General features: G+C 40.7%; 8 protein-coding genes and 3 long non-coding RNA genes across 31 annotated transcripts; 8 read left to right on the top strand and 3 right to left on the bottom strand.

Annotated features, from left to right (window-relative positions):
• The first annotated feature begins 33,660 nt into the window (after positions 1-33,660).
• NDUFV2 (NADH:ubiquinone oxidoreductase core subunit V2) lies at positions 33,661-45,818 on the top strand. Its single transcript, XM_083450234.1, has 8 exons — positions 33,661-33,864; positions 37,800-37,865; positions 38,362-38,424; positions 38,506-38,622; positions 41,544-41,712; positions 43,056-43,165; positions 44,494-44,570; positions 45,660-45,818. The coding sequence occupies exons 1-8, from the start codon at positions 33,676-33,678 to the stop codon at positions 45,751-45,753; spliced, it is 885 nt and encodes a 294-aa protein (XP_083306360.1). The 5' UTR covers positions 33,661-33,675; the 3' UTR covers positions 45,754-45,818.
• LOC310681994 lies at positions 41,374-47,708 on the bottom strand. Its single transcript, XR_014513704.1, has 2 exons — positions 47,619-47,708; positions 41,374-43,588 (listed from the first exon to the last, which is right to left on the bottom strand). It is a non-coding gene; the product is annotated as an uncharacterized lncRNA (long non-coding RNA).
• Positions 45,971-99,853, top strand: ANKRD12 (ankyrin repeat domain 12). 7 transcript variants are annotated; one of them, XM_083449989.1, is made up of 15 exons: positions 45,971-50,312; positions 68,522-68,616; positions 70,165-70,340; positions 71,212-71,348; positions 75,914-76,061; positions 78,627-78,695; positions 81,769-81,915; positions 82,600-82,800; positions 83,840-83,982; positions 87,538-87,685; positions 88,644-93,241; positions 94,274-94,372; positions 95,591-95,734; positions 97,191-97,286; positions 98,408-99,853. In XM_083449989.1, exons 4-15 carry the CDS (start codon positions 71,262-71,264, stop codon positions 98,591-98,593), a joined length of 6,066 nt encoding a protein of 2,021 aa, XP_083306115.1. In that variant the 5' UTR covers positions 45,971-50,312; positions 68,522-68,616; positions 70,165-70,340; positions 71,212-71,261; the 3' UTR covers positions 98,594-99,853. The 7 variants fall into 7 exon arrangements, with proteins under 7 accessions (XP_083306115.1, XP_083306117.1, XP_083306118.1 ...); XM_083449991.1 differs by lacking the exon at positions 70,165-70,340 and having other exon boundaries at positions 45,971-49,892; XM_083449988.1 differs by lacking the exon at positions 70,165-70,340 and having other exon boundaries at positions 50,059-50,312.
• Positions 99,854-104,710: 4,857 nt separating this feature from the next.
• RALBP1 (ralA binding protein 1) lies at positions 104,711-131,627 on the top strand. Its single transcript, XM_083450144.1, has 10 exons — positions 104,711-105,035; positions 110,137-110,433; positions 115,315-115,773; positions 118,499-118,848; positions 122,623-122,784; positions 123,373-123,504; positions 124,524-124,631; positions 126,101-126,222; positions 126,660-126,780; positions 128,831-131,627. The coding sequence occupies exons 2-10, from the start codon at positions 110,190-110,192 to the stop codon at positions 129,119-129,121; spliced, it is 1,989 nt and encodes a 662-aa protein (XP_083306270.1). The 5' UTR covers positions 104,711-105,035; positions 110,137-110,189; the 3' UTR covers positions 129,122-131,627.
• A 1,795-nt stretch (positions 131,628-133,422) lies between these two features.
• PPP4R1 (protein phosphatase 4 regulatory subunit 1) lies at positions 133,423-173,017 on the bottom strand. 11 transcript variants are annotated; one of them, XM_083450110.1, is made up of 21 exons: positions 172,912-173,017; positions 169,991-170,043; positions 167,330-167,374; positions 159,948-160,083; positions 159,025-159,131; positions 155,044-155,186; positions 153,805-153,951; positions 152,385-152,492; positions 150,560-150,625; positions 149,909-150,067; positions 148,633-148,763; positions 147,558-148,069; positions 141,476-141,651; positions 141,205-141,303; positions 140,193-140,378; positions 138,179-138,340; positions 137,757-137,857; positions 136,747-136,867; positions 136,518-136,652; positions 135,911-136,052; positions 133,423-134,518 (listed from the first exon to the last, which is right to left on the bottom strand). In XM_083450110.1, exons 2-21 carry the CDS (start codon positions 169,998-170,000, stop codon positions 134,355-134,357), a joined length of 2,850 nt encoding a protein of 949 aa, XP_083306236.1. In that variant the 5' UTR covers positions 170,001-170,043; positions 172,912-173,017; the 3' UTR covers positions 133,423-134,354. The 11 variants fall into 11 exon arrangements, with proteins under 11 accessions (XP_083306236.1, XP_083306241.1, XP_083306237.1 ...); XM_083450115.1 differs by having other exon boundaries at positions 159,948-160,032; positions 172,912-173,001; XM_083450111.1 differs by lacking the exons at positions 169,991-170,043; positions 172,912-173,017 and adding an exon at positions 169,069-169,234 and having other exon boundaries at positions 159,948-160,032.
• Positions 173,018-181,662: 8,645 nt separating this feature from the next.
• On the top strand, positions 181,663-224,065 carry RAB31 (RAB31, member RAS oncogene family). 2 transcript variants are annotated; one of them, XM_083450245.1, is made up of 7 exons: positions 181,663-182,825; positions 195,026-195,105; positions 198,372-198,453; positions 205,896-205,967; positions 210,239-210,345; positions 211,709-211,818; positions 217,953-224,065. In XM_083450245.1, the coding sequence occupies exons 1-7, from the start codon at positions 182,787-182,789 to the stop codon at positions 218,048-218,050; spliced, it is 588 nt and encodes a 195-aa protein (XP_083306371.1). In that variant the 5' UTR covers positions 181,663-182,786; the 3' UTR covers positions 218,051-224,065. The 2 variants fall into 2 exon arrangements, with proteins under 2 accessions (XP_083306371.1, XP_083306372.1); XM_083450246.1 differs by having other exon boundaries at positions 181,663-182,581.
• Positions 224,066-225,955: 1,890 nt separating this feature from the next.
• On the top strand, positions 225,956-257,287 carry VAPA (VAMP associated protein A). 3 transcript variants are annotated; one of them, XM_083450222.1, is made up of 7 exons: positions 225,956-230,085; positions 244,562-244,714; positions 246,122-246,225; positions 247,568-247,648; positions 250,205-250,444; positions 252,740-252,916; positions 255,663-257,287. In XM_083450222.1, exons 1-7 carry the CDS (start codon positions 230,010-230,012, stop codon positions 255,816-255,818), a joined length of 987 nt encoding a protein of 328 aa, XP_083306348.1. In that variant the 5' UTR covers positions 225,956-230,009; the 3' UTR covers positions 255,819-257,287. The 3 variants fall into 3 exon arrangements, with proteins under 3 accessions (XP_083306348.1, XP_083306350.1, XP_083306349.1); XM_083450223.1 differs by lacking the exon at positions 225,956-230,085 and adding an exon at positions 242,618-242,748; XM_083450224.1 differs by lacking the exon at positions 250,205-250,444.
• A 10,787-nt stretch (positions 257,288-268,074) lies between these two features.
• On the bottom strand, positions 268,075-307,498 carry APCDD1 (APC down-regulated 1). The gene is made up of 6 exons (XM_083450166.1): positions 306,852-307,498; positions 298,969-299,152; positions 296,027-296,558; positions 278,156-278,477; positions 268,870-273,855; positions 268,075-268,681 (listed from the first exon to the last, which is right to left on the bottom strand). Exons 1-5 carry the CDS (start codon positions 306,907-306,909, stop codon positions 273,404-273,406), a joined length of 1,548 nt encoding a protein of 515 aa, XP_083306292.1. The 5' UTR covers positions 306,910-307,498; the 3' UTR covers positions 268,075-268,681; positions 268,870-273,403.
• Positions 307,499-307,798: 300 nt separating this feature from the next.
• Positions 307,799-389,887, top strand: LOC310682010. Of its 2 annotated transcripts, none has more exons than XR_014513722.1 (3): positions 307,799-309,131; positions 384,057-384,136; positions 389,459-389,887. It is a non-coding gene; the product is annotated as an uncharacterized lncRNA (long non-coding RNA). The 2 variants fall into 2 exon arrangements; XR_014513723.1 differs by lacking the exon at positions 389,459-389,887 and adding an exon at positions 385,519-385,597.
• Positions 352,366-357,895, top strand: LOC310682014. Its single transcript, XR_014513728.1, has 3 exons — positions 352,366-352,487; positions 356,202-356,390; positions 357,355-357,895. It is a non-coding gene; the product is annotated as an uncharacterized lncRNA (long non-coding RNA).
• A 48,022-nt stretch (positions 389,888-437,909) lies between the features above and the next one.
• NAPG (NSF attachment protein gamma) lies at positions 437,910-489,334 on the top strand. Its single transcript, XM_083450227.1, has 15 exons — positions 437,910-438,172; positions 462,586-462,711; positions 470,298-470,412; positions 477,177-477,453; positions 478,354-478,421; positions 479,313-479,397; positions 479,893-479,910; positions 481,105-481,135; positions 482,155-482,264; positions 482,383-482,449; positions 483,003-483,073; positions 484,470-484,548; positions 485,469-485,548; positions 486,740-486,869; positions 487,471-489,334. Exons 4-15 carry the CDS (start codon positions 477,398-477,400, stop codon positions 487,615-487,617), a joined length of 942 nt encoding a protein of 313 aa, XP_083306353.1. The 5' UTR covers positions 437,910-438,172; positions 462,586-462,711; positions 470,298-470,412; positions 477,177-477,397; the 3' UTR covers positions 487,618-489,334.
• The last annotated feature ends 12,049 nt before the right edge of the window (positions 489,335-501,383 follow it).

Consider the following 501,383-nt stretch of genomic DNA (forward strand, 5'->3'; position numbering starts at 1 on the left):
TCTTTATGAAGCTAGCCAACTAGGACTTTCCCTCTTAATGATGATTGATCATTGTCAACTTGCTAAACTGGTCTTATGCATATCTGTAATCTACTTGAATTGTCCTTAATATTTGAATCCTTTCTCATTAGATTCCCCCTCCCCCCATGAAATCCTGGAAAATCTACTTTGCTTCTTGTTTTTTAAACTTAGAATCCTGGACCTTTCATCAAGGAAATGTTCTTTTTGGGATCAGCTGCTGTGACCTTAGCATTCAGCTGAACATTAATCAGTCTCAGGATAATGTTATATTACATAAGTAATTGCAAATAATGCAGTTGCTAAACATGGAAAATAAAATCCACTCTGCATCTGTTCTGTAACACTTTTTTTTACAACGCTTTACTCTTTAAAAAAAGGGAGGGAATGTCTGGTTTAAACTAATCTGTAGAAAGGATCTTGAGAACATAATGTACACACTAGTTCATCCAACTTCCCTCTTGCTTATATTGCTGTTTATAATTGATTCTGTGTGTTTTCCAGCAAGCAGATCATATGCCATAAATTTCAATTCTCTTTAAAGGTGTCTCTTTATTAGGGAGATCCAGGAAATCAGATTCTCATCCCATTAAATCTGTGCTTCTCAGAATGTCAATTGGCTTTTAGTAGAACTGGCACTGAGCATCTTTAGAAAATCTAGATACAGCAGGATGTGTCAATAATATAATATTAATACAAATATACAACTCTGTAAGTGAAATAATGCCCTTTAATAGTATTTGTAGTCTCTCTCACAACTCAAAGTTGGGCTCCTTCCATTTTAATGTATTGTCAAAATCTAAAACTGTATTCAAAGCAAATAAACTGCAAGAGCTGATAAGAAAGACTGTGCAATACACATGCAGTGTATTCTGTAAAGTACGCCTATCCCTGAAGGGAAAATATATAGTTTTCAGGAATATATACATTCTTTTCTGAAATAATTGATTGCTCTTTTTCTAATTAACTTGTTTTGAGTTTTGCAAAGAGGGTATTAAAAAGCTATGCAGCTCTTCAAGATACCGGCCTTTTTGCACAATATAATTGGCAAATCTAATTCATCATCTCCCAGACACTATTTTATCCCAGCAATCTGATGCCTATTTAATGCATCTGTCCATGTTTATTCTTAAGTACCATCTGCCTGCACTGCCCTGTCCGTCCCACACATGTTTTGAGCTACTGCACCTCAAAGTGACAAATGAGCAGTCAAGCTAATTTCAAAGACATAGGAGTATAATAGCCAGATGGACATCCTCGAAAGAATCAGGATCTTTGGTATAAAAGAAGGGAGTGTTTGCAGGAAGAATCACCATAACAACAGCAAGTCCAATTCCAATTTAGTTCCATTGTGGCACAAATGATTATGGTATCTTTTGCCTTTTCCATGCTCATATCCAGGACAATGGACAGTCTAGCAGATGCCACCTTATTGTTCCTTTCTAAAAGGGCAGTAGATGATAGGATTAATAACTTGTATTATACATTAAAAGGAGCATCAACCAATGTAACAAATGGACCTATTGTTGCTGTTTGCATCTTAGTTTTATCATTTATTCTGTTTGTTTGTGGCCAACTTTTGCTATATTAAGATTGTGCTAAAGAAGCCTGTTAAAGGTTTGGTGAAAACAAAATGCAGGGGTGATTTTAAATTAAACTAGGATTTATTTAGAAAACATGCTTGTCTACTTTGGGACCACTGAGGTTTTCTGTTCCACCTCTAGATATGCACTGAAGACCTAGGGGTAACTGAGAACAACTGACCACAACAAATCAGGGATTTGTTTAATGTGGGAACGAGCTCAGAAAACTCTGTTTCTACTTTGCTGCTCCATCCTTTGTCAGTTGATTCATGTTCCAGTTTCAAAAAGGCCTCACTGCTCTCTTCTGTTTGTAGAGTAAATCTTGATTAGAGCGTATGTTTATATATGCTTTTATAGGCCATTAAAATAGGCCCTGCAACTTGAGCTAATTTTGTTTACATTAAAATGAAGTGCTTCTGCTGAATTATACACAGTTTGGATGTATGTTGGTAATGTTTGGTCTTGTCTCCTTCAACATTTGATGGGGGCATGGTGTTTCCTCCAACATACTCATCCAGTTGGCCTTTGTTAATTAAACAGCCATCAAAAGATTAACATTACAAACCATGCTGCCTTACTAAAGTGAGTAATATTTGCTAGTGTCAATGATAACACCAGTGGATTGGCAGTAAGCCATTTAAAGCCATATGTATACTTTCAGCTTTGTTGCATGAGGTTGATAAAAGGAGTAAGTGGGATAGTTACTCTGCTTCTCCGTTTTTAACAAAACAGTAGAAAGAACAAGTGGCATCTGAAGCAATATGCTGCATTGTGATGTGCTGCTTTTCATTGTTCCAGCCAGCCATAAGAGCCAAATCCTTGGGGCCAAGGTCCCTTCGACCCCCCCCCCCATAAAATATTTGAGGGGACCGAGTCCCCCCGAAGTTGATGGGCATTTCCATTCAAATGGTGTATGTGTGCTGTGTCATGTGATCAACCTGCCTCCCCCCATATTTTATTCAAGTTGGCACCCCTGTAGCCAGCCACTCCTTCTCCCTGGGCTTTGGCTACTTAAACAATCTATGACTTTTTAATTGGGGGAGGTATTGTTTTAGTTTATTACTATGTTATGCATCTTAGTGCTTTTATATGGTAAGTTGCCCTGTGATCCTCGGATGAATGGCCGTATAGAAATTTAATTAATTTTCAGGTGTCCTTCTGTAAACATTGTGGGCTCCCCAAGCATGATAATACCTCCCTCTTGCGTGCACTGGCGGAGGAAGAGGAGTGCAGGGGGAGCACACTGCCCCCAGCAGCATGATCCCGGTAGGGGGCCATCGCAGCTGCCTCCCACCCATGCTGGGCGCCACACCCCTGAGGGTGGCGCACCACACCCTCAGGAAGCACGCCACACCCCAAGGACACGGGCGGTATGCCACGTCCCCAGGATACGCGCCAGCCCTGCCCCCACCTGCTCTCTGCCTCCCAGTGCCAGAGCATGTAGCTCCGCCACTGCTTCCATGTGGGGTATGTGTGCACTTTTGATGACATAAGCAACAGTACCCACAGCCCGAACACTAGAAACAGAAAGAATGGTACAGTAAACAGTGTTAAGCCATGCCACTGTCCTCTTGGGACTAATCAGAGCCAGTCTACATGTTGTCCCATCGGTGGGAGAGGCCCCTATGGTGGCTCTTATCACTCCAGCTGATCACATGGAGCTTTACTTAATCTAGTATTAGATATCTTCCAAAAATATCTATGTTGTTGGCATAGACATTTTCTGTGTACAGTGGTACCTCAGGTTAAGTACTTAATTCGTTCCGGAGGTCTGTGCTTAACCTGAAACTGTTCTTAACCTGAAGCACCACTTTGGCTAATGGGGCCTCCTGCTGCTGCCGCGCCACCGGAGCACGATTTCTGTTCTAATCCTGAAGCAAAGTTCTTAACCTGAGGGAATATTTCTGGGTTAGCGGAGTCTGTAACCTGAAGCATATGTAACCTGAAGCGTATGTAACCCAAGGTACCAGTGTAATCCAGAAGATTCACATGGGCACCACAATAAGGAGAAATGGCTGTAGAAACTGCCGATCACAATAATACAATAATATTAACTATCCCTCAATATACAGAATTTTATTACAGATCTATATGAAATAAATTTACCGTATGTGTTTCTGCGTTTGCTGTCTTTCTCTCTCAGGAGCTGGCTGTTCAGTGCTTTAAAACTAATATAATCTCACTAAAGTTCATTCTGTCCTCTTTGAGAAAATTTCCATCCTGGAGATATTGCTACCCCATATCCCACAAAAACCACAGCAGGTATTGCCTTGCTGAAAGTGAAAAGGTTTTTTAAAAAGTTGGAAAGTCCATCCTTTCCAACTAAACTCCATCACTTTGAAAGAGCTTTGTAACTCCCATCTCTTGAATGTAATTAACAGAGTGGCAGTTAGTGCTTGAGGGTTTTGTTTATTAACAGTTAACAGATCAGCGGGTGCAGCCTAGCCTGCAATCTGCAACTTAATTTTCCTGTATGCTCTAGTTCATGGGTAGGCAAACTAAGGCCCAGGGGCTAGATTCAGCCCAATCACCTTATAAATCTGGCCCGCGGATGGTCCAGGAATTAGTGTGCTTTTACATGAATAGAATGTGTCCTTTCATTTAAAATGCATCTCTGGGTTATTTGTGGGGCCTGCCTGGTGTTTTTACATGAGTAGAAAGTGTGCTTTTATTTAAAATGCATCTCTGGGTTATTTGTGGGGCATAGGAATTCGTTCATTTCCCCCCAAAAAATATAGTCCAGCCCCCCACAATGTCCCCACAAGGTCTGAGGGACAGTGGATCGGCCCCCTGCTGAAAAAGTTTGCTGACCCCTGTTAGTTTCTCTTTCATACAATTGAATCCATTTTAGAATTGTTTCATTCTACGTTATCTGCTTTGTACTTTAAAAGAAACAATGTACCTATCCTTGTTCAGAACTTAGATGTCTGTGTATTTGGTACACCATTTCCTGCTTCATTTTAGTACAATATAATACATGACAAAACTATATAGTATATATCGTTCTGCTGTGATCGTTCTGCTGTATTTTGTTTCAGTCTGTAATTTTCACATTGTTTGCTTACATAGAACACAGGTTATACCAAACCACATACCGTATATCCATCTTCTTCCAAACTTTCATGTGTTGAATATGAAGATCCTCAGGGAGATTCTTGAAATGGGGAGAATCTTTCCCACAATATGTAACTCTGCATAGGTAAGATTCCTGATCTAAGGAGGGATTTTAACTATGTTTAGATGAACATGGTTAGAGCCTCCCTGGAGACCTTTGTGCTCAAGCAAGTACTTTAGAAGCAGTTGGATAAACATTGAACTTGCATTAGGGATCTAATTGACTATGGCTACAACCCTATGTACACTTATTTTAGAGTAAGCTCCACTGAACACAGTGGGACTTTCTTACAAGAAAACATGCACAGAGCTGTAGGATTAAAAGATCCCACCTTAGAAGCTGTTCCAGCACCAATACGACCAGTGCCAGATTTACGTATAAGCTAAACAAGCTATAGCTTAGGGCTCCACTCTCTTGGGGGCCTCCAAAATATAAGATAAAAAACAAATGAAATAAAACCTACATACAGCAACAGTGTTTTGTGTTGTGTAGGCTCCTGTGATGTAAGTAACGGGCCTGCTATCCTGCTCCCTAAAATATCACTGGTTTGCTCATTTCTATATATAGTGTGCCTACATTCTGCATGTGCAAATAGCTTTAGATACCTATTAGGTCCATAAATTACCATATAGCATGTATTCAACACAAAAAACAGCAACAATTTGTTGTTGACAAAGGACAGCTGGACATATAAAGGGCCCATTACCTTCAATAGCTTAGGGCCTCATTAAACCTAAATCTGGCCCTGAATACGACTCAATGAAGTAGGACTCTGGGAAGCAGCAGATTTAATTCTTTTTTTGGTTGGCCTGAGTGTCATAAATAGAAGGGAAGATGGGAAACTCAATATCAATAGCAGCATGGTGGAAGAAATGAGCCTCATATTCAGTTCAAAAGTTTTCTCCTGCCAGAGGCCGGCTTGTTTCAAGTAAGTAATTAGGTATATGCCTGTTTATGCTGGTAAGTTAAGGTCTTGAGAAAGTAAGATACTCCCTCCCAACTGAGCTATCATTTTCTCAAATAAATTTCTAGAACTATTGTTTGAGCTTACTACATGAGGCATTTTGCTTCTGAATGCATCTAGGGGACTTATGCACTGAGCCAATATATTTCACTGCCTGCTGCTTAATTTCATTCTATTTTGAGACTGAGTCAGCATCATTAATCCAGTATCCTGGGAGGGTTTTCTTTAGTTCCTGTAGCATTTTCTTCACATTAATCTCTGCATTCACGTAAACACATTTGGCAAAGTACAGCCCTGGAATATTTCCAGTGAGTCAAACATAGTGATCCCAGGGAGATATTCAGCTGTCTGAGTCATTGGCTTCCTATTAGCCAGTTACCACTGTTTACCCATATTTTATCCTATTATAACTGGTCTGTGCCTTGCCTCATTCATCACGGATATATTTTTGCAGGTCTCTTTTGTGAAGCACAGGTTGGAGATGGGGAGTTGGGAACTGTGTCATTTTCAACCTGAAAATGCTGTTTAATTTGATGTGCTTCAATGATTTAAAAATCTTTCCTTTTTTCTCATTTCATGAAATATCCATGTTTTTTATTGAAAAGATATGTTGTGGTTGCTGTCATCCCAGATCTGCAGTGAACCATGCTGGTTATCTAACAACTACTGAGTGAGCCAAATAATTCATATTCTAGCAACAACGTTATTTACTCGCTCTTTCTAAGAAAGCAGCACTTGTTTTCTTGTGGCCATCTCTCATTCTGGCTGTGTGGTGACTATGGCAATGTAACTGCTGTGACTGGTAGTGTGTGTGTGCACACGCGCATGTGTGCATGCACACCTGCATGTACACCCGTGTTCAAAATGGGGTGAAATACAATCTCACTTCTATTCAACAGATGTCATAAAAGTCTGGTTAATTTGAAATGAATCTGTCCTATTTCCTTTTTATTCCCACTTGGGGTATTTGTATATACATAAGTGCTTACTCAGAAGTAGTGATGGATAAATCTGTCAATTTTGATTTATCTTCGCTTTTCATTTTTCTAGTCTAAAGTGCACTTTGCCCACTTTCCACATTAGTCTATAGGGGAAAACACTGAAAGTCCACAAGGAAAGTAATGTGCATTTTTGCACACATTTCCCCTAATAAATGCATTTTAAAACAACATTTCCAAAGATATGCATTTTTGCAAATAATGTCCCTAATATAAGGCATTTTTCACATTATTTTCATGAATATATGCGTTTTTGTGTGCATTTTCCTGTAATATACATATTTTTATATGCATTTTTAAACTGGAGAAATGCATTGCAAAATTCAAATAAGTGCATCTTTTGAATGATGGCTCCATTTTAAATCATGTATTGGTTCAAGAGATGCAAATTAGGGCAAACAAAAGAAAACCAAACAGACATGAGGTAAAACTTAATAATTAGGAGTCTCAGGCAGGATTTCTTCGAATAAGCAATAACAATTTTATTTAACAAGGAAGTTTATGACATGAGTGGATAAAATTTAGGATACTTCCGTTTACAATGTTATTTCACTTCAAGGTTTTCTCAGTTATTTCACACTTAATACCTGGGTTCTTAACAAGGTGGTACTGTCAGTTACACACCCCTTAGACAATCCTACTCCAAGTAATAGGCCCAAGATTTCACTGGTTTGGGAGTCTTCTCTTACTAGAAGAATCTCTCACCTCCTGACTGGAATGAGACCTAAGTAGACTGTCTCTTTACAGCTTTTACTTCTCCTGCCTCCCAGTTAATTCTGGCCTAATTACTCTTACAGGACACCATACATCGCCCTTCACACTAAGCTCAGAGACTCCTTTCTCTAGCTTGTGGTACTTTCCTCAGAGTAGATGCTTCTACCCAAAGCCAACTCTCATTCCCTCTCTTCCTACCTATCCTCCCAAACTCACTGTCTCTCCAAATCCTCTCCTTTTCAACTCCCCCTCCTGGAACCTCAGCCATCAGCGGCTGCTGTACATTAACCCTTTTCTGGCATGGGGAAAAGAAAAAGAAAATACTTGGGGACCCAACCTGCCCCAGCAAAAACAAACTTTTCTATCATAGTAGACACAGTGCCCTCCCTTAGACTACTCTAAAAACACGGGACCAGTTCTGAGATGTGGAGTGTGTGGATGAGGCCTACATTTATGTTCTGTCAATATCACAAGCTCCATCTCCAGTGCTTCTATTCCATCATGTCCCCACACATAACAAAACACATGACCTCCCTTCCCAAACAATAAGGGGCTTTCTGGCTGACTACTGTTTCCTTTTTCCTAAGCCAGGGATAGGGGAGAAATTCTATTTGAATTGCGTTTAAAGACAAATTTACCTAATTCTCACTTTTCTAAACAGTATGTTAAGCAAAACACACCTATCCTTTGAAATTCATACTTCTCTGAATTTTGCAGTGCAGTTTTACAGTCTAGTAATGTGCGCAAAAATGTATGTGCTGAGGTAAAGTTTGCATATAAACGCTTCAAAATGCACATATTAGTGAAAATAACATACAAAAATGCATTGGCACTACCCTGTCTTTAAAGGCTGGTGAAGGAAGAGAAGTCTGCTCTGGCAAAGGTTTTGTATTGAAGCATTTCCTTCAGGCAAGGGGCATCTCTCATCAGCCTGAATTACAGATCCATGATTAATACCTCCAGTGAGTTCGAAAGATCATTCTGAGCTGTCTGCCTCTGTTCATCCAGAATTCAGTTGATTGCTTCCTGTCATCATTGCCTCTATGGAGATGACACAGATACTTTCCAAGCATTTTGAAAGACGGTCTGTAAGTTTCCAGGCAAGCAGAAATGTATAAACAAGTTCAAATAGGAAAATATATCATTTCCATGATGTGTAGTTCAGCAGACTTAGTTGCAAGATGTGTCTTCAGGTATAAGATCAGCCAATACCTCTTGCTGTTGTTCCCACATTCTTATGTGAATCCTTTTAATAGGTTTTTGTAAAACCAAACTAACATGGCAGTTTCTCATTAGGAAGAAATAGTGCCATCTGGTGGTAATGAAACTTGCAATATTATAGAATGCAAAAGCAAATTAACAGGGGAGATCTGGGATTACCATTCCTTGTTCACACACATTTTCAAGGGTAAACATATGGTGTTGTTATCAAATCATTGACTCACTATGTTTTCCCTGCATTTATTCTGTGTCTTTTGTAGACTCCAGAAAGTCTGACTTAAAAAAAACGGAAAAATCTCCACAAGCGTAGGCAACTGTAGAACCACATTTCTGACTTTTCAAAGAATTATAGTTCAGTGTGTGATTTACCAGGAAGGTGACCCAATCACCACCTTGCATTTGGTTTTAAAGAAAACATTTAATATTGAGGTCTGGCACAACACTGACATTTAGCTATACAGTGGTACCTCGGGTTACATGCGCTTCAGGTTACATATGCTTCAGGTTACACACTCCGCTAACCTAGAAATAGTGCTTCAGGTTAAGAACTTTGCTTCAGGATGAGAACAGAAATTGTGCTCCGGAGGCGCGGCAGCAGCAGGAGCCCCATTAGCTAAAGTGGTGCTTCAGGTTAAGAACAGTGTCAGGTTAAGTACGGACCTCCGGAACGAATTAAGTACTTAACCTGAGGTACCACTGTATCAACCTGTTGCTTCATTTGGCCGGAGTGAGCATCATTGTTAACAGCATCCCCTACAAAACAGCAACACCGCAGCAGCTATGAAATACTGAAATCATTACAAAAGTATTATTATTATTATTATTAATAATAATAATAATAATAATAATAATACTTTTGTTTGAACTGCAACAATTTGTGAGGTAATTTCCCACAATTATCATGTGGAGATCTTGAGAGAACAGGTCCTCTGAAACAGGTTGTTGAAATTTGGATGTGCCTTCAGCATACAGCAATTTGTGGAAATAGGTGGTTTTAGTTTAGTATTGTGGCACTGCCAGAAATAAAATGGATAGGTTGCGCTCAGATGTGGAGCAAACTGAGATAGGTTGTGATAATAGAGGTCATCCACCAAAATGTCACCTCAGAAATGACAAACCACCCACAAAAAATTAAATAAATGCACTAAAGAGGCCCCACCCTAGTGGTGACTATGGGTGTATAATGTGTTGTTTTTACTTACTTAGTATTCTGCTGTAAGGGGAAATCCAGATTAAATGTAAAAGAAGAACAAGTATGGTCTGACATTTTGATGAAAATTATGTTACGTGGATGCTACAAAAAAATTGCTTGCATGAGCAGTCCACAATTCCACAATAAACTCCCATCTGGAAGCACCCAGAAATAACAAGGTAGAAAAGGAAAACTTTGGTTAGTCAAGGCTGCACCTGTGGATTTGTACCTACCTGCTCTTGGTCCAGGCAGGAATGGCTCCACAGCAGGAAAACAAAAAGAAGAAGCATGATGACTGGGAGAAAGAGGCATAGCAGGCAAGGAAAACAGGAGGTGGGTCTTCTGTGTTCGGTTCCCAGAGCAGCTATTTACTAGGCTGCTATAGCTCAAGCCATACATTCATCAATTGTCCTTTACCATCCCACAGTCTTGAAGCTCTTTGTCACCAACATCCACATCAAAGCAATATTTAAATAGTATTTTAAAAACACACACACAAAAATCAGTTACTGATATATACTCCAACATCTGTTTTCTCTTACTTAATTATATCTTTAAATGTCTGTCAGGAGAAAGAGCTCCAGTCCTGGCCCATTGGGGGATGGGGCATTAATTGGAGTACTTGGCAGAAGAAAATTTGCTCTTAATGGTGAACAGATGAGCTCTTTCTCTGTCTCTCAAACCTTCAACTTCATATTTTCTAACCCTGAACTTCTTCATTCTAAAGACGAGAGTCCTTTACACAACTGCTTGTCATTGCAGGTAACTAACATTACTAATAACTACTAGTTGATGAGGGTTTTTGTAATTCTAAATAAGCCAGATATTTTGTTTTCTGGCTTTCCTTCCCTCAAGTGGAATACTGTAGAGCAGGCATTGCCAATATGGTGCTCACAGGCACACATGTATCCAAAGAGATTTTTCCTGGCACCTGCAACTGCTCCCCACCCCCCAAAAATAGGCTTCATTGTTGTTGATAGAAAAGTAATGGTGCGTCCTTTGCTGTGGTGTCCACAATGGTGTCTCTGCCCACAGGCCCCCAAATATTGCTTCCCTGCCTCCCTGCATCCCAAGTGATTGTCATATATAATCCAAATTATATGTATGACAGACATATGTGAGTGAACCAAAATACTGTATGAAGGTGACAACAGAACCAAACTGGTATGAAAAAGTAAATGGCATCACTGAGAACATATCTGCAAGTTTATGCACTAGTTTTTGCACCTGCCTTAGAGTTGTAGCTGCTTTTATCTACTTCCTGTCTTTTACCTCCCTACTACAGAGACAAAACAACATTATGGTGCAGAGGCTCCTATGACAACTGTCTTCACAGACCAATCGCTGAGCAAAAACAGAAAATGGTAAGTATTTTCCAATGACACTGTGACCTCGATGAAAGCTATTCACCAGACAGACACACAAAGGAACTATTTTAGCCCAATGAAGTTCAAATGGCTCTTTTCCAGCTGGCAATTAATCACCTTTGTAGGAGTTAATCCGTCTGAATTAATACAGGATGTTAATAGCTGCTTCTCTGGCAGCAGAAGGTCAACATTTGATCTCCCTGGTTATAGGTTAGTGCTGTTACGAGGTCAGGAGATTCACACCTTTTCTTACCAGCAGTGGTAAAGTCTGCATGGAGCAGAATGCCTGACCAACTACTCTTCATGTGCGGAGCTGTTTGTGTGCAGTAGTTCCAATGTTTAAATCAGTGAAAAACAGGATTTTCTCTTATTATAAATCCTTCATTTTTTTTCACAAATAAAAATATGATAATTTTATTTAGCAATGAATGTACAGGTGTGGCATTGTTGTTGTGGAACAGCCAAATGTTGCAGGAATTTACATTTTACTAGCTACTGTGATAGCCTCCTTTTCCCAGTTAATATGTGTGTTGTTATTGGAATGTTGTGTCGTTGGAACATGTTGGCTACTGCCCATGCCACCCCTTATTTGCGACATTTTGTTTTTGTTTTTTCCTTTAAAAAACACATTTTTTATCTTTTGGTTTAGTGGCTGTGCACTTCATACTGTAACATTCCAGTACACAAGTGCTCACATATTCTCAGATAGACATATGATAGGCAGGCAGGCAGACATGCACTGCCTAGGCTTTATCATCCTTTGCAGAAATCCCCCAGCATTTTGTAAATATTTTTGTTTCATTTTGCAATTCACTCCTCGAGAGGGTGCCCTTCCCCTATCTCCCCACTTTTAGCAAGACAGCCTGCCAATTGGTTACATGGGAAGAGGATATGGTGCTAATTGTGGTGGGTTGGAATAGTGCCAGAAGAGGTCTGGAAATAGGCAGGAGAGATATTTCATCTGAAGCTCACCCTCTTCCACCACTGCTATATATTGGGATGAAGTGAACTTGCACTTGACTCTTGTAGATCATTGCTTGGTCCACAGCCTGAAACTGGATTGTGGAATGGTGAATTTGGTAACTTGTAAAACAGAGGGCAGGGGTGGGTGATGTGCTTGAAAGCTGTGGTGTGTACACAGTCGGTATCTTTAATAGAGCTTTTCCATCTTCTGAAGGATAAGAGGAAGGATTTTTTTATGGTAGAATTTCCATGCAACATTTTCCAAAAACATGGCACATCAGCGGAAGAGTCACCCTGCTAGTGTACTCCTTTAAGTCAGGCACAGAATCAACAAGGAGGTGTTTTCTTGAAGAGAGCAGCGTATTGTGGTGTGTGCTGTTAGGCATATCAAGAACGTCAGTGACAGGCGCTACATCATGCCAAGCAGGCAAAGCAAAAAAAAAAAATTCAAAATATGCATTTGTTTAAATGTGCCTCTTTTTAGCTTTAGAGGGAGAAATTATATCTCTTTCGCAGGCTATCACTTTAAACTGACGGAAAAGATGTAGTTATGATTTAAAGGCTCACGGCAAAGCAAAATATCAGAGCAGTGCCCCAAATCTGACAAGCTGCGAAAAACGGGAGGACTGACTAGCTGCTGAAAATATGTACCACTATGCTGTGTTCTTGTCTTCTTGTTATGATATCCTTGTGCACCTTAGTGCCCTGGATTAGTCTTGTGCAGAGAGTGAAAAGGAATTAAAAGGATGAAGATATATACAAGCAAGATAGAATCACATATGAGGACAGCAGTATGAACTGTGCATCTGAATACAGGAGATTAGACTTATTGAAGGAGAGAGAAATATGGGGAGAATAATAGCTCTCTTTATTCTTCAAACTCTGGTCTCTGGAAAGCAGAGGCAATGTTTGTCCTCCCCAAAGCCCAGCCTCACATTAAAGAGGAAGATGGGAGGCTGGGGGGGCCTACTCCAGTCCATGGGTTCACCTTCTCTATATGATAGGCAGATCTGAAGTTATTGTTACCATTCACCATATTTACGGTACTTCTTGGCTCCCTCCTTTTCTAAGTCAGTACTGATGACAACTCAAGCCTGCCGAGTCCTTGAGCATTAAGAGGCTTCATGTCTAATGGTCCAGAGGAAACCATCCAAGTGCTGACAATCGAATTGGAAATGTCGCTACCTGCCATAATAGCCAGCTTTGAAGGGATCTGAACTGCTGTGCCAGCAGTTTAGACAAGATAATTGGCAATCATCCTAATCTTGGAGATAACCTTTCAGCGGAGCAGAGGAAAGACCCATAAGTACTTGTTTTAAACAGTGTCTTTTAAACTCACAGATCTCCTTGGTATACTGTGTCAGTTTATTCATTTAAAACCTGGGGAGAAAGTGATGCTTCCTAAAGAATCTGTTGGACATGGCTATCTCCTAGCAATCTAGAGAGCCAAAGGGAGTAGGCAAGTGCAAGAGAACCTGGGAAATAATTAAAAAAAGCATGCATTATGTATTAATTAATTAATTAATTAATTATATACCGCTTCATTGCCAAAATGGCTTCTTACAGGTTTACAAGTATAGAACCAATTACAACAAATGTAAACACGCTTAATTAAAATACACAATAAAACAGTTTCATCAAAATAAGCACCCACAATTGAAATGTGCAATAAAATAGACCCATTAAAACAGCACAGCAATTAAGACAGTTTAAAAAACACGATTAAAACAGGAGGCCCAGGTCAGGAGATCAGAGGAATGCTTGTCTGAACAGCTGTGCTTCAAGAGCCAGTGGAATGCCAATGCTGATGGAGCCTCTCCTATTTCAGCAAGGAGGGCATTCCACAACACTGGCTCCACTAGCGGAAAAAGCTGCCTCAATACACCACAAGTTGGAAATCACCAGGCCATGGCAAAACTAACCAGATTCCATTCATGTCCTTATTGCATAGTGGCGGGAAGTCTTTCAGATCAGTTGGTTCAGAGTTTATGGTTTGGATGTAAGTAGCAGGACCTTAAAACTGATTCAGTGGTTAGGAGGCAGCCAGCGCAGATCCCTTCGTACTGGCATAATATGTGCCCAATGACAAGCACCACTCACCATTGGGGCTGCAGCAATCTGCATCTGCTGCAGCTTCCCCTCCCAACTAGCCATGAGGGAAGCCTCACATAGAGCACATTACAGTTTTCCAGACATGAGGTTACCAGTTCATGAATCAAAGTGGCCAAGTGATCCCTGCCCAGAAAAGGGGGCAGATGATGCCCCAGCCAAATCTGGTAATAGGTGCTCTTCACCATGGAGGCCATTTTGGACAAAGATGATTCCTTTAACACCCCTAAACTGTGTATCTGTTTTTTCAGTGGAAGGGTAACTATGTCTACAACAGGCAAAGTCCACAATTCTAAGATTTCGGAGCCACTCACCCATATTCTCTTTGTCTTAGCAGGATTCAGCCCACCACTCCATCCAGACACTGATTCAGCTTGTGCACAGCTTTTCCTGACTCAAATTTAATGGAGAAATAGAACTGGGTGCCCCAGCCCTCCCGACGACTGAGCCAACGTCTTCATGTGGGTGCTAAACAGCACTGGCAACAAAATAGTGCCTTGTAACACACTTCAACTAAATTGCCAGATTGTAGACACATAGTCCCATAATGGTGTTCTCTGAGACTGGCCATGCAGGTAAGAATGGAAGCGCCATGAAATAGTACTTCAAATTCCCAACATATGGAAATAGTCCAGGAGGATACCATGGTGAATGGCACCAAAAACATTGAGAGCTGCAACAGGAGCAAGAGTGTTGCACTCCTCTTGTCCTTCTGCTTAAGGTCAACAATCAGGGCAACCAGAGCTGATTCTGTGCCAAACCAAGCCTGACCCCAGACTGAAATAGGTCCAGATAATCTGTTTCCTCCAAAAGTGCCTGTAGCTGAATCATCATCACCATCTTGAGAACCTTGCTTAAAAAGAGGTATCAGCAAAAGGGCAATAGTTGTCAAATTCCTGAGGGCCCAGGGAGTCTTCCCCCCCCCCCCAGGAGCAGATACACTGTCTCCTTCAAGTTGGTGCAGACCACTCCCTCATGCAAGGATGCATTAGTTACCCAGTCAGCCCATTCCCTGTGTGACTCGCATGAACAAGCCAGAATGAGCAGGGGTTGAGAGGACAAGTTGTGGAACACACAGCCAAAAGAAGAGTTGAACTTGCAGTCCAGAAGCTTTGATTTAAGGTGCAGGTCTCTTGAAGATCCTCAACAGATCTCTGCTATTGGTCCACAATACACTGCAGTCCACCAGACACAATGTGCTTTAAACCTTTTTTAAAATGGCCACATGAAAAACATGAGATGACAGCACAGGATGGCTATTACAGACAAAAGAGCTAATATGAGCAGCTACCAGCACTAGGTCTCAAAAGAGTCAAGGTCCATATCTGTAAACTGGAAACTGTAGATGTTCTATACCAGACCTTCATTCTAAGCCTTTTCCCTTGACTTTTGCTACACCATTTGGTATTTTATACTTGGAACTTGCTCATGCCACAGCTTCTGACTTTAAAACCGGTCATTAAAAAATGAATTTTAAAAATGTGTGCAATTATATATTTGACATTTTTAGATGAGGCAGTATTTCCAGCGTTCTCAAGTAGCTAAATTCATTTTCAGGAGCTGGAATTATCCCCTCATGAATGCCTAGTAGGAACTAAGTAGTGGGCCCTATTTCTAGAAATGTATTTCATACATATATTTCAAGAGGATGAAATGGCAGATGTATCTGGAGTTGTTGAAACCAGCCCCTGCCAGGGACACAAAAATCACCCATCAGAATATGGAGTGTATGACGTGTATGTGTGTGGCGATGCACCACTGCTGTCGCAGTGAGATCAAACACATGAGAAACTTCCCGCCCTTCTCGCACCGTGGCACAAAGGCATAAAGTGATTTTTTCCTGGGTGGGTGCCGATACAGCTCCTTGCCAAGGACACAAGGGGCCCTAGGTATGTCTCTGGCCTCATCACAGTGGAACCATTTAAATAAAATCAAGAACTTGCAGGTTTGGTTATTTCCACTAAAAAACTAACAAACACTTGGATGGAAATAGGACTATTTGGCAACTTGGGAAGAAATGTATTCAATTTATTATGTATGGAAACATTTATATACCGCCTTTTGAACCCCATAAGTTTCATAGTTATGCTTATAAGGTATAAGGCAGGATGTTAACAGGACAGCTTTTCTGTTTGCTGGTCCTTATATTTCAGGCATATTCACTTTTCACACACGTCTAGAGCAAAGGGGAGTGCTTCTATTGCTGTTTCATAAAAGGAAGGGAAAAGAAAAGATTTTTCACCATCACATTTGCTTTTCTCAATATTAACTTGTGTCTTATTATCGGGGGCGGGTTTCAGACTGCAGTACCATAAACTCTTCACTGCAGCATATTAAGGCAGTGCTTGATTTAATTGGCCATTCAGCAGGCAACATGCTTTTTCACTCCTGCGTCAAACTGCAGCAGGTGTGTTTCCCATCTCCTGGGCTACATGTAGAAAATACTGTAAATATGAATGCAAATTTGCTGGCAAAATTCAAAAGATTAATACACTCCCTGAAAAGAGAATGCATACACCAGATAAACAAGTATTTCATAGGTGGGTTCTTGAAAATGTTTTAGAACATTTAATGGGCAATCTTATGCATATATATTTAGATGTATGTTCAGTGAGTAGTATTCAGTTATGTTTTGCCCAGAGCAGACCCAATGAAAATAACTGGCCTCACTTAGTTATGGCCATTCATTTCTATGGATCTACTCTGAGTAAAACATAGATGAATACCATGCAAATGAGTCTTCTGCCAGGTAAGTCTTGCAAGCCTAATCATGTCTACTCAGAAGTAAAGCCTACTGAATTCAGCGTGGCTTAGTTGCAGCTCAGTGAGGTTACCTGAGAGTAAGTCTGGTTACATTGTGCTATTTCAGCAAATAAATGAACTGCCAAGTATTTGGGTCATCCCACAATATGAGAAATATGAGAACATTGATGAAAAATGTAGCTGCTTTGAATATTGATGTTTCTTTTTAAAGTTCATTTTAATTATTTTCATTTCCGACAATAAAGGAACAAACAAACAAATATTTTGTTGGAAGCTGCCCAGAGTGGCTGGGGAAGCCCAGCCAGATGGGCGGGGTATAAATAATAAAATAATAAATTATTATAAACAGACTACACATATAAATATTTAGAGGAAAATAAAACAGGCAAGTGGCCTGACAAGCGGTGGCTCTCCCTAGAGGGACAACAGCAGGAGAGGGCTATTGCTTGTGGGTTTCCCATAGACAGCTGGTGTGCTTGTAGCTGATAATACTATAGAAAGTCATCCTTCTGTGAAGGATCAATCAGCTCTTTAGTAACTAATTCAATGATAATTTGTGGTATTCAGACTAGCTTTCATAGAATGTTTAAGCAGTATCATTTTCTGATATGATTTCAAAAGATTGTATAACTTGCTATTGGAAGACTTCTAGCATCGTGGAGACATCTCTGTGTAAATATTTAAAAGTCTTCCTCCAATTATACACATGCTATTCTCCCACAATGCAATAGATGTAAACAGGGCTCAAAGGCATTGGCTAATGCAACAAAATATGTCAGCATCTATGAATGATGGATCTGACAAAGAGAAATAATTTGGTTGTTGTTTTTTCAACATTCCTAGTGAAACAGATTAAAGTGCAACTGTAGATTGAAACCACTCGTCACATTAAATGTCTACAGGGAAGAAAGGAAAATAGGCTTCCTCCAAGTGATTTCTCTTTGATCTTGAAAGCAGATCTATGAAGTGAAAGAGGAGGCTTCATTTGGGTGTTTAGTCAGCATTATTTTTCATCAAGCCTTATAGACAAAAGGAAAACTTTGTGCATTATTGTTGCAGTTGCGGTAAGTCATTTCAGAGGTTGTTGTGTTGTTGTTTAATCGTTTAGTCGTGTCCGACTCTTTGTGACCCCATGGACCAGAGCACGCCAGGCACTCCTGTCTTTCATTGCCTCCCGCAGTTTGGTCAGACTCATGTTTGTAGCTTTGAGAACGCTGTCTAACCATCTTGTCCTCTGTTGTCCCCTTCTCCTTGTGCCCTCAATCTTTCCCAACATCAGGGTCTTTTCCAGGGAGTCTTCTCTTCTCATGAGGTGGCCAAAGTATTGGAGCCTCAGCTTCACGATCTGTCCTTCCAGTGAGCACTCAGGGCTGATTTCCTTAAGAATGGATATGTTTGATCTTCTTGCAGTCCATGGGACTCTCAAGAGTCTCCTCCAGCACCATAGTTCAAAAGCGTCAATTCTTCGGCGATCAGCCTTCTTTATGGTCCAGCTCTCACTTCCATACATCACTACTGGGAAAACCATGGCTTTTACTATATGGACCATTGTTGGCAAGGTGATGTCTCTGCTTTTTAAGATGTTGTCTAGGTTTGCCATCGCCTTTCTCCCAAGGAGCAGGCATCTTTTAATTTCGTGACTGCTGTCACCATCTGCAGTGATCATGGAGCCCTGGAAAGTAAAATCTCTCACTGCCTCCATTTCTTCCCCTTCTATTTGCCAGGAGGTGATGGGCCCAGTGGCCATGATCTTCGTTTTTTTGATGTTGAGCTTCAGACCATATTTTGCGCTCTCCTCTTTCACCCTCATTAAAAGCTTCTTTAATTCCTCCTCACTTTCTGCCATCAAGGTTGTGTCACCTGCATATCTGAGGTTGTTGATATTTCTTCCAGCAATCTTAATTCCAGCTTGGGATTCATCCAGCCCAGCCTTTCGCATGATGAATTCTGCATATAAGTTAAATAAGCAAGGAGACAATATACAGCCTTGCCGTACTCCTTTCCCAATTTTGAACCAATCAGTTGTTCCATATCCAGTTCTAACTGTAGCTTCTTGTCCCACATACAGATTTCTCAGGAGACAGATGAGGTGATCAGGCACTCCCATTTCTTTAAGAACTTGCCATAGTTTGCTGTGGTCGACACAGTCAAAGGCTTTTGCATAGTCAATGAAGCAGAAGTAGATGTCTTTCTGAAACTCTCTAGCTTTCTCCATAATCCAGAGCATGTTTGCAATTTGGTCTCTGGTTCTTCTGCCCCTTCTAAATCCAGCTTGCACTTCTGGGAGTTCTCGGTCCACATACTGCTTAAGCCTGCCTTGTAGAATTTTAAGCATAACCTTGCTAGCGTGTGAAATGAGTACAACTGTGCGGTAGTTGGAGCATTCTTTGGCACTTCCCTTCTTTGGGATTGGGATGTAGACTGATCTTCTCAAATCCTCTGGCCACTGCTGAGTTTTCCAAATTTGCTGGCATATTGAGTGTAGCACTTTAACAGCATCATCTTTTAAAATTTTAAATAGTTCAGCTGGAATACCATCACTTCCACTGGCCTTGTTATTAGCAGTGCTTTCTAAGGCCCATTTGACTTCACTCTCCAGGATGTCTGGCTCAAGGTCAGCAACCATACTACCTGGGGTGTACGAGCCATCCATTTCTTTCTGGTATAGTTCCTCTGTGTATTCTTGCCACCTCTTCTTTATGTCTTCTGCTTCTGTTAGGTCCTTTCCACTTTTGTCTTTTATTATGGAAATCTTTGTACGAAATGTTCCTTTCATATCTCCAATTTTCTTGAACAGATCTCTGGTTTTTCCCAGTCTGTTGTTTTCCTCTATTTCTTTGCATTGCTCGTTTAAGAAGGCCTTCTTGTCTCTCCTTGCTATTTTTTGGAAATCTGCATTCTATTTCCTGTATCTTTCACTATCTCCCTCGCATTTTGCTTGCCTTCTCTCCCCCGCTATTTGTAAGGCCTCATTGGACAGCCACTTTGCTTTCTTGCATTTCCTTTTCATTGGGATGGTTTTAGTTGCTGCCTCCTGTATAATGTTACGAGCCTCCATCCATAGTTCTTCAGGCACTCTGTCCACCAAATCTAAATCCTTAAACCTATTCCTCACTTCCACTGTGTATTCATAAGGGATTTGACTTAGATTGTATCTTACCGACCCAGTGGTTTTTCCTACTTTCTTCAGTTTAAGCTTGAATTTTGCTATAAGAAGCTGATGATCTGAGCCACAGTCAGCTCCAGGTCTTGTTTTTGCTGACTGTATAGAGCTTCTCCATCTTTGGCTGCAGAGAATATAATCAATCTGATTTTGATGCTGCCCATCTGGTGATGTCCATGTGTAGAGTCGTCTCTTGTGTTGTTGGAAAAGAGTGTTTGTGATGACCAGCTTGTTCTCTTGGCAGAACTCTATTAGCCTTTGCCCTGCTTCGTTTTGAACTCCAGGGCCAAACTTGCCAGTTGTTCCTTTTATCTCTTGACTCCCTACTTTAGCATTCCAATCCCCTATAATGAGAAGAACATCTTTCTTTGGTGTCATTTCTATAAGGTGTTGTAAGTCTTCACAGAATTGGTCAATTTCAGTTTCTTCAGCACCAGTAGTTGGTGCATAAACTTGGATTACTGTGATGTTAAAAGGTCTGCCTTGGATTCGTATGGAGATCATTCTATCATTTTTGAGATTGCATCCCAGTACAGCTTTTGACACTCTTTTGTTGACTATGAGGGCCACTCCATTTCTTTTACAGGATTCTTGCCCACAGTAGTAGATGTGATGGTCATCCGAACTGAATTCGGATGGATTCCCATCCATTTTAGTTCACTGATGCCCAGGATGTCAATATTTATTCTTGCCATCTCACTTTTGACCACATCCAACTTACCCAGGTTCATGGTTCTTACATTCCATGTTCCTATGCAATATTTTTCTTTACAGCATTGGACTTTCCTCTCGCTTCCAGGCATATCCGCAACTGAGCGTCCTTTCGGCTTTGGCCCAGCCGCTTCATCAGCTTTGAATCTACTTGTACTTGTCCTCTGCTCTTCCTCAGTAGCATGTTGGACGTCTTCCGACCTGAGGGGCTCATCTTCCAGCGTCATAACTTTAATATGCCTGTTGTCTTTGTCCATGGAGTTTTGTTGGCAGGGATACTGGAGTGGTTGCCAGTTCCTACTCCAGGTGGATCACGTTTGGTCAAAACTCTCCACTATGACCTGTCCATCTTGGGTGGCCCTGCACGGCATAGCTCATAGCTTCTCTGAGTTATTCAAGCCCCTTCGCCATGGCAAGGCAGTGATCCATGAAGGGGATTTCAGAGGTGCTATACCAATAACTTGCTCCTCAATTGCCACCATGTGACAACTTTGCTTCAGGTAAAAAGTATCTCCTACCTCACCTGTGCAACATCCCAAACCATGCAATTGCACCAGCATTGCAGTGGCAATACACCTATGTTGTGGGAAGATGATAGCAAATGATGCAGCTACTTGGCTGAAACTACGCAGGTGCATGTCTGGTCAGTGATAGTCTCTTGTTGTTTTGTAATATGCTGATTTCATCATGTATCTTTGGGAAGCTTTACTACTATTTTTAATACAATCAATTATAAACAGTATGAATAAGAAGAATGAGTAAATATTTGGAAAGGTAAGCTGTACAAGACAGCCATCAGCAACCTGTTTTCTCTCTTTGGCAATCTCAAATAAACAGGACTTTGTCTTAAGCAAAACATCAGATTAAATGAAAACAACATTTCTTGAAAGGATAATGTCAGGGAATGGACAGAGAAGGAATGGTGGAGACCACCTCCTTCCAGGGAAGAGGAAGATAGTATAGATTTACAACAGTGATTTGCGGGAGGTCATAGCTCAGAGGCAGATGAGGGGCAAAGTTGGGAAATAATGGGAGAGGAGGAGGAGGCAGATCGAGAGCAGCTGGCTGACATGTTATCACTAGAAAGCATTCCAGAACCTGCCCCCCTTCTCCCAGAACCCAGCGAGCATTGAAAGTAGGAGAGCAAAGGGCCTGGAGACAAATGGCTCTAAACAGCCAGCGTAAGGTAGATGGTGCTGTTGACAAATGGGGAGAGAACGGGGGGGGGGGGTGGAGATTACTCGGAGCAACACCATTACTCTAAGAGGCTGCATTTCCAAGCCTCTCTCTGTGAATATTGTTCTCAGAGCTGCCTGTTGTGCATCCTTAACACTGTTGGCAGCACTCATTTAGGGGCGTTTTCAGATTCCAACATATCAGCAAGCAAGACACAGATGATGTTGGAACATTTCCAAGCTCATCTAGTGCTTATTAATAAAGAATGAATTCAGAATTCATTCAGGCTATAAACAGGGTTTCTATCAATCTTCCCATGGTCAAAACAAAGGAAATGGAAAGTAAGAATTTCCTCACTTGAGATCAATGAAGTTGGTGCCACTAATGCACCTTCTAGGCAGAAATAGCTTATTTAAAATAGATGCACTTCATGGATAGAGAATAGCATAATGGTACACAGGGGATCCATGCAATAACATAAGAATTATCTGTTTGCCATATTATGAATATATTAGATACGTACCTGTACAAGTTCTTTTTATACCAGGTGAGAAACTCAATACTGTATAGCAGTGGTGGCCAAACTCGGCCCTCCAGATGTTTTGGAACTACAATTCTCATCATCCCTGACCACTGGTTCTGTTAGCTAGGGATGATGGGAGTTGTAGTCCCAAAACATCTGGAGGGCCGAGTTTGGCCACCACTGCTGTAAAGGAACCGAGTTGATTTTTGGAACTGCAAAAAGGTTCCGTGAGCCAGGAAAGAACAACAAGGCAGCTGGTTATATTCTTCCTTTTTCCTTTTCCTTTTCCTTTTTTTTTGGCAGAATAAGCTTCCCCTTATCTTATTATGCTGGTGTACTGAATGCTGTCCTTCATTTGAGATGTTCATTTGAATGTTTGCCACTGATGAGTGCAACATCAAGTCATCACTTGCACATGTGAAGCACAGTCACAGATAAGCCCCTTGCCAGAGCCTTCCTATCACCTGACATAATTTCAAACACAATAGTTTCCCACAGAGCACATCCCAATACAACATGAGCAATACCATGGTGTTTGATTTAAATATGTTTCGCTCCTTTATTTATTTGTTTATTTTTTAAAATTTCTGTTCCATCTAATAGGGCTTTGCATAGCCCCCAAAGTGGCTCACAACATAATTTAATAATGAATACAAAATAACACCGAACTCAAATTAAAATCTAAATTTCAACTTGAAATCTTCTAATTGGAGGACAACATTAACATATTTTACATGCCAGGCTGACCTGCCATTAGGCAGAGTAAGGCAGCCACCTCGGGCAGCAAATGCTAACAGAATGGGCTCATAAGGATCTGTCCTGATCTCACACAGACAGAAGGAATGATAAATTCATGCACAACATATGCCTGTATTGCCTGAAACTAGCGGCTGAAGTTTCTTCCCAACATTAGGCAATCATCTACTCTTTTCCTCCACACCATTATTACCCTTTGGTTCTCTCTTGCCTGGTAGAAGCAACATGTGTTCTCGCTCTCTCTTGCTCTCTCTCTCTCTGCTAGGAGTGGATTGGACAAGCTGTTTCCCCTATGGCCCTTTCCCCCAACTTGCAGAACTGAAAAGCCTGTTTTTTCTTACAGAAAAGTATTAGCTGGTTGGTGCAAGTATACTTGAAGCCTGAGTGAACCTCTTATGCAGAAACCCTTTCAAAGGCTCACAAGCACTTTTACAGGTATGTGTGAAATTGCATTTCTGTGTAGTTTTTTTTTGTTTGTTTGTTTGTTTTTGTTTATTTAACTTGGAGGCAATTGCAGCTCACATGATATATGTTCTAAGCATACATTTTCCCTCCTTGTTGTCCTGGTGCTTGGGGAAAGTAATAGAAGCCACAACTTGGGTAACATGAGGCAATGTGAAAACTCCAGGATTGGAAAGCATTTTTAGTGAGAATGGAGGGAAGAGGACAAGGAGATGGGGTCCTGTCTGAGACATCCTGAAGATGAAGACCAACTCTATATACTTAGAATGTTGTGAATCATGGGCCTTTTCCTCAGTCTAATCCTTTTGACTGTGTGTGTTCCTTCTTTAAAAAGTGATTACCTATAACCTTGCAAGATATACTTTGGTCACATATTAGCTTGGGAAACAGAAGCAAAATAAATAGAACATTTATCCCTTTTAAGTGGACTTTAACTATGGATTTCTAATGCTGCCATAGCAACAAGATTTGGATTGTCTGAATTTGAAAAGCCACTGCAGTAAAACAAAAACAAAACACTGTTGAGGAAGAAAACAATTGCACTGTTAACTTAAGAACCTAAACAGAGTATTTCTGAAATGTGAGTGCAGCTGAGATTTTTCTATGAATGCTCTCTCTCTGGCTACAACACTATTCACAGCAGTGTGATTTGAAAACTGACCTTGGTGCAACCGACTTTTTCCTTTATGCTAATACAGTTCAGATTGGTAAACATATTGTTTTTAACATGCAACCTGCCAATTTATTCCTTACAAGTAGTTTTTGATGGGTGCGAAGTTGGAGAACTACCGGTATTTAATGCTGACAAACTTCGTTACATACCAGGCAAAAACATCTCTCTTGCGCCAGGCATTCAGCTGATTAGCTTTCTATGTCTTTTTACATGTGTTTGTAGGATAGGGGGTTATTGAGGAGTTGTTGTTGTTGTTTACCATGTATGTACTGTATTCTCATTTGTATTTTTCTGTTGTGAACTGCTCTGGGATCCTCAGATGAAGGGTGGTATACAAACAACAACAACAATAATTGTGTAGGTAGTACAAGAGTTTAGTCTCCACGTTGGTTGTGCAGTGTGACCAAGCCCCAATGTAATCTAAGCATGTACTGTATCTTGGAATCTGCATGAATAGTGACGTAGGTCCCTCTATCTCACTGTCCCTGATTTTTTAGATGTGAAGTTCATTAGCAGGAGTTCTTCCTTCACTTCCCTTTACTGCACTGGAGTCAGCAGATGAAGTTCAGATGCGGTCTTGTCACATTTCATTTCAGTTTGGTCCACCTCACGTTCTTTCCCCTCCTCCTCTTGCTTTCTCTTCTAGAACTGCAGCATGCTTAGGATTTGGGGTTTTCTTAATTCTGAGTTGGCGTTTGACAAACACCGGCATTTGAATTTAACCGCCATCTCAAAGACTTGGCAATAAGCGGGAGAAACATCAACACTAAAAAAAACCTAGAGAACATTGGAAGCTGTCTTATACCATTGTATATGGGCAGCGCCTTTTGTCTAGAAAAAAAGGTGCCAGAACTCACCATGAAGTACAACTCTTGGCTGACTGGCACACTGTGGGCTGGGCTCAGTGTGGGGTGGGTGCCCATTGAGTGCCTGGTGCTGCGCTAACTGCTGCTGGGAAATGTGGCCTTCCACCTGTGTGCCAACCATGAGGTCTTTGAGGAATCCAGAGTCTTCTTGGTGCTGCCCACCAAGAATCTTTCTGCCAGCCTTGGAGCTGACCAAGTGGCGGGAGGTGCAGCAGCCGCCTGGCAGCTTCCTGTAGCTGTGTCGCCACAGGACAAGGACAAGGAAGTAGCGCTGCCACTGGGACTGGCAGTGCCAAGGGACACACTGCCATGGACGTGGGAGAAAAGGAGCACCCCACCCCCACATGCTTGCTTTAGAAGCCAAGATTTGGGGGTGAGTGCTGGCACTGTGATCCATTGAGTACCACCAGAAAAAAAGCACTGGATATGGGTACACTAAACAATTAGGGAACGTAGGATGCTGACATATACCAGGTTGAATTTCTCCATCTAGACCAGTACAGTGGTACCTCGGGTTAAGTACTTAATTCGTTCAGGAGGTCCGTTCTTAACCTGAAGAAGAAGAAGAAGAAGAAGAAGAAGAAGAAGAAGAAGAAGAAGAAGAAGAGTTTGGATTTGATATCCCGCCTTTCACTCCCTTTAAGGAGTCTCAAAGTGGCTAACATTCTCCTTTCCCTTCCTCCCCCACAACGAACACTCTGTGAGGTGAGTGGGGCTGAGAGACATCAGAGAAGTGTGACTAGCCCAAGGTCACCCAGCAGCTGCATGTGGAGGAGTGGAGACGCGAACCCGGTTTCCCAGATTACAAGACTACCGCTCTTAACCACTACACCACACTGGCTCTCACACTGAAACTGTTCTTAACCTGAAGCACCACTTTAGCTAATGGGGCCTCCCGCTGCTGCTGCACTGGCACTGCCGGAGCACGATTTCTGTTCTCATCCTGAAGCAAAGTTCTTAACCTGAGATACTATTTCTGGGTTAGCGGAGTCTGTAACATGAAGCGTATGTAACCTGAAGCTTATGTAACCCAATGTACCACTGTACTCTCTAATTTGACAGTGGCAGCCTCTCTCTGGGGTTACAGGCAGAGGTTTTCCACATCACCTGCTACTTGAACCTTTTAACTGGAAATGCCAGGGGGGCTCATCCTGTGATGTCTGTGTCATGTGCTCTCCCCCGAGCCAGCATCCCTACCCAACAATCTGTAAGTCACACACATAAAACCTCAAAAAAATCAAATGGGGATGGAGGAGGATTTCTTGACAATTACAAAGAATACGAACGCCTTTGAACCATTCAGGGAAAACTAAGATGTGTATTTATGCAAATGTAGCAGACAGGCTCTTCATTTGTACTGCTCAGCTTTGCATATGCTCCAGTGCCTAATGAATCTCCCTAGCCATGTGTGCAAGTGAACTTACCAATTAAATTAAAAATTATTATGTCTCAGCTGAATGGTTAACCCCTGATCTAATTAATTTTGCTAGTGGACCGGTGTTTCAGCAGAATGTGCACCTGGAATCTGTCTGCAATCCCTTGGCGTTGCTAATCATCCCTGTTTCTATTGTTTCCCTGCCTCGTGTCACATAAAAAAGCAGCGATATGAAACGCAGGCTTTCTGTAGGTCACCAATCCAGATTCGGAACATTATGAATAAAGGCTCACCATTCTACTGCTCTCCATGATAGTTTAACACTGAATTAATACCACACATTCAACCCTGAGCAGAGAATTGTTTGTTCCTTTGTTGCAAAAAGAAGGCACTGCTCTAAAGATGGAGATTTTTTAGATGTGAAGTTCATTAGCAGGAGTTCTTCTTTCACTTCTCTTTACTACACTGGAGTCAGCAGTGTAGCACTGGTCTTTACCCAGAGCTAAAGGGTGAGGAAGAGGGCAAAAGATGGATCTTGAGGCATGGCTGCACATAGCTAGCCACTGCAGTTGCTGAGACAGTCATTTCCATGTGATGCCTTGGTATGAGGCAAATGAATGAACCTATGAAATACCTTGAAAAAATGAAAATTGTGCAAATCCGTGTGGTGCATCTGGAGTTGCTCTGGAAGACTTGAGGAATGCACACCCTAGATGGAAGCCACATATGTATGTAGCATGTGTAGAAAAAAGAACCGCTAACTACACTTAGCAAATGGAAGTAGGTAGTTTAGTGCATTACTGTCCTATAAAAGGAGATCCAGGCTGCTATCCTCATACACACTTAGGAGTAAGTTCTGGCTGAACTCAGTAGGATGTGTTCCTGAGAACATGTATATAGGACTGCTCCACCAGTCACTTTAAAAAGTTTTGAAGTAAACCAACGCAAATTTACAAGCACAGACCAACTACCGTATTTTTTGCTCTATAAGGCGCACCAGACCACAAGACGCACCTCGTTTTTGGGGGAGGAAAACAAGAAAAAAAATATTCTGAATCTCAGAAGCCAGAACAGCAAGAGGGATCGCTGCGCAATGAAAGTAGCAATCCCTCTTGCTGTTCTGGCTTCTGAGATAGCTGCGCAGCCTGCATTCGCTCCATAAGATGCACACACATTTTCCCTTAATTTTTAGGAGGGAAAAAGTGAGTCTTATAGAGCAAAAAATACGGTAATTTAGGGCACAGCCCACAAGCCTGCACATTCATATTTATTGATGCACTTAACAGCAGTTGTGATTTCCCATCACCAAGGGATGTGTTTGCCTAGTACATGTTTCAAGAAAATATTGCTTTCATATTAGGCAACTTTCATAAACCCTCTTCTGACTGCAGGGAAGGTTGAAGGGTAAAGATTATACTTAGGTTTATTTAGCAAGTGGCTACAACACTGCCACCTACTGGTACTGACTAGGATGCAGTGAAACATGAACAGAGTTCTGAAGAATGGTGATGTAATGTGTGAGACGCCTGCCTTTTTCACTGTGTGTATACACTGCACACAGCCATGTGTGCCCCTGGTATAGATGATTTATAGCACAATCCTATGCACCCAGGTGCTGCTATATGAGCCTAATCCTTCACTGAAAAGCAGTTTGTAAGCCAAGTGTTCATATAACAATCTGAACAATTATTGTGGGGGAAACTTCCAGTGTATTCCTGACTCAGAACATGCTCACCCCAACTGTTGTTGTTTTTTTTTAAAAAAAACCCTAAACATTATCCTAATGCTACTTTGCAATATTTTTACCAGGAAACAAAACATTTCCCGAAGTTAAATATATATATAGAAAAGATGACAAATAATATAAAAATTATGTTGTGTTGTGTGAAAGACAGTGTGTGTGTGTATTTGTAACACAATTTCCATCTCTACTGGGAAAATTCCACTGCATTAGCTTGAAATAATAAAATGATCGACATCATTACACTACATAATAAACAAACCAACCAAAGAAGCATGAAAAACAAGTCAAGCCAGGTTGTGCAGCACAAAGAATTGATGAAGTAGTAGGAGGGGGATTTGGAAGTCAATTTTGTGGTGAAGGCAATAAGCAGTGAAGGGCAAGATGAACTCGAGTCAACAGAAGACGGTGAATCAGCAGAGTCTGCAGGCTCAATTTTCATTTCTTCAACATTATCCCTGATGATTGCAGTCCCTTTCCCAACAGCAACTGCCTTTCTAGGAGGAACATAACCAGATGGGAAGGCAAGGGTTCCAGTTCAGAAGCGCTGGGGGAAATCATGGCTCATTGACTGTTTTGCTTTCCTCCACTTTTTTCATAGAGAAATTTACAGGACTCTATTAGTTTATTGAGCATCATTTAGTATTTATTGAGCCTCTAGTGGCATATTCCTCAATCATAGACAATAAACCATCTTGCAGTTCAAACATTTAATTTAGAATTGTCATGTCCAGAATTTTCCGTTCCATTTTCTTACTCCCACCTTGAAAATGGTTCAGAAGCTTCAGTGAGTGCGGAATGCTGATGCCCAACTATTGGCAAGTTTCAGGTGACATTGGCTGTCTGCAGGCTTCTGGACCCAATTCAAAGTGCTGGTTTTGACCTATAAAGATTGCAGGGCAGTTCACAACACAAAAATACAAAATGAGAATACAAAATACACAATAAACAAAAAAAACCACAAAAACATTTAGAAAGCCATAGAATGTTAATCAGTCAAAGGCCTGGTTATAGAAAAACGTTTTTGCCTGGCACTGAAAGATACATAATGAAGGCACCAGGCAAACTTCCCAGGGGAGAGCATTCCACAAGTGGGGAGTCACTGCAAAAAAGGCCCATTCTTGTGCTGCCCCCCTCCAGGGGAAGGCACACAAAAACGGGTCTCATCATGATCACCTTGTCCTGGTTGGTTCATATTATTTTCAAGCAATATATGAAGTTAACGGAAATAAAGTGTATACCTCCTTTTTGTACTCAGAGATGCCAGTGTTATGCCTTAGTGGAGGATTCAAAAGAAATAACCTAGTATCACATGGGTTTTAAACCTGATGATAAAACCTGTTCACTTGGGATGAAGCATACTGGTCATCTAGTTTCAAAAATATTTGGTTGCATGGCTATTTTAACTTGGGAGAGATGTTGGAACAAAATGTTTAAAAATGGAATATGATTGCTTCTTAATAAAAACAAATATAAAATAGGCATACAGTAAAGGTAAAGGGACCCCTGACCATTAGCTGCAGTCATGGCCGACTCTGGGGTTGCAGTGCTCATCTTGCTTTATTGGCCGAGGGAGCCGGCATACAGCTTCTGGGTTATGTGGCCAGCATGACTAAGCTGCTTCTGGCGAACCAGAGCAGTGCACGGAAACGCCGTTTACCTTCCCGCCGGAGCGGTACCTATTTATCTACTTGCACTCTGATGTGCTTTCGAACTGCTAGGTTGGCAGGAGCAGGGACCGAGCAACCGGAGCTCACCCCGTCACGGGGATTCAAACCATCGATCTTCTGATCGGCAAGTCCTAGGCTCTGTGGTTTAACCCACAGCGCCACCCACGTCCCACTAGGCTTACAGTAGTTGGGTGTTAATGTTCAGCTTAACAGGATTCTTCTTCCCAACTTAAGCCAAATTCTAAAATGGTTTAAAACAGATTTTTTGCAACATACAACATATACCAGTAGGTAAAGGGCTTAACAATACACAGCTTGAATGAACTTTAACTGATAATGAAAGGGTGCACACATCAAAAATAAGCTTGCTAAATCCCTCCTGCTAGGCTGTCATGTCCGCCTTGTAAGCATTTAAAGGTCAGTGAACATTGGGAAGATCCATACAATCATTTGAAATGTCTTCACTCTGCTTCTTATAGCTATTCCAGATGAACAATGTTGGCCTTTATAAGTGCAACCTGTGTTTTCTTCCAGTACATCTTAAAGGACTCGACACTCCTTTGTGATATACAGGCTTTGCTTGTAGCCCTGGTGATGACTTGTGCAGGGAGATGGAAAAGAAAATTGCACCCATTTGATACTATTATTAGAAATTTGAGCAGTGTTTAATACTGTTGGTCACAGGCATAGGTAAAAGCAACTGCGGATCCATTTTGCTTATCCCTGGCAAGATAGTGAAAAGATATTTCGCGTGTCTTTAAGAAGTCACTCAAAATGTCCTCCACTATCTTGCCAGGTATTGGATCTTCCCTATGGATGTCAATGAGTTCATTGACATATTAGTAGGGAAAAGAATGCTTTGCATTTAGCATGTTAAAAATAGATGAAAGCCTCTTAAAGAGCACCTTCTCAAAGTTCTTAATAACAGCGACTCTATAGTCTTTTTGAATGTAGAGAGTGTGCCTGCCCCTAAAATATAATCCTTTCCCCCTTAGACAGTACCAAAATATTTGCACTGAGTTTCTTCTGTAATGGGACATCACTTGGCAGCTAGGTGTTACACTATTAGGGGACGGTTTTTTTTAAACAATTGTGCATTTTATCTCTCCCTAATTTGTGATTGCCATCTAGTTTTTAGGACACTACCCTCCATGGACTGCGTACACAAATTTAAACAAACATCTGAATATGTGATTAAAATCTATACAAATATATGATTATTTGAATCTCTGATGCTCAAGGGTTTATTGTCAGAATTCTATGCACAGGACTGTATGGAGAATTAATTGAGCTTCATGTACGCTGTAAGAGAGTAAGAGAAATATTTTATATATCCAGGAGGTGGCAGCAAGTAACAGCACTATTTTGGATGTTTTCCGGACCTAGAACAAAGCACTCCTCCTCCATCAGAAAATAGAAAACCATTTTAATCTTCTATTAGAGGATACATGATGCTGCTGGAATTTTTCTTATCTATTCATGAAGGGACAGTGGGAAACTCAGTTTTAGTTAATTCCCACAAAAAAGCTGATCTAGTTGATCAGTTACTTGGGTCACAGAGGAGCTTTGTTTGTTATTCTTGTAAGTAGATCTACAACCTGTGTTTCACACCTCTTTATGCCTTTGCCTCTGTCAAAAACCGGAGGTACCACTGTACTGTTTTGGGGGGACAGGAGGCAGACAGATGTGGAGGATTCCCTGGTCCTGAATGGGGTAACTAAAGGACCAGGTACGCAGCCTGGGAGTCATTCTGGACTCACAGCTGTCCATGGAGGTGCAGGTCATTTCTGTGTCCAGGACGGCTGTTTATCAGCTCCATCTGGTACGCAGGGTGAGACCCTACCTGCCCGCGGACTGTCTTGCCAGAGTGCTGCATGCTCTAGTTATCTCTCACTTGGACTACTGCAATGAGCTCTATGTGAGGCTACCTTTGAAGGTGATCCGGAAACTACAACTAATCCAGAATGCGGCAGCTAGACTGGTGACTGGGAGCGGCCGCCGAGACCATATAACACCGGTCTTGAAAGACCTACACTGGCTCCCAGTACGTTTCCGAGCACAATTCAAAGTGTTGGTGCTGACCTTTAAAGCCCTAAATGGCCTCAGTCCAGTATACCTGAAGGAGCGTCTCCACCCCCATCGTTCTGCCTGGACACTGAGGTTCAGTGCTGAGGGCCTTCTGGCGGCTCCCTTGCTGCGAGAAGCCAAGTTACAGGGAACCAGGCAGAGGGCCTTTTTGGTAGTGGCACCCGCCCTGTGGAATGCCCTCCCACCAGATGTCAAAGAGGAAAAACAACTACCAGACTTTTAGAAGACATTTGAAGGCAGCCTTGTTTAGGGAAGCTTTTAATGTTTAATAGGTTATTGTATTTTAATATTCTGTTGGAAGCCGCCCAGAGTGGCTGGGGAAACCCAGCCAGATGGGTGGGGTATAAATAATAAGTTGTTGTCGTTGTTATCTAAATTCTGGTCTCAGTAGGCTACACTTTTTCTAAATTAAGAAGTAGAAGCCTATATCCATACCAGTAACTGTCAAAGTACACCCTGCTGGTGCCAGCTGAGTGACAAGGCCCCTGTAACTGCTGTAAAGTTTTTTGGAATTCATGTGGTTTTCAGAGCAAACAGAGAAAAAACAGGATGAATAGCAATGGATTTAAATTCCAGAAACGGGATATGTATACAAGCAGCTTTTAACAGTAACAACTGATAATGGTGGTAAGCACCACATTTTGTACATGGCATATGATGAGATAGTTCTTCGCTACAAGTAACAGCCACCCACAGCCAAATGCTGCATAGTAGCACCCATTAAAAAATGGTGGTACCAGAGCATGGTGTGGGAATTATGGAATAGGGACAGGAGATAAACTGCATGTTGGATGATCAGATGAGAAAAAAGACAGAACTCCTGTTCATTACCACACTCTAAGTATGTGACCAAACTCCCAACAGCTCTAGGTGAGACCTAGAACTGAGTCAACCTTATCTTGGAGAGGGCAGAGATACAATGACTTTTTCAGCAATATAGTACAGTGCATACTCTTTTTAATGGGCACTACTTTGAAGGCAAGCCATTATTAATTTTAGGACTGGCCCACCCATGAAGCAAGGTGAGGCGACCGCCCCAGGTGGCAGGATCAAATCCACAGGAGCAGCAGATCTGTCCTCCAAGGAATGCATCACCTGCTTTCTGCTGCTGCCACAGTGACACCAACAGCTGTGATGCGCTCCTTGGAGGCACAGCATACAATATATACAGTAAAATAAAATAAAACAGAATAAAATCTGACATGATGACATCTATCATGAAAACTAAGAACCATCGGGTTCGAAAGACCTGGACAAATAAATACATTTACACCTGTGGTCTAAATATAGCTAGTTTTGAAGTTTGGCACATTCTGGCTTAAAAAACACATGTTTTTCCGTTAGCATTCCATAACGCGATCGGGCTGCCTTTCGAAACCCATCGCCTAACTATTTTCCTCCTCCTCCTCCTCCTCGTCTGGACGCGCGTCCACAATCTCCGGCAGGCGGCGGGGTCGCGCGCGCATGCGCAGATCAGCCTGCGGCTCGCACTGCGACTGCGTGCGCGGCGCCGAGCGCGTAGCAGCAGCAGCGTCTCCTCGAGAAGGAGAACTTTTCCATTTGTCTGCCGGCAGCGGCGGCGGCGCCGAGGAGCCGCGGCTGAGCGCCGCCATGTTGCTGTCCGCTCCTTTTCGGGCCGCCTTCGCGCGTTCGGTAAGGAGGGCCGGTGGGGTTGAGGGAAACGCTGCTTCGTCCGGCGCGCTGGTCGGGCGTCCCCGGCAGTGTCGGTGGAGGGCAGTAGCGGCCAAGGGCATGGAGGCGGCCATCGCCTTCCTCGGGGGGAAGGGGAAAGGGAGGAGCTTGATTCGGTTCCTGCCCCGCTCCCGACGAGCCTAGCAGCCTCTGCGGCGGAGAAGCGGAGATGGCGGGAGGGGTGGACAAGGGCTGGGCGGAGGGTTTGGTCGGGAGCGGGGTTGCTTTACGGTCCATGCTTTCCTGGGAATAAGCCTTATAAAAGAAAAATAAACCATACGAGGAGAGGGAATGGGCTGCGGACCGGGGGGAGGCAGGTAGATGGGAAAGGACAAATGCCGCCGCCGTCTTCTTCATCTCCTGAATGCCACCCTCTTTTTTTTTTGGAATGGATGTTCTTCAGCAGGAGCGACCGTAAGGGTTGCGTTACACATTTTTCGCCTGTAACGTGAAGTTAGGTCTTGGGAACGTTCAAACTACTGCAAGTGACAGCGTTAGACCAAACTCCTAATCCTGTCATATCTTGATAAAGTTGTGGATAGAGAATTGGAAGCGCAGGTTGGGTGAGCATATGAGCTCTTTTATCTGCTGGGCCTTTGCACTTGGTTTTGGAGCCTCACAAGTGGTGGGGTCCTAGGAAGCACTTTAAATCGATTCCGGCTTTAGATAGATTCCGTGGCAGGCCCCATTTAAACATGTAGGTCTGTATCTGCCATGCCTGTTTCATCACCGGCACTACCCTCCTTTGTTGTCAGTTTAGTTGCCCAGACCTTCTGCTGCACTGCTTTATCGTTCTTGGTTTTTTCCCTCTGACCACAGACAAAGGTTGCCAAACAGACCAGCAACACAAGCCCTGGGTGAGCCAAATGATGGCAGGAGTCCTGTGTTATACCTAAGAGATAGCTAGTGAATAGAAAGCACAATGACTGGAATTGGTATTCCATAGCAGGGGCTACTGCTGAGATGAACAGCATAAAATATACAATAACTTGGACTGTTGTGCAACTTTGGTTTTTAAGTAAATACATGTTTTTGACAGGAGGGTGATGAGAGAAGAGTACAATGTGTATTTCTGAGCATGGAAAAGGAGTTCCCTAATTGCAGGCAAAAAGGGATTGAAAACAGTTATAGAAATTGCCACAAGAGCATTGAGACAGTTGCAAGATTGATGAATTTCCAGTGCATTTTGAATATATTTTTAATCAAAGGAACAGTCTCGTTCCTTTTTAAAGAGTTACTTTAAATAGTAGAGTTTGCATACAACTTTCTTTAGCTGTTTTCATGAAGCATATTAATATTTGTATGTGCATACAAATTTCTGTATATAAATGAATAATATAGGTCAGTAGAGCATGAAACTCTTAATCCCAGGGTTGTGAGTTTGAGCCCCACGTTCGGCGAAAGATTCTTGCATTGCAGGTTGATCCCTGTGGCCGCTTCCAACACTACAATTCTATGATTCTAGGATTATACTTTAATAAGAAAACATTCCATTTAATTTAAATTTAAAATTTGTTTTGGCACCAGTCACGTAAGAGCCCTGATGGATCAGATCAAAGGCTTGTCTAGTTCAGCATCCTTTTCCCCACAATGGACAGCCAAATGCCAATGGAAAGCAGGACCCCAAGGCAATCGCCGTCCCTAACAAGTGGTATTCAGAGGCATATTGTCTCTGAACTAGGCAAATAGCCATCATAAGTAGTAGCCATTGATAGTCTTATTTCAATCATTTGTCTAATTCCCTTTTAAAGTAATTAAATTGGAGTTAACATGTCACTACATCATGTGGTAGTGAATACCACAGTTTGAACTATGTGCCGTTTGAAGAATTACTGTATTTTTCGCCCTATAGGACGCACCGTCCCATAAGGCGCACCTAGTTTTTTGGGGGGGAAATAAAGGAAAAAAATTATTTTCCCCCCAGGCGCGGGGTTGGGGAAGCCCGAGCTTCCCCCGACCCCAGCCCCCAAACAGGCAGCTCTCTGCAAGCCGTGGGAGCCCAGTGCTGGCTCCCGCTGCTAGCGGAGAGGTCCGCGAAGCCTGGACGCGCTGAGCTCAGCGCGCGCAGGCTTCGGCATGCAGGCACCTCTCCGCCAGCAGCGGGAGCGCTCCCGCTGCTAGCGGAGAGGTCCGCGAAGCCTGGGCGCGCTGAGCTCAGCGCGCGCAGGCTTCCGCATGCAGGCACCTCTCCGCCAGCAGCGGGAGCGCTCCCGCTGCTAGCGGAGAGGTCCGCGAAGCCTGGGCGCGCTGAGCTCAGCGCGCGCAGGCTTCCGCATGCAGGCACCTCTCCGCCAGCAGCGGGAGCGCTCCCGCTGCTAGCGGAGAGGTCCGCGAAGCCTGGGCGCGCTGAGCTCAGCGCGCGCAGGCTTCGGCATGCAGGCACCTCTCCGCCAGCAGCGGGAGCGCTCCCGCTGCTAGCGGAGAGGTCCGCGAAGCCTGGGCGCGCTGAGCTCAGCGCGCGCAGGCTTCGGCATGCAGGCACCTCTCCGCCAGCAGCGGGAGCGCTCCCGCTGCTAGCGGAGAGGTCCGCGAAGCCTGGGCGCGCTGAGCTCAGCACGCGCAGGCTTCAGCATGCAGGCACCTCTCCGCCAGCAGCGGGAGCGCTCCTGCTGTTTGCGGAGAGGTCCGCGAAGCCTGCATTCGCCCCATAGGACGCACCCAGATTTCCCCTTCATTTTTGGAGGGGAAAAAGTGCGTCCTATAGGGCGAAAAATACGGTAATCTCTGCACAAACAGTAGTTTTTAGATGAGCAACAGATTCTGGTGCCCCTGCAGAAAAAAAATTGATTGCCTATTTGTTTCTAAACACTTGTGGTTTTTTACCTCCTGCAACTAAGTTTGTGGGAGGCAGGGTTGGAATACGGATGTAGCTATTTTTAGCCCGTGTTTATCGTCCCTTCTCTAAAGTTAGGCAGCAGTTTAGGGAAGTGTTCTGTTATCTCACAGCGATGCACCATGCTGTTCAAATGCATACAACTGCTGTTCCTTCTCGTTTGTAAACTTGAAAAGGTATATCAACACACACCTCAATTCTTGCAGCAGTGTGCTACCAGACTATTTCTCAAGACAACCGCTAGGAGAGAGTATATAGTGGCAAATAGGTATTCCAAGATAAATTCAGGTTCATTTTGGTTGCTTAGCCAGAAGCCTGAAGATAGCTTCTTATTAAGTTCTATGTTTGGCAATAGCTGTACAGTAATGGGCATTGATAATCTGTTCATATTAGTTATTGTACACTTGCTTCATTATCTTTGCATGGTAAAATTGCCTCTTGCCCAAGACCTGCCCAAGCATATACTGTACTTCTTTTCCTGTTTCCTTCTCTATGACCTCTTAGCACATTGATTTGCAATATTTTCCTACTACTGCACTTTATTTGGGTATTGTTTATAGTAATTTCAGTGATTCAAGTAATGTGCCTTCTTTAGTGCTGCAGCACACTTTGGTAGTTTTCTATGAAGCAGACCACTTAGTTGTTAGATAAGCATGCTGTTAGATCAGAATTACTGGAGGAGTAATCAAGTATATTGGTGTGAGACAGTGGATTAATATAATGGCTGAGGGCAATAAAGCTTCGAAAACTGATGCACAAGCAAACTTTACTGTGGTTTTGTAGTTCCTGTGGAAAAGAAGTATTTGAGGCGGTTCTCATAGGAGGGTCACAGGCAGGCTAAAATCATGCCCATCATCTTTTGCTCTGAGCTTCCAGTTGGTACCGCCATCATGAATTATATAAGTTGTTTAGGAGCAGAAGGGATGGGCAGACACAAAACTTTTTTCAGGTGGGTTAAATATTGGTTTCTCTGGTATTCCCTGCTTTTTTTTCAATGTGGTGCTGTATATGTAAGATGTAACTTTAAAACAGATGCTTACCTTCTATAAAATGTGCTTTGTAGGTGGCACAGATTCGCTCTCTTCATGCAACAGCTGTACGCAATGGTGGTGGTGGAGCTTTGTTTGTGGTAAGCAATTTGTATGTACAACTAAAGCAGATGTAACTGAAAATTGAGAAATGTGGTTTTTATTGTCTTTTTTATCACTTGTCCTCCACAGTAATATCACAATCCATTTTTCTCAGCAAATGTAAGACTACATTGATAATATCTCTCCTTTTTATATTAATGAAGATGAGATTTTATTGAGAGAGAATGTATTTGAGTAACTCCATATGAGTTCAAAAGCTTTAATTATTTCTGTTTATTTGGGTGTTGGAATAATGCATCTGTTCTGCAGTAATGGTGGTACTGTTAACCTGGAAGTTAACCTGTTTCAGCAGGAACTTTTCATGGGTCATAATTGTAACTTTGATACCGTTGTTGCTTTATAGATTGTACAAACTGGTGCTTCTATTTGGCTTTATTTCAAAGACTCGTATCTACATTTTCACTCAACGGTACAGTAGAACCTCTGCTTTATATTGTAAATATGTGTAATTGTTTCATTATTTTGTTTGTACAGCACAGAGATACTCCTGAAAACAACCCAAATACTCAGTTTGATTTCACACCTGAAAACTATAAGGTATGTCATGATACTTGATAGACTGTATCTTTACAGAAAACTGATTTTTTTTGCTATTGTAATGCTTATTTTCTTTAACAGCGAATAGAGGCAATAGTAAGCAACTATCCAGAGGGACACAAATCTGGAGCAGTGATGTCAGTCCTGGATTTAGCCCAAAGACAGCATGGATGGCTACCTATATCAGCGATGAATAAGGTACTTCATTATTTCAGGAGGCAGACCCTCCATGGTTTAGATATTTTCAAACACATTCTTAGATATAATGATCAACAAAAAGATATGGCAGTGTTTGAGAAGCTTATATTGAAGTTCATCAGTTATTGTTAAATTATGGTACAGAGGAGGAACAGGTCAAGGAATACATTTTCAAGTGGGCTCAAAATATTGGTGAAAATGTTCTGATGAAAGTGTAGGAAAAGCTTCGGCCATTGGTTTGTAAGTTTTTGTTAAATATGGGAACAAGCAAGAACCGTTTTACAATCATACCTCGGGATAAATACGCTTTAGGTTGAGTGCTTTCTGGTTGCGTTCTGTGGCAACCGGAAGTAACGGAGCGCGTTACTTTCAGGTTTCACCGCTCACGCATGCGTAGACGGTCAAAATGATGTTGCGCGCATGCGCGGAAGCGGCAAAACGCGACCTGCGCACGTGCAGACATGCTATTACGTCTTACGTTATGTTCAGGATGCGAATGGGGCTCCAGAACGGATCCCATTTGCATCCCATGGTACCACTGTATATGCATGGCCCCAATGGTATATTACTCTTGCAAAACTACATAAAATAGTAATTACCCAGACACCTTCTGCAAATACCAAAAAGAGGAGGGTGGTTTTATCCTCTTTGGTGGGAATGCGACTGGGCAAAAAAATGTTTGAGAATGATTAAAGACCAAAAGAATAGGTTTCTGGTATACAGAGTTCTGCTACAAGTTGTTGTTGTTGTTGTTTAATTACTTGGATGTGTCAGTAAAACATGACATTTGGAAATGGGTGCTTATTAGCTGCATCCAGAATCCCATACAAAGGGAACTGGAGCTCCATCAACATCCAGTCCATCACAGACTGGTACAACAGATGTTGGGGAATATATCCTGGTAGCTAAGCTATCGTATTTACAGTGAGGGGGGAAAGTATTTGATCTCCTGCTAAATTTGCCCGTTTGCCCTCTGATGAAGAAATGACCGGTCCATAATCTTAGTGGTAGGTTTATTGTAGCTGTGAAAGACAGAATAACAACAGGAAAACCCCAGAAACCCAGAAGACAAAAGTCAGAGATTGATGTGTAGATTAAGAGAACAGAATATCAGATAGGCCAACTTTTGGCTTATATAGCTTGCCTATATTCAATATTTCACTAAGGCAGGTTTTTTGTGGATATTAGTTAAGGGTTTAAAAATGTTTTGAGTGTGAGACCTGAGTTTGAGTTTACAGTTGTTTGAGCATGAGAGTTGATCTGTTTAATCATTTGCTTATGTGATTATTGGTCTTGAGTTAAGGAATATTGTACATGATTTCTTAAGGCCCTTTGGAATGTCCCTGTTGTTTATTTGATCAGTTGTATGTATGTATGTATGTATGTATGTATGTAATCATTATTGTGTATTTTTGCATATGAATCATGGATAACACTGTTTATAATAGTTGGTTAGTCTTGTACAAAATGTAAAGGACATTATGTGAAAGAAGCTATACCAGTGTAAGTAGTAAAGGTAAAGGTACCCCTGCCCGTACGAGCCAGTCTTGACAGACTCTAGGGTTGTGCGCTCATCTCACTCTATAGGCCGGGAGCCAGCGCTGTCCGCAGACACTTCCGGGTCACGTGGCCAGCGTGACAAAGTTTCCACACGGAAACGCCGTTTACCTTCCCGCTAGTAAGCGGTCCCTATTTATCTACTTGCACCCAGGAGTGCTTTCGAACTGCTAGGTTGGCAGGCGCTGGGACCGAACAACGGGAGCGCACCCCGCCGTGAGGATTCGAACCGCCGGCCATGCGATTGGCAAGTCCTAGGCACTGAGGTTTTACCCACAGCGCCACCCGCGTCCCTAAAGGTAAAGGTAAAGGTACCCCTGCCCGTACGGGCCAGTCTTGACAGACTCTAGGGTTGTGCGCCCATCTCACTCAAGAGGCCGGGGGCCAGCGCTGTCCGGAGACACTTCCGGGTCACGTGGCCAGCGTGACATCGCTGCTCTGGCGAGCCAGAGCCGCACACGGAAACGCCGTTTACCTTCCCGCTAATAAACGGTTCCTATTTATCTGCTTGCACCCGGGAGTGCTTTCGAACTGCTAGGTTGGCAGGCGCTGGGACCAAACAACGGGAGCACACCCCGCCGTGGGGATTCGAATCGCCGACCTTTCGATCGGCAAACCCTAGGCACTGAGGCTTTTACCTACAGCGCCACCCGCGTCCCTAGTAGTTATTAAAAGCTTTACTGTCTATAGTGTGGATTTTTAATAAAGTTGTGTCATGAAGAAATCTTCTAAAAGACTTCTGTATCTGAATAAAAGTGCACTGACTGTTCCTATCCAACTACGTTCCTGATGTACTATATGCAGGTCAGGGGTAGTGCACTCATAGGTATACTAAAAGACAGAATAGGACAACAGGGATGTGGTTTTTTTGGTGCTGCTTTGAATTATGTGGTAGAACATTTTCTAGTCTGTAAATAGTTTTGATAGTCTGTAAAATGGTTTTGAATAGTCTCAAATCTAGCACTTTAAAATATTTGTTGATAATTTCTACCAGTGAGTTCATGGGATTAAATCATGGCCTGTGGATCTACTATTGTTGTTGGACTCAAATTCCATCATTCGTACCCCAAAGGCTCTCCTAGCTGGGGCTGATGGTAACTGTAGACTGGGTCATGGACTATATTAACAATAACACCTTGTTAATAATTATTAACAATAAACCTTGTTAATAATCCATCTTGGAAGAACAAACGCTTGAAAAAAATGCACATTTACTATCACATTTTGTGGGGAAAAATTGTTGGTTAAGAAATACAAGGATTCATATCATCGCTGGCATTATAATTGCTTTTCAAAATGTTGGTGTTAGTTGAAACTGCTCATTTTATGTCCTGAAAAAATAAAACAGTCTTTTATTGTTACAGGTTGCTGAGATTCTAGACATACCTCCCATGAGAGTTTATGAAGTAGCAACCTTTTATACAATGTATAATCGTAAACCCGTTGGGAAATACCATATTCAGATCTGCACCACTACGCCTTGCATGCTGTGTGACTCGGATAGCATATTAGAAGCCATTCAGAAGAAGCTTGGTAAGATATATAGCTTACTTCTCTTATGTGGGGTTCTTCATTTACATTGTACTACCTTTTACAGAGGATTTGGTAAGGCTCCAGAACACTTTTAATGTATAGTCATTTTCTCTGCTACTACACCTTTTTCTTCCTGGAAATGAAAGTAAAGAAAGTGTTTGGAATCAATCTAAAATGTGAAAACCTCATCACTTCAAATAACAGTGTTTTAAACTGATACTGAACACACTTTAAATGAGAGCATAGGAGCAGGCCTGCTTAACAGCAGTGATAATTATCTGCATAACCGTAGGCCCACATTAAAAGTAGAAATTGTATGCCCTTCTCTTCTGGGGACTTCAGTCTGTTCTGAATAACAGGTTATACAGTATATACAACTTGAAGTTTCAGGAAATGCTGAAAAAAGGAGGTAAACGTAAAAATTAAGGGAGCCTACTGTTTTCAACAGCCCCTCTCCTAATTTGCTTTAAAATGGCTGTGGCTATTTTAATGCTATAGTTTCTATAGCTTGGATCTTTGTCCATGTCTGACCAGACATCATCTCTCACTCTACCACACCTTGGTCAGTAACCTTTTGAATGTTATGAGACAAGTACAACCTTTATGGATCTGTTCAACAACGGAGAGAAACATTAAGTTTTCACATCCTGACACTTCACTAAATATATTACAGTGGTGGAGGTGTAGCTGTCATCCTGGCAGGATGCCACTGCCACACAGGCATTCATATAATGCAGCCAACTGCTTTCAGTTTTATAAGGTCTAAAACAGCTATAATGTTAAATATTAGTCCTTATTCAACAGTGCATGCACTATAAAACTAGATTCTCCAGCCTGCTCTAACAGCCAGATCTTTATAGTCTTGCAAGTTTGAATGCAACCCCTGCTGCTAGATCAGGCTGGGAATCACACAGAGAGCACCTGTTTGCACACGATTCCCAACTAAACAGACACAATCTATGCATTTTGTCCTTGTTTATATTTAAGGAAATTACAGACATACATCATTTTATTTGTATTCCTCCTTTCCATAGTTCAAACCATGCTCAAGGTGGCTTACAACATGAAAAAATACATAATTACAAACAACAAAAGTGGTCATAAACAATAAACATACAACAAAATTAAACAATTTCCACATAAATCCTAATAAGATCTAAAACAAATATTTTTTAAAAAAAATATAAATAACAGCAACAGCCTCCCCCTAAACAATACCCCAGCCCAAGAGTGTTCAGCAGCCTCAGCTTTTCTAGCTGGAGTCAGTCAGGGCCCCGGTCTCCCAGGGCAAGTGGGAAAAGGCCTGCAAGGTTCTAATGCTTTGTTTTTGCTTATGTCCCTAGGTATAAAAGTTGGAGAAACAACACCTGATAAACTCTTCACTCTGATTGAAGTGGAATGTTTGGGGGCTTGCGTAAATGCACCAATGGTACAAATAAATGATAACTATTATGTAAGTACAAGTGGGTCCCTCCATCAAAATGTTGCAGTGTATCCATTCGTTGTCTGATCCTGTGGCTTTTGGGGAGATGAATACACAAACACTAGCATCAAAAAAGTAGTCTCTTCCTGGACTTGACTCCAACCTTAATATGAAGTGCAGCTGGTCTGCATGCAAGTTAACAGAACACAAACCTTCCTCTCTGCAAGGTGATCTGAAGTAGCAGTTCATGCAGTGGCTTTTTCTTCCTCCTGAGAAGTATGGAGAATTTTTGACTGGTAATATGAATCGACTTCAGCCCCACCTCTGACCTGCAATATTAATAGTTGTATATGGCAGAGCTGTCATAAGCTTCTCTATCTCTCTCTCTCTCAGCACAGTCCCCAGCCTGCAACAACCCTGCAGGGTTGTTGTAAAATCTTTTATCAGCTCAATCTGCAATGAGAGAAATGGGTATCACTGCAGATTTGCACACACTATTTGCTTCATCCCAATCCTCAAACCTGCACTAGGGTGTAATATCTCTGAACAACTCTGAAGTGTAATAACCACTTGAGCTTGATTTGCGGCATACAGTATGACTTTATTGCAGGGTTGTCATAAGCCCCTCTCTCTTAGCCACAACTTATTCTGTCCTGTACTAGTGAGACACTTAACTAGGTTTGCTTTGGAATTTGCACGGCAAAATAGTCCCCAAAATTGTAACAAAATATGTGGATTAAAATAACTAGGGAGCTCCTGTTCTGATATCCTGGAAGAGGACAGTGCTAGCAGGTTAACTCATTTCACTCCCCTCCCTCCCCCAAACACACCCCACCAGATACTGAGTGTGCTCAGTCCTCAATGAGCTGTTAGAAGAGGGGTTGTCCTGTACCACCCCTTTAAAGTGTACTTCTGCAATACCTCTTGGTGCTTACCATCTGAGTTTACTATTCAGAGTAACCAGATATAACCCAATGTAATCAAACTATGTTTATCCAGTTTAACTTATCCTGTTTTTTCTTTATTTTAATAGTACTAAAAGTTGTTTCCTCACATAAATAAGTTTATTGTTAATTATTTTTATTGGAAATGAGCTAGATTTGAACCAGTTTGTATTCCGTGTTTGCTGTGTGACAGTAGCGTATTGCTGTGAGCATTTGTTCCCATAACCATATTGACAAATTGTAGGATCTACTAGACAGCAGGAAACCTGCCCCACTTAAAAGCTATAATTATGCCTACATTTTTTCAAGAGTTAATAGAATTACCACAGAGTGATACTTTTAGTCCCAAAAAAATGCTATCATACTTTTTTAAATGTCTGGAAATGTTTATATTTTCCTTATTTCACATTTCAGGAAGATCTGACAACAAAAGACATAGAAGACATAATTGATGAACTAAAAGCTGGAAAAGTTCCAAAACCTGGACCAAGGTATTTTATTCATTTGTACCATATAATAAATACTAAGGAAAATTGGGAACAGTAACATTGTATGTAATTAGCATTACATATTCTTTCCACAGCAAGTTGCAAACATATCTATAGATATGGGAAACCAAATATAAACCTTTATTCCAATGATGCTTCAAGTTTATACACTTTAAGGGTCTGTGTCCCAGTTGCCAAAACATTTAATTGAAATAGCTGAATTCACAGCAGTATTGAGTCTTGACCAAACTTCAGAGAGATGGGATTGCTTCTAAATTTAATTGTGTGTTTATTCAAGTGTTTATTTGACAGGCTTACATCTTCACTTCTTTACAATCAGGAGGCTCAAGCTAGTTTTACACTACATAGATTTCAGATCAAGTGCCTTCAGTGGCTATACAGCACTCTAAATAAATCAGATCCACTGATTTGTGGCAATCATTTTGCAAGTTATGGTCAAATTGTGATGCTCTCAGACACGAAATTATTTTTATTTTTGAGAAACAGTATTTGCCGCATCACTTTCTTTTGTTATTTGATTGTATGCTTGCTACAGAGGAAGAATGTTATGCCAGTGAGGTACAGTGCTAGACTAAGACCAGAGAGAACCAGATTCAAATCTCTGCTCAGCCATGTCGCTCACAGGAAGACTGGGCTGGTCCCATATATGCTTAACCTATTTCAGTGGGTTGCTGTGAGAATAATATGGGGGTCCTCAGAAAAACGGCAAGATAAAAATGTAATAAACACACAGTAATTTAACAACTGACGTTTTTTTCCTAACATTCAGCTTGTAAAATTCAACCTATGTCTTTGGTTTACAAGACACAGCCTGATCCTATACTCAGATGTAAGCCCAAGTTACTTCAGTGGAGCTATAAAGTTGAGCATGCAAGAACTACAATTGTGCTTAGAAAGTAGCATGCATACATTGGCTTTTGAACTTGTTTTTAAACTTGCGACTAGGTTCATGTTTTCACAAATATCCAGAACTAAAGAGGTTTGAAGAAAATGAGTCTACTTCTGTTTACCCTTGAAGATGGGTAGTGCAATGGAAGTAATGCATAAGTTAATTGCTCTCTCTTTTTGCAGGAGTGGGCGCTTCTCTTGTGAGCCAGCTGGTGGTCTCACTTCTCTGACAGAACCACCCAAGGGACCTGGTTTTGGAGTTCGGCCAGACCTTTAAGACTATTGTTCTAGCTGTAAGGAACTACTTCAGAAAATAAAATCTGAACTGCATACAGATGAAAACATGAGTTCAGTTGCTTACAGTCTGGTATAATAATTTTACTTTAGTATAGTTACTCACCTGAGATTAAAATTCAAGTTTTATTATTGCTAATATTTATTAATTTTGTTTTATGCAAATGGAAAATGCAAGAATCATCCCCAAACCAGGGCTATTCTAACACAGATAACACAACACTTTATATCATTTTTGCATAAATTTGAAATTAAAATAAGAACAAAATAAAGTCTCTTTAAAAAGCTTTTATTTAATATAGATATTTTTAGGTACATAAATTATATAAATCTAACAAGCAGTCAAAAAAATTGAGTAGAAAGGGGGTGGGGAAAATATGATATTAACAGAGACCAAACTGCTGTGCAAGTGGAATATATACATAGCTAACCTGTGGCCCTCCAGGTATTGTTGAACTTCTACCCTCATCACCCATAGCCAGCAAAAGCCAGTTTCAGGGATAATACGAGTTGTAACCCAGCAGCATCCAGAGGGCCACAATTACCCATCGCTGGCCTTAATAGCCAAAGATAGTTGCACCAGATAGAAGTTTCAGGTACCCACACAGTGTAGGTGATTTTGAAGATATGACTTATCCACTGGGTACACTGAGGGGGACAGATGTTTTCAATGCCATATAATTAACCTCAGGGCTACTAATGCAAAGACCTGTGAATTTAACACAGAATACTGTGTTTAAGGTGTGTGCTTTACAATGTCCTAAAATAATCTGAATGCAAATTGTAATGAAACAAGGGCAAGATTAAACCTAGTTTCTATTTATTGCAAACTGTAATTTTGGGATATCCTCGTAACGTATGAACAGCACTAACATTCAATTTGACAGCACTAACATTCATATAATTCACTATGTCCAATTTGGCAGAATTTAGCAAGATACCAATGTAAATGCAGTTTATTCTATTGAATAAGCATTGAATATTGGTTTTGTGTTGCTGATCTAACAAAAAACTTAAGTTTGATATAAGAACTTACAAATTCTTAAACTCCATAAAGACAGAACTAAGCCCTAAGCCCTAGTTTGCATATTTTCACTTTCATAGTATACAAATTGGGAATCTTTCTAATCCCTGTAGATTAGATTCCTTAGATTCCTTGCCAGTCTTCACTTTAAGTTACCTGAATCTGTTCAGGGTCTATTGTTTAGGTATTCATAACATCTCTCTACTTGTGGTACACTAATTAGATAGCTTAACATGATGTGGAGACCACTCCGTCTCAGCGTAGAAGGTAGATTTTATCGTTACTTCCTGGTCTTTGATTATATTAAAAGTGTTTTGCTAAGAACTATACTTAGGGACACGGGTGGCGCTGTGGTCTAAACCACAGAGCCTAGGGCTTACCTATCGGAAGGTTGGCGGTTCGAGCTCCCGTTGTTCGGTCCCAGCTCCTGCCCACCTAGCAGTTCGAAAGGACGTCAAGTGCAAGTAGATAAATAGGTACTGCTCCGGCGGGAAGGTAAACGGCGTTTCTGTGCGCTGCTCTGGTTCACGAGAAGCGGCTTAGTCATACTAGCCACATGACCCAGAACTGTCTACGGACAAATGCCGGCTCTGTCGGCCTACAGAGCGAGGTGAGCACGCAACCCGAGTCGTCTGCGACTGGACCTTACAGTCAGGGGTACGTTTACCTATACTTCATAACAGTGAGCTGTGAGTTATCAGGCTGTCAACGGGGGATGTTTAATATAAGAAACCAGAACTCAGATAGGGTAATATACTGCGTAATCTGAAGCAGATTTTAATGTACGCTCCTCAAAGTAAAATATTTTGAAATGACTACATTACCATTCCGCCTTTCCTCTCCGAACTTCATTCATGAAGTTCACTTACATGTAGTGAAAAAAACAAAAAAAGTAAGTTTTAACTTTAAATGTGTATGTTATGCAGCTAAACCTACTTAAATTACTAGATACACAGTATACTCTTGAACTAGAATTGCAATCTACGGAGAGAAGTTAGGAGATTATCTTTAGATTCATGATTGCTTCTGCACAATCCTCCCAAAATTTATTTTTAAAGCATCTAAAAGCTGGTCTTGTGAGGTTAGACAGATGTTTCTATTCCTTACAGCAACTGTATTTAATCATGTTTTAGCAGTGGCTGTCACTAACTTGATGGGGGGAAAGTCCAGGACTTAAAACTCTGATACGTATTTGGCATGCGTGGATGGAAAAGCTATAACCAGTTAATTGCCTTTCCAACAAAGTATCACCTTTAATAAACTTTTAATTTAGAACTTTAATATGTTTTAATTTCTGATTTTCACAAATCAAATGGAAATTGTAAATTGTACCTACTATGAACTGCAGAATGTCAATCCCAGAATTTTACGCATCTCGACATGTGCCTTATTGTTGATGCCTTTTATGGGTTTATGCAGTATTAAAGGTCTGTGAAACCGGGCTTGTGCTTATGACAACATCTGTATGTTTGGGAACAGTAGTCTTCTAGTATCCTGATGACAATACACAGTATCCAGTTTGTTTTATAAAACTTCTTATGGCAAATATCTTAGCCTGGTTCAAAATGAACTTGAATATATGAATGTTAAACCAAAGCAGAGAGACTCAAAAAACTAAATCTAATTCTTATGGTCAATTAACCACACCCACTCTGCTTTGTAAATATTGCAAAATTTATTTTTTAAAATAATAAGGATAGAAGACTTGCATCAGACTAAAGCCCCATGTAGTCCAGCTCTGTGTTCACATATTGTTGACCAGATGTTCACGAAGCCCACAAGCATAACCTGAGTGCTACAGCTTTCTCCTCACCTGCAAGTCGCAGCAAATGCCTATTAAAAGGCATGCAGCCTTTTGACAGTGGAGGTAGTACATAGCTATTGAACCTAGTCCTTGATAGCTTCATCACCCATGAATTTATCCAGATCTGTCAACTCCCATCAGGGTGCCGAGCTAAAGCTAACAAACCCCAGTGTGAGTCTACTACATAGAACACAAAGTCTAGTACTATGCGTGACAGCTTTTGATGGTTAATCATATAACCTTACATCATTATAACAAGCCTTGAGCTACAAACTCTTATGAAAGCCACTTTCTTAAGAAATAAAACTCATTCGTCCAGCTGCTTGGTAGTAGTTCTGAGGAGAAGACATCTTGACGAGATCAGGCTCTTGTCACACGAGTTTCTAGGTGTCTGTCTGCGTGTAGGACGTGAAGGGGACTACTCCAGAACGCTATATATCATATTTAAAGTTAATCTAGTATTTTATCAAGTTTGTGTCTCAAATGGGTATAATTGTACCACTAGTTCACGTTTCCAGCTATTTTTCCTAGTCAGAACCAGTGACGTGAATAGTACTACAAGTACTACGCGCTACCCTGCTATACTAAGCTAATACCAACTATCCACTCCCAACCGGTTTGCGTTTCCAACGCGGAGCTACCTCGTCATATCGCTTACTGAGACCACACACCACAAAAAACGGTCACAGCGGCTGCACGCTCTGCAGTGGTGGGGAGGCTAATTCAGTTCTCGTGCAACGTGAACCGGTGCTCTTTGCAGAAGCCCTTGTTCCCCACGCGTTAGCCCCGTGAGACTGTAGTCCTCACAGGGGAGCAAAGCCCTGCGTCCTGCTGTCCCCCCAACCTCCGCGCTTTTATTAGGATGCGGTTGAGCCACACACACACACCAGCCGCGCATGCGCGTTCGATGTTTATGAAAACTCACTGCGCCACCGCCGCCGGAAAGCCCTTCCCTGGGGAAGGGAGTGACCTGTAGGAGTGGCTCCGGGGCGAAGATGCCTCCGTTCGCATTCGGCCCAAGCGAGGAAGCCTAACCCGCGCGTTCCTTCTCTTACCCGTAGCCTGCCTCTTCGGACCACCGCCGCTGGTATTTCCAGAAATTTCCAGCAGCGCCACCCGAGAAGGAAAAACTAGACGACGGTTGCGCATGCGCACCAGGCACTCGCTTTCTGTCTCCGCCCTCTAACCGTGTCAGGGCCCGTTATTCCTTTTATTTTCTCCCTTACATCTGCGTGGTACACTAGGGAGGAAGTAGCATTTCTTATGTGGTATGCCGAGGAATTCTGACAAGAGGGTGATTATGACGTTGGCTCTTACTCTCGTGCCCTCTAAATCCTCCCCCCCCCCCTTTCTCTTTAACGCTCACGGCGGCGGCGCGTGCCTACCCGTTTCTGGTGCCCTTCTGCAGGTCACGTGATCGGCGCTTCAGCCAATCCGCGTGGAAAGTCACAAACCGACATTCTGACGGGCTTGAAAAGCGGAGGGGGTGGGGGGAGAGCGAGCGAGAGGGGCAAGGGAAAGGGGAGCGACTGAGCTGAGGGGAGGGGGCGAGAGGAGAGAAGGGGTGTCGTCAAAACCTGACTCTTGCCGTGGCTTTCGGAGCGGGGTTGAGACTCCAGGCGCCGCTGACCGGCAGGGGGTGGCTGCGGAATTCGGATCTTCTTTAAAGGACGGCGCTTCTTGTAAAGAGCCGCCTCCCTTCCGCTGAGAGAAGGTAAGGAGAGGAAACCACCAGTATCTCCACCGCAGACTCCGCGGGGAGGGGGGGAGGCGGGGAGGGAAGGAGCAACGGCAGTTACGCGAGTGACACCCCCTTTGTAGGACACCCCCACCTTGTAGGTCACCCCCTTTACAGGTGAGGGTGGCAAGGAAGAAAACAACTGCTCTAGAAACGGCTTGGCGCCGCTCTGAAATCCCCCCTCTTCCTTTCCTGGTGTCATATGTACGTGCGTGTCTGTCAAAACTCCCTCCTTTCTGCAAATGGGGCTCTCTTTATGCAGCCTATTCTGTGGCGGAGGTGAGTGTATAGAATATATATGTGCCCCTTTCAGTGGGTGTGGGTGGGTGGGTGTGCGCGCGCACGAGCGCCAGGCAGCCCACCCTAGTCTGTAGCACCCCCTGAACCTCCCCTGTGAGGCGGGAGGGAGCCGCGGTGGGCTTCTTTTTGCTGCTGCCTGTTCCTGCCCTGCTTGCTTTGGGTGTACATTTAAAAAGCAGAGAGAGAGAGCGAGAACACTCCCCCTTTCTTGCGCTGCCTTTCCTCGTAATGGAGGTACTGCAACCTCTTTGCCTACATGGAACACGCACGAGCCCTTTCTGAGGAGATCTCCTGACACACCTTCCTTCGGTGCGTCGTCGTGCCTTCCTTCCTCCCTCGCCGCTCCCCCCCCCCTCCACCCGCTTCTAATACTGTGCACGAGGACTGTCAGCCCGAAGAAGGGGCTCTTTCCACCCGGCAGCCCTTTGGCTCCCTCGATCCCAGCCTGTCACTGTTGTTGCTGCAGCTGGAGCCATGGCTGCCGCTGCTGTCACTGCTTCTCCCTCCTTGTGGGGCTGTTTCTCTGATACGTGGTTTCTCTCGTATTCCCCGCCCCGCGCTGAGGCTTATATTTTTGTGAGTGAGGGCAGGATAATCGCGTTCAGTAATAATAATAATGCTGATAGGACTGAGTTCTTTTGGTCTGCAGCATTGTCAGCCCTTTCTAAAGGGAAGAGGCAGTGGTGAGCTTGTGTGTGTGTGTGTGTGTGTGTGTGTGTGTTAGCGCGCGCCACCCTTTGCGTGTGTTTCGACAGGCTGCTAGGGGGAGAGAAAGCAACAACGAACGTGCAGTAAGTAATTTCTTTTTCAAAAAAAATGGTGCTTCTGGAGCGTAAAGGAAATGCTATTGCCAGTATCATTCTGGTGGCTCATGTTTAAAATTCGTAGAGCAGATGACAGATCTTTTTTTAAAAAAGGTTAGGCTAGTGCAACACGTGTGTAATTCGCTGGGATCATTGAACTTTATGCTTTAAGTTTAGGATACAGCCTCCTGTGCTGAAGATTTTTAGTGCTGTGTCTTTGTTAACTTTTGACACTGCTATTCCTGCTTCAGTGTTTGAAAGTGAAGAGCATAAAAGCCACAGTAGTATTAGTAAGTGTATATTGTATTGAGAGCTTGAAGAGTTTGACTTGGGTGCTGTGTGGCCTTGGACAATCTCTTACCCTACTAGGTACAGTACTAGGGATGAGTGTCTGGTCCAGCTTCTTCCTGTCCACATGCTACTTTATACCACACATACAATTATTACTGGATGCCACATGCAGAAAATAGGTGTAGGTGTGTGCAGCAAATGTTTCATAATTTAAACGGCAATTTAGTATTTTTTAAAAAAGCATAGGCCTCATGCAAGTGAACCAGGATAAATGCTACAAGGGGAGAGCTACCCTCGGTAGCCTCCCATGTTTCCTAGCTTTCCAAGCTTGGACAATATTTTTTCTGTAGTCAAATGCAAACAGGTAGTTCCTGAGCATGAAGCAAAATACACTCACTTCTCTGGGGGACAGAGAAGGGGGGTTCCTTGTATGTAGATCTATGTCACTTAGAACCACCAATTATGTTAACCTCTGGTGATCATAAAGGAGGCAGAGCTGCCCAGATATAAAGTCTTGGCTCAAAGTCTATTTAAAAATATACAGACCATTACTTTCTTCACCTTCTGGTCACCATTCTGAACTCATCATTGAAAACATTATAAATGTTAGTTGCGTCCATAGTTAGAATTTACTTAAATTTCCCCGCGTGTTTTACTGGCCTTATTGAATCTAGCTATAGAAAATATTCAAATTCCTTCTCAAGACACCTTGTTTCTATCTGACCCAGCTTTCTTAACCTTTCTAACATGTTTGCCTGTCCTGTGATGTGCTGCGCTCTTGCTCTTATTTGAACCTGTTCAAATAAGCCTTCCCCTGAATGACTGACCAAAGTTGAAAATAGTTCAAAATTATGGCTCCCTGACACCATATAATGTGGCATTAATACTCTGCGGTTCTTCCTAAAAACAAAGACCTACACATGTAATATGTCCAGTCATTTAATGTCCTTTGTTTATGGATGCACTGTATCTGTTGCTCATCTGAAGCCTTGTTCACTTATTGACTTTTTTCTTTGAACCTTTTGAGAATTTCATATTCTGGATGATTGAAGAAACCTTTAGAGGCTAGCATGTGAAAAGTAGAAATTTAAGTTCTAGAATTAGCTTCCAATTAAAATTAGACAAGTGTTTCATTTTCTTGCTTTTAGCCAGCTACTGAAAATGTCTATATTTAATAGGGCATTCCCCCTAAGTGTGACTCAGCCATTTTATAATGTATACTGAATTTGTGCAATTTGATGTTTTTAAGATCTGTTTTTACATTGCTGTGTGTACTATATGTTCTTTTTTATACCTTTATTGTAGAGTGCTTAAGAAACATTTGTTGGAAGTGGTTTATAAATTCTTAAAGTAAGCAAATAAAAAAATAAGTCTGAGGAGAATTATACTGTGACACAAACTTTTTTTGTATTTTTAAAAAATAACTTGGCCATTAAAAAAAAACATTATCTTGAATAGTTGTAACATTTAAATATTATTTGTGTAATTTTATTTTCAGTTAAAGGCGTGTGTTTGTGTGTGTGTGTGTGAGAGAGAGAGATGGAAATGATTGCACGCCCACTTTTTCCAGTTCCACTGTTTTGGTGCCTAATGATTTTCTGGATCAGTCAAAAGACTGGACCAGTTTTTGGAATGAACTTCTATGTCTGGATCTAGAAATTCCATTATCTTGGAATTCTGTATAGCTACACCAGCTTCCTAGTGATTACCTCATCCCCAGTGTGATATAAATCATCAAGAAAAAGTCTTATTCAATCTTTCATTTAAATAAAATCCCCCCTTTGGAAATTTAGATATTTTCTCCATGCCTGAAACTCGCTGCTGTGATAATCAGATCTCTGACATTCTAGGGGTATAATCTGGAACTTCTGATCAAGCAATTCATGTGCACTGTGTAAAGAAAATATTTAGATCCCTGTGTGGTTCTCTCTTTATGCCTACAAGGATATAAAGCAAGATTGTTCACTTTTCCAGGATGGACAAAAAACTTGATGTTAAAAATGATACTCCTAAATTTATTTATTTATTTAAGTTATTTATATATTGCTTAATCATTAATATTTCTAAGTGGTGTACATAAAAATAAATTATGTATACATTTAACATATTTTGGTTGGTGTTAGATACCTTCTGTAAAACATCTTTATCAAATTTTCTTTTATTGCCTCACAAATAAAAGCTTCCATACCAGGCGCAAGTCTAGCCCCACATTGAACACGTTGCAGTAGTCTAGTCTTAAGCTTGCCAATGCATGAATCACTACAGCCAGGCTATCCTTGTCCAATAATGGCCATAGTTGGTGTACCAGCTGCAGCTGGTGAAAGGCACTCATAACAGCCAGTGCTGCCTGAGCCCTGAGTGACAAAGATGGATCTAGGAGAACTCCCAGACTGTGCACCCATTTTTCCAGACAGAGTTACTCCATCCAGGGCAGGCAAATGACCATTCTCCCAGGCACTGAAATCACCCACCCACTGTGCTTCCTATAATTTTCTTTAACCTGAATATATGACTCTTTTAAAAAATGGAGTTAATTTTATTTGTTTTATTTCACAGCCTTTTTATATTGCTAAACCTTTAAGTGGTTTACAGAAATAAACAAAACTATCAACAAATGACAGTTTTAAAACGGTTATTTAGAAACATTAAAATAATAATAATAATAATAATAATAATTTATACCCTGCCCTCTCCAGCCAAGACCAGGCTCAGGGTGGCTAACAACCGATATAAAAACAAATTGATTGAAATACAACTTAAAAAACAAGATTAAAATACAGCATTAAAACATTAAAATGCAGCCTCATTTCAATGGAAACAAAAATCAAAAACGTTTTTTGGGGGATGAAAACGTGAAGTCTTCACCAAGGCTAACTATCCAGACTGGTCCTACATGGGCCAGAAAAAAGCCAGGGAAGTCCCTAAATAGGAGTTCCATCACAGGAGGAGAAAGGAAAAAAGAAAGAGGGGAAGGGAATCAAATTGATTCCAAGCCAAAGGCCAGGCAGAAGAAAAATAATTGAACAAAACTATTAAAACACATATCAGCTTTCTATATGCCTGGATAGGTTTGCCTAAACTAAGCAGGCGCCAAAAAGAAGTACAAATAAACAGGGAGTTCCAGAATGTATATTCCGCCACCCTAAAATATTGATTTCTTACAAGTGTAGAATGAGTATTATGTAACTGTCAGTTCCACAGATCAAAGTGGTTGAGTGGCTATACAGTGGTATCTCAGATTAAGTACTTAATTTGTTCCGGAGGTCCGTTCTTAACCTGAAACTGTTCTTAACCTGAAGCACCACTTTAGCTAATGGGGCCTCCCGCTGCTGCCACGCCGCCGGAGCACAATTTCTGTTCTCATCCTGAAGCAAAGTTCTTAATCTGAAACACTATTTCTGGGTTAGCGGAGTCTGTAACCTGAAGCGTATGTAACCTGAAGCATATGTAACCTGAGGTACCACTGTATATGGGGTAAGGCGCTTTCACAAGTAAACTGGTCTCAAGCTGTTAACAGCTTTAATTACTAATAGTAACACTTTGAACTTGACCAGTTGACAAATCAGCAGACTTCAGACTAGAGCTGTTGTAAGTTGTCAAGGCCTCATTCCCATCAACAACCTTGCTGCAGCATTCTGAACACTAATTGCAGTTTCCAAATCATGTACAAGGGGAACTTTATGTAGAGTGTGTTACAGTACAGTAATCCAGTCTTGAAGTCACTAGTGCCTGAACTACCATGGTCAAGCTCTCCCTGCTCAGAAATGGATGTTACTAGCCACAAGCAGCTGGAGTAGGAGAGGACAGTGGGTGAAGAAAGAGCTGCGAGTGGAGGAGGGCCCTTTTCCTATTTGGGAAACTCAGCAAACCTGCTGCACCTGGGTGTGGAGAGTGCAGTTGAATGGGACACAGCTGTGGGCAGCTTGAGGAAGTACAATCCACCTTGGGCCTGCCCTTAAAATGCAAGTCTAGAGGTGATGTCTAGAGTGATGTCCACTGATTCCAGGATCTTGTCTCACTGTGAGACTTTTGTAGGTGAGCTGAGAGTTTGTTGGACCCTGGGTGAGAACCCAGAGGCTGGGAGGGAGGGTGTGCCAGAAGGAAAATGAATATATTTGTATTGATGTAACTTTTTATATGTAACTGTATTTCTGTAATATTTTGTTAAAGTTATCTGTATTTCTGTAGTATTTGCTTCCTTTTGTTTGTACACTGTTTAGAGATATTTTTAATATATTAAGCGGCATAGAAACCAATCAATCAAGTGGTAAAAGGCATTTCTTGCCACTAAGGCTACCTGATCCTTTGTTTACAAAACTGGATCCGGTAGCATCCACAGACTGCATTCCCGCTCCTTCAGGAGGAGCAGAACTCCATCTAGCACAGACAATTTACCAAATTCTTAGACACAGGAACAACTCATCCATGGTGCTTTCATCTTACTAGGATTCATGTTCAGCTCATTTTTCTTTATCCCACTACTGTGTCCAGGCACTAAAACAAATGGCCTCTCCTGATTCAGATTGTATGGAGAAAGAGAGGCAAGTGTTATCAGTGTACTAATGATACCATGCCCCCCAAATTCTAATGACATTCATCAGGGTGACCTGATGGTAATCTGTCAGGTTGAAGGTTGCATTCAAATATAAGTAAAGAAGCATATCTTTTTCTAAGTCAAAAATTATGTCAACTTGCCAGGGTCTGACAAGTTGACATAGGCACTAGAATTCAGCTTCTGGAGGTAGAGAATTATCCACAAGTAGCATACAGAATGACAGTCACTGTGTCAGTACAGTATAAGTCCCATTTCTTTGTTCATAATATACTGTACTTCAGCTCTACATGTATAATGAGCAAAGGCAGTTATTAAATAAGCAAAATACCATTTCATCCTCTAAAATGAGACAAATTTTTAAAATTATATGTACTTTCTATTTTGGTTTAAATTAACATGTTGCTAAGACTTAAAAACAGAGACAATGAATGGAAAATATTTCAATTAAAAAAACCCAATAGTAAATAAAGAGCAGCAATTAAAACTGTTCCAGCACAGGTTAAAATGTAAAGGCACTACAGTGTGAATGCTTTTACAGTCTGGATAACGGTGACAGATGCAGATTATGAAGGTAGTATAAAAATTTGGTACTCAGTTCCAGAGTAAGCTTTATAACGCTATAAAGATTGCCCTAACTTTGGTGGGGTGAGGGAAGAAGTGGCGCAAAACAATTTAATGCACTGGAATGAAAAACTTACTGAGAATCAGATGTATGAAGTATTTGGCCTGATTTTGGGATTGGTGGTGGGAACTATGTAACTAAGCTTTTGCAAGTGTTTAATAAACAGCGACCAAAATCAGGTAATTTTGCACTAAACTGTTTTCCCTTGTTTAGTATTCAGAAAGACAACACTTATGTTACCACCCATATTTGCTGCATGAACAATCTGTTGTAAAACATTCTGGCATTTTTCAGTGTGGCAGTATTGATATGCATCTGCCAAAAATATTATTAAATATAACTAAAATCCTAAATTAATAGTATATAGAAACAAGTGTTATAATAAAATCAAGCTTTTTTTATTTCCAAATAATTTAAAATCATGTTTTAAAAACATTTTATAATCTAAAATGCATGAACAAATTTTAAAGCATTTGTTTTAAACCCAAGAAGCATAAGCACAACGATATAATTTTGCGACCATGTTTAGGGTAAAATAAAAATGTCAATCAAATAATGGTTAATAATAATATAATTTATTATTTATACCCCACCCATCTGGCTGGGTTTCGCTAGCCACTCTGGATGGCTCCCAACTGAATAGTTCCCATTTAGGAAGGCAAGAATGAATATAAAGAAAATCTGAATGCTGACTTACAATTTTAAAAAATCTGCACCTTTCCTCATCAGTGTTTCATACTAATATGAACTCTCAGGCTATTAGCTGACCAGTTAGCTGCTGTATGTTGTACAGTTCAATCTTTAAGCATGTTAACTTTTAAAAAAGGAGCACTTTGTTTAATAGGGACTACTCCAAGGAAGTATGTGTAAGATTGCAACTCAAAATTCACATTACTGTTTTCTGACTCAGTTGACCATAAGGACATCAACTGTCTCGGGCCATAAAGTTGGAAGGGGAGGATTTGTTGATAGCATAGCTGCTGGATGCTCCCTGACTGGTCTTGATCTATGACAGGGCCTTTCGGTTAGTGGGCTCCCATTTACAGACTGTTCTTCCTGATTAGGTGTATCTTTCCCCTTATTATTAATGTTTAGGTGGGATTTAAGGCCATTTCTGTTTACTCAGGCATTTGGTGGTTGACAGATTGTTTCTGGCAACTTTGAAATTATTATGAGGGTATTAGAGTTGTTTTTAACATTTTTGTATTGTTTTATTGGTTGTTTCCCATGCCTCCTTTTTCTCCAATGTGAAACATGACAAGTAAAGCAAGTAATGTTTGCTCTTATGCATAGGAAAAGGTACTGTAACAGGAGAGCTTGGGAGGAATGATTAGGGGAAGGAGCAAAGAAGCACTACTTCATCAAGCTCTGTCAACTAGTGTGGACAGCAAGCAGCAGAATAGTAATGAATATAATGACTTAAAAATGAGAGTGAGCAGGTACTTATGTGCCAATCACACACAGAGAAGAATGAAGCTTGGAAATGCAATTGTTGCTCAAATGCAGTCTGTGGTATGATTGATAACCACTTTGTTTGATTACACTATTTGTGGCCTTTAATGGACAACCAGAAGCTTGCCATGGTTGCCCATTAGTCCGTGTTAGTTAATTCAGTGTGCTATGAGTGAAAAATGTACAGAAAAGAGAATTGGTACAGAATATGGGGACTGAATATCAGGACTTGTCATGTGGAACATCATAACAATATTGATAAACCTTCACTTTCAAATTTGTTTCATGTTTCTGGATGCAAATCATTATATTATTTTTGACCCATAAAGCCCTTACCAACATATGCAAGGGTATCTGAAGGAATAAAAGTTGCTCTCTGTTGTATAAATCTGCTCATGCATGGATATGATCATCTGATGTCCTGCTCTGGATGTTCTTTGAAGTTAGGCTGCTTCTCTGTTCATCAGTTGCTGGCAATCCCAGGGACAGTGGAGTATGGTAAATTTTTTCATAGGGGAACAGTTGGGGCTAGAGGTGCCAGTTTGCAAGGTTGATAAAGTGCACATGACATCAAGACATCCAAACATTTCACATGTGAGCATTGCACTTCTCTCTCTAAGCTGGGCAGAAGTCTCTTGCACTTTGGGACGGACAGGATGCTGGAGCCCTCCTGCCTCCTTCCCAAAGCCCAAAATTGTGGGAGGGCTCTTGGACCCATTGGAGCATTGTTCCTCCTCCCCTAAGCCAGGCAGAAGCTTCCTGGGCTTTGGGAAGGAAGCACCAGGAGAACATTTAGGGGATTAGCCTAGACCCCCTAGTCCACTGACTGCACACCACTGCCCAGAAGGGGAGGGTTCTCTTGTGCTTGGTACCTGCTTTCAGGTTTCCCACTGGCATCTGATTGACCACTGTGAGAACATGATGCCGGACTAGAGATGGGCCATGGACCTGACCCAGCAAGCTCCTCTTATGTTTGTTATGGAGCCCTGATTAGACATAGATCTAGTGTCTATTCTATAATCTTCTGGACACCAGTTGAAAATGTTTCTATTACTAAACTTTTAGCAGTATTTAATTTCAGTCTTCTGTTGCTGTTGGTTTTCAATTTAATTTTAGATGTAATTTTTAAAATCTGTTAATTGTTTTATTCTGTTTGTAATGTTTAATTTTATTTGTAAGTTGCCTTAGAAACTAAGTGGAGAAAGGTGAGAGATAAAATTCTTAACTTTTCACATTGTACTCTTTAGTATATTAAAATTTAAAAGTATAACTAGTATTAGAGATGGAGCTACGAACTGCTGCATCCTAAATTATTTAAATTAGAGCTTTCACCTTGTTTAAGAAATCTTAGCTAATCATCAGATGTGTTAATCAATTAATACACATAAACTTACATGCAAAAGTTCATTTTCAAGGGAATAGTATAATTTGTTTCTTTTAGATAGTGTGCCTATATATTGCTAAATGCACCAGTTTATAAGAAAAGCTTTTTGAGAGTAAAGGGACTATATCTCTGCTAAAATGGTGGCTGCCATCTGCAGTTTTTATACATATTTTAACATTGATCAAAATGTGTTTCATAGTTAATCAGGCATATCATTTAGACCCCTCTATGTAAACCTCTTACAAAGGGATTTTCAATAGTGCTTAGTATCTTGCCATTTTATGTGGATTTAAAGAAGAAAATTGAACTGAGTGATCTTAAATCCATTATAAATTTGCAATCAGTTTGCTACAGCATGGTTCTGTCTCATATTCCCCTACTTTGAGGTTGTGGTGAGGGCTAGATCAAACACATTGAGTTCATGTGCAAGGTACCTTCAGTGCTGGAAAAAAACCATGATTCCCCACCTAGGAAACTTAAAGATGTGTATAATATAATAAACTACCGTATTTTTCGCCCCATAGGACGCACCGCTCTATAGGACGCACCAAGGGGTTTTTTTTGGGGGGGGGGAATAAAGAAAAAAAATTATCCCCCCCCCCAGGCACGGGGCTGGTGCGGGGGAAGCCCGAGCTTCCCCCAACCCCAGCTCCCAGAACAGCCTGCTATCCGCAAGCCTAGGGAGCCGCGCCGGTCTCCCCAGGCTTGCGGAGAGCTGCGCGAAGCCCGGGCCCGCTCTTCAGCGCGCCTGAGGCTTCGGAATGCAGGCAGCTCTGCGCAACCTTTGGGAGCCCGGTGCGGCTTCCCGCCGGGCTCCCAAGGGTTGCGCAGAGCTGCGCGGAGCCCGGGAGCGCAGGCAGCTCTGCGCAACCTTTGGGAGCCCGGCGCGGCTTGGCGCCGGGCTCCCGAGGGTTGCACAGAGCTTCCTGAAGCCTGGAGAGCGAGAGGGGTCGGTGCGCACCGACCCCTCTCGCTCTCCAGGCTTCAGCGAAAGCCTGTATTCGTCTCATAGGATGCACAGACATTTCCCTTTCATTTTTGGAGGGGGGAAAGTACGTCCTATAGGGCGAAAAATACGGTAGATACTGTGAAAGGCAATTCTTTCCCAATTTCTGTAAACCAGACTAGATGCAATGGGTATTCATTACCAGTTTCTGGTAACCAGAGGAGAATAGTGTTCTTGTACTTGGATTCTGCTTGCAGACTTCCTAGAGATATCTGGTTAGGCACTGTAAGAACAGGATGTTAGACTAGAAGGGCCATTGGCCTGATCCAGCAGGCTCTTCTTATATTCTTAATGTGCCTCTTTAGATATTTTAAGGAATGCATTCATTGTTTAGTCATTCTCTTCCCCCTACCCTGGCCTGATAAGATGATCTTGTACTAAGATAATATTTGTGCCTGTATCTGTATGAAAGCCCTTGTTGCTAAGTGATGCAAAATTTTGTATCATCATGTAGTCATCATGGGTTGTCTAGTTCTGAGCCCCAGAGCAGTGTCTGGGAAAGAGTGGCCTGCAAGGATTCAGAAGTTGGTCATGCCTGTCTTACACAGGGCAGCAGGAGGAGTATATTAAAGCACCCATGCTGTTGTTTTTCTCCAAGCACCAGAATAGCATTGGAGCACTAAGTCCAAAGTGGCAAGAATGATTGCAATAGCATAGGCAAGGTGCTAGAGCCATACTGCCACAGACGGTGAATTCTTACCATATGTGCTAAATGATTCTGAACATGGTTTTTGGAAAAGTCTGTAAATCAAAAGTTGGAAAATGGGTAGCAGACTTACAGCAATCATACTGCTTTGTGTGTAATCACAATTTTAACAATAGCACCCTTCATTTTTGTCATAATTTCCGTATGAGAAATCCTAAAAAATACTTTATTATTAATCTCATTTTTATACTGCTTTATATTCTTAATTAAAAAATATTGCAGCGGTTTACAACCTATATTAAAACATCAAATAAAACAATTCAGAATAGAACATTACTGAAGAAAGTCAAGTATGCGTTCAAAGCAACATAATTAACAATCACATGCTAGCAAATTCAGATCACCTACTTTAAATTAATTTGGAGCGCTTGTGCAGCATACTCACTTCCCCAAAATATTGGACTTTTTATATGAGGAAAATGATGGGATTCAATTGCTGGAATAGCCAGGCCACCCTGGTAATTGTGATTTTTTGTCAAAAGGTGACCAGGTGTGCAGTGTTGACTACATTTTTAAAATAAACACTTATCTATAGACAGGATAAAACATGCCTTTAATCCTTACTAAGTGTAATAAGAACTAAGGAATTCCCAGTTACTGCCTGAACTCTTGATCTCTTCAAAATATGGGTGTATGCTGTTCAACATTGTCCTGCTCATCAAACATGAATTAGACACCAATAAAATTATCTATGAATGCTTTAATATACTTGTTCTTAGCATCCCAATCAGTATCTCTTACCAGCACATATTAACAGCAATTATAGCAATTTCAGAAGCCTACATTTCAGGCTTTATTTTGTTTCACTTTTCTTGTCCTGCACCATCTGATCTGATGTGCTCATCTGAAAATTAATCATTAGAATAACCATCCAATTCTTCCTCAGCTATATGTTCACCATTCTCTGGACTTAATATCCAGTTTCAACACTGTTGGAGTTTGAACATGTTTGTGCATGTGAGCCTATTTGCCAAGCAAGCATGTCTGGGCAGTTGAGATGACTTGGTGCAATTGTACACTTGTAGGTAAAGCATGGCTTTGGGTGTTGGCAGACCATCGAGTATATGGTATATGGGTGTATGATTTCAGGTGGCCCAAAGCTTATTTTGGGGTGCACACTCCCAGTTCCTTGTTCATTTCCATGTACATTGAATATTACTAGCCAAGTGTGGCACCCAAATGAAGCATTGGACCAGATGTGATGCCATAGTATCTCATACAGGATGCTCTTCCTTGGGGTAAGGGTGTATGGTTTGAGGTTGCTGGAAGCTTAGTTTGGGTACATAAACACACAATTTCTTTTTCATATGTGCGTACATTGGGTATAAACACTAAGGGGCCCTGGGTTAAATTTATATAAGTCATTGTTGCACACAAAACTACATGATTGCTGCAGCACTACCACCTATATTCCATCTCTTGGGTGGCATAGCTGTTTGGGGAGGCTGGCCAGGTTTTTTGCACCAGGTGAAGCCTCCAGAGGGGCGCCATTGAGGCTCCCAGGCTGTGTGTATGTGTATGCAAATGCTTGTGCAGGGGGGGGGCAAACTGGGTAAAATAAAGCCTAGTTTCCCCGCTGCGTCATGTATGGTAAGAATTTCAGTCCTGGTTCATGGACTATATAGAAAACTTGGCAAATACTGTAACTGCAACTGCAGTTTAATCACTGTCTCCCCTTCTTGTAGATGGCAGCAAGGAATCAGTTTCTTTTGATAGCAGTAACTAAACCTTTCCAACTGTGACCCCTTCAGAATGTCAGTTTCTTTCCTTTAGTATCTCCCTCCCCAAATCCCTGGGTCTGGTTGGCCCAGCTGTCCAATCATGTAGTGACCGTTCATCTTCCTCTGTTTTGGTGGAGCCATTTTAGTTACCTATATCTTATCACTTTTCCACTTTTGATGTGCTGGGTTTCCGTATGTGGCGCTTGCATTCAGCTGTAATTCTTGTAAGCAGCATAATGGGCCATTAATTAAATGAGAAATAGTACCCAAAGGTGCTTCAAATCTTCACAGTCTTGTCCAGATGAGGCAGAGCCATGGGTGATACCCACTGGGGCAAATTAAGAATCTCAGGACCCAAGAAGCTAAAATTTGTTTGGAAATACTTATTTTAAATGCATCAGCAGACCACCAGTGAATACATTTTAGCTCATGAAAGTTATTAGAATAGAAAGTCTAGGGCTTGCTGGACCAAGGTAGCTGCTTAATTTGATAGTTTCTTATTCTAGTAGCTCAAATTACCCAATATGAAGCATAAAAAGTGATAAAACACAGCTAAAAATAGAAGGAAGCTTTGAAAGATGTCTCAAGGTTCTGACTGCTAAAGAAAAATATGGTTTAAAATGCTTCAAAGCGATACCTCTCGGTGAGGCTTCAGGATGCTCAGCAAATCTGCATGTAAGTGAAACTGACATGGCAGAAGGAAGGAAAGTGACAGCTCATGAAGGCGATAGATTTGAAGCCGAGCTACAGCAAATATTAGATAAGCATACACGATGTATGAAGAGTGCATTGATAGAGGGTTGGAAAGCAGTGATGCAACCCTGGGGAGAAAAGGTAGAATTTATTTCAGCACAAGTGGAGTCAGTGACAGGAAAGACAGACAGAGCACCGAATTTGAGCTTTAAGAAGAAAGAGAAAATAAAAGACATGAAAAAGGCAGAAAGAGATATATACTGTACTTCAAGTTTCAGGATCCTGAAGACTTGAAGGAGGGCATGGAAGAGAATAAAATGACCAAAGTTTAGTCACCTGATAGAATACACTTGCTTCACACACAGCTGAAAGAGTCAGACATTGACACAGTGCACCAAACACTGACGGCACTTAGAGTTATAATGTGATAATATGCTTTACAAGTTATGCTTTGAAACAGTAAGTATAGAACAGAAAAGGAAAGAAATTTAATGACACAGAAGTGATTTTCCTGCAGGACCTGTGTATGAAAACCTAAAAACCCATGTACTACAATTACAAGAAAATATTCAAGTTATTTGTCCACAGCAATGGTGACATATCTTCTGAAACAAGGAAAGCAAATTTGGTGGAATCATATAGACCAGAGTTTCCCAAACTTTTTCCAACCGTGGCCCCCTTTCGATCTTGTTTCCTCCCTGTGCCCCCCCCCCATAGGCATGGGGCAGGGGGTAGCTGCCCCCATAAGTAAAAATCAATGCAAATAAATACAAATCTGATGTTCTGCCCCCCTAACAAAAGCCTGTCCCCCCAAACAAAAATCCTGGCTATGCCCATGCTCTCCCCATCCTACCGGTAGAAAGGTAGCTATTTAAATGTTTTGTTTGTAAGAACATGTTTTATTTATAGTTTTTATGATTTATAAAAAATACCATTACATAAAATGATAGGAACATAATGAAATATTGTTGAAGCAGATAAACATAGAATCATGGAGCTGGAAGGGACCCCAAGGGTCATCTTTCTAGTGAAACCCCCTGCAATGTAGGAAACTCCGCTAAAGCATCCATGACAGTTGACCATCCAACCTCTGCTTAGAAACCTCCAAGGAAGCAGAGTCCAGAACCTTGCAAAGGAGAACCTTCTTCAATGTATTTTAAAAAGTAAACAACACTTATTTGACCCCAGTTATTGGACACAAGGGGGAACTACAGATACAGTCCAAAAGGCACACAGGGTGTTCTGTATATATGGGAGAATTTTAAAAAGCAATTGGTCCTCACTGACCTGGGGCAAAAAGATATTGTCATGTGGAGGAGCCCTGGCTGCCTAGATAAAACACTATAGCCCCACACACCCTTGCCTGGGAGTAAGGCCCACTGAACTCAGTGCTGCTTTCTTCTGAGTAGACACTTAGTTATTTACTAGCTGCAAATCAGCAGCACCAGACGACCCCGCTTGGCTAGGGTGGGTTGCAGGGGTGGATTGCACCTTGCGCCTTGCAGAGTCAGACCCAGGCTGCCACCAGGCCCAGCACTGGCGGCAGCAACAAGCAGCTCCGGCTCTCCCAGCCCTACCCATTGCCACTCCACCACCACACTTACCTGACTTGGGGGTTCTGGATTGCAGGCTCTACTGGTCAAAACGGGAGCCTCAGTGATCACCCTCTTCCCACCGGAAACAAACCAGAACTGCTCCAAGAAAACGCACATGGCAAAAAGGAGCGCTAGGCCCTTGTAGGCTGCCCCCTTATCTTCTTGTGATTGGCCAAGCAGATAGCCATCCAATCAGGATTCCCCCCCCCATCACTTCTCACTTCCCTCTATGGCTCCCTAGCCTTGTACTGTGCCCCCCATTTATGCATTTTTTACCTGTGGCCCCCAGCTGGGAAACACTGATATAGTCCATTGGCATTATTGAACCAGTACTCAAAGACTGCTGTTCTTGAATGAACTCAATTTTTAGCAGGTACAGCCACATATATTAGGTGGGCTTGCTTAATTCCTGGGAGGTACCTGGCTGAATAGGGACGCGGGTGGCGCTGTGGGTAAAAGCCTCAGCGCCTAGGGCTTGCTGATCGAAAGGTCGGCGGTTCGAATCCCCGCGGCGGGGTGCGCTCCCGTCGTTCGGTCCCAGCGCCTGCCAACCTAGCAGTTCAAAAGCACTCCCGGGTGCAAGTAGATAAATAGGGACCGCTTACTAGCGGGAAGGTAAACGGCGTTTCCGTGTGCGGCTCTGGCTCGCCAGAGCAGCGATGTCATGCTGGCCACGTGACCCGGAGGTGTCTCCAGACAGCGCTGGCCCCCGGCCTCTTGAGTGAGATGGGCACACAACCCTAGAGTCTGTCAAGACTGGCCCGTACGGGCAGGGGTACCTTTACCTTACCTGGCTGAATAGTAGGAAAATACTGGAGATCATATATTTTGGTTTGATCTGATATTTGTATTCTGCTTTTCTAACAACAAAGTGACTCACAATAATCTTGATAGTATTAAAACAACAATAAACATTGCAATCACTATAATATCAAAAAGACAAGTAGTATAATTCAATAAATAGCAGAAAGATATACACCATTGCAAAATTAGTAAGAAACCCATAACAATTGTATTTTTGGGTGCCTAGAGGCCTTTGATTATCTAGAGTTAATTTTTATATTCTGGCTGGTGCCGCAGTTCATACAAGCACTCCAGACTAGTGTTTCTCATGTAAAGTGGTGGGCTAGCATCTCCCCCGCAATGTCTTAGGAACTGGTACCATATTCCCTGAAGCATGCCATCCAACCTAGGCTGTAATGGCGTTGCCATGGACCAGCAGCTGATGACTCAGGGACTGGCCCCAGTCTGTGGACTACCACTTTGAGTAGCAGTGCTGTACGCCCTGTACTGGCTCTTTGTTGTGAAGTATGAGTTAATGTGTTCGATTACAGAACATTCAGCATGTATGAGCAGGTGTTGGAAAAGGTGTATTAATTGTCATTGCACTTAAGCAAATCATGCCTGAGTGTTTGATGTGCTAGAATGATGGGGTTATTAATTACTACATTGCATTAAAGAATGCTATGTGAATTATAGGTATATGCTAGAATGTTAAGTGTAAGATAATACAAGTGCTTTTAGAAAAATTGAACCTGAGAAATTGTTTGTAGATATTTAACTCGAACATAGTTCTCTAGCATGTGTACTTAAAAGAAAAATAGTTGTATCCCAAGCCAAATCTCCCTGTCTCAATAGAATACTGACTAGAACCACATCACAGACATAAAGTTTTCAGTTCTTGCAAAATTGTAATTGGGTTCACAGAATCATTGCAATTATCTGCCTGCTCTCCAGCCTTCACTGTAGGCAGCTTGAAATTATTATTGACTCTCTTCTGCTGAAGTTGCAGTGGTGTGCATCTGTAGAGAGTGAATATAAGAACTCAGGGTTATATCCAGTGATGTTGCTTTGTCCACACAAGGACTTTCATGTGTGCAGCGGACTTTCCCCTCCCTCTCCCCACCCGCTAAATCTGTTCTGGGGTTTTGCCAATCCAATCCTTTCTAAATATTTAGAATACAACCTCCATAAACCCCATCTAATATAGCCAAAAGTCAGAGATGGTAGGAGTTGTCCAAACACTTGGAGGATACCAAGCTGGAGTTGACTGGATTAGTAGATGATACCCGTGGTGACTTGCTAGTCCCTGAGCTCAGTATCAAGCCATAAAATAAGACAATACACATTGTGCTATATGATGACCACTGAACATGTTATTTGCATAATTATTTCCCTAAACAAGCTGCTTTTCATAAAGCAATCATAAGTTCATTTTCAATACATGTTTCCTTTAAAGTTAAAATTGAATTATAAAGCACATTATTTTAAGCTTTTTCCTGTTTGTGTCTTGCTGCAGATAAAATAATGGATTTGTTCTTTCATTGCCATGTGTTGAGTATGTTGGCATCTTGTGCATTAATAATTTGGGCTCATTCTCTATGTACCGTTGATGAGGCGGGTGGGTGCAAGAATGCAGTGAGAATGTTGGTATTGCTGTTATTTCTTGTTTGTACTGCTGTTACTTTGCTTTTTTCTCTTCTGTTGTGAGTTCATAGGATTCCAGCCAAGTTATGCTGATGTAATCCTACAGTAACTGGTATCAAGGACCGTAGCATAATGGAACCAGGCTGCATGATATGCATACTCAGAGATTCTGCGTGGTTTATTGGCTGGTTCACAAATGCATATTCCTCATCTAATTACTGCAGCAAGCAGTGGTGACTATATGTATGAATGAGCCATCACAAATCAAAGAGTATGAATAGAAGTTTCATATTATCTCACATCATTGCTCCACAGTTTTTTTCAATGCTGTATTTTATACATTCATATGCAAGTCATCAGGCATTGAATATGTAACATATGAAAAATGTTAATTGAAAAATAACATGGCACTAACATTATCATTGCTGCTTTCTGAGTAGAACCACACTGAGAGTGTGTGTTAAGCAATATTTTATTTTCAATTACACAGTAATATAGCTAGAAGTATTTAGGAAATAAAGTTACAATTTATTAAAGCATTTGTTTACCATATTTGTATTTTGAGAAAATAGTTGGCTACAATTCTTAATTATCTTATTTACTTTAGTAATTGTAATAATTTCTATTTAGATCTGCTTTGGATATTTCATACTAGCTACAATAAGCTGACCTCAAGTTTGAATAGTACTGGCAGTCTGGAACTAACAACTGTGATTCCACTTTAGGTAATCTCCTTTTGTTTGTTACCTCACTTGTCACAGCTTGGTTTTTTTGTTGAAAATGGAAATCCATGACTTCTTATTGTGAACCTTTTACTTTTTGAAATTAAAAAAGGAATGTTTGTGCAGATTGAAGCAACATTTCAGGATTTGGAGGTACAATCCATCAGATCAGATACAATATTTCATTTCTAATCCCACAATTAAGTAAAAGCCTCTTAGAATTTGGTGCCATTTAAAAAACTAGTGGTAAAAGCTAAGGATGTCTACAGAAGCTTAGTCTCCAAAATTTACATTTTAATTGAAAGTTCTACAGGTGCTAATTTGGGGCTCAAAAATTGTGGGAGCAAACCTTAAAAGGAGAAATGGAAGGTCACTGCTGGAATGCAACTTGGCAGGGAACCCTTTTAGATCAATTTCAGTGTATATGACAGAATACTCTATAAAACTGTTGCTTGGATGTATGGTCCTAAACTTTGGTTAAACTGATGTATATAATGCACAGTCTGTTACTGGAGGTTTGTAAACAAAGGGAAAACCCCAAAGTGGATTTCATTACCGTTTCATCCCCCCTTCATATTGTTGTATTTTTCTAACAAAACATTTAGTTTTTCACAATTAAATAATATTTTGTCAACAATAATAGTAATGACAAGAGTAAATATGCTATAGAAGATAGGGTTTGGGGAAGATGAGTTTACAACCATGAGGACAAGACAACTTTTCTTGGCCTATATACAGAATTGTTAACCATGCACTGTGTAGTGGCTGTAGCAAGCCCAATATTATCATTTGCTTCATCCAGTAGATTGCAGAAATGCTAGGCTTACTGCATACATAGGCCTTTCTGTGTGGTTGTAGTTATCTATGCATTTGGTTCTCCAGAAGCTGTAGCAATCTGGTGATAATGGCTAAGATCCTAACTTATCTCCTTTGAACTGGGCAGAGTTCGTGGAGCAGGCCTTTCCTGCCTCCTCCTTTGTTCTGCAGCTCCCTGAAAATCTACTTCTGGGTTTTCTGGGACCATACAGAATAGATTGGGATATGGTGTGGAGGCTGTGGAATGGAGAGGTGGTCAAAATGCTCCCTCCCAATTTGAATGAAGGAGCCACTTTAGATTCAAGCCAATGTGAATAGAAATACTTATCTTGATGAAAGTATATATGAGTTTTCTAAATTTGTTGTCAGTCACTGATTTTCTTCCTATCAGTGAATACTTCTTCTTCATGACAGTATCTAATCAAATGAACTGGAACATCACAATTCTAAGTGTGCTATGGTATCCTTCTGGAGTGGCTGTCTGAGTTAGGGTTGGGTGGCACCGCTTTGCGGTGGTTCCAGTCCTGCTTGGATGGATGTTTCCAAAGGCTGATGCTTCCAGAGTTCTTCAGCCCTGTGGAGCCCTCAGTGTGGGTTTCCTCAGGCTTTGATTTTTATCCCCTGTGCTGTTTAATATCTACATGAAATTGCTGACTGGGGTAATCTGGAGTTTTGGAGTACGTTGTCAGCAATATGCTGATGACACACAGCTCTACTTCTCCTTTACATCTGCAGGTGTGGCAGTGGATGTGCTGGACCCTTGTCTTGCCTCGGTAATGGACTGGATGAGAGCCAACAAACTGAAGCTCAATCCAGATAAGACTGAGGCACTGTTAGTGGGCGGTTCTCTAGACCAGATGGATGGGAGGTTGCCTGCTCTTGATGGGGTTACACTCCCTCTGAAGGAGCAGGTACGTAGCTTGGGGGTACTTCTGGATCTTTTGCTGTCGCTTGAGGCTCAGGTGTCCTCAGTGGCATGGAGTGCCTTCCATCAGCTTTGGCTGGTGGCCCAGCTGCACCTTTATCTGGATAGGGATAGCCTAACTACTTTTGTCTATGCTCTGGTAACCTCTAGGTTAGATTATTGCAACACATTATACATAGGACTGCCCATGAAGACAGTTCAGAAACATCAGCTGGTGCAGAATTTGGCAGCCAAGTTGCTCACCAGCGCAAGATGATTTGAAAAGATTACATTGATTCTGTCCTGGCTGCCAATTAGTTTCCGGGCCCAATTCAAAGTACTGGTTTTGACCTGCAAAGCCTTAACAGCTCAATACCTCAGGGACTGCCTCTCCCCATATAAACCAACCCAGACTCTGTGATCATCATGTGAGGCCTTTCTTTGTGTGCCTCCTCCACAAGAGGTCTGGAGGGTGGCAATATGAGAATGGGCCTTTTTTGCATTGTCTCCCCGTTTGTGAAATGCTCTCCACAGGGAGGTTTGCCCGGCACCTTCATTATACACCTTTAGGCGCCAGGTCAACCAGGCCTTTGGCTGAGTATCATCATATATTCTTTTTAACGTGTTTGTGGGAGGGGGTGGTTGCTGGTTTGTTTGTTTTGTTCTTGTTTTTATCTTGTATTTTTATGCTGTAAATCGCCCTGAGATCTGTAGATGAACAGCGGTATACAAATTTAATAAATAAATATATTTGTGAAACCCTGAAACTGATGACTCTAGATACACTGAAATGTTACCCAATACTTGTAGATTACTTCAAGTATGCTGATATTTATTTTTTCTTTCTTTCCCCATCTTTCTTGTCTTTTCCCTGGCAGATGCATAATGAGCACTCTGATGCAAGATAAAGTCAGTGAACAAATATAAAATGCCCAGATTTGGGTCAGCAAAGGCAGTTCAGATTCAAAATTCTGACAGCGATAGCACCATGGTGGAGAAACCAACTGGAAGAAAGGTATAAAAAGAAACTTGATTAAGAAGATTACATTGCAGCTAGGCAAATCCATGAAAGCAAAGAACATGTATGAGTCAGAAGAGATAGCATTATGTGCAACTAAACAAAGTTGTAGGAGGTACTTGCTAAAATAACTTTGCCTGTGGTGTAATGAGTTAAAACCCACCATAATCTTCTCTTTCACTGTGTGCCCTGAAACTTTTAAATGCATTCTTTCATAGTTGATGACATTACTTACATTTAAGGTGTTTTAAAGTTGATAAAACACAAACTTGAAGTATCCCTCTGATTTTTAAAGAAACATTCACAACATTCATTTTAAAGTATTTGTGAGGTGTTATGTTGTGAACTTTTGATATTTTCTTTTGAGTAGAATTCAGTATGTATCATACTAAGATTACTATGAAAAGACTGTTGCCTACCTAATAGTATTCCAAAATTAATTCCTTCTTTCAATAGGGCTTAAAGTAGGCCTGTTAGCTGATCTGATCATTTTAGCTGACAATCCAACCTTTTCCAACCTGGTGACATCCAGGTATTGGAGAACTCCAGCTGTGCTCCATTTCATCTAGGATGGTGAATGGTCAGGTATGATGAGAGTTGTAGTCAGTCACTATCTGGAGGGCACCAAGTTTGGAAAGCCTGGTTTAATCATTGCATTTAATCAATAAATTTTATTTTAAGTTTAAATAAATATGTATATTACCAAAATACCAATATGAGAAGTGTTAAAAAAGCTGAAGGAAGTGCGGTAACTTAGAATTTTAGAATCTATGGCTCAGCTAATTATAGTTGTCATTAAGGTTGCTTCCACACTGGTGGGAAGAGGGAATTGCTGGTGTTTTCTCTCTCAATTTTTTAGAGTCCATACAACTTCATTACCAAATTAATGCATTCTATGTTGTCATCCCATGTTATTTCAAACCTGATTTCTGGTAAACATTTGATAATAATTGGACATTGTGAACATGTGCCATTTAGGTTTTTAGGGCTATTGTGCAATTACTTGAAAGCTTCCCGTTCACAAATTTAGCCTATTTTCTTGCTTCCGGCTTAGATTAGCAGTGGGGATGGGGGTGGGGAATAGATTATTGTCTCGCATCTGTTCCCTGTTCTCTCTCCAGGGAGAATGAAATTAATTGCTTCCTTCAATTATTTGTCCCTCCTCTTATTGCAAAGCACATTCACAATAAAAAATAATGGGAATTCAAGCACAGCCCACCCATAGTGCAGAGCTTTGTCTTGCCAGGAGTCAATTTATTGGTCCTTAATTGGCACAGCACTGAGTCCAGGCTCTGGTCCTGGGCTTGCAAGGCCTCTCCCAATTCAAATGTTACAGAAAAACAGAGATGGGTATAATCAGTGTCCTGATGGCACCTCATCCAAGTACCCCTAATGACTGCTCCCAACAGATTCATATAGATGTTAAGTAATGGTACCCTGCAGCACCAGGCAGCACAAAATGCTGCTCTCTGAAACCAACCAAAAACAGTGCCCCCAGTTTCCATCCCACAGAGCGAGTTCAGGAGGATGCAATGATCAAGGCCATATACTTAGGGATTTTTCATATCCTTAAAAATCAAAAAGATGGCAGCACCCATTATTGAAAAATGTTTCTCTAGCAAGGGAAAAAAATGTGTTTATACTTTCTAGTAACAACTGCTGAGAAAAATATTTATGCTTTAACACACCAAAGCTGTTGGAAATGTGTCAGGAGTGCTGTGAATCTGTGTAGCTGTCTTTTTGTGTCTTTGACTTGTGTTTGAGTAAGCTGGTTTTGATCCCTTTTTTGAGAAAACAGTGATGCCACCTTGTACATTCCACTCCTTTGATAGATATTCTTGAGAATAGGATGGAAATGACCTTGAGAGGTCATCAAATCAACTTGTAAAAATATAGAGCAGCACTATATCAACTGCATATTTGAGTTCTTTTAGCAGTGCCAACCCAGAATGATGGCAATATTAGTTACATCAAGCTTCTTGGGGGAATTTTTTATTTGACACAGGCAACTTGTTGCCTTGCTAAGCCAAAATGTGGGCAGTAACTAGCCAGGATGGTATAACGGCCCTTTAATTTCCAGTTCACAATCCTAACAGCTAGGGCACAAAATGGTTCCTCCATCATCCATGTACTTTTAAAGTTAGTTTTATATATCCGGAGCTACTACAGTCCGTATATCCTTGGGGCTCTGGTCTTTGATTGTAGCATCCTTTACAGCTATAATCTTAGCTGTCTTGTGGAATGAGATCAACAGCAGTCACATAGCATTGCCTAATGATGTTGCAACTCCTGCTGTGACCTCCAGGCCTATGTCTCCAATGAGCTGCAGAGAAATACTGATAATTAACAGTTTAAGTATCAGCTTTGTAATTTGCCTTTAACTGAATGAAATAGATAGTTTCATAATTGGTGGTATTCAAGATATTAAAAAGAAAATAAGTTATGAATTATTACAGTGGATTGTTGTATTGCTCTGAAAATATGGTGGAAATTTAAGATAGCAAGATTGTGGCAAGTAAAATATATTCCGTGTATTGCTGCCTGGCTATTAGTGACGATTCATGAAAAAGCAGTTTGTCTAACAGACATAATCATAGCTACATTGAGCGTAACTTAGTGTAATCTGCTTGCCTACATTTGTTCAGTATTATTAGATGAGCAAACAACTTTAGTTTGAAAAATATAACTTAAATTCTGAATGAACAGCCATGGGAAATGATTGGTTTGTTTGCTCTTTTGAAAATCCATTAAAAATATTAACTGCTCTGTTTAAGATGCTAAGTCGGATTGAAATTTAGAATTGTACTTACTACATATATTTTATGTGAGCATTTTAAAGGATTTTGATTTCATTAATTAATATTGTCTGCTTCATAGCAGTAATTTTCATGACATAAGAAAGCTAAGTTTTTTTAAAAAAAACTTACAGTAAATGCTGTTTCACATCTGCTCTGTTTTCTACCTACTAGTTCCTCAATATTCAGCATAGTAAACATTTTAATAGATGGGGGCTGGCCAACTTTTTTCAACATGGAGAAATCGGATTATCCCCTAGAGCTGGAATCCATGGATGGGGAAGAAATTGGGTGTCATTCACATTTTAATGCTAATCTACCTAATTTGCATTTCTGGAAACAATCTGTGAACCAAAACAATAGCTATGCTTTGATATTCACATAGCTCCAAATTTTATGATACAGTTCTTCAACCAAAAAAGGAGTACAGAATTTGCAGAAATTGCTTGTTTATATTATGAGAACTGCATACTAAAATGTTGGATTTTCACTTAAAAAAAATATCAAACTGATGTAGAAATGTGGCAAACGGAACATAATAATGGAAAATATGGGAAACCAATGGCAACAGATTTGACTATCCCTAGTAGATCCAGTCCATCCATAATGGATGTGCATCCCCAGGGTAATGAAGCTTATATTCTATTACTAAAGGGAACACCTGCCAAATTGGAAGCACTTCTGTGTCTGACAGGTGCTACACATGAAGTGACATGTGAAGCCTGCCAGGTGGGCAGCAACACCTGGCATGCTGTTAAACAGAACTTAACTCCAGCAAAAAGTGAGGCTTGGGTGCCCCAGAGTTCTGTGATAATGCAGAGACTTCTCAAGCTGTCTCACTTTTCACAGGAGCTCCCTCAGTTGGAAGTGATGCCACTAGCACTGTTAAGCACCATGCCAGGTGCCAACTTTTTAGGTCAGTTATTTCCACCCTAAAACAGAGTGCAGTGGGAAATACAGAAAAAGAGGCAGAGGTGGAGTCAGAAAAGCTAGTGGCAGCCAGATTACGTAACTTAAACCATCCCTGAAATAGATTATTGTGTCAAGTATGTTTGTCTACTGTTTGCCCAATCCACCCTTTATTGAGAAAAGGACTGAGTCTGAGAAAAGAATAAGAGCTAAGCATTTATCCAACCTGCTGTTGTATTTTTTTCAGTGTATATTTAGAAAACTAATGTTGTCTTCTTAGGTAGATACACTTGTCATTTATATTGTTAAGAAAGCAAACTTTATACAGTCAACTGGCTACAATTATAGTTGTAGGAACTGAATCACAAACGTCTATCAAATTGTACTTCTGAGTTCAGTGAAATATTTTTACACACGTGTTGACTGCATTAGCTGTTTTGTTCCTAGTGTTTTTCTGTGACATAACAAGGCATTTAGCTTTCAGCTTCACTAGTCTTTATTCTGTCTCAATTTTTCACAATAACAGTTTTAATCTCCTTTTTAAACTTTATTTTGTTTTTTGATTATTCTTTTTATTTATTTTTAACATGCTTTATTTTCTTTATTACTTATGACAGAAATCATAAGATGATGCAAGATTCTTTAGCATTCCATTACTATTCTGTTCTGTATTTGCTGTAGTAAATCTGTAGTAAAGTCTAATAATCCTAGATTGTTGTAATCTGAGGAACAGATTAGAGGTGTAATTCTTCTATTGGTTATCTGGTTTTTCATAGAATGTGTTTATTTTTATTTTTTTTAAAATACGCTGTTAATAGTTTTATGTAAACATTGTACTTGTAACTCTGTTTATATCAGAGCAAGGACAAGATTGCCTCCTACACCAAAACTGCCAAAGTGGATAGGAGTGATGTGGGAAAGGAGATGAAAGAAAAGTCTTCCATGAAACGTAAACTTCAGTTTAATGTTAGTCCATCCAGAAATGAAGATCGAAATTCAGACACAGGTAGTGCCAGTTTTATTTTTTCCTCTTGAAAAAAATTGCTATAATAAACCTTCACAAAAGATTAAAAAGTAATAGTAAAGTACTTGCTTATATCCCACTTGTCAATCATTAATCTAGCTGCACAGTTTTTCTTACCTTTTTTCCTAGTGCACCTATTAAATGAGCAGTCTGCCCGTTAATATATGTTGATGTTCCTGGAAAAACCAGGCCTGGCCTGATTATTCAGATCTTACTGCTTTCAGCTTCCCTTACCATAATGTGTTCTACTTGGGATGGTGCATAAGACAGTTTAGAAGCTTCAGTTCATTCAGAATAGATAAGAACATAAAATGAGTCTGGCTGAATCAGACGAAAGGCCCATCTAGTCCAGCATTTTGTTCTCACAGTGGCCAATCAGATGTCTGTGAAAATCGCAACAGCACTCTTCCCCATTTGTGCTTCCCAGAAACATACTCAAAGGCATACTGTGGAAATAGAATGTAGCTATCATGGCACATAGCCATTGATAGCTTCTTTCTTCTATTAATTTAACTACAGTAATCCTTTTTTTAAGTCATCCAACATTGGTGGCCATCACTGCATCTTATGGGAATGAATTCCATAATTTAATCATACATTGTGTGAAGAAGAGTGTTTTTTGTGTGTGTTGTGAATCTTTTGACATTCAGCCTCACTGGATGGCCCCAGATTCTAGTATTATGAGAGAGGGTGGAAAACGGTTTCCTATCAACTTTCTCCACACCATGCATAATATTATTCATCTCTATTATGCCCCCCTTACTCCCTTTTTGGCTTGCCCTTTTGTAAACCTTTTGCACCTCTACAATATCCATTTTGATGTGAGGTGACCAGAACTGTCTCCTTAACCATCTTAACCAAACCTGAATCTAAACTAAAACTTCCCAAAGAAACTGATATCAGCTTGCTCTTGGAATGAGATCTGCAAAATGTTTGGGACTTCCCTGTTTTAGTTATAGCAATGTATTTCACTAATGATTTTAGACATTAATACAGATAACTTAATGCTCTGTTAGCTGGTATAAACTTTATCATAGAATGGTAGAGTTGGATGAGACCCCAAGGGTCATCTAGTCCAACCCCTACAATGCAGGAATCTCAGATACAGCATCCATGACAGATGGCCATCCAACCTCTGCTTTAAAACCTCCAATGGAGAGTCACCCACATTTTGAGGGAGTCCGTTCCACTGTCGAACGGCTCTTACTGTCAGAAAGTTCTTCCTAATGTTTAAACCTGGTGTTTATTAGATTTGGTTCTTTTATACTTCCAAAAGTAGTAATTAAGTCTTAGGTTTGGCATGATTTGCTATTTGTTAAACACATGCTTTTGAAGTGCCTTATGAATTGTTGGAAGCTTTGGATTGTGTCCAGTGTAGGACCGCATGAATGCTCTGTCAATGCAAGGATTTCTGCATGTGCAACAGAACTCCCACCCTTCCCCTGTGTGCCCTCTAAACCTGTTCTAAGGGTTTTCTCAATATCTGGAGCAGATTTGGGAAGAGTGAGGGAGGAGAGAGAGGGGACAGAAATGGAAACCTTTGAACTGACAGGATAATGCCCTCTGTTTGCATTGCAATGCCAGCAGAGCTTTATACCACAGCCAATTAAAGTTTTCTACCTCATAAGATATGCCCTGGAATATTTTGGAGAAGAGTTGCTCTTCCTCAGCATGCTGCTTTCAATCTAGATTGATTTCTTGATAAAAATTTTGGAAAACCTTCTCCTTGATTACCTTATCCACACCTTTTCCTCCCTAAACATGCCCCATATAAATGAAAAAAAGGAAGTGGTTATTGTGATATTTGTATGTGCCCAGCCACAATGTGCAGATGTAGAAACACTTCCAGTTGCCAGAACTGTCTACATTTGTTTTCATCTGTTTTATTATTTATACACTAGCGGCAGGGTAATGCAGAATCAATTCACAATGAGCTTTTATTTTCTGAATGAAACCAGTTTCTCAAGAAGCACTTTTCAGGGGCCAAAATATGCAATAGATCTAGATTCTGTATGGACTACACAGAAAAAAAACAAATACTCAGTCTCCATTGCTTTTAGAATAAAATGTTGTGCATACACAGCCTGAGGTCTACCTCCTCTGAGACCTGGGACGGGCCAACTTTAATAGTTCCATCCATCTCTGGATTATATTCCACAATAACAAAAAATATTCTGTTGAAACATGCTGTAAAGCATATGCTCTGGAATTCTTAAAATGTTGTGAATCTCAGACTCCTCTTACATAGTTGTTTCATTCTGATGTTTGTCCATCATGTACTGAAGAACTTCTATGGTGAAGTACAGTATGTTCTCTACAAGTGTTCTGCAATATTTCCCTGTAAAATCACAATTTGTTACTGCTTTAGACTGTTTAGCAATGGTGTGAATTCTTAATTTTCTAGGCATTTATTTAACAGCACTGTAAAGCTAGCATAAGGATTCTGTAGGAATAACAAAAACGTGGCATGTCCATATATCTATATTGTATGCCACACTTCCTTGCTCTCCTCCACCCCTTTTCTCCCATGTCTTCTTCACTTTGTAGATTCAGATCCAGGACATACAAATGAAAACTGGGGGGAGAGATTAATATCTACTTACAGGACATATTCAGGTAAATGCATTATCAGGTATACTTAAAATAGCTGCACTTTTCCCTATTCACATATTTACAGTAGTTTTCATTAGTTGTTTTTTGTGCCTATAAATCTCCTTGCAAATACTTTATGTGTTAATATAGGCTTAGCTTGTGTTACTTTTCAGTGGAGAATCTAAAATGACCATCAAATTTAAGCATGTACAGGAATATTATTTCCTGTTAATAAAATCCCTTCACATCTGTGTTGGAAGATGGCAGCTACCATGTGGTAACCACAGTAACTTCTTTAGGAAGAAAATGTTTTATGCTGAATAATTATTATATTAAAAGACAAATGGAAAAAGTAATGCACAACAAGTGTGTGTGTGTGTGTGTGTGTGTGTGAATGTGAATGAACGATATCCAGCCAAGTCATATCCAGAGTAGACCCTTAAGTAAATTGATTTTATTATGCCTACTCTAAGTATGACTTAGTTGATTGTCACCCTAAGATAATTTTCAAAATATTTGCAATTATTGTATTAGATATATTTTTAGTTGTTATAACAGATGATATAGGTATTTAGAATCCATTGTAAACTGAGAGTTAAATCTGTGTGGCAAATGTTTTTCCTATAAAACAGTCAACAAATCATGCCAAACAAGTATGAACACTTCCTTTTTCTAAAATTACAAAATCAGTGCATACAAGGCATTCAGTAATTTTAAACATGGTAAATCCATTTTTTTCTGCACAGTGAATCTCAAATTAATACACTTTACATATAAAAGTAGAGACTTATAAGGGTATGATGTGGATATTCATTTTGGTTTCTTAATAAAGAAGGATAAGTGAAGACAGTAGCTTGGGTGGTACTTGAATGGGGTTGCCCTGCTCACCTGACCTCCATCCAGCTGCTGCTATTGTTGCTGTATACTGGCAGCGGAAGATGCAAAGCGGAAGGAAGTTCAGCGTGCTGGCAGAGGCAATCCAACATTTCCGCAGGCATGTTTGCACCTCACCTTTGACTAGTCCCTTCACTCCATCCCAGTAAACAGCGATGCAGCTGGCGGAGGTCAGGTAAGCAACACAGCCCCAATGTGCCATCTGCTACGGAGTAAAAAAACAAAATTAGGTTGAGAAAATTAATGCTAAGATAGTTAACAATTTTAATTAACTTGCAGTTAATTTAGAAAAAATACAATTACCTGTATAGTCTGAGACATATTCTAGCCCATTTCCTATTACATTTTACAGGGTTTCAGCAATAGTTTTTATTACATGTGTGACCTATAGCTGCAGCTGTTACTGTAGACACATCAATTTGGGGGGGAAAATACTGACCTCTGAGTGAAAATGTTTAGAAAGGACAATGCTGTGGTCAGAGCCTAAATTTCTCAAATATATGGGGCATTAAAAAATTTTAAACTTTTTTTAGTGTTTCTTTAAATATAATCAAATACTTTGTCTGAAATATCTAAACATTTTGAAATGGGAGAGTATGTTAATATGCAGCATTTATACTTCTGTCATTCTAACAAATCTTACCTCAGAAGTAAAAATAAAGTAGGGGTTCCATTTTTTGATCACTGAATTCTAAATTCTATTCATATATCAAGACACCCCCACAGTAAGAGTACAGGGATGTCTGCTAGTATGAGATTTTTTTATCTGAATATCCTATGGCCCAATCCACATGTCTTTGCTAGTACTCAGAGGAAACAAACCCATGATCCCTTTCTTAAACCCCAATCGTTAATCCAGTAAGAAAACTTTGCTACAGATTATAGTTTGGAAGTGAAACAAACCATGGTCCCTGGTTCACATATGACACCAAGCCAAGGATTGTGGTTTGTTTTCCCTATGTGTTAGCAGAGAGAAGATATGGTTTACTGTGGTTGTGAATTGAGGTTACTATAAGTATATACTTATTCAGTATTAGGAACATAAAGGTGAGTTTTAGACTGCATGTGTTTTCTAAAGTATTCTGTTTGATTTTAGGTTTATATCATTTCCTTTAAGGAGCTTAGGGTTAAACTATATGTAACAATGGCTGACTCAACACAAGTAATGTAAAATACTTATAAAGTGCTATTTTATTGCATGGGGAATGGAGGAGATAGCCCTTTACTGCTGTCTTTTCTGAAAACAATTCTCCCCAGCTGTTTCTTTCCTGATCAAGTTACTTCTAGTTTTAGAGGCTTACCTGAAGAAAAAGCTAGGGGGGAACGATTTTAAGAAAGAAGCACATACTTGAAAGCAGTTCTGCAACTTCCATGTGCACTTTAGATTGCCTTATCCCTACTATGGTTGCCTTAAGATAAGATTGCCTTACCTGTGGACAAACGCCGCCTGAAAGCAAGATGGGCGCGGCATCCCCATAGTCTCCTTCCCCCTTTTATTTTACCTATCCCAACTTGTACGAGTTGAGTGTTGACTTACGTCTGACATAGAGGTCATGCCAAAATCATATCTAGTTTGTTTGTTAGAGTGGCCTCACAACAGTTCTGTGAAGTATTGGCTCAGTTCTCATGTAACACTAAGCCAAACACAGTGTGTAGATACTCATAGTAAAAGCCATGGCTCCCTCCTCTCCCAGTCCTACTGCTGTCATGCTATCTGAAGCTGAACAAAGGCTTGACTTAGTATCATGTCCAAACTTAGTGTTGTGGTTTATCCTACTCTAGACAAATCACAAATTGTAGCCAAGATTTGTTCAATGTGTGCTGTTAGCTGTGATATTTTTCCCCCTACCGTGAGTACCTATACACCTACATGATCACATTTAGCCAGTTTGGCTTAGCATTAATATGCATATTGGGTCATTGGCTTGTCTAGTGCCACACAGAGAACTTAATTGCTCAACCCAACTCCTCCACAAAGCCAACCTTAGCCACTACCTCACACTGACTCAACTTAGGTAACCTAAATATTTTCAAGAGAAGATTTGCTAATATATTCTTTCCATTTGCAGAGGAAAGCAATTTAGTAACTTCAGAGCGAGTGTGTAAAATGATATACTTCTCCAGTCTGTATATCTGTGCTTTCTCTTGAATGTGCTATAATTGGCAGTATTTTGTTCTTACTGAGATCTACTGATATTTCCAGAGAAAGAAGTCCCAGAGAAGAAGAAAATGAAAAAGGAAACTGGAAATAAGAAAGCAGCACCTGTTAGTATTCTGTTTGGTTACCCACTATCAGAACGCAAGCAGATGGCCCTTCTTATGCAGATGACTGCCAGAGACAACAGTCCAGGTACTACCAAGCAGTCACTTCCTCTGTGTGTATAGATACAGATGCAGGGACCCTGTATCAGGACCATGGGGAAAGGGGGTCTAACATTTTCCTCCTCTGCCACAGGCTCTGTGAAAACTCCACCCCCAAGTTGCCATTGGCCCCAGGGGGGGAAACCAATAAGAGCTTTTCTCCCAGGACTTAATAGCAGCTTGGTGTGGGAGGAGGAGTTTATTGGCTCAGTGGCATAGGGGAAAGTAGACATACATTACATAATTCCCTGGATACAGTATACATGTATAGCCCGATTGACATGGCTTCAGGTCCTGTTACGGCTGCAAGATAATAAGGAGATGGTGGGAACGACCCTTTTGTGATGCAAGTGTTGTATCAAAGACCAAAACCCCCAGGTTTCATGAAGCTATTGCAACATATCATGGCCTAGGGAACCACCTAGTCCAGAGTTTTTGTTAACTGGGAAATTAATCAGTTTGCTAGATGTCTTTTGGAGCTGATGCTGGGATCCAGTTAGTCCTTTCTTCAATGGATTTTCCCTCACCATTTGAATAGATTATTAACATGACACACACAGCCTGCCACCCACAAGAAAAAAAATGAGATTGTAAGAGGTCTTCAGTCAAGCAAATTTTATTCACTATGGCAGAAATTTTTAAAGTATTTTTTGTCTTGAATTTTAATTTGTAGATCCCAGTCTAAATCATCCTCTGCAGACAACACCAACACAAAAGAAAACACCAAGCTCTTCATCACGACAAAAAGACAAAGTTAACAAAAGAAATGAACGAGGGGAAACCCCCTTACATACTGCAGCCATTAGAGGCGACATTAAACAAGTTAAAGAGTTAATCAGTCAAGGTGCAAATGTGAATGTAAAAGATTTTGCAGGTAAGTTTGACGAGTAATCAGTTTATATAAGACTCTCTGGTCTCTCTTACAATTAGGATATATAAAATAATGACTCTTGAATAACTTGCTGTTTGTTATTGGTCTATAGAACAAAGAGCCTGTACTGAGGAGTTGAAGGTTTTGGCATTACTGTTTTATGTTCAGTGACAGGCACATGCTTTACATGGTAATCGGTGTGGCATGCAAATTTTAATATTCCCTTTGAAGAGCAGCATGTATAATTTCAAAGTGTGAAATGTTTACTCTAGTGTGAGATTTGAGGATTTTTTTCTATAGCTTCTGGACACCTTCTTTACAAATTTGCTTGTGAGTTTTCCTGATTCATGATTATTATTTTTTTAGTGTGCCGGTACTTCAGAAGATAGGTTTGTCAATGTCAGTTTGCCACAATAGCTAAAAATGGCACTTCTACTTTCAAAGGAAGTGGCTAAGTTAACATGTAATAAGACAGACTTTCTGGCTTATTATGGTTTACTGTAAATGAGCAGTGTGTTAGCAGACAATTCCTGATCGCTCAGCTTTGCTTTTACCCTGGTGCAAGCAGGATAACTGAACCTGGAATCCTTGGCTTCCCCTTATGTCCAAACAAGGAATTGTGGTTTGTTGCACCTTCACAAAAAAGATCAGCAAACGAATAACAAGGCACAACTGAAGATTGGCTTCTTAGAAGGTGACAAAGCCAAATCCCTGATTGGGATTTCAAGGGAAACCAAGACTTTCCTAGTTTATTCTGCTCACTTGAGAAGAAAAAAGCCAGTGACTGGGCAGTGACTGGAGCTAGTACATGTCAACTCCAATATTTCACAGAACTGAAAACATTGCTGTTTAAATTTTAATTAACCTAACAAACCACATAGCAAAACACTACATTTTAAATGGTTGTACCTGCAGGAATAAAAGAATGATTTCCTATTAAAATTTTAAAAGTGTGTATCAGTCTTTGCAAAACAAATCAAACTGCATTATCTTTGAATTATACACACACACATCCTTCATATTTGGACTTCTTTTGTAATAGGTTGGACACCTCTCCATGAAGCTTGCAATGCTGGCTATTATGATGTTGCTAAGGTCTTAATAGCAGCAGGGGCAGATGTGAATACTCAAGGACTAGATGATGATACTCCACTTCATGATTCTGCAAGTAGCGGACATAGAAAAGTATGTACCATTCATGCAGTAAATAAGCAATCCCCATATAGATACAGTGGTCCAAACTAACTAAACAAAATCTACAGAGGATTTCTAGACACTAACTTGGGGGACTTCCAGCACACCAGTGGAACTGCCACTGCATCCTATACTGGTTCAGCCTAGGAGCAAAAGGAAAAAGGGAGACCTCAAAACATTCAAAAACAGCAGGGAAAACACGTAGTGCCCCAGTGACCCTAGAAAGACCCTCAAACAAGTTATGCTGGCAACAACACCAGTATGCCAGAAATGTGCTGAGGGAGCCAGTGAACTCACAATAATGTGGGCACACCCTGAGCACATATCTTTGCATCACAGCACAATGCGTACAGCACCAGACAGAAATCAGACACATCATGGTGCATTTGTCTCTTCGCTGCCCCCAAATTTAGCACCAGTTTATAGATTCCAGTAGCACCAGTGCTACAGGTGGAGTCCTAACTGGCTGAAATGGGTTATGTTCAAGGGAAGGAGAGTAGAGCATCTGTTTTGCATGCAGAATGTCCCAGGTTCAGTGTCCAGCGTCTCCAGATGGAAGTGGGAATGCTCCCTGTCTGAAGCCTTTGATAGTCACTGCCAGGCTAGTGTAGATAATACTCATCCTGACCATAAGAAAGGTAGGGAACACCCAAGCCAATTGGGAAGAGCGCTGCATGGACCCAGAGCCTGGCTCCTGCATGGGTGAGCCAACCAGCTCACCACCATCATATGATCAATCTACCCTCTTCCTCATTTAGCATCCCAGCAGCCCTCATTACCCCGCTCTCCATTTCTCCAACTGCTTCATTCATCCTGGTGTCAGCAGTTATCCCTGTGCCGGCCAACAAGGGAACCTGAGTGAGCAGAGAGAAAGGGGGCCTCTGCTTGACAGCAACAGCTTGACAACATGGTAGCAGTTGAAGTGTTTCCTGTGTTAGGAGCACCTGTAACATCACTGTCTATCATGAAGCTTGCCCAGGTGCAGAAGCCTGCCTGGAACTGGTAGATTATCAACCCCTGTAGAGGAATAGCAGGGAGCATTCTTAGGTGGTGGGCCTCCTTCATGGTTTCCATAGAACAGAGTGTGGGGTGGATCCTGTACCTGTAGAGGAGCAAGCAGCAGAACATTGGGAAGTGGGGACATAGAGGGCTGTGGGACATAGAGGCTGGAAAGCATAGACCCTGAACCTGGTTGCATAATAGGTGTTTGTAAGTGACAGAGAAGAGTAAATGATGCCACTTGAGTGTTCTGCCAGCGTAAATGCCTCAGCACGAGTGGGGGAGACTGCATATACTTGCCCTTTGGGGGGTTTCACTAGAACTCTGTTTGCAAGGGATGTTACACTTATGAATGTTTGGCCAGTAATGGCAATGTTTGGGGCAGAGTGCCTGGCCTTCATCAACAGAGAGCTCATCTGTAGTGTGGTGGTTAAGAGCAGTGGACTCATAATCTGGTGAACCAGGTTCGATTCCCTGCTCCTCCACATGCAGCTGCTGAGTGACCTTGGGTCAGTCACACTTCTTTGAAGTCTCTCCGCCTCACTCACCTCACAGAGTGTTTGTTGTGGGGGAGGAAGGGAAAGGAGATTGTTAGCTGCTTTGAGACTCCTTAGGGTAGTGATGAAGCAGGATATCAAATCCAAACTCCTCTTCTTCTTCATCATCTGCATGTGGGAGGGATGAGTGCTTTCTCTGCGTGTGGAAGACACTGCTTCCTGCTGTTGAGGAGGGAGGTGTAAGAGGTACTAAATCAAAACAATTCACACAAGAAATGCTATTCACATATAACAAAGTGGGAGGAAGACATGGGTGACAGTTATAACAGTTACACTTCATAGCATGGCTGCCACCTTCTCTTGCATTTCTGGATGGGCTGCTTTGTCCTGGCAGACCCAGTTGTTGGAGTAGAGTATTGGGTGCTTTGTATCTGGAATCTGAAGCACTTGTAATGTGCAGTGTGCATAGTTTGCATAGTGGTAACACATCTCTAAAGTTCATATTGGTGTTCTGGAGACAAGCAGTTTGGTATGATGTTCTCTCTTTCTTCCAGTAGTGGTGATCTATGGCATAGTGGGTTATGCTGCCCTCTTGTGCCCCAAACCAAGAAACACAGGCTGTTGACAGTTACTCTCCTCCTCCTCTTGACCAGCCAATCTCCTGTCTATGCTATGGTGCTCTGCTTTCATATCTGGAGGCAGTAATACTTCTGAATACCAGTTGCTGGGAACCACAGAAGGGGAGAGTTCTCTTGTGCTCAGATCCTGCATGAGGGTTTCCCACAGGCAGCTGGCCAGCCACTGTGAGAACAGGATGCTAGACTAGATGGGCCATTGGCCTAATCCAGCAGGATCTACTTACATTTTATATAGAGAGACTTAAAGAAGACTTATGTGTGAGCTCTGAGATACTGCCCCATATCTTGCACTCTGTTTCAGTTGTAGCCACTCTCTGTGGGTGTTATATATTGGTAGTGGTGTACAGTTATTGGGTTCTGAAGTACAATGTTCTGCCATGGTGAGATTGGCAGGGGCAGTCATTGATAAAAGGGTGGCTTAAACAACACACACAACTCCTCAGTGAGACAGCAATTTTTTGCACCAGGTCTAGGGCTGGTATAAAGTTCCAGTATCAACATGAACATGGAAGCAGTCTGGAGGACTACAGAACAATGTGTAAATATGCCCAAGTTATTTAGCCTGCCATTTTTTACCAGCCTGTGACGACAGTTGTAGTCTGCATTTCCATGCAGGTCACAAGAGATGGGAAAATTCCCATCTCTATGCCCATCATGAAAATTCAGGATACCAGCTTCTCAGCAGGCCAGTTTTTATTTTTTAAGTATCTAACAAAGAAGAGATATTGCTGAGGGATGGGTTTCCCTGCACTGAAAAGCAGAAACAAAGCAGACTGGCACAGGAAGAATGTTGAAATCCATCCCTTCTCCACCAGCCCATTAACTTTTCTCCATAGAATTCCTGGTGACCTATGGCTACCAAGCAGATAGTTAGGTACAGGGATGGTAAGGAACATGGTGTAAATGTCCTCTACCCTTGATCCACCTCTGTCCTGTTCATGACTCCATCCTGTTCTGGCCATTCCATCAGCATATCTTTGTTGGCAGAGCTGTTCATTCAGCATATTTGGGTATTCTGCCAGCAGCACTGGCATGCCAGTGTCATATCTTGATTTCTGCCAAATACTATAGCCTCTCAGTCAACAGAACTTAAGGAAAAGATTGCTTTGTAAAATATGTTACAAGAGTTTAATCTCCTGTGTTGCTTAATTTTTTTATCTTTGGCACCAATCCACAGATTTAGAGCAGTCAAAATAAATCAGTGTACTGTTCTGGAGTGTGTTATGTGTGGATTTCAGCACTGCTGTCCTACCCTGATTTACTTACTGGTATATAATGTCATCCATGTATATAGCATTTTACAGAGTGAAATGCTTTAAAAAAACGGGTGTCTGTTTACAATCTAATCACCTCCCAAGGCCTGTTTTTAATGTTAATTAATGTCTAATAAACTTAAATACCTAATGTTTCAGATTGTGAAATTGCTGCTCCGACATGGCGGAAATCCATTTCAGGCTAATAAACAAGGAGAAAGGCCTGTTGATGTAGCAGATACAGAAGAACTAGGGCGGTTACTGAAAAGAGAAGTTCCTATTTCTGATGATGACGATGGTTGTTCAGGTCAGAAAAAACCCTTTTAATTGTACTTTTATAGTTATACATAAGTGTGTATAGATAATACACAGACTTTCATATTGGTGTGCATATACAGAAAACAGGATCCTTGCAGATAAGTACAGTTATACCTCTCAGTGACCTCCCACTGAGTTTTACGGGACAAAGTAATTTGCAGAGACATGGTTCTGTGAAATTATCTCCTACAACTTTGTCCTCAGCTTAGTTTTGATGAATCATTTTGCTGATTGATCCTCACATTGGACTAAATGGGGCTTACATCTGATTAGATATGTACAGGATTACACTGCTCATCTCTTATGGGGCCCCTATAACAATAGCTGGGCATGTTTTCGAATAAAGCATATTTATTCCTTCCCTGCACACTTCCAATTAACATTTGGATGTCCTTCACATGGGCCAGGTAGACACAAACTAAAAACTTGCCAAGCCCTTTGGGATTTAACCAGCAAGTTTTTTTGTAGTTTTCCAGGTTTTAAAAATAGAGTTTCATAGAAGACTAATTATATATATATATATATATATTACAAGCCTAATTATATATATATTTTTAATAAGCATGTTTCAATCGCTGCTGTTTGGAAAAGTTATTTTACATATAAAAAAAAATGAGCTATTGTAGAGGTGATCTGTCCACTCTGTAAAAGTGTGCGATTTCCTATATATATTTCAACCGCTATCTACACAGCTTGACAAGAAACCCCAAGAGACAACAGCAACACCTAAACATCCACCCCAAAGCCTTTACTTGTAATGAACCTTTTTGCACTTCTTCACACAGTATGTAGTTAAACTGTGGGATCCAGTGCCAGAAAACATTTAAAAGATGGTTAAAAAGAGATAAAACACATGTAACATACACGTCATTTTAAAAGTAATATTCACTGTCATGAATAGTAAATAAATGAATATATTTGTTGACTCTTTTCATTTTCTTTTCTAGATCTTGAAGAGACACCGTCTGTAAATCCTTCCAGTATAGATGGGACTATGGATTCTGAGACAGAGAAAGAATCTCTAGACAGCAAGCACATTCCCAATAAGGCATCATTTTCATCTGCTCTTGATGAATATGAGTTTAAAGATGATGATGAAGATGAAGTTAAGAAAATGATTGATGACAGACATATACCTAGGAAAGATCTAAGAAAAGAGGATGAATCTGAAATAGAACAGAGTAACCTATTTCTTAAACAGGAAAAGGTTACATTTCCAAAATCATTTAAAAATAAGAAACAGAAGCCTTCCAGAGTCTTATATTCAAGTTCTGAAAGTTCAGATGAAGACATTCTTCAGGACAAAAAGATAATCTCTTCTCCGTGTTCTGTCACAGAAACTTCAAATTCTGATGCAAAGATTAAAAAAGAATATGCTTTTAGTGAATATAAACAGAAAGGAAAAGTTAAAAGAAAACTAAAAAATCAAAGCAAAAATAAAGAGAACCAACAATTAAAACTTGAAAAAGAGAATTCCAGAGTGCTAAACCTGGGTGCTTCTGTATTGGAATCTTTAGACAAAAGCAGAGAAGAAGAGAATTTTCGAAAATCTTTTAACTCAAAAGAGGATTCTTCTTTGCCCTTACTCCATATTACTGCAGGCAGATCTCCCAAGCACCCATGTGGATTAATTGAAAAGCAGTCAACTCCACTTAAACAAGAAAATGTTAAAACATGTTTATCTCCAGGAGGGTCTGACGTAACATCACAATCTGAATTAGTGCAGTATGATCATAATACAGACTCTGAGTTTGTACTGGAAAGCTCCAGTGGCAAATCCTACAAGCACAAAGACAAAAGTAAACATCAGAAAGAATTTATTTCTGAATTTGGTGAAAAATCCAGTCCTAAACTTAAGGAGGAACAACACAATAGCTCATCCTTTGAAATTTCTGAATGTACCTTGAAAAAAGTAGATAAGGAGGGGAAAGCACTTAAGAAGCATAAACTGAAACATAAAGAAAAGGATAAGCACAAAAAGGAGCAGGATGGAGAAAAGGAAAAGAACAGGCATCGAGAGAGTTCTAAGGAGGCCCAAAGGAATATTGAGTTTGATAGAGAGTTTTGGAAAGAGAACTTTTTTAAAAGTGATGAAGCAGAGGACATATCAAGTTTGGACCATGAATCTCAAACCTCTGAGAGAAAATCTAAGCTGGAAAAAGTTCTGATGAAAGAAGACAAATATGTGAAAGAGAAAAACTTTCAAAAAGAGAGAAATTTTAGAGAGGAAAAGGAGAGAGAGAAGAATAAAAAAGAAAATGACAAGGAGGAAAAAGCAAAAGATACAAAGGAAGAAAAAGACATGTTCATTGATAAAGAAACAGAATTGTTTTGTTTAGGTGGTAGGGATTTAGCTACTAATGTATCTTTGGTAGAGAAAGAAACAGACTTTGAGAAACAGGAAAAACCCACAAAGGAACATAGAGAAAAGCTGGAGAAGCGGAATTCTGCTACTGAAAAAGTAGAAAGGAAACATTTAGACAGAGAGAAAAAAATAAAATGTGAACATAAATCAGAAAAAGAAAGATCAGACCCCATTGAAAATGTAGAAAAGACAAAAGAAAAAGAAAAATCATATTTTCAGCAAACAGAAAAATCTCATAAAGAAAATGACAAATTAAAAAGCATAAATACTATTAAAAAGCTTGACGACAGAGAAAAAAGCAAAGAAAAACTTGATAAAAAGCATGACAAAGAAAAAAGTGATAGATACTTGTCAGAATGCAAAGAAAAGCCTGGAATTGAGAGAAAATCCAAGGTTTCTGAAAAGGAAGCTGACTATTCAAAAATTGAAAAGGGTAAAAAAGAAAAGGAAGCTGAGAAAAAAGAAAAACCGAGAGATCGGGATAGTTCAACAGTTGCAACTATAAAGCATGTTCCAGAAGAGAAGAAATGTAGCATTGAAAAAACCTTGTCCTTGAAAGAGAAACCAAAAGATGAATTACTGAAAACTCCAGATGGAAGAGAGAAAGATAAAAAAGATAAAGATATAGATAGATATAAAGAGCGTGACAAACATAAAGATAAAATACAGCCAAACAGCGTACTTAAGCTAAAACCTGAAACTGAAAAGCTTAAGTCAAAACCAGCACCAGCACCTAAAGACAGTCGGCCTAAAGAAAAGAGATTATTGAATGATGATTTGATGCAGACAAGCTTTGAAAGAATGCTTAGTCTTAAAGATCTGGAAATTGAACAATGGCATAGAAAACACAAAGAAAAAATAAAACAGAAAGAAAAAGAAAGATTGAAGAATCGATCCTGTTCAGAACTTAACAAAATAAAAGATAAGGACAAAACAAAACATCCGCTTACTGAACCAAAAACTAAAGAGCTGATTCGTTCAAAAAGCTCTGAGTTGTCAGATACTTGTGTGAAGGATAAGCAGCCAAAAGATGCTACAAGTAGTAGATCGCAGTCTGTTGACATAAAGAATTTAGCAGCTGGTGGGAAACTGTCACTGCTACAGGACAACAGCTTAAGTAGATCTCCCAGATCAGAAGGTGAAAAGATAGGGCTAACATCCAGATCAGTGTCCATGCTTTCAGTGGCTAGTTCGGAGGATTCTTGCCATACAACAGTGACTCCTCCAAGACCAATAACTGAATATGATTCAGACTTCATGCTTGAAGGATCTGATTCTCAAATGTCTTTTTCACATTCACCATTTTTACCCAGTGCCAAATCACCTGCTCATCATGAGACTGATAGTTTATCAGAGTTGCCGGAGCGCAATAAAGCACCTTTTCCAAACAGGTTTCCACCAGCTTATGTGAGATCAGCATCTGTTGAGGATGTTAAACTTATTATAAACGAGTGCAGGCCGGTTGTAGAAGTTCGAAGGTGTAGTATGCCATCTGTTGTTTGTGAAAATGCAAAGCAGCCCCGAGTGTCAGAAGAAAATCACAGTGCGTTGCTTTCAGTTCAGAGTCATAGTTGCCCTTCTCCTAAACATGAATCACTATGCTGTAATTTGCTGGAGAAGGATTCCCAAAATGGTATGTCAAGCATGCATTCCAGTTCTGCATCATCTCCAACTAGATCTGCTAGCAACAAACATATTACATCAGATGCAGTTAAAAATGCTACTCTGACAAACCCATCAGGAGAAAGTCATACACCTTTGGAGCAGTGCAGCCAGAATACGACTCCATCAAGTAAACCATGGGATGTACCTTTGGATAGATTTAACTCATTGAGCAGTGAGTGCATCTGTTCAAATTTTCCTGGCTTTGAGCAAGATGCAGCAACTGTCCCAGCCATACACAGTTCCGAAAATAAAATCTTGAAAGAACAGAAAAATTCTGAACCTTTTCTTCATCATGCTGAAAACATAGCAAATTTTACATCACCGGAATCTGCAGCTGTTTTCTCTCTCCAGTCTTCTTGTTCGTCTCGGATTCAGCCAATCACAGATGCAGTCTATATGTCAAAGCGTTCTATACCAGATATTAGCAGCCAAGAGTCTCTGGTTGTTAAACACCAACAAAGTGCCATTCAAGCTACCAATTCAATCTTAGATGTAGATACAAACAGTAAAAAGAAGATAGAAAAAACTTTCTTTCCATCAAACAATAAAAAGTCAGATGTGCTAATCACTGTGTATCCTGAAAGCTTCACTAAAGATATTTCACAACATTTTGAAAAGGATTTTATTGCAAATGATTCTCGTTTACACCCTAATGCAAGTTCTGTAGTCAGTAAGCTCATTTATAAGACATCACAAGTGGATGAGCTAGATAGCAGCATGATTGATATTCAGATTGCAGGTGAAAAAGACCATTCTGATTACCTGTATTCATCCCATATGACAAGTAATAAAAATGAAATAGATCTACAGGATCTAAATGGCAGAGCGCTGAAAGGAATTGCTAATGAATATAACAGAAAACTTTTTAATATAGACAGCATGGAAAACAGTTCAATGGAAGAAAACTTGCAACAGTGCCTTTCACCTTGTTTGGAAAGCCATTCACAATTAACTGGACATGAAGTGCATAAGTACAGTGCGAGTGTCAAGTCAGAATTGGAAGAAGCAATAGAAGACCATAAAGGAGAACAGTATGAAGTTCCTCAAAGAATCACAAGGAACAGAGCAAATATGCTTGCTAATCAAAGTAAGCAAAATCTTACTGGTTGCCCTCAGATATCAGAAAGAGATTCTGAATCATCTTCCTCTATAAAAGGAAGGATAAGACTGACTGAGGAAGATGATGCTCAGGCGCATCATCCTCGTAAAAGAAAGCTGTCACGTGTTCCTCAGCCTGTGCAAGCGAATCCCTCATTAATGCAAGCTAAAGAAAAAATTCACCAGTCTCTGGCAGCTATTGTAGACTCTCTCAAACTAGAAGAGATCCAGCCATACAGTTCGGAGAGAGCAAATCCATACTTTGAATATTTGCACATAAGAAAGAAAATAGAAGAAAAGCGTAAATTGCTGTGTAGTGTTATTCCTCAAGCGCCTCAGTATTACGATGAATATGTGACCTTCAATGGATCATACCTCTTAGATGGCAACCCTTTGAGCAAGATATGCATTCCAACTGTAAGTAACTGCGTATTTAAGTTTTAATAGAGTGAATTATATACTCTCAGCAATCTCTTAAACTGTTCAGTTCATTCCAGTGTAAGCTAATGGAACCAGATTCCTATTCTGCATAGTAGGAGCATGCTGCAACCATGTTACTTTTTGCTTGATAGTTCTGCATGCTCCTTGCCACCCCCTGTCCCCAACCCATAACAATAGTATATTTTACTTTCTGCATAAACTAAATGAGAAAGGGGATGTTTTTGCATAAGGAGAATAGCTATGCTGCTGTTTTCTACTTTCTTATTAAATGTAAAACAAATATGTATTTTTGATGCAACCAGCTGATGCCAAAAGGGCCAAGAAAATACTCATGAGCAGCATAGTTTGCTTTCCACATTTTTTACAAGATAACTTTACATTGCCCTTTTGGCTCCAGTGATTATGCAACTGGAAAGTTGCTAGGAGGACTTGTTAGCCAGATTTTTGGAGAAGACACATAATGCTGTCAAAAGGTGAAGGAGTTTGGAAGCTTCCACTTCTGTTTAAACATTACATCTGAACCTTAAACTGCAGATTAACTGTTATTATGAACTACGGTTTACTCAAGTAAGCCAGCTTCTTAAACTACAATTTGAAATTGGCTTTGTTTTTGTAAACAGTTGTTAAAACTAACTGCAGTTTGTCTGGTTCAGAAGTCAATCTGAAACAGAAACAAGCTTTCAAATTCCTTGCAAGCTGTGCCAGGGGAAAATAGACAAGGCTCACACAGACTTGTCCTATGCCATGGTTTAGTGTTACATATGAATGCAGTCCATTGACTTGCATCTGCTTGATGTGCTGCTTTCATATATATAAAGATTCTTCAAACAATGTTTCATGTTAACACAGTAAACTTCATATATTTAATTCCGTATTTGTGATACAAATATGTGCATTCGGTGACATTTTAAGCACCATAATTTTTTCCTCCAGTTGACTATGTTATGGCTCTTGCTTATGTATACAGTATTGTATATAAATGATATTGCATGAACAATTTTTTCACAGATCACACCACCTCCTTCACTGTCAGATCCCCTTAAAGAACTGTTTAGACAACAAGAAGTTGTAAGGATGAAACTTCGTTTGCAGCACAGTATTGAGAGGGTAAGTGCCATAAAATCTTGGCTGATAGTGTTTGTTTATTCATTTATTTTCACCCAGTAGACTGATGACTGTATAAAGATGGGCAAGTCTTTTAAAAGATTTATCGTTTTAAAGAGAAAGGATTAGAATGAAGAAAAACTGTTACATGTTAAGATTTAAGCACAATATGTACTGTACTTTTCGCTTCATTGGACGCAGTTTTTCCCCTCCAAAAACTGAGCGGAAATGTGTGTGCGTCCTATGGAGCGAATGCAGGGAGAGGCTGCACGGGGCTATGGCTTCTTTAGCCCTGCGCAGCTTCTCCCGGCAGGGAGAGATTGCGCGGGGCTAAAGAGGAAGCCAAAGCAGCCAGCGGGATCCATCCCGCTCGCTGCCTTGGCTTGTTACATAGCCGCGCGACGCCCCTCCGGCAGGGAGAGGCTGCACGGGGCTATGGCTTCATTAGCTCCATGCAGCCTCTCCCGGCAGGGAGATATTGCACGGGGCTAAAGAGGAAGCCAAGGCAGCGAGTGGGATGGATCCCGCTCGCTGCCTTGGCTTGTTCCATAGCCGCGCGCAACCCCTCCAGCAGGGAGAGGCTGCATGGGGCTATGGCTTCTTTAGTCCCGTGCAGCCTCTCCCGGTAGGGAGGGATTGCACGGGGCTAAAGAGGAAGCCAAAGCAGCCAGCAGGATCCATCCCGCTTGCTGCCTTGGCTTGCTCCATATCTGCGTGCAACCCCTCCGGCAGGGAGAGGTTGTGCGCAGCCTGTACGCTGCTGGGGCTGGGGGGGGGGGGATTTTTTTTTATTGATTTCCCCATCTAAAAACTAGGTGCGCCCTATGGTCCGGTGTGCCCTATGGTGCGAAAAATACGGTAGATTGTTAAGAAGTTGTTAAAAACTTGCATCTCCAATCAGAACCTATATATACCTGGGAATTCCTTTAAAGAAAAGGAGAGTTTACACTGTGCTAAGAAATTCATATAAGAAGCCATTCTTACCGGGAAGTTTTGAAAGTTCTACTTAGATTTCTAAGCCAAGTCTCATAGTATTTTCTGTATGAAATCTCTGTAAATGTGCATGTTTATTGGTATTAATTAATAGAGAGAATTAATAGAAATATTACATTTCAGAAATCTTGAAAGTGTACTTCAGAAAAGGAAAAACAATGATCAAATAGTATTTTAATGAAATTTTGTGTTTTAAAACTCTGATTATTATTTTTTTTGTTTAACTAGGAAAAGCTTATTGTTTCCAATGAGCAAGAAGTATTGCGTGTCCATTATCGAGCAGCAAGAACTTTAGCTAATCAGACTTTACCATTCAGTGCATGCACAGTACTGCTGGATGCTGAAGTGTATAATGTGCCTATGGACAGCCAGGTAAATTTTTAAAAAGACTGCTTTTAAGGTTTGGTTTGGAAATAAACCCATAGCTGAAGTTACTTTTTCAAACTAAGTCTAATAAAGTTAACATGAAAACAAGTTTTACCATATTGGCCCGAATATAAGCTGCACATTTCCCCAATTTCAAACCCTGAAAGGTTAAAGTGCGGCTTATATTCGTGACTTTTTACCATATGCTGCTGAAAGTGGCTGGGAAGCACACACACTCCCTAGCTGCTTGATGGCGGGAGTGGGGGGAACAGCATCCGCCTCCCAGCTGGTTGGCAGTGTTCGCTCCCTAGCTGCTTGGCGGTGGGGGGAAGCAGCGCGACCGCCTCCCAGCTGCTTGGGGGGGGGAGTGGCACGCCTGCCTCCCAGCTGGTTGGCGGGGGGGGGAGCATGTGCAGGTCATCCAGCTAGGGAGCACATGCACTGCCAAAAAGCTGGGAGGCAGGCGCACCCCCCCCCCCAGCTAGGGAGTGCACGCACCACCAACCAGCTGGTAGGTGGGCACCCAGCTCCCCAAGCCGGTGCCGGCACTCGGCTCTTGAGTGCGCTGTGTGCCCGCCTCCTGGCATTACCGCCCTGAACCGGCTTGGGGAGCGGGGCGCCCAGTGTCAGCACTGGCTTGGTGGCCACACCTGCAAATAAGCCTTGAATTTTAAGGGTGTGGCTTATATGTGGGTGCGGCATATATTTGGGCCAATATGGTATTTAAATTTAATTCTAATTTTAAAAAGTTGCTGATTCAGACAGCATACTGCTAGAGTTCTTTAAGAATTCACATATGAAATTGTTCGTTGAATTGTCTAAACTTATAGCAACTTGTTCCTAAAATTATCTTCCTTGCTGGACATTTGGAAGGTACCCATTGTAAAACCAATTTGTTAAAAAGGAATCTGTTGAGGAGAAATTACTCTATTTGGCTAATCTCAGTCCTAGTTAAATTAGTGGGAAACATTAGGCTAGAATTCTTATATGGAAGAACTGGATGCTGAAGACAAATTTGCATGGTCTGCAGAGAAGAAAGTTTTTCACTTTTAACTTTTTTAAAATATTGAAAGAGTTTGTGTAAAGTCTTGTGTAAACAGATTTAATCTGGCTCATGGGAGAATCACTTTTTTCACTCTCCACACTAGGTCAGAAACAGCTGGAAGAGGCCTTCTGCTAGTGCAGAACCGGCAAACCTGTGGACCTCCAGGTGTAGCTAACTCCCATCAACCTCAGCCAGTATGTCCAATGGTCAGAGATGGTGGGAGTTGTAGTTCCAACATCTGGCGGGCCACAGGTTCCCCATCTCTGCACCTAATGGAGACAAGGTCACATTTGGATCCAAACTACTATTTTTCATCACTCTTAACATTTTAAAAATATGGGTCTACCATTTTTAGCATGGGAATAAATTACTATATAATTAACATTGTCTATAATTTCTAATACATTTGATTTCCAGACCGATGACAGCAAAACATCAGTTAGAGATCGATTTAATGCACGACAGTTTATGTCATGGTTACAGGACGTGGATGATAAATTCGACAAATTAAAGGTATGTGCTTTTATTGGACCTTTTCCAAAAAAGATCTTTCAGTAGAAAGTTGCAATAAACCATCTAGCACGTGGTCTCCTTCACATTCTTTGTGTCATAGCAAATTCAGGAGAAAATAGATAATACATGTCTTAATTCATTAAGTTGCTCACATGTATGGAATAGGTGTTTCCTATTCACGGGTTTCTCAGTTCGGGGAATTTGCAGGGATCACAAACGTGTCAATTTTATTTGTGGAACTGCCTTAATATTGCACTGAATGAGGAAGCCAGTACTCAGTGAGTAGACTTCATGTATATCAAGGTGTCAGGAGGATATTCTTAGTGTATCCCATGTATCCATCCAAAAGGGTGGGGTGGGGAACAAAATATGGAGAAGCCCTGAAGTGCACATGGAAGCATTTCCATTCACCTTAAGAATTCTTTTGAAATCATGCCATTGGCATCTATGGAATATATGGTGTATGTCTAGAGGGCCTGGACCCAGAATTAAGTGCATGTAACAAGGTTGGCAGTAGCTGACTTCCCCACCCGACCTACTCTCCACAGCAGTTCTCCCAAAATACTTAGAAATCTTTCAGGGGACTCTGCTAAATGGGATGGGCTGCGACACAGAGAGATGAGGGTAAAGGGAGGATACCTGAAAATTAGGTGGGGATACTTTTCATGAGCAGATGTCCTGTTCATGGAAGTTGCCTTTTTAATTACACATGCTTAGTACTGGATCTAATTCAGAGTGAACTGCATATGTACAGAGTTGAGAAAAGAAAATGGTGCAGAATGAATATCTTTTTCTAAAGACCCCCTTAAAGCAGGAATAGCCAGCATTTTAAAGCTTTAGGTAAAAGGAGCTGATGCTTTGGCATCTAATTGCTCTAGGGTTGATTTATTAAAAGTGCTAGCATTGTTTTATGGAATATTTAATTGCCTCTAGAATTACAAAAAATAAAAACCCTATTCAAAACATGAATAGGCTCACAAGTATAAGATCAAATCGTCTCATGGATTTGATTGGCCTGTGGACTGTCAAATTGGCCGTCCCTGTCTTGGAGAATTCAGTATGCGGTTCACATTAAGGTGTACTTGGAATAATTGACTATTCATCTGTTTATTTTGAAATAGACATGTCTCTTGATGAGGCAACAACATGAAGCAGCAGCTTTAAACGCTGTTCAGAGACTGGAATGGCAGCTTAAACTACAAGAACTTGATCCTGCAACTTATAAATCCATCAGCATTTATGAAATTCAGGAATTCTATGTTCCTCTTGTGGATGTTAATGATGACTTTGAATTGACGCCTATATGAGTGCTAGCATCTCTTTGCTGTCTGTTACAGCTTAACGTTGTGAAATATATATGTAATTCGTTTAAAAATATAGCACTAATGTGGAATACAGCCTTTTTCAATCTTCCATATATAACATCAAAATGCTTCACAAAATCTCATTCAATGTTGTAAATGTGCATACCATTTATTACAAATGGTATTTATTTTAGATCCTAGGTCCAAAAAGCATCTTCCCAACAGAGCTATTTATGTACAAAAAAATAAAAAAATCTTTCACTGAAGTTTTAACAGCGCTGGCAGCTGTTACAAAAAAATCTGCTGAAAAGCACTTGCTATTTTATGTTCACTTTAATGATTTTTATTAAACTTAAACTCCTACAAAAAACAAAACATCAAGCTGTGGGAAATATTACACGCTTGTGGGAATGTGGGGAGTGAGGGTCTATTCATCTTATATAATTTATAGGTTAACTGTACAGTTTTCTTTTTGGAAAAGATGTAATATTGTTTTCATTTTTTAAAATAACTTATTTTATACATATTGCGCAATTGTAAATAATCTTGTATTTAACGTTCAACCCTGTATAAAAATAGATATTTTAATTGTAAAACTGTTTTGTCTAATGTTTTATTGGACCAAAGTTGTTGTTTCTTATGTGTAGTGTATAGGCAATTTTCTTTTAAAAGGCATGTATTTGATTTAGCTACTTGTTCCATCACCATAACTGTTAAGATTTGAGACTGAGTGGTATTGCATGCTAGCTCAGTTCAGGTTTTTTCCTACTGTGTGGTACCTAAATGATTGCAACATACGGTGCCAATCCACCAAGCACTGCTTCTGTACAGCATCCATTCATTCAGAGGAATTTGCATGAGTGTCCCTTTCAGTGTGGTTGCAGCAGTGCTTAATGGATTACACTTTGACTTCCTAGAGCCATTTGTCTTTTGCTATGCTGCTGTAATGCCATGCCTATGACTTACTATGAAGAGTATTATGTTTAAAATCTTAAAATATTATAAATCTGCTCTTACATTGTGGTCTCAAAACAAGCCTTTTAGTGTCCTGCTTCTCCCTTACAAATGCCTCTCAATGAAAAATTGTACATTGTCTATTTTAATATTTACCTATTAAAGCATATGTAAATAGTTGTAAATACAATGTTTAATAAATTCTATTGGTCATGCTAACAGATGGTTGAATCCTTGTGATGGTGAAATTTTCATTCTTGAAGTTTTATACACTTTGACAAAAATAAATCTTTGAAAGTTCCATGATAAGATTGTAGTTTTATATTCTGACCAATTCTCCATTTTTTGTGAAGAACTGACTAATAATATAATGTTCTTATTGTACTATTAGAATGACTGCCATTATGATTGGGTATACGTTATGTGAAGGGAGGGATTCTCGATGTGCCTAGGGAGACGTGGATCCAAATCCTCAGTCACTATGTCTCAGCTTAAGCCTATCTGAGCTCCTGGGGGGAACTCTGTTAAGTTGTCCCAGAAGACTATTATTATTATTTTTTGTTAAATCATTTTAATTAATTTTCCAATAAAAAAAAACCATCCAATTATCATATCAAATTATAATCCAATTAAAATAAAAAACTAAAATAAAAAAACCAAATTATCATCCAAATTATAATTATTAATTTTTCAGGACTTCCCATAGCCTGGACCTTGAAGCATATCTCCAAATCTCAATCCTGCTTCTCCTCGTTGTTTCCATATTTTCCACATCTCGATTTTAACGCTTTAACCCAGAAGAGTATTAAAATACATTGCCCTCTGTGTCCTATCCCTGTTGGTGATGGTCAGACCACTCCACTATAAGGGAGTTTGCTCATGCTAAACTCATGCTAAAAGTTTAGTGTTTTATTTTCCCTAGTGTGAATGAATAACAAACACAAAATTAGCCTTCCTTTGTAAGGTTAACAAGAACATTGAGAAACCCTAGTGCCTTTGGGTGAAGAGGGGCAATTTTTGCTGCCTCTGATATGTCTCCCAAATTGGAGGCTCTTTGCCATCTACTCAAGGGAAGCTCATGAAAACTGAGTCCATCCCTGTCTGCATAGACTCTTTCATCTACAAAAATGTGTCCCTTAGTCATGCCAAAAGTGTGACTAATGTTTCAAGAGTGTGACACAGAGAATGTTGGAAATCGTTAGATAGATGGATTAAGAACATAAAAAGAGCCTTGTTGAACTAGATTGAGATCCATCTCACACAGCGTCCTGTTTTCAAGTATGGCCACCCAGATCCCTCTGTGAAGCCTTCCTTATTCTTTGTCTCTGGCACTGTCTATTCCAAAGATAGAATAACTCCAAACAAGGACTTCAATTTGGCTGCTATGCTGATAGCTATGTGATGAACTACTATTTCTTGCTATTTTTGTTTTAAACTATTTAATCAAAGTACTTTCTAAGCAGTGTAGAAATTGTAGATGGAGCATAACTAAACTAATGTGGTCATTGTGCATTTTTGCTGCATGTAGAGGGGATCTGGTTGTAGCATCCAAGTGTATAAACATGTCAAAATTCATGTATGTGGAATATTCACACAGGAAGTGTGTGATGCTTGTATTAATTCAGACACAGGATGCTTGTATTAATTCAGAAGCTAACCCAGCAGAATAGGCACACAGATTCTTCATTTTCCTATTGCTGATTAAAATGGGATAAGCACAGAAGCAGCAAAGTGGCATAAAGTTTCCCAGCGGGTTTTTGTGTTTTGGCACATTGTTTGCTCCCAGAGAAATGGTGTTTGGAGTATACACGCCACAGGCATAACACTACGCTGGAATTTCGCTAGGAACTTCTGTTTCCCATGGACAGTATTCAACTATCATGTCCTATCAGCACAAGAATTCCTGCTTCCACAACAGGACTTTCTACCTTCTCCCCACTTTCCCTGAACCTTCCCTATATCTGCTCCATAGAGTTGGGGGGACTCCTAGAACAAATTGGGAGAGAAATGAAGGTAGGAGCGGGAGAAAACATTCTGTGGCACAAGGAGAAATCCTTGCACTTGAAGGATGTTCACATAGTACTACATTGGACACAACTCTACATGTTTATTCACCATGGGGATGTTCTTGACATTCAGGTTTGAAAAGGATGTTGTTGCTGTTTAGAGAGTATGATGGGCCAATAATTGCACACTGCTAGCTCTCTGGTTAAGCACCATATAATATTCTATATAGTTCCTTGGGACATCGCTCTAAAGTAAGGAATGTAAACAGTTCCCTGGGGCATCCAACATCAAATTTCAAGAGGCACCATCATGCACATTCTTGTATATATATATATATATATATATATATATATATGTGTGTGTGTGTGTGTGTGTGTGTGTGTGTGTGTGTGTATGCCTCTGTATGCAGGAAATGGATGCCTTTTCCCTCCCTTTCCCTCATAGCTTGGGAGGGAAGGAGTTTAGTGCAGTTGTGCCACCATGCTTAAAATGCACATGTGGAGCTTGGAATCCACAAGAAAATAATAGACACTGCCCCGCCTCTCCTCTTCAGTCACACAAGCAAGTAAAGCAGCATTTGATAAGAAGAGGTTGGGTGGACAAGGCTTTAGTAGCAGCTGGTGAAAGCTATAGTAGAAGCTGCCCAGTCTCAATAATGGAGAAAACCTAGCCAGGATACTGCTACAAAGGATACTGCTACAAAGGACTGTGTGGCAAACTTGTTCAAAGCTAGCAAACCAGGTATTCTTTTTCTTTTTATCTCTCCCCATAGACACCTGTGTGTTTAATACCTTTAGGGCAGGCAGAATTCAGCAGCTTCACTTGCTGAATTTTTGCCTCCCACGTTAAAAGAAAGGCCTAGCGCCCACTTATTTATCATTGTACAAAATACTCACTGGTGTTAGATGCACTGAGCTCTAATAGAGACAATTATTTTACATCTAGGGAGCAAATATTGTCAGCCTGTTCCCATTTATTTTTATTTTGTCTTTAGGATATGGTTTTATTTACACATATATGCAAGCTGAGCATTGGATGGGAGCGGGTTGGTCTGTTCCCATTTATGTATATGAAACTTCTCTGTACATATGCTGCATTGTGTATGTGTAAATATTATTAGGAATGTGAATTGGATTATCACCATTTCTTGTCATGATTCAACAAATGAAGCTTTCACTTATTTTCATGTTGGAAGAAACAGCTACAGAATTTTACAGCTGCTATATACATAGGAAATATACTGTGGTGGGGGAAAATGGTGGTAACCTCATCTGCATTTCAAGTTGTGTTCTAGGGTTCCTTTTCCTTCATACTTCTGACACTTTCTTACCTGTCCCAGATGGGATTAAATAATCTACCCATCTCCCAGGGCACATTTATTTTCATGCACCCTCAGTATGACTCATGGGATGCTCTTCCTCTCATTTGCAGAGGGAAGAATTTCCCTCCTCTTATTTTCCTTTTGTAGTCTTTCTTAAATAGAAAGCCAAAGTGTTTTTCCCCAGTGAATTTGTTTGACCCACTAGGACTTCAATCCTGTGAACATTTGGGAGTAAGCCCCACTGAAAATGAGGAAATACTACAAAGGTTAATTGCCTCTTAACATGCTTTAACCAGCCACAAATGAAGTAAGATAATGTGTGAGAAAGCATTGGTTTTGCTCCCTCTTTAAAAGTATGGTTATGGATAAAATGGGACTTCTTGGAGTTTAATGGTGTTGCAGGGGCTAATCACCTGGGTCTTAGTCTTGCAGTTGGCACTTCATGCTGTGCCGTATTATCTCTAAAAATCCACACACTTGATGTTGCTTAATGTTACAGGCTACTTATTGACCATGTTTTAACCACTCTCTTGTAGAAAACCCATGAGAAGGCGGCAAATTTCTGTTCCACTCATCCATTTTATGCTTATGAGTGAAGTGGGAATTTTAGTCCATGCTAACACTGATGGATAATCCCCATTAATAGCTTTTATGTTAGATAAAAGTTATGGTGGTAAACAATTTCTACCTGTAATTTGTAAATTTAATTTGTAATTAATTAATTAATTGTAAATATTGAGGCAGAAATTAAATGACTTTCATATAATCGGATTAACAAAGGTGAGTCCTGAATAAGGATTGCATCTCAATGGTAATTTTGGAACCACTGTCCTATACAGAAAGGATTGAAATACTTATGACTATGAATGAATCATGACCAAATCCATTAAATGGCAGGTCTCTTCAACTTTCATACCCTTTCTTTCAACCTTTATTCTCTTCATTAATTTATAAAACTGGCTGGGAGCTGTACTGTACAACAGGAGACTGGTTGAATGTTGTATGAGCTTACTAATTATAAGAAACAGGGAGGGAGGCTGTTCCTGAAATAACTAGATCCAGATTACAGTGTAGCTGAAAGGGACAGAGATCTCACCATACTGAATTACATAAGAAACCTATGTAGCTTAACATGTTCTTGTCCATTTGCTAAGATCGGAAATGAGAGGTGTGTTATTGTGTACCTGTTGGCCAGAGACTACTGTCTTTTCTGTGCACAATTACTTAGGAATAAGGCACATTGACAGAACTGGAAATTACTTTTGAGCAAGCATGAATAGGACTGCACTGCACATAATCTTCTTATTGTGGACCAGCCTATTATTTACATTAATGCCCAGATGGATCCTGAGAAGTTATTTCTCCTTGAAATGCTAGTAAATGCCCAAGTGAGTTGTGAGCTATAGTCTTTCTTAGACATATTACATTTTTTCACTTACTTTGTTCATCTCTACCCTCCTTGTCCTTGTTCTTTTGTTTAAGGTGAATTCTGGAATACCTTACATTTGGAATCTCTAGTTACTGGTGCCCATTGAAATTTGAAGGGTGGAAGGGAGACCAACAATAGGTAGAGCCAAATCCAGTGACAGGCAGAGCAAATTTTAATTTTGTTAAAGCGAATTATACCACAGAGGAACGGACACCGCTTGGGCGTAAATTTAACGTTAATTCGGACGCCTATGCAATGCGCATGCGTGCTCCTGGCTCAAACCATCCCTTCGCTTCCACCCCCCCTCATAAGACTACATCTCCCAAAATGCATCAAACAAAAAAAAAAGGGCAGGCGGGACTTTCTACCCGTTATATAAAAATAGGGAGAACAAGTGCGCAGGCGCAGGTTCCCTTCTCCGCTCCTCTTGGGTAGCTCGCTCCCTCAGCTACTACGACAGCCCCTCCCTGTGCGTCATGCGCGTGCGCTGCCTAATTCCGGCCTCTGCCCTCGATAGCCAAAGGGCTGCAAGAAACAGGCCGGAGAAGCGGGGGGGAGGAGAGAAGGGCGCTCGCGCATGCGCCTCCAAACTGCCTCCTTCTGTTCCCTATACCCGACCTTGTAAGCGGGCGGCGAGGGGATGGGGCGCGGAGCGGGGCCCGGATGAGGCCGGAGAGGAGCCAAGCTCAGCACAGCCGTCCTGCCAGCGACGGGCTCCCCACCCACCCGCTCAGGTCAGTGCTGGGGCCATGCTGATCCGCGTGAGGGCTCCCACCCGACCCGGGTTCTCCCTCACATCAGCTCCGTTGCCTCCGAGAAGGGGGTGAGGGAGGGAAATGTGGCCGAGCCTGTGGGAGAAGGGCATTAAGTGAAGCGCTCTCTGCGGCGCGCATGCGCTAGTATCGCTGTGCAGCGCCCCCTAGCGCCCTGGGGCGCCTTGTGACTGAGGCCCGGTTGGGTCTCAGGCTGCCACTCCCTTTTTCTCCTCAGGATTGCTGAATGGGGTGTTGGCATATTGGCACACCCTGCGGGTGGGATGAAAACGATGCAAGCAACGTCGACATTATCAACCGCTTTGAGGTGTTTTTTTGGGGGGGGGTTTGCACTCAAGCGGTGTATAAATTTTATGAAGTAAATAAATACTCTGCAACAAGTGGTTCAGGTTGCAATCCTATGCATGCTTAACATGTTAAAAAGGCCCTTTGCATGTAGTGGAGTTAACCTCTGAGTAAATGTGTGTTGTCCGAGTATCTTCCACTCACCATCATTCCCCCCACCCACTTTTGCCTGCTTAATGCTCCCACTGACTACTTATGTGGACTCTCTTAATGCATAAACATGCCCCTTTGAGACTATGGCAGGATGGTTAAAAGATAACTAAATATGATGTTAAACTGCAACCAGCCAGCCCCCATTCACAAACATCCTGTTTGTAGGATCAAATAAACTTACGAAATGGGAACATAGTGGTAACTATTGTGATTCAGGATGCATTTATGTAATGGTTTTTCTTTTTGGGGGAGTAACTGTTGCAGTCTTCCATGTACCCTTTCTTAGTTACTTAATGTGCAAAAATAAATGGGGATTTATTTTTTTTAAAAAAGGATTACAGAAGCTCATATATGTGTCAGCAGCCAAACGGAAATCAAACAGAATTGGGGATAAAAAGCACCTGGTGGCACCCCACGGTACAACTGCCAAAGGGGAAAAACCTAATCCCCTAATGCTATTTACCAAATCCAGCCCCTTAGGTATGAGCGGAATCGCTTCAACACCAACTCAGAACACAGAAGTGGCCATAGTCAAAGGTATCAAAAGCTGCTGAGGGACCAAGCAAGAGCAACAAGGTCTGTCCTGCTTCTGAAGGACATCATGTATCAGGACACCCAAGGATGATTTTGTTGCCAAACAGGGCTCAAACCCAGACTGAAATGGGTCAATATCACCAGCTTCCTCTAAGAGTGTCTGCCAGCCCCCTCTCAAGCACCTGACCCCCAAAAGGGATATTTGTGATAGGGAGGTAGTTGTCAAACACCTCAAGATCCAAGGAGGACTTCTTTAGGAGCACTACTGCCTCCTTTGTGTACGTTTATAACATACTTTAGTTTCTGTATTTAATGAAAACCATGACATACCAGGATTAGTTGAAGAAACAAATACTGTGATATATTTTTAAAGATTTCTAGATTTGTGTCTATGCTCATAATTGTATTGGTCACACAGAATGCTTGTTATTAGCAACAGAGCAAATACTAAAGATACCAGTGCACCTTGTAAAAGAAAAAAGGTTTAAAAATACCTCTCTCTGAAATCCTGGAGAGCTATTGTCAGACAGGACTGTCCTCATTCAGGCACAATTGGTCTGGCTCGGGAAAAGGCAGCTGCTTATATCCTTCAGCACCACAAAGTACTCTCTCTAAGAAAGGTTTCTTTTTGTATGTGTCCTGTTGGGTGCATTTGTTAACACAAGGAATTGTTTTAGCCACACAGAATGATCTCTGTTTAGGTGGCTACAGTTTCCCTAAAGGTTTTGCAAGTGCTACAAACTGTAGCTGGTTATATATTTACCCGAGCTACATGGTTGCAGCTGCTTCATGGCTGGATCTTCCACAGCTCTGGTAATATTTGAGTAACAGAGGAAGATCAGTGCAGCAGCAGGAGTGTTTAAATCAAGCTGTGTATATGTAAATACAGCTTGCATAGTGCAAGTAACCCCATCCTGAAGATTGTTAAAGCACACTAAAGCAATTTCAAGTTTGCCTTCCTGGTTCACAGTGAAAGCTTTTCTTCCTCCAATCGGTGACTGATTTGGAAGTCCCATGTTCTGTTTTGTATCCCATATCTACATTGCTTGCGCTGTGCTAGTATACCGACCACTGAGATCAAAACAGATTTCATGCCCTGACTTTCAAGGAAAAGAGATGGGGAAGTATCATTTTTAAATTTTTCTTGTGATCAGAGAACCTTTGCTAAGCATCAGGCAAAAAACTATCATTCTTCCCACCTCTTCTCTTTCCTTTAGGAAAGGTTGGCAGGGAGCTTCTCTGGCTGCTTCTCCATAATAGGGCTCCTCTGATGAGCTTTGGTGAAGATGGCAGGGAAGGGGCAGGAACCTTGTGACCATAATTTTTGGCTTTGCAGCCAAGGCCAGCCAAAAAATATGGACCTCTGCACAGATGTCACAAAGTCAAATGCCTCCTCAAAGCTGTGGAAAGCAGTGATCTCCCTGTTCATATTTATTTGGTGTAATCCAGCCCATTTTAGCCACAATTCAGTTTTAGATCCCACCGACATCAGTGGGAGACACGTATGTGGTTAGTTCTCTCTCTGAATTTAATTGAATTGTTCATCCAGATAAGCTTTTTTCCTTTTTTATTGAGGCAAACATGCTGCCAGATTTGAGCATGTGTATACACATGATATTAGCTGTGGCTCAGCAAATGAGGAATCTGGAATAAGAAAGCGTTTCCCAGAACATTTCAATACCAGAGAGAGCGGAACTGTTCAGTGTTTGTTATTTGTTGTACCATGACTTTGAAATGAACTTATGATAAAGGTTATACTGTGTCTGAATGTTTGCTAATAAACTGCTTAAAAAGCAAATTGTGTATGGACTTGAAGAGTTGCAGCTCTGCTGTTAACAAAATAGGAACCTGACATGGGGTCAAATCAGGTTTGTTTATGATACATAGATTCTTTGTATTCCTTCCCTTTGACCCACTTACAGTTAAAGGCACCTTATGGACACTTTTCTAGCTTTTAGTCATTCAAGGACAGTGGGGCTCCTCAGGGCAAAGTGGTTTAAGTTTTGACTCATGAAGCTCAATTCAGCGCATATTTACTGAGGGCTAAGTCTGTTCAGTTATGCTAGGATTGCAGGGTTAGCTGAGAAAACTTCAATTCTGAAATGCAAGGCTATGTTTTCAGAATGAGTCATCTTCTGATTAGGTAGCAGTAGCTGTTTGATTCAGGGCCAAAACTGCATGAGAGACATGGCATCTATGGTAGGAGCTCCCATTTTTATTTTGAAGTAATTTTAAGGGGATTCAATTTTTGTTGGAACAGTTGTGTGGAAGGAGAGAGAGATAAACTCCATGGCTTCATGCTCCTTATCTAAATCTCCAAGGTGTTGCTTCACTGGTGGTTTGGCACTTGCTCTTGGCTGTGCAACTTAATTGGAAGACCTTCGTAAGACTTTCATAAGCAATAGTAGGCAAGAGAGTGATTCATATGGGAGTTACGAGTTGTCCTGATAATTTTTATTCTATGATTCTGGTTTTGAAATAACAACATGTTCTGCTAGTGTATAGTCTACACATGATAAACTTTAGCGCTGAGAGAGAACAGAGTGTTCTTTACATAAATGCAAGTCAGTCTGACAGCAAGGATAGCTAAGGCAAGAGATTCAAACAAGGCTTATAGTTTTGCCCTAAGACAATCCCCAGGTTCTGTGATGGAAATAAACAGTGTGCATGCAGGAAATTGGCACAGACATACTTTAAACTAGTGTACTATTATACTTCTTGCTTTAGGTTCACCTCCTGTTCCAAGATATAGAATTCTTCTCTCAGAATTGACATAAAAAGGGAGAGATTATGAGCTAAGAGGAGTGTAGGGCAAGAACTAGGGTCCAGGGAGAAAAGGATGTATGAAGAGTAGGCATTGAATTTTGAACTTCAGGTCCCTTTGTTTAAAGTTCTGACTTTAGAAATCCTATAATACTTCACCGCTTGCCAAAAAAAAAAGTGCACTTGCAAGGCTGAGATGACTGATGAATTTTCTGTCTGATGTACATCATTCCAACATCACATTAACCATGCTGTGCTGGGATAACATTGTATTGCATTGTTTGTATTGCATTCTTTAAAGTACCAGTACTTGTACTCTGCCCTTCCAGGCTTGCGGAAGGCAGCACACAATTAAAAAAATTAAATACATAACAGGGCTAACAGGATAGAGTAGTCAAACTTAAAAATAGCACGGTTTGCTTCAGGTCGAAAGTGGATGTCAGATTTCTCCATCTAATCCATAGTCCCTTTGCTGTAATAGACTTCTACAGGAAAGTCCATTACTGATTGAAGTTTCTACTTGGATGACATAGAAGATATAATTTGGAATGGAAAAACCCTAGGTTGCAGATGTTGTTTTCCAAAATAGCCATTGTCATTCTCCTCCTATCTCATGAACCATGGCATCTACATCCATAAAATTATGCCAAACTGTAAGCTTTAAAATGTTTCCACAATAGCTTCTACTCTGTCATTTAACATATACAATGCCAGTAATAATCAAAATATGTAGAAGAGAATCAGAAACTTTGGGGTGTACACTTCAAAATAAGCTTTGGGCCCCCACAGATTATGTGCCTACTCTTCTAGTAGAAAGTTCCCAGTGAGGTAGCATTGCATTGCATCTCTCTCTGTATCTGTTTGGGGACAAGTTTTAACCAGCATAGTGCCACATGCCAATCATATCCAAAATAAACAAAATACTGGACTGAACTTGACTTTATACAGTCTCGTAGAAAACACTGTCCTGGATGTATGAGTATATGATTTGTGATGAGCCAGAATGTGGAGTGTAAAGGAAGCTACTCTTAACAAATTCTGAAAACTGAAATTGTACTTCATGGCTGCAGTTGAATTTCAGATTTCTAAACTTGAACCTGAATGTATGTGATATCATGAGTAGTCCTGTTTATATCATGTGATGAATTCTTCAGTGAAATTGAGTGTAATACATGTTGAGTGTAATACATATTGTCTTGAAAGCAGTTTCTTTCACTATAATAGTATTTTGCAGTGACAAAAATACTATGTGTTCTTTTTATTGCAGGCATAATGGATAGGTAACAGGATATTGTTCTGCTGTGGTGCCAGAGAGTCAGAATGACGGAGTGCTTCCTGCCTCCCACCAGCAGCCCCAGTGAGCACCGCAGAGTAGAGCATGGCGGGAGTCTTGCTCGGACCCCGAGCTCTGAAGAAATCAGCCCAACAAAATTCCCTGGCTTATATCGAACTGGCGAGCCATCACCACCTCATGACAGCCTGCATGAGCCTCCAGATATTGTGTCTGATGATGAGAAAGAACATGGGAAGAAGAAAGGGAAATTTAAAAAGAAGGAGAAAAGAAGTAGGTAGTCCTTTTTCTCTTGCAATCTGTGTGCTACTAATGTGCTTTTTAGTATTTACAGTTTGCTTTTCATGACTCAATACTTGTGTGCATGTGTTTTAATGTACAGCACGATCACATCTTGTGCACAGTTAACAAGTGTGATTTCAGTCTTGCGCAGTTGATAGCAGGCCAGTTGAAATTGCGTGAATTAATTGCACACTTAAAGGCTCCTTTTGCGCTGGGTTTTCCCAGTGCGGAAAGAGCTTTTAAGCTCTCCATCTTGCTTACCAGGCAAGTCCTGCTCAGTGTGCGAGCTCTGGAATGCTCTTGCATGATCTTGTGGGAATGTGGATGCCCCCACGAGATCTTGCGAGAGCATCCCAGAGACCACAAGCTGAGCATGACTTGCCCGCTAAGCAAGGCAAAGAGCTCAAAAGCTCTCTGCCTTCCTTGGGTATAAGGTCCACTTGGCACATTGGCTCGAGAAGGTAAGTATGGTCACACAGTGACAGTTTCAAGGGGGTGTGCTGAGTATATGTGCCATCTCCAGAGTGTAACTCTTTGCAAGATGTGATTATACTGTAGCCCTTTATATAATTTATTCATTTAGTTATCAGTGTGTGTGGCACCACAAGTGTAAATGTATTTCATAAGTGTTACAGGTTTTTTTTGTGTGTAAATGTTTTCTAAGGCATAAGGTACTATAAAATCTGTGCTAATTCTAATCAAATGTTTTGGTATGTGATGCCTTTGTATCCATCAGAGTCTTAAGATTATTTGTAAATCTGCTAAGGCTTTTATGATGTCTAAATGAGGACTATAAAAATATTTCCAAATTGCAGCAGTGACATCATGGCTGTGTATCGACTATCATACCTCATAATTAACTGAGGTATGACCAAGCCTCATGGAGCCACCTCAGTCCTTCCCTATGATCCAGGAAGTAAGCTTGGAATTCTCAGTTAACCTATAGTTTCCTGATAGGTTTTACTGGGAAACTATAGTTAACAAATTCCAAACAAACCAGGATATTAAACCAACTTTAAACAGTGCCTTAGTATTCCTTGCTTGTTTGTAAGCATTAAGTGTAGTTTCCTGGTTTGGAAACAATGGGAAACCCTTGTTAATAGAAACTTGTTGACTTACTTGCCTGCTCATGCAAAGGGAGGAGTAAAACAGCTCTCTGCAAGTGTACGATACTCATTCATATCTTGGCTTCTTAAGATAAAGAAATTACAGTCTAAAGCTTAATGCCATCACTTTAAAACAGTTGGGGAACCATTTTCAGCCCAAGGGCTAGATCAGAAATTGAGCCACCCCTCCATGGGCCTCTTTTTAAGGTGGTTGGGGCAGATCAGCTTATTGGTTCTAAAATAAGTTGTTCATTTACAGGTGCAGTTTGGTATGAAACCTTGCTTGCAAATGGACATTTTTCCTTGGCATTTGCAGGTGCAAATGATTAAATGATTAAATATTGATTGCAAGGGGGGAGATAACTGCAATGCCTTTTACCAGCCCTGTGCATACTGTGGCCACTACTGCCATGCAACCTGTGTTTAATGTGTAGATAACTAAAGGCTGGTGAATCGATCTTCTGTTCATTTAAAATTGTTGACATTAATTGCTCCCTTTGGTTTCCGTTGGGACAGATTCATGTATTGTCTAGCTTTCTGAAAATAAATTTATTGCAAAAAATGGCATTAGCAGTAAAATCTCCAAAAACAACTGTTTTCTAAGCCTTGTCAAAAAGTTCTGAAATTGCTTCTCTAATTGTATTGGGAGTTATGGCTTTTGGCATTTTTATCCACATCCACTGTTTCAGTGCTAATTCTACTACATCTGTTCTCCTTCTACAAGTACCATAGCTGTCAGAATGGCTGCTTGATAATACATTTTTTAGGGATTGCTAGTCCACCATTTTTTGTATTTTGGGGTATCTTTGATTTCAAGACACATTGGTTAATCAAAGTTTGAATTCTTTGAAAAGTTACATTTTATCTTGGTGCCTTGATCTGTGGTGAACATTCTGTTCTGTACTGTGATGCTGTTATATTTTTGTGTATACAGAAGTATCAGTAGGCATTCAGAAAAACTCAAGATGCTTAGCTTCAAATTATGGATCTAATATTTCAGTAGCTGTTTATTTATTAAATATTTTAAACAAATATGAGAGCCCAGAATTTCAGACTTCAACTGTGTGTTTTTCCTTCTTTTAAAAGTGGCAGCATTGTTTGCCTGCTGGTTTTTGAAGTAATGTGAAGAATTAGAATTTCTTAGAGCAGAAGGCTATGAATGTTTGCTTGGAAATAAATCCCACCATGTTCAGTGGCGCTTACTCCAAAGTAAGTGTGCATCCCTAGGTCATTTTGGATTTGATTTTTAGTGCAGGACTGCAGCTGTTGGGTCAAGGCTTGGTTACTCTCAGTCCTAGGGCGTAGCAGAAGGCAAGAGATAAAGAAAACTGGTTTGTAGAAAGGATTTGGGACATACAGTTGAGCTAAAGGAATGGGTTAAATAGAGATGTGATATAGTGGAAACAAGGGCCATTGGTCCAATCGGGAATCTTTTAATCTTGGGATGTTGGGTCAGGTCTTTACTGTACTGAGGCAGTTCCCAAATCCCACCTTTAGCGGACAATGGTAGGGTCTTCTCATAACAGAGAAGTTAAAAGTCAGAATTTGGGGTTTGTTAAATCATTTTTTTAAAAAAACCCAAAGGCCGGAAAAGCATGATTTTCTTCTTCATTGAGCAAGTTTTTAAAAGACTGTACCATGGCAGCCTATTTATGTACCATATATTCTAGTTCCAAGTTGGTCTACATCTGTGGATACAGAGTTCTTACCCCCACTTTGATGGCCTGACATTCATGCTGGAATATCACTTAGCTCTCTGGCACAGTGGGTCTGCGTAACTCACCCAGGGCACCATTCACATAAAAACTACCATAAATATATCAAAATTTTCAAAAGTAGGGTCCACGGCTTGGTTTTTGAAAAACAGGGGGTCCACAGTAATTAGCTAATTGGGAACCAGTTCTCTAGCAGGTTCTCCATTAAATTTAGTTCAGGGTTTTTTTTAGCCATTTCCTCCTCTGTCTTAGCGTATGTGCTGCAATAAGTGATGGGTGTGTTTTAGATATTTATTTTCTTGTTCTTCCCTACAGGGTAGGCAGGGCTAGTTGCAGAAGAGGTGTAGCTTATTGGACTCCTGTGCATTTATTCCAGAGGCAGCAAAGTAAAGCACCTGATAATTTTCAGCAAAAGCTTTGTTTGTCTTATGGCTGTGGAATTGAACTCTCTTGTGCAGTTTACATAATCCAAATGGGCACATGTAGTTAGAGATTTGTCAGGATGATTGGGACGACTTTGCCCATGGAACTGAAAAGTAAGTTATTTCTTTTTAGAGATTGTACATTCATTTTTTACATTGTAGAATATCTGGTTTGCCTAGAATATCTGGTCTAGCCTTTTTATTCCAAGCAGTGGTTTTTGCAACACAATCCACTTCTCATTGAAGTCAGTAGCAAAGCTCTCACTCATTTTAATGCAGCAGGATTGTATTATTTGTATTTTTTGCAGGTTGATTTTCAGATGTGTTTGTAAAGGTGTTTAACTGATGCCACAACACTGTGTTATATTCACTGCAAGAATACATATATTTTTTACCTTCTAATTTTAATAATAATGATTCTTATAATTAATATTTATGATGAAAATAACAAATGTGCAAATTCAAGAAGTTCTAACAAATTTTCTATGCTTTTTGCAAGTATGAACAACTGTGTTATAATGCTTCTTAAATAACAAAAAATATTTCCATTTATTAGTGAAAAATGTGTGTTGTTTGAATATTGTTTCTGATTGCAATGGTTATTAAATAATTCTATTAACTTCACTTTCATACAACCCTTCTTCCAAGGAACCCAGGGCAGGACAGTGTACATGCCCCACCTACACACAGACACACACTAATCCTTATAATGACATTGTTGAGGTAGATTGGCTAAGATATGGTTACCAGCCAAATGGCATCCATTAAATTTCCAAAGCTTAGCAGGGATTTGAATCTGAGTCTTCCTGCTCATATTCTGCTTCTTATCCATGAGACCCTCCTAAGTGGTAATAGAGACTAGCAATAGCTCTTCTACTCATCTTGTTTAACAAACTCTTTTGCCACCATAATGAGCTTTATATATGCACTCATTCATAAATTATCACATATCCCTGTTTGCCTGTTGGCCATCTTAGAAAATGGTAACCAAACTGGAAAATTCATGCAACAGGATGCAAGTGTCTACCCAAGTAAAATCACATAGGCCTGAATCATATACAAACTTCAAGATTCTCTGCATATTCTGATTTTTTACAAGAGTCTACAGCAGATCCTGGAATATTGCTAAAGGTTTAAGATAAGCAGATATGTGCCATTCATATCACTTTACAGCATCAGTTCTGTATTGATTTTGATGTTACATTTTATTTTAGGAGGAAACGATGAAAAACATTAAGGTGCCAGTATTAAGTTTACTTACCAGGGAATAACACCACTGAACACAATGGGATATTCAAGCCTTGGCTCAGGCTTGCATTGCAAGTTGGAGTTAAACTTCAAACTGTACATTTTCGCATATTGTTGTTAGCAGGTAATCAAGTGATTCTGCTTGTGTATCCTTCCTGAAAAATGTGTATGAAGCTTTCATACCAGAGTAATATTTTATAAAATTCATATACATTCTTCAGGGGAAGAAAATACATCAGAATTGTCTCCAAGTCCTGCATAATTCTGCAAATATGTGTATGTAGCACATTATTGCTGAGCATTTTTCTGCCTTTTGGCTTTTCTAGGTAGATTATGCATTTGATATTTCCCTCCTTCATGTTTTCCTTTTTCTCTTAACAGCGGAAGGCTATGCAGCCTTCCAGGAAGACAGCTCTGGGGATGAAGCTGAAAGCCCCTCCAAGTTAAAGCGCTCCAAAGGGATCCACGTTTTCAAGAAGCCAAGTTTCTCCAAAAAGAAGGAAAAAGATTTTAAGATAAAAGAAAAACCCAAAGATGAAAAACATAAAGAGGACAAGCACAAGGAGGAAAAACATAAAGAGAAAAAATCTAAAGACTTGACAGCAGCGGATGTTGTGAAACAGTGGAAAGAGAAGAAGAAGAAGAAGAAGCCAGCTCAAGAGGCAGAGATACCGCAGGTGGATATTCCCAGGCCTCGCCCTGTGTTTGGTATCCCTTTGGCAGATGCAGCAGAAAGGACCATGTTGTATGATGGCATCCGCCTTCCAGCAGTTTTCCGGGAATGTATAGATTACGTAGAGAAATATGGCATGAAATGCGAAGGCATCTACAGAGTTTCAGGTATAGTGGCCCAACTGAAGGTAGCTTTCCTCTGCTTTGCCTCCTGTCTTTTGACCCAAAGGGCATGATGGGGCTCTCCGCCTTCACATTGCCCAAAGCGTCATGTCACTTTGTAAATGCCTGCAGCTTCCGAAAACCAAATGTGTTTAGCTGCTGTTGAAATTAAGCTAGCTCTAAATTTAAGGCTGGAAGGATTGCTGATAAGCAGGTATAAGTGAAAAACGATTTACCCTGCTTATACATATTAAAGCTCAAGAGGTTAAAGACAAAATTCTACATACATCCGCCATTTGTGTTCAGTGTTGCTTGCTGCTGGTAAATGTTCTTTTTTTTTTTTTTATCTAGTTCATAAAATTTATAAATTGCTTGATTGTGGGTTGTTGTTTTTTAACAAGATACATATATTACCACTGCAATTAAAATTGCAAATTTTATGCCCAGTTTCCTAGAAGTAAGCCCTTTGAATTTGACTGGATTTCCTTTTCAATGAACACATAAGATTATGCCATAAGTTAGCAAATCTAGTCTTTTGCATTTGAGGGCACAATGTCTTATCAGATCCATTAAAGTCATGCTTCCCTAGAGTGGCACTGATTTCCAAGCGGTTTCCTCAGCCATCTGCCACAACCTGCTTGCTGAGTAGAGCAATTGAAAAAAACAACAACATGGTTCAGTCTTTGTGATAGAAAGAGAAAATTGGCACATGGCACTTCCCAACTGCATTCCTCACAACACTTGCTCTGGAGTAGTGACTTCAGTATGTATAATGGTATATAGTGGTGTAAGTAGCTTGAGGACTGTGAGAATATAACCTAATCAGAGATGTTAAGAACCTTGCAGTTATTTGCTATATATTTTTAATTATTTTGTATAAAAGATTCAGTGCTAGCAAGTAAAATAGTGATTTGTCAAGTGGCATATGGTGAGGAGAGAACATATTCTTCAGCTGTTTTTCCCTCCTACACTTTCATATTGACTTTCTTCCAAATGGAATTTATACACAAAGTCCTCATTAGCTGGTATCTTGAAAAAACAGGGGAAATGTTGCAATAGCAGTTGAGGATTTAGCTTGGATTTGAAGAAAACACCCCGGTGGTAATGCCAAGATAATTAGCAGCCACAGTAGTTGTGTAACCCTTGATCCACATAAAAGTAACAATGATTCGAGTCATTTATTTAATTATACAGCTGTATTTTGAATTGTGAATGCCACCTGTGAGAGGCATCATGCCCGTGATCGAAATGCAATGCACGAGCTGTTTTGACAGGAACTGAAATGCAAATTCCAAGGCGGAATTTAAAGACAAAACTGCACAGGAAGTAAATATTTTGAAGAGATGTTTAGTGCAAACATTGCACATTAGTGATACATAAATATGAAAGCATAGCCACACTTTTATTGACACTATGTCACTATTTCTTGCAGAAATATAATTTTCTGATCTTTGAGGTTCATAGGTTTATATCCTTTACTGTGCCAGTCCGTGCTACAGTATGACCATGGCAGTGTAAAGTAGCCTTCTCTGGGTAGCAGATATGGATACTGCTTGGAATTTAAGCTTGAAAGGGAATTTGTGCAAGCATTGGAAAGTGTTTGGGCAAGTCTGAACAATGCAGAGAAGTAAAGTACTCTGATTATAACTGACTTGTAAATAAGTCCATAAAAGTTGGTATCCTGCAACCTTGCTTTATTTTATTTTTTACTAACCTGCTAGTTTCTAAGCTGGCCATGGAAGAGAGAAAGTGGGGTGGATGGGTGTTTAAGCCATCTGCATTTCTGTGCCTTTCCTTCCTCTATGGCTAGCATGGAAACCGAACACGCAGGCAGAGGACAGCAGAGCAGTTTGTCTCTCGTCCGCCAGTGTGCTCATTCACCAGCATAGAATTCCATTCATTTGCCTGCATGGAATTTTGGTGGCCTGTGATGACCAGGTGTGTTCTTAGAAATAAGGATTATAAGTGGATAGTGTACAACACATCAGACACATCAGAACATGGGTGTGGTTTATTATTATTAAACAAATGAAAGGGATGGTCGAAATTCCAAAATCAAAAAGTCACTATCTAATCACTATCTCTGCTGTTTCTCCTCTACCTGCTTTTGCTGTAAATTGGAGACCCTGGATGCACCCACAAAATACACAAAACTATGGTTTAACACCCAAGGATGAGCCTGAGTGACTTGTCAGGCTTGCATGCATTGTTCTCTTCCGTCATGGTCTTGAGGTACATTTTGGCAGAGTTTAGTTTCACAGAATCCTGGATCATTACTACATTTGAAACATGGATTCTAATTTAAAACCAACTGGCAAGTTTCCTAACAAGCTGGTGTCAGACTGGGTTTGTTCTGCTTGGGCTTGTTCTGGCTCGCCCATGCAGTGCTAAACCATGCAGATGCAGCCTAGTGCTCCTTCCTTCCCTCTTCCATTGCACACACCCTTATCTGCAGTCAGCATGCTGTACTGTTATTTCTTGAGTTAAGAGCCCAGGGTGGTATTCCAACAAAGTTTTCCTGAGAGCAGACCTATTGAAATTAATGAACGCAACTAAAGTAGGTCCATTCATTTCAATGGATCTGCTCTGAATAAAATTTACTTGAGTACTTTCCCCAGTGTTTTGTGACTTTGCAAAATGAAGATAGTGCTTTACATGCGTGATTGCTCTATTTTTGTATGTTTTTGGAATTATTTTGTGAAATCATTCTAATTTTTTTTTTTTTTTTAAGGAATTAAATCAAAGGTGGATGAGCTAAAAGCAGCATACGACCGAGAAGAATCCCCCAACCTGGAGGAGTATGAGCCTAACACGGTAGCCAGCTTGTTGAAACAGTATCTGCGTGAACTCCCTGAGAACTTGCTTACCAAAGAGCTCATGCCTCGCTTTGAAGATGCGTGTGGGAAGAGCCTGGAGGTTGAGAAATTGCAGGAGTGCCAGCGTCTCCTGAAAGAGCTACCAGAGTGTAACTATCTCCTAATTTCTTGGCTGATTGTGCACATGGACCATGTAATTGCAAAGGAACTAGAAACAAAAATGAATATACAGAACATTTCCATAGTACTCAGCCCAACTGTTCAGGTATGCATAATACGCTCTCTCTTTCCCTACTTCTCTCTCTCTCTCTCTCTCTATATATATATATATCAGTGGTTTTCACACTTATTTCTCTGGGCCAATTTCAGAATAATAATTTGCTCTTGCCACACTGAATTTTTAATTGATAAGAAATACATTGGGACACAAAAAGAAGCAACTAGTTGTGCTTCATTTTGAAAAGATCTATCCATATTCTGCAAATAAATATATATATTCTGATGCTATGCTATACTACACTGGAATGTTTAGGTGTTTATTTGATTTTCCTTGAATCTTCCCGCCACACTTGCTATCCTTTCCTGCCACATCATGGCATGTCACACTCTTTGAGAACCACTGCGCTCTCTCTATATCCCTGCCTACATCCATATGTTGCTGAAGGTAAGCAGAGTTGGGATCTGCGTAGGACGCATATAGAAGCTGTTTTGACTCTTCAGAGGAAGAGGGGATGTAATTGTAATTAATTGTGAACCAAGCTATCATTTATAGTTGGTTGGGACCAAGAAATCAAACTTAATGACCTTCTGGTAGTACCCAGTCACCCTCTTACATAATCCAGACCAGTGTGCAACTATCAGAGAGCAGGTGTGCAGGAGGAGGAGGAGGAGTTTGGATTTGATATCCCGCTTTATCACTACCCGAAGGAGTCTCAAAGCGGCTAACATTCTCCTTTCCCTTCCTCCCCCACAACAAACACTCTGTGAGGTGAGTGGGGCTGAGAGACTTCAAAGAAGTGTGACTAGCCCAAGGTCACCCAGCAGCTGCATGTGGAGGAGCGGAGACGCGAACCCGGTTCACCAGATTATGAGTCTGCCTCTCTTAACCACTACACCATACTGGCTCCACACACACAGTAAAATGGTACCTTCAAAGCACACAGTTCCAGATGGTGTTCAGGCCAGGGAGCCACGTTAGACACTCCTAAACTGGGACTGTGGTGTTAGTTCTCTTTGTGTCCTCCTGCCCAGCCTCCCAAGGTCTAGAACAGAATGGATCTTTGTTTTGGCTGAGGGTTTATTTGACATACCCTAAAGTTATACATAATTTACCATTCTTCCTGCAATGTTTTAATGGCTCTCATTCATTACTTCTGTTCTCTCAATTAGCATTGCAGGGAAAGAAAATTATGCAAACGAAACCCAGCTTTACCAAGCAGCAGCAACTTTTGAGATTTTGAAGCTTAAAACAGCCATCCTTTCTTTGATATATTTAGTAATGTCTTTACAATCTTGGATAATTTTGAAATCAGAGGCCACTGTCTTTGGCATCCCAAATGGTTGGCATTTTTAAGCCTTTGGCCATGGAGGCATGAGAAAGGGTTGCAGAAAATATACTTTCTAGGTATTAAGTCCCATTGAACACAGTGAACTAACTTTTGAGTACACAAGGGCTACACTGTTAGTCATAGTTACATATATCAGTATAAAAGCACTAGAACCTGGACTTTTGCTAGGTACTGAGAGCTTAACCACCTGCTACCTTCACATCTCCAAATTTAGATCACATATGTTGATCTCCTTCCAGAATGAGTAATCACAGTAATCTCATTTTAATTTTATTATTGAATAATGATGCTGTCAAACCAGTTGCTCAAGTGCTAAACAAGATATTCTGGTTGAAACTCCTTTTGTGCAATGTATCAACTAAAGTCAAGACAAAAATCAAATCATTTGATAGTGTTATACTTCAATTCTCAACTGGGAATAATTGAAATTCAAAGATATAATGGAATAATTATATCTTTGAATTCCAATTATTCCCAGTTGAGAATTGAAGTCTAGGTAATATTTGTTTTTTAATCTCACTGCCATTTTTATGTAATCCAATGAGAGAGTGAAGCTTTTTTGGCATGTGGATTAGGCAATGTTCTTTGATGTATTTGCTTTGCTCCATCTCCCTTCTTAGCAGCCAACGTAAAATGAATGCAACACGGTATTACCCTGTCATATCTTGTTATATATGTAGGATTAAGTTCAATTAAAGTCATATATTTCTAGACTCCAGATTTTTTCTGGAAACTAATGTGACAGCTAGATTCCAAAACAAATAAGTTTTCAAGACCATGACCAGTAGTATCTCTTCTCAGTGTATACTTCCTTGTGTTTTTTAAAATGACCGACAAGTGATAAAAAATATTTTATGCGTTGAATATTCTTATTATAGGTGGAGAGTTAAAAAGGCATTTTTAAAAAATGTTGCAGGTATTCAAAGTACTACGTAAAGACTTCATTGAAAGGATCTCATTATATCAATGCTTTAACCCAGCTGGAGATTCTGGAATTGACAGTATAAAATTTTAGTAATATTTTGCTTTCTAAGTGTTCTGACATTTTGGGATTGCAAGATATACAGTTAACACTTTGTCTGGGATCCATTTCCCAGTGCTTAGACTAACAAAGAAGGCTAACAGCACAGGGTCTTTATTAAAAAGCCTGCTCTTGCCTAGTCAATTTTATGAAGTTTGTGGGAACAGACTGGATGGATATCTCTGGTTCTCTGTTATGTAAGAGCATCAAACTGGGGCATTAGGATTAGGCCGTCAGAAGTGCACGTTTGACATGTCACCTTCATAATCCATTTATATTAAAATGTTGAATAATAGTATTGCTGTTATTTTACACTTCCAAAGCTCCTAAGATTTTCTAAGCCTATATGTGTATTAAAGATAAGGCAGCCTCTGCCTGCAGACACAACCTCTCATATACATCTCATAAAAGGAATGGGAAAGGGAGAAGTAAGCAAGCATTGGAGCAGCTGTTCCTTCTCTGATCAATGAATTAATCGTCTGTTTGCCATGGTGTTCTTCCTGGGAGGCAGGGGGTGCAGCCTCTCATTAGTAGAGGCCAACATCTTCTTCCCTTTTGTTTTGTAGTACTAGAGCAACTGGTGTTACAATGCAGTTGGTATTACCTACGTAAATAAGAGAAGACCAATGGTGCTGTTTTATCGTAAAGCCAAATCATGGTAAAAAGAACAAAGGAAAGATTGTCAGAAAGGTTTTTGCAGCTTCCCTTTGTGGATTCGTCTACTGTTCTAGAACTACCTGTCATTTGGTCCATCCTTGGCCCCTTCTCAGAACCCCTCCCATATCAGGCTAGTGGAGATGAACTCAAATATTGCTTTCAGATCATGTTGCACTGGAAGAAAATGTACTGCTAGTGCAGAGCAGAACACTCCACATTACTCTTAAAGGCAGGTCAAGGCAAAAATTTAAAGGAAAAAGTAAAATAAAACTGTAAGATCATTTGCTCAGCCTTTCCTGGATAAAAATTTCTCCTTGCCTGAAGGTGACAAGTGGTCAGACCCCCAACGTTTAAACAAAAAACACATTTACCAGATTCCTTTGGAGCCTTTACAGTTACGGAGTTAACAAACAGTAGCAGCAGCCTGGAGTTGTTATTAAAGCCAGTTTGGAACTTAATTCCTATTTGCTGATGGTTACAATTGACATAAATGAGTAACTTGTTTAGGAACAAAGAGTCGACCATTACATTTCCGCCCAGATAATTGTGTGATTTTTTTTTTAGGGGAAACTAAGCAATTTTAACATGATTACATTAGATTTTAACATGATTACATTTCAACAGCTAATTATTTTTAAACATGATCTCTGCGTCTTTAGCCTGTTCAGGAAGTTACAGGATGGAATATCTTAGGTCTGTTAAAATTATTTAGCATCTATGCTGTGGATGTTTGCAGACCAAGTGATTAGAGAGGAAGGTCAAAAGTAGTAATTTGACTGTTACGTCTTTTCAGATCAGCAACCGTGTCTTGTATGTGTTTTTCACACATGTTCAAGAGTTCTTTGGAAATGTGATTCTGAAACGGGTGACAAAGCCTCTACGCTGGTCTAACATGGCAACAATGCCAGCATTGCCTGAAACACAGGAAAGCATCAAAGAAGAAATTAGAAGACAGGTTGGTGCACTTGTACTTTTCTTGGCTCTTTCAGTTGAATTTTTATATTGAAACAGGGCAAATTTCATACTGACCAGACAAATAATCATACAGGAGAAATTATCTTCATTTTATAAGAAATAAGTTTGGGTTTTAACATAGGATGTGATACATCTCAACTACAGAGTTGCTTCTCCTACTTCTTTAATAAAAGAGGTGGTGAAGAAGACTCCAGAATTTTTTGACTGGAAAGTAAGAACTAAAAATGAAGGAGCCTCAAGCTTCCCCTCCCATTGGAGACAATTGTGTGTTGGGGGCAGGGGAATAACAGGGCAGGTTTACACCAGCTATCAACAGCTACTATTCACAATGGCTATGTTCTGCCTCCACTATGCTTCTGAATGCTATTCTGGGACTCACAAGTGGGTAGACTACTATTGCATTCAGATCCTGGTTTTGGGCTTCCCATAGACATCTGGTTCGCCATTGTGATATCAGAATGCTGGATGGGCTGCTGGCCTGATCCAGCAGGCTTTTCTTATGTTCTTAAAAGTTTTTTTAAGCTTAGAAATTGAATAATATTGCTGAATATGGTGTGTGTTTTACTAGGAATTCCTGTTGAATTGTTTACACCGAGACCTACAGGCGGGGATCAAAGATTTATCCAAAGAGGAGAGATTATGGGAGGTGCAAAGAATTTTGACTGCTCTCAAAAGGAAGCTAAGAGAAGCTAAAAGACAAGTGAGTTTCTTTGCATGTAACCCACATGAACTGGACAGGAAGAGTACTCTCATAATTTCTAAGCTGCTTCGTTTGGTTTTTTGCTTTGATGATAGAAATAGTAGCTAACATTGTCTTAATCAAAATATCATGCTATCCCTGGCAGGGGAGACAGAGCTGTTCTTCCTTTCTGCTGTGGAGGCTTTTAACTAGTCTAGTGTGGGATTGTTTATAGTTCATAGTTCTGATGGATCAAAATGTCTCACAGCATATTACTTCTTTTCCCCATCCTTAAATAAGAGGCTCCCTTTGACCATTGCCGTCCAGCGTAGTTGTCCTTACTTAACACAGCATCAGAGGCAGGGATTCAAGTTCCTTAAACACTGGGCACTGCTGCAAAGTGAATTCCAGGATCTCATTATTGGGATCCTTGGTACCCTATCCTGTAATAATGCATGGCCTGGTGTACCAGCATGGTATCTGATAATGATAAAATTGTGTGTATTCCTGATATTTCACTTCTAAAGCGTGCTGAGTTTCTGTTGCAAAGGCATGGGGTAGAAATGTTGCACTAGATGACTTCTCTTCTCTTGGGACGCTTACAGTTTCTGGCTCTCAGTTTCACAGTTTCGTGTTTGAGCTTCTGACAAGGTTATCTTTCAGACTTTTGTTGTAATTGCCTTGGGCTTTATTGGCCGATGCCTTTTGTGTGGTTAATCACGATATCTTCAGGTATGTGAAAATGTCCGCTTGCCACAGTGCACTAATCAAGTGATCTGTCTGCTGGGGGAACCCACAGTCTGCTTGTTCACAGAGAATCGAAAGCAGCTGCACAGATTTAACCGCCATCTGTCCTAGAAGGGAAAGCAAGTGATTAACCTGACCCACTAATGCTACTTTAGGAAGTTTGAATAACTTCAGATATTTTCTCAGTATAATAACAGCACAAAAACCTCTGTGAGCTCCTGTTTAGATACAATTTCATTTAACCATATGGCTATGTTTGGCAGTGGCCATTAATCAAGATTTTTTCAATGCAGGAGTGTGAAACAAAGATTGCACGAGAGATTGCCAGCCTTTCAAAGGAGGATGTTTCCAAAGAGGAAATGAATGAGAATGAAGAAGTTATTAACATTCTGCTCGCTCAGGTAATTTCTGATGTTGAATGCACTATTTTTTATTTTTCTTCCTCTTCTTCTTCTTCCCCTTTTCACTATTCATTAAGGTAACATTAAACTGTTGCCAAACTGACTTGGAGAGAAACGGACATTCATATTTGAAAGAATTCTTTGTTACTTTAATGAAACTATAATTTATACAGTGAGGGGGGAAAGTATTTGATCCCCTGCTAAATTTGCCCATTTGCCAGAGAATCAAATGCTTATTTCACTCATTATAATGCACATCAATCTCTGACTTTTGTCTTCTGGGTTTCTGGGGGTTTTCCTGTTGTTATTCTGTCTCTCACAGCTACAATCAACCTACCATTAAAATTGTGGACTGGTCATTTCTTTGTCAGAGGGCAAACGGGCAAATTTAGCAGGGGATCAAATACTTTCCCCCCTCACTGTAGGTGCATTCTAATTAATCTTATTGAGCATCTGAAAGGTGGGGCAGGGATGGCTAGAAAGATGTCATGCTTAGTTCCAGATGGTCATTTTGTTTCTGGTGACCTTGGTGAGCACTTGATGAGGCTGGTAGAACTGCTTGTTCATCCCCAAATGGACCTTTCTTAGCTCAGACCCCTGGCATCCTCACTATTTGGGAGTGGAGGGGGAAGACAGTGATTTCAACCACTGGCTTCCGAGTTAACAAAGTTGTTACAGAAATGTTGTTAATTCAAGATAACAGGATGCCTTTTCAATAGTTGCTGTATGGGTTAATTTAATGAACTGCTGCCTTCCAGCAGTCCCTGCAATTTCTGGCACTACACTGGTCATCCCTACTAATGCTGCTTGTTCCTCAGCTACGTGCAGGAATCCCAGCCCATTCTTTACCATCCTTGGTTCTTTTTTAATTTCTGGTCATGCACCCCAAAAACAGTCCCTTAGGTGCCCAAGTAACACCCACCTCCCCATTTATTCTTCCTATGTCCCAATCTTCTCTTCATAAAAAGAGAAAATTGTGGTCCAGGGCAAGGTTATCAAAATACCGTAACTATGGTAAGTCAAGCTTAAATCATGCAGTACAGCCCAAACTCCACCAGGCCATCCTGCATTTGCTTATTCAGGATTTCTGTGGAATGTAGTGCTTCAGTTTTCCACTGGAGCTGAGAGCATTCAAGTGGTTAGGAATCAGGAGAGGAAGTAGAGCTGCCTAAATGGTGGTTTTGTACACTAAAGAACAAACAGTATATTGAACTTCCTCCCATAAAGTTGTGCAGTTGGTGAGATAAATGACTTGGTCTGGAAAATTATATGGGGAGATGTCTTGGCACGGCGAGTTTTATGCTTTCTTTCCCAGTCAGCATCCTAACCATCTCTTCCCTTCTCCACCCCCTGCCCAGCAGCTTTAGAAGCTATAGTTCATGTGTTTAGTTGAGAAAGGAAGGGTAGCAATTGCAGTGTAATGTCCCTGATCCATAAACCAAAGGCTTAAGTAATCTAATCTTTTGCAGGAGAACGAGATTTTGACAGAACAAGAAGAGCTGCTGGCAATGGAGCAGTTTTTGCGCAGACAAATTGCCACCGAAAAAGAGGAAATAGATCGCCTCCAAGCAGAAATAGCAGAAATTCAAAGGTAACAACCTCTCTGGAATCAAGCTTTCTGAATTCTAAAATAATATTTTTAAAGCAATAAGCTCGTACTGGTCTGTGATGGAAGGATAATTACATTGCACCCTTTGGCTATTTTTGACTACATCATCCTAACACTACACTTTGGCTTGAATCTTAGTAAAATCCAGTAAACTTAATAGGCTGTTGAATGTTACCCTATTAACAGAAGTGGTTCTATGTTTTGGTGGTTCTGTAAGTAGCTTCTTGAAAAGTGTTCTAAGTGTAATATTTGAACGTTTATGTTTGGTGACACTTCTCCATATACAGTATACCATACAGTAAACATCTATTTGTGCTCCAGATCATGTCCATTATGTGGCAATTGATTAATGCTGTATAGCAATCTAGGCAAATAGTGAAGTAAGCTTTAAAAAAATCAAACATGCTCATCTGTTTTAGTCGGCAGCATGGTCGAAGCGAAACCGAAGAATATTCTTCTGAAAGTGAGAGTGAGAGCGAAGATGAGGAAGAGCTACAAATAATCTTGGAAGACTTGCAGAGGCAGAATGAAGAACTGGAGGTGAGACTGCACTACTGCAAAATATTTATTCATTGAACTTTTTGTAGAGCTGAGAGGTTTAATCAGGAGAAGGATCAGAATATTTATGGCAGGTCTGTGTATGTCATCTGAAAACACAGCCTCTGATACGCCTCATTCTGTCACCTAATGAATCACAACCTGTTTTTGGCAGGCATGAGGTTGTTTTCATTGAAAATGTCTTGAATATATGTAGTTCTGCTACAGTGCTGGCAATTTTCAGGGGGGTGGGCAGATATAGTGGTTAACTCCTTTTTACTAGTTTCCATTGCTTTAGCTTGGGAAATAGAAAAACAATATTGGAGCTACATATACAGTATGTTCTTAGGACTAGTGATACATTTCAACTGAATTGCTGCCTTACTGGTTTGACAAGTATAGAATAGACATTTTCAAATACTGGGTGTGTCTTCAGATCTAAAAACATTCTTAATTGCTTTATTATATTTTACAATAACTTGACTATCTTATGTAACTTAATAAATATTAAAATTATAATTAAAAATGTGGAAGGGTGGACACTTAAAAGATTAAATTATATTGTACTATTGCCACATTTATATTGCAAATTATGACTCTTGCCCTTCCTAGTGTTGCTTTTGTAATCTTTAATACACCTTCCCTGCTGGTCTTCCCAGCACTGGCAAGGAAATTGCACAAGTTACATAATCTCCATTACTAATGGAAACGATTGTATTATATGCATTTATTTTAGTTACTTTATATAGTAACAATAATACATAGATATGTGAAATCACTAAAACTACATAAAAACACGTGAGAGAGACTGTTGCCAAAGAATCACTGAATGAACTGGAAATACAAAATTCTTCTCTGAAGCTAAATCTTAGATGGGAATTTTTTCGAGTTGTTGATGAGCTCTCTGGATTATACCTTGCTTTGTTACTACCTCAAAACCAATGCAGAAATTAGGATTTTTTCAAGCTTGGGAGCTGCAAATAATCCTCTGGCTTCCTATGCATTTCTTCCAAAGCATGCTTCCTTGTGGAAAATTTGAATGCTAACAAATTAATTAAACAATTAACTTAGTTGAACAATACAAAATTACAAATATGAATCAACTACCTGATGTAAAGCATCCAAAATAACTTAACCTGCAGAATTTCCTAAATAGGGTTTTTGCTCCCTACATGTTATAATATAAAAGGTCTTAATGTTATTAACTACTGACGTTTTAAAATAAAAATGATTTAGAGTACTCCGAGTGCTTCATACCTTGCTACATACAGTCATACCTTGGTTTTCAAATGGCTTGGCTCCTAAACAAATCAGCTCCCAAATTGTGAGTGTTCCGGTTTGTGAACGTTTTTCAGAAGCCAGTCTGACACAGCTTCCGCTTGGTTTTCGAACAGTTTCAGGAGTCGAATGGACTCCTGGAACGGATTAAGTTCGAGAACCAAGGTTCCACCGGATTATCTCTGTAATCCATTCAGCAACCTCTAAGGTAGGTCACTGTTGCCTCCATATTGCAGGTGGAAGAGTGAGGCTAAGATACAGTGACTCAGCTAAGTCAACCCTGCACTAACTCTCCTGAGAGTAAGTCCCAATGAACCTGGGATTTCACTTCTAGTACAATCTGAACTAGGGATTTGCACCTCACATTCAAAGCCACCATGTTACCTTCATTTTTGTAATACTTGTGGGCACACAGAAGTTCAGAGTAAAGTGAAAATGCAAACTGTATAAACAAATGCAATTTCCCAGTGAATGCTAGGGAGGAAAGACCCACAATTTTAAACTTGTGATTACTGCAAGAACCTTCTCTAGTGGAGAGGGAGTTAGCAGCATCTTGTGTCGCTGTTTAATCTCCTGTGGTTATAAATACCCAGTTCCTCCTGGGCTGGATTTTCCACGCGCCTCATTTCTAACCCTTCTCCCATGAACATACTTGTGCCCCTTCCAAGGAAAAGTGACATTGTGTGATGCTCTATTAACGATTCATTAGCCGCATAAGTAGCTGTTTGTAGCTGAAGTGACCCTCCCCCCTCCCTCCCTCTTGTGCTGGATAAAGATTAAGAACAACCATCTGAACCAAGCGATTCATGAAGAGCGAGAGGCCATCATTGAATTGCGAGTGCAGCTCCGGCTCTTGCAGATGCAGCGAGCAAAATCGGAGCAGCAGGTGCAGGAAGAAGAAGAGCTTGAGAAACGGGCAGGCGCATCCCAGCAGCAGCAGCCCCAGCAGCCCCAGCCGCCAAGAGAGACTGTCCCGGAGACAAAAGCAGCGAAAGAGCAGCCAAAGGCAATCAAGGAGCCAGTGAAGCCATCGCCAAGCAAGGAGCGAAAGGAAACACCAATTTAATTGGATTACTAAGGTATTCAGGAGACCACCTGGGGCAAAGCCAGGACTGTGCAACTTACTGTAAATCTGAGGCATGTATATTCTGTAAATAGGTTGTCTTTTACACCCTGGAGACATTTTGTCTCCTCCCTACCTGTGGCTTCTGCCTATCAGGCTCAGGTTATTTGGAAGGACAAAGCAATTTGAGATGGGGAAGAGGGTGCAGCACAGCTGTTACTTTGCGACGTCAGATACTGGCATCAGGTGACAATAAATGACTCGCTGGGAAGTTTTATTTTCAAACAGTTGGGTCTGGAGAAGTCTTGGAAATTCTCTCATGTGTTTTCTTCCTAAGGGCTACTTCATGCGCATCATTTCACTACACTTAGTGTAGGGGGAAAGCCTACATACCCAGCCTTGTAATTGGCCACTCTTCCTGGTAGCCATAGGCAGTAGAATTTCCCGCCAGTTGTATAGGCTGGTGGGAGAGGGATGGATTGCTCTGTTCCTTTTTCACCATACCACTTGACAGAAGGCCTTTTTTTTTTAGTATTGACTCTAGAGAAGGGATCTTCCTTTCCTCTGCAGCCAACTTAGAAATGTAAGCAACTAGCTTCGTAGCCTGGATTTTTAAAAAAACTAGCCTGTTAATAAGTTGTATGGGCTTATTTAAAAGGCTGCATATGTCTATGTATGTGTCATGTGCAAATCATGCTTGTTTCTATTTTGCTGTACACACACACACACACACACACACACACACACCTTGGGAAGCCACAGTTGGCAGCAACAAAATAGATAAATGCAACTATCATCCATAATAGTGTTCACATTTTTTCCACTGTGCTGGTGAAAGATAATGTGTGAAGTGGCTCTTGGGTCAGAATCAGTTCCAACCCATAACCATACATTTACTTGCTTTGTGAATTTCTTTGCTCTCCATTGTAATTTCTATCTTTTTACTCACTCTTGCTTGTGCTTTTGGTACAGATTATGAGCAGTGGAGCTTTACAAAGTAGATTTGTCCTGAGTGGATGGAAGGTCTCCAAGGGCAAAACATTAGTGTTATTCAGCATGTTCTCATTCTCATTTGACATTTTTAAAGCTGTATGGAACTATACGTAAAGCTGAGATGCAAAGATTGATGAGCACAGCCCCATAAATGAAAGTTACCCACAAAGATCTGTTAAACCTTGGCAATGCACTTAAGTATAGGACTAATTAACTAGGAAATATATGTTCCTTACAGGTGAGAATACAAGCACCGTATAAGTAAATAGCCAGCACCTCATAATGCAGACTCTGTTCATTTCTTTTTAAAGTTTGTGGATAATGCTTTGATAATTTAACAGGGACCCACACATTTTCACTTAATAACCAGCCCCCAATTTGTGGTTGCCAAGCTTGGAAAGGGGCTGGAGTTTATTTTTGATGTACTGTTCTTCTGAGATGCAGAGTATTTTCAAGTACAATGCAACACAAAGAACTCTGACCTCCTCCTGGAGCTAGGAAGGTGGTGGGATATCACCGGTGCCATTGTACTGCGCCCCTGAGAAGCATGGGAATGTCTCCAGGATTGTCACAGAAGTTGCACTGTGCTTCTGGTGCATGTGGAATGCCTAGGAGACAGCATGACACAGAGAAGCAACTGCCCCCTTCTAAGGATTGAGGCTAGGAAGGGAATAGTTGATCATCCTTGAGAGTCATGCAGTGATTTTGGGGCACCCTAAGCTACTCTGAAGTATAGTGTGACTACTGAGACAAATCCTTAACTCCAAGCTGAGGAGGCGGACTGTGGCTCATCGTTCTTTCCAAAGGACAATGGGACACTAGCCATGGTGAGCATATTTGTGAACTTCTGAGTAATTAAAGCTGTTGGACAATGTGGCTTACTTAATCAGGTAATATACACCTCTCTTTGTACACAAGTTCAAGCTATTCAGATGTCCTCCAACAATTCCTGATGGAGAGCTGCTTCCTTTTGCTTGATCATTTTCTGTTGCCAGCAACAAATTGTTTTGGTAACGTTTGTATTTCAGCAGCACCCATTTTTAAAAGTGCAGTTTAATTGAATTGGTCATCTCAGTAATGTAGAACAGATTCCACATGGTGCTTTATAGCTTATTTACCGTAGTTTCTAGTCTGCATTATTTATTTTGTTTGGTGTGGTTTTCTTTGCCTATTGCACTGCTTATGAATCATTGGCCATGATTTTATTTTGTACAAATAACGCCTTGATATATGTTACAGAGAACAGCTTATTTTTTTAAACCTTGAAGAAAAGAATTTATGGGGACTGGTCAGAAGGCGGTTGTGTGTGCATAAAGCATTTTCCTTTGCCTGTTACATACATTTTATATTTTCTGGCAGTATTTAAACTTTTTTTTGTTTGTTTAAATTCTCACTAATTTCTATTAAATTGTCAAACCTTTATATAATCAATGTTCATCAAGCAAATATCTTGCTGCTGGTTAACTTCTATTTTGTCAATACCATGTTAATCAAGTAAATAAATTCTACAGCCATCTGCAAGTGGTTTTATTTAACTACAGGAAACAACAAATAACTTGGACAGGTTCAATACCTACCAGCTCCAGAAAGAGCTGGGAATATCCCATCTGAAAGCCTGGAGTGGTGTTACCAAGTAGCGCAGACAGTACTGAGCTCAACAGTTCAGTGATCTGATTCCATGCAAGGCAGCTTCTAGGTTGATATCCACTGCAAGCTGTAACTATCTCAAGCACTTGTTGCTGTCCAAATGTGACTTGTACAGGCACATGTAAGGCTTTTGGGGAAATGGGGAAGTGTTGTGTAATAGAGACTCTGCAACTGGGAACACCCACAGACAGCATTTGCAGTCTCTTGAGATGGGAGCAAATTCAATAAGGCTTGCTTTTGAATAGATGTGCATACATTTGCACCGTTAATTTGCAGTCAGCATTGTTGCTGCTTCATGATAGCTAAAGTAAATATTAAGCAGCTGTCTGTGTGGTAACACAGTACAAAAAAAATCTGGCAAGTTTGACATGTTATGATCAAAACGAGTATGTTTTTCCACTAGACGGCAGGTGATGGGAAAGAACAAGCTGAAAGAAAAAGATTAGTCAACCACATGAATATGAAGAACTGGTTGAATTAATCACTGTACATTTATTCTAACACTTTTATGAAAGCAAGTGCAGGTTTAAACATTTTCTTAAAAGGCTGCATGAACTCAGAAATGGGTATGCTTTTTTCCAGATTGTGGTGCTTTCTAATAGACAATATGGGGTGCACCAAGTGGTCAGATGCTGCTATAGACCCTTGGATGAGAAACCACTGAAACTGTAAAAAGCAGGGCATGAATACAACCATTTTTAAAAAAACCCAAAATGTAGCTCAAGGAATAAAGGAGCCTATAGTTCTAAAAAAGATAAAAAGAGCACTTCAATACAGAAACATACCAGCATTAGACACACTGAAAAAACAATACAAAAACAAGTCAAAGGAAGGTGGTAGGGGCAGCATCATGGCTCACTGTGAACATTCTCCAGGAGACTGCATGAGATTTAGGATGCTGTCTGAACTGGAACACCCCATGCCACATGGTTACAACCCAGCCTTCCTACTCCATCAGAGCCTTAGTGTGCCATACTACTTTCAGGCAGCCTAGTTTTCTAATACTGGTTATCAGGCCAGGATCTGGCCATGAATACTTGGTCTCTACGGATTTACAAAGTATGTTTTAGTTCAAACAAGTTCAACACATTTCTTTGAAAGGGCAGCTTCTCAGAGCTTCCAAATAACTAACACCATGGTTTTATCTGAACATCACAAGTTGAGGTAGTAGCGTATGCATATAAATTCATGTATACATAGACAGACACATGTATATGTGAAAGAACCAATATCACTAAACATAGTATATCGTAGTAGGGAGCTGCTACTACTACTATATGAAAAGAAATAAGGCAGAACCAGCATTTGTTATGCATTTCTAACCCCATGATTTTAACAGCCACTTTGCCCATCGATAACTAGCCACCATGAACATGTGCAGCATTTGTCAGTCCCCTGTCCCCTCCATTATGACTCTTGAACCAAGCTTTCAGCCTGGGGACATACATACACAATACCAGTTACACACATTTCTTCAGAGTAGGACGCCCACCTGTCCTTGGGTAACAACACACACACACACACACACTATCGCCATGAGAAATTAAACACACAATTTTAGACCCACATACCACCATCAGAACAGGAAAAGGAGAGACTTGATAAAAGCATTCCCTATTTGCAAGCTTTTATACGGTATTAAGAGAAGGAGATTTCATTCACTCTTATTAATAAATTTTCTTTTTATTTGGACAAGGAGAGAACATTTTATCACAACAGTTTGAAATAGCATGATTAAAGACTGCAGCCCTCCCAAGAGTGGTCACAGATATGTACAGTATATGAAGAGCCGATCATGATCTAGTTAAAAATACCTGATGTGAAGTACATGTGCTAACAGGTTTCCTTCAGGTCATGACCAGCATGAAAAACACATTAGGACACAGGTACTCAGTGGAGTTTTCTGCTAATGAGTACAGCAATATGCTGTGTTTAAAGGTTTACAATCAAATTCTTGTTAGTGTTAGCACTGAGCCCTTAAGGGGAGAAAACAAACACCAAATCTCTACTTTTCCCTCTTTTACACACATCAAAACTATTCACACTTAAAAGGAGGTGCCCAGCTGCATACAAATTAAGTCTTTTCAAGGATAAAAACTTTTAATAGCTAATACTGGAGGTGTCTCTTGCTTCTTGGTACAAATCTGCCTTTATAGGGTATGAGAATTTCAGCTATCGGTTCCTAAGAGGGGGAAAGCTTGTTACATTAACTCCTCAGGAGAAAACAAATGCCGGTCTCTGGAAATCACATCCCTTCTACACTGAAAATGCTCAGCCAATTCAAGTTTCACATATTCAGGAAGACAGAAGATTTAAGGCTCTGGTGGCAAATACAATCCTCTGAGCAAAGTTGTTCTAAAGTCAAGATTCAACAGGTAATGTTTATTTTTATTTTTCCTTGACTCTTAAAATCCTTGGTCTCAGGTTTAGATAACATCCAACTGAAGTTAAAAGTCTGGCAAGAAATTCCTTCCTCCATGGGAAAAAAAGAGGTTTCAGTCATCCATTTTAGGAGCACTTGAGGATTGCCCTGCGATTTTGTAATGTTTTTGGTTTGTTTTTTAATTAAAATTATAGCAACATTCAGGGGCTACTTTTAGTAAGTTGAAGAGGCTGTGCTCATGGCATCATCTGCAATTTTGGTACTGGCAGGGTGGATGCTTGCAAAGTATTTTACGTCATTATCATTATCCATTTGGAGGGCCACAATTGTCTGCTCCACTGCTTCTTGGTGAGCACTGACACATGTTAAAAAATATTCTGTATGGAGAAAAAGCAAGAGAATCTTTTTTTATAAAGGAAAAGGTAGCATCACAAAAGATATGCTTCTTATAAAACCCCAAATTAGGATGCAAAGTCAATGCTATTTTTTTTGCTGCCAGTACAGAACATTTATACAAAATGCATACAAAGACTAACATTTTAAATCATTTATATATATTATAATTTGGCATAAACAAACAAACAAAGGACCATGCTTATCATGACTGGGTTGCAGAAAGTATACAGCACAGGCTCCCACATTCTTCTGGCTCAATTTTAAGGTGTTAGTTATAATCAACATTCACTGAGAAATCATCTGTGCTGCATAAGGTTGAGCAGGGGAAAGTCACTGATCCTTAAAGCACTGTTCTGGATGCCTGTGACCTACTGGGTACAGCTTAGGACCCAAGTACTTAAAGGAATGCCTGTCCCTTACCTACTGACCTTTGTTTTGAGATCAGGAGGGGAGACCCTGCTCTTGATCCCACCAATGGGCATAGTCCTTGATAATGTGGCACAACACAGGGCAATGCCCCAATGGTGGAATTCTTTCCCTGGGGAATGGCAGTTGTCCCCTGTGCTGCTAACGGCATACTTCTTCACCCAAGCTTCAACACCCTGGACCTAGCAGTGTTACCCATGTGTTTGTTGTCTCGTGCTGTTGTTTTGGTTTTGTAGTTTTTATACATTTTAACTATGGTGCATAAATGGCTGCAAAGGTGTAGAATGCAAGCAGAATAAATAATACTACCAGCACCTCTTTACGTTTTTCAGCCATGTCTCAAGTGAAAACTCCTGCCAATTGGATATGATTCCTCTATGGGCAGCTGACCTGACCTGCCCCAGCAACTTTTCTGGTCCTCTAGGATTGCATCAGTTTTGGTGTCAGTGGCAAAAAGGAAGGGGAGAATAGAGACTGTGCTGAAGTGAACAAAGCCCAGCACCCTGATAGGAATGCAAATCATGGAGAGAGGCGGCCATACCCCCATTCTCAGCTAATGTAGACCCTGAAGTACTGGCCAAGGCTGAATGCAACTCTTAGGCCAAAAAAGTTAGCCACTCCTGCTCTGGAAGATGCACAGAACTTAAAGAGTTTTTCCATGTGAGGAGGAACCTTTCTTGGAGGCTTCCTGTGTTAGAATTTCCATTTCTGCTTCCAGTCTGGTACCTAGGAAATTCCCACAACCTCCTAGATGTTAACTTTTTTTCATCCCTTGTTACAAGTATTTCAAACATCAGGAACCAGTCCAGAACAAAAGATGTGCTTGAGGAAAAAACAATGGCATGGGAGTACATTTACTAGCTAATACTACACTGTAAGGATGCACACAGGAAATGTGTGATTTCTACAGAGCAGGAAATGCAGCAAGAGTACTTGAGTCCACAAACCTTTCTCTAGAAGCGTTTGCCTTAATGTTTTTGCAAGTAGGACTCGAACGTTTGGAACTCTATCTGAGGCCAAGAGCAGTAAATGGGGCAATAGATGCTCAGCAAACTGTTCCATTGGTAGGCAGTCATCTTCTATGATAGTCTGAAAAGAAGATAACGTAACTGTTTTAGACTTCCCAGAAAAGCAGGAGCAAAGCCTCTAAAATGGCAATAAAATATATTCTATAAGGGTCATTTTGAAGCTCTCTTTTTTTTGCTTTCTTGGATTTGGGGCTGCTCCCCACCCATCCCCCTTCTCCACTGATACACACAGCTAGCCATCCACATGGAAAGCTTCAAGGAGGCATATTTTTGGATAACACACATTAAATTAGGACAAGAGAATGATAACCATCATTAGGCTCAACCTCCAAAAGCTCTTTATCTTTTTGTAAGGAGCGGAGTTCACAAATACTATCCAGTTAGCTACTCTTACTAACTTCCTATTGTACCCATGATCAAACTCTGGAATCCAGAAATAATTCAGTGTTTAAAAGTGGAAAAACTTGTAACTTTGTAGCAGTGGCTTACATGTCAAGAAAATAAGAAAAATTCATGAATCTCTTACCTGGCAAATAAAGGCGAACGTTTGCCTGCCAGACCACTTTTGGCACCTGCAGAACGTTTCAACCAGTTCATTCATGAGATCGACCACAAATGTTGGCGGTGGAGCACTATACAGCTTCTTTACCATTTCACTAACCTAGAAAATACGCAAAGAACCCAATACATGGATTACCTGCTAAAATGGTTACTAAGTCAAATTGCATTTTTAACGTTTACATTATAGTTCATACCAGTTTGAAGGAAATCCAACGAACAGAGGAAACCTTGTCTGCACAAAGACTGAGAGCAATAGGTCGTAGGTAATCGTATATGTCTCTGGCACTATACAGATCTAGAAGCAAGATCAGCTGCCTACAAAAATAAAATAAACAAAGGACTTAAAATTGCTAACCAATCATGAAAATGAAGCGATGTGCTGCAAGCAAAGGTGAATATTCCAAGAAGAAGAAGAAGAAGAAGAGGAAGAAGACCCCGCTTTATCACTACCCTAAGGAGTCTGAAAGCGACTAATCTCTCTTCCCCTCCTCCCCTACAACACCACACTGTGAGGGGAGTGAGGCTGAGACACTTCAGAGAGAACTGTGACTAGCCCAAGGTCACCCAGCAGCTGCACATGGAGGAGCGGGGAATCGAACCCAGTTCACCAGATTACGAGTCCACTGCTCTTAACCACTACACCACACTGGCTCTACACACCACACTGGCATAGAAGAGCAGAGATGTGGGTTCCAGCCTGATTGAGTAGTCTCTCTGAAGAAAAGCTACAGTGCAGGAGGAACTCCCGGTATCTTACCACCTGCTCTAATGGCCACCAATTGCTGCTGGAGTGTTCATTCATTATAAGGCACCTCAGCAGCCTCTTTCTGGAGCTGAAATGGAGCATGCCCTTGTGCTGCTGATAGGGTGGAGAGGTTTGGTTCTGCTCTTTCTTAGATCTAAAAGATCCACACACTACAATTCCAAGCATCCTTACTCAGCAATAAATTCCAATGAGTTGAATTTTCTTGGGACTAAGTCCCACTGAACACACAAAAAATTACTTTTTACTTAACTATACATAGACCCTAAGTTTCAGCCTCTCATCTGGCAAGTGGAATAAAAAACAAACAGCTAGTGGGTCTTTCCACTAGTGGGTCTTCTCAGAACCTAAACTGTGCCCAAACAGAAGTGGTATTGTAATTCTATATTAATAATAATCAGGTCTAGCATTTAGACAGCATAGTTTACTACTAAAACTTACTCAGCAAGTTCTGCTCGGAAACGCCAGTTCCTGCTGTTATCGGTGACTAAGAATTCCTGAAGCTGGTACAGATATTCCCGCCTTTTATCAGGGTGAAGAAGCTGGAAAAATAAAGATGAATGTTTTCAGAACCATACAAATTATAGCTGATTGTAGTTTATCAAATTATAGTTGAATATAGTCTATCAAAAAATGAGGCTATTCCAGAATTTCTATGAAATATCCTGGAACAAGACAGTAATGCAATATACAATGTGAATGATGGCAGAAATTAAACACATCTTCGGTTTCATCACATGATATCCATCAAGTTTTACTAAATACTAAAAGTTTATAAATTTAATTACCTGTCACCACAGAAGTATGCATACAGGGAGGAGGAAAAGGGATGATTATTTTGTATGCATAAAAGGAGTATGTACCTTCAGAAAATCATGCAGATGCTTAAGCACACCAATTCTGACTTCATCAAGGTCCTTTAAGAAGCCATTGAAGACTGGAACCAGATCACCAGCTGTAAGCTGGTCTCCAAGAATGACTGCAAGTTCATGTATAGAAAATGCCAACGTTCTTCGAACTTTCCACTAAGAGAAAACAATGCACAAGGCCAACTTGTTAGCAAATCATACAACTTATTCAATGTTAGGGTTAGATTTGTTGCACAGCCAAGAGTACAGCTTGATTTGAAGGCTGGAACAAGACAAAAAGGAGACCTGGTTGCTTCCATGCATCTCTTCTTTCCTCTGGTGAAGTCTAGTAACATAAAACCCATGTTGGACATCATGGTGCATTGGCAAGTCTACCCTGGCCTAACAAAATTTTCAATGCAATTAAATCACATTATGCATTTTTATTTATTGGATATTACTGGAAACAGAGGAGATGTGGGGCTGTTTTCAGCAAAAAGCCAAGCATCTCTCATATCTGGTTCTGCTACCATGTTACAATTAATCAGTTAACTTACAATCAGTTAACATATTAATGCAGTTACTATTTACTGCTGAGAAAGGGGCTGGAGACGAACTTTTTATTTGAGTGATAATATATAGAGATTTATATACCACTTAATCAAAAAAACCACAGCTCTAAGCAGTTTATACAAAATAGAAATTATTTGGATCAGCTTTCCTAAACAAAAAATATGTTAAGCATGTTCTCATTCCATTCAGTCCCTTATTATAACTTTTGGGGGGGCAGGAGAAAACAAAAGATGTCCTAACTTCCTCTACCAGTTCCCCAGAAGACCTTTTGTGTTCCTGCAAACCCAGCAGAGGAGGAACCTTTTCAAAATTCTAACACCACAGCCAAAGGATCAGGCATCCCTTGCATAGGTGTCTGAAGCACAATCCTAGGCTCTCTTCACCACTGCGAAACAACACACAATTGTGCTCATAATTCTATTTGCCTGGAATTTTAGACATAATAAGATTACTCCCATACAGCTGGTAAACTCTGGCCTTGTATGAATGCTATCGCAAACTCTTGGGATAAATGTTGGCACAGAGCAAAGTTCTTTTCTAATCCTTCCTTTGAATTATTTTATGAGTTTAGCAGATTCATTGCACTGAATTCAAAAAGGAAAAATGCTGGGGGGGTTTCAGAAATTATATTAGAGCAAGCTGTTCCTACAGCAAATCTATTAGTTGATCAGTGTAAATGGAGAAAAGAAATCCAACAGGTTACTTATGGTTTACAGAGCAATCTTACAGCAAGATCTGTCGGAATGAGTAGGTTAGGATTCAGATCTCTGGCTGAACTGGGAGGTTCCCAGTACAGCCAGGCTACACTGCTTAACTCCTTCCTCTTAACCTCAGCCAGAGATCTGCCAGATTGTATTCCCCATTCTAGCCCAGATGGAGCCCAGTTCGCTGAGCCAAGCCTAGTAGATCTTAAACCAGCATAAGCCCTGGAAAAGGGGTGTGACAGGGGCTGGATCCTAAGCCTGATCATCTTGGTCATGTAATCTGGCAACCCGGTGTAAATTAAGCCAGTAAACAGGATGGTGTAACTCAAATACTATTTTAAAGGCTTACTTTCCCTTTGTCAGCCTTAAGCTGACTTGGCCAGCAACAGCCTTGCTGCTGAATGGAGTTTGGATCTGGAGTAATTTTATGCCAGCTTAATTTACACTGGTTTGCTTTACACTAGCCTACTATGTATAGGATTCCTCCCCTGGAAAGAAAAATATGATAAAGACATGTGCAAATTCTCCTTCCAGGACACAAGTAGTTACCACCCTTCCCCTCAGATATCCCTATTCTCAGGAAAAACATCAAGAATACTATAGTAATGAGAAGCGGCCCAACATTTCTGCTTTCCCATTACATTAAGAACTTCTGACTCGTTTCTGGAAGACTAGAGAAGCCAAAGCATACAATTTCAAATTGCACATTGTAGCTAAGTACTTTCAGGTCTTATAAAGAGCTATAACATTACCTGCATGTCAGAGGCTAACGTCTCATAAGTATCTTTCAGACAGTGCCAGTTCTGTCTACCTAAGGTAAGTGCCACACCTGGAAGGCTGTAGGCACAGTGCTTTGCAATCTCTGTATCAACAGTCTGAGCTCGAGAGGGATCAGTCATGGATAAATACTGGTCCAGCAAGGCCTGAGGTACAATGTCCTAAAACACAAAGCATATGAATTTAAGCGTATGTTCTGAAAAAACTACATCGCCATAAAAAATAATTAATTAAAAATGTTAAGACTGCAGGGAAAGAGAATGAAAAAGAAAATTCAAGTACTATTTCTTAGGTTACATTATTCTTCTAATAACCAACTTGTTACAAGTATAAATGGGAACTTTTTAAGGAGAGCAGGAGCGAAGTTGCTCACCTTTCAACAGAGCTGATGGAGGGGCCCTGCAGTCCCATCTCCCTCCCTCTCCTGCAGTCCAATAGGACGCCTGCTGATGACAGTTGAGGGAGAAACCACAAAATGAGGATGGGAGTCATGTGCAGCCCCCATGAGTCAAGGCTGCCACATGTGCCCTAGGTCCTGAGAGTACAGAGTACAAGGGAAACGGTGACTCAGGGCAACGGGATTAGCTACCACCTTGCTGACTATATGGGCTATGATGTTTCTGTTTTGCTTACAGGTGCCTGAAGCCATTAAGGCAAAAGGGAAACAGAAAAGCTTGTACATAGTACAAGCCATCTCTCTCACACACTCACTAGACCGGTGTGCAGTTACTGTAATAGAAATTCTTGCCGACTGCATGTACAGGTCAGATTTGCAACTGATGATGCTCTCAAGGGGACAACAGTAGTCTGAGTGAGGAGGCTCAGGTTTCAATTTTAAATTTCGAAGTTCAGAATTCTTTAAAAAAGAGGGAGAAACTTACAGTGCACAATTTAAGCAAAGTAAAAATTATACTTACAGGTGTCGGATCATATATTACATGTAAAATTACTTTTAAGTTGTACAAGGAGAAAACTCTTTAAAAATACCTGAATTTTAGATTTTTTTTCTTCTTCAGGGCTGAAACTACTATTAGTGCTAAAGTCGGAATCATTATGAATATAACGCAGAGCAGATTCTACAATGTCCTGTGGTGGAAAGTTAAAAACAACAACTTACAATGCAGGCATACTCTGCAGCACTATCCAATGCATATTTACTCAAAAGTAAATCCAAAGCATATGAAAATGAAGTTACTTGTTTTCTGACATTAACTGACAGGTGCTCAAGTGATAAAATTCATAGCAGCCAAATATTTACCTCAGCAGTATCATTGATTAAAGGCACTGGGTCATCCTGAATGGATGTAAAGCTCAGGTGATCTTTGATGCTCAGCTCATTCTGAGAATCCACTGACTTGCCAATGCCTGCTGTCGTTTCCTCCTGGGGGTCCAGGCTTGAGGCTCGAAGGGCAGCAGAGAGCACCTCCACTTGTGCTGTGCATGTAAGGAAGGGGGCAAGCAGGTCAAAAACTTGTTCTACACCCATTACACAAACATTTCAGTGGTGTAGTAGTACTTCCCCCACACCCTGCTTCATATTCCATTAACACAGCAGTTGAGAACCTCCACTGATGGAAGCAGAGCCTTTACAGAAATGCCCTGTTGCTATGGAATGATCTTGCTGCTAAGGTGTAAAGTCTTTAAATGGTTTCAGAAAGAATTACAACACACTTCTGGTTAAGAATGGAATAAATATGTTAGATAAACTTTGGGAATACGCAGACTCTGGTTTTAGAAGAAGAAGAAGAAGAGTTTGGATTTGATATCCCGCCTTTCACTCCCTTTAAGGAGTCTCAAAGCGGCTAACATTCTCCTTTCCCTTCCTCCCCCCAACAAACACTCTGTGAGGTGAGTGGGGCTGAGAGACTTCAGAGAAGTGTGACTGGCCCAAGGTCACCCAGCAGCTGCATGTGGAGGAGCAGGGAATCGAACCCGGTTCACCAGATTACGAGTCCACCGCTCTTAACCACTATTTTACCCTGATGATGGCATGTAATCTGCTTTGTAAGCTGTTCCGAGCTTATGAAAAAACATCCTAACAATGCTCTAAATCAGGGGTCAGCAAGGTTTATCTTGCCTGCACCGGATCGGTCCCATGGAGATCCCTCCGTGGGCCAGAGCGCATGCCCCCGTAATTTCTGTCGTCTGCGCATGCGCGATTTCCGGAGCCATGGAAGTGAGTCCCCGCGCTGCACCGGTTTAGCGCAAAATGCGAGTGGGCAGCTCGGTTGGGGGGCAGCCCTTGGGCCGGTCAAACGACCTTCACGGGCCGCTTCTGGCCCATGGGCCTTAGGCTGCTGACCCCTGTTCTAAATGAAAGCTGTACGACAGTGCGAGATGCAGTTCCATTAGGGTTTCCAAGCATGCATACTCAAAGATAAGAGTAAATAGGTGAACAGGCAGTACACATTTGGAGGCTACCAAGGAAGCCCTTTACTTCTTTCTGCAACCATGTGGACTCTTGCAGCATTATTTGGCCCCTAAAAAAACCAGGGAGTACTATCTGGCTTCTTACATTGCTAGATATTTCTCTTCCTTCCTAACACTCCCCACATCTTGGTAACCTTCTCTTTTTTTCCTGCACTTTGGAAACAATTCAAGGCATTATTCCTTGTTTTAAGTTCATAATTTCAGAAATCCATCATCTTATGGAGCCACCTAATGCCTTTAAATATGAAAGGTTATTTCTTCAAAATGTGCTGAGAACTGATGTTTCTCAGTTCTATTTAATTTAATTTAATTTTGTTTATTGCATTCATATTTTAGTTATAACATAAATGTAAGTAAAACTGAGAAGCTACAATTCTCTTACATGGCGGTCCTAATTCTTTGGTGTGGATCTGAAAACAAACTTTCAGCTGTCATAAATAGTTTTGGAAATGTGAAACAAAAATAACTAAAAAAAGAAACCAAGAATTTAATTGACTTTTAATTTTCATGATTATGTCTTTGGCTGGTATTCAACTAAATTTTACTCAGAGCAGAGCCAATGAAATTAATGAACCTGACTAAGTTAGGTCCTTTAAATAGGCTCACTCTGACCCCTTGCATCAGCATTTTTCATTTGCTTTCTAAAATCTTGCATATTTTGATAGAAACAATGTAGGGGTATATATAGTATTGTCTACTCACAGCTGATTCTAAGACCTGCATGTTCATGATATGCAAATTCTGCTAATTTATACATCCAGAGTATTTAAAGTAGTTATGGAGCTTTATCTCATTACATATTTTCTTCTGTTCTTGTAACTGCACAAATTGACCACCATAGACTATAGGCATCAGTAGTGGCCAACAGACAAAGTTGACTGTATGGTTCTCCTCCTGCTACACAGTCAGCTGTATTAGTGGTTGTTATATTCAGCAAAGAGCTGAAAGAAGCAATTCATCCTGGGGAAACCATTGTTTCTGGCCATTTGCCATTTGAGACAGGGGTCACTGTGTTAGTTATGTTCTGCCTAGGTTTTTAGGCTTTTCAAAAGACTCGGGGGGGGGGGGGAGCAGAATCTTCTTTTGAAGAAACCAAACAAAGCTTCAGTGTTAAATATGCAACTATAAGAACCGAGCCACTGGGAACTAACTGGTGACTGAATTAGGATTTGCTAGGCACAACTAAGCAAGGTTTGGTGACATGAAATGCATGTAGCCATATAATGAATAATAAAAGCATCCATATAATAATAGTAATGATAACATACTCTGAATGCTCAACTATTTCTCTATTCACTACTTTATTCATTCTTGTGACATCCTTAAAGAGATGCCAATTTTATTATCTCCAATTTGAGGGGAATGGGGAAGGAAAGGAGAGATAGAGAAACTTGCCAAAGGCTATCTAGTGTCACAGTGGGCAGAAGTTAGATCTAGATCTACTTGAACATGCTTAGCAGTAGATTGGCATGGACTTCTGATTCCCAATTGCGTGTGAATAATAGCAACAGATACCTCTCCCTGCCACCCTAAATTATACTGCTGAAATGTAGAAAGCTTGGGGTAACCCAAATTAGAGTTTTGTGTGAAAGATTGTGAGCTCCATTCAGGATGCCTAGGCCCCAAATTATTTTATGTGCCTGCCTCGTGCACTAGGCAGCTTTGAGTAGATCTTGGGGTTTAGTAAAAAAATACAGTATATTTTGCAAGCCTTAAGTCTGTCTACCCTGGTGTAGTGAACTCACAGTTGAGGTGATATTTGATTTTAAGACAGTTTGGAAAGCAGCCTCTCAGGTATGATTTTGATTAAGGGACTAATGCTTTTGCAAAGGATTTTAAAAGATTTTTAAAAATGTCTGGTAATACTGTGTGATGAGTTGTGAGGTAGGGTTCAATTATTCAAAGGAACTAGATACCGCAATTTCAGGACCATTTTTTTAGGTCCTGAAAGTGAAAGAATTTATTGTGAAACTTTAAGGAAATAAATGTCATTCAGGTTTAGAATAATTTGGGGGCACCACCACTAATTGGTACTGGCTTTTATCCTTGTCTGACTCTGCAAATTCAAGTGAATCATACCTCGGTTAGCATCAAAACACATTGCTTTTGGCTCCTTTCCCATTCAGTTGAAACTTCCCCAACTCCCCCGGTTCAAATCAAAATGTATCTCTCTCAGACTACCTAAAACCTGGCGCCCACCAAGCCATTACACGAGACATGTCATGCTGTTCTCTCTAATGCAACATGTGCATTATATGACATTGGCTGTGACAACCCATGTGATTTTTATTAACATTTATTATGTAATCACATCCAATGTAGTACTGTAGCATTAAAAAACCAACATGTTAGCCACTACAGGGAATAAGATTAAAGATTAAATAAGATTTGAAGCACGGGGAACACGGCAGATGACTGTAAGGGCAAAGGAAGAAAAGCAGCAGAGACAATTATGGCTTTAAAGGAATATAAATGTGTACAAGTATCTGAGAATGCGATGGAAAGCACTTTCATCTACTTATTAAAACAAGCATAAAATGAGGTAGGTAGTTAGAGCTCAGACCTAGTTCAAACTGACCTTAATAGACTGGAAAACTGGGTCCAAATGAACAAAATGAATTTTAATAGGGACAAATGTAAGGTTTTATACTTAGGCAGGAACAGCCAGCTGCATAAATGGGGGAAACCTGGCTTACCAGTAGTACCTTGTGAAAAGGATTTAGGGGTCTTAGTAGACCCTAACTTAACATGAGTAAACAGCAAAAAAAGCTTATGCATCAACAGAAGTCTAGTGTCCTGATCAAGGGAAGTCATAGTACCGCTCTATTTTGCCTTGGTCAGATCACATTAGGTTATCTGGGGAAATTTCAGGGCAATCATCTGTTTAGTCGTATTCAGGGTTTCCTAAACATGGGTCTCCAGCTGTTTTTGGACGACAATTCCCATCATCCCTGACAACTGGTCCTATCCTACCAGCTAGGGATGATGGGAGTTGTAGATCAAAGCAGTTGGAGACTCAAGTTTGGGAAGCCCTGATTTAATTTATACTATCTCTTATTTCCTTCATTTAGTAAATTCTATTTATTATTTTAGTTGTGTGTGTAGTTGCTAAAATACAATGCTTGCACAGCAATACAACATCCTCCTGTTTTTTTATCATCTGCAGCTTCTGTTTCCTGAAGTGCTCTTTCTTACTTCCTTTCTACTTCACAACACAGTAAGTTGCTATGTGATTACTTCACGGAGGAGCATAATTTTAAAACGCTTCCTGTGGTGCATTCGCATAGGGAACATTTCTAGTATTGAAAGTCATCTAATAGATACAATACTTAAGAAGCTACTCAGTAGTACTCATGTTGGCAAGCTGCCTGCAAGTGAAAATTCATTTAAGCAAATCCGCTGTAAAACACAAGGGTGGGAAGCTTCCTAATAAAGTGTATTTTGAGATTCTGTATTCAAACCCAAGCCAACTGAGTTGAGACTATAATAAGCTGTCCAGAGTCACTATTTGGTATCTGACATCATTAATGGATCAAGTAGTTCATTTTCTAGCCCATTTTCTGCAATTAACCATTTATGGATTAAATTAGTAAATTAGCACAATGACCAACGGGAGTAATCCAAGATTCAAGAGACATACTTGGAAGGGCTAAGTAGTAGTAATGAAATGGACAAACTGGTTTTTGTTTTGGATGTAAGAGGCAGCTGACCTGTTTCTTCCATAGTTCATAAAGAGGTGTACTGCAACCAACACCCCTAATATGGTGATGGATCCTGCTACCAGAACTTTTATCTTTCAGATGAACATAAGAAGAGCCCTGCTGGAAAAGGCCTACCTAATCCTGCATTCTGTTCTCACAGTGGCCAATCAGATGCCTATGCAATGTCAACAAACTGGACACATGAGCACCCTTCCACTCATGATTCTCAGCTAGTATAGAGGTTTCTGGAACTGATGCTGAATTACATTACACTAGCTGTCTCAGACCCAGCACTGCTTGGGAATTCTAAGAAACAAAACAGTGAGTACCGTCTTGAAATTGGTGATGAAAATTTGCAGAGTTTTGAAAGGTTCAGTACGCCATTTTGATTCAAAATGGTGTCCAATTATATCAATAGACAAAAACCTGCTCCTTGATCTCAGGAACCATCATGCAAGCTTTCTTAAGAGGTGTCCAAATTCAGAGAGATGAGCTAAAGAGACCATCTTCCAAAATACATGGTAGATTCAGCAGCACCTAGGAACATTCAGTAACTTTACAGAAAAAAACTGCCAAGAAGAGGGTTTGTAAACCAGTCCTGAAGGCAACTGTATTCAGGTGGAGACACAGATTTCTGCAAATTATTATGAAATACAACCACATAAAGACCTTCACATGCCACACCATATTTAAAAGTGAAGTGGAACAGGGATCAAGAGGCATGTTCCATGACATTTCTGATAGCAAAATATTCAATGAAATGCAAAATGTTTGCAGCCCCTGAAGGTTCCTGGAAATTAATCTATATAGTGATGGTAGAGACTTTGGGCTTGCAGCTTCACTTCTAATGTACTGCAATATGTTGATATAGTTGGGATTTGATACCCAAATCACTTTTTAACAGGCAGCTTAACATTTAAAGCAGGGAGTAAAATGGCAGGGGAAACTGGCCCAACTAACTTGTAACAATTTATCCACTCTGTAATTTAGATCTTTGTTTGAAATCAAGAAAAGGAAATGGAAGGACAGAAGGGGGGGGGGGAGTAGTGGTGCAAAACAGAGACCTGATTTTCTTGATAAGTAAGCATAGTGTATTTGCATAAATCTAAGATTCATTTCAGTTTCAATCAATTGGCCTTAATCTTTCTTTTCTAGGCATCTAATTCACACCTCACCTGGAACTAGGAATGTATTAACATGTATTAATACCTTTAACATCTGGATCATCTATATGAGGCTCCAAATTTTCTATCATTTCTTCCAACTCCTTCCTTGTAGCCATGGTAACGTTTGAAGAAGCTGATGCAACAACTTCCTGCTCTCCTTCCTGAGTTTCTGAATCAAGTGTTTCTGCAGTTTCCTGAAGTTCTAAATCAATATCTATCTTGGGAAGTGGAGTCCTCCAGAAATTGAATGAGTTATATAGCTCCTGATCAGAAAGGGGTTTTTCCTGGGAACTCGGTGCAGGTGCTGGCAATACTGCTATACTACAGCAATCAAAACTTTGTTCGTTCTTATTTGCTGCTTCTTGACATGATTCTGAAGACGAAGTGCAATGAAACATTGTCTCAGGCAGGGAATGAACCAACATGGAGTTACTCTCTTCCTTGTCATTTTCAAGGGTCTCTGCAAAATCACTCTCATCAGCATCTAAAGGCAACTCTGTCTGGCTTTGTACATCATGTGTTGGGATATCTTCTGTATCTACAATTCTTTCATTGCTGGACAAAGAAAATAAATGTGTGTGTTATCTACCATAGTGGTTATAAAGACATATTTGGCTACAACATGGGTGGTCAATCTGCAAAATGGAGGTCACAAAGGGGAAAATGGAGGGTGGAAGGATGCTGGGAGAAACAAGCAAACACAAAATTAAAGACACGTGTTACACCAAAGCACAAGGAGCTGTATGTGAATGTAGTGCAAAATAAACTGGCCTCAACTTCTGGAATAGTTAGTCACTGCTGGTCTACATAAGGACACTTGTGCCTTTCTTAGTTGCTCACAAACAGGCAGCATCAAAATTAAGGTCCTTCAAAAAGAATGAACATTTGGCACATATATTCTGTATCCACAATTTTTTCATTGCTAGCCCCAGAAAATGTGTATGTCTAATAATCAGAATGGTTGGGTTGTTTAAAAGAAAGATTTTTAAAAACCCATCCTACCTCAGAACTTGGGACATGAAATTTCCTTCATAATGGTAGAACATACAATCAAAGTATTAGTAAAAAAAAATGCTAAGAGCCAATGAATTTAAATGAAATTAATAACCAATCCATACCTATGTTCCTCTGCAAGGTTCCGATCCTCAGTGTTTTTACATTCTTCTTCTTTAAAAAATTGACCACTGCTGGATGGATTAGCGAACGTTGATATAAAAGGCCCCAGGGATTGAAAGGCAGCTTGGCGGACCTAGAGTAATGGATTCCAGAGAGTTCCTTTAAATATAGCTGCTTGTAATGAGTGCTCCAGCTGTCAGAAGTGGAAACATCATAAGTTCCCCAAGGTATGCTGCAAGGAAATCTTGCATCTTGAAACAAGGCCAACAAGTGGGACATGGGAATGCATTATGCTCACAGCCTCAAGAATATTACATTACAACCGGGTACATACTTGAGTGTCACACCAGTGTCTGAATACGCATATTAAAGTACATATCTGTCTGCAGAAGAATATTTAAAAACTCTAGAGCAAGGGTGGGGAACCTGCAAACCCTGCAGATGTTGTCAGACTCCAGCTTCCAAAAAACCTCAGTCAATAATATGACCAATGGTCAGGGATGATGTTCTTGGACTACAGCTCCTGTCTGGAGGACCACAGGTTAGCTACCCCTTATTCTAATCCAGTGAAATACTGCATTATTCACATATATTTCACCACAATTTTACTATAAATTCCTACATTACATTTCCATCCATATTCAGAACTTACAGAAGTACACATCTCTTTAACAGAAGAAATCACAATTTGTCAAAGCAGATATTAGAATGGGTGAGCAGGAAATCCAAAAATATTTTCAAATACATATTTTTAAAGCTAGAGAAGGAACCAAGTAACAAGTTCAAACCAGATTGTAAAGTGTTTAATAGATATATATGCATTTTCACATCCTGTTTCCTGCCCAATTGTTTATTCCTTTGTCAAACCATCTTAAGAACCTCTGTACACTTTCACTGTACATGGTTATATTTACTTTCATAATAGAAGATTTCATTTTGGGGCATATACTTTTACTTTTGGTTCTGACAAATAACAGCACTGTTCCTTACCCTTTTTCAAAGTAGTAAAGTATGTTGTGGCATCTAACAAATAAGTAAAACGACAAAAGTATCTGGACATAGAGTTGCCTTAAAATGCTAGCCCTAATAGTTATTGAAAACATAATCAACGTCTACAAAACACTACAGAGGATGGAGCTTCTATACCTTGCATAATACATTACCCCCTTCCACATGTCAATGGTATTATCAATACTTTAAACATTAATTAAACTCTCTCAAAATAATTGTCAAGAATCTTGCAAGAGGAGAAAGGGAGCTTAACAACTGACATCTTACCCATCGTGAAGGGTCACTGATAAGGTTAATAAAAAGTGTTGATAATTTTGTTCGCCGGACCTCCTGTGATGTGGCACATGAAACAGCCATAAAACATTCAGCACAAGCCTTCCGCACACCCCAAACATTATCAGAACAAAGCTGAAAAAATCTAGGAAGCTGAAAAATACAAAGCATAACACAAATTTTCTATGAATAATTTAAATGAGGTTTTGACTTTTTATCTTGAAATAATTCCTCATAAACTTGTAAAATGTTATAGTGGAAAATTATTAAGTGTGCTATGGACAAGATTAAGACAAGGGTGAATTCATTTTTTTGCTTCCTATGTTTGGAATTGCTTTACAATATTGTTTCCTTTTGGTATTAGAAAACCATCCCATCATCTCACAAAGAGCTTAAGCTACTCCAGTAAGCTACTCCACTCAGCAGCATTCTGTACAACTTGTAGCTTTTGGGACAGCCCCACACAGAATTTATGTGTAACTGTGGCCAGGATATCTAGGTCCAGGAGTGGCCGTAGCTGATGCACTAAAGTTGGTGAAAGGCATTAATGAAATCCAGCATAAATCAGTGTACTTTGGTTCCAGTGATTTTAATAGGAAGAATTATAACTAACTGCAGCTTTTCAAAACCTATTCCAGAATTTACCAGCATTTCTTCAGTGGCTTGCTGTCCAACTACACTACAGATGTCACCAAAATTGGCTGCACAAACCTGAAAAAACAATACATTTATTATAATATGGCACCGAGCAGACAAATACTATTCAAAAAAGCAAGACTGAGGTTCTCAAACTACAATTTTTGCAATCAACTGTAAATCTATTGCACTGGGCCACAGGTTTACTACTCACAGGTTTACTACTCACTACAGTTCTAATCTTGAAAGGTAGCTAATTTAAAAATAGGAGATACAACTTGATATGAACTTGTTTCCCTAAAAGTTGCAGGAACAAACTGGTAAAGAGCACAATTGGTTTAAGTATTAAGTAGGATAAAATATAGATTTTTTTAAAAGGTTCTGGAAACTTAAGTTATGAGCCAGTGTGAGCGATCAGAAAAGTCTTCTTTCCTAAGTTGTTGAGTTTACCCAACTCCCTCTGGTTCATCCCCTTACTACAGAGCTGATGCTGAATGAGGTGAACATTCAATGCTTTCCTTTGGGGAGAATGAGGGTGGATCTCATTTCACATTTAGCTGCTAACCAATCACCAGATTTTGAGTCAAGAAAGAATTTCCCCCTAAAGTTCAGACTTTACTTGCACCCACACCATACATTTAAAGGATCCTTCTTCCACCTTAGGAGTAATGGCTTCTCCTAAAGTATCCTGGGAACTGTAGTTTGTCAAGGGTCTCTGCACCTTTCACAAAATATGGTTTCCATTACTCTCTGGGAAAAGCCATGACTCTTAAAGTGGTGGAAGAGTGCTTTAAATGTTTGGTGTGGGTATGATGCCAATAACAAATGTGGAGAAATTTGCCCTTCCCATAGTGCAGCAATGGCTCATTTGTTTGTTATCTGCTCTTGTCTTGCACTGATGTACCTCAGTACTATGGACTTTGTTCTGCTTTGGCCAACAAACTGTGTTGTATTGGTCATCTGCCATGGATGCTTTAGTTGAGATTCCTGCATTGCAGGGAGTTGGACTAGATGACCCTTGGGCTCCCTTCCAACTCTACAATTTTATGATTTGAAGAGGAAATATTGATGTATGTAAGATCTTGCCTTAGAGTAGCTGGGCTGATCTTTATGTTCTTCCTGATCCTTCCCAGCTTTATGATACTAGCATTTTAATTTCGGGATTCCATCATCTTTGCAGAATAAAGTGAGGATAGGCTAGGGTAGCAGTCAAATATTATCATTCTAATGCTTTAATTTTTACAACTGTTTGACTGGACAATATTCAAAGTATGTGCTCTGGCGAGTCAAATGCCAAACCCTAGAGAGTATCAGCAACAGCTGACGTTTACTTGCTTCATTTGCAGTGATGCCTGAAAATCCTTCATTTCTGCCCTGCCTTGCTGTGAATGGAGCCAATGAATCCCGCCCTTCCTCCAAGAAATGCAAGATGGCATACAAGGAGTTATCACATTTTTAGCCTCTTAGCTACCATCAGTGATGGTTAGCTACTGAGATAATGACTGACTAAAAATTACCCACTGAGCTACCTGGCAGAGGAGGGATTTAAAAGTCATGTCTCCAGAGTCCCAAGTCATATTTTCTAGATGCCACACTGACATCTTAAGATAATGGTTGTTTATGGCCATAATCGTTACCTATAGTTTCCTCATCCATTCCAATAAACAGGAAAGACCTGCACATACAAAGCTGCCAAGAGATCAGTGCATTCACAAAGGAGGTTTTGATTCCTACTTAGAATAAATGCTTTCCATTTCCAAAAAAAAAAGCATGGCTAAAATTCTGGCAAGGTAAAGAAGGGAAATAAGAGATTTACAAAGAAAAAAGGTCATACCTTACGAACATGAAACATTCTGCAGTCACAGCACATCTCACAAAACCTGGGAAGAATGAGCCTCTCTGTAATGTCCTTTCCTACCATAGAGGCCATTTTGCACATTATCTAATTACAAGAAAAACATTGATTATGCATCTGGTATCACTGCATTCCTAGATATGCAAAAATTCCTACTTGTAATCCAATAGCATTTTTATGAAAATGTGTATTACTAAATGCTTAATTAGTATTTTCTCTTGCATCCTCTCTGTACATTGAAACAAAATGTTCTTGCCAATTAAAATTAACAAAAGGCAGATACATTGAAAAAATGTTTCTCTTGGTCTCAGCTAGGGGTTGCCTACCTTTTTGGACTACTAGTAGTATTTCGAATTGTAGGAAAGCACCATGGGCACCAGTCAAAAAATGGCTGGTGGGGCTGGTGCTGGCATGACACAACATAAGAGCACACTCATTGCTGCTTCATGCTCCACCCCTTATGGGTAATGTGAGAAGTCAGCTATGACCTTTTAGTCCTTATTGTGGAGATCATACAATGTTGATTCCCCCCGCCCCCATCCCTACCAGGGAAAAATCTAGAAAATGGTCACACCACACCACACTATGTCTTGCATAACACATGCACATGTTCACCACACACATACAGACCACAGACACATATGCCTGCCCAAGTGCATATTTCTCTCTCACAGACCTACCTGCAACTCCCCTCCCTACTCACACACACCAACCATACATACATTGGTACCTGAGACTCCTTTGGGAGGAAGGATGTGATAGAATTTTAATAAATGCAACACACTTTCTCTCACACAGATCACACATACCTCCCCCCACTCTTTCTCAGACACAGACCACATCTCTTTCACTGACCAAGTATGTGTCAAAGAAAGTGCCTGCTGCTAGCTTTCAATGGCTGTTGAGCTACAGCCAGCTGAATGAATGGGGTGAACCCTTTCACTCCTTTTCCCCCTCCACCAGACATTGACAAAGAAAGAAATCATGGGTGAAATAATTTTCCTTGTTTGCAAGGCCCAATAAGACAGAACAAAGGCAATTAATTTTTTTCCTAATTATTTTCTAATTTGAGTTCTTGGTCCACATTAAGTTCAGTGGATGCAATCCTGTATAGTTTGGATGCTTTATTCCATGGAAGTTAACCAGGAGTTTAACAACTTGTGAGCAGGATTGAAGCATCACCATTCTTCCATTTCCTCTGTTCTTGGTCCAAAAAAATGTTTTATGATCTCTGAAACATGCTTATCGCTATAACTACACCATTATCTTAGTCTGCAAAGCACCATTTTACATCTCATTCATGACAAAGGATACTCTATGGGAAAGCAAGCATGTTTGCTGCTTAGTAAATCCAGATAATTAATTAATATAGACAATGCAAAGTCATCCTCCAACTTACTGCCACAGCCTCTGTCTTCACATCATCATTGCTGTCTGGAGCCGTCAGCTCTACAAGAACTGGGCATACTTTGGCCTCCACATCATAGCGTTCAATAAGTTCTTGCTCTAAAAGAACAAGTAATGCTGCCTGGCTTGTTTTTCTCACCTACGTTTAAAAAGAAGAGAGGAAGGGACTTGAATTATGTTTTCACCCGTGCCACAAAGCTTCAGAACAAACATGTTATAAGACAGCAAGAACGAACTCCTGTGAATCGCTTTCAGGCTCCACTCTATATTTACCTAGGAATGTCCCACTGAACTCAATGGGCCTTATTCCTGAATAGGATCTACACAGGATTATGTTGTCTGGGATATTGCCATACACTGTTAGTATTTATTTCCATGAATTCTTTAACATATGGAATGATACCACTGTAAATCTTTAATTTGATAATATTTATACTACTGCTACTACGTAACACTGGTCAAGTACCACTGCAAAAGGCACTAAAGAGAACACAGAAGTAAACAGGTTATTCATACAGACTAGCCTTTCCCAGCACGATGCCCTCCAGATGTTTTGAACTATAAGGACATCGGTTTGCGGAAGACTAATATAAATTGTTTAATTTAATTACTGAGTCTGTGACACAAATTTATTTCAAAACTCTTTAATCTTATTTTAGTTGTTGGGACATTCACTGATCCAAATAATTGTGAAATTTCAAAACCACTAAACTGCCTTGTTTTTCCCTCCCTTGTAGTGAATGTTCAGGTGTCAGCCCCAATGGGAAGGGACCTGTCATGTTGCTACTTCAAAGTCCCATATATACTGATGCTGTTATGTAAACAATTTATTTGGATGAGTATTAACATGGTACTATTAAACGCAGGTCCCGCTTACCGAACGCAATGCATTCTCAGGAAACTGTCTATTAGAAGAGCATTTGCATAACAAGCTGGCAATTTCCATTATTTCCTGCGGGAACATTTCTAATCCATTATCTCCCCCCCACCCTAAAATGGCTACCGCCAACCAGCAAAACATAAACAAGTACGGAAGTGGGCAAATTGTGGCTATTCGGATATCTGAATCAGCGGCGTGTGTAGTAAGGTTTGGGAATAATTGTTTATGTTCAGGTAAGTGAATTTTTGGATAACAACTGGGAGGATTGCAGGATCTGCATGTAGCGTATTTCAAACATGTAAAATCTGTACACAACTGTGTAATTATTCAATAACTTCAATGACTTCTCACCTGGTTGTTCTGGTCTGCAAGGTATCTCACCACAATAGGCAATAAATATTTTGAAAAAGCATACGGGATTGAAGGCCTGTTTTCTTGACAAAACATAGCTATATGAGGCACCTGTTCCATCAATTCAGCTCGTACTGTTGGCTCTATTGATAAAAATGTCAAGATGAACAAGTAAAGCATATGTTATCGATCTCCTGATCGAAAGTCAAATACCTACTATAATGCAGTACTAATAAACTATCTCTAATTCATAGAATCATAGAATCATAGAATCATAGAGTTGGAAGAGACCACAAGGGCCATCGAGTCCAACCCCCTGCCAAGCAGGAAACACCATCAGAGCACTCCTGACATATGGTTGTCAAGCCTCTGCTTAAAGACCTCCAAAGAAGGAGACTCCACCACACTCCTTGGCAGCAAATTCCACTGTCGAACAGCTCTTACTGTCAGGAAGTTCTTCCTAATGTTTAGGTGGAATCTTCTTTCTTGTAGTTTGGATCCATTGCTCCGTGTCCGCTTCTCTGGAGCAGCAGAAAACAACCTTTCTCCCTCCTCTATGTGACATCCTTTTATATATTTGAACATGGCTATCATATCACCCCTTAACCTCCTCTTCTCCAGGCTAAACATGCCCAGCTCCCTTAGCCGTTCCTCATAAGGCATCGTTTCCAGGCCTTTGACCATTTTGGTTGCCCTCCTCTGGACACGTTCCAGTTTGTCAGTGTCCTTCTTGAACTGTGGTGCCCAGAACTGGACACAGTACTCCAGGTGAGGTCTGACCAGAGCAGAATACAGTGGCACTATAACTTCCCTTGATCTAGATGCTATACTCCTATTGATGCAGCCCAGAATTGCATTGGCTTTTTTAGCTGCCGCGTCACACTGTTGGCTCATGTCAAGTTTGTGGTCAACCAAGACTCCTAGATCCTTTTCACATGTACTGCTCTCAAGCCAGGTGTCACCCATCTTGTATTTGTGCCTCTCATTTTTTTTGCCCAAGTGCAATACTTTACATTTCTCCCTGTTAAAATTCATCTTGTTTGTTTTGGCCCAGTTCTCTAATCTGTCAAGGTCGTTTTGAAGTGTGATCCTGTCCTCTGGGGTGTTAGCCACCCCTCCCAGTTTGGTGTCATCTGCAAATTTGATCAGGATGCCCTTGAGTCCATCATCCAAGTCGTTGATAAAGATGTTGAATAAGACTGGGCCCAAGACAGAACCCTGTGGCACCCCACTAGTCACTCTTCTCCAGGATGAAGAGGAACCATTGATGAGCACCCTTTGGGTCCGGTCAGTCAGCCAGTTACAAATCCATTGAGTGGTAGCAGAGTCAAGACCGCATTTTACCAGCTTCTTTACAAGAATATCATGGGGCACCTTGTCAAATGCCTTGCTGAAATCAAGGTAGACTACATCCACTGCGTTCCCTTCATCTACCAGGCTTGTAATTCTGTCAAAAAATGAGATCAGGTTCGTCTGACATGACTTATTTTTCAGAAATCCATGCTGACTATTGGTGATCACAGCATTCCTTTCTAGGTGCTCACAGACTGTTCGCTTAATGATCTGCTCCAGAATCTTCCCTGGTATTGATGTCAGACTGACTGGGCGGTAATTATTTGGGTCCTCTCTTTTCCCCTTTTTGAAAATAGGGACAACATTTGCCCTCCTCCAGTCTGCTGGGACTTCGCCTGTTCTCCAGGAATTCTCAAAGATGATTGCCAGTGGTTCTGAGATCACATCTGCCAGTTCTTTTAATACTCTTGGATGCAGTTCATCTGGCCCTGGAGACTTGAATACATCTAAACTAGCCAAGTATTCTTGTACTATCTCCTTAGTTATTCTGGGCTGTGTTTTCTCTGCTGAATCATTTGCTCCAAATTCTTCAGGTCGGGCATTGTTTTCTTTATCGGAGAAGACTGAGGCAAAGAAGGCATTGAGGAGTTCAGCCCTTTCTGTGTCCCCTGTTTGCATTTCACCATCTTCTCCTCTGAGTGACCCCACTGTTTCCTTGTTCTTCCTTTTGCTACGAACATACCCATAGAAGCCTTTTTTGTTGCTTTTAACCTCTCTAGCAAGCCTGAGTTCATTCTGTGCTTTAGCTTTTCTGACTTTGTGTCTACACGTGCTGGCTATTTGTTTGAATTCCTCTTTGGTGGTTTCCCCCCTTTTCCATTTTTTGTACACATCCTTTTTTAATCTTAACTCAGTTAAAAGTTCTTTAGATAGCCACCCTGGCTTCTTTAGGCACCTTCCATGTTTCCGTCTCATTGGTATTGCCTGAAGTTGTGCTTTTACTATCTCCCTCTTAACAAACTCCCAGCCATCATGAACTCCCTTTCCTTTTAGTATTACTGTCCATGGGATCTCACCCAGCACTTCCCTAAGTTTTATGAAGTTGGCTTTCTTAAAGTCAAGAAATTGAGTCCTAGTATGCTTGGCTGCTCCTTTCCGTTGTATAGTAAACTTCAGAAGAGCATGATCACTTGCGCCTAATGATCCTTCCACTTCTACCCCATTAACCAGGTCTTCGACACTGGTTAGGACCAGATCTAAAATGGCTGTTCCTCTTGTTGCTTCTCCCACTTTCTGGACAATGAAGTTGTCTGCAAGGCCAGTGAGGAATCTGTTTGACCTTATGCTCTTGGCTGAGTTTGACATCCAACAAATATCTGGGTAATTGAAGTCCCCCATTACTACTATCTCCCTTCCTTTTGCATGCTTGGCCATCTGTTCCAGGAAGGCATCATCTATGTCCTCCGTTTGGCTTGGGGATCTATAGTAAACTCCCACAATGAGGTCACTATTATTCTTCTCTCCCTTAATTTTGACCCAAATGCTCTCACTTTGGCTTTGAGGTTCTAAATCTTGGATCTCTTCACAGGTATACACATCCCTGACATATAACGCCACTCCTCCTCCTTTCTTGTCTCGTCTGTTTCTCTGAAATAGATTGTATCCCTCCATTTTTACATTCCAATCGTGGGACTTATCCCACCAGGTTTCAGTGATGCCTATTATGTCATATTTAGTTTGCTGTACCAAGAGCTCAAGCTCATCTTGTTTATTTCCCATGCTTTGTGCATTAGTGTACAGACATTGAAGTCCATTAGTCATTCCCCCGTGTCTCTTATTTAAGGATTTTTTCCTCCCACCACTAGGTCTGCTTGCTGTTTGCTCCATTTGGTCTATGACATTTGGATGATCATCTTCATCAATTAATAGACTCCTACCTTCAGGAGCACTGTCTCCCTCCCCCACATTAGTCAGTTTAAAGCCCTCCTGATGAGGTTTCTTAGTTTTTTGGCAAAAACATTCCTCCCAACCGTTGTGAGGTGCAGCCCATCGCTTGCCAGAAGTCCATCCTCAAGAAACTGCAGTCCGTGATCGTACTGCATAGTTGGTCATAAAGGAATCGTTTTGGATTCAAATTTATTGCTTCATGAATTAAAAGTTCGAGACAGTCACTAATCCTTCTTGTTTTGCAAGCAGTATTAATTGTGGAATTCAACTGATGTCTCTGTGCTCACCAAAGTCCTTTTAATCGAGAGGATGCATCTGCTAAGTGGAATAGGAAGGGTGGCAATTTTTGCCAATTTCCCCATCCCACTGCACTTCCCTACCACTTTCTGCCTTTAATCTGCCTTTAATACCTTATGCCGGTCTCCATTTCTCTCTCATTTTATGGTCTCCTTGTTTTCCTGAAAAGCCTCCTTGCTATTAGGAGCCATTTTGAAATAGGTATTATTTTGATCCTTTTCTAAATATTATTTACAGTGCTGCCAGCAATAACATGAATTTGGTTTTATAATCATGATTCTTCAGCAGCTGCAAAGCAACAATTGCTTTTTTGAATGAACTACTGAGGATACTAATAGCATGGAATAAAGAAAGAAATATAATCTAGTTTATCCACTATTCACATTAACCACCCCAACATTTAATCTACTTCATTACCTCATTAAGATAGCTCATACTACATACCTGAATCATCAGCTAGCCTGCTGACTCTTTCCAGTACAGCAATACAATCTCTCTCATCATCACTCACTTCTTTCAAAGTGTCCAACAAACTTCGAGCCACCATTTGCCTAGAACATGAGAGAATAAAATTGCAATATTGTGGAACTAAGTTTATAGCTTTTACATGTCAAGAAATAATTTATCTATCCCACCTTAATATAACACATTTGCATCCAAGCCTTCTTTCAGAAAACTCAAGGTAGTATATATGGGTTACCCTATTTTGCCCACAACAACCCTTAGTGTGTGTGTGTCTTGCCCAAAGTTCCATGGCTGTGTGGCAATGTGAACCCAGCTTTCCTGGTCCAAGTTTTTGTCTGCTACACCAAATACAGCCTGCTGCCCACAGGATAAAAAACTGTTCAGAACAGAATACTTAACATTAAAAAATCAAAACAAATCATTTTGAACTATTACCCAGAAAAGAATACTAAAATTAAACCACTGTATAAGAATACCGAATACAAAATGAGGAAAATCTTTCCTTAGAACTCAACAAAAACTAAGGTGAATTTTACAGCATTGTATATTCCGATATCAGATGGCAGACAGATCCTTGTAAACGAAGACATGTTACATTAAGCCACCATCTTTAGTCATGTGTACAGCTGGTATTCTTACATTTGGAAATGAACTGTAGTCTCTTCAAACATTACTGTGTTATAGTGTGAATACAATACAAATCTTAAATACATATCTTCTTACAAAGTAATATACCAAATACCTCTTGATAAGGACAGATAATCCATTAAATGAAAAAGGTGGATAGGTGTGTGAATTTAATTCATAGAATTTCCTTGTAAAAAAGAGATTAAGTTTTGTCCTGCACACAAAACTTTAGATAGCTCCTTATAAAACAGATTATTTAGGCTAAAATACCATACCTGTTAAAAATATTCTCGCTTGCAGCGTACTTGTCCAATCTTCCCAGAGGAGTCAACATTTCATCTTGTGAGACAAAGTCCAGGGCTGAAGGTATAATAATCACATCAGACTCTGAGCTGTAGTCATCCACACCAACTATCAGAGACATCAGAAACATTCCTTATAATCACAAATCTATATTTTAAAACAGATGCCTAATGCTGAGAAGAAGCTAGGCTATGCAGCAGTCTGCTTTCAACACAGATTAGTCTTAAAACTTTGTGTGCCTTTACCATTCTTCCCTTTCAAAGCATGCTTTTTGTACAATTCAGCCATTCTTCTTGAACTATATCCACTTTTTGTACAAAATTGTTCTCCAATTTCCTTCAGTCTCAAATATTTTGTAAACCACACACCGTCTGCAGCGGACTGCTTTTTCTACTAGTCCTTCAGTAAAGTAACTGTTTTTTTAAACCTCTCCTGTCATACCAGATAAAGATCTCTAGTAGCCGAATTTGTATACATAAATGAATATGAACCTCAAAATTGATGAAGACCCAAGAAAGTAGTTAGGAAGTGCAATTTCATTAAAACAAAAATCAGGACTTAAAACCACTGTTAAGGTTAAGTATAGTTTAAATATAAGCATTCAGCATGATGGTGCACAGGGCTAAAAATGTTGTTCCTCCTCTGCTCCCACTGTGCTGCCCTAGTTTTGCTTAGCATTACATGGGAACCATGGGCAGTAAAGCCAAGAACAAACTTAGGTTATAATTAATTGCTCGGAGGGAAGCAAACCACAAGTCTAGGTTCAGGCATAACGCTGAAGCAAATCCAAAGCTTCGCTCCTGGAAGCAGCAGAGCGAAGTACCTGTGATTGTGGCATCTAGCGCAATTATCTAGATGCTGCTGGGCTGTACTTTGTATTTCTTCAAATCTGTTAGTTAGTTTTAAGTTCAGGATGGGGTGGGGGAAGAAGTCAGCCTATATCCATGATGTTATCTTCCAACTTATTGCAACACTATTCATGTCAGCAGCAATCTGATCAAGTTTAATTACCAACACTTACATATTGTCAAAGCAACAGACATAAAAATCTTGTGAGTACCAGTTATCTCCAAAAAACATGGATGATCCCCACTTGTTCAAGGATCGGTCATCTATGGAATCCACTGCTGTCATTCTAACTACTCTCTCAATTTATGATTTTGCTTTCACTGGCTGAGCAGTGCTTTTAATAAGTCAGATAGAGCACTTTCCATTGTTCTATCCTTTTGGAGTACAGTGGGAAGAGGAATTGGCCATTCCCCATCTATTTTCATACAGATGAATATTCCAGTTGTCTCATGCTTTCTTATTTTACACTTATTCTACAGCATAGAGGATAATGGTCTCTTGTTACCTATGGTATACATATAACAATAGAACCCTTGATGCATGATTAGGGCTCTCTGGCACTATCACAAATTGCTAACAGTCTCCCAAGTCCCTGCCCATGAATCAACTGCTCCAAGTACAGTCATACCTCGGGATAAATATGCTTCAGGATAAGTATTTTTGGGTTGCACTCCGGGGCAACCCGGAAGTAACAGAGCGCATTACTTCCGGGTTTCGTTACTCGCGCATGACGTCACGCACATACGCAGAAGCGGCGAAACATGGCCCGCGCATGCGCAGACGCGTCTTACGTTCTATTCAGGATGTGAATGGGGCTCAGGAACGGATCTCGTTCGCATCCCGAGGTACCACTGTATTCACAATATCCTTCACAAATCCTCCTTGTAGCAAACAGGAGCACACATATTAAAACAATTGATGTAAATTTTCAGCTGCTATATTTTTCCTACAGAAAATTAAGCCACTACCATCATTATACATGGATATAATATCAGTCTAACAGAAACTGTCCAGCATTGCAATTAGCTTCTCACATGACTACTCTTTCAAAGTGCTTGCACATGTGCACCATAATACTACATTTCCCAAATTAAACATGCTATTTAGGCATATTAAAATTGGTACAGTATACAGTGGTACCTCAGGTTACATACGCTTCAGGTTACAGACGCTTCAGGTTACAGACTCCGCTAACCCAGAAATAGTGCTTCAGGTTAAGAACTTTGCTTCAGGATAAGAACAGAAATCGAGCTCCAGAGGCACAGCGGCAGCAGGAGGCCCCATTAGCTAAAATGGTGCTTCAGGTTAAGAACAGTTTCAGGTTAAGAACAGACCTCCGGAACGAATTAAGTACTTAACCTGAGGTACCACTGTATTAACAGTTTTGAGTGTCTTTACATGATTTTCTAAACATTTAAGCAATGTAGGGATTGTTTGCTATTGAGTTGTCAGGTTTTAAAATATATACATATATCCCAATAAAAATATTTTTCAAGTAAAGTTGTGAAATCGTTTGACTATCACATTTAAACTAGAAAGTCTGTTTCATTTATTTATTTTTTCCTGTAGGAATATTTCAGATAAATGGCTTTGGCTAAAAGAAAAACTTCCAATATATTTATTTATATAAAACAAAATTATGAAATCAAAAGATGTCTGAGCTGTACCTCCGTATATAACATAAGAAGAATCCTACTGGATCAGGCCAAAGGTATATCTAGTCTAGCATTCTATTATCATAGTGGTCAACCAGATGCCATGGGGAAGTCTGCAAGTAGGACCAGAGTAGGACCAACTGTGCTCTTCCCCACTCTCACTTCTCAGCAACTGGTATTCAGAGACATGATGTAGCACAGCTGTATACTGTACCATTGCTATTCACTTAAAACTGAATTGAAACCATCTCATTTGACCAAAGTTTTCAGCAATGAAAGGCAGATCCAAACGTGGACACAAAGTCTCATATCATGTGTGAAATGGCAGATACAGTGGTACCTCAGGTTAAGTACTTAATTCGTTCCGGAGGTCCGTTCTTAACCTGAAACTGTTCTTAACCTGAAGCACCACTTTAGCTAATGGGGCCTCCCGCTGTTGCCGCGCCGCCGGAGCACGATTTCTGTTCTCATCCTGAAGCAAAGTTCTTAACCCGAGGTAATATTTCTGGGTTAGCGGACTCCGTAACCTGAAGCGTATGTAACCCGAGGTACCACTGTATGTTGTTTCACTTATTTGCCAATATTCAGATGTGAAAAACTCAAGGTATCCCATGCAGAACTTATATTTGGAAATAGTAATAATAATGTAGGGAGGTGTGTCCAATAACATTAAGAAGCTGACTTAAAAACACATACCAAAGTACTGATTGCTTGCTTTAGCATTATATTTTCAGTTACTCCTGCAACAATGAAACTTATTGGAAACTAGGTTGTCAGTATTCTCCTTGAAGTACAGTGGTACCTTGGGTTACATACGCTTTAGGTTACATACGCTTCAGGTTACAGACTAACCCAGAAATAGTGCTTCAGGTTAAGAACTTTGCTTCAGGATATGAACAGAAATCGTGCTCCGGCGGCCCGGCGGCAGCAGGAGGCCCCATTAGCTAAAGTGGTGCTTCAGGTTAAGAACAGTTTCAAGTTAAGAACAGACCTCCGGAACGAATTAAGTACTTAACCCGAGGTACCACTGTATGTCCATCCATCCAAAACATCACTGTTTATTAGTTTAATAAAATGTATTAAGACGATGCATAAATATTTCCCTTTATAAGCAACACCTACAGGAGATGAACATTTCTACTACTTCAGATAACTTTTAATAGATGCCAATATTGGGGAGGAGGGGAGAATGTTTATGGAACATCACCATGATCTCAGTGTAAACACAAGATCTCGTTGTATCATGGAGATGGGAAGCATGTGACCCTCCAGATGTTGTTTGACTTCAGTGTTCATCAGCTTCAGCCAGCATGACCAAGTATCAAGGGCGAATGGAGGTGTAGTCCAGCATCATCTGGAGAGCTACAGGTTCCTATCCCCTCTGCTCTAACATGATGGAAACATAGGAAAGTGTTCAAAATTGTACAATATTGTAAACATAAAAAACCTCCAAAAAGAATTAACTTAAATAGGAAGCAAAAACCTAGATAAATGCACTGAATTCAAATAAATCTTAAAACTCAAAAACCTACTCCCTAACAATGTACAACAGTTTTGGGATTTTTTTAAAGGATACAGCAATCAATGTTTGCCCACAAAAGGTAGGGAAATTTGCACACTGTTACCAAATACCATTCCATTTTGTAAGCATAATTTTGAACTCTTTCATTTAAACATATTTCAACAGTGTAGTCATCCCTTATGGAATCTCCTATGCTACTAACCACATAACATTGGTTTCCTAATGTCTATTGAAAGTACCTCCTTTTCTGATCTTTGGCACCTGTCTGCCTGTAGTTTATAGGCAATTCAGTTACATGTCTATTTTCAGAAATGACATTTATTATACAAACAAAACTCATGTTCACTCTGGAATGTGGACAACCATCAATTTTATTCTCCTATGTAAATGAAATTCACAAACTTATCCAAGACGAAAATACTGTTTTTCCATCTATACTCAGATGGTTTCAAAAGAACAAGAAATCTTTCTACTATTCTCCTAGTTACTGCTTGTCAAAGTGACCATGCTAAACAGCAATGGGCTGTATTCATCTAAGTCACCCTGTTAGTGCAGGGGCTTCTGCTAAACAGAACTTCCCTCCCTTGCCTCTCCAGAGCCCCCCCCCCCCCATCTGTTCCAGAGGGTATGGAGAACTCTCAGAATATATTTAGAGGCACACAGGGGGAAGGGAAGTTTCTCTGCACAAGTAGAAGTCCTTGCACCAACAGATTTTTCTGCGTATGTATGCTCTTCTACCTCTCATCACACAATGAAGTCACAATTTTTCTTTTGCTTCTGTCTGTTCCTGGTTTATGCTCTACACACAAAAGCTTAAAATTAGCAATTGAAGTTGTCCACCTAGAAGCACAGACACAGTTTTTAAAAAAGAAAGATGTCTTCAACCTAAGAAGGTACACGAGAGGCAACCCTGAAACAATACCATTAGTTAGACACAAATGCCACTGGGGGCATTTCAGCAGCTTATGGCCTTTGTTTTTGTCAAGGATTTGTGGATTACCATAATTGACTGTATATGTAGTTTGTCACTAAAATAACAGAGAACAAAAATAAAGTATGCAGTCACCAGTCTCGCCTTAGAAATCAGCTTATTAAAAGGAATCAGATTTGCTAGCACCAGTGTCTCAGATCTGGGCTGCTTAAGGTCCCATCTCAATCTAAAAGGCATGAGTACAAATCAGGTCTTTTGATGGCCCATTTCCCTCTATGAAGAGCCAAGACAGCTGCAATACTACAAGAACATACAGGGTACAAAGTTGAGGATGAAGCATGTGAAAAGAAGAAATAGTGTTCTCAATTGAAGAACTTTGGCACCAAGCAGACCTCTACAGGAAATGATGCTAATACAGAAAAGGAGGCTAATGCAGAATTCAAACACTGCACTCATTGATAGGTGCTCCACTGAGATAAAACCTTCACACTAAGACCCTAATAATCAAGAACTCAAAAGCATGACAACTCATATGGCAAGCATCACTTACTATGGACAATAAAAAGGAGACAACGTAATGAATATTAATTTGTATACAGCTGCACTGTGGTGAATACTACAACACTACTTACAGCAGAAATTGACTTCGCTTTCATCTAATGCCACCCTCTAATATCGCCTTGGAAGAGAAATTATGTTTTACTAAGTGCTCCTATCCAAGAGTTAACCATCAAAATTTATACCAAAGAATCTGCCTCCAAGAAAGAGATGGTAAGTATAAGTAGCAGAAATTAGAAAGGACACTCTATTATTCAATCTTCTTACATTCTTATTCTGGAGCATGTATTTTTAATATGGACACATCTTCTAAACTCTCTTCTATACTTCTATTTTATTTAATTCAGGTACTTCATTATTATTTTCCATAGTACCTTCTCCATTATTTAGTTCACACAATATTCTATACCAGCCTTCTCCAGCCTGGTGCCCTCCACATATTTTGGCTACAACATCCATGGGAGTTGTAGTCCAAAGCATCTGGAAAGCACAAAGGTGGAGAAGGCTGTTCTACACAATCACTGATGCCTGCACTGGTCACCTATCACGTATTTACTGCTGTAAAAAAATTAAGTGTATATTCATATACATTACTAAAATATTTTGAGTTACACAGGTTTATCTTCTGTTCAGAACATAAATGCACATTACCCTCTGTCTGTGTGTATACTATTGATTCAAATAGGTGGTAGCATCAGTTCTCTAAAGTCTGATATGTACACAATACATTTTAAAAGATTAAAAACTAAAGAAAGCAGGTCAAAATCTAATTAGAAGACCTGAACCTCATACAACAGACCTGCAAACCAGCCACAAATTAATTCAGAAGAATATGCATCATTCTATTTATCTAACATACAAAGTCAAGGTCAGTGTCGTATCAAACTTTACCAATCTTGGGTTTTGCTTTCTTGACCCTTTATGGATCACAATGCATTTTTTTAATCTCATTAGCTGTCCAAAATTCAACAACATAAATGCTAACGTTTAAATATCAATGTTAGTATTTTAAAAATTTTGACATTTAAAATGTAAATTTAATTTTTACAATTTAAATATTCAATGGCTATATCAAACCTGAACACACCTTGATTTTAAAAAGCACACAAGCATAATTCCTATATGAGAACATTCAATGAGTTCTGATGGCAATTAATAAAGTGTTATTAAAGGAAGACGAATTCTATTAGTACTGTATCTCAATATTAAGACACTGTTAAGCTTCAAGTACAACGTGACCTAAATCTCATTCATCAGAATAGCAGCAGTAATGCTATAATCACAACCAACCCATCCAACTCACAACTTTCCCCATTTTCCCTTCGTGGTCTCCAGAAAAGTAAAACAAACTAACAACAACCACAAAATCAAGACAGGCACAAACACGAGCAAGTTTGCAAGCCATACACATAAATGCCTGTATGGGGGAAAACGGGCAAGGACAGCTGAGCATGGCTGCTTCCTCCCACAATGCAACTTGGGCCTCCTCCACGCTTTCAAAACCATTTATTCGCGGAAGCAAAAGCGAACGAGAGCTTGACACACACGCGCAATCCATCCCTCTCCCTCCCCGTTCCCGGTTGTATTTTATGTATATATACATATATAGATAGATAAGGAACAAACCCTCGTTAGACGGGAACAGGCTCCCTCTCCCCATTTCATTCCAGACCCAGGATCCCCTGAGTTTCCGGGTGCGAGTGAAGTGGGACCGCCCCGACCCAGCCCCCACACCCAAGACGGACTTGGGAAGAAGGGGCGGCCCGGGCAGCGCCGCCGAGCGCGCTGGGAAAGAGGGAAAGAGAAGAAGAAGAAGCTGTTGCAGCTGGGGCTACTCACATCCGTCTATCTCCTCCTGCAGGTCCTCCTGGAGCAGCGACAGATCTAGACGGGGGAGGGGGGGGGGAGGCGGAGAGAGACAAGACAAAGTGAACTCCAGCCGAGGGGGTTCCTCCCCACCCCAGACCAACTCCCCTTTTTAAAACACCCGTAATACACACCCCACGAGAGCGCCTCGCGCTTCTTTACCACGCTATAAAACACACACACCCCTGCCCTAAGCGCCCCCTCCTCACACTCACGGGGCCGAGAGAAAGAAGGGGGACGCCTACATCTGGCAACAAATCCCACAAGCCCTTCTTGCCACACAAGGTCGTTAATTTCTCAGATAAATCCCCTCGCAAGCTCCTGCCATAGTTTCCCCAACACACACACAGAGAAGTAGGTAGGCAGGCAGGAGGCAACCCCCCCACCCCCCAAATCGATGAGTTGAGGTGAAGGAGGACTCGCTAAAGGGCGCTTTCCCTTTGCTTTTTCCTTGAAGCGAGGCGGGGGGGGGGGGGGTCCGGACTGAGGTGTTTCTTTCGCGCCCGGACGGAGTTTCTGGGAGTGGGAGGGGGGGTTGGGGAGGGAGGTGCTACCTACCCGCCATGTTTCTGCAAACCTCCCCGCCCGATTTGCAGGGGCTACATTTAGCCCGCCGTGGCAGCCGCAGGAGGCGAGGGCTGAGGGAAGGGGGCTCGGTTGGGGTGGCGGTTGCGGCCTTTGGGCCCAGGCGGCGTTTCCGGGCGTCCCCGGGAGAGTCTCACACAGAGCGATCAGTCCGGAGAGGGAGGGGTCTGAGCCGGACACACACACAGAGCGAGAAACGGCTGCCCCCGCCTCCGCCAGGGAGGGAAAAAGAGAGAGAGCTGCCTGACATGCGAGGCAAGAGCTGCCGCGCTTTTGCCCTCTTTTTCCACCCGCTGACTCACTCCAGCCTCAAAAGCCGCCTCCGTCGGGCGCAGCCAGGTGGGGCCGCTAGGCAGGTCTGGCCCAGCCGGAACCGGTGAGGCAGAGTGAACTACTCGGGACACTTGGAAAAAACGCCCCGGTGTCTGTGAGCGCCCTCTCTCTCTCTCTCCACTCGCCTAGCAGTGCTTTCCCTTGACCCTGACCCTGCACTGCCTTCCCCACATGGCATGGCCGCTCCCAAAGTTGGTTTAAGAGGGTACGGCAGTTTCCGTTCTCCGCGCCCTGCTAGGCACTGGCACGGCTGCAGGGCACGGCGACTACTCGGGAGCTGCACGCTGGGCTTTTCTCAGACCGACGTAACTTGGCTGTGACGCTGTTATCTCCCCCCACATCTAGGTTTGGCTCTGGTTTTCTACTACTGCACTTGTTTCCGTGCCACTTGGCTCCGGTTTTCGTTTCCCCTTTCTGGGCTCGGCCATTGCATTCTTCCCGCCCCTCCTTCAGCGCTGCTGCCCCAGGACACTTCGCTGCCCGAGGCGAAGAAGATTACGCTCCATCTCCCTTTCTGTTCTGTGTACACAAGCCACCTAGACCAGCTGCTGACTCTGCTTTCAACAGCAGTGATGGGACAAGGGGGCGATACCCACACCTGAGGGCAGCTAGGCTGGTTTAGGGAGCACAGGGGCAGCCAGTGTGGGATAAACAGCTCTGTCCTCTAGCACCTGGCTGCACATCACCTGCTACCTGAAACGGCAGCCTAGCGCTGCCTCTCTTTCTTTTTTCTCACTGCCACCCATCCCTGGCTGTATTTTTCTGTTATTTAACCTTGCTCCTCTTAAACTTACTTAGGAATACTGCTGCTGCTTTTCATCCCTTTTTATTACCTTCCTATAGGGAATGAAGCGGAACACACTATTTTAATTGTGGCCGAACACTGGTTTAGAGGATGCCAAATGGAGCTCTGAGATATGACACACTGCAATAAGTAGATTGAATCATTGTGATGTCATTCTATAAAGAACCACCTTCCTCAGGTGATAATTCCAGGGTTGGTGTCACAATGTAACCTATACTGTATTTGTAGGCACACATGCTTTGTTTTGTGGCCATTTGTATATATGGATTCAAAAATTAAAATGTTCTCTGCAAAAGCATTTGGGATAGCTATCCGAAACTGGGTTTTTGGGTCATTGCCTACTTTCATTAATATAAGCCTTGGGCTGATTTAATAAGAGCCAGGCAACCCTAATAAGAAATCAGCATTTAGCTGCTTATATAACTGTACTGAGGTTTAATGAAAATTAATATTTTGACAGAAAGGTAGTTGGCATAGCACAGTAGATAAGGCTGCTGTTCTAGACACACTTGCCTTAATGTCTCATTTAATTCTGTAGGACTTCTGGGTAGGTATGCACAGGATTGCCTTGAAAGGGTATAAACCATGTTTATATCCAAATCAGTTCTGCTTGTTTAATATACTAAATATAGTATAATATTCCCCTTGAGGCTAGTAATAGTGTCCCCTTGCCACTGAACTCCCTTTCATTTGTCAGTAAAACACAAAATAAAAATATGTTTAATTGCAGGACCACAAGGTTCGATAGGTGCTCAGCCTTTCCTGCAGTCGTTATGAAGGTCATAATTCTACAATATCAGCTGTACTAGTTAAGGTTCTCTAGTACAAAGAAATAGGAACACAACTGTCACAGTGATTTCAGTAGCTGATGCCTATACCATACCATTGGGTTTTCTACGTTATAAGCTTACCATGGGCCATTTGCAGTGTTGATTGAGATGACTGGTGATCTGCAATTCCTTTCCTGGAGAAAAGGGAGAAGCCGGAAATTAGATTAAGTATCACTAGATAGTGTACTTACACTATCCTTACTGCACCTTTTTGTAGTCTGAACAGTGTAAACACCAACTTTACAAAACCATATGGTAATCAACAGAACTCCTAAGAGATCTCTGTAACAGACAAACGTACACTGACAAACCTCGTCTGTCTTTCTGCCTGCTGTTAAGAGAAGGCCCCAAGATCAGTTCCCATCATTTCCAGTTAAAGGATCTCTTGATGGCAAGGATGGCAAAATATATCTGCCTGAAGCTTCAGGGAACTGCTTCCTGTCAGAGTAGACAGCACGGGGCACCTCCTATATTACTCATTGTTTTTCTGTTCCGGTAGCTTTGGCCATTCGGCTTTTTACTTGGCATAAAAGGTAAGAATCTTGCAAAAACCAAAAATTTATTTTGTGCCTCCTATGGGTTGTGTTTTTTGTTTCTGCTTGATAACTTCTATATGAGAGTTCTTGGTAAACTTCACACAGTTTTCCTTAATATTAAATAAGTACACCTAAGATCTGCTTACAATTCTGAGTGATTAAGAGTCAAACATTGAGATATAATGATGGCATAGCCCCTGCACTTCCTCAATACCATGCAAGTACGAGCTGTATTGCGATGTAGCATAATTTATGAAAAATATTTATATACTGCTATATCATAAAGTCAAATAAGTTTTTAATAATAAATAAGGAAAAAACATTTAAAATTTCAATATTACAGACAATCAACTAGCTATTATGGAAATATATTATCTGAATGGCCTGCATAGGCCTGGCACATAATATTGTGACTTGTTGGCCTTTGTAGCTGCAGTAATTTTTGATCTCAGGCATTTGTGATTGAACTAGAAGGAATGTCATGTATAGGAGGTTGAGCCCATATAAAATACTGATAATAAGCAGCATTTTTTTATCTGGATGCTATATTGTTGTTGATGGAGAATGCTGGAGAAAAATGGGTGATTACCTAGCTGCCAAAGATTCAGTAGTTACGAGTTTAGTAGAGTTCATGTTTCTGTTCATATGCACTATGGCATATTAAATTTTCTGTCAAATGTGATTAGCAGCTGTATGGATTAACTTTAACCATTACATGTATAGTCAAGCATACAGTGCAGTAGCACAGGCTGTTAATAAAGATTTCAAAGATAGCACCAACTTTATGACATTCAAATCATTCTCTTGTGACCAATGACAGTTTTTTCTATAAACATTTTACTGGACAAATTTCTGCTGTCCTAAATCAATGGAGATATGATTTAGCACACATATATGACATATTTTTTTAGTTTTCTTTACTAAATGTACCTCATATTAGCTTCTTCACATGTTGTATAAATGCTGTATCTCTTTTTCCAAATGTAATTGAATGGACATATATTAGAAAAATAAATAAATAAAATGTACTCGGGCTGCACGGTTCTGTGCATGCTTACCTGGGAGAAAGTCCCATCAAATTCAGTAGAGTTTACTTCTGAGTAGACACATGCAGCATTGCAGTAACTGTGTAGTTTTATTTTATGTTCATACAAAATCAAAGTTACTTTGATTGGAATGTTTATGAAGGTTCTAAACAAATAACTACTTGGCAGCATACATTTCCCTTACATTACATTTTCAGGGGAGGGACTGAGGTACTGAAAACATGCTTGCAGGACAATCCAAACACTAGCTGGGCAGCAGTGCAATGTGAGAGAACAATAGAGCAACAGTTGCATCTCTAGCCTTATTGCTCACACAGGGTGGAAGGCAGAGGGCAGGGAAATAACAATCGGCCCCAGTGCCATCAAGTGGACTGGCTCAGCGGATCCAGAACACCTGGTTTTCAGACTGGGTGTGTGTGTGCTGTTGCCAGAGGCAGGTGGGGTGCAGACCATTAGGAGCATCACAACTATTACGTAGAATGGAAGGCAAGAGAGTGCTTAATTTTGATGTTGCACAGGGCACCACGGACATCTTGAGACCCCAAGGTCTGCCACTGCTATTTCAGAACAGGGACCTTTGTATTTTAGCCAAGTAATGCTAGTGTCACTCCATGGGCAGAAAGCCAGCAGGGCTGGATGGAGAGACACCTCTGCTCAATCTGTCCCCCCAACCCTGCACCCATTGTTGGGGGTATGGATTGCAGCTTGATTTTAGCATGACTGAAGAACTCTGCAAATAAAGAGATATGTGCTTCCTAGGCAAAGTAACTTGAAAGTTTTATTGTGTTAATAATAGTAATGCATTTCTATGAGACAGGAGATGAAAATTTAATTGAAAAGTATCAATCCTACATCAGTGTTTTGAGATTAATTTTTAAAAACTTTCAACTATATGTGTAATGGCAACGCCTATCTCTTTTCATAGATACTACTATTTATAATCTTTTTAATGCCTTTTCATAAATTACAACATCTTCAATGGGACAGAAATAATTTTGGGAATTGCATTGTGGAATCTGATTTTTCCCCCAAAAGGGGAAATAGATTTTTATTGTACAATTTTCAGTCGACGTACTATGCAATTGGTTGGACAGTATGTGTGTGTATCAAGCAATTTTTAAAAATGAAACATCTGAAATGAGTGACTTTGAAAATATGCTGCTCACAACCCAACACAGTTAAGCATGCTTAAGCCCATTTATTGCAATATATTTTATTCAGCTTAACTTTGTGTTGAACTTGAACCATTATTTTTGAAGGCATAAGCATGATCAGAACTCAGATGAAAGACTTGCATTTTAGGATATTTATTTCAAGCATGTTAAGGCATGTCGGCCATTTGAGGGCTCTATACACTTGGAATGGAAAAAAGGGGAAAGGAGTGTAAAGAATGACTGTTGAAAATAAAAAGAAGTCCTACCTTTCATAGCTCTGTTTACTTGAAGGTTAAGGAAAGTAGCATGGAGTAGAGTAGGAGGACAAAGATAAATGATTGGCTGCTATATATCTCTTGTTAGCCTCTGTACAAGGAGATGTCACAATCTCACCATGACAATGAGCTGTTCCTTGGGTACCAATAAGAAAAGCAGAATGAATTACTAAAAACAAAGGCTCTAGTCACTCACAATAGATATACCTAAGTTCCCTCTCTCACTTAACACACATTATATATTACCCTGAGGCAAATATTGATTTCCCACACACTAATAGTTGCAGTAATGCCCCCTGATGAGTGTACCTGTAAGAGGTACTGTTAAAACATTAGGTACACTGTACACCTGAACCTAAAGCACTAATTGTTTGGGATGGCCCCGACCCTGGCTAAATGGGCTTTAGTGGTATGTCCAAGCAACATAAATGTAACAGCTCATGCTAGCCATCAATTGCTGAATTATTTTACAGGGATTACCAGCTACCTTCAGCAGAATTTCAGGTTGAGCTACTGCACCAAATCCTAAATGGCTATTGCTGTCCATTTGTCTTCATTCTCTTTTTCTAGACCAACTAATTATTCAGCTATATTAATTGATTTTTAAAGTGGTTGATTGATTTAAATAGGTCCTCCTGCATATGTAGCAGCAGTGTTTCTTAAATGTAGCCTTTTAAAATACATTTACTAAAAATTTGGATAGGAAATGGAATGGAATGCCTTTTTTAAAGATAGATTATGCATGCATGTCATAGCAAGCACTAAGAACAGTTTTTAATGATTTTATTATACCGTATTATTTTTAAATTTTTATACTGCTTTTTAAAATTAGTGAACAAAATGTAAATGTGTGCAGATTTACTTGATTGATCGCAATCATAACTCTTATGATTAGTTTCCTTAATCAGGTGAAAAGCTTAATTTCAGCTCTTTCCAAACTCTGGCTATAAATTACACTTAGATGATCTTATTTTCCAAAATATTCTCAATTTTTTAATTCACCATGTAGCAACTGTTTTAGATATCTCTAATACTGTGTGTCTCAGCAAGCAAGAAAAGAATGTGCCCCTATTTATGGGAGGCTTTTGATACAAAACATGTACAATGACTAATCAGTAAACATGCAGTGTATAGTTGCTAAATGTATGCGTTCATGCAGTTGAATTGTTGTTTGCACAAGTTCTATGTAGAGAGAAAAAACTAGTTTGACAGTTTTGTTTTACCTTCTTCACCACTTTACCAACTGGTAGGAAGCTGCAGTGAAGCTTTTGTGTGTTGGCTATGTTGTGAGGAAAATACCCACCCAGTGTCCGCTGTCAGTAGAGTCCCATTTTACTCAATAGCACCAACAAGGGAGGCCAAACAGACACCAGAATTGATCAATCAAAGCATAATTTTATTTCCCATTCAAGTACAGAAAGGTGCAGCATCTAGCAACCTGGAAAGCTATTAAAACTAAAAAGGCTGGACCCTAATGTTAATCAGGGGAGATCTTTACACCTATACAATAGTGCAATGGGGCAATTAGCCTTGCAAGCAGGGAGGCAGATGTGTGGAATTCCTCATCAATCCCCAATGCCAAATGCTCTTCTTCAAGGGCAAATAGATAAAAGACCACTCATCTAAATAAAAGCTGTTATACTGCCTTCTTGAGCTCATATATTTCCCATTGGTCTGATAGGCAGAGCATGTGCCAATTGCCCCTTCTTCTTGTCATAAGCTTGAGTTCCGTCCATGATTACCTCAAAATGGAGTCTCTTTTTTTCCTTACAACAGGTGTCTTGTGAGGACAGATGATAAAGATTTGCCAAGTTTCAGGTCTGTCAAAATGTCCCATACAAAGTTGGAATTGGTGAAATGCTGCAACAACAACAAAAAGCTTCACAGACAATCTACATACACTGCAGGTAGTGAATTCTCTAATTATATATATATGTATTGATTTTCCTAGCATTTGCCACCCCCGGCTGTTCTGCAAATGTGGTTATATAATCAGTGGGCCCTGCATATTTCTATAATGAGAATCATCATTACGATCAAGGAGGAGTTGCTCAGGCTCCAAAACACTGGAGAGGATGCTCAGGAGCAACTGTTTCATCTTGCAATTCCATATTGAGATCAGGGCTTCATCAGGATCACCAGTTTTCTCCACTGGAAAACACATAGAGCATTGAGGAACGCATTTTCTATTAGTCTCCAAGACTGGGCTATATAAACGGGCCCACTGCTGTTAGATGAGGGAAGTGTCATTGTCGTCACACAAAAGTTAGATAAAGCTTTCTGACTGCTTGCCTGGAGAAGATTCTTACCATGGGCAACCTATAAAGAAGTTGTTTATAATGCTGCTTTATCCAGCCACTGTGGGAGTTTCTGACAGTTTTATCCATAATAGTCTGGTTCCCAACTGATGTTGCAGTGCAACAAATCCATGCACAAGAACATGTATAAATCAAGAAACTTGAGTAATTCAGCCCTTCTATCACCTGTACAAAATGTATCCAGCTTGAATTGATCTAACATTACATTCCGACATTACATCCAAAATAATTTTTACCAAGATTTTAGTGGGTATTTAATAGTCCCATATTTTGCTAACTTTATTAAAAAGTATATTTGAGGAAGGAAATGTGTGTGTCTCTTTGAATTAAACTCCTTGTTTGAAACAAGAGGAAAAAAATCACTCCATTTCCATGACTGATGAAACTGCACAAAATTAATTGCAAGACAGTGATCCAGGAAAGACTAAAGTATTTTGCTTCATCTAATGTTAGTGACATTCAGTACATAAAAAGTGTGTTCCCGTGGTTGATAAATTATTTAGCAATCACTAGCCTTTTAATTCCTCTGAGAAATTTTAATGACAGCAGATGGTGATGCCAGGAGGTACTGCATAGAATACTTAGGCTGAAATAGCAAACTAAGAGTCCATTTCACATGTTGCACTGGGGCAATATTTTGCAAACATGGAGATTTCTCTATCTTTGCATCAGTGAGACTGAAATATTATCATTACTTGTAGATATTTCTGTGGTCATTTTGCAGTGTTCATTTTGCTCATGAAACTGCTGCTGATACCAGCTTGCATGCTTACAGTCTGTGATAATACTCTGCTATAATATAATCTGGAAATAAAATGTATTTTAGAATAGAAGTTGTATATTAGACACACAATAAAAGGCATATACTGAAGCACATAGTCTGTTAAATTCTGTAACATAATGCGTAGTACTGGATTATGTTGTGAGTCTGCAGTATTAAACCTCTGGTGTTCTTCCTGAACTCTGATCTATACGCTATACTTCTGATTTATACTCAGAACTACATTTCATAGAATTGCACTGTGAATATGGAACTTTGATGGATAACCTCTGGTTATTGTATTTTTTGTTGTTGTGGGGGACAACATATGGCAGACAACAATGATCAAATGTAATTAATAGTATGATTTTATTGACCAAGGAAGAAGTTTGGTTTACTTAAGTACATTAAAAATTGTTTGAAATATTGCTCTTAGATAATGATTATTGAAATATTTATCATCCATTTGCTTCTGCAGAATGCACTTATGAAACACTTCTACAAACTGAGCATTTTAAAGCCAGTTTGAATCTGAATTTCCAGTTGGCAGGCGGTACTCATCATGCTCATGCCGATTTGGCAGTATATGAACTGGCTGTCTATAAAAGAAACTTGTTATCTCTCTTTGGCATTGGGCACAATACAAGTCTGTTTACATGACAATAAGTCTTTGGAGTTAATTTAATTCCCTTTTCATACTTTGCAATGTAAAGTAAAGGGACTGAAAGGAAGACTTGTGGCTGCTTTTCCCCCCAGCTGTCTCCTGTGCAAGAAATAAGACTGTTGATGCACAACTGTTGAAGCCACATTAAAATACTCTCCTGACAAAATTATTTTAAGAGATTTCTGGTGCTGTTGAGTTAAATCATCAGTATTTCAATAAAACACACCCAAAAAAACACTGGTATTAGTATACCGTATTTTTCGCTCTATAAGATGCACCAGACCACAAGACGCACCTAGTTTTTGGAGGAGGAAAACAAGAAAAAATATATTCTGAATCTCAGAAGCCAGAACAGCAAGAGGGATCGCTGCGCAATGAAAGCAGCAATCCCTCTTGCTGTTCTGGCTTCTGGGATAGCTGCGCAGCCTGCATTCCCTCCATAAGACACACACACATTTCCCCTTACTTTTTAGGAGGGAAAAAGTGAGTCTTATAGAGCAAAAAATATGGTAATCTACATAGCATAACACTTGCTGTTAAATTTTGATACAAACATATAAAGGTATTCTTCCATTCCTCTTCGTAGCTGTCAACGTTTCCCTTTTTTTAAGGGAAATTCCCTTATTCCGAATAGGATTCCTCGCAAGAAAAGGGAAAAATTGACAGCTATGTCATCTTTCACTGTAAAGTAAGTCTACTTCATACCCCAAATATTATTTTTATTTATTTATTTTACAAAGCTCTACTCGATTTGATCTTCAAAAGAAAACAAAGTGGCTAATGAGTAAAATCAGCAATTAAGGCAAATTAAACTACAGATGTATTGGAAAGCTACAGTGCCCAAACCAATCATCCCATCCAATTTACACAGTTATTTCGTTACAGTACTATTCTGACCCTTCAGCAACTTACTGTTACAAATCTGGGGTAACAGAGTATGGGGCTACAAGGGCATCCATAACTGCTAGAATTAGTGAATATTATAAATTAATAAATGATAGACTTCAGATAATATTTGGGATATTGAAGGACAGATGTTAGACTAGGGGAAAATACAGGTGAAGCTTTTCCAGGCCAGGGGCTCACCTGGAATAGAAGTCATTAAGAATGGCAAAAGCTCCTAGAAGCAAGTCATTAACCCATCAGTTGAAACCATCAACTAGGCAGAAGGTTCTGACGAGGTGCCTTGAAGGCCAGAACCATCCTGGCAGGCTGGGACACAGGCATGGAGATGATATGCAGGATGCCTTGAACTCCAGTGCTGCACTGCTGTAGAGAAAAATATCCTCTTTAGATGTAATGCTCTGAACTCTCTCCAAAGTAGACCCAGGTGTAAATATGTGTGCAATGAACCATATTTCTTGAAGAGCGCCTGGAACCCCTGGGATCTCGTGCAGCCAATCTCCAACTGGTGGAAATTGGGGTGTTGTTTAACACAACAGTAAGATTAGACTTAAGTCAGAAGCCAAGCTCAAGCATGCTTGCACTTGAACTGTATGTAGAGCCAACTGATGGATGGGGATTTTTATGTGCAGGGGCATTGCTAGGTACTTAAAAGACTTGAGGGAAAGGAACATCAAGGAAATTTGTCTTTGGGCAGATTAAGATGATGGGTGGCTGGGGTCTCATTTACGCTGCAACCAGCCACCCTGTTAGCATAGTTTTGGGTTTTTTTAAGGCAACGGGGAGAAGACAGGACAGGAGATTGGGGGCCCAATGCAAATTACTGAGTGCTTAGGTCCCATGGTCCACAGCCTAACCAACAACCCTGTTTATATGTAATGCTTTTAAATATGCCATCCCTTGTATGCATTCTGAGGTGGTACAGTCATTTAGTAATTATACTTAGCAACAGTTGCACAGCTAATGGGATTAGTTAAAAGAAGCAGATCAGATGAAAGAGCAGAGTAATTTTAATGGAAGTCAGCACAAGAATAGACATGGGTCATTCTGCACAACTGGTTTTTGTTAAATGAATTAATGAGAACATAAGACTGGCCGGCTGGATTAAGCCAATGTCCCATCTAGTCCAAAATCTTGTTATCACAGTGGCCAACCAGAGGCCTCTGGGAAGTCCAGAAGCAGGACCTGAACGCACAAAATTAATTTGTTACCTTTCTTCATACCACTCATAACTTTGGCTTGTTTAGTCCAGTATTGTGCACTGTAACTGGAGTGTCTCAGACTCCTGCTTTCAGACCACTGCTACCACAGGTCTTTTGGGTTGAAGGTGCAATGGATTGAATTGGGACCTTCTACACGCATGCAAGGCATGCACTCTACCACTAAGCAGTGCTTTCTCCATTCTTATTCTTTTTTAGTTTCTCTTAATTTATTTATAGAAGGGGAAAAAATCACAACATCACAAAAGGAAAACAACACAAAAGTTGCTGATCAACCAAGCTGCTACAAAAGGGGGAGGGAGAGAAGGCAAGTATCATCAGAGTTGTTTTTCTGCAGTTTTAAACATACTAAAATATGACAAATTCCCCAGAAATGTTTCCCTGACCACAGCTCTTTGAATGCAGACAAACAATTATGGTGGTTCCTGGAATAGAATGGGTCAGAGGCAGCTTGAAGGACACGTCTGTAACTTTTTCTTTGTGTGAGTTGGTAGATAAACAGAGAAGATTGTCCTTATATTTCCTCCTTACCTTGTTTGACCTTGGCTTTCGTGATAATCACATTTGTTTAACAGATTGAATCTTGCACAAAATATTTGTAGTGTGCTTTATGAGTGCTTTAGTCCTTAAAACATTTCAGCCTATTTAAAACTGGTTAGTACACTTAATTACTTTTACATGAATGAGACTACAGTTCACAAACTAGCTATTTTAGGGTAATAATTAAATAAGTTGAAAAGTACTCAGGAACAAGTTCTGGGTCATGACTGTATAGGAAGATTTATTGTTTTGTGGCAGGTATTTATAAGAAAGTACAATGAGATCTGGTGCAGTGTTGTGCTGGCATATATATTTGCTTTTTCTATACCTTACTGCAACCCATTCTGGCTTACTATAGGCTACTTTTACGTATGTGTATTGTATCTGTTGGGGCTTGATAGCAGTGGAGGTGTGTGAGTTGTGAGGATGAGATGTGCAACTTAATTGAGCCTGAATCCCTGCCTAATATAATTGTGAACATTTTGCTGTCGATAATACATCTTGTGACAATACTTTCTTGACACAGGCCCTAGAAGTTCAAGTTAGAAACTCTACTCCTGATTGGCACAGCTCATGGAGATGGCCTTGGACAAAAACAAAGTGCCAACCATTTTATATTTCTACTATAGTGAGATGTAAGTAGTGTTAGAGGCCACCCCTATCCCTGCTGAGCCATGCATGGGATTCCAGGAGTCTTGGCCCTCAACTGGGGTCTCTGCCCCTTTGGAGAATGGAAGGCACATTGGAGGCTGTCGTAGTTTTAAGATTTATGATTCATATATTTATACCTGCATGTAGATGGAGGGTGTACAGATCTTACAGAACAGGCATCTCAAGAGGAGCCTATTCCCCACAGCAGTGCAGCAGTGGAGCCCAAGGCATTTCTCCCAGCCTGCCTTCAGCCAGCCTGCCCAAGATGGATCTGGCCTTTTCCTCAGCTATCCCAAAGCTTATTCTCAGTCATGCCAATGGCCCCAAACTTCCTGTGACATCACGTCCAGTTACCCTGACAACTTTCCAAATCACATGTCAGCGTAGGGGGAAAGGACAGTTCTCTTGCATTGCCAATGGCTCTCAATGGCCCTGTATTGTTTGGTGTAGCGGTTCAGAGCGGTAGTGTCATAATCTGGTGAACCGGGTTCGCTTCCCCGCTCCTCCACATGCAGCTGCTGGGTGACCTTGGGCTAGTCACACTTCTTTGAGGCCTGTCAGCCTCACTCACCTCACAGTGTTTATTGTGGGGGAGGAAGGGAAAGGAGAATGTTAGCTCCTTAGGGTAGTGATAAAGTGGGATATCAAATTCAAACTCTTCTTCTTAAAGGCCCTAGCTTGGCCAGGTCGGTTTGCATAGGCTAGCCCAGAAATTCCTCTGCAGCGGATATTTCTCCTTTCATATCCCAGTTAGTTAAAATATTACCATTTATTAATTTCTAGGCTTTGGGTCCTCCCCCACAAATCTATAACAACTTTCACTGATTATCTGCCTTAAGTCTGTGGACACTGAGGGGGTGTGTAAGACGTTGATCTACAGATTTACCCATCTCTATATCTTTTTCTTTCCTGTCCACTTCCTTAATACATGCAGATAAATGTTAGTTTTTCCCTTTCAACAAGAAACCCTTTAGACTAACTAAACTATTTTTTTATTATTATATTTACCTTGGCAGGAAAAGGAACCACATCACTGGAGAAATTTATGTCTCCACTGAAATTTATTGTTGTGGCCTTTTAGGTCATCGCATGCATATTATGGGGTGTTTATTTGATCTGTTCATCCCATTTGCAGCCTGTTTGCTTTATCGCACGGAACTCAGCGGATCCCATTGAAATTCATGATATAAAGCACTGGCTTTACTATTTTGGCTTTACTTTAAGCCAATTCACTTCTGTGACAGAAAGTTACAGGCTATGTCAATCAATGCATTTTATTGCAAGGAGTCCTCACTTGGGCTAGCAAGTTTTTTTCTGGTATGAAATTCTGGACAACATAACCATAATTTTACAGTGGTAAAATACTAGGGCTGACTCTTTGCCCATCTAAAGCCTTCCTCGCCCTCCAGGCTACTACACTCTAAAATTACTATGTGATATATACAGTACTAATAGATACCTACCTGAATATGGACTGAAAAACAACAACTGTATTTAGGCTGAATTTCTGTCTGTAGACACTTCCTGACAACCTTTTTATTGCTCATTCATCTTGATTTGTTTGCACACAGTGTGTGTATGGATTATAGGATGCATGTTGTTTATTAATCTGTTTGTGTAGAAGTTATATTATGACAAGTCACAATGCATTTTTCTGTCACTTTTCTTACTGCAAAGTCTATTTTGTTTTTGTTTTCTTAAGTGAGTTTGTTGTATAAGAGCCAAATCCATTTTAATTGCACAACCTGGATTTGCTATATGTGATTAAATCCCACAGGCAAAATAGCAAGTCTGAAAGCGCTCTGTGATTCTGGAAAGATCTGGTATGCATAGAATTTTTTCCCATAATCATTGCTCATTCCTTTGAGGCAGGGCTAGGTTTCTAATGACATCTCTAGGGGTGGTAGACTATATTATGCAAATAAGTACTTGTACACATCAAAGAATCCAGTTTCCCTTTTTAGTTTACCAGTGCAGAATTTGATTATTATTATTATTATCATTCCTGGCTATGGCGCAGATTATAATATTATATGTCAGTTAATCAGTAGGGCTTGACAGGTCTTGCTCAGTTAGAGTGTCCTGACTAACTAAGATATTATTTTCAGTTTCTTCTGTGAATAAATCCTGTTATATCATGAGTGATATATCAATGACATTTCTGGTTACACTTTTTTTTTTGGGAGCGAAGCTTTTAAAAACAGATTATTACTTTTCAAGTTTGTTAACCCACGCACGACTGAGTGGAATTCTGATAAATGAGCATTTATTGAATGTGTCAAGCCCTTTTAGTTGTACTTTTTTGGAATTAAGATTTTATTTTTTTACTTGAAACGTTTCCCCCAAAAGATTATGTTCACCTCCTCCTTCTCCTCCTCCCCTTCCTTTGGAGCATTGCCTCTTGCTGTTCCTTTTGGATATCGAACAATTTCCCCAGAAGAATGTGCGAGGAGAAAAATGGGCGGGAACTCCAGATTGCTATTGTGAGCCGCAGAAGAGTTTGTCTCTTTAACTTGCCTGTCTGGAAATGCAGCAGCAGCAACAGCAGCACAGACCCAAGAATGGAAACCGCGTCTCCTGAAATATGCTGAAGCGCAGATATTTTGTACGTGTTGGGTTTGGGTGAGGAAAGCACCAAAAAGACGCGAGGAGGAGCTGGAGCCTCCGGGGCTGCGCTCATGTGACCGGTGGCGGCTGAGGGCTGGGGCTGCCCAGAAATAGCCGCAGCTGCTTTCCTTGCTCGGTGCAAGTGGGTAGCGCGAGGGAGATTGGCTCCTCCGAAGGATGCGAAGCCGCCTAGCCCCAAGCAGATGATGGCGATACGAGAGCTGAAAGTGTGTCTGCTTGGAGTGAGTAGCGACCAAGAGGCGGAGTGGGCTGGGGTGTGGGCTGAAGGAGAGATGGCGGGGAGGAGGCGCTGGATTCTCAAGCCGTGTCGTGGGGATAAAACAACAACGCGCAAACTGAGGAACGAGAGCGAGAAGGATGCCTGCCCCGAGGCACCTTGGAAAGTTTCGTGGTCTTTGCAGAAGAGCTTCCTTTGTCTTCCCTTCGGCCCCCACTTGGCCAGATGTTCATTTGCTCTGCAAAGGCTTGTTTGGCTCTCGCTTCCTCGAGTTGCTTTCTGGGAAGTTTGGCAGTTGTGCTAGATAGGGATGTTAGGCAGACATCCCCTCACCCTCCGCCATCGCGCCTGGGATCTTTCCCTGCTTAATCCATTCCTGCTCTACCTCACTTCGTTCCACCAGGTGGAAATGGTGTCATATCTTCTGGGAGATATAGTTCTCACTGAGATGGCGAGCCTGTGTTTGTAGATATATGCAGATAGAAAATGATCGTCCTAGAATCTTTTCCCCTGACGTCCAGTTTTCTAACTGGAGAGCTTTACTCTCCCCCTCATACCAGCCCCCACCTGCAGTGGTCCAGGCCCAGATTCACCATCTCCATACGAATTAGTCCATTGTTTCTTTTGGGGTGGGGGAAAGGTGGCTTAAAAAAAATACTGGTGCTTCTCATATGCTGAACTACAGAAGGATTTTGCCCATCCCTCCTCCCTCTCTTAAACTTTCTTCCACAAGCTAAAATATGTTTTATCCAAACATGGTCTTTTGTGGTTTATCTTTAGCAAGTAACGTTTCGTGCTGGAGAGAGGAAAGGGATTGCTACATACTTCAACTGATTTTGGCAGTAGTTGGACAGTAAACTGCCCGCATGCAAAGCAGTTAAACATCAGACACAGCTCAGCTAAAATTTTGTCTTTCTGTGCCTGACTGTGTCTTTAGAAGAGTTTGCATCAGTTGTGCTAAGTTCCTCTCAGCTGAAACTTGGCGGGCAAACACAGACCGGTTTCCAGGGAGTTGTTTCTCTTTTTGCTTTCAGTGTTCTTGACAAACCTTTTGTTGGAATGACACACTGTTTTGCACAGCCATGTTTGGCTTATACTAACTACATAGACTTGCCTCCCTTTTATTTGGGCAAAACAAATAAACCTAGTATTAGTTTTAAGAGAATGGCATTGTGTGTACAACAAATAAGGAAGAAGAAAGTTTAAAAATCAGCAATATTTGCCAAAAAAGTAAAGAGCCACTTAGAATGGATTAAATAAAAAACTACTCCAGTGTGTGGAGATATGATCTGAAGGCACATAGGACTATTACTTTGCTGAAGCTAACCTGGGCTGGGTCTGGTCAGTTCTGGGATGAAAGAACACCTGGGAGCCACCTTACATATGCCACATTGTGTTCCATGATGGAAGAAAAGTGGGATATAAATGTAAATAAATTAATACGTGCCAAACAATGCCAGCTACATAGCCCATTGCATAGATTATTTAGGTCAAAACTCTTGGAGATAAACTGTTGACATTACCAGCACGAAGGCTTGTTCTTTTGCAGACGTACATGAGAGTAAGTGCCACAGAACTTATTTTACAAAAAGCTGGCCTATGATTGTCCTATGGATCCACAGTAGGTTGTGCAAATCACTCGGGGGAGTCTTTATTTTGCTGTGCTGTATATTATGCCTAGGTTTTGGCCTAGAATCCTTCTCCTGCTTTAAACCTTGAGTACAATGGCCACCCACGCAGGATATAATCACCCATGCTGCAGCAGAATATGTGGCAGCTATAGTGCAGAGGTGCTTTTCTACTAGGACGTTACTTAGTTCAATCAACATGTTCTTGTCCTTCTTTCTAAAACCTTTAAACAAGTATTTTCTGTGTACCACCCTATTTCACTGATTTCGCTGGAATGATGGAAAAGATGTATGTGACCTAATGAACTAATTGCAGAAGTTTCATTCTGCTTAACTTATTTCCATTTGCTATCCAAACCAGCTGTGTTACAGCATCTAAAGAAAAAGAGAAGTACTTATATTTGCAGCTTCTTTGCCTTTCCTTTTGTCATAAGTAACATAAATTAAACTGCAATATACAGACTTTTTATAAATGTTAAACAAAACTATTAAAAACTGCATATACCTCAGATTTAGTAATAAAAACTTTTAAAAGTTTGTTGTGAGCATTTTCCGCTGTGTATTCCTAGGGAAGTTAAAGTGCAACATACCTTTATGATCTGTACATGCTTCTGTACATTTAATAGCTCATATAAAGTTTTGCATGCTTTATCTTATGGTATATGACCTTTCATTTTTTTTAGGTTAGCTCTCTCCAGCATGATTACTGAACTTTTATTCTAGAAAATGTGGCATGGTTTTTTTCTTGAGCAAGCAAAACACGTAGCCAATTAAATTACAGTCCTATACCCACCTATTTGGGAATAAGTAACGTTGAATTCAGTTGTACCTTTCAGTAGAGTAGACATGTATAGGATTGTGCTGTTAGCCTCTCTTAATTCAATAGGGCCTAACTCACACGAGAGCATGGGATTGTACCTTTAGAGTCAGTATTTTGAAAAGCTCATTGTCTTGTGAAATCTGTGAATGCTAAAGTTAGATTTACAAGAGGCTTTTTAAATAAGACTCTGTGGATGTACTGCATGACCTAGGCTTGCACAACTCTCCAGCTTGTAAACAAATGTCAGAGAGAAACACAGGAAAAAAAGAGGACATGAAGAGTTTCAGTTACACCAGCCAAGACTACTAGTCATTGGGAGGAGGCTTTGTGACCTTAAATGCAATATCTTACAAAAGCATCAGCTTTGATCGTGATTTACTTACATCACCTTTCATAAAGGCTTGATGGTCAGTTTTTCCAAGAGTGCAATATCCTTCCTGTAGCAGAGCAAGCTGCCCTGTGTCAGATACAGATTATTAGAACAAGGCAGGTCAGTGCTTATAACAGTAAAGTTTCATTTATAGTTTTATAGGTGTTGCTGTATAAATAACAATATCTTCACTGTTCAAACCTTCTTCCCCTTTGACTGCAAAATGTGATCAAAGATGCATAAGGCTTTATAAAATCTGGGCAACCATACTTACCATGCTGAAGTCTGTGGCTTGGACTGTGTTCATGGAATTTCCCGGACATATCCGGACATATCCAAAATACTGCAGTCAGTAGTCAGCGGAAATAGGCAAAATGTCCAGGAAAATCCAGATGTATGGCAGCCCATATTGACAGTGTCATTTTTTCCGAATTCCCATAAAAATAGCACAAAAATTGGTTTTTTTGGGGGGGGGGTTGCCCCCAAACGCTCAGCAGCTTTGGGCAAACCTAAAAAAGCTCATAAACTTTGGCCAAAAAAGGCTTCTGTCTCACATTTTCACTGCTTCAAATATGGGAACCCTATTAGAAGAGCTGTTTCCATTAACATGTTTATTTAGTAGCATGTTACTGAAAAGGTGTAGTTTATGTATGCACTTAAATGTGTTATGTGGAAATGCATATACTGTACACCAAAAAACATGGACCTTGAGAGGGAATTGAAGGAATCCAATCTGACTGTATTCTGCTTTGGGTGGAGTACAGTACATATGGATTTAGATGAGGAGAGGAGCAAATGCAAGTGATGATATAATTTGAGATAAAGTCTAATTAGTGGCCCTCTAACCAACTTGCAAAAGAGGACACAGATTTGAATAAAATTTGCATATGCTTTGTGTCATGCAAATCGTGTCCTTCCTAGAAGAGGGCACGTGTTGCGGTGAGATCTGGAGACAGACCTCTTGGTTGTGGGTGGGTCCATTGGATAGCCACAACACCCGATTGGTAGGTCCCTCAATGCTGGGTTTCAATCTGGCCAATTGGGCTGCAGTCTAAATGGATCGAGGTACATATATAAAGCCATGCACATGACCCAGAGCTTCCTCTTTTGGCTTGTACATCAGAACACCCGCCCACCTCTCCCTATTTTTAGGGCCTTTTGCGATTGACCTTGCTATGCCGTCTTTGGGACAGGTACGGCAGGAATTTCCCCACTTGGCTGATTGGCTATTGTCATTTGGGTTTCGCCTGCCGCGCAGCAATGCGTCACAACTTGTAAGGTTGTGCATAGGCACTGGTTCATATGATAGGGATGGGAGAACGGTCCGCCATCCCTATGTGAAGAGTATTCTGTTAAAGGAATCCAGGGACTCAACTTGGTTTGGCCAGCCCCCGAAAAGGGGTTGAGCCCGTGCCTGAGTCCAGGGGAGCATCTGGGGAGTGAATAGAGTCTGCTCCCAGGCTTTTCACCTTCCTCAGGTGTTCACCCTTGGCTGACCTATGATAGAGCTCTGGGTCAGCGCTACCTACAAGGGTGTAGTGAGCTAGTCAAACCAGAGCCTTTGCAACCACTCACTTTTCTGTAATCAATAAAGTTGTGGCCTAAATTCTGCCAAAAACCAAAACTAAAATTTGAGTCAAATGTGTCTTTATTTAGGAGGGAGGTCTCTGGGTCTGAACACGCAAATTTGTGTCGTCTTCTGAAGATGTAGTAGAGGGTCTAAAAATAATTTAATGGCCATACACACAAAGTATTTGACAGAAAGTATGTGAGCAGGTGAAGCTTTCCCCATAATTATACAGTGGTGCCCCGCAAGACGAATGCCTCGCAAGACGGAAAACCCGCTAGACGAAAGGGTTTTCCGTTTGGGAGGTGCTTCGCAAAACGAATTTGCTATGGGCTTGCTTCGCAAGACGAAAATGTCTTGCGAGTTCCTGCGGGGGTTTTTTCCCCTCCCCCCCTTTTTCCCAAGCCGCTAAGCTGCTTAACAGCTGATCGCTAAGCCGCTTATCAGCTGATCCACTAAGCCCGCTAAGCCGCTAATAGCCTTTTAGCAGCTAATCCGCTAATCCCTTAAGCCTTTAATAGCCGCTAAACCGCTAATAGCGCTAATCCGCTAAGCTGCTAATGGGCTTGCTTCACAAGACGAAAAAAAACACAAGACGAAGAGACTCGCAGAACGGATTCTTTTCGTCTTGCGAGGCACCACTGTATTTCTGTATTAGAAAAAAGCTTAACTTGTAGTTCTACCTTCCACAGCTCTGTTAAAGGCACAAGAAGTGTGCTTTCTCCTAAGGCCAACCGTATACCAAGGCCTGGGATGTAGTCCTGTACCCACTTTCCTGCGAGTGACCACTATGAAGCACAAAGTGACAAACTTCTGAGTAGACGTGTACCATCGTACTGCATAATAATGTAATAGTGAATTCTTAATGAGTGTTTAGCCTTTGACTCTTCTTCAGCAGCAGACATAACTCTTTGCAAAGTTTTCATAATTTGCCTTGGCCGTTGCAGGGGGGATGCTTTAACATACAGTGGTACCTCAGGTTAAGAACTTAATTCGTTCTGGAGGTCCGTTCTTAACCTGAAACTGTTCTTAACCTGAAGCACCACTTTAGCTAATGGGGCCTCCCACTGCTGCTGCACCGCAGCCACACAATTTCTGTTCTCATCCTGAAGCAAAGTTCTTAACTCGAGGTACTATTTCTGGGTTAGTGGAGTCTGTAACCTGAAGCGTCTGTAACCCGAGGTACCACTGTACTTACTGTGTAATCATATTTGCAAAAAACAACTTCTAGAAAGTACCTAACCACAGTTGTTTGGGGGGGGGGGGGGATAAAGGCAAACTGCAGAGATTCCAAGGACTAGAAAATGAGAAAGAAGCAGGAAAAGGAAAGCAGCAGCTCTTCTGGGATCCCATGAATCCCTTTTGCTTGGTGTCCGCACAACTCACTTGTCAGCCACAGCTCCCAATTCACTCATTGGCTAAAATCACTGAAAGGTGGGAGCATCCTGGTTGCCTCATTTCACCGAAATCGCTTAGAAGGGTACTTGCGCAAAAAGAACATAGCCACAAGTAGAATGTGTGGTTTTGTTTTGTTTTTTTAAAGGTATAAATTGTAGGTATGATAGAAATTTGTTACAAGGCTTTTTTTTTAACTCTTCAGCAAAAGAACAGGATGTTGTGGTGTCACTGGGAGTCCGTGGCTGACCTTAGTTTTTAATTTGTACTAACTACCAAAGTTACGGTAGATATTTTTTTTCATTTGCAGAAGTCAAGTATACAACTATGCTTGTGTAATATATTTGTAACCTTGGGCATTCTTTCTTACAAGAACATTTGCAACACAAGTCGAACCTTTAAAATATATATCATGTAAACACATTTTATAGGCATATAATAGACAATTCCTGCCTCTTATCTGTGTGGGATTAAACAGGCAAGAAAAAATGTAAAGAATTTGATAACACCTAGGTTATTATTAAAATATGTATTAAACAGCCTGTACTGTCTCATCTCCTAAGTTCATGAGAATGTTGTCATATGCAAGTGTAACCCATAGTACAACTTCCTGATAATAGGCTTATTTAGGTTGGAATTTTTTTTAATGGGTTGGTTCAGTCAGTCTGCACTGGCAAGTGATGGTGGGGGAAGGCTGTATGCCAGGCCAAAAGAGTGTGAAATAGTGAGTTACTCAGCACTAACAAGAAGAACCACTACAAGAGAGGGGGAATTAGTGGTCCATGAACATACTTTGGATTTCTTTTCAGTTCATTAGATACCACCTTTGTAAAAATGCCTGTGTACAGGATAACCTCTGGGTGGTAATGAATTTGTAATAAATCTGCTGTATTTGTAGTAAAGTGCTTTAGTCATGTTACAATGGCAAGTTTTTAAAATTATAGCATATTTTCTGATATAAAGTTTGGGACTTTGGAGCAACTTCATGGTCTTTTGTCATCCATTGCAAAGGGTCTTCAGATTCATGAGATAAATCCACTGAATTCTTTGTATGTCACAGGATTTCCATCTTTCCCTCAGGGTTGTGAGTTTCTGCCCACAGACATGTGACGTCACACACACATGCCTGCATGTAGTGAATGTGATGTCACACACTGTGCAAGCATCTGCATGTGACGTCGCACATCCGCATTGCATTGGCCAACGGCGGCCACTCCTCTTCCTCCTCCTCTCCACAGCCAGCGAGGCACGCTTTTCTGCAGCGAGGGGCTCAGAATCGGAGGCAGAGAGACTCTTCAGAGTTGATTGTTTTAAAATAGAAAATAAAATTAATGGGTGGAATTAAACATTGCACTATTAGAATAGTTCTGTCAGCACAAACATCTGCTTGCCCAACAGAGTACGATAACTTGCCCCCTCCCCACTCACTGTGTGCTTTTCTTAGGGTTTTCCTGACTTCCAGAGCTGATTTAGTGGGGAGCAGGGGGGAGGATGGAAGCCCCAGTTGCAATAGTGGGATTTGTGCTGGCTTCTGTTAGCACAAATGTTTCATTTAATCTGGTTGAATTAGTTAGTTGAATCTGGCTCAATGAAGTGTGTTAATGAATAGCTTCAAGCAGATGCAGTTATGGAGGTACATATATTGCTTTCAACTCCAAATGTAGGGATTTGGGGAAGTGTCATGGGTGCCAGAAAGAGGTGGTGTCTTTATTCAAGTAATATTGTTGTTGTGGGGAGGATTACTTAGAAACACTTTCACTTGCATCGTTGTTGAAGCAAAGAACTGAAAATCATGCTGGAACTCCTGATAGACACTTGCTGCCCCTAAAGACATAGGCTGTTCTTATTTTCCAGATGAGACATTAAGACATGGATAGCCTATAGTTTTGCGCTTTTATCTATGGGCAACAGTTTAAAAACCAAGGCTTGCTTTTCACTATGTATATTTTGCCAACTGTTTGTATTTTCATTATCTGCACTTGGTTGATTATGGACTACACAGGCTGTGGGTTGACTACATCACCCTCAAGTCATATGTGGAGTCCTGTGGGAAGCGTGAAAAAGATTCAACATTTAGCACAAGAAAATAAAACCAAGTTGTTTTGAACGGAACGGAACTGGATTTTCTTTTCAATATGAGCCACCTTGGAATAGCCCTTGAATTAAAAAAAAATCCAAAAAGTGTAGCCAGAATCTTCAGAACACTCCCAAAAGTATTATACAACTTGTATTCATTGACAGCCAGGTTCAAATACTCTCCAAGCAGCAGAGCAGATCTTTGAAATGTGGTTTTAGAAACATGACTGCACTAGTAAGAGATGGAAAAAGTTGTCACTGTCTGACCAGCTGGGGAAACAGCAGTAAGGGAGGAAAACTTCCTCTTGTACTGAATTTCAGGAAATAATTTCTCCCAGGCATTTTCCTCTACCTCAGAAGTTGCTCCCTAAAATTTACAAATAATTGATCATATTTATCCACATTTACCCATCTGCACACAGATATTAACTATGTTCGCCACATCCCACAGCCATCTCTTTCTCTGACCTCTTTTAGGGCTGATTGGTAAGATTCTGTGTGGTTGGTGGAGGTGTTAGGGTTGCCATATTTTGAAGAGCAAAAAAAAAAAAAAAAGGCAGCCATTCAAAGCAAATAAATGCAATTTGTCTCAGATTTTACTCCTTAAAAAGAGGGTGTGTCTTGGAAAAATAGGAAACGTGGCAACCCTAGCAAGCGGGATAGGATAAAGGGAGGTAATCCTCCGTAGGATATGTTTAAAATCAAAATCTTAAGTTCAGCCAAGTTTAAATGTGGAAAAAATAATTTTCCATACACAAACAAACAAAATAACAGGCAAAAATATGATTTAAGTATTTCATTTATAAATTGCTTCCTATAAAGCATCTTGAAGCAATTTTACATCTCAAAGTGCTGAATAAAGGATATCCCCAATAAAAATTACTACAATAATATCATAGTAGTTATAGTTTGTGCAAATGGAAATTTAACATATAAGATAATATGCCAAGTTGTAACACAGCTTTGTTCTTTAGTAGCATCTGGTTGAAGTTATGGAATTAGAAATCTGACAGTGTATTTAATAAACACCCCTGAAACTTAAAATGCCATGCTTGCTTACTACTGTTTTGTCTGTCTATGTTGCCAATCTTTATGTAAATAAGAAACAGAATGCTTACAAAATCTTTAAATCACACAAGCAATTTTAATATTGCATAACAGTAAGAAAATGCCATTTTTTTCCATGCAGTCGTTTAAAACTGACTTTCGTGTTTGCTTTACTATAAATAGATATATTTTTATAGCTTCCTTTCCATCAGGCTAGCCAGAGAGTTGCAGTGGTTGAATATAGTCCTTTAGACCAGCAGTTCTCAAACCATTTCCCCCACAGACCACTTGAAAACCGCGGGGGATCTTGACAGATCATGGTAAACTTGCATTGGTTTTACTTCTCCATCATTATCAAAACCAATGTCACATTATGAAAATATAGATCCCATACTAGGGTCTTTTAAGCTTGTTTGATAATTTGGCCTGATCGACACAGCCTCAGTCTCCATTGTTGTCAGAAGAAAAACATGCAAAGTGCAGGGCTGAGTGTATAGTGGTACCTCGGGTTACATATGCTTCAGGTTACGTACGCTTCAGGTTACAGACTCCACTAACCCAGAAATAGTGCTTCAGGTTAAGAACTTTGCTTCAGGATGAGAACAGAAATCGTGCTCCGGCGGCACAGCAGCAGTGGGAGGCCCCATTAGCTAAAGTGGTGCTTCAGGTTAAGAACAGTTTCAGGTTAAGAACGGACCTCCAGAACGAAGTACTTAACCTGAGGTACCACTGTACAGATATTCTTGGCACCTTGCAATTTTACCACAGATCGCTTGAATGGATTTCGTGGGACAACATTACTCCACAGACCACAGTTTAAGAACTCCTACTTTAAACTATATAGTGTAAAGGGACACATTATTATATGTTTTATTTTGTACTGAAATAGAGATAGATGTTGGATGGTGTGAGCACTTTAAGAGTAGGGTTACAGGCTTTATGCTGCAGCCTTAGGTAGGGTGTATGTATGTGTGAAAATATGGCAGTTCAATACTGTACTGAAGGCTACTTACCTATATGCATATTAACGTGATGTTGCTCTTGGATTTAGGTACTTATTAGCATTGTTTAATAACTCACGTGTGTTATCTGAACATACGGTGTAACAAATGCTGGCTAGGTCTTCCTCTTGTGGCAAGATGAGAGACTGCACTGAGGGAGCAAGGTTCATTCATGTGCATGGAAACCGTGGCAGTGTCAAAAAAGCATACACAAATTATGTTTTCCACAGCTTTACAGCTCAAATTACTCTTACATTTTCCACCCTTTGCTTACTTGGATATGTATGTGTGTGTTTTTATTAGACCTACTTCTTAGTAATGTTTTTTACGATTAGGATATTAAACATTTTACCTCCTTGCAGTAAGAAAATGCTTACACAAACCAAGTCATGTGCAAGTGAAACAAGCCTATTTTGGTAAGGGGACTATTAGAGGAAAGATTAACCTATATTATGATTTCTAATGCAAATTGTGCTTTCCCTCTAGCAATTTCTCTGTTTTAAATTTATTTTATTATATTGATCTGGCCACCCAGTAACGTAAGTTCTTGTTTAAAATGTATTTTCCCCCCCAATTTTTTTATTGGTTTTCACATTTATCACATAAAAAAGAAACAAGAAAAAAGAAAAACATTACATAACACAAAAACAAAGAAAAGACATAAAAAAGAATTATTACTTCCAATTCCTAATTTCATTACATTGATATCTGACTTCCTCAAATCCCCTCTAATTGAATTTTGTTATATCACCTGTTTAGCAGTTCTCCAAATTCATATTTCTAATAGTATTTAACTTCTTTAATTTACTAACCTTTTCTCCTTTATTAATATTCTAATCCTTAATATTTATTAACAATGTATTCTTATTCTACCCCTAAGCCTATTTATTACTTCCAAGAAATTTCTCTTTATCTTATATTACAATATTTAGCTAAATATTCTTTAAGTTTCTTTCTTGTTTAAAATGTATTGTCCTCCTTCCCCCATCCCCATAAGTGAGGAGTGGTGTCCCTATTCAAGCATGTAATTAGCAGGGAATGAGCAAAAGTCACCTTCTCCAGCCCCAGCTGTCCATTGAGACCCACAAATCAGTCTGTGCAGTTCACAGTGTGCTTCTGTAGCAAGACAGTGAGTACAAAATGAGTGGAAAATCATACTGAAAGCAGGACATCTTTTAAGAAACGGGGGCCAGGATTTTGAATAAATAAAAACACCAGGAGCAAGCAAGTCACGACATATGCATATGGAGTGGGGGCTACGGCTGCTGCAGTGGGAGGGGGGGAAGCCGGGAAGCCACTTGGCTTTAGGCAATATTGTTTCCTGACTTCTGATATGATGATTAGTGGTAGGTCCCCCCCCCCCTTGCTCACACTATTCTCAAGGGAACTTCAGAGGCTGAGGAGGACCAGGAGACATAGATGAATTATAAAGAGTTAACTATCAGGCATATTTCTTCCTTGGCTGAGGAGGGCTAGGACTCCAGCCACACCCTTCCCCACCAGGCTTCACACCCTCCTTGAATATTTTTATCTTACTTGAGGTGGGTGAGGAAAAGGAAGTTAAAATGAATCATTAAGCTTCCCCAACTCAAAAAAAGCACGCATTAGAACATAGCTGCAGAAGTCTTATCACAGAAACAGTGGGTCAAATTAATTAAGGGCAAATTCCATAGACTTTATCGCAATTAATTCCAATAGGGTCAATGAACAATAGACTATGAGAACATTAAATCAGCTTATACATGGTAGGTATTTGCAAAACCCAGGGTCTTTTAATTTGTGAGCTGCTAAACTACCATGATATTTACCAAGATGTGTATGAACCGGAGGTGGTTTGGGGTTGTTTGGAAGAAATTAGATTTTAAAAGCTGAACAGGAAACCATTTAACCACAGAAGGGGAAATGCAGTTTGTTTTCAAACATTCACTTCAAATCAGGAATAACAATGGTATTGCATGAAGTTGCCTACAAATAATTTCTAATCTTAAAAAAACACTTCACAATCCTTGAATTGCAATATCTCAAATGAAATCAGTAGGCGAGTTAAATTTTTCGTAATAGCAATATCGCCATTCTGCCACAGTTACTGACTAGAATCTGCCTGAATGGTTTTAAATCACAGCTGCCTCAGGACTTTATTGATTTCTACACTGCAGTATAAGTGGCATGTACTGAGGAAAAACTTATTATGGACCATTAGGTGGTTAAGTAAACATTCCTCAGACTAGACACTTGTTCTTTTTAGCCCACACCTTATTTCAATGTAATGTTGAATTGATTCTTCCTTTCTTAATTTTCAGGATACTGGAGTTGGCAAATCTAGTATAGTTTGTCGATTTGTTCAGGATCATTTTGACCACAATATTAGCCCCACTATTGGGTAAGTACTATACATAAATACATACATACATACATATATAATATGTTACTACAGTTTCAGTTTAGTAAATAAACAGAATTGATATAATCCATTTATATTTCAAGTTTATGGGAAAGCTCACTACTCAACACAATAGTGGTTTTGTTCATTCTTTCGAAGTGTTGTATAATGTAGAGAGCTATTAATTGAGTAAGCCTATTAACTTTCTCTTTAGGTAATGCCAGTTCCACACTATTAACCATTATGTACCTTGAACGGTTATTATTTGTTATGCAACTAGGTGGGGGTTTTTTTTAGTCTAGCTTCTAGAGGATGGAATTATGGGGTTTTTAGTTATTTTATATTGAGTTTTGATGTATAAACATTAATTAGCAGTCAATTAGATCTCAGTATTAATATATGGTTTCTAGCTTCTCTCAAACCTCTGTTTTATTACAATTACTTTACTGAACAGATGTATATTTTTGTCTCTTTATTTTGTTATTTACTGCTCATTTGTGTTGGAACATAGCCATTGTCAGTAAATGCTTTGGCAGGACTTAGTATAAGTCAAGTTACAGTTCTGGGAACATGTGAAATAACCAGTGCATCTGTGTGCATAAAGACTGCATTTCCTTGTATCATCAGGAGGGATATATGGTAGTCTTCCTCCCCATTTTATCCTCACAACAGTCCTGTGAGGTACAGTAGATTAGGCTGAAAGCGAGTAACTGGCCAAAGGGCACCCTGTGAGCTTCATGGCTGAGTGGGGATTTGAACCCTGGTCTGGCACTCTTAACAACTGTGACACATTGGCTCTCTTTTATATAGCTATGGTTTTCAGGCAGGCTTTGGCCCAGCAACTATTTTATTAAATAAAGTAATAAGAGCTCTTGGAATATAACTGATTTGTGGAAAGCCTATGGCTCTGAGCCATTTGGGTAGATGTAAAAAACCCCCAAAAAACTTTTTTGAAAAAATTAGTGCTTAAGGCCCGTATAAGTGATTGATGTTTTTGACCTCTCTCACAACATGGTATTAAATAGCTCTTTTATTTAGGTTTGTATATTAAGCTTTGGTTTTAATGGCATCTACATGAGGAACATCTGAACCCAAATTATGATATTTAAAATTTACTTGCTGACAGTTCCTAGGCATGTATCTGCTTCCAAAGATTTTATAATTCATCACATAGCCTTGGCTTTTAACAAGACAGGATAGCACAGTGTAAGTGCATGGCATGTAATTCATCTTCATTAATTTTTCCAAAACTTCAAAGCTTAACAACTATGCAATATATGATTTGAATTTAATGCATGCATGTTTATGTCTAGAGACAAATCTGCCAACTTGTGCTAAAAAGAAAACTTTGGAGGCTTAAAGAATGATTTTATCCTTGTGTCATGCCTGCCAGGAATTATTCTATCGTTGCCCAAGTCCCTCTGAGCCAACATAGCACAGTGCTATGCTCGCAGAAAAAAACACACACATTGGCATAGTAGTACCCCTTGCACTATTCAGATGAGCAGCAGCATAAGAGATGTTTTTGTTGTTTAGTCGTGTCCGACTCTTCATGACCCCATGGACCAGAGCACGCCAGGCACTCCTGTCTTCCACTGCCTCCCGCAGTTTGGTCAGACTCATGTTTGTAGCTTCAAGAACACTGTCCAACCATCTCTGTCGTCCCCTTCTCCTTGTGCCCTCAATCTTTCCCAACATCAGGGCAGGGTCTTTTCCAGGGAGTCTTCTCTTCTCATGAGGTGGCCAAAGTATTGGAGCCTCAGCTTCACGATCTGTCCTTCCAGTGAGCACTCAGGGCTAATTTCCTTAAGAATGGATGCGTTTGATCTTCTTGCAGTCCATGGGGCTCTCAAGAGTCTCCTCCAGCACCATAATTCAAAAGCATCAATTCTTCGGCGATCAGCCTTCTTTATGGTCCAGCTCTCACTTCCATACATCACTACCGGGAAAACCATGGCTTTAACTATACGGACCTTTGTTGGCAAGGTGATGTCTCTGCTTTTTAAGATGCTGTCTAGGTTTGCCATTGCCTTTCTGCCAAGGAACAGGCGTCTTTTAATTTCGTGACTGCTGTCACCATCTGCAGTGATCACAGAGCCCAAGAAAGTAAAATCTCTCACTGCCTCCATTTCTTCCCCTTCTGTTTGCCAGGAGGTGATGGGACCAGTGGCCATGATCTTAGTTTTTTTGATGTTGAGCTTCAGGCCATATTTTGCGCTCTCCTCTTTCACCCTCATTAAAAGCTTCTTTAATTCCTCCTCACTTTCTGCCATCAAGGTTGTGTCATCTGCATATCTGAGGTTGCTGATATTTCTTCCGGCGATCTTAATTCCAGCTTGGGATTCATCCAGCCCAGCTTTTCGCATGATGAATTCTGCATATAAGTTAAATAAGCAGGGAGACAATATACAGCCTTGCCGTACACCTTTCCCAATTTTGAACCAGTCAGTTGTTCCATATCCAGTTCTAACTGTAGCTTCTTGTCCCACATAGAGATTTCTCAGGAGACAGATGAGGTGATCAGGCACTCCCATTTCTTTAAGAACTTGCCATAGTTTGCTGTGGTTGACACAGTCAAAGGCTTTTGCATAGTCAATGAAGCAGTAGTAGATGTCTTTCTGGAACTCTCTAGCTTTCTCCATAATCCAGCGCATGTTTGCAATTTGGTCTCTGGTTCCTTCCCCTACTAAATCCAGCTTGCACTTCTGGGAGTTCTCAGTCCGCATACAGCTTAAGCCTGCCTTGTAGAATTTTAAGCATAACCTTGCTAGCGTGTGAAATGAGTGCAATTGTGCAGTAGCTGGAGCATTCTTTGGCACTGCCCTTCTTTGGGATTGTGGATGTAGACTGATCTTCTCCAATCCTCTGGCCACTGCTGAGTTTTCCAAATTTGCTGGCATATTGAGTGTAGCACCTTAACAGCATCATCGTTTAAAATTTTAAATAGTTCAGCCCATAATTCAAAGAGATACGAAATACTTAAGTGTAAATAATTTACCAACTTTTACAGGAACAATTCAATTTTTTCTCATTGAACTGGAAGGTCATATATTCATAATTTCGTTTATTCAGAGAAAATGCTACATGGATATAGTTTGAAATAGCAACATTCATATAGCAACTTCTGTAAATCTTTCATTGAACACCACTGGTACTTTTATTATCTAGCGGCAGTGTACATACCTGGCCAGGTATTAAGAAACGATTTGTTGATAATATAAGAAGTATATCTAAGTATTGTACTGCTTTTTCTTACAACCTTTTAGTGCTTCTTTCATGACTAAAACTGTGCCTTGTGGGAATGAACTTCATAAATTTCTGATCTGGGATACAGCAGGGCAAGAACGGGTGAGTATCATTTACATGCTGTGCCTCTTTATTTTCACTAAAATATTGGGACGTAGATATAATTGAGAATTACAATGTCAATGAGGTGTGGAGCACACTCAAGAGAATTAAGGTGCTATGGAGGCAGGGTCAATCATTTTTTTTAAATGTGATTGGCTGATCGGAAGTGGGGGTAACCTCCTTGCAACTTCCAGTTGTTAACAGGAAAGGCCTGTAAGGGCCAGGGCCACAATAACTGCAACGAACAAGAGACCAAAAAAGCAGCAGTTTCACGGGCCATTTATCTGTTTGTGCTTGTTGTTTTTCTATCCAATTAGTCAGGACCCTTATGAGAAGCACAAGGCAGTATTATCTGAAAATAAAGCTTTTCCTTTTTAAATAATTTTACTGGGAGGATTATGAGGAACCCAGAGCGGTGAATTTACTTAGCTCAAGGGTGGCCTACAAAGGTTAGCCTACTTTCAGCCACCTGAATTATTTTTCTGGTTGTTTACTGACAACTCACACAGTTGCTGTCAATGACATCTGGTTAGACTAGCTATCAAAGAATTTGTGCTTAGTTTTTGCAAGACCTCCTGGACCCAGGAGCTACCGTACCCCTGCAAATCATGGTGAAACTCAGGAGACAGCTTATCTTTTCTCAGGTCTAATAATTATTAGCACCTCACTCTTACTTCCTACTTCCATCACCCTCATTTCCCCAAATCTCTCTTTCTCTAAATAGCTTTTCCTCCTGGTGTGTTTAGGCCTCCACTGCATTTTCCCTGGTTTTCCTACCTTCAATCCATAAAAGGCAATCAGCTTGCCTAATAGTTTAGGTTTATAGTCCAGACAATGTATGTTTTTCTATGTTGTTACACCTGACTGTCTTGTTACTTTTATTTGTGTACTAACACTTAAAGTTGCAAAGTCATTTCACTCTGTCTGCCATTTTGTGTTAATAAGACTTTAATCACAGTAAATTGTGTTGGTTCTTGCTCATTCTCATAAGAGGACATTACTGCATTTCTAAAGTAATTGTGTCCCTTGCAATATTCTGTGGCATGTGGTTGTCTCCAGTAAAGATTTCTGAAGTGATTATTTCTTGAACATGCATGTAAGATACATTTCCATGTGTATAGACCAGGGGTCAGCAAACTTTTTCAGCAGGTGGCCGGTCCACTGCCCCTCAAACCTTGTGGGGGGCCGGACTATATTTTGGAGGGAAAAAATGATGTAAGAGCACCATGAGCCCCGGTGGCTACTTACCTGTGTCTTGCGAGCAGCAGGGGCTAGCAGTGGTGGTGGCGGAGGGACGATGAGCGGTGCGCCAAAGGGCTCTGGAGAGGGGCTGCTTAAAATGGCAGCCGCTTAAGTGCTGCTGCTACTGGAAAACACTATTTAGCCCCATCCTCTGACTTCATCAAGCGTTGATCCTATATTATCATCATTATTATAATAATCTTATTGCTTACTCCATAAAATGTAGTGACTTACAATTGTAAATATCACTGCACCCTAAGGGTTAGGGTCTGTGTAGCTCATTTTCTTTTTTAAAAAATGAGACCTGATATTCACTGGATCCTGATGGAGGACATTCCTTTGATACGGATGACACCTCCTACTGGGGGTGATAGGCAGGGTCCTGTCTTTTCCCACCTTTCCAGGGGGAGGAACCAGTCTTCTCTTCCCAGACTGACCCTGTCTGGTTGGTATAGATTGGGTCTTCCTTTCTTTTCTTCACAGATTTCTTCAGGGGTGCTTTTGTCATTCCCCAAATTAAATCACAGATAAAGAATGAAAAATGATTTTTATAAGAGCTGAACACCATTCAGTTTTTGTATATTTTGCTATATAGCAGGGGTAACCAAGGTGGTCCTGGCCACATAATCTGTTGCAGTTCACAACATCTGGATGGCAATTCCATCCAGATGGAGGAAGGATGGCTACTCCTGACGTAGGGCTTCACCTAAAAAATATATTACGGTACTCCTTGATACTGATAACTAAGTGTTCCTGTGAGGAGGTAAATACAGAACTTACATAGGCCAATATATTATTATTGTGATTAAGCTAATCAGTTGAACTAAATCAGTAAATACACTGAGGATCACGCTGACATTACTTTAGTCTTTACTTTAGTCTTTATGCTTTATAAACTTTTTTCCTTTGGAGATGCAAAGGAAGTTGAATGGATAAATCAAATAGTATTGAAGAGACTGGTGTATATTGTCAAGTATTCATTCTCTCTCTCTTACTTATTTTAATAAAACCTATTTCCAAGTAAGTGTTTCATAAGTTTAACCATTTCCTTTTTTACTCAGAAGTAACTCCCACTGAATTCAGTGGAACTTATAGGACTACAAAGTTGTAGTTCCTAAGTTTCTCTGGAACTAAAGTTCCTATCTGTTACTGTTTTATAGAAAGAATGTATTTAATCTGTTTTTTTTTTAGTGTGGATTAATATTTTCCACACAGTTTTCACCAGCTGGGAATGTTAGCTATTTCCTAAACCCCCCCCCCGGCACCTCTCTTATTCTTATGAACCAAGCAGCTTTTCTTTCATGATAATGTGCTTGACATTTTTAGTTTTTTGAAAACAGACTTTAAATTCATAAACCAATTCTTCTCCATGCTGCTATTACGTTTCTAACCTCTAGCTTTCCCAACATAGAGATGTGGATTCAAGTGTGCCTTTCTGTACATGGAAGGTGTCTGTTGCTGACACTAGGAGTGCTTTACATCTCCTGCTAGAGCGTTGTGAGATAAAATGGAACTAAGTCTTCAGTCCTAGGTGCAACTCCCACTGAATCTCTGTGGATTTACTTCTGAGTAGACATGTGTGGAATTGTGCTGCAGATTCCAAATATGTTCTTCAATTTGCACAAGTAAAAGCGTAAAAATTGCTAAAAGGTGGTTTTGTGAAATACTGCTTGCAGCTATTTTCCTTTTGCTCATGGCTTTTTGGATCTGCATAGCCCATGCCTTATAAAAAAATTCTAGTATTGCCCACAGGAGGGGTCTCTAGACAAAAAGTTGCACAAGTAATTCTTTGATGTCTCTTTAGTGTAGAATAATTGTAGTTCATATTTTGAAGTTCATCCACACAAATTCGAGCACAACAAATGTGTTATATACCCAGACTATTGTAACCCTTTGTTTACTTGTAATTTTGTCCCTTTCTATCTTGGAATAAATCTTTGTGCACTTTTCCTACTACATGTCTCTTGTTTTTCTTTGATGCTTGATAAACACTGAATCTACATGATTACATCCATAGACCTTTATTAATTCTTAAGAGGGTCTCTTCTCCAGAGAGTAGTTGGAAGTGGGGAGGCAGAAAAAGGTTCACCTTTCCTTCCACTCTGCAGTTTTAATCTGAAATCTTAGGCACAGTACTGCACTCAGAGCTCAGAAACTGCTCACACTAATGAAATTCCCTGTCGCAAAATTCACCTGGAACAATGGGAGTTTTAAACATTGACAGAAATACTTTCAAGGCTTATTCATAGAGGTCTGTTCTTGAAATGTGACTGGTAAGTAGTGGAAAGTAAAGTGCTTTTAAATAATTCACTGTTCCTTTAAGAGCAATCATCCTCTTGAAAGCTATGGTAAAACCTATATTGATTTGTTCTTCCCTCTGATGCACAAATCCAGTAGTAGAGTCATTGTGAGAAAAACATCATAGACAACCAATGAACATCCCTGCTGCATAGGCAAGTTCTGCTTTGTGCAGTATGTAGGTTGATGGAAATGTATGAAATGGTCACTGTGCCTGGGCCCATCTACAGCTATGGGCTTGTTGGTTCCTAACAACTGAAGCTTGTTCATTTTGGTGTATTAATTCATTACTGCTTTCAGGATCCATTTCTTTTTAATCACACTTCGTAAAACAGATTCTCTTACTTCCCTGGGACCCACATAAATCCAACATCTTTTCTATCCATTTTATGCATCTTTGCAGGTTCTCAAACTCAACTCAACCTACACAACTCACTGGTGTTTAAGGTACCCCAGGAATATTTATGGAGCAAGTTTGTTTTTTTCATATATACTACTTGATTGTAAAAAAAAACCCCAAAGCTGTTTACAAAAGGGATAAAACAATAATATCAGTAGAAGAAACAATGAAAACATTCAAAAAATCAAAACCAATAATAAACTAAAAGCATATCAGTTGAGTAGTATGAGAGTTAACTGCAATAACAAAAGTAGGCACAGCTCCTTCCTCCAGCTTGGAAGACATTGCTACACCCTTCATTTACCTGATACTCTCTGCTTTGTGGGAGGGAGGGCACAATAAGATGAAGGGAAAGTTGGCATTCAAGCCAAGCCAGCCTTCCATGCCTGTTTGAATAGTTGTGTGATAGAGACAACTGGATTCTAAGTATATGAAGTATGATTGGTCTCTTCTCTTGCTATCTTTTTGTCAGTTACTAAACACTGTTTTATTTTGGCAAGCCTTTGTTGTATGTGGCAGATCTTGTTTTTATGATTGGCTTTAGCTACTGATCCTGTCTCCTTGGCTAATTGTTTGTTTAATTTCTTTTTATATTTGTCCAGACATTTATATTCCGCTATTCTGCTGTAAAAGCACCAGTCAGCTTACAACATGTAAAATTATAATTTAATAAAAACAACACTATAAAACAATCAAAGCTAGCTGCTTTTCACATGAGCAACTATAGGGATGTAAGGCTTATGGAATGGTAAGAGATTTGGACAAGTAATCTCTGGTTTTCTACTTCTCAAATAAAAAGGGATGGCAAAGCAATCAAAGATGATCAAAATGCATAATAGGGAACAAAGAAAACTTTGGGGTGACTTGGAGGAGTTAACCTTTACTATGCCAGCAGCAGCTGCAGCCATTTTAAAAAATGCTTTCTAAAAGTGTACAAAAGAAACAAGCAGTCCAAGTCATTTGAAAAGCATTCTGCAGCAAAAAGCCCTACCAGTTCAGACTACAGACTGTGGAAAAGTTTACGACATTAGAGGATTTCATCCAGCTATAGGAGCACAGTGCTGGAAGTGTATATTTTTGCTATCATATTTTATACCCAGATGGAACAAGAAGCAGACCAGTTTTTCTTAGGCTGCCCATTTTGTAAAGACGATGATCTTCCCTGGAGAATAAACTTAACTATTTATGAGACAACATTAATTTTAAAGTAGTTTGAGGAGCCGATGTCACACTTCTTTCAGAGGAGACCTGTAACAGTCCCCTATCTGAACCTGCATAAGGCAGAAACCATTTCACATAGACCAGAGGCTTTCCTCCACTCCATTGAATGTTGTGCCACACAAACAAGCTACAAAGAGGAGCAGTTTGTGTTCACTGTGCTTTTCAGGATTGGCTAACCTGTTTCACCTCAATGCTCAGCTCCTATTAGACCCAGCCAGTATTGCCAATACAATGGACATTGTAGTCCAACAACAGCTGGAAAGCCACAGGTTAATCACCCTGGTGAATGCCTTGCTACGTTATACCTGGATTATCGCCTCAGTCATGGAGTAGTAGCCAGAATGGTACTACTGACAACATGGGAGAAACTGAAGGAAAGTTTCAAGACTGGTCTAGTAAAAAGAGATCCTATGCACACTTCACCACTGGCATCCAGAAATGCCTTATTTAATTCCAAATGGCTAATCATGGAGATCAAGAACTTTGAGAAACCTTATACTATATTGGATCAGCATTCCATTGCTTCGGAGATGACTAGAAAGAACTTTGCTGACCATGAACAAATGGGTGAATTGGAAGACTTATTCCAGACCTTATGGTCTAACCAGATGGTTTGAGCAAATCTTACCCTGTAACTACTGCAGAAGAAATAGATCAGCACAACAGAAGGAACTTTAATCACTGCTCAGTAGACCTTGTGAAAGGCTAGCAGCTGACCTTTGTCAACTGAGAGACAGATATTATTTGGATGTCATGGGACATTTCAGTGGCCTGTACTTGATATTACCTGCTGCATCATCGTTGCACAACTGAAGAATTAATATTTTTGGTTGCTTTGGGATATGCCTGAGTGAAGCCAATGCTATTCTAGTCTTGTTTGAGAGAAACAGAATTTTTGACCCGGTTTCAACTAGTGTATCCTCAGAGTTTGTAATAGGCCTGTAATAAGACTTGTCCTGGGCACAGGGCAGTATTATGGATTTCCAGTACCTATATGCTACTGGACTAAGGGTTTCGGAGAAAAGTAATACACAGTTTTCTTGGATTTAAAAAAGAAGAGAAACGTTTTTATTCAATCTTCCATATTCTTTTATAATTGTAAAGCCAACAGAGCAAAAATCTGAATTCTTTTTTCATAGGGTGTATAGTTCTTCAAAGGCATGCTGTGAAAACAGCCATGCTTTTGAAAAGCACATGCCTTAATACATGTTTTTCATTATCCACAGGGTGCCAGATATTACTGTGTTAATAAAACAGCCATTGTGAGGAAATACAGTATTTTTTTTTCTTTCAAAGGAGAGTTTCTAATGAGAAGTCACATGAAATCATATGCATTCCCGCTGGATTAAATCTCAGATGCCTAGCATTCCAGAAAATTAGCTACGTTTCTTTTGCAAACTTGAAACTAATCACCCAAAGTTGGAAGACTTAATTTTAATGTTTGCTCAGACATCATAGTAAGAAAAGGAATGAAGAAACAAAGCTCCAAATATTCTTCCTGCCCCATTCCAGTTCCTTGCCTACCTGAGCCCATGATGTTGGAATGGAATTCTTTAGCTTGCTCCAAACAGCTTGAAAATTATTTCTGTGTCTGCTAGAGCTTCAGGGCAAGAATCCAGTTGCCCCTTCTACTGCTGCTGTTCTAGGTATCTGCTAATGGGAGAGGAAGGAAGACAATCTGGAGGGGACAAAATGTTTTATGAAGAGGAGGCCACACAGACAGGATGTAAAACAAGTCCTTCAATATAAAGCAGCTCACTCTGCAAGCCAGAGAGTCAATACACTTCCCCCTTCCCATCCCAGTCTCATAGTCCTGAAGATACCAGGAGCAGGCTCTGCTGCAGGTTACTAGACAGCAGTCATGCACTGGAGAAGATGGTGTGCCACCTAGCCACTCATTTGACTGATTTATGCTGGTTCTTGTCAGGATCCAGACATGAATGCTCTTCCCTAGCTTCTGGAACAAGTCACAGGCTTATTGTTTCTTGCCACTTGAGCAAACTGGAGTTGACCTGGTACAGAATGTTCCTGTAGTTTTTTTAACTATTTCACAGAACTTTGGTTGGCCTGTACCAGAGTATGTGCATTCATTATTCTAGCTTAGTAGATTTAAAACACTGTATTTTTATGTGATTTTAATAACAACACATTAATGCAACAGTGAGTCACAAGGCATACTGATTGAAGAAGCTAGAGCAATCATAGTGTCTTTTGTTGACTTACAAAAATGCAAGAACTTTAACTACTTTTTTCTTCTGTTTCTGTGTTCATTTTTTAATAGTTCCATTCATTGGCACCAATGTATTACCGTGGGTCAGCAGCAGCTGTTATAGTATATGATATCACCAAGCAGGTAAGCTTTCAAATCTCAGTTGTTCCATCAGGGACGGACCTTGGTTCTTCAGATTTCAGTGGTGTGAGGCACCCCCCGCCCACATTACATTCTGCTCAATTCACTACCTCATAGTTGTGATACCCTGTGACACCTCCTGGGCTCAGCGCCCAGTGTGGCGGAACTGGTTGCGGTGCCCTAAACCCGCCTCTGGTTCCATCACTGGTATGTAGGTTACTCAGCAATTCACTTTCAAGTGGTCATAGTGTGAGTGTTCCCTGTGCCTTCTGCTAATATTATACTGTGTTTGCTTAGTCTTGCAAGTTGGTAGTATTTTCCTTAGTTCAGTGATGGCCAAACTTGGCCCTCCAGCTGTTTTGGGACTACAACTCCCATCATGGCTAGCTAACAGAACCAGGCATGATGGGAATTGTAGTCCCAAAACAGCTGGAGGGCCAAGTTTGGCCGTCACTGCCTTAGTTAGTCAATGTGTTCCTGCATTCTGGATATGACTTCCAGATGTTTTTAACTACAGTTTCCATCAGCCTCAGCCAGCATTGCCAGTGGTCGGGAATGGTACTTGTGTGCCCAGGCTCTACAGCCCTCCAACATCCCAAATTTATAATTAAGAACCAAACAAGACACAATACTTCTGGGTGAAATAAGGCCACAACTTTATAGATTACAGATGTAAGAGGTTTGACATAGGTATTGGGTATAACTACCAGCCCATGTGCTGGCAGTATTACCAAAGGGGTCAGCCCTGAGGCAGAGAGGACCTATGACTTACATCAAATAGGATTGTCTCCATGGGATTGCCATCTTAAGGGGTGCTGTCGCCATTGCCCCTGCCTGAGCGTCTAGACAGAACCAGAACTCTTTACCAGGATACCCACTTTTCTTGGGCCAAGGCCTACAACCTTCCCTCCAACCAAGACTAAGGCCAACCCAATGTCAAACCACCAAAGTTGTGACAATTGCTATGAGGTAGGCATAACCTTCAGGCTGAGCCAATGTGTTTGAAGGAAAATCCAACCTTGAATACGGCAACCAACGATGTCCATAGCAAGGTAAAGTAGATAAACAACAGTAGACTAAAACAAGGGAAGGGTGGGCGTGAGATCCGACAAGGAACTGTGTATGGATCAGGTGGCGGGACTCTTTAAATAGTCAGAGGCAGACCCAAGTGAAGCCTGCTGGCTCAGTTGAGCCTGCCCTCTGGAGAAAGCCTGTCTCTTGGCCTGCTAGCCATTGGCCAATTTGGCTGGCAAACCTCCCAGCTGGTGAGGAAGACCATTTTGGCTCCCCAACCCCACCCCGGTCAGAAAACCTCCATTAAGAGCACTGCCACATTGTATTGTGTAGGGGGAAGTGGTGGCCGGTCCACAACACCTCCACACCCATAAGTAAGGTAAGCAGACATGTAGCTCTAAACAGCTGGAGGGCATCAGGCTAGAGAAGGCTGGTGTATTCAGTGGGGCTTACTCCTCACACTAAGCAACCATGACATTCCCATACCTGCATTGGTATAGGAAAATTAGTACCTAAAAATATGGCATATTTTCTAAAAATACAGAAATATTTACATTTTATTTTGTGCAATTTGTATTTGCTCGGATATTTTAAAACTGTTCCAAAACAGTTCAGCTAAGTAAATGAAGTAATAACAAAATTGGCTCCATATTTATAGCTGAAATTAAAATTACGTAACAACCAGTCTTTGGTTTTTGACAGATTACTGAAATTGGGAAGTCAGTGTGGTCAGGACGTTCTCTGCTACAACATCCAAATGGAAAGCTGCACATTTTCAAGGCCAAATTATGTATTTGTATTTTAGTAAGAAACCCATCTGGTAGTGCTGTGTAACAGGAAAAGCATTAATGAGTGAATATAATAGCTTGCCTGCAGTTTACATATTTAGCAAATTGAATTACATATTTGATTTTAGCTCAGAAGTGTTGGCACAATTAATTGGTATATTAGCAAAATTATTTATCAAGGGCTAACACCTTCCTGCGTAGTGGTAGTGAACTTGAATGAAGTGTTGGGGAGCTATGGAGGAAAGATAATGCACTCAATGCAAATAAAAAATCCCATTAATTTCATACTAAATGGATATTTACCTTTAAACTAAACAACGGTGATTACAAAGGCCATAATCTAGTATGGTGCCTTAGGGGTGCCTAAATTGACTTGTCAGACATTTATTACCAGAAACGACAAATCCCAAGCTCTCTTGTCTTGCTGTTCTCCTACCTTCTCACTCTGAGGAGTAAGTAACATCTAATCCAGGTGGTACAATGATTTTCAATAACAGTGTCTTCATTCATATATATATATAGAGAGAGAGAGAGAGAGTTTTCTTGGTTCACAAAGGTATGCACAATGTCTCTTTTTTCAAGTTACATTTTCCATAGGTCAGTTTCATTTGTTGAGACATTAGGGTTACATTAGGAAGAAAAAACAAGGGAAGAGGTGGAGGGGGCCATGGTGGGTGGGGGTGGGGTCGGGAGGCGATATTTCTGTTTTGCTTAATGTATGTGTGGGGTTTTTTGTCAGTGTCATTTGTGCAGCTTCTCTTTGCTATTCTCTTGTGTTCTTTGGTGAGAGAAATTGTGGTTGGCCTAGGGTGCGGTTGCTTGTGTTTGATTGGCTGTGTTGAACTTTGTTTTCGTGTGTGAGTGGGGTCAGTGGGAATTTTTAAATCAGATTAGCCATATTGATTCATATGCTGTTGGTTGATTCTTGTCATTGTCTTGTTGGGCTGTGTATGTGATGAAGGGTATCGTCTTCTATTTGTCCCCGTGTCAGTTTCAGTTTATCTGTTATTTTTTTGAGTAGGGCTGTTTCCCATACTATTTGGTACCATTGGTCCATGCTTACTCTTGACAGGTCTCTCCAGTGTCTTGCTATGATGTTTCTGGTTGCTAAGAGTAGGTGGGTTACGAGTTCTTTGTGATATGAGTGGGCATTATTGTCTTGGAATATGTTTAGGTGTCTTCCTATCTTGACTCTATTGGCTTTTTCATCCTTGGAAAGGGTAGAACATGACACCAGAGATATTGCATTCAAATAAATGGTATGGTAGATAATTGATTTCTCTCCATGGGGGAAGAGTCATGCATACCCAGATCCTTTATCAGGTTGTTTAAAAGGCCAAGAACTTTATGCGTCCACTAAAATACGTAACCCCCAATTTCACATGGTTTTGAGTCATTTTGACGCAGACTGGTTTTGCATCTTCCCAAGCTTCCAAAGGCCTCCTGGGCAAACAGAATTAGTCATAGAGCTGTAGACTATGATCAAAATATGTTTGAAAATTAAAATGAATAGTTTTACAAAAAAGGATTAAATGGAATTAATAGCAAGGAATTCTCAGGAGAAAAAACTGAAAACCATGCTATTGCCAAAGAAGCAAGTATTTGTGTGCAGCACAGAAATATAAGAGCACCCAATTTTTTAAAATTTTTAATTAAAGTTTAAATTATTGTATACTTAATTTTAAATATCCTATATTTGCTTGTTAATGTATTCATATTTGGCCTGGTGTGGGTTATATTTTATTTTGCACGTGGAATTAGGAGGTAGAAAGACTGTACAGTGGTACCTCAGGTTAAGAACTTAATTCGTTCCCGAGGTCCATTCTTAACCTGAAACTGTTCTTAACCTGAAGCACCACTTTAGCTAATGGGGCCTCCCATTGCTGCTGCGCTACCGCCGCATGATTTCTGTTCTCATCCTGAAGCAAAGTTCTTAACCGGAGGTACTATTTCTGGGTTAGCGGAGTCTGTAACCTGAATCATCTGTAACCTAAAGCATCTGTAACCCGAGGTACCACTGTATTTCATAAATAGTTCCTCCTCAGACAACACTTGGTACTTAAGTATCAAATATACCAATGCCACAACAGTTCTGAATTATGCAATCTCAGTCCTTTAAAATTCACCAAAGCAGGGATTTGATTCCCCCCCCCTGCATTCAGTTTCCATGTGTCTTTAACAGGAGATTACTGAATTAACCATGCTTGTGTCCTTTATAACTGCTGCCACAAATAGGTACTTCTGTAATTAGGTGTGAGCAGATTGTTTGAGAAGCCACAATTGGACATACTGTTCTCTCAAAAGCTGGTTTAGTTAGATATAGGTTAACATCAGATGCAAGTTAAAGTTTATATTTGTTAAGGGCACCGATAATATCTTATCTAGTACTTTGGTATCCTTATGTCACTACAGGGTTCAGTATATTGATGCATTTAGCAACTTCCTGTTAATAGGCTCTTGTATTTAATTTAGGATTCATTTCATACACTGAAAAAATGGGTAAAAGAACTAAAAGAACATGGTCCTGAAAACATTGTAATGGCCATCGCTGGAAACAAATGTGATCTTTCTGATATTAGGTAAAGTATTGACCTTTTGTCTTCAAATTGCTTGTTCTTGCCTCTCCCCCCCCCCTACAATATCCCTGTGATATTGAGTGGCATATATGCTTGATTGCACTGGCACAAAGTCATATCAAGCCAATAAACAACATATATGGATTTCTGTTTTCCTTTTATCAGCCTTTTGGTCATAGATCCTAAGTGTTTGATATCAGACGGTTTTTCTAAGTATCATAGAGAAATTCCTCTTCACAGTTTATTCACTTGATGAAAATACAATTTTGTTAAGGCTGATATAAATAGTGCAAGTTTATTGGATTGGTTTAAAATTAATTGGAAAGTTTATTGGAATGGTTTAAAACACCTCTGCTTTTCAATAAACATCGTTGTCCTCTTAAATACAGTGGCACCTTGAGTTAAGAACTTAATTCATTCTGGAGGTCCGTTCTTAACCTGAAACCGTTCTTAACCTGAGGTACCACTTTAGCTAATGGGGCCTTGCGCTGCTGCTTCACAATTTCTGTTCTTATCCTGAAGCAAAGTTCTTAACCCGAGGTACTATTTCTGTGTTAGTGAAGTCTGTAACCTGAGGTACCACTGTATGACGGGACGGGTAGGGCCCAGTGCCCCTGCCCCTATTGGCCTTGCGGACAAGGCCTACCCCAAATGGTGGGTCTGGCAATGCCAGAGGAGGCTGTGCCTGAGTGACAATCCCTTCCCCTGGCCCACAGGGAGATGGTGGATGTCATCCCCAGAACCAGCCGTGGCTGTACTTTCCAGACATGGGTCTAAGCACTTTTGTCTTTGCCCTACCATTCCCTTGGAAAACTTGTTCTAAATGGGAGGGAATGAATCAATTCAGAGAAAACCCAATTGATGTTTGCTCCAATTCAGCTGTAAAGATGTGGTTTGCCAAGAGGAGGGGGAGAGGTAGGGCAAGCAAAAGTGTGGATGAACCCCAAGTGTCCTGTGGAGGCTATGCCCGTCCCTGTAAATTAGGGGTGGGGAACCTTCTTAGAACCATGGACCAGATCTGACAGGTAGGTGGGACTGCCCACCTGTCATTATGTTATCACATGATTGCCAAGTGGGTTACCCCACCCATCTGTCAAAATCCCTTAAGCAGCTGACTTGGGCAAGTGCAGGGGAGCTCTCTTTGCCTCATGCTGCTCCTTTAAACTCCTGAAGTCAGAGGCTTAAAGGAGGAATGTGGGGAAGCTTGCAACGAGCAGCACAAGGAGGGGAAAAGTGTTTTCCATTGAGTAGAAACTGTTTTCCTTTCCTAGAGTAATGCAGGTTATGATAAGAAACACTTTAACTCGAGCAGCTACTTCCTATGTTTTTGGATTCACAGCAGTTTAATTTCAATTTTTAATTTTAGGGAGGTACCTATGAAAGATGCCAAAGAATATGGAGAGTCTATAGGTGCAATTGTTGTTGAAACGAGTGCCAAGCATGCAATTAACATTGAAGAACTCTTTCAAGGAATCAGTAAGTAAAGTCAGAATATTTGTGTCTGTAAAAAAGCAACAACTTCAAGTTGCTTAATATTTTTATTTTTTTTACATATAGAATATTTTATTGATTTGTAGTAAAATAACCAATCATTTTCAACAAAACCTATATAATGTTACATACTTATATCATTAACATATAAAAATAAAAGTTGAGTGGGGACACTGTCAAATAACTGAATCATTCAATGCATTGTCAAGACTTCAGCTATCCATGACATAGGCTATCCATAAGTAAGCATGAGTAGCTGGAGGCCTTGTGAAAAACATTGCATTTCTCATTTCTGTTTTTATGGAATAACAATAAAGGTGTTAGCAGCTGTTTAGAAATAATAAATCATTTCAGAGAATATAGGTTTAGATAACTTTTGGAAAAAATGAGTGCATGTCTTCTTCTCTGGCAATCACTCGTAGCCGAGTAAGATTGTCTTCCATAAACACGGTTTTAACAGTGAGCCCGTAAGTGACTGTGGATGCCAATTCTGGATCCACAGTGGGGACATTGGTTTCTGGGTGGGAGTTGTTTCTCCCATTCGTCCTGAGTTCTTCAAAGCCCATGACACCTTTGGTAAAGGCTGTTCTCCAGTTGGAGTGCTTGCAGGTCAGTGTTTCCCAGTTGTCAGTGTTTATACTACTTTTTTAAAAAAAACATTTGCCATGAGAGAGTCTTTAAACCTCTTTGGAAGCATTATGCCTTCCATTTTTAAGTTAAGAACTTATGAGTTAACTTTAACTTTGAACTTATGAGTGGATGTACAATACTCATTACAGGAGCATCATATACATTTACCATCGACATTAGTAACATCTGAAATATTTTTGAAAGTATTTGCCTGATTAAAACTATACCTGCATAGTCAAGAGAATATATATTATAGCCCTATATTTCCTTAGTATTACAGAACTGACGTTCCAGATAAAGACCTAAGGGACTTGTGAAGGATTTGCAGCTGCTGCTGTTTTATGTCTAACTGTGCCACCACTAACTAAATAAATCCACCAATATTACATTATTTTTAGTCTGCTGCTGAGAAGAGATAATTCAATATGTGTGAGGAGCCTTATGGCTGTAATCCTTAATGACACTGATATAGCAACCAAAAATAGCTGCCTACATTTTTCTTCGGCTGAAGTATATGCTACTTATTTATTATTATATTTGATACATTTATATCTCCTATTTCCTCCAAGGACCTTCACAGTAATCCTAGGAGATAGGACAGGCTGGGAAAGAGTTGCTTGGCCAAGGCCACCCAGTGAGTTTAATGCTGAGCAGGGATTTGAAGCTGGATTCCCCACCTACTCTTAATCCATTGCAACATGCTAGCTGTTTCTTAGGAAGTTATATTTATTTTAATTTATCATAAACATTTGTATAGTTGCTGTGGTGATTGCTCCATTTTGCATAGACTAGCTTGGCCTATCTTAACACAGCAGGCTCTGACAGGTAGAACTTGATAGCCAACTAGCATGATTTCCCAGGCATAAGCAACCCCTCACACAAGCGGGTATGACATAGATTTTTCTAATTCTCATCCTCCTTTATCTCCTTTTTCCTATTCATTTATACTTTGGAAGAAGGACAAAAAGGAGCTTATTCTTCTGGAAGCTTCGGCCAGTTTAGGACATAAGCTCTAGCAGGTTAGATGCAAGCAGTGGTGTGACTGAGCAACTCAGGGCTAGCTATTGTGAATTGAATTTATATTGTGCCCTTCCACCAAAGGAACCCGGGATGGCTATATTAAGGGGATGAAGCCTTCCTCTCCACTTCCATAACACATAGTTTCACCTCTTTACCTGTAGCTTTTTGCTGTCCTTGTGCTCTCATGTGGTGCACCACTACTCTCACTATGGCACATTGTTTCCTGGTACATGGGTGTTTCCTTCTCAAAGGAGAGCAGTTGTTAGGCTAGCCTTTTTTTACCCTTCTACTCAGGTTTTAGAAAGGTAAATCTACTCAAAACTTTGGGTAGGGTTTTTGAGGGCTGAGTCACACGAATACTCTGCCACTAACATAAATGTTAGAAGCCTGATCTTTGCTATTGAAAACAACTCTGACATCCAGGAGACTTATACTGACTGGCAAAGAATGTGAAAAGGGATATGGCTAGTCTCCTAGGGGGCACTAGAATCAGTGGCAGATGCCGATGTCTGAAATTGGACAAGTCTGACAAGAAGACACTATCAATCAATATATGTCAGTGGGTATAGCTCATTCAGAAGCTGACTTAGAACAGAGCCATCTTATCTTCTCTAAAGAGTGGCTGCTGACTTGCATAGTAAAATATAATTTCAACTGCTTGTCTAATACAACTCTCTGTGATTCATTAAATTTGGCCTGATTATAGGAATTGCAGTCTTAAGACTGCAGCATTGCTGTACAGTATTCCCCTCTCTGCAACAGCTACCCATTGGGAAAGCTTCCCATAAAAGACATTTCAATATAGTTTCAAATAGAATTCCTTAAGGGGAAGGTGGTTTTTGTTTGGATTTTATCCTAAAGTAATTCTGGCACAGATTAGAGCAGCTGCTTCGCATACCTTCCATTATGTGCCCACCTCCTCTGCCCAGATTATGAAGAATTCCTTTAGAAGTTTGTGACAATATGCTGCATGTTCATGCTTCCATAGCAAACAAAGGGTGATATATAAAAAGTGGACTTCACAAACAATAGAAGTTTAAACAAAGAGAAGCAAAACTGAGAAGATGCCATAATTTAGCGCTATGTGACTATCAAAGCTCTCAGATTTGTAAGGGCAATAATATATGAAAGGAACATATAAGCCCGCTCTCCGCCCCCCGCCCCCCCGGAACAAGAGGCTACCACAGCTAATTTCATCTATGATTTCAGTGCAATATAGTACATTTGATCTGTCAGCTTGAAGTGTACTTTATTATGGAAAGATTAGACCTGAACTTCACTTATGATAAACTCAGCCCCAAATCTCCTTGATAGTGCAGAACATGACCTATTTGAGTGGTTTTTGAAGATGAGTGGTTTGGAGCAAGCAGCCTGTGTAACTTGTGTTTGGGTAGTAAATAAGCCTCTCCAAATCTTTAATCATTAAGCAGCCTAAATACTTAAGTAAAGCAGCATAAATCTAATAAATCATAAGAATGCAGACCCATACTTGTCAATAACTACATTTATTTCATTTCATGGGTTCATAGTATGCTGATGCATTAACAAAAAGGGAATGAATACAAATTAGCTAATTTAGTTAGAATACTTATATCTACTTTATAGCATAAATAAATGCTGCAGTTCTATATACTTTTGCCTAGTATATAGCCCTATCAAACTCAATAAATCTTACTACTAAGTAGATATGTATAGGATTGCTAAATTACATAAATTATATAATTGCTAAATTATACAGTATGCCTAAAACTATTGTCTATGTTAACAGCATGCTTCTTTGAAACCAACCAAATGTACCACAAAATAGGAACCAAAGTTGAACAAATCCTTGCTGTACAATAAATGGTACATTAGACAACAACAATTTATTTATTACGGCCATAGGCCCATACAAGAAAAAACATAAATAACAACTTGTGCACGTGGGGAAAAAAGAAAGAAAGAAAGAAAGAAAAATAGGGAAGGGAACAAAAAAAGAAAAAAAACAGCCGCTAAAACACCGCTATAACAATAAAATACTATAAGATAGAATGGCATCCTACGCCTTAATTAGCTTGTAGTGCTCCTTGGCGTCGCTTTTGGGTAAGGACCGCGACCAGGAACCTAGCCACTTTCAGGGTCGTATGGGTATCCTTATCCTGCAAGATTTGGGCAAGGTGGAATGTTGGAGGGGTACCCGCTAGTTTCTGTATGATTGATCCCAGCAGATTTGCTCGTAACACATTGAACAAGGGGCAAGAAAACATAATGTGCTGGAGAATAATTTATGTAATTCAGCTACTGCCAAAGGAACTTATTTCTAAGTGGGAAAGAGCCTCTCATTATCAAAATCTCTGTTAGTGACTTACAGTGCAATCCTAACCATGCCTACTCAGAAGTAAGTCTAACTGAATTTGATGAACATTGAACAGTGCAACTGACAAAATCCCAGTTTATGGGATGTGACCTTTGGAGAGCTGCCCAGCAGGGAATGCTGCCCTCTGGTTGAAAAAGGCTCCCCACCCTGTGCTACAGATTGCAGCTGGGAACCTGTACATGCAAGACATGCACATTGATATTGAGCTGTGGCCCTTCTTAATTTAGGCCACTTAAATTATCAGCGTCTAGGATAGGTGCTGATTTAAAAGCCTTGGCTGGCATATGCAGTTAATGCATGCAGTTCTCTTTAATTTAATTGGAACTCAGAGTGTATAACAAGGACTATAATGCAGATCTACTGCTAGAGGTAAGCAGGTCTCGTATTGTAAGATGCTTGGATGAAAGAACGCCTATGAACCATATGCTAACTTGCTCAGAGCAATTCAGAAGAAGTGTGGCATGTACGTAAAATAAAATTGTCTGGCCGTCAAAGATTATGGTTCAAGTCTAAATATACGAGCATTCAGAGATAATTGCCCCAGGGTTGCATTGTTAATTATGACCATGACATTCTGTATAACATACCACAGTATTGCCTCCCACTGAAAGACCAAGAAAAAGTGGGGGTGCAAGGAGACATCTGAAGGCAGCCCTGTTTAGGGAAATTTTTAATGAGTGATGTTTAAAAATACATTAAAATCTTTGTTGGAAGCCACCCAGAGTGGCTGGGGAAACCCATTCAGATGGGTGGGGTATAAATAAATTATTATTATTATTATTAAGCACAATATTAGAGATTGTTTAAGATCTTTTCTGCTTACATAGAACCATAGAATTGTAGAGTTGGAAGAGACCCCAAGGACCATCCATTCCAACCTCCTGCAGTGCAGGAATCTGAACTAAAGCATACATGACAGATGGCTGTCCAACCTCTGTTTAAAAGCCTCCAAAGAAGGAGAGTCCATCACCTCCTGAGGGAGACAGTTCCACTCTTACTGTCAGAAAGTTCTTCCTGATTAGTCAGATTCTACTTTCTTGTAACTTCCATTATTTTGGGTCCTAGACTCCAGAGAAGGAGAAAATAAGATTCCATCTTCCACATGACAGCCCTTTAGATATTTGAAGATGGCTATCATATCTCCTCTCAGAGTCTCATCTTTTTCAGGCTAAATATACCAAACTCAACCATTCCTTATAAAGCTTGGCTTCTAGACCCTTGATAATTTTGGTCCCCCTCCTCTGCACATGGAGCTGGTCCTTCCTGTGCAAGGGTAGAATCTTACATTTGTCTATATTGAAGTTTATTTTGTTAGTTTTGACCCAGTTCTCCAATTGTTAACGTCATATTGAATCCTGATTCTGTCTTCTGCAGCATGGGCTACCCCTCCCAGTTTGGTGTCATCTGCAAATTTGATGGGCATCTTACACGATACAGACGTTCCAAAGGGTGCCTTAACTTGAAATTGCCATATGTTTCAGAGAATGAGTGAATTGGCAACTGCCTTAGTTTTTCTATTAAACCATTAAAAAAAATCCTAGAACATGAAGCAAAAAATCTGGCAATATATTGTTACTTAGATTATTGATCCTGAGTTCTTTAGAAATCCACAAGTAATATTCAATCATATTTTTGTGTAAAAACATTCTGTCCATGATGGAGAACCTCTCATCCTTGGTCCTAATTAGGCCCACCAGGCCTCCCTGTTTTGTCTAAGCCACACCTACAGTATCTGCCCTAAATGTGATATTGTATGCTGTCAGCAGGTAAAGACTAAGTTGTCCCGAAAAAGGGGTTGCTATGCACCACCAGTCACCTGAGTGGGAGTATTGCAAAACACTTTGCATAGCACCTTGAGTGGCTCTGATAATCAGCTGTTTGTTGTTGCTTACAGAGGGCCATGTGCAGGGCTTTGAAGCCCCGATGAACAACTAATTGTAGGGACTTCAAAGCAGCAATTCTGTTTGTGCCCTTACTATTAGCTGATTATCTCGGCTTCAAAGCACTGTGGAATTTCCTGTTCACAGATCCCTTGTGTTGAATGCAATTTGGTCCTAAAAGAACATACCAGGCTTTGAATACTTGCATGTGTGTTGTTTTTCAACATGTCTAGGTCGACAGATTCCACCCTTGGAAACTCATGAAAATGGCAACAGTGGGACGATAAAACTTGGAAAGCAGACTGCACAAACAACTAAACGGTGTTGTTAAACCAACTCAACCTGGTTTGCATTACTTGAAAAAAGAAAATAAATCATTTGCTTATTTATTGAGCTACAGACTTCAGAAACTCAATGACAGAACATCTTGTCTAAAAGCAATAATATCAGTGCTTTCATTGGAATTGTAGGAGAAAGGTCTTGGATCTGCACAATTAAAGTGGACAATTCATTTTAGCAATCAACTGTTTAAAATATTGACTCAGATTATTGGAATAATCTGTTTAAACCAATGGGTATTTTAAATAAGCCTTTTGTTGATAAGCGCAAATGTTACATTTTCAGTACAATATTCTGATTTGACCTTTATGAAAAAACATACTATGGTATTTTAACTAAGTGAAGGATATGTACTTCTTAATATTTTTTTCTAACCAGATTTGGCTTCTGTGACTTTGTTTCTAAAGCAATAACTTAAAAAGGGTGCCAATTGGGTAGCTATCTTTGAACAATAAATAGATAAAAATAATAGTAATTTTTAAAAAAATAATAAAATTCTGGTAATTTTTAGCTTAAAGCTGTAGTTTTTTCTATACTTGAAAGGTAAAAGCAGTAATTGCAAACTCAACACTTTTAAGTACACTAGGAAGTCTTAAAGGAGTCGAGAGAGGGTGTAGCACTGTAAACTCAAAATGTTTGCATTTAACATCCAATTACCATAGTAAAAATGATTAGCAGACGCTGTTCCAGAAGCCAAAAATGAATAGGATAACATACCTTCCACTCCAGATACTTGAATTCATTTAAAGCCCATCTGGTGGCGATGCATTGCTATGAAGATCTGTCAGTAGTTGTGTCTTTCCCTGCTCCATAGTTTGATACAATGAACTAAATTCTTCTTCTGTCTCCTTCAGTTTCAATTACTGGACTGAAGGTAGACAAGACAGCAGCAAACCCAGCTCTGTTCACATCTGCCCTTTTTCACAAAGTATAAATCAGCTTTTAAAGGACTTCACCTTACAAATACTGAACTGGCATTTGATGCCAATGATATGTCTGGAAATAAGCAGATGGAAGTAGCCAAATTATGTGGCATCAATAACAACCACTGGACTCCAGTCCATAAAAACAGTGGTAAGAACAGTAGCACATATTTTATGTGTGTGTTGCCATATTCATTTCAGTCTTGCCATTGTCTTTGTTTCAAGTTGTTGAAAGTGGTGGAGTAAGTAGCACTGACGTAAATAATGTTGATCTGTGAGAAGAAAGCAACCTAAATACATTAGTAAAATCTGTGCATGGCCTTGTTGATCACAATCATGGGAAATGTGGCATGGCTACATCACAATCTAAGCCTCAAAAGCCAGTGTTTTGCTGTTTGAAAAAAGAAGTGTGCAGTTGATTGTCTTTAAATATCTATAGGTTTTGCAACATGCACCCTTCATGGTTGATTGAGAAAGGGTAGTTGCATTATTCTAGCATTTACCTTGAAGCTGTTGAAGGCTGAATAATAACTTTCTGTGCAGTGAATTGTTATAGATTGTACCACAACAGCTTATAAATGCAGTTTGGTTGCAAATACAGCATCAGGAGAGGTTATTTTCATGCCATCAGACACTGTATATAGAGATAACGCACAATACTGATTCAATGTTTGGGCAAGTTTATTGAATTGATACATTGCTATTAAGTTGCTTGTTCATATTTTATGTACTGAAGTCACAAAGAAAATGCTTCCATGTGGGCATGGGAGGAGCCAGTCAATTTTGCAATCCATGAGAAGCCCATTGAGCTGCATGATATGCTACTCCAGAGTACTTCTTGCTTTTGGGTGATGTTTTGGGGCTTCTACAGAAACGGGGGAACTGAAAATTCCCAGCTTATAAGTAGAAGTAATATTTTTCTTCTCTGCTCACATACATAGATATTCTTACCTGAATAGGTTGTGAACCACATTACCAGTGGCTAAAGAAAGCCCCTTTTGGGAGCTAAAACTGTCAAATGACAAAATCATAAAGTTCTGGGTAATGTGCCTTTTCCTATGATAAACCAGAATGACCTTTTGTGTGTGCAAAGTTAGCTATATAATCCCCATTCCCCACCCCCACCCCCGCAGTTGGAATAGTTTCTGCCACCTCAGTTCTGCTTCTGCTTGCAAGATGATGGAAGAGATCAGTTGTGAAAACAGTAGCATTTTCCATAGGGGAATAGTATTTCAAAAACAAAAAATGAACATGAAATTGCTTAAATCTCATACTGTAAAAATGTTAAATCAATTCTACAAGCAATAGAATGGGTCCATACATGATACTGCAAATGGAGACAAAGCAAAACCCATCACTAATACAGTGCAGACCGTGAATGACTTCACATTTAATTACTTTTAAAATTTAATATGGTATACAATGGTGACAGTTTAAATGAAATTATGTCTTCCAGTTTTGCATGAAATATTATAAAAGATGGAGTAGGGGGGAAAATGCTACAAAGCATTCGAGATATGATTCCAAATTATTACAAGCTGCTTTACCTGTCTTCTGTTAATATATATGGCTGTTCAGTTTGAAAGCATCCCAGCGCAAGCAGATAAATAGGTACCGCTGTGGTGGGAAGGTAAATGGCATTTTTGTGCGCTCTGGCTTCCATCACAGTGTTCCATTGAGCCAGAAGTCATTTAGTCATGCTGGCCACATGACCTGGAAAGCTGTCTGTGGACAAACGCCAGCGCCCTAGGCCTGAATGCAAGAAGAGTGCCACACCCCATAATCGCCTTTGACTGGACTTTAACTGTCCAGGGGTCCTTTACCTTTAAGTCGCTTTACATGTCTTCTATTAATGTATATGGCATATACATGGCATAATGTATATATTTATAATAAGAGAGCAGAATATTGTTGATTGGGAGAAGCAAGTATAACCCATCATAAGTTATAGAGTAGGTGCATTTATGTGTTTTATGGATAAACTGTTTTATTGCAAAACTATTTTTTCATGCCAACTGAACTGAAACTCCATTACTTTACAGAACTATAGAAATGTGTGTTTGTCAGCGCATAGTTCACCATTATTTGTTTCATAGTAGTCTAACTTTCAGAGCCCAGCAAAAATGCTATACTCAGAAGCGATATACTCCAGAATATAGTAGCCCAAACCAGAGGCACAGCTTAAATAAGAGGAATTAGGTGGTTTTGCATGAGCATTCTCTACTTAGGCCCTGGAAGCTGATACACAAAACCCTCATGTCTCATGACCTGGTCTCAAGTATATCATTTCTGTGGAATGAAATTGCTTTATTATCTCCTGTAGACCTATTTGATAAAATGTGAGCTTCAGAGTATAGTAACTGTAGAGCAGAGAAAATAGGTTATCTTCATGTATTTAACAAATTCAGTGGCGTAGGAAAGTGTGAAGAACTGGAGACACTGACAAGGTCTTCCAAGATTAAGCAGGTATATGGAAGCATAATACCAGTCTCAACAGGCTTTTGTTAGGTTTGATCATTTGGACAAAATGTAAAATGTCATTTGTTTCAGAATGAAAGGTCAAAATCACAAATAAGAGAAAAGTAGGGCATCACTTGTACTGCTATACAGGATGTGGCTTTAGCTGTGCACAGGAGTGACTTTTACCTTTTCACAACTAATATCTGTTCCTATTCTGAAAAGTGGTTCTATGCTCAAGTCCATTAAAATAAGAGGGATTTATATACCAAGCAGAATGCAGAACTTCAGCCACATTTTCAGTTTTCTGTAGAATTTATTCTGTGGCAATTACATTCAAGTATATTCAACACTGCAACTATTGATAAGCTGCTGTTTCAAAAGGTTTCCCTCTCCCATTTCCCCTTCATAAGATAGCATGCAGCTTGCACAATGACTGGTATTTAGATTCTCCCTCCTTTGGATTTGAAATAGACCATTGTAATCAATATTATGCTAGGTCCCAATTTAACAGGAGCTACCATTCTTAGTTGGCATGGTGATTATACCAGGTATAGGAGTAGAGCTGGTGTTACATTGGGAGTGGCATGGTTTCCCCCACCCCCACATTTTGAACTTCGGGCTTTGCAGTCCTGATGTTTCTATGGTTACTGGTGATTAGAAGGCATTTCCAAATATATCTGGCCTACAGCAAGGCCATAGAGTCACAGAACATCTGACAAAAAGTGACTTGATCCCATGACTAATGTGATGGTGATTTTGGTGTCATGATGATATTGTCACTGATGTTGGGAAGGAATATGCCGCTGAACTGCAGGTAAGAACCTCTAGGATGTAGGATGGTGGTGGAATATGACTGCTAATGTTGACACAATGCAGGCTGCAGTAGGGCACATTACACGACTGCTGGTTAAAAGAGATACTGGCTATTGCTTCCTACTCTTGCTCAACAGCAATGCAAAATCTCCAGCACATGCCACACTGTTAATGTTATACAGATGTGGACCAGAGCTTTGGCTAAGTGCTTGGCTGGGTCATAGAGCAACGCTGGAAAATATTTGTATCTGTAGGTAACATCATCTGATTACAGTACAAAATGCCCGTCTTGACCAGCTAGCCCGACATGTGTCTCTGGAATACTTTAAGTGGAACAAGTGCTAACATAGCTATAGCATAATCTGCAAATCCAGTATATCATGAGTTTTCAGCTCAAGAGAGTCATTCTTTAGTTGGAATGAGTACAAGTTTCTGGAATCACATGAATGAACTGCTTTTTGAAGGAAAAGAAAACCATGAATTGTCTATTTATATGTTGACTTTGTGTTTGTTTGCTTCATAATCCCTCAGATATTAAGATTTGGACTTAATGGTTGAACTCATACATATGACTTCTTAAAGCAATTGCATCAACACCTCCAGACAGATATGGGGGCAGCAGCATATTGTTAATGTAGCTATGATTTATATCTGGTCCTTATTAGCAGATGTAAGCCAAGAACAGTTGTATAGATAACATATTCCATATAACATTTGTGTATAGCGGTACTCATTTGATCGCTTTTTAAAAGTCTCCTTATGACAAGAGCATTGTGCAGAAAATGCCAATATGTATATTAACATATGTATCATTCTATATATATTGGTAGCTATTTCTACTGGATAATTCTGGTTTGCAGTGTAGTGTAGTGTATACAATCAGAAACATACTTATTTTTTAAAAGGTCCCATTAAACTCAACAGGACTTACTTCATTCCTGCATCCCTCATGCCACCTGGAGCAAGAGAGCTATGTTAGCTGACCAAGAAGTTGGCATATTTTATTTACCTCTTAGTGAAAACAGTTGCTTGGCTTGGTGGAACAACTTTGGCTGATCCTGGTTGATGGTGCTCTGGAAAAGATCATCTCAATGGCACAGGGGCCTATATTCCACTGCCTCAGAAAGACATCATGAATGGAGAATGAATTGGGCACTGAAGATGTGGCATGCATCCCAAAAGCCCAAATCGCTCCACTAGGATTCTTTTAGAGATGACAGGGGCTGACCCATTTCCAGCAAAAGGAATGTGAGGGGAGGTGAATTGGGCTCTTATGATGCACTTCCCTGAGTCTAGCCCCCATTTTCTCCCAGGATTTTTGATTTATATCTGCCAGTCTAAAGTGTTAAAATAGCATAATAGTGCACATGTATCTGTTGACCGATGGCAGCAAGCTTCAGAACAAGAGATGAATCTTCAAATGGCAACAGATTTATCTAGTGTGCTTCAATATAATACAAGTGAATAATATTTAATATAGTTGATTTCATCCATACAATTGTGATTGTGCTTCTGTGCTCATGGCACTATTTCTGTGTAGACATATGCTTTTTCTTATTCCATCTTATTTGTTTAAACCCAGAAAAGCAATAAATTCCAGTGTAATACTTTGTACTATCACTCTGTGTTGTTTATGCAAGGGCTTTCAATGGGCTGGACCCATTGGTGGTTATGTATGAGATGTTATAATCTTTTAATATTGTTGTGTCTATATTGTAATTGTATGATCAGAAACAAGATTTGTGTCTAAAACAATCATTTTTTATTTAATCAATAATGAATGATACTAATAAATATTCTTAATTTTTGCACCTTTTTGCCTTTATTAGATGACAAAAATAAAAGAGAACAATGATCAGAACAGAAAGCACTTATATTTCCTGATGGACATTCTTTTCTGTATAGAAAAGCATTTACAAGCCTATGCAAAAGTTTGGTTCTTCCACCATTTTGCATAAAATCAATTGAAAACTTTTGTAAGCAGTCTGTAAGTAATCTGACAATATAACTTTAAGAATTAACTATGCAAATCATTTTTGCGACCATTCCTTCTACACCTTTTAAATAAAACAGCTGCACATCCAATGCAATTTGTGAGATATGAAGCTGCAGTCTTATGTAGACTTATTTGGGAATAAGTCTCATTGTACTCAGTGGGATTTACTTTCCCATAAATGTAAGCAGGTGCCATATTTAAGATGCCTCTGGCTATTCACACATCCTTGAAACTATTTTTTTCTGGAGGCTTTAACTTATATTGAGCTCTGGTATTGGAAGGGGGTTATAAAATCACAAATACACCTGGAAAGACATTGCTGTAGGTTGTTTATTATATTTTTAAAGAACATTTCTATACTACCTGCCACCAAGGTCTTGAGGTGGTGAACACGAAAAAAAGAAAACCAAGTACATCGTAAAATGCAGCTGCAATCAGGTAGAAATGTAAAAGCCAGCTAAAACCAGAATTATGCATCAGCAAAAGCTTGGTCGAATAACTACATTTTAAGGAGGTGCAGGGATACCATCATGGATGGTGCTTGCCTAAGTTTAGAAGATGTGGGTCTGCAAAAAAAGAGTGCCACTACAGAAATGGCTTACCCTCAGTGGCTGCCAGTCAAATCTCCAGTAGTTGTAGCATCCCTAGGAGGTCCTTATGAGATGTATGTAAGGCTCACATCAGGCAGTAGGGAAGATGAGGCTCTTGTAAGTGTCCGGCTCTCAAGTTGTTTATGACATCATCATCACCACCACCACTTAACTGCCCTTCACCATACACCCCCTGGATGGGTTACAACATCGCAACACAATATCAATACCAGTTTACAACAACTTAAGTCACAGAAATAAGGTGGGCCCCTCTCCCAGGTTGGTGCCTCTAAACAGCTGAAGGTGCAGGAATTACCAAGAGCGCTCCCTCCACTGTTCTTGGTACCCAATAACAGTTGAAAAATGCAGAATCTTCGAAGCTGAATAATAACTCCCAATCCAGCTGCAAGGCAGGAATGGATCTGAGATACGTTAATTATTGATTAAAATGCCTCAATAAGTAAAAATAATACAAGAAAGGTAGAAGAAAGAAAGATACTATCGTAGGTTCGTGGCTGCGTATAGAAAGAAAACACAAAATTATTTACATGCATTAAATGTCAAATGTTTAACAGTCCGTCTTACAACTGAATTATTAATGCTAAAACTGAATGACCAACAATGGGATTGTTGTAGTGCTCAGGGCTTTCTGGTCTGGTAGGAAGTATAAGGGAAGCTTGATAGATGTAAAAGATAAGGACAGATAATTTTATATCATATTGAACCAATGCTTTCATCTGTAAAAGCAATGTCAACTCTTTATGGGGCTAGTACACAGATACGTTTTTCCTGAATGAGTTGGCTTGTGCTATTATATAGTTTGTAACAGATATGTAATAACAGTAGTTTGATCTCAGATCAGTTAGTAGACTCAAGCTTGTAAAAGAGACTAAATATGATTTCAAAATACTATGGCGACACGTCGTGTGGATCCATCTCCTATGGAGCAACAGAAACAGAACTGTCCATTAAAAAGTTAACCACTTTGCTATCAATGCAAGATCACTGCCAAATAAGGTAGTGCAGAATAATTTATTTTTGTTTCTTTATATTAAAAGGTACAATTTTATTTTTCAGTTCTAAAGGTCTTAGAGGTGTTTGTGTGTGTAAACAGATATTTCATACTTCAAAAAATAAATATCAAAGCGAAGTAGAGCTTTATCAAGGAGTGTCACTTTAAATACACCTGTGATTTCTCAAAGACTCCTGGTAATATATCTGATAAAATACTGTATGTACTTCAAACCTCCACTTGCTCATTCAAGTCTGTTAAAGCACTTAGGTTACCTACCAGAGTTGTGAAATAGATTCCCTGAAATTAAACAGCAAGCTCAGCTTCAGGAGCTTTTCCCTCCTTATTCACATATCAGCTCTGTCACTCTATGTAATTATGGGTAGGCTTGAGGTAGTTGCATGGTGCCCACTGCATGTAAAAACTAGTCTGTTCCAAAGATAAACCACTTACCTGCCATTTATATTTTCAAGTTGGCTCTACATCTATTACTGTGCATCAATGAATTATGACTTTGGGGGGTGTTGGGGGGAGGGAAGCAGCACAAATCCTTGAGCACTTTCAGGAAAGAACACCAGTGCAGATTGCAAAAGATGAGAAAATGGATGTACTGAGTCAAGGCTCTGAGAGGGGTCCTGTAGCTTTAAGAATTCCATAATATGGCAGGTTTTGCCTAATACTGCAGTCCTCATTACAATATTAGTACTGTAATGGAAAAGCGCTGCAATTGGCAGAAAGTTTCATGTTATGCAGCTCTTAAAGGTACCAGTGTCTGGACATGGCAACCCAAAGGATTTAACCATGGCAAGATGCATAAAGCAGCAGAAACAGCTACTCGCAAGCTTTGTCTACTATTAAAGCTTAATATTACTTTATATTGATTCTATGATTACAAGTCACACAAGATCTGGAGGAGTAGGAAAAGGTTCTCCCCCTCTTTCTCTCTCTCACGCACAAAATGCAGAGACACGTACATTGTATCGGTTGCAAGCTCCAATCTAGCAAGTTCTCATTAGTATCACCCATACCGTGGCCCTATGAATAATTCAACAGGAGACTGTCAAAGATTCCATCTATAAAACTATACAAGCTGACTGAAAAGGAATAAATGTTTTATAAATCACCTCAGATAAAAATGCAAGAATAGTACTTCTTGATATGGAACTAGTTGCATGTAATTACGTAAGATATTTGCAATAAACTGAATGTAGACTAAAAGTAAGAACAGAAGTACATTAAAAAGTCAGTATTATTTTTAAAATTTCTATCGTCCCAATTTTTTGGATTATGAAAACAATGAAAGTCATACTGACATTTCAGAAAAAAATAACCCTAACAAAAGTCCTATTATTATTATTTTTTAACTCAGTTGAGTTATGTTGGAGATTTGGGCTGCAAGCCAATGCCTTACCTTCAAATCAATAAAATAAGAGCCCTGCTGAATTCCTGTCCCGTTCTTGATAAATATCCATCAGGGCAACCAAATCTCACTCAATCCCACTGCAAGGCCTTTTCTGCATCCCTTATTGCCTGTTTGCACTTTAAAGGCAAATTTGTGTTCCTTTTTGCTCATTTTTTTTCTGAAGAAAAGACCCTTGCCTCTGGTAGCTGCCTAGTGCCTGCACATAACCACACCAGCATTCTCTATGATTTGGTGATATGTTTCCTGTTCTGCTGTATACATTCTAGTGGAGCTTTCCACTGAGCACTACAGCAAGACTTTCTTTAAGTAAACAAGCATAGGACTGTGGTTAACATGTCATGCATCCTGAGCAAGACCATAGCTGTCAATTTACAGATTTGAAAATAAGGGGCCAGCAGCCTTGAAAATAAGGGACCATCAGCCAAAATAAGGGACCTGCAGCCTCAAGTGTTCCAGGCACTCCAGTCTTCCTGTCCTCCTGCAGTCTGGTCAAACTCATGCTGGTAGCTTCGAGAACACTGTCTAATCAATTTTGTAACCAGAGGTTCAACTGAATAGAATCTGAATCACATGCACCACAAGGCCTATGCAGCCTCAACTTAAGATGGCTCCCCAGCCTGGCTTTGCACTGCAAAGTTTGCAGCAGCACGTGCAACAAAATGGCATCCAGCATTCAAAACGCCCCTCAGCATTCAAAACGCCCCCTAGCCACACACAAGGCATGCAAGCTCCACCCCCCATCATTCTTAGACTTCTTATTGGGTGAGCAACACAGCCAAGTAACACAGTTGGAGCCTCCCTCCTCCCTGGCCGGCAGGGAGGGAGGGAGAGGAGCTGCTTCCTTTGAAATTTAAGGGACATCATTTAAGGGACATTTAAGGGACATCCATCAATAAGGGACAGCAGTGTGGCATGTCGCTGGAATAAGGGACTGTCCCTTCAAATAAGGGACATTTGACAGCTATGAGCAAGACTCATAATTCCTGTACCTAAACAAATATTGGCACAATTGTCTTGTGAGTTCAGATGCTTGTAACTGAACAATTTCTGGTCAGTTACTACATTTTAGTGGCTGCCCTAAGATCTGTTCTTTTCTCTTTTTTCCCCTGGGGTTCCCTGTACAATTGGGTATGTCAACATCTATATTTTGTTCTCATTGTGACAACATATATTCATTTTAAATGTGATACATTGATTGTAATTCTACTATGTCTGCAATGGGTGTGCCAATGCTTTTATTATTCCTTATACAGTATATTTTTATTACCACTGCAGTTTAATTCTGATGTGTTCCCCACCATATATTCCAAGTGATAGCTGCTTATCAATAAAAGTATGTGCAATTGCTTGGAATTTTATGTATTTTCAGATAATTCTGTTATCAGTATTTCCACACCCACACCCTTGTGCCAACCTCAGTTAGAGGGGTCAAGGTCTCAAGGTGCAAAAAACACACTTTGCCAAGGGAATCTGGGCAAAGAGAGCGAACAGGCTTATTCTGCTAAACAGATTGTGCGATTTTTGCAAATTTATGTCCAGCCCAGCAATATTTACGGTGGTAAAAATAACAAAGCAAGCGTTATTGAAAGAACTCAAGTGAAAAATAAATAAATCCAGTTTCCCTTTCTTTCTGATCCTCAGCGCAAAACAAGTTATCTGTTTCGAATTTAACATTAAGCATTTAACCCGGCCACTCCTGCCACACGGGGGCAATTAAGTGTCGCCAGCACTGAATGTACAGAGGGAACAGAGACCCGGACCGGCTACCTCTCTAACCCAAGTCAACTCCGGTTCTCCTTTGTTTGGCGACTACAACTCCCAGCATGCAACGTCCAGCGAACCTCCGAAGGAGCTAGGGAGCGATGCATGCTGGGAACCAACAGTTCCCAGCCCGCCTCCTTTTCCGCTGTTGGAGACTCCCGATGCTTTAACCCTTTGGTGTCATTTTCTCCTTCCGGTTTGCCCCGAGTACCACACAGTATCCCCCCACCCACCTCCTCCGGAGGGGAGAATTCCTTCCTGACTGCCCAAAACCCAAACCCGTGGCGCCTTCAGGGCGCGCGTGACAGCTTCCCCCCCTTCCCGGCCCACGTGAGAGGAGGAGGAGGCCCGCGTCTAGCGACCAGACCTGTCAACCGACCGGGGGGAGGGGGGCGGGGGAGAGGGACGAGCAGGCGGAGACTTGAAGCGGCGTTGGTGTTATGTGTCTTCGCGCGTGGCCGTGCGTGCGTGCGCGCGCGCGCACGGGCCTGCCTGCCTGCCTTTCTCCCCATAGGCTGACGTGCGGGTGCCAGAGCTTGAGGCGGCCGCTGCCCTCGCCCCCGTGCCGTCGTCGGCGTCGATCGCAGTGCGCTGGGCAGCCGCGCGGGGGTTCCTCACAGAGCGAGCCAAGTCCTTAACGGGAGAAGAAGGGGGAAAGGAAAGCGGGCAAGAAGAAAGCTGAGGCGGCGGCGGAGAGAGAGAGAGAGTTTGTGTGTGAGGGAGAGAGAGAGAGGAGAGGAAGGAAGGCGGCGCGCGCGCCTCTCTGTCCGCGCGCGCCTCTAGAGGGAGCAAGGAGGAGGCGGCGGGCGCTGCTGCTGCTGCTGCTACGACTGCTACTCCTCGGTCGGCGTCCCTTCCCTTCTCTCCTTCCTCCCTCCCTCCCTCCCCGACCGGAGTGTCCTCCCTTTACCTACCCACCCACCCTCTCCTCCGCCTCCTCCTCCTCCCGGACTGAGCGAGCGAGGGAGCAGCGATGGCGGCCGCCGGGGCTCTCTCCAAGCACGAACAGATCCTGGTCCTCGATCCGCCCACCGACCTCAAATTCAAAGGTACGAGAGAGAGAGCGGGCGGAGGAGCAGGAATCCTTCCCAATGGGTGGGGGAGGGCGGCGGCAGCGATACCCAAAAGGGTGGACGGGGAAAGGCAACTCTTTCCTCCCCCGCCCGGCGCCGTGTTTAGCGGTGGGGCTGAGAGATGTGTGGGGAGGAGAGCGGAGCGGGCGGCAAGAAGGCCTGGCCCAGCCGCCCTCCTTCCGCGGAGATTCGGGTGGGAGGTTTGAATCGGGAGGGACGGGACGAGGCGTCGCCGTCGCCATCTTGCTCTCTCCTCCTGTCTTCTCCCGCCCCGGTTCGCCGTCGGTGTGCGGTGCTGAGGCGGGAGCCTCTCTTCCCTTCCCCGCTTCCCCGACCTCCCCGCGTCATCCTGAGCAGCCGGTTTGGCCGGCCCCAGCTACGGCTCCATCCGCCGGCGGAGGGCGAGAGAGGGAAGCCGGCCTGGCGAGTCTGCGGAGCCGGCCTTAGGCGCTGCCAGCTCCTCCGCCCCTCCCCGGGCTCCTCTTCCGCAGCGCAGCCCGGGCCAGGCCCTGCTTGGGCCAAATCTCCTCTTGGCCGGCCACCCGCTCGCCGCTGTCAGAGGAGTGCGGGGACGGCTTTCGCGCCACCCGTGTTTCCAGGAGAGGCTCAAGATGCGGCTGGGCAGCCCTTGTATAAGATGGGGGAGGGGGAAACTCTGCACGTTTCCAACATTTCCAGGCGGCGCCTTCCCTTCCCCCGATTTCGTTGCCACCTCGATTCTTCCATTCTGATATACCTGTAGTCGAGTGGTGGTATCTTGCACCAACGCCCTCTGACGTGTCATGTAAGGAGCTCGGTAATGGGCGTTTTCCATAGCAACGACACTCTTGATATTGGACACCTCGGGTTTAGTGAACGACACGTTTTTGTTGTTGTTGGCAGAAATAAAAGCTTCCCCTCCCCCAGCCCCGCAGGTGTGTTTCCTGAGACCGTGCATCGAATATAAGAATCATGTACAAAGTACAGGATAAGTTTCTGTGCTTTGAGTATTTGTTGCTTCGGTATTCGGTGTGTTCTTATTTGCAGAATGTTTCTAATGCAATATATACAGAATGTTAATTTTTTTTTTTAGTTATCCCCCATTATAGCAGTGATATAGATGGTGATGAAATTGTAATGCCATTCGGAAAAGAGCCAAGATTCTTGGAGGGTAATTGCCAAAACACAGTAAACATACTCTGTTAGTCGTAAAATTGTACTCTGTCTCTGATTAGCACTAGGTTGAATGGATGGCTTTGGAAACATCACAATCTAGGTCTCAGTTGTCCGCTTATAAGAGGAATTAATATTATTTAAGTTACTGAGTTAGGTATAGGGAGGACTATAGTAATACTATAACCTACCTTGAGCTAGATTGTAACTCTAACTGAAAAATACATCATTTTGAGCAAATTTGTAATATTCAAAGGTTGATTAATGGGAGTTTAGGGGAGCAGGCAGTTAAAATGACATATTGGTGTTTTTTGGACACTTGGGGTGATAAAATCTTGTTGCTCAAAGAAGGAAGTTGTGAATTCAGGTATCATTTTATAATTTAATTTCTTTATTTTATTTTTTATCTTTTATATAACATTTCAGAATCTCCAAGCTGCGTTGCAACTTGACAGTCATAAATCAGTTTTAGTTTAAAACCTCAAGCTAAACTCATTGCTTGGGAATCTCACTATTTTTTTTGTGAAATTTACAGATAACGTGTTCAGGAGGAAGATATGAAAATGCAAAAATTTAGACTTAATTGATAAAAGTTACTCATTATGAGCTTTTTGTGGTGGAGGTGGGATGAAGGGTAAGATAGAATGTTGTGGAAACATCTGTGGAATTCTTATAGACTCTGGCCATTGAAAGTTTGTGTGACATACAGCTTGAGCTGATGTGTGTTTACCCAGAAGTAATTCCCAGTAAGCTTTATTAGATTTACTCTCAGGTAAGTATACATGGGTCTGCAGCAGGCCTTCAGCTTTGGTTCTTGCATTACCTAGGGAAGTCATCTAGTTGAATCAGTTAAGGTTTACTTCAGAGGAATTTTTGAAGCATCTACCTGTTGGGAGGCATGCTACTTTTTAAATCAGTTTTTTAACATTCCTGATATCATGTTTGCATTTTTAGAATAATCTGTAGCATAAAACCAGATAGTGGCTTCATTATAGTACCTGAACACAACTCAAAAGTAACTTAAAAGAAGAACATTTGCTTTGTTTGTATAAAGCCCAGTCAGTGGCATTTTCAGCTTAAAAAACAACAACAACTTGGATGGCAAAGCTGAAGGTGTACAGTCCTTAGCTAGATAGAATACATAGAGGCACCTTACCCTTGGTATGCTGGACTAGCCTGTCTGTTTATTCAAAAGTAAGTTGTCCTGAATTCAAGTTAGTGTGTTTAGTACTGTTGCCTCAGTTAAATTTAAATCTGAAATGAATATACTTGTAAGCCTGTTTACTCTGATAAAACTTCTAAGTAAGTTTGCTTAGAGTAGCAACCACAATGTGGTAATGTACAGTCCATGTAAACCAAGTGTAGGCCTATTGAGTCTTGCCCTTGAGTCTCACTGGCATATATAGACATTTGTATAAGTAAATATACAAATATTTACAAACACCAGCTCCCTTGGCCTGAAAGTGAAACCCATAGTTGCGTTTGACTGGATTTAACCATCCAGGGATCCTTTACCTTTACCTTATAAGTAAAATGATTGTCATTGCCAAATGTATTGAAACAATTAAGTAATGGGATTTCAGTTTGTTTCAGAATACAGAAGGATCTGGACACATTCTCATCCAGAGCTCTGATAAACTGGATTTCTGCCACAATCTTAAAACAGGTTTCCCTAGCAAATAAAGGCTTAGGACAGAATATATGAAGTGCTGTGCCAGTGCAATATCACAAGTGTGACCTTATACTGATATTGCAGGCAGACAATTCAGTGCAAATGTTTCAGATCAGGATGTAAGTGCTACAGGAATGCACATAATTTCAGTAGTTATGATAACCTGACTTTTAGACATACTGCAGCTTGTAAAAATTTGTTTAAAGTTACACCAAGAATTGTGATAATACAAAATAATTGAAAGTTTATGACACAGTTCCAACGATGTTTTGACATTGCTGACAATGTCATATTTAGAAGAAGGGTAGTAGTTACATTGGATCCATATTTAAACCCCAGAAAAGCTTATAATATGAACACTTTTAAAAAATTGTAATATTATGCTGAAACAGGCTAAAACTCTTTACATCATAATTCAGAATAAAAGATTTTGCTGCAGTTCACCGTTTGAGTAGTACAAACAGATGGGTCACTTTCATTGCCTTTGTATGTTGCTGATAATGCAAGTGTGCTTAAGTGGTAAACAAGACAAAAGTATTTCAAATATAAGTTCAAAATTACTATTTCATGTTCTTAAAAGTTACAGTTGAGCAGTCAATGCCAGGCTGTCATTCTCTAGTCAGGACAGATTGATTTCGAGTTAATAGCTTATTGCATTGCCATAAAATTTATTTTAAAATGTTTCCTTTGTAAAAAAACACACGTTTCTTAATAAAAAGCCTCTTAAATCCAGTAATGATGAAACATTCTTAATAACAATGCATAACTGCATGTGGTTAAATTAAAGTTGAAATAGATGGGCCTCAATCATGAATAGCAATGTTAAATCCCTCAGATATCCGATTTAAATTTTATCATATAGTAGGGCTGAAAGAGATGTCTGCCTTGGAAAGGAATTGCCAGCTGAAATACTTGGCTAGGTGGTCAATAGCTTGACCCAATAGAAGACACCTTATTGTAACTATGTGCTATATCCTTAAGGGTGAGATCCATTGTAGCTTGAATGGGTGTCCACTCGTGTAATGGGGCTTCCCCTTCCAGGGGACCCCTTGAAACAAATTTGGGGGGCAGATGGAAGTTAGAAGAGCAGTGTTAGAAATTAGTTGTGTTTTGCTACTGGCATGAGTCCAGTTGTGACCACATGCAGATCTCCATCTGACTGGCTTCTCCAGCTTTCTTAAGCAGGTAAGCAGAAGAGTACATGGTTCACTCCCTCCCTCCTCCTCCCTCCCTACCTCAGCGACCCTGTGAGGTAGGTTAAGAGGCGGTGACAGGCCCAAGGTCACCCAGTGAGCTTCATGACTGAGTGGAGATTTGAACCCTGGCCTTCCAGGTCCTAGTCTAATACTCTAACCACTACACCACACTGCCTTCCTAGATTACTTCAGCTGTGGGGCAGCTATATAAATTAAGTAGGTAAATAAATAAACAGGGGAAAGCAAAATGTCACTTACGGAAGAATCTGAAATATTTTCCTTAAAGCTTGCATTTGTTTTACTCTGGATTGTTTTATTTGATGTTTTAATGTGTTGTAAACACATTATATCTTTAAAATATAAAGCAATATAGAAATGAAATAAAAAATCATAATAATAAAAATAAATTTCATTGTTAAAAAATGGTGTCTAGACATTCTGTTGTGGTGACCACAACCTTGGTTTAAGGTGCCATTTGGCGATTAGCTTATATATCATGAGTTTCTCACACTGGAAAAGAGAAACCAGAAGTTCCATTACACAAGCAGTTTAAATAATTGTATTTCACCCAGTGGATTTAAGGTGCCACACATAACTATGCTCTGTTGGTTACAAGTTTACACTAGCCATTGTTAACACTGCCCATATTAAAGAACAACATGTCATGCTTTGTTATTACATTTGAAGTACAGGTAGTTTAGTTACTGATGGAATTTCACCATGGTGAAGTCATGATGGCATATTTTGTAATGTTGTATTGGTGCATCAAAAGGTTTAAGCATTTTTGGAAATCTCTGCAAATAGAGCACAGAGGCTGTAGAATACTTTAGGCTTAACTGAAAACTGCAGAATGTTGGAGACTTGGTGGATAATTGTTAAAACTGATCTGATAACAGAAGTATAGTTCACCATTGCATAGCTGCTGGTATTGCAAAGGATATACACTTACTGCAAATTGAGACGCTTGCACTTAAGAGTAAAAATAGCTCACCATTAAACCCATCCCTCTGCCTTTAAGATCAGTTGCCAAAATTGGTCATTGGTATGTCTTTCATGTAGGCAGGGTTGGAACATTTTAAATATGTATCTGTCATATCGCTATGTCTTTTTTAACTTAGTTTATGTTTTTCTCAAACTTAAGACACTGAAGGAAAATAATTGAGAATTTTCATGATCTGGCTAATGTAATAGCTGTTTCTTGCATCACAGTTTGATATACACACATCTTTCATTTAATTTTTAAGATACCTGTTAGGGGCAAATTGGTATTTGGCTTCTGCATGTCTAATGTGGAGTATGAAAATAGATCTGCATACATGTAATATGAAACAGCCCTCATATTGATTAGACATTTGCATTTCTGTTTCAGAAGTCCATTAAGTGAGATAGTAAATTGGCTTCCTGTGTGCAAAAACTTCTGTGTTGATACATTTTAATTATTTGCAATATCAAATTGTGGGGAGTGCTGTGATGAATGGCACCTAGCTTATTCTAAGGTGGAAATATACTGCAAAATATATTAGGTTAGAAATAGAATTATAGGACTGAAAACAGTGATGAGAGCCTTTTAGAAAAAAATCCAATGCAAGTTAGTTTGCATATGGAAATTTGCATGAGAAGTTTTTTTTATGTGCTAGAGAATGATCTAATTTAGCATCTTTATTTTACTTGTATTTAGTAAGCAATGCTAAAAACATTGAAACTGCCAAGTTCGCCTAATATATTTTCCATTTATATCCATGCATTGTTGTTAATTAAGTTATGAAGTGGAAAAATAAAGCACTGGAAAATGTTCTGTCCCACATCACTGGCCAAAACAAACTTGGTTTCATTCATTCTAAGTACAAAACGCTTTTTAGTTCTGCAATCTTAATGCATGTTTACTTGGACATAAATTCTACTCAGTCCTTAAAGTTGCGGTTGGGCAGGTGGGTATTGATTTCACCTTTAATTTTGCAGGTTGCCTTCTTGCAACTGATATTTAGGCTGTAATACTATGCACTCTTAATAGGAAAGAAGTCCCATTGAAATTGCTGAGACTTCTCAATAAAGATGCATGGCATTTCATTGTTGAATCTAATTTCTGTAATTACTGTTTTAGTAATCTAAGATGATTGTCTAATATTTCCAGAAATTATTGTTTAAATCTTACCAGTATTTCACATAAAATGCACTGGATTATATCAGACCGAATCATATTGCCCATGGAAGGACCCTTCTGCTCATGGAATGATCATAGCACTAAAACAATTTTGTAACAAATTTATGACTTCCTGTATAGCAGTTGGAAGTCTTTATTTATATTTTATCTTTGCAAATCAATATAGAGCACAACAGTATAGACGATACAGTTAATAACACTGCTAGGGAGTTCTAGGGAGGTTGTAGTATGAAGTATGGTTACAGAAGTATAAAACTGGGAATAAAAATTCTGCCTGTTATAGCCACCTGTGCAGCAGTGGTTGAATACAAAGCCAGTTAAAGCAGATTGTTTGGGCTACTTAAAGCTGGGGAGCAGAGGAGTTTGTCAGAAATGTCTTTAGTAGATTTGAGTCAGTTGAGCATGATATCACTCCAGTATTGTGTGTAACTTCTAACCAGAAAGTAGTATATGTCTAGAATAGTTAAGGAATGGTAGGTGGGAATTAATGCTCTTCATTTTTGTATAATGGTTGCTCATATTTGTCCACCAGACTGCAGTTTAATAAATGCAATGTCATTAGGATTTCTACTGGATGAAATTCTTTTGGATGAACTATATAGGGTCATGTATGTCATGCATTGATAATTAAGGAGCTGTAATGAACAACGCTGTGGGTTAAACCACAGAGCCTAGGACTTGCTGATCAGAAGGTCGGCGGTTCGAATCCCCATGACGGGGTGAGCTCCCATTGCTTGGTCCCTGCTCCTGCCAACCTAGCAGTTCGAAAGCTCGTCAAAGTGCAACTAGATAAATAGGTACCGCTCCGGTGGGAAGGTAAACGGCGTTTCCGTGCACTGCTCTGGTTCACCAGAAGTGGCTTAGTCATGCTGGCCACATGACCCGGAAGCTGTACACCGGCTCCCTCAGCCAATATAGTGAGATGAGCGCTGCAACTCCAGAGTCGGTCACGACTGGACCTAATGGTCAGGGATCCCTTTACCTTTACCTTTAATGAACAACTAGATCATATTGTGAGATGTTAGTCAATCTAGGCTAATAAAAGGATTCATGATGCTCTACTACCTTAGGTGGTACTTCATTCCAGAATAATTTGTCTAATGCGGCTCAGCACATCATACCATTATATTGTTGCACAAAAGCCTTGATTATATTAATGAATGCAACATAAAAATCTCCATAGGACACAGATAAGAGCCCAACTTCTCTCAGACCAAAGGTAGCCTTTCATGAGGCGAATTCTGTGTATCTAGAAGCACCATACCATATTTATATAATTTTGACTTAAAATGCATAGGGTTCTTTTTCTGTCAGTCAACTTATTGCAGTATCCATCTGCCAACTTTTTGTGCTGTGTTTGCTTTGGAACCTTCATTTTTGTTGGTCTGCTGAAATGATAAGCTGGTTGTTGAAGTAAGGCCTGACATATTTGTTGCAAACATTAGGTGTATAATGGGTTTGATCTTGGCTGGGTGTGTATTAACTGGGGCTTACATAATATTATTTGCTTAGTTTATCATATCCTAGAGTATCAGTATGTTGCATTTCCTGTAGTTGCTTATCTCAGTTGGTGTACTGCTCTAAATTATTAATGTGATTTTTAGTGTGCTGAAAATGAAGACGAGGTAAGTTGACTTTAAAGGAATGTTATAGATTCCTTTGAAAAAAATCATTTTAATTTTAAAGAGTTTGTGAACAGTGCAATTAAATAACTTCACGTAGGAGAAAACATTTTATTGTACCTGTATTATCTCTTCTTATCTTTTCCTTGCTTACAAAGTGATTTAAAGCTGGACAAGTAGTATTATTATTATTTGAAAGTATGACTTTTAAATACCGTATTTTTTGCACCATAACACTCACTTTTTTCCTCCTAAAAAGTAAGGGGGAATGTCTGTGCGTGTTATGGAGGGAATGCCTACGGGTGGCATGCCTACGGATTTTCCTCCTCTAAAAACTATGTGCGTGTTATGGTCGGGTGCGTGTTATAGAGCGAAAAATACAGTATATGAGTTACTGTTCTATGTAACATGCAAACTAACAACAAAAATAAATTTAGTTATCCAATTTCCATTTGTATGAGGTAATATGTTGGCAGATTATTATTATGTATATTATTATGTATTATTATTATGTATAATGCGTGAGATTCTTTACTAAGTAATGTAATCAAGATAAATCCTGAAGAACTTTAAATTTGGGTACTTACCGAGGGATGGGAGACAAACAAAAGGGTTAAGCCAGATGCTTCATGGAATAGGTGATCATTGATGAGGAACTTGAAGGAAAATGGTGCCACCACTTGGGTGTTCTGGGCTTAAATGGAGCAGCAAGGGAGAGCAAGTGGGGTCATTCTTAGATGAGGTGGCCAACATGGGCCCTTCCACATGTTAAGATCAGCATTCGAAACTACCATTGTTCTAGGCACATTTAGCAACAGGGAATTTCATAAAAGTGAGCAGTTTCTGAGCTCTGGGTACAGTACTGCTCCTAAGATTTCAGATTAAAACTGGCACTGCTGGCGCTGAGGGTGTGGGAGGAGAAATTCCTCCCCACTAGACTTCCAATAGATCTAGCGGTCATCTTATACATGGAAAAATATGGCAAGTCTTAAGTTTGCGAACTGAACACTCAAGGTGGGTGTCTCTGCCATCAGTTGTATAGGCCTTTAACATGTGTCAGTTGTGGTGCCAAAAAAGATACATTTATCTGAAGGAAAGAGTGTGTAGGCCTTGTCTGCAGAGCGGAAGGAAAGAAGGACCTTTTTCTGCTTCCCCGCTTCCAACCATTCTCTGAAGACTGGAGAAGAGATTCTCTTAAGAATACAGTGGTACCTCAGGTTACAGATGCTTCAGGTTACAGACTCCGCTAACCCAGAAATAGTACCTTGGGTTAAGAACTTTGCTTCAGGATGAGAACAGAAATTGTGCCGCGGCGGCAGCGGGAAGCCCCATTAGCTAAAGTGGTACCTCAGGTTAAGAACAGTTTCAGGTTAGAACAGACCTCCAGAACAAATTAAGTTCTTATCCTGAGGTACCACTGTATTAGGGAGGTGGGCAGGGGAAGCATGGCTTTCTTTTTTGCAGTCTTCAAATGAGGACTAGACTAGATTTTAGCAGCAGTTCATTCACCTACAGCTTTGTATTCTTGTTATTAAAAAGTGTGCCTAGACATTCCGTTGTTGCACCTATAACCTAGGTTTAAGGTGCCATTTAGCTCCTAGCTTTCATATTTCAGTTTCTAATATTGGTTAAGATTACAGCTCAACAATTCCCGCCCATTGGCAATGCTGGTTAAGGCTATTGGAAGCTGAAGTCAAACAGCATTTGGAGGGCACCATGTTGGATACCCCTGCTCTAAGAGTATAAGACTTTTGGACAGGCTGAGGATGATAGTAGTTGAATGACTAAAGGTCATGGACAATGGAGGTATTTATGGAGGAAATGATATAGCATGAAGGAAGGAAGAGCTGCATGATTTTGACAGGATAGTTCTGGACAGAGGTGAGAGGATCTAAGTGTTCAAAGGGAAAGGCCAGAGAAAAGGTTTTCTCGTCAGGAACAAATAACAGTGTTCCTCTGGATATTCTCACTGGGGTATAAGGACTCAGGTGGCCTTTAAGGTATCCAGGACCCTAGTTGTTCAGGGCTTTGTATGAACCTTGAACCTGCCCAGTAGCATTTGGGCAGCCAGTGCAGATGCTTTAGCAGAGATGTCACATGCAGCCAGCCCTCCTCCCACAAGCAGTAGGCCCACTGTATTATACACTAGCTGGATCTTTTGGACCAGGCCGAAGGGCAGCCCCACATGGAGCTCCACACAGAAAATCTCTAGTTATAGGTAAGGCAAAAATTGCTTGGGTTGTTCTGAATGCCAGATCACTTTATTAGGATTTATCTAAAGAAGAAAATGTTTACATGCTATTCATTATACTCTTGTGCAAGTACTAGCGGAAGGTTACTTGCCACACAGTACTAAGGTATATCAGGGTTTGCATTGCAGTTTGAGAAACATGTTGAATAAGTAGTGCATGAACTACTTTTTATGGGTCATAAAGTCTTTGAAAGAGCATGTGCCAAATCTTGGGCTGGAGCTTGCACAAGTAGAATAACTTTTTTGGATAGGGAATCACTTTTCTAATGCAGTGCTCTCCCAGTAGGTCAGATACAACCAATTTCTGGTAGCAGAAAGGCATATTTGAGCCAAGCCAATATCATAAAATTTAGAAGCCATTTAAAATGGTGTAATATGCAGCCCCTGTTGGTAATGGAATATATTCTGTGCTTTTTTGTTACATTTAATGGAGAAATATGCATAACATTTATACTAGCATAGTGAACATCATTGGCACACGTTGCATTTATATCCTCATAAACAGCTGCTGGCACTCCTGGTTTGGCACTGTAGTGTACAACCGGAAGCATAGACAGTATGATTGAAAAGTTCAGTTACCTAGAAGACATTTGTGCCAAGAACAGGAAACAGGCTGTACAGCTGACATAGTTTGCTATGCCATGGGTGGGTGACCTGGGGTGGTTTAAGGAAGCCCTTGGTATGAGAATCTTACATGTTGTAAAGCACTGTGGCCATTAAATATGGGGTCGGGAGAATTGAGTTGCAACCCAATTTGTACATGTTTACTTAGAAGTAAGGTTCACTCAGACTTACTCTGATTGCAGTCTCAGGGTGGAATCCTGTACATATGTATCTGAGGTATTTACTTCTGAATAGACATGCATAGTCTTGTGCTGTTAGTCTCAGATAATCATGTAGATTGGGAAGTCAATGAGGTGGTTTTTTTGTGTGTTTTTTGTTGTTGTTTAAGAAAACATCAATCCCTCATTATTATTTTTATTGATTTAAGTTATATCCTGCCTTTCTTTTGGGACAGGATCCAAGGCGGCTCAGAGCTTGAATTTCAACAAATGCAACTAGAAACACAGTATCAGTATAAATACTAACAATTAAGTAACCCTATTAAAAACAACACTAAAACCAATTAAAAGCACAGAAGAAAGAAAAGAAGGTACAAAATCCATATACTGCTTCAATTTAAAGCTGATCAAGGAATGCTAGGTAATACATAAATGTAAAGTCGATAAGCAGAGATTAGGGCTGCATAAGAATACCTGATGCCTAGCTCTGCTTAAAAGGTAGCTAAAATTTCAGACCTCAGTCTCAATACTAAGTGCAATGTGACATATTCATTTCTTTATGAGAAAATGTTAAGAGGAAATTTGTAGTGCTGTACTTTCATCCTTAGCTTTGGCAATATATAGCACGATACCAGGAGGACCCTTCTTTAATTTTAAAAGTGTAGCACACTGAATGCATTTTCTAGCCAGTCTGGTGAAGGCTAGTTTCTCTACAGTATAGTCAAACATAACCCGACAAGCAGTGCTCTAAAAAGCATTCACACCAAGGCCCTTGGTAGTAATGAGATTTTGTTGAAGTAATTCAGAAAGAAGTCTGTTGACCAGTTTCTGGCTATATTGAAGCTAAAGTCTTTTCTTTTTAAAAGACTCCTAATTATTTAGCTGCATGCATAATTTTCTTCAGTTTCATAATGTTTATATTATTAACAATGGCCAGCTAACAGTAATTCTTTGTACTTTACCCTGTGATAGAAATTTAGAAAATGACTTTGAAAATAACTGTGCATCAAGGAAAAGTCTGTCAGTTTTAGTTAAGTTCTTTTTTGTTCTACAGTTAATAACAGTCAAATTCTGTTTTTGGAGCAGAGCCTTTTCAGCATGTGATTTGCTTTTATTCACTTCTGGGGGATACCCCTGGAAGTTCAGTGCTAATCCTGTTAATTGCTTTGAATGGTTCCTAGATGAATAACATTAGAAAGGGATTGTATGTAAACCCATCTTGGCTAGTGGTGTTAACAATCATTTTTGGTTGTATAGTCAGATGTGGCTTCTTTTAGTCAGGTGGCACATGTAAGACCTGTGTTTTATTTATATACCGTATTGGCCCGAATATAAGCCACACCCGAATATAAGCCGCACCTTTAAAATTCATGGGGGGGAAAGACAATACCCAAATATAAGTTGCTCCCTTAAAATTCTGCAGGCACTCACACTGTTTAATTTCTTCATAGAAGTAATATCTCTCACTGTCATTTAAGAGCAAAACAGCTTTTAGAAAGCTTTCTGTGCTAAGAATTTCTCTTGTATAAGTTGACATATGTTCAGGAATACACTGATACTATTAATTTGATACCATGTTGACAGTCTAGCATGTATGTGTTATAAACATGAGCTGTTTTCTACTTTTCGTATTTTGTTTACAGAAGAATAATGGTTGCATGTAGCATAAGGGCTACTAAGATGCCACCTGATCTGACAGTTGTTCTCCATCATAATTGTTTTGCTACATCAGACTTGAATTCAGTGTAGTCCAGCGCTCTGTCACCAACAGCAGCCAGTAAGATGATCCTGGAAAACACACAGGTAGTGATAGAAGAGAGGGCCTATTTGTCCCTAGAATTTGGTAATCAGATAGATGTTGTCTCTGAGTATGGAGGATCCAGGTTTTTTTTATTTGTTTTAAGTTGAAGAGGATTTAGAGAGCTCTTGGGATAAGATGGTTAAAGTCAAATAATAATTTATTTCCAAATGGGGGCTGCATAGGAGAAATTCCAACATGCTTGTGCAAGGGTAACATGATCTTCCATGTTGAAAGATCCATTTTTGGTTTTTATGGTTAAACCTATTGCCAGGTCATTCATTTTTTAAAATTCCTGGCCAGTGCATTTATATGTTGAATAAATATCTCATTTTATTGGTCCTGGACCAGTTGTTAATTTCACTGTACTACCCAAGAACTTAAGAGCTCAGAGAGAGGAAATACTTTTCTTCATTCCTTGCACATCCTGATTTTACAGGCTTTATTATGTTCCATCTTGGCTTCCATCTTCTGAACTAAAATATTCTAATTTCTTCCACCTTTCTCTTTATGCAAGATGCTTGGCTTATTTTGGTAATTAGCTACTCAGTGATCGTCCAGCTGCAGGGAGTATTCAAATGCACGTGCACCATAGATCTATGTAATGACATAATGACACAAATGTATAGTTCTGTTTTCAGCTAATAGGATCTCCACCAAATGATGGGAATTTTTGTAGCAATATGGTAATAGCAGGGCACATCTTTTTACAGCTGATTTTTCTCCACTGTTTCTTTTCTTGGCCACTGTTCCCTTCTTTTTGTCCTTTGAGACCTCTGCCTCTATCTGCTGCCTCATTGGCATGCTTGCCTCTGGCTGTTTACGTGCCTTCTCTTTTTCATTTTTTTTCAGCTGTGGCGTATATCCTTGTGGCTGTTAGTGAGATGCCAGCCTCAAAAAAATAAAAATGAAATAATTCAAATGGATTATCCTTGCTGGTTTTTATTGACAGTCATGAAAATAGGTTGGCGTAGTGCAGGGTGCTGAGCCATGGGCCAGATGAGGCCCACCAATCTCTGTAAATTGGTTTACAAGGCTTCTTCCTCCACATTGGAGTTCTGAGCTAGAAGTAGACGAACCTCCCAGCCCAGTCTTGCAATGGGGGGAAATTATGCTGTCTTTTCAGAGACCATTCTCGGCAGTTCAGAAGTAGGTCTCTGAAGAACAGAAACCGCTACCGTTCTGGTATGTCTGTGTGATGCATGTTCCTTTTCCAGTCTTTCTCTTCCATGAGGCTGTTTTCCAGAATAAATGTTGCAGATTCCCTAAAGAATATTTTTCCTTCCCTATCAGCTTGGACATGATATTCCTGTGATAGCAGAGTAGTTTAGGCAAAGGCAGGAAAGGTTTTGGACTGTATTGCACAGAGGATCCTTTTTCTAATTATTTCCAATTTTTATTTTGGTGTTTTCACTGCCATAGCACCAATGGCTACGTGAATGGAAGGCTGCTCTTACAACTTATTTTCCACTCTGCCCTCTGAAAGGTATCTCCAGGGGGTTTGAATAGTATGGGCTGTGTCATGGGGACTATAGGAGGAAAAGGGAATTGTCAAAAACCAGCCAGAGAAACATTGCCTGAGCAGAGCAGAGCACAAAAAGAGTATTAATTGAGGCAGGGACTTGCTAGTAGGCTTTTCTAAACTGCAAGATATTGGGAGAAAGGATGGAAGACAATGATAACTTGCTGGTCACCATTGACCACATGGTCTGTGGATAAGTCTTGATTTGGACCATTGGTTTGCTTGTGATGCCTGTTTTTGGAGATCACATCTAACAAATAGACTAATTACTAAACATAAACCTTTAACAATTTCAGGTCCCTTCACAGATGTAGTCACTACAAATCTTAAATTACGAAATCCATCGGACAGAAAAGTATGTTTTAAAGTGAAGACTACAGCACCTCGTCGATACTGTGTGAGGCCAAACAGTGGAATTATTGACCCAGGTTCTTCTGTAACTGTATCAGGTAAAAATGTTTGGTTGTTTTTCTTTCTTTTATTAGCAGTGTGGAACCTTTTTCCTCTCTAATGGCCACATTCCTTTGATAGCCCATATAAGATCAGCGTACACTGTTGGGCCTGATGAGCATTTACTGTTCCCAACCCAAATCCTGCAGAAAGCCATCTAATTCAGATTTTAATTTTATTCTGACTTCTTTTTAAGAGGTGATTTAATTACTGTTTGATTTTATATCAATGTTTATATTTGATGTTAGCCGCCCTGAGCCCAGTCTAGGCTGGGGAGGGCAGGATACAAATAAAAGTTTGTTTTTTTTAAATTATTATTATTAATAATAATAATGAAAGTTGTCTAGGTCCACATATGAGCAGTGAGCAGGGCAAATTCCAAAATGGACAGGGCCGAAGCACGCATACACTGACTCCAGTCACACATCCACACTAATACGTAAAGTTTTCTTGACTTCCATTTTGCATACTAAGAAAGGGGCTCCCTTTCTCATCATGCAGCATGGAAACACAGCAAAATGCCCATGCAGAGAACAATCTCTTACTCCACAAACAGCTTTGCAGCAGGGCTCCTTGACTGTATGTGTGCCTGCCTGTCTTCCATTAAGCACCTCTATCTCTTGGTCAGCATCCCTCTGTCTCCTGTGAAAATGACAGAGATACTGTCTGGGAGGCAGACAGACATATGAAAAAGAGCACTGAGCTAGATCATCTATTGATCATCTATAAATGATCAAAGTGCCATCCGTGGTAGGCTTCCCAAGCTCCCATGCTTGACTTCCTCCACTCTCTCCCATCCTTACCTTCTCTCTGATGATGAGACTGGAAGAAGTCAACTCTCTCAACTCTCTTCTCTTTTAGAGCTTGGATCCAAGGAGTGTATCTTTGGATCCAAATTATATATGCAAAGTATTAGGGCAAGAAGAATTCTCTGCAAACTCTTTCTCTGGTGATCATATCATTCCTGTTTGAAGGAGTGTGGCAGATCTCTTCTGTCCTCCTTTGCTAACATTCAAGGTCCTGGGCATCTCTTACCCAATATTTGTATACATCACAGTGGTAATGGGTGGCCCTTTAATAAATTCTTCCCACCATTTTCAGATGTTTCAAACTTCTGCCTGCTTTAACTTAATTACATACTTACATCAAATTTGGAAGCTCAGGTTGTTATGTGGAAATAAAAATCCTGATTTTGCAAGTGAACTTGTTTTCATAATATTGGGGCATAACAGATAACCATAAAAGGCAAATTTGCAATAAATGATAGAACTTGATTCTCGCAAGAGATCTTGTTTATTATCTGTTCCAAATGATTGCACAGTTCTTTTATGCTGTTTAAAATTTTGAAATTGACAGGAAAAGTAGGTTGCATGCCTCTAGTAATTCATACTTTGTCTATTATACAGTGATGTTACAGCCTTTTGACTATGATCCAAATGAGAAGAGTAAACATAAGTTTATGGTACAGACAATCTTTGCCCCCTCAAACATTACAGATATGGAAGCAGTGGTAAGTAAATAGATTTAATTTCAGCATTGTAAGCTAACAAGATGAATTCTTACTTTTTGCCTTTTGCCATATTTTATCCATTAGGGTTCTTGTATTATGTTCAACATATATTTTGAGTCTGTCCAACTTCTCCTCCTCTGTTGCTTTGCTGGCACAAGCTGGAAGAATACTGTTGCGAGAGACCTCAAAATGTACATTCCACTTAGGAACTAAGCCTTGAGCTGCTTTCTTCATCTTCAGGGGGAAAAGTGTATTTGCCATCAGTCGTTGTTACACCAATACTTACTTGGAACTAGTTGCATAAACTAGCCATTTTAATGCATTAGACATTAATGTTGGTCACACTTTTTTAAAAAAAGTGTGCTTAATGTTACCACTTCTATTTTGAAGAAAAAATGGCCTTGTTCTCTCAGTCAGGATCTCAAAGATGATACTGTTTTAAGTAACAAGGACGTTCTGTGTGCTTCTTTTCAGACAAAATTTCAGTAGAATATAAGATGGTTGTACAGTACTAAGCGCAGGAAGTAGTAGCTACAAGGATTATCTTTGTTTTCTGCCTTTAAATTTCATAAATGCTGTTGCAAAGTGGTGCACATCTTTCCTTGTTACTGGTAATTTATTGGATTGCTGTTTCACTTCCCCTGATAAGATCTATAATCTGAAGAGTTTTGTGTTTATCAATTTTGTGGCAAATACAACTTCAGAGTTTCTAATTCTAGAAAGTAGGGGGAATCTCTTCTTTCAGGGAATATGCCATTCAAATTTCCTTCCTGATAGCCTGATCCAAACAAAAAATAAAATAAAATAATCCCCCCCCCACTGTCTTTGAACATGACATGTTTTAGTTTCCCCTCCTATTTGATATCTACCAAAGCACTGAAGATTAGGTTGAGAGATAGTATCATTTCTTTGTTTATTAAGCAGAGAGGTGCACAAGCCCCATACCTGTGTATGTTATATTTTCTGTTACATCTAATAAAATGGAAGCCTATGCTTGCCAGAAATGGAACAAACCATGGTTTCAGATCCTGGTAACCATAGCCTCCCAATTTGGGGAGTGTAGTGGGATATAGTGGGATATAGTGGGAATGTATGGCTAATTAAACCAGGAAAACTTATAGTGGCATACCCCAGTGTGCTCAGACACAAGACTTGTACATATTTTTGCTTAATATCTTCCCAGACTTGGTTTGCCTAAGAGCTTCATGTCTAAGTAATTATTTGAAACATGATTTCCCACTTCTAAGCCTATTCAGTCTTAAAGTACTGTGTATTTGACAAAGTTTGCATATTATGACGTACTAAAAAGCAGCTAAAATTTAATTTATTTTCATTGTCCTAGTGGAAGGATGCAAAGTCTGATGACTTAATGGACTCCAAATTGAGATGTGTATTTGAAATGCCTAATGAAAATGATAAGCTGGTAAGTAAATAAACAAAAATGAAACAACTTCAAGTAGTGATTTTATAACAATGCATCCTAAGCTAAGAATGTGCTCCATAGTTGCTTTGTATCTGAACAGTTTATGTAATTGTATTAAATAAATTAAAATATAGGGCAGTGTAACCAGTGATTCAGTAGCACACAAAAAGCTTTGTATTTTTACATTTCTTTTTAGCATACAGTATAAGTGCACTATTTTCTGTAACCTCTCTTATCAGTCTATTTCTGCATCATTGTGTGCCATATGAAATTTTGCATGCATATCCCTAGCTCATTTTGTCAAAGTGAAAGCTGCCTTGGTTCCACCTCTTGAAAACTGTGTTGCTTACACAGTGAGTGCAATCTAGTCAGTTGGGAAGATGGGGTGTGTTTCAAAGAGGTGCAATGACCTTGTCACTGGGAACTGAGCAACAAAACTTCAAGACTCCCATGTATGATCACATAAAAATCTTTGAAGAAGGGTAGCAGTTCGAAAGATAAAGCAGTATGGTAATATATTCTAAGAGCTCTATGTTTTTATGACACAATGAGCTACGGGCAATCCTACAATACTCTCCTGTTAAGGAGGATGAAACAAGTTGGAAGCATGAGTGAAAGGGGTTATTAGCATAGGAACTTCTATATTTTTTATTTCAGTGCTGTAGCTAAAAGCTACAAGTGTGAGATCTGAGAAAAGGAAGCTGACAGTATGCATCTAATTCCTTCTTTGCCAATTTAGGCTGACCATCTTATCTGGTACCTGTTGTTAAGTTGCACATGCTGTATAGGCACGTAGGAAATTGTCCTGGGCAGCAGAACATGGTTTTCATACTATTTGGAAGGATGTGCTTTTTGTTGATTCCTGCATGAAGATGCACCATTGCTCAGTGTTGACCCAAGACATTTGCTGCCTAAAATAGAGCTCCAGTGCCCTCTTCCGTTCAGGGACAACAGTTTTCAAAACGCTTGCTGCAGCATTCAGACAACAATTCCTGCCCTTACCGCCTGCCATCTCATAGTGTTTCCTAAAGCAGGGCTAGCCTTGCCACTGGTGTAACTGTAGTTAGGGTATCTAGAAATCGATATGGCCAAGATCATGCTATGAAGCACAGAACTCTTAGATTTAATGAAAAAGCTGCTAAATCGGAAGGCCCTGAGATCTGTAATGTTCTTTAAACTGTCTTCTATTTTTATTATTGAGAGATTTAAATGGGCAAATGTTTTGCAAAATATTTAAAAACTTCAGATAGCCACAGTAATGGCACGATGATAACCTTGGTACAACTTAAGAATTCCTGCCTGTGATTCTTAAATCCTTGTTCTTTTGCCTCTACAAATCTGTTGCCCTCCAATATCCTTTATGCTTTCCTCTTCTCCCCCTGCCCCACATCAATGGCCCAAGCTACTGCCACTTAGTTATTGCGGTCATTGTCACGAAGGTAAATAAATGTATGGCCTCGAATTCCATTTGCAATATTTTGAGCAGTGTACCTAAGGAAGAGGTTGCTGTGGGAAAGTTGAGGGCCAGCTCTCACATGATTATACATGGTTGAGTTGTGGGGAAAAGTGAAACCTATATCCAGACAAGGATGTAGGAACTTTTAAATCTAGTAGGTTGGAGTAATTTACCAGTCCATAATTGATAGAGGCAGGGAAGACCATGCTTTAATCTATAGGGTTGGCGTAGAAAGTTATATACTATATCATCCACCTTAAGAAGAAAGACAATTTTAAGCTTTTCAGAAGTATTATTCACTTTGTCCACCATGCACTGATGTTTGATATTTGCTAGCTTAGTTTTCCATTTATTAAACCAGAAGATTATTTGCAGATGTTTTTGTATTTCAAGCATGTTTCCTTGATACAACTAGTTATGTAGTGCTGCTATTTTTTTTTATAGAAAGTGCTGCTTTACAGAAAATAGGAGAGAAGAAACAGTGAACTTAACTGAGCTGGAGGATATACTATAATCCAGCCCAAAATCTGTTTCGCCGTTGAAGTTCTGCTTCCAAACTGCTTTTAAAATTTCTTGTCAGCAGTTGAAAGTGCTGTGGAAACCCCAACAAAAGTAGCCTTAGCTTCTATATGTGGTTCTGTATATAGTTTACAGTATACAGTGGAACCTTGGTTCCCGAACAGCATAGTTTCCAAACAAATCGGCTCCCGAATGCCGCAAACCCAGAAGTAAGTGTTCTGGTTTGTGAACATTTTTCAGAAGCCGAACGTCTGACGCAGCTTCCGCTTGACTGCAGGAAGCTCCTGCAGCCAATCGGAAGCCACACCTTGATTTTTGAACGGTTTCGGGATTCTTATGGGCTCTCAGAATGGATTAAGTTTGAGAACCAAGGTACCACTGTATTGTGTATAGCACAATCATATACATATTTAGCCAGAAGTAGGTCCTGCTGTTTTCAGTGAGGCTTACTCTCTACTAAGTGTGATTAGATTAGCACCCTTAGTCAATAAAATAAAAAAGATGCTAGCTTTTTTGCCTATTCCTGTCTTGTAAGCTGTTACTTGACTGCTTGTGCATAACATTTATGTTTTTCTAAGTAGCAGAGAGGGGTTGCAGAGCCTAATCCTTTAGCCGTTGGTTTAGTCACTCCCCTCAGTCTTGCAATGAGAGATCTGCTGAGTGCTGAGGGCATGTCTCAGCTTCCACCTCAGACTTTATCTTCATCAGGATCCGTACACATAACTTCATCCAACAGCAAGAATCTTCAGATACCTGCAAGTTATAGCCAGAAGATTGACATGATGGAGCAAGGCAGTGAGGTCAAACACAAGATGAATCAGGTTTGTTTTAGGGAGTTGAAAGCACTCAAACTCTTCTAGTGCCTCAGTGGTTAATTAAATTTATTGTAGTTAGCTAAGAAAATATCAATAGGCTTAAATTGGAAGAGAGCATTATTTGAGAAAGACCTCAACAATGAAAATGGTTAAAATAGCATTACTTTTGTAGTGTATCCTGCTCTCAAATTTTGCTTTATTAATTTTTGTTGCTAGGATTGAGATATATGGCAAGAGGAAGAAGTGAAAGGTCTCAGCTGGAAGGGACCAAAAAAGACCAGTAAGGCAGTTGAAACAGTCTTAGGGCAGGAGCCTAAATTCTTCTTGGCAACTGGAAACAAATCTTTGGATTTGTTCTGATATTACACCAAGCCATGGTTTGGTTCTGAGAACTGCCTCAAAAGAGCCCATTCACTCTGTCCTCCCCTTGTACATGTGGTTATTTTCTGGTTTTCACAAATCATAGTTTGTCACTATTTCTGAACCAGCAAACCATGGTTTGCACTTTTCCTGCAAAAAAGGAATGTGCATATGGTAGAATTTTTTTGCCGTAGCTGAAAGAAATATGTGTCAGTAATATTTGACAGAGATAACAGTTGATATTAAGGGGGTTATTAGTTTACAAAATATACTTATCTGAAATGTTACAGTTATTTTAATTGTACTGGCCTAGGTACTATGCATAATAAATGTTTCCTATTAAAACTCTTTTAAAAAATGATTAATTTTAGGAAGCCAAATTTTGTGCTTGATTCAGCCTTGTATGTGTCAAATGCATACATCATACATAATGACGTCTTACTGTACTTTGCAAGTCTGTGACTATTGCCATATCATTTATTCAAGCCTATACTGTTTGTATTATAATCAAATACAGTAAAAATGTTTCCTAAATATTTGAAGTTTCTTGAGTCGTATTGCAGATTGGCCACTGTGCTTAGTGACTGCCACATGAAATACATGGTTTTTCAGTTCTTGATGTCCTAACTTCTTTCTCTGCCACACTCTTAATTTATTCCTCTCCATTATAACAACTAATTGCAAGGCAGCATTACCTTTTGCAGTGATGTTAATGGTAATCCTGGTTAGCTCAAAATCACAGTTGGCAAACACATTAAGAAAGGGGAGCATAGAGAGTGTGCAATCCCAGGGACATGCCTAATCTCCCAACCATGATTGGGTCATCAGGAACATTGTGTGGACTCCATTACTCTCTGTCTTACACCCAGGGCTAAGATGTTTATTTCTGTTGAGTTGTTCTCATTTTAGAATCAGGTGGGTACGAATTGTTTCTCTATTTTTAATCCACTTGAATTTTTTTAAAAAAATTGATGTTGGAAATTTTTGTAAAGGGTTCACCCTATCTAGGGTTTTCTCAAGATATGCTAGTGGACAACAGCTTTAAGTGAAAAATTAGGCCTTTATTAATACAAATGTATGTAGAGTCAGCAAATCAGGCTGGCTGAACTTTGATCCTCTCGGGCATTATCTTTTATACACGTTCAGCTACACAGGCAATTACCACTTCAGACAATTACAGCAATTACAGAATCACACTTACAGCACACTGTCATTATTCTTAAACCACTGGAGATCCTTTGGCTCTTCTGACTAGCCCACCCCAACTTTCTCATGTTCATACACATAGCCACAGGGTGTGTGCATGTGTATTCCCCCCCCCACACACTTTTTGGTTATTATGTTACTTATTTTCTGTTTTTATACTGTAAAGTGTCCTGTGATCTTTGGATAAGGGGCAGTATATGAATTTTATAAATAATAACCATCTTTCTTCATTGTCTTCTGATTAATTGCTCTTTGTATTAGATGTCTGCCAATGTCTGCTTTCAGGTATCTATGCTGGGTCTCTTCTTGACCCAGGATTTAGTGTAATAACTATACTATACATCTCCTAGTGTTTTGTTCATACCTCATCTGTTTACATTTTGTTCCTTTCAGTTGTGCTAGGAACTGTAAAAGAACACAGGCTTGTGTATACTTCTATTTTAAAACAATTTGTTCTTTGGGAAAGATTTAATAAAGCTCATACGCAGATTTCAGACTGCAAAGCTCTAAGTGAGCAAAATGATTTCAGAGATGAAATAAAATGGGGAAATGGTCCTGAAACATATCTTTATCAATCATCTTTCACAATGTTTATTCTCTGGTTGTTTTTTCAGCTTTGTCATCTTTGTAACTTAACTTGGTATTCCCCCCCCCCCCCCCGCCCAGTGGTACTAAAATAAAAAAATGCTTTGATTAAAGAAAATCCTGTTCTGAAACCATTTTTAATATTTGCAGAATGACATAGATGCAAGCAAATCTGCTCCAATACTGAATACTGCTAAGCAGGATGGTCCAATGCCAAAACCACACAGTGTTTCGCTTAATGACACCGAAACAAGGAAGCTAGTGGAAGAATGCAAAAGACTTCAGGCGGATGTGGTGAAACTATCAGAGGAAAACAGACATCTGAGAGTAAGTTCATAAGAGCAGATTCATGAAAGTTGTTTTTAAAAAAACCACCCTGTTTAAACGGAAGTATTTATCGTAGTACCCTTATTATACATCCCATATAATTTTCTTCCAAGAACAAAGAATTGGTAGGCAATAGGAAACATCACAGTAGCAGACATGATGGGATTTCACAGGGCTCTCCTCCCCACCCACCTCACACCTGAGCAGATTTTGGAGGAGCGTAAGGAACTGCAGGGGGGAGGAAAGGATGTCACCCACAGGATTTAGCAAACCTACAGCAAATTTCCCGGCCAGAGTACGTTTAATTCTTCAAATTTTTAATGTCAGAGATAACGTTTAATTTTTTAATAACACACAGTAAAATAATTTGACGCTGGTTTCAACTTAAGCGACTTTTCTTAACTGATAGTCCTCTTAGCACCAGGCCTCCTTTATTCATGTGCCTGCATTACCTCCAAACCAGAATCTGACTAATCAGGGTAGCTAAAATTTGTTGATGAAAATAAAATTATTCTTAAAACTTAGTTCATTTTAAACTAGGATTTCGACTCTATTAACATCCTGCCTGGGTCACCTAGATGCCTGTGGGAAACCGACAAGCAGGACTCAAGGACAAAGGCACTCTCCCCTCCTGTAGTTTCTAGCTTCTTATTCAAAAACATACTGCTTCCAACTGCTGAGGCAGTATATAGCTGTCTTAGCTAGCAGCCATTGATAGCCCCATGAATTTGTTCAATCTTCTTTTAAAGCCACCCAAGTTTGTGACTATCACTGGCATTCCATCGTGTGAGAGCAAGTTCCATAGTTTAACTGTGCTATGTGAAGAAGTACTTTCTTTTCTATGAAAGTATTTTCTTTTATATGTGAGTTTACTGTGAGGTTCTCTTGGTTTGAATCCAAGAGATGTCATCCTGTAATTGTCATCAAGAGGATGTCCTGTATTCTAGTGCCTGTGAAAACGACACACTTTGCAGAGATGAGGTAGCTGGAGGGTATAAAACAGGAGTGCAGGATCACCCACTTTTAAATCATGAAGATTTATGACTACAAACAAAAGAACATAACACTTACTCTGCATCTCATGGACCAACACTGACTTGGATGCAATTTGCAGTATTCCATGTGCATGTAGAAAATTTCTCACTCCCCCTTCCCAAAAGAGCCACTCCCACCCCAAGGTACTGTAGAGGGTCCAAGTACCTGAAAGTGTATGATTTCCATCCAAGAGTTGCAGTTCTGCAGCTGGAATCACCAATCTCTTATATACCATGTGCAAGTAGAAGTTCTTTCTGCTCATGCACAAAGCTCTGGGATTCCAGTCTTCTTTGCCTAGTAACTATTAGATTTGCTCCTAGAAAGTTTCAGTTTATTTACAGCCTGATATATGACGTTTTAATCAGAAGGAAGTCCAAATTCAGTAGTGCTTAATTTCTAGATAAATATATGTAGTAGTGCAGCTGTACAGAGAGCCAAACAGCCAAACAGAAACCTGTCCCTTATCTTTAGGCATATATAATTAAGCACAATGTAAAATGTATGTGGTATGCATGATTTAAAATTTTGGATTATGCTCCTAGCTCTTTGTCTGCAGCCTTGTCTCACTCTTTTAGTCCTTGTTTCTCATTACGTCCTTGCCCGTGACATCAGTTCTCTTGGCTTTTATCACAGTTGACTGAAGGTTCCTTCCTCTGTTACACGACTATTTTCCCTTGCTGCTCCTTATGCATCACTTCCAACATGGCCTATAAAATATTTGCCCACGTTCTTTCCTCCCTACCTTTGGCATTTTCTGCCTGTCCCTGTAGCTTCCCCCACCCACTGCCCATCTTAAATGGGAAGCCCCTTGGGGTCGGGAACTCTCTGATTTATTCTATTCTGCAAAGTACCATGTACTGATGGCATGATACAAGTACATTGGAATAATAATTAGTTGTGAACATGTATTTTATTTGTTATAAGATATTTGAGTGTATTCTTATTATTCCTAAAGGGGATCAGTTTTCAGTTACTTAAATTGATCCTTTTTTCTTGGTAATTTTAAAATCTCCTTGATTTAAAACCAACCCACCCTTGAAATAATACTATAACAGCCTGACTAATAATCATAGTCAATGGCTTCCACTGACAGAAGGGGTTTGGCCTCTCCCGAGAATCAGGGGACTGTTCTAAATAAAGTCCGTTGTTGAACAGGGGGTTGAGGGTAAAGGAGAGATACGATTTGCCCCAGTTTTCAGCTTTTACAATTCCTTGCATCCAAGGCAGTGTAAGCTTTCCCTTGGTGTTGTTTGTTTGTTTGTTTTTGCTGGTCTTTACGTTTCATTTCTGAGCATTACACAAAGCCATACAAATCTTGTGGTCACTGAAAATCTAGAAGGTGCAGTGTTATGCTGTTTGATTAATTTGCAATCCTGAGCTAATAGTGGTGTTCTGGGATAAATTACCATCATCAGTTCAAATAGTTGGGTCTTTTGTTTCCCTGGTTTTCTAAACAGGCTATTATTGATAGTAAATAACAGTAGAAGGATTAATATATTTTGCTCTCGTTACTAATTTATACACAACATGCTACATTTTATTTTGTGCTACATTTTGACATCTTTTAAAGTCAGATAGTGTACACACACACACAAATAAATTTGTATCTCATCTAAACTGTCTTACGTTTTAAAATGTTTTGGTTAAATTCAGACCTGAAACCATCTCTTTTATGATTTTTGATTGATTATTTTCCCCCATGTGTTTTCAGGATGAAGGTTTGAGGCTGAGAAAGGTGGCACACTTGGATAAACCTGGAACATCAGGCTTGGCTCTCCGAGATAATGTCTCCAATCCTCTTCCCTCACTTCTTGTTGTAATTGCAGCCATTTTCATTGGATTCTTTTTAGGGAAATTCATCTTGTAGAGAGGGGAAAAAGAGAGAGAAGCATGCAGAATGCAGCTTCCTTTTTTTTCTTGGCCAGAAAAAAATGTATTTACCTACCACTTCATTGGTAGTATGGCCCCAAGTGACCATTATTGTGTACAGCATCATACAGGCTTTGCCTCTAATGATCTTGCACGGTTAGACAACACAATAAAAAGACAAACTGGTCGGCTGCTGGACAAATTGTATATTAATTCATCAATAGCAGGTGTCAGTTGCACATTCAGTCCTTTATGAAAAGTCATACATAAATAAAGAATTGTTCTTTCTTTCTGTGGTTTTAATAAGAGTTCAAAAATTGTTCAGAGTCTTGTAAATGTTATTTTAATAATCCTTTAAAAAAATTATCTGTTGCTCTTGCCTCTTGGAAAATGATTATTAGAATGTTAATCCCACTTGTTCAGGAATATGATGAGGCATTCTGCGGGGAAATGATTCCTCTTAGTGTGTAAATTTTATCCTTTACCTTACTTTGCTAATATCATGGCAGAATTTCTTACCCCTTGTGAGGCAGTTGTTAAAGTTTTCATCCTTACAGCCCTGTCCCATGGTATTTAACATACAAAAAAATAAAACTGTTAACATACTTTATGCTGGGTAGCTTGTTTCTGTGAATTCCACTCTGAGAAAAGTTTTCCTTCAAGTTTTACACATAACCTTGTCACAGATGAATGTTCAGTTCACTAGCTGTGGCTTGAACTGGTGCCAGCGAAGCTTTGGAAGAAACAGAGCTGTTTCCATACTATTTAACAGCGGCAGAAAAGGTTTCTGGCTTTTTAAGCAAAATGAAGGGTTAGAATTAGTTCTGTTTTGGGACATGGGACTAATTACGAGAGGCAGGTATTTTAAACTTGTCTTTTAAAATAGTGGTGGACTTTGCAGGTATCAAATAGGTATATTTCTGTTGATTTATTGATGCTCCCTTATCTGGAGTCCCCAGTAGTCCTTTAATGATCAATAATTTTACATTCAGGCTGACTAGTCCAGATGTTTTCTGGAAATACATTCTGTGTGACCTTTCCAAATAATTTTTCCTTAAGTACCTTAGGTTGATTCCAGCTGAGCAATCTTTTATCGTTTAGTTTTATGAAAGGAAAATAAAGTTTTGTCCAGCAAATATGTCTTGGCACACTTGCCCATTAGCTATGCATACCTTCTCTGTTCTAGAAAGTTTATTTTGTTGGGTCTGAACTGCTTCTCCTCACTTAACCTCGTGGCTTGTTTCATTTCTGATCTCTATGTCATTAAGTAGATAATTTTGAAAGCACAATACTTAGCTATTTTTAACTGTTAGCCACCATAGGGAGTTATTTCAGAACTGACATTCTTGAAAGGCTTATTCCTGTAGGCAGAATTTTGTATATTCTTGGATATGGATGCAGCTAACTGTTCGATCTTATGTAGCTGAGAAATGTTCTAGCAAAAATATACATATTGGTTGCCTTTGATTTCTAGTGCTTTTTTATTGGAAAATATACATCATGTACTGTCACTGCTGTCTCTGGCAAACTTTTATAACACATGCAATTTGCAAAGAAGAAGATGATCAAACCATTGCATGATGTTTCACTTTAAAAGCATGCAAATACAGACGTTTCCTTTTTATGTGTTCTGGTATCTGCATTCAAGTCTTCTCTGACCATGGTGACTGGAAAAAGTATGCTCAAGTTTGATTCTCATTTCATCAGTTCTGAAACCATAAGACTCTCCATACTGTGGTGTATAAATGGTACGTCAGAAGAAATAATTTATTCCTTAAAGGAACTTGACCATTGGAAGATTACAGGGGGAGGGGGGGCTAATGTACAGGCTGTAACTTCTGGATACATTTGGATATTTCTATATGGAAGGAGAAAATTTAAAAGTTACATTTACTGTTAAAGGAGTGTATACAAAGGTTTGTAGTAATAGCTACACTTTAGGGCTAGAGATTAGAGAATAATTCATCAAAGGCAAACTGAACTTAGAAGCTTAATATTGAGAAGTATCCTGATGTCAGAAAATAATGACGATCCAGAGACTACCATCTGATTATCATAAATATTGAATAAGTGATAAATTAAGTAGTGAGAGCCTGTTGGTCCATGTAGTTGGATTATATGTTTTAAAGAGAACTATTATTGAACAAGTCAAGGTGCATTTGGGCGTCATGTCCAGTATACGTAAAGTGCGGTGCTCCTTAAATGGATGCGCTTCTGGTTTCTAATAATCCTTTCATAATTGTATATAAAATGTAATGCTAAACTATTTTTTTGCTCTCAGGAGTGATTTTGGATGATATCAACTGTATTCAGTGAAATTATGTAACACGGATTAAATTGTCTGTTCCTGAAATGGTTAGAACTTTGCCTGCTTGATTGTGTACATAAATGTGAGGAAAATCTGTCCCTGTTACTAATAAGCGTCAGAAAACTGTGTGTGTGAGAACCTTCTGTCCCCTTAACATTAGATTTCATGTATGTTGTGAATTACTTGATCCTACAGCCTGGATAGTCATAAGCCTTTGTAACATGTCTTAGTGTACATTACAGCCGAATACAAATTATGATAGAAAACATTGTGTATTTCAAATTATATAGACAGCCTAAAAGAAGCAGATGAATGAACAGATAATAAACTATGTATTCCTTCTTTTGCTCAGTAAGTATAAAGTGGCAGAGAAGCATTGTTGAAGCTCTGTTTAATCAGTTTAAAAAGGAAGCCTCTGATAACATAATATTAAATGAAGTTCTGAGGTGTACATCCCAGTGCACATATCTTTGTTGTCTACATGTAGACTGATACACTACCGCAGCCCAATACTTTAAGTGGGTGCTATTAGTTTAATTGTAAAAAATGAATTATTTTGAAAATTTGTAAAGGTGTTGAAGTCTTTCCAACTAAGCCTTAAGATTGGTGGTATTGTGCACAATAGGATTATGATAAAACTTCATAATTGCTGCTTTGGACTATTAATACATGGTCTGAAGAATCAGGCCAACTCTTTAAAATCTGTTATCATCTTCAGCAAATACATCTAGTTTGGAGAAATGTTTTTATATTTGTGCATGGAGAAATCATTGCACATTTTCTTTTGGTGTTATTTTTTTTGTTTCTAAGCATGCTGGGAGAAGGCTGGAAGTTTCAAGTAATTTTGGAATGGGTGGTTGAGGATGTGCACGCATACTGTTCCTACAACGTTGCCTGTAGAATGAATTACTGACCTTTAAAGCCCTAAACTGCCTCAGCCCAATATACCTGAAGGAGTGTCTCCACCTCCATTGCTCAGCCTGGACACTGAGGTCCAGTGCCGAGGCCCTTCTGGCGGTTCCCTCACTGCGAGAAGCCAAGTTACAGGGAACTAAGCAGAGGGCCTTCTTGGTAGTAGCACCCACCCTGTGGAACGCCCTCCCATCAGATGTCAAGGAAATAAACAACAATCTGACTTTTCGAAGACATCTGAAGGCAGCTCTGTTTAGGGAAGTTTTTAATGTTTGAAGTTTTATTCTGTTTAATATTCTGTTGGAAGCTGCCCAGAGTGGCTGAGGAAACCCAGCCAGATGAGCGGGCTATAAATAATAAATAAATAATAATAATAATAATATTAAGAGACCCTGGTTGTATTAGCAATTTCTCAGGTGGTTATCAAATGATACCTTGCAAAAATTCTGGGCTGGTACCTAATATTGTAAGTGTGTAAGATGAATAGGTGGTGTCTTTCAAGAATGTTTGTTTTCTAATAGTTTTATTTCTTACACAAGAAAGGCTTTGATGGAAGTTGCCGTCCATCATAGTGTTTAGATCCGCCCCCCCTAAAGGAGAAAAACCTGATCACTATATTTTAGTTTATGGTTATCACAAAATGTTTTCAGACAATTGAGTTAATATCCCCAAATCAGTGAAACTTTTTCTAGAAGGGACATAATGATTACAAATTCAACATGCTCACATAAAAGTATTTTTACTAGTAAACATTCTCATAAAATATTTTGCCTTTAAGGTTATGTTAACATAAACTCTGAACTTCAGAAATCTTAGCCATGGAGAGAAAATTGATGTTAGTGGTTGATTTTTGTCTAAAGCGTCAAACTGGGACACTGAACAGTTTGCTTACCTGAGATATGGGTGTCTACTTGTTCATAAACAATGGAAGTAATTTCTTTGTATTTGGTGGAATTCAGATGCATAAAGTATTACATATATCAGGTGTCTTGGGTACCGGTAATATGAAAAATCTATATTCATGGTGGATTTGGAACTACCGAATCCAGGTAGTTATTAATGAGAATATTAATATTTTGTCACAGCTGCTACAGTTGGGGGAACAAAGGAGGGGGAAAGGGAGAGGTTAGGATAACCAGGTTAATAGGCACAAATGCCTTGATAGATATTTTGGATTTTCTGTTTGGGATGAGACCTGAGTTGGGATTTTCTCTCTTGCACTTCTACCACCTTATTAGTCTGCTTTGCTGCCACCTGCTGTTTGTTGGGCTTGGAAATTGAAATCTTGACATAAGGACAAATAATGTAAACTGAAGAATGCTTACTTTCTGTTTATATTCATTTGCATATTTTTAAACTTTCAATTTGTAAACTAAAATATACTTTGGATCCCATCATGGCCCTATATATTCTTAGGCCCATTGTTCATAATAGTTTTTATTTTTACTGCAGCGTATCTAAGTAGGTTGTTTGAAGTTGACCCATGAAATTGCTGAGGGAGGAAATTGTTATACTTCAAATAAAAGTGGTCTTCAATAGCCAGCGTAATGTGGTTATCCCAGATTCAGCTCCTTTTGCCTGCTGTTTGCTAGTTGCCCAGGAATGCTATCTGCTGGACATTGCAAATTGTGTGCGCGCATTCCCTTGACCACACAATCTATCTGCTAGTCTCACTCTTGAGACTAAGCATTTTCTTAAAGTATGGGCTCGTACTCTTCTAAGTGTTGTAACGCACCTTGAACATAGGAAAAACAGCAGGAAAGGTATTGAAATTTAAGGCTTCGACTTAGAAAATTGTACAAGATAATGCAGAAGCTTAGTGGTAGAGCCACGAATATGCCAACACTACATTCCACTGAAAAGTGCTTTTTATATTTGATATTTGATCTGACAGCTGCTGAAATTGGCTCTTCTTTCTACTGTACTCTCTTAGGATCACTGGATTAAATGAAATGAACTAATATAGGCAGTTCTGCATGGTACTGAGACCCTGTTGGAGGGATCCTTATCAACAATAGTTCTTTTCTTAGTATAAGTTTTATTTGTGATACATAAAAAGCTTCATTAGTTGGATTATATGATGAATTTGGCTGTGTGAATCACCCGACCCGCAGCAGTGAAATTATCAATAAAATTATCAACTGCTTCTTGACTTGGCTTTCCATCACCGTAATTAAGTTCTGAATATAACAAACTGTTTTTACTCTGTAATGGAAAAAAGTACTTTATTTAGGACTTCCGGAGGCGGCGCGACCGGTAATGGCTGCCTTCTCCGAGTAAGGAGAAGGGAGCTCCGCTGTAAACGGGTCGTCCGCTACGGCGAAGCGGAGACCCATTCAGGAAAACCACAGGTGGCAGAAGCCTGTGGTCTCGGGACCCGGCGGGCGCCAGAAGCAGCCCCCAAAACGTTGAAGGGACCCCGTAAGGGGCTCCGGATCGCGGAGGGGGTAGCGGCGCTGTGGGTCGTTGCGCAAACAGCGAAGTGAAGCCGCGTTGCTGTTGCCGGTCAGCGCTGTCCTTTCTTCCTGCAACTTTTCTGAATTTTGGAAACTACAACCCGTGAGTAAATTTGGACATTGAAAACTTTCTGAAACTTTTGTCAACTTTCTGAAACTTTTTGAGAACTTTCTGAAACTTTTAAAACTTTTTTAAAAAAAAGTTGAAATTTGGCTGAAAACGGAGTGAGGATAAGCAGGAAGCCCATCTCCCGCTATACTGAACTTTAAGCAAAGAGCAGGAGGAGTGGAGACAAAAAGTTATGCGTTAACTAAATGCTGGCACCCTGTTAAAGCAGTTTTCTGAGTGAAAGACTTTGAGCTATTGACTTTTGCTGGTCATATTGGGAGTGCATTGATACTCTTCTTCTGTGGAACCAGTGGATTACAAAATAAATAAGAATCTCTGGTGCTGGAGCTGCCTGGAAGAGCACCAGTTTGCAACTTTGGATACATTGAATTCAGGTTTTGAAACATTCTGAGTTGGAACTGGATACTTTGAAACTGTTGCAGTCAAGGCACTGTAAGAAACACTGTTTTGCTTTAAGTTTTACTCTGCTAAAAATAATACATTGTGGAGGCGATGGACATGGATTTAAATTTACAAGTTTAACTTGGATTTGATCTTTTCCCTGAAGACGTACTAAGCTCCCTCTAGAGGATTTTGGATTTACAGCAGTGACTTTGTCCTACTTCCCCTTTCCCGGCCTCTGTTTGACTATTGTATCTGGGACTCTGCTTTCTCATGGGAACAACTTGGATTGACCTTGGATTACAGATAACTTTGGAATGAGTGGCGCAAGGAGAAGAGGAAGGACTAAACAAACAACTCTAACTTTATCTGCAGCCTCACAGCGCAGATCTTCTGTGCCGGCCTTGCCTTCCACTTTGCCTCCAGACATAGAGGCGGCCTCCCTAATACAGGCAGGGGAGGGAGAGACAGAGGAGCTGCACCTGGGAGATATGGCTTCAGGGACAAGTAGCTCTGTCTTGGAGAAAATTTTGGAGAAACTGGAGGCTCTGGACAAGAAGGCTGATTTGCATACAGCTAAAATTGAACAGAACACAGAAAGCCTGAATAAGTTGACTGGACAAGTTGCACGGAATGCCCAGTCTATTGGAGAATTAAAGGAGGCTGTAGGTGAAAATCGTAAACTGGCTGAAGATACTAGTCAAAGACTGGAAGAACTTGAGAAAGAAGTAAGACCACTCAGCAAACAAGTTGGAGAACATCAGATTTACTTTTCGATGACAGAACTGCGAAACAGGGAGACCAACTTGAGGATACGGTCAATACCAGAGGTGGAAGAAGATAATTTTATTGAATTTCTAACTAAGGAATTTGCCAAGTTTTGGAAGTTAGAGGAAAAAGATTTCAAAATCGTATCTGCTTTCAGGCTTGGCAGAGTCAGAAGGACAGAGAAGCCCAGAGATTGTTTGATAACACTGAGATCAAAGGAGGAAAGGGACAAGATTTTGGGCCTGCACTACGAAAAGTCACTAGACATTTTGGGCAAGAGAATTGAAATCTACAAGGACATTCCTAAGCAGTTGCTGGACCTTAGATCTAACTACACGGAATTGGCAAGACTGTTGAGAAGCAACGCAATTATCTTCAGGTGGGAGTTCCCACAAGGATTATCCTTTACCTACAGAGGGAGAAAGATCAAAATCAAAACAGTGGAAGATAGAGACAAGTTTTTGGGAGCACACGGAGAAGACCTCCACAAAGGACTTGGATTGCCAGCGCCAGAACTTCCAGGGGAGCCCGCCCCCTCGGATCCTCAAGGACCGGAGAACAAGGTACCACCCCAGAAAGAATAACCAGACCTATCCAGGATGTCTCTGCAGCTTTTGAGCTGGAACATAAATGGCTGTAACAGTCCCGAAAAAAGGTCTAAAATTTTTCATATTTTAAAAAAGGAACAATTGGACATTATATGCTTACAAGAAACACATGTGATTAGGCTCCATAGAAAGGTGTTAATAAATAAAAGGCTTGGTCAAGAATTTATATCATCGGACACAGTTAAAAAGAGAGGTGTGGTGATCTATGCAAAAGAGAGCCTTTCACCAAAATTTCTCTTTAAAGATGAAAGTGGAAGAATCCTCGCAATAGAAGTACAGTATCAAGGAGAAAAAATTTTGATATTAGGAATTTATGCTCCAAATGAAGGAAAATCGGATTTTTATAAGAAGTTGCACGAGACCATGCTGGATTATCTGGATTACAACAACGTCATCATGATGGGGGACATGAACGGGGTAGTATCAACAAATATGGATAAGTCACAGAACCAGAACATTACTAAAGAGGGAAGACTACCTAAGACCTTTTTTGAAATGACTGACAATATGGACTGGGTTGACATCTGGAGAGTTAGAAACCCCTTGGGAAGAGAAGGAACATTCTTTTCTGAAGCTCAACTGACTTGGACACGAATCGACCAAATATGGATAACTAGAAGTCTGGCACCTAAGGTGAGGAAGGTGAAAATCTGCCCTAAAACATGCTCCGACCATAACGCCTTGAGAATGGATATGACATTGATCCCAACCGGCTCCTTTAGATGGAAGATGAATGATGGCCTGTTTAGAGACCAAAGAATTGTAAAGAAGGCCCAAAAAACTTTAAAGGACTATTTTGAGATTAACTTGAACACTACGGTGGAAAAAAGAACTATCTGGGATGCAAGTAAAGCTGTGATGAGAGGGTTCTTGATTCAACAGAATTCTTTAAAGAAAAGACTGCAAAATGAAAAGAAAGATAAAATTCTGGAAAGTATCAAAGAGTTGGAGAAGAAGTTAAGATCTAACCCGAAGTCCCAACCGATTCTGAGAGAAATTAAACTTTATCAGGCACAATATTCCAAACTGATAAATCAGGAAATAGAATGGAAGATTAAAACAATGAAACAAAAAACTTTTGAATCGGCAAATAAATGTGGGAAACTGCTAGCCTGGCAGCTGAAAAGGAGACAAAGATTAAATACAGTAACAAACTTAGAGGTTGAAGGAAGGAACATTCAGAACCCGGGAGAGATTAGAAAGTGCTTCCAGAGGTATTTTAAAAAGCTATACACTCAAGGGCCACAAGATGAAATAGAGATTACACAATTTTTGGAGAGAAATGGATTAGCAAAGCTGTCAGAAGAAAATAGAACAATTTTGAATGGCAAAATAACACGACAAGAGATTGAACAGGCCATCCAGAGTCTGAAACAGGGCAAATCACCAGGGCCAGATGGACTGACCTCTAACTACTATAAGACATTGAAGGATTATTTGATACAACCTTTGTTGGAGGTCAGTAATGAAATAATGGAGGGGAAGAAGGCGCCTGAATCGTGGAAAGAAGCATTTATCACATTGATTCCAAAGTCAGAAACTGAAAAGACACAACTCAAGAACTACCGTCCCATCTCCCTTTTAAATGTGGATTACAAAATATTTGCAGATGTTTTGGCACGAAGATTTAAGAAAGTTTTAAGTGAGATAATCCATAAAGACCAGGCAGGCTTTCTCCCGGGCAGACATATGTTTACTAACACAAGGAACATCATAGACATATTGGAACTTTTACAAACAAACATAAACACTAAAGCAGTTTTAATTTTTATAGACGCGGAGAAAGCCTTCGACAACATATCTTGGAAATTTATGAAGGGGAATTTAAAAGAAATGGGAGTGGGACGGGGGTTTGAAAACGGGATTGAGGCAATATATTCAGAACAAAAGGCTAAACTGATAGTTAACAATGTGGTTACAGAAGAGTTTAAAATTGAAAAAGGTACACGACAAGGCTGCCCGATTTCCCCATTACTGTTTATTTCGGTTCTGGAAGTGCTCCTGAATATGATTAGGGGGGACAGGTTGGTGGAAGGGATTCAGGTCGGAGCGAAACAATATAAACTTAAAGCTTTTGCAGATGACCTAGTTCTGACATTACAGGAGCCGGAGTCTAGTTTGAAAAGAGTACTACAACTGATTCAAAACTTTGGTCGAGTGGCAGGATTTAAGTTAAACAAGCAAAAAACTAAAGTTTTGGGGAAAAACTTGACAGATACTGAGTTGGAACAGCTTCAGAAAGAGACAGAACTAAATGTGGTTAAAAAAGTTAAATACCTAGGGGTAAACATAACAGCAAAAAATCTGAGTTTATTTAAAGATAATTATGAAAAATGTTGGTCAGAGATTAAGAGAGACTTGGATAGTTGGTCAAGACTAAAACTTTCTTTGTTGGGCCGAATAGCTGCCATCAAGATGAATGTATTGCCAAAAATGTTATTTTTGTTTCAGACACTGCAGATTGTAGACAAGACAGAGTGCTTCCGGAAGTGGCAGAAAGATATTTCTAAATTTGTCTGGCAGGGCAAAAAGCCCAGAATCAAATTTAAAATATTAACAGATGCGAAAGAAAGAGGGGGCTTTGCCCTGCCAGATTTAAAGTTGTATTATGAAGCTGCAGCTTTCTGCTGGTTAAAAGATTGGTTACTTCTTGAAGATACGGATGTCTTGGATTTGGAAGGTTTTAATAACGCGTTTGGATGGCATGCATATTTATGGTATGATAAAGCTAAGATAAATAAGGCCTTCAAGAACCATATTGTCAGAAAATCAGTTTTTAATGTCTGGACAAAATATAAAGACTTACTGGAGAATAAAACTCCGAGGTGGCTGTCACCCCTGGAGGCTAAGGCTCGGAAAAGAGCCAATATGGAGGCCAATTGGCCAAAATATTGGGAGATAATAGAAAAGGATGGTGACAACTGGAAATTGCAGAGTTTAGAAAAGATGAGAGACAAAGTGCGAGACTGGTTACAATATGCTCAGATTAAAGAAGTGTTTAAAAATGACAAAAAGTTAGGATTCCAAGTGGAAAAGTCAAAGTTAGAAACTGAACTGTTAGAACCTAAGACTAAGGTACTTTCAAGAATGTATAACTTGCTGCTGAAATGGAACACACATGACGAAATGGTAAAATCAACAATGATAAAATGGGCGCAGGACATTGGGTATAATATTATGTTTGAAGATTGGGAAAGGTTGTGGACCTCTGGGCTGAACTTCACTGCATGTAATGCGTTGAAGGAAAATGTGATGAAAATGATGTATAGATGGTACATGACCCCTGTTAAACTGGCTAAAATATACCATTCGTCTGATAGCAAATGTTGGAAATGTAAGGAAAATGAAGGAACATTTTTTCACCTCTGGTGGACCTGCCCTAGAGTGAAGGCCTTTTGGGAGAAGATATATAATGAATTAAAAAAGGTGTTTAAATACACCTTTACTAAGAAACCAGAGGCCTTTCTCCTGGGTATTGTAGGCCAGAGTGTGTTAAAAAAGGACAGAACATTCTTTATGTACGCAACAACAGCAGCAAGAATATTAATTGCCAAGAATTGGAAAACTCAGGAGCTACCCACTGTGGAAGAATGGCAGATGCAACTGATGGACTATATGCAATTAGCCGAGATGACCGGCAGAATTCGAGACCAGGGAGAAGAAAGGATGGAAGAAGACTGGAGGGAATTTAAGATTTATTTACAAAAATATTGTAATTTGGCTGAGTGTTGAATTGGATGCCAGTGCAGATAATTGTCTACCATTAAATTAGATTTAAGGCTGAATTATATGTCAAACCAAATTAAGATTATTAATTAAGATGAGTTAAATGATAATTTGTTTGAAATAAATTTAATAATGATGTAAGTGTATGCGGGAGGTGTGGGGGAGTCCCATGTAATAATTGAGAGATGTTAAATGGACAATGATAAGTTGTGCTTATCTAATATATGCTTTATTTGAAAACTTCAATAAATATATATTAAAAAAAAAAAAAAAGTACTTTATTTAAGCATTCTATTGGTTTGCAGACCATTTGTCTGAAAGTTCAGGGCACCATCAACATGCTGTCCTTGACATTAAGCTCCAAACCTTTCAAGTGTTGGTAGCAAAGTGGCTTATGAAAAGCATTTATGGGAGTCAACGGAGCAATTACGAAACTGTATTCTGGCTTTCAAGACTTGTTGATACACTGAAGAGCTGAATTACATTTTAATGCTAGGCAATTGAATTACTTTAACTTTTTATTGTGTGTTCTGTTTTGGTTTAAATCACTGAAAGTGTTGGCTTTGAAAGTAGTTTCAGTGCAGATGAGAAGACGTCAGAATGTCTGTGTTAGTCATCTACACTGCCAAGAACTGTTTTGGGTTCCCTTAATTGAAAGTTGGAAAGCAGAAAGTGCTGTTGATTAGCTATTCTTTCCGAAATCTGGAAATTTTCCTAATTGCTGTAGTTTGTATATATGTATGCCAGCTTGAAAGAGTTGATAGAAGTTACTTTAATTCTCTTTTACACTGTACCAGAATGGCTAGTTTAAAAAGTTAATACTGCTTGACTAGGATGTAGATTACATGAAACGTTAAAGTATATCCCACATTTTCAGATGTAATTTAATTGTTCATAGCATTCTTATCTTAACCCACTTTGCGTTGCATTGCATTCCTGAATTAAAAGTTTTTATGAGAAAGGTAAACAATAGATGTACTTTTATTATGAGGTTTTGAAAAGAAAATGAGAATACCTAATTCACTTGATTTCTTCAAAATGTGATCCCCCACAGCAGCAGAGTTTTCTGTGTGCAATCAGTTTTAAACAGAACATCTCAGAACTAGCTAGCTTATAACAATGTTTGAGAGACTTAATATTGAAATAGTAGTTCCTTAGTCTCATAAAACCTGCTTGACTTTTTCCATGGAGCAGGGTTTCATACCCCACCCCCCAAAAATAACAATTCTCCATTTGTGTTTGCGGGCAAAGAGCTCTTAACTTTTGAAGTCTTCTTCAGAGTTGAGACAAGATGTTACCACTAGGTGGCAATGTTTTATTATACATCATGTTTATTGCAGGCCTTTCAGCAACCTCCAATCTGAATTAATTTTTGTGAGTGGTTTTGGATTCTTAACAGGGACTTGTGCTTGTCTCCCACATCCCAACTATTTTAGGCAAATGCATACTATATTTGCATTTCTAAAATTTGCTTCTATTATCTGCCCTGATGACTTGAGAAGGGTTAACTTAAAAATGCAAATAAATGTGTAAGCATTAAGTAATGGGTAAGCATGTTCATTACAGTGGGTGCTCGGGTTGTGAACGTGATCCGTGCGGGATGCACGTTCGCAACCCACAGCGTTCGAAACCTGCAGTGGCGCGTCTGCGCGTGCGCGGGTTGCGATTTGGCGCTTCTGCGCAAAGCATGATTTAGGTACTTCCAAAAAAACGCAACCTGAAGCGTCTGTTACCCAAGGTATGTCTGTACTTGATTAAACCACTATGGACAGTTTAGGGGTTTGCACAGTAGTTGCTGAATGGTGTAAATGCAGGAAAACTTTTTCTCTGTGTGCCTACAACTTGCTGCACTGTGTGACCCATAACTAATGTGGCTTCAGATTTTCAGAAGCCAAGTGGAATACTTGTGATTACTGATGTTGAAGGGAAGCTTTTTAAAAGTATTGGGCTCCATTTAGTTAGGGATGAAAGCTTACATGGCAGGATTGTGTTGTTGTCTTTGATTGTTGATGCCAAGGGAAATTAAAGATCAGTTTGGAGATTTTGGGAAAAAAATCTCTCAGAAAAAGAATGAATGCTTACCCCCCAGCTATATGTTTATAATATATAAGCTTAATGGTGTATGAACCATTTAACTCATATTAAATTGCTACTTGCTATCAAACAAGATTTATATTTAACTTTATATGGCCTGATATGCAGCTGTAGATAATAGTTACTCAATATAAAATATAAACTTTGTGCACATGGACACAGGAAGAGCTTATAGTTAAAATTCTTCAGCTTGGTGGATACAACTATTGAATACAGAAAAAACTACTGAGAAGACTTCCAAGAATTTTGGTTTCATTTACTCTTTATTTAATCAACATTTTCAACAAGTATTGAAACTTCCCTGGCACTTTAAACTAGAGAAGAAAACTGGGAAGAAAAAATAGTTTTTTAATGTTACAAAAATAAAATATCTTTTTAAAAAACACACACCCTTGGTTTTATGCAAATATACAACCACCTTAAAATCTCAAACTTGCTCCCAGCTCTACTCTGTTCCAACTTCCCAAACATGCTTTCAAACCTGGATGGTGCCTTCCTAGAGCACTTTACCAAACTATTGAAAAGACGTGGTATAGTCACGGGAGACTTCCAGCTATTTCAGTATCTGTTGGAACTCAAACTCTGCCAATAATGTAACATCCAACAAATTCTTCACTTCCCTCACTTCCCAGAAAGTGGAAGCAGCAGCAAGTGGACCTGGTACTAACCAACAGGGAGGAACTGATCAACGAAGTGAAAGTACAGGGAACCTTGGGAGGAACTGATCATGTCCTCAGAGGCAAGAGAAAACCGAGTGTAGTCCGACATGCATTCTGGACTTTAAGATGGCTGATTTCAAAAACCTTAAGGAACTACTGTGGTCAGAAATACTCAGAAGAGAATGGAGCCCAGTACGTGATTCTTAAAGGTGAAATATTGAAGGCACAAATGCAGACAATTTGCAACAAGAAAAATGGGAGGCACCTAAACGGGTGTGGCTGCATAAGGAGCTTACAGATGAGCTGAGGTGTAAGAAGGGAATGTATAAGAAATGGAAGGAAGGAGAAATCAGGAAGGAAGAGTATAGAGTTGCAGGGAGAAGGTCAGGCAGGCCAAAGCTCAGAATGAACTCAGGCTTGCAAGAGAGGTTTAAAATAATAATAAGTTTCTTTGGTTGTGTTTGAAGCAAGAGGAAGAACAAGCAAGTAGTAGATCTCTTGCGTGGAGAAGATAGAGAAATGCTATTGGGTGACAGAAGACGGAACTGATCAACACCTATTTTCCTCTGCCTTCACCCAAAAGGAAAGCCAGTGCCTAACCTGATGAAAGCATAACAAACAATGCAAGGAGGGAGCTGCAGCTCAACATAGTAAACCAGGTGGTAAGGAATTCAAATCTCCAGGGCCTGATGAGCTGCACCCAAGAGTAGTAAAGGAGCTTGCACATTTGGTATCAGAGCCTGTGTCTATAATCTTTGAGAATTCTTGGAGAACAGATGAAGTCTTTGCAGAAGGCAGAAATATTTCACCTGTTCTCCAGGCAGGCAAATGTACCCATCTTCAAAAGGGGGGGGGGGAGAAGACCCAGGTTACTATTGACCAGTCAGCTTAACATTTTACCAGGAAATGCCCTAGAACAGATAATTAAAAGATGCTTTGATTACAAAGACCCAGCATGTGTATCTCAAAAGCAAGTCATGCCAGAAGTCATTTTTTTAAAAAAATAGTTGCAAGCATGGTAGATCAGGGGAATGCTGTGGACATAGTGTATCTTGATTTCAGTAAGGCTTTTGACAAAGTCCCTCATATTCTTGCAGAGAAGCTGGCAAAATGTGGACTGGAAGAGGTAACTGTTAGGTGTATTTGCAGCTTGTTGACTGCCCAAACCAAAAGAGTACTCACTAATGGTTTCTTGTCATCCTGGAAAAGATGGGGGACATCTGGTTTGTCAATAGTACATGTGGAAAGGACCCCCAAGCTTAACATGACTCATCAGTGCTATGCAGGAGCAAATCAAGGGAAGTAAGTACTGCTCTATTCTGCCTTGGTCAGGCCACACCTGGAGTATTGTGCCCAGTTCTGAGGACCACAATTTAAGGAGGATATTGGAGGTTTTAAAGTAGATGTTGGGCAGCCATATGCCATGTATGATTTAGTTGATATTCCTGAACTAGATGACCCTTGGAGTCTCTTCAAATTCTACAATTCTGAGATTCTATTATTCTAGGTGGCAGGGAGGGCTGATGGACAGGTGAAGCTTTGTAGCAGATTCCCAATTCAGGAATCATAATCTACCCTGTGGCCGAACATTCAAAGAATCTGCAGCCCAGAGCCAAATATATGCAGAGGTGTTGCACATGGTGCTTTTCACTGTCATTGTCAAAAGTACAAGATCTCTCTCTGAATTGTATCTCTGCTTACTTCAGCATAAATGAGTTCCCCTTTCACTTCTGCAGATGATAAAAAATAAGTGGAGAAAGCAAGCCCATGGCAGCAGCTTCCAGTGAATGTTTATACATTAGAACTATAATTCTGCTGGTAAGAATGGTCCCTTTTCCGAGATTTTGTAGACTCAGTTGCATCCTTCACTTTCTGTTTGTTGTGCCTTACCACAGGTTGTATATAGTTGTGTCCCTTTGTTGATAGAAGACTCTGATCTTATGCTTCTATGTACAGAAGGGAGAAAAGTTTCTTTATGCCACCTTCCCTCTGCAGCTTCTTATTGCTCCTTTCCTTCTTATCATGCGTCCCAGTTTGTAAGTTTGTATTTTATCACAGAGCACTTCCTATTATACTAAGGGACCCAACACCGTGGCTTGGTTTACCCATTGCTATTTTTCACCAGTGGATTTGAAACTTGTCCCCCTTGTACATGTCAATAAATTATATGTGAATACACATGCATAAAAGAGAAGAGATAATTTGTTCTTCAAACTGCTGGTTTTAAATAAGATGGTATTTAGGGAGAGTATCTTTTGATTCTGTGTTTCCTGGCCTTGTCATTGTGGCATTATGCAAAGAGGCTACTGTGAATTTAAAGCAGGGGTGGGGAATCTGTCCTTCCAGATGTAGCTGGACTAAACTCCCATCATCAATGACCAAGCTGGCTGGGGTTCTGTCCAATAATGTGAAAGCAATAGGTTTCCCTGTCCCTGATTTAAAGCAATGGAGTTTACATGACCCCCTGTCCCATTCCCAGTGAAAAAAGGAATCATTTAATATTCAGTTTGTCTACTTCACTAATAAAAGGAAACAGACTTGGCTAACATCCTGCTCCTCGTTAAACTCCATTTTTTGCCACAACTTATTATGAATTCTTTAAAAAACGTCTTGCAAAAATAAATATATCAAGATTAAGCCTTGCTTGCTTTATTGAATTGCCCAGTCTAATAAAATGAATGGCAAGTGCATTGCATTTGGCAAACTGTCCACTATCCTGAATTTCTTATGAAGATATGGTGTAATTCACCTTGGTTTCTATATTTGAGAGATCTTGTTGCTTTCTTCCCTTTGTCTTTGCTTTTTCAAAGTTGGTAGAAAGTGGTTGGTGGACCCCTGAAATTGCTTTGAACTGTGATAAGTTGGGCAACTTATTAAAGAACTTTGGCGCCATATGTCACTCTAAATCTCCGATTATTCTTAAATTCACCACCTATATATACAATCATTTAAATTATCTGTGCAGGTTTAATTTGAGATTTTCCATTCAGCATTCTTGATCCTAAAGATCATGTAATATTTTATGTAAACTCTATAAAAGTGTATTTAAGATACATCCTTAGTTGGATTTTTCATATATACATATATACACTGTAACATAAGAACAATGCAGTTTATCAGTATTGACACAATACGATAAAAGCATAATTCTAGATAATGAAATTCAAAGATGAAACTGATTTGGGGAGTAGGAGCAACTGCAACAGCACAGTTGGTAGATGAAAAGTTGTGTAAGATAGTTCAGCCAATAAGTTTTTCTTCCAAAGAACAAACTGAAGGCAGGGTTGAAGGGTGAAGAACTGCAGTTTTAAAGTGCAATTACTGTTGTGCAGTCATGTCAGGCCATGGATCAGATTGGATGAAGTTCCAAGCAGAAGCAAACTGGTGCTATTCATGATTCAAGGAGGATAAAAGGAACAACAGTTCTTCAGGCATCAAGAAAATGTCCTTTTTTTGTCTGTTAAGATGCTTTATGACATCTTCTCCCCATGTAGCCTAAGTCCTACACTTGCCCTGATAGGAGTCATTTGAAAATGCAATTCTAGCTGTAAATGCCCAACGTTGGCACAGTACTAACAGCCAGCATCATAACCAAAAGAAAAGCACAGGGATTTTTTGCTGGTGCTCCACTGCTGTACCATCCTAGTTTGTTTTCTTCTAAAGTTTCATCTACTCTTGGTGCGGATGAAGTACATTGAATTAAGGGCATTTGGTATGAGGTGGCTCTCTTTTCTGGTCTGTCTGGACTGGATCCATCACTAGGTCTCTGGCCATTATACAACAAGTATCTCCCTCTGGCATCCTGCTCCATTTTGAAGATCTCGTACTCTGTATGCGGCAGGCGAATTCCCAAAGCAATGCAGCCGTTGGTGTGAGTAACATCTTGCTGCACCCCAACTTGCCAGGATCCTTCTGCCCCACACTCATTTCCATTGAAGACATTCAGTAGAGAGGCAGTAGCCATGTCCATGGGTGTAACCTTCATATGATTCACTGCAAAAAAACAAAGAAGGGACTGTTAATTGTGCCTTGAGGTAATATGATTTTGTCAACAGCCAGATTTCTATTTCAGGAAGAGCTGGATTCTCTTCTGTAGAAGTTTCTAAACCCATTGACCTTGAAAGACGCAGCATTTGCTTCTGAACTAAGCCTTTATAAATGTGAAGAGTAACTCAAGTGTATGAAAGAAAGAAAAAAGTGGTTTAAAACCAAAACCAGTAAGAGCTGCAAGTGAAGTCATAAGAAGAGCCCTGCTCATTAGTTCCTGGGCCCTTCTAGTTCAGCCTCCTGTTCCAGCAGTGCCCAGCCAGATACTTTAAGAAAAGTACAAGCGACAGCCATTCCCGTTGTTTGCCCACACCAACTGCTTTTTCACAGGTAAGCTTCCTGTAAACCATTTAGCTATCATAACTGATCACTATTAACAGATCTATCCTCTTCTGAATGTGTCTCAATCCCCTTTTAAATTTATCTAAGCTAGTGGCTCTTAGAACAATGTCCACAAGTTAGTGAGTTGAATAAATATGCTCTCAGATCTAGTATTTAGTAGTGGAACACTAGTAAGGTGCATGGTTGGCTTATTGTGGGAATTTCTCGTAGCAGTGCTCTCTGTTTTGACTAGATGAAAATAATCATAAGTCATTTTAAGAGTGAGCAAAATGTAAACCAGATAAGTTTGTACCTCAGAAGTTGAACGGAATCCGTTCCAGAAGTCTGTTTGACTTCCAAAATGTTCAGAAACTAAGGTGCGGCTTCTGATTGGCTGCAGAAGCTCCTGCAGCCAATTGGAACCCGCGGAACCCACCTTGGATGTTTGGGTTCCAAAGAACGTCTGCAAACCTGAACACTCACTTCCAGGTTTGTGACATTCGGGAGCCAAAACGTTAGACTCGCAAGGCGTTTTGACTATTGAGGTACGACTGTGCATAGATTTAATGACACTGCTGAATTCACAGCGTGGTAACAATGCTCAATAATTTGAGCAGTGCCAGAAAACAAGCTCTCAAGGTAGCCATTTTGTTTTTGCATTTTATCTTTATGGTCACTTTATATGCCTGTATGTTGCCGTTCATTTCTCCTCTCTTCCTATTGAACCAGGGATAATGTAGTGAATGTGGTGACATCATGGAAAACAAAGCTGATCTGAGAGTGAGGACAGGGCTTCCTGAACTGCTGAGATAGGTGACCTCAGCCAAGAGAACCATTCTCCCTGCCCCACAATGAGCAAACGCTTTTTTGCTCACTCCCTGAGTAACAAAATTGTCTAGTGTGGTGGTGGTTTGCTTTCTGTTGCTGTTGGGAGACTTGCAAAAAGTGTCATTTCTTGTAGCTCAGCCTTGACAGTGTTCAAAGGAATTAGTCCTTGGGCATGACCTAGATTTACTATGCTACTCTACCTTATGATATACATAACAGGTTGCATCACCTCCTCTTCTACAGTAACCATTGCTGGTCTGTATTGAATATGTATCTCCTTGGCACGCTTCACTTCTCATTGTCACTGGACTATAACATGACTGCTTTACATCTATTGTACAACGTTAAGAAAAGGTTTAAATTTCCTTAAAATATGAAATCATGCAACTGCTGTGTAACACGTATGTGCGTGGAAAAGCTACAACAAGGAAGACGGCAAACTGCCAATCTTGATTAATTCACTGAACCTTGGCCATGAACAAATATTTCAGCAAGGCATGAACATATCCTCATTTTTTCTTGTTTTAATGAGCATGACCAATGCAAGCATTTAATTTTGTTAGCAGTGTTTACATCTCTTTGATATTAATTTCAATGGAGAACTTGAATCACAGCTTATGCATTCACATGTTTATAAGCAAGAGAGTTCTGAGCTAAAATGGAGTTACTGTACCCGTAAGCAGCCTCTGGATTGGAGGGTTGTCTATTATTGCCCTAACTTCCTTATGCACGTGCTAGATAAAATAGCATCATAGGTGAGGACATGCTGCAATCTTTGATTTAGGAACAATGACAATTACTTTATACCTTTACTCATTAGATTAGATCATGTGATTACTAGAGTGGTTCTGATCTAAATATAACATAAAACTACATTTAACATTCTTTTTTTTTAAAAAAAAAATAGCACGCTTAATTCTGATAGTTATTTTACAGGGAAAACAGCCACAGGGTGCTGATCCAGTACTTTGCTCTCAATCCAAGCTTTAAACATACATTCATAGAAATTTGTTTCCATACACATATACCCCCAGCTATCCAGTTGCTCAATAAAGCTTCATTAAAGTAAGCACAAAAATTAATACACTTTTTAAAAATAAGGTGCAAATTTATTTGAAATTAATTATAAATATTTTTTCCAGTTTGATGCTCTTGATTTCTTTTTAAGCCTCTAAATGTCATCAAACATTTTAATACGCCTATTTTTCAAAGTGTAAAACTCAAATGTATTTATATAATGAGCTGGGGACAATAAATTGGGTCAGATACTTGTTCAATCTTCACAAACATTTTTAGCTTCTGTGTAGTGGGCATGCTAAGCAAATGAACTAACATTGGTTCACACAATTAAGTCTTCTAGGAGGGGGGAAGGCAAGTTCCACCAAAAAAGAAAAGAAAAAAAAGACTGATGTCTAGATAGGAAAGGCAAGAGATTAAACAGTTTCTATTTCACAACCCTGCTGCCCCAGGCAAGCCTACAAATAAAACCAAGTTGCTTTTCATGAGAGAGGACGCTATAAAACTGCACTCAAATTTCATTTAAAAATTGTTCTGTAGCCAGGATATAAGGCTATGTCTTTTAACATATACTTGCTCAGAAAGCTAATGAGGTAACCAGTTCCAAATGGAAACCAAAAACCTCAGAAAATGTCAGCTCCATTACCATCATATATTATCCACACTTTTAAAGCTTCATGTGTGCAACATCTTGAGGAATGGATAATCTATAAACTTCAGAGCTTTAAAAAAACAACCTTGATTTATATCAGCCAAGTTCTCCTAATCCTGAAAAGACTGACTAGATTTAATTTAAAAGTAATTTAAACAATTTTGTTTTGAGTTCCAGCTGAACTGAAAGGGCCTCAAGAAAGGGAATTCCAAACAAACTTAAGTTGGTCCAGTTTCAAGTTTGGGTGGCATATTTTAATAAATTTATATGAACAATTCAACAAATCCTAACAAAAATCCAGGCCCCCTTGCATGTCATTTCAACACAGAAGCAGCCCTGTTTAGATTTGTTATGTTTGACTTCATCCTTTGACTTCATAGGTTAGCTTTTATGGTCTATGCTTAAGACTGGAATGCCCACCAATTGATCACAAACCCAGGAATGCCTTTATAAAAGTGATGGGCAAGGTCTCCAAGTTTGTCATGGGTGTTAGGAGTGAAGGCTTTTTGTTCCTCAGCTCTGCAGGAGTTTGGTGTGTTCTTTCACCATTTCGGAAAAAGAACTTGCAGCTTTACTCTTTAGGCACAACCACATTTCATTTTATAGTTGCCATGTGTCTTTTTCATTTTAAGAACTGTTTGTAGCTCGGCTATCCCTGGGGTTCTATATAAAAGCCAAGGAGAACTGCTTGCTCTCTTTAAGGTGACTGATACACGTTTTATATTTATTTAACACAGTTGGCTGTGATTACAACACTTTAGAATTTAATTCCATTGTTTCATAACATGTATCTTAACTTGATTTTTTGGTAATTAGTTCAAGTCTGTCTTACACTACTTCCAAGCTTTAAGTACATGCCCTTTATTTGACACTCTTTGGCCTTGCTGCTTTGCAGCAAGTTTCTTTCTTTCTTTAGAAGGAAGGTAGATCTTTATTTTCAGTTGCAACAGAGCTCCCACCCCTGCAAGGAGGTGAGGACCCAGAACAAAGATGTGTAACAGCTTTTAAAGGCTTTAGAAACTGCCCAACCCCTCTTCCAAAGACCACCCAAAAGCATCATACAAGTGTCACAGAAAGAGGTGGTCTATTACAGAAATCTGAGAGCCCGGCTCCTATCTGTCAAAATACCCGATAATGCTTACTGATTCCCCTTCCCTGGCCAGTCTGGGCCATTCAACTTAGTGCAGCAGCACAAGGCAGGAATCATGAGAACTACGGGAATATAGTCCTACTTGAAGGCAGCAGGAAGCTTAAATAAAGCATTGCATGGCTACAAGAAACTGAGCTGGTCTACTGTGAGATGGATATCCAAGAACATGTGGGGCAATTTGGTATGATATTAATCCCTCCACATATGTGCTTTGCTGCGTGCTATAAAAATTATGCTGTACTTTGGAAAGAGCTTTGGTTCAAAACTAATGATCTTACCTTTAAACACGAATTCTGTTCCGCCCATCACTCTGGATGAATGTACTCCCCGGCTGTAACGACCCTTGGCATAGATGGTGAAAGTGGGGTGCTTGCAGATTGGGTCAGAATAATGATAGTAATGACCTTCCCAGGTATTGTTGTTGTCATGGAAGATGAAGTGCCTGGTGAGAAAGAGCACTTCAGGACGCACTTCGCAGCGCTGGCTCGCCCATTCCCCATGTAATCCAATAGTCAAATCAGCCTTCGGAGGTAAAATTGGTGGGTGGTGTTCATCTGACCGATAGATGATCCTGCATGCTATACATGAATGGTCATGGTTCTGAAACAAAACCAACAGAAACCTTGTAAAACTGATAGAAACTTTGTAAGACACATAGTCAGTTGCTAGCAAATCAAATTTCCTTAAAGGTTCAGTACTCATTTAGAGTGCCTAAGAGATGGGTGTGCCGTCAGACGCATATTTTTCAAACTGAAAACTTTCAAAAGCAGGGGAAAGGGCAAGGTACAAATAAATAAAAATAATCATTTTGTAATATGAAATGGAAGGGGAAGCTCCCCCCCCCCCCACTTAATTGCACTGGGCATATTCAAACACTTGAGCATATTTACATCACTTTGGGATGTTTTATGGGAAGCAATTTGTAAGTAAGTAAGTAAGTAAGTAAGTAAGTAAGTAAGTAAGTAAGTAATTCGGTGCATTCTAGCCTACAGATAGTACTTCAGAGTAGGTGAAAGTGAAACACTTTTTTCCTTATGTCTCAACAGCAAGGGTTACCACCGTTCCTTGACTGATCATGGCCATGGAATTTAAAGTTCCCCATTTGGTTATCTTGGGCTCTTTCATGCCATTTCATAAATTAACACATTTTTTTTTTTTTAGCTTCTGCTTTTATGCATGCTAACATTTGTAAAATTCTAAAATTCTGATGCTTCTATTTTGCATTCATGCTTCTGCCTAAATCCTGGTTCTGTAGAGGGGTGTGTGTGTGTGTTCAAGAAAGAGATAGAATGAGTGTAAAAAAGCAGCACACCTCTTTACCATATCAACATATCAATCCACTGGTATTTATCTCAGTTCTGTTCAGCCAATATCCTAGCATACTGAAACAGGAGGAAGCCATACTTATTTCAATGGGACAGTGATTATTTGTTATCAACCCCATTTTGAAACTTCTCAAACAGTACTCTTTTTGAAGCGTGATGGATTTGACATGTGAACTGATGTTTCAGGTGGTGGGAACCTATTACTACATCTCTTCTACTTTGGCACAACTTCACTATTACCCTTCTGGTCAGTGGCATTTTAGCTGCTTGCTTATGTTTAGAAATCAATTTTTATGCTTTGCTAAAATCATTTCCCACTTTCCAAATTAAAGTATTTGCACAACAGCACTTAAATAAAACGTTGTTACTTTTAAAATGGATTAAGAAATCACCAGGGGCTATGTATTGTTACTCATCTATGTTATACCTACTAGAACATAGCAGGATGTTTGCACACAAAATGTGTTATACCCACCAGTGCGGTAAGACAGTTGCAACTGTGCCTCTACAACAGGAGAACAATGAATAGTGCTAAAAAGTCCCCAGTCTAGAAGCTCCTAGAGGCATGTTCTCTTACTGGTTCTATAGCATGCGGGAAAATACCGTATTTTTTGCACTATAGGACGCTCCTGACCACAGGACGCACCTTGTTTTAGAGGGGGAGAACAAATTCTCCCCCTCTCTGCTCAGCGCTCCTTCAGCGAAGCGGCAGGAGAAACGGAGCCCCTTCCATTTCTCCTCCCACTTGGCTGAAGAGGCACTGCGCAGCTCTCCATCTCTGCTTTCTTCTTCTTCCATATTTCACCAAGAACACTTTTATTAAACATGAAAGATGCCAGGGTGGTAAAAAAAGAAAACACCAGAAAAACCTATGCTGCATTTTAAATTCCTCTTTGCAAAAGGGCTAAAGCAAGACATTTAAATGTCCCACCAGTGCAGAGTTCCCTTTTAGTTTGTCCTGCTTCTCTTTAGTTCAAGAAAAAGCAGAAGTGAAATTTAAAGCTGCTTGCATGGTTTATGAGCACGTTTAAGGATTTCCTGATACCACCAGTTCTCAGCTCAGCTAAAAATAGTTTGCAAGAGCTTTGCGATCTCCGATAGCCTAGTATCTCTCTCCCCCCCTTTTTTCGTAGTTCTTTTCCACATATAGGTTGTGGGGGGGATGTAGCCCTCCATATATTGTTGGGCTCCAGCTCCCATCAGCCAGCGGTGATGGGATTTGTAGCCCAGCAACACCCGGAACGTCACAGCTTCGCCGTCCCTGATTTTGGTTTCGTTCCCACGTGAGCTAAGCGTGCCATCAAGTGCAGCTACAGTTGGATTGCTGCGCCTGAGGCTGCAACAGCCGGCACACTTATCTTGGGAGTGAGATTCCCTCAGCATCGCTGAGACTTGCTTCTGAGTAACCAGAGAGGCTTGCCCTCTGGCCCCGCGAACTAAGCGCGAGAGCCATTGAGTTCAGTAGGAACCTTTGACGCAGTGCGCCTTTCCTCGGTGCAGCCCCACACAGGATCTGCTTCCTCGTTCAGGTTTGCATCCTCCCCCAATGCAACAGCGGTGCAACCAGGAGCGGATCCCCCACCCCGGAAGAGCGTCCCTTCCCTCCCAAATTGGCCGTGCGCTCCAGAAAGGGGGGGGGGGGGAGACGCGCCACTTGCCAGCCTCACCCAGCCCGGACGGGGGCGTGCGGAGAATGTCAGCTCGAACAACTTCATACTGGGCTCCCGGCGGCAGGCGGTTTTTTTTTTTGAAGCGACCTTTTCAACTGCAGCGTGGAGGAAGCAATGAATGGCCAGAAAGGGGAGGTGGCTGACGCGCTGCACTCCCCGGGCCACCGCTGCCGCCTGTCCTGCCTGTGCATCTCGCTCCACCCCGCCGCCGCTGCTACGGCTGCCACGGAGGAAAGAGGCACCGGGACGCTGCCGCCTGGGGCAAGGCACGGGGCCGAGACAGCTGCGCGGGGAACCTGGACGGCGCTCCTCCCCCCTCTCGCTCTTTCTCCCCCCCCCCCCGAGCCCGCTACCGCCGCTGCCACAGCCACCGCAGAGGAAAGAGGCACCGGGACACTGCCGCCCGGGGCAAGGCATGGGGCTGAGACGGCTGCGTGGGGAACCTGGACGGCGCTCCTCCTCCCTCTCTCGCTCTTCCTTTCTCCCCGTAGCCCCCACTGCCGCCGCTGCCAGAGCTGCCGCGGAGGAAAGAGGCAACGGGACGCTGCCGCCCGGGGCAAGGCACGGGGCTGAGACGGCTGCACGGGGAACCTGGACGGCACTCCTCCTCCTCCCCCTCTCTCGCTCTTCCTCTCTGCTGAAGCCAGGAGAGTCTTGCTCTCCCGGCTTCAGCAAAAGGAACCCGAAGCCTCCGGAGCACAGCAGGGCCTCCCGCTGTGTTCCGGAGGCTTCAGGTGGCTATCCCTGAAGCCTGGAGAGCGAGAGGGGTCAGTGCGCACCAACCCCTCTCACTCTCCAGACTTCAGCGAAAGCCTGCATTCGCTCCATAGGACGCACACACATTTCCCCTTCATTTTTGGAGGGGGAAAAGTGCGTCCTATAGAGCGAAAAATACGGTAATGGCAGAATTTCTGTGTGTGCCACTTACACTGCATAAAAGTTTAACAGGCAGATTCTTTTACAGAACCAAAATTTGGCAAGCAACCTTAGCCACTGTAATAGCCCTTGGGATGCAAGTGTGACCTTATGCCACTGATGAGGAGCCTGTGATCCTCCAGAGGCTGTTGGACTCCAACTTTCATCAGCCCCCACAACAGGTTCTGCATCCCTGACTTGTGCTGTAATATTTACTTCCAAGGTTTGCTAAGGCAACCAAGGCAGATTCTGGGGCTTCTGTGCTGTGCAAAATGGAAGTCTTTTCCTTCTCGTTGCAGGTTCTACACAGTTGCAAACACATTTTGATACATGGCCAGATTTGTAATGTATTTCCATACCTCATTTCACCTTTTGCACTAATAATGCTTTTCAGTATAACCATATTCATTTATTCCAGTGAATGATTTACTATCCTACAGCGTTCTTGGAAAAACAAACCGTATAATATGTCGTGCCATTTCTATTTGAACACACACTTGTTCTTTTGTGACCCAAGCCTTGCTGTTCAGTCCCAGGCAAGCAGCTGATATACCTTTGATTTTTTTTTTTTTTTAGTCTTTAGAAGAGCTCTGGGTATTTTAACAGGAAGCAGTTGCCATGTGTTGTCTCCACCTCCCAGATACCAAATGTTAATTGCAAAATGAACAAAAGAGGGAAATGCAAGACTGAGTAGTTGAGAATGTGGATCATTATGCACAGTATCTGCATAATATTTATATTTTTAGAAGAATAAGTAACTTTCTTAAAAGGGAATAGAAGAATTTGAAGTACTGAATTGTGCCTAAAACTGTATCTTAGCACAAAGCATTTAAGCGACACTATTGATTAAAATCTTCAGCCCCTCGTGGGGATCTCCACTGTGGCTCTGCAACAATGGAAACATTGAAGACTAAACAAAAAAACGATTACGAGAAGCCCCTGTGTAACTCCGGTCAGTTTTAGTTTTGCTGAAACTTCCCTTGCAAGTCCGGCTTTTCTTGTTCTTTCCTGAGTTAATGCAGGCTGCATCTTCTATCAAGTGCTGTAATCCAGACTGCAGGTTAATCCTGGAGAGTGATGGTAGATGGGAAAGCTTCCTTTTATTGGAGGGGGTTAAGACCATTCTAGTTCCAATCACTCTATGGGATTGGGCTTGCCTCCAGAATATGTGGTTTAAGAAGGCTTATAGAGGGTTGGAAATACAGCATAACCAAACCTAGCAGTTGCTTGAGGTGGCAAGTTTTGTGGAGTTTGGCTGAAGCACCACATGACCCAAGAGTTGTACCTCAGCATTCTCTGTAGTGGAATTTCAGATTTTAAAGTGGAGTTGTTAGGAGTAGCAAAAAATCTTAGGCAAGCCATACATGGTGGCCATATATTAATAATGATTCCTATGCCCAGAATGGACACTGTGCACATTTGTTTCATGTTGTATTGCATATGGATTTTCTATGGTAATTTCTGTGTAGAAAAAAACGTGAAACAGCCCTACCTCCAGAATAAACACAGGAAATAGACAACTGTATGAGACATGCATACTTCCACCAAGGAAAAATGACACCACCACTCAAGAGGTATTTGTCCTAGATATAGTGCCCTTTTAAAGAACAACAGATGAATTGGCCCCCCGGTACCTTTTTTTGCAAGATAATGTTAATTGTCCTTACTATGCAATGCTGCAATAAAATCTGATTGAGATAGAGCATGTAAAATTGAACTGTTTTTTGATTGGTTACCATGCTCCAATCTGCCTCAGTACAGCTGTAAGACAGGAGAAGACTTGCAAATTCATTGCATGCCCAAGGGAAAACCATCTCTAAAACAGTGGCAGAAGTTTGTGGCCCATTCAATATAGCTTGTGGCAGAAAGAGCCAGTGCCAGTGTGTTCCAGACCCTGAGTTTTAAGGTGAATATAACTGGCTTGCTTCAGGCAAGGAGAGATGGAATCCAGGAATGCATGAGACAATTTGCCTTGCTATAAAGTCCTATTAAGCAAAATAGACATGCAATATATTTCCTTGGATGAAAGCCAACAAACTATCTTGAATGTCTTGGAATACTCTACATTACTTTCCAGTCGCTGAACCTCATATTTATTAATCACTTTCATGTTCTCATCCCACAGATGCAAATAATAAAATTCTTCATGCTACACTCACTTCAGGTGACTGATCTTCTTTTCTTTGTGTTTAATCAACCCCAAAGCTCAAACATTCTTTTTCCTTGTATGCATTTTAATGAAATACCATGTTAACTCCCAGAATCTCCTGCCCAAATTAATATAAAAAATACAAAAAATGTACAGATTTTAAAGTGACATATTAATCCTTATGTGAAAACAAACATTAAAAATCTGAATCTTAATGAGTGGAAATAAAGAACTGTTTGGAAAAAACTTTCCTCTCTCTTCCTTATATGTTGCATGTACCTTTGATGCCTCCTTTATCTGGAGCTGCAATGTGCTAAATGTATCCTTTCCCAAATGATAAAAGCAGTAAGATGAAACAATTGAGCCTTTCATAATGGGAGCAAAAGGAAAGCAAGCGATTGTTCTTATCCTGGCCTTGAAGCTTTCCTTATCCTACTCCTTCCTCTTTTAGTGATGCCACAGAGAAAAAGAAATCAGCCCACAAATGGTATGCAGAACGATTGCATTTTTGGGTGATATCTCACTTGGCGCCTGGGAACCAATTACTTCTAGCTTTCATTTTAGCATGCTTTGGATGTATTATATAAACACCACACATATTTCTGTTCTCTTCCTTAACTTATCTGAGACCATTCTTTTTTTCCTGGTTAATGCATCATAATTTTTTAATACAAACTTTGTAAGTTTAAAGTAAAAATTATTTCAGGATTTCTCTTCCTGTTGCCTCTTTTTCTTTTCAGCCTGGCACAATTCAAACTAAAATGTCCAGATTCTCATCAGGTGTAAATAACCTTCGATCCAAAAACTTTAAAGGAACTGTGTTGATTTATACCAGATGATGTTTCTAGACCAAGAACTGTTTGAAAAGTTGAGAGTATTGCAAAGAGTTAAGAACAACCAGTTTTAGCCTATTAGACATGTCGGCTAAGAGAACCGTTTCATTCAGCTGACTTTGGTTAGCCTTAAAAGATGTACTTAGCAGCAAGCCATTAAGCCCATAAAATTGTTGAGTTACAGGCACAGCCAACTAATGGCAGAGAAGGGCATGTTAGGTCAGGATTATTATACTCAGTATTTTAAAGGCTCTTGAATCGGTGTCTAGGTCTTCTGGGTAAGATTTCCCATGATGAGCCCAAGGGGAAACTCTTGAGGTGTTTGATTCCAAAATGGATCTGAGAATAACTTAAAACAAATGGAAAAGTCTGGGATTTTTCGCCCTCTGTTGCTGTGGAGCTTATGCCATGTAAAAATACTTGCATAGATATTTAGCACAATTTCCCACTAGTGTTCCACAACTCTGCTATCTCAGTCCCAAGAGAACACATTGCTGAATGGCTAGCATCTCTCCCCCACAAAGTGATAAGTAGCAGGCTTTCCATGACCTCATAGATGAGGCTAACACGGATAAGGCAACTCACCGGGGGGGGGGGGAGGACCTGAAAAATGCAATTATAACTCAAGCTTACAAATGGTCCACAGAGTTTATTAAGACGGCAAAATAATGACAAGGGAATGATAAAGGAAAGTCATTTTTTTTAAGCACTCAAGAGTTCAGGTATTTAGACAAGGAAGAAATCAGCTACATCTCACTTTGGGACCCTTTGAAACCATTCTGTACCAATAAATGTAAAATGCTTAAGCCGTCTGGCTTGTCTGCTTCCATACAATTTTAGAACTCTTTGAAGGCAAAACATAGCTCATTTTCCTTTGAATTTAAACATTACCATTTTTGTGAAATATGAGAAATGAGGCAAACAGTGTCTTTCTCAGGTGCATGCCTACATCTGTCACCTATTCTACCGAAGCAATACTAATTTGCAATGACAAATGTATATATTTTGGAAAAGAGTTTTGCAAATTCTTAGAAGATGCAGGGGATAGAATGTGAAGGAAAGGCCATCACAACAACCCCCCCACCACATTTTAATATCAAAGTGATTGACTGATAAGTTCTCTTCAGACAATGCTTATCCAAGCTGCTGAAGAGGCTGTAATTAGTTGAGGGCTATGTGGAACATAATACCAAAGTAAGTGTATCTTTGCCAAGCTAACAAATGTGAAGTCATACATACATACATACATACATACATACATACATACAGTTGAACAGCACTAGTCTATTTTGCCCCCAAAACACAAAATTCAAAAACTGTAAGAGCCAATTTTTGAAAGCTACCTCATTTAATTAATTAACAACTGATATTTATTCTGCTATTCAGCTGTTTTAGAATATGCACTGCCAACATACTGTTCAGGCAAATTTTATGAGAATCCCAGGTGACTCTTGCTAAAACACTATAGACACTGCTCAGGCAAATGAAATGCCAGAAATACATGTCCAGAAAATTGAGAAAGGGAGACCCATTAAAGAAACTGAAACTGTTCATGTGCTCCAGAAACATTCCAACAAGAAGCAGCTAACATATCCTCAAAGTAAAAAATGGACTACCATTTTGCTTAATTTTCAGACTATACTGGATTCAAACACTGAAACGTTGTACCTTATTGGCCACAAGCAAATGGGCAGGTTGAGAGGTTTATAGGGACATTCAGAAGTTCTATATATTGCTACCGCAGATGGAAGCAATATAAAACAAGAATTTGAACCAACGAGATACAACATATATTGCAACGAAGCAGAGAGCTACAGAAACGCCAATCAAAGTGGGATGCACTTTGTGTCCACACAATATACTCTCAATACAATCTCAAGCCACGCGACATACTCTCAGTGCTCTTCTATTCTGTGCCATATCAAATCACAGCAAGTGGCACAATGATCATGGCACAAGGGGTTCCCCAAAATTAACAAGAAATGTTTCTATAATTAACCTACTTCACAGCACCGCCCAGAACTCATAGGCATGATGGCAACTTCATAATAAGTGTACTCCTGCTATACCAAGTCCAGCAACTCCTTTCCGTGTGGTCAAAGGTACCCAGCGAGGGCCAACCACTGTGTTCCATTGTGAACCATACAGCAATTATTTGGTTTTGTTCTATGGCTTTAGCTGTATAATATTGTTATAGTTGTAGTTTTTGTAACACAGTTGTAGAAATGTTTTCAAGTGTTCTGTGTTTTCAATTATATTTGTGGTTTGATAGTTAGGGGGAAAGGAGGGATGTAATGTTTATGACCAATCCATTCCTTGATCAAGACCAGGATTTCAAAATGCTCTGAGCTAAGCATGAGACAGTCCACCTTAGGAAATGGGGCAAAGGGAATTCTGGAAGGAAGAACACTGGTCTGCATAACTGTAAGCAAGGAACTATAAAATAAACATGCCCTATCTAATTAGCATTGTCTGAGTCCAGATTCTTATTTCTAAGAGCCCCAGGCCCCTGAACACACATTTGCATCCTTGAGTATTTTTTTTGGGGGGGGGGCATAATAAGACAGACATTTAGTGAGAGAAACTGGAAGGTGTTATGTGAAATTGTGTACTGTTCCTATATTTCTCTCTGGTTACTGTATAGAAACTTCCAGTTTCAGGAAATAGCATTAACATCAAAGATAGCTGCAATCCTCTCCCACTCTGATAAAGCCTGTCTCCTTCTCATGTTCTGAATGACTGCTTTGTGCAGTTGAAAGACTTTCATAAATGATCCAAACCTTGTACTTGGTCTTTAAATATTTTGTTTAAGGAGCAGATCTAAATGCTATAAAAGTGCTAATTGTCCCTGGATTGCCTGCCATTGCCTTCTAGGTCTTCTCTGAAATACTTGTGTCAACTGGACTGGACTTTCTTAAATGCTTTGTTTCCTGCTCATCTGTATCTCAAGTCTACAATTTTTTGCACTCTATGAAATATATTTTTTAATGTGGTGCATTTGCTATCCTTTGATTGTAATTTATTTTCCAATGGCTGAAGTCAGCTGTAAAGTTACAGGAACGAGACATTCATTTTCTGGAAGTTCTGACATATTTTAAGAAAGCAACTTGACATCCCATAGAAAATACTGACATGTGGATTGAGCCTGGATGTGGCAAGTTGCAAAATTGGAGCATTATTTCAAAAATAAAAATAAAACCACACTAAAATAATCTGAGAACATCCACTGGCAGTGGCTTTGAATGTGTGTGTGGGATATAACACACATTCCTGTGGATAGAGGATTCATCAACTGTTTCTGGTGCTATCTGTGGCATCTTATTTATCTAGACTGAATGCTTCCCGTTTTATTCTCTGAAATCAGTTCTTAAGAGGCTGTTCTCCCTCACCTCTCTCTTAAGCCATTTATCTTGTCTTGAATAGTTCAAGCAGGTTCTCTCTTCTTTAATCTTTTATTTTTAATCTTCTATTTCTATATTTTCCTTCCTTCCTTGGATCAAATTATCATTCTGATTTGTCAAATTGTGTAGGACACAAAGTATTTGAACATAAAGAATGAGCTGATGTTATAACGCAGAAATGATCTAGAATTCATGTTTCAATCTCAGTCTATTTCACACTTCCTGGTCTTCGCTAGCTTCCATATCAGCTCTGCTTGAAATTCCTGGCCCAGACTGCAGACATTTCCAAGATCCTGGCACTGAATTTCTGTTAAGCACAAGTGCCAGGTACCAAAAAAGAAAGGGAAATATTTCTATTTAGTGTCTGCATATATGCATCAATATAGTACTTGCCATTTTTATTCATGAGTACATTTTACAAGTTTAAGGGAGCTGTTTTTTTAAAAAAAGTTCAGGCCAGTATTTAAAAAACATATTCTAATTCGCCTGTAAAAAGAATACATTCTCATAGTTTCAGCAAACATTTCTGAGAAAGGTTTATATTTATTTATTCATTACCCATCCACCCCAAACTTTTCCCCTGACAGGGACTCAAGGCTGCTTAGAGATATTAAAAAACACATAAAAACCAGCTAAAAACGGGGGGGGGGGGATTAAAAACAATTAAAAATTGATAGAATTAAAACTATATACATAAAGTATATTAAAACCATACAAATAATTACGATAAAAACAGCATGGCACCAGCCCTTTCATTTAAAGCAGCCGGTTCCCAAAAGCCTGCTGGAACAATAAAGTCTCCACCTGCTGGCAGGAGGACCACAATGTGGAAGCCAGCCTAACTTCTCTAGGGAGGCAATTCCAAAGTCTGGGAGCAACTACTGTACTGAGGATAACAACTGCATCCTACCTACTCCTATGCTTCTGAAAGGCCTTATTTAATTGATCACTTTTCCAAGTCAACCATTTAACTTGCTTTGAACTATTCTAAATGATCAGAAACAGAAGAAGCAATCAAGACTCCAGCCCTGCAGAACTTGGCTGGGTCATTGCTGCTTCTGCAGCTGCTGCCACACATGCAGGGTGCAAAGTGAGGCACAGACAGACTGCTGCTGCAGCAACAGCCTGGATCTGGAATGATTGGGCCTGAAGCCATCATATTCCAGGGCTTTTCACTGACTGGCAACAGTAAGGATCCATTTCTTTCCCTATCATTTGATGGGTGGAATTAGAGGGCTGATGTCACTGCAGGAGGTAGCTGGCCACAAGTTGCAACGTGTGTGTTGCAGAAGGGGAGAATTCAACACAGCAGCTCCATCTGTCATAATGTGTAATTCTACTTTCTTTTGTCATTTCTGTCTGGATAAATTGATTTTGAAAACACTCTTTCAGTATGCAAAAGCAGAGTTCACACACACACACACACACACACACACACACACACACAGAGTGATCCAAAAATGGTAAGACATAGCTGTTTCTCATACATTTAGGAGTTTCCTGGTCAACACGGTCAAGTTTGTAATATCTACTCTGAATTATATTTGTCTAAATCAGTCTCCTTGATCCCTAAAAGTATGTGCCAGCTGTGAGTCACTGAATATTGTGCAGCATTCCCCAGTATGTGTAAAATAATGCTTTGTAATTGTAGCCTTGGCTATTGGAAATCTAGAAAAAGACAGACCACACGCAGAACCTCTTCACAATTAAATTGTGTTAAGAGTGCATATTCTTAATAACTGTCCTGTTACTGAATCACAAATAGCAAAGTATCCTGTTGTTGAATCACTCCAGGATCTATCTAATTTACTGTTATTTGTGTGGATTCCAACAAATAAGAAGCAAATAAGATATATGATTTGGTAAAGGCATAATTTGCTGTAGATTGTCATATTAAATAGCTTAACATTCATAAATATTAATAAAGTATATTGGTTCTGGTGACACAAGAGTAGAACATAATGAATGTGTCCTCAAATCAGTTGATTATATAAACATACCACTCTTTTTTGGCTCATTTTGTTTTTGTGTTTCTTTAACAGCTAGAATTGGCCTGGATCTCCCTAGACACTTCTGAAGGGGCCTGACTGCAACAACCAGAAGGCATTGCCAACTGATCTGTTTGTGGGGCGTTTCCACCCACCCCTGGCATGCCCAAAGTAAATAAATTATCTAGACTGCAACTGCACATGGCCTATACCGTACTCATATCTTTTCTTCACAAAACCACCTGATCTTTGGAAATACAGCGGTACCTCAGGTTAAGAACTTAATTACCACTGTAAATGTTTTGCATGAGAGCGTGTGGCGCTGTGGGTTAAACCACAGAGCCTAGGACTTGCCAATCATAAGGTCAGCGGTTTGAATCCCTGTGACTGGTTGACCAGCTCCCTGTACACCAGCCAATAAAGCGAGATGAGCACTGCAACCCCAGAGTCGGCCACGACTGGACCTAATGGTCAGGGAAAGGTCTCTTTACCTTTACTCATTTCTTTTCTTCACAAAACCACCAGATACTTGGAAATAAAATTGTTAGGGAACTGTCATCAGTGCCGGAGGGAGAGAGCAAAATCCAGAGGGATTCCAGAGAGCGTCCCGGGATTGGGAGAGGCAGCCCATCTTTTGGGGAAGAGAATCAGTGTAGCACCAGTGGAGAAGGGGGGCAGATGGGGGAAGCGGCAAGGCGGTCCCATGACTCCTTGCCAGGGACCAGCGGGGAGAGTAGGGGTCCTCCGCTGCCTACACCCTCCTTGCGCAGAAGGCTTTCGCGCAGAGAGAGTAGGAGGAGACTAGGCGTCAAAGAGCTTCTTTGCTGGAAGAAGTTTAAGAAACGCCCACTGACGGATTCTGCCAGCGATTGAGACAGCCACGGGTGAGTGGCTGTCCGGACAGAAAAAGTTCACGCAGGCAACCCAGACAGGTGTTTGCACCGGCTTACGCACGAGCAACCCCTAGAACCATTACATAAATGTTTTGTATGAGAGCAATAAAAATGCTGCACTGATCAGCTGCTATTACCCCACTAGGAAGTGCTGCTTTAACTAATGCAGCTACACTATTTAATAACAATAATAATAATAATTTATACCCCACCCATCTGGCTGGGTTTCCCCTGCCACACATGCATTTGGGATCATATTTTTGAAGGGTATGAAGTTTATATGAATTTATGAATAAAGACAGTTTTTATATTTAATTGTGAATAAATGCTATTTACTTAAGGACCACAAAGAAGACATTTTAGCAGGGAAAGTCTGCTATATTCTGTGTGCTTGAACAAACTTTTGAGTCTTTGGAAACGTGCTCAAATTAGCAGCTTGGCTTAGATCTGTCTGGTTTTCACTTGGGTCTTTGATTTATCATCCTGCTGCTAAACTGCTGTAAAGAATTTGGAATAAGATCAATTCTGTTCAGCTTTAGCATTCCTAACATATCCAGGAATCATTTGCTTTTAATTACCACTCAGTTCAACCATATTAGTAGTATAAATGTGGCTTCCACATCCAATTCTGCAGCTTTATCAACTTAAAAATCTTCAAGGTTCTCTTATTTTTCATAGATGCCTTAATTATTTTAGCTGTGTTTTTATATTTTAAAATAATAATAAAGAGGAAATGAAACAAGCCTTGCCAGACAGATTCTGTACAATACACCTGATTCACTTCAGAGGTGATTTCCTCACCCAGCACACTATGTGACCATAAAAGCCTTAAAAAAAACAAGTTGATTTAATGTTTCTGTTTATGCACGGTGTCCAGTTTCCAGAAGAGTCTGAGACTAGTGGTTTTGAACTCAATTAAGCATTTAAGCTCATTTTCAGCTGAGTCCCCGTGGACTGACAATTAGAAAAGGAAAGAAGTTCAAAGGAGAAAGGTTATAACCTCATAGCTCTATATTTTGTGTGGTCTCAAAATGCATCCTATGCTTTCATCCTTCATATATTTAGGAAAGCCATTACAACCTATAGCTAAGTTACACAAGGGGTCAAACTGCACATGATGTTCAGGTGTGTAAATGTTTCTTTGAGAGTTGTTGTTGCTTTACCCAACGCAGTTGTGAGAAGCTGTAAACTGATGTGGAAGTTTGCACTGGAGGACATCTCTTTCCATAGTAGGTATTTTTCCTTTCCAAATTGTTCTCTGCAAGCTCTTTGACACCCAAGAGGGGAATATACAAATGCAAATATCTTCTCATCCATGGCATCCCCCCCCCAAAAAAACACACACTTGGGGGCAAATTATTATTATTACAACAACGTAAAAATAAATTACAGTAACATGACTAGGGTGGGTAATAAAAAGATGTCACAGGCAGCAAAGACCAATGTCTTCAGCATAAAACATAAACTATACATTGAAGGTGTCAGACACACTTCTGTAGGGAGGAAATTATGTAATTTAGGGCCTGCCACAGAGAATGCCCTCTGCTGGGTCACCCCCATCGCCAAATGAGGGTGGCCCACATCCACTGATCTGAACATCCAAAATGTTCTGTAGGAAATGAAGCAGTCTTTCAAATATTTAGAACCTACATCATTTAACATTCTAAATACTAACTAGATTAGACCGCTGTGGAAGTGATATGCTCCCCACTTGGTTTTGGGTTAAATAAAGCTCCCCCCCCCCACAAAAAAACCCACAGGGGAAACCAAAGTATTCTAGTCCCATAGTCATGTAGAAAGTATTATAGTCATGTATATTCATGTCTGCATTAAAATCAGTATCTGCATCGGGCCCCTACTGGAAACAGAATGCTTGTCAAGATGGACCTGGTCTGACCAGCCAGGAGGTTCTTCTGCTTGTTTCTCATGAAATCATAGCCATTGTGACTTTGAATAGAAGAATACAAAATGTAAAACAGTACTTAAAAGTATTCTGTTGAAAAATAGATTGCATTTCTCTTGCTGACATTCTTTCCTAACTGACAGAAGAAATCTATTTCACCACAGATAGGTAAATATTTTGCATGTCCATTCAATTGTGCTTTATTATGCGAAACTGGTTACAAGCACGGTCACTGCTGCAAAAAATAATTGAAAAATAAAGAATTCTTAAGCTAGAATTGACCCAAAACTTTTCTTCTGGAACTAATTGATGACAGCTAAAGTCTCGAATGTGGTTCCAATTGCTATAGGCATTCCTTTGAGATGCCATCAGAAAAGATGTGCAGGCAGCCCCACTGCAAAACTGCAGCACTCTGCTTCAATCCCTCTTTCCCTCTCTCCATTCCTCAGATTTACACATGATTTGCTAATGACTTGTTTCTCTCCTAATGCTCTAAACTAGAACCCCTGCTCTTTTGTTGTGGCTATATCACCCCCATTTTATTTCCCAGCAATGCTTTCTTTGCCTATCTTCTCAGTAACATTCGCTTTCTTCAGTAGAATTCTCCACTCCCATCGTTCAGCCCGGACACTGAGGTCCAGCGCCGAGGGCCTTCTGGCAGTTCCCTCACTGCAACATTACAGGGAACAAAGCAGAGGGCCTTCTTGGTAGTGGTCCCCACCCTGTGGAATGCCCTCCCATCAGATGTCAAGGAAATAAACAACTACTGTATCTGACTTTTAGAAGACACCTGAAGGCAACTCTGTTTAGGGAAGTTTTTAATATTTGAAGTTTTATTGTGTTTTTTATATTCTGTTGGAAGCAACCCAGAGTGGCTGGCGAAACCCAGACAGATGGGTGGGGTATAAATAAGTAAATAAGTAAATAAATAAATAAATTATTGTTATTGTTATTAATCTTTTGTTCTGGCTTCAATTTTCAAGAGATATCATGGCACATATCAAAACTGTTACTTCTAGAGGTATAGAGGTACCTCAGGCAGCAAACAACAACAGGAAGACAAAAGGGAATGACTTATTTGAATTCAACTAGCACAGAGGTGATGTATCTAAACCATGAAGTATGAAATGGTCATTTGCAAACTTGGACAAATAGAAATATTATCCAGAGTCTGTGTTCCTTGATTTTTATTCCCTCCAATCTTGATCAGGACATTGGAGGCTAGACCTTAGTGGCATGGTTCTCACTCCAGGACAACTATCATATCAGCAATTCCAAAGACAATTCTTATGTCCTTCTGTTATACCCAGCTTCATCTTTATGACAAAAGGAAGTTCCAGGTGCTAGTGTTAGGCTTATCTCAGTGTGAACCATTATGCACTCACTGGCTGCAACCTCAAAAACCATGAAAAAAATAGCTACTGCTCACTAGTTCATTTTATTATCTGGACCCAACGCATTCCGGCTTCAGGCCCAACTTGGCACCAAAACACCTTTAGTTGCCCTGGTTGCTGACCTTTATTGGGAAACGGGGAATGTGAACCCCCTGCTTCTCCTTGATCGCTTGGAAGTTTCGAATACCACTGATCATGGAAAAGATCTATGGGTTGGGAGTTGAACGGTATGGTGGTTCCACACTTACCTGCAGGGTTATTCTGAGAGATATGCATTTGGGGGATTCCTACTCAGGCCCTTATCAATGTATCAGTGCTGCGGGGTCTCACAGGGTTCATGCTTTTTAATATATGAGGCTGATGGGTGAGGTCATTGGGGGAATTTGGGGCATGGTGCCATCACTATGCAGATGATTCCCAGGTCTATTTCTCCTTACCATCTGAATCAGGTAAAACTGCAGGTGTTTAACAGATGCCTGAAGGTTGTAATGGGGTGAATGAATCCCAACAAGATGGACATTCTGTTGGTGGGTGATTGTGTCCAGGAATTGTGTTCTAGATAGGGTTGCACTCTCTCTGAAGGAAAGGTATGTAGCATAGGGATACCGTTTTGTCATTTGAGGCTCAGGTAGCATGGAGTGCCTTTTTCCAGTTCCCCCTTGTTTGCAAGCTAGAACCATTCCCAGATTGCAATAAACTGGCTACAATAAGCCATGCCCTGGTAACCTCTTGATTAGATTATTGTAATGCATTCCAGGTGGGGCTATGGTCCACAAGCTGCCAGAGTTCTGAATGAAGCAGTTTACTGGATTTTAAATGAACAGGTAAATAATACACTATGAATTTGGTAGCATAAAATATGAAGAATATAAATTAGTAAAAATCTTAGTGGATGTACACTGAATCTGCAAGTGCTCAAAAGCAATGAATTAGGTAAAGTTTTATTTGCTTCTTTTTATCAGGATTTTAATGAGCGTCTGCAGACCACACAACTGTGTTGTGACCTTAAGCTACTTTTACCTGACCTGCAGATATACAAGATTTCTAGTAAAACATAAAAGCAAAGCAAAATAGTCTCTGAGATGGTTGGCTGGTCGGCTGGAATAGTTTCCAGACATTCAAGAAAAATTGAATATATTCTATTATTATCAGGAACATTTCAAAGTGCATGGAAGCTTGGAAGGGCACAGGCTAAGGAAAAAGATGGGAACTTTATTACTTAAGAATCTGTTTGCCACAACAATACTTAGAAACATATTGAAGTGTTAACAACAAGATACTATAGTTTGGTTAAAGGAGGAAGTACAGCTTTGAAAGACAAAAGACGTAATACAGGGGTTGGGAAGCTCTGACCCATGAGCCCAGGCAAGCTAATGTTGCCTGTTGGGCAGTTTTGCCATGCCCACCTGTCACTCACTTGGCATTGTATGATGTCAGGTACAGGTCATGTAAAGCTGCGGCTCTCAAAAAAAATTGGGATGCAAGTCATAAAGAAGCAGCAGTAATAAGGGATGTGAGAGGGCATTGGGCAAAAGCTGTGAAGGAAATAAGACTCATGCTTGTGGCATATGAAGATATTTGCATGAGAATTTTTGGCTTAGGTATTTGGGGCATTTCCTGCAATAAAGGGATACTCTTTGCATGTGCCTTGGAACTGAAAACCGAAATGTTCACATACCTTAGCATTTTGAAGAGGGGGCTGGTAACTGGATGGACGATAATACATCCTCTGAGCAGGATCAGTGTGTATGTCTCCAAGAAATAGCTCCTCGACCAAGTGATCTAAATTATGGTGAAGGTACTGTTTCTCTACACGGATTAGTTGAAGCTCATGCATAGCAAAATTCAGTGCTCTGGTGCATTCGTAGCCATTTTCTTCTCTCCATAAATCGTAGCTCACATTCTGCTCCCAGGCTTTATCTTCTGGTACAAATCCAGGGCATGTGCGGTTCACCAACTGACTTAGTCTCTCAGCCACTGCCTCACTATGGCAGATTATCTGTATGTTGTGCAGCTGGTAATCTGCTTCAGTCCCTCCTCGAATGATCCAGGATGCTTGGCGAAGGCGAATTTTGCCACGGATAACTAAGGTATAGATTGGGTTTGTGCATCGGTTACCTCTGTAGTAAAACTGATAGGCCTTGAATGTATTATTGTGGTAGAATCTGTAGGATCTAGTGATGAATTCTGGGCCCGACCTTACTTCACAACTGTAACCAAATTGCAAATAAAAGCATAAGCTTAATGAGGTGTGAAATGAAGTATATCAAAGTAGTCAATAAGAAGATGACAGCACTAATAACACATTTAATTAACACCACAATATTCGCAATAGTGAACCAAAATAGTAATTTTTCTCATCTTCCTTTATTTAACATTAAGTTTCTGGTTTCATTTTTTAAAAGACATTTTAAAAGGTGTATTAGTTCTATGCTGCATTTGATATTTTTATTTTCATTTTATTGCTGACTTCCTCTTTTCTCCACATTTAGTGTATCAAGTACTTAGAATTGTAAAGGTAAAGGTAAAGTGACCCCTGACCATTAGGTCCGGTCGGGGACGACTTTGGGGTTGCAACGCTCATCTCACTTTACTGGCCGAGGGAGCCAGCATACAGCTTCCGGGTCATGTGGCCAGCATGACTAAGCCACTTCTGGAGAACCAGAGCAGCGCATGGAAATGCTGTTTACCTTCCCACCAGAGCGGTACCTATTTATCTACTTGCACTTTGACATGCTTTCGAACTGCTAGGTTGGCAGGAGCTGGGACCGAGCAACAGCTCACCCCATCATGGGGATTCAAACCACTGACCTTCTGACTGGCAAGCCCTAGGCCCTGTGGTTTAGACCACAGTGCCACCTGCATCCCTACTTAGAATTGTAGGCAACTCTATTCCAAGTGCTGTCAAGGAAGACATAGATTTCCCCCTACAATACTATTATCTGTTCACTTTTGCCACCAGGCAGGCACTGGTGGATCAAATGCTACTGCTGGCAGTGGCCAGAGTAAGGCCCTGAAATAGAGCATTATGGGTGTGAGGCAGTGAAGGGTTAGCCATGGAGCTGCTGAGCCCCAGGCTGTTCCAGGCCCCCCACATGCACCAACCTGCAGCTGGCACAACAGAAAATAATGGAACCAGTCCCCCCGGCTGGCATGAGCTGGCAGTGCTTCAGATATGACAGCTGTTTTGATGCTCCTGGCCAGGGTTTAGAATTGCTTTGCCTATCATACTTAGAGTAGACCCATTGAAATCAATGGCACTTAAGGTGACTTCAGTGACTCTACCCTAAGCGTGAACATGTCTGGATCCAACTTAACGTGTTTTTTTCCTTCTTCAGTTTTTCTTAAATATGTATATCTAACATGAATAAGCTTCTGTCAAAGCCTCTAGACCTGAAGATAAATATTCTCATAAGCTCAATAGCTTTTCAATGAGCCCCTTCCTGTTTTATTTCTGTGTGACAATGCAGTTATGTTTCTTAAGAGATAGGCAACACTTTTAATATATTTCTACTTCCATGGTGATAAAATCAACAAGGAAAAGGAATGACCACACCTGCCTGGCTTCAGGCAAGCAAAGTAATAAACAGGCTTTAATGTGTTTATAAAATAAACCCAAACTAGAACATCTGAAATATTTGTGTAAGGCTTATAGTTGCTTTTAAAAAAAAAGGTTTTTAAGCTGAGCTCTTCCTAGTCTGCTTGCTTTCTGCAAGTACAACAGACCCCTCCTAAGTGATGGGAGCCCAACTTCTTCTCCCTGACGTTCCAGTGATATCTGTGGTGGATTTAAGTGAGGATTACTGCTTACTCAAACACTATTTTTATTAACTTCAGTGATGGCTTTGCCTGAATAAGGACTGCAGGACTGGGCTTGAAGGGAATCTTATATCCCAAGGAGCCTTCCTAAGAAAATAATTGCGAGTACACAGCTGTATATTTGCAAGCTGAGACTACAAAATAAATACCTCTGCCTAACTGAATGTTTGTGATCTCAGATAAGCACTTGGGCATGCTTGGGCTCGTCAGCTAAAGCTTCATAATTTCATTTTGTTAATGAACTTTGTTTTATACACATGTCACATGATACAGTAATAAAGGCAAGGATTTATTCACTCGCCCTTGCAAGCGGTCTGAATAAGCAGATGACATATGAACATCCTATGAATAGGCTGGCAATTTTCAACAACACTGTGGTTTCCAAAGTAAGGAAGACTGAAACGCCTTACTGTTTAAAATACGGACAATAGCCACAAAATTATGAAGGCTCACTTTTGTGGCCAGGAAAGCTTCTGTGTCCATAGGAGAAGTTTTCAGCTTTCCTCTCAATAGCAGACCCCCCCCCCCCCCAGCTACAATATAAACTGCTTTAGAAGCATTTTTTAGTTTAGGGAGGCTGCTATATTGAAAGAGAAAGAAAAGACAAAAGCTCACTGTGTACATTAAACTAGCTGTGAGTTTAAGTGGATTATAGCCTACCAAAATATTAACAAAGCTGTACGGTATGGTGTCCTACTTTTCTATGTAGCTAAAGTACTTGCCTTCTGACATTAATGTCTACCAAAGCATTTTAGCATGTTTTCTATATAGTACCATCATCGTGTTTGTCGGCAGTCTTACCCGGTGGAGACCCAGTGTCCCTCGATAGTAGGAGGCATTTGCACAGTAATTCGGGCTCCATTATGAAGATGTTTCAGCATGTGAGGACACTGTGACTCCTTGAAAGTTCTCCACGCGCTCTTCTCTAAGGATCGAGGGTGTGACCTGCTGTCTGGATGAAGAAGTGCAGAACCTTCTCCCAGCCCTGTGAGAAATCAGAGATCGCATAAGAAATAAATTCTGGTGAATTTGGAGAACTGTTTGCATATAATGACTACAAATAGCTTTGCTCGCTAGTAATCTTCAGATGTGAAAGACTCCTTTCATGAATGGGTTTTGTACATTTGATGTATTTAGGGTAGAGTCCCACATTGTGTTCCTGTGCATAAGCACTCAAGTAGGAGGATCAGTGTATTTTATTATATTAAAAAAGACATGGAAATTGAAAGCATGTAGAATAGCTTCCTACTGACAGTGGAATATATACCATATATCTATGAGAAAACTTCATGCAAGCGAAAATGCTTTATTTGTTGCCACAGATACTTACTTTATTTTTTTAACAGTTGTATTTTTTTAAAACAACAACAACAAACACACCCTAGGATTATCAATAACAGCATTCTGTTTATCATTTCAGAAGGCGTCAAACTCCCCCCGCCCTTCCTCTTCAAAGTTATTTACTAAACAAAGTCCCCAACTGACCTCAATTGGCCATCAATTTGCTGAACAGCCAGGTCCTACATCTTTCTATACCATTTCTTTAGTTTCAGAATTTGTTTCATGTTCTAAAATTGTTGGAAATCTAATTTAATATGCCAGATTTAATGTATACATATGATTTTTAATACATGAAAGAATCAGACAAAGACATGGTATTTGCATATAGGTGAATTTCTGCATTAAAGATACTGAGGCTGCAATCCTGAATGCACCCACTAGTGAATAAGCCTCACTGAACACACTGGTCATGTTCAGACACTGCACTAAACCGTAGCTTAGCATAACATCAGTGAGCCATGGGTTCACGTGCTTCTTTGCTCTCCTGCACCACAAGGGAACCATATGCTGTTTTGTCCAAATTAGCATTAATAAACATTAACTACGATTTGTTCAAAACAATGTTAATGTTAACCAGCTTATCAGTTCAAAGCCAGGAGCAAATACTTCCTTACTTCTCCTTCCAGCTGTGCCAGAGAAGGACAGCAGAGAGCACATGAGCACAATGATTGCTGTGGCTTGTTTACATCACACTAAACTATAACATCTGCACTGGGCTCTAGACCTTACTTCTGAGTAACCATGCATAGGATGCCTCTGTAAGACTGTTAGTTAATATTTCCACCAGGGTGAATTAAGACTTGCTCCATTTGGTACAATGGCTCAATAAACTGAGTTCTTGTGAAACCTGTAAACATTAACTCCGTTATTACAATACAATTTATTTTGTGTAGCAAATGTTTCAAGTGAAACTTATCAGCTTTTGAAAGTTTCCAGCAAATAAAACACAATTTATTTAAACGAGAAGCCTTTGTTTATCTAATCAATTCTCCTAAACAAATATATCGATATATATTGATGTGGGAAACAGCTAGATAGGATCCGTAGTGGTGAGCCTAATACATTGCCAAAAAAAAAAAAAAAAAAAAGATTACATTAGAGATTATTATTTCTAACACTGCCAAGCAGATGTTTCTGTTAGTAGCTCTGCTTTAGTCACTCTGGACATCAAAAGGATTAAAGTCTTGAAAAATCGCCAAATTCATTAAGCAGGGAAGTCTAGGCCTCAGCAGAATACTGGCAGCACTGTAAAAGGTAATGATTATATATGCTTGTACAACCAGTGTCTATAGATCACATTGGGGTGCTGTAGTAGCACACTGCTGCAAACTCAGTGTGACAGAGAAGATAATTAAGCTTGGGGCACAGTTTGCCATTTCCCCTAACAATGGGGTCTCCAGGAATCAGATGGCAGGATTTGTCCCTTTAACTGTGTCTCTGACTTTTCTGGGTCCTTCAGCAGGAGCCATTCACTTTTATGAAAGAAAGATGGCTCCCATTCAAGTCTGCACTTCTGGTTCTTGATGGTGGACTGGCAGCCAGGCACACAGCATGTACTTCATTGTTGGCAAAGATCAGGTACAAATGAACATCCAGATGTGTGTTTTTTGCATGTGATTCGCCAAAGGTGCAGTAAATCACTGGGTCTTTTTATACCGGTGAGAACATACCCATTATTTGAAGCACTGCAAGCAATTTTTATTACCCATGAATCCATTGCCAATGATATGCAGCATCGTGATGTGCTCAACTTTGGATTTGACCCAAGCTGGTCAACAGCATTCAGTACTGCATACACACATGCAATATTAATGTGAGAATTATATTTAGATCTACCTAGGCTACAAAAGTAATTGACAGAATTTATGGGGGGGGATTAATCAACTTTATTTATTGGATTTCTTACCTGTCCTTAACCAAAAGGCCCCAGGGCAAGTTATAATATAAAAATATAATATTAAAATCAGTTAAAACAATTTGCAATCAGAAGTAGATCTTTAAAATTCTTAGGTGTAAATGTTTGAGTAAAAATATCCTCCCAAGATTTAAACAGTGTGTATGGAAATATTTTAAATGAATGTATGTATCAAAACGTTTTCAAGACCTACACTCCCAGCACTTAATTAATGAGAACATACATTCTGAAAGAGGGGGTTAAATTGTTTAGTTAATAAGGAGGCAGGTTTATAATAGCCCAAGTAACATATTGCAAAGGAGAAATTAGAATATTTCATAACAGATGAATGTGAAAAAGAAAATGAATTTTAACTCATCAAAGGGAATAGTTTTTGAGCCTGTAATTATGCCTTTTAATCTAACCTACCACAGATTTCCATTTTCAAAATTAACAGATGGAAAGAAACAATATCAAACCACGGTTCAAGTGGAATCCCTAGTTTAATAAATGCATGTGATAAATGTAGAACAGTATTGGTCCAAGTCCTAATTCTTAATATTGGCTACATTTTTCACCTATTGGGGAAAGGAGTGGAGTCCTGTTGCTAATTAAATCACATAGAGAACTTTTTGTGATAGAGCAACCTATAAATGCTGTAAACTAAATATTTAAAAAATCATAACAACAAAAATATAAATACTTCAGGGCGGGTATGTCTCTTCAAATAATCTGCGATACCTTAGGTGAAAAAATAACATTTTAGAACTGAATTAGCTAAATTGTTTTGAATCCACCTTTACTGCCCATCTTGTTAATCAGAGTTGCTGGAGCAGAATGATTTTAGCATTTGAAATCTGAAACATTTGTGGCTTTTTGTATAAGCAGAGCAAACCACGATAATGGACAAGTTCCAGCTGCAAACCTCTTTTGACATTCAACAGGTTTTATTTTGATTAATGAACACAAGGAGGATTTTTAAAAAGGCTATTCCTGTGTTGTTGAGCTACATTTATGAAGCAATATTAGCATGGATCTGAATCCTGAATTGCATTTTACTTTTATATTTCCATTTGATAAGCAACCAAACTTGACTTCAAAAAGGTGTGTTAGAATTTTATTGCCTATTTATGTAAACACATTTAATATACCTCTGGATTGCCAGATGCTGTCCAGCTGGCTGAGATACAGCTATGTGATATTTTGGCAGCATTTCTTTTCAGTTATTGTTTGGCTAGCTGCTGATGAATGTTAAGGGGTGGTTAAGGGGTTAGTGTGGTTAAACTGAGTAAGAGTCAATTCACAACAGTGTGGCCCAAAAGGCCAATTCCATTTCAGCTTGTTTTAGCAGAAGCAATATATCAAATAGTGGAAAATAATATTAGCGTTATGCATCAGTGATATATTAAATCTGTCTGGGACATTCTATTCAGTTTTTGAGCACTGGTTTTCATGGATGCTGATGAATTGTAAAGGGGTGGGAAACCTGTGGCCTTCCAGATGTTACTGGACATCAAATCCCCCAAGCTCCAGCCAGCACGGTAAACAAACAGGTATGGTGGGAGATGTGATCCAGCAACACCTGGAGGGCTTCAGGTTCCCTACCCTGCCATCAAGGATTCAGAAGATAACAGAGGAAGAAATATGCAAAAGAAGTCATAAAAGGAAAGGACAATGAGGTACATGCTTAGAACTGAGATAAGACTATCTAGATAGGTCTATCTAGGCCACTAACTTATTTTTAATAGCAGCCAGTTTAATGCTATCAAAAATCCCACATGCAGAGTAGAAGAGCAATAACTCTTCCTGGTGTTTTTGCTGGCAAGCAGCTGTTATTCAAAGATGAATCGCCTTTGGGCACAAACGTTCCATGTAGCAAGGTATCTAACGCCCATTGATAGACCTACCTTCCTTGAATTCATCTAATCGTCTTGAAAGCCATTTAAGCCAGTGGCCATCACTATACCCCATGGCAGTGAATTCCAAAAGTTAATTTATACATCATGTGAAGTACTTTCTCTTCACTATCCTGAATTTCTAAATTTTACTGGGTAGCCACGAGTTCTAGAATTACACAGGAAAATTTAAAAAGTTGTACTTGTGCTTGTTTAATTTATAGCCCATCTATCCAACAAAATCTGTAGTAGTCGTAATGTCAAAAAACAAACAAAAAAACACACAACCCCAGTATAAAGTATTATACAAATCTGCACCACAATCATAATTGTTGCTGAATCCTACAGATTCTTATTCATGAACAAGTTCCTGATAGGAACATTTTCATTAAGCATGTTTAGGAGTTAAGATGCACTGAAAAAAGCTACAAGTCCAAGTATTGAATCCAACTGTCTATTCATATGGTTTTCCACATCAGCTCTCCATCCCTGTGTTGTTAATCAGTGACTATGGCCTGAACAAGTTAATTTTCTCTCCTCTCCTTTTTCTTTTTAATGTTCCCATCTGATGACACTATAGTGTGTGTGTGTGTGTGTGTGTGTGTGTGTGTGTGTGTGTGCATGCAGACAAGGCTCCCCATTTCAACTTCTCTTGGCAGCGGCTTGTTTGATCTGACTATTGGCCTTGATTTGTTTCACATTTCAGCCAAAGTTTAAAACAGCTGGGTAATTCCAAGCAGATGAGCCTGAGAGTCTAACCCTATAATTATACCTTCTCTCCTTACTTAGCCTCTAACTTCAAACCTTCCGTTTTGACTTCTAGACGCCCAGATCACAGAATTTTAAAGTGCACCTTGGCGTCCATGCAGGTCTGCCTCAACCAGACATATTTATACAGTCTATATATTTTGTAGTTTGAGTTGAAGGGGAAGAATAAAAAACCCTTTGATGAGCAAGTCTTCTGTCTATAAAAGCAAAAGATACACAGAATGCTCATGATCTTTATTATTTACTATGTGGCATTTATGTACTTTGCGTTGTCTAAATAAAGGGGAAGATGTAATTCCTGTGTTCCAAAAACTATAGCAATGACCATTTGGGATTTTAGACATCAATAGTGCATAAAATTAGGCATGTAACTTAGTAAGGTATCTAAATAATGCAGAGTTTGCTTTTCAGATATGCTTACTCTCCACCGCTGCCACTGATGATTGCTCAGCATGTTTGAAAATTCAGCAATGGAGTTCAGTGCTGGGGTCATATCTGCCTAAGTGTCACTTCATCTCCTACTGGATGGTTATCCAGCAGTGAAGAGTAAGTCTCCCAATAAACATTTTTGAAGTGTTCAAAGACCACTTAGAAGGAAATGCTACATACTTTATAGTAGCTCTGGACTAGGTATTAAAACTTGAATATTGTGTCAATGGAAGAACACGTTTTTCTAGGAAAGAGCATGGTTCCTACATAAGGAAGTCTTGCCTCATCAGTGTTTTATAATTCATTGGATGTGGGGGCTGTCAACAAACATGGATCAGGGTAATCTGGAAGATATTATATAGTTGAGCTTTCAACAAAATCTTTACCAGAATCTCTTGAGTAAACTTAGAAGTCCTGGGATAAGGGGGGGGGGGGCGGCTATCCTCTTACAGATCAGTAACTGGCTGAAGAACAAAAAGCAGAGGGTAGCAATAAATGAGCAATTTTCAAAATGGAGGGAACTAAGAAGTCCCCCTATGCCAAAGATCTATATTGGGGCTATTTCATTATGATCAGGGAGGAATATGCTTCAAGTTTTCTAAGTTTGCAAATGATGTCAAATTATTCAGATTGTGGAAATGCAAAGGCAGATTACTAAGGATTATTCAGAGAGCTCTCTACATATTGGATTAGGGCAGCAAAATGGCAAACAGGTTTCAACAGAATAAGTGTAGAGTGGTACACGCTTAACTTCAACCCAACTATATATACCCTTATATGATTTGAAACATTGTGATTATGCAAGATATGATGTGGTTGTAGTAGATAGTTCAATGAAAGCATCAACAAATTCCACATCAGCGGAAGATAGGCAGAATTATTAGGAAAGGACAGAAAGCAAGACTGCCAGTGTCATAATAACCTTATATAATTGTATGATGTTGCATTTAAAATCTATTATACAACTCTAGTCTTGTATATGATTAAAAATATTCAGATTTACACAGAAGTTTGCCAGGTGCATAAAAGGATAAGCAAATGATCAAGGGTGTTGAGACACCTTCTGTATGAGGCGCTGGGGCTTTTCAGTTTAGATAACAAGGCAACTAAAAATGAGCATAAAAGAGTTTTAAGATAATGGACACTGTGAGGAAATCAGAAAGAGTTTTTTTCTTCTTCCTTTCACAATACTAGAACGCAGGGTCAGCTGATGAAATTAATTCACAGCAAATTCAGGACACACCAAGGAAAATACTTCCTCATAATAAACCTATGGAACTCATTGCCATAAGATGTGATGGTGACCAGTTGGCTTACCCTCCCTTAATCTGTTTCATTCTCTTTTAAAGCAGGCTATGTCTATAAATGACTAAGGGGACCTTGCATGTTAAGAAATAACTCTTGAAAAGCGGTTGCTGGGCAGAGGTTATTGCTCTCTACCCTTCTTGTGGACTTTCCAGCTGACTACTGTTGGAAACAAGATGCTAGATGAGATGGTCCCTTGGTCTGAATCCGCTTCTGTCCGAGTAGTGTAACTGAAGTCAATGAAATAAAGAGTTTGGGCCTGTGGCCTGAAACTCTTTCCACGTGATCAAGCATGCAGAATCCAAGTTATGCTCTAAACATTTTGCCCATGGATACAATTAAGAAAACAGAGACAGAGGAAAAATCACGCCATATAGCCCCCAAATGGGACAAGCTAATAAAGATCAAATGTATCCTGTTCAAAGCTTTATAGGCAAAAACCTACTTTTTCACTACAGACGGCTTTTATATTGTGTCTTTCAGAACCCCCATCAAAAATCACCCAGCCGACCACAAGTAATATACAAGACATTTCTGCATGTGGAAGGGGCACTTTCCGACTCTAGAAAACACACCATACAAATTTTGCCTATTCAAACTAGTTAGCTTTGCTTCCAAGCACTGATGTTTGTGGCAACGTTTATATCTAAAACTAAAACAGGTAAAATACAGCTTTTCACTGCGGATAGCCCTTAGCTTAAAGTGACACGAGAAAGGGGAAACCATACATAAAGAATAATTATTATTATCCACAAGTGCAGCACTACCAACGTGTGAGGCTGCTCATTAAACGTTCAGGTTGCCACTTCGAAGAAAGATCTGCCTAAATAACAATAATAACTTATAAATTTATTATTTATATCCCACCCATCTGACTGGGTTTCCCCCAGCCACTCTGGGCAGCTTCCAGCAAAATATAAAAACAAAATAAAACGTCAAAAACTTCCCAAGTTTTTAAAGTTGCCTAAGAGAGGGAAAGCAATAAACATTTATCGCAGATATAACGACAGTATAACAGAAACATTGCAAATGCGTTTATCTGCAGTACTCACCATGCAAGAGCAGGGCTAGGAACAGGTATCTCACCAGGCTGCAGCAGAAGCAGGACATTTCCAGCTCTCCAGCGGCTTCCCCCGTCCAAGCCTCTCACTTTTCCTTCCGCCTCTTTCTTCCTTTTATCCTCCGGCGCTTTCTTCCTCTCCCTCAACACTTTCTTCTCCGGGAAGCTTTGTGCCTCCCTTGCAATGCCAATAATCCCCCAACCCCCGCCACACACGCACACAAAATCCTTGTGCGGGAAGAAGATGAAGGGCGGGCTGGAGAGCCTCTTCTGGGCACCCACCTGGCGGAATCAGAATCCCCGCTCTCTCTTCGGGGCCAGCGGCACGAGCAGGAGGAGGCAGCAGCCAAGTCCCAGCTCCTCGCGCGGCGGCGGCGGCGGCTTCTGCCCGAGGCTGAACTCCACGCGCTCCCCCTCCTGCGCGGAGGGCTTTCAATACAAGGCGGCGAGCCCCATGCCGGGCGCCCCGAAGGACTCTGGGCGCGCGCAGAGAGGCGTCTGGGGCTCCTCAGGCGCCTTCTCTGCCCTCTGCAACCTCTCTGGTCGTCGCTGTTTCCCTGCCGGCTTCTCCTCCGCGGCTTTTTCTCCTCCTCACTGAGCTGCTGCTGCAGAAACTCCCCTTCATATTTCCCCTTCCAGCGGGCAGAGGAGGAGGAGGAGGGGTCGGGGAGGGGCGCTGCTCGCCTCCGGATCCCGAAATCGGACACCCTCGACTTGAAAGGAGACTACAAAGGGCTGGGAGATATGCGGAGGGGGAGGATTGCGCCGTTCCCGCCCAGGGCGCGGTCCCCGCCTCTGCCCTTCCCCTCAGTCATGGGTACCAAGCGAGTCAGATGGCCCGGGCTGAGGGGGGAAATGTCGGGACTCATCAAAGAGCTTCGTTTATCAGGCGCCTCAGCAGAGGCGGCCCGGGCAGATCAAAGAGCGGGAAATCCCAAAGAGCGGCGGTTGTGTCAGTCGCTGTTGTCGGCTTCTTTTGGCAGGGAAGGAGCTGCTCCTAAGTGTGGAGAAGCCTGCCGTGCTCCACGCACATCAGTCCCTGGCTTCTAGAGATTTCCCACTCGGGTTGCACAGATGATTTCTGGTTTAAGGGGCTATTCCTTAAAGGGCGGTGCATCCTTAAGGCCTCTTCACCCAAGGAAAACTCGTGTGTGTGTGTGCATGTGTGCTCCCCTCATAATAATGCATGCAGTACCTACCACAGGTAACCACAACCAATTAAGGATTTATTTGGTTTCATTTGTATAATACAAGCAGTGTTCATTCCAGTCTTGACCCTGTAAGACACCAGCTATCCCCACCTGCTACTTTGGATACACTTCAGAATACAAACTGTTGGTTATATCTGAAAATCTGTTTCTGGCAGAAAGGGCTGGCCTGCTCATTAGGCAAGGACAGGGCAGCCCATGGGTGAGTAGAGGTTTTTTTTAAAAAAGTGACGGACCCCTGGATGGTTAAGTTCAGTCAAAGGTGACTATGGGGTTGCTGTGCTCATCTCACTACAGGCCGAGGGAGTCAGTGTTTGTCCACAGGCAGCTTTCTGGGTCATGTGGCCAGCATGACTTCTGGCACAACTGAACTTCTGGCACAACTGAACACCGTGATGGAAGCCAGAGTGCATGGAATCACTGTTTACCTTCCAGTCGCAGTGGTAACTATTTATCTACTTGCACTGGCGTTGTTTTCAAACTGCTAGGTTGGCAGAAGCTGGGACAGAGCAATCCCCGTCGAGGGGATTTGAACCGCCAACCTTCTGATCAGCAAGCCCAAGAGGGTCAGTGGTTTAGACCACAGTGCCACCCGCTCCCCTCAGTGCATCTCCACAAGATGAGGAATTTCTTGCTAGAGCAGTGGGCTGTGCTGGAACAGTGATGGGGAAGGGTGGTGGAGCAAGAGGAGTAAGGACAGTAGTTGTAAACTAAACCTCAGAACACTCTGATTTGGCAGTGGATGGTGCAGTGTACAGAGCAATTTCTGTCACTCCCCAGAGGAGGAAGAGACATGTGTTTGTGGTAGGTGACTCTCTACTGAGCGGAACAGAGGCAGCAGTGTGTGAAGGTAACAATATGAAAAGGTTTCTTCAGCAATGTTTTAAGCAAGAAGAGGACAAGCAAGTAGTAAATCCCCTGTGTGGAGAAGACAGAAATGCTATTGGGTGACAGAAGGAGGAGCTGCTCACCACCTACTTTGCCTCTGTCTTCACCCAAAAGGAAGCAGTGCCCAACCTGGTGATAGCAGAATAAGTGATGCAAGGTGGAAGCTACAACCCAAGGTAGGAAAAGAGATAGTAAGGGAAGACCTAGCTACTTTAAATTAATTCTAATCTCCAAGGCCTGCACCCAAGGGTAGTAAAGGAGCTTGCGGGTGTTATCTCAGAGCTTCTGACTATAATCTTAGAGAATTCATATACAGTGGTGCCTCTAGTTACGTACTTAATTCGTTCCGGAGGTCCGTTCTTAACCTGAAGCACTACTTTAGCTAATGGGGCCTCCCGCTGCTACTGCGCCGCTGCCGCACAATTTCTGTTCTCATCCTGAAGCAAAGTTCTTAACTCAAGGTATTATTTCTGGGTTAGTGGAGTTTGTAACCTGAAGCGTATGTAACCCGAGGTACCACTGTATATTTTATATATATATGTGGAAGTTTTCAGTAGAAAAATAAACTGGAAAAGGTGGAGAGAATTCAAAACAAAATAAAAGTGTGTGAAACTGGTACAGTACAATATGTGGGTATATAGGTAGCATGATTATTCTAATGAGTATAAAATTATCAACAGGTCATTAGGCTTTTTATAAATGCACTCTAAATATCATTATATTTGTCCATAGACAACCTACAATGTAAAGCAATCCTTTGGTATGTTGTAAGAGTAGTCATATCTTCTATCCATTGTTCAAAGGGAGTCAGGGTATTGATGTATCAATATCAGTCTTTTTGCAGGAGTAAGCCCGCAAACTGTCCATTTATGTTGACCCGCTATCAAGCCACATATAGTTGGTATGTGGTGTAGGATAATATTATCATCTGACAATTTTAAATCCCAAGTAATAATTATACATGTAAATGCTGCAGACATAATGTATCTTGATTTTAGTGAGGCTTTTGACAAACTCCACCATGATATTCTTACAAAGAAGCTGGTAAAATTGGGCTGGACAAGGTAACTCTTAGGTCAGGGGTCAGCAACCCACGGCTCCGGAGCCGCATGTGGCTCTTTTACACCTTTGCCGTGGCTCCAGGGCGGATAATAGCAAGGGGAGGAGACGCATTGTGCGCCCCGACACTCCCCACTGTGGCGGGCGCTGTACTGGCTGTGACGTCGCATGGGGGCGGTGCGTGCGTTAGTCACGCACCGTCCCAACGTCACCTTCCTGCCCACTGTCAGATCGCGGCTCCGGAGATAGTAGTAGTAGACTTTATTTGCGTAGCCGACAGGCCATAGCATCAAAGGACAAACACCAACAAAAATATATTACAAATATAGTTACCATAAAATCTTGTGACCTATTAAAACCCTAGGTAAATTAATAATCTCAGTACTTAAAACTTGGCAGAAGTAATAAAATAATAATAATAAAACATAATGATAATAATCATAAGATCCTAGGCAAGGAATCCGGGTGACAACACTGGTGTCATTCAGATAACAGCTCTCAGTCTCATTGCTCTCTCGATAAATTTTAGCGCTCCGGAGATATATTTGTTTTAAATGTCGCAATGATTTTGCGGCTCCCAGTTTGTTTTTTTCTTCGGAAACAGGTCCAAGTGGCTCTTTTTGTCTTAAAGGTTGCAGACCCCTGTCTTAGGTGGATTTGTAGCTGGTTGACTGACTGAATTCAAAGGGTGCTTCCTTGTCATGCTGGAAAAAAGTGATAAGTGGGGTGCTGGGCGCATTGTTGTTCAGTGTCTTTATAAATGATTTGGATGAAGGAATTGATGGGGTGTCCATCAAATTTTCAGATGACACCAAACTGGGAGAGGTAGCTAATCTGCAGAAGACAAAATTGGGATTCAAGATGCCCTTAACCGATGGGAGAATTGGGGCCAAACTAAACAAAATTGAATTTCAATCGGAACAAACATAAGGTTCTAAAGAAGAACCAATTATAAGATGGGGGACACCTGGTTTCTCAATAGTACATGTGAAAAGGATTGAGGGTATACTAAAAGCTTAACATGAGTCCATAGTGTGATGCAACAGCAGGAAAAAGCTAAGGGTACTGGGAGATTACATATGCTAAAGCTATTTTTGGTCATCTGCATACTATTCCTTGCTTTTCCTGTAGGAGTAATTGCAGTCGTTAACAGTCGTCAACAGGTTATCATACCCATTGAGTCAATCACCCATCTCTTACTATCCTTCTGAGGAAAAACCCCACCCCACCCTCCCACTATATATAAGGGTCTGATGACTTCTTTTTCAGTGTATCTGAAGAAGTGTGCATGCACATGAAAGCTTATAACCAGAACAAACTTAGTTGGTCTCTAAGGTGCTACTGGACTATTTTTATTATTATTTCATTTCTTTAGACTGCATCAGATTAACATAGCTACCTACCTGAATCTATCTCCTCAGTACTTAGCCGTGTATAATAGATAACAAACAGGTTCCACAGTCTAGAGAAAAATTCCTACAGAAATAGGAAGCAGTGGAACACAACATGAGTGAAAGCCTCTGCCACCACCAGTCCAAACTGCTGACCACTTTGAAGTTCAGCATTGCATTCTTTGTTTCACCCAGCATAGAATTGTATCTTAGAGTTCAAGAGCGCATTCAGTCTGGAAACTTAATGTATAGACTTGGGAACAAATAACCATTAAATTTAATAAAAGTCTCACTAAAGAATCTTTTTAATTAAAACCAAATGACATAACTGTGCAAAACAAGACTGAGCAGATAAATCAACAGCCTAAATCTGTTTCATCTCACAAAGACACAAGCAGCCTGGTCCACAAGCAAGTTGGACTACTTGGATTTAGTTGAACTAAACTGGTGCTTGCCGATCAGAAGGTCGGCGGTTCGAATCCCTGTGACAGGGTGAGCTCCCGTTTGCTTGTTCCCTGCTCCTGCCAACCTAGCAGTTTGAAAGCACATCAAAGTGCAAGTAGATAAATAGGTACCACTCCGGCGGGAAGGTAAAAGGCATTTCCATGCGCTGCTTTGGTTTGCCAGAAGCGGCTTAGTCATGCTGGCCACATGACCCGGAAGCTGTACGCCGGCTCCCTCGGACAATAAAGCGGGATGAGCACCACAACCCCAGAGTCGTCCGCGACTGGACCTAATGGTCAGGGGTCCCTTTACCTTTAACTTTAATTTAAATCCAGATATTCTGAACTTCAATGTGACTCTTGTCTTAAATCTGAGTAGTTCACTTTACAGTACTGATTCATGGATCCCTGTCACTCATTCTTGGGGGACTATGTCCTGCAAAATTGGAATTACCAATAGCTCAGTGTATTGTCATGTGTAGAAAGGAAAACAATGACTTTATTACTGCTGTGGCCAGCTGCGTAAATGAGGCTCTGTTTGTGATTTCCTATCAGTGCCATTTCAAATGTGGTAATGCAATCACAACCCAATGAATGAGCTTAAACTTTATATAACATTCCAAAACCAACACAGACTATGCCTTGCCTTTTATATTCTTTGGTTTTTTTTTAATCTTAAGGATATATAACTTTGCTGACTGATATATAGTAGATTTGGAATCTTCACATGATAGTCTGATATGCTTATTACTTTCTTATTAGAAATTGGGGAGGCAGGGAGTACAACAAACCTCCCTGGATATTAACTGTTAGCTTTTCCACCAATGGTCATAAGGAGTGGGAAGAGAAAATCACAGCTATACTTTCTAGTTTAAACTGGGGCAAAATATATCAAAACCTAGCTATAAAATGGAGTTATAGAAAGTACAAAGTATCTGTGGCGTGTCATTAGTTAATAAGAATTCAGATAAGGAAATAAGGATGATAGCTATAGCAATAATAATAATAATAATAATAATAAATAAATAAATAAATAATAAATTATACCCTGCCTATCTGACTGGGTTGCCCCAGCCACTCTGGGTGGCTTTCAACAGAATAAAAAAAATATAATGAAACATCAACCATTGAAAATGTCCTTATTGAGGGCTGCTGTATAAAATATTTATAAAGCAGTTAGCAAACTTTTGAGTTCTCAATAACTTTTCTTCATGTTGGAAGAATTTCTATACTTCATGTATTAAACAAAAAAGTAGAGGAAAGGGAACAAATCTGGGCATAATAGAATCATCTCAAAACTTTGTGATATTACTTTCTCTGATGAACGTACACAGTTATGTAGCGAGATTGAAAGAAAAAAAATAGTTTATACTGATTTCATTTATTAATTAAATTAATTAAATCTTTCACAGAGCAACCTAGATCCCATGTGACTCATGCATCTTCTTGGCTGGGTTATTTAACTTGCTGCTATTATTTCCTTCACTATACGTGTCCTGGTTGAATTTTGCTTTGTACCTGGTAACTGATACCCATTACTGTTTCATGTTATTCTTGATAAAAATTATATTATAAAAAGTCATGATATTTTAGCGGGTCTTAATAAGAAAATTACCCTTTTGGGTTTGGGGGGATTTGGGCTAATATGGCTACTTTTAGGAATACTTTGTTATTTCACCTGCCTATTCTTGATATACTGTTTTGTGGGCATCTCAACCCTAATGCATCAAATCTACACAAACACATAATAAATTTAAATATCTTTTGTGACTTTGTCTAAATGCATGTAAAATATGTTTTTTGTGATATATTTTTCTCCTGGATATATTGATAAAAACACATTTAACTTTGTACAAGAGGTCAAAAGTATAAGAAATAGCTTCAGTTGTTGTAATGTATGGCAATACAGAATACAGTAATCAACTGGCCACAGTCAATCCTTAGAGGGCAAGTACAGTGCACTGCATTGTGTGGGTTTTCTTGTATGTGAGACACTTTATTCTGAAGTTGAAAAGAGTTCAAGAACAAATATCACATACAGGCTCTCAAAGGAATGTTAGCATATTTTCTCTGTCAGATAATTTTTTTCAAAAGGAGAGAAAATTATAGCGTTCTGTGTGTGTGGCTTACTATAGTATTAGCAGATAAATGAGTGATCAGAAAGCTATAATGTTACAAAAAGTGTCCACTGCAGCCCATTGTACTGTTAACAAAAAGCAAAATTAACACATTGTTTCTTTTATACTAAAGTGGACCAATGTGTCTCTCCATATTTTTACTTGTTCTTTAAAGTGCTTTTGTTGTTGTTGTTACTGTGACATTTCTAGGCCAGAAGTCTCTGCTACAAGCAGCTCTCAAAGTGGCATGCAAAATAAAACATCTCTATAAACCAGTCCAAATAAAACAGCCATAATTAAAACATCTGACATAACAACAAAACACAGCCCAGCAGCAAAATGAAATTGCTAAATATGCTTGGAATATATCATTTTATGATTACATCAGCCTGCCAGGAACATCTTCTATGCTCTCACTAATGTTCTGTGAAACATAGCTGAGCCATCCCAACAGACATAAGTGCATTAGGATAAATATGTAGAAGAAGGTGTTCTCTCAGGTATTTAGCACATCACATTGGGTCTGAAGCGAATAGGTAACCAGTGCAAATGAATCAGGATCAGAATATTAAGTTATCTGCAAAGTGACCTCGTTTTCAAAGGCAGCCCCCCCCCCACAACATTCCAATAAGCTATAACCCTAAAACAATAAGTATTTGGAAATGGGAGAGTATATTTTAAGGTCAGCAAGCTTGCAGTAGTTTAAGGTCTTGGAGTGTGAAACACAACCTTGTTTCATTTAAAACTATGGAGAGACCTGATCTGAATAGAGACACTGGATTCTTATCTCATTATGCATGATAAAGGTAGTTTTGGCCATCTCATCCCTTGCTTTCTCCTGTAAGACCAACTGCAGTCGTTAACAGTCGTCAACAGGTTTACCACACCCATTCCCACCGCCCTTCTGAGTAATACCCTTCCCCACTATATATAAAGGTCTGGTGACTTCTGTTTCAGTGTATCTGAAGAAGTGTGTATGCATATATTAGGGAGCCAAGACTTTGCAAACTCCAAGCACATCTGAGTTAGGAGATTCTGATCTGGTTTGTATGACATGGTAAGACAAAATGAGATTGCCCAAATGTACACACTTCAAGAGAACACCTTGCAGCTGCGCTAAGACAAACTTTATATTAGCATGATGTGACAGTAAAAAGGCCCAGGGAGGAGCAAAGTAGCTTTAATCTCTCCAGGAGGCACCACATTTGTGAGACCACAGTGAACTATAGTCTGGCTTACAATGCCATGTGAATTGGCCCTGCAATAACCCTCAATGTTACTGCAATTATTCAGAACAGCAGCATCTCCTGGCCATAGCTGCACTGGGTCATGGGAGAAATGGGGGTGCAATGGGCTTGCATTTCTTGATACAGAGCTACAGCAAATGCTCCAGTCAATTAAGCAATTCTGGCAATAACACAACTGTTGGCCAATACCCAAGCTTTGCCTAGTTTTGTCAGATATCAACTGCTTGCAACAGGCCAGAACTCAGCTCAGTGCAGCAAGTTGGTCTAACATATCCATCTACACAGTGGCTCAAACCCAAGTTTTAAATGCAGCCTTTTGGATTGGGATACATAATAGTCTAGTTGTCATGCTAATTGTTTGGCCCAGATGTTTAAAAGTCCGATTCTTGCTTCCCAAACTCAACCATATATAAAAGGACAGTTTAAACAAAAGTTTGGTTTTTTTAGTTTCAGTTCTTCACATTTCCCATAAGCACCAGCCAACATGGCTAAAGTTCAGGGATGATGGGAGTTGTAGTCGAGTTACATCTGGAGGCCTATAGGATTCCATGTCCTGATCTATGGATACAGAATCCCTTTGCTGTATGACATAAATTTTACTCTAGTCTTTCACAACATTTTCTGGATTAAGTTGGAATATCACCCTGAATTTAATCGAGCTTATTCTCCAATTAATCTGTATAAGACTGCAGCCTAAATTTAGCATTTTGAACTTGCTAGATAGAACAGACAAATGAAAAAGAAATAAACAGACAATTTAAAGTAAATAGAGTTAAGAAATGTTTCTTCTTGATACAGTAAAGGGACAGTTGTCGAAACATGTTAAGAATTAAAGGGTCCCGTCCCCCCGCAGGATTTATGCTAATAAGCATATATATATATATATATATATATATGCACAGAAAAATATTTATCTGCTGATGTGTGACAGATGGTAAATTGTTTCAGCTGGAGAAAAACAATAACAAACTGGGTGTAATTTACAGTGCCATCTAAATTATATTTTCCTTTGCATGTTTTAGGAGAAGAGACAGTTAAACTATATACCGTTTCTGTGTTTCCTTCCCTCCCTCACCCCATATGTGTAAGAGCCAAATCCCTTTTATGCATAAACCATAGATTGTGTCACAAGATTAGACAGCAGGGTTTTTATGAAACTAAAACAAACCATCTGTTTTGAAAGACCCGTTCAGAAAGTTTTCTGGATTTAATGAACATTAGTTGCAGTCTCTCGACATTATTTTAATTCAAAGATGGTCTTATAGGAATTAGTAAAATGGAGAATTAAAGAAATGCATGTGGCGTGAATGAGTGCTTGTCTTAACTTGCCAAAATGAAGGTTGCCTAACACTTTTCTATGTAAACCCATTTTCAGTCTATTTCTGAAGTGTTTGGAACTGAAATGTCCATGACTGTTCTATATATAAACCCTCACATGTATGATGACATATTTGCTATAATAGATATTGTCAAGATGGTTGGTACCCTATGCATCAACCAGAGTGCATAGTTAACGTGAACACACCCTTGGCCATTCAGCAATTGGATTTGAACCATAAACAGCTATGGGGCTGGCAAGAAAAGGGGCGAAAAACACCCCTGCCTATACCCACACCATGCAGTTAAAACTTGGTTATGTCACATTAACAGCCATGGCGAAGCTTGGGAGTTGTAGTTTGTTAAGGGTGCTAGGAATTGTAGATATGTGAGGTCAGCAACCTTAACAAACTGCAATTCCCAGGATTCGGGGAGGGGTGCATGTGAGAAAATTGGGGTTTCTAGCATGCATTGGGGCACAGCTGGGCCACCCATGAGGCAAAGTGAGGTAAACGCTTTGGGCAACAGGATCCACAGGGGCAGCAGATCCGAGGAATTCATCACCCACTGCTTGCTGCTGCTGTAGTGGGACAGACAACTGTGGAACACTCCTCAGAGGCTGAATCTGCCACCTCCTCGGCAGCCCCCTCCCCCGATGCCCTAGAGGTGGGAGAAGACATTTAGTGCCTTCTATTTGCCAAGAGACCACTGTACAATGTTGCCTCCATAGTGGTCTCTCAGTGAATAGGAGGCTCTGGTCTCCTTCTACTTCAGGGGAGGAAATTGTGAGGAGTGCCCTCTGGGGTCTCCTGAGCTCTGCACTGGTCCAGCATGATTCAGAGTGGGTCCCACAACTGCCTTTGATTCACACTTCAGCCATCGGGTAAGGTTGATTTGATCCCCCACCCCTTGTTCCTGATGTAGATGTTTACTGACCCCCTTCTTCCCTGTTGGGGGGCACATGCCATTTTGTGGTTCGCCTCAGGTGCCAAAATGTCTTGGGCTTGTCCTGCATTGAGTGGCGAGGGATTCCCTTCAACCTACCTTCTGGGTAGTATTCAACTAAACACATGCACAAGTCAAATGACTCCCAGTTGCTCAGTGGAGCTTTCCACCCTTCTCACCCTCACTGGGTGCCCCCTGGTTATCCCAAATCTGCTCCAGAGGCGTGGAAAAAACCACCAGAACAGATTTAGGCTGTACATGGGGGGCGGGGGCGGAGGAGAATGGGGGAAAGTCCAGTTATGCAAGGAGAAGTTGTTCTGCTCATGCAAAGCACCACTGAGTGTTATGTCGAATATAAGCCTCTGTCCTGTAGATACCATACTGGTAGGGACCTTTATGTAAAGTGTTCCCCAAGTTGCAGGGAAGCCTTCTGCTTTTCCTCTGTTTTTCAGCAGAAAAGAAGGGAAGGACTCTTTCTTTTAGCTATGCATTCTGGAACAGAAGAGCAGGCATGGGGAAGTTTTGGCTCTCTAGATGTTGTTAAACTACAAGTCGCATCCATGTTTGTGAGCAACACAATGTGCATGGCGTAAGAGATTGCTGGTTATCTGACCTATAGGTTGCAATTAGTATTATTAATCTTTGGGTGCTATTTAACTCCTGTCTGCCCAGCTTAAGATATTAAATTCCTGCAATAATGATGTGAAAGTGCTTACTTGAGCAACCTTCCCTCCCTCCTGAAATAATACCAGTACTATTCCCTTAACACCTGTGGTATTTGATCCTGTAAATGAAACCTGGGGGTAAAGCTTGCAAAGTTGCAAATGTTGAGCAAAAAACCCCAAGCCATACAACCTTATCATAAAATAAATCCTTGTGCCCTTTTCTGCAAACAGCCCTACAACTGTTAGCTCAGGGTTGAAAATGTGCATTCCGAGACATAAATATCCTTCGGAGTGAAGCAGTGGTTTTCCACACTCCAGAATAACTTCATATGGCTCAGTAGAGGTATTCACATTTCACAATAAATACTAAGCTCACCGACTTGTAGATTTAGCACCAGGTTTTTGACACTTCTGGGGAAATCAGTGGGTCTTTGTGTATGTGTCAGGGACTCTAAGCATGCTCATGGGCACCCAGGGACATACATGTATGCGTGCTCATATGGACACACAAGGAAGCCTACTACATCCCTCCAAAATGTAATTAGTTTTTATTGTCTCATTATCTTCTGAGCAGTATGTTGGGCCCTAGGGGTGCTAGTGCTCATTTTATTCCACTTGAACCTCTGCACCTTAGTTTCCAAGAAACTCCTGCTTTCTGCTCTGCTACAGTGCAGGCAGGAGATGGAAAGCATAAGGAGCGTAGTGGTACCCAGATGTCAGGTCACAACCTTCTTAGCCTTCATCTGGAGGGCAGGATAACTATGGCTTTACCATCACTCCAATGAAATGTTAGTTCTCTAGCTTCAATGATTTTGCCCATCTCCCTGATTTTATTTATTTATTGCATTTATATCTTTTTCTCTAAGGAGCATAAATTTGGCGTACATGGTTCTCCTTCTCCTCACCTAATCCCCACAACAACTCTGTGAGGTAGTTTAGGCTGAGTGACTAGCCCAAGATCACGCAGTGAACCTCATGGGCAAGCAGGGATATGACCCCTGGTCTCCCAGGTCCTAGTCTGACACTCTAACCATTACACGCCACTGGCTCTCAGATGATAGCAACACATTCAGACAAATTGTATAGTTCAGCTCTCTTGGAATTGTGTACCACTTCAACATCTAGATATGGGAATCATGTTGTATGCTGCCTTGCAAAACAAAACAAAAGCAAAATAACTTTCTTGATCATGTAAAACATCTCCTTGTCATACTAGTTTTTTTACGAGCATAGAAAGGTGTTTTGTTATTAACATGAAAGGGTTGCAGCCCTTTGCATTCTTACTAGAGTAAGTTCAATGAACTCAACAGAATTTAGAAATAAGTTCAATGCAAATCCTTCAGGTAGGCATGAATGCAACTGATTTCTATGTACATATGCCCAGAATCGAGCTGCATTTATATCCACATGAAAAATGGCTTTGCACTTGCATTTACTATTTCAGCAGAATGGAGAGTTCTGGCAGCTCTTCCTGCTAGGCTTTGCCGCCTTCCCTAGCCAGGTGTCTTCCAGATGTTGTTGGGCTACGACTCTCATCACCTTCAGACAGCATGGCCAATGGCCAGAGATTATGGAAGTCGTATTCCAAAGTATCTGGAGGGCTCCCAATTGGGGAAGGCTGGTTCAGTCAGCTCCTTCAGACTCTGTCCTCCGTTAAAAAAAATGTTCCTTTGGCTTTTGGGACAAAATGATAACACTCTTTTTAGGGGCAACTCTACACATGCTGTGATTTGTTCTGAATTTTTTTTTAAGATAGGGTAGAAGGAGATTTCAGGGGATTTAAAATAGGATATGGATAAAAAGCACAAATATTTTTCTAAACTTTCTACTGTAAAATCTCCTCTCCATAAAGGAGAAGCCTAGTTGTCAAAAATTGTTGCCAGTATTATTCTTGAAGTGAATGAGACTTGCCCAGGCAGAGAACTTTGAGGACTGGAGTCTGAATCATCAAAGTGAATGCAAGCTAGGCTTATTTTTCATATGTTTTGTATTGTGGTTAAACAACTGTTTAAGACTTTAGAAGCAGCTTGTTAGTGTCCATGTGGATATAATTTAACTGTCTTTTTTCCTCACTCATATTTGCATTTTGACATTTTAAAAGACAGTGGTAAAGTATGAAAATAAACAAAAGAGAGGAATGAGACCATAAAACAAAGTGCAATTGTTTTCCGAAAAGCCAGATGTAATACTGGAGATTGCAGTGTGATACTTCAGTATATTTATTTTTAAAAAAGAGAACAATACAAAGAAGTAAGAAGACTGCATATGAACAATAACAGCAAGAAATGGTTAGAAATCAGGAGCACTGAAGCTCAATTATTCTGCAAATACACCAGCATAATTCTCTGCACAGAAATTAATTTAAAAAAGAATAACTGAAATGAGAAGGGGCAAAAACATTTTCAGACTGCATTTGTCCAAGAAGCTGTTTGTTTTGTGGGAACTAAAAGTTGCTATCATTTCTATTATTTTATTATTAAAAGCCAATGTGGCCTATAAGGAATGGTATGTTTTTACCATGGAATCATTGTGCAGTCCTATCCTAGGCAAGATCCATATGTAATCCAGCCTGGCCCATAAGATTGGCTGGCCATGGCTTGCTGCGAGAGCAAATAAATTGACAAGACTGGGTACACAAACCTTAGTCCAAACCTAGCTAGATTGCCTGGGGCTGTTGTGAGGATAAAATGGATGGTTGTGAAAACCATGTCTACTACCTTGAGCTCCTTGGATTGAAGGTTGTGATAAAAAAGTAATTTTTTAAGACTTCTAATTTCAGTGGTTTAAGTATACCTAGCAGTGGTTGTGTCTAGATGTAATGCTGAAGCATGGTGTAGTGTTACGAGAGCAAGCTGCAGTGAGCCTCAAGTCTTATGTTCCTCCTCCCCTATGCTCCTTTAGTATAGCTGTAAAGAGGAGATTTGAAGCTTCTTCTTCACTTTTAGCAGTTACCATGCCATCTGGACCTAAACTGTGTGGAACTAGGGGCTCTAGTCTACATGTGTCAATTACTACCCATATGTACAGAAAGAATATGTGTTCAAGAGTTGCAGTGCATTGCAGCAGTAGTTTGGGCACCCTAGGAACTTGGATTATAAGGTTTATCACAGAAATAGAAAGGCTGATTATATAAACAGGGTTCAAATGAGATAGGCAATTGCCTGGTTGAATCCATAGAGAGCGTTTGGCATGGACAAAATGTCCAAATGAGACGAAGCAATGTGCAAGTATTTTGGAGACACTGCGGAGGGCTGGTGATACTTAAGAGATGGTAAGGTGATAGGTGGCTGATAGGCCTACTTGAGCTTCAGATAGAGACCAAAATGTAAATAGATTGGCCTGCAGAGACATGGGTAGCTGTTCCAAAATAAGAGAGGGGAGAAGGAAAGGTCAGAAATGGAGTGAGAGACAGAGAAGTGCAGATATTATCCATCATGGAGCAAAGGGCTAGAGAGGTGTTACTGTGAGTTGCAATACTGTAGTATCAACAATGTCCTTCAATAAATCAGCTAGATCTTTTCTTCCACACATATCTTCTCCTGTAATGGAACCTGTGTTCCTGGCAAGAAAGGAGGAGGTCAGCAAACTTTCATCTCCCTTGGGCCCAAACTAGTGTAGTTTGCCATTTATTGAGACACCCTGCCCAGACTCTGAAGAACAAATTGGTGCAGGGATTATAACACCTAAAATGGTATAACTGGCTGGGTACATGATATTCTTTTGGCAACCTTTATTGGTATTTTGGAAACTTTGGGGTGACAATGGTGATACAATGTCATCAGATAATACCTAATGTTTGAGTTTATTGCTGCCCGGTTCAATGTTTGAGATGACTGCTTTTAGTTTAATTTTTATAATGTTTTCACTGTGTTTGTTTTTTGATATGCACTGTTGTGAAGTTACTGTAAGTGTTCTATGAGCAGGGTACAAATAATAAACTGATTGATTGACTGAATTGGAACAGGGCTGGGGACAGCTGCTGTAATGCGATGTAATAATAGTATCACAGCTGGCAAAAAACATAACAGGCTACACTTATCCAAAATAGCACCCTGAAGTAACTTAAGGGAGCCACTGCATGTTCTGTTGCATTGATACATATCCATCAGAATGAAGTGACTGGCTTTTTTTATGCATCAACTCCTCCTGACAATCACATGTTTCTTGTCTGTTCTGTTTGCCTCAAATCTTATTCATCCATTCACTTAATATGTACGCCACTTTTCCACACACAAAAATCAATGCTCCAAGCAGCTCACAACAAAGAAACGGATTCATTTCAAGCAAACACTACAAAAACAAATTCATAATACAACTATATCTAATCTATCTTCTATCTCTCTATCTCTCTATTATACAAAAAACCCACATTTCAATACTATAAATATAACAAGAAACATGCAGCATCCAATGTTAAGTTGTGGGCGAACATATCAGATGACACAGTGATTCTTCCAAAGCAGCTCTTTATTAGTAAGCTGGAACAGAACTAACTGAGGAGCTCAGTCAGCCTGCTTATATAGAGCTCCAGAACAATTGTAACTTTTGCAACTTTCTAAAACTATCCAATCACAGAACGTCACTTTTCGATCCTTCATTTACATAACTATCTACAGTATCCCCCTACAGGCCCAGGATGAGAACATCAGTACATAACACCCAATAGCAAAAATATCAAGGAAGCTTCATGGTTTCACCTTAGTCCTAGCAGCAGCCTGCCCATGATGTTGTTCGCAGTCCCTCTCCCCTCAGCAACTTAGGTTTCCAAGGGCAAAGCGTGGGCTGGTTGGAAACACCCCTCCCCTGATGTTGCTTATCTCTTTAAATCTGACTTCTTTAAATATTTTCTGGCCTACTTGAACCACGCCTTACAATTGATTCTCCCCTGCTACTTCATTAATATTAAACAGAAATTTGAAGAAAACATTTAAATACAAATGTTCTACAAATGTCAGATGATTCACAAGTAAAAGCTATGACACCCACAATTAAAATCCTTAAGTAATGCTTAATGGATGCTGCTTTTGGTATATGATCCTTACAAATCTGTCACGTGGATAAAACATGGTGCTATTCTATTAACACAATCACTAGGGCCTTACACTGCCTTCTGAATGCCCATTTTCTGACCATCTATAAGGATTCATGAACGGTCTTGCACACTGCATTGGTTGTGTGAAAAAGTCTGGTTTCTACCAGCGCTATTGATAAATTATGGATCTGGCAGTTCAATCAGTAACATATTGTAAGTTTTTTTGTTCTTGATATATTTGTCCTGCTAACTCTATAGAGGTAGACCATCTCCATGCTTTTTTAAAGCCAAGATTCTATATTCCCTTACCTGAGAGTAACCCTAATTGAACTCAGTGGGATTTACTTCTGAGTTGACTCTAACCACTACATCACATTGGCTCTCTTTACCTTGGGGGTAGACAACATGGTGCCCTCCAGATGTTGTTGAACTAACTAACAGCCATCAGCCCCAGAGGGCATGGCCAGTGGTCAGAGATTATGGGAGTTGTAGTTCAGCAACAGCTAGATGACATTACATTGTTTATCCCTGCTTTACTTGGGAGAAGATTAATTACCTCAGAAAACAACTCTCCCCTTTAATTACTTCCTCTTCCCAGGTTTGGAAACTGATGGCCAGGTTGCTTCAAAGCCTGTTCTAGGATAGCTTGAAGAATGTGGATGGCTCCTTGCTATCTTTAATATATTGTAACTTGTTTTAAGTACCGTTGCACGTCACTCCAATCTCCAAGCAATGTGACCTTTCAGGGGTACACAGGGCACTTTTCAGGGTCTGTGTTGCCTCGTGGACAATGAGGCACAGCGGAGAATTGTGAATGATATATGGTTATTTACACCTGAGTCTGGATGGGAGAGAGAGTGCCCAGCATTACACTCTTGCCTCTTGCTTCTCTCATAGGCACAGCAACACCTTTCCTGTTCTTCTCATGGCTTCCAGGTTGGAGCCAAAACTGCCATTACATTCTGGTTTGCCCCTTCCTTTCCCGCTTGCCAAACTGCTTGCAAAAACACAGCTATTTTTCCTTCTACCTACCTCATTGCCCACTGCAGTTCTGCCCCTCCCTCCTGAAACTATGGCCTTTTGTATCTGCTGCCTCTCTCTCACTTCAGAAAGGGGTTTTCCCCATTTTCTTTCTGGCCCATAGTGTCTGTTAATGGCCTTCTTAATGGGTCAACACCCATTTCTTTGTGCTCTTTTAATGACCCATTTTTCTGACAGAGCTGTTTGACTGTGGAACAGACTTCCACAAGAGGTGGTGGACTTCCTTCCTTGTGGGTTTTTAAGCAGAGGTTAGATGGCCGCCTTTCATGGATGATCTAGTTGAAATTCCTGCATTGTAGGTGGTTGGACTACATGACCACAGAATCCCTTCCAGCTCTATAATTCTATGATTCTCTCCAGGTGATTACTTCATCAGGAGGCCAGCCTAGCTGTTTTTAAAAAACAACAACAACATGGCTTACATTTTAACAATGTCTGGTACCCCAGAATTACCGTAGTTTTCAGAATTAGGGTTTTCAGAATTAGAAGGGGAATCCAGGCACCCCACAAACTTATAACAGTGCTATGCTGAGAATAATCTGATGACTGAATTTTGCTTAGTGTTCACTTCTATCAACACAACAAACCATCCTATTCTGAGCAATTATTTCAGTGCTTGGATATGTTTTATCCCAGGATGTAGGGCTTTTTCTGGGGGGGGGGGTTGCTAAGAAAAAGAAAGAAAGAATATTCGCCATATACAGAATATAATCTTTTGATTTTCTATGCATTGTACATGATCTAGGTAAGTCCTAGATCTTACCCCCTTTGCAATTTAGTGACTGGCTACAGCTAGGGAAGACCTGCTTGTGGGATAGGTACTTTCCCTACTGCACAAAATATGTGTAAAGGCAAGTTGCTAAACTCTAATAACCAAGATTCTGATTTATAGACTTCATTAGCAATGATTTTACACCTTCTTGCCAATCTCTTATACTTTTTTGAACTCCAGAACATCAAATGTTTTTGTTCTCTGGCTTTGAACTATATCTTGCCTTTTGAATTTTGACAGACTTTTTCTTTTGTGTCTTTTATTTTGCAGTTGCTCAGTTTCTTACTGGCTCTGTGTAAGTTGTCACAGATGTAGACTTCAGCTTGCATGCTTGCAAAGTGAATCAGTGGCAACATCTGTTCCCCCAGAGGCATGGGTGCATCAATCCCAAACCACCCACATAGTTTCTTCTACCTATGAGCGTTGGTATTTCCTGATCCAGCACTCTTTGAAGCGCATTCATTAAAAGATGCAGGGTGGGGTGGGGGAAGTTGCTGAGTTTCTGAAAGACTGTGTTTTAGATTCATGTTATTCACAAAAACTATCAAATTATATTACACTAGAGCTGCTTCATACATAACTCTGTTCTTCACGTACATGTAGAAAACACGTGAAGATGCCCTTTTTGGAAGCCACCGTGTACTATGACTTTCTAACCCCTTTAACTGAGGCAACAAGGTCAAACTGCACATGATGCAGTAGTTCTGATGTTCTTTTCCTTTCACAAAATACCAACCATGCTTTCGTCCTCTGCCTCCCACTCCCTTTCAGGGCTACATTGCAGAGCAAGGGGTTCTAACCTTTTGCCTATGTGCTGATTCCCCTATTTAAATTCCCTCTGCCCCAAGCTGCTATTAGCTAGATGAGAGCCAAAAGCTATGAGCCTATACCCATAAGTATGTTTCTCTGACCCATTGCAACAAATAGCAGCTTTAAGGGGAGGGATTTAGATTGGAAACACATTGCAAGGGATGAACAGTCCCCCCCCCCCCCCGGCTGCAGCCCCAGTTCAAACTGGGCCTGCTTTTGCAAAATAAAAAATAAGTTGGAAGTTCCAGTCACAAAACTCCAGGGTCCTCTGTTGTTTTAGCTCTTAAAACAGGCATAGGCAAACTCGGCCCTCCAGATGTTTTGAGACTACCATTCCCATCATCGCTGACCACTGGTCCTGTTAGCTAGGGGTGATGGGAGTTGTAGTCCCAAAACATCTGGAGGGACGAGTTTGCCTATGCCTGTCTTAAAACATTTGCAATTTCTCACACAATAGTGTGGGTGCGGGTGTACACATTTTCGCCTAAAGAGAATGTATCTCAACTCTCAACATGTTTTAAATGTGAAGAAACCCTCCTTGTAAGCACATAGCTGGAAGTTCATACGTATTTCGGTCCTTCACTCCTTTTTTGGTTAAAAAAAAATTCATACCCATGAATTAAATATTTGCCATGCAGGCTCTCTCATTCTGGCGAAAGCATTTATTTTACTGGTCAAATTCCTTATTTTTATTTTACTTTGCTGCCTAGATCTTTGTATTTAATAAAAAACAAAACCCACCATAAACTGTAGTGCTGACCATGTTTATGTGTGCATTTTAAGCCTTCGTTGAAAGCAGATATTTTGAGTTTTGCTACCAGCCTTTGGTGGCATCTGACATCTGGCAAATAAAACAAGGGGCTTGGGAGATGAAAGTGGAGGGGGGAGGAATCACACCATAAAAGGGGTGCTAGGAGGAAGCAAGGGGTAAGATGCTGGTGTGTAAGCAATGCTTGCAGTTATATATTCGGGTGGGGGGCAGAAAAGAAGTGCCATTAGTGCTTCAGATTGTCATTACTTTCAAAACTGGAGGTAGAGTAGACATTGTTTGTTTGTTTGTTTAATATAGTTTGAACACCACGTGAGTATTCAGGAACAGCTAGTTGTCTTGCATGCATTTGCTGCTGCCAACCCCTATAGAGGCTAAAAAAACCCTGAGGAGAAATGTGCTATTGTGATTAGAGTTTTGCATTGGATGTGGGAGGGCTAATGTCAAGTAAAGTTCATTTGATATATTTATTTAGCAAGATGTATACATTACTTAGTAAAATTAATTAATACACCTCGAAGCAGTTTGCATAAAATGAACCTTATAGGGTCTTATGCAGATAGGTCCTCCTCAATGCTCATTAGATAAAGGGCAGGAGAGAAAGATATCAAATGTTGTTGTTTAGTCGTTTAGTCGTGTCCGACTATTCGTGACCCCATGGACCAGAGCACGCCAGGCACTCCTATCTTCCACTACCTCCCTCCCGCAGTTTGGTCAGAATCATGTTTGTAGCTTTGAGAACACTGTCCAACCATCTCGTCCTCTGTCGTCCCCTTCTCCTTGTGCCCTCCATCTTTCCCAACATCAGGGTCTTTTCCAGGGAGTCTTCTCTTCTCATGAGGTGGCCAAAGTATTGGAGCCTCAGCTTCACGACCTTGTTAATCTCTGTCTGAGGGTTTGGAGCTATTTGCAGAGCTCCTGGTTCTCCTTCAAAACCTATCTTATGGTGTTCCTATCTTCTTCCACAATTATTTCTTGTATCTGGGTCATCTGGCCTGCTGTTTCAGTGACGTTACAGCTTGGTTTCTCCATCAGAGATTGTAAGTTTTCTGAGGGCTCACCACCAATAGACCCTGGAAGGGTCTCTCCGCAAACCTGCAGCAGTGAGACCTGCAGCTGTTGGACCTGCTGCTTTAGCCTGTCAATCTCTGCTGCCCAAGGGTCCATATTCACTATCAGCTTGCTCTTTATTTTTCTGACCCTATCAGCATAGCGAAGAGTATTCAAAGTGTATTTGAGGTTTGAATCTGTTGGGCTCACACATGCTTTTGCCTTCCAAGGAATCTTGCAAAAGGCGTGTTAACTTGCAGTCTCTATAAGGCACAAAATTGCCCTTCCCCGTTTCCTCCCCAAGAGCGCAGATGACGTTCCACAGGCAGAGGAGTGTTTTGTTGATGCTGATCTCTTCCCGCAGTCTAACACCTTCTGCTTTTGTATTGCTTTGCCTTTCTGAACCAGTAAGGTCTACGAAGTGCAGCTTGGAATGCAAAATGGTGTTCTTATCACTCTTGATTTTCTGTCCAATGGTCATGGTGAAGATGGTGTGAGAGCGTGATGACTGGGTTTCATGGCCATGGCAGCCACCGTTCGGCAGTTGTTCCCCCGCTCCAGGCACTGGATGATCTCTTCAGCAGACTTCACCATGTGCTTGGTTAGCCCCTCAACCTTGATGCCTCCCCTGGGATCTTCACAGATGCTGATTGAAGGTTTCTTCCTTTCCAATGGTGCCAAGAGATCTAAGATGTCGTCATTGTAGATCTCCAAATAAGAGGCTTTCAGGGAAGACTGCCATTCTGACCACTCTTTCATTTCTTGGAAGAGAAGCTTTATTGCCCAAGAGATGATTCTGACAGTGGGATCATTCTCTTTGTCAGCTGTGTAAGCCACTCCCATGGAGTATGTTTTCCCAGATCCTGCCTCACCATAAGCCAAAACCGTGGCATTATACCCTTCCAAGATGGCCATTATAAGGGGAGAATCACAGTTTCTCTTGCTCAGTAGATGGGTCGAAGACATAATCATATGTGAATGTTTCGTCAGTACATAGGACCACCTGCTGTTCTAAAGGGACAAAAGTCAAACACATCTGGCAACTCTTAAAATGTTATTTAGAAATAAGGCGGCTGCACTTCAGTGCCACCTGCACAGGGATGATCCTGGCCTCTTCCTTCAGCATTTTATAATGTTATATTCCAGCTCTCACCCACACCCTCTCGTGCTGAAGAAGGTTCCAAGGTGAGCTCGCAGGACGGCGGAGACCAGCTCTCCCCCTTGCAAAGTCCCCCATCCAGCCTGCTGGTGCGCCCTCTGGAACTCACACCCTGGTTCATCATAATTTATAAATAATTATTTTCTAGTGAAAATAAGATGATTCATCTTATTGTGTGACATGTTGAAAAATGATTATGTAACATACAACCATGCCTATATGAATTTTTAAAAATAGTCTGTACTTTCACAGATACATAGCAGTAAAGGTGTTAGGCTATAGAAATATTCACCCAAATCCCATTTCCCAAGAACAGTCCAAACTTCTTGCTGCAGGTGATGAAAAACATGGAATGTTTTGAAGCATGAACTATTCATCTACCTAAAGAAACAAACAGGAAAGAACTGAGCCTAGCAATAATGAATCTGTCATTATCCAGTTTCTAATTTTTCTAGTCTTAAGATCAAATCTCCCATTTCAGTTCACTTTTTTTTTAAAGTCCTCACAAAAATTGCTCAACATTTTAGTTACAGGTAGGTAGCCGTGTTGGTCTGCCGTAATCGAAACAAAATAAAAAAATTCCTTCCAGTAGCACCTTAGAGACCAACTTAGAGATCAACATTTTAGTTCACATTTCTCTAAATTTTCTTGCATGCATTTTTGCCTGACACAAGGCATTTCTGTACATCATTTTCACAAATATGTTCCTTTTTGCATACATCTCTCCACTATACATATTTTTGCATTTTTGTTGTTGTTGGAGAATTGCATCAGAAAATTGGGGAAATTTGTGCAAATTTCAAAGGACAACTATTTCACTTGTCTATTGTTTTAGGAAGTGCGAAGTAGCTAGATTTATATTAAAATGTGAAGTAAATTTAATTTCTCCCTCATCCATAGTCTTGAGAGGGACATTTGAAATCAATGCAAGAAAGAGAACAGCTCGATTGCTACAAGTAGCCAAAGGTTGTTGTTTTGTGTTTGTGTGTGTGTGTGTGTGTGTGTGTGAGAGAGAGAGAGAGAGAGAGAGAGAGAGACAGCAATTTGATGACAGGGGTTGTTGTTTTGTGTTTGTGTGTGTGTGTGTGAGAGAGAGAGAGAGAGAGAGAGAGAGAGACAGCAATTTGATGACAGGCTGGTTATCATAATAATAAGGGTTAAAAAAGTTTTTGCCTGATTTTACTTATGTATTTAAAATATGTATATACCACTTTTGAGGGTATGCTCTTTCAAGGCAGTTTTTAAGTAAAATAGAGCAGTACAATTACACACACACACACACTCATAGCTAAAAGACGAAAAGATAAGCAACTTGCAAAACAGGAAAGCATTCCAAAATTACTAAAATTTGATCAAAGCCATCAGCAAAAGCAGACCAGTAATAAGTTTGGGAAACCCTTCAGGGGAAAGTCCATGTTAAAAAAGGTGAGTCTTCAGATCTTTCCAAAAGATCTGCGATGTTATGCTCTGGCAGAGTCCAAGAGGCAATGAATTCCAAAGCCACTTGGCAGATGCACAAAATTGTGAGCCGCTTTGAGCTCAATATTTGTAGTTGGAAAAGCAAAATAGAAATATTATATCAAATAAAAAATGCTCTCTGCTTTCAACTTGCCCGTTTGAATGGTCCTGAAAGGAATGGAAGATGTGCACAGCAGAATTAGGCTCTTGTGCTGCGTTCCTCAAAATTTAGTGGCACTTGCACTGTATGGGAAAACCAACCGGAAGACTAATTGTATATCAAGGAGGCAGTGATTCTAACATAGTTACCCTTCTTGCCTCTGTTCCTTCCCCCTCCCTGGCAGCTGTTAAGTTTTTGAAGGTGTGAGAACCTTCTCTGATGTCCTACCTAATCAGTTGGGAGAAGGTGAAGCCCCACACACAGCTGCCTTAATCAGTCTGGGAGATTAGTGCTGGGAACCTTCTTTAATGTTGGAAATTGTTGTTGGAGGGTGGGGCATTGAAAGGAGGTGGTTATCTATAAAATCAAATGGTTTGGAGAGGGTGATTTAGAAGCTCATGCACTGACTGATTGGCTGCAGGGCCCTGCAATCTAGGCTACTTGCGGGAGTCACTTTGCCACTTTTTCGGGCTCCCAAGTGCATGTCCTGGTATGTATATATATTGCTTGCTATTTAGGAATAAAACCTTCTCAGTCATGTTTCATATTGCTTCTGAATCCTTAACAAAAGAACCACCTTGCATTTGGTAAGACATGCCCATGTGAATCTTCCACTTTATTGTTTCCTATAAACATAATTTAACAAATTGGCCCCTAAACTATGTTTCATTTTTATTCATTCATTCATACAAAATATATTTGATAATATTTTTTCTGAACAGGTAGTAGCAAATCTGTAAATATACGTCTGCCACCACTGATAAAAAATGCTTTTAAAATTCTTTCCAGAACATGAGGAAAGGCAAGTGCGAAGCAGGATATCCTTAGCACAACACTCATTCTAACGGATATGGAAAGAGCCTTTGTTTATAATGGTTAAAAACACCAGTTTATGTTAGCTGGGGAAACAATGGTATCACAGAAAGCTACTGATTATGAAGTATTTCTTTTATTGACATAGTTACCGTAAGTTCAGTGCTCTTCACTTTGAATCACAGAAGTGATTTGTGGAACATACATACATAGGCTAACATACATAGGCAAAGTGAAACTAGCCCAGTTCAGACATAACTGGAAACCATGGCTTCCCCTATGTGAATGAACTGCTGTCAGCCTTGGGCTTGCATCTTCATCCCTTCCCTCTCCTTTTTCGTGATCAGAAGTTTCTGCTTTTGATTTTTAAGTAACCACCATTCCCTCAGGTGTCTCATCTTAAGACTGGGCAATAAACTACTGTTTGTTTTACTAATGCAGCCTTTGTACTTCCATCTACTTAAGAGCAAGCACCATTAAACACGATGTGATTTTTTTTCTGAGTAAACGCATAAAATCAAGAAGGCTAGCCTATTTTCCCATATCATACTGTACTGTTGTTCATGAGTCGAGTCATTTGTAAAGTAATCCTCTGCCTTCATACATTGCTGACTTACATGCTCATTGTGGAACTTTACACTCTTCCTTGTTATACAAATGATACAGATATGTTCCCATCTGATTTCCTTACTTGTGTTTTTGGAGGCAGATAAAAAAGTGTGATCTTTGAGAAAGGAGGAGGAGGAGAAATGTTTGTTTGTAGCTGTCTATTTTCCTTGGCTTGGCAGTGACAGGGAGAAGCTGTTAACATTATTTTGACTACGTTGTACTGAGAAACCATTTGGCAAAAAGCCTCAGAAATGGGAAAAGAGTTTTCCAGCACTTTCATGCACTCTGTTCTGCAGTGGAGCTTGCCTTGCTAGCTTTTTAAAAAAGAAGAGGAGGAGTAGGAGAGATTATTGAGTACTTCAAAGTCAGGAAATGATAGCTTTACAGTTGCTCATGCAATCTTAATTTAGCTCGCTTTCTGGTCTCTCCTGCGCAGCAACCTGCTGGTTGTCGACAGGAATGAAGTGCTCTGTAAGCAAGAGTTAATCTTCAAAATCAATCAGCATAAAGGAAAACTGAACCAGCTGGAAAGAGCAGCACAGTAACCAAGCGATACTGTCCTGCAATTTTCTCATTTGCTAGACATGGTAAATAGTTAAGAAGGCAGTAACATCTCCTTTCCTCATCCCTCTTTTCCCAGCACCCCAGTTATTGAAAGTCATCAAGGGAAGAGAGACAATCTTGGAACATTGGTCTAAAAGAATAGTATTTCTACTTCTGTGTAGAACTTGTTTGCATTTCAATCCCCCTTTCAGCTATAACCATTCAATTATATATGAAACAGTCAAAAAACGGCTACATTAATTTTGTTGCAAACAAGGTGCATGGTAGGGTTGCCATACGCCTGGAATTTCTCGGACATATCCAGAATACTGCAGTCAGCAGCAGTGTCCGGGTGGAAATTGGGGAAATCCGAACATATGATGGCCCGTGTCAGCAGTGTCATTTTTGCCAATGTTCCAGAAAAATATCACAAAAGTGGCAAAGCTCAACAACTTTTCTGATCGGATTTTTGCTGTGTCAACCCTAATTTACTAGCACACACATAACACACGTCATTAAATAAAATGAGTCAATCCAAACCCCTGTTAAATGTGTACTCAAAACCACTACGAGATTGTCAATAACAAATGTTAGCCCTTTATGAAAACATTTCTTTTTCCTCAAAGATGTTCCATTTTATGTGTACAATTGCCTAAACTGTGGAACTTAAGCATTTACAAGTCTTCATATTATTATTACATTTGAATCTGGGTGAAAGTAGTGAAGTGATCTGTTACAAGGTTTCAGTTCTCTTTATGTGTGAGTGTAAAGAGTGAAATGCAAACTTCCTTCCATTTTTTAATCGACCTTTTCACTATGCTGTGACCAAGACCTTCTGGTTGGCTGCAGGGTCCACTACACTGCACCACAATGCCAGTCATTCCTGGTTATCAGCAAACAGCCAGAGAAAAGGCAGTAAGGCAAGGTTTAATACAGGCATAGGCAAACTCAGCCCTATAAATGTTTTGGGACTACAACTCTCATCATCTCTAGCTAACAGGACCAGTGGTCAGGGATGATGGGCGTAGTAGTCCCAAAACATCCGGAGGGCTGAGTTTGCCTATGCCTGGTTTAATAGGTTCCCTTGAGCTTTGGTTACCAGATTTTTTCCAGTGAATCCGGGGACACTTTTTTTTTATAAAAAAAAAGCTGAATAGCAACAGGGAGCCAGTAGTAGTGAGGCCCAAGCACATTTTCTTTATTTCATTTGTATCCATGCTAGGGGAAAAAAATAATTTTGTAAAGTTAAGTGGTTAAGGCAAAAACAAAACAGAATGTTTTAAGAAAAATCAAGATGCCAGTTTCACAAAAAGTACTGCCTACCCCCTCCCACTCAGCCGCCCTACAGCTGGGGGGAGGCAGTGGGCAAACTGTTTGGAGCAGTGGAGGCTTGGGAGTCGCGGGTGGGCGGCCGTTGCCCAGGAGGGGAGCAAGGCACGTGGTTTCTCTGCCGGGCAAGGTGCAAAGCCCTTCTTTTGCACTCTTCGACCCACCTCTGCCTCTTCCTGCGCAAAAATTATCTTTCCACCCCTCCAGCTGCATATTACTCCAGGAGAGCAGGGTGTGTGGACCAGGTAAATCTGTACTGCCGGGCATCCCCGGTTCCCCTTCGGTAGTGGCAGCGGCAATGGCAGTCAGCAGCCCAGAGCCAGCCTAGTAGCACAGTTAGCTCTGGCTGGCTTCAGGAGCTGCTGACTGCCGTGGCGGCTGCAATTTTTCCTTGCAGGAAGTCCCCATATGGTATGTTGCACAACTGTGCCTTGAGTGGTGCAATTTCCACAGCAAGCAACTTGGGCTCACTTTGCACCCTTCCAGTTGGGTGAAAAATAGGTCCATGGCTGAAATGGCAAACTCAACTGGTTAGTGACCTAAATAAATAAATACTGTTCGGGAAACGTAAGGCTATGTGTCGCCTTAAGAGTACTGGCTAAGACCCTGGGCCAATGATGGGGCAGAAGGGCAAATTCGCCCACAGCTTCAAGCTCAAAGGGAGCCTCAAATACAGACAATTTCTTCCTTTAGTTTTGTTAAATCAGGTCTATTTACATACCGTCTCAACTTAGGGCTCCAAATTTAAGCAAATGAGACACTTGATTTGGAAAAGGCAATAATTAGTGCATGTGCACAAAAGAAGGCTAGAAAATTATTTTTAAAAAAACACACAAAAACCAGTATGTCTCATGTTCTTTGGGACACCAGGGAGGCCTTTGGGAGTGCGTGTGTGCCGGTAGATACCACATTGATAACCTCTGTCACAGCCAATGACAGTAAGCATAATGCCAATAAAAAGAACAACTAGGATATGGGGAGGACAGCAGAAGGTCTCTATTGTATTTACATACAGCCTTGTTTTGCACAGTGTCCCACAGAGTGAAGCTCTGAGAGTCAAAGTGCTCAGGGACATATTCAGAACGATGGCAATGCTAAGCGCCTTGGTAACAGACCCTGAAGTCTCCTGGCATTCATATATAGAAGCTACACATGGAGAAGAGGGAAACAAGACTGTGCCAATAGCCATACACAATCTCTATAAGCATGATCCTACTGACCCCTTCTTCTCTTGTAGCTTTTATGTAAGAGAATGCCTTAATAACATTTTAATTGATGCTGAGAGTAACAAGTTGACTTTACTTCCGGAAAAGCAGGCAGCAGGCAGTCTTCCTTCTGTGTTAGTCCTCACCTAAAAGATCCTGTAATTTAGCCTTTTGGAGCAGGCCTGGTCCTGGAGCACATTTAACCCTCTGGTGACAGCTTCCTTGTATGTCACTCCCTAATTCGGGCAGCCTATTCTGGTGAATTTCAAGAACCATATTCAGTTGACTGGAGAAGATGATTTAAAAAATAAATAAATTATTGTTTAAGAGACATTTTTCACCTGAGAAAAGGGTTAAGAAAAATATGTTAGCTGCTCTTGAAATCTCAACCACAACATCTCATCGCACCATGAAAGCACTCTTGTTTCTTCCCTCCACTCCTCCTGAACTTCAAACACTCCAGTAATCCCTTTGACCTCCAAAGGTCAATGACATATAAAAGTATCTTTCTTTTGGTGTAAGATCACATTAATTATCCTTCCATAGCCTCTATATATTCTACACATACCCTTTAAATCCTCCCGTGAAATATAAAGATGAATATTTTTCCTAGAATTATCAGGAAAGCCCTTTCAGTGTAATAAATGTTGCATGGGTAAAACTGAGCCATTAATTTCCAATGTACGTATTTCAAAGCTATAATACCACAACAGTTGAATTTGATATTAATACTACACAAATCATGAAAGTACATCAGCCACGAGTTTTTACACCAACTGATGTCAAAGCTAATATATACATTTCTAGATACACTACAAAATACACAAAATGTATTTGAGATTCTGGCTTTATTTTCAGTGACACTAGTGTTTGCAGAACTTGCTTCTAAATAAGGATCAAGAACAGTTTCATTTATATATGTATGACCAATAGAGATGGCCAATAACTTTTCTTTAAGACTAGAAAATGTCATGGCAGAGGTCAGAAATGTCAAGGGCTCCTTTATATGCAAGCTGAAGTAGGAATTTTGACAGGTGCAGCTTGACTGAAATTTCATTTATATGCTGGTAGATCATCTTGTGATTTCTTCACTTGCTCTCCTTAATTTAACTGTGGGAAAGAAGTTTACTTGGGGGAAAGTATATCACATAAAGGCAGTGAATAAAATAAAAGTATTCAGTTGATTCAATACATGATTTAAGGAATAACTGAAGTAAAATTATATGTCCATAGTATAATATTTTGGAGTTATACATCAGGTTTAAAAGACAGAAACAGTTGGAGGTTAGGATGAGTGGTATTATTACTTTTTATGAGATGTTCATTCAGCAAGATGGTGTAGCTACGGTAATTTAAATAAAATGCTACCCGGTGTTTTTAGTTAAGCATGTGATTCTACTAACCAACTTACATTCTACAAGTACTGTATCACAGAACCTGTAATGATAGTAAGCATGAGACTAGGCAGAAAGCATTTTTTCTTCCTTGGCAGGCAAAAAAAACGTGAGCAGCCAGATCAAAGCACAGCTCTGTGCAAAACATCAACACCTTTGCAAATGAATATGAAAGGACTTTTGCTAAAATACAAATCCAAGATTATGCAAGCAACCTCCCATTCATTTGCAAGCAAGATAAGGAGGAGATGCCTAGATTAAAATGTACAAAGGGGTTTTTATGTTCACCTATTTGTAATCTGAAGTCCATAGAGATTTGGAGTTTTCAGTTACCAATACTGAGAAATAAAATGCTTATTAAGATTTTTCCGTTAAGAGGGATATTCAACCTTCTCTTCAATTTTCTGCATCACATTTAATGTCCTAAAGTTAGGCCTGTCCTTTATTGGATCTCCTGAACCATCATAATTTTTTTAAAGAAAAAGTGGCATTAAAACCATCTTTGAAAAAATGTGAAACTAATACAAATTATTTTCTATCCAGCCAACTACTAACATGACAAAGCTATGGCTGTCATATAGCTTCTTAAATTCTTGTTACTGACCTTGGCTGCAATTCTCAAACCTTGCTTTGAATTAAACTACTTTGGAAGCTATTGTGTGAGAATTGTGCCCTCAAAATATCATGTTGCATTCCAAGCCCCATTCTTTTCACTAACAAAATATAGGGTGGTTGTTTGTGCATTTTGTAAAAAGCCATTATAGAATTTCTCTAATAGGATTTACACGTTTTGTATGACTTCAGAGAAAATGTTGCCATTTCCTTTAGAGAAAATGATGCTTGAAAGGATGCTGGAGGAAGCTTAAAATGAAAATTAGGGGTTCAGTCTGAATGTGATCTCTTCTTTTTTTCCTTCAAAAAAGAACCCTCATTCTTAGTGTCTTGCAACAGTGGTACAACAGGATCACTGGATGCATAGTTTTAATTTTCAGATTAAAAGAACACAATACTAGCTCAATGGGCCCACCCCATTTCCTGTTAATCCTTTGCCACACAGATCTATTGTCCCACTTGAACACACTACAAATGAGGAATAAGCCCTCTCCCTTGAGCTACTTTATTTAAACAGGCTGAGGTGGGGGAGAGAGATTCCATAGCAACCCTACAATAGCTTTTCACTTAGCCTGGACTTCTAGTGCTAGTGACTGCAACAGATCTGTATAGTTCAAATATTACAATGCATATGAAGAAAAGAGCAGCTGAAACATTGGATGTAGACTATAACATGATTAGCAGCACACAACTAATCAACATCACACCTGTCCTGTATCCCTTCCAGTAAGACCTAAGGTTGTACATACCTTTGAAAGCTGATAATGGAACTTGATATTTGCCGGATAGCACAGAAATAAGATTGATATGCACCAGCACTTGAAGTGCACAGACCATGGAAATTATTTATTTTACTTCTAACAGTTAGGTCCCACAACACGAAATAGTGTTCTCACGGTAAAGCCAAGTATCATAATTGGGCTATGACAGCACAACAAAAATGAACCTGGAGAATATTAAATGAACAGCCCTCCAGTTGTTGTTCAGAGATTCCCCAACAGCAATTTTTAACACAAGGTGGTGATTTAGATCTAATGTAGCTGTAGTGGCTAAATGACAGAGCTGCAAACTAGGAGGCTGTTGGTTCAAAGCTTGTTCACCAACACAAATTCACTACTGTATTTGGTCCAAAGGAGCCACTCTTCACCAGCCTCAGTTTCCATTATGGGTGATGCTACTCAAGCCTCATCAAAGGGTTGTTGTAAGGTTACTGTGGTTGTATGCATATAGATTCTTTCACACTTCAAGCACGGTGGACCAGTGGCCACAAGGCAACACAAGCCTGCTGTCCACTGTATAAACATTCAGTGGAATGTAGGAGCCTCAGACCATTGGTCCAATTAGTGCAGGAGTGTATGCACTGAATAGCAGCAAGTCTCCAGGGTTTCAGAATGGCATCTCTCCTAGCCCCTTCTCAGAGGTGCTAGAAAATGAACCTGACTCTTCCTGCATCCAAAGCGGATACTGTGCTACTTAGCTACAGCACACCCCTGAACTTTATGAAGGGGGCTGATATACACCATAATAACAGAGTATACAACAATATTTTTAGTGCAAAAGGAAGAATTATTCAAGAAGATTTAGCTGAACTTGGATCCCCTTCAGATCAACAGCTAACTTTTCACATTGATTCCAATAGGACCTAAGTACTACTAAGTTTTTTGGGATGTGAATATGTGAAACAATGTTATGAATATATTGTAACAGTGCAGTTTTCTTTTTCGAATTCTGTATTAAATTCTTGTGCCTAGGGAAATGACTGGAGATTGGTTTTTTAAAAGAGTACTGATTCTTTCTTGGATGAATCAGCAGATTGCCTTAAGGAGAGTTCATGCATCTATTTATTATTAAGATGTAATTCCAAAACAGCTGAAATGTCCTAGTGTGTTGTTGAGTGAAGAGGAAATGTGAGGACCAGACATGGATTTTGGTATTTAAACAATTGCCCAATAATATTGTCATTTATTATCTAGCTTATTTGGAAGATATTTACATATATATATATATATATATATATATACCATGTCCTAATAGAATCACTGCCTCTATAAAAACTGTTTTACATATTCAGATATCTTTAGTCTAGATTTCCTTCTTATGAACTAGCAAGCCTTTGCTTAAACCAAATCTATACCATTAAGGACCTCAGAGGTAGCCTGCCATTCAGTTGCCATTTTTGCAAACCTCTGGCATATGAAAGAAGGTGTTGTTGAGAAATTGTGGTTCCGTGTAGACATCAAAGACTTCAGTTTTTTGCCATTATCAGTTTGGCTTTGAAGCAGCCCTCAAGTCCATTGTTCTCAAGCGGAAACTCCAAACCCAAAGTTTAAACATTAAGTGGAAGGAAATACAACTGACATAGCCTTCAAACTTCAAGAAACCCGAGAGACTAATGACATGTTACACTTGAACACAGTACCCTGATGCCCCCTTTTAAAAGCAGAAGTGCTTCAGGGAGGGGAAATGAACCTGGCAAGGGAGGAAGGTGGTATTTTACCCTTTTCTCTCCTCATGTTTTCCCCATACCAAATTATCCCCAAGTGACTTTTCAAATTTTTCTTTTCCCTAGCTGAAGATGTATTTAGATATTTTCAATCAAATAATTTATTTATTTTATTACATATTTTAATATGGAACTATTCAGTGGGGACTCAAACTATGCAAGTGAAGTAAACCTTTGAGCATTTACTGCATGTGAGGAAAAAGCTAGTACAGTGGTACCTCAGTTTAAGAACAGTCCTGTTTATGAACGATTTGGTTTACAAGCTCCGCAAAACTGGAAGTAGTGTCCCGGTTTGCAAACTTTACCTCTGTCTAAGAATGGAATCCAAACGGTGGAAGGGTACCGGCGGTGAGAGGCCTCATTAGGGAAAGCGTGCCTTGGTTTAAGAACGGACTTCCAGAATGTATTAAGTTCATAAACCGAGGTAACACTGTAGTCTGGCTGCTTGCTCTGACCAGTAATTGGCCAGGATGGGCTGCTGGTGGGCCTTACAACTGGATGCAAGTCTCCAGGCACTGCCTGATAGCTCATAAACCTCAGAGGGAGGCATGGTAAGGTGGCAGAAGAGAGAAGGCAGAGGCTGTCTTCGGTGGGTGAGCAGGAGAGGAGGGCAGAAAAGAGAAAATAGTTGGTGGAGAGTGTTAGGCTCCTACCAACAACACCTCATGATGGTGGTCTGGTGGGAAGATAGACTAGGAAGTGTAGCCTGCTCCTGATTGGAGCAAGGAACACTGGGGCTAGTTCTAATCTATGATACTGTAGCTCAGTATACTTGGTTTGACTTGGAACAAGGGTTTTATTTCCCCACCACACACACTTCCCAATTGGTGGGCTATAGAAGACGTGGGGTGTGGCATGTGGGAAAGAGGGACCCTGGGCCACTAGGATCCCATGGGGATCTCTAACTGTATCAGAACTGTGGGAAACACTTGGAAATCCTGTGAGGGGGACATAGGAAGCTTCCTCAAATCAGGGCATTGGGAAAACTGATGTGTTGTTTTTTTTAACCTTACAGCATCAGAGCTTTCACACAGCAGTGTACTGATCTGGCTGTGATCTAACTCTGCTGTACCATTTAGTCCTGAATTAAATCAGTTTGGTTTGGTTGATTATTCATTTGGATCCTCGTTCTCCTTTGAGCTGCTCGGACATGTCTTTCTTGCCCCAAGTAATATGGTTATGCCTTCCCATTCTGGAGCAGCGGGGGGACGGGGACCAAATAAACCTGAATTAAGGGCCTTCCTCAGCTGCTGTGCACATCCGGTGCATTTTGCTCCCACCTTCTCAAAAGATTCTAGTTTGCTGCTATACTGTTTGCATTATCACATGGGATTAAATTACTTTTCATCCTTGCCTCCCCTTTGTCACCATGCTGAGAAGAAAAGTAGCTGCTTTCCCTTTTGAAATGGGCATTCTGTTGTGATGGACAGAAATCAGTGGTTTTATTTTTAGTATGGCTGGCACAACCTGAAGACCAATTGTGAGAAGTGGCAAATGAGTGGGGGGAAATAGGAAATGCTCTGAAAACATGCTGCAAAGTACACTGGCATAATTTTATTTTAATGTGATAAAGTGTTTGTGTGTGTGTGTGTGTGTGTGTGTGTAAAACCAACATAAAGTTGGTTAGTCCTGATTCGTATCTTATACACAAGACCAGTAAAAGCAGATGAGTCTTACCAGTGCTTTGGAAAGGGAGTGCCTAGAAGGCTATTGATGGGGATTTGGGGATCAACAATTTTCGAGGTGTCCTGGTTTTTACTTCTTGAAATATGGCAAGCCTAGACTAGATGGGCCATTGGCCTGACTCAGCTGGCTCCTCTTATATGTTATGTAAGATGCATCTCCTTCAATTCTGTTTTTGCACAACAGTTCTCTTTACTCTGTTTGGCACCTTAGCAAACAAGTTGGATAAGGGAGTGGTCCTGAATAAGCCAGACATACCTGCACCTGTTGTGTAGTCTGCAAAGGCAGCACCCTGTCTTCATTGGTCCTAAAGACCACCTGTCAGCTATGTGGACTTGTGGACCCATTTGCCCTGTGGGCATCAAGTAAACGCCATTAGTTAATCTAAGAGGCTTTGAATAAGACGTGATGAGAGCAGCTCGCATGCTTTTCCAGATTGCCCACAATCATATTCTAGTAATCAATGCCTGGTAATGAATGTAGGTGAAATATTTAGGTACATGCCCTATTTGTTCCTCCCACTTTCATCACCAGACAGAGTCCTCTGTCTTCATTTTGCAGAACCAAATGCTGATGAATAAACTTGTGGGATTCAGTGAAACTTCAAAAATAAAATAGGGTGTTGTTGTTTTCTACCTGCATGTACAAACGTCTACAAAATCCAAATCTTTGTGGTGAACAAATTCACTTTGGTCTTAACTATTCCCTAATTCACCTGCTTTCTTTATGCTCCCTTTTTAGTAATAAATTACAGTTTATGTTCTGAGAGAGATTAGTTTTGCATTCCCAGCTCAGTACACTTTTATTGACTCAAGGCTACATGTTTAAAAGGAACACGTGTTCCTTCTGCTTTGTTTTTTGGTACATATCAGCTCAGATGGAGCATCTGGTTTTCAATGAAACCCTTCTTCATACACAGTTTTCCAGCTGTGTGGACTAAGGCCCAAGAACGTCAAGTATGTAGCCTAAAACCATACAATGAACCGGTAGTTCATTTTGGGATTAGAATCCTGACCTGCTTGGCTTTGAATAGTTTCTGTCTGCTTAAATATTGGAATCACATTTAGAACAATAGGTTTATGTTTTATTTGTATTATGGCTTATAGCAGGTGGGCAATCCAAGCCAGCTTTTTTCTTTCTTTGTTTTAGGCTTCATTGAGATTCATACTTGCACAGCCAAACCTCATAGTTCTTCAGTAAGCATAGCTAGTTACTTTGAGAGAGTTTCCCTGATGATAAATCAGTTTTACAGATCCTGTTTTTACATTCTGTAATAGATTGCTCTCACTACATTTCCACGGTCCCTGGGGAGACAGAAAGGGTGAGTGGCAGCAGAAAGGGTGAGTGGCAGCAGCAGTTGTGTGATCGTCTCTTTTGGTGGCAGGGAACAACTTTTTTAGTCTTCTCCTAAAACCTGCTCTGTCAGTGCTTAGAAACAAGCATATTAATAGTTGCAGTCACTGAGTGATAAATATGGCCATGTGTGCACATTATTACTCTGAGGGCAGGATGCTGAAAGAAAAGACTCCTTATAAAGAATAATTGGGATACCACGAGTAACACTGGAAAGGGCTACCTATGTGGATCATTGTCATCAGACTGAGAGTCCCCATGCCTCCACCAGTGGTCCCACACAGTATCACACATGCTATACAGCCTTTGAGTATGATGGTTTTAAGCTTTATGGTTGAGTTAGAGATTTATTTATTTTTTGTTACGTATAACAGTTACAGTATTTTAAACCTATCTTCACCTCTATAACAAGGTGGCTAACAATTATCAACCCCCCCCCCAACCATAGACTGAAGATTGAAAAGTACAGTAAATCTTAAGTTACAGTATAATTTGAAAGAGAAGAAAAGGTATGGGCCAGATTCAGCTGACCCAGGGCACCAGTGGAAGTCAGAGCAAGGACTCCCACTAGCACACAGTGACTTCCCCCTCTGCTTCCTTGCATATCCCTCACACCCCAAATCTACTGGAGGGTCAGGAGAACCACCTAGAACAGTATATGGAGGAAGATATGGGAGATGGTTCCATCAGCACAAGTATTTTTGTTTGTTGCTAGGCAGAACAATTGTATTAGCCCAAAGTTGAATTATATGCAGCGGCTCTCCTTCCAAAGGCAGCATCTAAAAATACCTGCTGGAAAAACATTCCTGTGGTATTTGGATAAAATGCTTACTGGCCTCCTGTCTGTCATCCTAAGCACACTTAGGCCCACTTCTCATGAAGCAGCCACCATGTAAAGGCCCATTGAGATTGTATCCACAGATCTGTGGGCAGCAACTTGCTGTGTAGACTGCACAGTTGTCATGTGTCCTGCTTTAAGGAAGGCAGACCTCTAATCTAAAACAGAAAATGTGTCATCTTGAAGAGCTGCCTGGTCTAAGTCTGCTTTAAAGACAGAAAGCCAAAACAAAGAAGTACAGCAGCCTTGAAGAAAGGAGAGCATGGCTGGACTTTTCGGTAGGTGCAGGAAGTTAAGGAAGTTGTCTGCTGTGTCCATAGCAACTGTTCCATTGGAAAAAATTTTTTTGGAACTTAACTCCTTTTACTTTTAAATGAACCAGTACAAGGTATGATTTTTCAAAAACCCAAAATTGCTGTGTGCACCAGTCTTAGGTGCTCGGTAGTTATGATCCCCTTTCCCATGTGCCAATTAAAACCCCAATGGGGGGCGTCATGAAGTAACACTCCCCAAGGGGCTCTTTCAGATCAGGAAGCAAAGGCAGCTGGTTAGGCTGCAGAGTGTTGAACAAAGGTTTAATGGGAAGAAATACATGGCTGCCACACAACAATAAAATAAGCCACATCCAACAAAACTATGAAGAAATGCTTAAGTGTTCTGTAAATGAGACAGAAAAAATTGAAGCTTTTTTTGGCAGGTGAATAAATTGGAGGACAGATTTCAGCACAGCACTAGCTGAAACAGTTAACCCCAGTTGTTTTGTTCAACCTGGTCTATGTTCAGTCTGCTCATCTAGGATTAAATCCCAGATATACTTGTTTTTCTTTTTCCAGATCTGGCATAACCAACTATGTATTTGGGAGCTTCATTATCTGTATTTAGCCCAGAAAGTGCTTGCTAGGAAAGTTGCTTTAATGTCTTTAGTGCCTGACTGCCTGTGATTCACACTTAAACAGCTTAAGCTGCACCAGTCTTTTATTATTTTCTCACCTGAATTTCTTTAAAAACAAAATTTGTTTTCATATTGGGCACTGGGCAATGCTAAACTTGTAGAAATGTAGGCCTGTTGATTCAGGGAAATGAGCTATATCCATTTGTGATTTAAGGCTCAGCCTTCCTAGAACAAATTGCACTCTGAACAAGGTGCTCTTTGGCAGCACCCTTCATTTGTTCCACTTTTGAATACCCTATTTTCCTTGCGTTTGTAGCCCATTTCATGACATGTGCATGATTTACCCCTGTCATGTAAGATGATACATTTGCATGCTATGACCTGTAAATCTGCATTTATTAATGGCATGTGAACTGTTTGTGCTATTTGTTTCAGCTGTTAAGTGGTTAGTTGAATAGATAGCCCTCCTTGAGCCTGGTACCCCACAGGCCTGATACGCCAGACACTTGCCTGCTCCTAAATACAGTCCTGGATTGTGCTAAGCCTAAGCAAAACAGTATTCAAAGTCATCATGCAACCATAATAGAAACAGACCCCCCCCCCAAAAAAAACCCCAGCACAAATGGCTATTTTTTTATCATTTTATTTGTTCTAGTTTTCTAGGTTCCTCATTTTCTTACCAGATTCAGACTATGTCTATATGTGCCAGAACTGTAGAGAGGCTATAAGCTGCTGCTGCTCTTCTTATGACAAGTCTTATGCAGTGGCGTAGCGTGGGTTGTCAGCACCCGGGGCAAGGCAAGTAATTTGCACCCCCTAACCCGTGGATTTGCGCCCCCTAGCCTGTGGATTTGTGCCCCCTAACCCTAACCCCCAGATGTTGCGCCCGGTGCGGCCGGCCCCCCCTGCACCCTCCATGCTACGCCACTGGTCTTATGGCCCTCTTCCTTTACTGTCACTCTGTGCACTTGTATGTACGGTATTTATTTGAGAGTTGCTTCTTCAGGGCTGTGCTGGAAGTGTACACAACATTTTTTAAAACGGTTCAAAATAACAGCAAAGCAATCACCTTACCCTGCCAGAAGGGTATCCCCATCCATGCCTTAGGGATGGGTGTGAGTATACCTCTTTAAGATGCTTGTTATGTTTTGGAGATAAACCCTCTCAGAGTTTTATGTAGGAGGGTGGAACCAGAGGCACCCTGCAGATGTGTGTATGGAAGCTAGCACAGGATAGGGTACATCACAGTGGGGACTGGATATTGCACTGCTGGTACTAGACAGGGACTTGAAGGAATATTGTGGGGGGAGGGAATCATGTGATAGGGATGTAATTTCTATCATGTGGGAAGCCCTAATAATAACCTAAACATTACATACATGGGACGAGCATCTGATAAGTAGCCAGGTTTCTTTCATAGTACTGGTAATAATTTGGGCTGAGGGCCTGGTTTCTCTTATTGTGTCACGTGAATTAGTTAATTTAATTAACTAAATTGAAAATGAAAGGGTAATCTGATACAGAAAACTTGGGGAGGCCTACTATGACTTTGGTATTTTCTTGTAAAGCAAAGTATGGAAAACTTAGAAAACAACCTTTTGATTTCCTTCCTTTTAAAAACAAAAAAATATCATTTGCATTGGGGGGAAAAGTCTGTAAGACAAAGGATTTTAATTCTTTTTGATCAGAGCTTGAAGAAATAGCAGTGTTCCTTTCCGCTTCTGAAGGAGTTTAAGTATATTGGTAATTTTTTTATTTAAAATATGCAATTATTTGTATAAATGGTAACATTTTGCATTCAGTAAAAACCTGTGGGTTTTCAGACATATGTATCTACTTAGGCCAAGATGACACAAAGTATTGTTCTAGGATGAAAAAAATTAAAAAGGCATCCTTTAGATCTTTTGTCCTTTTATTTCTGAGACTAAATCCCATGGCAGCCATCAAAGCCCAATGTGCTCTTACAATAACAGTTTTACCAACCAGAACTATGTAACACATTCAACTTCAAAATGGTCACTCAGTGTGTGTTGACTCTTCTCCCTACCTCACCACAAGAGCGACAATGGGGATGACAGTAATACACACAGCACACAGGAAGGGATGGGTGAGAATTTGTGTTAGAGGATGCTCAGTCATTGTGGGAAGCAGTGTTTCAGCCTCCCCCAAGTCTGAGAGCAAGTTTGTTTACTGGGGGTGGATGGTGAGATAAACATAGAAACCTGGGGCAATTTTAAAAAGAAAGAGAAATCTATGCTTCTTTATGACAGAGAAGTTTTTTGCAAGTTGGTGCAATCTCTACTGTCCCGGTTCCAAGTTCTATCTGAATCACGAAAGGTGCTTGATGTGCTGGACCAATACTTGGAAGCACAAGGGGCTGATAGTGGGCAAATAATTTGAAATGGAATCCTAAAAGAGCAGAGGTATTACATGTTTCAAGTTCTCAAGTACGGGAGTTGGGGAAACAGCCTGTTCTGGACAGGGTTGTGTTCCTCTTAAAGGAGCAGGTCTATAGCCTGGGAATACTATTGGATCCAACATTGTCACTGGTAGCTTTGGAGGCCAAGAGTACCTATTTCCACCTATGGCTCATTTGTCAGCTACAGCTCTTTCTGGATAGAAATCATTACAGGTGTTGAGAAACTGGGAAAAGAGATTTTCTCCCCTGCCCCCATGCTCATAAAGCTAAAACCTGGGAGTAGAACATGGGAATTAGAACTTGGCAGCAGACCAACAAAAAGAAGTACCGTATTTTTCAGTGTATAAGACTAGTTTCCCCCCCTTTAAAATAATGTCAAATATTAGGGGGCGTCTTATACTCTGGGCCGTCTCCCCGCATTTTCTTAATTTTGAGTCCCTCAAATAGTTTCCACATATTTGGTTAGGTGGTAAGACTGCAACACATCACTTTTCAGTCTAAAAAGGACATAATTGCTTACTGATATATCCCCTGGTTCTGAACAAAACTACATTCTATGATGGTATGAAAAATTCTCATAGGAGTTTTGACACTTGCAGAGTTTAGTTGTGAGCCAACCAATAATAACATATTCAACATTTCAACTTCAGTCTTTTTTCTGGATGGAAATGTTAGGTACAGCATGAAAGTTTGCATCAGAATATTTCTTTCTTTGCACTCATTCTCAGCTTTACTGTTGCCCCTTGCTATCAGTACCAAAAACAACAGCCGAGATGAGACAAGTTGCAACACAGAGGCAGAAGGGTAGCTAATTTGAAATGAATGGCACTTAGTAATGAAGGATGTTTCTCAAAGGCACTAAAGTGAGCTAACCCAGTCTTGATACAACTATAGATCCTTAACTCTACTGAAGAATTATATTATATCTAGTATGCAGGCTGAGACCCTACCTGTTCGTGGACTGTCTCGCCAGAGTGGTGCATGCTCTAGTTATCTCCTGCATGGACTACTGCAATGCACTCTATGTGGAGCCTTTGAAGGTAACCTGGAAACTACAATTAATCCAGACTGTGGCAGCCAGACTGGTGACTGGGAGCGGCCGCTGAGACCACATAACATCGGTCTTGAAAGACCTACATTGGCTCCCAGTATGTTTCCAAGCACAATTCAAAGTGTTGGTGCTGAACTTTAAAGCCCTAAATGGCCTCGGCCCAGTATACCTGAAGGAGCGTCTCCACCCCCATCATTCTGCCCGGACCCTGAGATCCAGCCCCAAGGACCTTCTGCCGGTTCCCTCACAGCGAGAAGCCAAGTTACAGGGAACCAGGCAGAGGGCCTTCTTGGTAGGGGTGCCCACCCTATGGAACGCCCTCCCATCAGATGTCAAAGAAATAAATCTGACGTTTAGAAGACATCTGAAGGCAGCCCTGTTTAGGGAGGTTTTTAATGACTTATTTTTTAATGTATTTTTAATCTTTGTTGGAAGCTGCCCAGAGTGGCTGGGGAAACCCAGCCAGATGGGTGGGGTATAAATAATAAATTTATTATTATTATTTATTACCACATATCATAAATCTTATCATCTCTATATTTATTAACTAAGATTTGTAACTCATAATGGGTAACAGTCCTTGCCACAAGAATATGAGAGATCTTAATTCCCATGGAGAAATGACTTGTCATCATCGGGGGCACCTGCTCCCCCATCAAGTAAAACAATAGAAATACTTAACTAACTGACCAATCTCATCGGTTCTTCCCTCCACTTAACAAAAGTCCTGCCCCCCAACAAAAATCCTGGCTATGACCATGCTTGACATTCTCAAAAGCCACCAATATGTCCTTGGTTGAGCTGGGATTCATATTAATAATTTATGCCCCGCCCATCTGGCACTTTTCCAGCGGTTGATGGATTTTTGGCTCCATTGTACTGAATCTGAAACTATATTTGGGATTTGTACTGATGGTAAAACTTTACTAATCATTTCATTTTCTTCAACTATTTGACATGAAGTATGCAAGATGGCAGGGACGCGGGTGGCGCTGTGGGTTAAACCACAGAGCCTAGTACTTGTCGATCAGAAGGTCGGCGGTTCGAATCCCCGCGACAGGGTGAGCTCCTGTTGCTCGGTCCCTTCTCCTGCCAACCTAGCAGTTCGAAAGCACATCAAAGTGCAAGTAGATAAACAGGTACTGCTCCGGTGGGAAGGTAAACGGCGTTTCTGTGCGCTGCTCTGGTTCGCCAGAAGCAGCTTAGTCATGCTGGCCACATGACCTGGAAGCTGTACGCCGGCTCCCTCGGCCAATAAAGCGAGATGAGCACCGCAACCCCAGAGTCGGTCACGACTAGACCTAATGGTCAGGGGTCCCTTTACCTTTACCTTTATGCAAGATGGCTATACAACCATTAATGTTTTTACCTTCAAATTATGGATTATTGTGTTGATCTTATGAATTCACCTATGATTATGGATTTCCAAAAGCTAGGGTCATAGCATAAGCCTAAAGATTAACATGACATTATCCCTAACAAAACAAAGAAGACTTTTGAAGTTAAGGATAGTATTATAAGGCTACAGTGGCTAGGAATTGTTACCACTGGAACCTTACAAAAATTGTGAAACATAAAGTGGAAGAGAAATGATATAAAACTACACACAAAATACATTATTAGTTTAATACTGTGAATGAAACTGCATTCCATTCTAGTATGGGGAAAAATGCAATACATCATTCCCAGGTCTGAGATCAACAAATTGAGCAGAATCCAAAAGATCATTACAAACACATTTTAAAAAGCCCTCTCATTTCCAGGATTCAGCTAAAATAACTACTTTTGATTATTTCACTTGCACTAACATGTCACAAGTAACTGATTATGGCAGTTAAGACATACGAAGGAATGCCTTGAATTGAGTCATTTAATAACGATAGTTTCTCTCTGTGAAATAAATTTCCATTTCCCCCCACAGTGCTTTCATACTTGATGCACTCGTCTCACATACCACGATGTTGCGTAAATACTGAATGTGATCTAGTCTTCTTCTTCTTCTTCTTCTTCTTCTTCTTCTTCTTCTTCTTCTTCTTCCAGAAATAGAATGTGAAAATACTTAGGACCTGATAAGTATAGGGTACAATACAGTACGTGTAAGCCCTGGTCACACATTGCATGGGCAGCAGAGCCTCATTGCTGGCTCTGCCACTGACATCACGTGCACATTGATAGTTATGCAGAGCTGCTGATGGCTGAAGGACTTTAAAGAAGATTGGGCTCTGGTAGATGGCTAGCTGCTCTAGTGCAGCAGGATGACACATATGTCATAGAAGCATTTTGTGATTGTGATAATGTGGATTGAATAAATGTAGGTTGAGCACAACTTGCCATCATGCCCATATTTGGTTTTTCCTCACACCCACATTTGTCAGGCCACCGCAAAGCTACTGTACAGAAAGTGAGTGGTGATTAATGTGGTAAATGTGAGCTGGATTGCGTTGATCGGCCATTAATGAAATGCAAAGCCACTGAATTTAGCTGGTGTAAATTTTTTGCAGGTGGCCCTTCACTTGGTTCTTTAACTTTGGAGAAGTAGGGCTCCTGTCTTTAAAGCAACTGACTAAACCATTCACTTTAAGACACTCCATTCTCCTATTTGGCTCTAATACAGTTTGCTCAACTAAACATGCCATTGCTTCTGTGGTTTGGGATTTATTATAGAAGTAAATTTCATAAGTGAAAGGTTTGTGCATGTGAAAAAGAGTGGCTTCAGGCCAAACTGGTTAATCAGTGCAACGGGAGGTTAAGAGGTAATGACAACAGCAGCACTGAAAACAGGAGAGGTACTGTGCTGCCATGGCTTTAGGTAAGCGTCAATAAATATGATGACAAGATTTTAAAAACAATAATGCGGAGGCAGAAAATCAGGGCCCAAGAGTACCAGAAGACTAAGGAAATCATTTGTGGTTACTACATGTAGAGAAGTTGCCAAAATAAGCAAAAAATACATTTTTGGTAAAATGTTTTAAGGTAATCCTGCTAAATGTTTCATACAATGGTATGATCAAACGCTGCACGCTGCCACACAATCATAAGTGTTGATACACCTATTCTTGAAACTGCCTTTCCCTAGTGATGCCCATTCTACACTTTGACTATGCTTTGTGAAAAATAAGGTCACTTTCTGGAAAATCTGTCAGTTTCTAAACTTAGAATCAGATATTAAGAAAGGGGACAACTGATTTACAATGATGGAAGCTTTTGTGGACATCTTTCTAGTTCATCACAACTAGGATCAATGAAGTGAGGCTTATATTTATAAACACAAACTTGCACACCTGGGAAACCTATAACAGGCATAGGCAACCTCTGCCCTTCAGATGTTTTGGGGATACAATTCCCATCATCCCTGACCACTGGTCCTGTTAACTAGGGATCATGGGAGTTGTAGTCCCAAAACATCTGGAGGGCCGACTTTGCCTATGCCTGATCTATAATGTTTACTGTCCAGATCATCCTTTTGCATATTCAACATAAAGTATTTGAATGGGCTGTATGCTGGTGTTACATGCTGAATGCTCAAGGGATGCAGAAGGTATAGTCACTCCCTCCCATTTTTTAATTCAGTTTACACAGAAGTAATATATACAGTTCTTTGTGGGAGTAACAATGTATTTACGAAAAGTCATATTGATATCATGTATGACTAGTGCTTGTAATGTACTGATCGATTCACCAGATATATAGGCATTATAGTTAGTAAAATATAGTACAAAGAGAAATTTGGGAGGTATGTGTGAATCAGCAGCAGAGATAACATATTTCCAGAGATATCTTTGGAGTTTCTTCATGCTTCCCACACATATAGTTCTAAACTTAGCCTAACCTGGACTCACACATTTTTTTAAAAAAACTTTAACAGAATTAATTGCAAGATGGTAATTTTAATACACCCTCACACAGTTCCCTTCAAGTTCAGGACATTATTTAGCCACATCTTTCCCTTTCATTGGATGTAACCAGCAACACCATCTCTGCCTCCTCTGCTTCAAATTCTTTTCGCCACATTAGGGCTATCAGCCAACTTCTCTTCTAAGCTTCTCTTGTATGAAGCTCTATCCAGATGCATCCGGGGAGAGAGAGGGAGAGAGAGAGAGAGAATCAAAGCAGACAGTGCAGTGATTGAGCCTTTTCACAGTTAGCTGTGAAGTGGTACTCTGTTCACAAGAAAATACTGCAATTCTCTCTCTACATCCGGCTTCTTTGATGAAACCAGCCAAGAATGTCCAGAGAAACCTCCTGTGGCTGTCTCTACCATTTAGTATAGTAAAAAGTACAGATATACAAGTGCCAGGCAGTGGTGGGCAAAAGAAATATAGACAAACATCTAGTTGGCAATTTATGTAGTCTGGAGAAGAATTTATTTTTTGCTGTGGTAGACCTAAGTTTGAGCCACTGCCTCTCTGCACCCATTTTATTTTATTTTATTTTATTGCCTTACAGACTTTTTAATGATTGAGAGGATACTTTAATATCTTACACAGTATGTATCTAGAACAAGCATGTAATGTGCTGATGACTTACTTTGTGATTATATATCTTTACAATAAAAGCCTGGATCCAAAGAAATGCATGATTCAGGGAGCAAACGGGGGGTGGCTTTAATTTGCCTTAAATGCTCTCCCAGTCTTGCTTCACAAACTGCTTATGAAACACATGCTCGCTCTCTCTCTCTCTCTCTGTGTGTGTGTGTGTGTGTGTGTGTGTGAGTGAGAGAGAGAGAGAGAGACCAAGATCCAGAGACAAAGACAGTGACAGAGAAAGAGAGTTAAAATGCAGTTTGTGATGCAGAGTTGGGTATGCTGTCTGGGGAAGAACAAAGACAAAAGCCCAACCTGCTCCAGAGTACCGTATGAATTTTGCAAATTTTCAATTCAATTGTAAATGAATGTTTCTGGGAGAACTCTATGTTCAGGAGAATCAAATGGTACAGTCCTTTTGGGATTCAGAATACAGGTGAGAGATTCCAAGATTGAAAGCTTATTTATAACAAACATTTTGTATTAGTGTGTGTGTGGTGGGGGGCCGTCTGGAATTGTGAGACTGGTGTACTGTGCCATTTAGTTCTTTTAAACAAAGTTTGGCTTTACGTTTGACTCCATGTTTTGTTTGAACCTGTCTAGGTAAGAGGTTTAGTTAGGTCGAGGTGCTCAAGCTTTTTGCCACTGCAAGACAGGATATAAAAAAGGGGATTTAAGGACTTTGAAAGGCTAGACGTGTAGAACTTTATCAAATTTACATGGTCCTGTTGATCTATTCCCTTAGACTCACTTTTGATAAAGATAACAAACATATTTGATGTTCTTCCAGCATGTACTTAGACTTACCAAGTGAATTTTCATCTGTAAATTAGTAACAATACAGCAAACACTGGGATATGTTTGGGTCTAGTTTGGACTAGAAGTTAAATATTCAAGTGCTTCTTTGTATATCATCCAGGGTAGCTGGAAAACTATGCATGTACTAAGCTGAATCTCAAACTGTTTGAGAAAATAAATGTTTTATAAGATAACTATATCTTAGAGCTATGCACTATGGAAAAGAGACGAGTTAGTGTTGCCTAAGCTTAGGCTTCCTCAATCTCGGCCCTCCAGATGTTTTGAGACTACAGTTCCCATCATTCCTGACCACTGGTCCTGCTAGGTAGGGATCATGGGAGTTGTAGGCCAAAAACATCTGGAGGGCTGAGGTTGAGGAAGCCTGCCTAAGCTCATACTTTTTGAGATTCTCTTTAATAAGAATGTAATGAGAATAGGCAGTCTTCCTATACAAGACAAGGCCTATTTCAGTGAGCAGAACCTTTTGCATAGCTCTCCTTCATTCAGTAAGGCTACTTCCAGGGGATAGTGCCCATGTTAATTAAGTAATACCTGAAGTGTCATTTTCCAGAAAAACAGAAAAAAGCTTAAATATTTTATCATAAAGTCATTTGATATTTGGTTGCAGTCATTGTTTCCTTTGTGATTTTTTAAAACGCTCATTCAACTTTTCAGAATCCCTCCAATTTCCTAGAGAAAGGCTGAGGACCTGTGGTCTTCTATATGTTGTTGGATTCCAACTTTCAGCAGACTGGTGTGATCTGAAGAGCCACAGCTTCCTCACTCCTGTCATAGAGCCAGGGTGGGATTATATCTGATACTAAAAGGAACACAAATTAATGAGGAAGGTACCACACACAGATGCGTACACACACACACACACACACACACACAGAGAGAGAGAGAATAATACAAAGAGGAAAGTTATTAATTAATTAATTAATTAATCTACTGTCTTTAATATTTTGTGTGGAAAGAGATTTGGAGTAAATAGCCCTGTGATCTCCCATCAGCGATACTTGTGTTCCCATTATTCTCAGCACTGAAACATCTGTAGTCATAATGTAAAAGATAATGGTGTATGGGGGTACACTGGTACCCGTGCAGACCTTAGGGGGAGGGGGCAATTACCCATTAGAAATATTTGGTGCTTCACACAACACAGACTTCAGGCAAACAGGTGGCCTGGGAAGCCAGAAATAAAGGCTTTAGTCTTTCTCATGTCACACTGAGTTCCCATCAGCCTAGCTATCTTTGCAGGTCAGAACAACCCTTGAAGTCCTATCTAGTGATGCCCACAAGAGGAGTACAGAATATAATTAATAAGGATCATATTGAAGGATCATCTTGCATTACAGAGTCAATCCAGAACAAGCAACATAATGCTTTTCTCTTGGGAATCTATTATTCTAAACTCCTGTAGAGGCTGTTTGATTTGTTAAGGGTGTTCAGTCGACTCACTAATCTTTTTTAGGAGTCTCCTCCTTCATATTAGCAATAATTTAAAACAATAAGAAACAGTAGGTTACCCAATTTTCATAAAACTTCCCCCCCCTTGTAATCGCCCATTCATTAAAAACTTTAACAAAATATTTTAGACTGGGAATAAAAAGAGTTGTAATGTTGACACTGCATAGTGTTATTAACATCACATGGTAGAGAAAGGGTGGGGGAACAACAGTTCCGGGGTTGAATGTGTCCCTCCAGTGTTCTTCCTGGCTCCCAGGACTCTTCCCAGGCTAAACCTCTCGCTAGCCCTGCTCTGCACTCTCTGCAAGGAGTTTTGCATGGCCTTGAAATGTTATATTGCCTCTTGCTTGTCTGGATAGAGAGTTGTGTGTGTGTATATGTATCTCTGATTCTTGCCTAGCTGGGATGAAATGTGAATGTAACTGAAGAGCCAACATGAGAGTGAAGCTATGTACAAACTCCTATTTACTCTGCATCCAGTGCCTAAACTGCATCCAGTTCCCAAACCTCTGTTTTTGGGACCTGGTGTGCACACATTAGCCACAATCCGTATCTATCCTGGAATTTCTTCTGAAATACTGATTTAGTTTCAATCTGAATTGAGAAAAAGAACAACCTGGCTGGTAATGTGGACACAGTCCAAGAGAGCAGCAATATGTCATTTAGTGGGTTTGGGACAGTTTGAGTAGGAGCTAATGACAATATAGAAACACTTGAAAGCTTTTCTAAAACTCCCAAGTCAATGCAGGATTTGCAGGGTCTGTTTATAGGAAACAACAGTAGTGACCCAACTGACGACTGAGAAGATGAAAGGAAGCCTTTTGGATTAAACAAGATTTATGAAATAAAAGGATTAGAGCTCCACAAAAGGCAGAATTAGGGGTTTATTTAACCATTGCAGCATGACGTGATGGGATGGGGTACAACAGAATAGAGATAAAAGGGTGAAAATAAAAAGATGAGGGAGGGAGGCAATAGCCAGGCAAAGAATCCTTACAATGTCTCCAAAACCACCTCACAAGCTACAAATCTTCTTATAATTGAAAACAGCACAATGAAACAAAACAGGTTTCATTAGCAATTCTGGCTTCTTAGCAAAGAGTGCTTGAAAGGCAAGGCATTTTCTGTAATGAGATTTAGCCTAAGATCACCCCTAAAGAAAGGGGAAAATCTGTTTTGTGGTTTGATGACCAGAATTCTGCTGCACCTTGAAAATATTCTATATGGGAGCTGCTTGTCACCTGATCAATAGGCATTAGAAAACTCCCCTAGGTTTAACCAAGGTAGCACACAAACACGCAGCAAATAGCCTTACCTGAAAAGCTAATGGACAAGTGAAAGGACATAAAAGGCAAACAGTACAATTTTGATACACATTGGTATGATTTCATCAAGTACACCAATAGATTGGGTCACCTACTAAGATCAACACTGTTACACACAGATTTATGGAGGCACATCATGATGAATGATCAGGACACAGGTTGCCTAGAGGAGCCCATAGTTTGTTTCTGTGGAAAGAACTAGTAGCAAGCAGGATGAGAAGAAACTATGGAATGCATTAAAAAAGGCACACAGTGGGGGCGGGGAGAGAACACACATGCTGGTTACAATCCAACATCACAGAATTAAGTATGCCTAATTCTGTGTTGGATTCAATCCCTGTTTCTGGAGTGAGCAATGCGCATGAATGCATACACTCGAACAGGTAATGGGAACATCACATCTGGAATCCTTCAGGATGATTCACACACTTTTCCCCTCCTGACTCTGCAGGGAATTGGCACCCCCTGTGATGAAATCCAAACACTGGCTGAAGTTATATGGCCAAACACACAGAAAAGCAGATGGAAAGATTTCAGTTCTGTACATACATCTGTAAAATGGACAATCTCAAGTGCTTCTGCCAAGATGACAAAGGTCCAAAGGAATTTTTGAGAGTGATCCAGAAGATGTCACACTTGTGTATGTATATTTTCCTTGACATAATCATAGTAAATACACACCTGAATTTTACTTAGCCAACCATGAGGAAGAAAATAAACAAGAGATGAGCCTAAACATATAGAACTTACATAAAAGCTAGTACAGTACCATGGACGTTTGTAATGAGAAATGAATTTAAAAATAACACATTTTGTGGGGAAATGCTTGAATAACGTTTTTTCCAGGCTCAGTGCTTAATGTGCCATTCTAAAACAAAGATGGATGATGTCAGGGACTGGCAGGATGCTGACAAGTGTGCACTGGAGAAAGGGAGGATGGAGTATGACTGGGGTGTGTGTGTCATTGATTTGTGGGAAACTGCACTGGCCAGGAGGCAAGAGACAGAGGCAGGGGAAGCTTCAGAGCTGGAGGTGGAGCACAGGATGGGTCAGAAGAAGAGGACGAAGAAGCAGGTCAGACAAGTGAAGAGCCAGGATTGAAAAAGGATGAGCAGAGGAAGTTGCCATGCCAGTGCAGTCTTTGGGTGTGTGCCTGCAGACCGTTGGGGGGATGGAAGGTACATAAACTGGTGGAAGGGTGGTTGTCCCCTGTTGCTACAACTGCTCGATAGAGTGCAGACCTGGGAATAGCTGCCTAGATGCTAGATTGGTGTGGGTAGAGTTGTTATCTTTGACAATAAAGAGTTAACTATCTGCCGTGTGCATTCCTTTGGCTGGGAAGCACCATTGACAGGTAACATGTAGTCCTCCAGGTGTTGGATTCCAATTCTCATCAGTCCTAGCATGGCCAAAGATGAGGGAAGATGGGAGGTGTAGTCCAACAATATCTGAAGGACACAACAGATTCCCCAGTCATGCCCTACCCTAGGAAAACCTCCATTTGTGTGTATGGATAACATGTCACAAAACCTTCCTCTACTACTGAAAAAAATAAGGTTACTTTCATCTTGCACAAGTCTTTGTGTGCGCATCACTTGTTTCAGCTCACACACGCTTTGGAACTGCTGAATCAGCATGAATTTCTGTCATTTTGAAAGGAATGTAAGAAGTTTGGAACAAGACGTGATGAGGATTGTATGGCTGATGTCAAAGGCAGCTCCTCCATCTCTGTTCCCCTTCCACCTCTCTGTCATGAACTGTCTGATAAACTGTGATCATGTGATATATCAGAAGAGAAATTGGGAGGTGCAATCACAGCAGAAATTGCAGGTACTGCAAGGTAAAGACGAAAACAAGCCATGAGAGTGCTACATCGGCCGCTCTGAGCCCAGCTTCGGTTAGGGAGGGTGGGATATAAATAAAATTTTATTTATTTATTATTATTGTTGTTATTACATTTGGTGCCAGGCCAGTGGCTCTTGTAAATCTAATTCCAGCCTAAGAATTCTTAGAGATATGTGTTCTGTAGTGATTTTATGGTTCATATTGTGTTGTCATTTTATTGATTGTAACCTGTCCTGAGAACATTTGATATAGGGTGGGTTAGAAATATAATGATAACAATTAAAACCAATGCAATTTGTCAGGGTTTGTCTTGTCAGTATAACCTTAAAATATATCTAGCAGTTTTTTTTCTATCTGCTTAATTGGGAAGAGTTTCTACACAATTGCAGTTCTCTGAAACTTTTTTTAGTGGAAACAACAACAACTCTTTGCTCTTTAACCCATGGCTGAGTTGACTATGGTGACCCCCTACAAGAGGCTCTGTTTTGGTTGTGATTTATTGAAACTTCTTCAGCAGTGGTATATGAATCAACAAAGTGGCGCTGTCAATAGCTTTCAGCTAAAGTGAAAGTATGCATTGAATTTAATGCATGGCAATGATTACATAGGTGTTCAGAATTAATGAACTGCCTATAATAAAACCGATCTTGCATCTCTGTAACACAGACTTTTTTAAGAGTAAACCTATTGCCTTTGTTAGAAAGTTGACTGGAATTGCTTTTTAAATTTAAAAAAAAAAAGGAAGCACACACTGAATGACAATTTAACTAGGAAATTATTTAGCACTTTACATAGAAATCATCTACCATTCTGCAGCATAAGGGGCTAGAAGGTAAATCTACCTAAAGTAGGCATGGCCAAACTCGGCCCTCCAGATGTTTTCTAACTACAGTTCACATCATCCCTGACCATTGGCCCTGTTAGCTAGGGATGGTGGGAGTTGTAGTCCCAAAACATCTGGAGGGTTGAGTTTGGCCGTGCCTGACCTTAAAGGAACATAAATTGAATAAAAAACACTTTCTTGATATAAATGATAGTGGTTCTTCAGAAAATAAGTAGTGAAAAAAGATGACCAGAAGAAAAACAGCTTTAAAAACTCTTTCAAAATGCATGGTATACAATCCCTATCCCAGCTCATACACTTATGTTTGCAATTTGAACTATATTCATATGCATCAGTTTATCATACAAATTTAGAAAACCATTTTCTGAACTCTTGCTTGAAAATAAAATCCCATTGAACTCAGTGGGATTTACTTCTGAACTGACAATATGCAGATACAGTGGTACCTCAGTTTTCGAATGTAATCCATTCCGGTAGCCTGTTTGGCTTCTGAAACATTTGAAAACCAAGGTGCAAAGGGCCGTCTGCAATTTCCATTGAGAAAATTGGAAAACATGCAGCAGAAGCTGTTTGACTTCTGAGGTGCGTTTGAAAATGGAAGCAATTACTTCCGGGTCTTTGGCATTCAAAAACCGAAACATTCGGCTTCCGAGATGCTCAAAAACCGAGGTACCACTGTAATTGGGACTGATTTTTAATCACACCCCCGAGCTCATCATTATACTTTCTCCCTTTGTAATTATGATCAGATAAATAGTTTTCAACTTTTAAAAATCTTTATTGGTATTTATCAGAAACCAGAGATCTGATTTTCATGCACTGTAGAATCAAGCCTACTCACGGCCTTCAAAGAGTTAGCTCATTGCCAGATGTTTTGCAAAATGCCTGCAGATGCCTTGATATGGAATCACGAATGCTTTGCTCTTGAAAAGATTCTCACGCATCAGGGTTTTCTGTCAACAAATTGGTGGCCTAAACACATGCAAAAACTTGCAGCTGAAAAGTTTAGAGATGGGGAAAATAGGGACATTCAGGGATCAAATAAGAAGCCAGGATGGTTTTTGTAATTCCAGGACTGTCCCAGGAAAATCAGGACACTTGAAGGATATGGCATGCATGTTTTAATGATGTTTCATTTCAGATTTTTCTCTGTAAGCTGCTTTGAACTAAACTGAGACCTGCCTGTCCAAAATCACTGCTTTGTGCAAGGCATTCTTCCAGTGGAAGGAGAGGAATGTGCAAGTGAAACAATTTGTATTGTGAAATTTATAAGCCTTCTCTTGACATAGACTACGCTTGGTGTAATGTAGCAGTACATTAAAAGCATAAAAAAATGGCCACTCTACACTCTAAAACAGTAAAAACATCACAAATGCTAAAATTCGAGTCCACTCAATCAGGTCCTCGGTCCAAGGACAACTTATAAAATTAGTTCAAATGCATATCCCATTGGTAAGTCTCCAGGAGGCAAGATGTTCCAGCTGGAACCAAAATGCCTTTTTAGGTGTGCTTGTTTTATCTCCATGTATCTCTTGTGTAAGGGAGGAAAAGGCTGAAGTTAAGCTAATAAAAATTGTTAAAATGGGGAGGATTCCCCCCCCCCCCAAGTTAATATTTGTCTTATTTGTTCTTCATAAGCCATAGCTTGTTGGAACAACCAATACTTCTTGCTTCTATGCTTGGATTTCACAAGACAAATGTAGAGAACTTTAATCACATTGAAAATATTGAGGTTAGATAACAGTATGTTTTGGGATTCCTACAGCACAGGGTGGGTCTGTTAGCCCCATAGCAACATGAATATATTTTATGCCCTGTTACTCGGCAGCAGAAAGAGAAGACCCATTCCTTAGCCGGGAAAAGCAGTTGTTTATCGCATACTGGCCCCAATCCAGGTCTTCTTGCATGCAGCAGCATTTTCAATGCTATGCATGATTCTCTTTTCTCTGAAAGTACTGGTTGCTTCTTAGGGAAAAATGAATAGAAAGAGCCTATATCCATTTCCACAACAGAGTTTGTAGGGCTGATAATATTTGGAAGTATATTCACCTGTTTGACAGTGTACGAAAGGTCCATAGATTGGATTTTGGTTTGGGTACAGAAACTGCCTTTGTTGTTTTGGTGGATGATTGACACTAGGAGAGGAAGAGAAACAAACCTTTTTCCAGACAAAATATCCTGATGCCAGGGAACTCAGTGGAATGACAAGCTGAAGGAAAAGTAAACCTTCTTCTTGGATATGGTCATATTCCCCCTAAATGTGCCAGATTAGCTCTAGGAGCAAGGCTTTCTTTGTGGTGGCCCTGGATCTGTGGGAATTAATGCTATCTCCTGGGAAGTCTGCTTGTCTACCTTACTTGTTTCCTTTGAGAAACAGATAAATGCTTTTTATTAAGTCATGTCTTTGAAAGCTAGGGCATTAGACTGCTGATTGTTGTTGGTCTTGTTCCTTATTTGTTCTTGAATACTATCTGTTTTTACCTTTTATTTTTCTGTGTCCTAACGTTTCCTCAGCATACAGCATTGAGAATACTTGTGTGGAAAAGTAACATATAAATAAAAATTGTATCCATATAGGGAAATCTGTTTCATCCCACCTTGATATGTTTGAAGACTTCAAGGGTTCTATTTAACTCATTAACACCCTGATACTTAGAAGGCTTGCAATACCTTCTGGGTCATGGAAAAGGCCAAACGGTGGGATTAGAAATCCAAAAGTTACAAAGGACTAAAAATTATTAATGGTGCAACAAAAATCAGTCTATGATCTCAATGAAACAAGACAGATGCACTTTCTTTCATTATGACATCGAGTGACCCCAACAAATATTAAAATCAATGATTTTGAAAGCAGGTCTTGTACTATCTATTGTTTCTTGGGACATTTGCAGGGAAACAAAACCAAAATGTTTGTTTACAAAGCTATTGTACTACCAACCTTACTGTGTGCTTGTGAAACATGGACCACTTATAAACACCATCTCCAATTCCTCAAAAGATTCCATCAATGGGGTCTCGCAAAAATGTTACATATCACTTGGGAAGACAGGCAAACTAATGCCAGTGTACTAGAAGAAGCAAAAATCACCTGTGTCAAAGCAATGATTTTTCGTTGGACTGGCCATGTTGTCTGGATGCCTGATTATCGACTTTCAAAGCAACTACTCTATTCCAAACTTAAAAATGGAAAGTGTAATGCTGATGGTCAATAAAAGAGGTTTAAAGACTTTCTCAAGGCGAATTTATAAAATGTAGTATAAACACTGACAACTGAGAAACATTGACCTGTGAGCGCTCCAGCTGGAGAACAGCCTTTACTAAAGGTGTCATGGACTTTGAAGATGCTTAAACTCAGGACGAAAGGGAAGGCACATTTGGCAAACCTTCACCATGATCAACCCTGTCCCAGAAACCTATGTCCCCACTGTGGAAGGACGTGTGGATCCAGAATGGGCCTCCACAGTCACTTATGGACTTACTGTTAGGACAGGGGTCTGCAACCTTTAAGACAAAATGAGCCACTTGGACCCGTTTCCGAAGAAAAAAAAACTGGGAGCCACAAAACTTGTCATTATAAAAATAACTTTTTTGTCACTTTTATTATTATTTCTTTGTTTGACCCCTCAGAATTACTCCTCCTCATAGAAATAAACGTTAAATTAACAAGTTACCTTTTTGTGTGTGTGTGTTCTTCACTCCCCTTCAAAACAGTGACCAGCGTACATGCCCCCTTTCAATGTAGCGGGCGGGCGGGCGGGAAGGTGATGTCGGGACGGTGCGTGACTAACGCACGCACTGCCCCCATGCGACGTCACAGCCAGTACAGCGCCAGCCACAGTGGGGAGTGTCGGGGCGCACAATGCGCCTCCTGCCCTCGCTAGTATCCGCCCTGGAGCTGCGGCAAAGGTGTAAAAGAGCCACATGTGGCTCCGGAGCCGTGGATTGCAGACCCCTGTGTTAGGACCATGTTCATGGAAGACAATTTTACTCTGGTGCAAGTGATCGCCAAAGAAGAAGAAGAATTTCTTGGGATAGTCATCTTAAAGAAAAAGATATCAGTATGTTTTGTAAAGTTTGACACAGTGGCTATTGTTTGTCTTTTGATTTACATGAAGAAATGGCTCATCTCTGGCTCAATGTGTAATTTTTTATAGTGATATAAACCAGGTTACCTAGAATATGGCCTTTCATTTTACCAGCCTCATCTCACCTATATGCTTCTTAAAGTTAAGCAATGGGACCATTTTTGTACCAACATTTTATTTGCATTACAAGCTATGAATAGTGAATGTGCTGATTGATTACCCAAATGCAAATTCCTACTCATAACTTTTTTTTACATAGTCTACATGATTCAGAGGTGTGTGCCTCTGTATGTGCTCTATAAAGATTGACCAAAGAAAGTTGGGTATGGAAAATGATAGCTACAGTTTGGGAAGATGACCTTAAAATTTGATTTGGGAATGACTCACTTAAACCTTTGAGTTTCTCCAAACGCAGTTTACTAGGTTTTGGTTGAATGGTATTTTATTTATTGTTTATTTTAAAATTTGCCAACACTGTGATCAAGTGGGCATTTAACAGATTTAACATGAACCTAGATTGCACCTCTTCAAGTGCAGGTAGTTTGTACGGTTAGTGATCCGTTTATCCCCAGCATACTGTTTAAGTGACTGCCCACTTGGAAAGTGAAGGATAAAATACATTGGTAGAATATAAATCAGTCCTTTGGATATGATCTAATATGTATCAGTTTCACTAAAAAGGCACCAAGCAATCAGAAGCATCTACAGTTTGCATGTTGTGAGTTAATTGTAATTAAATGTGATTTCGTTTTGCTTTTCCTATATACGGTGTCTGAATTTTGACAGGCTAAGTATATCTTGTGAATATTTCTCAGCCAGTGACAGACAAGCAATGTACAACACAGTGATCTGGAGGGGTGTTTGTGTCAAAGTTTTTTGCCCCTCATGAATGTGACCCAGAACAGGAACAAACTGTTACAGTCTAAGAGTATCAGCAGGGAGTCACAGTAAGTGTTGCTCATTCTCTTGCCAAATTTTCTACCACAAAGAATCCATACTTAACATATCAGTTCAGCTGAGACACAGCCCCGTGCCACACAAATTACTACAGCTGGTGCTGTTTTGCTTCTAATTTCAAAGCAGCTGTCCTGAAAATACATTAAATATTTCAACAAAACATACCCTTCTTCAGGAGCTTCTGGGGCAAAAATTCCAGGCAGATGCTTCTAGAAGTGCATCTAGCTCATCCACCTCCACCTTGAAATTATGGAGGCTGCTAAATGATTCAACAATTAAGAAATATTTTTGGCTTTCCATAGAAAGATTTGAATCCAATGGTGTCTTTCATGTGGACAGAAGGCTCTTCAGTTCAGAGGAGGTTTCTATTAGTAGAAATGAGGGGAAGCAAATTTTGCTTCAGAGGGTTGGGAGGTGGCGTGAAGAGAGAGGAAATGGGCAAAAATGGCCTTCCTCCCTGTTCTCCTGACAGAAGCTTCCACTGATTCAAAAGCCCTTCCATCAGTGCAAGGGACACCACTGAATACAATACTAAACCTGGTCTGTGTGTATCTATTTATTTACTATAAAATTCCATAGTATTTGGGTGAAAGCAAACTGCCATTTTGTAATGATCTCAGGCAGGCAAGCAAGCTCCAATAAGAAATTAATGAGTCTCTGGCATTTTTATGTACGTTTATTTACAATTTAAATCCAAAGAGCAGCTCTGAGCCTGCCACCATTAGCTACAAGTTGGTCACTCAGAGTCTCCGCCCCTGTCACAGCACGAAGGGCACCAAAGCCCAGTTCTTCCTTTCTTACACTTCTGTTGCATTTTAACCCTTTCAGCTCTTCTAGTTCGGGGAGAAGGTGGTTGAACTCCCCCCCCGCTATCAAAAGAAGAAGCCTCTAAATGCTGCCTTTCTCCTGGTTGCATAGCAACATCCTCAATGCCATCCATCTCCTCCCTTCCCTCTGTCTGTGAGCTTTCTGTGTCTGGGAACTCCTGATGAAGGTGGGCCGGGGTAACCCACTCCTGCTCGTCTCCAGAGTCAGACTCTGTCTGCCTCTGTACTGGCTCTGTCCTTCATCTACAGAGTCTAGCTCTTCGCAGGTGTTCAATTCAGCCACGTCCCTGACACATTTTAAGTAGTACAGAAATATTACATGGGTAAGTAAAGAGGCAAGAACCTGAATAGTTCTTGCGTCAGTTGAGCGATTGTTTCACACTGTTGTACATTAATCTTATGTGAACCGCATTTCACAGTAGTAATACAGTAAAAAGGTAAAGGTAAAGGTACCCCTGCCCGTACGGGCCAGTCTTGACAGACTCTAGGGTTGTGCGCTCATCTCACTCTATAGGCCGGGAGCCAGCGCTGTCCGCAGACACTTCCGGGTCACGTGGCCAACGTGACGAAGCTGCTCTGGCGAACCGGCACCAGAGCAGCACACGGAAATGCCGTTTACCTTCCCGCTATAAAGCGGTACCTATTTATCTACTTGCGCTTAAGGGTGCTTTCGAACTGCTAGGTGGGCAGGAGCTGGGACCGAATGACAGGAGCTCACCCCGCCGCGGGGATTCGAACCGCTGACCATGTGATCGGCAAGTCCTAGGCGCTGAGGTTTTACCCACAGCGCCACCTGCGTCCCTACAGTAGTTAAGTATAAATGCAAAACATTATTGGTTCCATTTAAATCATTTTTATATAATTGCTTCTAATAGCAAACTCAAGTGGTTGAGTGCTCATCAGTTTAGAAACAAAATGGGGCCATCCAAAAACAAATTAGCACTTTCTACATACATGGAGGACTCATCAGACATGCACAAGTCCTCTAGCACAATATAATACAGTTGAGGAAAGGCCTTGGGAGTCTTTCTTCTTCTTTCCTTCTCCTGACCTCTCCCTCCTCCAGAGAGTTCTGGGAAGTTCTGCAAAGCTCCTGCTCGAAATTGGCCAGAGCGCTGAACAGGACCACATCTGGAGATAATGTTCCACTGCAATGTTTAATTACAGGTTCCATTTGTTGCCTTATACTACTTCCCTTAAAACACTGTATAAAATAGAGCTTAATTTGCAGGCAAACTCTTCCAGAATATTCATTAAAAACTTGTTGGATAGTGGCCATAGTAGCTAAGATTTCAAAATGGTAGAGATGGAGGTTTGTAAATCCCATTATCAACATTTTAAAAATTGCTAATTGTTTTTGCTATGGGAGTTTACCTATGCTTGGGTTTCATTACTTCAGCTTCCCTGGGTGACACACATGTAAAAACACCCTGCTCACATTAAATCTTTCAGCATCCCAGTTTCTGTATGAAATAGGTCCAGCTAATGGTAATGCACTCTCTATTTCTCCTGAGCACAGCCCACTAACCCCTAGAAAATATACCAACTGATTATCATTTCATTAATTGTTTTTTGTGTGAGATCGATCTAAGATAATAAATGTCAAATTACTGCAAAAATTCAAACATGACATATTACTTTCTGAGACAATTAAGGTAAATATTTCCTTTTCAAAAGACACTGTTATTTTCAATACATTGTACTGGTAAGGGCACTTGTTTAATCAAGGGATTATACTTTTTTTAAAAAAAAACACTGAATGGTTTTGGAAATGTATCACAGATGTTCAACTGAGTTAGCTTTGCAGCACTATGTTGAAGGTCACAAGGTTAAGACCTTTGGCATCATCTAATATAGCTGGTGCCCCAGTATTGAAATGAAGTCATCTGCTTCTAATGATTTTGGTTTAGTTTTGTCAAGACAGAAACCAGCATGCCTTCCTATATTGTGAGCATAATTTACTGAAAAGGACAACGGTAACATTCACTTCTCACTCAACTATATTGGATGGAAATGAAATCTTAGAGAATGACACTGAAGCTCCCACACACATTGAACTGAACTGAAAATATGGGGGAAATAAGAGTAGTAGATGAAGCAGATAAACCTGAAAGCACACAGTGCTGCTTGTCTTAAGCTTTTTGCTGGTAGCTATTCCCCCCAAACAGAAAAGATATTTAAATGTTCTAACACACTACCGTTGTATCAAGCTGCATGCTTGATATCTTTGCCGTATGACTAATGTAGAGAAGTGTTGCACCCTTGCTGGTTATTTTTTAAAAACGGCTTTTAGCTGTTGCTCAGATGCTATGGAGGCAGGCATATTTCAAAAGGTCAAGCTTTGAGCGGGGAGGGATCTAATTTAGCGGAGAGAATTTTGCTTTCAATCTCAATTCAAAGTGCTGGTTATGACCTTTAAAGCCCTGTGTAGTTTGAGTCCAGGATATTTTAAGGACTGTGCTTTCCAATACTAACCTGCCTCTGTGTTGAAATTGTCAGCTGTTTTGGTGCCTGCTGTCATCAGAGGTGCAATTAGCAGTGACTCAAGACAACTACTCTCAGACTGTGGAACTCCCTTCCCCTAGAGGCTCATATGTCTTCCACATTGCAGACTTTGCACTCCACTGTGCAGACAGTATTTTGCTGAGCCCGTACCCTGAGTGATTTGTTCTGCTTAGCTCTTTATTATTGGTTTTGCCACTGGATTACGGTCTTCCTCAACTTGATGTCCCTCAGAACTCACACGACAACTCCCATGTGCCCCAGCCAGCATGCCCCAGGTTGAGAAAGACTTCTGCATTAGAGTTATTGACAACTTGCCCCTACATATGTTTTAAAACATTTTTTGTGATGTTGTATTGTGGTTTCATGTCTGTAAGCTACTTTGAAGGCCTCCATCTGGCAGAAAAGTAAAATAAAGAAAAATGCTAAACGAGTAAATAAGTTGAATTGTAGGAGCCTGCATTTCCCTTTTGTTTTTCAGACTGGATGATGATGTTTTACTATTAAATTAATTTCTCTCAGTGGCACAGTTCAGTTTAGACCATTAGAATTATATGTATTTGAACTAATTCAGAAAGTAAACACCCACATGTCATTTATTAGACATGGCATATATATTAGGGCTGTGCACCAGATTCAGAGAGAGATGCAGTGTTTTCTCGAATTGATTTGACGGTGTATCCAAGTTGGGTGTTGTCCAGGCCAGCCTGGATTAGGTATGGGGGCATAATATAGACCCTAATATAGGCAATTTAATCAATAGTTATTTTGTTGTGTAAGCTAAAAATGCATGGATATGGTAGGTATGCTTCCGTTTCATTCTATGCTTCACAAATTTTTAAGAAGGAAGAGCCATATACAAATTTTTACCATGAATAGACAAATCTAAAGATGCACATGGCTGTTTTTCAGAGGAAGATTTGATATAAAATTATAAGCAATTGGCAGCATTATTCCAACAAGCTTCCTAACAAAGGACATAATCCCAAATGAATGCTTTTAAAAGGGCTCCTTTACCATTTTATTTGCAGAGAATAATACAGTTATGTGCGTGTTTGCTGAGAGGTCTTCACAGATCACTTAAGTATCTTTATAAATTCTGGTTATTCATGTACTACAAACACTGGGGTTAATATATTATCCTTAATATACAGTGGTACCTCAGATTACATACGCTTCAGGTTACATACTCTTCAGGTTACAGACTCTGCTAACCCTGAAATAGTACCTCGGGTTAAGAACTTTGCTTCAGGATGAGAACAGAAATCGTGCTCTGGCAGTGCGGTGGCAGCAGGAGGCCCCATTAGCTAAAGTGGTGCTTCAGGTTAAGAACAGTTTCAGGTTAAGAACGGACCTCTGGAACAAATTAAGTACGTAACCAGAGGTACCACTGTAGTATCTTTTTTCTTTATTTCTTAAAAAAAATATTTAATTACATATTTAAGTAGGAACAAAACCAAGGAGAGCAACAGCAAAAACAGTGAAAGGGAAATGTAGAAGGCATGAAGAAGCAAACATTGTCTTAGGCATGTATGGTATAGGACGATAGGAATAAACAGAATAATTCAGTTACATAAGGAAGACATCAGAGTTAATGTTAGAAAAGTAATAGGCATCAAAATTATATATGACAGTCAAATAAATGCCAAATTTGTCAAGCTTGTGATAATGGTTGTCTGGATGTTATCATTATTCAATTTGGAAGTGATAAGATAATGGCTTGGATCCAAAGAACCATGTGGGAAAGGACAACTGTATTAGTGCTGCTTTTTTGTGAACTCTTGCACAAGTGCTAGTAGAATATCTGCAGGTGGGTTGGGAGATCCGGCAAAATGGGACGAGAGAGGAGACTGCCATGGCCACACCGCGGTTAAATCTCCCATGGCCACACCCCTTGCTGGCAATGATTGGCCAGCAGAGCCATTCTTGGCATGGCTCTGCCCAGTGCCGGTGACACGGCTGGGGTTGGCACAAGTGGGCGTCATGCCCCCGCCCCTAAGCCGGATCACAGCAGGGACCTGGATGCCTGGCTGCAACACCGCCCACTGAGAAAGGTGAGCAGACTTGCATGCCAAGGCCCCGTGACTTGCAGTTCCCTAGAGATTAATAAACACACGGACACGAGTATTTATGTTTATGGGATCAAATAGGCTACAACTTTATGGGTTACAGATGTGAGTGGTTTGGCTTAGGCATTGGGTGAAGCCAGGCTATTATCTCGACTCCCGCCATCTGCAGGGAGTCCAACTAAGGGTAAACCACCACTAGGGGAGCCCTATAACTTACATCAAATAGGGGCACCCCAAGAAGTCCCCATTGGGGTTGTGGCATGGCCCAATCTCACGTCTGGGCATTGGACAGGATCCACACCCAATTGCTTTACCCAATGCCTAACTGCCACTTGAGCCCAAATGGCTCACCACCAACACCCTCACACCTGCAACCAATCCCTGATGCCCTCTGTAATACTATTCAACCAGATATCATGCCAGCATTGGAAAGGTGTACCCTGTTGCTACAGAACAAGACCTCCTGGTCAAAGGTGATGGCAGGGTTCCATATCACTATTTGTTAATAGGTCAGGGCAAGCACGCCAGCAACGCCTTTCCAACAGCTGAGACCAAATTATGGTTAAGTCTGGGTATGGAGCAACAAGCTTATCAAAGTTCTTTTTAATGTTCTAGAGACATTCTATCAAAATCCACTCACATATTTGCCAAACAGTGGTATCACAATGAATATCCATGACTGGGAATGAGCAGAAGTTAATGTGTCAAGCACACAGAGCAATCGGACGTGAATGACCCCATTGTGATAAAAGTCTTGCCCAAGGATAGATGAGAGGGGCACCAACCATATCTCTCTGGGGAGAACATTCCACAAACAGAGGGAGGGGCATGATTGAAAAAGCCTGTTTTCATGTTGTCACCCTCCAAACCTCCTGTGGAGGGAACACACACAAAAGGGCTCCAGATGCTGACTGCAGGGTCAAAGTTAATTTATGTGGGGAGAGGTGGTTCCTGAGGTGCTGGGGTTCTGAGCTGTATAAGGCTTTATAGGTCAAAAACAGCACTTTGAATTGAGCCTGGGAACTAACTGATAGCCAGTACAGTTGTGCCAGACTCAGCATTACATGCACAGGAATATGGCTAATATAATACATTTTGAAGCAAAGAAGAACATACAGCTGCTCACCTGTTTGCTTTTTAACTAGGATCATTAAAACAAATTGCTGATGTATCCCATTCTCATTATTGTTGTACTTTTGGCTGCAAGCAGGAAGTCCATGAAATCTTGCTTGAAAGCCTCATGAGATTTCATGCCCAATTTACCAGTCTTAAGGGCTTTGGAAAGTTTGGATATGGTTCAGATAAGCATCTGCAATTCTATGTGCTTGTTAACTCTGAAAGAACCTGTGTGGTTAGTCTTATGTTGTTGCACAGACTGAGTCCTGTGTGTCTTCCTATTCACTGTGGAATTCTGTCTAACAATTTAGAGCACAGTTGGGAAAGAAGACCTATTGACAAATGTATTCACTAACGTTGGGTGTTTTTCTTCATAAAAGTTAAATAACAAAGTCAGTTTTTCAGCAGATGTTTAACCTACAATAGAGTAGCTTTGATATTCTACATTTGAATGTTTCCTGGCCATTTCTTCTTTCCAAAAGGCACTGAAAGTCAAGGACTCATGTAGAGATGTCAGCAAGGATTCTTCTACATTTAAATGTCTGTGAAGCTATCCCACTATTGACTTAACAGGAACCAACTGCGTTTTTTGTAAATGAACTCTGGAATAAATTGTAAATAATGCCAGACATCATACTGATTTCTGAGAAGAGGTCCTCTAAGATCTTTGTTCTCCTGTAGCTCTAGGTTGATGGGAGACCATAAGTATTATGGTCATGCTAGGAACAATGTCCCTATTCTCACTTACAGAAATTTTATTGTTCTTTCTTTCCATTGTTCCATAATGCCCAACAGATCATTCAACTGCTGCTTTGCACAGCACACACACAAGCAGCCTTGTACATGGCGTTGCTTGAGAATTCAAATAAATAAAAATAAAAATATCAGTGCAGTTTTGAAATCAGTGGTTAAAATCTTTGAAAGGTTAAGTCTACCATCTTGATTCACAGCGGCATCCAGTTGTATCCAAACATAGACAAAAACCTGCTCCTTTACATCGGGAACCATAGGGCCAAATTTGGTTGGAACTTTGGTTACAACGTCTGGGGACGCGGGTGGCACTGTGGGTGAAAGCCTCAGTGCCTAGGGCTTGCCGATCGAAAGATTGGCGGTTCGAATCCCCGCGGCGGGGTGCGCTCCCGCTGTTCGGTCCCAGCGCCTGCCAACCTAGCAGTTCGAAAGCACTCTCGGGTGCAAGTAGATAAATAGGGACCGCTTACTAGCGGGAAGGTAAACGGCGTTTCCGTGTGCGGCTCTGGCTCGCCAGAGCAGCGATGTCACGCTGGCCACGTGACCCGGAAGTGTCTTCGGACAGCGCTGGCCCTTGGCCTCTTTGAGTGAGATGGGCGCACAACCCTAGAGTCTGTCAAGACTGGCCCGTACGGGCAGGGGTACCTTTACCTTTTACCTTGGTTACAACAGACAATTTCTCTCTCCTCCCTCCCTCCCCCCCCCCTCTCTCTCTCTGTGTTGTTAGGAGGGGTTTTGGGAGAGTGGGGGAGGAAGTTGGCTGAATGTGAGATTCTTCTAACCCCTGGATCCAGCAGGTGCTCAACTACAAGCCAAGCTAGTTTACGGTGTTGAGGTGTTGAGGTCTGGGTGATGGGTCATTAAGGAAAACAAAGGAAATGGGCTCTGTGAGATGGCAAATGGGTATGGCCCCTCCCCCAGCACACCATTAGTTAGAAGAACGAAGCCAGAGTTTATAGTTGAGTTGCAGTGATGTGACCTAGAAGTAAAGCAACAAGCAGGAGAGAGTCAGAGTAACATTTGAGATGCTTTAAGTTTGATTTCTGCTTTAATTTAAGTCTGCGGCTATGGAAGAAACAAGACCCCTTTGGGGTGTTAATGCTGTGAACCCCTCCATCACAGGCTCAGGCTGTATATTTGGGTAAATAAACCATTATTATCATAAAGACACCGCAGTCTCAGCTGTGTCTCATTTCCGGAAGGAAACCTGAAACCTGGGTAAATGCCTGGAACCCCTGGAATTTTGCACCTCTCAGATAGTGGGCTGACGTGCAACACTATCAAAGGTTGCTTCTCTATTGCATTAAGCTTGCGAACTCTTGGGATAGCCCTTAGCTGGGACTGTGGCTGGTGCAAGATATTGTTCTACCCAAGGTAGACAAGATGATGGCTGTCTCATCACTCCACAGATGTAATGGCAGTTGAATCTTACTTCACTGCTGCTGACAGGGCAGCCCCTTCCACTGCCTTTTGGGGCACCAGGCTAGCGTAGGAGTTGTAGGACAGGGTGTGTGGGATGCACAGCTCTGCCCCCCCCCAACAATTTACCATCACTCCCTGAGGTGTTTTTTCCTTACTTAATGGTAAGACTGGCTCTTGTTGGGACAGAGATTGCTTTATGTGTTTCAAATATTTCTTAGACATCCTTTATCCCTTACTCCAGGGTGGAGTAAACAAAAAGCAGGCTAGATTAAAAAGCACCTAAATGGCTGGACAAATAAGAACATGCCGCAGAAAGAGTGTAATAGTAGCACCCTATCTCCTTGGGAAGGGTGTTCCAAAATTGGGGTTCCACCACATAAAAGGTTATTGTAGCCAGCCTATTGCCAAGTGCTGGTGTGGTTCGTTGGTGGCTTAGTACCCAAGGGGATTGCTGGGGAAGAAGGCGAGGAGCCCCAAAACAGGTGGAGCCAGAGCCAATGACAGGGAAAGCAAACCAATTTTAGCATATTCTCCTTCTCCTAGCTGAGTTCTACAAGGACAACACTGAGACTAAGAAGGAGGAAACTCCCAGCCACCACACTCCATAGACTGGCTGTAAGAAGGCAGGCAGGCAGGGGAAGGCTGAGGCTTGTGGGGCAATGCCCCATTCATCCTAATGGAGCAGCTGCCATTTGCATGGATACTGGGAAACCCAGTGGTTTCTAGCAGTGAAGCTCCCAGAGCAGGGTGCATTGCTATTACCCATAGCTAGTGCGTATATGGTTCATGTACCAAATGCTTTCCTGCCAACCTAGCAGTTCGAAAGCATGTCAAAGTGCAAGTAGATAAATAGGTACCGCTCCGGCGGGAAGGTAAATGGCATTTCTGTGCGCTGCTCTGGTTCGCCAGAAGAGGCTTAGTCATGCTGGCCACATGGCCCGGAAGCTGTACGCCGGCTCCCTTGGCCAATAAAGCGAGATGAGCGCCGCAACCCCAGAGTCGGTCACGACTGGACCTAATGGTCAGGGGTCCCTTTACGCTTTACCCAATGCTTAGGTGCAGCTCAATGAGTATATGAGTCCCCTGGCATGAACACTGCAGCTAGTAAATCAGGTTTACTTTCCTGCAGGGGAGAGAAGCAGCGGAATAAGAAGCAGCAGCATGATCAGTGCAGTCTTGAGGAGTCTACTTGTTCCCCATACTCTGGGCTTAATTAGGAGACTCCATTCCCAATGGCATGACCTAATGGCAGCAAACAGAGTATAGTTAACACATGGGGCAAGTCTGTGATGTGGCCTTCTGGAATGAAAGATTGCAATCTGCTAGTGGTGGCGGAGGAGATGAGGGGCACAGCAGAGAGGAGGCCTGTCCGTGGAGACTAAAGTGGCAGACACAGGAAAGAGCTTTGTTTCCTTCACAGAAGTTTAGGAAGAGCTGGGGTGAATTTGATTTCAAAGCCCAACAGTGCGGCTGTGGCATTTGTTTCCAATTCAGCAGGAATGAGTGTATGGTTTGAACAATTCTTTCGAGGTTCCTGGTGGGGGGAAGCATAACTCATCTCAGCTGGCTGTGTTAGGAGATCAAATGACAGAAAAAATTTCACTCAAAGCCCAGGGTATCCTTCTGGCAACCAGAGCTCTTGTACATCTTCATAGATCCGTTATCCTGTGCTGCGTGGACCCAGGTCTCCGTGCTGGATGGAAACTGCTCGCCTCCAAAACAATTTTACTGTTGCCAGATGTTGGCTCCCTGCCTGCTTTTACATAATTCAGCACTTTTCTTTACTCAAGATGTTACAATTTAAAGAGGCTCTAGAAGTTTTATTTTAAATGGCTTGGCAATGCATATTTCTTATTCATTTCTTCCCAGCTCAGACAGGATCTTCCTCCACCCCATGTTGTGGATTTTCTGCTCATAGTGTAGGTTACTTCTAATAAGCAGGAAGAACAAAACCCTCTCAACACAGTCATATTTTTGTTTTAAAGGAAAAACTCATGGCAAGGTGGTGCATTCTCCTTCCTGTTGATTCCTCACACCCAAACGTAATAAGATTTTCATGCTTCTCACAATACCTGCGGCAGAGGATATATTTTTCTATACGTTTTTGTTTCTCGCTCCTACTTGCTTTCACTATGTTCATACTGCACATGTAGTAGCCTAAATTACTGTGGATTTGTGATAGTTCTCTCTGGGATTGGCATAACAAAAAGCTGAAAATTGGTGCAAAGCTCTGAAACCGGCGGCAGGATGCATCTCATTTAAACTTGCTGTGCCGCAAGGAGCAGTGAGCATATACAATTGAGATCAGTTCGTGCAGCAAGGAGTTCTTTGTAATACGTGTGGTGTAGACCTGCTTCCATTTACTAAATGATTAATAACTGTTAGCTATTTAAAAAACCCATCTTGGCCAAATTTAAAATATGCAAATCACTCTTTCTGTCCCTTCAGTTTTTCTGCAAGCAGCATTGCAATATTTATGAAGAAGGGTTATAGCCCTGAGTTACAGCACTTGCTTTACTCTTCAAAGGCAGATTCCATGCTCAGTCCATGGCATCTCCAGGTTGACTCAGGAAAGACTCCTTCCTGAAACCTTGGAGAACTACTGCCAGTCCGTGTCAACAGTAGAGGATGAGATGGATCCCTGGTCTGAATCAGTGCTGGGCAGCTTGTTATGTTACTGTGATCCCAAGAGCTATGGCAATGCAGATTTTGCTGTTAGCATTCTGGATGATAGCCTAAAGGACAATCTACACCTTGCATTTAAAGCACATCCAGTGCGCATTTAAAGCACACGACTTTCCCCAAAGAATCTGTGGGAATGTTCAGGGATGCAGGAGAGGATATATTGTGAGATTATATCCTTATCCAACTTGTGCTAACAAGTTCCCAAAATATCAGCAGAGTAAGACATTCCCCTTTTAAGTTCGCAACGGTAACATGTGCTCGGGTTCGCTAGAACCTCTATAACAATTACTCTGGTAATTTCCCCTTTGTTCCCTCCTAAAATACAAGGGACGACACAGTCTTTTATAAAAGTATAAAAAGAGTTTACATTCTGTTCACAATCGGATCAGACAGGCTTAATAAGGTAATATACATTTAGAATCTATCTTATAAGAAGATAGTCCCTTTCTCCTCTCTTGGCTGGGAGCCAAGAGAGCATATTTAGCAGATGTTACTTCTTCGAAGGCAGATGGCAGAGAGAGAGATGGCTGCCCTGCCCTGTGCTTTTATCATTACCTGCACAGGTAAGGCCACACCCACCTCTGGTCACATGCAGAGGAAGTCTGTCCCAGGAAGTTCACCTGCTGGCTGGACAAACATCCCTCCCCATGTCTACACATGTACACTCTAGGAATGTTGTAATTGACTGCTCCTGTGTTTTACATCCCACAGAATCCTGGGAGCTGTTGTTTGTTAATGAGGCTGGGAATTGTAGCTCCATGAAGGGGGGTGGGGGAACTGCCAGGCCAGACCCTATAAATATCTAATCAAGTAATGTTAACAGTGAGCAGGTAAATAAACTTCATTTTAGGCATTGATATTCTGCCTCATGATTATTCTGAAAATACTGGCCTCTTTGCATTGTGTTGCTGCCTGGCCTATAACATCAAATATAGTAACTGACGAGTGCCATGAGAGAAGACAGATTCTGTTCAAGGGTTGGTGGTTGTGTACAAAGAATTGAAATCTGAAATAAACTCTACGTAATACTCTAAATTAGTTCAGTCTGGCTTAGGCTGCAATGCTAACCGCACTTACCTGGGAATTCTATCTGACTTCTGAGTAGATTTGGTTTGGATTGTGCAGTTAGCTGGAGTACACTTTGGCCCATAGGATGAAATATGATTATATTACTTTGCAGAGCATGTTGGCAGGGGTTTGTGACAAGTTAAAAGCTTAATAGAATTATTGTGCTCTTACTTTGCCACCCCCACTCTTTTATTGAAAGCTGAATGTTTCTAAAGTGATAGACAAGCTCCCATCATATACAAATTATAGAATGCATTTTAAAAGTCAATTCTAATGCTTACACTTGGCATACTTGATCAAGTTATTTTAGGCACAGGAACCTTCTGACTGCTGAGGGGGGCAAAGTCCATACAGAAGTTCTCTGAGCTGTTTTGACAGATTCATGTGTGTCTATTGCTAGTAGGGTGACAGACTGAATGAAGGCGAAGAAGGCTCCAAGAGTGTGTGTGTGTGTGTGTGGAGGAACCCAACGCATTTTGACAGCAGTTGGTTTGGGTAATTAATGGGACTCATACACTGCAACAGCAATTCTATTTTCACCCACATTTTCCCTTGTTTTCTTAAATTGAGGGAAAATGCTTTGCTTGGTGTGCAATTTGTATTTAGTACTGATGGGCAATATCATCATTGTAAGCATGCAGGGCTTGAGCAAACTGCATCCTACATATCTAAGATTCAGAACACTACATTTTCTATCCTTATTTCAGGGTATTTATCACAATGTAGTTCCTGGTTACTTAGATGGCAAAGACCGACAGCATTCAGCATATTAGCATTCTTTTGTTCTGACTAGTTATGCCACAATTTCAAACCAGAGTCCCATATTCACCAGTTATACAGGAGTTGCTGGAGCTCATTTATGTTCCTGTGTAATAGATTCTGGTTCTGGCCTGTTGTTCATCCGCATCTGCTACTATCAAGTGCTCACAGTTACCATACCCATGTACAGTGGTACCTTGGGTTAAGTACTTAATTCGTTCTGGAGGTCCGTTCTTAACCTGAAACTGTTCTTAACCTGAAGCACCACTTTAGCTAATGGGGCCTCCTCCTGCTGCTGAGCCGCTGGAGCACGATTTCTGTTCTCACCCTGAAGCAAAGTTCTTAATCCGAGGTACTATTTCTGGGTTAGCAGAGTCTGTAACCTGAAGCGTATGTAACCCGAGGTACCACTGTAATCTGAAGTGAATTCTAGCAGTTTCTTTTCCCTTACATTTTAAAAAGTTATGGCAGTAAAATATGTATACTTTGAATTGAACATCTGATTTTGAAGTCCAATTGAATCATTCAGAAGTGATCCTTTTAATTTGCAGTTGTTTCCCAGATCAAACATTCTGCACCCTCTGGGAATAAATGCAAAATCTTAAAGTGCAAAAGTATGTAGTAAAATCATTGCAGATTAATGTTATCTTTTCCACACTGACGTAAGTGGCAAGAGCCCACAAGAAGAGCAAGCATTTTTTCTCAGAACAATTCCCATTCGCAGTTTGTACTAATCACCATAAATTATCTCCCACTCAGTAGCAGCCATGTAAATGTGTGGGATGCACTTAGCTATCCGTCTGTGTCTGAATTCCTATGTGATAGCTACTGCTTAAGATGAAATGGATTAGGGTACCCTTCACCAACCCAGTGCCCTTCCGCAACATCTGGAAGGCATGGGACTAGCAAATACTGAGTTAGGGCACATATCTTAGGACATAACCTTGGCCCTGAATACTGCTAGAAGCTCATCTGACTTTCACTGTCTTTTTCTCACCATGTCTCCCTCAGCTGGATTCTGTCCCTCCTCCAAATAATCTTTCTGAGACTGCAGCTAGAACTATTGTGTTGTTGCAGAACTAGGTACTTGAACTAGATAATTGTGGGAGGCAGCCCAGGACATCCATTGGGCTCACGTTAGTAAAAGTAGGATGAGTTGGTGGCTTTTTTCCCCACCCACAAAAATGTATGGAGATATCTATGCCACAAGGCATTACATATGTTAGAGGAGTGGTATGTGCAGTCTCCACAGGAAAAAATAACAGACTACTAGGCCAGTGCTATGAACTCCATCCCTCACATTAAGTGAGCACATGTGTGTGTGTGTAATATATGCAAACACATCTGCCAATCAAGAATCAGGCTTATATAAGAAATAGAAACCCTAAGGACTTCAGGGGACAATGGCTATGTGTCTTTCTATCAGAGCCATGGTGGTAGAGAGGAAATAGAGCAAAAATATAAGTGCTTATTCTTTTTCTTCTTCTATGATTTTGGTATCTTACTGGATTTTTTTGCTCATTCACATTGCATGGCAGAGGATGCATTCTTTAATTTGTATACAAGTACAAGATTGTTTACTGAGTGACAGGGGAAGAACACTGCCTATAAATGTTGCCTAATATGCAATTCCCATTTAAATGAATGAGATGAGAGCTGGTTTTGGAGAAAACAAACTGGATTAGTCAGTGCCCAGTTGAATGAGGGTCATACATATGTTTATACCTTTGTGACCTATGTGGTTATCAGTGGTAGTTGTGGGAGCCCACTGCACAAGATTTTTCTAGGATTGACCCTCTGTAAATCAAGACGAGTAAAACTTGAATTGCAAGCTGGTAGCAAAATTGTATTTCCAACACATAATTCTTTATTTCCTTGCTCAGCACATCCTTAAGGTTGTGATAAGTTTGGAGATGTGCTGAATAAATCATTACTATAGTTAAACTCATGATGCTGTCTATTTGTTTGGAAAGATCTGGAAATTACAATTTAAATCAGATTTTAGTTACTTTTGAGAGGCGAGAGAAGAACTTGGGTACTAGAGGGCCAGCAAGTTTAGCAATAAGATAATTTGATGACTGTCCAAATCAGCCACAAGTTGAGCCCATTTAAATGAGCACAAAACCTGTATGTGAAGCCACTGTTACCAAGATTTCAACATAGGGTTCCACTACTACAGTCATTGTACAAAACTTTCCATTATTCTTTTAATGTTTGTAAAAAGATGCATTGGGAGCAAAAACGCAGTACAATAGGAAGCCCAGATGATCCTCTTCATATTATAAAGTGCTTTTGCTCCCAAAGGATACTATTGTCTTATGTCCTCTTTTCTTTTAACCATGATTAATACAAGAATAAAAAGTTTTGTGGGTGGAGGTTTGTAGAGGCTGATCAAAAAGCACCAATCCATGTTGGCTCTATGTAGTGGGCATAAAATTTGAAAAGCTCTCATATCATATGATTGCTTATAGTATGCAGGGTCCTTGCACCAATGCTGTTTGTTTCCAGTGGTGTCAGCAACCACACTGGCATGCTGACAATGCATGCACATGGGTGGCACATGGCTTAAGAAGCTTTTAGGTTTTAACCCATCACATGAAATGCTGACATGAGTGAGTGCCTTTTGGCAGCCTTCATATTGGGAACTGGTGGTGGTGGGGAAATAATGTTAAAATTGTCCCAAAACTCCATTTATTATGTTATATCATGGTGTGCATTTTCTGGAGCTAAACCGAACACTGTATTTAAGATGTTTTTATTCATTGCCTGAGAATTGTTTGAGTCTCTAGGTTTGTCTGGAAGCAGAATGTATGTATTAGTGATCAGCCTGCCTATTATGGAGGAAAATGAGTAGGGAAATCAGTGCAGCAGGGGCAATATATTGAGAAACAAAATGATTTGAAGAACAAAAATTGAGTTAGCAGATTCATTTTCTGGCAGCCTAAGTGATGTCCCTGTCCATGGACTACTGGATCAGCCAAAAATCTCTGTCTGTCTGTCTGCCTCACATTTGCTGCAGAAGTAATTTTTCTACAACTAGTGCACAATTTAAAATCCCCCGGTGGTCCTTATTTTATGTAAAGAACAAACATTGACACATTGTGTGGTCTACACATGCTGAGATGAAATTTTAACATGAATTACAAGCTTTTTTTATTTTAAAAAAACCACTGGTTGGGGGTCTTATATTAGTCATTATATTGAATTAATGCTTTTCTTTGTAATTTATTGCTAAGAAGGCAATATTGTCATAATGTAACATCTGAAAAACAAACACCAACATTTCAAGAAGGATTAAAGACAATAGCAACATAGCAACTGTTTCTGTTTGTTTGATGCTTAATCCTTGAATCTGAGTAATGCTGGGGATTTTTTCAGGAACTGTTGGTTCACATCATTAAAGATGCTTTTAGCTTTATTAAGACATTTGTTAAAGATGTTTTTGCTTAAGGACTTTAGTTGAGCGGCTGGCAATCAATAGAATAATTGTATACTGAATTTTGTGACTGTTGCCACAAGTGAAGAGAAATTGGACATAGATCCAGGAGTCGAGGACACACCAGGCAGGCAATGTGCCATTCTAGGTCCCCACAGGATCTGCTCCATCTTGGCAGCTTTCATTTTCTTTGTTTCAATGATGTTGTGTTGAGATGCCAAGTCTTCTTAAGCCAACCGTGCATGCCAACAATAAAATAATAGCTCTCTAGAGAAATGTAGTTTGAAAGTTTATGTTTTTCACAACTAGATACCAGAGATGCTGCCGAATGCCACAAAAAGACTCTTTCTGTGTTGTATTTATTTATTTTTATAATTTATATCTCACTCTTTCTCCATTGACCTCAGGTGAAGGTTACAAGAATAAATACAAACAATAATAAATTTAAATCGGTTAAAAACCATCCATTAACTACATTTTAAGGTCCAGAAATATTATGCATCGAAAGCCTGATGATAAAATACATGTTTTCAGTTTGCTAAAAGTAAGCAAAAAGTTGGTGCCAAGTGGATTTCTGAGGAGAATGCAGCCCATAACTAAGAAGGCCCACTGTTGAGTTAGTTCTCCTCAGGCTTTCCCCAGTGATAGCAACATTCAGGTTTTAAACTCATAGTAAAATAAAGACTCATACAATAATAATTCACAAGTGGCAGTACAGTACACATACATCCCCCCTCCCTGCCTTTATGGTGCCATCTCTGTGAAGGAAAAACATTCAGTATCTATTGACCCTCAGAAACGAATCACAAGAAACCTTCCAAACCTTGTCCACTTCTATTTAATTATCACAGATGGTTTCCATCACTGAGTTACAGAAACTGAAAGGAAGATCTTCAGTAGTGTTTTATGGCTTCCTGGCTGTTATTTGCTAGCTGTGGCTAAGGATTGTATAAAACAGGATATAGCACCAGCAGCAGAAGAAGAAAAAAACCCCTCTCCCGAAAGAGACAGCATCATGAATAAGCAAACAAGCCATGTCAGCCATTATCCAGAGACTAAAGGAGTCAAAAGACTTCAAAGATTGCAGGAACCACATTGTGAGAAAAATAATGACCACACTATAAAAACAAATACAATATTCCGCTGCTTGCTTGCAAGATCCTGGCAGCCTTTCTTCAGCTGCAGAATCAAAACATTTCTACCACCCCTGAACTTCCCGGAGAAACCTCTGCTCCTTAACACCTACTGTGATCTGAGGTCATGAGGAGCCAATGTCAGCTCAGCATAAAGAAAGGTTCACATACTCAACTGAGACCCATGTTCAAGAGAGGAAAAAATAGTTTTGAAGGCATTTTGCTGATTCCTTTTCAACATCCTCCCTTATAATTCGGGTGACTTGAAAGCTATCCAATTTCAGTGTTAATTTCAACTGGCTGGAGAAGAGCACTTAGGATATACCTTCCTTCCCTTTAAGATGTCCAGCTGGATTATTTGTCTTAGATTGAAAATTCAGACATTCTATTTTGGGAGGGCAGAGGTGGGCATCTGACCACCCCTCCTGTGATTCAAACTGCATGTGATTCACTCATCTCTGCTCTATGCATTAGTTCTATACATGAAGCTGCTGAAATCTAAAACTAAAATATAAAATGTCCATTTCTGAGTGATGCCAAATTTGCAACATGGCTAGCTTCTAATATTTATTGTTCTGATAAACTCCCCTAAACCATGGAGTTTCCTCCTCAGCCTCATCACTATTCTTAGGGAACAATAACGGTAGAATTAGTAGCAAATTACTGCCCATCGCAAGATGCATAAATTATTATTGTGTGAAGAGGAAACATGACAGATGAATAGTAGCTAATCTGGAGAAATTCTGCTCATCTGTTTAATACATTTTAATCCCACCCTCTCTCTGAGAAGCTCAGGGCAGCCTACATGGTTCCCTTCTCTTGCTCTTCCTTAGCATCCGAAGACAAGTAAATGATTCTGTGGCTTGAATCTGAGGACTTCAACATAAGTATCCCTTTTCCTAACTCAACATGGCATGATATTGGCTCACTACTGACAGGGGATCCCTTCATGGATCACTGCCTTGCTGTGGTGAAGTGGCTTGAATAACTAGGAGAAGCTATGAGCAGGGCTACCCAAGATGGACAGGTCATAGTGGAGAGTTTTGACCAAACGTGATCCACCTGGAGCAGGAACTGGCAAGCCACTCCAGTATCCCTGCCAAGAAAACTCCATGGACAAAGACAACTGGTTGGACAGTGTTGTCAAAGCTACCAGCATGAGTTTGACCAAACTGTGGGAGTTAGTGGAAGACAGGAGTGCCTGGCATGCTCTGGTCCAGGGGGTCACGAAGAGTCGGACACGACTAAACGACTTAACAACAACAACTGACAGGGGAGTGGAGAAGAGAAAAGCTAATTTATGCATACCCTGTGCAAATTCCTGATGGGTTTATATGTTACAAAAAACATTGAAAAGTAGATGTTTGAAGAACCTTGCACATGTTCCTTTTCAGGCATAGTGTTCAAATGGAGAACTTAGAATCTTAGAATTACGGAATCATAGAGTAGGAAGAGACCACAAGAGTCATCTAGTTCAATCCTCAACAATGCAGGAATCTCAGCTACAACATCCATGACAGATGGCCATCCAACCTGCACTTAAAACATCTAAGGAAGGAAAGTCCACCAACTACTTAAGGAGGCTGTTCTACTATTGTACAACTGTTACCATCAGAAAGTTCTTCCTAATGTTTAGTAAGAATCTCCTTTCTTGTAACTTTTTGTTCTTGTCCTACCCTCTAGAGGTTAGGATTATTACCTGGGATAGAAATGCTAGTTAGTAGTGTGATAGCTGCATGACTAAACCATAGACTAAAATAGTAAAACACCACCACCACCACTACTGGATCTTATGACTTTTGATGTAATCAGATCCTAGTAAGTGACAAGGTAAAAAGCTGTTTTTTAGGGCTGAAACAGGCGTTAGTTATATGAACAGATAAATAAATAAAATTAAGGAAAACCCAACTGCATTTAAGCCCTGGGTTCACAATTAACTGTGCTGCATCTGCCAAACACGCGCTATGTGGCAACATGTGAGAAACATATGTAATAAGCTGCAAGGTTCAACAAGTGCTGGCATTGATGGGTTTGGGGCACTATTTATTCACCCAGGCCTTTAGTTAACTGTCCATTTGTGGCATTAAGCACCCTTGCCCTTGCCAGACCTGTTTGTTGTTATTGTTTTAAGGTGATACTGGTATTATATAAATTTGATTTTATTGTGTATTATGTTATTACACTCTCCTTCATCCCAGGATTGAGTCAGCTAGAATTTTCCTAAATAAATAAATAAATGGCATATGTCTGGTTCTTTCTAGCAGTTTTCTTTGTGGGAGGGGAGTTCTTTGTTTCTTTGTTTGTTTTATTGTGTATTTTGTATTCAGATTTTGTATTTTTCTGTTATGAACCACCCTGGGATCGTCAGACGAAGAATGGTATACAAATTCAATCAATCAATATCATTGCCATCACATACATTAGATTGATTATAAAGCCATTGGGTACTTTATAACTGAGAAGCAGGGAGTGATGAGAATAGAAATGGAATAGGTCAAGATTTAAATTGGCCAATTGATTCTTTGCTTGGGGTTGGGGAAAATGGGACTTATTAAGGCAATTCCTTCTATGAGTCTAGCACAACTCTGAAGAATGCCAAAGAAAGCGAGATGTAGAAATTGAAGTCACCATATGTGCATCATATTTTTCCATGGGTGATTGTGAATATAAATATACATTTTTTTTAAAATGTCAACTACTGCTTTATGTGTTTATTTCTCTTTGGAATGGAATTCACTGGGTTAATTTTTATTAGCTGCTATAATTGATAGCAGTTAGGTGCTTACCTCTCATTCTCATTTATTTCAGGTTGCAGACACTATATTTCCATAGTCTGATGACTTCATGCTGGAGCTGTTTCATCAGACAAGCCTGAGCTTGAACTAGAGGTACGTAGTATTTCCTTAAAACATAGATGTTAGTGTTATTTTTTACAGGTTGATTAGCAAATTGCACATTTTTATGGTCTCTCAACAGTCTGGGGTGGCAGCAGGGGTAAGCAAGAGTGGGGGATTTCAGACAATACTTTAAATACCCTTTTTATTTCAGGCTGTTTTTATTTTGTGTGTGTGGTGCTTTGCATTGTTTTCACTGCTACTGTTTTAATGCTTTAATGCTGGATGTATTCTTGAGGTTCTGATTGAGAGAGTGTGTGTTTGGGAATATTATAGTATTGATTTAACTTTCTTTTTTGATGTAAGCTTCCTTGGGAAGTTTTACCCTAAATAATAGCAAATTAATAAATATTCATTAAAATTTGTTGGTTCTAGTGGCACAAGATTTGTGTGTGCCCTATTTTCTTTCTGTTACGGTTATCATTTTTAATTTTTATTATGGCTAGGGGTCTCAAAAACTGAAAGGAGCCCATGATTGTACATAAGAAATTGGGTACATAACCCCAAATATCAAGTGTTAGCTGATTAATGTGTTGGACTGATTAATAAGTCTTGGACTGATTAATATTACGCTACTGCCATAAGAAGCCTCCATAAAATGGAATGAAGCAGTGATTCAGTTGCATAATACACTTGATTTAATCTTAAAAGTCACATTTACATAGCAATATGGCCTTACAAGACCGAAGCATTTTAGGGGAAGCAGCCCCCAAACTATTTTTATCCCACAGAATATTGTGTTCTTTGGAAAGCTTCCCCGCCAGCCTATTTGATTTTAGTGGTGGCTTTCACAATGGCATAATGGCATGGTGGCTAAGCTCTTTTGAACTGTTTAATAATGTATGGTGTTTAGGGATATATTAATAAGATTCTATAGTTCCATTTCTCGGTATACAATCAATGCACAGCCTTTGTCACTGGTGAACTCAATTAGAGAGCCTACCCCACCCCGATCTTTGGTAATAGCAGTAAAATTGAACTGAAAAAAACCAAGTCAGCACATCTTTAACCAGGTGTTCAAGACTGTATTCTTTGAGACTGAGAATTAGATTATCTTTTGTGGAAAGAGCTGTTTATTGTAGCCCACATAGAATTAGTGAAACATTTCTGTCTTCCATCTTTTTTTGGGGGGGGGGGAATCCCCTTGAATATCCTGTTTGAAAAGGCATGGTAAGAAACAGTGGACATAAATAAACAATAAATACAGCATATCTCCCTATGCAAACAAATGAGATTTGTAATAACATAGCCATGGCAATAAAGAATGTTTACCTCAATTTTATATAGCATAAGCTTATAACGTTTGGGACTTAGAGAATCCCAGATTCATTTCCTCTTACAGTTCCTTGCACCACAATAAAATTGTTCTCTTACAGCTGCCAACACATCTTCTGCCAATAGCCTTGGGACTTTCTGAGAATCTCCTTGTTTATCCAAGAACAATTATTTTCATCACAGAGAGGCTACTTTGCATGTCATGTGCAAGGTTCTTAACAGAAATGGGGGCCACTATACAATCTTTATTCAGAAAAGTGCTTTGCTCCCCAGTCAGCGTGAGAAAGAATCTACATGGGGTTGCCACCTAATCCATAAAAGGGAGAACAAAAATTCAAGGGTTTAACAAGGATGCTGAGCTTAAATGAACAAGCAAACAAATAAAACTTGGGTGTGATCCATAACCATTAAAAGTAGTGGGAAATCTGCCATTTATTTCAACAAAACGTTGATTCCATTCCATTCTGAGAAGCAAAACCACCATTGTTGTGGCCAGTATTAAATAGGAATTGGGAGAAATTCATGTGTTTTTCATTTTAATACAAACGAACCTAATTCACACCCAATATGCAAACCAAAATGCAATCTGAGTTTTATGTTGCAGTTCCCCAAGAAAAAATGCATACAACAATTTGTGCGTTCAGGAAAAATGCATGCAAAAATATGTATATCTGTGAAATTAATGAGCAGAATACATTATATTAGTGAATATTGTTTGGAAAAAATGGATTATGTGGCAAAACTGCATATAAGATGCATAAGAAAAGTATGCATGAAAATGCATACAAATGTTAATCCAGGTTATTGGTCTGTCCATTCATCTAGAGCAGACATGTTCAACCGGTCAACTGCGATCGACAGGTAGCTCCCCTGGTGATCGTGGTCGATCACGGAATTTAAAGAACTGGCGAATTAATGTCTCCGTCCTCCCGCTCTCCTCTCTCTGTCCCTCTGTTGCGTCAAGTGAGCAGTGTTTGGCATTTTCTGTTGGCAATTGGGAATACAATGATTGGCTTTAGCGCTGTGTGCGTTTTTTAGCAGTGGAGTTTTAGGTGAGTGAATCATGTCATTCCCCCTTCAAAGAAGCTCAGTCAACTCTGGACAATCCTCAATAGCAATTAGTAGATCACTGCCAGTTTTTTTTAATACTGGTAGTAGATCGTAGTCTCTTGGGACCTGATCTAGAGAATGGGCAACCCAACCTACAGTTAATTATAAGGATAATTGTATTTTTAAAGGTGCAGTGGTTTTTCTTACATCCAGAACACAATGAACACCTGAATGGGGTCAAGGTTAAAAGCTGAAGGTTTTATTAAATTGCCCAAAGAAAGCTACAAAGCATTGTCATGATCTTACACCCCTTCAGTCTTTCATTGCCTTTTGCAATGGGCATGACTCCTGAAGATGGAGATGCAGCACTTCCTGCAGTCTAGCCTCTGCAGAGCTTCTCCCTAACAGAGGTATCTCTGGGCTTGTATGCCCACACATAAATTCCCACCAAAGGGAAAGATTGGGGTTGTTGTTGTTGTTTAATCGTTTAGTCGTGTCCGACTCTTCGTGACCCCATGGACCAGAGAACGCCAGGCACTCCTGTCTTCCACTGCCTCCCGCAGTTTGGTCAAACTCATGCTGGTAGCTTCGAGAACACTGTCCAACCATCTCATCCTCTGTCGTCCCCTTCTCCTTGTGCCCTCAATCTTTCCCAACATCAGGGTCTTTTCCAGGGAGTCTTCTCATCTCATGAGGTGGCCAAAGTATTGGAGCCTCAGCTTCACAATCTGTCCTGCCAGTGAGCAACCAGGGCTGATTTCCTTAAGAATGGAGGGGTTTGATCTTCTTGCAGTCCATGGGATTCTCAAAAGTCTCCTTCAGCACCATAATTCAAAAGCATCACTTCTTCGGCGATCAGCCTTCTTTATGGTCCAGCTCTCACTTCCATACATCACTACTGGGAAAACCATAGCTTTAACTATACGGACCTTTGTTGGCAAGGTGATATTTCTGCTTTTTAGCATGCTGTCTAGGTTAAGATTGGGATTACATAAAGCAAACCTGGTGCTTGAGTGACACAATAGCTGCTGCTCATCATTAGTACTGTCAGCATACTGCCCCCTTGATTTTCTTCTTTCATATTAAATGAAAAAAATAATTGTCTCCTTTGTCTTTAGTATCTTTGTCACTTTCTTCTGAGTCATTATCTATTTGTCGACATGTTTCTTGAATTGAATGGGTTACAGTGTTCTTTATGAGACCTCAACACACTGTTATTTCCCGAGTCTCCTTTTTAATCTACCATGGGTTTGATCTCTTATGTATCAAAAGTTTTCCAGGCAGCTGCTCCAGTCTAGTTATAGCCTATGTGTAGATAATAGAGGATGGGAAGATGCTGGGAGTGGCAGATGAAGGGAGCTTAGCTCTGGTTGCCACTACTTTTTGAGGGAGAGGCATGCTCCACTGTCAGATGCAATATCTCATTGAAACCAGTGATTAAAAGCAGTATATAAATGTTGCAAATAAATGAATAAATATCATTTTATTTTGATGTTCAGCCGTGCCACCAACATTCCCCACTCCTTAAGGAAATAAAGTTTATGTTCAAAATCCATCAGAAATGAAAAGCAAAAGAGGATTGTAGGATTTAATTTGGATTGACTTTGCCAGCACTTCTTTCTTTTGATAGGCAATTCAGTTTCATGTGCTATCTTTCAGGTGTCTCACTATATGCCACAGGAAACCAGTCTTGCTCAGGATTTCCCCACCCATCTCTTTAAACTAAAAACAACTGCAATTCACTTTAATCTCTGAAGGCTATCCAAACATTGTGCTGGAAAATGGTCTAAACCAAAATAGCTGGCACAATGTGTGTTGACAAGCTTTAAAGGAATTCTGTCATATTCTATGGAAAAAAAATATTGTTTCATCTAGCTAGAAATCTGCTAGATATAAATAGCTAAGCCATCAACATTCTCATGTTTTAATAAAAAAAAATGTTTTGGGAAGAAAATACAACACTTATGTGTAGAGTGTCCCAGAGAATGTTAGGAAGGCGGTAATGCCATTGTCATCAATGCAATTCTTGGGTTCCATTGACTTCAGTGGGATTTAGGGCTTATCCACACTTATCTTTCCAGGTATGGTCCACAGTTTAAAGCTCCATGTCCAAGTGCCCCCCCCCCCCTTATGCTCCAGAGCTTTCCATCTGAAAACCCACTCTTTAGAGTTCAAGCAGAGCAAACATCAATATGCAGAAAACCCAAACTGATGTTTGCTCCAATTCAGCTTTAAAGAGCGAGTGTTCACAGAGCAAGCTTGAGGCAAAAAACCCAATGAAACAAAACACAGGCATGAAGTGTTAAAGTGCAGACCCCTGCCTGCAAAGAGCGGGACAAAAGTTAAGTGTGGTTAAGCCCTTAGTTGTGCTTAACGTTCCCTGGATTGTGACTTAAACCCACTCCTATTGCCTCTGCTTGAAATAAGCAACTGGCAAGCGAACTATACAGAAGCAACTTTAGCACAGCAACATTACTGGAAGGATTAAAGAAAGCTTGGTTGATTGCTGTTTGTAAGTCAAGATAGAAAGAAAAATTGTGGCCGACATATGGGCTGCATTTTCATAAGCAACAGGTGTGTTTCATTCTGTTGAAGGCAATTGCTGTATCTTTTCTGTTTTCTGACAGTAACATGAAGGATAAGACAATCCCATTTTCTAGCTTTGAACTTCATTTTTGCTTGGCAGTCAAAGCTTCTATTCATTTCAAAGATAGTCTGCATTTGCATTACAACCTCTGCTTTTCTTGGGATGTGAGATCACTTCCTGGCAAAATGACTACATCTTTACTATCTGTGATTGCCTTGTGAATTCTTTTCTAGTGTCATTCATACCAAGATATATTTTGCCCTGAGCTTGTTACATAGGTGAGCTGCAGAGCATTATTAGATAAAACTAACATTTTAAAGCCCTGAAGATTTAGCCACATGTCATGCTACTGGATTAAGTGGTTTCTTAATGATGGCAGAAACCATTAAGGTTTACACGCACAGGAGGTGTTACCCAACAGCTTGCTTCAGGTGGAATGTCTCAGGACTGCACATGTGAATTTGCTCTGAGCAATGGTTGCATCATTGTGGTAAGCAGAGAAGGAGCCCCTTTTGTTGCAACCAACTTTGATCCCAGTATGTGACAACGAAACAGCAATTGGTTGCATCTGCTTAATTACATTCCTTGGAACTCAATACCACAGTCAATGCAAGCAACACCTATAACTTAGGAACACAGGAAGTTGTCTTATAGTGAATCAGACCATTGGCCCATCTACACTGTCTGCACTGATTGGCAGTGGCTTTCCAGGACTTCAGACAAGTTTCTCTCCAAGCCTGGAGATTCCAGAGATTTGTCAGGGACCTTCTGCATACAAAGTAGATGCTCTGCCACTGAACTATAGCCTTTCCTCAGTTGGACACCAACCATCCCTTGCAAGTGACCCACTTATTAAACATCATTGCGCTTTTGCTTTAGCCCCATGTCATGAAACTTAATGGGTCTGACTCAAGATGCCCCATGAAAACTCATCACCTGCATTTCTTTGTATGCAATGATATTTAAGTTTAGCTTGGACTTTTCTGAAAGTGTTCTTAAATTCATCTCAAGGTTTACTGTAAAAAAAAATCCCTATAACTGGGTGCAGGTCAGTTGTCCCCATCAAATAGATCCCACCCTTTTTTGCCAGAAGTTTTTGGGGACACCCCCCCCCGAAGCTGATCCACACTGCTCTTTTGCAGATGCTCCACACAAACTGTGTAGCTGGAAGTGCAAGACAAAGAGGATAAGAAATATGACTGACTCGTGATATATCCACAAATGTCCCTGCTCAGTATTCCTGATGTTTCAGTCTTTTTTGAATAATAAGTGGCATACCAACAAGCAGACACTTACCTATCAAAGAAGACATGAAGCCCTGAAAAACTTCATCACGTGAAATTGTAACAGGTTTTTGGCTAGTACGGTACAAGGAAACCAGCAAATCTCTGTGCTTGTGTTTCCTCTATGCCCATCTGATAAACTATTCCCTGTCAGGATTATTACACTGGGTTTATTGCACTGCACACAAGAATTTAGAATAAGGATTGAGTGGAAAAGAATATACATTTTAATGATTTGGTATTCATTGCTCAGTCTATATTGATGCAGAGTATAATTAATCTTTTAGCCTAAAGAGTGGCTGAAAAGTATAATGGATGTGGTGAATGTTATAATCTGAAAAAATATAAATACAAAATTGGAGGATATTTGTCATTGATGTGATTTACACTGTGCTTGCAGCTTTGGAAACAAGCATCTACCTAAATAGCCAAAGCCAGAAACTTGCAGCTTGCCTAATAATCTACCAGACCATCCCAGTTATAATTAAATACAGTATGATGCACTGCATCATGCTTGACATAAATATGTTACTTGTTTTTATTCCCTGAAAATTCAGATTGCTTCCATATGAAGCTCTTTTTTTCTTTGCACTCTTTTTGTCTCTTCACATTAACCAACAAGTAAAATAAATAATGTGATTATTATCATTAAGTATTCTAAAAGTTTGGTTTCTATGCCTTCACTCCTAATTTTTCTCCTGCTTTCTTTAGTCTCTGCCTGCCTCTCATCCACACAGATATTTTAATTACCATTTTAAATCCTTCCCCTGGGTGAGAGTATTACCCAGATGTGAAGTTTCTGAAATCTTTAATAAAGTCTTAATAAAGTCTTTAATAAAGTCTTTAATAGTCTTAAAGGTAAAGGTAAAGGTACCCCTGCCCGTACGGGCCAGTCTTGCCAGACTCTAGGGTTGTGCGCTCATCTCACTCTAAAGGCCGGGAGCCAGCGCTGTCCGAAGACACTTCCGGGTCACGTGGCCAGCGTGACAAGCTGCATCTGGCGAGCCAGTGCAGCACATGGAACGCTTTTTACCTTCCCGCTGGTAAGCGGTCCCTATTTATCTACTTGCACTCGAGGGTGCTTTCGAACTGCTAGGTTGGCAGGCGCTGGGACCGAACGACGGGAGCGCACCCCGCCGCGGGGATTCGAACCACCGACCTTTCGATCGGCAAGTCCTAGGTGCTGAGGCTTTAACCCACAGCGCCACCCGCATCCCCTTAAAAGAGTCTTACAGCACCTTAAATACTAACAAATGTATTATGGCACAGGTTTTTGTGTATCTGATGAAGTAGATTGTAGCCCACAAACATTTATGCCATAATAAATTTGTTAAGTCTTTAAGGTTCCACAATTAACAGCTTTTTGAAAATCATTCCAAATGTTTGCAAATTGGGGTGAGCAGCAGCAAAAATGGCAAGTCTACAGCTTATACTGAATTGGAATGTTTATTCTTAGTAAAATCATAAGAATCTCAGAGTGTATTGAGGAAAAACCATGTTCTTTTTTTCTCCAAAGAGAACCTCTTCGGATGCTTGCTCTGAATAGATCTTTCTTAAAAGGATATAATTGTTCTGAAAAATAATAAAACTACTTAAACTTGTAAGATAGCTTTAATAAATCAAATATGGGACAGAATTTTTATTAGTTCAAATCCATCATGGAAAATAACCTAAATTAGTCCAATCTGAAATTAGTCCAATTTGAAATTAGTCCAATCTGAAACAGATTTTTACTGTTTCTGCAATAAATGTGAGTGTTCCATTTGCATTTGCAAATTATTCAGTGACAACAAAGTAACCCTTAAAGCAATGTACCTTCCTGGTTAGTTATTTTAACCCGTGAGGCCTCCACCGTTCATCCATCTCTTCTTTGAACACTTTTGCTTCTGAACTGAAGCATTTCAAAGGTCAATACAGACATTCATTCCTACATATGTCTAATCTTGGACATTAGAGCTTTACTTTTACCTCTATCAGAGACGCCTTGGTCAATATCTAGTTAATCTTTATCCTATATAACCTGGTCCTTGCTTTATGTGAAAAGCAAATGCCAGCAGAACTAATTATAGAATTGAGAGAGTTAAGTGAGCCTCAGCCCCCCACCCCCATTTTCTTTTAAAAGAGCTGCAGGGCCTGTTTGCACAGGCTGGAGTCAAGCATCAAGGTGACTTTACCTAAGATTTATTTGAAATGCTTTTTTCCAGAGAATAAAGCAATGACAAATTATATGTTTATATACTGAACGGATCTTAAGCTAGCAAGACAGTATCAATCATCCACTATAGTTGTGATGCATTGGTGTCCAGAAACCCAGCTTTTTTTATTTATGCAGTAATTAGTGCAAAATATATTTTGATGTCAATTTGAAATTTGCTCTTGCCTATCAAAGTGTGATAGGTTGTTTCAATACACTCCAAGATGTGGACAGTGCTGTATATGCTGATGGAAAAGTTCAGGCATAGTCCTAATAGCTTTTAATATGAGAAAAAGAGACCCAATATACTACTGAACATAGCTTGTTAGTGAGTAACTGAGATGCACAGGTGGAAGGATGACTTCCAGAGTACCTTGAACTTTGTGAAATGCTCTGCATGTGCAGTAGAGATGCACATAAAAAATATTTCAAAACAACAATGGCCTAACCACAGCCTTAAACAGCAGCCAGGGCTCAAATGCAGACGGTGAAGAGCTTCTGTGATCCAGCACTTTAGTATTGCCTGCATAGCTACAGACAACCTGGGACTATCTAAATCCAAAGCAGATACTGTTCCACTGAACCATGGCCCTTCCTTCCTCCCTGACCGTTGGTTCTGCCTTCTCCAAGGCAAGACAACTGAAGAAAGTTGCTCTCATCCACTTAGGTCATGGTGGTGGGGGAATTTTGCGGTGCATGTGATATACTCCTACCCACATAGACTGTTATTCACTTCAGCTGAGAGAAAAGCTCCATGCATATGTCGCCTTTGCATGTATAAAGGTAAAGGAACTCCTGACCATTAGGTCCGGTCACGGATGACTCTGGGGTTGCGGCACTCATCTTGCTTTACTCGCCTAGGGAGCCGGTATACAGCTTCCAGCTCACGTGGCCAGCATGACTAAGCCACTTCTAGCGAACCAGAGCATGTATAGCTGCTCCTTTATTAAAACAAATGGGGCAAGCTGCATGGGCAGCAATTCAGTCCTTGCTAGGTTAAACAACTGCCATCCTCAGAAGCCTTGGCACTAAGAAACCCCATTGAAATAAATGGGATGTAAACACATAGTTAAATAACTTGGTCAGCAGACTTTTGCTGTTTTCCTGGTGTGGTTTGAAAGGATTTGTCAAAACACTTTTGTGAGCTTTTTCTTTTTTCCTTCTTTTCAACCTCCTGCCCCAGAAGTTGAAGTGGAAGAATGATTTAATAAGGAAAGGATGCTGGGTTGGTAGAACATTAGGCTTAGAGCACTTTCTTCCTGCTAGTGTTGTGGACATCTGGAAACATTCCACTGCTTCATTTTATTAGAACATTTAAGTCACCCCATTAAAAAAAAAGGGGGGGGAGAAACAGAGTGAGTGAGTACTATAGATTATTGTTGATAGATCAGCCACAGATTGCACTGCCCACACTATTGCCACACTTAATATGGCTGTTGACTGTCCTGCTTGGCGGGTTTGTGCATCATCTTACAAGAGCAATGACTCCTGCCAATATTTCCCTAGTCTTTGTTGTAGAGAGAGAGCAAACTGATAAGAAACAAAGTACATGTGCCAAGAGGCTCTTTTAATAGCAACAGTTTATTTTTGAGTAAAATGTCCACAGGCCTTGCAAATAGAATCTCAGCTGCTTACTCGTACTGGCATCATGGGACCTGTTCACACAAGGACCCCGTGTCTAGATTCTGCTCATGGCAGGGCACAAAAGCAACCGCCAACCTGGTTCAGCATTCCTCACAATGCGTAGAACACGTTGTTTGATGTGAATGGGGCCTGTATTTGCAATGGTTGTGCACAAGTACAGTGGTACCTTGGGTTAAGACCTTAATTCGTTCTGGAGGTCTGTTCTTAACCTGAAACTGTTCTTAACCTGAGGTACCACTTTAGCTAATGGAGCCTCCCGCCGCTCTGCCACCACACAGTTTCTGTTCTCATCCTGAAGCAAAGTTCTTAACCCGAGGTACTCTTTCTGGGTTAGCAGAGTCTGTAACCTGAAGCGTCTGTAACCTGAAGTGTCTGTAACCCGAGGTACCACTGTATTTCAACTTTTGCACTACACAAATGGTAGCAGCTGCCCTTGCTAATGTATGAATAACTATAACGGTAGCTGTTAAATTGCTGTGCTGTAACTTCAACAAAGCGTGTTCTCCAATAAATGAGAGCACGTGTTGCGGTGTGGGCCACCGGGCCAGGCCTCTTGTTGCCAGGCTGGTTAATAGTTATTGCCTGGCATTTGTGATTGGAAACCCGGGTTGCTGGGGCAAATTATATGTTGCAAATTGGGTGGGTGGGACCATAGTCTTTAAATATTGGTGCACTCTGGTTTCTCTTTCTCTTTGCAGAGTGCATCGGATCAGGAGCAATCTTCTCATTGTCTGGTTACATTTCTTTATTCTCCCCCTTCTTTTTAATCCTCTCTAGTCCCTTAATTAATTTAATTCCCCTCTCTAGTCCCTTAATTAATTTAATTCTCCTTTTTTCCTGTTTGATTTCTCACCCCACCCCTTTCCCTGCCCTTTGGGAAGATTCTCCCTGTACCTGTGAGCGCTGCCTGTGCATAATCCTCCTGGGCTTGCCTTTCCCAATAGGGAGAGAGCCCCCATTAGGGGCTTTCTTTTGCAAAGAGCTTTCCCCCATTTTTGCCTGTTTAATTGTGGGGCTAGTCAGGGCTGTTCCCAGCCTAGCTAGAATCACTTCGTTTATAGTATCCCCAGAGGTTGGCTTTATTTTGGTTGCATGCAGTGCTGTTGGCCAAGTTTTAATTTAGCCTTGGGCAGGAGCACTATATTGAGTTCCTTTAATATTGCAATGAGACAAAAAAGGCAGAGAGCAGAAGCATGGAGGCCTTCTCGGCCTGCACATATCATTTAAGCCTAAGCCTGCTACAGTTAGCAGTACAGCAATTGTTAAGTCTCTGTGGCATGTGACTCACTTTCTCTATAAGAATTTATCTGTTTGCAGGCTCACTTTTTGCTAATGTATATCTTAGGCAGACAGAGTGGAACCAGAGGCTCTCTGTGCCTCCAGTGAGCACTCTGTGTATGCTCTTTAACTATGCTGTTTCTGAACAAGTTTATTTTCTTCAAGTTTGTTTGCCCTGATAGTGGCAACTGCCATTTTAGAGACGAGCCATTGTGGTTTAGTGGCTAGAGCGCAGGACTAGGACCTGGGAGACAGGGTTCATATCCCCCACTTAGCCATTGTTATCACATAACAAAACAAGCTGCTCCTTTTGGACTATTCTGTTGCTTGGTAGTTCGGCCCACTTGTGATATTGCTCCTAAAAAGAACTTTGGGTTTCTTGAGGGCGTGCTTCCCTCTAAAGGGCAAACAGGTGTACCTGGACAGGTGGTGGGCTGCCTCGAGTTTGTTAAGTCATTGGAAACATTTATGTCTGGCCTAGCAGGTGATCTTAAGGCTTGGCCCGCTTGGCCCTAGAATTTGATGGCCTCTGGCAGCGTTTCCGGCCTGAATAGCTTCCCCATGTGGTGCACAAAGCATTGGTTTCACCAGTTCCTCTCATTTAGTTTTTTGCAGACTATGACAGAGCCTTTGCAGATGCCTCCAGAGATTGCTTCTCCTGCAGAGGTTGACTTGCTGATGGCCTAGGTGCCTTATTCCAGAAGGAAGCATCTTCAGAGACGGCGATCCAGGAGCAGGGAAAAGGGGAGCAGGGATGATGCTTACACCTCCTTGCAGGTACGTCAACATCAGATGTCTACTACCAGACTTTTAGAAGACATCTAAGGCAGCCCTGTTTAGGGAAGCCTTTAATGTTTGCTGCATTACTGTATTTTAATCTGTTGTTGGAAGCTGCCCAGAGTGGCTGAGCAAGCCCAGCCAGATGGGCGGGGTACAAATACATCATCATCATCATCATTATTAATAATTATTATTATTATTATTATTATTATATTGTGGGAGAGTGGACTAGATCATCCTCAGGGTCCCTTCCACCCCACTATTCTTTAAGTTGCAGTTCACTATGGGAACGTTAGATGCAGGGCTGCCATTATCCCCTCAGCTTGCTAGGATCACAGGGACGGGGACATGTGGACCACTTGCGCAGCTCCACATTTCAAATGGAAATTCCCTGAGCAATAGAATCTTAAGCTGTATGCAGGAAGCTGGCCCGGCAGCAGCTTTGTTGGGACTTTTTAGGGTTTCTGGCCGGCGTAGGCCCTGTAAATTTACACATCATGGTGGCAACTCAAGGCAGGGCATTCTGCCCAAGTGGGGGCTGGGGACTAGCAAGCAATAACTCGATACCTCTCACCCATATTTCCATAAAAATATCTTCCTTGAAAGCCTGGCTAAAAGGTTATCTAGATGGGTCAGTGGTTTTGTGCTTGTGAGAAGGGTTTTCCCCAAGGTTTGGGATTCCTCTGGCTTTTCAGCCAGTGGCTCAGAACACAGCAACTCAAAGCCAGTCAGAGAGCTACCTGTGGTAGCAAGTAAGAAGGTTAGGAAGCAGCTTTCATTGGGACGTATGGAGGTATCCCCTTGATTCTCCTGCTATTCCTATTTTTGGTTGGCATTATGCGATATTGAATTGGCTGTTAGGCTGCTGCCGGTTCACCCTCTAGATTATATGCAGTTGGGCTTTAATTGGATGGTCCTTGCATTTATAAGGCGATGCCAATGGGTTGCACTATAGGCTGTGCAGCACTCGAGTCCTTTAGCATCTTTCTGGATTGAACATTGCGAGTCAAGACTCGTTTAACGGGGGGTACCATTATTTGGATTATCTTACTGGCTGGTTCATGTGACATCAGCCTCTGCTAAGGCTTACTGTACGCCCCTTTTATTCCCTGAGGAGCTGGGTGTTCCCAGTGGTTAGGACAGTGGCTCCACTGCCTCTTTAACGTATTTGGGGGCTAGCTGGATACCGTTGCTCATACCTCTGCTTGCCTGTGGAAAAACTGTTTGCCGTGAAGGACGTTATTCTTGTAATACTTCCTCTGATAGCAAATGTTGCTTTGTCAGATTCTATCATTGCTAGGTCAGTTTTAAAAAATAAAATAAAATAAAAATGGCATGCAGGGTGGTTGTTCCAGGCTGCCCCTTCCATTCCTGCTTGGCCAGGTGGTCTCATGGCCCAGGGTCCCTTCATCATCCTGTACAGTGGCCTTGAGCCTGGCAGGGCAAGGCAATCACATGTGACCTAACTTTTCTTGAGTTTTCCCCATTGTAGTGTCAGCGCACATCTGGACTGAGGAGTGCAGGGACCGTCGGGTCTGTCTTGGTCTGATAACCAGTCAGTGTGAGGGTCCTGGCAAAATGGTCCTCATGCTTCGGCAGTCTCCGCCCCCCTTTTATGTGCTTTCCAGCTGCACTGCTTAAGGTTTAATATTGCGTTTCTGCTCGCTTTATTACGGGATCATCTATTGTTTTCGCTGTCACTATATCCCGTTTTCAGTTGGAGAGCTTCAGATCCTGGGCTCTGGACGCCCAGCTATAGCCGGATTTTCTGGAGGTCCTGTGGCGCTTTGGCAACAATTGATAATTAAGAGGAGGAGTAGCTTACATTTCCCCTTCTGCTTTCAGGTCTTATGAGAAGGCCTGGACTGATTTCTTAGCGTTTAGCTGGCAGTCCTCGGCCATTCAGAGGAACTTGCCTCCATTCTCTGAGCAGGACCTGCAGTAATTCGCCCACCTGCTGCAGATCGGATGCACTGTTAAAACTATCAGAATTCAGTCCGCTGCAATGTCTGCTGGAGTAAAGCTTTAATTTTTCAGAGACCCTTCTAAAAGTGTGTCGTGCGCAGGGTCTCGGAAAGTTGGTAAAGGCTCCAGCCTTCACAGGACTGCAGGCAGGAAGCCGGTCAATCTTGACCTATGCAGTATCCGCAACAAGTTAATACTTGTCTCCTAGTTCTAGTTCTAGACGAGACTTCTTTCAGTATTCCATTGTAATTTTGGTGTACTGAGGGTTGGGGAAATTGTGTTGGAGCCAGCACGGGGCTGAGAGTTTGGAGGCTTATTGCCTCTGGATGTTTCCTTATCTGCTTTGGAGCTTGTCATAAGTGTCTGGAGCTCTAAGTCAGACCTAGTGGGCAGGGTTGCCATCATCGGGCTTCCAGTCACAGGTAAGGTGGGCCCTTGCCCTGTTATTGTATTCTAGAAATATTTGGCTTTTCGTTCCCCTGGGGGCTGGCCCGATTCTAGAAGTTGCTGGTTCTCGTGAGTTGCTGCTTCGGGATATATGTGTTTCCCTTTTGGAGTTGAGACTTGTAGTGCACAACTCCAAAAACTGACCAGCTGGGTCGGGGGGAGGTTGTCCGCCTCCCAGTGACTGGGGAGGTGGGCCCGTTCCCGGTCAAGGATGTAAGGAAGTACTTGGCCTTGAGACCTCCTGGGGACAGCCCCCTACTCATGCAATAAAATGGTCACCCTTTGGCACGACACCAGTTCACATAAGTCATACGTAAGGCCATCTCTGCTTGGGGATCTCGGCCTCTGGTTTCGCTCCTCATTCCTTTCGCTTAGGTGCAGCGACTATGGCAGCCCATTGGGGCTTCTCAGCCGCCAGGATCAAGGATTTGGGGAGATGGAAATCGTATGTTTTCAAGGGTTATGTGCGAAACAAAATGCTGAGTTTGGTACTAATGCTTGTTGTTTCAACCCTTGTAGATCCCACGCTGGTCCGCGTCTGGATAGTGGGACACAGCATCGTTCATTGGGCTGGCAGCAGAGCGAGGCAGTCTGCAAGGGGAGCGTGTCTCAGCCTCCCACAGCACGTGCAAGTGTCATGGTTTTCCAGACGCGGAATGTCATGGGGAGAGTTTATGCCGCTGATTGGTCACCAGCTGCTTTCGTCCAATCCCTGTCATGGGACCAGGGCCGCCCAATCCCTGTCATGGGAATCCTTGTCATAGGACCGGGCAATCCTTGTCATAGGAAGGCCATAGTGGTGCAGCTGGGAAAAAATGATGTGGCAACTATTGATTGCCTTGCTTTGCGCACCTCAATCCAAGGGATTTGGAGGCATTGGCAGCCTTATTACCTTCAGTGAGAATAATTTGGTCTCACCGGTTGCAGAGGCAAACCTGGCGCGGTGTTCCCGCCCGGAGGCCGCTGTAAGGGCCAGGAAGCGCATTAACTCTGCTGTTTGAGTGAAGGTATTGGAGCTGGGTGGTTTGGTGATTTCGCACCCAGACATTAATTTTAAGGCTGAGGCCCTTTACCGGGCAGATGGAGTGCACCTCTCCAATTTGGGGAATGATGTTTGGCTGGATGTGGTGGCTAGTAAATTGGGTTCATGGTTGGGTTTGTGAGTGGTTGGCGGCGAGCGTTAGAGCTCGTGTGGCGGTTAGGCATTGGTTATAATATGCTGGTGGTGGAGGGGTCTGAACAGGCGGTGCCTGCCCCTCCTACTGCGCTGAAGGGAATTCTGTTAAAGGAATCCTGGGGCTTGCCATGTTTTCGTCCAATCCCTGTCATGGGACCAGGGCCGCCCAATCCCTGTCATGGGAATCCTTGTCATAGGACCGGGCAATCCTTGTCATAGGATTATGGCAAGCTTTCGGGGAGCTGCTGGGGAGAGCGGCGTGGGTCCGACGCTTAGCTCAGGTGACCCCCCAGTTTGACTTTCTCTTCTACTGGCTACCGATCGGACCTCGGGATGCCAGTTCTGTCCCAGGCGGGGGGACAGATAGTCATAACCAATGTCTAAACAACCACTCACTGATTTTGTATTTTAATAAAGTTGTGGCCAAAATAGTGCCCAAAAACCAAAACTAAATTACGTGTTATGTGTGAAGTTATTTGAGGGGTGGCCTGGGGACCTACACGCGCAATATCAATTAAGAGAAAGCTTAATTGTTCAAAGTTACTTGTTCAAAGTAACTATCACTGTTCCTTTCTCAAGGCTACCACTACTATTACTAGACAGGCTGCCAGCACTTTAAATAAATAAATAAATAAATAAATAAATAAATAAAATCTGTTACCAGTACTTGGGCAGTTCAAGTGAGAGGCCTATGTAAAGGTCATGGAGCATATAATGTTTATGCTATACAGACTGTCAAATGAGTTTATTTAAGCCAAGTTAGTAATGGCAGTAGTAGTAGTAGTAGTAGTACTGAAAAGACAGAACATTGAGGCCGTGTACACACTCCTATTTACTCTGCATCCAATGTGTTTCCACTGCTGGTTTGGTTAATATTGTATACATGTTATTAGCCACAATCCATACCTATCCTGTATCTGTCCTGTAATTTCTTATGAAATATTGCATTTTGATGCGTTCCCCCCCCCCAAACTAGCTTTGATCCAAATGGGAGGAAAAAACAACCTAGCTGTGTTTTGAGCCAGAAGTGTGTACATAACCTGAGACATTCACTATTCTGTTATACAGGACTTCATTTTTGTTACCAAATCACAACTTCATTTTCACAGGCTTTTTCTAGCTCAGCACAAGCAATGTTTTTGGTAGATGACTCCCAGACGTAGCTACCGGTACTTTCTTGGGATGAAAAGGCCTGCTTAAAATGTACCGGCTCACCCCACTTCAGAAAAGCACCTTTGTTTCAGCCGTGGGTCATATAGTAGAGACTATCAGAGAGCAGGTGCATCTTATAGTGTATGTCATGGAGCAATAAATCCCATAATTACAGGTCATGAGGTGCAGCTCCCCTTTGATGTGACTTTTTTGTTCCTCTTGCAGCGGATACAATTTGGCTGAGATATCAAATGCAGATAGCAGTAAAAATTTAATTAAAAAAATCAAAGCATTTATTTGGATTTATTAGAACTCAAGCCAACAGGTTTCTTAAATCTTAAAGCACTTGCAGAGGTGGAGAGCAAAAGACAGCATCTTTGCAGCGTCTGAAGCCCGTGACTTTGAAAAATAATTGCTTCCAAAGATAAAGATTCTAGTAAAGTGCTTTTCATTTATTAAAGATGTGTAGATCTTCCCAGCACGAGGGCATGTTCAATGTTCTCATTCTGGTCTCCACTCCTTTTACCTCTTAATAAAATCGTGGCAATAACTTTATTAAAAGGCTCTGTCCTAAATCTTTTTATGAAGCCATTTTCTTTGCTTCTGGAACTTCTGAGAAGTTTGTGCTGGTGTGGATTTTTGACTGCTAAAATCTCTGTGTTACTATGGAAGAAATTCCATGAAATAAAAGCAGTGAAATTACTGCACACTCGTAGCATAGTCTTATGCAGTAGCAGCCAGTGTTGTGGGCTAGCCCAATGGAGTTTCCCTCCTGACACTTTTGCTCCTTTATCTTATTTGGACAACACTAGGGCAGGGCAGGGCTGCAGTGAGGTCAGAGAGAGGTTTCCCTGTGGGGTGTCAATTGTGTAGGTGGCTGTAAAGTGTAGTCAAATTCAGACATGATATTGTATCCAATAAAGTCATGCCCACTCACTCAGACCCAATGAAATCAATGAATTTGAGCTAATCCATTCTCAATCCACTGATTTCAACAGACCTATTCTGTGATTTACTTGGATATTACCCATAAACAAAGTAAGGGATATAGTTGGAACTAAGTTCATATGCCAAGTTAAAAGAGCAGAGTAACCCTGTGGGGAAAATGGAGCAGGGATGGAATTTCAGCTCAAAGCATTCAGATAATCTGGGTCATAGCAAAGGGCACAAAGGGGAAAAAGAAGTGTATGGGGGCAAGAGTGGTCCAAAAGGAAAGTACTGATTGGAAACAGGAAACCCAGAATGAGCCCTAACTCAAGTGTGAGTTTAAGAATATACAAATTATTTTCTCCACTTTCTTTTGTATTTTTTTAAAAGGAGCTGAAGTAGTTTCCATCTTATCAAATTAACTTTAACCTTCCAAAATAGTTTCCATCTTTTCAAATTAGCATGAAGATGTGCTTGAGAGTTGCAACTTTTAACCTCTGGCTACATTCCTGTTTCCAATGCACACCAGCTGAATTTGTACTTGTTATTTACTTATGTAGATAAAAAGGACAGTTAGAATTGGGTATCATCACTATAGCAATGGCTTCTTACCCCACATAACTTCGGACAGCAGCTTAATATAAACATATCATGCAGATTGTAGAAGGTGGACTAGGAGTGCTGTTTTTGAGTGGCATTCAATCACATTCTAGCAGTTTCAGGTTTCACAGTTGAAGTGGATTTGAAGCTCTTACACAAGTTGTTTCCCCCCACCCCAAAACTGGGATTTTTGCAATAAGGGAAGTGACTGGAAGATGCCCTGGAAAGTGTGGCATATGCAGTGTTGTCTAACTTTCACACAGCTGTTAAAAGAACAGGGTCTCTGCCAGGAAAATGCACAGACACACCTCAGGCAATTCAATAATGGGCCTGTCATTTGGCCAAGCTCCTGAGAAACAGCTCTATATTCACTTAAGAGTAGTGTGACAAGAGATTGGAAAATGCGAGGGATTAAAATTTAGTAATGAAAGCATGTAAAATAATTTAAGCTAGTTTACACTTATACTATTTGTACATTGATTTTCTATATTCAGAGCCAAATGAGTCTCAGCCAAATGAGTAAATCATTTTCATTTTTTAAAAAAATGTTATATTTATATCCCACCTTGGGATATAATGTAGATATTATATATTATATAAGGACCTTGGGCAATGTAAATGACCCTTATTCCCAATTTTCATCCCCCAAAATTTATGTGAGCTAGTTAGGCTGACAGAGTAAGGAGCTTTGAGGCTGAGGACGGATTTTTCACTTGTCTTGATATTTTATTAAGGATTTTCTTGTTTTACAGAAGTAAGTGTAAAGCCTCCTTGTTGTTTTTCCATGTAACATTTCTACAAATCCATTTCATTTGTTGAGGCATTAGGGGGAGAAGAAAGGAAAAAAAGAAAAAGGGGGTGGAGAGAGTGAAAATGGACGGGGGTGGGGTCGGGTGGCGGTGTTTCTATTATGTTTAATGTATGTAGAGTTTGGGGTCAGCGTTGTTTGTGTTGTTCACTTGTATTCCTTTGGTGGTGAGAGAGGTTGGGGTTGGCCTAGGGTGTGATTGTTTGCTTGTGATTGGCTGTGGTGATCTTTGTTTTCGTGTGTGAGTGAGGTGGGTGGGTGTTTGGGATCAGGTTAGCCATATTGATTTGTATGCTGTTGGTGGATTATTGTCATTGTCCTGTTGGGCTGTGTATGTGATAAAGGGGAGCCATACCGGGGTGAAGGCGTCTTCTTCTGTTTGTCCCCGTGTCAGTTTCAGTTTATTAGTTAATTTTTCTAGTAGGGCTGTTTCCCATACTATTTGGTACCATTGGTCCATACTTACTCCTGACAGGTCCCTCCAGTGTCTGGCTATGATGCTTCTGGCTGCTGAGAGTAGGTGGGTTATGAGTTCTTTCTGGTGTAAATGGGCATGGACGGATTTGAAGCTTAGTCTCCCTAACGGCCACCACTATACCACACTGGCGCTATTTTGTTTGAGTTGACATTGGATGTGAGAAAAAGCTTTATCTGTAGTCATAATTACATAATGGCTCGTTGATACATGGCAACCCTTTCATGCTATAGACTATCAGGAATGACTCTCCTTCAGTGGAGGTCTTCAAGCAGAGACAAGACAACTACCTGGATTTCCAGCTAGAAGCAGACTTGATAGTCATCAAGACACTCTCCAACTCTATGATACTTAGTGAACTGGTCTGTAGTCAGAAGTAATTGTTTCTGACTAGTGATTTCAGAATCCTGTTGCTCAGAGGTAAATAAGTAGCCCAATTAGTTGTTGCAGTTAGCAGTTTATAGTGAACTAGAGCCAAAGAACCACACACCTAGGGATATGTTCACATTAGTGGCTTGAAATGCAATGAGGTCATTCCTCCCCCCCCCCCTGTGTTTCAAGCCACATTGTTATTAACATCAGAGTGTGGATGGGGATGTCTTCACCCCATGTGCGTAACCTTTTCGGTTTCCTGCGTCTGCAACCCATCCTCCCAGGAACTCCTATTCGCTAAGTTGTCATCTGTGCTCATCTGTGCATGCCTGATGAATGTTAGGGTATGCTCACATTCACATTACCACTTATTCCACATTCAGTTTTCTCACTAGATTGAAACCGGTTTGAGGAAAGACAGCAGTATTTGTCGAGAAAATACAGGATCCATATGGATTGTGACTAATGTTGTGCGATGAGGCTCCAACAATTAGCAGTGGGAGCACCCTGGATGTGGAGCAAGCAGTACTGTGAACATGCCCTAGGTTTACAAGCCCAAGCAGCTCCTTATACCACATGGCAAACGTCTGCAACGGATGGGATTTGCAAAAACAGTTTTTGGTATTTATTAGCCATTTCTCTACTGAAGTCTTCAAAGCAGCAGAGAAATCGTGCAGCATAAAAACTACATACAACAGATACAACAAAAGCTAATTAAAAAACAACTTCAAAGTAAGCCCCAGGAAACAGCAGCAAATGGAATTGTGTTTATTGTTCAAAGTGGGTGGGTGGAAAGTCCCACTGTACATGCCCAGGCCATTGAACCCACCTAAAGTAGATCACTGGATTCATGCCAGTGCATTTTATGGCGGATTTAGTGGTGAAGCTTGATGAGTTGTTCTGGTTAACTACTCAGGTCTAGAAGTTATGGGGTATGCCACAGTAACAAATCAACTGTTTTCAAAGGAAACCCAGTTCTGAGAAAAAAAATCATATATATTTTGGAATACTGTTTTTGTCCCTGAAAATATGGATCATGTTGAGGATATTTAACATTTTCATAAATTTTATATTGAGCTAAAGAGAGAAAAAATGACTCTCACTTTTGGAGGAAATTATCTAGTTCATCCTAATGCACTGAAGAGATTCCCCCCCACACACACACACTGCAAAAACAATCAGTTCTACACCATTTACTTACATAAACCTGAAAAGAAATGTATGGTAATTTGGAGAGTTTTATTATGTATTTATAGTAGTTTCAGTTACTTGTTTCATAACAACACAATCCTATGCATGATTACTCAGAAATTAGTCCAATGAGTTCAATACAGCTTACTCCAAAGGGAAGAATGTATAGGATTTTAACTTTAGATTTGCTGTATTAAACATATACTTTAAGTTATATGACATTAGTTATTTAAAGTACTGTATTGTACTATTTCTGCTTGTGATTAATATAATTAATTTTAATGAAATCTGATATATCTGTAACAGAGTTAAAATAAAATCCAACTTTTAAAAACCAAATATGTTTTGTTCTTCTATGATTGAACCATCACTTAAAAAAAGAAAAGGAAAAGATTATGGTAGAACCAGTACTACAAATAGCTCATGAGATAAAAAGGGACATCATGGTCTGAGCGTTGGAATAAAAAGGTGGGAACTGATCAAAGACAATATAATTGATGGTTCCATGAAGTAAAAAACTTGGGATGAGTGCCATAAGGTATTGCTGAATTTCAACACATGCATCTTGAGTAAGAAAGGGGGGGGGGGAAACACCCACACTGTCACTACAAACAACATCAGAAACTTTAAAAGGCTGCAGTGGAAATCAAAAGGAAGAAAAAGGCTTTGCCATCTTTTGTGTTTAAGGGAAGCAAATTAACTTCTTGACATTTGCGTTATTAATTTTTATGCTTTGATGGAAATAATCTGTTGCAGTGCTTTAAAGTCCTGGGTTTCACCTCGAGGAGGGAGGAGGAGGGAGAAGGAGCAAAAGACTTCAAAGTGAATGATTACCTGTTGATGATGTATTGTATTTAAACACTCTGGCTGGGGATTAAAGCCAATCCTTAGGGCTGTTAACAACCTGCCGTAAACAACTAATGAATCAGAGGACTGGGGCATAACTAACCAAAGCTGAAGGATTTTCCCATTATGATTACAAGCTGTGGCCAGACTATGGCACTATTCTGATATAGCAAAAGGGATTTAGGTCACTGCATACCCTGATATGTAGGGACCACTTATTATTCCTGACAACAACACAGCTCCAGCCAGGCTTTGCCTAGATATCTCCCAAAAAGTTTTTGATGTAATAAAGTAACACAGTATTTCTCATTACTGTATATCCATAGTCATCCTCAGAAGTATTGATAGTGCTATAGAGAGGGGCTGCCACGTTACAGGAATTTCAGTATTAACTTGTCTTAATTTAACAGCATTTGTATACTGGTTACTCAACAGAAAACTTCTAAACAGTTTACAAAGCACCATCTAAAATACTGATACGTATTGATAAAATGCAAACATTAGAGAAAAGGTTGACATAATCAAAATATAAATAAGACCATCAAGACATCCTACATGTGTTTTATGCCTGCAGAGGGCTCCATTCATAGAGGGAGCTGCATGTTGAATGCCTGCAGAGGGAGCCATTCATATCTCCCTGTTCCCACTCCCTGATGCCCACAGGCTGAATGTGGAATTCTGAGAAGGGAAGCTGTCATGCATATAACCTTTCATGTACTCAGGAACCCCAGTCACTCAGGTATTCCAGATTATAGCCTATGCATGTAGAGCGCTGTGTATGTGTAGGCTTTCCTTCCTCAGCCATCCACACTCAATACATGGGCCTGGATTCAGCTAACCGGGTGCACAAGGCCTCCAACTAGTGCAGCAGGGCTCCCCCCCCCCATATGCTGTTACCAGAATTTATGGAAAGGTTGGGGGGGAGGTTTGCCCCTCTAGCAGACATCATACACCCCCCCGACCATGAAAATCAGCACAATCACTCCTGCAAATGTTCCCACAAAACACTTCATCACACAGTTTTTTCCTTTCTCTATTCAAAGGGCTTTCACTGCACATTACCAAATGTAACAATTCACTGATAAATGAATCTATGTGCTGGCTCAATGGGAAAACTTTGTTGTTGTTTAGTCGGGTCTGACTCTTTGTGACCCCATGGACCAGAGCACGACAGGCATTCCTGTCTTCCACTGCCTCCCGCAGTTTGGTCAAATTCATGTTAATACCTTCAAGAACACTGTCCAACCATCTTGTCCTCTGTTGTCCCCTTCTTCTTGTGCCCTCATCGTTGAAATATTTTAGTTGATATTTTAGAATGTAAAATGCTATTTTATTTACTGATTGGTTTTACCTTGTGGGCTTATAGCCGAATAAAGTATCTGATCTGATCTGATTGTGCCCTCAGTCTTTCCCAACATCAGGGAAAACTTTAGAAAGTCATATAAAATTGCTCCAGTATCAGATTTGTGCCGACCCAACTTTGTTCTGTTCAGGAAAGGAATGGCTACCAAGGGGGGAGCCTGGGACATGGGCAGGGGCAGCCATCATCCCCCAAGCCTGAGACCACCTACTCAGCAGCCTCCTTGCCTAGGTGATAATCGCTGGCATCCTGGTCCCTGAGTGCCAGACACGTAACCATTCCAGAAACAATAGTAAACCCAACCACAGTTTATTAGGATCTTGGTCAAGACAAAGGGGTGTGCTTAACTTGACAGGGAGAACAGGAACATGTACGTACTCGCCTTTGTTCTACTTAATGTGTGTGAGGTGGAGATCAAGTGAGGGATGGGGGCAAACTTGATACTCAGGTTTCTGCCAGAAGACCCCTCCTATATTATGACATAGCTGTGATGTATATATGATGTATGTGTGATGTTTCACTAAGGGTATTGTGGGTAAAAAGGGAAACTTGTATAGAAAAGGAGCCATCCTTTGTTCAGGGCTTCTTTCTGCTTCTTCCATGTGGTAGTTGGAAGTCCTATTGTAACAGTTCCTACAGGCTGCTGTTTTGCTCCAGTACTCTTGGCTGGTGTCTTTGTTTGGCAAATCCAAGTGAGCCTGGAATTTTCCTATAACAATACCTCCCCCAAGTCTACTCTGTAGGGTAGACCCCTATAATAGTGCATGAGGGTGAGGAGAGGGAGGATCATTCTGTCTGGCCAACAGAAATACACAACACTGAATTTCATCCCAGGACAACAACAGGGGCCACAATATGGGCCCATGTCCATTTCTTATGTGTGGAGTCCATGTCACATATATATTATGATCACATTTTAAAACATAGAAGTATGGCTAAGATGGGCTTACTAAAGGACTTTAACCTGTGTTCCCTTGAGCTTAGTTTTAACATTTTGTCCACCGCATTGTTTGAAAAAGTGATAGCCATTACTGCACTCCTTACCCTCAGCCACTCCTACTTTGTGTGTAACGTACAGTAAGTTCAGATAGATGTGCTCAGATTATAAATGTATAGCCTGGATTCAGCATACTTTGCAAAGTTTTACCCCCCCCTGCAAGAATGTGATGAGTTGTAATCTGAGACATGCATTAAATGAGCCTGGTTTCATCTATTGAAAAGTGTTGACTTTATGACTATGTGAATGGGTCCACTGTGATGTCCAGCTGTTCTGGACTGGATATATATGGGGAACTGTCCCAAGAGGGCCAATTTTTCAATTACAGAGTGTGTATGTGAACCACACACACACACACACACACACACACACTTTGTCTGTGAGCACACAAACACATTTCTAATATAGACAACCACACCTGGCATGATGACATTGTTCTTGAAATGCAAAGAACTCGTTGACCTTTACAGTCTTTCTTTTTTGGGGGGGGGGGATCTTTCTCACTAAAAGGAATGTAAACAAGAACGCAAACAAGAATGAAGACTTCAGATTTAGCATACACTGGCTGCTCTTTTGAGGAATAGAAATCAACAGTATTTGCCTTTTATCAGGGGTGTGTGCGCAGTGTGGGATTGTCAGTGCTCTCAGCTAAGATGCAGAAAAGAGAACTGAAAATATGGGAAAGTAAATACAGACACAGTGAATGGAATGTAAACAGTCTCTGAGCAGCCAAAAGGCATCTTAGAGGAGGCAGGCAGACTTTTACCCCCTGGATTACTTGCTTTGAAGATTTATGGTTTGTGGAACTCTAATGCATTACTTGTGTGTATTATATAGCTTTATTACAAACTATCAGCCCAAAGCAAGAGCATTCATGCCAAAAGACTGATGTGCAGGCTGCAGTGACCACAATACATCTCTCCCTGTGAGACTCCCTCCCTCCTTATGGGAGTTGCCTGCCTTTAAACAGGTGCAAGATAGAAAACGCTCCAATGAGTGAAGCTTCTCCCTTCATGGCATTGCTACTAATCCAGCAAAGGTAAAGGCCCCCTGGCAGTTAAGTCCAGTCGGGAATGACTCTGGGATTGTGGCGTTCATCTTGCTTTACTGGGCGAGGGAGCCGGCGTTTGTCTGCAGACAGTTTTTCCAGGTCATGTGGCCAGCATGACTAAGCTGCTTCTGGTGAAATCAGAGCAGTGCACGGAAATGCCGTTTATCTTCCCGCTGGAGCAGTACCTAAGCTATTAATGGTTGTCAGGTTGAAATGACTCTTGTACCCTAAAGAACTGTATAGAAAACACAGAGCAAAAGAGGCTTGGGGTACCGTAAAAGCCAACAGATTCATTGTGCCATAAGACACTGGAGACTGCTTTGCCAGGTCTACTTTATCAAGGCTCCAGCCTCCAAAAGCTTATTGCACAATAAATCTGTTAATATTAAGGCACCCCAGTCTCTTTTGTTGTGTTTACTGTGACAAACTAACACTGCTACCTCTCTGAAATAGAACAGGGTTTTGTTTTTTGTTTAAAAACCAAATCACAGAGGTCTAGCCCTGGCTCTTGAGCTATTCCCTGCTATATCTTAGGTACAGGAACTCCCACATAATCTTCACTAGACAGTTCTACAGCTTGTAAGTCTAAATGCCTGTGATCAACATTAATTTGTCCTAATTCAGTTTTTGGCAACTTAGACAAAGCATTTCTTAATGCATACTGTACTTAGATTGTTTCTAGATCTCGAAAAATTATTGGGCATTGTTTTCTGAACTGACATGTATTAATTAGTACACTCCTAAGGCAGTGCTGCGTTGGAAAGAAAACCTTGTTGTGTAAGGCATTTTCTATGCCCGCATTTGAAAGCCTTGATCTGTTTGGTCCAAAAATTGTTCTCACGCTAGCTGTCCTGTCTTTTGGTTCCACAATGTTCCTTGCTGTTATTGAGCCTAATAGGTTCCATTTGCCACTTCTATGAGAAAATTGGCTTCTTCTGCTTAGGAAATATATTAGCATAAAACAGGAGATGCAGCAATCCTTTCATTAGTGACAGTGTTCATTACTCAACAAATGTCATCCCCAGATTTCTTTTTGCTTGGTCTGTCCCAGGACATGTGTTTGTAATTGGTGTTGTTTGTCGATTGTTGTTTCAGGACACAATTTAGAATCTTAGAATCATAGAATTTGAAGGAGCATGGGAAAGGTCTGAAGTTCCAGCCTCTTTTAATTATTCTGAGGCCCAGCACACGTGACTATCTTGTGTTCTTCACATTATCGTGCCTCTGATTCCAGTGTACAGTGTGGCTTTCCTTTATTTCTCCACATACAGCAGCTCCAAGAGTACTGTAGTGGACCAGTGTTCAGCTGAGTGGGGTGAGCGTAGCCAATGAACACAGTGGGGAGGAAAGCTCAGTTTATTCAGATATAGCAGATGGTACAGTGTAGGTTGACACCCAAATTATCTATGCAGCTCCTTGAAGTGCACAGCAAATATTTATATGGTTCTAATACATCGTTACATGTGAAAAATATGTGATCACAATTAGTATTGGTCACACACAAGCATGTACTACTCCATTACTAATTAACATTAAGCATAGACATGGGCCTCAAAGGGGGGGAAAAACCCTTGTGGTTAGTCTTCAGTTAGACTCGAGGGCTTAATTTCTCAGAAAGCAGGTTTTAGCAGGTTCTATAGTCAGCCTCTGTCTCTACCCTCTTCCTCCTGGACATGGTCTTTTCAAGGATGCAAGGAACTCTCCAAACACAAGAACTGTGAAAATGGACAATTGCTGCCAGTCATTGCGGACAATATTGAACTAGGTGGACTAATGGTCTGATAAGGCAGCTACCTTATGCACCTAACCCAGCTCACAGGGTTGTTGTGAGAATGAATGGGGAGACTACATAAGCTACCCTGAACTCCTTAGAGAAAGGTGGGAAATAAATAAATGCAATTAATATATTTATTTATTTTTTAAAAAAATCCACAATAATTGTTAGATTCACTGAGACAACTCCATCCCATGTTGTTCACCACAAGGTGAGCACAAAAAACCACCCCAATGATTTACAGATCTTGTTTTCCAGGAAAATTTCTTCCTGATTACAGTTCTGGGAACTGATCTTTCTTCTCTTTTAACATGCTGAGAATGCACACTCAGCCATCATCAAAGGCACATCCTTTATGTACTGTAAACCCTGTAAACTCTATTGACTGACTTATGCTGATTTCTTGATAACAGTAGGGAAGAGAATCCTGTTGCCTCCCCCCTCATATCTAAAAAGCAATCAGGCTTGCGGTGTCTAAATTGTTTGTGATCAACTGTCTGCTTTTAAGTAAGAGGACTCATTAGAATGGATGTTGAAAGCAATCCATGTTTAGTTTGGAACTTGTATGTTCAGTTCTTATTCCTTACTTGAGAAGAGCTTACAGGCAAACTGTAACATGCCATGTCTCTCAGTACAATAATGTTTCCCCAAAGCCAACAGCAACAAAAAGAAAAAGGTGCTAAAATAATTCCTCCTTGTGGCATTTGGCTACATCAGATTTCGTTTTGCAGAATCTGCTTTGAACCTTCAAAACTGTGTTTTGCTCATAGCTATGTCAACATCATCTCTGAGTTCCAAAAGACAGAGAACCTGACACTATTACCCTTCTGGAAATTGACATTAAATTGTCATTGATATCTGCTGGAAAGAGGGAAAGAAAGCAAATCATAGTAGAAGGACTTTAAACAACAACAGATAGGAATCTATGTAAAATCTCTGCCGCCATTTGTATTGTATAACAACAGAAGGGCAGGCTTTCCACCCAAACAACTAACTAACTAACTAAAAATCTGCAGCTATGTGAGCAGCTAAGGGCGCAGCTCCATGTGACATACAAATAAGGGTAAAAAACACAAAAAGAGCTGTTTTCTTTTATTTGCATTTTTGTTATAGAGATTTAGAATGTGGTCTCCCTCAGTTCAGAAATTGATGCTCCTTTATTAGATGAGCCCCAATACACACCCACACACCTCAGATCTGGCTGATGAATGGATTCTCTGCTGCTAGACAACCTTTCCTGTTGGTTCCTAAATGACTTTACTCTTGTGAGGTGGGGCGAGACTGGTGGCAGGGAGGACTTTGTGGAGACAGGAGATGTTTTCTTGACCTCATCCTTAGGGTCTGGGCACTGAGAAGCATAGCATGAGAAAGGATGTTTATGAAGTTTATAACATTATGCACGGAGTGAAGAAAGTGGACAGAGAAGTTTTTCTATCTGTCATCCTACTAGAACTCAGATTCTTCCAGTGAAATTACTTGGCCATAGATTCAGAACAATCTTTACATAACAGATGGTTAGCTTAAAGGAATTTGCTGCCACAAAATGTGACGATGACTAGTAGCTCAGATGGCTTTAAAACTGGATTAGATAAATCAATAACAGGATAAAGTCTGTCACTGACTCCTAGTCATGATGGCTGTATGGAAATGTTCCAGTCAGGATGCCCCTCTGTCCCAGTTGCTGGAGAGCAGCAGTGGGAGCAGGCTATTGCCCTCATGTGCTGCTTGTGAGCTTCCCAGAGACATCTAGCTGGCCACTATGGGAAAGAGCATGGACCTTTGGTTTGATCCAGCAGGGCTCTTCTTCTGTTGTTACAATGAAGTCATTTTCAACAGCTGCCCTTACAGTTGAAGTGATGATGTGATAAGTAGAACTTCTATATCTGGTTTGTCATGGTGAGCAGCTGAGTCCCAAGATGGACCCTATATCTCATCAATCTTGCCAGAGATATGCTTTATAAGCTAGGTTGGCTGTATCATACCAGAAGACTACGCAGCTAGTTAAACCAGGACAGTTAAAGAGACATCCCTTATCTAGAATAAATATGTGTAGATGTTTGGGCTCTTATGCTGCTTCCAGCATGGCCCACTTGCCATGCAAACTGAGCATTGCTACAACTTTTCAGGGAGTTCTAAAGTAGACTCTCCACTCCTGCAGAGTTTCTGTCATCCTGCGCATGGTATAAAAATTGTTTTACCAACAGATGTCATTACTGAATATGTGGACTTATAACATGATTGCCTATCATTCTAAATAACTTTTTACATGAAGGCTAGCTGCAACCAGGATTTCAACCACCCAACAATGGAAAACCTTGAAAAATCTACATTTGTCTTTGTGGTATAAAAATTTACGGATTTTTGCTATTACAGAAAAAAATGACACATAAATTGTGTCTCCAAGAGGATGGAAAACCCAGAGTACTTTTACGTTATCTGGTGGAATTTTATTTATTATGCTCAGACTTAGCTGTTCAACATTCACCGTCTACACCAACTCGAGAAATATGGGTGTTTTGATTTATATTTGTGTGTTACCACATGTTCCTCTTATTTTTTTTTTGCTTCTTTCTAACCGTACTTTGTATGTGGTACCCTGCTACTGCACCTTTGAGTTAGCAATGGCCATTATGTTACACACACACACACACACACAGAGAGAGAGAGAGAGAGAGAGAGAGAGGCAACCCCTGATTTGCATGGGGGTCGCGTTCCTGGCGGAACGTGCATAAGACCGCCCTACCTTGTTCTGCCCCACCCCTGTTTTGCCCTGTTCTGCCCCCATTATGCCCAACTGGTGTTTCTTGAGTACAAACAAGGCACACAGATTACTTCTCTTTACATAGCCTTCCCCTACCAAACCCCACCTCATTTTGGGGGTGTGGGGTGTTTTTTGTTTTGAACATCTATTACATGAGAGTTTGAAAACTCTCCAGGCACATTTGGATACATTAGTGCAGTCCTGGAGTAGCTGAAGTCTTTTTTGGCTGTGTGCCTCACAAAGCACCCTAGGCAAAGAAGCAAATTTCCAGAAAGGCATGGCCTGTCATGTTACATTGCTCCACTGATGAAACTCAGATCCTCTAGGGATAGAAATATTTGTCTTGGCTAAAATGAGATAAAACTTTACCTCAGCTTACCACAGAATAAGATAAAAGGTGTTTGGATTTGTTTGCCTGGCCTCTGTACCCACTCAGTATGTGTCAGTGTCACACATTTTGAACTGAACCAATTTCTTATCTATTTTGAAAGGGATTACCTAAGCATACCGGAAGACTTATAATCAGAAGCAACAAAACTTGGTAGGCCATCAATAAGTATCACAGTTGCTGTAAATTAGGGGGGTGTTTTGAGGTAGTATAATGGGGTAATCAGTGTTTACAAATGGCATTAGTTTCCTCAGTTCTCACCAAGAGTTTGGATAACTGTTTATATTTGCATAGCTCAGTTGATTAGAGTGTGGTGCTGATAATGCCAAGATCATGGGTTTGATCCCCCAGGGGTGCATATTCCTGCATTGCAGGGGGTTGGACTAGATGATCCATGGGATCTCTTCGAACTCTATGATCTATATTGATGTGTGTTTCCCTGCTTAAGAACAGTGAGGATTTCTAACGGGGAATGTCTGGCTTTTGTCATTACCATTTACTCTGCATCCAGTGCATTCCTAACACTGGTTTTTGAAGCCAAGTACAAACATCATGTTAGCCACAATCTATACCTATCCTGTTGTTTCTGGAGAAATATTGCCGTTTGATGCATTATCCCTCAAACCAGCTTTAATCTGAACTGAAAGCTGAAGGCACAGTGCTTGCACATGCACAAATGACAACTTAATGAATAGGAGTTCCAGGGAGTGTTGCATCCCTGCCTGCTCTCCACCCATTGGCATGGACAGACAGTGGGTGACTTAGAAACACATCAGACCTTACCAGTGTTTATAACAATATGCAAATGTGACATGAAATGCACCCCTCCCCCAAGATCTTGCTGTGCTTTAAGCTGGTAATGTGTATATAGTCATAGTTTTCTTGGGGTGGGAAAGGGCACTGGAAGGCACCTCCAGATGACCTGTTTATTGAGGATTCATCCTGATACGTTTCCAGGGAAATAATTGTTGGCTATTTAATGACACAACCTTGATGGAAGAAAGTGAGGAGGAATTAAAGAACCTTTTAATGAGGGTGAAAGAGGAGAGCGCAAAATATGGTCTGAAGCTCAACATCAAAAAAACAAAGATCATGGCCACTGGTCCCATCACCTCCTGGTAAATAGAAGGGGAAGAAATGGAGGCAGTGAGAGATTTTACTTTCTTGGGCTCCATGATCACTGCAGATGGTGACAGCAGTCACGAAATTAAAAGACGGATGCTTCTTGGGAGAAAAGCAATGACAAACCTAGACAGCATCTTAAAAAGCAGAGACATCACCTTGCCAACAAAGGCCCGTATAGTTAAAGCTATGGTTTTCCCAGTACTGTAGTGATGCATGGAAGTGAGAGCTGGACCATAAAGAAGGCTGATCGCCGAAGAATTGATGCTTTTGAATTATGGTGCTGGAGGAGACTCTTGAGAGTCCCATGGACTGCAAGAAGATCAAACCTATCCATTCTTAAGGAAATCAGCCCTGAGTGCTCACTGGAAGGACAGATCCTGAAGCTGAGGCCCTAATCCTGAAGCTGAGGCTCCGATACTTTGGTCACCTCATGAGAAGAGAAGACTCCCTGGAAAAGACCCTGATGTTGGGAAAGATGGAGGGCATAAGGCGAAGTGGACAACAGAGGACTAGATGGTTGGACAGTGTTCTCGAAGCTACCAACATGAGTTTGACCAAACTGCAGGAGGCAGTGGAAGACAGGAGTGCCTGGCGTGCTCTGGTCCATGGGGTCACGAAGAGTTGGACACGACTAAACAACAACAATTTAATGAGTGTTCATTCTCATTTGTTTGCAGGGATGTTAGATGATGTTGTGTCAAAGCAAGTGTTACTCCACACTTCCCTCATAACTTTTTTTTTAATTGCAAAATGCCTAATATTTTGGGGAAGCAGATTTCTTTTGCTGGAGCACGAAATGAACTACAGTTGCACAACCTGAATTTGTCAATGTGTGATTGAACCTCGCGCGAAAATAGTGGCTGTCTGGAAGTACCTATAGCGTCTTCATAACATTTGTTTTAGTTACAAATATACAGCAGCAGCACATCTGCTGATTTTGCATCATATTCCCAGAACCGCCCTTCCACTCATCCTGCTTTTTAAGGAACTCACAGGAAAATCACAGCTCTCTGTTCTCCAAATGGAAACTGAAATCTGGCTCTGTATTATTTCTTTGCCTTCTTCCTAGCTAAAGGGATGTCATGTTCTTCAAACCCTGATGTTAATCATATGCCAGCAGCTAGACAGAGATGCCTAGTTATCAGGAGAAAGCTGCCATTGGTTACTTATAATTAAGGAAGCATTAAGTGATCATCCTGGACTTTGAGTGAGCCATCAGGCTAGGAAAGGTTGTTCTCTCAGTATCTGCAAGGATATATCTAGTGGCTTCTTTGAAGTGTTTTCCACTTTGATCCTGAGTTTTAAACTGCACGAATATCCTGTATTAATGTGCACACTATTTTCAAGGACATCTGCTTAGAAACACGATGATCAGCCATTTTCCTCCACCAGGGGATCATTTAGGTATTACTATATTAGTGGTGAAATTGAGGACAAGAATTGCTTACGTCTTTGTCCTGCGACAGATTTACCGTATATTGGAGCAGGGAACCTATTTCAGCCTGAAGGCCACATTCCATCATAGGCAACCTTCCATGAGCCATATTTTGTTGTTTAGTCGTTTAGTCGTGTCCAACTCTTCGTGACCCCATGGACCAGAGCACGCCAGGCACTTCTGTCTTCCACTGCCTCCCGCAGTTTAGTCAAACTCATGCTGGTAGCTTCAAGAACACTGTACAACCATCTCGTCCTCTGTCATCCCCTTCTCCTTGTGCCCTCCATATTTCCCAACATCAGGGTCTTTTCCGGGGAGTCTTCTCTTCTCATGAGGTGGCCAAAGTCTTGGAGCCTCAGCTTCACAATCTGTCCTTCCAGTGATCCGTGAGCCATATACTGTGGACTATTCAGCCTCTATTCAGCCTAGCAAGAGGTATTGTCACAGTTCAATGATACATTACAGCAAGGTAAAGTCAGTAGAAGACGACACAGAGCAGGGTAGGGAGAGGTAGTCCAGGCAGAGTCCTGAGGGCCCAGCAGAGGCAAAAAACATACCTTAAGGCATAAATAAAATTTGAACCTAAAACGTAAATTAAACTCTGTTGCAGAAACTAACAGGCATGGCAAGAATCACAAAAGAATTACTCTCTTCAAAGTACAGCAGAAATGTCACAACACCAAAAAAATAAACAGCTATGAGTTCTACAGAGTAGTATAATTAGATGGAGGCATTACAACATCCATTTTCTTACTAACATGCAGTACAAAATCAAACCATTCTGATCCAATCTATCCCTCTTTTTAGTCCCCCAAGCCAATTTTATCTGTCAATTTTTCAACCAAGACTATATCTCAAACCTTTTGATTCAAATATTCTTTTATAGCTCCTTCCAAAAAAAGGGTAATCACATTTCTGTAGCATTTAGAACATGCCTGCACAATGTCTGACCCACTAAGCCATATGGAGCCCAGCAGTCTTGTGTGGCTTGCCTGGTGCTGACAATTTCACTGTTCCACCATTACTAGGAGGCAAGTGAAACATTTACTAGGCCATCATATGTATCCTGGTTATAATTTTTGGTTTGCTGGGTCACACGTTGTGGATGACTGCTTTAGAAGCCAATAAAATGTACCACCAACTCACAGGGCACAAAATTTGCTTCCCTTGAATTCAGGAAAGTTTTGTGAAACTGGAACAGTCGAAGCTCCCTCATGTATTTATATAGGTCATATGAAACTGATTTTGAAGAAGGTGACTGATGACTGATAGACACAGATTACTGGCTTGCATTATATAGTCCAGAAAGCATACATGACCATTCCCAGCTGTGGCTCCAACACTGGGTAAAAGCATCTGCCACATTAAATTACATTACAAAGGAAAGAATAAAGGAGTCCCTTCCATGCTCTTTTACCGAGAAGAAAACAACAACCAAGAAACTTTAAAAGCCTGAGGGTTTTTTTGTCTTGTTTTTATAAATATTGATTCATCTGATTGCTCTCTACCTTCCAGGAAACAGGGGGTAAACATAGTGCAAACTCATTCTGGTATGCTCAGTGACTTCCAATTCCTGCTTTTTAGAAGAATCCATTATGAACTTCACTGGGGCAGTAATTGGATTTCTTTAAATATTCCCCAGAATCCCACATCTAGAGATTTATTTATTTTTACAGATAGATGCACTAGAACCACACTAATTACTGAACAAGATTCCTTGATACAGACGGCTTACTGTTTTTTCCAGTGGCAGCGATTGTAGCTTGGCATGGCTGTGGGGGAATTGGGGAGGGCAAGGGTCCTCACCTACATGACTGCCAGTGGCACTAACAGCATTGGCCACTTGGGGGTCTTCTGCGTCAAATTGCCAAAAAATGAACTTCAGATTGGCCAGTTGTGGCTGGTTCAGTGGATGTGGTTTAGGGAGACAGAACTGGGGGTGCTAGTCTTCTCTCAGATACATCTCTATAGTATAAATTCCAGCTGCGCTGTGAGTGAGCGGCACAGTTGGAAATGGATCCCACCCCCCACCCCCCATATCTCTTGGCTGTGCCTGAAAGTAGGCAGACAGTTCTGTAGCACAACCTTGCTGTGGAATTAATTGGTCGCCATATCCAGGGCCAGGGAGGACTTTGCTTGCAGGCAAATGGGGCATGTCTGGAGGTTTTGCCTATCTCATATTAACAGTCACAGCTTTTGACAGGAAATGCATTCAGTTGGATCCTTAGTCAAAACTAGAACCAATTTTTTACTTCGCTAAAGGGGTCCATGGGAAAAGTTTTGTCTGATTAGTTGTAGTTTCTGGGTCACCTTCAAAGGTAGTCCCACATAGAGCGCATTTCAGAAGTCCAAGCGAGAGATAATTAGAGCTTGCACCACTCTGGCAAGATAGTCTGCGGGCAGGTAGGGTCTCAGCCTGTGTACCAGATGCATACCAGCTGCCCTGGACACAGAATTGACCTGTGCCTCCATGGACAGCTGTGAATCCAAAATGACTCCCAGGCTGCACACCTGGTCCTTCAGGGGCACAGTTACCCCATTCAGGACCAGGGAGTCCTCCACACCAGCCCGCCTCCTGTCCCCCCAAAACAGTACTTCTGTCTTGTCAGGATTCAACCTCAATCTGTTAGCCACCATATATTTCAAATATGATAAATATATAATTTCTTACTGTGCAAGAAGGTAAAATGAAGCCAAGACATTCCAATCACCTTTTTACTTTCTATGCCTATGCAACATGCACTGGACCTGATTTTAATTAGCTACTGAATGTCTTCTTAAAAGATATTAATCTCTCTCTCATGTAATCTTTTCAATTACTTAAAAGTTTAAGGTAGAAATTTTTTACTACACAAGCCTACCATGGAAGTTTACTCATGTTAGTCAAAATCTTGAATTCTCATTAGAATCATAGAAGAATCATAGAATCATAGAGTTGGAAGAGACCACAAGGGTCATCGAGTCCAACCCCCTGCCAAGCAGGAAACACCATCAGAGCACTCCTGACATATGGTTGTCAAGCCTCTGCTTAAAGACCTCCAAAGAAGGAGACTCCACCACACTCCTTGGCAGCAAATTCCACTGTCGAACAGCTCTTACTGTCAGGAAGTTCTTCCTAATGTTTAGGTGGAATCTTCTTTCTTGTAGTTTGTATCCATTGCTCCGTGTCCGCTTCTCTGGAGCAGCAGAAAACAACCTTTCTCCCTCCTCTATGTGACATCCTTTTATATATTTGAACATGGCTATCATATCACCCCTTAACCTCCTCTTCTCCAGGCTAAACATGCCCAGCTCCCTTAGCCGATCCTCATAAGGCATTGTTTCCAGGCCTTTGACCATTTTGGTTGCCCTCCTCTGTACACGTTCTAGTTTGTCAGTGTCCTTCTTGAACTGTGGTGCCCAGAACTGGACACAGTACTCCAGGTGAGGTCTGACCAGAGCAGAATACAGTGGCACTATAACTTCCCTTGATCTAGATGCTATACTCCTATTGATGCAGCCCAGAATTGCATTGGCTTTTTTAGCTGCCGCGTCACACTGTTGGCTCGTGTTAAGTTTGTGGTCAACCAAGACTCCTAGATCCTTTTCACATGTACTGCTCTCAAGCCAGGTGTCACCCATCTTGTATTTGTGCCTCTCATTTTTTTTGCCCAAGTGCAATACTTTACATTTCTCCCTGTTAAAATTCATCTTGTTTGTTTTGGCCCAGTTCTCTAATCTGTCAAGGTCGTTTTGAAGTGTGATCCTGTCTTCTGGGGTGTTAGCCACCCCTCCCAGTTTGGTGTCATCTGCAAATTTGATCAGGATGCCCTTGAGTCCATCATCCAAGTCGTTGATAAAGATGTTGAATAAGACCGGGCCCAAGACAGAACCCTGTGGCACCCCACTAGTCACTCTTCTCCAGGATGAAGAGGAACCATTGATGAGCACCCTTTGGGTCCGGTCAGTCAGCCAGTTACAAATCCACTGAGTGGTAGCATAGTCAAGACCGCATTTTACCAGCTTCTTTACAAGAATATCATGGGGCACCTTGTCAAATGCCTTGCTGAAATCAAGGTAGACTACATCCACTGCGTTCCCTTCATCTACCAGGCTTGTAATTCTGTCAAAAAATGAGATCAGGTTAGTCTGACATGACTTATTTTTCAGAAATCCATGCTGACTATTGGTGATCACAGCATTCCTTTCTAGGTGCTCACAGATTGTTTGCTTAATGATCTGCTCCAGAATCTTCCCTGGTATTGATGTTAGACTGACTGGGCGGTAATTATTTGGGTCCTCTCTTTTCCCCTTTTTGAAAATAGGGACAACATTTGCCCTCCTCCAGTCTGCCGGGACTTCGCCTGTTCTCCAGGAATTCTCAAAAATGACTGCCAGTGGTTCTGAGATCACATCTGCCAGTTCTTTTAATACTCTTGGATGCAGTTCATCTGGCCCTGGAGACTTGAATACATCTAAACTAGCCAAGTATTCTTGTACTATCTCCTTAGTTATTCTGGGCTGTGTTTCCTCTGCTGAATCATTTCCTCCAAATTCTTCAGGTCGGGCATTGTTTTCTTTATCGGAGAAGACTGAGGCAAAGAAGGCATTGAGGAGTTCAGCCCTTTCTGTGTCCCCTGTTTGCATTTCACCATCTTCTCCTCTGAGTGACCCCACTGTTTCTTTGTTCTTCCTTTTGCTACGAACATACCCATAGAAGCCTTTTTTGTTGCTTTTAACCTCTCTAGCAAGCCTGAGTTCATTCTGTGCTTTAGCTTTTCTGACTTTGTGTCTACACGTGCTGGCTATTTGTTTGAATTCCTCTTTGGTGGTTTCCCCCCTTTTCCATTTTTTGTACACATCCTTTTTTAATCTTAACTCAGTTAAAAGTTCTTTAGATAGCCACCCTGGCTTCTTTAGGCACCTTCCATGTTTCCGTCTCATTGGTATTGCCTGAAGTTGTGCTTTTACTATCTCCCTCTTAACAAACTCCCAGCCATCATGAACTCCCTTTCCTTTTAGTATTACTGTCCATGGGATCTCACCCAGCACTTCCCTAAGTTTTATGAAGTCGGCTTTCTTAAAGTCAAGAAATTGAGTCCTAGTATGCTTGGCTGCTCCTTTCCGTTGTATAGTAAACTTCAGAAGAGCATGATCACTTGCGCCTAATGATCCTTCCACTTCTACCCCATTAACCAGGTCATCGACATTGGTTAGGACCAGATCTAAAATGGCTGTTCCTCTTGTTGCTTCTCCCACTTTCTGGACAATGAAGTTGTCTGCAAGGCCAGTGAGGAATCTGTTTGACCTTATGCTCTTGGCTGAGTTTGACATCCAACAAATATCTGGGTAATTGAAGTCCCCCATTACTACTATCTCCCTTCCTTTTGCATGCTTGGCCATCTGTTCCAGGAAGGCATCATCTATGTCCTCCGTTTGGCTTGGGGATCTATAGTAAACTCCCACAATGAGGTCACTATTATTCTTCTCTCCCTTAATTTTGACCCAAATGCTCTCACTTTGGCTTTGAGGTTCTAAATCTTGGATCTCTTCACAGGTATACACATCCTTGACATATAACGCCACTCCTCCTCCTTTCTTGTCTGGTCTGTTTCTCTGAAATAGATTGTATCCCTCCATTTTTACATTCCAATCGTGGGACTTATCCCACCAGGTTTCAGTGATGCCTATTATATCATATTTAGTTTGCTGTACCAAGAGCTCAAGCTCATCTTGTTTATTTCCCATGCTTTGTGCATTAGTGTACAGACATTGAAGTCCATTAGTCATTCCCCCGTGTCTCTTATTTAAGGATTTTTTCCTCCCACCACTAGGTCTGCTTGCTGTTTGCTCAATTTGGTCTATGACATTTGGATGATCTTCTTCATCAATTAATAGACTCCTACCTTCAGGAGCACTGTCTCCCTCCCCCACATTAGTCAGTTTAAAGCCCTCCTGATGAGGTTTCTTAGTTTTTTGGCAAAAACATTCCTCCCAACCGTTGTGAGGTGCAGCCCATCGCTTGCCAGAAGTCCATCCTCAAGAAACTGCAGTCCGTGATCTAAGAATCCAAACCGTTCCTGTTTACACCATTTGCGAAGCCAGCTGTTTACTTCCACTATTTTCCCCTCTCTCCCTGGGCCACGTCGTTCAACTGGGAGGACAGATGAGATGACGATTTGTGCATTTAATTGCTTCAATTTCCTGCCCAGAGCCTCGTAGTCTCTTTTGATCTTCTGGAGGCTATTGCTTGCAGTGTCATTGGTTCCCACATGAACCAAGAGGAAGGGGTATTTGTCAGTGGGTTTTATGATTCCTTGCAGTCGTTCAGTTACATCTTGGATCTTAGCCCCGGGGAGACAGCACACTTCCCGAGACATCTTGTCAGGCCCACAGATCACTGCTTCTGTTCCCCTCAGTAGGGAATCCCCTATCACCACTACACGCCTTCTCTTAGGTTTGGTCAGGGTTCTTCCGTGAGCGGTCCGTTCCAAGGTCGCCTGCACATTCCCTGAGGACTGACTTTGCTGCTCATCTTCATATACGTGATCGACTGTAATGAGGGAGAGATCCTCAAATGGAGTCTGCTCTTCGTCTTCCATGCTAGGGGAGAGAACCTCAAAGCGATTGTGTATTTCTAGACAATCAGAGCGAACCCTGGGCCTCCTACTTCTTTGAGTCACGTTTCTCCACATATCGGGCTCCTGTGTTGGTGAACTAGCCTCCTTCTCAGGGGAGTCCCCTGTCTCCTCCTTGGTGGAGACGGTGTGCTCTGTTGCTTCCAAGAAGAGCTCCAGCTCTCTAATTCTTTGGAGCGTAGCTACACGTTCCTCCAGTTGCTGGACTTTGTCTTTTAGGAGGGCAATCAACATGCAATTGCTGCACGTAAAGCTGCCTGCAACCTTTGGCAAGATGGCAAACATTGCGCAGGAACCGCAGGCGACTGCAGCTGTTCCCTCCCCCTCCATCTTGAGAGTGTGTCGTTGGGCTTGAGACTAGCTCCCCTAAATCTAAAAGATGGTTCAAACTGCGCGCGCCGATAGGCGCGCGCCGCTGCCCTGCAAACACTGATAAGCTCCTCCCACAGCTAATCACCTGCCTCAACAGAAACCCTGCCCCCTCTGACCTTTGACCAGGGAAAGCAGCTAATCAGCCACAAGAATCACACACACAACAAACCCCTTTTGGCTCCTTCTTCAGCCGCTGCCCTGCAAACACTGATAAGCTCCTCCCACAGCTAATCACCTGCCTCAACAGAAACCCTGCCCCCTCTGACCTGACCTTTGACCAGGGAAAGCAGCTAATCAGCCACAAGAATCACACACACAAGAAACCCCTTTTGGCTCCTTCTTCAGCCGCTTTTCATTCTTTTCTAGGATTAGCAAATATGGCAAACTTGCTTCATAAATATCCTAGAAACAAATTTTTGCCTTGAAAAGGGTTTTTAATAGTCACACCCAGTTCTTGGGGTCAGATTAGGATAAGGACCAGCTGGTTAAGCCTACACTTTAGGCATGTGTAATATTTGTTAAATCTGTATGCCAAGAAATCTGATAACAATGGATGCCATGCATATCTCAGCTTGTTTTTAAAGGAGATTGTGCTATAGAGTGTTTTCTGCGCATATTGCTTCAAAGTTCTAATATTCTCTTACATAACATAGGGGAATAATATATATAATGGTGTTTAATAGTAGTTATATACAAGACTGCAGTATAGTATCTTTAACTTTTGTATTAATATAATTCTTACCCATAAATAAACATTATTATTGAAAGACCTAATGTGATCTGCCCATCAACATCAGTCGTGCAAACTGTTGAGGGTCCTGCACAGCAATAAATTGTAGAAACCAATCTTCACATATGTATATCAACATCTTACATAAGGGAGTGCACTGAAAAAAATAATAAATCAGTGTCATGCCTAATTCTTTCCCCTGGATTTCACATTTATCTGGGTTTCCTTGAATGAGATGGCAAATGGCCCATGAGGAAACCATGGAGTTCCAAAGGAATCCTAAGCCCTTGATTAGATAATTATGCCTTTAAGGTATATTGAAGCACTTGGTTCAGAGATAGCAGGGCTTACTCCAGCACCTAGGAGCTCAGTTTGGCTCTGGCTGTTGTAAGAGCAAGTTGGCTGCCTTGATGATGTCTATACCCATCAGACTGTGTCTGACTAATGGGTCTTCCCAACTGATCAGCTTCCTCATCTTTCCCTTCAGATTTCTGCTATATTTTTCAAGTACAAACCCCTAACAAACCGCCATCTAGCATCTGAATGTTGCCAATATACGTTAGTGGTTAAGGTGTCAAACTAGGGCTGAGGAGACCCAGATTCTAATGAATCTCACTGAGTGATCTTTGGCCAGTGACTCTTTCTCAGACAAACCCCCACCACAGGGTTGTTGTGAGTATTAAACCAGGAGCCGGGTAAAAACCTTGTATGCCTCCTTGAGCAGCTTGATGGATGGAAGGAAGGAGATAAGTGGAGTAAATAAATAAACCATTGTTTCCCAAAGTGGGTGATACTAGGGGTGCTGGAACGATCCAGGGGGGTGGTAGTAGCCTCGGGTGCAATTGGGGGACATTGAATAAAAATATGGGGACAGTGGAAACATAAAGAAATAAGTGAAGAGAAGAAAATTTTGAAAAACCATTCATACATGTTTCATCTGTTGTGCGATGACGCTTATCACCAGGTTGGGCACTATTGCAGGATGGCGACAACACCTCCCTTGGCTCTGGAGGCGAGGGGTTTTTCTGGGCTTGGGTGAACCCCTTTCAGCTTCATTGGGAAGTGGATCGCAGTTTAAAGAAGGTGCTTTAAGTACCTTTTTTTATGAAAAGGGGCAGTAGGCCAAATAAGTTTGGGAATCCCTGAGACAAACCATCTGATGGATCTTCTTTTTTCTCTCAATCAGACTGGGACCCAGTATTTTTGGAGAAGTAGCGTTTGGAGGATTTTTGCTCTATAACCTATTAAGACTGGAAGCTTGTCATCATACTTGCCATGAGAGACTGCACACAGAAGAAACATAGGCATAGTGGGTTTTTTTTTTTAAAAAAAGCCATTAAAAACAAATGGACTGCAGGATAGCTGAGTTTCTAGGCATGGTGCAACTATACCCAGCAGAAAACAAAACAAATGATATTAGCAATAACCTTTGAAGCAGTTTGAATAGCAGTTCCAAGAGATGATAAGAATTCTAGGAAACCCAGGGACAATATACAAAGGACATCTAATGGACTATCTATTCTAGCCTGGACAGGTGGCTTGTATGGAATGCTACAAGATATAATGGGAACCAAATACTAATGTAATGCTCCATGTAAGATTTAAATTATGGGTGAACTATTACTCTATTTCAGGCTAATAGTTTGATCCAATGCACATACATCCACACATATGATTTATCTTAAGGAACCTTATGTTAGAGCAGGGATGGGGACCCTCAAGGATGGGGAATCTCAGACTCATAGTGCAAATGTGACTTTCTAGGCCTCTCTATTTGGCCCCTGAGATTATGCCTGCCACTGTGTTAGATTATAGCTATGACTCCTGATCTGTGCTGTAATCCCATGCATGCCCCACCATGGGCCCATCATGGTGCCTTTTTGCTTGTTTATCTTCCTTTAGCCATGCAGTAGTAGACCTATTGATACATGTGTGAGGATGTAACATTTGGCTGAATTTATGGAAGATGAGGAACCATGGGCATAATCCAATCCAGGCTGAAGGGCTATGAGGGGCAAAGAAATTACTCTAGGGGATTTTACCTGGAAGGGAACAAGGCCTAGACACTGCTTTACCTGCAGCACATTTGCAAAGCTAAGTAGGGAACGTCTGGTATGGTTTCAAATTGGATGGAGAAACCACATTTTAGGATTACTGCATTGCAGACGGTTGAAGAGTTGACACTCGGGGTCCCTTCCAACTCTACAATTCTGTGATTCTAAGCCTCCTGTCTGGAAGCATCCATTGTAGGGGCTCATCCACACTTTAGCTTGTGCTGCACAGGTCAGAGTGGTTTTCCCCTTGCCACTCCCTTCTAAGGGAAAATCCGTTCTTTAGCGATAGAGCAGAACAAATGGCAATCTGGGGGAAAACTCAAATTGCTGTTTGCTCCAACTGAGAGCTAAAATGTGCTTTTCCCTGGAGAGAAACAGCAGGACACTAGGAAATGTGAATAAGCCCTGAGTTGGTTTACAGAACCAGCACAACCAAATATTAAAGCTTTGTCCTGAACTGTGCTACCTAGATTGGATTGCTTCCCCATAACAAACTCCTTGCAGGTGGAAACAATTGTGCCAAAGGACGACTACTTCTTCTTCTTCTTCTTCTTCTTCTTCTTCTTCTTCTTCTTCTTCTTTGTGAGTCAACATTCAAACACACAATGTTTTCCTTGAGGACACAGTCCAGGAAAAATTAACATATTGATCCTGCTGTAAAAATGGATTGCACTGAGAAGTGATCCAGGAATGACACTGTATTATTGGACCCAGACCCTTTTCAATGACTATATTTAGAAGCTTGAAGAGTTTGATCTTGAACATTCAATTGTCCAGAGTTCCATGAGGATTGACTGATAAATTTAATAACAGGAGCAGCACCTTGCCAGCTGGCAACTATATGGGCAAGACTTTTATGCAACTTTTTGGATATCCAACACATATGTACAGTCACTTTACAGAAACTTTATTGAAAGTTTGCATCCTGAGTAGACTTTGCTGTTTATATTATCTGACATCCACATATTCCAAAAGCTTTTCAATATGGCGCAACCTGAGGATATTTTAAAGAGAACTAAGATAATAGGATATCTGATCCAAAACATTTAACATGTGGGAAAGCTCTCTCTCCCCACCCCCTTCCTTTTTAAAGAGAAAATGCAGTTCAGTCACATAAAGCCATGATACCTATAAAAACTTCCACATAAGTGCAGATTTAGCAGTATAAATGGTCAACTTTAAAGTGCAGTTAGGACTAACATTTTCTCCCTTGGCTTCGTTTCAGAGCCTCCACATGAAGGTTTATGAACACAAAACACAGAAGGAAGATTGTGTTTGATTACACTGACTGTTAAATGTGGCCTCTTAAAAAAGCTGAACTTCTCAACTTGATTATTTTTTAAAAGATACTTCAATAGACTTGAACATTCTGTTTGTACTCTCCCCCCCCCCTTTCCCTTGTGCAGGATTTTGCATCAAACAGATTCTGGAGATTGAAAAAAGAAACTTGGTTCAGCTGTTCAGAACTGTAAGTGAAGAGTTATATACTGTATATATAAAATGTCTGTTGAATAGTGAAATATTTGTCATATGTCTTCAGGAAGATGCCCATATTTTACAGTAGAGCCAGAATTGTTTTAAAAATAGCAGTTGAGCTTAGTTACCTTTAGCCACATTACCCAGCATCAATTTTTGTATGTAAGATTTTCCTATTGTTCCTAAATAGTAAAGGTAAAGGGACCCGTGACCATTAGGTCCAGTCATGACCGACTCTGGGGTTGCAGCGCTCATCTCGCTTTATTGGCCAAGGGAGCTGGCGTATGGCTTTTGGGTCATGTGGCCAGCATGACTAAGCCGCTTCTGGCAAACCAGAGCAGCGCACAGAAACGCCGTTTACCTTCCTGCCGGAGCGGTACCTATTTATCTACTTGCACTTTGAGGTGATTTTGAACTGCTAGCTTGGCAGGAGCAGGGACCGAGCAACGGGAGCTCACCCCGTTGCGGGAATTCGAACCGCCAACCTTCTGATTGGCAAGTCCTAGGCTCTGTGGTTTAACCCACAGCGCCGCCCGCGTCCCAGCGGGTGTCCCTAAATGCAACAAATATAATCACCGCCAAGTTCAATGGCTTTAAAGAGGATTGGATGAATGAATGGATGATAAAGTTATCAATGGCTACTAGCCACAATGTTGCTGGAAATTCCAAGTGAAGAGAGTGTTGTTGCGTCCATGTCCTGGTTGGATTAGATGGGCCTTTGGCCTGATCCAGCAGTGCCATTTTTAAGGTTTAAGCATTTATTTTCTATAGCTCGGCAGCTTTCCCAGTTCAATAGTTATTTTAATAGTAAAATACAGGTATCGGCAGATGTTTTTCCATTGCTTTGTTAAGATGGCTATTTTGAAGGTAAAACTAGGGGTGAGAAGCAATAGCACACTATGGAAGGCTCATCCTTCTGAGCTATTCCTGATTTGGGGGGAGAGAGGGGAAATACTTGGATCATGCCTGTGTTAATCCAAGATGAGCAGGAGGAGAGCTATCTCATATCTTCAATAGCTCCTCTGTCTCTTACCTCAGCACAATACTGAATTCCAGTGGGAAAATGACATTCCTTGCTCTTGCCTTTCATTAGTTAGTTTGAGGCAGGAATTATTTTTTTAAACAGGTTTGTCTCACATGTGAATCATGTTTTTGGGCTAGACCTTTGAGTGACCTTGGGTACTAATGACGGCTACTTTAGGCAGTACTCAATTACAGTGGTTGTGGGTAGCCAACAGGATGCTAAACCTAAGAAATGGTCTTGTAGGGTTTGTTATGCATATACCTACCCATGCATATACTTACATTCTGCTTTCTTTTTATTTTTCATTACCGTTAAAGTACCAATTTCCCAGAAGAAATGGAACATTAGCTTCTTATTTAATAACAGCTGAAAGCTATCTTTTTTTTCTTAATGTTGGGACATTTTCTCTGGAAGACATGTTTGCAGTACAAAATGATTCCACTCTACCTCTTACGGCACCATTAACAATTTACTGTCATTTCTTTAACATGCTGTTAATGTTGAACTCGATATAATCTCTAGTACTCTTTTATATGCTGTCTGCTGGCGACTGTAGCAGACCTTATGGCTCCAACACCTATTTTCCCTAAGAAAAAGTCACAGCTACTTTAACCAAGCCAAAGTAAAACACAGTTATGAAATATGACTTTTGTCAAATAAAGTATACTAACTAGTATCCATCTGGATCCCAGAGTGAACAAGAGAGAGAGAAGTGTTTTATTTGTCATAGTGTTAATCAACATTAATTTGCTATACTTTGGCCGTTATTCCAATTAAGCTTCTGTAATGCTAAAACATTACTGCTACTATTATGTTCTAGTTTAGAATCTCAAGTAATTATTATGTTTTACTTTAAGCCTACCCTTAAAGATAATTAAATTTAACAGCACATGAGAATTGAAAACCACGAGTTTGGTTTCATTTTCATTCAACTTATTGTTTCTAATATTTCAGGTATTTTTGTAATCATATTGTTTTCAAATGCATTTCTGCTCATACAGAAGCTTGTATTATTTTGAAATGACAGACCCTGCAGCCTGTAGAGAAAGAACCTCTCTGGCTGCATTTGGCTCATTTGTTGTCCATTCCTGGTGCTTGTTTAAAGGTGTTTGAGAGCTGATTTAAAAGCTGTTAAGCATAAGCCTAGTGATGGGTGAACTCTCCTCCGCTTGATTAGGTATTGATTTGGTCTTTATAAGTTTTTTTGGTTAGCATTCAGAAATGGATTGTAGTTCTTTCTCAGTTTGTAACGTTGGCTCATACATGCGGAATTGCACACAGGCACATTATTGTATTGTTCCCTTGGTTTCATTTGCCTTGCACTCATCCCACTCATTTGCCATAGCAGGGAGCTACCTGGAAGCTCAGCCACCCCACCTCCAGACAAATACACTTCCAAAATAAAGAGGCTTTAGAGATGGCTGGGTACCAACACACACACACACTGCAAGAAACAAACAAAAGAAATGACCCCAATCTTATTGAAAGCATTTGTATCCTGCTCTTCAGTTTTAAAAAAGTTCCCAGAGGAGCTTACAAAGGTTAATAATAAGACAGCAGAGAAAATAGTCATCAAATAAAAGACTGCTTGGTTAATTGGTCTGGGTCATGAGTTTTATTGAAAGTTATGTGTTAGCTAATGTTACAAATGTCAATACACACTACCCAAAAAGCATGTGGCTTTGAGGGTCCTAGCCTATAGAATGCTGACTGTTCATGCATTCTGAGTTAGAGAAGAGCTTCTTGGAGAAATGGCACTTGATTATACAGTATAGGTAAGCATTACAAGCTCAATGATTTTTCTTGTAGCATATTTTGTAATTTGTTATTTCACCTTTGTTTTGGAATGGTCTGAAAGCAGACCATCATATTCATCTGCATGCTATTAAAGTGATTTCCACAACATTTTACTTTTGTTTTAGACTTTCCACTGTGTATCATGAATGTGCCAGTCACTTCGTAATAGGTTTAACAGCTTGTATGCATGGTTTGTAATGAACATTGTTTCCCGCCACCACTCAAAAAATGTTTGCCTGAACTGCAGGTACTACTACTGCTAAACTACTTTTTTCATAGTTAGCAACTATGTATGATGTGACTATACTGGCAATTTGAATAATTGGCTCTGTGTATGTGGGGACATCCATCACTTTCACCGATCCTTCAACAGTTAAATCCCTATGAATTCATTCGTGAACTGTGGTTTCCTGCCACGTAGTGTGTCCTTCTCCACCAGAGGCATAATCCATAAATTGTCTGAAAGCACTGAAAGTCTTGGTTGGTGCTGAGCAAAGCCTCCATCCTAATAGAGTTACTAGTAGTTGGTTATAAATGTGAACATGACAAGCAACTTATGATCTGATGAATGAGCTGACCTTAGATCACTGATAGTCTGGTTTTCTGGGAATGGAAGTTGAATAAAATAGGCTTCTTGGATACAGTTGGTGGTGCCATCAATCAACCACTTTCCCTAAACAACTCTTGATAGTTAGAACAGTGTTAGATCATATCCGTGGGGGAAGACACATAGCTCAGTGATAGCATACATGCTTTGCATACAATCTCTGGTATCTTTAGGTAGAGCTCAGGAAGATTCATGTGTGGACAGCTGCTACCAGGCTGTACAGACCAGGGTTAGAGATGAAAAAAAATCCCCTAAGCTAGATGGACCAGTGGTCTGACTCTTATTTAAGATACTAAACTGCAAGAAATGGGGGATAGTAGTATAATTGTATTATCACGCGGCTGAAAATATCCTTATTATTATTATTTATTAAATACTACCCTGGTGCAGATGGCTTTTAAGCATCACTGGCAGACCGGAGTGGAGTCATCCGGCTCACAGTCTGCCAGGGATGCTTCCACACACTAGTGGGCCTCTGTTTGGCCCATTTAAATTTTGCAGTCTGGGCGGAAGTCCTGCCCGTTGAAATCCTGTCTGCCAGAGATGGTGGCTGACCAGTGAGGGACCATAACTGCCTACCAACCAGAAATGGGTAAAAGGAAAAGGGACTCCTGACCGTTAGGTCCTGTCGCGGACAACTCTAGAGTTCCGCACTCATCTTGCTTTACTGGCCGAGGGAGCCGGTGTTTGTCTGCAGACAGTTTTTCTGGGTCATGTGGCCAGCATGACTAAGCCGCTTCTGGCGAAACGAGAGCAGCGCTCGGAAATGCCATTTACCTTCCGCTGGAGCGGTACCTATTTATTTATTTACTTGCACTTTGACGTGCTTTCGAACTGCTAGGTTGGTAGGAGCAGGGACCGAACAACGGGAGCTCACCCCGTTGCAGGGATTCGAACTGCCAACCTTCTGATCGTCAAGCCCTAGGCTCTGTGGTTTAGACCACAGCACCACCCGCGTCCCTTAGAAATGGGTAAGCGATCATTAAATTAATATACCGCCTTTCATCCATAGATCTCAGGTCAGTTTACAACATAAAAATACATTATCTAATATTATCTGATAATAGTTTGTTTTATCTGTTGTATCCTGGTGGATAGCTCCCCTGCCTTTCCATGTGGAGTTGGACTGCATGGCCTTTAGGATCCCATCCAGCTTTGTGGTCTTGCTTGGACGTGCATGGGTCTGACTTAGCCAGATACCACTCATAGGTGAAAATCATCAAATAAACAAAGCAAACTACGGTATTTTCTGTCTATGCTGCCTCTGATGAGCTTAATTGTTTGGAAAATACTGAGCTGAAAATAATACAAATGTGTTTTTAAATGTTATTTATAAAAGAAGAGGGTGAGTTGATATTAACATGATTAAAATCAGCTGTTGTTTAAAGTAATCTTCTGCATTAATATAAAGCAAGAGGTGCTAAAATGCCTTTATGGCATGCCAGCAAGTGATAAAAACAAGAAATAGCAATCTTTATGGAAAACATTAAAGGCACAGCCTTTTAGTCTCAAAGAAAAGAGTTCATTCATGTTAAAATCAAGTTGTTCAGATACATATATCACAAAACTATTCCCTTTTCTAAAAAAGTACTTTTTACTTTAAACAGTAATAATTTTCTAATATATTGTAACTTTTTTCTAGTAGCCCTAGAATTTTGATCTGATTGGATCAGCCAGGTATGTTGTGACTGGACATCAAACTAATGAATTTCTCAATTATTTTCTCTCAACATCTCACTTATCCTTGAAAGCTGTTGTGCCGAGCTTGTTTATTTACTTGGATGTTACTATCCCACTGTTCTATGATGAAATCAAGCTCAAGGCAGTTCATATATATATATATATATATATATGTATATATAACTCACAACAAAATGGAAAAACAGATCTAACCACAAAATAAGCAACAGAAAAACATCATAATACAACATCTTCATAAAAACATATGAGGTAAAACATATCAGAGGCTCATCAGTCTTCTGCTGATGTGCTAACGGTGGCATATTAAGCATGCAAGTAGGGAAGCGGCAGCATCCTGCACGGCTCAACTCTGGCAGTGCCATCATAAACAGCAACTGACAAGTATTTGGTTTAGAGACATCCATCAGCCAAAATGCTGTTAGGGCAAGCTTCACCCAACAACATAAATAAGATGCAAAAGCTCTTTAAAAACAAAAAAAGCTATAATAAAATGGAATAAATAGCAATGTCACAGTACAACTTACAAAATATGAATCAGCTCAATCTAGAGATATGCACACCTGGATGATCTCTTGAAATAAGTGGGATTTAAGCAAAAAGCTAAAGTCCCAATAACATCATGGTGGAATTGTATCATCTTAAAATTTTGAATTGTATCTTCTGGTCCAATTGCCCACCTCAATTTTACATTTGAGCATTCAATTTTTATTTATTTTTTTAAAAGATCTCATGTAAGAATACTCAGAGAATGGTAGTGTGTATATGTCACTAGATGCCACTGAGTGGAGAGCCTCCAACAGCTATAAATTTTCCAAAGTGCACATGCAATATGCTATGCATAAACACCATGTGTGACAATCCATGTCTCAATTGCCTGTTGCTTTGAGCACAGCAATTTAATTTTCTTGCCTCGACAATTTGTCATAACTGAAGCATTTCTCATTCTGCTTTATCACCTGTCTTCCCTAGAGGGAAGGCTGGAGAGAGAAAAGAGATCAAAGCAAGGGCTTCCCAGGAGGGCTTCCTTCAGGAAGAGGCTAGAGGCAGAGAGACAGCCGTTCTTATTCTCAACTCAGATCTAAGGTGGTTTAGCAAAAAGATGCACCAAAATACAGTATTTCATATTTTAAAAACCCAGGATAGATACAGGATAAGTATGGATTATGGCTAACATCATGTGTTCACTGCTTCCCAAACCAGTGGTAGGACCACACTGGATACAGAGTAAGCAAAAGTGTTTTCACTTCTAGAGACAGTGTGTGTGAATTGCCAGTGACAGATAAAGCAAAGCTAGACATTAGAGATAGGTATTAATAAATTAATCAAGAACACTGTCTAACCATCTCGTCCTCTGTCGTCCCCTTCTCCTTGTGCCCTCCATCTTTCCCAGCATCAGGGTCTTTTCCCAGTAGTGATGTATGGAAGTGAGAGCTGGACCATAAAGAAGGCTGATCGCCGAAGAATTGACGCTTTTGAATTATGGTGCTGGAGGAGACTCTTGAGAGTCCCATGGACTGCAAGATGATCAAACGCATCCATTCTTAAGGAAATCAGCCCTGAGTGCTCATTGGAAGGACAGATCCTGAAGCTGAGGCTCCAATACTTTGGCCACCTCATGAGAAGAGAAGACTCCCTGGAAAAGACCCTGATGCTGGGAAAGATGGAGGGCACACGGAGAAGGGGACGACAGAGGACGAGATGGTTAGACAGTGTTCTTGAAGCTACAAACATGAGTCTGACCAAACTGTGGGAGGCAGTGGAAGACAGGAGTGCCTGGCGTGCTCTGGTCCATGGGGTCACAAAGAGTCGGACACGACTGAACGACTAAACAACAACATTAATAAAGAATTTAAAACAGAAACCAAAGGGATAGATACAGTGGTACCTTGGGTTAAGTATTTAATTCATTCTGGAGGTCCGTTCTTAACCTGAAACTGTTCTTAACCTGAAGCACCACTTTAGTTAATGGGGCCTCCCGCTGTCGCTGTGCCGCTGCTGCACGATTTCTGTTCTTATCCTGAAGCAAAGTTCTTAACCCGAGGTAATATTTCTGGGTTAGCGGAATCTGTAACCTGAATCGTATGTAACCTGTAGCGTATGTAACCCGAGGTACCACTGTACTGGAAAATATTCTTGCTATATTGAATGGCTATTAACAAATGCAAAAGGACATATCCAGTTTTAAGGAATGGGAAGCATGCAAAGATGGGGAGTAAAAAGGTACATGAGGAGAAAGGGGACAGAGAGAGGGAGGGAGAGAAAGAAGAGAGAGAGAGAGAGAGAGAGAGAGAGAGAGAGAGAGAGAGAGATGCAAAGCTGTGAGGATATGAGTTGTATAGGTAACTGAAAAGTGTCAAGGTTTAATCAAAATTAATAGTAAATCATGACAGCAGAATTGTAAACCAGGACACCGATGATAACAAGGAAAGCCAATGGATGTATCTCAGTAGCTATCTGATACTTTGAGTAAGGACGGGAAGGTGTAGAGGAAAAGCTAAGATAACACACATACCTCTCCCCACACTGCTTAACCTTGGTAAGGAAACATGAGTCACTGAACTAAATAAAGTTGGGAGAAGATGCACTGAAAATAACACACAACACCCTGTAATTCATCTGAGTATCCTTTCCCCTCCCCCCAAAACAAAACAAAAAACCTAACAACAACATAAAAGTCTCTTCCTTTTAAGTTGCTGCTTGCCAAAGTTTTGCTTTTCTTGCTGTAGAAAAAGAACCCTCTGTCTAGGGGGTGAAATTCCTCCCTTTCATTTGGTAAGGATGGTGCCACAGACTTCAAGGACTAATCTGCACGCAACAGCTCTGATGAGAAATGCCAAGAAACAGCCCACTTGGAACAGATGGCAATAAAGAGTTTTAAATTAAACAAAATTAGGAACTCACAATATACACATGAAAAATTAATTTCCAGACATAAAGTTCCACAGATGAATCAGTTTAAATCTGGAAAATATTAATATTCCCAGTGCATTACAAGGCCAGCACCCCTTGAGCTGCAGCTCATCCTTCTTGTAAAGGCAATGACATGTAAAGAATAATAAGGCTTAGGAACCAAATTATGCTTGCAAAACATCACTGCTTGCAGTGCACCAGGGTTGCTAAATAAGGTTGTAAAGTCTGGATAGATGGCCCTTTAAGAATCACACTCTTTCTGTGCAGAATGCCCACATTAAACACAGATCCAGGATATTTGGAGGATCAGCCAGGGAGAACAAGCACATACCGTATTTTTCGCCCTATAGGACAAACTTTTCCCCCTCCAAAAATGAAGGGGAAATCTGGGTGCGTCCTATGGGGCGAATGCAGGCTTTCGCTGAAGCTTGGAGAGCTCTCCAGGCTTCAGGAAGACACCAGCAGCCTAGGCAGCCCTGTGGGAGTTCCCGCAGGGCTGTCTAGGCTGCGGATAGCAGCCTGCTTCCTGGAGTGCCGGGCGCGCTGAAAGCAGAGCGCCCAGCACTTCGGGAACACATCCGCAGCCTAGGCAGCCCTGCGGGAGTTCCCGCAGGGCTGTCTAGGCTCTGGATAGCAGCCTGCCGCCCGGTGCGAGGGTCGCCCTGAAGCAGAGCGCCCCTCGCGCCGGGCAGATATCCGCAGTGTGGGGAGCCCTGCAGGAGTTCCCCGCAGGGTTGCCCACGCTGTGGATAGCAGGCTGCCGCCCTGCGCGAGAAGCGCCCTGAAGCAGAGCGCCCCTCACACCAGGCAGACATCTGCAGCGTGGGGAGCCCTGCAGGAGTTCCCCGCAGGGCTCCCCACACTGCGGATAGCAGCCTGCCGCCCGGCGGGCAGGGCGCGCTGAAGCAGAGCACCCCGCGCGCCGGGCAGACATCGGCGAGCCCCACAAGCTCGGGGGACAGCAGGGAGGCGCAGCGCCACCATCCCGCTGTTCCTCGACCTGGTTTGGTTTCCCCGACTTGGTTTTGGGGGGGAAATAAAGGGGGGGGGAAATTCCCTTTATTTCCCCCCCAAAAAACTAGGTGCGTCCTATGGGACGAAAAATACGGTAGATAGGAGAACCAACCATGTCTTCTGAGGTAGTTAGGCCCATTCAGTATCTTACAAGCTTTTTCTTTTTCTTGGACACCACTTCCCATTGTTCCAGAGCCAGTGTGGTGTAGTGGTTAAGAGCGGTAGACTCGTAATCTGGGGGACCGGGTTCGCGTCTCCGCTCCTCCACATGCAGCTGCTGGGTGACCTTGGGCCAGTCACACTTCTTTGAAGTCTCTCAGCCCCACTCACCTCACAGAGTGTTTGTTGTGGGGGAGGAAGGGAAAGGAGAATGTTAGCCGCTTTGAGACTCCTTAAAGGGAGTGAAAGGCGGGATTTCAAATCCAAACTCTTCTTCTTCTTCTTCTTCTTCTTCTTCTTCCATTCAGCTGCAAAAGTTCTGAGAATAGTCCCCAGATTCTAAATATTTTCTTGAACTCACTTTGCACAGTGCAATATAGCAAAGAAGGCATTTCCACAAACCATCTTGGCTGTAAGTCCTGGAACTGCTCCCTGCCTTGCAGGCCTTTCCCCACCTGGCCTGCGTATCCTCAAACCCATTGAGGTAAAAAACCTGGGGATGCATCTTCCATGTCACATGACCCATGTGAGATCATGTCTCGGGGGGGGGGGGGGGAATCAGGGCAAGATTGCAGCTCAATGTCAAATGGGCACTGTACTCACACACAAAATAATAGGATGTCCCAGGTTTTCAGGACACTTGAGGTATGTGGGCCTAGGAGGGTGGAGCCCTGAGTGACTCTAGCTACAAAAAGCTGAGGCTGCTGAACAGACCTTTGGGCTTGGGGCATTGCTTATGGGGTTTTGTTGGGGGTGGGGTTGTTATTGATATTATTTTTTTGTATCTTTATTGTATATTTTATGATTTATGTGGCAGTGGTTCTGTTTGGTTGTGTACTTTTTGATGTTTTATTTATTGTTTATGACTACTTTTATCATGTTTGTAATTATGTATTTTTCATGTTGTATGGCACCTTGAGCATGGTTTTAACTTTGGAAAGGTGGCACACAAATAAGATGATTGATTGATATGCAGGATGCAACCCATATGTAGTTTAGCATGTCTGCCAGTCCCATGTCTGGGGTTGTGGTGATATTTCCAGTCACTGTACGTATGCCGAGAAAGCTGTGGCCGGTGATCACTTCTCAGAGGATGTATCCCCCAAAGAAAAAGCCCATGTATGGAGTCGTCATTATAAGATTCTGAACATGTGTGATGCACATTTTTGGCTATATGCAAGTGCCCTCTCTGTAGGGATTTAAAAAAAAACATGTTTAAGCAGCACCTGAGGATTATATTTTTTTAAAGTGAGGATAAGCAACTGGTCTCATTTTGCATCTTTCTTGTTGGAGTTAAATGGTTTGAGAAGATTTAACTATTTTATAGGCTGACCCACAAAATGCTTAAATTATACTCAGTTCAAATAAGTGATTTCTTCTGGATATAGAAATCCCTGAATTTCCCACAGCAGACTGGCTGCTCAGTTCCTTTGTTGTTTACCCATAACTTTTCCCCCAGTATCCCAAATGACAATATTCTTTTCCATTTTTAATGAACTATTAAATGTCAATATTAAGAGCTGGAATAACTTGCACAACATGCTCTGTTGTTTCCTACAACACACTAATTTCCTCCATTTGTCATAAATTAATACCCTTTTGAAAAATATAATCTCCTCTAAGCATTTTCTTATGAGCTTTTACAGAAATAAATTTCCCGCTCACTATGGTTTGCAATATTTCCCAGTTCCCAGTGCATATTGTGACTCACATTCTCAGTTATGTTAGATCTCAATAACATAACTTCATAATCGCTCTCAGCCACAACATGCCTGTCTCCCAATAATATAGGATCCTCTCTCCAGACACTAGATTTATATTTATTCACTACTGCAGGAACCACTCCCACAGAGGCATGATCAGAATGAAATCATTAGCCATGCACAAGTCTCTATTGCAGCAAAAAGTAATCTATTCTAGCCTAGTAATTTTGTAAATATAAATAAAATATGCAAAACTTCTCCATAGGTTGTAACATTCACCAAATTTCTATTAATCCCTCCACCTCTAAATTCATCTGAAGGAATGTTTGTTTCTAACTTGCCTTTGGACCTACCAAAGGTTTATTTATTTCTATAACAGCATTGAAATTATAGCTGCTAACTGAGGTAGCTTAGAAGGGAATTACTGAAATTCGTAGAGGATAGGTATATCAGTAGCTATTAAACATGATGACTAATAGTGCAATTCTAAGGCTTAGTAGTAGCCTGCAAGAAAGCCCTGAAATGAGGTGTTTGAGGCTAGCGACCTGCTGGATCCAAAGTGTGGATTCTCTTAAGAGACCCAATCCTTGGAGCTGTTGGAACAAAAAAAGCTCCCCCCCACCATTTCCTCCCTTGGCAACACAAGGGGCTTGGGAGGCAGTTCTGGTTCTGTAGTTCTATTCTGCCCCACAGTTCCCCAGCTGGTATTTAGGATTATTATGCCTGTGAAATTTCCGTGCCCTATAAGTAGTTCACTGCAGAATATTAGTTGTCAGTGAACAGACGCGCCAACTCTAGGGGGCCAAGGTGTCTTTGGGCCCCTCAATATTTGTTGGAAAGGGGTCTGGCCCCCTCAGTGTTGAGGGGGCCTGGCATGTGCTGTTACGTGCGTTGCACGTTGCACTTCGCAGCTTCAGCGGCTGGCTCCTCCAGACAATGTGTCCCACGTGCAATGTGCGCTGAGCCCTCTCAATCTTGGGCGCAACCTGGCGCCTCAGCCAGTGGTTGTGGGAGTAACAGCAGGTGGGGGTTGGTTCTTTTTATATTCTCCATCTAGTGCCATCATTTATGTCCGATAATGTCAAACTAAATATTGCCCTTCTTTGAAATGGCCTAGTGTCTTACATAAAGGACAAATATCTTTTGGAGGATTAACATTAGGAAAAAGTCCAGATTAAAGAAAAATCAATAAGGTTATACAACTGAAGCTCTGTAGCAACACTTCAAAGGCTAAGGCCAATAAGCTCCTGGCCACCAACTAATTCATGCTATTTTCTGACAAGAAGGTACAATTCTTAATAATTATGAAAACACATGAAGAGAGAGGAAGGCAGGGAGAGAGGTCGGGGCGGGGGGGGGGGGAGAGAGAAATTCTGTGAGTATTTTATGACAACCTCCCAAAACCTCAGACGCAACACAGACGCCTATTAATTTATTCCTTTGCGTGGCCTGAGAGTGCTGACCTCCTATCTAATCCTGCCCTTCAGGGTTCTTCATTTCCAGCACTGCTCAACCCAGTCAGGCCTGTTTAACAATTCCTTTTCTGAATTAGGCTCTTTGAAGAGGCCCACTTTCTGTTCAGTGACATGAAAGAGATACTGATGCTGATTATCAAAGGCATGTGCTCTAAACCACCAAGCGTCTAATGCCCTGGGGAGGTAATATTATCTCTGCCTTTGGATTTTACATCCTCCCATTGCAAAGAAATTGGTTGTTAACTTGTAGCTCTTCTCTGTAACCCCTTTCTCTCCCCTCCTTCTTCAAACCTCTTGCTAATTTTTCATGAGATATTAATCTGAAAGTAGATGAATTAATCGTTTAAGCAGGTAGGTCACACTAAGGCAGCATGTTATTTTTAATTCAATGCGCTAGGACTTTGAGATGAGTTGTACCAGAGTGCTTATGAGTGTTAAATCATAGAAACACAGAATTGTAGAGTTGGAAGGGACCCTGAGGGTCATCTAGTCAAACCTCTTTCCATGCAGGAATCTCAACTAAAGCTTATATAACAGATGGCCATCCAAACTCTGCTTAAAAACCTCCAAGGAAGGAGATTCTACCACCTCCTCAAGGAGACTGTTCCACTTTTGTACAGCTCTTACTGTCAAAAGTTATTCCAGATGTTTGGTTGGAATCTCTTTTCTTGGAACTTGAAGCCATTGGTGCGAGTCCTAGTCTCTGGAGCAGGAGAAAACAAGCTGGCTCCATCTTCCATGTGACAGCCCTTGAGATATTTGGAGATGACTACCATGTCTCCTCTCCATTTCCTCTTTTCCAGGCTAAACATACCCAGCTCCCTCAACTGTTCTTCATAAGGCTTGGTTTCTGGACCCTTGATCATCATGGTCAACCTCCTCTGCATACGTTCCAACTTGTCAATTTCCTTCTTAAATTGTGGTGCCCATAAATGGGCACTGTACTCCAGGCATAATCTGACCAAGACAGAATAGAGTGGTACTATGACGTCCCTTGATCGATACTTCGCTTGGTGCATCCTAGAATAACATTGTTTTGTTTTTTTAAGTTATTGGCTGCTGAATCACATTGTTGACTCATGTTAAACTTGTGATCTAATAAGGCCATTAATCCTTTTAACATGTACAGCTAGCAAGCTGGGTACCCCCTATCTTATATTTGTGAAGCTGGTTCCTCCTGCCTAAGTGTAGAACATTACATTTGTCTTTGTTGAAATTCATATTGTTAGTTTTTGCCCAGTTCTTCAATCTGTTATGGTGATCTTGAATCCCAATTCTGTATTCTGTGGCATTGGCTACCCCTCCCAGTTTGCTGCCATCTGCAAATTTGATGAGCATCCCTTTAATCCATTCATCCAAGTCATTTATAAAGATGTTAAACAACAGCAGGCCCAGGACTGACCCCACTTGTCACTTTTTCCAGGATAATGAGGAGCCATTAGTGAGCATTCCTTGGGTTTGGTCATAGTTACCACATCCAGCCCACATTTTACTAGTTTCTCCAACAAGAATATCATGGGGGACTTTGTCAAAAGCTTTACTGAAATCAAGATACACTATGTAGACCGCCATTAAACCAGCAGATTCCACACCTATATAAACAACTGGAATGATAGTAGGCATGATGAGCTTGTCTTGTGAGAAGAGGATGAAATATCTGAGCCACTATTACTTATGAGCAAGGGTGCAAAAGGGGATGTACTTTTGGAAAAGCAAATTCTGTAAGTAGGTATGAAGAAGAGTAAGTAACTTGGGCCATGGGGAGTGGGACGCAATAAAGTATAAAAGGTACATTGAAGCAGTGGGATGAGGGCAGTGGTATATTGAGGTACATTGAGGGAGTGTGGTAAGGGAGGCAATAAAGTATAAAAGGGACATTGAGTCATGAAGAAGTTTAGATTTTCACCAGTGTTTAGATAATTAAGTTATTCTAGTTAAGCCAATCAGATTGTTCCAAATAAGCTATTCTGATAAAACTGCTCAGGCGTGAGGTGGTTTTATTATATTTTATTGATTGATTTTACTGTATTGTTTTGTATTGTTTTTATTTCAATATGACCCCTGCTCCTCGAGATCACTTGAAATAAAGGGCAGGATAGAAACCAAATAAATACCGATTACAAGGCTAGTTGGTAGGATCTATGGGGATCAAATGCAGATCTCCAAGTTCAAAAACAATTGTCATACCAAGTTAGCAAACCTTTATGGTTAAGTACCACATGACACACTCATGGGGAGGCAGTTGCCACGGAGTGGGTTGGGGGAGATGAACTATAGTGTTCAGATTCTGAGATTCAATTTCTGTCATCCCCAAATTGTGACAATCACCTGAGATTGGAATCCGTACTTACAGAAGTATGTAGGTAGGCAATACATGTCTCACAAACCTCTTGTAGCCTCCAAAGCAATATGGTATGATTATCTGTAGCCTCTTTTCAGAGTCCAGTTATTCATCATTTTTTGGGTGTGGGTGTGTTAAGATTCTGTTTCACATGGTTGTAAAAAATAGCTGTGTAAAATGCAATTTGATCAGATGTCTGCCTTAATGTCTGCCCTGAGAAGTTCCCTCAGAAGGTTAAGATACTGAGGTATGTTGCATGAGTAGTTTCCTTCTTATTTGCTTACAACATGTTTTATTACTTACCCACTATTTTCTAATATTACTTAGCCAAAAATACATTTTCTTTTTCTTCAGCAAAATGTGCATTCTTCCCTTATCAGGGCCATATGGGAGCCCAGATTAATGTTGGATTGTTTAACACAAAGTTATTTTGAAGAATTGGCATACAGAATATTCATCTGAAATATGTCAAAAATCTCTTTTAGCAAATGTATAGTTCAAAATTGGGCCACATGGAACTTTACCAAAAGACGTGTATCTGGGCACTAGTTAAGCAACTAGACAGAAAACTGAGATTTAGCCAGAAAGTCTGACAAGAAAGCCTTAAAGTAGGAATAGAAAACTTTCAGATGCTAATATATTTTATTTATTTTACTAATTGCACATTTGGGTATCCAGTGCTAGTACACTGCATGTATAGTTTTTGTGTGCAGTGCCTCTGGTTGTGGACACAGAGAAACACCCTATTCCTGCCTCTCCCCATATGAACTGACCTGGAACCTGCAATCATAATCTGAGGCTCTTCTTTGTGTGCCTCCTCTACAAGAGGTCTGGAGGGCGGCAACACAAAAATGGGCCTTTTCTGTGGTGGCTCCCCATTTGTAGAATGCTCTTCCCAAGGATGCTTGTCTAGCACCCTCATTACATATATTTAGGTGCCAGGTGAAAACGTTTCTCTTCAACCAGGCGTTCAGCTGATTAACTTTCTATGGCTTTTTAAATGTGTTTGTGGGAGGAGGGTTATTGGCTTGTTTTTGTTTTATTATGTATTTTGTACTCTTCTTTTGTATTTTTCTGTTGTGAAGCGCCATGGGATCTTCGGATGAAGGATGGTACACAAATCATAATAATTATGGATTTGGAGTACAGTGTGAATTCCTTTTGAAATCTGTGGGAGTTCAGTACTGTCTTTTAGTTCAATAAGCTATGGTCTGGTGCAGGGCAGCCAAAACCTGTAGTCCTCCTAATGTTGTTGGACCAGAATGTAATATGGACCACTGATATATAGGAAGCATATAACTAATATATAGGAAGCAGACTGTTCACATTAAACAACAGTATGGATGAACCCTTCCTTATCAACAGCCACACTCTCTGTCACTTCCCGTGATTATTTGTCTAGATACACCGGGCATCAGTTTTCTACCAATTCCTACTTCCTTTCTTTGGTTGCTGGCCTAAGCTGAACACCAGCTTATATATTCCTGTGTCATATACATCTATTTGGATTCCTGCCCCAGGCTGGTTGTTGACCTACAGCACATATATATATAGAAAGTGGTAAAAGGTAAAGGTAAAGGTACCCCTGCCCATACGGGTCAGTTGTGTCCGACTCTAGGGTTGTGCGCCCATCTCACTTAAGAGGCCGGGGGCCAGCGCTGTCCGGAGACACTTCTGGGTCACGTAGCCAGCGTGATGAAGCTGCTCTGGCGAGCCAGCACCAGCGCAGCACACGGAAACGCTGTTTACCTTCCCGCTATAAAGCGGTACCTATTTATCTACTTGCACTTAAGGGTGCTTTCGAACTGCTAGGTGGGCAGGAGCTGGGACCGAAAGACGGGAGCTCATCCCGCCGTGGGGATTCGAACCGCCGACCATGCGATCGCCAAGCCCTAGGTGCTGAGGTTTTACCCACAGCGCCACCCGTGTCCCGTATATAGAGTGGTACCTCGGGTTAAGTACTTAATTCATTCCGGAGGTCTGTTCTTAACCTGAAACTGTTCTTAACCTGAAGCACCACTTTAGCTAATGGGGCCTCCTGCTGCCAATGTGCCACCGGAGCACGATTTCTGTTCTCATCTTGAAGCAAAGTTCTTAACCCGAGGTACTATTTCTGGGTTAGCGAAGTCTGTAACCGGAAGCGTATGTAACCTGAAGCGTCTGTAACCCGAGGTACCACTCTGTGTGTGTGTGTTTGTGTGTGTATGAACATGTAGATTCTACAGGTACTGTACACATTTATGAAAATTCCAGCTATAATCACACAGCTGCTGCTGTATGCACAATCTTTAAGATAACATCTGATCCAGCTGTTTTACTGTGGTGGCTTTGAAGCTGCATAGCCCGTTGGCTTTCTGGAGACAATAAAACATATTTTATTTGTGATTTGCTGCATCCTGCCTGAAGTCATACATTTCTTGTAGCAGCGATATAGTAGCAAGAGGTTACACACAATAACAGTGTGTCTGTTTATTGTGCCCAAGATGCCCCAAGTATACAGATGCAACACATTGGTGGCCTAAACCATGTGTCCAGTACCCTTGAAAGACTCTAATTATGGCATAGACAGAAAGCAAAGCTTCAGCTTTTACCAAAGCATAGTAACATGCTAGAATTAGCATCCTTTCCAGACCAATGAGTGTGTGAAAAGGGGAGATCAGAATTAAGCCTTCTGCCATCCTTCTCGACTACCACACTTTTAGCTCAATGTCCAACGAAACTGAATCACCTCGAGGTTAGTATATCTCTTATTTAGCTATAGCAATCATTACTATAACTTCCTACCCCCCCCCCAAAAAAAAGAGTGTGGGGAGATGTTGGATCAGGATGGTTTGATAATAATGATAATCATCATCCGCTCTTGGGGTCATAGGTTATACTTGCAAGTATAAGTATTAAGTATAAGTATGCAAGTATTAAGTAAGTTAAAAGTGATTACAAGATCCATATATTCATGCATGGGTAATGAAATGATGAAAGGAGCTTGTTTCCAGTCAAGCAACCAAAAAAAAGGTCACCTCTCACCTTTACTTCTGATGTCTCATGATTGCTTGTGCTGAAGGAGTTCATGATTTTTTTTTTAGTCTTTGTTAAAATTCACTAGTATTTTAGTGTGTATTTCTCCTAATACACACTATTTTTTGCATGCAATTTTGCCTAGTATGCACATTTTCCAAGCAATTTCCAGTAACAGAATGCATTTTTGGTTGCCGTTTCACTATAACAGGTATTTTAATGCACCCTTTTATCTAATATATGCCTTTTTGTACACATTACAAAACTGCATTGCGAAATGAGAATTTCAAAGATTTCTTCAATTCAAGGATCATTTCAAGAAGTGCAAATTAGGTAGGTTTGCATTAAAATATGAACTGAACCAATTTCACCCACATCTCTATAACTTTTCGTGTCTGTGTGATGGCTTCATGTATTTAGTTGTACATACAAAGGCTTTATCGGTACAGGTAGCACCTTGCTTGAAGGCTATGGGGCAGGATCACTCAACACATCCTTGTACCCATGTTCTATAAGACTGGAGTGATATTGCCTGATACTCCATTAAAAATCATATACTTCATAAAACAACATTTTCAAAAAAATTCACTAGCTGCAAAATGTGTACGTTTTTATTCATCTGTTTTAGAACCTGTCCTTTGAGCATAATTAGATGAATGGAGATAATAATAATAATAATAATAATAATAATAATAATAATAATAATATCAAATCAGTCTGTTTTCCTCATACAAACACTCTTGGTTAGTTTCTTTGCCAGATGTTTTTGAAAGCCTGTATTTTTGAAGACTGTGTATTAACATGGCCAATTGGATCTGTTTGCAAGAAATAGTTTCTGAACCCATTTCCCCATTCTCAATCTTTTGCACATTAAAGTACAGAATCGTCTTTGTTTTATTTAAACATGGAGTTAAGAGAAAGCTCTTTCCCCTCCAGCTACAGCATCCAACCATAGTTTAGCAATGATCAAAGAGATGCTGGTGGTCTAAAGCCTGGATTGTTCTATTTTCCCAGTTGTCAACACTTGCCTAGCATATCCTATCGCCCAATTCTGGGTTGTTGTTTTTCTCAGTAGAAATTTTGCATACAAAGCAAGAAATGTAGCTTGTGGTTAGGGAATAATACCATTCTTTTTAACCATCCTCAGTCAGCTATTTCAGTCTTAAGCAACCACATTTCAACATTGTTTGCATGGGCATGTTATGACATATATACATGGATAACTTAAAACTGATTTTAATATATTAAATTGGTTTATTCCGCCCCCCCCCCCACACTTCTTTTCCACAAAGCACATAGTTAAAACTAGAAATAATATAAATAGTTAAAACTGCTGAATTTGTTCTCACAAGATGTACTGGTGTCCACCAACTTCAATGGTTTTAAATGTGAATTAGACTATGAAGATACAACTGCCAATGGTTGCTAGCTATGATGACTGTGCTCTAATTCCACTATCAAAGACTGTATGCTTCTGTATACTAGTTTCTGAGAATCACAGGTATGGACACTCCTGTTGTATTCAGGTCCTCCCTGCAGGGTTCCCATAAGTTTCTGGTTGGCCACTGTGAGAACAGGATGTAGGACTAGACGGTCTGATCCAGCAGCTGCTCTTGCGTTATTATCAATGGTTGATGTTTGAGACTTTTTATTGGGGATAATGGATGGGTTTTGAGTTACAGCTTTATTTTATACGCACTTAGCTGATGCAAGGAGTAGCACTCAACTAAATCTTTACTCAGAATAGACACACTGAAATTAATGAGCATAATTAAGTTAGGTCCATTAATTTCAGTAGGTCTACTCTGAGTACAACTTAGTTGAAGACCACCCGAAGTGTTTTAACCTTTCAACTAATTAATGATGTCTGGTTGGTGTTCCCCTCCCCTCCTGATTTCTGCATCCACTTTGTTCATTGTGACATGCAGCTGTAGCAACACAATTATGCTGGCATTGTACACTACAAAGTATACTATGTTCATACAATGTTGCATTGGGGTTTCTTCCAGTTGTTACCTGGGAAGCTCAGTGGGGTGTGTGGGAAGGATTGGCCTGTAAATCTACGGTACATTTCTTTTTTTCTTTTAAGAACTACAGTGGTTGGGGTTTTTTTTTTTTTTTGTCATATATATTTGACAATATAGAATTGGAAGGGGCAAAATACATGTAGCACAATCATTCACTTGTTGAACTGCAGGTAATTCTTGCTGCAACCCTCTTTCGATACATTTATGATATAGCTTCCAATATAGCTCATGTCAGTAATGTTTGTAAAGAGAAGCAACCATTGACTCATCGTTAGCAACATTCACTAATTTATCCATTCATCATTCCAACATGTCTGAAAGTGGAAGGTCAACTGACTTCTGCCTCCCTATTACAGTGGTACCTTGGGTTAAGAACTTAATTCGTTCCGGAGGTCCGTTCTTAACCTGAAACTGTTCTTAACCTGAAGCACCAGTTTAGCTAATGCCCCCCCCCCCGCTGCTGCTGCGCGATTTCTGTTCTCATCCTGAAGCAAAGTTCTTAACCCAAGGTACTATTTCTGGGTTAGCGGAGTCTGTAACCTGAAGCGTATGTAACCTGAAGCGTATGTAACCCAAGGTACCACTGTATTAAACTTCCACTATTTAAGGAAGAGTTAGTTTTAATATATGCCTTGGAGAGTAGGTAAATATGTGCATTTGGGAACTAAGTTTGGAGTAGATGCCTCTTTGGGTACTTTAAACTATCCAAGCCTGGATAGCTCAGATGGTTAGAGCATGGTGCTGATAATGCCAAGGTTGCAGGTTTGATCCCTGGATGGGACAGTTGCATATTCCTGCATTGCAAGGGTTTGGACTAGGCAATCCGCAGGGTCCCTTCCAACTCTACAGTTCTATGATTTCTACAATCCTTTTTTTCAAGGCAGGCTCTCCATCTACAGTGTACTTGTTTTTGTTTTTGTTTTTTTAAATCTACATACTGGGTGATTGTCATAAGAAAAACTCTCTCAAGCAGTGGCTTATTTAAAGGGAAGCACAGCTTTTTCTGACATGTATTGTAGTTGTCCAGTTAAGAAACCATAGCCCTTTTATAACCAGAGTGATTCTAGAACTGAGCAAGCCAGACAGTTTGAAGGTGGAGCCAAACCATAGCAAAGCAAGCCAACAATTTGAGTCAGGTCGATGAAGCTGACTAAGTGCATATGAGTGCTCAAAAGAAAATACATCATTGATATATGAGGTCATTGCGACCGCCAGATGAGAATGCCAGAACAGGCTCCCTGCCTTGGCTCTGCTGTGCTCAAGCATATGCAAAGCAGAGTCTTGGGCCAGATTTTCAACACTGAACGTGATCTGGGCTTTCCTCAATGTGAGAACCTTGCATGGATGTGTGGGGTAAACAGCTTGCATTTCATAGACCCCAATGTACCAAACAGCAGCCAAGTAATGAGACTCCACAGCTTACAAGTTTGATTCCACTAAATTTATGTATCCCTTGGGTATCATGAGAACAACTGACTTGCCAACTGGCATATTCAAACCCAAGCCCTATGGTTTTCTTAGTACATTCTAAAGGCCTGATCCTATTACCTGCTATACTAGCTAAGTAAATGTTAAGGATCTGGTGTACAGCAGCTGCTATAAGGCTACAACAATGTCATGCTCTATCATTGCAGTGCCATACTAACTTGACCCACTGTCGTGATCGCTTAACGGCAATCCCTTAACGGGAGGAAGAATCTCAAATTGTTTCAGTAGAGTGTATCATCAAATATTCAAATAGACCAAGAACCTTAAAAATTGCAACTCTGAAGACTTTTGTCTTTTCAGATATGGGAATGCTATGAGCTTTGCCAACAGTAGGTTGTGTGCAGTATTAAAATTAGATCATGAACCTTAGACATTACAGTTATGGAGACTTATTTGTCCTCTCAAACGCAGGATTGTTATCAACTTTGCTAATATATATTCATCAGTGTGATCTTAATGTCAGCTTAGGATAGATTCCCATGCTTCATTGCTGAGATGGTATGGACCTCCCACACAATTGAAGCCACTTTTGTTTTCATTTGGGCAGCCACTGGTTTCAAAGCAGTCCTATGTCGGTGGGGGGGCAGAATTCTATGTTTGCCTATAATAAACCGGCATTTTACTTAGTAGAGCTAAGAAACCCAACTGAGTAACAAAAATACTGGTTATGGTGGTTTACAATTAGCATTGAGGCAACCCTAAAGTCTCTTACCATCTAACACATTTCAGAATAAGACTGATGTTTTCATTGACTTCAAGATAAATGAAACTAACAAGTCCAATTTGGCAAAGTATTGTCAGATTTTTAAAAGCCTCAAGCATAAGAGCTGTTGGGATCTGGGCTTGTGACTTGCAAGTTATTGCTAACATTAGCTATGTTAATCATTTCACTCTTGAGAAAATGACAGGAGGGAGAACTTTGGCTGATCTTTTGAGTTTTTATAAATCCCTGTTGGTTTTGCAGTCCCCTCTCTAGATGTATAATTACCCGCCTGGCTCCTATTTTGGTATTGTTTTATTGTTTACTCTTCTTTAGTTCAAGTCACCAAATCTGAGCAAAACATTGCCTCCTGTTGTGTTGCAAGCTTTAAGAAAGGTCAGATTTGCAGGAGCAGGGAAGCTTTGAATTACTTGCTGGTGTTTAAAGATGATATAGGAGAAAAGATCATTTCAAAGCCTCTTGCTGTGCGTTTCTTAATTAAAATTCTTTCTAAAATATAAATGTGGGGAGAAGGGAGGAGTAGGACAGACTGACTTCTCTTATTTGTTGAGTTTGATTTTTTAAATCATAATGGAGTTTTGATCATTTATGCTGCAAATATTGGTGCAAAGGAATGGCAAGTACAATAATCAACAACTAACTTAGCACCAGATGTGATCCTGCACTCAAAAGCAGCTTTGCAGACAAAGAGGAAACTGAAGTTCTATATTCAACCCAGCTTAAAGTTCCATGGATTTCAACAGGAAAGAGTTAAGCATATGTTTAGCAGCTCACTGAGCATATTAGGACTTAAATGTGCTTAAATCATACAAATTCCTGTGTATTCCAATGTGGTCTTCCAATCCTGCAATTCGCCATTTACATAGTATGTATCTGCAATGATTTAGTTAAGAGGAGTAAATTTATTCAATAAATAGAGCCTAATGTCAGGAACAAATGACCTCTACCATACTGATTTTTTCCAGCTACATATCCCTTGCATCTGCTGACCTGCTAGAACAAAGCTTTCCAAGCTAGGGCTTAGGGACCTATTTCCATATATGCTCTATCTTTTTTCCATATGGTTTACAAAGTGCCTCTGAGCAATTTGAACACAATGCATAATGTTGCTGGGGGTAGCTGAGTCTAGGTTCTCGACCATTGACTTTTGGTCTCCAATAAGTGTTAAGCGTTGCCAACAAAGGTCCGTATAGTAAAAGCTATGGTTTTCCCAGTGGTGATGTATGGAAGTGAGAGCTGGACCATAAAGAAGGCTGATCGCCGAAGAATTGATGCTTTTGAATTATGGTGCTGGAGGAGACTCTTGAGAGTCCCATGGACTGCAAGAAGATCAAACCTATCCATTCTGAAGGAAATCAGCCCTGAGTGCTCACTGGAAGGACAGATTGTGAAGCTGAGGCTCCAATACTTTGGCCACCTCATGAGAAGAGAAGACTCACTGGAAAAGACCCTGATATTGGGAAAGATGGAGGGCACAAGGAGAAGGGGACGTCAGAGGATGAGATGGTTGGATAGTGTCTTCGAAGCTACAAACATGAGTCTGACCAGACTGCGGGAGGCAGTGGAGGACAGGGGTGCCTGGCGTGCTCTGGTCCATGGGGTCACGAAGAGTCGGACACGACTAAATGACTAAACAACAACAACAAAAGTGTTAAGTGAAGACAATGAAGTACGGTCATCATTGGCCAGGGAGTGGGGGAAGAATACAGCTTTGTAATCCTCCCAGAGCATAGCATATCTGTGTCAAATGTATGTGTGTAGTATAGCGGAGTGAGAGCACATAGAGGATGGTAGCTGACTAAACTATACTCCAAGTAGACCCATTCAAACAAATTCAAACATTACTAACTTAAGTCCACTGGTTTCAATGGCTCTAAGTATGCCTTAATTGGATGCCAGCCATAAAATCCATTATAGTAATACAGAGAACAGATAAAATCCAAACATATTTAGAGGAGATTTTATCAGCTGTGTTAAGCAAATACATCTCTTGCCTGGTTCTAGGAAAAAGCAACTTAAAAGGCAAAACCCTAAGCAGCCTAACAATGGCTTTCACTCATGTGTAAAATTTGCAAAGGCCACCTGTCAAATCTCTGGTGGAAAACAGTATTTTTTAAAAAAACATGGTAGCTGGCTGGTTGCCATATTGAAATATTGAAGTGTCTGAGAATTTGTGAGTCTTTCTTCAAAGAGTATCCTTCACCTCTTCAGTAACTAACAAATGTGCTGGCTAATAGGTATGAAGACAGCAGGCAATCACAGGTTCTTATTGACAATAGTTAATTTTACCTTTAAAAAAAAGTTCACTTTTTCACCTTAAATAGTCATCACTGATTGTCTGTGATATACACATACACCATGTACATATGATTATTATAAATGTATTGTATGAATTCCTTCCCTCACTCAAGCCTACAATTTCCTAAGCAGATCACAAATGGGTGCAACTGGAAACGGAACTTTGCACTACTTGGTTCACATCCTTTCAGATAAAAATACAAGAATTTCAGTAACATTTATTTGATTATATCCACTTTGAATTTTCTGCACAAAAGTGTATAGGCAAAAGTAACAATAATAATTCTTCCACATTACTTTATCTGTGCTCTTCTGATGCCTACAAAAAAAGTTCTTGTTTAGGCATGGCTAACCAGATGTGTAAACCTGACATGTTTTTTAATCTGTAATTTTAGCTTGTAGTGTCATTTTAACTGTTGATTTTATTCTGATTTTTCAAAACATCAGATTTTATTGACAGTTTTAATGTTCATTTTATATTATTTATAAACTGCTTAGAGGTTGGATTTACAATTAAGTGGTATACACATTTGCTTACATGAATAAAATAAATAAATTACATTTGCCTGCTAGAGGCAACTTAACTTCATTTAATTTAATGCATTTATAAATGTAGATGATTGCCATATGTTGTTTGAGGATAAAAGGGAATTAATATTTACTATGGCAAACCTGTCATTATTTACAGTAATAAGTCATATTTAAAACACAATCTTATAGCCAGCTGTAGAGCCATAGGTTTCAACAAAAGCCCTGCGGTGCCAGGAGAATGCCAGATATGCTGCCACCATGACAGATACACCAGCAGAACTGCTCAGATACACTGGGAAGAGTCATATGGGAAGAGATACATATGGGAAGAGTCATGGTTGTGTCATGGGCAACACATGGTGTGTCTGTTTGTGAGAGGAAGCAGACCATATTCTATACTCCTTCAGTTCATTGCCATATATGGTGCAACTTCACAGCAATCATTTCTCCATCAACAGTGTAACTTTCCATCAGAATGGACACAAAGCACTTCCTCTCATATTTCCTCTCATATGCTTCTCATGCCATGGGTGTTCCCACACTTGGGCAAGCTTGAGAAGCCCCAGCCTACTTCCCAACAGCAGGAAGGAGCAAGCTTTCTCCATCTTTACGTGGCAGTCTTTGCTTTCTCTACAGCTCCAAGTACCTCAGCAGGACCAAACTCAAAAGCTCTTCCCACCCTTTCCAGCTCCAGACATGGAACTGGGGAAGGAAACAGGACATTGCCCCTGGCCGCATGTTTTGTCTTGGTTGCTGGGCCAGCAAAATCCTGTGGCTCTCAGCAGTGCATGCTGCTGTTATCATCGGCACATGTTGATGCCTATGGATTTCTGCCAAGCTATAGCCTACATTGCTTGGACTGCTCACTTAGCAAACACACATTTTTGTGTGCTCAGTCACACGGAGGACAGTAGGTGTTCTGCAACACTCCCACACGTCCATGGGGTCCCATAGTATCATAAGAACTTTTGTTCCTAGACTGACATGACTCTGAATGCTTCCAGGACCTTTGCTAACCCCATGAACATTCCAGCATTTTGCAGCCTTTCTGCCGCCCCTTTTTGATTTCTTCACAAGTGGCGCTGGTTGCAGGGAATGGGCAGTCTGTGCCATATAAACTACAGCCTGCCCAGAAGAAGTCTCCTGGCACTGGCCTCTAGTTGACATAGTAAATATGCAAGAACCAAAAGGTATCTAGACCAATGTTCTTGGGTCTGCAGATGTTTTTGGACTATTGGATAAAATTACCAGGGAAGATAGGAGTTGGAGCCACTGGCGGAGGAAGAGGAGTGCGGGGGGAGTGCACCGCCCCTGGCAGCATGATCCTGGCAGGGTGCCATCGTGGCTGCCCCCCGCCCATGCTGGGCACCACGACCCCGTAGGCAGCGCATCCCAGGATGCACCCCCACCCCCAGGACATGCACCAGCCCCGCCCCGCCTGCTCTCTGCCCCCTGGTGCTGGAGCATGAAGCTCCGCCACTGGTTGGAGCCCAGCCACACTTGAGGCCCCAAGGTTGAAGAGCCTAGCAAGATCTCAAGGTATAGTGGACCCACCACTTGTGCAAGGGTTTGGTTTCAGGGGTCCGCATGCAAAGGAAAAATTCTGCAAAGTCAAGAACCACCTGGAACTGCTTCCCTGCGAGGTGGAAGACTGTTTTTAGGGTTGTCATATTTTGAAGAGCAAAAAAAGAGGACACATTTGCCGGCTTCTACTTTTAAGTATGGATCACTATGACGACTCTCATTTTGCATGCGTCCTAGAAAAAGAAGACATCTGGCAACCCTAGACCCGGGGTCTGGGAAAGAGGCGTGTGGGCTCTGGGATGCCACCAGAGCCCTTGTGCCTCCTTCCCAAAGCCCCGTGTCTCACTTACCTGGTTTTGGGGAGGCAGCATCCAAGGGCTCAGGGATGCTGTCAGAGCCCCCCCCCCTTAAAGTTCAGTAAGCAAGAAAAACCTGCTGGGTGCACAGGTGGGGGGGGGGTAAATAAATGGAGAGCAGAGACAGCAGTGGGTTTCCCTGGCTCTCCATTTATTTATTTATTTATTCCACGCCAACACACATAAGGTTGTGATGGGGCAAGTAAAGCAAGGGCAAGTTGTGGGCTTACTGTACTTCTTGAACTATGGAAACTACTAATTGTTCGTGAACTTAGTATGGATAAAGTACACTGCTACAATATATCATTTTTATGGCGTTCAAACCACTTTGGGTAGAGAAATGTAGGAAGGCTATTTACAAAATGAAATTAAGTAAATAGGACCCACCAGAGGTACATGGCAATTCATCTCCAGTTTTGGGTGAACAGATTTATCTGCTGAATTCATCAGCTTGATTTTGCCTATTTCTAGCATTTTCATCTCTAGCTATACTTCCTGTGCAATTTCTTATATTTGAAATATTGACTTGGTGAAACAAAATTCCAGATAGGTGTGGAATTCTGGACAGGCCAAGGCCTGGCAGTGAAACTCTGCCCTCAAGTGGAACCATTAAAAAAGACTTGGCTAAATGAACAGTCCATATGACAATTTTCTTTTCTTAATGTCCCTTACCCATCCAGAGACAGCAGACTTTGAGAAGTTTAAGCAACACGTGGGAAAGTGACAACTTTGTAATACAGTACATCTCTACCAGGGTCATTGAGGATGTCTGATAACAAACAAACAATAATCACCCAGGTTTCTGAACCAAAAATAAAGAAATGCCCCCCTCTCTGCTCACATTTGCTCTTCTTTCTGCTTTTATACTATGAATTTATGTCTCCTACAACAGAAAGAAAACCTATTGTTCGAACTGTTGGTGTTCTTTGTACAGTGTATATGAACTACAGATTTAAGCCTTTAGTATTGTGGAAAGGAATTTTATCAATTTATTTATATATGTTCTATAATCCAGTTTTCAGTTTTCAGTTTGGCAAACAGTATTAATTTTTACTGCCTTTTCCCTTTAAATATGCCATTCACTATGTATTCTGCTATCAAGAGCATCGTTCCAGTGCTGCTACTACTTTTTGTGTTTGCATTCATACTATAAAACACATTTAAAACACATTTCTCTCTCCCCCAAATATCCTGGGAACTGTAGTTTGTTAAAGCTGGGAACTGCAGCTCTATGATAGATAAACTATAGTTCCCAGGATTCTTTATCATATACTATAGATAAAGTATAAACTATAGATAAACTATAGTTTATCTATGATAGATAAACTATAGTTCCCAGGGGAAGTCAGGTGCTTTAAATGTATGGAGCTATGTACAACTGCCAGTACTGTATATCAGAAGCTGCTGTCAGCTCTGTGTCGCTGCCCCCTGTGGTGAACAACTGGAACTTTCTTGACAGAAAGGAGTATACAATAAAAGACTTCCTTTTTCAGCAGATCCTTGTTTGGTTGAGAAGACCTACCTGAGCTTTAAGTGTGTTTCTGGCCTTGCTTTTTTTAAAGGGTGTAACTCCTGGCTTGTTCTACAGGTCTTGCCTTCAGGTTTGCTTTCTGGTGCTGATTACTCATCAGTTCTGACCACTGTCTTGTTTCATGGCTGCTCCTAACCCATCTATAGCCCGGCCCTAACACGGATCAATCCTATACATGCCTGAAGTAACTCCCATTGAGTTCAGATTTTCAGAGTTCAGGTTTGATATTTATCCTCCTAATGGAAGTCTTCTATTGCCTTCTGTATGGCTCTGATCTAATTCAGGATTGCTTTTGTTGATATATCAAAGTGTGAGATTTATTAATCTGTTGACTTACTGCCTGTTGGAACTCAAAAATGGAAAAAACATTGCCTTGATTGCATACTATGCTTACTTGACTTGTATCAGTTTATGGCATTTTTTTTTGGTTTCCTCATATTATTTTTAAAAATGCTCTGAACACACTTAAGTCATAGCTGTCAACTTTTCCCTTTTCTTGCGAGGAATCCTATTCGGAATAAGGGAATTTCCCTTAAAAAAAGGGGAAAGTTGACAGCTATGACTTAAGTGTTATATAAATACTTAGTATTGTTATCCTTTTAGGTTCCATGATTGCACACACCAAACAAATCTTTTAGGTTCTACTAATCCCCGCCCACCTTCTAGACTGTGATGTCACAGTGCTGGGATTCTCAGCCAATGAGATTCCATGTACCTCCACCCTCCCACCTTTCTCCCTGTCACTTAACCAGCTTCACTATTCCTAGTTTTTTCCTGTCTGTCGCACCTGCAGGAACATGTCACTCCTGACTAGTATTTGCCAACTTGAATTTACTGCTGCACCACTAATCACCATAAACATTTGTACAGTATACCAAAATGGGATGCTGGTCTTCTGGAATGTGTCCAAAAGCTTGGCATCATCTGATAGATGTTTCAGCCCAACCCCATAATGCACCTGAAAGTTGGGTATTATTTTATCAGTGTAAGAGGAAATTATTTCCTAAACCCAGCAATAAGGATTGTTGCCTCTTTGTTTTTCTCTCTAGCCTGGCGTACTTGCAGATGCTATTCTTGTACCCTCCTACATATCTAATCCTATTTTTAATCTTACAAAGCTGTTTGCCTTTCTAATATCCTGTAGCAGGATATTAACTAGACTTTATTGTCTGCTGGTGTAGTTTTGAATGCTCAGAAGCTTGTCAAGTAACCTGAAATAACTCAGAATGAGCAGCAGAAAGCAAAGAGCCACCCCTCCACCTCTCTCTGAATGCCATCACCACCCTTTTCACTAGAGTCATAAAGAAACAGGATGTTGATTTTATTAGCACTGGATTTTTTCATAGATATAATCTGTTTTAGCAGCTAAATGTCTACACAGTTGCTTTGGAGCAAAGCTGGAAAACAAGAAAATGTAGTGAATCTCAGAGAGGGAAAAGCAAAAGGAGGGAAAATACATGGCAGTGGGTGAGGAAAGCTACATCAAATTCTTGCAGTTTTATTCACCCTACATGTTGTTTTTAAAATATATTTATTTATTTGCCAATTTAACAAAGAAAAAAGAAGAAAAAGACAGAATAATGCTGTAAAAACAACAAAAGAAAGAAAAAGCAGTATGTGAATAATACCTATAATAAAAACAAAACAACAAACATAATCTATCTTCAACCTGTTTTATCTTCAAATCTGGATTGCATTAATTTAGTGTGAGCCTATGGGTCAAATTGAAAGTGATGAGCGCCAGTCTATGCAATATCTCTCTAGCTGCAAAAATTGAAGGCATTGTAGATCCTTTCGTTTTATTATTCACAGATCCTGTCATCCAAATAAAGGTGTTAAATAAAACATCTCTAAAATTACCCAAGATGGCTATTTCACAAGAGAAACTTGCAAACTTTCTGTACATGCTAACAAATATACTTTTTGATAGAAATTAAGACCTGGAAAACTAAGGCAGCCTTATGATACTAGCAGCGGCATTCTCTTAAGTGAAAAACAAGACAGAGAAATACTCCAAATAAATTTCCTAAATGTCCCATTAACCTTTTGAAAACATATATAATGAATATATAATGAAATACCATTTAGTATATATTATTCATGGCAGAATATTATTCTTAAGTGTATTACCCTTACCCCAGTAATAAATTTAAGTGATACCCATTTTCCAAATTACTGGAACCCCCTGAATCAACCTATTCAGATTCAATTTAATAATTTAAGAAATATCTGTTGGAACCAAAATGTCTAGATGTGTAAAGACTTCAGTGCACCAAGAAAACTGTCATTTAATATACAAAGTAGGTGATCTATAATTGCTGATTGGCATGAATTCAGCTTTTGATCAATATGAAATGTTATGATCAATATGAATTGTTCAAATATGAAATTCTTCTTTGTCTCACACACAACTACTTCAGCTAAATATTTCCAGCTTCCCATCTTTCCAGGGACAAAATGGAGATTCCTGTAACACATTCAACTCCCCGGCTCAGAAGCTGTATCAGAAATTATAGGGAAGGCAGTACAAAGTCAATTCACTTGTCTCCTACCTCATGAATGAACCAAAAAGGGAAGATGATACCCATCATGGTACCCAAGTGGGAGATCCCAATGAACCCCAAAACACCTGCAGTCAGGGAGAAGCGTGATTGGTTCTCAGCACCAGCAATGGAGACAGCAGACTGTGATCTATGGATTGGTCTTTAGAAGGGCAGGTTTGTCCAGATATTCATTTGGGCCCCGTGCTGCGAACTTTTCAGCAGGCTTTAAAAGCTCATTTATTTTGGATCACCCTCTCTTAAATAAAGCCTTCATTATTAGAGAGCTTTATTAAGATGGATGGCTTTTCTATGCCTGCAGGAATGTTTATGTTGTTTTATTTGTTTTAGCTGGCCACTGTTTTAAAGGATTGTTAATATCACAGCTATTGTAAGTTTCTTTTTCTATGTGGTTTTTTTTAATACTGTGTAAGCTGCCTTGAGGCAACCTATAAATAATTCCTATAAATAAAAATATAAATACTCTGCATCAGAGCCCATACAAATTAAACACACAAAACTAGGCAAAACACACACACAAGTCTAGTATACCTCCTCTAGCAATGGTTGTGGCTTCCTAAGAAGGCTTGTCTCATGCTTCATATTTCATTTCACTTCTTCTTCTCATAATTAATGTTTCATCTCCAGTCAGAAGTTATGTAATTGGATACTGGTGTACAATCAAACTAAACTGGGAGAATACCTCTAGGAATGGATGCTATGTGACAATATACTGTTTTTACAGAGGGGGGAGGAACATGGCTGTCCCTAAACCTTGTCTGTCAGGGGTGGACACGAGCAAGAGCTACATTCCTACAAGTGCTCCCAGGCTATAGAAGGCAAAGAGTCACTCAGAGAACATCTTCTCACCCAGTTCCCTGCCAATTGACTGGTAGTACTACACAAGAATCACTATGGATGGAGGTTGGCTGTCATCTGACAATGCCAGAAAGCTGTTGCTTCCTGGGGTCTGCCCTGGTTCCCACCTCAAGTATGATGATTGCGGCTCGTACCTGGTAGTAAGAAAGAGATCTTTATTCTGGAAACATGATACAGGCTCAGCACCAAGCATTAAGTTATAACAACTTCAAACTTCTGACTAGGCAACAAAAGGGCTTGATTGGGCAGAATAGAAACAGAGCTTAAAATTCAAGAGTCGAAGGAGTTCAGGACTACACAATCCCAATAGATTTCAACACCCACCCACCAAGCTTTCAAAGGCAAAGTGTGGCAAGGTTACTTGTGAAATCCCTGTGCTGTGGTGGGAGCTTGCAGCCATGCGCTGCAGTTGGGAAGGGGAATCTGTCCCCACCTGAGAAGGTGTTGCCTGGTCCAAGGCAACAAGGCTGAGTCCTTTCTTTTCAACTCCTGTTCATCCATCCTGAGAAAGCTGGTTGATGTCCTCCTTAGCCCCCAATGAGGCTTTCTGCTTTCCAGGAGGGAAGGGGAGAGCTGGGCTCTGACTACTAGATTTGGGGAATGGTGAGGACTTCTCTCTTCTGTTCCAGTACTTTCTATCTTGAAATTCGAAAGTAAGTTGAGAGCAAGTGCTTCCACCCAGACTTCATAAGAGCAATAATTGCCTGCATTGGACTCTGCCCTCAGTCACTGTCCCACCCATTTCATTATCCATCATTTGGGTCCTTGCCTTCTATTTCCAAACTGTTTGTGGATTTAATGAAGCTGTGGCCTATTTCCATTCCAGTGCTGGGTGTTGTCTCTCTTTATTCTTTTCCAAGCCCGTTGCGAGCACCAACTCTTTTTACAAACCACTGTCAACCGATCCTTAAGTTGAGAGAGAAAGAGGGAAGTATATGCCATCTCCCAATCTCCACCCTAGAACCACACAATGTAATTGATTTTAGAAAGCAGAAAACCATATTGTAGAGCAACTGAAGATCCAAAGAGCAAGAAAGAGTTGTCAGAGGATAAAATTCTGTAAAACTCTTTGCCAAGTGTATCTGGTTGTTGCTTACCTCCCACTCTCTGTATGTTGATTATCTGATCCAAGCATGCTTTAGACTCCTTCATCCCTGGCATCCTTCCAGCACAAGAAACTCCTCCGTTTACAGATAATCTGACATTCCCAGCCTTAATTTTTCTCATGAAACAGTCACAAAAATTCAGATAATCTTAGGTATAATAATAACCGCCCAGAGAAAAACAAATGCATGTAAGGCTACTATTATTAATAAGGGTTTGAAGACATACGTACATGCAGTACCTAGAATAATTTTAATCTAGCATTATTCATACAATTTCTTCTGGAGTAATTGTATCTACTGGTCTTAGATGTCCAATGAAGCCACCAATTTTGCCACACATGACACCAGATGGGCAGAGGCTAACATGGCATTCTGCATTAGACAAGTGAGGCTGAGCCACGTGCATGCTTAGAACCACTGCACCACCTAAACAATATTATACTTCCACTTACAACAGTTTTCTGTCTGGACCACTTACTGATACAAAAAGTTGCTATGAAAACCTGTTAGATATTGGGTTGTATCAAATGAAATTCTACACAGAGTAGACCATTGAAAATAATCAATGAAAACTAGGCATGCCTATTAATTCCAATGGGTCCACTCTGTGTAAAACTAACATTGGATACAATCCTATGTGTAATAATTAGTCAGTGGGCCTGCCTCCTCTTCCATCCTTCCCCCAATGTCTGAGGTCAAACAGGTGTTGTGAAAAATGTTTAGAAATCCCATGGTTAGTACAGTTTAGCTACCTGCAGCTTGAAAGGAACATGGTTCACATGATGGACACGGAGCCAAGTCCTAATACAGGAGCAACGTGGCACAGCCTTTTCTACCAGCTCCTGGTGGGAAAGGGGTGGCGGGGTCCTTAGCTACCTCTTATATGTCACTAATAGTGTACCTTGGAGTATATAACTGGGCCATGAGTTCATAGTGTTAAAGATAATGTTTGGAAAACTATTGTCAAGGGCTGTTATCCCATCTTGTTAGTTGTTGCTTATAGGATCAATGGAATAACAGGACTCACTTCTCACAGACTCACTAATAGCTTGGCTACTGATGGCTGTTTTGAAAATAAGTGTGCTAAGATGTGGGGAGGGGAGAGCAAGAGGAAGAAAAGAGATGCATTTCTGAGACCATACTACTTTTCTTAAAATGTAATGGAAGGAAGGAGCCCTCATCTTTCTGGATCTGAAGCACTATGGTCCTTAATGAGAAGCATAAATAGAAGCATTTTTGCTAACCACCAAATTAGAAACAAATGTGCAGCCCCGAAGGAGGGTTTGTCTTTGGGGGGGGGGGTTACCATGTGGTCTGATCTTTATGTACCAATCATTGCCTGCAGCATATAATAAAGTATATTTAACTCTTTAGAAACTTGTATTAATGCCAGAAGGAAATAAAATGCCAGGGCGGCCCACTTTCATTGATGACATACATCGCTTTCATGTGCTGCTTTCATGCTAGTCATTCAGAAAGGCTGAGCCTCCCTCCCTCTCTTCCAGTGGTAAATTGTCAAGTGGAACTGGAGTTTATCAACACAAATTATTTGGAGAAAAACAGAGAGCCAGACCTGGGTGGTGAAGTTACTAGCATTATTACAAGCTAAAGGAACGGCAGAGCCTGAGAAGGTGAGGGAGAAAAGACTATAAAACACATATTCGTTAACACACACAGAGAGAGAGAGACACAACATTCAGTAATATTTCCCAGACCTTCAGTTATAGAGAATTGGCTTAACTCACAGGTGGCAAAACTAAAATATATTACAGTGGCACCTCGGGTTAAGTACTTAATTCGTTCCGGAGGTCCGTTCTTAACCTGAAACTGTTCTTAACCTGAAGCACCACTTTAGCTAATGGGGCCTCCTGCTGCCGCTGCGCCGCCGGAGCTCAATTTTTGTTCTCATCCTGAAGCAAAGTTCTTAACCCGAGGTACTATTTATGGGTTAGCGGAGTCTGTAACCTGAAGCGTATGTAACCTGAAGCATATGTAACCCGAGGTACCACTGTATTCTGTCCCACTTGATGGAAGATTCAATCTACTGAAACCTGTATGTCTTTTTATTTCCAAACATAGCAACCCATGCATAAACACACTTTTGTTAAGTATGAGAGACTGCGCTGTTCTATAACTTCTTCTACGTCAGAAAAAAAGGGGGGGGGGAGGCAAGATGGGACAAACAGTATTTTTCTTTATTGGGTGGTTAGCAACCATGCCTGGCTTCATTGGGAGCTTTTAAAAATGGCTGTTACTTTCAGCGTGTGTGTGATTGAAATTGCAGGTTAGGAGTGAAAGATTCAGCCTCCCTCCCCACTCTGTGCACTGTGGCCCTGATGAAAATTGTCCTCTTAGTTAAAGCATCCAGGCCTGGGAGCTAATGAGGCAGTTAAAGTAGTGTCTGATTTTGCCCTTACTGTGAGCAGTCCGCCTGGCTTTTCATGTCTTTCCTGCATTTTCCTTTAAGCAACATTAAGTTTTCACGAGTGTCCAGAGCCACAACCTTGCAGATTCCCTCATAGTAGTAGAAGCTGAATGTTGGAAATTTAGGAAGTACTTCTTCACATAGCACATAGTTGACTTATGGAATTGACTTCCACAAGATGTAACGGACAACAACTTTACTGGCTTTAAAGGGGGTTTAGCAAATTTGTAACAGATACGGCTATCAGTGACTAATAGCCATGATAGATATGTTCTAGTACTTATGCCAGAGGCAGTATGATAAAGCTCACAAGTTGGGCAAGTGATGTTGCCCTCAGGACCTCCTTGAGGGCTTCCCATAGGCATCTCATTGGCCACTGTGAAAGCAGGATGCTGTACTAGATGGGCCTTTGGTCTGATCTAACAGGGTTAATATTTATCAAAATACAGAAATGTATGAAGTGATTATTCTCATAGGTGTCTCTGGTGATGAGGCAAGACTAGCTGAAATAAATTTAATGAATCTGAAATACCATAATTATGGAAGCTATCTCTTCTGGGTAAATGAAGGGAGATGGATCCATACATAATACTGTATTAATAAATCCAGCAGCTCAACTGATCTGACCTGTCTAATAGCAACTGACAATGTGATTTTTTTAAAAATGTATGCGATGTTGGGCCAATCTATTATCAACAGCCTCTTTATCTCCTGTAACTCCAAGGAACATTCCAATTAATAGCTGATAACACGTTACAGGTTTCTAGTGGATAAAACTCCTTTTAGAGACAGAGGTATCCAGCCAAACAATGTGTGTGGAGGGCAGAGCAATTTTGAACAGAATTAATGGGCTTTGTCCTGTTCTTTTGGCTCAAACAACACATAATCTTAATGAAAGGAAACAGACACAGTTGTTCTAAGCATTTTCAAAGGAAACTGCAGGAAAGTATAAAGGGTTGCCGTATAAAAGCCGCATGTGTCACGGAGATGCTCTGATATTGTTTTCACTTGCCAGCTGTATGTAAAGTGGTAGATTATGCCCGCGGCCAAGAGGTCTTCCCACATCAGAACAACAACAGCCAAAAAGCCATGGAAATGTTGGCAAAAGTGCTCACTTCACCTCAAAATGCATTTGATTTTTCGTAAACAAGTTCCATGCATAGCCAAAAGCATGCAGACAAGAATATTAAGCTTTATTAAAACATACTTTGTTGAGAGATATAATACGAAGAGTTGTTTTCAACAAAAACACGACATTCAGTTGCATTATGTAGGATGCCATGAAACTAACCCAGTTGCTGATTTTCTATTGTTAGCATCTTCTAAGGATGTGGCTGCATCAGCTGTTTGTCCTGGGATATACCAATAATAGCTGGTGCCATGTACAACTTAGTGTGAATGGTCTCTTGCTTCTGAATTTACCTACATAGTGAGTCAGACTTTCATTAAAGAGGTGTCATCTTTTCCATAACAACTCCAGGAGTTTTCCTCACGATGTTCAGATATTGTGGGGATAATTGTCCCCTATCAGCTTGCTGCTTGAAGGAGCAAGACAGGATGTTCAGTGCCAGATTTAGGAATAGATGAACCATGCAGATGCCTGGGGCACCAAACTCAAAGGGGCACCTGTCATAGACTATCTACTTGGCTAACCATTCAACAGCTGAAACAAATAGTACAAACAGCACATCTTCACTTGTAAAGCTGGCAACACTGACCTTCATGACCAAATTTGAGTTATTCTTTCCTTTTTAATTCATGGGGAAATGTAAAACATTAATGCCCATTCATCAGATAATCAGATAAGTTCATACAAATAATAATAATAATTTATTATTTATACCTTGCTCATCTGAGGAGTAAAGACCACGTTTCTAGTGTATGCACATTGTGTCAAAAGTAAGCACATAATTTTTTCAGCCCCTTGTATCTCGCATTGTAGGTCATGGGTCCTTCTTCCTGTCATTGGATAGGGTATAGAAGTACAGACTTCTTAATAGTTAAACCAAATGATTACTTTTTCCATAAATCTGTTTTACCCACTAAAGCTTCAATCCTATGAACACTTGAGAGTAAGCACTATTAAGGCAGAGTCTGACCAATGTCTTCCTCACTAAGCATGCATAGGACCAAGTTGTAGGCCTGCTTACTACAATATAACCTGATGGAAGTTAATCACAGTTAATTTCCCTTTAATGTGATTCAGCTATTCTCTTTGTAAAATTTAACTTAAAGGATAGGAAAAAGTGGATTTCAGTTATCATTTGAACACATGTTTACACATATAGTGGAGATTCTAATCCACTTTAATATGTGAGAACAGAAGAAGGACTAGAACTAGTGACTGGAAGTTGTTCCATATTCAATATGCAGAATGCAAAATGGTAATTCTATAAATTATCATCCTTCACTGCTAAGGATGCAAATGCGAGATGACTCACTCTTGTGGCTTTCTTTTTGGCTCCTTATGAAAATGAGGACAGCTGCTAAGAATGATGAGCAACAGTATCTTTCTCATTTTTGTGTGTGGTTTTGCATCTTTTTACAGCTGCTTTTGACATTCCACTTTGACTTGTCACTTCTTGACCACCCTGTCATATTTACAGAAATGTAGCTAAAGGTGAGAAGGGGGCAGATTCCACCACCCTTCAATATAGGCTTGGGGGTGAAACATCGTTAGGAGCTGTCAACAGCAAGGCAAAGCCCAGCATTGCACTGACACCTTCCTTCCTTCCTCCCCACCCACACCAGACAACAGGCTCCAGGAGTGTTCGTTCATTTTAATTCCACAAAATGCCCTAAAACACATTTAGCCAACATGGTGCCTTTGGTATAATTGTTGTTGTAGTTTAGTTGTTTAGTCGTGTCCGACTCTTCATGACCCCGTGGACCAGAGCACGCCAGGCACTCCTATCTTCCAATGCCTCCCGCAGCTTGGTCAAACTCATGCTGGTAGCTTCGAGAACACTATCCAACCATCTTGTCCTCTGTCGTCCCCTTCTCCTTGTGCCCTCCATCTTTCTCAACATCAGGGTCTTTTCCAGGGAGTCTTCTCTTCTCATGAGGTGGCCAAAGTATTGGAGCCTCAGCTTCACGATCTTTGGTATAATAAGTACTGCTAATATTCTGGAACCTGCTGGCCCCATTGTTGCTGATTTTGGTTTTGGTCTCCAAGGTGGGCCTTGGTTTAGCAACTTTGGTCATGACTGCGAGGTACCTCTGGAAGAATTTTTTTTAGTCCTGCTGTTTTGTCTTTCCTGTGTTGTTGAGTAATAAGTGATATTAAAGGAAGGAGGATCCAACAATAAAATATTTCTTAACATTAGGAGTCAAATAACGAAATGTCAAACATCTAGGATAGTGGTTCCAAAACTTTCTCATCAAGGACCACTTCAAAATTGCAGAGGATCTTGGCAGACCACTTAATGTTGTTTTTTTCCTGTTGTAGCAACTGCAGCTTACTGTGCTAAATGCTGTATGATTCTTTTGTATTTTAATTGCTTCTTTTATTTCTTCTATTGTATGTTATTGTATTGCAATTTGAATTCTTTAAAATTTTCAATTTTCAGTTTGAATTTGTTAAAATTCTGGCGAGCATTTCAGGTTGCCAGATAGAACACTCTTCTTCTCCCCCCTCCATGTGCTGTTCGTAGAGTTCTCACAACACCCCACCCCCTGCCAAGCCAAAAGGAGGGGGGGCATGCAGAGGGAGGAGAGGAGGAAAGCTCCATTGCACAAGCAGAAGTCCATGTACAGGGATTATGCTGACAGGGCTCATTAGGTGAATCTCACCATATGCCTTCAGAAGAGGTGGAGTAAATTTAAAAGCTCCTTTAGACATAAGTGTCAATAGACATAAAAATGACTCCCCCACCTTCTTTATAGCCACACCTACAATGGAGGATGGAATTCTGAGTAACTGCAGCTAATCACACCATACAACTAGGTGTAAAATAGACCCAGCCAGGTGTACATTCTGTAGCTACATTGGTCCCTCCTCAGGTTTAGTGAATTTTGAGCACACAAATGGGAACTTTGGTATAAGAGTGCATGGCATGAACAAGTGGCCAGGGCTAAAATATATACAGTCATACCTCGGGCTGAGAACGTGATCCGTGTGGGAGGCATGTTCGCAACCCACAGTGTTCGCAGCCTGAAGCGCTGCGTCTGTGCACGCGCGTGATGTGATTTGCCGCTTCTGCGCATGACATCATTTTGTGTTTCTGCGCATGCGCGAGCACCAAAACCCAGAAGTAACCCGTTCCAGTACTTCTGGATTTGGCACGGTCCACAACCTGAAAACGTGCAACCCACAGCGTTCATAACCCGAGGTATGAATGTATGCTCAAGTGCTCCTTAAGTTGAGCAAGTTGATTGCAATCACTCAAACATTCTTCTAGACTTCATGCAGTCCTCTCCATTGATAGTGTCCCTATTGGCATCTGGCAATAAGACAAGTGTGGAATGACCTGTTTTGAGGCATTGGGCAAAATACCAAAGGCTTCTTGACCTCAAGGTCAAGTCAGGCCTACAGGTTGAAAGTCTTCAGGGAAGGTATGTCAGTAAGGTTTTCTGCCAAGAACAACACAGAAATTTGTCATAAACAATTGAATAAAAAAGAATGTCATATTCTATCAACAGCTCATTGAATTAAGCAGTAGCCAAACTAGGAGGCACCATTCATTCTGTACAACAATAGCAGAATCCAGTAGTATTTTACTGGGGCATCACATGCCTTCAAGATTTAGCTTTTCTAAACTGCTCGGATTAATTAGTTTGCATAGACTATTCCAAGGTCGGTTAAAGATGAAATATAGGCAGGATTAACTACTTTGCACTCACTTCAGAGACATTATTTATAGCATGCAATTTTATCCTTTTCCTCCCAGGCACATGTCAGAGAAAAACACATCTTGTCATGCTTTGGCATTATCTCTCATTTTCCATTACAGTAACCAGGTGGAGATGCTTTTTATTCTGTGCCAGCAACATTGCATATCCAGAACAATTTTTCTTCCCCCCCACCCAAACTTTTTTAAATGATTTCTCTGCTCAAAGGCATTTTTCTTGTAGCAATATAGTCCTCTAACATATGCTACCCTTCTATTGAATATTCTACTCATCTGTGCTTGACAGTGAAATGCAATGTGTTGTAGAAAAACTTGTTTTCCAAGTCTTGCCAGCAAAGGCAGCTCAGCAGAATGACAGCAGTTATTCAGTCATAGATTCCTCACTGGCCTATTTATTCATCTACTTGAGAAGCTGTTAGCCCACTTTTCTTCATAAAGACTGAAAAGTGGCTTCCAATAAAAAGTACCGTATTTTTCTGTGTATAAGATTAGGTCCCCCCTCCTAAAAATAATGTCAAAAATTAGGGGGCGTCTTATGCATGGATACATCTCCCCCATTTTCTTAAATCTGGGTTCCCCCAAATAGGAGGCGTCTTATAGACAGGAAAATACGGTAAGAATGGTGTCTTCAAGTGTTCCATGTGGATTCTTGAAAAACCCTTGAGAAAATCAAGCCCACAAGAATTTGAATAATCAAGTTTACCTGTGTCAGAAATAGGCCGTAACAGTTTGTAGTACTTTGTTTGAACCAGGACCAAGGAAAGGTCAGATTATAACGATGACATCAATAAAGCGTCATGGTTTTTTGCCCTAGAAAAAAGTGCAGTGTACAAAGCTTCAGAAGCTTAGTAATTGTTAGCAAAACAGTCATTCTGAAATTCCCTGATACAAAGCAAGATGAAAATATCCATTCCTATTTATCTGAAGATTTATAATTTGCCTTTTCTTTCAAATGAGTTCTCAGGCATCCCTCAAAAGACAAAGAATAACATTGCAATGAAAGAAAGAAAAGACAACCTTTATTAAATCAAAGTACCCAAACATAATAGGTACCTGAGAGTAAAGATAGAGATTTTAGGCAAGTTTAGGATAGGGGTGTGTCCACTAGTGTTGTTTGTCTGGTGGTAAGGCTTCTGTCAACAGAACATGATGGTAAACAATTTTTGGCAATTAATTCTCCCTGCTGCAGCCCCTGTACCACCCTAAATCTGCTCTGGGTGGGTGGGTGAGGAAATACAGTGGTGCCCCGCAAGATGAATGCCTCGCAAGACGGAAAACCCGCTAGACGAAAGGGTTTTCTGTTTTGGAGGTGCTTCGCAGGACGAATTTCTCTATGGGTTTGCTTCGCAAGATGAAAATGTCTTGCGATTCCTGGGGGGTTTTTTTCGCTCCCCACCCCCTTTTTCTAAGGCACTAAGCTGCTAATAGCCTTTTAGCAGCTAATCCGCTAATCCCTTAAGCCTTTAATAGCCTTTAATAGCCGCTAAACCGCTAATCCGCTAATGGGCTTGCTTCGCAAGACGAAAAAACCGCTAGACGAAGAGACTCACGGAACGGATTCTTTTCGTCTTGCGAGGCACCACTGTAGCTGAAAATGACTTTCTTCCCCATTTTGCTAATGGAAGCTACACCATCAGCTGAGCAGCACTTGTTGATATAACCAGTATGATTTAAGTGCACAATTAACTGCTGAGGTCTCAGGTATTTACTTACTTACTTACTTACTTACTTACATTGGTGTGTGGCATTTTCTGGATTGCATGGACCATGTTTTATTGTTCAATTGCAATATTTTATTGTCCAGTTGCAGTTCCCAAACTGCAAGGAAATATGGCTGCACAACCACAATGTATTATGTAGGATTTTGCCATCTGTGTGATTTTATATATATATATCGGGAAGAAGGGAGTCAGCTAATACACTGCTGTTTGCCTCATTACAGCTAAAGAGCGAGAGGATTGGGCTGCCAATTCCTGTGATTACTGGATTTTTGAAGAATGAAGACTGCTAAGCTCTGGTTCATGACAGGTAAGCTCTGATTTATAATACATTCACAGGTATACACCAGATATGAAAGAGCAAAGTAGAAGAAAACATTAATCATTGCAGCAAATTAGGTTCTAGCAGTGCCTGCCAAGTTCTGATCCATTCAGCTGACATACTGCAAAAGGTTGAGTGTCAAAACACTCTCTATGTTGTTAAAATGGATTAACTTTGGGCAGCTGTATTGTCATCAGTTGTACACTTCTTTTAATTAGCAGATCTACAGCAGTGTTGAAATGATGTGCCCATTTTCTCTTCACTGTTGCCAGACACTTTTGAGTTGAAAGCAATGCCAGCTTTCTGCATGTGCCTGGCCTACAGCACAAAGCTTGGGGTCTTCCAAGCTTTTCTGTTTTCTTCCTTCCTTTCAGAAAACTGTTTCTAGTCCTCATTTGAGTGAATAATTGGGTGTTTGGCAATGTATCCTTGGAGATTTACGTCATGGTTCCAAACACTGGTGCTATGTACCAAACTGCAGAATCATACATGGGTCTGCCTCACATTACAGTAACCTTCTGAAGAAGGGTGAGAAATATTAAGTTCCCCATTGACAATCCCAGCGCTACATCACAAGCTGTGCTGATAAATTAGTGAGTCTATCACAAGTACAGACACAGCCTTTAACAATTTGTTCCAGCTTGTGCTCCTCACAAGAATAATATCCAGAAATAAATCATTTGAAGGGGCATATCATCTGAACTAGTTATTTCGGCCAGCCTTTCCCAGAACTGCAGCCATTTCTAAAGCATACTGCTGTACAAATGGCTACTTAGAGCTAAACTAGATCTGATATTAAATGCATCCCTGCATTTAACCTACTGTTTGTTTTAAAAATATTATTTATTACATTTATTAGTTGCTTTATCTTGTCCAAGGCAACCCAGAGTGTCTTACAAACCAACCAACCAACCAAGATCCACACAGATACATTAAAACCAAGTGAGGGAAAATGCACTGAATGCAGCCCATCCACTTCTAAATGCCACAGATAGTTAAAGGCCAGAAGCCTGGTTGTAGAGGAAAGTTTCTGCCTGGCACCTCGATATATAATAATGGTGCCAAGTGAGCCTCCCCCTGGGGAGAGTGTTCCACAAACAGGGACCCACTGCAGAAAAAGCCCATTCTCATGTTGCCACCTTCTGGACCTCATGCGGAGAAGGCACACGAAAACGGGCCTCAGGTGATGGTTGCAGGGTCTGGGTTGGTTTATGTGGGGAGAGGCAATCCTTGAGGTACTGCGATCCTGAGCCATTTAAGGCTTTATAGGTCAAAACCAGCACTTTGAATTGGGCTCAAAACCTAATTGGCAGCCAGTGCAGTCGGCCAGGATTGGTGTTATATGCTCAAATCATCTTGTCCCAGTGAACAACCTGGCAACTGAATTATGCACCAACTGAAGTATCTGAACCTTCTTCAGTGGCAGCCCCATGTATAACACATTGCAGTGAACTAATATTTAAATTATATTAACTAGGTGGGGGATGCCAGCAGGGGATTTCCTCCCAAGGCAAATACCAGCATCATTGGGGGGATTTTTGGCAGGACTGCAGCAGGGAAGAAATTATTACATTCCCTCTCCATACACACCTATTTGCATTAAAAAAACAAAACAAAATCCTTCACATTAAATTCAAAGATATATTTTATTTCACATCTACTTTGGCTCTTACTTCTGGTGTCTACTTTCTTCACACAGTTGTAGGTTCACATGTGCCTAAGACAATCACGTGGAGGGAAAGAGGCAATAGAATTGACCAAATGAAGAAGATCTTAGACAGTTGAGACACATACACAGCACTGTTGGTAGGCAAGGCAATTTAAGGATACAAAAGCAGGATTTCAAGCATACCTTCTAATCCTTAGTAGTCCTGCCCAACAGCTTTGTTTGAGCTCATCTAGCTTGAAGCCCTAGGGACGCGGGTGGCGCTGTGGGTTAAACCACAGAGCCTAGGACTTGCTGATCAGAAGGTTGGTGGTTCGAATCCCCATGACAATGTGAGCTCCCATTGCTCGGTCCCTGCTCCTGCCCACCTAGCAGTTCGAAAGCACGTCAAAGTGCAAGTAGATAAATAGGTACCGCTCTGGTGGGAAGGTAAACGGTGTTTCCATGCGCTGCTCTGGTTTGCCAGAAGCGGCTTAGTCATGCTGGCCACATGACCTGCAAGGTGTATGCCAGCTCCCTCGGCTAATAAAGCGAGATGAGCGCCACAACCCCAGAGTCGGCCACGACTGGACCTAATGGTCAGGCGTCCCTTTACCTAAACATTTAGCTTGAAGCTCTGAGAAGCAGACATTGCCAACCAAATTGTACAGCATAGCTGTTGGGCAGGACTTCTGCGGATCAGAGGGTATGTTTGAAATCCTGCATCCATATCCTAGATGCTTTGTCTACCAATTGTACCCTCTCCCTGTGGTTTATCCAGTCCTCCTTCCAGTCCTTGACATACTATTCAGAATTCTGCAGAAGACCAAATACCACATTCAGAATAACCTGTGCAAATTGATTAAACAGATGCACTTATCTTGTTATAATGTAGTCTACACACATGATTTGAGGTACATTAGTCTGGGAAGCTAAAAAGAAAAGGCTTAGCATGCACCACTCCTAAAGATCTTTAAATTATTGTAATCTAAGATCTGTCCCTTTCTACCACTATCACTGTGGAAATTAGAAAATAATCCAGATCACAGTATTTATGATTAAAGAACTGCAGCCTTGTTATTATCTTTCTATGCATTTACATGTGACATGTGTTTTTTTTTTTAACAAGGCAAATGGTTATAAGTTAATCATAACCCTCCAGACAAGCATCATTTGTAAGATGGCATAACACATTAATTTCTTTTGCTCTTTTGCTGCATCTTGCAGCTTTGACCTGAATGAGAACTTCTTTATCTCCTTCCAGCAGCATTCTGATGCCTTCTTCTCAGTTCATGAAGTTGTAGGGAGGAGATGAAGAAAAAGCTTGAGTGGAGTAATTGACTGCAGTTCCTTTTAAAAAATGATGAAACTATAGTCTGCAATAGCGACAAAGACATTTCCTTATTATTTTTTCTTCCCCAAAGGCCTTGAGATGAAAATGTTGCTTTCTATCTCTCTGTAGCTTTATGATCTTGAGTTTCTAGTAATGAATATATTATCTTCAATTTCAATTGTGTATGTCTCTTAACAAAAGTAAATTCCCACGAGTGTTCCAAAAGCAGTTTATAACCCATTGGCCAAGTGAATGTTGCATATCAAAGCTGGTCATTAAATAAATGTCAAACAAAATTATCTTGCATATCTTGGGGACTTAAGAAACCAGTGAAGGTCAAATGAAGTTCCCCTGGCATTTTCATGCAGCGGTTTTTATAATGAGATAACTCTCTTCTAACATATTGCATTGGTTTTATATCATGTATCTAATAAAAACAACTCATTTATTTCAGTTTGCTGTAAAAATGAATGCCTTTGGTTCAGGTAGTTGTTCCCAGGTGATAGATCCTATAATTCTTTGCACAACAATGGCTATATTTTTATCTTCTTCTCTACATCAAAGACACTGTTCTTCCCTGCACTGCTGAATACCCAATATTGTGAGACTTCAGACAGATCACTGGGGAACAATTTTTTTCCATTTTCTGTTAGATTTTTCAACTGTTCTTATATGTTCTTTCAATGCTGATTTCAAATCTGAAATCGATTTCTGTGTGCATGCTATAGTTATCTTTCAATTTCCGACTTTTGCCAATATGTCATATTTACACTTGGGATAAGTGGACACTGACACGTTGATCTACCCTAACCACATGGTAATTATTGTTTTACAAACTTAATTTTTCTTTACAATGGTACCTCGGGATGCAAACGGGATCCGTTCCAGAGCCCCGTTCGCATCCCAAATGGAACATAAGCACGACAGTGCATCTGCGCGTGTCGCGTTTCACCGCTACCACGCATGCGCATGACGTCATTTTGAGTGTTTGCGCATGTACGAGTGGCGAAACCCGGAAGTAACGCACTCCGTTACTTCCAGGTTGCCACGGAGCGCAACTCGAACGTGCTCAACCCGAAGCGCATTCAACTCGAGGTATGACTGTATTTCTATAGTTTTGTAACCTAAATATTTGTATTTTTCAGATTCCCTTCCCATTCACTCCAGTGGGAGGGAACAAGATAAACTATTGATCACTTTCCCCAGCCCTCACATCTCATTGCACTTTTCTTGAGTTGTCCCATTCCTATCCGAAGCAGAGAAGGGTCAGGATGTGATGTGGAGCTACTGCCAGGTGACCCAGGGCAGACTTTTTGAATTGGAGGATTCCTAGACATAAATTGTGCATCCTGACTGCACAGCCCTAGTAAACAAGCATATGTTTGAAATGAAGCCTTTTTACCTTGTCCCGTCTCCCTTTGCGCGTTGCCCCACGTGGAATGAGAAAGGAGAGTAATGAACACCAGGGTGTGGTTCACGGAGAAAGGATTTATTCAGTTCTGCGCAGAGGCAACCAGCGGAATTGCTTCCAAAGGCTGGCGGCCCTTACAGCAAGCAAGCTAGCATCTTTTATACCCTTCACATCACCCCATTCCCCTCATTTCCTTATTTGGCTCATCTAGTGCCCTCTTGGCAGTTTATCATTGGCTCCGGTTTTCTGCATAAGCTGCTTCCTTATGTGGCTATATGGTATGGCTACGTGTTCCTCTTTACACAACATGTTTTTCTACATCCTTACAGCGTGTGCTCGTGACACAACTCTGTTGCAATTGTGACACCATCCTGTCCTCCTATTTCTCGTCACCTTTGTAATTTTCCTTTTACACCGTTATCTCCTTCAACACTACAATAGCACACACACAAAAAAGCAAAAATTTTCACCTTTTGTAGGACACTGTTTGATTCCATAGATTGTGTAGTATAAAAGCAATAAATATCAAGAGAAAGAAACAGGATGCAGTGAATTACTCTGTAAATAAATTCAGTTTTGAGAGCCATCTTGTTTAATGACACCCGGGAACTGCTCAATATATGTTCATATACAGCCCTCTGCTGGACAGCATTTGTTACAATGTAAGTTAAACCAGAATTCTATTTTAAAAACCTTTACAATAGAACCCTTGTTGTCCCAAGACCTGTAATTTGTCCCAAATATCTGGGTATGTGTGTACAAGTATAAAGTAGTAGAGCACTGAGCAAAAGCATTCTGATACTTGATCTCTACATAAGGGAGGTTTTAGTGCAGTGCTAATGCAGAAACCACAGGATATATATTATTTAACATTGTTGGGTTTGAAAATGGTATCCATATATTTTTGCATCTGTTCTGTTCTAGATAATTTTTGTTGTTTCATCCTAAATGTTCCAGGCCACAGTCTCTCCCATCCTTTGTAATACAGTCAAATTCTTAAAGGTTTTCGCTGTCAATGTATATACATCTCAATCATAAACTTGTGCAAGAGTTTATATCTCACTTTCAGTAAGCAAAACCCTTGATGATTCTTACAATACTGTACTAATTTCCTAGTATTTTTGCAAGACCTCTGATTGTACCATACAGTACTATTAGTACTGTATCAGTACTATACAGGCAGAAATCTAAGCTAACATGAAGCCTGCCCCCCAACATAAATCCTGGCAACTGTTAAGTGGGTGAACATATCAGACGACACAGTGATTCTTCAAGCAGCTCTTGTTTATTTACAGGCCAGAACAGAACTGAAGGGTTCAGTCAGCCTGCTTATATAGAGCTCCAGTACAACGTAACTGTAACAATTTTCTAAAACTATTTAATCAGTGAACGTCACTTTCGCTCCCTTCTTTGCATAACTATCTACAGTATCCCCCTGCTGGCCCAGGGTGAGAACTTCAGTACATAACAGCAACACCCATGCTCAAAACACTCAATGGTTATCTGCTAAGGTGGGAACTGAACCATGACCATTGTAGCTCTCCACAACCCATGTTACCAAATAAGTCTATTTACCAATTCTTCTAGCATGACCTTTTGTGATTCTCTTTCAAGTATTTAAGTACAGTAGGGATGCGGGTGGCGCTGTGGGTTAAACCACAGAGCCTAGGGCGCCAATCAGAAGGTCGGCGGTTCGAATCCCTGCGACGGGGTGAGCTCCCGTTGCTCGGTCCCTGCTCCTGCCAACCTAGCAGTTTGGAAGCACGTCAGAGTGCAAGTAGATAAATAGGTACCGCTCCGGCGGGAAGGTAAACGGCGTTTCCGTGCGCTGCAGCAGGAGGTCCCATTAACTAAAGTGGTGCTTCAGGTTAAGAATAGTTTCAGGTTAAGAACGGACCTCTGGAACGAATTAAGTACTTAACCAGAGGTACCACTATACAGTACAGTATAATCTGTATGAAAAGAATGGAATACTCCACTTCATTTGACCAGTTCAGTCATATAAGCACAAATCAAATTATATTTCCATTCCGTTAGCAATAGATGACAAGAGCAGACACGCCCCCCAAAATGTAGGTCACCTATTTGAGATGGTAGATAAAGATCTGTTATAATCTTTTGCAATGTTAAAGATTAATGTATTATAAGAAGGCAGAAAAATGTCTATAAATCTATAACAGCAGTAAGCATGGCAATCTAATATAACTGGGGGAACTAATGCACAATCACTGGAGGATTGGATATCAAACGTATGGAAAGCAGATCAAATGATAAAATTAACTAGCATTGTCAGGGTATGGGAAGAAAGGCAACGTCATAACCATTTTATTGAAAAATTGAGTGCTTTTTCATGTATTGAAACAAGGCGCATTTTTAATTTTTTTAATTGAAGCTGTCGTTCAAGAACCCCATTTGTGGAATGCTGGCAGAATCCGCATTGCCTTCGCAGGAGAGAAAGGCTAAGGAATCAGACCCGCCCCTGGGAAGAACACCCTCTCTTCGCGCAAGCGCCCTTCGCAGAGACTCCGCCCTTCGCAGTTGTTTGGGTGCAGCGGCGTTCCTTACCTCCGCTAACGTCACGGCCTTGAATCCCTGCAGGTCTTGCGGGGCGACATGGCTGCCCAGAAGATCAACGAAGGCTTGGAGCACATCGCTAAAGCGGAGAAATAGTGAGCAAAGGGGGGCGGGAGGGGGAGAGGGCGAAGGAAGCCGGCGAGGGACAAGGGAAGCCGGCTTGCCAGCCCTTGGGGAACAGGCGGGCGAGTGGGGAGGCTCTACCCGGGGGCTGTGGCTGACTGCGCACCTCCAGCTCCCCATGGAGCAGCGCCGGGAGACGGGGCGGTTTCCCCCGGGTGGAGCTGTGGGCGGAGGGAGCCCCTCTCGGACCCGCGCTTGTCTCTTGAGAGCAACTCCAGGCGGCTCTGCTGGAGCTCCCCCGCCAGAGAAGAGGGGGGCGGTTTCTTGTTTTGGGTTTTGCTCTTATGCGCAGACAACACTTTGCATCCCTCAGGCATACCCTCGTCATCAGTGCGTCGTCCCCTTAACGGGGCTTGCTTGACCCAGGATGTTCAAGCCCTGAAGTATTGCGTGCTTCCTTTCTCTCCCCTACCCCAACCTCTGTAGAGTCTGCCTTATATAAAGTCGCGTCACTGGGCCACCCGACCTGTACTGGTTGCAGTACTTAGGTAGAGGTCATCACCACTCTTCCTAGATCCTGTTATGCTATGTCAGAGATTGAAACTAGAGGCCTGTGCACCAGTAAGCTGCAAATATCATACATTCCCCCCCCCCCCAACCCAGCTATGTTTGAACCAGATAAAGCTCTTTTTCTTTGTAGAATTAAAAAGGTTTGACTGTAAGACCTGATACCTGGTCACCATTTTGACACATCTAGTGAAATTACTAGCCAGTAGGCAATTGCTGGTATGACAGTTGCAGCATCAAATTCCTTAATGATGTAGCATATCGTTGTTATTACTATTTGTAAGAAAAGTAAGCAGTTTACAATAAAGAGGTTTTTTTAAATAAAATGAATTGTTATTAATTTCTTGGCTTATTCTACATTTCAGTTTGAAAACTGGATTATTAAAATGGAAGCCAGACTATGATAGTGCAGCAACTGAATATTCAAAAGCAGGTATGTTCTGTAAAATGTTGGCAGTTCGTTTTTGCAACCTTAAATATGTTTCATATGTTCCCTGGCAAAGCTAACTTCTATTGGCATTAAAGCAGTTTGTGGATTAACTTGTTGAAATTCCTCTAACCCACAGTGCTGTTTTCTTGCAGCAGTAGCTAACTGACTACCTGCCATTGTTCTGCATTTCTGAATAAATACATAGGGTAAAAATAGACAGGCGATATATTCGGGGGTTTGTTTGAAATGCTAGATTGGTTTAATTTATAAAGGCTTTTCAGGAGCAAAACACTTCAGAATATCTAGGGAAAAGTATATTTCTACATTCATGGGAGCAATCATTTCTGGGGGACTCAGGCACGGGGAAAACCCCCAGCAGTAATTATATTAAGAAAACCAGAGGTTACCTTAGACTATTGATGGATGTCAGGTTGCACAGTATTTCCTAGTGGCTAGAGGTTGGAGTGTTGTCTAATCTTCTTAGGCCAAAGTATGTCTCTTGCAGCCTAATGCTATGCCTATTTACTTGGAAGTAAGCCCTGCAGTGTGAAATGAAGCTTAATTTCAAGTATGCATGCATAAAGATTGTAGCCATAACATTGTGAAAGCCTTTGATGCTAAAATGTGGTTTTCTTTAAGATTCAGGATTTCTACAAATAATAAAAAGTAATTCACATTTCTTTAAAATTGCAAGAAATGTATGGCATTAATTGATTTATGACTGTGATAATAAACTTGACAGGATCTGGGCAGAAATCACTTTGCTGAAGTAAAAATCCAAATTGTCTCTTAAAAGTTCCCTTCTAAATATGATTTCTGAGGTGTAGTAAATGGATATTACTATGTACATGCAAACACAGAATATAATATATTTTAATTTCTATTTCTTTTCAGCTGTTGCTTTTAAAAATGCCAAACAATATGATCAGGCAAAAGAAGCCTATTATAAAGAAGCTCTCTGCCAGGAAAACAATAAAGCGTATCCTTTAATTAATTCTTGCTTTGCTTAAGGGTTTGAAAACATGACTATTGGACTGTTACTCCTTTTTTTTATTCTAAATGTTTAGTGAAATTCTGATGCAATGTTTTCTATCATATTTAGGGGAGGAAATTCAAGAAGTTTCTCTGTTTACCACATGACTCAGGACTACAGCTCTTGACGAGTGCTTCTTGAGACACTAGCTTTTGCATCTCCATTGGATCTTTTGCCTTTTTCAATCAAAAGTTTGAGCTAGAAAAGCTGCTTGTCACGATGCAGAAGGGTCTGTTGCTCCACAACCAAAAGTAGTAGTTTTGAAATGATCTGGATTGTTTTGTCTTAGTGGAATTATTTGGTCCATATATGAATGTTAACTTGTACCAATAGCATTCAAGTATCTACCCTCTTTAAAAACAGTTCAAGATTGAATATAGTATTTATTTCAGGAAGACATGGTATAATTTGTATCCTTGACTCAAAATGGTTTACTTCCAGTCTCTTCCATGCTGCAAAGTAAGTATGAATGCAGTTTTAATTTGTTGAGAGCTCTTCAGTATATGGAAAATCTAATTGAGGTTGACACTCATCAAAATATAATTCAGCAATTCAGTGCACAGGAAGCTGGGACAAAGGAAGCTGAAATAAGTTAAGCCAGTGTAAAGTTGCACCAGAGCCAAAGCCCATTCAGCAGTGAGGCAGTTGCTCTGACTAAGCCTGGGCAAACAAAATTAAGATTCAAGGCAAAACCTATTTCTGGAGCAGTTACAAAGCAAATAATCAAAAAGCGCAGGGTTTTTTTAATACCCCCCCCCCCAATCCTAATTCCCATATATACTCGAGTATAAGCCGACTTTTTCAGCACATTTTTTATGCTGAAAAGGCCCCCCTCGGCTTATACTCGAGTGAGGTGGGCGGCGGCAACAGAGGGACGAGCGACCTGAAAGGAGCCCTTTCTTGCCGCTGGTCCTGCTGCTGCTGCCCGCCTCTCGCAACTGCAGGCACAGGAGCCGCAGTTGGGAGAGGCGCTGCGCTGCCCTGTGCCTCTCCCATTCGTGGGTCCCATGCCTACTCTTGCAAGCGGCAGAGGCAGCAGTGGAGGGATGAGCAGCCCGAAAGGAACCCTTTCGGGCTGCTCCTTCCTCCTCCTCCACCTTTGCCGCTGTCGGCAGTGGCAGAGGAGGAATCTTTTGGAGTGCTTGTTCTTCCTTGGCCGCTACCGCCACCACCAGGTTTGTGGTGTGGTGAACCGGCTTATACTCGAGTCAACAAGTTTTCCCAGTTTTTTGTGCTAAACTTAGGTGCTTCGGCTTATATTTGGGTCGGCTTATACTCGAGTATATACAGTACCTTGTGAGTTTTCTCGCATATTACAAAATTAGGTAGCAATAAGAGATGTACGGTTATGCATCTACTTTATATTTTACTCTTTTTAAAAAAGGGACTTACTTTCCCCCCTGTGGACAGCCAGTGAGCTCCCCACACATCATCTCATGGGAGAGAACTATAAATTCCCATTTCAAGCCAAATCATGGAGCAAAAATCAAAGCACATGTAATTTAGACGTCTGGTTCTGTGCTGCATATTGCAGTGGAGTGAATAGGCTCCAAGATGCCTGCATCTTAGGATTGTCTGTCCTATGTTCTTTGGTATGATACACTTTAAATTCATTCACTTTCAGCACTGATTTAATTTTCCTTTGCTTTTCAGAGCTTATGAACAAGTTGGCATGATGTTAAAGGTATGGCCATTTCCAGTCAAACTATCTATATTTGATTTGGTTACAACTAATTATTGGGTGTTTGTCCTATGCAATGCTAATCCTGTAGTTTGATAAACTCGTTGGTTTTTTTTGTGGGTTGGTTGTTTTTTTTTTAGATTTTGAGTAGATTTTGCCAGGTTGCTAGGTCATATGACCAAGCTGAAATGGGTTTGGAATAAGTTTAGATAGTTTCTTTCCCTGCACCTGGCTCTCCTTTTTTGGTACTTATACCAGTGGAACTGAGCCAGGGTAGGAAACCCAAGGTCCTCCAAATCCAAACTATTTCATTCTGGTGGCTCTTGGGTTTCAATTGTGCCGCTTGTATGATCCATTTATCAGCGAAGCCAGTACTTGTGATCTCAATCAGTACTACTTAATTGTCTTAAATTCAAGGACTCCTAACATCTTAATTGCCCTGTTTACTTCAAAGTAATTTTAATAGTAATATTAATTGGAAGGTGGTTCCTGGTAAGGAATTTCAACCTTTGTTGACTTGAAAGTCAGCTAATCTGTATTTAAAAGCTGTATCTTTTCAGCATGAAGAAATTTACACTTTTTGGTTAGGATAAAAGTGAGGGAAGGACATTTAGCTAACCCATTAAATAAACCTTTTCCAGGTGATTCTCACACGCATAGCCAATGCTTGAACCATCACAGATCAACAACATAGGAAGTTTTCATATTGCCTCAAATGCAGTGCATCTACGTGAAATACATACATTTAGATTTAAATCATAAAGTGTTGAAATAAAATTGTATAAATGGGTGTTTGCAGTTGCCCCTAGTCATTCACTCTTTGTACGATTCTTGCAGGAATTTCTTTGCCTTTTTAATGTTTCCATCTACTAAAGATTGTTGTACTGATTTTTATCAAAGGGTTTAACAAAACTTTTAATAGTTTCAAATATGCAACGATGTGATAAAACTAAATGAAAGTATTAGATAGACCTTGATTTGCCGTTTTTCCTGACAAACGTGAATCTTTCTTTCTCCTTTAGGAGATGAAACAACATCATGATGCAGTGGAAATGATTCAGAGAGCCAGCATGATGTACCTGGAGAATGGAACACCTGACACAGCAGCTATAGCCCTGGATCGGGCTGGGAAGTAAGTCTGCAAACTCAAAGCATTGGTTTCTTTTCTGGAAAAGAAGTTTGATTTATCTAGTTTGCTTTTTTTAAAAAAAGCCATCAAGCTAAATAATAATGTTGACTTTTTATTTCAGAGTAATAGAAAATATAAATCCAGACAAGGCTATACAACTTTATCAGCAGACAGCAGCAGTGTTTGAAGTAAGTCGCCTGAAACCAATATAGTATGTTCCCCAGGAAATGTGTTGAGAATGGCAGAGAATAAAATTTAAAAGGTGAACAGCAGTCAAGTCCTATTGCAAAAGAGTGAAACTTCAGATGTGCTTATTAAATGTCTGCTTGTCTCTGGTCTTTCTGACAGCACTGCTGAATTCTTTTTTACATGAGTCTTACTACTTTCATCAGCAAATGTCATTTGATTTGTATGGTATATATGCCATAAGAGTAGATAACAAAGCCTAAATGGGGCTAGAAAATTGGAGCCAAGCTTGGCAAGCAGGTAAACAGGCAAGCTATCTGTCTTCACCTTCTCAACTCACGACAACTCACGTTTTTAAAATGCAATGTTTACCTTGCAGTGCCTGCATTTATTCCATTAAATGCTGCAACTTTTCTGGAATTTCATGTTCCAGTTAAGCTTAGAGAGGTTTGGGTTACCCAGCTGATAGAGCTGTGTATTAAGGCAAGTAAAACTGGAGAGAATTTTACCTGACAAATCATTAATGTTCTCATATAATTTTGGTTTCTTACCTAGAATGAAGAACGTTTACGACAAGCAGTTGAAATGTATGGAAAAGCTTCAAGGCTTTTAGTCAGAGGTCGCAGGTGGGCATCCTAACTTTTGTATTCCTTTTTTAAAATGAAATCATTCTCATGGCACTGCCAGCTGATGAAGCTATTGCATAAATTCACAGTTGATCATTAAATTCTTGCATGATATCTAGATGACATTCATCCATGTTGGGGTGGGGGAATTGCAGTTTCCTAGCTTGCAAACTTTTAAATTTTCTTCTTGGGAAATAGATTATTCCTGTAGAATGGCATCTACTATAACTGACTTTCAAATGAAACAGATATTTCATTTAAGAATTAAAATGTTGTGGGCATCTATTGACTGGTAACTGCAAAGTCACTGAAGCCAAAGGAGACAAACTCATTCCTTTCGTGTCCACTTACCATTCTTTTTAAAAATACAACAAAGATTGAAAATGGACAAAGCTTTCCCTATATCAGTAATGTTTCATTTAGCTCAGTTGCTAGGACATGAGTGTCTTAATCTCAAGATTGAGGGTTTGAGTCCCATGTTGGGCAGAAAGATTCCTGCATTGCAGGAGTTTGGACTAGAGGATCCTCATGGTCCCTTCCAACTCTACAATTCTAAGATTCTACTGCCTTTTCTTTAGAGCTGTATATGCTCATTGAATCCCATCTCCCCAGCAGCAAAACTAGTCCGGGTTTGGGAGATAAAGGTCATTCTCATTGTTAAGTGACCCCTGACCATTAGGTCCAGTCGTGACCGACTCTGGGGTTGCAGCGCTCATCTCGCTTTATTGGCCAAGGGAGCTGGCGTACAGCGTCTGGGTCATGTGGCCAGCATGACTAAGCCGCTTCTGGCGAACCAGAGCAGCGCACAGAAACACTGTTTACCTTCCCACCGGAAGGTATTTATCTACTTGTACTTTGACGTGCTTTCGCACTGCTAGGTTGGCAGGAGCAGGGACCGAGCAATGGGTGTTCACCCTGTCACGGGGATTCGAACCGCCGACCTTCTGATCAGCAAGTCCTAGGCTCTGTGGTTTAATCCACAGCGCCACCCGCATCCCTTTATTCTCATTGTTACTCGCACTCAATTGGGGCTAGCACAACTAAAACATGCAGATCATAACCATTTCTTCCTGTACATGTGTAATGGTGTCAGCCATACATTCCATATCCCAGTGCTCATGTGGCTGTATTAGACACAGTCATCCAAATGCATTGCAGGTAGTATAAATCTGTCCTGGCTTTTCACCATTTCCTTATACTCCAGCATGTGTTTTGTAAGGAAGTGGTTCCTTCAGCTTTACGTTCAGTATGGGCTCACTGTAACTGCACATGAGCTCATGTCTTGCTTGGGTGTTGAGCTGCCTTTTTGGAAAATGGACACTTAAGGAGTGATTTTCTCTCCTGATTCCTGCTGCTCCTTTCTTTAAATGTACCAATCCTTCTCATTGTCTTTCAGACTAGATGAGGCTGCAGTATCTATTCAGAAGGAAAAGAGTCTTTATAAAGATATTGAAAACTATCCAACTTGTTACAAGGTATAAAGCCAGGTGGTCTCTTTATCTATTTCTGAAAAGCTGCTCTCTCTTTTTTTGAATTACTCTAATTTGTAAGCTCACATCTAATTGAACAGCGTTAGATGCATTCCTCACTAGAAATCATACATGCACTAATCTCTAGTCTTAAAACAGTTGGAAATGTTAAAATTGGTTCATGTTTTTGTTTATTTGTTTTAAAGTACTTAAAAAAACAACAACCATCAAACTTGGAAGCTGATTTTTAAAAAAATATTGGCCTGCTCTATATTTTATATAGTGTTATAATTGTAAAATCTGACATCTTTCAAAATCCCGAATATCTATGGATTGGGTGGAGTAAGTCTTATTTTACCCTGCATAACTTTTGTGCCATGCCTTGGTTATTTAATTCACTTGTGTGTGACTAGCAGAGTCTGTTGTTAGGTGTTAGCAGGATTTCAGGTTCAGCTTTCATGGGACCCTGTTTATTTTAAGCTACAAGCATCTTCCGTGTACCAGTGTGATCATTGTGTTCAATGCTTGCTGATGAATGTATGAGGAGTACCTTCAAAATTACATCCTTAGTTTGGTGAAGAAGAGGCAAGGTAGCCTAATGCCCAAAGTACATAATCTGTAATGATCCAAGTCCTCTTAAATAGCAAAAGGCGTATTTATTTTATGTTTTTCTATAATTGAAACAGTTATGGAGAGTTATTTAATGCTAAACTTTGCTCAGAAAATAGCAGGCCAAACATCTGTTGCCAAGAACCTGGTCATTTTTCTGAAAGAAAAAAATCACCCTTAATTCTTCAAAGTACCTCTTTTTTTCTTTTCTTTTTTGAGATGCTGACATTTATATTTTTTCTATTGAATCCATTAAACTGAGAAATTAATACTGCTTTGTTATTAGAGAGTGAATCAGTATTTTTTTCCCCTTTTAGAAAACTATTGCTCAGGTCTTAGTTCATCTTCACAGAAATGACTATGTTGCTGCAGAAAAATGTGTCAGGGAAAGTTGTAGGTAAGTCATCTGTTTGCCTGATTTGTTTTTAATTTTTAAAAGCATAGTTGTGTTCTTCATCATCTTATGCTCTGTATTTCTGTTACTGGCATAAGCGCTGAATGCAGGGTTCGTTGGCACGTCCTCTTTTTGAGAAACGCTCCTTGCCTATAAAAGAGTGACAATAAATTTGTTCCTCGTCTTAATATCAAATTGTTACATCTACAAAACTCATTTGTTGGTTTAGAAAGTAAGCTGCTCATTCATTCATTCATTCATTCATTTGGTACTCTTAGGCATTTGGGTCCCAAAGACTTTATATGATAGTACTAACACATTGAATTTGGCTGGTAGCTGCCTGGTAGCCAGAGCAGAGCTTTCAGAACCAGGTGACACAAGATTCCACTGGGCTTGCCCCACTTACTAATCTAGCAGCTTCATTCTGCATTAGTCGGACCACTTCAAGAGCATCCCTACATCGAACCCATTACGTTAGTCTAAGTGGGTCCAAGCTATTCTGTTCCAGGAACAGCCATAGCTGGCAAACTAGCCTACACAAGGCCTAAGCACTCCTAGCCACAGGAACCACTTGAGATCAACTCCTGCCATTACAGGTGGAACACCTAGTTCTTAGATATGGGAACCTGCCCACCTACAGCATTTCCTTCTTACTAGAATTGAGCCTCAGTTTATTAGCCGCCATCCACGCCTTCTCGGCTTCAGTGTACCTCCATAGCCTCTCTTGATTCAGATGGGAATGGAGAAATAAAGCTGTGTGCACCATACAGATGACACTGTGCTCTAATTCCCAAGATCCCAGTGGTTTGATCATAATTAAGACTTGCGCAGAACGATCAGATAAAAGCAGTGTTAAAATCAGTCAATGCATGCTGGTATATCTGGGTCTACAAATGGTACAGTTGGCACTAAGCAAATCTCCTTAGGGAGAACATCTCCAAGATAGGGTGCCACCACCTAAAAGGCTGTTGTCTTGGTCACTTCCCATCTAACTTCAGTTGGTGAGGGAAACCAGGGTAGGGCTTCTGATTAAGAATGCAGAATCTAGGCAGGGTCATATTGTAGGAAGTGGTTGTTTAGGTACTTCTCAGGCCCTGATTCTCACATCTTCCATTTTCTTGTTTGTACCTTATATGGAAATTTAGTTTCTTTTCTTTGAGTGAAGTAATTTAAATAATACTGCAATTGCTTCAGCATACCAGGCTTCAGTGAAAGTGAAGACTGTGCTGCATTGGAGCAGCTCCTAGAGGGGTATGATCAGCAAGACCAGGACCAAGTATCAGATGTTTGCAATTCACCACTCTTTAAATACATGGACAATGATGTAAGTTGGTGCCTCAGTTTATTTTCTTAAGAAGAATATATTAACTGATTATTTTGATCCACAGGGTGTTTTGTACTGACAAATAGTAAGTTGCAATGCTATGCATGAATGAATGTGGCATTTCCTGTGATACACGAGTATTCAAGTCACTGCCAAAGCGAAAGTCTGAATGGGCTGTGGGTAGTACCTTGTCACCTTGGTCATACAACTTTTTTTTCAGAGGGCCTTTTCCTTCTAGAAAAAGATTGGCTGTAACATAGGTTTGTAAATACTGATTTCAAATTGCAGAGATGGGCCTTCCTTTACATTGCTTGTGTTTTTAATGACTTAATGTCTTATGATTTTATTATTGCAATTGTTAATGGCTTTGTAGATTAAAAATTTGAGATAAAATAGTGAGAAATAATCACGGTGCCCTGGGACACAGATGAATGTGTCCACTGCTTTGTATTCTGTTACTTTTCCTTAGAGTAGTATTAGTGGGGTGCTGGCATTTTCTAATTAACCATTCTGTTACTTTATGAAAATACTCATATTGACTGCAGAAGAGTAAGTTAAACAGGGCATGTGTGCTCAACGTCTTGTTCTTGCCCTCTGCCAGTATGCCAAGCTTGGCCTCTCATTGGCTGTCCCAGGAGGAGGTGTGAAGAAGAAATCCCCAGTTACTCCACAGGGCAAAGTGGGTGAACCAGGTGAAGGAGGTTCCCGTGGTGAGGAAGATGATGATTATGCAAGTGGACTGCTGTAACTCCAGTACAACTCTACTCTTAAATGTCAACCTAGCTGTTTCTGGCAGTGAGCAATTCTGGAAGCTGCCGAATTACCATCACTTCATTGCAATCAGTAAATTGGAAATATAACAATTTGTCTGCTTCTGGGAAACTTGTACGGAAAGCATGGTTGTACATTTCGAAGTCTTCTTGAGTTACAGTCCTACATTTTTTCAGTGCATCTGCTTTAATAAAGAATTTTGAGTATTACAGTCTTCCCTTCAAAAGGGGAAGTGGGTTTGGATGATGGCATTTACCTTCAGATAATTCTCTCTAGATGTTTAGTTTCAGGGCCTATTGCTTCATGCTCTGATATTCCTTGGAGTTCAGGCAAAGGAGTGTTAAGCATTTTTTTGAACAACACTCACTAAACAGTGTGGAACACCTTAAACTATGTTGGATATCCCTTTTCCCAGATGACCCTAATATTTTCTGAAACATAATGTATATAGAAGGTTTATGGGCCAGTGTTGGGAAGGCATAATCAGTTCTTTAGAAGCATAAATAGTGAAAACTAGTTTTCTGAGTAACACAACACCTCTATAGATAAACTGGAAAAGAAAACTTGTTTTCTTTTGGATATCACATACTTTAGTTATGGAATAGTTAGTTTTGCCCATTTCTGGGCAAAAAAGGACCCCATACTCATTGGTATGCAAATAATATGCTTTTCATATTCAGAGAATATCTAACATTATGAACTTGCAGATTTTCCAGGGAGAAGTAATATGCCACAGGAGAAGGATCTTGAAATGTGTTCAATAACATTCCTAGTAGCTTTCAGCTGTGTTGATTGAACATCATGAACACAATTCCCTGTTAATTGCATCCCTTGCCATAGGGTAATGTTTACTTTCACAGGTAATTCAAATACTGCTGTTTTTGTCAAGTATAGACTTGCACTATTATGTATTGTGTGAGGAAAGGAACATGACTGTAAAACACTGCTGTTTTTTGAGGTGTGTGTGTGGGGGATAGACAGTAAATTCTTAAATCACACATTCAGACGTTTATGGAGAGATGTTTGTAACCCAGTGAGTATAACAGTTTTGAACTAGGCCCACTTCCTATTTTCACGGTACATGGAAATCTTCAGGGATATAAAACTGAATTTGTGTGCAATGAAACAACATTTTTACAAAGGATTGCAATGACACTTTCAGAATTGAAATTTGTGAAGTTGAGTGTAACTTAAAATGCGTAATGTCTATATTTTTTGACCTACTGACCTTTATTTTAGCTAGCAAAAATGTAATGGAAACCCTAGTATCTTTATTAAATGTTAAACAGTAATCAGCACTTTCTGATAATATGTGTTTTAGTGTTTGTTTCCCAAAGCACTGTACACACTTCCTCTGACTAAGAGAGAAAATGCAGCAAGGAGGAAGGTTTTGAGGAATAATGCCAACTTTTCAAGAGCCAAAGCATGTGTTGGTTTGCATGAAGATGCTAAAATGTAGTCCAATACTATGAAAGTAAATAACTATAAATTATTGAATACTGCTCATTTGTACACCCAGATGTTGTGTAAACTGTGTTTTATGCAATGTGAAACCTGTACTTTAATTGTAATTCTGCCTGGCCTTTCTGTGGGATGCAGTAGAGTATAAAAAATGTTGTAATTCTCTACAAGATCCAGCCTCCGTGAGAAGAGGCTCTGTAATTCAGCTGTAAAAAAAATCTTAAAACAACAAATTTCTGTGTGTGCTTTTATGATGATTGAGATCAGTTTGATCCATTGGGGTGCTGAAATGTCAATGGAACTGAAAATATCAAAGGTGAAAAACTAGTGTTACTCAATGAGCAGAAGTTACTTAGACTCTTTACAGTATCTGTTAGTCCTGTCACTAGAATTTCTCAAATGCTTTTAAATCTTTAAATCTTCCAAGTGAGAAGTAATTTGAATATTGGCAGTCACTAGCTAGATCAGGCATTTCTCAACTGTTTCTCTTTTAAGGGGTTTTGTAAATAATGAGAAGTTTGTTGCTTCTGGATATGGAAGGTCACATACAAACTATAAAATGAATGACCTAGAATGAACACTTTGTAATAGGCTACACAAAATTGTACTGGCCCTTGGTATGACCAATTGATTTTAAGAATGCTTTGGTGTGTGTTTGTTTAGTCTAATAACTGAGTTGACCTGTGGTGCTTTCAGAAGAAAATGTCCAATTTGGGGCTTCTGTTCAGCAGTTTATGGATTTAGATTTGCAGTGTGGTATAATTATTGCCACAAGATGGTGCTGTGGTTTAGACAAAAGTGTGTTGTTTTTACTCTACCCTTCTCTGTGAATGCAGTGAACATGAAAAACTATCTTAAATCAAGATTTTTACCTTGCCTTTGGATCAAAAGATCCTCAATATCTGCTTCTAACAGATTGCTGCAATGCAGAACTACACTTCCACCTGTAACGTATCCTATATATGTTCATAGGTTACATGATGGCATGTATATAAACACATGTTGCCATGGAGATGTCCCACTGGGATGTTGCATTGCACTTCAATTAGCAGACTATCCGTCTCCATTCAAACTTCAAATAAATGTGTGTATTATTCAGCACCAACATCACATCAGAGAATAAAATATCTATGCGGCTTGATTTGCCAAAATGGTTACAAAGAATGAAATGGTTAGTTGAGACAATCCCCAGGCATAGATCAAGTGTGTTTCCTGAGTTTCAAAGTGACCTGAGGCTGAGTCAGTATTGAGATTCTTGAAGTAGCTAGGAATGAGTCCCTAGATACAAATCATAGTCCACTTTCATAGAATCATCTAAGTGCAACCCTCTGCAGTGCAAGAATCTCTATTAAAGCATCCGTGACAGATGGCCATTCAACCTTCTTAAAAACCTCCAAGGAAGGAGGGTCCACTACCTTCCAAGGTTATAATGTCAAACAGTTCTTACCATCATAAAGTTCTTCCTGATGTTTAGTCAGAATCTCCTTGTATCTTGAAGCCATTGGTTCAGATCATACCCTCTGGAGCAGGAGAAAACAAGGACATTTGCAACTTGGAGGCTCTTGAAAGTGGAAGTACATGAATTGCCTGTCAACATCTTCAAAGAAAAGCTCAGCATTGACTGTGACCTCATCAGATGTGACATGAATAAGGTATTCAACACCTTGGCCAGTGACTTGCACCTCACAGATTTGGGTATGTAGCATGAAGAAATATTGGGCACTGTGCATTACATGTTTTTTGAGAGAGAAGGTTGACTTCCTTGCTCAGAGGGATGACAATTATGGGTGGCCAAAGGTAGGCACACTTTGAAATCGCCTCGAACCCCACACAGTATGAGACATGGAACAGAACAAACAGTTACCCATATGGATACTTTTAGTTTTTACTTTTGCTTGTGCAAACAGCTTAGGGGCAGCTTCAAACTGGGGAAGTGTTGCAGGGGATCCTGGTCTTTCCTTATGGTGCCTGTTTAACCTTTCATTATTATTAAAGTGAAAGATCCCAATCACGGATCTTCCACATCACATGTATTTTAGTCATAAATGAAGTGGCAAAGCCATGAGTGCTTAAAACATGTGCATTAAGCCTTAGGAGTACTGTATGAGAAAATTATTCAGCTTAAAACACCTACTGAGCTTCACAGCTCATGGATATGCCAAGTGCCTTAACGGTTTACTGACTCACTCCAGTTTTCCCCCCTCTGGCCCTGGTCCTCTCCAAGCAACTGCTTCCAAATGGAACAGCTCCGAAGAAAGAATTATGGTGACTTGCGCTCTGTGCTGGAGCTCACGACACATTAGAGGTTGAGAGAGCGGTTAACCTCCACATGCCCTTTGATTGTGAATTCCTCAATCCTGTGTGCAAGAGCAGCACAGCAGAACAGCATGTTTATAAGCCTTTGATAGTAAATATATTAAGCTTCCCTGCTAGAGGGAGGTTTCTCTGTGAAACCTTGGGAATGGCCCCCTTGTCCAAATATCCTACTGTAATGTAAGTTCACGTATGATTAACTGAAATAATTGCATATTCTACCCCTGCCTCCCCGCTTTCCTCCCTCTGCTTTCCCTGCTGCATCTGTTTTGAAATTGCAAATTGGGTAGGAGCCCATCAAACCTGTTCCTTGCAGAGCCCTGTTTGTGTGTGTGTGTGTGTGTGTGATGTCAAGCCTTTACCACGAGAACACTTACCTTCCTTCATTGAAGGAATCTCATCCTGCTGATTTGAGGTTTATAAGTGGGACATTGAACACGCATGTCATCCTATATTGGTATTACAAAGAGACTTGCACCATCACATAAAATATTAGTGGCATGTCTATGTTTGGGCAAAAGCAGATAGTGTTATAGCAAGGTATGTTCCCACCCTAAGTGCTAGGGGTGTGCATTTGAATGAGCCATATATAAGCCACAATCCTGTTTTGTTTCAGTGTACATTTTGAAGTCTTCTATCCTGCTACTGCTTCTCATTTGTTTTGCTTTATTTTTACTGTATTATTTTTATCATAGTCAGCTGCCTTCAGTATAGGCCACTATAGAAAGGAGAGGTATTAAATCAGAGACTAAATAAAAATAGATATGAAGAATTGTGTTGCTCTGCTGGGGAGCAGAAGAGAAGCAGTAGTGACATGAACAATGTGTTTGTAGGGAACAGAGTGTAAGATGACTAATTGCATCCCCAAGCAATTTGTGATTGGGGATTGATGACTTCAGAATATGAAACTTGGAAACCTAAACTCTAATATGTAGCAAGATATATGTAGCCTGGTTTGTATTTCATGGTAAGCCCAAACTATGGCTTACCTAGAGAGGAATTCATGGCCATTTTGCCCCTCCCTTGTCTTTTTTATTGCCTCACTGCCCTGAGCTAAGCCAATCTTAGTGTGTCATCCTAATACGGGTTCATGCTTAAGCTCTCTCCATTCCTCACTAACCTTGGCTTGGCTTGGCTCTGCAGTACAAAGGGCTGGTTAGGAGTCAAGCTGCTGTGAGAAATGTTGGCTTGTCAAAGACTAAAACATGAAAGTTTGATATCTGCAGCTATTAAAAGTTCTGCAATTTCAAACGGATAAGAAGGCCAAATTCAATGCTTTCCAGTCTTGCAATTTGTGAGGGATTGGCTCGTGAATTTATGGATAGCAGAGTCATGACCGCTTGTTAACTCTGCTCCTAGTAGTACTAGGTTGGCTCTTTGTAGGCTATTGTGGATGCGAGACAGAGAGATTAAATCTGGCCAGGGCTCTTCTGCAACTTGGTTCACTGTTGCAGATCAAACCTATGCAAGAAGACTTTTGTATCCTGAGGAAATAGATACTGGTTTGAATGATTCTTCCTCCCTTATTGGTACCTTGGCAAGGTTTTATTTACTGTGTGGGCTCCAGGGATATGGAGCAGCAGGTTGTTGGAAGATTCATTTGTGGGCCAGCTGTAGGCTGAGTGCCTGTAGGCAGCAGTGCAGCTGCAGGACTACTAATTAATTATGCTGCCTCAGTAGATTGACCTAGCTTACCAGGTGGGAGGGATTGACATAATAGGTCAGCCAGCAAGAGGCCAGCAGGGTGCTGGAGCATATGCATCTCTCACATGGGGCCTGAGCCCTGAGCTTCAGTGTGGGTCCTGACTGTACTGGCCAGCTGGAATCTTTCCGTTGATTCCCGACGCTCCCAATAACAGAACAGGTACATTAACTTGTTCTTACTATCTTCCTCATGCTGTGTGATTTTGCTTAAATGCTGTACTGTTTTCTATACTATTTAATATAAGCACTAAACCTCCTTCCATTTGTGTTGTGATTGCCATTGTATCCAAAAAAGCCCTTTTATTTGGCGAAACAACTGTCTCCTGCGCTGGCTGACAAGTTTTAATGTTTTAATGTTTGTTGTTCAAGTGTTTTTTTATTGCTGAGATGTGTTTTTCCTAACACTCTTTTAATTGTGTTGTACACTGCTTTGGCTGCTCCTCGTGCTACAGAAAGCAGTTGTTTAACATTAAAATAATTTAAAATTCACGGGGGTTTCCTGCAATAGCATAGCTCCCCACCTTTGGGAGTAGATTAATTTGTTAGCAAACATTTGGGCTTTTAACTCTTTTAGTGCCTTTCTGGCTTTACCTTCAATACTGGAAAAGTTTAACTATGCTCCAGAAGGATCTATTTATATCCCTTTACTTTATATTCCTTTATTTATATCCCTTTAGTTATATTGGATATTCATGGCCTGTGACCTCTAGGCACCCTTCTGACCTAAAGTCAATAAGTTCTTGTCTTCTTTGATGAAAGGCTCACAGTACAGGAATCTGGAAGTTTTGGTCAAGCAAAAAAAGTCTGGGCTAATCAAAATTAGTTTTTGTTTGGGATTTGCACCAAGTAAACAAAATTAGTTAGTGCCTGATTTATGCACAAGCTAGGTAAGCTTGTCCCCACCCCTCATGGTAGAATTTGTAGGCACACTCTGCGCCTCCAGGGGGAGGGAGTTCCACTGTATACTCCTTCCTTCCCTTACCTGTGCCCTGTGCATGATAAGTAGAAACTTATGATTCTGAGTTAGTGGCAAACCAGGATTGCAGACTGTTATTTGAGCCTGGTTTGTGGACAAACTTTGGTTTGCACAAACTCTAGTTTGTGGTTTTGGCTAGAAGGGTTTGCAGACTGTGGTTTGCTGCTAAACCAGGATTAGGACTTGCTAATGATATCTAAACCATGGCTTACCAGTTTGCCTGAATAGACACACTTCACGGGATACACAATTACTACAAAACAGTTAGAAGATCTGAACCTGTGTTTGATTTTTTTGTGTCGCCTATTTATTGACTGTGCAGAAGGAAGCTTACCATTGGACTATACTTGCTTTTATGATAGTCTGAGGCCTGTTTCTAAAAACTAGAAAGAGAGGGCTGTTGATAGAAAGCTACCTAGATTAAGAACAGTAGGAAAGTGGACTCTTCCTTAGGGAGTTACAGGCATTATGGCAACCCCCCCTTTGTGGTTTGTATTGTGATTTTTATGAGAGACACATTGTGAATCTCTCTCCCAACTAAATATAGACAATACATTTATCTTGAACTATTCAACTAACTTTAACATCTCCTGCAAAGAAGGATTGCTTTCTTTAAGCCAAGAGCTGAATTTACTGCCAGGCAATCTGGACAAACTTGCGTTCACTCACCTCCAATTCTGTAAGTACTCTAATCTCTGTTCAGGTTCACATGTAATGTACACACACAGAATCGGAGACAGATGCATTTTGAGCCAGAACAATGCACCAAGTTTCATGTTGGATTCTCAGACTCATCAAATTGTATAGAGAAGTTTGTAAAAGCTGCCAAAACTTTAGTAAGATTTTGGCAAAAAAACCCAAACAAACCAGGAGTAGATTGCTAGATCCATTAGAACAAAGGTCTAGGAGTCAAAGCTCATGGGTTTAGCCTTTTGCTGGCTTTTGTTCTTTCACAAAGATTTTTAACTGCTGGGAATCACTATTCATCCTTGGGTCAGGAGGAGCACCACAGTGGGTGTCTAACCATTTCCAATTTTTCTGTTTTGTTGCTATGCAATATACCTTAACTCATCAAGGTGCTGACTACTTATTCTCTATGGGCCTTCTAAATTTTGGCTGCTCAGGGATCGTAGATTCTTCCTCCTCCCCCCATGTACACATTCTTCTTTCTTGAAAATAAGACATAGTAGCTTTCCTATGCTGCTGTGCAGAGTGAAAAGATGTTGATTTTCATAGCAACCAAATTTTAATTTTACCATTCTGCAATCCTGGCACTTGATATTTTCTCCAGGAGGCTATGTTAAGAACCAGTGGGAAAGGGCAGAATGGTATTGCAGAGTAAGAACCCACTCCTGTGAAGCTTTACTCGAAAGTAGGGCACACTGAATTCAAAGTAGCAGCCAATCCTATGCAAAATTAGTCTAAGTTAACCAATTTATTGTGGCATAAGCATCCAGGGACTAGAGTTGGTTTCATTTATAAAACAAGTGAGCTCTTGTCCACAAAAGGTTAAGCTATAAACAAGTCTGTTAGTTGTTAAGGCCCCACAAGACACTCCTGTTGACAATAGTCTGGATGCTGTGATGCACAGTTAGTCACACTTCATTCTGTCAGGAATTAGGGGGCATGTGAGTATGATTGCTGATAAGATTATTGATAAGGTCATGCTGCCTGAGAGTTCAGTCAGCTGATAGTTGGAAAGCTCTGAGAGTCACCAATCTGAGATATTTGGAGGGCCACAGAGTCTTTGCCTTAGACTCAGGATTAAATATTCCCTTAAATCAGGCATAGGCAAACTCCGCCCCCTCCAGATGTTTGGGACTACACTTCCCATGATCCCTAGCTAACAGGATCAGTGGTCAGGGATGATGGGAATTGTAGTCCCAAACATCTGGAGGGCTGGAGTTTGCCTATGCCTGCCTTAAATGAAGTCCTCAATATAATTTAATCACATTATATTTTTAAAATTTTTGGTTTTACATATGCTTTGTAATATAAAACCAGGAAAGTGACAATGTAACCTCAGATTCGCTGTTAAGCAGGGGCCTCCGTGGGGGCAGGAGTTGGGGCAGACACACCGCTACGTGAATCAGGCTCTCCTGTCAACCCATCGTCCCTGGCATGGATTTATGGAATGGCAGCAGAAGATTAGTGAACTGCCATATGGTTGTTCCCATAATGCTCCAGTAAGTCACTGTAGGAATGTGAGAATGGCAGGTGGCTTGACTTAGATCATGGTGTTGCTGTTTACCACCTTTGGACTTGCAGGGGTGGTGCAGAGTATGCCAGTGGGGGTTGCTTTGCCTGCCCCACACTAGTCTGAAGCTGGTCCTGTTTCTGAGAGACATCTACTCCTTGAATCTGGTGTTGCCTTTTGACCAGGCACTGGTTACATTTTGCAACCGTTATCTATGGTTATCTCACGCAGAACCACGCTTGCAACTCCTATATGATCTGGGGGCTATGGTTTATTTCCTCTAGAGTAGTGATGGCAGTGGCAGCATCCTATCACAAATATTTCCCTTTTCTGAAAGGAGACATGGTCCTGAAGACAGGGCAAGTCAAACGTGAGCTATGAACATTGCATTGAAATTATATAATGAAATAATTATGCACACCACACTCACTGATGAGTAAATTCATTTCATACGCCTAGCACCTGCAGTTTGTCTGGCTGCTGGCTCCTTTACAATTGTGCCTCTAGCCAATTTATACTTGACATATGCTTTTCTATCCACTCCTTTTTATAGAGCAATGGAGATGGCAAATGCAGATGCTCAGGGTCATCTGCTGTTTTGGCTGATGTGCCTGCATACTGAAGCTCTGTTCTCAGAGCAGACATCATACTGTTGTTGGAGAACAAGTCCTGGCTGAAGTTTTTAAATAGCTCTGTAATCTCCAGAGGGCCCATTAATGCTGTCTGATATATTGATTTGGTTACGGTTATTAATAAGAGGCAAGTAGGACCTGCAACAAAAAGTTTGCACTGTTCCAGCCAGCCATGGCCACCTCCATTCAGTTTCCCTCTCCTGACAAGTCATCCTGTGGCCACTGAGTGTGGTCATTGGGCTGGTTTTTGGGGATCACTCATTCATTAGGGTGTTGTGTTGCTGTCTTTCGTATTTATGCAAGCATTGGGGTCCCAGAGTCTGGTGGCACGTCCCTCTTTTGCATGGCTATTGCTATTTTGGCTATATAAGCAAAGGGACACGGGTGGCACTGTGGGTTAAACCACAGAGCCTAGGGCTTGCTGATCAGAAGGTTGGCGGTTTGAATCCCCGCGACGGGGTGAGCTCCTGTTGCTTGGTCCCTGCTCCTGCCAACCTAGCAGTTAGAAAGCATGTCAAAGGGCAAGTAGATAAATACCGTATTTTTCGCCCTATAGGACGCACTTTTTCCCCTCCAAAAATGAAGGGGAAATCTGTGTGCGTCCTATGGGGCGAATACAGGCTTTCGCTGAAGCTTGGAGAGCGAGAGGGGTCAGTGTGCACCGACCCCTCTCGCTCTCCAGGCTTCAGGAAGCTATCAGCAAGCCTGGGGAGCCCGCGGGAGTTCCCGCGGGGCTCCCCACGCTGCCGATAGCAGCCTGCCGCCCGGCGCGCAGGGTACCCTGAAGCAGAGTGCCCCGCACACCGGGCAAACATCTGCAGCGTGGGGAGCCCTGCGGGAGTTCTCACAGGGCTCCCCACGCTGTGGATAGCAGCCTGCCACCCGGCGCGCGGGATGCCCTGAAGCAGAGCGCCCTGCGCTTCGGGCAGACATCAGACAGCCCCACAAGCTCGGGGGACAGCGGGGAGGCGCAGCGCCTCCATCCCACTGTCCCCCGACCTGGTTTTGGGGGGGAAATAAAGGGGAATTTTTTTTCCTTTATTCCCCCCCCCAAAAAAAAATTAGGTGCGTCCTATGGGACGGAGCGTCCTATGGGTCGAAAAATACGGTAGGTACCGCTACGGCGGGAAAGTTAAACGGCGTTTCCGTGCGCTGCTCTGGTTCACCAGAAGCAGCTTAGTCATGCTGGCCACATGACCTGGAAGCTGTACGCTGGCTGCCTCGGCCAATAAAGCGAGATGAGCACTGGAACCGCAGAGTCGGCCATGACTGGACCTAATGGTCAGGGGTCCCTTTACCTTTAAGCAAAGGCTGAACATTAGAACAGGAAGGGATGGTGAGAATCTCCCTTAAGGGCCATGATTTCCCCCCTCATTTTCTTGTCCCCAACCTTTCAAGCATAAGTAGCTACTTTTTATGTAGGGAAAAAGCAACAGCCCCTGCTTCACTCGGATCCACATCCACATATGCCAATAGCCATGTTAACATTTCATCAGAGCAGTTAAGATTTCATGCAGTAAATGACAACAGTTGAGTAGTTTCCCATGATTTCAAATGTTGACAGAAGAAGGAAATACATCCACAACATTATAAATTGTCAGGAAGCAGGAGGAATTTGGGGTTCTGTTCTCACTTGAAGCAGTAAAGCTGGATTTTAACTGTAATGGACAAAATGTTAACAGCTTTCAGTCTCTCATTGGCGTCTGGAGGCTCACCAGATCCTTTGAGTGGTTTATAGCAGTGTCTAAATTAATTGAGCTGGGAGCAGAAAGCCCATTCTGGTCAGGACACAGGAAAACAGCACCCCAGGTGTTTCAATTCAATAGCTTTTCTATTTTAGCAGCAGCAAGCATTCCTAACATCACAGCTTGACACAGCCGACTTCTTAAAAACGCACCTTTTCCACTTGCCCTTCTTCTAAACTCCCAACAAGTAAAGTACAATTGTTAATTATAACTAAGGTCACATTTGAAGCAGCATTATACCATTTGTACAATCATAGCTTCAATAAAAAATATTGGGAGCTGTTGTTTGTTAAGGATGCTGGGAGTTGTTAGGAGCTCCCTATTCCCCTCCCAGACCTACAATTCCAGAGTATGCTGGGGAAAGGGATTGACTGTCAAGTCACACTCAGGGAATTGTACCTTTGGGAAGGGAATCTCCTAACAACTCTCAGCACCCTTAACAAACTACAGTTCCCAGGATTCTTTGGGGGAATAGGTCATTTGATCACATCTGGTGTGAATGTCCCCAAGTAGAGAGGTTTTTCCCAGTGGCATAAAAGATATAGCAGGATGTGCTGCTCCTACAGCACAGATCATATTGCTTCAATTCCCATCCCTGTTTTCTGTGTAGTTATGTTCCTTGCGTGCTTTGAGTGTAGGCGTTGGCTCAAGAGACCTTGATGAAGAAATGCAATGAAGAATAATAACATTTCTTATATTTCATTGCCTCAAAGTCCTGTGGGTGAATTAGGCAACTGATGGGGGATCTTAGTTCATATGAGCCAATTCTATAATCAGTGGCTAGCTTTTTATGGATAAACTAGGGCTGCTATCTCTGCTTGCTTTGCTTGCCCCCCTACGCCTGCCAAAAGTGGTGGCCACTAGCTAGAGTTCAGTTGGCTAGAGCATGGTGCTGATAATGCCGAGGTTGCAGGTTTGATTCTCATGAGACAGCTGCATATTCCTGCATTCCAGGGGGTTGGACTAGATGATCCACAGGGTCCCTTCCAACTCTACAATTCAATGTTATTACTGGAGTTGCAACATGAGTTATTTAAAGGGTGAATAAAAAGGTCTTCATCTGGCACCAAAAAGACCATAAAGATGGAGCCAGGTAAAGTTCTATGGGAAGTTTCCAGATGACCTCTCAGAAGCATTCCTTCATTATCTAATTCTGCAAGTGAGGTGGTAGATAACTTTCCCCTCTCCCTTTAGCTATACACTAACGCTGCACAGTGCAGAAAGCAGCACTCATACCTCAGGGAGCCAGAAATTGGCTGAGTGGGGTGGGGCGTTGACATAGCCCTTTTGCTGCCAACATGCCTCACATTTTAGTTTCTGATAAAAGGAAATCAAAAGCCCAACATTCCAGAAATATGTACTTTTCTTTATGAAAAGAAAAGAAATCTGGGCTTCTCCTATCTGAGGAATGTGCTGAATAGTACTCCCATAGTCTACAGTTCTCGCAACCATCACCAGTGGGCATACTGGCCATATTAACATACAATGCATGTGGTATTCAATTCACTTCTAAGACACCCATAACCTGTGAATGTCTGACTTTTGCTGCATTGATTGCCTGCTGCCTTGAATATCTTACAGTGATCACTTTTACCCCAAAGAGCATATTCTTAATAGTCTGAAAGCCAATGAAGCAGGTCTTGCTTGTGTCCCACAATTGTGCACAGCAGTGTCATCATTCTTTTCAGTCCATTAGGCCAACAGGTAACTCCCTAGGTTTGGTTTAAGCAAGGTATGTCTAACTTTTTCTGCTGATAGGTTTGGCTTTCACTTCCTTAAATTTCCACAGATGCAGCACAGTAAACTGCAACTAGGGCATCTTTTTGGAACATCTTCCCCACTCCAGCAAGTATAATTTAGGCTTCCACATGTATTGTGGGATAAATTAAACAAAAAAAAATGAAAGGTCTGCATTTGTTGATAACCAAGCAGCAGTGACTGCAGGTGCTTCCACGCGAGCTACTTAAGTCACTGACAGCACATTCCTAACCATTTCTATGCTGCAACCATATGCCCACTAACCTTGGAGTAAGCCCCATTGAACTCAGCGGAACTTACTTCTGAGTAGCCATGGTTTTGATTGATCTGCTAGCCGCTTTTGAATTGTCATTCTTTGTTCACTGATTTTTTAAAAAAATGCAGAATAGGTGAATAGGCATGCTGCTTCCATATACTATGTATGAGAGCACCAAACCTATTCAAAGCTGCTTGGAGAGCAGCAAGCTGCTGCCCTGCTGCTGGCGATGTGTAAAGCAGCAGTGGGGCAATAGCTTCCTCTTCCACCTTGCCACCTCCTACTTCTTCCTGAGCCACCCATTCCCTCACTTGATCCCCGCCTCCACTTGCACATATGTTCTATAGTTGCAAAAGTGCTGTGAGCTTGGAAAATCTCTGGAGAAAGCAAGGACAAGGTGAATGAAGGTGGAGAGACAGGGACTACCTGGCTGAAAAGGAAGAAGGCAACAAATGAAGCGTTATCCTGAATGGGGTAACTGCCCCTGAAGGACCAGGTGCATAGCCTTTGGACTCACAGCTGTTCATGGAGACACAGGTTAATTATTTGGCCAGGGCAGCTGTTTATCAGCTCCATCTGGAATACAGGCTAAGACCCTACCTGCCTGCAGACTGTCTTGCCAGGGTGGTGCATGCTCTAGTTAGCTCCCGCTTGGACTACTGCAATGCGCTCTACGTGGGCTACCTTTGAAGGTGACTCAG

Source organism: Podarcis tiliguerta (genome assembly GCF_965153285.1).
Source record: "Podarcis tiliguerta genome assembly, chromosome: 7".
NCBI lineage: Eukaryota > Metazoa > Chordata > Lepidosauria > Squamata > Lacertidae > Podarcis > Podarcis tiliguerta.

What these genes read in the sequence shown, in the direction of transcription:
- NDUFV2 (XM_083450234.1), top strand. Translation starts at nt 33,676, where the DNA reads ATGCGCAGATCAGCCTGCGGCTCGCACTGCGACTGCGTGCGCGGCGCC. An exon ending in GTGGTGGAGCTTTGTTTGTG is followed by an intron (nt 37,866 to 38,361) that starts GTAAGCAATTTG and finishes TTGTTTGTACAG; the next exon opens with CACAGAGATACTCCTGAAAA. An exon ending in GTTCCAAAACCTGGACCAAG is followed by an intron (nt 44,571 to 45,659) that starts GTATTTTATTCA and finishes CTCTTTTTGCAG; the next exon opens with GAGTGGGCGCTTCTCTTGTG.
- ANKRD12 (XM_083449989.1), top strand. Translation starts at nt 71,262, where the DNA reads ATGCCCAGATTTGGGTCAGCAAAGGCAGTTCAGATTCAAAATTCTGAC. An exon ending in AGAAACCAACTGGAAGAAAG is followed by an intron (nt 71,349 to 75,913) that starts GTATAAAAAGAA and finishes TGTTTATATCAG; the next exon opens with AGCAAGGACAAGATTGCCTC. An exon ending in AGATCGAAATTCAGACACAG is followed by an intron (nt 76,062 to 78,626) that starts GTAGTGCCAGTT and finishes TTCACTTTGTAG; the next exon opens with ATTCAGATCCAGGACATACA.
- RALBP1 (XM_083450144.1), top strand. Translation starts at nt 110,190, where the DNA reads ATGACGGAGTGCTTCCTGCCTCCCACCAGCAGCCCCAGTGAGCACCGC. An exon ending in TTAACATTCTGCTCGCTCAG is followed by an intron (nt 124,632 to 126,100) that starts GTAATTTCTGAT and finishes AATCTTTTGCAG; the next exon opens with GAGAACGAGATTTTGACAGA. An exon ending in GGCAGAATGAAGAACTGGAG is followed by an intron (nt 126,781 to 128,830) that starts GTGAGACTGCAC and finishes TGCTGGATAAAG; the next exon opens with ATTAAGAACAACCATCTGAA.
- PPP4R1 (XM_083450110.1), bottom strand. An exon ending in TGAAGACAGAGGCTGTGGCA is followed by an intron (nt 152,493 to 153,804) that starts GTAAGTTGGAGG and finishes TCTTGTAATTAG; the next exon opens with ATAATGTGCAAAATGGCCTC. An exon ending in ATCTGCATGATTTTCTGAAG is followed by an intron (nt 137,858 to 138,178) that starts GTACATACTCCT and finishes TTATTTTTCCAG; the next exon opens with CTTCTTCACCCTGATAAAAG.
- RAB31 (XM_083450245.1), top strand. Translation starts at nt 182,787, where the DNA reads ATGATGGCGATACGAGAGCTGAAAGTGTGTCTGCTTGGA. An exon ending in ATACAGCAGGGCAAGAACGG is followed by an intron (nt 198,454 to 205,895) that starts GTGAGTATCATT and finishes ATTTTTTAATAG; the next exon opens with TTCCATTCATTGGCACCAAT. An exon ending in AGAACTCTTTCAAGGAATCA is followed by an intron (nt 211,819 to 217,952) that starts GTAAGTAAAGTC and finishes CAACATGTCTAG; the next exon opens with GTCGACAGATTCCACCCTTG.
- VAPA (XM_083450222.1), top strand. Translation starts at nt 230,010, where the DNA reads ATGGCGGCCGCCGGGGCTCTCTCCAAGCACGAACAGATCCTGGTCCTC. An exon ending in CTAATGAAAATGATAAGCTG is followed by an intron (nt 247,649 to 250,204) that starts GTAAGTAAATAA and finishes TTTTCTAAGTAG; the next exon opens with CAGAGAGGGGTTGCAGAGCC. An exon ending in TCAAACACAAGATGAATCAG is followed by an intron (nt 250,445 to 252,739) that starts GTTTGTTTTAGG and finishes TAATATTTGCAG; the next exon opens with AATGACATAGATGCAAGCAA.
- APCDD1 (XM_083450166.1), bottom strand. Translation starts at nt 306,909, where the DNA reads ATGTCCTGCTTCTGCTGCAGCCTGGTGAGATACCTGTTCCTAGCCCTG. An exon ending in CCTAGCCCTGCTCTTGCATG is followed by an intron (nt 299,153 to 306,851) that starts GTGAGTACTGCA and finishes GATTTCTCACAG; the next exon opens with GGCTGGGAGAAGGTTCTGCA. An exon ending in CCCCTCTTCAAAATGCTAAG is followed by an intron (nt 278,478 to 296,026) that starts GTATGTGAACAT and finishes GTTTTGTTTCAG; the next exon opens with AACCATGACCATTCATGTAT.
- NAPG (XM_083450227.1), top strand. Translation starts at nt 477,398, where the DNA reads ATGGCTGCCCAGAAGATCAACGAAGGCTTGGAGCACATCGCTAAAGCG. An exon ending in AACTGAATATTCAAAAGCAG is followed by an intron (nt 478,422 to 479,312) that starts GTATGTTCTGTA and finishes ATTTCTTTTCAG; the next exon opens with CTGTTGCTTTTAAAAATGCC. An exon ending in ACTATCCAACTTGTTACAAG is followed by an intron (nt 484,549 to 485,468) that starts GTATAAAGCCAG and finishes TTCCCCTTTTAG; the next exon opens with AAAACTATTGCTCAGGTCTT.